General features: G+C 42.9%; 2 protein-coding genes and 1 long non-coding RNA gene across 5 annotated transcripts; 1 reads left to right on the forward strand and 2 right to left on the reverse strand.

The window, feature by feature from the left end:
• Positions 1-35243: 35243 nt before the first annotated feature.
• SIPA1L2 (signal induced proliferation associated 1 like 2) lies at positions 35244-364977 on the reverse strand. Of its 2 annotated transcripts, none has more exons than XM_077486232.1 (21): positions 364725-364977; positions 296990-298572; positions 277042-277175; positions 254982-255170; positions 241714-241888; positions 229068-229171; positions 213118-213275; positions 207979-208555; positions 201900-202174; positions 167018-167275; positions 157285-157437; positions 151472-151566; positions 132865-132959; positions 114102-114475; positions 91175-91378; positions 88849-88990; positions 78394-78613; positions 76530-76586; positions 61184-61307; positions 51724-51799; positions 35244-41676 (listed from the first exon to the last, which is right to left on the reverse strand). In XM_077486232.1, exons 2-21 carry the CDS (start codon positions 298377-298379, stop codon positions 41530-41532), a joined length of 4947 nt encoding a protein of 1648 aa, XP_077342358.1. In that variant the 5' UTR covers positions 298380-298572; positions 364725-364977; the 3' UTR covers positions 35244-41529. The 2 variants fall into 2 exon arrangements, with proteins under 2 accessions (XP_077342358.1, XP_077342357.1); XM_077486231.1 differs by having other exon boundaries at positions 76530-76655.
• Positions 364978-485864: 120887 nt separating this feature from the next.
• On the reverse strand, positions 485865-514033 carry LOC143987490 (uncharacterized). Of its 2 annotated transcripts, none has more exons than XR_013276652.1 (2): positions 513872-514033; positions 485865-486007 (listed from the first exon to the last, which is right to left on the reverse strand). It is a non-coding gene; the product is annotated as an uncharacterized LOC143987490 (long non-coding RNA). The 2 variants fall into 2 exon arrangements; XR_013276651.1 differs by lacking the exon at positions 513872-514033 and adding an exon at positions 491468-492320.
• Positions 492413-536671, forward strand: TSNAX (translin associated factor X). Its single transcript, XM_077486233.1, has 6 exons — positions 492413-492582; positions 496494-496601; positions 506891-507005; positions 512335-512465; positions 516670-516773; positions 534521-536671. Exons 1-6 carry the CDS (start codon positions 492567-492569, stop codon positions 534905-534907), a joined length of 861 nt encoding a protein of 286 aa, XP_077342359.1. The 5' UTR covers positions 492413-492566; the 3' UTR covers positions 534908-536671.
• The last annotated feature ends 11249 nt before the right edge of the window (positions 536672-547920 follow it).

Here is a 547920-nt window from a genome sequence, read left to right on the forward strand (position 1 = left end):
CCAGAGGCCCGACGGAAGGCAATACGTGGGGAGGTTCAAAGGATGCTGGAATTGGGTGTGATAGAGGAGTCCCAGAGTGACTGGTCCAGTCCTATCGTACTAGTGCCCAAACCTGATGGGAGCTGGCGGTTTTGTAACGATTTTAGACAATTAAATAAAGTTACAAAATTTGACACCTACCCCATGCCACGTATAGATGAGTTGGTTGACCGGCTGGGAACAGCCCGATATATAACAACTCTTGATCTCACCAAAGGGTATTGGCAAATTCCCCTGGCTGAGTCGGCCAAGGAGAAAACTGCGTTTGTAACCCCAGATGGGGCATTCCAATATAAGAGAATGCCGTTTGGGTTACAGAATGCACCGGCAACATTCCAGCGGAAAATGGATAAGATTCTGAGGCCCCATCATAAATATGCTGCAGCTTACCTGGATGATGTGATTATCCATAGCACAGACTGGGTCTCACATTTGCCAAAAGTACAAGCAGTCCTAGACTCTATCCGGGAAGCTGGGTTTACGGCCAATCCAAAGAAGTGTACCATTGGACAGGAGGAGGCCAAATATCTTGGGTACACTATTGGGAGGGGGGTGATAAAACCCCAAGTCAATAAAGTCGAGGCCATACAGAGTTGGCCACGTCCCAACAGCAAGAAACAGGTACGAGCCTTTCTGGGAATCGCTGGCTATTATCGACGATTCATTCCCCATTTTGCTTCTCAGGCTGTGCCCCTCACCAACCTGACAAAAGGGAAAGAGTCGGTTATGGTTAAATGGTCCCCAGAGGCTGAGGAAGCATTTCAGTCCTTAAAAACAGCCTTATGTAGCCAGCCAGTGTTGTACTCACCAGACTTCTCTAAGGACTTTGTTGTACAAACTGATGCAACAGACGTTGGGTTAGGAGCAGTGTTATCCCAGGTCTGGAACGGGGAAGAGCACCCAGTCATTTACCTCAGCAGGAAGTTAAAGTCCCATGAGGTAAATTACTCCACGATTGAGAAGGAATGTTTAGCAGTGAAGTGGGCTCTAGATTCCCTTCGGTACTATCTGCTAGGTAGGCACTTTGACCTGGTGACTGATCACGCTCCTTTAAAGTGGATGGCTCAAAACAAGGAGACCAATAGAAGGGTAAATAGGTGGTTCCTGGCCCTACAGGAATTTAACTTTACAGTTAAGCATCGCCCTGGTGTTAAAATGGGGAATGTGGATGCTTTGTCTCGGATACATGCGTGTCTGGCTGCTTGTGTTACAACCCCAAGGTTGAAACAAGAGGGGGGGGTATGTGGCAGCACGCAGGTAAAATCACCTGGTTGTATTCAGGATGGGAAATATGTGTGTCCTAGATTCAGGCTTTATGCAGACTTTTACAATTAGAGGGGAAGAGTTAATGAGCCCAGCTGTAGTAAGTGGGCTCATTAAGACCTCTACAAAAAAACCCCAGCATGCATAGGGAGATGCTCCATCCTGGAACCAGTTTTGTGTGTATAGACTGGGGAGTCTGAGATCTGTTCTGTGCGGTGAGTTAACGCCTGTGTGGCAAACCCCTACAATAGAGACAGGGACTGGGGCAGCACAAGGCTGCACCCAGTTGTTAGACAGGGAGTCTACGTGTGTAGTTAGAGGTCAAGCTGACCAGGATTTATTTTCTTGTTTTATTTTGTTTGGCTGTTATATGTATCACTGCATGTAGCCTAAATAAACCGGATCTTTTGTTTTTTGCACCTACACCGCTGTCTGCTGTGCCTGACTTTGTGTTGTGAACCCATCCAGGGGGTCACACACACCCGCTACCGAGCGAACCCCCTTACAGTACATTTAAACGTAAAGTATGAGAATATCTGTACCGCACTTACCACAAAAAGATGACACGTATGGATGCTGGAGTCAGCGAATAAAACAAGAAATGAATGTTTTAACTATGGGATTTAAGGAGAAATCATTCCAAACAAAGAAACAAAATTAGGATGATCAGGGAGACAAGGAGCAATTGTCAGGACTTGGGCCTTATGCAGTTGCCCAGTCCCTGTCAGCAGGGGTCAAGTCCTGGGAAAAAAAGTGTGGGAACTCACCCAAGATCCTCCCCCCACTTTAAAAATAAAAAAATGTGTGTGTGTGTGTGCGTGTATATATATATATATATATATATATATATATATATATATACTGTATTTTTCGGACCATAAGACACACTTTTTCTACCCAAAAATACAGGGGAAAATGTCTCTGCGTCTTATGGTCCGAATGTACATCAGGCACCGCCCTCCCTTGTCGATGCCGGTACTGCCCCCCCCCGCTGATCCCAGCAACGTCCCCCGCCGCAGCCAACACGTTAGTACCGAAAGAGAGGCAGGAGGATAGACATACCAATCGATCTCCCGGCTTGTCGAGATAGAAGACAGAGCAGCCCGAGCAATGGCAATGGTAAGGCTGTATGTAGTGGAACAGGTCAGGCTGCAATAATAGCACAGATCGGGCTGCAAGAATGGCACAGGTCGGGCTGCAAGAATGGCACAGGTCAGGCTGCAATAATGGCAATGGTCAAGCTGCATTTTATTGCCACTGGTAAGTCTGCATTTCTTTGGCACGGGTCGGGCTGCACTTCATGGGCACTGGTAAATATTTTGGTACGGTTCAGAATATCTTTTTTCTTGTTTTCCTCCTCTAAAACCTAGGTGTGTCTTATGGTCAGGTGCATCTCATGGAGTGACAAATATGATATATATATATATATATATATATATATATATATATATATATATATATATATATATAGGGAGGGGGAGCAGAGTGACAGGGAAGGGAGAGCAGTGTGACAGGGAGGGGGGGACAGTGTGATAGGGTGGGTGGAGCAGTGTGACCAGTGACATATAATACACAGCACACACCATGCACAGCAGCAACCAGCTCCCCCCACATAACACAGACAGCTCACTGTGCACCAGCCTCACTTTGCCCCCAGCAACTCAGCACCTTTCGCCTCCTCATGGCTCAGCCTCCTGTTCTCTGGTCTCATGTGTCCCTCTGGGGCAGCCAGTAGCTTCTTCCCCGCAGCTTCCTGTTCCACCGCCGTATCTAGCCGACCCCAGTTTGAGGAAACCCGGAAGTAGTGGAGAGCTGCACAGTTAAACCAGGCGCTGAGAGAGGAGGAGCCGCCACACACCTCATTCTGCCCACGGCCAGGCTGGACTCTGTGTGCCAGACCAAGGCCCTGCTGCTAACGGAAACGACATTCCTGCTGTGGAAAAAGTGCAGGAATGTCGTTCCCATGCGTTCCCGCAGGACTCGAGCCCTGCTTGTCAGAAAAGTGCTCAGGGGCTGACATGAACTGTCACCTTTCAGTGGCTGACAAAAAGGGAGAGCCACAACACAAGTCTGATACCCCAGTAAAGTGTGAATTACAGGGGGATTGTGAAGTACAGGAAGAGGAAGGCAGAATAGCGGGACATAGAGAGGAAATGGCCATGCTGGCATTAAGGGAGGAAAGTCTCCAGGCAGAAGGGACACTTTCTGTCCCACTGATGGGAAAGGATGTGAAATTAAATTTCACTGGAATAAGCTATAGTAAGCGCACAAGGAAAATGCCGCTAATCTTTTGTGGCCAGGTAATTAGCGAAACAGTATGAACATTTGAAAGTGCAAAACACATCCCTAAAAGAAGTGCTAGAAATAATCAAAGGTAACATGAGTACTTTAGAAGCTTCTATGTCAAATTCTGAGGCTATCCACCAGCAATTAGTACTAGAAACCAAAAGATTACAGGAGGATGTTCATCAGTTGGGAAAAAGACTGAAGGATGCAGAAAGTGTAGTGAAACCATTATCTGTCAGTTGCCATGAGCCGCATGCTCAGTTTTCAGATAGAGAAGATAATAGGGTAACTGATTTGGGTAGGCCTGAATTCAGGGGGGGCATCCTCCACACCTAAGGTATGTGCCAATAAGAATAAATCCATGGAAGGTAAGAGCTCTTTAAAACTTGTCCCTATATTTTGTAAGCCACAGGTAAAAATGACTAATCCAGAAAAAGTCATCCCACATTCTCAGTCTAAAACAAAGCCTGTCATTAAGAGATGTTGTACCACTTTAGATAAGACAAAATGTCACTTATGTGGGGTATTTGGTCACATATCTAAATCCTGTCTATCCAGTCCCATTGAAAATGTTGGAAAACTTAATCTATATAGGACCACAAGACGTGATTTTGAAGTGTACTCTGCATGCTTCGCCACGTGGCTTAGGTGTAAGGCCGCGTACACACGGGCGGATTGTCTGCCCAACTAAGTTCGTCAGACAATCCGACAGACAGTCCGTTCAAAATTTGCATGAACGGACTTGACCACACACGATGAGCAGACAGTCCGCTGAAAGCGTGCGTGATGACGTGTAAATCCTTTTTGAGCATGCGCCATACTTAGTCCGTCCAACTTGCCTACACATGAGCGGACTGTCCGCTGAAACCAAGTTTGGACGGACAAAACCAAGTTTGAACGGACTGTCTTACGGAAATTCCGTAAGACTTTGTTCGTCAGATTGTCCGCTGAAAAAGTCCGCTGAAGCCCACACACGAGCGGATTGTCCGCTGAAACACGGTTCAGCGGACTAAGTTGGACAGACAATCCGCCCGTGTGTACGCAGCCTAAGAAGTATGGAGCACCTAGATCATGGGTCCCATTCTAAAATCCTGAGAATGCGTCCATACAGGCTGAAAAGGGGCTAATGAAATGGGATGAATCTCTGAAAGAATGTCAACCTTACAAAACAGATGTTATCGCTAAAAGGTTTATTACGAGATGCTAATTTTTTTCCTCACCATGGTGAATACATTTTTTTTTTTTTTAGGAAATTAATGGTATACCATAAAACAAAAATCCACATGGTAGTAATTAAAGTGGAGCTCAACAGTGCACTGTTCCAAAACAAATAAGAAAGACTTTCTTTATGGAATGTAATGTATATTTGTGTTTCAAATGCTAATGTCTTGTTAAACGTATATAACCATTGGTTTATTTTGTTTCTAGGCAAAAAATTGAATGTTTATTATAAAATTTTATTGGTGTTTTATCCCTCAAATTCGATAATTGGGTTTCATGGCTTTCAGAACAAAAGGAAATCACAGCCTCCATAGACAACTGTATACAAAATGGTTTGCCTGGTTTCACATGTAAATGTTTTAGGTTTTCATCACCATTATCTAATTGGTGCTTCAATTTGTCAGTCCATTTGGCTATGTTTTGGACTATCTAGTGTGTGTTGTATGTTCTGATCCAACATGTATGACGCTCTGGTGTGAACGAGTTTCTTTGCTCCACTGATTAGCAGAACCAACTAACTGAAGTCTGCATTTCTGGTTCTCACTTAGTTTTTTTTAAATGAAAAGTTGAGTAAGACTGTAGGAGATAATTGTCACTCTAACACATATATTAGGCTAAGAAGTGTTATAAATCTCTGTCAGTGGTACTGCATTTAGTGGTGAGAGTGTTTTGGTATTATCCAGAGCGTGATTTGGATCTGTCATAGATCTGTTACATATCTGTTTTCTATTCCCAAAGATCAGTGGCTATGCTGATACTCGCGGTTCCATGGCTTTAAAGGGTAAAGGTCTCATGTTACTTTTGTGTAGACTTGTGTTTTTAGACTGACTAACCCCCCTGCTGTTATTGTAATTAGTTACACGCCCAGCCATGCCTGGACGTTCAAGCTCCGCTCATTGCCTCAGGCTAAGGTATGTTAAAGTCCCTAGCAGTCTATCTGTGTGTCCCCAAGTGTATTTCAAGCCTGTTTCTTGCCCAGTGTCGTCATGCAACTCTATTTGTTCCTAGAGTTTCCTGTTTATCTGTTTTTTACAGGGCTATTTGTTACCAATTGTCTAATGTGTTTGACGTATCTGTCACTAATATCTGTGTGTGTCAAGGCACACCAGTCGGCTTGAATTGTACCCCCTACTGCTCAGTGATCCTGGTGCCTCAGTGCTGCAAGGGATTTTTCTTTGCTTGCCAGTTGTTCCTTTAGATTTAACTTCAGATGTGCAGTACGAGGGCCTGCCTGATTGCATACAAGTTGAGAGTGTATAGGTCTGGCCTCGTGTTGTATAGTTTTGGGTGAGTCTGGAGAAGAGTTGTGCAGAAAGATTGTATGGGGTGTTACCAGCTCTTAGTTGTTCCAAGGGCCCACATTTTGGTTATACGTGTGGGCATGCTGTATTCTCCTCACTTAATACCCATAGGGGTCCTTGCTGTCCTAGACTCCTTGTGTACCTTAACTAGTTGTTTGTGTCCTGCATGCCAGGAAGACCAGCGCCCCAGTATTGCACTATGCTCCTGTCATTCATTTGAGTCCTGTCTGAAAAGTGTAGACAGTTTATTTTGTATGGGTGAAGGATAACATTGTCTGATTACCGAATTGATAAAGGAGGGAAAAGGTGTGCAGCCTCTATAAAGAATCAAGTGCACCTGTTGACAGGTGCAGTGGCGGAATTACTAGGGTCGCAACAGTTGCACTTGCGACGGGGCCCCGGTATTCCGCCACTGTTGGGGGGACCCAGCGGGGTTGCTATTCACACGTGGCTCTGAGCAGAGACCATGTCTGTCATGGAGCAGTAGCACAACTGGCATTAACGTTCTATTTGCCCATACATCCTCTCTCGCAGCAGGAGATGAGAGAGGACACACAGCTGATCTCACTGCTCCCCCTTATCCCCTCCCCCCTCTCCTGTGTGCTCCGTGGGAAATGTGAGCTTGTTAGCTTCACACTTGACTGCCCGAGGAGCACACAGGAGAGGGGAGGGGGGAGAAGGGGGAACGGTGAGATCAGCTGTGTGTCCTCTCTCATCCCCTGCGAGAGAGGACAGACAGGCAAATAGAACGTTAATGCTGCTCTGTGCTACTGTTCCACGACAGACATGATCTCTGCTCAGAGCCGTGCTGTCCTGAAGAGGCAGATGACACTGATGGACATTAATAGCATTCAGTGATGAGCACTGATAGAAGGCACTGATGGTCTCTGATAGAAGGCAATGATGGTCATTGATAGAAGGCACTGATAGAAGGCACTAATGGGCACTGATAGGAGGCACTGATGGACACTGATAGAAGGTACTGATGGGCACTGATAGAAGGCACTAATGGGCACTGATAGGAGGCACTAATGGGCACTGATAGGAGAAATATATGGGCACTGATTGGAGGCACTGATAGGAGGCACTGATGAGCACTGATAGGCCACATTGATGAGCACTGATAAGCCACATTGATGAGTACTGATAGGCAGCACTGATAGGAGGCACTGATGGGGAATGATAGAAGGCACTGATGGACACTGATAGAAGGCACTGATGGGCACTGATAGAAGGCACTAATGGGCACTGATAGGAGGCACTAATGGTAACTGATAGGCTGCACTGATAGGTGGCATTGATTGGCACTGATAGGTGATACTGATGGACACTGAGGCAGAACTCTGGCAGTATTGATGGGCAGAATTGAAGAGTACTGATAGGTGGCACTGATGGATGCTGTTAGGTGGCATTAATGAGCACTGATAGGTGGTGCTGATAGGCAGAATTCATGGGCACTAATAGGCAGCATTAATGAGCACTGATAGACAGAATTGATGGGCACTAATAGGTGGCATTGATGAGCACTGATAGATGGTACTGATGATTGGGGCACTGGTTATCAGTGTAAACAATTTACTGACATTCTTGACAGTTAACGGCTGTCCTTTCTTAACACAGACACAGCGTGGGAGGAAAGGGCTGCGTATATCCGGCAAGTCTGTTTACATGTGATCAGCTGACCACATGGTAAAGGGCCACTGTGATTGCGCTGGATGTATGTCCCAGGGATAATGCGGGAAGCATGGTTTTGGGAGGATGTCCATGGACACCCTCCCAAAATTGGAAGCTCGGGGCTCGAATGGAAGGGAGGCCCATCATGGTTTCTTGCATCGGGGCCCTGAAGGTTCTAGTTATGCCTCTGGGCAGGTGGTTATACAGTCCGGTTATTCAGACTATTTCCCATACTTAGAATAAAGAGAGGCTTAATGGAGACTGCCTTTGGTGCTGGAGGCAGGTCACCTAGTACCTTAAACCAGGGCTCAAAATTTCAAGTCCTCAGCTACTAGCCAGGCCTCAAGGGTTACTCGCCAGCAGTTGCCCCACTCGACCCCTACCCTGCCTTGCCCCTCGTAAATTATCTTGTGAAATTACACTTTAATGTTTTATGCAATTAAGTTATAAAAATATTAACAACTTTATCCATGCCTATCAATGCAGCTTGCCTGTTCACGCCAATGCAGCCTGTGCCCACCATGCAGCCTGTGTCCAATGCAGCCTGTGCCCACCATGCAGCCTGGGTCCCATGCAGCCTGTGTCCACCGTGCAGCCTGTGCCCACCATGCAGCCTGTGTCCCATGTGCAGCCTGTGTCCCATGTGCAGCCTGTGTCCACCATGTGGAGCCTGTGTCCACCATGTGAGGCCTGTGTCCCATGTGCAGTCTGTGTGCCATGTGCAGCCTATCTGTGGATGGGAAGTGAGGAGAACTGCCACTGGATGATCAGAGCAGAGAATGTCACAGCTTTTGTTTCAATAGCTGTGCGTTTCCCCGCCGCATGCCACCACATAAGCACCTCCCCTTGTCCGGGGAACTTTGATACATGTCATCCGTCCTAGGATTGGATCCTGGAAAAAGAGGAGGGGCTTATGTGAAGGTGAACGGTGGGGGAACACACAGCTATTAAAACTAAAGCTGTGATGTTCCCTGCTCTGATCATCCAGCCGACAGCTCTCCTCTCTTCCCCTCAGTGATCGGCAGTGCTCGCCCCTCCCCGACTCCCAGGCAGCCCTTCTCGCCAGCCCTCAAAATCCACTCACAAAATGCGAGCAGGCGGGTGGAATTTTTGAGGGCTGCTTTAAACACTATGGAGCTGGAGATAATCAGGAACACATTGGGAGGTCATATGCTACGTATCAGGGAGGGGGCTAGGAAATCCAACTTGCTCTGTCCAGCATCGGGGACCCCAGAGAAGTGAGAAGTGACTGACTATTTCCCAGTGCGACATTTTCCACTTTTTAGACAGACAGGTGGGGATAGTATCCGAGTTGACTATGAGTTGTATGGATTGGTGGATGACTCAGTTCCAGGGTTGTCAAAATCTAACTTGTACTATTCTCATTCCTAATGGCAGGGATGGAACATTGTGCATATATCACAGTCAATTTGGATACTGTCCTATCAGACTCTACTGTGTTACACCCTGGAGTCCTTCTTGTTCTGATGGTCTGAGTCTGGACAGCCCCAGGTGACTGGTACGGATGGGTGCTGGAGAAAGGAAGGTGTTGTTCTGCATCAGGGGAAAAGGATAGGATCATGAGACAGCAATGCTGGCACAGGAAGGAGTCATGTCTAATGAATGCTGAGGTAGTGTAGCAACTGGTCCTAAAGAAAGTAAAAAATACTTGAGGCCAGGGTATTGGTGCTGGAATCACATGTCTAATGATGAACTGTTTTCAGCATCAGGTTAAATTGTACTCAGCAGGGTACACTACTTCGGGGAGTCTATTGTACCTATTCTCTTGTCCTTGGCATAGATATAGAAGTAACCCCAGGTTGTACCCCGATAACACCTGAAGAAAGGTTTTATAGCAAACCTGACATCCCTACACCTACTGAAACTTCCGTTGGGATTCAGGCAGGAGTTAAGAATTGGTTAGTTTGGGCAACAGGATTTAGTGCCAACAGTCTGTCCAGGGAGTGAATAGAAGGGCTCTGCTCAAGGGGTTTATGATCTAAGGGGAGGAGGGTGGTACGAAAATAAAAGCTTCTGGGAATTATCTGATATGGAGCCAGCTTTAGGTGGAGGCAGGGTAGGCTTTCCTAAATAAATGAGTTTTCAGGGATCACCTAGTGGTGGACAGGGTAGGAGCCCTCTGGACATATTGGGATGGGGAGTTCCAGAGGTTCTGGAGCGGTCCTGATGTTGAGCATGGGATGAGGTAAAAAGGGAGTTGGAAATCAGGATGTCTTAGGAGGAACGGAGCGGACAATTTGGGTGATATCTCAAGATCGAAAGAGGTTAAAATATCTCAGACTAAGGTTTCTTAATGGGAAAAGTTTATTTGGGTACAGTCTTAGGGCCACAGCTTTAGTAAACTCTACCCTGTTGCTGTCCTGATGTGGGTATCTATTAAGAGACCGATGTAGAGTATTGTGCGCATTTAAAAGACGACCCTAGAACTATATTTTTCATTTTGTTGTTTTGGGAAAAAGCCTCTAAAAAATTTTTAGCAATAAAGTGCAGTCGGTTTTGACTAAATTCGAAGCCCTTGTACACACGGTCGGACATTCCGACGGAAAATGTCTGATCGGACCGTGTTGTCTGATAATCCAACTGTGTGTGGGCTTCATCTGACTTTTTCCGTCGGAATGTCCGACCAACAAAGTTTTAGAGCTGGGCTATAAACTTTTCCGACAACATGATCCGATCGGACTTTGTCCGTTCATTTGTAGAGAATTCCAATCGGACAAAGTGCCGCACATGCTCAGATCAAATTCCTAGACCAAAGCTATTGGCTACTAGCCTGAACATAGTCCCGTCGTAATTAAATAACGTCATCACGTTACGAATGATCGGATTTTCCAACAACTTTGTCCGACCATGTGTATGCAACACCAGTTCCGGACAAAATCTGTTAGACAAAATCCGACGGATTTTGTTGTCGGAATGTCCGACCATGTGTACAAGGGCTAAACGTTTTTGGCAACCATTGTTTTATTCTCTCCTTTTTCATTTGTTTTTTGTACCCGACTTGTAGATTTTTAGTGACAGCGATCCTGTTCACCTGTTGATCCCCAATATGAAAGAGGAGTTATCTATTTTTATTAATTTTTTTGTTCCTCTTTATTATTATTTTTTTGCTAAGTTGCTGCTGCAAAAGCTGCAATGTATTATTTTTCAAGGCACTTTATAATAATTTTTCAGGACAGGTATATATTGTTTGTTTGTTTTTATGAATGCAGATTCAATGTTCTTTGACATGAACTGAAATGTGTGTGATAAACGGTCTGGGTTGAAGCAGCATTAAACCTGTAGGTTTTTTTATTTTTTTGCTTATTTTATTTTTTCTCTTTCTTACTTTCTTTGTTTCATATTCTTATCTTTAATTACTTTAAGTGATGGTACCACCAGTCCATTAGCTGATAATGTTCTTCTATATCTTTAAAAGTAAATGTATTCATCTTCTGGAACTTTTGTTTGAAAATCAGAGATGAACTGTGAATTGTAAGGCTTTACTGTTTCTGCCTGACTCAGTTTTTAAGAGTCCAGTCGGGCCTATAGAATGGTTTCCTGAAACATATAAGTACCATATTTCACAAAGTATCCCTGGACATCCAGGTCTTAAGTCTCATTCTAATTCTACATATCCCAGTCTGTCTACTGCTTTAACCTGAGCTCCGTAAGCAGATGTGGTGTACCAAGGAACCTGGCAATATCATGCAGTGTTGACAAGGACTCTAATGGATACTGCCTGTGGCTTGGACTCCGTACCCTGTGGGGATCCCATTTTACCCATGCACATTACACCCCTTATACAATAAGTATTTAGCCTTAATGGCCACACCCTTGTGCTTGTTTGGCATTCCTCTAATAACTGTACACTGACGTTCTCCTTTTTATTTTTTATATTCATGCACGACTGTCTGGAGGCCCGCCCTACCACCACCTGAAGAAGCAACATAAACCGCCACGCTATAACTTGAGGAAAAGGTGCGACGACTAAAACTCTCCTGAACTTTCCCTCACCATGCTGAAAAGTGCTGTCTCACAATCTGATCCAATCATTGCAATCATTACACCGTAGTCCCAAGTTACAGGACTAGATATGGCAGGATCCCATCATCGATGTTGGAGTTCCGCTCTCCCAAGGCAGAGGAGCGTGGAAACATCGCAGCACAGGCACTCATGATCCATATGTGGAGTCCAATGCCGCGTACACATGATCAGACTATCCGGCAGACAGTCCCACTATCCCCTGGGACTATGACATCATAAGGGATGGAGTCACCATGTGACATCACCCGTTGACCCCGCCCCTTATGCCTATAAAAGTCGCTGCACAATGCATCCCTGTCATTACGGCGGAGAGATCGTCGTGTCAACATCGTAAGGAAGAAGAGAAGAAGAAGAAGAAGGAAGAAGAAGAGAAGAAGAAGGCGGCAGCGACAGCAACAAGACCAGGCCAACGCTAGTAAAAGAGCTGTAGGAAGATAGCGGAGGCTTGACAGAAGAAAGGAAGAGCGGGACAAGACCCCTGAAGTCAGAAGAAGACCTCCGGGTGGCGGCGACGACGAAGGAGAAAGCCAGGCTCATCCACTAGTAAAAGAGCGGTAAAAAAGTGGAAGATAGTGGAGGAGCCCAGCGAGATGACCCCCGAAGACGGAAGAAGACCCCCAGAGCTGTCTAATAAAGTACTTTAAAAACCTGTGTTGTGTTTTTTTATTAACACTTTTTCCCCTCAGGTGAATGGGTAGGGGTACCATGTACCCCATACTCATTCACATAAGGTGGGGGGCTGGGATCTGAGGGCCCCCTTATTAAAGGGGGCTCCCAGATCCCGATAAGCGGCCGGGGTTGTCGGGAAGAGGCCCTTGTCCTCATCAACATGGGGACAAGGTGCTTTGGGGTGGGGGGGCCGCAGGGCGCCCCCTTCCCCAAAGCACCCACCCCCCATGTTGAGGGCACGCGGCCTGGTACGGTTCAGGAGGGGGTCGCTCACTCGTCCCCACCCCCTTTCCAGACCGGCTGGGCTGCATGCTCAGATAAGGGTCTGGTATGGACTGTGGGGGGACCCCTTGCTGTTTTTTCGGCGTAGGGGTTCCCCTTTAAATCCATGCCAGGCGACCAGGCTCACGGGGTGTCAATCTCGCCGATGGAGGCGGCAACATTGACTTCCTTCGCTAGTCCCCTCTACCTGGAGTCACGTTCAAAATGAATGGCCTTTACTCTGTGTGTGGGCAAGTCCATTAATTTAAAAAGTCCGGCCGTGTGTGGACGTGTGTGGGCAAGTCCGCTCGTTTGGAATAGTCTGATCATGTGTACGAGGCATAAAAGGCACCAGGATTTTTGTTGCTGTCTCAAGTCTACCTTGATTGGCTTCGGTGTGTTCAAGAAAGGAAGGGGAGGCCGTTATGGTGGTGGGGAAGGGTCCTTCCCCAAGTGCCTCCTTCTGCTAACGAAGGAAAGGGGGGAGGAGTCCGGTGACGTTGAAGTTCTGATTAAACATAACACGTATGGGGGAGGAGCTATGCATGACGTCCCCCGCTGCTGCCCTTCGAAACTAACATGATTGTCGGCTTTACATGCTGTGTTTTTATCATCTTTATGTGAGTAGTTTGTGTTTGAACACAAAAATTCAATCTTATACTTAAGCGGTGAGCACTTAGATCTTTTCTTTCTACCCATGACCTGGCGTCCTTGCTGAGATCTAAGGAGACGTGGGAGAAGTTTATGGTCCGTGTTAAACCTTTTGATACCCGCTTGCATGACCACCTAGGGGTCTATGCCATAAGGTGAAAGTGATTAGTTAGACCGGAGGTGGAGAGATTGTCACTACTGTGGAAAAAAAAATTACTTACATCAGTGCTACAGTTTGAATTTTTAAACGTATTTGTGTGAACTGTGAAGTTAAGTCATGGATTGTGGAAACTAACTAGTGTCGGGTGATTGTATATAGTGTATACCACATTCACCACTGACTAATGCAGAGTTGCAATGCAAGGAGATCAGCTAAAAGTAGTTGGATTTGTATGTGCATTATAATTAATCGAAATTAGTTAATTAATCGATTTAAAAAAAAACGATTAATTAAACACAAAATTTTTAATCAGCAACAGCCCTATATATATCTATATATATATATATATATATATATATATATATATATATATGTGTGTGTGTTTTTACAGGAAGGTAATGTACATAATATATTTTATGATACTGTAGCACTAACCCCCGAAGGAGCTGCTGGTTATTTTTGGGCTTACCATTACCTTCCGCTTCTCCTTGTTGCACGTCTATGTCCCGTGCTAGATGACCCAGTAACTTGAGACTGACAATAGATCCATTTGAATGGATGTTATTTGCAAACTTCAACCATTAAACAGTCTTTTAACTTGGGATAAGAGGGTTGGAAAGGAATTCAGGTACTCTCAATGTCAAAGTCTATAAACGTTAAGGAACTTGCTTACTTTGACGGCATCCAGAGAATAGCCATTCGCAGCTGGATGAGCACTCTGGTTGGACAGTCCCTCTCTCACAAGGCCTAGCAGCCAACAAGTTGCTTACTCAGGAACAAAGTCTTTGTCACAGACATTGTTGCAGAACACGTAGGAAACTAAGCTGTAGAAAACTTGTAGGATACCTGGATCTTTCAGGCTACTTGGCAATATCCACAAGACTGAATTTTCTCGGTTACTTCAGCCCTTCCAGGCTCTTGTTATGAAAACCCCCGTATGTGGTGTTCTTCTAAAGAGTTCCCCCTCGGAATACTCGAAGTTCAATGAGTCTCTCCCAGACCGGAGACGGCACCCATCCACCTCAGAATCCTCCTCTAGTTTCCATGCCTTGGGCTAGCCAGCCCCGAGGCATCAAAGTCAGGTGGAACCACACCCCAGGCCATAACCTTCCTGGGGGCTGGTCAGGAGGACCAGGACAATGTAATCAGCACTTCATACTGGACCGTAACCCCGAACCACGTGACGTCCGTATCTTAAATACTCTCTCCCAGAGGACACAGCGGGAGGGCCACTCCCACTGTCAGACTGACACAGAAGTCAAATTCAGACAAATAGACCCAAACCAAACTATAGCTTGGTAAAGTTTTAACTGTAAAAAAACACGTGCTCTTCAGGAGCCCAGCGCTACAATACTATGGTGAGATATGGGCCTGGCTCATTTGTTTCAAAGAAAACAATAAGTAATGCAATACACCATGGCCTGTATGCACACTCACTATGCAAGACTCCATTGCTGTAGAAAAAGCATGTTGAAGCTCCAATATTCACTGTTGTAACACTGATCCTCAAAACGACCAATCAGAAGCGGGTGTGAGACCCGTTTTACGATTGGCCAAAAAGAGAACATTCCTGATTGACTGCCGAGGAGGAGGGAGGAAACGGAAGCCGCCACCGCCATCCCCGTGATGACCTATGGAGAGCAGGGGAACGGGAGGTCGCCGAGCAGGGGAAGCCACCAATGATGGGGTAAGTGCCACCAATGCAACGGACCGACCAGGGGGGGTGGCATACCGTTTGCCGCCCCCTCAGATTTCGACTGGCCACCAATGCTTACCAGCAAAGGATTTTGTATGACTGTTTATATGCCATTGTAAGATTACATTTTTATTATAATTTTGTTGTGTAACCATGATAAACACAGGGTAGTTATACCATTAAATTCTAATGTTGTTATTCCATCTGTAAAAATAAAATATTTTGAATCCATATTTGACCATTATTATGCTGTCAAGTTAGACCTACAGTTTGGAACAGTTTTCACTTCATGCTCTAGAATTGCATAAAATGTATCTGATAGCTGAGTTGTGCCACGTACTCACGAGCTGAATGCTTGACAGAAAAAGTTAGATGGAAGATCGTGTGTATGCCTCATCGGACTTATTTTTTTTTAATGAAGATTCTGACAGACCTAGAAATAGAACATGTTTTAAATATTTCCGACGGAACCAATTCATATCGGGAAAACCCCTCATCTGTATGCTGTTCAGACGGACCAAAAACGATGCATGCTCGGAAGCAACGAGATGGAGGCTATTGGCTACTGGCTATTGAAGTTTATTTTTCTGTTGTATGTCACCGCGTTCTTAATGATCAGACTTTGGTGTGATCGTGTGTAAGCAAGACAGTTTCAGTGGAACTCCGTCGGAAAAACCTTGGGAGTTTATTCCGATGGGAAAACCGGTCGTGTGTACGCGGCATACAGTGCCTTGCGAAAGTATTCGGCCCCCTTGAACTTTTCAACCTTTTGCCACATTTCAGGCTTCAAACATAAAGATATAAAAATTTTATTTTTTGTGAAGAATCACCAACAAGTGGGACACAATTGTGAAGTGGAATGAAATCTATTGGATTTTTTAAACTTTTTTAACTAATAAAAAAATGAAAAGTGGGGCGTGCAAAATTATTCGGCCCCCTTGCGTTAATACTTTGTAGAGCCACCTTTTGCTGCGATTACAGCTGCAAGTCGCTTGGGGTATGTCTCTATCAGTTTTGCACATCGAGAGACTGAAATTCTTGCCCATTCTTCCTTGCAAAACAGCTCGAGCTCAATGAGGTTGGATGGAGAGCGTTTGTGAACAGCAGTTTTCAGCTCTTTCCACAGATTCTCGATTGGATTCAGGTCTGGACTTTGACTTGGCCATTCTAACACCTGGATACGTTTATTTGTGAACCATTCCTTTGTAGATTTTGCTGTATGTTTGGGATCATTGTCTTGTTGGAAGATAAATCTCCGCCCCAGTTTCAGGTCTTTTGCAGACTCCAACAGGTTTTCATCCAGAATGGTCCTGTATTTGGCTGCATCCATCTTCCCCTCAATTTTAACCATCTTCCCTGTCCCTGCTGAAGAAAAGCAGGCCCAAACCATGATGCTGCCACCACCATGTTTGACAGTGGGGATGGTGTGTTGAGGGTGATGAGCTGTGTTGCTTTTACGCCAAACATATCGTTTTGCATTGTGGGCAAAAAGTTAGATTTTGGTTTCATCTGACCAGAGCACCTTCTTCCACATGTTTGGTGTGTCTCGCAGGTGGCTTGTGGCAAACTTTAGACAAGACTTTTTATGGATATCTTTGAGAAATGGCTTTCTTCTTGCCACTCTTCCATAAAGGCCAGATTTGTGCAGTGTATGACTGATTGTTGTCTTATGGACAGACTCTCCCACCTCAGCTGTAGTTCTCTGCAGTTCATCCAGAGTGATCATGGGCCTCTTGGCTGCATCTCTGATCAGTCTTCTCCTTGTCTGAGCTGAAAGTTTAGAGGGACAGCCAGGTCTTGGTAGATTTGCAGTGGTCTGATACTCCTTCCATTTCAAAATGATCACTTGCACAGTGCTCCTTGGGATGTTTAAAGCTTGAGAAATCTTTTTGTATCCAAATCCGGCTTTAAACTTCTCCACAACAATATTACGGACCTGCCTGGTGTGTTCCTTGGTCTTCATGATGCTTTCTGCGCTTTCAACAGAACCCTGAGACTATCACAGAGCAGGTGCATTTATACAGAGACTTGATTACACACAGGTGGATTCTATTTATCACCATCAGTCATTAAGGACAACATTGGATCATTCAGAGATCCTCGCTGAACTTCTGGAGTGAGTTTGCTGCACTGAAAGTAAAGGGGCCGAATAATTTTGCACGCACCACTTTTCAGTTTTTTATTTGCTAAAAAAGTTTAAATTATCCAATAGATTTCGTTCCACTTCACTCCACTCCACTTGTTGGTGATTCTTCACAAAAAATTAAAATTTTATATCTTTATGTTTGAAGCCTGAAATGTAGCAAAAGGTCGAAAAGTTCAATTGGGCCGAATACTTTCGCGAGGCACTGTAACACATTATAAAGCTGACAAAGGTTTTTCTATTCACTAAGACAAATTTTTGTTTTTTTACTTTTAGGCCATGTTACTTGTGAACTGACAGCCCATGTCAATCAAGGCATATTGGTGATAGAGGAAGCTTTTGATAACAACCTACTTTGGGGATTTTGGCACTTATCAGCAGTTGAGTGGTCTCCACACATCAAAGCTGCATCTGCTATGATGATAAAACATCTGCACTTTTACTAGAAATTTCTTGTCAAGCAGACGGCGACAAACCTGCGAGGAGAAATATTATTATTATTATGAACCTTGTGTGGGTTCTAAAGCAATGAAGTCACTGTACTGCAGCTGCTGCTTAATCACCAAATATGTAAGCCTCTGGAGTCAGCAAAGCAAAAATATCCAGTAGCTGAGCAGCAGGCACGGGCACTTGAAGCTGGGCAGTGGGCACATCAAGCAGGGTAGCAGGCACGGGCACATCAAGCTGGGCAGGGGCCACATCGAGCTGGGCAGCGGGCATGGGCACATCAGGTTGGGAAGCAGGCACTTCAAGCTGGGCAGCAGGCATGGGCACTTCAAGCTGAGCAGCAGGCACGGGCACTTCAAGCTGGGCAGCAGACACTTCAAGCTGGGCAGTGGGCACATCAAGCTGGGCAGCAGGCACGGGCCCATCAAGCTGGGCAGCAGGCACTTCAAGCTGGGCAGTGGGCCCATCAAGCTGGGCAGCAGGCACGGGCCCATCAAGCTGGGCAGCGGGCACATCAAGCTGGGCAGCCGGCATGGGCACATCAGGTTGGGAAGCAGGCACTTCAAGCTGGGCAGCGAGCACATCAAGCTGGGCAGCGGGAACAGGCACTTCAAGCTGGGAAGCAGGCACGGGCACTTCAAGCTGGGCAGTGGGCACGGGCACATCAGGTTGGGAAGCAGGCACTTCAAGCTGGGTAGCAGACACAGACACATCAGGTTGGAAAGCAGGCACTTCAGGCCGGGAAATGGGCAATGCACATTCAGACCAGGAAACTGGCTCTGGTTCTTTGGGCTGGAATGCTGGCTCTCCAGGCTGGAATGCTGGCTCTGGCTCTCCGGGCTGGAACGCTGGCTCTGGCTCTCCGGGCTGGAACGCTAGCACTCCGGGCTGGAACGCTAGCACTCCGGGCTGGAACTCTGGCACTCTGGGCTGGAACTCTGGCTCTGGCACTCCGGGCTGGAACTCTGGCACTCTGGGCTGGAACTCTGGCACCCCGGGCTGGAACTCTGGCACCCCGGGCTGGAACTCTGGCACCCCGGGCTGGGGAGCAGGCACTTCAAGCTGGGCAGCAGACATGGGCACTTCAAGCTGGGCAGCAGGCACGGGCACTTCAAGCTGGGCAGCAGGCACTTCAAGCTGGGCAGTGGGCACATCAAGCTGGGCAGCAGGCACGGGCACATCAAGCTGGGCAGTGGGCACATCAAGCTGGGCAGCGGGCACAGGCACATCAGGTTGGGAAGCAGGCACTTCAAGCTGGGCAGCGGGCACATCAAGCTGGGCAGCGTGCACATCAAGCTGGGCAGCGGGAACAGGCACATCAGGTTGGGAAGCAGGCACTTCAAGCTCGGCAGCAGGCACGGGCACTTCAAGCTGGGCAGTGGGCACGGGCACATCAGGTTGGGAAGCAGGCACTTCAGGCCGGGAAATGGGCAATGCACCTTCAGACCAGGAAACTGGCTCTGGTTCTTTGGGCTGGAATGCTGGCTCTCCGGGCTGGAATGCTGGCTCTGGCTCTCCAGGCTGGAACGCTGGCTCTGGCTCTCTGGGCTGGAACGCTGGCTCTGGCTCTCTGGTGCTGGAACGCTGGCACTCCGGGCTGGAACTCTGGCACTCTGGGCTGGAACTCTGGCCCTGGCACTCTGGGCTGGAACTCTGGCTCTGGCACTCTGGGCTGGAACTCTGGCACTCTGGGCTGGAACTCTGGCACTCCAGGCTGGAACGCTGGCTCTGGCACTCCGGGCTGGAACTCTGGCACTCCGGGCTGGAACTCTGGCTCTCCGGGCTGGAACTCTGGCTCTCCGGGCTGGAACTCTGGCTCTCTGGGCTGGAACTCTGGCACTCCGGGCTGGAACTCTGGTACTCCGGGCTGGAACTCTGGCTCTCCGGGCTGGAACTCTGGCTCTGGCACTCCAGGCTGGAACTTTGGCACTCTGGGCTGGAACTCTGGCACTCCGGGCTGGAACTCTGGCACTCCGGGCTGGAACTCTTTCACCGGAACTTCAAGCTGGGACAGATTGGTGGGTGTGGAGGCAGGTTGGATTAATGATAGGATCGTTTTGGTTGGAAAAAACTTTCGTTTTTTCTTTGCTTAGCCACTGAAGCCTGTAGGTGACAGCAGGACTGTAGGTAAGGGGGGCAGCAGACTGGAAAGGAGGATTGGGATATGGCAGAGAATTGGTAACAGTAGCTGGGGAAGATCTTGTGGGTTTGTAGGCAGCGGAGAAGAGGCAGGTGGGTGGAATGCAGGATAAGTACACGGAGCAGAGACTGGATATGAGTATATCTGTAGTATACTACAAACTGAAACTACAAACTTGAGTTTGATACTACAAACTCAAACTGTAGTTTTAAGTCTCCCTGTCTAACAAAAGACTGAGCAGACAGAATGCACTCAGCAATCACCTGTGGGGAACAGGCTGAGTAGTGTTCACAAAAATCAGCAGGATCATCTTAAAAAAGCCATACTAAGGATACAACCTGATTCATATTAAAAGGAGGAGTGAAATCATCATGGCCGTTTGGGATACAGGGCAGGGCCAGCTCAGTACAGATCTTGATCAAAGGCTGCACCTCCCCAAACAATATATAACCCTGATCGACCAGGGAGTGAGCCAAACGAATAGCTGCAAACAACTGGTCACTAGACCATCCTTTCAAAGCCTGGTGGCAATAATCACTATTTTCAGATGCCAGCAGAGAAAACTAAATAACCTCATCAGCATTCATGTTTGCAACCAAACTGAAGCAAAATGGTTCCCCTGTGCAGCCACTTCTGGTCAGGAATGGCCTTGGTATTCTATCATAAACTAGAAGTGACCAAACTGTGTGACTGCGACAGAGTGAACCAGACATAAATAGGTGAAGGTAAGTTTATTAAAGTAAATGCATATAAATGTGAACACACCACCAATACAAACTGAGGCCGCGTACACACGAGAGGATTGTCCGTCCAACTTAGTCCGCTGAAACGTGTTTCAGCGGACAATCCGCTCGTGTGTGGGCTTCAGCGGACTTTTTCAGCGGACAGTCTGGCGGACTAAGTCTTTCGGAATTTCCGTAATATTGTCCGTCCAAACTTGGTTTCAGTGGACAATCCGCTTGTGAGTAGGCTAGTTCGACGGACTAAGTATGGCGCATGCTCAGAAAGGATTTACACGGCCGAAGGTTGCATTGCAGTGTATTGGACGTCGAATTTCTAGTCCCGTCGTACGTGCCGTACACGTCATCGTGCAAGCTTTCAGCGGACTGTCTGTTCATCGTGTGTGGTCAAGTCCGTTCATTCAAAAGTTGGACGGACTGTCTGTCGGATTGTCTGACGAACTTAGTTGGGCAGACAATCCGCCCGTGTGTACGCGGCCTGAGTGAACAAACCAAACAACCAAACAGTGATCATAAACAAACAAACCAGCATATGTAGCAAAAGGGAGTACCAGAATTGTAGTCAAGCCAGGCCAGGGTCATAAAATAGGAGGTTAGCAGATGGGGGGACAAGGAGAAAGGGATCAGGTTGCAGGATAAGGTTCCAGGGATGCAGGAATAGATAGGATCACGTACAACAGGTTCACGAGGCAGGATGCAGGAATCAAGGTTCAGGATCAGGTAACAGATAAAGAGGTTGCAGGTCAGGGCACAAGGACAATACCAGGGCAAGGTGTGTGTGCACTTGGCAGGTATTTATACAATGGCTGCTATCAGTCATGTGACGCCTGATTGCAGAAAGTAATACCTGCTCCACACTGCCAGGATCCCTCCGCTGGTGGACGCCAGTACTGCGGCCCAAAGAGGACATAATTCCAGCAGGGAAAAGCTCTCCTGACAGCTCCAAACTACCAGGAGATACCTGCTGGTGGATCTCAGTACTGCACGCCAAATGATCAATATTACCAGCGGAGGGAACCTTTCCTGACACACCCCCTCCATAGCCCGGTGCTCCTACTCGAAGCAGACCAAGAACCGAGCGATCAGCTGTCATATGATCACTCAGTTCTCAGTCTTAGAGTCAGTGTGGGGCCGGGCAGGGCCTTCTTAATAGCATCATGGGCCCCTGGGCAAAGTAATGCACTTGGTCCCTACCAGCATCTCCAAATGTATGCACCTACTCACATAGTTGATAGAGTTAAACATTTATTAGTTTTTTCAATAAAATTGATTTTAAACAATACAAAAAGCATTCCACAAATCAAAGACTAATCAAATCACAAAGGGCACATTACAGGGATGGAGGCAGAAGAGCACAGTACAGGGGGATCAGGAGGGCATAATACTGGGATCAGAAGGGCACAGTACAGGTTCCAGAATACTGCTCAAGACAAGGCCATCCTGGAACAGCTTAGAAGAAAGCGTGACTGGTCTGGTAAATCCTGGGACAGTTGTAAAGTATGATATATTGCAAGACTATCATGGGCCCCCCCTGCACCTGGGGCCCCTGGGCAGTGCCCAGGGCTGTCCATGAATTAAGATAGCCCTGGGTGTGGGACAGCTGCATCTTAACACTGATGCTGCATCATGGAGGTAAGTATGAAAATTTGTGTTTTACTTATCCCATACTTCTTTACAAAGGATATAGATCTTCATACACTGTTAATTCAAAAACAACTCAGTTTTTAGTTTTTTTCATTCTCTGTTATGTTACTCATAAATCACATAGATAGATAAATCTCCCCCCAGCTACCATTTGTGATAGATGAGAGGGGAGGATACATCTAAGGATAAAGGTTGTCAGTTTTGGACAAACCAGTCAAAATTTGCCCAGTGGGAAGCCCTGTAAGCTGCCTCCCACCCAACACTAGATGGAAAATTGACAGCTGAACAGTGCCTGCATTCAGTCAGGCACTGTTTGGGTATTTTGACAACTGACAGGGTCACCTATCAAAATATAATAACCACAGAAGGAGAATCGTCCATTTGCTCTGTGTAGTTCTTTTTTTTTTTTTCAGGCTGCAGACTAACTGTAAAATTGTATGTGAATGGCTTAAAGAACACTACTTCCCCACCTCCTCCTACCTATGCTGTATACTGCTGGTAAAGGTGTGCCCTGGGGCGCTCGACATTGGGGCTGATTGCTGTGATGTCATAGTTACATAGTTAGTCAGTTTAAAAAAAGACACAAGTCCATCCAGTTCAACCAAAAAAAAATAAAGAATACAATCCCATATAAGGAATCCTTCACCCACAGTTAATCCAGACCAGAAGAAGGTGAAAACACCAGCAAAGCATGCTCCAATTTGCTACAGCAGGTTACAAAATTCCTTCCTGATCCCCCGAGAGGCATTCAGATTTTCCCTGGATCAACTTTACCTATAAATGTCAGTATCCGGTTATATTATGTACATTTAGGAAAGAATCCAGACCTTTTTTAAAGCAATCTACTGAGCAAGCCAGAATCACCTCTGGAGGGAGTCTATTCCACAGCTCTTACTGTCAAGAAACCTTTCTGTACTTGGAGATAAAATCTTTTTTCCTCTAGATGTAAAGAGTGCCCCCTTGTCCTCTGTGATGACCTTAAAGTGAATAACTCAACACCAATTCATCGGCTTCCATTACCCACCCAGTGCACCCTTCTCTTTCCACAGCAGTTTCTCCATGGTGCAGGTAAACCAAACCTTCTGCATTACATGAGCACATCAGAGTAGTTTGAAAAAAGGTATTTACACACTTAAAGTGGTTGTAAACCCTTACAAACCACTTTGACCTACAGGTAAGCCTAGATTAAGACTTACCTGTAGGTCCAAGAAATATCTCCCAAACCTATACGGTTTAGGAGATATTTGCCCGAAGACGGGCACCTCTGTCTATGGCGCTTGCGCCGTAGACAGCGGCGCGCAGGCGCACTGAGCGTGGCATCGTCGATGAGGAAGATGCCGCGCAATGCCGTGCGCCTCGGCTCCCGTGCACTTGCGCGGGAGTGGCGGCTTCGCCGAATGACAGCGTCGGAGCTACGAGACCCCACCGAGAAGATGGATGCGCCGGACTACAGGGGACAGCGGTGACTTCGCTGGCTCCTGTGTCAGGTAAGTGACACATAATGGGCTACTATGCGATGCATAGTAGTCCATTATGCTTTGCCTTTGCAGGGAATGAAAGAGGAAGTAAACTCATCAGGGTTTACTTCCTCTTTAAATAGCAGTATACAGAATAGGTAGGATGAGGGGAGAAGAAGGGTTTACTAAATGCCTTACTATGTTTTAGTGAACTTTAAATAGTTAATTTGGACCAAGATGGTCCAAACGAACTGTTTCCATCATTAGCACATTCAACCACTCTCAGCTACATACAGTATACAGTGCTGTGTTCTGATTCTGATCCAACTCCTGGAACCAAACTGAGTTGGGCTGAACACTGCTCAGCCATTTACAAGAAGAAGAACAAGCTTCATCTGATTGACTGAGGCAGAAATCGTGACCTCATCCATTCACCTCCACCTCAGACAAACAGAAAAAGCTTTTTATTCATTCATAGAATGCAAACCTACTTGTGAATGGCTGAACAGTGCTCAGCCCGAATCAGTTTTCTTTCAGGAAAGGGACAGGAAGTGGTGGCTTTATGCAGCTGGGGTTACAAACAGTTCATACAGTGTTGACAGTGTTGAGTTAGTGTGGGAAATCATACGCTTGGACCAGCTTGTTCCAAATTATGTATTTGAAGTTCACTAAAACATTGGGTTAGGCTTCATGCAGACAGAAATGTAGCCTTTACGTCCACTTTTACCTCATTTTGGGATACCGTATGTAGTGCAATGGATGCAGAAAATATGCAGATTAATTGGATACAATATCTTACAGGAGGTGACAACTTGTGGAATTGGGTACCAAAGTTGGAGGGAAATACATACGAGTCCAGTAAATGGTTATATCGTAGAGAGGTAGGTCAATAGTCAACAAACAAATGATAATCTGCCAACACTGCCACTAGTACTATGGCTTAAAGAGGAAGTGAACCCTGATGAGTTTACTTCCTCTTTCATTCCCTGCAAAGGTAAAGCATAATGGACTACTATGCATCGCATAGTAGTCCATTATTTGTCACTTACCTGACACAAGAGCCAGCGAAGTCACCGCTGTCCCCTGTAGTCCAGAGCATTCATCTTCTCGGTGGGTCTCGCTGCTCCGCCTGGGAGCCGCATGGGAGCCGCCACTCGCTGGATATCGCCGATGACAGCGGCGCGCTCAGTGCGCCTGCACGCCGCTGTCTATGGCGCATGCACCGTAGACAGCGGTGCCTGTCTTTCGGCAAATATCTCCAAACCGTGTAGGTTTAGGAGATATTTCTTGGACCTACAAGTAATCCTTAATCTAGGCTTACCTGTAGCTCAAAGTGGTTTGTAAGGGTTTACAACCACTTTAAGAAACTGTGTAAAAAACATTCCCAGATACACTTGTACTCGCAAATTCAGTAACCCTGGTGGTGCAGGCACAAATACAGTAACTTTGGTGGCCCACAGTATTTCTCAGTACTGCATATGTCACACAAGTATGCTCCAGGAGAAATAGCAGAACCTCAGTAGTAAGTCTTCTAGCCAGAGAACAGCGGTGTATACAGTGATGTCCCTAAGCTTTCTCTGCACATGCAGGGACTTTTCCCTGAGGCTAATTCACTGTCCATGACAAACATGGTTTCTAACCCTAACTTTGCCACTTGTAGAATGCACGCCAACCTCAGCAGGGCATTATTATTAGCACTGCCCATACAAAAGATGTCTGCAGAGGTCAATCAGGGCAGTGGTTGACAATCAAACTAAAGCTTCCCTGATGACACCTACATAGTCTACAGAGGAACAATGTTCCTCCAAGCCTCCAATTCTCCCTGCTTAGCTGCACTGCACACAACTACACCTACAACATGGAGAATATACTACACATGCCTACAAACCTACCTAAAAGGTTAAATCAGTTTGTTAGCGATTAGAGATGAGGTTTGTTAGAGAGAGTTTGTGCCTAATAGGATATGAGTATTATAAATGAAAACACTGATGTTAGAAAGCTGCCATCACATGTCATGCTACGTCCATCAAACATGCTACATCCTGGTTGGTTAGGACTTTGTGACCAACCAGCAGATGGATTTGTAGTATTGCATGAATCTCTTGTGGAGTATGGGGTGGAGTGTGGTTAAAGTAAAACATTTAATTTATTTGTAGCACTGACCTCCGAAGGAGCTGTTGGTTTTTGTTGGGCTTACCGTTAACTCACCTGTTCACTGTGTCCGTCTTAGGGTTTCCGTTGTAGAGTGGATTAAAGAATATTAGCTTCGACACTTAGTCCTTTTTCTGGCTGTTTATTTAACAAAAACACACACTTCTACAATAGAGGGGTAGAGGATAAGGGAAATTCAGGTACCTTTGTAGTTTTGCTGGTTAAAGGTATTTCCTTGATCCAGAGGACAAAACGATTTCCACAAGCTGGATCTAGCAATCACCGGATAGGCCTCTCTCACTGACCTAGCAGCCGGTGAGATGCTCATACAAAGTCTCTGCCACAGACTTGATACGTTTAGCGATCTTGTTATGCAATCCTCTGCCACAGGAAGGCACAATAAGCTTCTGGTTACAAAATTAAAGTGTTTCCCCACAGTACCTGATTCTTTCAGCCGACCCGACGACACTGGGTGGTAGGCAACCCAGGATGCATCCTTCAACTGAGTCTCCAGGCTTCTCCATGAGGCACCAGCCTTATTGCTCGGTCCTCCTCAGAAAAGTCCTCCACTGGATCCTCCAGTTGCTTGGCTTCTCCCCACAGGCAAGACAGCACAGGATCATCTCTGGATCTCAGGATCATCTCTGGATCAGTAGGCCCCAGAACCTCTGGGCCTACTCTTCAGTAGCGAAGCCTCAGGCCAGCCCACCCCGAGGCATTGATCAAAGCTGCACACACCCCAGGCCAGGAGGGCCACGAGGTCGGGAAAACTAACCCCAGAAAATGGCGTCGGTACCTTAAGTACACTTAACCAGAATGCACAGCGGGTAGACCACTCCCACCGGGCTGTTTCTGAGTAAAAGGGGTACCCAATGTATTTAGCTTGTTGCATTTCCAACACTTACCGGTAGTGACAGGGACACCCACGGTCAAATGGAAATTAGCAAAACCCAGCCAAACTAATACAGAAGCCAGAACTTTAGCATAATTAGTCTGAGCCAAACTGCAGCTTCAGACAAACTTAAATTTACAAAAATACTAGCATTGGTATTAAAAATACCAGCGCTACATATAGTTTTAAGAAAATAATAATATCGTTATTGCATTGTTACTTGGAAAGGGCCATATATGGCTAGGATCATGCACTTCAAGATAAATAAATGAACATTTAGCATACATCATTTTTACATCATATAACTACTGTATGCTCTATTGATTTGGAGGTTTTCATGATATATTAATCTTCATTATTTGCTTGAAAAGTTAAAAGCGTTATTGTCAGCTATAACGGGTTAAGTATGGGTAATGCCTGCTTCCTGTAAGGTATATAATGGAACAGAACCCAATATATCCAGAAGCTTTCGGAACTTCATGATCCCCTACTACAGAGGATCACAGTGAGCATGTAAATATAAGGTTGTCCCCCACTCCAAAGGAATCCTTTCTGTTCACCAGTGTCCAGGCAGGACGGGTTTGTCCGTGTGCGTCCGGCCAGCGCGACGGATTCAAGGCTTTGAAACTTCAATGATATTGTAAGTGTTATTTTATATTCTTAAAGTTTTTTAATAAAGGTTTTTACACTATTGGAGCCCTTTTTTTTTTCCATGGTGTACGCTTTTGAGCCTTCCAAATTTGTGAGAAGTATCCTATGAAAAACGCATCCAGCCATTCGTATATGGAGGGGATGTAAAGGTGAACAGAAAGGATTCCTTTGGAATGGGGGACAACCTTATATTTACATGCTCACTGTGATCCTCTGTAGTGGGGGATCATGAAGTTCCGGTAAGAAGTGACTTCAGATACATGGTGGTGGATTGAACACTTTTTGTGCATAGAGGACTTTGCTTGTATCTAATCCTTAAGGACTGGACTCTTTTTTTCATTTGTTCAATATTTTGTGTTTATTTGGAGAATTTTTAGTTCACGGGTGTTTTTAGATGTGATCACCTGATATATGATTTATATAATTTTTGCACACTAAATTGTGACCTGCCCACTTAAGGGTGTGGCTGGGAAAAACATCTATATTGCTTATTTCCCCATTGGCTGGAGGTAGAATAACACTGTCTTTATATTGTTTTTATACCGTCACTTTAATCTGTTAGAGTGCACTTAGCGCGGCTCTATATATATATATTTTCTCTATTCTTAAGCAGGATAGGGTACTCGGCCCTGCCCTTTCTGAATATCCTCAATTTGTGTATAAGAAGGCCTCTACCTTAAGAGATAAATTGGCCCCCGGGGTCATTAATCCACCTATCTTATTTGAAAATAGGATATTACATTTTTTTTATGCTTGCGGACAGTGTCCACAATGTAAAAATTTTGGAGGCAATATAAAGAAACGTAAAGCGTTTATGGCTACGAAGAAGGTGTATCAGATCAAAGATCTGATAACCTGTTCTACGTCAGGGGTAGTGTACATGATGGTGTGTCAATGTGGCCTACAATATGTGGGAAGAACATCTCGACCTCTACATCTAAGGATAGGAGAACATTTGAGTAACACTAAAAAAGGCCTTGTTACACACAATGTCTCCAAACATTTTAAGCTGTTTCGTGGTGGTAACCCTGCCAAATTAAAATTTTGGGGAGTCAAGAAAGTTACCCAACATTGGAGGGGGGGTAATTATATTCGACAATTGAGCTGCCGTGAGTCCTTCTGGGTCTATGAGACCCAAGTGGGAGTACCCACGGGGCTCAATGTCGAATTTGACTTAAATTGTTTTATTTCTGACCGATAATATTTTTTTCTTTTCTTTTGGAATTGGAATCTTTTTCCTTCTCTTTTGTATTTTATTCGATTGCTTACAGTGTAAAGCAATATATAAATGGATTTTTTTATATACATTTTTATATCTATATTTTTATGTATACGGTATCAACCTTGGTCATGTGTCTATGTCATGTGACCAGGCATCACGCCGCCGAGGACGTTGTGGTCGCTATGGCAATAGATTAAGCTTAACAGGAAGTGTTTGGGTTGACCTCCAGATGATCTAAGCTGATTGGACGGCGGTCGCTGATGGAGGTCAATCATACATGTGTGATATCCAGGTGGCATATTATATATAGAAAGAGACATAAGGGCCTCTATATTCGCTAAGGAAGTCCTGTTTAGGATGATACGCGTGCGGGAGGACCCTGAAACGTCACTGCAGCCACCTTATTGTGTTTATGTCTGGAAAGACTGTACGCCCTTCACCCCAGCACTAGGGTTATAGTGCTATGTATGTGAGTACCTTTCATTTTAATAAATAAGTGTTTTAGCCATACAGTGTGCACTATATACTTTTTACTGTATTTTATGGCACCATGGTTGGAAAGCGAGATTAACAACGTGAGCGATTTGGCAAGCTGGTGGTGGAATCACTGATTAAGCTTGCACTATAGGAATATCTGTGAGCACTCTTACCACCACAGAGGAGAATGTCACTATCAACTTTTTTCTCTTCCATCCATTTGCTTCTTTTATATTGCAAAGGACTTTAAATACTATATGTTATTAGTAACAGGTTTATTAGCGCTGCACTGTTACATATTTAGTACTGCTTTGAGGTTTTTATTATATTTGCCTTTAGTGTTCAGCTGCTTTGTTTTTTTTAGGGTTGTATTTATTTTGCGCTGACTGAACCCCCATTTTTAAACTGATCTCCTAAACATGCACACGTTTGGGAGATATTTATAGTACCTATAGGTAAGCCTTATTCTAGGCTTACCTATAGGTACAACTTACAAAGGGAGGTTTACAACCTCTTTAATAGGCCCTTAGATGGCTGCATTTGTTTTCTTTTCTTTCAAGTGTTTTCCCCAATATTGTGACCTGGCAATAAACTTTCTGCTCTAGGGTAACAACACTTTCACGGTACGGTATCAGTACAACTTCTAAGAGACATGGAGGAGCTCGGCTATGAGGAAAGATTAGAGGAACTGAATCTATTTTCTCTTGAGAAGAGTAGATTAAGGGGGATATGATCAACATGTACAAATACATAAGGGGTCCATATAGTGTACGTGGTGTTGAGTTATTCACTTTAAGGTCATCACAGAGGACAAGGTGGCACTCTTTATGTCTAGAGGAAAAAAGATTTCAAATCCAAATACGGAAAAAAAAATTCACAATAAGGGCTGTGAAAATGTGGAATAGACTCCCTCAAGAGCTGGTTCTGGCCAGCGCAGTAGATTGCTTTAAAAAGGCCTGAATTCTTTCATAGATGTACATAATATAAATGGACACTAACATTTATAGGTAAAGTTGATCCAGGAAAAATCCAATTGCCTCTTGGGGGATCAAGAAGGAATTGTTTTCCCCTGCTGTAGCAAATTGGATAGTGCTTTGCTGGGGTTTTTCACCTTCCTCTGGATCAAATATGGCTATAGGATTGTGTATATAGGATTGTATTATTTTTTATTTTTCTCTTTTATCGGTTGAACTAGATGGACTTGTGTCTTTTTTCAACCTGACTAACTATGTAACTTAAACAGAGTGGAACTACTAAAAACCCCCCTCTATCCTCTTCTTCATAACACAGTGGGGTGGAGTTGACAAGATTTCTGAAGTCATGGATGGATCAGTTCTTTTTCCACACATCTTTTCTTTAGTTAGACTGATCCAAACCAGATCAGAACACAGCTCTCTGCCATTCAAAAGCATGGGTGCAACTGAAATAAGGGAAAAATCTGTATGCATTTTCTATAAAATGAAAGTGGCTGTCATAAAAAGGCACATCTGTTTTAACAGAATTGCAGAGAGAAATGACCTTTACCAACTCAAAAATATGATGTAGTAAAAGGGACATTTTTTCACTTGACCTTTACACAATTTAGTGCCATGTCATAATATGAAATGAATGTGAGCTGACAGATTTGATGAAATTCTGAGCAGACAGAAAGTTATTGTGTGGAAAGAGATGTGTTAAAATATAAAACAGAAAACTAAACTTGGCAGAGCATTGCCTTTCCTCTGTTATGCAATTGCCTTAACAAGTGTATTCAACCAAACCACAATTATATCTACACTGCCGGAAATCTACTGTGCTCAATGTGTTCACTGTCTCCTTTAAAGTGCTTTCTAGCTTAATGCTCGCTAGTCGCTACTCAGGGATTGTCCCTTCATTTGTAAAGTGATTCTTAAAGCGGAGTTCCAGACGTAAAAAGGTACTGTAGTTGCTGACTTTTAATAAGGACACTTACTTGTCCAGGGGTCCAGGGAGCCCGTCATATCACCCCCCCCCCCATGCTGATTTATCCCCCGGGTCGGGTGCAGGTGCCGCCATTACAACTAAGGGAAACCGGCAGTGGAGCCTTCAGGTTTCCTACTGTGCATGCACGAGTTGTGCGCCACTTTGTGAATGGCCACCTCGTCTTCTGGGACACCCACAGGTCCCAGAAGGCAGCGAGGGAGAAGGAGGAGGGCTCGCTGCATAAGAGGACATGACATACTTTCCCGCGGCTGGGCTAGGACGGATGTACACTTTGTACTTCTAAAAAGGTAGGAAAGAAAAAAAAAAAAAAACGAGGGGTGGTCTTTAGTTTAAGACCACCTTGTAAAAGTGGGTGGAATTCCGCTTTAAAAATACATATAGAGGTTTCTCTGAAAAGAACAGCCAAAGCATTGACAGTAGAGGACAGCAGTTTGTGATTATTGCTGTGCTGGTCGCCAGATCTTAGGTCTCCAGATTAATGGGGAGGGGGGGTTTAACATACTGTTGAGCCACTAATATATTAAATACTAATGCAAATATACAGTATATATTTCTTTTGTATATAATAGTTTGGGCATAGAATAGTTTGGGGGACAAGAGCCCCCCCATATTGTTTAAATCATTGTGTCTTCAGTGCTTACCATGCACTGCTCCTCTTGGCCGCCTTAAGCTCCCCCCCCAATACTGCTCCTCTCACCACCCCCAGTGCCCCCTATACTTCTCTTGTCTGTCTCCAGAGCCCTTCCATGCTGCTTTGCTTCTAATGTCCCCCATACTGCTTATCTCATCCACCTGCTGTGACCACTTGTACTTCTTTTCTCATTCACCTCCAGTGGCGGCCCGTCCATATGGGGTGCAGGGGCACCACCCCCCTAATCCATGCACCCAGCCATTAATCTACATGCAGGGTGCCTGATGCATTGGATTTCAATGTTTTTTTTTTTTTTTAAGCTTACAATGATTAGAGCCTGAGGCTTTAATTGGATTAAAAAAAGGGTGGGCTCGGGGCATAGAGCACTGTGTCCTGAGCCCACCCAGTTGTGTGACAATAGACAATTAATATTCGCTATAGTCTTCCTGATTCTCCTCCTGGCCAATCAGGAAGCAGGTCCCAAGACCCGATTGGCCAGGGAGTCTTAGGACTCTCTGCCAATCGGGTCTCAGGACCCAATTCCTGTTCAGCCGGGAGGAGAAGCAACGGCCCCGGAGTGAGTAGTGAGTGAGTGAGTAGTTGTAGCAAGGAGCAGCAGCCCTACCCCGGATCCTTGTCATCTGCCTCCTAAGGTAAGGAGGCCTCTGAATGCTGCCTTCCCATCCATCTCCTGTGGGGGTGGGGGGGGGGGGGGGTCGCTGCCTTTCTATCTGTCTCCCATGCAGGGGGGGTGGCGTTGGTTTGCTGCACCCCCCCCCAAATTATCGAGCCACTGTTCACCACTCAGATCCCCCTGCACTTTTTCTTTTGTCTGCCTATACTGCTTGTCTCATCTGCTTCCAATATCCTTCTGTGCTGCTCCTCTCATCTGCTTCAAGTGCACCCCTTGTGCTGTTCATTTAATTTCCCTACAGCACTCCTCCCTGTACTGTTCTTCTCATCCACTTCCAGTTAGTGCTTTGAAATTGTCTTCAAGGCCTTCCGGGGTTTTTAGGAATCTAGGGGTTGTAAGCAGTGCTAAGGACAAGGTCACCCAGCGCCCAGGGTGAAGTTGTCAAATTGCGCTCATGCAATGGTTGTGTGCAGGGCACCGCAAGGCAGTAACAAAAAAAATATTTTTAAACATGGCCCTTTACAATAAAAATCCTTAAGTGCACTGTATTTGGGCGCCGAACACAGTGCACTATGGAAAGCGCCACGTCTATGCAATCACGGGATTGCAGACGTGGCACTTCATTGGCGGGGTTTGGAGCTGCTTTGCAGTGCAATCCATTGTGCCGAGCAGCATCCGCCCGGCCAGGTACTTTGTTCTCAGTGTGAGAACAAAGTCCCTTCCGGCGGGCTACAAAAAGATGGTCGCCGTGAAGATTAATATCCTTGTGTTCAGTGGAGAGGGGAGGTTCCTCCCCTCTCGATTGAACACATGTGACAGCCAGGAACTAGCTTGGGAGAGCCTAAAGTACATCAGATTTCCGTCTGCCCCACACCATTTACAATGAAGCGCGCCCCATGTAATTTTATGCTGCAGCTCTGGAACTGGTTAAGAAAAACAATGCAGTACTCCGCTGGGGGCCCTTGATGTAAGGACGGACTCCGCTGGGGCACCTGATGTAAGGACAGACTTCGCTGGGGCACCTGATGTAAGCAGGGACTCCGCTGGAGGCACCTGATGTATGGAGGGACTCCGCTGGGGGCACCTGATGTAAGGAGGGACTCCGCTGGGGCACCTGATGTATGGAGGGACTCCGCTGGGGGCAGCTGATGTAAGGAGGTACTCTGCTGGGGCACCTGATGTAAGGAGGGACTCCACTGGGGGCACCTGATGTAAGGAGGGACTCCGCTGGTGGCACCTGATGCAAGGAGGGACTCTGCTGGGGGCACCTGATGTAAGGAGGGACTTTGTTTGGGGCACCTGATGTAAGGAGGGACTCTGCTGGGGGCACCTGATGTAAGGAGGGACTCAGCTGGGGACCCCTGATGGCACTTGGTGGCAGGCCACGTGGTAGGTGACACGCTCAGGGCTCCCACTGATTCTGCATTATGGTGAGTTGAATGATTTCATTTTATATTACAATGTAATAATATAAATAATGGATGCATTTCAATCATCCTGACACCATAACAACCATGGTGCGGGATGATTGAAGTGCTAACACCAGGTTTTTGGAGTATCTTTATCTGCTGATTGCTAACATTTCTAGAATACACATATTTCTAGTGTTGTGTAGGATCTGGGCCTGCTGTCCCTCCATCCCTCTCTCGCTCTCCCTCCATCCCTCACTCATCTCAGACGCTAACCACATCACCTTAGTGCCACGACAACTATTTTGCTGAAACCATGCCAATTTCCACCAAGTGGGAGGGGTCAGAAAGGAAGGGCAGGGTCTGGCGCCCCTCCCATCCTAAAACTTCACCAGCTGCCACTGGCTCATTCATATGGGCGCTATGGCCTGTACAGTACGAATCAGCGTTTTTGTGTATGTGGCTGTAGCTGTGTGCATGCATCCTATGTTATGCTATGGGGCGACTGTACAACAGGTCCTAATTTGACAGACATGTTGGGCCAGGGTGGGCAGACATTAGCCTAGGGTGGATTTGTGGCTATAGAGGAGGATTGAAAATAAAGTTGAGCTCAAGTCACATTTTGTCTTTTCAAAGATGTTTAATTTGCTCACAGAGAGAGAGGGTCAGGGGTTCAGATACCTCCAGTGGCATGTTTTCCAGCCTCCAACATCACTCCTCCTGTCACAGTGTATTAAGAGAATGTGGGCCACGGTGTACTGCAAAAATAAGGACCATCAGGCTAACACAGGTATTTTTTTAATGTTCCGCAGCCAAGAACTGGGTGCCTCCAAACATCCTCTCCAAGGGAGTACCAGGAACCTCTAAGGGTCAGACTCATTCCGCCTCCAACAGGTCATCTTACCCTGGGTGTCCACCTCGGGTGCTGTATTCTTGTCAGCCAGGCAGGACAGCTTAAGGCTATACGCTAGGCCCAAATAGACATCTGGCCTAGTCAGAACATATTATCTCACGCACCTCCCCAAGAAGGACCCTCACTCCCTTGACTCCAAAGAGACTACCCACACATTGTGTGTAGGAAAAGGACCCCTGTTACATGTAGTTCCTGAGGACGTGCCTACATAAATAGGAATTGAGCTTTCAGCAGCTGCCCCTGCAGGAGTATTACAAGCCTGGTGATGATGTCATAGGGAGTAATAAAATATGTTTCTCACAACAAGAAAATTGGAAAAATATAATGCTGGGGCAAGCTCTAGAGGAGAGAAAAGGTTTGGGGTTAAATTGGGTAAAGCCTGGACACTTTAACATTCACCTACTGCTAATGGGATACAATGGGAAATGAGAAGGAATTTCCAAAAAAGAAAACATTAAACAGCAATAATGAAATCAATGATTTTATTTTAACATACATTAAAATAAACTCTAGTACAACAGTTCCTGTTCTGTAGCATTTTATATATTGAAACTTTTAATTATTGCAAATACTTCATAGACAACAATGTTGATGTCGCAGTTGCTGCATATTATATTGCATTAAAATCAGGTATTTAAAATTAATTTGCATTAAACAAATACTGAAATACACAGTAGAAATTACAAGAGCATTGGCTCAGTAAAGTTTGAGGCCTAAGGCAAATATGGATTGTGCAGCCTTAATCCATATATACTGTATATTAATGATGCCACATTTTATGTTAAAAATTGTCACCTACCATTTTAGTGCTGCTGAAAAGGTCACATTGATACCACCCTTGTGGCCACAGCACATATTATACTGCATTACGTACATCGTACATTATGTATCAGGTTTTCTGGGAGCCTTCTGTAGCCCATTGACTATGTTACCTTATATATAGGATGGCCCTAAGTGGTAAATATCTGGTTATGTATTATTGTAGCTTCCTCTCACACAACTTTTAATGAGAGGGAAAACACATCAATCATAGTTTCATTGATCACTAATCACAGTCACATAATTTTGTGCTCATAGATCATACCTACTTATGACTGCTGCAGTTATGCTGAAGAAGATGAGCTAATAGGACTTCTCTTCCAAAAAAGAGTCTCCAGTACAGAATACTACTGCTAGTTAAAAGTCATTAATGACATCATCATTCCAATAACCAACTGTAGTAATGATGCAGTGGACACATTTTTAAGACTGATGACTGTAAAGTAGTAGAGGAAAACAAGCTCCACAGATGGAAATTATTATTATTATTTATAGTAGCAAAAGTGTACATTGAATGAGGTGAAAGTCCCAGTGGGTAAAAAAACTCTCGCAATTATATTGTCCCATATTACAGTACAGAATATATAAGTATTTTTAGTGGAATGGTGTGGAATATGCAATATACTGCACAGTGTATAGAATGTTATAGTCTGGCGTGTGTGATGAACAACTCATTGTATGGAGTGGGACAGTCTAGGGTGTCATATATAGGACAGTGTACAGTTGGGGCAATCAAGAGTAAGCAAATAGCGTGCGGTGGCCCAGATTATGTTGTGTCAATCATTTTGAAGAGTGTAGCATACAGCTCTGCCATAATTGGTACACATTTGCTAGTATTATAATAATCAGGGAGCTTTCTGTCTCAGGCCCACTTTACATAGCATGATCTGGATTTTGTGGCCAAATTTCAGAAAAAGACTTAAAATGCACTCAATACTGCAGGAGAGTGAAAGAGTAACTGTCAGTTTCGTCAGGTGAACCCCATAGATGGCTACCTGGGACACACATTCACATCCCCTGACACTGGCAATTGTGCATGCCCACTGTCTGCTGCCATTTTTTGTATGATGTAACCTACTGTAACTTGTCAGTAGCAACTGCAATATTCTATTAGATCTATAGCATCAGCATCCACCCTTGCCGATTGCTGTGATGTGCACGTACATTCACTCCTATGTAAAATACCAGCAGACATTGGGCATGTGCAGTTAATATTTTTTCATCTAAGAAAATAGTCTGTCTCCATTTTAATAACAACTAACTACAACAATAGTAGTCTGTATTATCAATTTGCATCATTCACCACAATACATTCAGCACATACACTAATCACAGCTTATTCTCCCCCAATAGCTCCTGTCAGAAGGTCAGTAGGCTCTCATTTGTTAGGCTGAAGGCACATCAGTCCTTTCTTGCCAGGAGTCTTAGGGCGAATCTAAACCCAGAAACAAAAACAAATATTTTATGCTTCCAGGTCAGGCTACAGGAAGTGACTAGAACACTGCAATGATCCAAATATCGGTAGACATTTTTTGTAATTGCTATGAATGTTCTGTAAACCAATGCAGCCTCTCTAAGGTCCGGTAAGTGGCATTATATTAAATTATTGTTCTTGGGTTTAGTTATCCTTTGATTTTTTTTTCTCTTGCCCCTCTCTGACATGAAGCAAATCCCACTTACTGCACATCATTTCTCTGCCCTCCTAACGTGGATCCTGTTCACACTACACTCTGCCATGCAAGATGCAGTGGGTGGCATACCTTTCAATCTCACTTCCTGGATTTCTCCCTTAATATACTACTTGGATTTGTCCCTTAATACATGTATGGAACTAGCTGAACCCCTATTGCTCTTCTGTTCCATGATGGAACTCAAGGACAGATTTCAGGATTTTTGTTTAAGGTAAGATCAATTTTAAGGAAAGACGTAATTATTAACCAATAAAGTATTTTTTTCTGCTAGTGCTAATCACAACAAAAAGTGAAAAATATTTTGAGTAAGCCAAATAAAATTAGTTTATCAAATGGATTCAACATGATCAAATTTTATTTGTGCTTTTATTACATTAGGATTGGTATTGTCTTTTTAGTCTGCTCTTTATTTTTGTGCTACATTTCAAGAATAAATAAAGTGGAATTTATCTTTACAAAATATATTTGCGTTACATGTCTACACGCTGCCATTACCGATGTATACTCCTAGAGGTATAACAAGATAGTAACACAGGAATCATTCTGCCATAAGACGTCTGAACTAATAATCCATAACCCCCTTATTGTCAAGGAAGAACATTGTAAAACCCTACCAGGATACTCATTGACATTGGGTTGGTCAACATTGTGCTTGGTAATATTTTTTTTTTCTGTTGTTGAAATCTCAGTATTTTAATGTTATTGCTCAAAGTAATGAACTTTTGTCAAAAACGTAAATATAAATATGCTAAGCAGCATGCTTTCTTTGTGTGTAGGTGTTGGGATCACTTTATATGCAAGCAGCCTAGCATTAAAAATACTTTGCCTTCCTAAAAGGGCATCTCATAATCTAAAATGCTAATATCTGGTGTATGATTTCTAATTTGAAAACGGGTTTCTAGAGAACTACATTACATCAAACGATACTTTTCTGACGTGTACATCAACAAAGAGGAACATCACATCATTGGGTAACTGACTAGGAGAACACATAGATATTGAACTGAGTGATGCAACAAACAGCAATGTTTTCCTTCCAAATTTTGCTGAAGACGTACACTTTAAGATTAAAGATTTGCTAAAAGAAATGAAATTTAACAATAATATATATATATTTTTTTTTATCTATTGCACTAGTAAAGATTTTTTCTTTTTGCAAACTCAGGGTTAGCAACAACATTAGCTGTGATGTTTCAGATATTGTATTTGCATGAGTTTTATTCATATTCTACTGCTTTATATACAAATATTAAAACCCATCATCTCCTTCATAAAAGTACAGTTATATTTTACACGGCAAACAAGTAAATTATGTGCTTACCTGAAAATGAATCATTCAAAATATAAAAAGAAAGGTACAACTTAACTTTGTACTAGCAGCTTTGTAGCACGGTTTGTTTCTTTAAAGAGAACCAGTCACTAATAAGTATTGCATGAATTGCTTTTAATTAAATTGTGTTGGTAATTTAAATAATGATTATGTTTCTCCCTTCTTAGATAACCCGAAGCTGTCTAGTGAGATTAAATTATATTACCAAGTGTGGGGTGAAGATATGCTTGGTAATGAGAAATACTGACAAAAATCTAGTCATTGCTTTTCTCTTGCAGAAATAACCTTAACAAATAAATGTCAAATAAGATATCTGTGGAGATTTAATAGTCACTGTATTTCTGCTTGGATGCATACACAAAGCACTGTTGTTTCTTTGTGTAAATAGGACAAATAGAACTCAGGATGGCCAAATCATACAGTACCTCACTTGTTACAATCAAAAATAATGTGATAAACTGGCAATTGGCCAACTGTCAACCCTGGAAAAAGTTTCCCTTCCTCCAAAATATGCCAAAATATGGAACATGTATCTAAATGTATGGTTTAAATAATAACTGCTATAACAACCAATATTCAAACATAAGATTCCAGTAGAAAAAAAAACATGAAACTTGGGTGAAAGTTATGTGACTCTTGGTCAAAAACACTGATAAATAGACCTCTAAGAAAAAAAAGTATTTTTGTAGGTCTTGATATGAAATATTTATAAAAGATACATTTGTGGAGCAAGCATACAGTGTGAGGAGTTAAGTGAAGCTGAAAAAGCTGCAAGGCTGTCATTCAAAAGGGTCTACAAACTTTTTGGGGAAAAATCATAAAACAGAAAACTTTTGCGGAATGGTGAGTAAAATTTATATTTGTACCAAACTATGGAATGTAACATGTCATTGGAAGTTCATTTTGCTTGGACTTCACTTTTTCTGTGACATCCTCAGTATAGTCAGTGGTGACCAATGTGAACAACTTGAAGTACCAAGAAAGTGACATTTCAATATGCTGGCTAACTACTGCTGAACCCTTAAGAGTTCATGAGGCCAAATTCAGCACAAAATGAAACACTGCTTCTTTTTAGACAATACTTTTGTGCATTTTATTAACCTCTAAAATATAAGCTATTCTCAAAGTAGAGTTGTGTTTTAAGCCGGCCATAGATGGTTCAAATCTTGGCCGGTTCAGCAGGGACCAGCCGAGATTCGAACCATCTATGGTCAGACTGATTGTACCCAAATCGATCCATCGATCAACTTGGGTACAGCCAGCATGTAGGATTTTTACATGTGATTTTTGCCAGCGACTATAGCTGCTAGAAATAATGACTGTGTTTTCTCGCCAGGGACAGCACCCTGAACCCCCCACCCCATGGGGAGAAGACTATAGATTAGTGGGAGGGATTCTCCAATCAACACAGAATATGTTTATGGGGGAATCAAGCTATTTTCGTTCCTGAAATCTATGGTTGCAGGAAAGAAAATCACATAATCTATAGCCTGCCTTTCTTACAGACCTTGTCTGAAACAGAAGGGTTCACCAGTTTCTGTTTGGCACAATTGTATCTCCACTTGTTATCTGCATACTTTATTTCCTAGTAATCATATTATTTTATGTAAGCAATAAATGACAGGTTCTCTTTAAGCTCTGCTAAAGCAGAAAAACAGTGTCTCAGTCAATTGACATTTAGGTACTGATAAAGCAAACACAAAATAACTTTAACTATACAGAAGTGTTAAAAGTGAAATATGTTCAAAAAGTTGTCAAAAAAGTGTAACCATTCACAAATGTAAAAAAAAAAAAAAAATGCTAAATTGTTTGATTTGCTTATCAGTAGTTACAGAAAGTTTTTTTTTTTTTTTTTCGTCTGGTGTAAACAGCCGTCTAACCAAATAAATACATATATATAAATAAGTAACAAATCAAACACTATTCATGAACAAATAAATAACTTGTGACTCAACCCTTTAAAATAAATGTGAGATGTGCTTATTGCTATATCAATATAACGATGTCGATCCATGTAAATCATTAGAGCACCATGTAAGGGGAGATTGGAAAGTGTAGCTCTGTTATAAAATACATCTAATCCAACCTTTTTAGCATCTTCCACAACAAAACACAATTAGCCTCATGATTAAGAATTGGAAGGGATGAAAAGTGCCTGTATTGCTCATAACAACCTGTCAGATGTCGAATTTCATTTTCTAAACTACACTAGAAAAATAACAGTGTGACTCTAAGAGGTTGCTAGAGCAACGTCTCCATTCACCTTCTCTTTAACGCACGAGGCATATTGAGTTGTAATTCAAGTGCACCTTGAAACAAGAAAGTTCTATTTGAAAATCTCTAGCATAGCAAATTATACATTCAAGTTAGGTGTTCACAACCTCACTGTCCTAACATACAGAGATAATATTTACAAACCTTTTTTTTTCTAACATTTAATAAAGTGTCAGTTACAATTAAAGTAGAACTATAAGCAATTTTTTTTTTCATTTCGGATAGAGCCAAGGGAGGGTTATAAGTGCTGTCGGATTTTTTTTGCTCTCCATCTGTGTCCAATTGCGGAGATTTCCCTTCACTTTCTGTCCCAGAGCCAAACAGGAAATTAGAAGAAATCCCAGCAAATTAAGGGAATTTCTTGGTCACCAGAACTAGTGTCCCCCATCTATTAATTTTCTGGGGACAACTCAAAATGTGGTATTTTCTGTTACTTTCAATGATGATGATAAGCAAGACAAATAGAGAGGGAGAATCTCCCTAACGGGGGCACGGGTAGCAATGACAACTGAAAAGCGTTCTAATCCCTCTGCATTCTATCCATGAGTGCCTTTAGTTATACTTTAGTTTAAAATGTCATATTGCCGCATTGTTACATATTATAGTCCGGACATTGATGGATATATTGAAACAAAAATTAGTTTTTCTTCTCCACTGAGCTGAAAAACCATTCTGTAAATTTTTGTAGCTGGGCTGAAGCGGTCTGGGATTCTTCTTGAAGCCTTATATTATGTTGACGTAAATGATGCACTTCAGCCTGTAACATTGCCTTGTGCTCTTTTTCCTGTGAAAAACCAATGGGAAATATAAGAGGTAAAAACAAATTAGAGTTTCAGCATGACAGCTTCATAGATACCCCAAGTTTCCAGTCTTTATTTTTTTGTTTAAACTATACTCAAAAAGTGTTGTGCATGGTAATATAAAAATATAACCCTCCTATAAATTTGCTGTTCTAAAATATCAATACAGCTATTCAAATCATAACATGCAAAACAGTGTTAAAAAATATATCTACCACCCTATTAAAAAGTGTTTTTATTATTATTATTATACACAATTTATATAGTGCCAACAGTTTATGCAGCGCTTTACAATGTATAGGGGGACAACACAATTACAGTACAGTTCAATACAAAAGGTACAGGAGGGCCCTGCTCGTAGAGCTTACATTCTAAAGGGAGGGGGTGGTATAAAAGGTAATAGCTGTAGAGAATGATTTGATGGGGGTGGCCCGGAGACAGTTAGGTGGGCGTGGGATAGGCTTCCCTGAATAAATGAGTTTTCAGGGATCTCCTAAAGGTGGACAGGGTAGGGGCTCTGGAGAAGTCTTGAAGGTGAGCATGGGAGGAGGTAACAAGGGAGCTAGAGAGCAGGAGGTCCTGGGAGGAGTGGAGGGGACGATTTGGGCGATATCTGCAGATGAGGTTGGTGATGTAGATGGGGGTGATGTTGTGAATGGCCTTGTGTAGTTATGGTTAGCATTTTGAATTTTACAAGGTTGGGTAAGGGGAGCCAGTGAAGGCATTGGCAGAGAAGAGCAGCAGTCACAGATTGGTTAGTGAGGTGTATTAGTAAATAATAATTACCAATCCCTGTATAATTAATAAAACTAATATTACATATAAAGAGCAAAAAAAATAAAAAAATAAAAATAAAAAGTGTTGTTAGTGCAATAAAGTGCATAAAATCTCCAAGAAAAAACAAAAATACATATTTCCTTCTGTGGAGCAATTCATATTACAAATTCATACAATAGTACAAAACATCCATATTAGAAGTGCACAGTTTTACACCTAGGAGTGTGGTGGACTTTATTGGCACATGGTTTTGCTGCACATTTTTAAAGAGAACTTGGACATTTTGCACTTTTGTACTATTGTATGGATATTTAATATGGATTTTTCCACAGAAGGAAATGTGTATACCGTATATACTCGAGTATAAGCCGAGATTTTCAGCCTCTTTTTTGAGGCTGAAAGTGCCCCCCTCGGCTTATACTCGAGTCATCGCTGTCTGCCCGCTCGATCAGCGTGTCGAGCAGACAGACAGCGGCCATTCTATAATTCAAAAGCCGCGCCTCCGGCTCCGCCTTCGCCTGTGATAGGCGGAACACTGAATTTCCCAGCAGCCTGTGTTCCGCCTATCACGGACATCGTCTCATCCTCGTACTACGGACGAGGATGAGACGATGTACGTGATAGGCGGAACACAGGCTGCTGGGAAATTCAGTGTTCCGCCTATCACAGGCGAAGGCGGAGGCGCGGCTTTTGAATTTTACAATGGCCGCCGAGGCGCCGACGAAGAGGGCACGGGACGGAGGCAAGGCACGGCACGGCACGGCACGGGACGGGACGGGACGGGACGGAGGCAAGGCACGACACGGGACGGAGGCAAGGCACGGCACGGGACGGAGGCAAGGAGGCAAGGCACGGGACGGAGGCAAGGAGGCAAGGCACGGGACGGAGGCTCGGGACAAAGGCTCGGGACACAGGTAGGCTGGACACACACACACACACACACACACACACACACACACACACACACACACACACACACGGACACACACACACAGGGATGGATGGATGGATGGAGACACACACACACAGGGATGGATGGATGGAGACACACACACACAGGGATGGATGGATGGATGGAGACACACACACACAGGGATGGATGGATGGATGGAGACACACACACACAGGGATGGATGGATGGATGGACACACACACACACAGGGATGGATGGATGGATGGACACACACACACACAGGGATGGATGGACGGACACACAGGGATGGACGGACACACAGGGATGGACGGACACACAGGGATGGACGGACACACACACAGGGATGGACAGGCATGTCTCACCCTCGGCTTATACACGAGTCAATAAGTTTGCCAGTTTTTTTGGGGGTAAATTGGGGGCCTCGGCTTATATTCGGGTCGGCCTATACTCGAGTATATACGGTATATTGTTTTTTTGATTGCACTTTTTTTTGTGTTTTTGCATATTGTATATAATATTAGTTATATTAATTATACAGGGAAAATTAGTAGTTTTTATTCATTTTTTTGGTTTACTTAACTTACATCATATGTGATGGACATGAGTAGACATGAGTATGAGAGTGGAAAGTATGTGCAGAAGAGAACTTCAGAAGGTATGAGGATCAGCGCTATATAGGATAGGAGTTGGTAGGGCATAATGGGGGGCAGTGTGTGCATAGAGGAATTCAAAGAATATGGAAGTGGATAGTATGTATAGGAGAGGAGTTTCAGAAGTTATGAAGGTGGGTAAAATATGTGTAGTAAAGGAACATAGCCTTTATAAGATCAGGCTGTATGTGTGGGAGAGAAGTGTGGAGGGTATGAGAACGAACAGAAAAGTCTACAATGTATCTAGGCCAGTGATGGCGAACCTTGGCACCCCAGATGTTTTGGAACTACATTTCCCATGATGCTCAACTACACTGCAGAGTGCATGTGCACTATAGGAAATGTAGTTCCAAAACATCTGGGGTGCCAAGGTTCTCTATCACTGATCTAGGCTGTCCTCTGGCTACCTCAGCAGCTACTTTGGTACCTGTTTGATGTCTTAGGATAGCTGGTGCCCCACAGTGTGGAAGCACTCCAGGAAGGAGTGTGGAGGAGGCTCTTACCTTCCCCAGCTCTCCTACAGTAAATGTCCTGCAGCCTTTTTCCCCCCCTCACAGGGTAGATCTCTCAAATCAGTGAAACATGCACAGAGGTGCAAGGAGAGGTTGAGAGAAGACAAGTGTGGCTCAGGGAACCCCAGACCAGTACAACAGAGAAGCCAGGAGTGGCGACATTGGTCTGGAGGGTGGAAGGGGGTTAGGTGACAGTGTGGGGGATTGTGGCTGTGTTTCCTGTTTGAATGGGAATAGATACACCGTGGGGTTGATTTATTAAAACTGGAGAGTGCAAAATCTGGTGCAACTCATAGAAAATCAGCCTCCATTTTTTTTTTTTGTCAAATATTATTTGAACAAGCTGAAGTTAGAAGCTGAAAGGCTACCATGCACACCTGCACCAGATTTTTCACTCTCCAGTTTTAGTAAATCAGCCCCAGTGTTACATGTGATTGTGTGTTGCCTTTTAGATGATTCCCTTTAATAGATAAATATAGGATCAATTTATAAATGCATTAGTCAAAATTTCGACAACTTTCAACCAGATTCGCATATGTTCCCAATTGAATCAAATTCTAAATATGTTTGAGGCTGAAGTTAGAAGCTAATTGGTTACCATGCACACCTGCACCAGATTTTTCACTTTCCAGTTTAATAAATCAGCCCCAGTGTTACATGTGCTTGTGTATGCATTGCCTTTTTCTATAATTAATTGTAAAAGATAAATATAGGGGACAATTTATAAATGCTTAGAAATGCTTTAGTCAAAATCTCTACCACTTTCAACCCAATTCTAAATGTTTACATATATATATATATATATATATATATATACTGTATTTATCGGCGTATAACACACACCTCCATTTTAAGAGGGAAGTTTCAGGAAAAAATATATTTTTTTAATAAACAACTTTGAAGCAAATTAAGGGTCAGTGCCCATGAATGCAACCTGATTAGTGCCCATCTGCAGCCTCCCCATCTCCCATCAATGCAGCCTGATCAATGCCCACCTGCAGCCTGATCAATGCCCATCTTCAGCTTGATCAATGTCTATCTGCAGCCTCAATTCAGCCTGTTTAATGTCCATCTGCAGCCCATCTCCCATCAATGCAGATGGATTAATGCAATTTTTCAGCCTCAATGCCCATCTGTAGCCTCCCCATCTCTCATCAAAGCAGCCTGAACCGTGCAGGAAATCATCAAGCCGTCATCTCCTGTTTACTCAGCTCTCATTTGGCTCTCACTCGGCTCTCACCTCACACTCACAATCCGTTGGCATTGGACCAGCTCCTGTGATAGACAGAACACTGGTCCAATGGCAGTGGCAGAGGTGGCACTGAGTGTGTGTGACGTAAGAGTCAAGGGAGAGAGTAAACAGGAGATGACGGCTCGGAGAATTACGGTGGTGCTCGTCCTCTGCCTTCCCCTCTGTGGTACACTATATATATATATATATATATATATATATATATATATATATATATATATATAAAATGAGCAATAGTGAAGGGTGTGGATACAGTGAATGTGTGCACCCTTCTCTGTCCCATAGTTAATAAGTATAAGACACGGCTATTTCCTAACTACTGTGAAAAAACCCTGATTAACAAAACATTAATTGGCAAGTCACACTGGCAATGAAATTCTACTTTCATGCATATAGACACAATTGCGGTCAGTAAGTACATAATACTTCATTTATGTGAATTTTTAAAAATAAATAGTGAAAATACCATGTACTGTAATTTTCATTTTAAAAGCAGGTCACATTTTTTTGTCTGTCTTTCTACTTATTTCAAAAGATCCAGCTTTGGAGAAGTCTTCAGTTGGTGACATGTGATGCAATCTCATGACTCAAGACAAAGGTTTGATCTGAATGGTACATGACACAGGGATGAGCAATTCTGTCAGTCAACCTGTGTGTTTGAGGGGGAGGGGTGCTTGATATCTCTGGAAGTTCCCTTCTCTATAACACACTGAGAGTGTTACCAGAAGTAGCAGAATCACTGCCATTTATTGCGAGACCACCACTATGACCCAACTGTTACCAAAGATCAAAATCAAGGTTAAATTGGTTCTAAAGGCTCAGGAGTTTTTACCGTCATGTGCAGCAGACCCCCCCCCCCCCCCCAATACTTACCTGAGTCCCATGTCGAGCCTCGGCTCTCCGGGGTCTCTCCCTCCTCATTGGCTGAGACAGTAGTGGAAGGCATTGGCTCTTGCTGCTGTGAATTACAGCCAGTGAGCCATGAGGAGAGAGAGGGGTGGGCCAAGCTCTGTGTGTGAATGGAGCAGGAGTGAGCCTGTTTGGGTGACCCCCTTGCAAGCGTCTTGCTATGGGGCCACTCAGCAGGAGTTAGGGGCCAGGAGCGCCAGAGGGAGACCCGAGAAGAGGAGGATCGAGGCTGCTCTGTGTGCCACCACTGCACGGAGCATGCAAGTATGACATGTTTGTTAATGTTTTTTTTAAAAAATATTGCCTTTAAAGGGTGAGTTCACCTTTACAGAAAAATCTGAATGGTGAACTTACACAGGACACCCCCTCCCCCCTCCCGTCCCGCTGACCTGCAGCAAAGTGATCTCCCATTCTGAGCCCCGGTTTAGCTTTCTCATGACTCCGGGGCTTAGAAATCCCCGAAGCTTAATTTCCTAAATGTACCTGTCAGCAGGGCCGTCTTTAAGGCAGGGCAAAAGGGGAAGCTGCCCTGGGCCCTGTCATTGTTGTGGGGCCCAAAGCAGCTGCCTCATACTTGCCAACTATCCCAGTTTAAATTCCCTTGAATATTTAGTCCTGTGCTGTGTCCCGATATCTCAGTGTGAAGATCTGGTACTAATGCTGCCCAGCTCTGCCCTATTGTTGTGTACAGATGACTCACCTGTAGACCCTGTGTTTACATGGAAATACCCGGAATTCATATGTAAATAGCGGCAGCATTACTAAGTAAATAGCTGCGGCCGGTGGCACTGATATGTAAATAAAGGCAGCATTCATATGTATATCATGCGCCCTTGCACTGAGGAGATGATGTGCTAAAACCTTTCGCTACTAACCAGTGAGCCATAGTGTGTGCTGTAACCTCTAGCAACCAGTCAGTAAGCAGTAATGATATTCTGTAAATGCTGACAACCAATTGCAATTTCTGCCTGATCTGATACAGTAAACTGATTTTAAGTCTAGCTGCTATTTATTTTATGTCTCAGAGCAGGTGGAAAGTGAAATTGCATGGGGGGGGGGGGGGGGGGCAAGAAATTTTTTGTCCAGGGTCCAATCAATATTAAAGACGGCCCTGTCCATCAGGAGGGATGTTTAGGAGCATTCTAAGTGGTCTTCCATGTCATATGGGCGGCGCCGACCAATCAGAACCCACGTAGCCTGTCCTCTCAGTGGGGAAGAAGCGTGAAAGCTGTTGGAATTTCTAAGCATAGACTTGGTCCATCATTCTCATGATTAGCACCAAATGTGGCACTACACGGGTCATGTATTGGGGCCTGGGTGTGTTCTAAAATGCCTATCTGCCACTTTTCAATTGGAAGCTAAAGTGTGTCTAGATCCAAAAACAAACATTTACTATAAATTGCAGCTTACCAGTCCTTAGATGTGGGGGCTGCATTTGTTTTCTTTTTGCAGGCTGAGAACATTTTGTACAAGTGCAAAAAATAAACTGTTAACCCTAATAGAAATTCAGCATCCTTGGAATTTCCTGAGCTCTGAATTGAACTCTCAATGATATTAGCTTTCCAAACTATTTGCTGTAAGCTTCAGAACCCCTCTTCCTTATGCAATGGAGGAGGATGAGGGGGTGTTTGTAATCCAAAGCAGCAGCTGGGAAAGCTTACAACATGGCTCTTCCATACGCACAGTAAGGAAAGTAAGCAATGTCATCCTAAAACAGAGAGCTTATTATTGACAGGATTACGATAAAAGGAAAAAAGTCTTAAAAATGAAAACCAATGCAGCCACCACAGGACCTGTAAGCTGCAGTATATACAATTCTTGATTATTTTTCTTTAGACAGACTCCTATAGTAAACTAAAATAAGTTATAACACTTGAGAGTTTTTGGAAGAATCTGCTTATTGGAGTTTTCACAACATTTACTGTAAACAAATAAGAATTTTCTAGGTAATTTCTACACTGGAAAGCATTTACTCTACTGCAGTCAATGTGGTGGCTCCGTTTGGTAGTCAGACCTTGAGGCTGGTTTCACATGATCTTCGCATGTGGCTTACAGCAGGGGTCCGGTGCGTCCTCAATCAACATTTCAGGTCCGATTTTTTCAACTGAATTCAGACCTGAAATGGACCAAAAGACGCACAGGGCTCCTGTGCAAATTTGCACCGGAGCCACAGCGGATATATGTGAACCGGCTCCATAGAGAGCCGGTCAAAATCTCCTGCTACTGCAAATTGGATGCGGGGAACTCAATAGTGTGAACCCAGCCTAAAGGAAACATATTCGGGGTGTAACATGTAACATGTAATGAAATTGTGTTGTCCCCCCGCACCGCTGCTCCCGCGCTGTGCCAGCTAGCTGGAGATCTCTGCCGCTAGCTGTCAAAATTCAAAAAAAGACACCCACCCACCCGAGTCACTCATTCATATCGCTATGTCAGGGGTGTCCAAACTACGGCCCTCCAGTTGTTAAGGAACTACAATTCCCATCATGCCTAGTCATGTCTTTGAATGTCAGAGTTTTACAATGCCTCATGGGATGTGTAGTTCTGCAACAGCTGGAGGGCCGTAGTTTGGACACCCCTGCGCTATGTGAATGGAAAACTACAAGGTTAGGCAGCCTTTGCGGCTGTCGGCTTGCAGTTTTCAATGAACTACCATGGCGCTGTGAAGGTCATGGTAGTTCATTCATTCTTCCTGTCAGCATGTATTGGCTTCCTCATACGAGGTATGAGCAAACCTATACACTGACAGGTCTGCAGGAGACCTGCATGGCAGCAGTGATCCCACTGGTGCAATGCTTTACAAGCTCCTGCAACAGAAAATAATACATGTAAATTTTTTTACCCGCAAAAAAAATGTGCATTTATTATTTTTTCTGAAAAGTTGAACCTATCCTTTAAATGGAAAATGTTTATTCAGATGACACTTGCTAGAAGGAGAATTACTTCTGCAAAAGACATACATTTACTATATATGGATGAACCTTGAATTAGAGCCCTTGAATTTACTTTGGGTGCAAACGTTGTTTTATGCTGCATCCAATATCACAGTGCAGTAGGGATGCAAGGAAAAGAGGGGAAAACAGTTTTAAGACCCCCTTGCCTCATGGGATTGCAGCAGCAGAGGTTAATAGTCTCCCCTCAGAGCTAAATTGCGGGAAGTGTTCCCATTGGCTCCCTGACCTCTGTAAATAGGTATGGTTGTATCCAGGTAGTGACAGGGTTTCCTAGGCTATTATTGGGTAACCCCCTGGAAAAGTGTGGGAGGCATTCCCAATTGACTTGGCTGCCCAGGCTGGTCAGGTGACCTTTGTATCTGGGCAGCTGAGGAGTTTTTGTTAAGAGTATTATCAAATAAAAGGGGGATTCAGAGCCCTGGAATCGCCTCAGTAGCATCAGCTGTGATGTCCCTCCCCCCCCCCGCCCTCCCTTTGTCGCAGGCTTTCACTTTATTATGTGGCTAGTGTCACCTTTTAAGGGGGACCGTTTTTGCGTATATAAAGTTAAACAAAGTTACCATATTTATTGGCGTATAACACGCACCCCAAGTTTAGGAGGGAATTTCAAGGAAAAAAACTTTTAGGAGGGAAGTTTAAGGAAAAAAACGTACATTTAAATGCCCATCAATGCAGCCTTGTCAGTGTCATTTGCAGCCTTGCATTGCAGCCTTGTCAGTCATTTGCAGCCTTGCATTGCAGCCTTGTCAGTCATTTGCAGCCTTGCATTGCAGCCTTGTCATTCATTTGTAGCCTTGCATTGCAGCCTTGTCATTCATTTGTAGCCTTGCATTGCAGCCTTGTCATTCATTTGTAGCCTTGCATTGCAGCCTTGTCATTCATTTGTAGCCTTGCATTGCAGCCTTGTCATTCATTTATAGCCTTGCATTGCAGCCTTGTCAGTCATTTGCAGCCTTGTCAGTCATTTGCAGCCTTGCATTGCAGCCTTGTCAGTCATTTGCAGCCTTGTAAGTCATCATTTGCAGCCTTGCATTGCAGCCTTGTCAGTCATTTGCAGCCTTGTCAGTGTCGTTGCAGGCTTGCCTTTTAAAAATGGTGCCGCCGAGATACAAAGCGAATGTTCTGTGTATCTCGGCAGTGCTCGGTAGCTCTCGGCCATTCTTGGCGGCCTCCGGCTATTTTCGGCGGCTTTCAGCCGCACTTGGCTGTTCTCAGCGGCTTTCGGCTGCACACGGCCGTTCTCTGCGGCTTTCGGCGGCATTCGGCCACTTTCAGAAAGCCGCCGAGAACGGCCGAAAGTGGACGAAAGCCACCGAGAACAGCCGAAAGCCGCCGAGAAGCTCACAGTCGGCAGGGGATCAGCTTATAACACGCACCCACGATTTTCTCCTGATTTTAAGGGGAACAAAGTGAGTGTTTTATACGCCGATAAATGCAGTATATATGTTTTAAGTGGGGAGATTCCCGTTTATCTTGATTATACAGCTTGAGCTGCAGTGGCTGAGCTGTTTTATGTGTTTATTAAAGTTTAACTTTTTAATATTTTATGTATTTAAAGCTAATAATGAAGGCCGTGGCCAAAATATTTTCTAATTAAAAAATTAAAAAGGTATTTTGTGTTTTTCTATTGATTGTGTTTAAAATCTGCTGACTGCTATCCCATTATGTATGCAGAAAACACAGCAGACTGCTTGCGGACCTTGTTTTATTTGGCAGTTTCGGCATGTAACCTCTCCACCAATGGAATTACTGCCATAACTAACCATGTACAGTAAAATAATGCAATAGCAGCTAAGATGTCGGAGCAAATATATCCAAACTTTTACAGTACAGTTTATGTGATTGTTTTTTGGCATTCCTTTCTAGGCTATGGTTTACATTTGTGGAACATCCTAATGTAAATAAAAGAATTTAGCTAAGTTCAAAATATTAGGAAGCACATAGATTTTGACAGAAGACTACATTTCAGAAAATGTAAACTTGGCAAAATAATTTGACTGAATTACAAAAAACAATGTTTTTATAAATAGAATGGTTACTTACTTTAAGAAGGTCTGTTTGTAACTTTTTCAGAATCACTTCAAGTTGGTTTACTTTTCCAGTAAGTGAGGTGCCCTGCCTGCAACAAAAACATGATGTGAATTCATAAATCAATCACATCAAATACATTCAGTAGGACTGTGCTTTATCATCATCTGAACCATAACAATTCCTAAATTAAATGATACTCTGGGACAATGGTCTCCAAACGGTGGCCCTGGGGCCACATGCGGCCCTTTGCTTGTTTTTATCTGGCCCTTGGGGCATTGTTCCATCCACTGATAACAACAGTGGGGCATAATTCCCTTTACCCACCCCCCTCCATTGACACAAATGAAGGGGCACAATTCCTCCCACTGACCCCAACGATGGGACACTATTCCTCCAATTGACACCCACCATGGGGCACAATTTCTCCTACTGACACCAATGATAGGGCACGATTCCTCCCACTGATACCATCGATGGGGCATGATTCCTCCCACTGACACCATCGATGGGGCATGATTCCTCCCACTGACACCATCGATGGGGCATGATTCCTCCCACTGACTCCATCGATGGGGCATGATTTCTCCCACTGACACCATCGATGGGGCATGATTCCTCCCACTGACACCATCGATGGGGCATGATTCCTCATACTGACACCATCGATGAGGCATGATTCCTCCAACTGACATCATCGATGGGGAATGATTACTCCCACTGACACCATCGATGGGGCATGATTCCTCCCAATGACACCATGGATGGGGCATGATTCCTCCCACTGACACCATCGATGGGGCATGATTCCTCCCACTGACACCATAGATGGGGCATGATTCCTCCCACTGACGCTAACATTGTGGCACAATTCGTCCCACTGACCCCAACAATGGGACACTATTCCTCCAATTGACAACCACGGTGGGGCACAATTTCTCCTACTGCTATTAATGATGGGGCATTGTTTTTTTCCCCACTGACTTCGGGACCTTTTCCACTCCCAATGGCCACAGTACGGCCCCCCTAAATTCTGAAGAACAGTAAACTGGCCCTTTGCTTAAAAAGTTTGGAGACCCCTGCTCTGGGCAAACAAAAATAACACACCATAATCCAAATTTGTACTCAAAAAGCCAGGGCATTTTTTATCTTAAAACAAGATCTCTCTGGGCTTAATTACAAGTATAATCAGAATAATCTTGCAGACCTGCTCTACATAAGGTATGGGACACTATTTGTCAGAGACATGCACACTGGGTGTGCTGGGTGTGCCTAGGTACACCCTAATCTGGGGGATCATTCTCTATTTTTCTCCTTGAGCAACTAAAAGTAGTTTTCTGCTCCTCTTCCTGCAGACATTCAGCTGCCACAGGAAGAAAATGCAGGGGATTGATACCAGTAAATGCTGCCCTTCGCCGCCCCTTCTGTCCCTGTTCCTCTTATTTTTGCTGCCTGGCCCCATGCCTGTGCTCCCCTGGTCCCTCCTCCCCCCACGGTTCTACCGACTTCCCCTCCTCTCACGCTGACTGCTGTGGGGGATTGTTTCAGAGTCGAGAGCAGTGAAGGGGCCAGTAAATGTGTCATTTGCCAGACTCTTCCTTTTCTGAATGAACACAGTGAGTGATCGGTACTGACCACCAACTGTGTTCATTCACAACTGTAGCATAGTAAACTGTGTTGTTGTGTAAATGAACAGAAGGCCGCTCAGCACAAAGCACTACCCATTCATTCACTGTACAATGCTGAGGCTGCAGAGAAAGGGACTGAGAAATCTCTGTCCTCAGTCCCTTTCTGTCTCAAAAGTGGGACATCAGGGGTCTGTTTTTTAGGAGCCCCGACAGGGCTCCTAAAAAACACAACCACTGCTCTATATATACAGTGGTGTGAAAAAGTGTTTGCCCCCTTCCTCATTTCCTGTTCCTTTACATGTTTGTCACACTTAAGTGTTTCGGAACATCAAACCAATTTAAACAATAGTCAAGGACAACACAAGTAAACACAAAATGCAATTTGTAAATGAAGGTGTTTATTATTAAAGGTGAAAAAAAATCCAAACCATCATGGCCCTGTGTGAAAAAGTGATTGCCCCCCTTGTTAAAACATACTATAACTGTGGTTGTCCACACCTGAGTTCAATTTCTCTAGCCACACCCAGGCCTGATTATTGCCACACCTGTTCACAATCAAGGCATCACTTAAATAGGAGCTGCTTGACACAGTAAGGTCCACCAGAAGATCCTTAAAAGCTACACATCATGCCGAGACCCAAAGAAATTCAGGAACAATTGAGAAAGAAAGTAATTGAGATCTATCAGTCTGGAAAGGGTTATAAAGCCATTTCCAAAGCTTTGGGAATCCAGCGAACCACAGTGAGAGCCATTATCCACAAATGGCGAAGACATGGAACAGTGGTGAACCTTCCCAGGAGTGGCCGGCCGCCCAAACTTACCCCAAGAGCGCAGCGACGACTCATCCAAGAGGTCACAAAAGACCCCACAACAACGTCCAAGGAACTGCAGGCCTCACTTGCCTCAGTTAAGGTCAGCGTTCATGCCTCCACCATCAGGAAAAGACTGGGCAAAAATGGCCTGCATGGCAGAGTTCCAAGGAGAAAACCACTGCTGAGCAAAAAGAACATCAAAGCTCGTCTCAATTTCTCCACAACACATCTTGATGATCCCCAAGACTTTTGGGACAACATTCTGTGGACCGATGAGACAAAAGTGGAACTCTTTGGAAGGTGTGTGTCCAAGTATATCTGGCGTAGAAGGAACACTGCATTTCATAAAAAGAACATTATACCAACAGTAAAATATGGTGGTGGTAGTGTGATGGTCTGGGGCTGTTTTGCTGCTTCAGGACCTGGAAGACTTGCTGTGATAAAAGGAACTATGAATTCTGCTGTCTACCAAGAGATCCTGAAGGAGAATGTCCGACCATCTGTTCATGTACTCAAGCTGAAACGAACTTGGGTTCTGCAGCAGGACAATGATCCTAAACACACCAGCAAGTCCACCACCGAATGGCTGAAGAAAAACAAAATGAAGACTTTGGAGTGGCCTAGCCAAAGTCCTGACCTGAATCCTATTGAGATGTTGTGGTATGACCTTAAAAAGGCCATTCATGCTCGAAAACCCTCTAATGTAACTGAATTAGGACAATTCTGCAAAGATGAGTGGGCCAAAATTCCTCCAGGACGCTGTAAAAGCCTCATTGCACGTTATCGCAAACGCTTGGTTGCAGTTGTTGCTGCTAAGGGTGGCCCAACCAGTTATTAGGTTTAGGGGGCAATCACTTTTTCACACAGGGCCATGATGGTTTGGATTTTTTTTCACCTTTAATAATAAACACCTTCATTTACAAATTGCATTTTGTGTTTACTTGTGTTGTCCTTGACTATTGCTTAAATTGGTTTGATGTTCCGAAACACTTAAGTGTGACAAACATGCAAAGGAACAGGAAATGAGGAAGGGGGCAAACACCTTTTCACACCACTGTAGACATGCATGTGTATTTTAGTTTTGGGGTGCACACCCTAATGCAATAGGCTGTGCATGCCTATGCTAAGAGTGAAAGATTACTGCCATACTCTGTCAATAAAGCTGATATTAAGACAGAGGGGAGCCTATGTGGATTTATAATTAGCCACCATACTTACAAGAGCCAGTGTTAAGGGGGTACCTGATATGAGACACGCACTTCCATTCTCCCTTCTTTTTGATGATGCCCCTTCTATTTGAGCCAGCCCCATCCTAATCATATGCTTTGGTATTTTCACAACATGGGCTGTTAATAACCGATCTATACCTGTATTTTTTTCCTCTGCTGTTCCGCTGTTTCCCCATTTCCTTATGAGATAACTGATATTCTCCAAAAAAAGGGGGAGGTTTAAGTGTGTCTCTCACCAGTTGTGTATATAAGAGTATCAGTCCATGGAATGATGGTGGATACATAACCAAACATTTACTAAGAAAAAAGAGGGAGGTGAAAGTGTGTTTCTCACCAGCTGCCTTTAGATGAAGAGTATCAGTCCATGGAGTGGTGGTGGACACATAACCAGACATTTACTAAGAAAAGGGGGAGGTGTAAGTGTGTTTCTCACCAGCTGCCTTTAGATGAAGTGTATCATGAAGTGTATCAGTCAATGGAATAGTGGTGGACACATAACCATACATTTGCTAAGAAGAGGTTGAGGTGTAAGTGTGTTTCTCACTAGCTGCCTTTAGATTAAGATTATCAGTCCATGGAGTGGTGGTGGACTCATAACCAGACATTTGCTAAGAAAAGGGGGAGGTATAAGTGTGTTTCTCACCAGCTGCCTTTAGGTGAAGATTATCAGTCCATGGAGTGGTGGTGGACTCATAACCAGACATTTGCTAAGAAAAGGTTGAGGTGTAAGTGTGTTTCTCACTAGCTGCCTTTAGATGAAGATTATCAGTCCATGGAGTGGTGGTGGACACATAACCAGGCCTTTACTAAGAAAAGGGGGAGGTGTAAGTGTGTTTCTCACCAGCTGCCTTTAGATGAAGAGTATCAGTCAATGAAGTGGTGGTGGACTCATAACCAGACATTTGCTAAGAAAAGGGGGAGGTATAAGTGTGTTTCTCACCAGCTGCCTTTAGATGAAGAGTATCAGTCCATGGAGTGGTGGTGGACTCATAACCAGACATTTGCTAAGAAAAGGGGGAGGTGTAAGTGTGTTTCTCACCAGCTGCCTTTAGATGAAGAGTATCAGTCCATGGAGTGGTGGTGGACTCATAACCAGACATTTGCTAAGAACAGGGGGAGGTGTAAGTGTGTTTCTCACCAGCTGCCTTTAGATGAAGAGTATCAGTCCATGGAGTGGTGGTGGACTCATAACCAGACATTTGCTAAGAAAAGGGGGAGGTGTAAGTGTGTTTCTCACCAGCTGCCTTTAGATGAAGAGTATCAGTCCATGGAGTGGTGGTGGACTCATAACCAGACATTTGCTAAGGACAGGGGGAGGTGTAAGTGTGTTTCTCACCAGCTGCCTTTAGATGAAGATTTTCAGTCCATGGAGTGGTGGTGGACACATAACCAGACATTTGCTAAGAACAATGGAGGTGTAAGTGTGTTTCTCACCAGCTGCCTTTAGATGAAGAGTATCAGTCCATGGAGTGGTGGCGAACACAGAGCTGCATTAAAAAGGCAGGGGAGGTGCCGGTGGTTTCTCACCAGCTACTTCTATGCAAAGCATGTCAGTTTGTAAATATAGTTTCAAAAACACTTTGCAACTACAATGTTGTATATTGATTTAGCTAAAGCTTTCCATAGACTAGATGACAGATGCCCAATTTGTCCATTTTTTTTGTTTCATGTTTCTGGATTTCTTGCAGAAATTCCACAAGTTCAATTTTATGAGAAACAATAAGGTTATGAAATCTTCCATATTCCACCTGCTGCATTCTTTCTCTCTCCTTACCACTGAACTTTAAGGTAGGATTGTTGTGCAGTGCTTTCACCTTTCAGAGCCCTACCCAGAGGTTGTCAAGATTATGCCTGCAGGTCTTCTCAAGCTCAAAAATCTATAGGTAACATAAGCTTGTTACACACAATGGGGATGATTTGCTAAAGACAAATAGACTGCTCCCTTTATAGGGGAAGCATTACTTTGCAAGATCATTTTCCCCAGATGTTAGGGAATGAGATAATGTTCTGCTGACTTCCATCAACCAATCAAGTCAAAACAAAAATGCTGTCTTGTTTTTTATTTCCCTTGCATGTAAAGTGACATTTCACCACGTTTGCTAAGATAATAGAAAATTGGCCCTTGCCTGGTGCAACTTTTCTTGCAAAGTGAGCAACCTATTTTCCTTTAGTAAATCAACCCCAATGTCTCTCAAAAGAGAACACACTCTATTCACCAATAATGACTTTAAATGTACTGAACTGTAAATACTTGTAGCTGCTAACATACACATTTAAACACCTATTATATAGTTGCAGTGCCGAAGCTTGCATCTAATGGGGATCAATACTCCAGCACCAGTGTAGATTAAATACTTGGGTTCCATTTATCAATAAAATGTATGCGGTGCGTCTTCAGTTCAAAACTTTTAATCAAATTCTTTATATCACTTTTTCTACACTCTATTTGAAAAGCCTTGCTCATTCAAGTTAGATTTAATATACACCTGTCAGTTTCTATTATACAAACAGCTGGTGACAAATATATTGTAACAATATCTATGGGAAACACATTCTGGAATATGTCAAAGCCTAATGAACAGTGATGTAGCAAAATCCTGCATCAAAGAACAATTTTGAAGCCTGGGAGGTATTCTTTATTTCAAGTCTTAAAACATTTTTTTGACTACTTACAGCCCAATCACGGTTTACAATGTACTATAGTGATATTCTATGTTGCAACATTTTTGTGTGGGAATAATGAGTTTAGCCTTTTATCCCAACAAGTTATCAAAAATTCAAAGGACCATTTCTCATTTTAGTGGGCCTTGCATAAATACAATCTAAAGCACTGGTGCCCATCCTTAGGCCCTTTGGCATTTACTGCGCAGCCCTTTGGGCCCCTACAGACAGTAATTTTTCTCAAAACTAGATTCATCCCAAAGGTGTTCTATCAGGTTGAAGTCAGGGTTCTGTGCACACCAGTCAATTTCCTTTGCCCCAGACTCATTCACCCATGTCTTTATGGACCTTGCTTTGTGCACTGGTGCAAGTCATGCTGGAACAAGAAGGGGCCATCCCCAAACTGTTCCCATAAAGTTGGGAGCATGAAATTGTCCAAAATGTCTTGGTCTACTGACGCCTTAAGAGTTAATTTCACTGGAACTACCCAACCCCTGAAAAACAACCCCACACCATAATTCCCCCTCCACCAAATTATTTGGACCAGTGCAAAAAGCAAGGTCCATAAAGACATGGATGAGCGAGTTTGGGGAGGAACTTGACTGGCCTGCACAAATTCCTGACCTCAACCCGATAGAACATCTTTAGTATGAGTTAAAGTGGAAATTGCGAGCCAGGCCTTCTCGCCCAACATCAGTGCCTGACCTCACAAATGCACTTCTAGAAGAATGGTCAACACACTTCTAAACCTTGTGGACAGCCTTCCCAGAAGAGTTGAAGCTGTTATAGCTGCAAAGGGTGGGCCAACTCAATATCAAACCCTACGGACGAAGACTGGGATGCCATTAAAGTTAATGTGTATGTAAAGGCAGGTATCCCAATACTTTTGGTAATGTTGTGTATATCACACAGTAGTGCACTGCAGACAAACAAAACATTATTTTCAGCTATGTTTGTTCAGATACTTATATTAATCGCAAAACAATTTAAAATAGAAAATTGCAATCTAGAACAAAAGTAACCACTACACCAATGGACTGTAGAAAACCTCTACAAAAACAGCAAATTCTCCTGCGCTCTGGTTTCTTGGTCTTTAAATGTGATATAAACAGTTTGAAATGGTGTAGTCACTACGTCTTGCAGCCCTCCTTTAGAACATTGGGTGTTCAAATACTAAAAAGAGAGAATACAAAGAAGGGGAAGGCGCACTGACCTAGTGCATTACCATAAAACAGCTTTATTTAAAATTGAATCAAATAGCAAAATGGCTACTCACAAACGAGTATTGATCACAGGCAAAATCAATACAAATAAATCCATCGCACCAAACGTTTGGCGACTCCAGACCAGAAGGGCCCTCTTTGGCTCTGAAGAAAGGGGGTCACTCCCGAAACGCATTAGCCATTTCCGTAGAGGTACTCATCAAATTCCTCGGACATCTGGTCTGGAGTCGCCAAACGTTTGGTGCGATGGATTTATTTGTATTGATTTTGCCTGTGATCAATACTCGTTTGTGAGTAGCCATTTTGCTATTTGATTCAATTTTAAATAAAGCTGTTTTATGGTAATGCACTAGGTCAGTGCGCCTTCCCCTTCTTTGTATTCTCTCTCTGTAGAAAACCTCTTCCATTATTGTAAAGAAACAGGATGCATGCTGTAATGCAATTCATGTTTATTCTCTTTGAAATGAGCATGAATCCTGTTGCCATAGATTACAGCAAGAAGTCCATTGGTAGTCCAGCTCCCAGTGTGGTGTGCTAAACTGTTCTGACTGCTACATGTCAAAAGGGGAGTTTTTATTGCTGGATTGGGGGGGGGGGAGCTGTCTATTAGTGCTGTGGAGGAAAATGAGAGGCTGTCTACTGTTGCTGTACTGGATATGGCGGCTGTCTATTTTTTCTGAATGGGAGGAGTTGTCTACTGTTACTGGAGGAATCAATTTTTGCTGTAGTGGGTCTTTTTTTTGCTTCTACTGCAATAAAAAAAAATTATTGCCCTGTACACGCGGTCTGACTTTCCGACGGAAAATGTGCGATCGGATCTTGTTGTCAGAAAATCCAATCGTGTGTGGGCTCCATCTGACTTTTTCCGTCGGAATTTCCGACACACAAAGTTTGAGAGCTGGATCTAAAATTTTCCGACAACAAAATCCGATCATTTAAATTCCAATCATGTGTAGACAATTCCGACGGACAAAGTGCCACGCATGCTCAGGATAAATTATGAGACAAAAGCTATTGGCTACTGCCCTCTTTATAGTCCCGTCGTACGCATTCTACGTCACCGCGTTCTGAACGATCGGCTTTTCCGTCAACTTTGTGCGACCGTGTGTATACAAGACAAGTTTGGACCAAAATCCGTCTGAAAAAATCTGACGGATTTTGTCGTAGGATTGTCCGACTGTGTGTGCAGGGCATAAGGGCTCATGTACATGGGCTCTTTGAGCTGTACAGTAGGGTGAGCTCATGTGTGTTTGGTTACATGTCCGAACCTACCCAAGCTATCTTGCCAGGAAGCTGTCAAAGCCAACAGCAAATCTTAGGTTGCCGAGGTATTCCCCGCAGCCACATTTTTTACAAGGGGCGTGTATTTGTCTGTGGTTTCAGGACAGGGAATGTATCTGCTCCCTATGATTGGCAGTCTGTAGTGACAACTTCCTAGCAGGATAGCTCAGGTGAATTCAGACTCATACCTGAACATGCATGAGCTCATCCCTACAGTACAGTGTAAAAAATGGGCTTGTTTTGGTCCCTACAAGTCGCAAGTCTTGTGTACAGCTAGCTGGCAGTAGAAATCAATAGCATACACAGTGGCTGTACGTATATATTCATGCATATTGATATGTATATTTACAGGGATGTATGCCCTGAACACAATCTGCATTCAGGGGCCTATACCCAGTCCCTGTATGCAATTGTGCTGGTATGCTTACAAATATGCATACCCCCCCCCCATGATACTTGGTTCCCTGTTCTTTAAAGAGGGTGATACTAAGAGATGTGGTGGAGACAAGGGGTGGTTCTAGGGGCAGTTCTAGGGGGTGGGTAGGGGGTGAAGACAAGCGTGAGCCAGGAGAGTGGGGTACGTTTCTGCACATTTTCTCTGAGAAAAAAATCAGTCTAAAATATTGGTCTTATTTACTTACCCAGTTGCGTCACCATAGTCTTTCTCATTTACAGAGTGGGAGCCAGAAGAATGCTTCTGAGATGTGTTAAAGCTCTGTCCATACTCTATCTCATTTAAAGTGCAAAACGATTCCATGCATTGATCTGCAAAAAAAGAAAAAAAAACATAATGGAGATAGGAGCTTGTTGCCTTCATAATTATCTGCACAGTATATTAAAAAGAAGCAAAACTTATATAGTATATCAGTAAATATGTATTTGTTTGGCCATTCTGGGCTGAGCTCAGGAATTTGATCTTTCAAATAACAATGGCCTTGATCAGGGATGACCCGTTGCAATGCCTCTTTAATGGTACTCAAAGCTCCATTAGGGTATATAAGAAGAGTATAGTTCCACAATTTTTGGATGTAGCTAAAGGGCAAATTCCGGTCTATTGGAAAAAGCCACAAGTACCTACGATAGATCATTGGGTGAAACAGGTCAACAAAATTATGGAAAAATGAGAAATGGGTTTGTATCGATAGTAATAGACTGGTTCCAAGCTAAGTGGGAACCATGGGTTAATATACACAGTTAGCCCTTGTACAAACGGTCGGACATTCCGATGGACAATGTCCGATAGGACCGTGTTGTTGGATAATCCGACAGTGTGTGGGCTCCATCGGACTGTTTCCGTCGGAGTATCCGACGGACCAAGGTTGCCAGCTGGGCTATAAAATTTTCCGACAGCATGATCTGATCGGACTTTGTCCGATCATGTGTAGAGAATTCCGATCGGACAAAGTGCCACGCATGCTCAGATCAAATTCCTAGACCAATGCTATTGGCTACTAGCGTGAACGTAGTCCCGTCCTAACGAAATAACGTCATCACGTTAAGTACGATCGGATTTTCTGACAACTTTGTCCGACTGTGTGTATGCAACAGTTTCGGACAAAATCCGTCGAACAAAATCCGACGGATTTGGTTGTCGGAATGTCCGACCGGGTGTACAAGGGCTAACGCAGTTTCATTCCCTATGAAGAGAAGGATACTAAACCACCCTCCTTCCCCCTTTCTTTCTTTTTTTTTTATATGAATGGGCGACTGTATGGAGGGATGAATATGAGGTAGTTTTTTTTTTTGTTGGTTATATGTTTGTTTATGGACTGCAAAAAGAAATATGATTAAATTAAGATTATAAAAAAAAAATGTATACATTTGACATAAATATTTTGGCATATGTATTATTTATTTTATTTATTTTTAAGATTTGGGAACCCCGGGGGAAGTGATGCAAAAGAATGCAAGGGGAAGGCCACAATACAATAAAATCTTCGTCAACCTACTCGAAACAGAAGAAAAGGTTTGGCTGCAGTTTCGTTTTTGTTTTGTTTATCCTTTTTCAAACAGCGGCATTTATATTTCAGATAAACTGTATGCTAACCAAGCATCTTTGCTACTCAAGGACAGTTCATCCTTGCTAGAAGATACTGCACAGCTCCTGGAAGTAATGAGTTTGAAGCTTAGCTGTACAGTTTAAAGTGTGTGCTAGTGTTCATTATTATAGCCTTGATGTCAGCGAAAAAAATGAAAATTTGATGCCATATTTTGAGATTTCCTACGAGCCGATCTGCTACAGGGTGACAACATTTGTAGAAATGCTGGAAACACTACCCTATTAGCATATATATATTTTTTTTCTTTGGATTTTTCAGTTAAACCTCCTATTTTCTTCTGGGATGGCAAGTTCAGCAGCTGCAAACCGATCGAATACTAATTTGTCTATTATTCAGATTCACAAAGTCTGTACAAAAAGGAAGCACAGTAGGAAAGTGATGCAGTTTTCTGCCTCCACAAAGCTCATTTAGGGACTGACTTGTTTCTTTACCCTTTTATTTCCCTCATAAGGGTTTGCCTCTATGATGAGGAAAACGAAAATTTGTTACTGCATTGCTATAATTAGGAATTCATAATATTCACCATATAAATCTTTATTGAATATTCAATTTTATTTGGGACAAGAAAAAGAGCAGCATTTCTTCCTAGTGCAAAAGCACCTATTGAATGTGATGAAGGATTTAAAGTGGAAGTAAACTCCCCTATCGTTTTCAGCCAAGGAAGCTGCCATCCTGCCTCTCTTTAATCTTCAACTGCTATAGTGCTGCACATGTGATTCATTATGACACCAGCCATTGGATGGTTTGATAGTTTGGATGAGAGCACAGCCAATGTGCAGTTAGCATTCCCAGCATGCCTTTTTTTTTAATTGTTTAAATCGATGGGTTTACTTCCACTTTAAACACACGGACACTTGCCCATTCAGGGCAGGGCAGGGCGCCCCAGCAAGGTACGCTCACTAATCCACCCTTACTCACCATCTACCCACTGCAGTGTTGTTAGAGTTCACCTGGGTGGATAATGTTACTGCTCCCCATCATGATGGTGTACAGGCAGACCCAATCACTTTCAAATAGGGGAAGTCACATGTGCCTCCATAGCGGGAAGCCTCGCTCCCTTGGAGCAACAGAATAATGGGCTCTGATGGACTGGGAAAGGAGGAAGGGGCAAAGAAGGATGAGTTGTTGAGTATACCTTACTGGGTAGGTGGGTGTTAGAGATTTTGATTTTATTATTATTTTAAGTGATAAAAGTTTCTGAAAAATATATGAAACAAATCAATGTTATAATGTAATTGTAGTGATAAATTCTGAAGGTTACTGACAAGAGGACAGAGAAAAGTAATTTTGCTGTGGAGGTACTTCTATTCTGAGTTACTATGCCAGGACAATGGGTGGAGTTATGCAAAGTGCCTATAGACTGAAGCCATATAAGAATATATTCAAGACTGGGTGTTACTCTAGTGAAATGTTGACATAACATTATGAAACAGTATAAGAATCCAAGAGGGTTGAATGGCTATGGTGGAAGAGAGGGAAGGAACCCTACACTACAGAGGAGAATGTAACATCTGATACCTCTTCCTCTGTTTCCTTACCATATGTTAACAGCTGTCATTATATAAGTCTTGTCTTTGCTTATTTTTCTGAAGAATAAACAACTTTTCTTGAAGTATTGTACTAACTAAGGATTCTTCAATTTCTACCATGAAACAAATTCCTAACATTTTGGTGGAGATGCGGGCCTGGATAAAGGGCAAGCAGGAGAAACTGTCACTTTTCCATTAAAGTGACAGTGTCCCTTAAGATTTCAGAAATCCCCTCTTGTTCAGAGTCAAGAAATAATAGGTGATCAAAAAACAAAGCAAAAAAAAATGTTTTTTTTTAAATAAAATGGGGAATGTTTAGTACCTCTTGTACATTTTTAAAGTTAGTTAGGTATATCCTGCAATTCTACTAAGTGATTGTAAACCTCAGTCATGGAATCTGAGCAAAGCACATATATCTGTAGTATTTACATATCTCTCTCCAAAGCTCTAAGTGTAATTTCTCTCTGGTGCTTTGTTCCTCTGTTATCACCATGAGTCACATCCGAGAAGTTTTCCTGACACATGAGATACATTTGTGTTAGGAGGGAGCTCAGCAGACAGCTTGTCTATTCAGAACACAGTTCTGCTGTGTGGAGGGGGGTGTGTGCCTTTCCTCCAATCAGCTCTCACAGAATGCTAATGCAGCCTCTCCACCCCCTCCTGTGTGCTGCTGACAGATGAAGAAAGATTTTAACACGTTTCTGCCCTTTTGAATGGGTATAGGGAAGAGAAGACTGCAGATAAACCAGTAAAATCTATGTTGGAGGATTTGTTTAATCTCTGAGGCTGTTCACTTCACTGGGTATATTGGAGGGTTTACAACCACATTTTTATTTTTATTTTTAATCAGAAGAATGTTTTATTTGAACACAATCAAGCATACATGTTCTAGAAACACTCACAAAAGAATGCAAAGTTGTAATTTCCTACCACTTTAAAGGGTTACTAAAACCCTAGTTTTTTTTTTTTTTTTTAAATAACAAACATCATATTTGCCTCCTCTGTACATTTGGTTTTGCACAGAGTGGTCATGATCCTCCTCTTTTGGTGTCCCTCAGTGACACTCGTGGCTTCTCCTCTTCCCGAGTGCCCCATCGCAAAAGCGCTTTCCTTCAGGACACCCGTGCAGGCACATTCCTGTGTCCTGCTGCAGCGTCTATTGACACAGACAGCAGGACTCGCCCCCACCCCCTGGCACCCACTTCATTGGATTTGATTGACAGCAGCTGGAGCCAATGGCTGCGCTGCTATAAATCTATCCAATCAGGGCATGAGACACCGGCTAGAACTGGTGTGCTCGTCCCCGGGGCGAGAAAGAATGGGTTCAGACAAGTAAAACAGGGGTCTGGGGGGCTGCTGCATGACAGAAGGATGCATTAAGGTGAATAAACACGAAGGTTTACAACCCCTTTAAGATTTAATGTGTCCAGGTCATGATACAGAAAGTACTGTAGTAGCTGGTTAGATTTATCTGGACTTGTTCTTTAATGTTTAAGATGTTTTTCTAGTCACCTGAATGTGAAGTAAGGCATAGGGGGAGATTTACTATCAACTTCTATCTTCAGCTTGTTCAATTAAATTGATTGTAATTTTTTTGATCTTAATGCATTCTATGTGTGCAGCAGCCCCCCTAATGGTTGCCCGAGCCCCATCTCTATCCAGCGATGTCCACGAGTGCTTCGGGCCTTCCGGGACTCTCCCTCCTGATTGGCCGAGACACAGCAGTGGCGCCATTTGCTCCCGCTACTGTCAATCGGAGTCAGTTAGCCGATCGGGGGGGGGGGGGGTGTCTGAGTGGACACAGGGAGCTGCAGCTTGGCTCTGGTGCCTCCAAGCTGCTTGCTGTGGGGGCACTCAACAGAAGGAAGGGGCCAGGAGTGCCGGTGAGGGACCCGAGAAGAGGAGGATCTGAACTGCCCTGCACAAAACCACTGCACAGAGCAGGTAAGTATGATATGTTTATTATTTTAATAGAAAACAAAACGAGACTTTACAATCACTTTAAGTTTTAACAATAAAACCTGGGCACTGATTGGTTTCTATGCAGAGCTGCACCAGATTTTACACTGTCCAATTTTAGTAAATAACGCTTGGGGCTGGATGATACACAGAATTTCCCCTTAATCTGAAGTTATAATGATCCAATTTAACCTCTTCCAGACCGGCTCATGCCAATATACGTCAGCAGTTTGAAGAGGGATATCGTTGTTATGGCAGTAGCTAGCTACCATAACCCCAGTATCCTTTTCTTCAGTGAGCGGTCCGGTTTCAGATAAAAGTGGTCTCTGCAGTGGATTCACCGTGAGATCAGTTTTATCGGCGGTGTGAGAGGGCCCCCCTCCCTCTGCTCTCCTGTGCCCCCTGCTGCTTACTGTAACAGTTGGTAGCAGCGGAAGCGATCGGGTCCTCTTCCTGGCTTGGTATTAAGATGAGTGAGGGGAAGATAGCCCACCCATCTCCATACCATTGTAGGACGGAAGCAACGTCAAAATGTCACTTCTGCCCATAGCTCTTAAAGCAACATTTTTTTTTTAAATGACATTCATTTTTTATTTTTTTATTATTGCATTTTAGTGCATAATTTTCTTATTGCATTTTACGAATAAAAGAAACACATTTTTTTTTAAAAGAACAGTGTAAAAATAAAAAATAAAAGGTAAAATAAATAAGAAAAAAAATATTAAATGTGCCCGCAAAAGCGAACGCATACGTGAGCAGCACCCACATATGAAAACGGGGGTTTAAACCACACATGTGAGGTATCGCCATGATTGGTAGAGTAAGGGCAATAATTCTAGCCATAGACCTCCTCTGTAACTTGAAACATGCAACCCATAAAAAAATGTAAATGTTGCTTATGGAGATTTTTAACCGCGTTCAGCCCGGACCATTTGGTCCTTAAGACCAGACTACTTTTTGCTATATGGCACTGCGACGCTTTAACTGAGAATTGCACGGTTGTGCGACGTGGCTCCCGAAAAAAATTGACATCCTTTTTCTCCCACAAATAGAGCTTCTTTTGGTGGTATTTGATCACCTCTGCGGTTTTTATTTTTTGCACTATAAACAAAAAAAGAGCGACAATTGTGGAAAAAAAGCATTATTTTTTACTTTTTTTGCTATAATGAATATCCCCCAAAAATATATATATAATTATATAATAATATAATAATTTAGGCCGATACATATTCTTCTACATTTGGCAAGAAAAATCGCAATAAGCGATTATTGATTGGTTTGCACAAAATTGATAGCGTTTACAAAATAGGGGATAGTTTTATGGCATTTTTCTTAATAATTTTTTTTTTACTAGTAATGGCGGCGATCAGCGATTTTTATTGTGACTGCGACATTATGGCGGACACATCGGACATTTTTGACACATTTTTGGGACCATTGTCATTTATACAGCAATCAGCGCTATACAAATGCACTGATTCCTGTGTAAATGACACTGACAGTGAAGGGGTTAACCAGGGGGTGGCAGTGTAGGGGTTAAGTGTGTCCTAGGGGAGTGTTACTAACTCTGGGGGGCTGGGCTGTATGTGTTAGTGAACACTGATCTCTGCTCCAATCACATAGAGCAGAGATTAGTGTCACTTGTTGCTAGACAGAACGGGGAGATGCTGTTTACTTCTGCATCTCCCTGTTCAGCTTCCCTGTGAGACGATCCCCACGGTGATCGGGACCCGACCAGCACGCGCGCACACGATGGCAGGGCGGCAATTTCATTTGGACAAACCATCATTTTTCCCGGCCCGTGCCATTCTGTCGACGTACATCGTCGTGCGCTGGTCGGGAAGTGGTTAAGGGCAAAAGTTTGTTGCCATTCCACGAGCGGGCGCAATTTTGAAGCGTGACATGTTGGGTATCAATTTACTCGGCGTAACATTATCTTTCCCAATATAAAACAAAATTGTCTAACTTTACCGTCGTATTATTTTTTTGACTCAAAGAAGTGTATTTTTTTCCAAAACAAGTGCGCATGTAAGACGGTGTGACAGAAAGTATTGCAACGACCGCCATTTTATTCTCTAGGGTGTTAGAAAAAAATATATATAATGTTTAGGGGTTCTAAGTAACTTTCTAGCAAAAAAAAACAGTTTTTAACTTGTAAACACCAAATCTCAGAAAGAGGCTCGGTCCTTAAGTGGTTAAACACTCACTAGACTAGAGTACACAAAAAACACTCACTACAGGACAGGACTTTCCATTAATCTGTACTGTATTTTAGCAACTAGCTCACGGAGCTTGGTTTGATAATTAATTATTTATATTATATTTAAATAATTTTAATTATTTAATTGTTATAAAATTGTGTCCTTTTTCTTTCCTACAAGTGAGCTATGAAAATAAGCCTCTATCAAGCAAAGCATTGGAATGAAGACAAAAGCTGTCATAGCTGTCGAAAAAGCAGTCAGGGCGAAAACAGTGAACTCTTCGGCTAATATAGGAAAATCAAACAAAAACAGACACCTTAATAACAAAAGCAGACAATTCTATCCCAACAAACTCTGTAACACTAACATACTAGAATATCAATCCACAATACAATAATTTAAAGTCTTGCAAATATGTCTCTTGTATGGACACTACAGATGGTAGGTCACGTTGCTTCTATAGACAGCCTATAATGAAACCTTTGAGAATTTGCTCTTGTATGCCGTGCAGACAGTTTAGAGCAAAATGTGTTCAGTCTTACTAACTAAACTAATGGCAAGTACTGTCAGAGAAGAACAATCAGTCAGAGACTTAATGTGGAATTCCTGCCTGACACTAACTATTCTTAAAATGTGCCTTACCTCCCCCAGCTACCTACTCAGTCTACCCTAGCCTGCTCTGTCCTGGTCACATGATCCCACAGCTTCGGCTCCCCTGTGACAAGGAGTGCTTGACAATGATGTCACTCATTGGCTGTGACATAGTTTTTGTTGGGGTTTCCTCCTCTCCCTGTAGCCACTGCTCATTGACACAGGGGAGCTGGTGTTCTGTCGGATAGTACCCGCTATCAAGAAGTGCCCTGAATGTACTGCGCATGCGCCGTATGGAACAGCACTACAGCTGATTTTACCATCAGTGCCTGTGCACAATAGCCGACAGAAATTTTTCTGTCAGATCGTGCCTCTCGCTGCCAAGGCGCGTTCATGTCGGTAAGGGGCATTTTTGTACATGTTGGGGGCGGATTTATAAATGATGGCCAGTGCTGCAAAGATGGGGGTGGAATTTTTAACGATGACCAGTGCTGAAAAAAAATCATTTTGAAACTATGTGCAAATTAGAGGGTCCTGCAATGAAGCTGCAACAAATCGGCACTGATACTGTGGCAAATGGCTTGTGTTAGCTAGCTAAATACGGCCTGCAAACCCGCCCATCAATATAGAAAAACCCGCCCTTCAGTTGACTAAACATGCCCTGCAAGCGTCCAGGAAGAATAGCAAAAAAAGTCTTGCAGCACTGGTCATCTTTAACCACTTAAGCCCCGGACCATTTGGCTGGCCAAAGATCAGAGCACTTTTTGCGATTCGGCACTGTGTTGCTTTAACTGACAACTGCGCGGCCAGGCGACGTGGCTCCCAAACAAAATTTACGTCCTTTTTTTCCCCACAAATAGAACTTTCTTTTCATGATATTTGATCACCTCTTTGATCACCTTTTATTTTTTGCGCTATAAACAAAAAAATAGTGACAATTTTGAAAAACGCATTATTTTTTACTTTTTGATATAATAAATATCTCCAAAAAATATATAAAAACACAATTTTTTTCCTCAGTTTAGGCCGATACATATTCTTCTACATATTTTTGGTAAAAAAAATAAAAAAATCGCAATAAGCAAAAATAGGGGATAGTTTTATGGCATTTTTATTATTAATTTTTTTTTTTTACTAGTAATGGCATCAATCAGCGATTTTTAGCAGGACTGCAACATTATGGCGGACACATCGGACACTTTTGGCGCGATTTTGGGACCATTCACATTTATACAGTGATCAGCGCAATTAAAAATGCATTGATTACTAGACATGTGCATTCGTTTTTGTCCGAATGCATTTTCGTCTGAATTTCGGGTATTTTCTCTATAGTTTTAACAAACGATAACGAACGCTCAGAATCTGAAAACCGAAAGATACGACATAAACAAATGCTTTATTTTCATTTTCCTTGTGACAACAGTTCGATATAGATAGGAGATTCAACATGACACTGACAATAGCAATCTGTGTCCATCGGACCTGTGGTCAAATGTGCCTAACCTTAGCTCTATTAGTCCAGAATTATTCTACACAGAGAGAAAAGATACAACAAAGAGAGAAAACATTCAACATTATAGAGACAATAGCAAAAAAGGTCGAATTTGCCTAACCTGCCTCTATTAGTCCAAGATTATTCGACATAAAGAAAAAAGATTTGACATGAAGATCCGACGAAGCAGTCAATGCGAGTGGACATTTATGGTCAAATGCTCTGCCCATAGGCTATAGAAGAATTCTAATTTTGGTTGACTAGTAATAATAATTAATATATATAATTATTGCTAGTGTCATACAACACTAGAATTCTACTATAGCTTGTAGGTGGAACACTCGACCGGAAATGTACGATTGCGGCATCGTACAGTGTAGCTGCTCCGTCGAATCTTCTTAGAACATTCGACAGACACCATTAGCCTTTAATGACAGATTCAACCTTAATTATTTCGGATTTTCGGAAGAATGCATTTTTTTTTCAATGAAACTAAATAAATAAAAACGAATTTCGGGAGTAACTAAATAAATTAATTTTTCGGACAAAAACGAAATTCCGAAATGAAATATTTCAGTGTGCACATGTCTATTGATTACTGTGTAAATGTGACTGGCAGTGAAGGGGTTAACCACTAGGTGGCGCTGTAGGGGTTAAGTGTGTCCTAGGGAGTGATTCTAACTGTGAGAGGGGGGGCTGTGTGTGACATGACACTGATCACCGCTTCCAATCACAGGGAGCTGTGATCAGTGTCAGTGTCATTAGGCAGAACAGGGAAATGCTTGTTTACATTAGCATTTCCCCGTTCTTCCTCTCCGTGAGACAATCACGGGTATCCCCGCGGGACCCGCGATCACGTTCACGGAGCTCCTGGTAGGCACGCGCCCACAAGCTGCCTCTTAGCCCTTGTACACACGGTCTGAGATTCCGACAACCAAATCCATCGGATTTTGTCCGAAACTGTTGCATACACACGGTCGGACAAAGTTGTCGGAAAATCCGACATGATGACATTATTTCGTTAGGACAGGACTACGTTCACGCTAGTAGCCAATAGCTTTGGTGTAGGAATTTGATCTGAGCATGCGTGGCACTTTGTCCGATCGGAATTCTCTACAAATGATCGGAGTATGTCCGATCGGAGCATTTTGTCGGAAAATTTTACCAACAAGTTGGAAAACTTGGTCCGTCGGAGTATCCAACAGTCCGATGTAGACCACACACAGGCGGAATATCTGACAAATCGGTCCAATCGGACACATTCCGTCGGAATCTCCGACCATGTGTGCAAGGGCTTAAAGGGCAATGTACAGGTACATTAATCTGCCTGTACGTGCCCTTCTGGAGCATTATATCTGCATGAGGCGTCGGGAAGCTGTTAAAAATTCCACCCCCATCTTTGCAGCACTGGCCATCATTTATAAATCCGCCCCAACTTGTACAAATCCACCCCTCGCCGACATAAACCCGCTTTGCCAGCTCAAGGCACAATCTCCCGTATTGAGCGCATGCGCCGTCTCGCCATCACAACAGCTGATCGTAAAATCAGCTGTTGTGTTGTTCTGTACGGCGCATGCACCGTTCGTCCCGGGCACTTCTCGATAGCGGGCACTTCTCGATAGAACACAGGAGCTGTGGGATCATGTGACTGGACCAAAGCGGACAAAAAAAGGTAAGTATTTTTTTTTACACAGGGTAGGTAGCATGAGGGGGGCATTTTTAAGAATATTTAAGCAGGAATTCCATTTCAATCCTTGACAATCTACTAAAGCAGAACTTTAGGCAAGCAGCTAAATACATGAATGAAATGCATGAATGAAAAAGAGCAGTTTATATGGCCTAAAAATTGGTATTTCATCCAGATATTTATGCAGCCTCATCACACTGTACAAACAGATGACATCCCCTTTCTCTGTAAAAGTTATAGACTATAAGGAATCCACAGCCGTATTCATTTGTTTCTTTTACATCTGCCTGATGTTTAGTTTTAACTGTGATTCAGGCTAGCCAAGCACTACTAAGTTTTGATTGTGTTGCAACAAATCTATGCATTTCCGGTAATGTCTGAGTAATGTACGTGTAAATAGAAAAGTGGAAATGTATGTTCCATATCAACATTAATCAGCATGAAGTTAAACTTCCAAATTACGGTATCTTTTTTTTTTTAGGAAAACAGAGCCTGGAATCATTTAAGTGGGGATTAGAACCCATGGATCTGGCATTGTGACAATAACCAGATGATAAATCTATGTATGGCTGGCTTTAGTCATACATACTCCTTGTTACTCATAATTAGAGATAAGTAAGTTAGTCTGCTGGGTTCAATATTCACAGAGGACTGAGTTGATATTTGGCCAGTGGATATCTGTATATAATTCCCAATATGTCAGACATAGCCCACACTTCATCTTTTCAAACTAACTGAAGACCTTCTACACAATTAAACTGATTTTTTTAATGTAAATTCTAAGTGCATGGAGAGAAATGTTGGATCTGGATAAGCAAGATAGTAAAAGAGATTTCTTAATTTTTATATATATTTTGATTCGCTTATCCTTATGTTGATTCTAATCAGCCAACCATCAGTAAAAAGTATAAACCAGTCAAATTACTTATTATGGGTATTGTCAGTGTTTTCATATTGTGTTTATACTGTTTAAATATTGTCTTCCTTTTTATTACGAGTTCTGTCATTTTTCAGGTTGTCAGTAAAAAATGTGCTCCATCTGTAAATTTTCTATGTTATGTCAGTAAAAAATGATGCAGGAGGTTGACAACAATGATTCTAATGCAATTTTTAGGGAGATTATACACATTTACTTTTTATGTGTTCTTTTATCCATAGAAACTTTTAGTCTTATTTGTTGTTTTATGCTTAGGAACTCTAACCATTTTTTAAAATCTATTTTGTCTATGATTTTGTAGCGATGTTCCTTAAACCCTGCCCAGCAGTGCTGAAGATGGATGCAGCAAAAATGTGTATTTTTACAGCACAGAAAGAGAGCAGGACATGGAGGACATTGATAAGCTGCTGTTGCAACCTGGACTGCTGGCCCCAGCTACCCAGGGATGAAAGGAACCTGACTGGCTAGTTGGGCCAAGGAGGAATCTGTTTTGCCAGTAGATTTTTTACCCGGTCCATCGGAAGGTGGGAGGTACAGACAGTTGGCTGGGACCTGTGTGGAGAGAGGGGAGTACCCAGTGAGTGTCTACTGAACCAACACCCTCATCTTTGTGTGGGATGCCTTAGGAAGTGCTGTGTTTGGCTAACTCAGAACTGGATGGAGTGTGCTGCCAGCTGTTATAGCCCTGAAGAAAGGGGCTTAGGGACTGCTGCTGCTGCTGTGCACTGTTCTGCTGGGTTCCTGCTGCAACCTTGACCACCATCGTGCTGGAACTTGCTGCTGCAGAAAGAGACAGAGAGAGGACTTGGGACTTGCAGTTGAGACATAGTTGCTGTGCAACTATAATTATTGCTTTAGGATTCCCAAAGCAATGTGTGCTGTTTTACTAGAGGCTGTATGCTGTATGCATGATGTATTTGTCACTCCTTGGAGAAGCTGGCTGCTACAGAGCCCATGTGCTGTATTGTGTGCTGCTGATACAGGGAGGAAGGCCAGAATGCTCCAGTGTTTCAGAACAACCAGTGTTCCAGCTATATTGTCATCTTATTTTCCAGGTATCAGCACCTGTTAAAGCTGCCAAGATCAGGCTGAGGGGGAGGAGCAGTGGTGGCCAGTCCATAGGGAGCACACGGGCACTGCTCCCCCACCCAGCAGTCACAATTTTTTTTTAAAGTACCTTTAAAAAAAATAGAAAAAAATGATCTTTAAGTGCACTGTGTTCAGGCGTCAGACACAGTGCACTATGGGAAGCACCACGTCAATGCAATCACAAGACTGCAGATGGGGCGCTTCATTTGCAGGCTTTTGGCCTGCTTTGTGGCGCAATCCAAAGCGCCTAGCAGCTTCCGCCCTTAGTATTAGTTGTTCAAGTTAAGAGGTTACTTGTCATCCGCTCAATGGAGCGCACAACCTGAGCGGAGCTGCTTGTAAGGTAAGTAATTGAGGCTCAGGGCTGCATTTGATGGGGCACAGTGAGGCTGCATTAGATGGGGCACAGTGAGGCTGCATTACATGGGGCACAGTGAGGCTGCATTAGATGGGGCACGGTGAGGCTACATTTGATGCTGCACAGTTGCTGCATTTGATGGGGCACAGTGACTGCATAAGATGGGCACAGTGGCTGCATATGATAGGTACAGTAGCTATATTTGATGGGGCACAGTGGTAGCATTTGATGGCACAGTGGGAGCATTTGATATGGCACTGTGGCTGCATTTGATGGGCACAGTCGTGGCAATTGATGGGCACAGTGGCTGCGTTTGATGGCACAGTGGTGGCAATTGATGGGCACAGTGGCTGCATTTGGCACAGTGGGTGTGTTTGATGGTACAGTGGCTGCAATTGATGGGAAGTGACTGTATATGATGGAACAGTGGCTGCATTTAATGAGCACAGTGGCTGCGTTTGATGGCACAGTGAGGCTGCAATTGATTTAGAATTTTTCAGTTTGTTTGTACCCCCCAAAAATTTTGAGCACCAGCTGCCACTGGGGGGGGGGGACCCTTTTGCTAGTCACTGAGGTACTGCTTGGGGAAACAAGTGAAAGACCTTGGGTTGCCATTTTATTCTATCTAATTGGGCATTCCACTGTAAGGGGCCCAATTCTAGCAGGACTAAATTAGTGTAACCCTGAGCAGAGGTTTAAGCAGGGCCTAGTGGGCTTTAATTTCATTAAGAGCAATGGAAAAAGATCAAATCTGAGTCAAAACAGATCTTTTTCTCCACAAATGCTTGCTTGGATATTTGACAACCAAAAATGTTGATGGAGGCAAATTGTTACCATTTCCTTTGATCTTATTGCTCAATGTACTATACTGTTCTTCACTCTCATTTATTTATTCAGGTAAATTTACCTTTCAGCTCTCCTGTACCATACCAACCCCTTGTAAGTAAGTAAAGCAAAGATTGCAGAGGTCAGGAGAGGAGTAAGTATTGCACAGATTGCATTGGTCAGACAATAGGTAGCACACAGTGAGCAGAGATCAGGAGTCAGTAAACACATGGAGAGTAGAGGTTTTGAGCAAATAACACAGTGAGTGCCGAGGTCAGGTCAGGAGTAAGTAATGCACAGATTGCTGGGTGCAAGATAAGTGCAGCTGTATTACTTTAGATTATATTGTACCTTGTCTTTTGGCCCTCTAGTTTCACCCACTGAAAGTTCAGTGTCTGTCCATCACCTTCCCTCTCTATCGTGGACACCCCCAGCATTGTCCACAGGAGCAAGGTAATGTAGCATAAACTTTGCAGCATACAGGCACCAAATCACAGTGGCACTGTATAAGCGTCATTGGAAAGTAGGAGACTGGAGGCGCCTGCACGTACATGGAAATGGTGATTGCCACTTTTCCTCTAGCTTTGCTAATTTCATTTGATGCTTGGGCAGTACCAATGTTGAGTTGGTGCCTGTCCACTGCAAGGTATATGTTATGCCGCCAGGCTCCCAGGGATGACGTCAGTGATGCCTGTTTCCCAGGGACAGACACCTCACAATGAATGAGGCAAAGGGTAACCTTAAGCTGGAAAGCCTAAGATTCCTGATCTGGGTACTATTTAGGTCCAGCTAATAACAGCTCTGCTACACAAATCAGGAGGATCTCAGCTCAAACTAAAAGCTTGTTATGGGAGATATACCTGTAGGTCTATACCCAGGTGGAGGATAACTCCCGGAGGGGTACAAGGTACATCTTGATTCTTAACTGCTTATGCTACAACAGTCACCAGAGAACATTTACTTGAAACATCCATTGATTAGAAGATACAGCAATATGCACATTAACAACAAAATTCTGGTTTCCTCAAACCTAGGAAGACCTAAAAATCATCATGTGAATGATAAAGAAGAACATGGTTTAAAACATCTCTAGTCACTCTCTTTAAAAACAAGTTAACTGGACATTCACAGAGGATTCGGTATGAATCAGTTTTTTTTTTTTTTGTTTTTTTTTAAGCAAGCAACACTGTTCTTTGACCTTACTTATGAAAACAGGCAGTATAGTAGTTGTACAAAAAAAGAAAAAAAAAATTGACTACCTTCAAAGGCTCTGGCAGCATTTACAAGTCGGGGCCAATCCAAACCTGCAGCTGATTCTGAAATTAAATCTGGATCATTAAGTTTTGACTTATCGGACAGTGACCCATCAGAAAACCAACAATCTTCTAGGTGAGAGAAAAAAAACACATAAAACACCGATATTTTAGGGGAAGCATGTCTTTCAAATTAGTAAACGTGTATTTGACAATCTCTACTATCTTTGGGCATTAGAAATTGAAAACAAATAGCATTACAAATCAAAAGAAACACATTTCATTTAAAACCAAACACAATGCCACCTCAAAACTTCATACCAATCAAGATGCTAAGCATTGAAACAGTGATAATTTGAAATTACTTTGCAGCTTCAGGACCTGTAGTCTTGAAGATAATTGTGCCTACAGTGAGTCTCTCATTATACAATTATTAGGAAACAGCAAGGTTATCTGTCAAAAGACCTTCAAAAGAAACCCCATAGAGCAAAAAAATAATGGTTGCCAAAGGCTTGTTTTTGAAAGTGCCTGTTCTAGGGCTGTCACCATTATGCTTCCTTCACTAATTGTTAAGTTACTGGCCTGAAACAAGCATATGCATATTGTTTTTTTGGAGACTTGGTATTGTTGTACATGCTTGGTTACTCATAATGAAGCCACAATGGGTACACACCTTAAACAAATCAGCAATGGAAGCTCCCATGTTTCTAATTCTGACAGCTTCCCATTCAGTTTGGCTTGAATTGGATCATACAATGGGACAATGATCCAAACTAAAATTTTCCAAATGAATGGCTAACATTTATGGTTCAATTGTTTTTATTGGCTTTTGCTTTGTATTTTACAAACAGTATATTATACAGACTGAAAACTATAACTTAAGAAAGACTATGGATACAAATACTCTGAGAATGACATGGAAAGTGCTTGATTCTAACATCAACAATTAGACCCTTTTTGGTCTCCTTTGAAGTGAAAAAGAACTCCTATGCCCATAACAGAAGCCTCCTATTACACACTATATCGGAGGGAGAATGATAAACACCAGACAATTAAGTTTTTACTGCTAAAATAAAACTTTATTGGCTTTGCTGCCAAGTGAGAAAAGGCCGGTTAAGCCTGGTACACACTATGAGGGTTTTTTTCGTTCAATTGTTCGCTCTGGTCGGAGCTGCTGTACTAACTATCTGAAGTTAGCATAGTGATCCCCTTCACTGAGCTATTGTGTTCTGACAGGGGAAAACCCCCCCAGAACAATCTGATCCATGCTCTCCTTGGCAGAGAGTGCTGATCGGGAGTTAGTTGGCTGCTGGTTATCCAGCATGCTCATCTGACAGAAGGCGGCTTCTGTCGGACAGGTGCCATACACACGGGCCAAATTACAATTTTTAACCATCCAATGTCTTGCGAAATTCTGGGTCTTCAGTTTTCTCCCTGAAGACAGTTAGAAAGCTATTTTCTGGACCAGAGTGAATTTCAGAAAGTATGGGGAGTCCTAAGACCCTTATAGGGAATGCACACACAATAACAAAATGGCCCAAATGACTGCAGTTTTGGTCCCTGTAAACATGTTTTTGTAAATGCAATGCTATCAAAAATTATATATTTTATTAGAAAATAATTACTATAACCTATTTGTTTCTAATAAACTATTAGAAAATAAGTAATCTGGGGACCCCAAAAATAATTTTTGGGTCCTATTTGGAGTTCTGATCCAAAGGCTGCAACCTAGGATGACTGCTAATTATAACAATACAAATAAAACAAGAAATATATATAATTTTTCTAAGCACTATACATATACATACTTTGAAACAGGTGAAATAAGCATTAAAAACTATTTTTAATAGCATATTAGAAAAATACATACTTTTTAGATTTGCCAAGCCGGTGTTCAAATCATTCAGAATAGGAGGTGTACTGCTGTATGGGGGTGTCGTGCTGAACAATATATCAGTTGTTGAAATCTGATCAATTATTGAACTATGGGAGCTGGCATAGGCATGCCCCCTACGGTTACTGCACATACTTTCATCTGAAAGTGTCCTGTAAATTGAAGGCCTTGGTGACAAATTTCCATAAGCTGAGTACTAGAACGAAGAGCAAAAACATAATATTCAATGCTTGTTAATTGTTAATTTTATTTACTGTAAATGGTTATGTCATATATTATATATTATACAACAGTTATTTCATTGTTTTGAAAAAAAAACTCTAATTTATAACTTTGTTTTCCAAACTCTGGAAAGGAACATTTTTGGATGTGCACGGAAGAGCGCCTGGTAAGTGTATCAAATTGGTCCAAGTGAAGCTCATGATGTTATCTGCCCACCTCTTCACCTTGTTTAATCAATCAATGACTTGAATCAACTGATAAAAATTCAAAGGTGCACCTGAATGGCTGATTTAACACATGACCAGCTCGATTTCTTTCCAGCCATACAAATGAAGCAAGAAGGAATCAGCCGAAACCCAGCACATTACCGTATGCAGCAGGATAAAAAAATAAAAAGTAACAAAACAGTAATTGTTCAAACCACACTGGCCCAAACTCATTTTTATAGTTAAATCAAACATAGCGTTCTGGTGTAAGATGTATTTAGCTGTTAAGTCATCCACTGAAGTTAAGTAAAACTCTGTTAGTGAAAGAAAGTTCCCTGGAGAATTAAATTGCATTTTTTTTGGTTTATTTAACCTATTTTTAACTATATTCTTTGTATTTTTTGTACCCTATTTTCTCCTTATATGCTAATCAATACTTTCTTTCTGATCACAATAAAATTAGATTGATGATTGCCCTGTTGCATCTTATGCCGCGTACACACAATCAGATTTTTTGACGGGAAATGTTGGACGTAAGCTTGTTGGCGGTAAGTCCTACCGTGTGGAAGTTCAAAGGACATTTGTTGTCGGATTTTCCACCAAAAAATGTTGGCTAGCATGTCTTCAAATTTTCCGCCAACAAATGTGTGTTGTCTAATTTTCTGATCGTGTGTACACATGATTGGAAACATGCATGCTCGGAAGCAGAAGCGATCGGTCTTGTAAACTTGCATTCGTAATGGAGAATTAACATTCGTGACGTGGCAGATTATGAAATCTCCAAATGCAGCGCACAATTCTCTTCTTTTTTAATGGGATAATAATGAAGCTGCTTTGCTGGTGATACTGATGGAGTTATTGCAAACAAATTTTCAAAGGCTTTTTTTTTTCTAGTGATATTAAGAATAGTATTATGTTGTTGTTTTTTTTTTCATTTGTGCAAGTTACCACAACACCATTATCCCCTCATTTATAAGATCAAAGATACAACTATGTTGGTGACCCTTGTCAATTTTACATTGTATTTTTTTAAAATGTAACTGCCTACTCCCAAACTGTCATTTGAAGTAAAATACATAGCCAAGTATTATTCTCCACAATTTTTTAATTGTGCATTAAAAAAAAAAAAGAAATTAGACATGCTATCTGCCAATAGAACTTAACCAAAAGGTGCATTCTATGCATCCAAAAATATAGAAATATAGCAAATTAAATCATTATTCATTCAAAAAGAACTGAAAAGTGCTAAATGAAAAAAACAAAAAGAAAAGCGCGAATCAACACTCACCAAACTTCTACTAACACAAAATTAGCAGAAGGAGCCTAAAGGGTGGCGCTAAAGAGCTGAAAAACCACGTAGTACGTCTACTGTGACCGTGTGTAAGCAAGACAAGTTTGAGCCAACACCCTTCGGACAAAATTTCACAGTTTTGTTGTCAGAAACTCCGATCGTGTGTACGGGGCTTTACTCTTCTGTTTGTTACTAGGATTTGTGGTAACTATGTCATGTTTACAAAATTGTATAATATACATCTTATCTTTCACTGTATGTATTATTTTTTAATCACAAATCAAATTAAACATTCATTGAGCAAAAAAAACAAAACAAAAAACTTTCTCCCCCTGGAAGTCCAGCTCAGTTTTGTTGTCACATGTAAATAAAAAATTATTAGCAGAACACACTGAAAACTGAGACACATACAGTATGTCTTCCCATATCAAAAGAAAGTTATGTACCTGCTGTCTGAATGCATCTTAAGATAATGATAAGCCGCTTCTAGATCTTAGCCTGATTAAAGTAATCAACAATGTCAGCTGGGGCTGGAGTGACAAGATGATCCATGCTGATGGCGGAATTGGCTTATTTCATGTCTATCAAGATACAAGCCTTTTAAAGTCTTTAAAGTGGATCTTCACTACATCTGACCACCACAAACCCAAAACACTATATAATTCATCAAAGTCTCCCATCCATCTATGTCTCTATGCTTTATTTTGTTGAGAAATCACTTTGAAAAACAACCCTCTAGCCATGGGCGTCTGCAGAACTTTTTTCAGTGGGGGCATCATTTTAAGGTTGGAGACTGTGGACATGGTACAAGAGGTGGTTAAAGGCTGCGGACATGATACAGGAGGTGGTTGGAGGCACGGACATGATACAGGAGGTGGTTGGAGGCTGCGGACATGATACAGGAGGTGGTTGGAGGATGAGGACATCACATACTATAGCAGCCATGGATGGATGGATGGTGCAGGGGTATGGTCTCCAGGACTTAGTGTGGCTGTGCACACAGTGGAGTGGTGGGAGTCTCCCTCCAGCAGCCACAGATGGATCCATAGCTCTGGAGATTCTCCCACCACTCCACTGTGAGCACAACCACATTGAGTCCTGGAGACCGGACCCCTGCGCCATCCATCATGGATGGTGCAGGGGTCCGGTCCCTGTGTGGTCATGCTTACAGTGGCGTGGTGATGGTGGGAGTCCCCACAGGCTCCAGCTGGGGTCCGGTCTCTGGGACGAGAGGCATGTCCGCTCTGATATGCTGCTGACTCCCAGGCAGCCGAGTACCAAATGCTGTCCATTAAAAAATGACGCCAGGTGGCACCATTACACCATTAACTCACCGCACATGCGCCCGGTCGGCCGAAAATGGCCAAGCATGTAAGAGCTTGCCCAAGCCCAGGAGGCTTTGGAACTGCGCAAGCACAGTTCCGATGTCGGCCAGCAGACATATTTTTTATGAGAAGCTGCCGTCCGTAACAGGCATTTACAGGCAGCTCAAAAACAGATTGAAATTTACCGGCTGCCCGTAAATTTACGGGCGGTTGGCAACACTGGTGTGTGGACAGCTTGCTCCAGGGGTAGACACTTTCCCCTCCATGCGGATGCCTATTCCTCTAGCATTTCTGTCCGTGGCAATCTTGAGTAAGGGAAAATTATCCATGTTACTTTACTTCCTGGAATCAACCTGCCCTTAGCTCAGGCATGCATGCATGCAGGAGAGTTTTCTTAGCTGAGAAAACCCCTCCTCCTCTCCTGAAGGCTCCTAAGATGTATGACATAATTTACCAAGGCAGGAAACCAGAAAGTAACTGAAGAAATATTAAAAAAAAAATTAAATCAAGTAAATGTGGTATATTTTCTATCTATTTACTAATGCTAGCAGTATGAGGATTAAAAATATTCAATGTTGAGAGTAAAGTTCCACTTTAAAGTGTGGGCACAAAAAAAAAAATCACCACAACGCTGTCTCTTCAAAAACACTACAAGTGCAGAATGTACCTTTTTTTTTATTTTACTATAAACATACTGTAGATACTTCAAAGTCTAAGTGTGCTCAGGCTATGGACACCAAGGTCTTTACATATTCTTTACGAGCAGTAAAGGAAACAAGCCCCCCATCCCCACACACAACTCTCCAGTTGCTGTGAAGTAATACATTCTCAAAGATCACAAGAAAGCAGGAAGTATCAGTTTGTTAAGTTTCGGGTTACTTGTTGTGTGATTAGAGGACTGGCACTCTGCCAAGATTTTGCCCTTCAAAGACAAAAGAGAGTAAAGAACTCAGGTTTCTGTGCTTGTGTTATGAAGATGAATTTCCCCACAATTCTTATGGATACAGAGAAGAATGAGGACTTGATTTTAAGTGCTTGTTACTGCTTGCATGTTCATAATTCATAATACTTTAGTGTGAATAGTCTGGACACAAGTCCACTTTAAATCATGGAGTGCAAGCTATGGATAATATCCTAAGTGAAGGCACGGGAACTTGTTTAATTGCATCCTGAGTGTCAATGTATTCTAATCCTGTGGGAAACTTTAATGCCATAGTGTTCCCTATCATACAATTGCTATGTCAGTCGATCACATGGCTTTGTTTGTAAACAGCTTTCTGTGAGCACTCACAGTATGCATAGAAAGAAATATTTTCTTAAAAAAGACAGTATAGTGTTTGTATTATTATTATTATTATTATTATTATTATTATTATTATTAATAATAATAAAAATAATAATAATAATGATTGTGCAAGTAAAAAAATAAAAAAGACTTTTAATTCACTTGTCCCCGTTTAATATTTAATCTTAACAGGATATTTATTTAAACATTGTGCCCAATATGTTCTTAACATATCAATTGAAAATGATTTAGCCGTCATTCACATTGGAACGACTTGTCATGCGATTTGACAGGTCAAATCGCATGACAAGTCGCATCCTATTGCTGGTAATCGCACTGTTCAAATCGGGGCGATGCCAACTTTGCAGCGGCACATCGATTTGAAAAAGTAGTTCCTGTACTACTTTTGGCAATTTCGGGTGTGACTTGCATAGACATATGTGCATGAAATCGCACAGATGTCTTCCAAGTCCCACCCGAAGGCACACTGACATGCAGCTTTGAAATTGTGTAAATTCAGATAAAGTCGCACGATTTTAAAGCTGCAGTCAATGTAAACAAGGGTTTAGTCAGGCAAAGTAGCGATTAAATATTATTAGGTTAATCAACAAATACTGCTGCTGCGGAATTTGGTCTGGGGATCTACACATCAGGGACTTCTGGTCAGGACAGGGTTATGTAAGTCTAATGCCCCATACACATGGTCGGATTTTCAGACGGAAAAGGTCAGATCAGATTATGTTGTCGGAAAATCCGATCATGTGTGGGCTCTATCAGACTTTTTCCGTCGGAAATTCAGACGGAAAAAATTTGAGAGCAGGCTCTCAAATTTTCCGACAACAAAATCCGATCAGACTTTTCCGATCGTTTGTAGAGAATTTCCAATCAGACAAAGCGCCATGCATGCTCAAATCAAATTATGAGACCCAAGCTATTGGCTACTAGCCTTAAAGTAGTCCCGTCGTAAGGAATGAACGTCATCACGTTCTGAACGATCGGATTTTCCGACAACTTCCGCCTGAAAAAATACGGCGGATTTTGTGGTCGGAACGTCCGACCGTGTGTGCGGGGGCTTATTCTACATGTCGTAGTATGTATTTCAGCCTCATATTATCTGTCCTTTTATTTCCATATTGGGATGTGAAAATGCTCAGCTACTGACCAGCAAATATTATATGGTGTGAAGTGCATCAAGGCATTTTTTAAGTTCTTCTGCTGCTTGTCTGAGCATAGCGACTTTTTTTATTGTGTATTTTATTTTAGGGTTGAAACAAGTGCTCAGTTTCTCCTTGACATCAATGTATGTGTCAGCAGATGCTGTCATTGTTTCAAAGGTATCATAGACTTTTCTACGGCTAAATGAAGCAGCAGAGCTTTCCGCTTGTCAACATTTGTGACACCTAAAGTACTAAAGTCAGGATAAGAGTCAAAGGCAAGAAAAGTGTATTCATATCATTCAGCCATGATGCATGCTTTGCAGTGTTTTCACAGGTATGTAAAATGGAGAAAAGGGTGATGACACTCCATCCTTGTCACCAGCTGTAGTGTTTGTGATTCTCACAAATCTAGCAAGTTTTATATCTGAGCTGAGCTCATTTGCATGCTAGTATCATAAGACGGCTGTCCCCAACAGGGAGGTAATGCTATTGTACCAGCATTGTAATCTGACAGCAGACACTACCACAGAGGATAAGCAGCAACATGGAATAATTAACACTGATAACACTACAATCCCTTCAATAGTTTAATCTCTGGATGCAGATACAATATTGTTCTAATTTTTAGCTGCATAAAGATGGCCATACACTAGTAAAATTTTATTAACATTTTTTTCGTTTTAAAGCAGTAGTAAAGCTTAAAAAGACAAACAAAGAAACCCTGCAAGGTAAAGGTGTAATGTGCTAGTATGCAATGATAAGACTTGAAGCCAATGAAGCCCTCCAGCGGCAAATTGTTACCACTGCATAGGCTTCGATGATGTCACTCCCGTGCATGTGCCAGTGACCTCAGGAGCTGCTGCTCCCTAGATTATCGCCTAAATGGTGCACGTTTAGGAGATATTCATGTAATCTACAGGTAAGCTTTATTATAAGAATACCTGTAGGTTAATTTCAAAATACAGAGTTTACCTCCACTTTGCCTCCCCATGTGAATGAGTATGGGATACATAATACTCCTACACATTCACCAAAAAAGTGCCAAAAAGAAATAAAAATACACACTTTTTTTCACAGTTTTTGACAATTCCTTTATAAAAAAATTTCATGCCAATGTAGATCCATCATCAATTAGGGCGCCACCGCCGGACCCCGAAAAAAAAAAGAAGCTTCGCCAGTGACAAAGGCTAACCGCCATCTTTCTGCTCTGCCATCTGACAGTTCTTAAAGTGGTTGTAAACCCACAAAAAAAACCTAGAAAAAAGGAGCTGCGCCAAATAATAAAAAAACAAATCAATAAACCAAACAATATAAGAAAAAGTCCATGGAAAGTTTATGTTATGCAGGAAAGGAAAGCGATCGCACCACAGTGATTCCACACTTCCTTATCGCTATTGTGCCCAGCCACCGACAAATAAGTGCGCTTACCAGATGGTAAAAGCACAAGGAGCGTTTATAATCCCAAGCCACTGACAGCTCCTCGCCTTCACCAAACACTTTGTCACTCAGGAACGAACAATCCATATATTGAAGAATCACATGCCGCTCCGCATTCTCATCAGTACCCAAATTGCACGTTCGTAATATAAAAAGAAAAGAAGCCTCCCATAGTGTAAAAAACGTCAATGCTCTTTTAATTATAATAGAAATGCACTTACATAAAAACCAAAGATTTTCGCATATAAAAACAAGCCGGCCGGCAAAACGAGAGCCCGTCCTCCTCTCGTAACACGCTGTGACGTCACCACGTGTTACGAGAGGAGGACGGGCTCTCGTTTTGCCCGCCGGCTTGTTTTTATATGCGAAAATCTTTGGTTTTTATGTAAGTGCATTTCTATTATAATTAAAAGAGCATTGAAGTTTTTTACACTATGGGAGGCTTCTTTTCTTTTTATATTATGAACGTGCAATTTGGGTACTGATGAGAATGCGGAGCGGCATGTGATTCTTCAATATATGGATCGTTCGTTCCTGAGTGACAAAGTGTTTGGTGAAGGCGAGGAGCTGTCAGTGGCTTGGGATTATAAACGCTCCTTGTGCTTTTACCGTCTGGTAAGCGCACTTATTTGTCGGTGGCTGGGCACAATAGCGATAAGGAAGTGTGGAATCACTGTGGTGCGATCGCTTTCCTTTCCTGAATAACATAAACTTTCCATGGACTTTTTCTTATAGTGTTTGGTTTATTGATTTGTTTTTTATTATTTGGCGCAGCTCCTTTTTTCTATTTTTTATCTATTTCTATGTGTGTGTATCCCACAGTGGAGCAGCAGCCTTACATTCTTTGAACATTCATTTGAAATTTTTTCTTAATTATTTGTATTTATTTTTAAGATTAATTTCTTGGTCATTCATCTGAAAATATTTTTTCTTGCTTGATAAGTAGGAAAAAAAACCTTTTTTTTGGGGTCTCAGTGCGGTTTTATTTCTTTTGTTACAAAAAAACCTGCAAGACAAAGGCATAATGAGCTAGTATGCATAGCATGCTAGCTCATTATGAATTACTTACCTTAGAGCAAAGCCCCCCGCTCCGACAAGCGACATTGTTCCCGGAGTTTCTTCCGGGTTTCACGGGCTCAGGTACTGTGATTGGCTGGAGCCACGATGACGCCATGCAGATATCTCCTAAACCGTGCAGGCTATTAGATATCCTAGGTAGCTATCCAGGGATATCTCCTAAACCGTGCAGGCTTAGGAGATATACTGGGTAGCTACAGGTAACCCTTATTATAGGCTTACCTGTAGAAAAAAGTGGTTGTAAAGGGTTTACAACCACTTTAAATAGGTAAGGGATAGAGCCACCTAGGACCTTGTCACTTGGCAGCACCGCCCCCTGTGACATTAGCGATCGGTGCATGCTGGGTCAGTGACATCACATGAGGGTGGTGCCACCAGGTGGTGTCACCAGGTCCCCGTTCTTACCTATTTAAGTCATCTGTCAGAGAATGGAGCAGGAAGATCACAGTTAGCATTCATCGTGGATGGAGCCTTCATCACGGTGGCTTTGGCGTCATGATTGACGTTGGATCTACATCGATGGACCTTGTTTTTTTATTTTCAATAATGGAATTGTCAAAAACAGTGTGCATGATTTTATTTCTTTTTGATACTTTTTTTGTTGAATGGATGGGGTACTATGTACCCCATACTCATTCACATGGGGGGGGGGGCAGATCTGGGGGCTCCCTTGTTAAAGGGGGCTTCTAGACTCTGATAAGCCCCCTGCCCAGGAACCCCTCCAACCACAGCCTAGGTTTGTGGGGAAGAGGCCCTTGTCCCCATCAACTTGTTGAGGGCATGTGGCCTGGTATGGTTCAGGAGAGAAGGGAGTGCTTGCTCATCCCCCCCTTTCCTGGCTTTTCGGGATGCATGCTCGGATAAAGGTCTGGTATATATTTTGGTGTGACCCCCTACCCTTTTTTTCTAATTATTCTAGGGCCTGTAATGTTTTGTTTTTTTCATTCAGCTATCATTGGGGAATCCCACTGACAGCTGATGACTAATCTGTTGTTAAGGAAGCAGTGGCTGGATTCGCGGCCCGCTCCTTAACAACCAGATGTTCACTATGCCCTGATTGGGCAAAGCTTTGCCCAATCAGTGTTAGAATGCACTGTGCAGTGCACAGTGCATTGTGGGGCACTCGGCAGGCAAACATCCCGTCGAGCGACCCGCAAAGTTGGACGTATGGCTCAAACTGTTTGCCCCACTCTAATGGCTACCTTCTTAGCATTCAAGCCATCCTCAATCCTCAGAAAACTGTAACAATTATATTTTGAATTTTGATCACTAAAATAGAACAGAAAGTTTTGTTTTAAATTAAGACCAACTCCAGGCAAAAAAGTGACTGCAACACACCTAATTGGCTCTTTGTTTTGCTTCTCCCTTCTCCTTCCATAGCTCTGCTGTACTTTCCAGTTTGCTGTACACCAGAGCTATGGAAGGAGAAGGGAGAGGCTGATACCAAGCCAAATTCATGTATTTAAACTGCTTGTGTTTAGAAAATACATGATGTTTTAGTTCACAAAGCAAAATGCTCCGCTCTAGGCCTCTGCCAATGCATCCAATAGAAGAAATGTTGAGAAGAGGTATACAGTACGTGGCTAAAAGGGATGAAACTTTGGGGAATTTTTTATCTCCCTCTATGTTCAGAACCAAGAAGACAAAAAAAAGTAGTTTCTGAAGTCCCAGGAAGCTCAGGAAAAAGACACTGCGTATTGTATGCAGAAAATACTACTACAGTGGATTGTATCATCCCAGTGGGCATATAGGTATGACATGAGTAGGGTGAGTTTTAATCAAGCTGACCCACAATAAATCTATCATGTGAAAGTATTCCTGGAGTTCTAATTTAAACCTCCCCATCAGTTTCCTCCTTTCTCTTAAGCCCAACGGTAGGAGAAACATGTTAAAGGGAGGTGCTAAGGCAGGAGGCTGTGACTTTTGGGATTAATACTGCTTTGAAGTTTTAACAAACTTATCTGTGTTTCTGGACAGTACTGTCCACTCTTCTTAGAGACAATAAAAAATCTAAAATGGGTAGGGTTAGCAGTACCTACCTATGCAATAGGTATGTACCTATGTATAGTGAAGGAACAGGGCCATCTCCCAAAGTAGGGCCTATGAACAGTGGCATCTCCCAAAGAAGCAGCAATAACATTAGAAAAATTAGAGCCATGACGGTGCTTGCCACTTAAACTTCAAACTGGAGCCAAAATATATACAGGGGCACACAGTATACCGGGTAAAGTTTTCTGCTTCTCATATAGGAGCAGCTGTACTTATGTATAGTACCTGGCTAAGTAGCACATGTGTTAGGGATAGCATGCACCTTAATGCACCATGTTATTACTGCTTCTATGGGAAATGCCCCTGTTTACTTTCAAGTTTGTAAATATCTTCATGCTTTTGCAATATATTTGAACTACACTGTACTGTATATAATGTATACCTTTGTTTTTTCTTCCTCAGCATGTGGACTGTCAGACCATTTCAATTTTAGGAAATCTTCTTTTGGCAAGACACGCTGGTGCTCATTTTCTTCCTCAATGCCTGAATTCTGTAGCAAACTGGATGAAGGCAAGTCCTCTTCACTGGATAAATATACATATTTTATTAATAACGCATTTATTGTATATATAACGTCTAAAATATTTGCATATGTAGTTCTTTAAATCTTTATGTATCTTTAAACCATGCTATATCTTACTAAGAAATTCTCCATGAAGAACCAGAAATGGTTATACAGTATACGGTGTATTACTAAAATATTACTTTAGACAAAACTTTTTTTTCAGATACTGTATGTATATGAACTTAATAAATTGATCTGATGTTCATTTTAAATTGTAGAAATATAATATATAGAGTAGAGATGCCCCATATAGACTGTTTTCCCTGGTTAAAAAAAAAGAACGATGATTGTTTTTCTACTCTTCTCTATCAATGCAAGTAAATGAATGTGTTGGAAAACAATATATTGGGTCCAATTTACTAAAGCAGAGAATTCTTACCTAGAACATTTACTGCTCACTAAGTTAAGTTATGTTTTGCACACTTTATTTTATAAAATTATATGTAAAGGGACATTGGATTTTGACCTCCTACTTCCAACAAACCTTAGTTTTCTTTTTAGCAAGCAATAAGGAGTAAATAATAAGAATTAATAGTGGGGAGGGACCTTTGTCCTGTAATGTATACCAAGAGAGGGATTTTACAGGCAAGACAAATATTCTAAACAATTCTGGACTTGGGATCTTAGCCCTTGTACACACGGTCGGAGATTCCGACGGAATGTGTCCTGTCGGACCGTTTTGTCGGATATTCCGACTGTGTGTGGTCTCCATCGGACTGTTTCTGTCGGAATATCCGACGGACCAACTTTTCCAACTTGCCGGTAAAATTTTCCCACAAAATGCTCCGATCGGACATACTCCGATCATGTGTAGCCTACTCCGACGGACAAAGTGCCCCGCATGCTCAGATCAAATTCCTAGACCAAAGCTATTGTCTACTAGCCTGAACGTAGTCCCGTCGTTACGAAATAACGTCATCACGTTATGTACAATCGGATTTTCCGACAACTTTGTCCGACCGTGTGTATGCAACAGTTTCGAACAAAATCCGTCGGACAAAATCCAACGGATTTGGTTGTCAGAATGTACAAGGGCTTAGATTTAGACCATGGAATGTCTAAAATGCAACTGAGGGACGGGCATCACAGCAAACAAATACTAACAGGCCCACCTAACAAAGGTCAAAACAAAGGCTTAAAAGTCAGACCTGAAGCACCTTACATCCCAAACTGTCATCACATTAGACCTGAATATTCACCTGTTAGAACTTAACAAACATGTGAACAAAAGACCAGGTGCAGCCTTGCAAATCTGGGAAGCAAATACCTGAAGCTGAAAAGCCCATGAAGCACTGACAGATCTGCTAGAGTGCTCCTTAACAGGGATGGAAAGAACCTTACACTTTATTATAGGCTTGAATGATGACTTGTCTAATCCACCTGGCAATAGTGGAACGACAGGCAGGATGCCCCCTACGGGGACCCTTGGGAATAACAAAGAATGAATCTAATTGTTTAAAAGAAACTGCAGCCAAGACATTATACAGCACATATAACATCCAAACAGTGAAGAGAAATTTCCTTGGAATGTTTCAGAGCATGACAAAGACAGGGCACAAGCACAATATCCTGGTTAAGGTGGAAAGAAGGAACCACCTTGGGAAGAAAGGAGGTCTCAATACAAGTGTATACCATATATATTTTAAAAAGACCCAGAGGGCCCAGTATGGACGGGAGGAGGGGCCACAATGGTTTCTTTTTCATAATTTTTAATTGTGTTAAATTCAATAAAAAATTGAATTTAATCATCCGTTGGTAAGGATGAAACGGACGGCTTCCCAGCCCATTTCTTAGCAACAAGGTATTTGTTGAAAAACAGCATGGGGTCGTATGTTTTTTTACTCTCTGGTCCATTTGGACTCAAGAGCTTTTTAAATAAAATTTACTAGCAAACTTTTTTTGTGGTAAATACATCATAATCGTTCGTTTTTTTTTTTTATGAAGTTGGACTTAATTTACTGCATGCAATAATTTATGCAAATAAGTCACATGACTACGTTACATTAGAGAATTGACCCCATAAACATTCAAATAGAACACATATAACATACAGCCTCGCTCTTCTACATGATGAAACTGTTCTATAAAACTATGTAAGAAGTCAATAAAAAACGTAAGTACATATCAAATTAATGTTTCTTACCCCTGACACTCTGTATCACATTCTCCAGGAGGAGAAGTGTCCTCAGACTTTTTCCATCCAATTACGTATTTGCTATGAGACTCCTGCCTTTGGAAAGACTTCTTTTGCATACCACCATGGGGAACAATGTACACTTTTGAAGTATCCAATGTTCCACTGTTTTTAGGACATTGTGATGAAGGGCTTCCTGAATGGCGTGACCCACTGCAATGTCAAGAAAAACAAATAATGTTTTAAAATACTAATTATTGCACAATACTCAAATTGAATAGTAAAATGACTTGCATACAAATGTTTTTTGTCACAGCATAAACTAGAAGAACCTTTTGCATAGCTAATAGTAGGAAGTCACACTCAACTAGACTTAGGGCTGGGCCGATGCAGAGGCAGAAGAGGCTCCTGCCCTAGGCACTAGAATAGGGGCTGGACAGAGTTGCCTGTTCTTGCACTATCCATCCATAAACTTTGCAGTGTTTATACCTGTGTAATCAGTGAAGCTCTATTGTCAGTGTGACAGCTTGCCTTGCTCTGTATTTACAACACTGATAGGGCTTCCAAAATGCAGAGTGCAGTTAATCAGCTATCACAGTTGCAGCAAAGCTCTACTGAAGTAAGTTGCTCTCCCCAGTGTAATCTGCAGGGCTGGGTGCCAGTGTCAATCATGGGAGTTATATAAGCAGGATGTCTTTTATGAGGACCTTCAGACACAACAAAAAGGCACTCAAAGAGGGAATTGAAGAGGTATGGAGTAAAACTGGGCAAAGGGAACTCCATCAAAAAAGGCTATCATTAGGCTCAGACCCTCCTGCAGAAGCAAACTCAGGGGTAGCATTCTGGCCCAAGAGTCTCCATATGTGTGCTTCCTCCTAACTAAATTGCACCCAGGTATGTCAGAGGGTGTGCGGTCTGAAAAAAAAACATACTTTGGAAAGTTGATTATCCAGCTGTTACTTTTAAAAAACTGAATAGTTCTCTGGATGTTGGGAGATAAGGTTGTGGTCAAGAAGTCCTTCAATCAGAGGTCACCCAGGTAACTTGGAACATGAATGCCCTGGGTACTAAGAAGTGTCAGAAGTAGGGTGAGCACTTTCATGCTACAAATTGGAAGTGTTAGTCTCTCCCGACAAAACGCAAATTGTTGATGGGGATGTCTAGATCTCTACTGATGCCAGAATATCCCCTTGTCTGAGAGAAATAATGACAGATCTCATAGATTCCATCCTAAATTTTGGTACATATCTGTTTAGAGATTTGAAGCTCAGTATTGAGTGGATGCCCCCATTTGGGTTTTGGACTGTGAACAGATTTGAATGGGAACTGGTACCGCTGTTTAAGCCTGAATTTGGGGCCCACTAGTGAAATAGCTCATTTTCTTTTAAATTCCTTTTCCATAAGATAGATCTCAGCAAAAAGCTTAAGAGGAGGGATAAACATTCAGGGTGGAGGTGGTCCTAATAAACCACACCAAATTGTGCAGGTATGGGAAAAGTATTTTCTGACTCTTAGCGCTCCCAGGGGCTTGTTTTGGCTGTAGAGAGTCAGGTACTGTTAGGTAAAAGACAATTTGAGAGGTGTTCAGGAATGGGTGAGTGGCCCCAAATGATCACTTTCTGGGTTCGGGGCAATACACCTGCATCCTTCATGTGAAATTAGAATATGCGGCTGTGTTCATTGCCTGTAAACACACTTCAGGAGGTAACAAACCCACAGTGAGCAGAGCTCTCACTCTATAGCCTTTGAATGGAAAGTTAAAAAAGGGCCAATCAACATTTTTAGGGTCACAGGGAATTTTGTAAAGGTTACTCCCTGGGTTTTCATGGTGTAAACACTGTGGCATATATCAATGCATGCAGCAATTTAAGAGAGTGAAGAATACACCAAAAAAAAAAACAACAATCCTTAAAATTTGAATATGGTATTCAGTTACAGCCAAAACAATTTAGAAGTATGGATTAGTGGAGCTTTAGAGATAACCAATGACTGATCTGAAAACTCTTGAAATCAAGGATATTGACGTCAGCTTGAAATAAGATATGACAGTAAAACAAGCCTAGATAATAAATTTAGCAAAGGGTTCAATCTGAGAAAAAAACGATGGAAAACAAGTCACGTAAGAACTCGGTGGTACCAATATGCTTATGAGGTTGTATATGAATACTGATACATGCTTCCAGGACTTACTACATGATGAAAACCTAAGCAAGCAAGACTGCCTGGATCTAAAAAGCCTATAAGGACTTGAGTCGGCGATAGAGCTGCAAAATTAAACATACGAGACTGAGCAAAACTAATGGGAAAAGGGAGCAAATGAGACACATCAGACATTCACAATTTGTGTAGTGGTTTCATACATAATTTATTTCTTTATTATGTGCGGAACTGAAAAAAAAAAAAGGAAACCCCAACCAAAGTCTTGCTTTTTATTATTGTCACACAGTCAGGCTGCATACCATGTAAAGAATATGTCAGTTGTTATTATTATTATTGTTATTATTTTTATTATTGTGTGTTAAGTGCTACACAGCACAATGTTTAGTGGCTTGTACGTAATTCCTTTCTTCAAAGTATGGGGCTTAAAAAAAATATATCCTTCAACTAAATTCATGGTTTTTATTATTGTTATGCAGTCTGGCTACATAACAAGTAAAGAAAATGTTAGTTTTTATTATTATTAATATATAATATTATTGTTATTATAAATATGTGTCAGTGCTTTCAATCTATATAAAGTTGTTTGTACTTGCGGCATGTTGGAAATCATGACTGCTGCTCTCACACATAAGGTAGAGGGATGGTTCTCCAGTAGTCTGACATGTCCCCCTGCACAGTGCCTGAATATACAATGCTGTTCAGGAAGTGTGAATGTTACTAATTAGAAAAATGTGCAGAGGTGTGTCAGATCACTGAAGACCTGGGCTGCTTTGCATTGTGTGAAAGCAGTGGTCAGGATCTCCAGCATGCTGCCAACACAGGGTGGCTTTATATAGTTGTAAAGCACATAACTACATACACTGCCTTGAAAAAGGATTCATATCCCTTGAAGTATTCGACATTTTGTCATGTTACAACTGAAAATGCAAATGTTATTTATTTTGGGATTTTATGTGATAGACCAATACAAAGTAGCACATAATTGTGATGTGGAAGGAAAATGATAAATGTTTTTCCAATTTTTTGACAAATAAATACCGTATTTATTGGCGTATAACACGCACTCCCCCCCCCCCCCCGTTAAAATAGAGGGAAAATCGTGTGCGTGTTATATGCCGATATATGCTGCCACCGAGGGTAGGGAGGGGACGAGCGCTGCCAAAATAGAGCCAGATCTCCTTGTACTCCTATGTACTGGGCTCGGCTTGCAGTCGCACTCAGTCCCACCCCCTGGATGGCTCCTAGCATGGATGTCCCGGCGTTGGACCAGCGTTATGTCCATCATAGGATCCAGGCCAAGGGGCGGGACTGTGCGTGATGCTGAGCCGAGTACACAGGAGATCCGGCTCTATTTCGGCATTGCTCATCCCCACCTATCCCTCAATGGCAGCATATATAACGGCAAGGCTGCAGATGGACACTGAGCAATGCTGCAGGGGGGCACTGATTAGACTGCAGATTGGCACTGATTAGACTGCATATAGCAGCCTTTCTCAACCTTTTGAACACAGAGGAACCCTTGAAATAGTTCTCCGGTCTCAGGGAACCCCTGCTAAAAATTAGAAATCTACAACTCATGATACATTAGTGTGATGGTCAGTGGGAAGAATGGTCCTTACACTTGTGGTCATTGGGTAGAATTACCTTTCTTACAGATAGCTAAAAAGATCAATGTGTTGGTGGGAACTTATCTAAGAGGCAGAAATGGCCCAATGCTGAAGGAACCCCTAGCAACCTCTGGAGGAACCTTAGGGTTCCACCGAACCCTGGTTGAGAATCACTGGCATATAGGCACAGATCGGGCTGCAGATGGGCACAGATCAGGCTGCAGATGGGCACAGATCAGGCTTCACTGAAGCTGCAGATGGGCACTAATCAGGTTGCATTGATGCTCACCAACCTTTATTTTGCTTTAAAGTGGTTTATTTAATAAAAAAAAAAATTCTCCTGAAACTTCCCTCTTAAATTTGGGTGCGTGTTATATGGTATGTGAAAATGTGGCAATCATTTGCATTCAGCCTCCTTTACTCTGTTACCTCTAACTAAAATCTAGTGGAACCAATTGCCTTCAGATGTCACCTAAATAGTAAATAGAATCCACCTGTGTGTAATTTAATTTCAATATAAATACAACTGTTCTGTGAAGCCCTCAGATGTTTGTTAGTGCACCTTAGTGAACAAACAGCATCATGAAGGCCAAGGAATACACCAGACAAGTCAGATTATGTTGTGGAGAAGTTTAAAGCAGGGTTAGGGTATAAAAAAAAATCCCAGGCTTTGAACATCTGACGGAGCACTGTTCAATCCATCATCTGAAAATAGAAAGAGTATGGCACAACTGCAAACCTACCAAGACATGGCCGTCCACCTAAACTGACAGGCCGGGCATTGATAGCATTATTCAGAGAAACAGCCAAGAGGCCCATGGTATCCTGCAGAGATCCACAGCTCAGGTGGGAGACTGTCCACAGAACAACTATTAGCTGTGCACTCCACAAATGGGGCCTTTATGGAAGAGTGGCATGGAAGAAAACCATTATTGAAAGAAAGCCATAAGAAGTCCCGTTTGCAGTCAGATGAGACCAAAACTGGACTTTTTGGCCTAAAAGCAAAACGCTATGTGTGGAAGAAAACTAACACTGCACATCACCCTGAACACACCACCCCCACCGTGGTGGTGGCAGCATTATGTTGTTGGGATGCTTTTCTTCAGCAGGGACAGGGAAGCTGGTTAGAGTTGATGGGAAGATGTATGGAGCCAAATACAAGGCAATCTTAGAAGAAAACTTGTTAGAGTCTGCAAAAGACTTGAGATTGGGGTGGAGGTTCACCATCCAGCAAGACAACAACCCTAAACATGCAGCCAGAGCTACAATTGAATGGTTTAGATCGAAGCATATTCATCTGTTAGAATGGCAAAGTCCAGACCTAAATCCAATTGAGAATCTGAGGCAAGACTTGAAAATTGCTGTTCACAGATGCTCACCATCCAATCTGACAAAGATTGAGCTATTTTGCAGAAGAATGGGCAAAAATGTCAATCTCTAGGTCTGCAAAGCTGGTAGAGACTTACCCAAAAAGACTTGCAGCCGTAATTTCAGCAAAAGGTGGTTCTACAAAGTATTGATTCCTCACACCACACTTTTCACATATTTATTTGTAAAGAATTTTGAAAAAACATTTATCATTTTCCTTCTACTTGATAATTCTGTGCCACTTTGTGTTGGTCTATCAGATAAAATCCCAATAAAATACATTTATGTTTTTTTGTTGTAACGCAACAAAATGTGGACGATTTCAAGGGGTGTGAATACTTTTTCAAGGCACTGTATACTGACAAATTATTTGCTTGGTTTGCAACCTGACTGCACAACAGTAATAAACATCATGACTTAAAAAAATTGTATTTGGGTAAATAATACAAAATAAAATTGCATAATATTTTTTAAGCAACCAAGTGAAATTTTAGGCTCCTTTTCACATTTTACAAGCTGTTATAGAGAAAGTTCATCTAGTTGATGACCAGGTAAAGCTATACTCCTTTGAAATACTAAATCATATGCAAGGGATTTAAGATCAAAACATTTTTCTGTTATTTACAAGATGGGATGATTGAAGAGAACATTTGAGCATTCGTTATACTAAGAGGAGAATTTCTACTAATTTAGTAAATCAGCCCTATGGCCTCATTCACATAATTCTTACAACACAAACATGCAGTGGAGTTCCTTGTTTGGGTGCGTTTAAAAAAAGAGAACATGCCTAATTTATGGTTCCTTAAAAGGAAATGAGGCTTTGTTTAGCCAAATGGGGTGTATATAGATAAAAGAAAGAAGTTCTAGCTACAGCAATATGGCAGGGAGCTCCTATCCTTATCTCATTTTCTTATCTTTCTTATTTTCTATCTTATTACACTCTGGCACTAGGGTTGCCACCTGTCCAGGATTCACCTGGACAGTTTGGGTTTGGAATCATGCATCCGGGTTTCAGACTACCTGAAACCCGGACACATTATTCAGACCAGACTATGGCTTCTCAGCAGGGATCCCAGAGCATCCCTGATGTTAGAGTCTCCAGAGATCTGCTACACATCAGAGTCTGCAGAGTCCCCCCTTACAGTGAAAGGAAAATCTGTGAGTTCAGATGTAAAAGGGGAACTCTGTGGACCCTGATGTAAACTCTTGTGAGTCATTTAGAAAATGTATTTAATTTAAATTTAAAGAAATTAATTTAGAAATGTTATTTAATTGCAAAATATATGTATAGTTTATACTATTAAAAAAAAAATAGCTGTGTATCGCTAAAGTTTTCGGGGTTTGACTTGAAGAAAAGATGGCAACCCTATCTGGCACATGAAAAGTAATTTCTGTGCCATCTGCTCTGATATACTGTACAGCACTGTGAAAACCCTGCTGTGAGTGCAATGGTACTATTAGCCGACCACTTCCAGTCCCTGAATATTGATAGAAGTGAAGTAGTTGGCATGATAGAAGTCTGTGAGACAAATGACTTCAATGCAAATAACATGCAAATGAAAGCTGTATCTCAGAAAGGTGAGCATAAAGGTAGATGTAATTAACACCTTAAGCTTACTTCCTTCAGTTCTTCCTTAATAGAATTACCATGACAAGTGTGATGCCTCTCTACCACTGCTAAGTCCTAAACCTATTTTGATAGCTAAAGTAATACATGACAGCATGAGGCAAAAGTCAAAGGAAGAAGACACAGCAGGGCAAGTTTCATGGGGTTCAGTGGTGGTAGAAATTGTTGGCAAATGCACTGGCATTGAGGTGCCATACACAGCTTTGTACCAAGGACGGGGTGGTGACAGAAGTCCCCCAGTAAAGAGATGAATTGCATGCATGTAGGTTAATTGGGTGACTGTATAGTTCAGTGTTTCTCCAACCTTTTCCAGTGAAGGCACCCTTTAAAATTCTGCACAGTCTCGAGGCACCCCATTCTAAAATGTAAAAAAATGAATCTAATATTTTTACGTATTGCAACAAAATCCAACATTAGAGGTGATTCATTCTTTAGAAGCAAATACACTTTTGCACACTGGTACTGACTAGTATTCCAGCTTTTCCTCCTTATTCCTCATTTTCTCTGCCCCACACAGCTAACATGACCCCAGTGCTGACATAGAGGAGCATGGCGTTGGGTGGGACAAACAAGGAGGGTGTGCTGGTTGCCAATGTACACCTTTTCAACCAATGATGTCAGTACAATGCCCAAGGTTGTAACGCTGCACAATGAAAATCTGTGGCTTTGTGATCACAAATATAAGTAGGCAGTTCTCCACTGACCACCAATGAAAAGGGAAACTTCTCTACTGACAACCATGAAAAATGGCACTACAATTACCACCAAATAAAGGACTATGCTAACCATTAATGCAATGTGTAGAAAGCTGACCACTATGAAAACCAGTGTAAGCAGGCCTTATTCCCACTGATTACCAATGTAAGAAGGCATTACGTTGGCCACCAATGTAAGGAAGCACTATACTGATCACCAATGTAGAGGGGCAGAACTCTGGCCACCAATGCCAAGGGGCAAACCACTGACCGGCAATATAAGAGGGCACTACACTGACCACCAATGTACTTTGGCAAAGGACTGACCACCAATGTAAGGGGGCACAACACTGAGTTTGAATATAAGGGTGGTACTTCTCTACTAATCATCATTGTGAAATTATACTTTTTCCCTGACCACCATTTAAAATATCATTATTATACAGAGGGTGCTAAAAATGATCTGCTCCCTTCTACATGATACAAATTTAACAAACACTAACAGCCTGTTGGAATAGCAGGCTAGCACAAGAAACTATGATTCACACTTAATGAGAACGTATGAGCATTTGTCCCTTTGTATATCTGGTGGTATATCTTCTTACTTCCTGAGCTCAGGTTGAGAATCCTGCAGCATACCTCCTACAGGCAAATTACATCATGCACCCATGATACATGACCTCTCTTACTAGACATCTGATAAACGAAACCAGAGCAAATGTTTAACTGTGTAACTGTTTTGTGGAAACAAAAAGCTTCTTAGCTAATTTGCTGTGGTTCACCAAAATACAAGACAAAAAACAAATGGAAGACATAGAGAAGGAATTTAGCACCACTTGGGCTTTCTGGACACACTTTACCAGTACTCCAGTCTACCAAAAATGTAAATTCAAGTCTACCTGAGTATCATTACAGACTCAATCTCTTGCTACAGTGGTAGCTACTGGTCCTATTCCTAAGTGTGCTCTGTGGTATATCTGGGCTGAACCGAACACGTGATTCCCAGCTTCCTACCACCTTACCTTAAACCCATTCCCATCCACACACTCCCCCCACCTTTCTCCTCTCCGGCCTGAAAACCTCATACCACACCAACACCTCCCATGGATCCTTATACCCATAATTGTATACCTTTGTAATTAATCCACCTTCCTCCTTAACCGCAGCCCATGTTGAGTGAAATTATATGGAGATCCACTCCTATTTGATCTAGTTATCAACACAGTTTGCAGTCTTCTCTGTTTCCAAAGTCCTGTGAGGACAATCTGTTGACCCCCATGGACATAACCGCTTACCATTTCTGATTGTTTGCCCTACAGATGTGGCCAATGGAATTAAAAAAATGTGTCTTTATTGGTTTTTCAGTATATTACCATATTTCTTTTGCTAACATTCATTGTTGGAGTTTTTGCAACGCACAAAAAAACTTTGGAATTAAAAAAAACATCTGTTCTAGGTGCAAAATACACCATGCACCACTTGCTGACCATGTTTGGTAGGATGTTTCTTCAATGCCATATTTCTCCTCTTGAAGACACTATGCCTCAGGAATTAGAAATGTATTTTTCACTTGGCACTAATGCTTTCTGTTGAGTGAGCTGTTTATACTAAACTCCTTTTAACCTCTACTTGGTTTGTATATATCATTCTCTCTCTGCATAGCCTTGCTTCATCTAGCATTGCCTTGTTATTTTGTACACTGGTTTCTCATTTGCATTTAGCTTTGCTGCATGCATATTTATGAGAAAGATAATTTTTCTTTCTGTCTGTATATATTTTATTGAAATAGCCTCATACCTCTTTGTCTCTTGTTTTTCTTTTAGCATAAGCTAACAAATAATCAATATCTATTGGAGATGTGGGATTACTCTTTGCTCCTGCTTATAGTTTATATATTTTAATCATTTTGGAGGACATAAAGCAATGGATTAATATTAAAGGGGAAAAAACAAAACATTTTCTATGTATTTTCCTTCTGTAAGGATTAAGGGGTGTCAAAACAAAATGGTTGACAATATGTCTTACTAAATACTTGTCTTTCTCTATCCTTCTCTGTAAAATAAGGACTCGTCATCTTTAGTCACGTACGCATAAGGAGAGGCCGCATCAGCCCTAAAAAGCAGTCTACGCCCAGAAGATTGTCTTATCAGCTGATAACACCCGGAGAATTGTCTTTCCTTTGCAAAAATGTTGTTTTTTTTACATTTGCTGATGTTTGCCCTTTTCTGTCTATAAAAGAGAAGTACCGTATATACTCGAGTATAAGCCGAGATTTTCAGCCTCTTTTTTGAGGCTGAAAGTGCCCCCCTCGGCTTATACTCGAGTCATCGCTGTCTGCCCGCTCGATCAGCGTGTCGAGCAGACAGACAGCGGCCATTCTATCATTCAAAAGCCGCGCCTCCGGCTCCGCCTTCGCCTGTGATAGGCGGAACACTGAATTTCCCAGCAGCCTGTGTTCCGCCTATCACGGACATCGTATCATCCTCGTACTACGGACGAGGATGATACGATGTCCGTGATAGGCGGAACACAGGCTGCTGGGAAATTCAGTGTTCCGCCTATCACAGGCGAAGGCGGAGGCTTTTGAATTTTACAATGGCCGCCGAGGCGCCGACGAAGAGGGCACGGGACGGAGGCAAGGCAAGGCACGGCACGGGACGGGACGGAGGCAAGGCAAGGCACGACACGGGACGGAGGCAAGGCACGGCGGCACGGCGGCAAGGCACGGCACGGGACGGAGGCAAGGAGGCAAGGCACGGGACGGAGGCTCGGGACAAAGGCTCGGGACACAGGTAGGCTGGACACACACACACACACACACACACACACACACACACACACGGATGGATGGATGGATGGAGACACACACACACAGGGATGGATGGATGGAGACACACACACACAGGGATGGATGGATGGATGGATGGATGGAGACACACACACACAGGGATGGATGGATGGAGACACACACACACAGGGATGGATGGATGGATGGATGGAGACACACACACACAGGGATGGATGGATGGATGGACACACACACACACAGGGATGGATGGACGGACACACAGGGATGGACGGACACACAGGGATGGACGGACACACAGGGATGGACGGACACACACACAGGGATGGACAGGCATGTCTCACCCTCGGCTTATACACGAGTCAATAAGTTTGCCAGTTTTTTTGGGGGTAAATTGGGGGCCTCGGCTTATATTCGGGTCGGCCTATACTCGAGTATATACGGTAATAAAGAGCCCAGAGTCAGTCAGAGAAAGTCAGAGTTACGACGGACTTCTGAGCAGAAATACTGAATACCTCCGTGTCTCTTTGCTTAGATAAGAACTCTAACTAACAATTGGGAAACGGTAACATAACCTGACAAATAGGTGACTTGTTGAGGTCACACCTAACATTTCTGGCGCCGCGAACAAGGGACCTGCAGAAAGAAACTACAAGAGGCGAACGAACATAAGGACGGAACAAAGAGGCTGGGCACATCAAGAACCACAGACAAATCCTGCGCAGGTAAGAAAAGCTTTATTTTCTTATAAACTCTGTGCTTCTTAGATTTGTGCCCACCTGATCTGTCTGAATTGTTCTTCAGGTAAACACCAACCTCTGTAGTAAGCGGGTCTTGAACTTAATATTTTGGCTTATGTTACCGTTGTTTCTTGTCTGTCTACTTGTCATCTGTCTGTTGTGACTGAGATAAGCCCTGTTTGTATGGTGTGAATTGAAACATATATCATCCCAATGGGTAACGGAATGCGCCCTTAACTCGTAAGAGTACTTTGGGGGTCCGACACTTAAGTTTGATATACGCTTTTTGATTCATGAGCCTAAAAACGGGTTGAAAGTATAAGTCCTGACTGCCTCAATAAAGCAGGAATAAGAAACGATTGCTGAGAGATTCCATGGTAATGGGAAGGGAAATAAGGTCTCCACAAAGTCCCGGAGACCTAGTCATATGTGTTTGGCCACCAAAAGGGAATGCTTGTATATGTTGTAGCCGTCAGTCTGGTCATAATATTTGTCAGTTGGCTAGCATATAAAGTAATTCGATCTCATCCAGGAGAGGTTTTTTAGTATTTTGGCACCCTAGGAGGAGAAGGCAACGAGACACTTAGTAAGTGATCCAAACGCCACCTAGGCAGGACTGTCAAAATGGGCCAGACACATGGTATACCCCAGGAGGAATCTCAGAAATGTTATGCTGTTAAAGACATAATTACAATGTTGTATGGGAAGGATAAGGCACAGGGCACAAATAGGATTCTCAAGAAATTGGGGATGGATGGAGAAAATGGATTAAGTGTAGAAGGTTGGGAAGAAATAAAGAAAGACAGACAGGGAGAGATATTGCAGAACAGATGGGTATCACAAATACAATGTTTAATTAAGGTTTCCAACAGGGCTGAAGAGGAGGGATGGGAGTATTGTCAGGAAAAGGGTGGATGGGATATGAAGGTCCGACACAAAAGTCTTCCTTCTGCTCCCGGCGATAGGGTTAATACGGGAGATACTCCACCTCCTTATAACACCACCACACCAGGTAATGAAAGACCAAAACTTTATCCTTCCTTAAGAGGAAGAGGATGGGTATGCCGAGTATGCGGTACCCAGAACCCAGACTGGGCACAGGAATGTGTGCATTGCGGCGCTCAAAGACCAGAGCCCGTAGCTCCAGTCCATAGTCGGACTAGGGTAATACAAGTAAATAATCCAAATGCGGGTCAAGCAGGACAGCCACCTACAGTGACCCGACAAGTCGTTCTGAGGACATGGACACCTTGGTCGGCTGACACTCTTATGGCATTAATACAGAATGCTCCTGATCCCGTAGCAAAACCTGCCGCATTCTGTAGATTCGTGACACAATTACTAGACACACATGAAGCGACTTGGCAAGATGGGGAAGATTTGTGTAGACATAAAATGACACTAACGATGTTTAATCAATTTATGAATGAAATTGCTCCACATAGACCACAAGGGGATCCAGCGGCAGATCCGCCAGGAGTACATCCTCGTCATATAGACTCTAGACCCCTGTTTATTGCTCAGTTACGAGAATTTTGCCAAGGGAAACAGCAGGAAAGGGGTTCGACAGCGCCCATAAAACAGGCCCCAGGTCAGACTGTTACAGAATTTTACCTCAACATGGAAAGCATGATGGCTGACGAAGGTCTAGATTTAGCCTTACCCGTCACCATTAGGGCTTTCAATCGACAGTTTATGGAAGGACTAGTACCCCAAATAGGTGACAAACTGAAGGCATGTACTCCCGAATGGAGAGCCATACGGGACAGAGGAACATTGTTGCAGAAAGCACAAGGCATAGAGGCTGATTTAGCAGAAACTAAACCCAGAAGGACACCGGGAGTTAACACTGTTGCCCGGGTCAATGAAGGAGGGAATTCCTCCCGTAAACCTCTTACCTGTTATTACTGCAACAAGGTGGGACATATAAAAAGAGACTGTAGGAAAAGGATAAAAGACGAACAGGAAGGAAACACGGACAGAGACACGAGGGACTACAGACAGAGGCGTACCAATGATAGGGACGATCCGACCGCATGACTTGCCCCAGTCCTAGCTGAATCAGAGAACAAAATGCTCCACATGTTGATGAAGGTGGAAGGTAAACATATTCCTTGTTTGGTTGACACAGGAGCGTCACGCAGTCTGTTGTCTGATTCAGTAGTCCCTCCACACATGACGTCCCGTGACACCATACCCATAAGTGGTTATGACGGACTCCTGACTGATGCCCCACTGACTAAACCTTAAAAGGTAAAAATAGGGAGAATGGCTACCACCTGACACTTGTGTATTGTTGCAATATGTAGATGACCTATTGTTATGTTGTCCGGATAAAGATACTTGTTTAAAAGCCACTCTATCATTGTTACAATTCCTGGCTGAAAAAGGGTGCAAGGTGAATAGAACTAAGTTACAGGTATGTCAGAAAAAGGTTGTCTTTTTGGGCCACTGTATATCCCAGGGTACTCGACACCTCACTGAAGACCGAGTCCAGGCCATAAGACAAATGAATGTCCCACGCAATTTTAAGCAACTTTGTATGTTTCTGGGAATGGTGTCATATTGTAGACAATGGATACCACATGCCAGTTCTCTGATGCAGCCATTATATGATTGCTTGAAAATAGTACCCTATGTACTCACAGAAGCAGGTCATGAATCTTTTAGCACCTTAAAAAGGTTACTAATTTCGGCACCTGCGATCGGGATCCCTGATTATACCAAAACATTTCATTTGTACATTGCTGAAATCACGGGACACGCAACAGAGGTGTTGACACAACAACACATCAAACAAAGGCCGGTAGCATACTTCTCGGCGGCTCTCGATCCTGTCTCTAGAGGATCACCGTCCTGTGTACGAGCAGTTGCAGCAGTGTCAATTATCATTGACAAATCCTCAGAAATTGTCTTAGACAATCCTGTAGTGGTACATACCACACATGACATACACGCCATCTTGTCACAGGTCCAGCCAAAACACATATCAATGGCAAGGCAGCTGCGTCTACAATGCACCTTGCTCCTACCCCCCAATGTTACCTTTCAGCGATGCACTTCTTTTAACTTAGCACAGCTTTTACCATTACAGACAGATTTGACAGGGGGGAGTAATGATGATAATGGTGTAGACACAGCACAAGATACTCAGGATTCTGACACACTTTCGTTTCAGGACATAACATCTGATGAACACGATTGTTTCCAACTTATGGAACAAGAAACCACGGGGTTCCCACATGTCACAGACATACCCATTACAAATGCAGAACACACACTGTACATAGATGGTAGTAGATTTGCCGATGACAAAGGTAAATATCACACAGGTTATGCTGTGGTAACGGACACACAGGTAATTGAGGCAAAGTCACTACCAGCACACATGTCGGCACAAGAAGCGGAACTAACCGCTCTAGAGAAAGCCCTAGAACACTTAGAGGGACAAGAAGGGAACATTTACACTGATTCCGCATACGCCTACGGTGTGGCACATGATTATGGCCACATATGGAAAGCTAGAGGTTACCTTACAGCAGCAGGCACACCTGTTAAACATGGTGAAGGAATCAAAAGAGTCCTGAACAATCTTCAAAAGGTTATAAGAGTAGCCATCATGAAGATAGCGGCACACACGAGCGCAAAAACAACTGAGGGAAAAGGAAACGCATTTGCAGATTTAACTGCAAAGAAGGCAGCTCTAGGGGAAGTAAGCCCTGAGACCTTAGCCACGGTACAGGTGAGTATGCCCGAAACCACATGGCAGCAGCTAATCGAACTACAGGAACAAGCAGGGGCTATTGAGAAGGACCGTTGGGTTAAGGAGGGAGCTGCACCAGGCCTTGACAATGTATGGAGAGAAGGAGACAAAATATGTCTACCCGCTTCTCTATACCCCGCAATGGCAGCGGCTGTTCACTTACCCACTCATGTCAGCTCCAATTCTATGTATAGGATTGTAAGCCAAGGATGGCTAGCCCCTGGATTCAGTAGTACTGCAAGGAACTACTGTGCTGCATGCCAAATCTGTCTGATTAATAACCCAGGACAGAGAGTGAAAACCCCACGTAAACATCAGGTCCGGGCCCAATATCCCTTTTAGAGACTGCAGATTGACTACATACAAATGCCTAAGAGCGGCCCCTTTGAATTTGTTCTCGTGTGCATCTGCCTATTTTTCAGGCTGGCCGAAAGTTATCTTGTGAAATCAGCTACGGCAAAAGCCACCGCCAAGAAACTGATTACTGAGCTGATACCTAGGTTTGGTCTCCCAGAAACAATAGAATCAGATAGGGGGACACATTTCACGGGAGAAATAATGCAAAATGTGATGGCAATGTTAGGGGTTCAACAAAGTTTTCATACTCCTTACCACCCACAGAGTTCAGGATCAGTAGAAAGAGTAAATGGTACAATCAAGCTGAAAATACAAAAAGCTATGCAGGAGTTGAACAAACCATGGCCTGAGTGCCTACCCTTAGCTTTGTTCTCTATTAGGTACACCCCAACAGGAAAAACAGGGTTATCCCCATATGAAATACTGTTTGGAAGTGCACCTAGATTAGGTTTATATTTTCCTCAAAGTATGCAATTACAATGTGATAGGTTAACTACGTATGTAATACAGTTGCAACAGCGTCTGACTAAAATCCACAAGAGTGTGTATTCTTCTCTTCCAGACCCTAATTCTGTCACAGGTACTCACGATCTACAACCAGGAGACTATGTGTATGTAAAGAAACATACCAGAAAGACACTGGAACCAAGGTTTGAAGGTCCTTTCCAGGTGCTATTGATTACAGCAACCTCAGTGAAATTGGAAGGGAAACCTACCTGGATCCACGCTTCTCATTGTAAAAAGGAGCCAGTTGGCAAATGACAACATGTATCTTTTTATTGTTTCAGTAATCCTGGCTAATAGTTTGGTTACCTCACAGAATAAAATACACAAGGATGAAGGATTTTCTAAAAAAATGTTATTACTGAAGTTTAAATATGCTTATGCCCAGAAGTCAGGATATGAGAAATGTTGGATTTGTAGCAAATTACACCCCAGCACAGCAAGTATACCACTGATGGCAGTTCCTATAAACTATACTGATCTTGCTAACAGTAGCATTAACATAATTAGAACAAATACCAGCGAGACAGTAATGTTTAAGTCAAATGGCCTCGCCTTTTTCCCTGATTGGTGTTTCAGCTTAGGGAACACAACGGGAGGAAATGGAGAATGCCAAGACAGCAAGTTTAATTTGTCCATTGTCGTATTAAATGGAAGCTTCTATCCCAGTAATTCCAGCACACACCAGACATTATCTGACTTCCTCACTAACATTGTGGATAATAATGTTAGGTGGTTAGTATCCAACTTATCCCTCTATGGATACACCTCTCGTTATAGAAATGATATCAGTTCAAGATCAGTAGCACTGGGAAATAATATATACATCTGTTGTGAGGATAAATGTTATACTTGGATACCTAGAAGAGCTCAGGGATGGTGCTACCTCGCAAGTTTAGTACCAGTAATGGGAGTAGTAGGTGATGAACGAGGTGATCACCTATTAGAAGCTAGCATGCACCCTAGATATCCCCTCAGGTATCGTAGTAAAAGAGAAATATTCCTGAAGAAGGACATGGCATGGGCTTGGTTCCCGTCCTGGACAGGATGGGGTATAGACTTAATGAAACGACTAAATAACTATACAGGAATTATTAATGATGTTTTGGAGAAAAACTCTGATGACATTACTAAGTTAAATCTGGAGACCAGAGCCATCAGACAACAATTAGAATTACATGAATTAGCAATTAAAAGTATGAGTGCAGCACTGACAGGACTCTGTGAAACTACTGAGGACTATGAGTGCTGTACTTGGATACATAACACCAGCATTGAGGTACCTGACTATTATGACATCATTGCACAACACCGTACGGAAGTAAAGAATTTACAAGAGAAGGCCCGAAATATTGGTCGCGACTGGGATCCGTTTGGTGGAACTTTTAGTTTCTCAGGGTTATTCTCTTGGGTTAAGAAGGCAGCAATGACGATTATAGTGGTGCTCTTATTCGTATTTTTCTTTTATGCATGCTTTAAACTGCTCATGTGCTTTTGCAAGAAAGCCAAGGTAAATGATGCGGAAAAGATGGAACTTTTGTGAAGATAGGTAGATTTAGATCCTTGACATCACCCATCTGTCAGAAAAGCCACTCTTCCTGAATTTTAGATGTTGGTACTGTCCAGGGGGATGGGTGTATACCCCTCTGACAACTCGCGGTCAGGGAGAGTACTCTGGATATAGGCCGACTAGAACTTGTTCAGGTGGACCCAGGGCAAGAGGGAGGGGTGATGTCAAAGGGGGAAATGTAAGGATTAAGGGGTGTCAAAACAAAATGGTTGACAATATGTCTTACTAAATACTTGTCTTTCTCTATCCTTCTCTGTAAAATAAGGACTCGTCATCTTTAGTCACGTACGCATAAGGAGAGGCCGCATCAGCCCTAAAAAGCAGTCTACGCCCAGAAGATTGTCTTATCAGCTGATAACACCCGGAGAATTGTCTTTTCTTTGCAAAAATGTTGTTTTTTTTACATTTGCTGATGTTTGCCCTTTTCTGTCTATAAAAGAGAAGTAATAAAGAGCCCAGAGTCAGTCAGAGAAAGTCAGAGTTACGACGGACTTCTGAGCAGAAATACTGAATACCTCCGTGTCTCTTTGCTTAGATAAGAACTCTAACTAACAATTGGGAAACGGTAACATAACCTGACAAATAGGTGACTTGTTGAGGTCACACCTAACACTTCTCAGAAGGCCAACCTAAGGGGAAAAAAACAATCTTGCAGTGGAGCCCCTGTGCAGTGCAAGGGTAATTGCTTGTTTACTCTATGGGAGAGATACTTACCTTATTCCTTAGGTTCACCTGTTTTAAAATACAGTGGCAACTTGGAAATTAGCTTATGTGTCATTATTGGGCTACTATTCACAATAGGAAGAAATAGCTGGCAAATGACTATAAAAAAAGAAAAATGTTAGTTTTTTGTGTAGTGCCCTCCTAGGTAGGTGCTAGAGTGAGTGTATTTTGTTTTTGGATTTTCTGCTTGAAAGGGAGACAGCTAGGTAAATGTATATGCTGTCTGCTTAACAGAGAGCTGTGATTGTTTAGCAGAGTCTGCTCAATGTGCTCTGGTGCTGCTCATGCTGTCTTGATGTTTCACACTGGTCTAGTAGCTATGGGAAGTACTGAACAGTGGGAAGAAACCTTGCAAATGAGAGCATGGATGTACAGTCCTGGCCAATTAGAAGGGCATGTGCCTCCAATGCATCTTGGGTGACTGTATTTATATTTGATAAGAACGTGAGTTCTGGGTCTTCATCTACAGCAGCCTTTCTCAACCTTTCCAACACAGAGGAACCCTTGAAATACTAAAAATGAGAAACCTACAATTTATGATACAATAGTTTGATGGTCAGTGGGAAGAATGGTCCTTACACTTGTGGTCATTGGGAAGAATTACCTCCTTACATATAGCTAAAAAGATCAATGGTGTCAGCGGAAACTCATCTGAGAGGCAGAAATTGTCCAATGCTGAAGGAACCCCTAGCAACCTTTGGAGGAACCCTAGTGTTCCACGGAACCCTAGTTGAGAATCACTGATCTACAGAGAGAGGTCCAGTGGGGAGGGGGCTGCTGCCTCTCCCCAGCACAGGCTGCCATGCGGCCCCAGGTGGGCGACCTAAGGGCCTGAAACACTGAAGCTTAAATTCATTGCTCTCTTGCAAGCTGACTAAGAGAGGATGTCCATGGATCCTATCTGGTATCACAGAGGAAGGTGACTTGGGGCCAGGACCTTGTGAGTACAGACCCCCTAAAGGGATCCTAGAGAGTGTTGTTGCTAAAATCCCTCTCTCGGTGCTAAAAGTCAGCATACTGGGTGTAAGCTAAAGGAGACACTGGCTAGTGTCTTGAAGATGCAAAGTCCATTAAATTCCGTCTGCTACAAAGGAACCTGCTCTATTCTGTACAGCCTGCTGCATAGTTCTACTGACAGTCTGATATACAGTTCTATTAAGAAGTTGTCCTTGCTTGTGAATAGTTAATATGGAGTATCTTTCTAAATCCCTTCTCCTATCCAAGTTCTCCAAATAAAACATAAAACACATCCCCTAGACTGGTCATTGGAGATAACGAGCGGAAGAGTGTGTGCACCTGGCTGTGTGAAAATAAAAAAACATTGTAGATGAGTGCTTGTAAATCGCAGTTCAACCAGATGTCTGCAATTGCTCCTATATCTCCATTTGTAATCATCCATAAGCATCAGGATTACAAAAAAAAGAAAAGATAAATGCCATAATCCATGCACATTACCAAACACTTGCATGGTTTCTATTAGAGGAAAAGGAACATGACAAATTCTATCATATATTCAACTATATATAAAGCATTGGTGTTTACATGTACGTTAACTAGCACTGGATTAGGGATTCTGTAAAAGTTCTACCCTAACACATTAGAAAGATGTAAAAATCTTGATCATTACAAGTTTAAAGTATATCTAAATCTAAGAACAAAAAATTAATGTATTTAAAGCCGCGTACACACGTAGCGATATGTCCGACGTACTTAGTCTGGCGGACTTCCCGCCAGACTGTCCGTCGGACTTTCCGAACGGGCTACTTGCCCACACACGGCACTTTTTCAGCGGACTAATACGGCGTACTAAGTCCGCCGTACTATCCGCCCTACTTTTGAAATGAACGGACTCGCCCACACATGCGGAGGAAAGTCCGCTCATTTCGAGCGCGTCTCCAGGTAGGCGGAGCCCGCGAAGGAGACGTCGCTGGCCCCGCCGCCTGGTATGGACTTAAAGGGGAACCCCAACGCCGAAAAAAATTGGCGTGGGGGTCCCCCCAAGTCCACAACAGACCCTTGTCCGAGCACGCTACCCGGCCAGCCAGGAAAGGGGGGCGAGCGAGTGCCCCCCCTCCTGAGCCGTACCAGGCCGTGTGCCCTCAACATGGGGGGTGCCTTGGGGAAGGGGGGGCCGCGCGGCCCCCCCACCCCAAAGCACCTTGTCCCCATGTTGATGAGGACAAGGGCCTCTTCCCGACAACCCTGGCCGTTGGTTGTCGGGGTCTGCGGGCGGGGGGGCTTATCGGAATCCGGGAGCCCCCTTTAATAAGGGGGCTCCCGGATACCGGCCCCCCACCCTATGTGAATGAGTATAGGGTACAATGTACCCCTACCCATTCACCTGTAAAATAAAAGTACAAAAAAAACACAACACACGAGATAAAATACTTTATTGCACAGCTCCGGGGGTCTTCCGTCTTCGGGGGTCTTCTCGCCGGACTCCTCCGCTATCTTCTTGTAGCTCTTTTACTAGCGGAGGAGCCCGGCATTCTTCCTCGCCGCCGGCCTCTTCTTCCGACTTCAGGGGTCTTGTCCCCCTCTTCGGTTCTTCTGCTGGGCCACCGCGCCTTCTTATAGCTCTTTTACAGGCGGTGGCCCGGTCTTCTGCCGCCGCCTTCCGTTCTTCTTCTTCTTCTCCAGGAGATGTTGACTCGACGATCTCTCCGGCCGCAATGCCAGGGACGCGCTGCGCTGCCACTTATATATAAGCCCCCCGCCCGCAGACCCCGACAACCAACGGCCAGGGTTGTCGGGAAGAGGCCCTTGTCCTCATCAACATGGGGACAAGGTGCTTTGGGGTGGGGGGGGCCGCGTGGCCCCCCCTTCCCCAAGGCACCCCCCATGTTGAGGGCACGCGGCCTGGTATGGCTCAGGAGGGGGGGCGCTCGCTCGCCCCCCTTTCCTGGCCGGCCGGGTAGCGTGCTCGGACAAGGGTCTGTTGTGGACTTGGGGGGGACCTCCACGCCGATTTTTTTCCGTGTTGGGGTTCCCCTTTAAGTTCATACCAGGCGGCGGGGCCAGCGATGATTTTCTCCGGGTGGGAAAAGTCTGCTCATTTCATAAGTACGGCAGACTGGCATACACAAGGCCGGATTGTCCGCCGAAATGCGAGTCCGGTGGGAAGATTGGAGTGCAACGCGGCATTCTAAGTCCGCCGTACTTTCGGGTCAAAAAAGTATGCCGGAGGCTACACACGGGGGAAATGTTTGGCGGACTTGAGTTTGCCGGACTTTTCCACCGGATTGTTTGATCGTGTGTACGCGGCATTAGTTTACAAGTCCTCTGATGTAGTGGCTGCATTAGTTTTACTTTTTTCAGACTAAGTACATTTTCCATGAGCATTGAGCTTACCAGAAATCCATTGTTCTTGAAACATCCTGTGCACTGAGGAGAAAGCTAAAACATTGCTATTATCAGCTGAACTACAAAACAACTTTACTCTACCTAATGGGGATAAGTAGAGGGGAAGCCTAGGCTGCTTCTCCAAGGATACTCTCATAGGTGTGCGCAGCCTATTGCATTAAGGTGTGCACCCCAAAGTTCAAACACACATGCACAGTAGAGCAGTGGATGGTGTCGGTTTTTTGTTTTTATTATTTTACTTTGTGAAACATCTTTAAAATTGAAAAAAAAAAATATATATATATATATATATATGTATATATATATATATATATATATATATATATATATATATATTTCAATTTTAAAGATGTTTCACAAAGTAAAATAATTACTCTGCACACCCTAATCACTAGGGTGATTAGGGTGTGCCCAGGCACACCTGGCATACACTGTGCGCACGCCTATGGATACTGTACAGTGTGTCACCATTGGACATGAAGTATGATAGTGACAAAAGCAGCAGGTAAAGATAACTAAGAAAAAGGCCTGGAAAAAAGAACTAATGTAGCCACCATGTTTAAATTCATAATGTTGTTAATCCAGCGACTTTACTGATCCTTTATGAGCAAGCAGGAAGTATGGGACATGATTATAACAAAAAAGACAAGACCTCAGTTACATAAACAACAATAAGAACAACTAGCTTAGTACAGCAGGAAGGGCTCGGAGCATCTGAAAGGTGTTATTGCTGACTTTCTTCCCTGACTCAATGAGGTTTATATACTAAAGGCATATAGAAATTGCCCTTTGCAAGTGCAGTTGCACTCATTTTCCCCTAGACCTTAGTGAATGTGGTGTAGGAACATTTTGTAAAGAATACCCAAGTACAAGGAAGAAAAAACATTTTGACTTGCTTATGAATGGATGGTGGAAATCAGAAGAGATTCACCATGTTCACTGAGCTCTGGGAAAAATTTGTGCAACGTCTATATGCCTTTAGTAAGTCAACCACAATGTCTAGGTGACAGGTGTCAGGCATAAAAACAGATAGTAAAGGGAAATCTATCCAATGTGGATAATCCATGACAGAGGTTCTAGCCCCTCTGCATTGATGGGCACTGGTGAGGCTGTGCTGATGAGCACTGCTGAGGCTGCATTTATGGGCACTGGTGAGGCTGCTTTGATGGGCACTAATGAGGCTGCACTGATGGGCACTGATAAAGTTGTTGTTAATATTTATTTTTGTAACTTTATTCTGTATAAAACATTTAAATGTAACTTCATGAGATAGTTTATGAGGGCGTGTTTAGTGGCAGAATTAGGGGCAGGGCAGGGTAGGGGTTGGGTGGGGCAATTGGTGGCAAGTAACCCTTAAGGCCTGGCTAGTAGTTCAGGACTTGAAATAAATTTTGAGCCCTGAATTAGGCCATAATTGAGAGGAGAGGCAGTGCTAATAAACCCTCGAGGATAGATGGATACAAAACCAAAATATCAAATGGGGGATCACAGAAAAGGTAAACTGCTGGCAGAGTAGAGTTTTGGTTATTTCACACCTCTGGTACAAATACAGTGGGAATAAATCTGAATACAAATTATTTAAAAAATGCTTAAACTATAACAAATTGTATAGTCACAGATCCATTGCAAAGAAAATACAAAAAACAGAATTACCTGGAATGTGAGGACAACTCACTAAAATCTCCAATGCTTCCATCAGCTGTGTGGTAACTGTGGACATAGTAAAGGTTTTCATGGTCATTATCTGGCATTGCATCGTCTGAAGAGTTATTCCATGGAACCATCTGTTCTGCTATATGGTGTGATCTGCTACTTGTATGAAGTACTGAAGCCATAGCTTGTGAGGGCATGCTGCATGGTGCTGTATCAATCCCACTGTCTGTTGAGGCTCCTTTGATATAGGTTAAGCCAAGTAATTCAGGGTCCATGAGGTCTCCAGAACAGTATGACTTCTCATCACTATTGCTAGATGCACTGCTGGAAAGTGTATTACTGCTTGAATGGGTCAAACAACTACGATCTGTAATCTGAAACATTTACATAAAAAAATACAATATATGTAGGTATCAGAAACATATTTACAGTACAGTAAATTACATCTTTACAATTCACGACAAAATACATTTTCTAATTACATTTTGCTTGTAAAACTTAAGATAAATTATTGAAACCCTCTGTTTTCATGCATTGAAGGTTTTCCCAAGAAGGGCCCTTTTTATCAAGTTGGTACAGTATGGTTGATTTTCTAAAACTAGAGATTGCAAAATTTGGTGTAGCTGTGCATGGTAGCCAATCAGCTTCTAATTTCAGCTTATTCAATTAAGCTTTGACAACAAAAAAACTTGAAGCTGATTGGCTTCTATGCACAGCTGCACCACTTTTAGTCAATTAAGCCCAGCGTCTCTCATCGTCATTATTTTATGTAAAGTAAATGTTCTCCAAGTACCCTACTTGCCAGTTTATCCAAAGTATCCATAAAAGTAAGCATGGCTACCACAACAGTGTCAATAGTTAAATCATATATATTTTAGACTGTTTTGTATAACTGTTATCAAAAACGAAATTCTATCGGGACAGCAATAAAGTTGCATACAGAAATGACAAGCAGGTACTTCTGTCAGATCCCCTTCTGCAATGTATGTGAATATAGCCTTAACGTAATTACATTTAAAAAATGTTTTTGTTTTTTGCTGCTACACATTGGGGTAATTTCACTTCACTGCCTATACCATAGGAACAACAGGAAGTGAATGCCTGGATTCTTTGTGAGATTTGAATGTTTGCACTTATTGGGACTACAATATTTATCTTTCAGTGCTTAGTGCACATATGTTTTTCACATAATTTTATTTAAGGAAAACGTGATAATTACTGCGCTAAAATTGCAGTGAAATAATACATACAGCAGCTACATACGAATGTGACAAAAACTCATAAAAACTAAAAACAACAAATATAGCGCTAAATAATCAAACTACATTTAAATAGTGAAAATAGAAGAAAAGTCCACTAAAGTTCATCAGGATGAATAATGGATTCTTGAGACTAGGAGGTCAATCCTATATGTGGAAGATCAGCAGACAGCTGTACTTAGAAGAGTGGTAAGATCCAGATAAACAGGTATGATGAAATACTCTTACCGAAAGGGGTGGACCTGTGTGTCAGCGACACCAGATCATGCGAGCATAAAGCGATAATCACTTGGAGCGGCCGGCTCTATGAGGTCCTTCACCATCCACAAGCATCCAAGGAAATCAGCAGACTGAAGCGTTAACAGCCAGGGCATCCAAAAGCGTGTTTCTCGAATCGATCAGTATACATAAGGAGCGAATATCATGTAAAAACATAAAAGAAAAGAGGCTCCCAATGGTGTAGATCTGAGGATACTGATTGGGAAAAAGTTTCTTTTTTTATTGATGCCCCAGTTGAAGTCCAATTTCGGATGAAACGCGTAGGGATGCTTCTCACGCTTCCCATATTGCTTTTTAACCATGTGATCACATTTTTTATTTTACGTTTTGATATTTACTTTGTATATTTGGCATTTTTTGAAAATAAATTGCCAATCAGTATCCTCAGATCTGCACCATTGGGAGCCTCTTTTCTTTTATGTTTTTACATGATATTCGCTCCTTATGTAATGTATACTGATCGATTTTAGAAACACACTTTTAGATGCCCTGGCTGTTAACGCTTTGGTCTGCTGATTTCCTTGGATGCCTGTGGATGGTGAAGGACCTCATAGAGCCGGCCGCTCCAAGTGATTATTGCTTTATGCTCGCATGATCTGGTGTCGCTGACACACAGGTCCACCCCTTTCGGTAAGAGTATTTCATCATACCTGTTTATCCATATCTTACCACTCTTCTAAGTGCAGCTGTCTGCTGATCTTTCACTTATAGGATTGACCTCCTAGTCTCGAGAATCCATTATTCATCCTGATGAACTTTAGTGGACTTTTCTTCTATTTTCACTATTTAAATTACATAATTTTATTTGTATATATTGTGAGAATATTACAATTTATTTATTTATGTATGTTTATGTTGCAGATTATCATGGAACTTTGCACTGCAAGTGCACTTGAAAGTGCAATGAAAGTGCACTTGGAAGTAAAGTCACTGTAGATCCGAGGGGGACATTCAAGGAAAATAAAAAACAGCATTTTAGCTTGCACATGATTGGATGATAAAATCAGCAGAGTTTCCACTCATTTAAGATCTACTCCTTAGATTTAGAGCGACTGCACTTCCAAGCAAACACATTTTTGAGCCTGAAAATTATATATATATATATATATATATATAGAGCATCTCACAAAAGTGAGTACACCCCTCTCATTTTTTTCAAATATGTTATTATATCTTTTCATGTGACAACACTGAATTAATGACACTTTGCTACAATGTAAAGTAGTGAGTGTACAGCTTGTATAACAGTGTAAATTTGCTGTCCCCTCAATATAAGTCAACACAGCCATTAATGTCTAAACCACTGACAACAATAACACACTCCAAGTGAAAATGTCCACATTGGGCCCAAAGTGTTAATATTTTGTGTGGCCACCATTATTTTCCAGCACTGCCTTAACCCTCTTGGGCATGGAGTTCACCAGAGCTACACAGTTTACCACTGGTTCTCTTCCACTCCTCCATGACAACATCACAGAGCTGGTGGACGTTAGAGACCTTGCGCTCCTCCACCTTCCATTTCAGGATGCCCCACGGATGCTCAATAGGTTTTAGGTCTGGAGACATTCTTGGCCAGTCCATCACCTTTACCCTTAGTTTCTTTAGCAAGGCATTGGTCACCTTGGAGGTGTGTTTAGGGTCGTTATCATGTTGGAATACTGCTCTGCGGCCCAGTCTCCGAAGGGATGGGCTCATGCTCTGCTTCAGTATGTCACAGTACATGTTTGCATTCATGGTTCCCTCAATGAACTCTAGCTCCTGAGTGCTGGCAGCACTCATGCATCCCCAGACCATGCGACTCCCACCACCACGCTTGACTGTAGGCAAGACACACTTGTCATTTTACTCCTCACCTGGTTGCCGCCACACATGCTTGACACCATCTGAATCAAATAAGTTTATCTTGGTCTCATCAAAACACAGGATATGATTCCAGTAATCCATGTCCTTAGTCTGCTTGTCTTCAGCAAACTGTTTTCAGACTTTCTTGTGCATCATCTTTAGAAGAGGCTTCCTTCTGGGATGACAGCCATGCAAACCAATTTTATGCAGTGTGCGGCATATGGTCTAAAAACTGACAGGCTGAACCCCCAGCCCTTCAACCTCTATAGCAATGCTGGCAGCAATCATACATCTATTTCCCAAAGACAACATCTGGATGTGATGCTGAGCATGTGCACTCAACTTCTTTGGTCGACCATGGCGAGGCATGTTCTGAGTGGAACCTGTCCTGGTAAACCGCTGTATGGTCTTGTCCACCATGCTGCAGTCCAGTTTCAGGGTCCTGGCAATCTTCTTATAGCCTAGACCATGTTTATATAGAGCAGCAATTCTTTATTTCAGATCCCCAGTTCTTGAGGTGTCATGAGGTGCCATGTTGAACTTCCAGTGACCAGTATGAGAAAGTGAGAGTGATAACAGCAAATTTAACATACCTGATCCCCATTCACACCTGAGACCTCGTAACACTAACAAGTCACATGACACTGGAATGGGTAACACTAACAAGTCACATGACACCGGGGAGGAAAAATGTCTATTTTGGCCCTATTTGGACATATTATTATTATTATTATACAGGTTTTATATAGCGCCAACAATTTGCTCAGCGCTTTACATATTCCCTTAGGGGTGTACTCACTTTTGTTGCCAGCGGTTTAGACATTAATGGCTGCGTGTTGAGCTTTTGAGGGGACAACAAATTTACACTGTTATACAAGTTGTATACTCACTACTTTACATTGTAGCAAAGTGTAATTTCTTCAGTGTTGTGACATGAAAAGATATAATAAAATATTTACAAAAATGTGAGGGGTGTACTCACTTTTGTGAGATACTGTATATATATATATATATATATATATATATATATATATATATATATATATATATATATATATATATATATATAGCTATAGCTATACATAGATCTAGATCTATATATATAGATATAGATATATATCTATATATATAGATTTTTTTTTGCTTCAACTTTTCATATATTTTCCAAGCTCTTGTTAACTTAAAGGCTAAAGAGGTAACAAAAAGAGCTAAAGTGTCAGAGCAGCAATTCACCTCTCCCTGTTTGTATTTCCATATTTCATTCCAGTTTCATGTCCATGAATTTATGTCTCACTTGAGTCTTTGCCTATTCTAATACAAAACTATGTTGCTAGCTTTTGAAGCTAAAGACTGACATCTGCATCCACCAAAATACTCACACTTACGTTGCAATAAAGACTTACTTTTTCCCTTCTTCTTAAGTGCACCATGCATTGATAAAATCACAGTGGCTACAAGTAAAAACGAAAATGTATTATGGTGGTTTGTAACCCTCTGGAGCCAAGCACTGGGTGGTGCCCAATCACCCACAAGGATCCTTTAATATGAGGCCTTCAGGGTTCCACTCTTGGGATGACCTTCCACCAGTTCGTTCCCCTCTAGAAACCCCCAAAGGTAACCCAGCCTAAAACCCCCCTGTGCTCACAGCTTAGGAACTCACATCCCAAAAGTGTGATGGAATGTTCCAGGGGAGGTTTGCATTGGTCAGGAATAATGCATTGCCCATACTGGTGCATATCTTTACTAGACAGTTCAAAGAAGCAAGATTCTATTGTTCAGCCACTCCCCAGGTGGTGGCACAATAGCTTGGTAATGTAGTACAAAAAGAGTGACAACAAAGCCCTTAAAGAGGGAGTGTCTGCTGAGCTAAACCTGTGCCTTGGCCTACTGGGGTAAAGTCCAGACATCCCCAAACATAGGACAAACGAGGGGAGGCATCTGTGCATCACTGTAGGCTACATCTCTCCTACCTGTAGGCTAGCTCTTCCCATAGACTGAACTGGCCAGGCTCCACCCTCCTAGCCTTTTATATCCCTCCTGCATCATTATTGCCTGGAAGAAAAATGCCCAGCAACCTGAGGGTGGTATAAAGGGATGAATGAATAAAGTGCTGTCCATCAACACTGAAGACAGTGTCATCACATTAGGACCAGTGGAGCTGCATTGACAATACTTCTGCACTTCCCTACAGTATTTTATTTAAATGTGTGTTCTGGAATTAAAATTGCTTTGACATAGCAACCGATCAATATGTGATTTGAGTCCTAAGTTCAGTTTGTCTCTCAGATCAGATACGTTTCTTGTTTGCCCCTGAACAATATGGAAATTGTAATGACTAATAACCAATGACAAAAAAATTAATCATTTGAATATTCTATTTTATTGTCACTGTTCGTAAATTTCCACATTTTAATGAATAAGAGAAAATATTATGCCTATGAAACCCATAGTTGCTGAAGTGTCTAGGTCTTTCAGGTACATCACACAACATTTAGACCTGGGCCTAAAAAATTTTTTAAAAGCACAGCTCTCTACAGAAGAACTAAGGATATCTGTCTTGAATTTACCTAAAGGTTGTTAACCTGCAATGATCTCTATTTTTATCTTTATTAAGACAATGTATATAAAACATGCTCATGTACAAATATACATTAAAGGATTTTTTTTATGAAAGCTGAACAATCATGTGTGTTTGCTTGCACAATATCAATAGTGTTACTATTTATATATCCTAACCTATAAACCTTAGCCTGAATTTCATCAAGAGTACTAAATGGAATATCAAAACTTGCCCTTAGCTATGGGAAATAAGATAAAAGAAGTAGCATAAGCCATTCTAAACAATAAAGGGACTGCATCAATCCACAATATCTTTGCAGTGTTCAGATGTGTTTAGCCCTAGGTAGCCAAAGTGTTTAATGTTTTGTTTTTAATGCAAAAGAGATTTTTTTCCCCCATATATTCAATCTAATCATTATATATATATATATATATATATATATATATGGCTTTTTTTCTCAGAGAATAGGTGCAAGAACTTAACCGTGCCCTGCACACACGACGGACACCTGCATCCCTCTTCTCCCCGTTCTGCACTCAGTGGGAGTCACTCAGGATATCAGATATGAGGGGGCCAAGCTGTCCCTTGTAAACACAGAAGTCCAACTTCTGTATTTACAAGTGACAGCTTGGCTCTCACAGAGCGATAGTGTATATATATATATATATATATATATATATATACATGTGTGTATGTATATATATTTTGTTAATTGAGAAAAACAAACTATTAGCACTTCTATTTCTAAAAGCATTCATAATTTACAGCATTTTTTCACACCTGCCTAAAATGTTTGCACAGTACTAGATAGATAGATAATTAGATAGATAGATAGATAGATTAGATTAGATAGATAGATAGATAGATAGATAGATAGATAGATAGATAGATAGATAGATAGATAGGATAGAATAGAATATACTGTATACACATGTGGTGTGTGTGTGTATTACATGCAAGCTCTTTGTAATGCATTACATGTTTATTTATTTATTTACGAAGCTAAGGGGGTTGGCATCCCCAAAAAGCTATGGACTTAAATATAAAAAGTAGTCTCTCCCTGGAGAGAGCTGTACAATAAGATATGAGCTAGACATGTGCAATTAATTTCGTATGAAACAAAAATTCACACGAATTTCCGGAAATTCGTACATTTGTTCGAATCCGAAATACAAATTTTTATGCTTTCGAATTCCGTACAAAATTTCGTTTAGGAATTTCGGATCCAAATTCATAACAAACATTCATAACTAACGAAAAGTTAAAGAATCTAAAAGTTAAAAATCCAGGAAAATTCGTATTTTGTACGAATCCGAATTGAATTTCGTACACGAATTATGAAATGCGATTTTTTTTCCGTACAGTATGAAACGGAATGAAACTAAATTAATTTTCTGACGGCGCCCACGTCTAATATGAGCCACTCCTTGAAACAATAACAGCTGTACATTTAACTTGAGCTACTGAGCTCTGTAAACAGATTTTTTTAAGCAAACCAGATAAGAAGACAGAGGTTATATAGGTTATATGATGGTTTTATGGAGCCTAAAACTCCACCTATTGACAAAAAGATATTTTCCTATTTATAAATGTAAGAGTCACATGAGCTTCCAGTGGAGACTATAAACAGGCATGTTCCCTGTGCTGTCACTATCAGGAAACCACTTAGGAAATGATATGCATTAGTTGTTGGTGTAATTGCATATAGATAGGAAGAAGCTACAAAGAGGCTAGAGGAGGTCAGTACAACTCAATACAGAATGATGATGAAAAACAGTAAAAACATTTTTTTTTTTAGAAAACTAAATGTCATCCAGTTTAGTTTTACATCTAATTTAAGGACTGCTACATTCCAGGACATATATTGTTTTATTTTAATTACATGGATTTGGAACAATTAAGTGGTAAAGGATATTAAGTATTCTGTGCCCATATGAATAAAATGTGATCATATGTAACAATATTCTAGTAATAATGTATTCAGTAAAAAGATATTCTACTAATAATGGCACATTCAGACAAAAGGCTGCAGCCAATGTTAGTGTCAGGCTAGGTGCAGATAACAAGTAACAGTTCAGGTGTGCTGATTATACAAAGAGTTCAAAGCACATACCATGAGCAGGTCTAAGCAGAGCAGGTCAGCTGGGACTTGTAGTACACCGCTGCAGACGAAGGTAGGTGATTGCTGGACCTTGTAGTTCACTGCTGTAGATGAGGGTAGATGAGTACTGGACCTTGTAGTTCACTGTTGTAGATGAGGATAGATGATTGCTGGACCTTGTGGTTCACTGCTGCAGATGTGGGTACTAGTAGAATCAGGCAAAGCGTAGTCTAGGCAAGCTGGGTCATACACAGGTAGATCAGAATCCAAACGGTACAGAATCAGAAGCAAGCAAGGAAGGTCAAACAAGCCGGGTCAAACAAGAAAGTCACAGAGCAAATATCAGCTGGATCAAACACAAGTGAACTCTAACACGAGCGCTGACTGAATGCTGATACAGGTGATTTAAACGTGAGCTGGCCAATCACTGTTGTTTCCCAGACACAGGCTGTGTCAGGTGAGTTGTGCTGGGTCCTAAAGGGATTCTAGTACTGACAGTACCCCCCCTTTCTCGAGGGGTTGCTCCTGCACCCCCAGGCTTACTTGGATAACGGAGATGGAACTTCTTCTTAAGTCGATCAGCATGAAGATCACGAGCTGGTACCCAAGATCGATCCTCTGGGCCGAACCCTTTCCAATGAACAAGATATTGTAAGGAATTGCGCACTCGTCTGGAATCAAGAATAAATGCCACTTCATATTCTTGACTGTCCAACACATCCACAGGTTCTGGTTCATTTACTAGGAGGCTGGAATGAACAGGTTTCAACAATGAAACATGAAAGACATTTGGAATGCGCATGGATGGGGGCAGTTTTAATCTGTAGGACACAGGATTAACAATCTCCGAGATTTCATAAGGCCCGATGAATTTTGGGCCAAGCTTTTTAGATGGAACATGCAGGGACAGATTCCGAGATGATAACCACACTTTGTCACCAACTTTATATTCTGGTGCCTTTGAGCGCTTCTTGTCAGCAGTTTTCTTAAAAGCCTGCACAGAGCGGGAAATAGCACGATTTACATCGGACCAGATTTTGGAGAAATGTTCAATCGTGGTGTTGGCATCTGGAACATCAGAGGGCGGAAGATCAAAGGAGCACACACGAGGATGCAACCCGTAAACACAAAAGAAAGGAGAGGTCCCTGTAGATGTGCTGGCACAATTATTAAAGGCAAACTCTGCCCATGGAAGGATGTTGACCCACTCCACCTCATCTTTGGCCATCAGACAACGTACCATCTTCTCTAGAGTCTGATTAGTCCTTTCTGTTTGGCCATTAGTCTCAGGATGATATGCTGAAGAATATGATAATTTAATCCCCAGCTGAGAGCAAAGGGCCTTCCAAAACTGAGCTATAAACTGAGAGCCACAGTCAGAGACAATGTTAACTGGTGCCCCATGGAGCCTGAAAATGTGCTTAATGAATAAAGATGCCAGTTCTTTAGCAGATGGAAGCTTCGGAAGCGGAACAAAGTGGGCCATTTTACTGAACCTGTCTACCACCACCCAGATCGTGGAACATCCCTGGGACAGGGGCAAGTCTGTGATAAAGTCCATAGATAAATGGGTCCAGGGACAGGTAGGTATTGGTAGAGGACGAAGGAGACCGGGGGGCTTAGAGGTACTGCTCTTGCTTCTGGCGCAAACTTCACAGGCCTGGACGAAGGCTAACACATCCTGCCTAAGCGATGGCCACCAGAGGTTGCGAGAGACAATCTCAAAAGTTTGTCTAAACCCTGGATGTGCTGCAGGTTTTGATGCATGTACTTGTTGCAATACCTGCAAACGAAGAGCCAGGGGCACAAAGAGCATACCAGGGGGAGTGGAGGGAGGGGCTTCAGCCTGTGCTGGTAACAAGGCCTCAGAGATGTCAGTCTGGGTAAAAGCCAAAATCCTATCCTCAGAGATAATGGGTTGAGGAGGAAGCGGAGGAGGAGACTCTGATAAAAAACTGCGAGACAAGGCATCGGCCTTAATGTTTTTTGGACCTGGTAAATAAGAAATTGTAAAGTCAAATCTGGAGAAGAACAATGACCACCTGGCTTGACGCGAGTTCAGTCTTTTAGCAGAACGGATATATTCAAGGTTTTTGTGGTCAGTCAGAACTATGAATGGATAGCGAGCTCCCTCCAGCCAATGTCTCCATTCCTCTAAAGCTAGCTTTATGGCTAAAAGTTCTCTGTTGCCTATATCGTAATTGCGTTCTGCTGGGGAATATTTACGGGACAAGAAGGCACAAGGGTGGATGGCAGCACTTACAGGATCTTTTTGTGACAAAAGCGCCCCCACTCCTACTTCAGATGCATCTACCTCTACAATAAAAGGTAGCTCAGGAACAGGATGGCGTAGAATTGGTGCAGAGGTAAAGGCTTTCTTTAACTGGGTGAAGGCTGCCTGGGCTTCAGTAGTCCATTTAAATGTACTAGGAGTCTTCCTGGTGAGAGAGGTGATGGGATGTGCAATGGTGGCAAAGTTCTTAATGAATTTTCGATAGAAATTTGCAAAGCCCAGGAAGCGTTGAACTGCCTTCAGGTCTGAAGGTGGTGCCCAGTCTAGAATGGCTTGAACCTTGGCTGGGTCCATGGTGAGGCCTGTGTCAGAAATTAGATAACCCAGGAAAGGTACTTGTTTAACATGGAAAAGACATTTTTCAGGCTTTACAAAAAGGGAGTGAGTCTTTAGTCGGGCTAATACCGAGCAGACATGCTTCTGATGTGTTTCAAGATTGGGAGAGTAAATCAAAATATCGTCTAAATAAACAAGCATGAAGCGACCCATCATGTCACGGAAAATGTCATTCATGAAGTTCTGAAAGACGGCTGGTGCATTCCTGAGGCCGAAAGGCATGACAAGACATTCATAATGACCATCCTTGGTGTTAAAGGCCGTCTTCCATTCATCGCCTGCACGGATTCGCACCAGATTATAGGCTCCCCTTAAATCCAGTTTGGAGAAGATTTTGGCTCCCTGGATTTGAGAGAACAACTCTGTGATGAGAGGGAGAGGATACCGATTGGGAATGGTTATTTTATTTAGGCCTCTGTAATCAACACAAAGTCGCAGTCCTCCATCCTTCTTCGGGACAAAGAAGCATCCTGCTCCTGCGGGAGAAGTGGAGGGACGGATGAAACCCTTAGCTAGGTTTTCCTGGATGTATTCTTGCAAAGCAAGATTCTCTGGTTCAGACAGTGGAAAGACTCTCCCTCGAGGAGGTGTAGTGTCAGGCAAGAGGTCAATGGGACAATCATAACTGCGATGAGGAGGTAAAGTGTCAGCAATTCCTTTAGAAAACACATCCCGAAAGTCCTTATAACAAAGTGGAATCTGTTCTATTCCCACTTGACAGGTATCAAGTCGAACAGGGTGCTGGATGCAGCTCTTTTTACACTGATTGGACCAAGCCAGAATATCTCTTGTTGGCCAGTCAATTACAGGATTGTGCTTCTGAAGCCAAGGAAGGCCTAGGATCAAAGGAGTGGATGGAGAGTCAATGACAAGACAAGAAATCTTCTCCCAATGCAACGCCCCTAATTGTAACTGGAAAGGGTTGGTGGATTGGAGCACTAGGTCTTGTGAGAGAGGCCAATTATCCACAGAGATCAGGCGGACTGGACAATCTAGAGCATGAGTTTCCAGGGACAAAGAGGTGATCAGAGTTTTATCAATAAAATTCTCAGCTGCTCCAGAATCCACCAAGGCCAGCAGTTCATGAGCCCCTGTCCCAAAGTGAATGACAGCGGGTAAAAGTATACGATTGTCCCCCTGGGGAGATGAGAGTAGACCTAAGGTGACCTCCCCGCAATCACCTAGGTCCTGGCGTTTCCCGGACGTGTAGGGCACGAACGGAGCATATGACCCTTGAGGCCACAGTATAAGCAGAGTCCCATATTACGCCTGCGTTGGTGTTCCTTGTTTTAAGTTACGCAGGGTCGATTCTGCAGTAGCAGCACGATCTGGATCATCATATAGCAACCCAAGGGCTTCAAAGAAGGCATCTACTGTTAGTAAGGCTGGATGGTTAGGTTCCAGGTTAAAGGCCCAAGCCTGGGGGTCACCCTGTAGTAGAGAGATAATGATTTGAACCCTCTGAGTTTCAGGGCCAGACGAGGATGGCCTCAACTTGAAATATAATTTGCAGCTGTTTTTAAAGTTGCAAAACGCTTTACGGTCACCAGAAAACCGGTCGGGCAAAGGAATTTTTGGTTCAGATGGAGTTTTAGTAATGGTGGTAGTAGAAGGAGATTGCACCTTGGTGAGCTCTGTGGCCATTTCCTGAACTTGATGCGATAAACGGCAAAGTTCTTGTGTAAACAACTGAGCCTGTTCAGGATTCATGATAGGTTTCCCTTTATGTATTGGCTCGTGTTAATGTCAGGCTAGGTGCAGATAACAAGTAACAGTTCAGGTGTGCTGATTATACAAAGAGTTCAAAGCACATACCATGAGCAGGTCTAAGCAGAGCAGGTCAGCTGGGACTTGTAGTACACCGCTGCAGACGAAGGTAGGTGATTGCTGGACCTTGTAGTTCACTGCTGTAGATGAGGGTAGATGAGTACTGGACCTTGTAGTTCACTGTTGTAGATGAGGATAGATGATTGCTGGACCTTGTGGTTCACTGCTGCAGATGTGGGTACTAGTAGAATCAGGCAAAGCGTAGTCTAGGCAAGCTGGGTCATACACAGGTAGATCAGAATCCAAACGGTACAGAATCAGAAGCAAGCAAGGAAGGTCAAACAAGCCGGGTCAAACAAGAAAGTCACAGAGCAAATATCAGCTGGATCAAACACAAGTGAACTCTAACACGAGCGCTGACTGAATGCTGATACAGGTGATTTAAACGTGAGCTGGCCAATCACTGTTGTTTCCCAGACACAGGCTGTGTCAGGTGAGTTGTGCTGGGTCCTAAAGGGATTCTAGTACTGACAGTTAGCCACTGAAAACTTGCAGTTGCTAGGTAAATAAAATAATTACTAAAATGTAAAAAAAACTAAAATAGCCTTTCTAAAAAAAATAGCTGTAATAGCATGAGTGAAGTAATTAGTCTGAACCTGACTTTGACCTAGAGCTGAACAATTCCATGTATTAAAAAAAGCTGTGCAGATTTGGCAGTTAGCAACATCATTTTAAACCATTTTGCACCATGTGTATAGCAGTCCAGTGCTTGGTGGGCTCATGGATGGTTTCCAAGATTCCTTTGTGCCTGCCCACACTTTGTAACACATCTGCCAATGCTATTAAAATAAGCAGATCTAGTACTAACAACAGCAAGCCATACAGCTTGCTTGGCCCTATAAGTTCCCGGGTCCTGGGTCCTGGCTCATTTACATAAGTTGCATAGTTACATAGTTATTCAGGTTGAAAAAAGACACAAGTCCATCTAGTTCAACCAAAAAAAATACAATCCCATATACACAATCCTTCACCCACAGTTGATCCAGAGGAAGACGAAAACCCCCAGCAAAGCATGCTTCAATTTGCTACAGCAGGAGAAAATATTCCTTCCTGATCCCCCAAGAGGCAATCAGATTTTCCCTCAATCAACTTTACCTATAAATATTAGTACCCAGTTATATTATGTACATTTAGGAAAGAATCCAGGCCTTTTTTTAAAGCAATCTACTGAGCTTGCCAGAGCTACCTCTGGAGGGAGTATATTCCACATTTTTCACAGCTCTTAATATGATGAAACCTTTCCATATTTGAAGATTAAATCTTTTTTCCTCAAGACGTAAAGAGTGCCCCCTTGTCCTCTGTGATGACCTTAAAGCGAATAACTCAACACCAAGTTCACAAATATGGACCACTTATGTATTTTTACATGTTGATCATATCCCCCCTTAATCACCTCTTCTCAAGAGGGAATAGATTCAGTTCCTCTAATCTTTCCTCATAGCTGAGCTCCTCCCTGCCTCTTATCAGTTTGTTTGCCCTTCTCTGCACTTTCTCCAGTTCCCCAATATCCTTTTTGAGAACTGGTGCCCAAAAATTAACTGCATATTGCAGATGCGGTCTTACTAATGATTTGTACAGGGGCAAAATGATCTCTCTCTCTCTCAGAAGTCCAATGCTTAATACAAGTAAGGACTTTGCTTGCTTTGGAAACCGCAGCTTAGCATTGCATTCTATTATGTAGCTTATGCTCTACCAGATTCCCCAGATCCTTCTCCCCTATGGATTCCACCTGTTGTACTCCCCCTCGTATGTATGATACATGCCTAGTCTTAGCCCCCAAGTGCATAACTTTACATTTTTCAATATTAAACCTCATTTGCATCTTAGTTGCCCAATTAGACAGTGCATTGAGGTCTGCTTGTAAATTGGAGACATCCTGTAAGGATGTTATTCCACTGCATAGCTTAGGGTCATCTGCTAAGACAAAAATGTTACTTTTAATCCCATACCCTATATCATTTATAAAAATATTAAAAAGTAAGGGTCCCAGCACTGAACTTTTTGGGGTACACTGCTGATAACCTTAGACCATTCATAGTAAGTATCAGTAACTACTACTCTCTGAACTCTGTCTTTTAGTCAGTTTTCTATCCAGCAAAATACAGGTATACCACGTCCACAGCCACCTCTCTGTCCAAGATTTTACTTACCTCTGTCCAAGAAATCAGATTTGTTTGACAATTTCTGTCTTTCATGAAGCCATAGTGTCTGTTGCTTAAAATATTTTTTTCCAGCAAGAACTCATCTATATGGTCTTCTATTAAACTCTCCAGTATCTTCCCGAGTATAGAAGTTTTAACTAACAGGTCTTTAGGTACTTGGTAAAGACTTTGATCCCTTTTTAAATATGGGCACCACATTGGCCCTGCGCCAATCCAGTGGTACCATTCCAGTCATTAATGAGTTCCTAGATATTAGAAACAATGGCCTTGAAATTACAATTCTTTTAGGATCCATGGGTGGATGCCATCTGGTCCAGGTGCTTTGTCCATCTTTATTCTGTCTAAATATTTCTGGACCATATCACTTTTGAGCCATTGTGGATAATTTAGGGCAGTTTCACTACCTCCCCCATTATAGATATGAGCTCCCCCATGCTCCTTTGTATACACAGAGCTGAAGAAAGTATTTAATAAGTTTGCCTTCTCTTTTTCCCCAGTCAGCCACTCTAGATTATTTTTTAAAGGGCCTACATGCTCAGACCTGACCTTTTTACTATTAATATATTTAAAGATTTTTGTTGGGGTTTGTCCTACTATCTTTTGCAATCTGTCATTCATTTTGAATTTTTGCATCCTTGATTTCCTTTTTACATATGCTGTTATATTCTTTGTAACATTTAAACAATGATAGCGTTTGTTTTTTTCGTTTTTTTTTTTTATATTTATAGCAATTTAAGCTTTGGCCATGAGCCACATAGGTTTTTTTTAGCCTTTGAAGAATTCCCATTTCTGTTCTGTGTCCATTGATTCCAATATTCCCTCCCAGTCTAAGTCCTGGAGAGAAGCCCTCATCCTTGAAAAATGCCTCAGACTCATCACACTCTCCATCAACTAGGTTCTCATTCACATCGCTTTCAGATCAATTCTCACATAGAGACAGACACCACCACCCCTCCGTTTTACCCTGTCTTTCCAAAAGAGAGCATAGCCAAGAATATTAATAGCCCAGTCATGAGAAGAATGAAGCAAGATTCAGCAATACCAATTAAATCATAGTTTTCCTTGTGCACCAGAGCTTCCAACTCATCTATTTTGCTTGGCAGACTTCTGGCATTGGTGAACAAACACGTCAATTCATTGGTACATTTCGCAAACATATGTTGCATATTTTTTATTTTAGTACAAATAGTACCATTTCCATTGGCTGTTTGTAACATAAGAACCTTCAAATCATCTGCCATAGCCCTTCCCCATCTTTCCCCATTCCACCCACCAATTGGGGCTGACCACTGTCTGATCTATTATAATCTAATTCATCCCCCCCCCCCCACAATCCTAGTTTAAATACTCCTCCAACCTTCCCAAAAACCTCTCCCCCAGCACAGTAGACCCCCTTCCATTTAGGTGAAAACCATCTTTAGCATATACATTGTACCCCAATGTAAAGTCAAGCACAGTAAACCCCCTTCCATTTAGGTGAAAACCAACTTTAGCATATACGTTGTACCCCAATGTAAAGTCAGTCCAGTCCTCTAAAAACCCAAATCCCTCCTCTTTACACCAGGTCTTTAGCCATGCATTCAGCTCTTTAATCACCCCCTGCCCTTCTTGTGTTGTGCATGGCACAGGCAATATTTCAGAGAATATCACCTTGGAGGTCCTTCCCTTCAACTTGCAGCCTAGTTCTGTAAATTGGTTTTTAATGAGCCTCCACCTTCCATATGTTCTGTCATTGGTTCCAATGTGGACCAAGACAGCTGGGTCATGCCCAGCCCCTCCCGGTCCACCACATGCCGAACCCTGACACCAGGGAGACAGCAAACCATTTGGTTGTGGCAATCCTGCTGACAAATTATTCTATCAGTCATTCTGATTATAGAATCACCTATTACCACTGACTGTCTAGGCCTACCTGCACTCCCCTAACCACCCCTACTAGATGGGCTGCTCTCCCGGCTGTTATAGGGAGTGGTGACATCTAGGGCTGCCATCTCTGAGCTTGCTTTTTTGTATTTCAAGCTTATTTTCCAAAAAAAGTGTTCAGTGCAAAAGTTTTTAATACTTCACAAATAGACAAAATAGCCAGCCTTGCAATTTGAAATTTCAGCCACCTCTTGCCAATATTAATGAATGATCAGACCTTACACATTTAATCAGCACCTTCACCGCCATCATGAGGGTCTACCAATCAGCCAGCACCACTGTTAAAGACTTCATCCATGCTCTGTTCTCACTGTTCCCCAACTACCACTATGATGTAGCTCAAACCAAAGAAGAAAATAAAAAATTACAGCTTTCTTTAACAGCTTGTTTAGTGCTGCTATAGTAAACAAACTACTGTCAAGTTCAATCTCTTTTAAAGACTGGAAAGTTACTATTGTCATGCTGGAAAGCATGTTTGGTGAATGAACAAAGCCTTTGGATAAATAGTCCCCTGAAATTCACATAAACGCAGAAGAATTTGTAAATCAACCCCTATAGGTCTATATAGTTGTGGTGGTCAAAGTAGATGTTCCAGTTGCAACCTTATGTGAGACAGTAAAGTCATAACAACCGGTCCTAATAAACAATATGATATCAAACAATGTTTGAATTGTAATACAAAATTCATATATGTATGTGTTGATTTGCAAGATTTACAAGGTACAGTATGTGGGTAAAACAAGTAAGACACTCTGTGATAGGATTATGGATCATTTTCATTTAACCAAATCAAATAAAAAAGATCAGTGTAGCCAAGCATTGTAAACAATGGCATGATAGCAAAATTATTATTATTTCATGATATATAGTCATAGAGAGGGTGGAAGGATCAGTGAAAAGAGGTGATAGGTTCATGGTATTGAAATTAAGGAATGTATTCTGGATATTTACTTTGGAAATAAGGATGCCACAAGGATTAAATTATGAATGGCATGTTTCACACTGTTATGAATGAAGTGAGCTTTTTTCCTTCCCTCCTTCCCCTGCCCTTTTTCTTTATATCCCCCTTTACTTCCCTCCCTTGCTCATTCCCATTTTCCCTTTGTATTCAATCCTTTTTTTTATTTTTTCCCTCTCCCCTCCTCTTCTTTCTTTTCTTTTTACTTCCCTTCTCCCCTCATCTTCTTTTCCTTCCTCTCCTCCTTTGTTAGTGAAAGGGTGCTGAGTGGAGAGTCTGTGCTTTTGTTGAACAATACATTTGATTTTGCCCTTTGGAAGGGGTGTGCAGCTCCAGTGAATTGTGTGTGGGAGAAGACCTCCAAGAGATGAGCACCTGCAAGCTGGCATTAAAGATTGCAAAGTTCTTAGGTGGAGCTTCATCTCTTGTGATTAACATCTCTCTATGGATTTCTATAAGCTTAGGATAACACCTCCAACCCACCATTCTGCTACCCAGCCTTTGAAACTATTGTGATGACAGATTACATAGCCATTTTTATCACATGCGTTTCTCTCTTTTATTTAGAATTCTTGCTTTATATTTATCAAACTCGAGAATTTAGGTTTATTTGTTGTTTTTTTTTTTTTTTTTGTAATGTTCAGAGTTCTAGCATAAATCACAACAAATGTGCCTACTGAAACATACACATTACATTTAGCCTATGTATTTAAAAAATGCTTTGCCAGTGTCCTAGCATTGACACAAACATAGTGAGTAGTCCCTGTAATATTTGTAATATATGTGAAATTTAATTTTGTATTTCTTTTCTTTTCTTCTCATCTATTGGCCATAATGTGGTATTTCCCTGATTTCCTGATTGATGTATTTCAGGAAAATACTGCAGTATGGCCACTAGATGGCACTAAAGAAACATTACAGGGATTATAGATGACATTTGTGCAAATATTAAGACATTCAAAGGACAATTTTCTTATAATTAGATCCCTTCAATTTTAAAATTCTTAGCTAGATGAAGCACTTCAGACAGGGTTAGCCAAAACCTTCATAAATGCCACCTATATATGTATCACTGTCTGGTTTGACTGGATGCACATTGAGATAGCCAATCTTCCCCAGTAAATTATTGAACAGCTCACAATGACACTCAACATTCAAATGCTGTTACTGAATACATCATTATGCTTATACAATTAAAATACAAATAATAAAAATGCACTCACATGTAGATGCCTGTTGGGAGATATCTTGCTTTCTTTCTGTACAGTTTTTTCTTGAAAGGAACCAATAAGTTTATCGGGTGACATAAGCCAATGGTCTGGTGGTTGAGAAAAAAATTAAATTTTTAGATGCTTGCAGCAAATTTAAAAGAAATCACTCTAATAAAACAAGGTTGCACTAGAGCATTAACTCAGGGGGCCATCTTTAGGTTTCACACTGCAGTGCCCAGACAGCACTCGGCCGTTAGTGTTAAAGAGCTGCTTGATTTAGCGGTGCTTTTCAGCAGCTAGCGGGGCGCCTTTAACCCCAAAGAAGTGGTTAAAAGCGCTTGTGTTGCAGCGCTTCTGAATTGCTTTTCAGGCGCTTTGAAAGCGCTGCCCATTCATTTCAATGGGCAGGGCATTTGGAGAGTATACAGCACTCCCAAACTGCCTCAAAGATGCTTCTTGCAAGACTTTTCATAACGTTCTGCAAGCGCACTGCCCCAGTGTGAAAAGTCACATTGAAATGTATGGGAGGCGGTTTTCAGGAGTTATTTAGAGGCTATTTCTAGCGCTAAAACACCTGAAAACTGCCTGAAGACTTGTGTAGTAGTATGACCCCATATTTTGGAAATGTGGAAAAACAAGAAAGTAGATCCTAACTGAAAGACGTGCAGTATGCCGAAATACTTTGTATTGAACAGGTGCAAATTTTTATAACAAAATACAATTTTTTGCATCTCAGTGCTGCTGATCTACTGCATGCTCTGTACATATACTCCTTGTCTACATGCAGAGACTCCAGTCATGGTTGCATGCCAATCCTCAAGCAGGGGTTAAGGAACAGATAACTTAACTTAAAAAATATCAAAAGAGGTTTTTATTTTTAAAAAGCAACCTTACTCTGCATTTGGAGTCTCAAATTATTTCTATTTCACATAGTGGATTTTGGCATACATTGATAATTTGAATATCCACATCATCAGAGTTCACTAAAACCTTGCTTTTATTACTTATTAAATACAATTATTTTCCCAATTTTCTCTCTAGTATTGCTGTGTTCCTAGAGCTTCTATAACTTTCTGGGGTTGATTTAATAAAGCCAAATAGACTAGGCACTTTGCAAGTGCAGTTTCACTCATTTTCCCCAGAGCGTATTGATGTGGTGAAGCTTCACTTCAAAAAGAATACCCAATCAGGGGCAAGGAAGTTTTTTTTTAAAACAGCATTTTTGCTCGCACATGGTTAGATGATGGAAATCAGTAGAGCTTTACCACATTCAATACACTCTAGGGAAAATGAGTGCAACTGCACTTGCAAATTGCCTAGTCTATTTGGCTTTATTAAATCAACTCTAGAAAGTTATAGAAGCTCTAGGTATACAGATGAGTATTATGGAGAGATAGTAAAGAAAGAGAGACTGCACTTTGTGGGAAAAGATTAGTATTATGGAGAGACAGTAAAGAAATAGAGACATGAATTTATAGAGGCTCTAGGAAAACAGGAATACCATGATTTCAGTATAGTAGATCCTAGAAAGGAGACAGCTGATAAAAAAAAAAAAAAAAAACGGTAATTGAAATATGGTATCTTATCCTAAACAGGAGGATATTTCATTTTATTTAAAAAAAAAGTGAGGTAACATTGGGAAAATATTGAATTTTGTAAATGTGACAGACTCACCCGCGACAGAGACTTTGGGAGGGAACTGAATGCTGGACAATTATGGGCCCTGGCATTCGGGGGGACGGTGCTCTTTGTGAGTTGTATGGCTGGGGACCCTTGAGGTGGTGTTACTTTAGATTCAGGTCCATGTCCCCAAGACACACAGACCCTGGAAACCCTGTATATGCCATATTAGAAATAGTGACTGATTCATACTGTTGGGACACATACTGTTAGATGCTAATGTCATTAACTCCAGCCACCTGTCTGTTGTAGTCTATAATGTAAATTAGTCTAGTCTGGCTTGCCACAGCTTCTAAGAGTATTTTACCCATTGTTGTTTCTGCTAATTAACCCTGCAATTGTATGAAGGAGTTCTGTGTTGATGTTTATGATAATGTGTATTGTATAGTCAGTGACCTAGAAGACGTGAAGTCTTACCCTAAAAGGCCATATCTCTGGGTCACCTAGTCTGGGTAAATGATTAGATAACTAGCTCATGTTAGTTAGGTTTCTGGTTACAGTTTTATTGCAAGCCTGCTGTATATATTTGTGTGTCATCTCAAATAAAAGAGTCCATGTTCAGCAACTAAACAAGTATTGTCTTGTTTTGTGCTTGTGAGTGGTTGGAATATCTGATATCTATATTCAGACTGGGAGGAAGTGGTATATGACGAAAGCACTCAAGCGGAGTGTGGGACGTTTCGTTACAGTAAATATTAAAAGTTAGGTTTTATTGAATTCTGAAAGGGTGAATGTGCAAATTAAAAATCTATAGCAGGAAAATCCTGAGCAAGCATCAACGTGGTAGGATCAAAGAGTATTATTTTAATAAAATCTGCAGCTGTGAAAATACAGAATATAGCATTTTATTTACAGTTATGTACTGAAAGTTTATATGAAGTTTAAGTGGATGGGCTTTATCTACAGTATATCTTAAAGATGTCCCACCTACTTACAAATAGGGTAGCGAAACTGAATTACTCCCATGTAATACACTGAAACCAGCAAGACAATTAATACAACCTATTTTCTCTTTGCAGATAGATTGACGGTACCTAGCATATACAGTATAGTATTAACCTTCACCTTGATCATGCATTTTATAAATAGGATAGATGATGTAGCAGAATTCAATTCCAACAATCTCATATCAGTGACAGAAATATATATCCCAATGATCACACTCTATAGGTCCCATGGGAAACATTGAGCATTCTATTTTTTGCACTTGACTATTATGAAATGTAATTTGGAGGCAACTCTCTTTTTATTGTCTTATGTTTTGTTATATTTCCTACCATTCCATATTTTTTGCATTAACGAGTATTCATAAATCCGATAAAATATGAGAAACAAAAAAAATGTTATACAGTGGAAAAATGTAGGTCAACAGCACAAAAAACATATTACAATTAAAGAGAGGATTTTTTCAACACTCTTTGTGTGTCTTCACTCAAAACATCCAGTTAGGTTAATGGAAATTTTTTTTCTTAATCCCATCCTAGCCCAGTTAGAATTTTAATAAAATAAGGTTTATTTTCATTTAAAAAAAAACATTTAAATAGTTAAATTATAAAATTAAATAAATTCCCCTTAACATTCTAAAGACCAATTAAACTTTTAAAGCAGCTACCGTATATACTCGAGTATAAGCCGAGATTTTCAGTTTCTTTTTTGAGGCTGAAAGTGCCCCCCTCGGCTTATACTCGAGTCACCGCTGTCTGACTGCCCGAACAGCGTGTCGAGCAGACAGATAGCGGCCATTCTACCTTTCAAAAGCCGCGCCTCCGCCCCCGCCTCCGCCTGTGATAGGCGGAACACTCAATTTCCCAGCAGTCAGTGTTCCGCCTATCACGGACATCGGCTCATCCTCGGATGAGCCGATGTCCGTGATAGGCGGAACACTGACTGCTGGGAAATTGAGTGTTCCGCCTATCACAGGCGGAGGCGCGGCTTTTGAACAGGGGAATGGCCGCCAGGGCGCCGACGAAGAGCGGCGATCCTGGCATGGGACGACACGGAGGCTCGGGACGGGATGACACGGAGGCTCGGGACGGGACGACACGGAGGCTCGGGACGGGACGACACGGAGGCTCGGGACGGGACGACACGGAGGCTCGGGACGGGACCGGACGGAGGCTCAAGAACAGGTAGGCTGGACACACAAGGCTGCACGGACACACACACACACACACACACACACACACACACACACACACACACACACACACACACAGGGATGGATGGATGGATGGACACACACACACACACACACACAGGGATGGATGGATGGATGGACACACACACACACACACAGGGATGGATGGATGGATGGACACACACACACACACACACACACACACACAGGGATGGATGGATGGATGGACGCACACACACACAGGGATGGATGGATGGACACACACACAGGGATGGATGGATGGACACACACACAGGGATGGATGGATGGACACACACACAGGGATGGACGGACACACAGGGATGGACGGACACACAGGGATGGACGGACACAGAGGGATGGACGGACACACACAGGGATGGACAGGCATATCTCACCCTCGGCTTATACACGAGTCAATAGGTTTCCCAGTTTTTTGGGGGTAAATTGGGGGCCTCGGCTTATACTCGGGTCGGCCTATACTCGAGTATATACGGTAAATACAATACAAGTGTATAAAAACAAAACGTGTGCAAAGTCTAACAGTTGTTTCTTTAGAAGCAGCCACCACATGGGTAGAAAAAGCCTGTTCCCTGCCAGCATGATATAGAGAAGGATCCTTGCACTCTGTGTGGAAGCATCAGTCTCTCTACAATCAGCAAAGATTGTGCTTCCTGCTAATTGGAGAATTCCAGCTCTGATTCAGCAGGAAGTATTTTGGATCTTCCACACAGAAAGAAAAGGTCCATCTCATACTTTATCCTGGCAGGGAACAGGCTTTTATCCTCAGGCTATGGCTGCTTTCCAAGAAACTAAAGAAGAGATATTGTCATTGTGTGTGTTAAAAGATTCACTAAACAAACGACTTTCCAAACTACAAATCATTATCACGAATATATATATACATACATAAATATTGAATTTCAACGAATACGAACAAAATTATAGGGCATATAACGAATTAATTCAATATGATTTGAGATTCAGTATAACAAATATCGACACTCTACAGAAATAACAAATTTCCGAAAATGTATTAACGTAACATAACGAATATAACAGAACAAAATGATGTATTTGTCGAATGACAAGAAACCGAAACTAAAACAAAATTTTCCGTTGTGTACAAGACTATTCTCACGTATAAAATTCTATATTAGCAAAAGTTGCTCAACCCTTTCCTTAGAAAATCAGCAATTCCTAACAATCTTGGAAAACCAAAAATGTATTGTGGCAAACATCTCCGCAAGACTGGGGACCTTTATCATCCCATAATAGTATTTTATTTTCTAACCTATACAAGCCCTTGAAATATTTTGGAGTCAACTTTATTAATTTTATATATAGATACATTTCTTTAGATTGTTAGATACCTGATGGGTAGGAGGAGTATACTCTGGGGACATGTATAACTGTATTCACAGAACTTAAGAAATCTCAGAAACATGCACGGGGACAGTCAACACACTAGAGTAGCAAAAGAGCCGAGGGTCATAAATCATAGGCATTACCTCCTGTCATGTTGCAGCAACTTTTTCCTACTAATACTGCTGAGAAATATTTTTCTTGTAGCTTTGCCATCCCTCCTCCACAGTACTTAAAAATGCTGAGGAATAATTTATTTTCTGCTGCTAACACATCTCCCTCACATGTTCAGAACTTTCAGTAAGTTTTTAGCTAACTTTTAGTTAGCATTTAGTGTTTTTTTATTGGAATTTAAATTAAGATTATAGCCAAAAAACAAAAACATTTCCAGTTAAAAGCTTCATTACTACTAATTGATGAGCTTTCTACCTTCACATTAGTAAAAACTCCTTACATCCTTTCTATACATAAAGACCTGGAAAACCTACCAGTCCAAAGGACTTCCTCCTGTAGGGTAACATTAATTTTCCTGCAGTGAATTTGCACTTATCATTATAGATAAACATCCCTCTCTCTTCCAATTAATGCAGGAATGGTATCCAATGGGGTGGCCTGCATTTGGAGGAAGTGACATAGGGCAACCTCTTGGATCTCATCTCTCTACTGCAAAATGAAGACCTCTGCGAATTCATGATATCACATGGTAAAGAAGAGGATTTCTTCATTTATAAGTAAAAAAAAAAAAGAGGCGTGGCAGCATTTACAGAGGAAGAAGGGGTGCATTTGTAAATAAAAAATTTTGAGTGTAGATGGGCTTTAGGTCCTGTTCTGTTGATTGCCTCCACTTGGTCTGTGTAAACCCTCAATGACGGAAGGTAAAACAAATCTTAACGAATGAATTATTTTTGCAACTTTATTGTCACAACTACTTTTTTTATCCAGATTAATTATAACTTTATAACTTTTCCAGGACAAATTGGGCCTTCATTTAGTGGTAGATGGTAATGGATATCTCTTTTTTAGCAAATGAAAACTGACCCAAAATAGAAAAAATTTCATTTTTGGAAATGTAATTTACTGTATATTTCTTGCCATTACCATGACCCACCACCAAAAAACAACCCAAAATAAATCCTCTTATGACTGAAGACTACAGCAATACTACACGTTATTTGTTGTTTGTACCAGTGGTAGGGCCCAGAAACGAGAGTGTACATATTATTACTATTTATCCTACCTAAAACAATGGGGGAGGGGGGTTATTTACTAAAGCTGGAGAGTGCAAAATTAGACTCACTTCTTCATAGAAATCAATCACTTTCCAGGTTTTGCCAAAGCTTAACTGAACAGGCTGGGGTTAGAAGCTGATTGGCTACCATGCTCCGCTGCACCCAATTCTGAGTGTACTAGTTTTAGTAAATCTACCCCACTGACACTAATGCCACGTACACACGACCAGACTTTTTGACGGACTTGGTCCAGCGGACAATCCGACAGACTTTGCAGCTGAGGTCCGCCGGACTTTCAAACTAACGGACTTGGACACCCACGATCACTCCAAAAGTCCAATGGATTCGAACGTGATGATGTAGAATAAGGAAGTTCATAGCCAGGAAGAAAAAGACCGCTGGAGCCCACACATTATCGAATTGTCAAGTCCGTTGAAAAGTCCGGTCGTGTGTACACGGCATTAGGAGGAAAATTACTAAAACTGGTGCGCAAAGAATCTGGTGCACAAACACTCTGTCCAATAAAATACTGTGTGTTGTCAGCCAACAACATTTCTTGCTCAACAGTATGTATTTTTTCTGCACTTGCAGCACCTTTAGGGGATAAAACATATAAAAATGTGCACTGTGGACAGCACAATGGCTAAGTGCTTAGCATCACTAGAACTGGCAGTTCAGATCCCAACCATGACGCTATCTGCCTGGAGTTTGCATGTTCTCACTGTACCTGCATGGGTTTCTTCCAAGTGCTCCGGGTTCCTCCACACTCCAAGGACATGCAGGTAGGTTAATTGGATCCTGTCTAAACTTGCCCTAGTATGTGTATGTAGAAATGTGAGTTAGGGACTAGGGACCTTAGATTGTAAGCTCCTCGAGGACAGGGACTGATGTAAACGTACAATATATTTGTGAAGCACTGCAAAAATGATATAATATTCAATGCGTTATATAGGTACCTGTAGTAATAATAAATCTTTTATCTTTTGTTCGACATATGCTTAATATAGTTTGGGAAAAACCTCTAATGGTTCACCTATCTGAAAACTGTGTTTCTATACAGAAAATTTTCTGTATTTATTTCACAATGACTTTGTAGAATGTGCAGCCGTGTGATGCCACCTGCTACCAGGTCAGCCAGAAAATTATATTATGCTTATTCTTGAGCTGTTGTTTTTGATCAAAATCTTAAGAATAAACTGCTGTTTAGGCAGACAAACTATAATGAAACTTAGCAGGCTAGTACCAGGAGCAAGATAACACTGCAGGTCAGATTTCTGAGAAAACACACTACATTAGAAGGGAATTTTATTACAGTACATGCCAAAGTTATCAGCTTAATATAAATCATCTTATCAGTGTAGATTTATTTTTCAAAAATATTGTTTCTGTGTATAGTTTATAGCTACAGTGCCTTGCAAAATTATTCACCCCCTTGGCATTTTTCGTGTTTTGTTGCCTGGAATTAACATGGATAGTTTGAGGGAGGATTTGCATCATTTAATTTATAGAATATGCCCACAACTTTGAAGATGTTGTTTTTTTTATTGTGAAGCAAGCAACAAATAGGACAAAATAACAGAAAAAGTCAATGTGCATAACCATTCACCCCCCTAAAGTCAATACTTTGTTGAGCCACCTTTTGCGGCTATCACAGCTCCAAGTCGCTTTGGATAAGCCTCTATGAGCTTGCCACATCTTATCAATGGAATTTTTGCCCATTCCTCCTTGCAAAACTGCTCCAACTCCTTCAAGTTGGATGGTTTGCAGTTGTGAACAGCAATCTTTAAGTCTGACCACAGATTTTCTATTGGATTGAGGTCTGGGCTTTGACTAGGCCATTCCAACACTTTTACATGTTTCCCCTTAAACCACTCAAGTGTTGCTTTAGCAGTGTGTTTGGGGTCATTGTCCTGCTGGAAGGTGAACCTCCGTCCTAGCCTCAAATCACACACAGAGTGGTACAGGTTTTGTATTTAGCACCATCCATCTTTCCCTCAACTCTGACCAGTTTCCCAGTCCCAACTGCTGAAAAACATCCTCACAGCATAATGCTGCCACCACCATGTTTCACTGTGGGAATGGTGTTCTTTAGGTGATGTGAAGTGTTGGGTTTTGCGCCAGACATAGCATTTTCTTTGATGGCAAAAAAGTTACATTTTAGTCTCATCAGACCAGAGCACCGTCCTCCCATTTTGGGAGTCTCCCACATGCCTTTTCGCAAACTCAAAACGTGCCATTTTGTTTTTTTCTGAAAGTAATGGCTTTCTTCTGACCACTCTGCCTTAAAGCCCAACTCTATGTACAGATACTCCACTCTCTGCTGTGGAACTCTGCAGCTCCTCCAGGGTTACCTTAGGTCTCTGTGCTGCCTCTCTGATTAATGCCCTCCTTGCCCTGTCCATGAGTTTTGGTGTCTGGCCGTCTCTTGACAGGTTTGCTGTTGTGCCATGTTATTTCCATTTGGTTATGATAGATTTGATGGTGCTCCTAAGGATCATCAAAGATTTGGATTTTTTTTATAACCTAATCCTGACTTGTACTTCTCAAAAACATCGTCCCTTACTTGTTTGGAGAGTTCCTTGGTCATCGTGGCAGTGTTTGGTTAGTGGTGCCTCTTGCTTTGTTGCAGCCTCTGGAGCCTTTCAAAAAGGTGTGTATATGTAATGACAGATCATGTGACACTTAGATTGCACACAGGTGGACATCATTTCACAAATTATGTGGCTTCTGAAGGTAATTGGTTGCACCGGAGCTTTATATGGGCTTCATAACAAAGGGGGTGAATACATAGACACATACCAATTATCAGTTTTTTATTTCTGTAAAATAGTTTTATATATACAGTGGTGTGAAAAAGTGTTTGCCCCCTTCCTCATTTCCTGTTCCTTTGCATGTTTGTCACACTTAAGTGTTTCGGAACATCAAACCAATTTAAACAATAGTCAAGGACAACACAAGTAAACACAAAATGCAATTTGTAAATGAAGGTGTTTATTATTAAAGGTGAAAAAAAATCCAAACCATCATGGCCCTGTGTGAAAAAGTGATTGCCCCCCTTGTTAAAACATACTATAACTGTGGTTGTCCACACCTGAGTTCAATTTCTCTAGCCACACCCAGGCCTGATTATTGCCACACCTGTTCACAATCAAGGCATCACTTAAATAGGAGCTGCTTGACACAGTAAGGTCCACCAGAAGATCCTTAAAAGCTACACATCATGCCGAGACCCAAAGAAATTCAGGAACAATTGAGAAAGAAAGTAATTGAGATCTATCAGTCTGGAAAGGGTTATAAAGCCATTTCCAAAGCTTTGGGAATCCAGCGAACCACAGTGAGAGCCATTATCCACAAATGGCGAAGACATGGAACAGTGGTGAACCTTCCCAGGAGTGGCCGGCCGCCCAAAATTACCCCAAGAGCGCAGCGACGACTCATCCAAGAGGTCACAAAAGACCCCACAACAACGTCCAAGGAACTGCAGGCCTCACTTGCCTCAGTTAAGGTCAGCGTTCATGCCTCCACCATCAGGAAAAGACTGGGCAAAAATGGCCTGCATGGCAGAGTTCCAAGGAGAAAACCACTGCTGAGCAAAAAGAACATCAAAGCTCGTCTCAATTTCTCCACAACACATCTTGATGATCCCCAAGACTTTTGGGACAACATTCTGTGGACCGATGAGACAAAAGTGGAACTCTTTGGAAGGTGTGTGTCCAAGTATATCTGGCGTAGAAGGAACACTGCATTTCATAAAAAGAACATTATACCAACAGTAAAATATGGTGGTGGTAGTGTGATGGTCTGGGGCTGTTTTGCTGCTTCAGGACCTGGAAGACTTGCCGTGATAAAAGGAACTATGAATTCTGCTGTCTACCAAGAGATCCTGAAGGAGAATGTCCGACCATCTGTTCGTGTACTCAAGCTGAAATGAACTTGGGTTCTGCAGCAGGACAATGATCCTAAACACACCAGCAAGTCCACCACCGAATGGCTGAAGAAAAACAAAATGAAGACTTTGGAGTGGCCTAGCCAAAGTCCTGACCTGAATCCTATTGAGATGTTGTGGTATGACCTTAAAAAGGCCGTTCATGCTCGAAAACCCTCTAATGTAACTGAATTAGGACAATTCTGCAAAGATGAGTGGGCCAAAATTCCTCCAGGACGCTGTAAAAGCCGTATTGCACGTTATCGCAAACGCTTGGTTGCAGTTGTTGCTGCTAAGGGTGGCCCAACCAGTTATTAGGTTTAGGGGGAAATCACTTTTTCACACAGGGCCATGATGGTTTGGATTTTTTTTCACCTTTAATAATAAACACCTTCATTTACAAATTGCATTTTGTGTTTACTTGTGTTGTCCTTGACTATTGTTTAAATTAGTTTGATGTTCCGAAACACTTAAGTGTGACAAACATGCAAAGGAACAGGAAATGAGGAAGGGAGCAAACACTTTTTCACACCACTGTATATTTTTCTAATTTTACTTCACCAATTTAGACTATTGTGTCCATCACATATAATTCAGATTAAAAAAACATTGAATTAAAGGCTGTAATGTAACAAAATAGGTAAAACGCCAAGGGGGTGAATACTTTTGCAAGGCACTGTATATACTGTATGTACTATAGAGGTGGCTATATTTGCTCATTACATGTGTAGGCTCTGATTCATGTGTTACATAGTTAGGTACATAGTTAGTCAGGTTGGAAAAAGGACACAAGTCCATCAAATTCAATCAATATAGATGAAAAAGAATAAATAAATGGTAAACTTCTATAAACAGAACCCTATACCTATAGATGGCACCAGGCATGATGGCAAAAAACCTTATAAAGCTCAGTCCAATTTGCTCCAACAGAAGAAACAAATATCCTTTCCTATATCCTAAGACAATTAAATATTCCTGGATCAACAATCTTTGGTATACATTATACACGCAAATATCCAGATACATCCAGTGAATTTAAGAATGCATCCTTTTTTTGAACAATCAATTGAGCTAGCCAGTACTAGTTCTTAAAGTGGTTGTAAACCCTTAAAAACCACTTTGACCTACAGGTAAGCCTAGATTAAGGCTTACCTGTAGGTCCAAGAAATATCTCCTAAACCTATATGGTTTAGAAGATATTTACCTGAAGACAGCCACCGCTGTCTACAGCGCATGCGCCGTAGACAGCAGCGCGCAGGCGCACTGGGTAAGCCGCAGATCGGCTCCCGTGCGCATGCGCGGGAGTGACATCATCGCTGCTCCGGCGAACCACAGCGACGGAGTAGCGAGACCCACCAAAAAGATGGACGCTCGGAACTACAGGGGACAGCAGTGACTTTCGCTGGCTCCTGTGTCAGGTAAGTGACACATAATGGACTACTATGCATAGTAGTCCATTATGCTTTACCTTTGCAGGGAATGAAAGAGGAACTCATCAGGGTTTACTTCCTCTTTAAGAGAGCCTATTCCACATTTTTACGGCTCTTGCTGTGAAGAAGCCTTTATGTTTGCAAAAGTTAACCCTCTTTTTCTCCAGATGCAGGATACTCCCATGTCATTTACAATAACCTTAAAGTGAATAACTGTACACCGAGTTCACTATATGTGCCATTCATGTATTTATACATGGTGATCATATACCCCTTAAACGCCTTGGATTGCACTCATGCTTCTCTGTGAAGTCTACCAGATAGAGGGTTTGTCCAGTTGAAATATCTTCTGTCTATAATGTCATCTAACACAACAATGCTTTTGGTGGCTGGAGGCTATGTACTCCTTGGCCTATGCTTCATGCCACAGAAGTCAGTAATTTCCCAGAAATGGGAAAAATAAATGTAACTACAGGTCCATTTTAAAAAACAGACTCAGCAGGATAAAGTGTTTTCCACTTTTGCAGCTAAAGTACTGCCTACTTTATACTTCTACATATTCCTATTAACATAGCATAACTGTATGGACTTGTCAAATCTTTCATATATAAAAAAAACGGAGAGGGAATTGACAGAATTTCTAGATATAACTGGAACAAAATTTGTGCCCTGCAATGGTATGCTCACCTAACATACTAGCTCAAGAAAACTGTTACAAAGTGCTTTCCCACTGGAACATGACCTTTGACTGCATCACTACATTTGCCCCCAGTGCCTCTTCAGCCTACTTTTAAGCTCATGGGCAGCATGGTACTTTAATACCATAGGGCCTTTTGGCTCTGGTTCTGACGCTCACCACTGAAGCCACAGGACAGGAGCCGTCGAGGTGGTAGGTGGGCGGGAGAGTGTGCATCCAGCGGCAGGAGGGGGGTCGTGCCGCTGGCGTGAATTGGGAGAGAGCGCAGTCAGCTACATGAGCGGGGGGAGGGGGGTGCTGCTGGTGCTGGTATGTTGGAGCTGTGAATATCCACCTACCACACTGGCTGGAGCCTATGCTGCTGTGTCCGGGTTTCAGGAGGAGAGAAAATCGGCCACAGCTGTCAAAATTGTCATACAGGTGGCAACCCTATTCCAAGTATATAATATGAAAAGTTCAATTCTGAATCGAAACTTGGTTTGAAATCCCTGGAAAGCATTGCTACACAGGCCTTCTCTGACCTTCCCAAATGAGAAAGGAACCTAGTGGATTTCATAGTTCTTGCTGCCAGGCAAATGTTGGCTAAAGCTTGGAAGCAACCAACCCTCAATTTTGCAGAGGTGAAACAGAGAGTGATGTGCACTATGGTACACAAGAAACACACTGCATTCCTTAAGGACACCCATTTTAAATTCCTTAAAATATGGTCCCCATGGCTATAATACTACAACCATATGCACCTAGGCCAATCCCTTCATCCTCTCTAAAATCACCTCCTATAAATAACTAGGTGCTCAACCGTACCCCAGGGATCTCCCTGTTCTCTCCCCTTTCCGCCTAACTCCTCAATTTTACACCCTCCCCTCTCAAACCCACCTCCCTTGCTTTTGTTTCCTCCCTCTCCCCCCCCTCTTCTCTTTCTCATCCCTCAGATAAAACCCTCTTGGTCCGTGCTTGTTCCTACCCCCCTTTCATTATCTACTAGCAACAGGGAAAACTACAATTCCACAACATGTAGATTACCTCCAGCTTTAAAACCCCCACTACATGTAACCTTAGCATGCTGTACCATTGTATTCTAAAACACAGCTGCCAGTTGCCCTGCTAATCCGCCAGCCTGTACTAATCTTTGCATACACTAATGTTTCTGTGACATTTGATCCCCCCCACCCCCATTTTGTTCTTTTTTGTACTCATTTTACAGCTTTGTAATACTAACATTCATTTTCTGTACTACTACAATGTTAATCTTTGCACTTTTGTATACCTCCATAAAATTTAAAACCTCATAAAATACTTTCTGAAATATAAATTGCTGCTTGTTACTTGCTTAAAAATCCTACCAAGCTCTTTCTTGTTTGTAATGTTTACGAGGAGGCTGCAGAGTAATGTTTAATATAACTAACTAACCCTGTCTAATGCTGGCAGCTCATCGTAATCAGTTGTAAATAAGATTTGAACTATCCTGAAGGGTTAAAAATGTAAAAAAAAAACACCCTCCTACCCTGTATGTTAATGAGGGCTAGCTCCGAGAGTCAGCAGTCTGTGTGGAACAGAGACACTGTGAGATTGCAAAAACAACTGCAATCTGCCATGAGGGCTTCTCCTCAAAAAAAGATAAGAAATCTTTTTTACAAACGCGTTTTTTTCCAGTTTATTTTTTGTTTTTTTCAACCACTTCAGCCACCGAAAGATTTGTCTCCTTAATGACCAGGTCATTTTTTTGCGATACGGCACTGCGTCGCATTAACTGCTAATTGCACAGTTGTGTAATGTTGTACCTAAACAAAATCAACGTCATTTTTACCCCACAAATAGAGCTTTCTTTTAGTGGTATTTGATCACCTCTCTGGTTTTTATTTTTTGCGCTATAAACAAAAAAAGAGTGTCAAGTTTCTGCAATAATGCAGATCCAAAAAAAAAAAAAAAAATATATATATATATATATATATATATATATATATATATACACACACACTTGCTTACTGGGCACCTAAACCCCCTTCCATCCCAGACCAATTTTCAGCGTTTAGCTCTGTCACTCTTTGAATGACAATTGCGCGGTCATACCACACTGTACCCAAATTACATTTTTACTATTTTTTTCTCACAAATAGAGCTTTCTTTTGGTGGTATTTGATCACCTCTGGGTTTTTTATTTTTTGTTTTTTTAAAAAGCAGAATAAAAAAAAAATATACAAAACAGTTTTATATTTTGTTAATACATTTTGCAAACAGGTAATTTTTCTCCTTCATTGATGTGCGTTGATGAGGCTACATTGATAGGCACTGATAGGATGCACTGATGGGCACCAATAGGCTGCATTGATGGGCACTGATAAGGCGACACTGATGGGCACTGATAAGGCGGCACTGGTGGGCACTGATGAGGTGGCACTGGTGGACAATGATAGGTGGCATTGGTGGGCACTGAGAGGTGGCACTGATGGGTGGCACTGATTAGCGTTACTGAAGGGCACTGATAGGTTGCTCTGAAGGGCACTGATAGGTGCCACTGATAGCTAGCACTGATGGGCACTGATGGGTGGCAGTGATGGGCACTGATCGGCATTGGTAGGTGACACTGATAGGCAGCACTGCTAGGTGGCACTGATGAGGCACTGATTGGCATCACTGGTGGGCCTTGATAGGTGGCACTCGTGGGCATTGATAGGTGGCACTGATTGCTGGCACTTATGTACTGGTGGGCACTGATTTGTGGCACTGGCAGGCAGTATTAGTGGGCACATATGAGGCAGCTTCGCCTCTACCTCTTCGGGACCGTTGTCCCTTCAACAGAAGCTGGTGATCGGCTTTTTTTTCTCCTCACGCTATCAGCGTGAGAAGAAAAAAAAAGATTACCGATCTTTTGTTTGACCAATCACAGCTAATTACAACAAAACAAACTGAATCAATTTCATTCTGTAAAATGCTGGCTTATAGCAATGTAATCACTTCACCAGCATAGAACAATGTTACTATAGTAATAATATATTGCTCTGGTGTGTTAAAAAAAAAAAAAAAAAAATCATAAAAAAAGGAATAAAATTTAATTTTTTTTTTTCATACTGTTACCAGTCAGTGCCCCTGATCATCGCCACACCTATCATATGATGACACTGTATTGCATTGGCGACAGTATGTAATAAAAAAAATTGTGATTCCACCATTCCCTACTAAATACCTTGGACTGTATACTTTCCAAAAAGGGGTCATTTGGGGGATATTTGCACTGCCCTGGAATTTTAGGGCCTCAAGAAATGAGACTTTCAGTACATCAGGACTGATACATTTTTAGATCTATACAATAGTTTACGGACTCTATATACATATATATATATATATATATATATATATATATATATATATATATATATATATATATATATATATATATATATACTCTATAAACTATAAATCTATAGTTTACAGAATAAATAATATTCACTGATTTGGGTTATTTTCACAAAAGAAATGTCGCAGAATACATTCTTGTCTAAATTTATGAAGAACAGAATTGCAAAATTTTATAACAGAAACAAAGCAGAAAATTTTCATCTATTTTTGTTTATTTATCAAAAAAATAAAAAACCCAATGGCGATTAAATACCATGAAAAGAAAACTCTAGTTGTATGAACAAAATTATAACATTTTAGTTTGGGTACAGCGTTGCATGCCGGAGCAACTGTCAAAGTGTGACAGCGTTGAAAGCTGAAAATTGGCCTGGGCAGGCAGGGGGTAAAAGTGCCCGGTATTGAAGCGGTTAAAAAAGCTGGCCAGTTTAAAAATGACAACTTATTTAAACTGCTTTGCAAGCAAGGTTGCACATTTGAATACATGACTTCTAAATAGATAAGCATAAAGATGCCTTGAGGAAAAATGAGCAAAGACAGTCGTTAAGCTGTTATCTTATCCAGTATCATTATAAAAAGACCCCAGAATGGAACAAACTGCATTGAACACAAGGTGGCATCACAGCTGGTATTTGTGATAAATGGAGACTTGTATGGAGAATGGTTTATTTGTAAATGTTTTAGTTCCTGCTAAATGATGAATATACTGTTTGATGCAGCAATTACAACTCCTGTTTTCTGTCTTCAGATGCCATGCACATTACATCAGAAAACTACATGGTGCCAGAACATAGGAATTTCTGCAGCACACTTGAACGGTGAATAAAAGGTCCATTAACTTAACACAAAATAGAGTTTGCTGAACTGCAAATCTTTCAGACAAATGTAAATGGTATAAGCTACATACTCACACAATCGCTGTCATAGCATTCAACTGGGGTTATTAGTGACCAAATGTTGAACTATACAAATGACATGCACACAGTTGTAGCAATACATGGGCAACACAGTGACAATTATGGCACACTGGCAAAAGTGGCTATGTATGAGTAACACAGCAGAGATGTGAATATATATGGATAACAAACGTTGATAGCACACTAGCAATTATGACAGCAGGTGGGCAACAGTCTGGTAATCCCAACAAGGGATAAGAAACAAGCAAGCAATCATTACAATACATGGGCGGCAAACAAGCACTTATCACAAAAGAGTAACCAATACACAATTCATGGAACATAAATGACTAATTGTTATAATAACCAGACAACAAACAGGCTATCATTACAATTACTGCAGGAAATTGAGACAATTACTCTGATCTACTAAAGGCATTTTGCCAAATCACGTGTCGTACACCCGCCTAGGTAGGTGCTAGAGTAGTTAACAGAGGAGCAGCTAGGTACATTTATTTGGGCTGTCTGATTAACAGAAGCCAAGATCGTTTAGTTCTGCTGCCAGTATACTCTAGTGCTGCTTATGCTGTCTGGGTGACCCTGTGTCCAAGCAACTTAGGAATGTTCTGGGCTTTAGGTGGAGACTATGCAGACAGGTAGCATGTATATTCATACAGCCCTGGCCAATTGGAAGGGTAAGTGCCCCTAGGCATGCTGGGTGCTGGTATTTACAGTATATTCTAGGAGCACATGGGTTCTTGGTCTTTCCTAGCAGAGGATTGCACCAGGCTGGGGGAGAAGCGCTGCCTTCCCTGGCATTTGCTGCCATGTGGCATCAGGTGGGCGAACTCAGGGCCTGAACTCTGTATGGCTGATCCTGGTCCTATCATAGCTGACAGAGGGAGAGTCTACAGTGCATCTGGTCTGGTATCACAAGGGAGAAGGCTGCCTGTGGTGATTCAAGAGCCTTGTGAGTACAGACATGTGAAGGATCCTTAGACGGTTAACCCTCTCTTGTGCACTAAGTCAGCTGGGGGTCCACACAAAGAAGAACACTGGCTAGCGTCCTTAGAGCTTTGTCCAGAACTGTCCACTACTTTACTAAGGGACATTGCTCTGTTCTGCAACAGTTTGCTGTTGCTGTTAATACGTCTTATAATATTATAATAGTTGGGCAAAAAGTTAAAAACTGATTCAATACATTGGAAACAGTCAATTGTGACTAAATTGGTAGTAGGCGGGCAAAAATTAGTAGAACAAACAGCCATCTATTATAGTACACAGACACTGAAATAAAAAGTGTGGCAAAATGTGGGCAACAAAATTGCTGTAATTATAATACAAAATAAATCATTGGGCAATAATGACAATACATGACAATACATGGGAAACCAACAAGTAGCCATTACAATATATAAGAAATGAAAGGGCATTTGTCACAATTTGTGGGGAACAAATGGGTAATGGTGCCAATATATGTGTAGGGAATGGATAATTGTTATAATAAGTGGACAACCAACCAAAAATGATGATAATACATGGGCAACAAGTAGGCTATTGGTACAATACATAAGCAGGAAACAAGAGATCAGGACAATATGATTCATTCCCAATGCTCAAGCAATGCAAGCCTTGCTCCCCTGCCACATTGGCCCCCACTCTAGCTGTTGTGTAGCTGATGTAGTTCTGCTATTAAAGCCATTTGCCTAATTGTTTAGAAAAAAAACCTCATTCCCTGTGCAAACATTTAGTATGTCTTATAGTCTACTCCTCCTGTAACAAAAGTGAAATCCTCATAAGGCATAGTGCTGCAGCAGAGTAATATAACTGAAAGCAATGTACACAGTTTAGATGAAACTATTCAATTAACTATGAAAGGTTTTATTACCAGAATGTTTGATGGCATCCAAATTCTCTTCACAATCTCCAATTATTTCTGTGGAAGCAAATTCTTGATTTTCATGTAAAATCGGTGACTGACACCTAAGAGAAAAATATGAATTATTAAATTTTCCTTTAAGAATATTGAAATTATCATGTATAGAGGTTCAAGCAAGAACATGAGCCAATAAAAATAGCTCTTTTCACTGCAATATGTTGTAGGACATCCATGGCTATTTTTAAATTCAATCAGAGCTAATTACTTTTACATAATTAATCCAATTTCAGAATGACTTTACTATATTACAGCATAATTCATATACGTATCTAGCATTATGACCCCTGGGAGACATCTGTCACTAAGATAGGACACATTGAAAACAAAAAAAATATATAGAAAGGCACAAGGGGGTATTGGAGTGTCAGAGAAATTTGGGGTCTGAGGATACTTCTGATTTAATTTATAAATCTTGTTATATAAAAAATACCAATATAGCTTATATATAATTTTTCAAACTTTATAAAATGTGTTTTATTTTTTATAAATATTTTATAATCATTACTCCTAGCAGAAATGTATACTTGTAAGGGGTGTTTACAGTATTTTGGCCCCTTTCCTCCCACCATAGTATGTAATTAAAGCCCTATTATTCCGTGATTGGGGGATATCCTCTTTCAATCTGGAGAATGGTCACTGTTTGCTGGGTGGAGGAGGAATTCTCCAGAGTCATTTGCAGAGAGCCTGTTCTCTGGAGATGTGAGATAACTGGGCCTTGCCATATGCAGTGGCATCTTTATGGGGATGCGCACAGTACCCGCGTGTCAGAGGGGTGACGCCATCAAGTAGGAAGTGATATCTGACCACGATGGTGTCACCCCATCCGTGACAGTGCATCATTTGCGGGGGCCAGTTTGGGGTGCGCACCATGAACGTACGCTGCCGGAGGGGGGTGACACCATGTTTTACCTCACCAAGTGACACCAACCCTAGTGACGCGACTGGCCATATGACCAAAAATTGAGTCCCCCTTCCCTACAATAACATGAGCCAGGGAGGTATCTAAAAGATAGCAGAAGGATAAGGAGATTGGAATAAGAGATTTTCTCTGTGGGAAGACTTGCTCATAGCTAAATTATGACAGAGTGCTACTGCTATGACGTTTTATGCACAACCAAATTGGTGCAATGTGAATGACCGTATTTTTCCATATATAAGACACCCCCATTTATAAGACGACCCCCATTTTACAACTCAAAATTAAAAAATCAATATTTTAACCAGTTCCCAACCAGCTCATGCAGATATACTGCGGCAGAATAGCTCTCCTGGGTGAAATTCCATATGGGTACTTCCTTCCCTTTTTCTGCCACCAGATGGCACGTGCGCCCCGCCGAAGGTGCGCGCAACCGCTGCGTGGACGCAAACATCGCTGGCCACGTGCAATCGCGTGCACAATCACAATCACTGGGATTTGTGTGTGTAAACACACAAATCCCTGTGCTGTCAGAGGAGAGGAGACATGCCGTTTGTTCTTAGTAAGTAGGAACAGCAATATGTCTCCTCTCCTACTCAGTCCTATCCCCATACATTGGGGAAAACACATTTAACCCCTCGATTACCCCCTAGTGTTAACCCCTGACCTGCCAGTGATATTTACACAGTAATTGGTGCATTTTTATAGCACTGATCGCTGTATAAATGTCAATGGTCCCACAAAATGTGTCAAAAGTATCCAATCTGTCCGTCGCAATGTCGCAATACTGCTAAAAATTGCAGATCACCGCCTTTACTAGTAAAAAATAAATAAATAAATAAAATTGCCATAACTCTTTCCCATAGTTTGTAGACGCTATAACGTCTGCGCAAACCAATCAATATTCGCTTATTGCAATTTTCTTGCCTAAAATATGTAGAAGAATATATATCAGCCAAAACTGACGAAGAAATTCGTTTTTTTTTTTAAAAGGAGGATATTTACTATAGCAAAAAGTAAAAAATATTGTTTTTTATTCAAAATGGTGGCTCTTTTTTGTTTATAGCGCAAAAAATACAAACCACAGAAGTGATCAAATACCCCCTAAAGAAAGCTCTATTTGTGGGAAAAAAAAGGACGCAAGTTTTGTTTGAGTACAGCATTGCATGACCGCGCAATTGTCAGTTAAACCGTCGTAGTGCCAAATTATAAAAAGTGCTCTGGTCAAGAAGGGGGTAAAATATTCCGGGGCTGAAGTGGTTAAACATAAAACAGAACACATTTTTATTTAGTAATTACCACACTTTATTCAGCCTCTGTTGCATCACTGCTCTCTTCTTCATCAATATTAGTTCCAGACAGAATTTCTTCAACTTCAATTTCATCACTGCTGTCTTCTGAGTCACTGTCTATATATGTGAGATCATCCTCAGTTCCATCCATGGCATTGCTGATTCCACATTTCTTCACAATCACCTCTTGTTTGACACCATACCATGAGTTTAGGACCCAATTGCAGACTTCAGTAATGTTTTTTTTTTTTTCACTCGTCTTGTTGGTCAAGTTATAAGCTTTTTTGCATCCATCTACTCCATTTTTCTCTCATCAGGGCTTTAAATGGTTTGTTGATTGAAACATCTAGTGGCTGTAGCTGACCTGCAAGTCTACCAGGAATAACGGCTAGGTGTGTTTGCAAATCTGATGCAACCCGTTTTGTCTTTTCTGTTAAATGTGCTTGGAACTGATCAAAGACAAGCAGAGTTGGCTTCTTTAAGAGCCCTCCAGGTCTTCTGGACCAAACTTTTGCAAACCAAATGGCCGTAATGTCTTCATTCATCCATCCCTTCTCTTGAACTTGCACAATAATACCAGGTGGTATGGTCTCTTTAGGATATGTTTTCCTCTTAAAAATAAGCATAGGTGGCAGTTTAGTACCATCTGCACAGCATGAAAGTACAGCAGTATAGTGTGCCTTTTCATGGCCACTTGTTTTGATTGCCACTGTTTTGATTCATTTCACATCAACAGTTCTGTTGGAAGGCACATCAAAATTGAGATGCACATCGTCCATGTTTGCAATCCGATTTGGTTCATATTTTTTTCAAAGCTGTATGACATAGGAGAGAAACTGTTGGATTTTATCGTCATAAACTGGTGGCATTTTCTGAGCTAACTTTGGTCATGCTCTCAAGGCCAACCCTTCTCTCCACATGAAATTGAGCACTATTTTTCCTTTCCTATAAAATCAACAATGTTCTTGCAAACATTCTTGCCTGACATTGAATAAGCTTGGTTTACACACATAAGCCACTCTGATGCTGCTCCATAATCCATGTCTTAAGCCTCTGCTCCAAGTTTGGCCATTTTGCTGGTTTTCCTCTTAAGGCCTTCTTTTTTGGCATCTTAAGGAGTTGTTCTTCCTGTTTTCTCCACTGTCTGATCATATACTCAGTGTGAGGAGGTCCAAACTGTCTCTCTGCAGCTCTATTTCCATGCTCTTATGCATAGCTGATTACATTCAGTTTGAATTCTACAGAGTAAGACAATCCCTTACCGGTATTTTTACTTTATTTTCTGACATTTTTATGGGGTCAGAATGCTCCGGTCCCTGTTGCATCTGCACACTCTCCACCTTCAACGGGATTGCATCTGCGCACTCTCCACCTCCAATTGCCGCATTAGCTCTGACATCAGTAACATAAAGTTTGTGATTGGAGGAAGCCTGTTTGACAAGGTATAGGTAGCTACGCATGCACGCGGCTGTCTTCTAGGCTGACTTCTGTGTATAAGACACCCCTCGATTTTCAGTCTAACGTTTAGATAAAAGTAGCGTCTTAGCCCTTGTACACACGGTCGGATATTCCGATGGACAATGTCCGATAGGACCGTGTTGTCGGATAATCTGACAGTGTGTGGGCTCCATCGGACTGTTTCCGTCGGAGTATCCTGACGGACCAAGTTTTCTAGCTGGGCTATAAAATTATCCGACAACATCATCCGATCTGACTTTGTCCGATAATGTGTAGAGAATTCTGATTGGACAAAGTGCCACTTTGGATCAAATTCCTAGACCAAAGCTATTGGCTACTAGCCTGAACGTAGTCCCGTCCTAACGAAATAACGCCATCACGTTAAGTACGATGGGATTTTCTGACAACTTTGTCCAACTGTGTGTATGCAACAGTTTCGGACAAAATCCGTCAGACAAAATCTGACGGATTTAGTTGTCGGAATGTCCGACCGTGTGTACAAGGGCTTATACACAGAAAAATACGATACTCTATGGTTTTACTTTTACTTGCTTAGGAAAAACTCAATTATTGCAGACTTGCTCATTACTAAGTGAGAATATTATCTAGCATTATTCTCTTACCTCCCAACTTTTTGAGCTAAGAAAGAGGGGCACCTATCAGCAAAAGTAAATAGGCATAGCACACGCCCCATCCACGCCCCCTTAAAGGAACATTATATGAATAAAAAAAATTAGCTAAACCCACAAGTGCTTTTTTTTTACCACTACTATTCCTTTATACTGGCTTTTGAAATTTACATATTGGGTGAAAGGTTTAGCACTGGGAAATACTTTTTGAAAGATAAAAAGTGCATTTTATATAGAACTATGTAAATCAGACAAAAATGAGAGACAAAGGAGAAGGCAAGTGGGGCTTTGTTCCAAATCAGGGACAGTCCCTTAAAATTAGGAAAATTAGGAACAGTTGGGAGCTACGTTATTTTTGAGATGTTGAGGTCAGGACTACTGTATATAAAGCATTCTTAGCCATTATGGTTAACTGGAATATTACTACATACATTTTATGTACTCATAGGATTATTGTTACAATTACATTTTAGCCCAGTCAAATGAATCAGAATTAAACATGATGGGGTTGATTTACTATAGGAGTAGAAAATGTTAGCAAACTGAAGCTATATTCACTGTACATACCAAAATATGTGGAGGGGGAAACTATTCTTCCATGCACATGAATGTAGTGTAGATTTATTTAATTTACTTATCTAAGTGAAATCAATGTCTTTACTTATTACAACACTAAAAGTATTAATGCGCTAATCGTGAACAGATATTTTCTGAAAAGACACTGGTAAGATCTACCACAAAATCTACTGAACAAAAGCAGTTAAGATATGTTTGCTAACAACCTTGTAATGTATATAGGAATGTACTATATCAATATGAAAAGACAGCAGTCACCAGGCAGTGGATGTGTTTGGCTCTCAGCACCTTATTGTGTGATTATGGGTGTTACTGACAGCCTAGTCTTAGCAAACATACAGTTCACATAAATGTGATAACTTCATCACATGCTTCTACAAAGACAAACGTGCAAAAGTAGGTATACATACATCTGCAAGCATGTTCATCTATAATTTAAACTGGTTAAATGTCAACAGCTTAGATCCAAGGACTGGTACGGGAATCCATACTAAATTAGAGCTTAGACCAATGCTGAATGCTAATTAGGCGGTTAAGTCACAACAAAGACATGAAACAACAGTTGCCACTGGGAACAGGAACAGCTGGCTAGTACACGGCACTTTCCGAAAGCAAGCAATATTCTAAAGTCTTTTAATATTCAGGGTTATTCAGAGTTTAGCACTTCTCTTCAAAGCCAAGGCCAGGGATTTGATTAATGCACAGGAATGTTTGAAGCAATGTTTTATGAACATGTACCTCTGTAGTGTAATCATTTATCCATTTATCCATCCATTTATATAACTTTGAATAAAAAATAAAATATAAATACGATTTTAAAAGAGTACATATAGCATATCAGCAAAGGCACAACCCACCCACACACTCACACAACACTGTATTGCATATTACCCATCAAATCCTATATGATGTCTCCACTGAACGCTTGCAACAGGCCCCGGGTCACTGGAGGAAGACTGGTTACTTGGTGAACTTCTGTAAGGCTGGTTTGGATCAATAACAGCTCCCTGGGATATTTGTGGACTTTCAGTATCTTGAATTGGCCTGTATTTAATAAATGAAAATACTGCCTTCTTAGTAAGTTACATTGTAAATAATGAGCAATAAGCCATATGAGCATTTATAGATCCCTGAAAATCCTTCTCTTCAGAGAAGCCTATCCCATTTCCATACCTCCCAACTTTTTAAGATGAGAATGAGGGACACCTATTAGCAAAAGTATGTAGGCTTAGGACACGCCTTGGTATACCCTCGTAAAGGAGAATGATACAAAAAAAAATATTAAAGGTTTAGCACTGGGAAACACTTTTTGAAAGATAAATAGTGCATTTTATAAACAACTATATGCACTATATTACCTAAAAGGTATTCTGTGAGGTTGAGGTCAGGACTCTGTGAAGGCCAGTCAAGTTCCTTTACATCAAACTCACTCATCCATATCTTTATAGACCTTGCTTTGTGCACTGTTCCAAATCATGTGGTGGAGGGGGGATTATTGTGTGGGGTTGTTTTTCAGGGATTGGGCTTGGCCCCTTAGTTTCAGTGAAGAAAACTCCTAAGGCATCAGCTTACCAAGACATTTTGGACAATTTCATGCTCCCTACTTTGTGGGGACAGTTTGGAAATGGTACCTTCCAGTTCCAAAATGACTGAGCACCAGTACACAAAGCAAGATCCATAAAGACATGGATGAGCGAGTCTGGGGGTGGAGGAACTTGACTGGCCTGCAAAGAGTCCTGACCTCAACCCGATAATACACCTTTGGGATGAATTAGAGCTGAGACTGCAAGCCAGGCCTTCTTGTCCACATTAGTGCCTGACCTCACAAATGCACTTCTGGAAGAATGGTCAAACATTGATAGACACACTCCTAAACCTCGTGGACAGCCTTCCCAGAAGAGTTGAAGCTGTTATAGCTGCAAAGAATGTAGATCAGATCAAAATGAGGAGGAATGAAGGACATTGTTCCAAATCAGGGACAGTTGGGAGCTAACTTTTTCCACCTAACAACTGAACTTTCACATCAGTGACGGGACAAGGTCATTTGGTGCCCAGGGTGAAGATGGCAAACTGCGCCCCCCCCCCCCCTCCAATTATTGTCATGGTTCAGAATATCTGTGCCTCTCTGGGGAGTTCCACAGGTATTCTTGCCCAGCTCTCCTTTCTTTACAAATCCCCCCAGATCCCTCTCTGCACACATTTCCTTCAGCTCTCTTCCTTCTGCACAAATTGCCAACTGCTCTTCTCTCAGCACATATCCCCCCACACCTTTACAGTGCACTCCTCTCTGCACAACTTCAGGCTCTGGCAATCCCTCACCTCTTCCGACAGCCACCAGTCTCTATGGTATATGCAGGCTTATTTTTATTATAATTCAGAGTACAGAGAGATATGCCTGCTGTAGCACAGAGCCGAGGAGGAGTTTCAGAGCTCCTCAGCTCCATGCTACAATGTCTCAGTAGCAGCAGCAAGTGGGGACAAGCTGCCTCTGGAGTCACTGCAGCTGTGGCTTACAGCGCTGGTAGCAGAAGCATGCACAAGGGCTCGGTGGCAGCAGCAAGTGCCCAGAGCTAACACAGAAAAGCCAGTAGAGGAAGTGAGCTGTGCATAAAACTTCCTCTACTGGCTATGTGTTACATGACAGGTCGGAGAGGAGAGGGCTGCCAGAGGTTAAGGAACACACACGTTGTTTCTGAATTGCTGGTTCCTCCTCAGTGGCTCCTCCCGCAGCTTCGGCAGCAGCTCTCTACTCTCCTCCTATACCACCTCCAGCCGTGAGTGACGTCAAGCCGACGGGACTACAAAGAGCCTTCATAGGGGGAGTGAAGGGGGAGCTCTGACAGGTATAGCTGGTGCGGACTGTGTAGGCTTGTGTCAGGTGCAGGAGCGCACTTGGCACATTACAGCAGTAAGGTACAGACAACTACAGTACAGCTAGGGGCGCCATCTAGTGTGTACTGTGACGCATACTGCCGGCACTTCACCTGCGCCCCCCTCCCTCCCACAAATTGTACTGCCCAGGGCATCCGCCCCTTCTGCCCCTGCCTTGTACCGGCCCTGTTTCACATTCTCCGTCAGCTTATCCGCCACAGTTATTAACTTTTGTATTCCTTGACCCTCCCTTTTAGTTTTTAGGCTCTAACAAGCAGGGTCCTCTGATTCCACTTGTATTGAATTGCATTCTTACTGTACTGTCTGCCCTCATGTTGTAAAGCGTTGCACAAACTGTTGACGTTATATAAATACTGTATAATAACAATAATAATGTATCAAAAATATTTTAATGTAAAAAAACTGTTTGTCAATGTGAATACCTGGGCAAAAAAACTAGTTTGTCAAAAGGTGTGGATGACATAATGTAGGGAAGCCTGAAAATCTCTCAATAAATGATCAAGCCCCTAGATGCTTTCTACTAAACATACAAATATACACTATTCAGCGCAGGTCTAAAGAAATTCTAATTACCAATTAATGAGCACATATTAACAGAATAATGGAAAAAAATTTAATCCACCTAATTGTTTACCCCTTCAAGTAAGCTTCAACAGAACAGAGAAGGACTGCATGAATGAGGTAGGAAGAATAGGCCTAGAAGGGATTAAGAAAGAAAGGAAGTAAGAGAAATAGAGGGTAGAATGTAACTGATTGACTACGGTTAGTCATACCAAAGGAAAGGCTATAAGAGAAAGATTGTTGGGAAAGAGAAAATAGAGAAGTCAAATAGAAAGGAGAGGTCCTAGGGTTAAGCTGCCACACATGCCCTTAAAGGTTTAAGTAGCTGATGTTATCTTTACTATAGCAGCTTGGCATTTTTGAAGGAGAGCTGATAAAAGATTTAGGTAATTTTTAGGATGTTATGGTGACTGTCCCTTCTGTTGGTCCCATGGAACTATGTAACTTACACCGTGGTGCAGTTAGACCCTTGAGTGGTAAAACTGATGGCCTGGGATCAGAGCAGTCCTAGTAACAACAGTACTATTAAAGACTCACTCACACTGTTTAATGATGCATGGGGTTGTTGATTAGGTTTAATAATTATTTAATAATATAGACTGTCCCTTTTTCATGCATGCTTTCATCATGGGGGAAGGTGTTGAAATGGGCTCATGGGGCAAAAAGTTACTTAATCATATATAGAAGTACTTGAAACCTTTACTCAACTGGAAATACTGAATTACTGTAAAAAAAAATCTGAATACTTTTAATTTGATTAATGCGAGAAAATTATGTTTTTGTTTTTTTGTGAGATAATCTCGGCCTGGCCAATGGAAACCACCAAGGATCCACGCCTGGAAGCTGTTGGGCATCATATCGCTGGAGAGCAAGTGCATATAGTTTCACTTTAATTTCATACCAAGTCAGGACAGGGTCCTGTAGTGCAAAAAACTGGATAAGGCCTGGGTAAGAGCACAGCTATGTGTAGTAGGACAGGAAACAGATTTTGAGGAAGCTAAAATAGATGTCATCTAAAAGTAATTTGTTTGTAAGCTATAGTGGGTATTACAAACAAACGAAACAAAAGCCAAGGAGACTTGATGCCCCGAGACCCAACCAGATGTGAAAAAAAATGTCACTAGTAGAAGTGTGGATGCACCTTCATGCCAAAGGCTTGTCAAAGACAGTAGCAGATCTTCACCTTCTGGATCTATGGCCAGAGAGAGCGTTATCCTCAATGGGTCTGTAAGTATGCACAGCTGAGGCAGATTAGGTAGAAAGATGTGGCTCCTCTGACCCTTCTGCAGATCTTCTGTGCTCTGGTTACATATTGTAGTGGCTAAAGGTGTTGCTAATGACAGTGTCAGAGCCAGACCAAACAGATGTTGTCCCTTGAAAGTAAGCTGTAAGTTGTTTCTTTGGACATCTGATCAGTGTCCCACACATGTAGCCAGAGTGCTCCGTGCATTTGAACAGACGTCAGTCCTATGCTGGACACTAGTTCAGAGGCTTGTACCAAGCTGCCACAGCTTAAGAACAAGGTTCAAGACATCTGCCCCAACTACTCCATAATGCAGGGATCCACCTGAGCAGTGGAAGGATTCTTTCTGTGGAGTTTAATTCACTTTGGTGTGATTTGACAGATCAAAGCTTTTATCAACATAGGAGAGAGGGTCAAACCTCATACTGAGATTTTGGAAGGAATTCAATTTCCTATCAGTGAAGTCCTTAAAGGAATTTATACATTTGACCCTTTTAGTAGTACCTCTGTTAGTGTGGAACACTGGAGCATGCAGAGTGTGCAGGAACCACTTATTAGTAAATCCCTTCTTAATGGGGAAATGCTCTGGCACAGCTTCAGGTGGGCAGGACCCTTCAGGATGTTTCCAGTCTGATTAAAGGAAGTCCTGAAACTGTGGGTACAGTTGAAAGGTCTTTGCAGCTGTCAAAACTCTAAAAGACCCAGCGCCTAAAACAGCAGGCTGATCTTCTAAATGCAGGGTAAAACACACTGTATCAATAAGGTTTGAAACAAGCCCTTGTATATATGAGTCAACTGCAGTTGATTTCTGTGATCAAAAAAAGAAAACTGCCTGTCTCAGATGTTTGGATTCAGAAATGAAAGGTTGCAGACTCGGTTGGACTCATAGTCTCAAGAGGGCTAGGGAGATACTCTTCTGGTGCTGGAGAATGCTTAGAACTTCTATGGGCATAAGAGTCCAGTAGCTGGGTGAAAACAGCTAGAAAGACCCTATCGGATATAAAATGCCTGTGCACAGGAAGCAGGCCTTGTTTCCATTCAGTGAAGCTAAACTCGACTCTTCAGATGTAAACCCTTATAAAAAAAACTATTAGGGGAGTATGAGCAGAGGTCATCTGCAACAGGTATGGTAAGCAACTGGGGCCAATGCGAAAGCCAGGTCTAAGGTAAATAGTTTTCCCTTTTTTTTTATTTATGTTAGGCCCAATGATTAAAGATGGGGGTGGATACAACTTTTCAGGTTATAGTTGCTGCAAATGGCAAGGTCAATTTTAACAAAATAATCAAATCAGTCAACCAAGTGAGTTAAACCCTAATTAATTCCTACAACCTCACTAATCTATTGTTCAAACAAGTAGACTGTTAATAAATCAACATATTCAATTAAAAATATTTTAAGCAAACTCTTTTATTTATGCAATGTGAGGGTAGGTCATAGCTGTGCTTTGCCATGCTGTGAGAATGATACCTCATTTGCAAATATCGCACACAAGTCCACCATTCCAACATTTAGCCGGTAAAATCAGTAAAATAATCATTTTTATGTATCGGCATCATGCTCCCAAATAAAATGTTATATATTTACCTGTGCATTTCATCCATGAGATCTGGAGATTTAACACAAATGTACAATCATACTCCGCAGAGTAGAAGGGAAGCTCATTAAAGTAGACAGCTTTCCCTGCAGATATCTGCACATTTCAAAATGAGTCGGCAATTTAATCCACTTTATGCTCTCTGAGGCTACCATCTCTGATGTAATCTATTTTTGTTCATTTTTTTTTACTGCTTTGTGATAAATACTGCTGTCTAACCAGCACACATGTGGTATATTTAATCACATTTCTTCCTCTAGAAAGCTGGGAAACGCAATGAGAGTCAGGATAACATGACTGGAAAGCCTTTGTGATCTTTGCATATGGCACTACCTGCTCTTCCTTTACACTGAAACATAAACCAGCTGTGTTTTTTGAGATTTTGATTTTAACAACATGTATTAACTTTACATCATGTTATGAAATATAACTAGATAACATATATGCTGTTAAGAGGATCTTTGTGCTGAGGTTGATGCACATGTATGAGTCTCTAATGTGTAGTGCAGTAAATAAGGGGTATTTTTTGGGTACAAGGACAGTGGCATATGTGTGCAATGTTTATAGTGAATAGGCAACAGCTTTATTCAACAATGCCCTTTAAAGGGGTTGTAAAGGTTTGTTTTTTATTTTCTAAATAGGTTCCTTTAAGCTAGTGCATTGTTGGTTAACTTACCGGTACCTTTTCCTTCGATTTCCCTTCTAAATGTTTTTTTTCTTTGTCTGAATTTCTCACTTCCTGTTTCTCCTCAGTAAACTTCACACCATCATCCGAGCGGTGTTTAGTCAGCCAGAACAGCTTACTGAACAGCTTACTGAGGAGGAACAGGAAGTGAGAAATTCAGACAAAGAAAACAAAGAAAAAAAAACATTTAGAAGGGAAATTGAAGGAAAAGGTAAGTGAACCAACAATGCACTAGCTTAAAGGAACCTATTTAGAAAATAAAAAACAAACCTTTACAACCCCTTTAAGCCATGCCCAATATTAATTGTGTAGTGCTGACCCTTGAAGGAGCCGCTGGTAATCGGGTGCCCCAACAACGCACAGCCAGGCAACAAGTATTCTCCCCACTTTCTCCAGACAAAAGGGTCTTTGAGCTTGGTTTATGTTTTATTAAGGGTAATAACTTGGATGGGAAAACGGATTGTGGGATGTCTGACTTGATAGCAACATCAACGTCCTTCCCATGTAGACGCTTCAGAACTGTTTTACTTCCTGAAAACTGACAGTCTCTGACAGACTGACAGAAAAGCAACAGCCCCTTAAGGACTAGAACTTCCCGTTACTTTCGGGAAGTAGCACAAAAGTTGTAGGTTACATACAGAAGTTACTCCAACTCCACTGTATACACTGATCCCAAATCTACTGACCTCAGGAACTAACAGCCCACCTGGCTGCTTCTTCATTAGCTCACCTGGCTGCTACTGAAGATTTCCCAGGCAAAGTAAAGGAAAGATTTAAGCCGTCTTCCAGAAAGGCTTTCTATATGTGACAGTCTTTCCCTTTGCAAGTTCCTGAATGTTCTGTACTCATACTGTCCTCTTTGCTTTCTCTGCATCCTAGGCAAGATCCCTTCTGGACCTCTGGACCATGATGTTGCCAGAATCCTTCCAGGCCAGCCGGAGCCCCAGCCTGAGGCAGAGGCCCCCCCCCCCCCCCCGGGCATGGGTTCTCCTCAAGGGCCATTGATAGCATGACTCATTCATTTTAAGGGTTGCTTAGCCACCATGCCAGGCCCACTGCCTGGGGATTTGCCAAACTCCCCTAAGTTTGCAGATCAACCCTCCTGGTCTCCGCCTTCCTGTTTACAGAACATTCTCCAACTTTTCAGAACCACGGGAGGCACCAGAGACCTGACTGTAGGAGTCATCCAGCCCTGTACTCAAGTAAACTTTTGGCCCAAATTCAAAGACTCATTTTAGCACGAACCAAAAACAACATAGATTTGCCTGCACTGTCATTAATAGCACACTGGAGTGTGCTACAAATGCAAGGAGTCACTCCCACTTTACGTGTTGCGTGTAATTTAGGCCAACTTGTCTCTTTTTTTCAAATTCTAAAGTTGGGAGGTATAAAAAATAGATGATCTGTAAATAGAAGTACAAAACACTTAAGGATTGTATTACTAGGTATATTGGTTCCAAGGTTAATTTGTGCTATTGAAGTTTAATACTATGCTCCTGTCCTGTGGTCTTATAGCATTAAATACATGGATGTGAAAAAAAAAGTGCAACACTACTCCAGTGAAAAATAAATGACCATTTTACCATGTATGTGAAATGAAAATCTTTTACCAACCAACATGTCATTCAACAAAGCAACAATCTAAATATTAAAAAGATTGTGAAGCGCCGCTCTAGTGAAAAATAAATTACTTATACTTATACCTAATAACTTTTGCAAAATGCTAAAATATAGTGCAAATAATTTCAATACAATACATTTGTGTTAACCCGAAGGTCTTTTGTCTCCATACATAACATCCACAATGTTTCTCGTGTTGTGAACTACAAACAACTTTATGTACCACCACATATTCTCTGGGTGTCTAATCCACACTTTTCACTGACAGTGCTTAACAATCAGGATGTGCTCACACCTTAAATTATGGGCCTGTATACTACAGAAGCCATAAAGAGCATTTATCCCTTTCCTGGGGGTCCAGAAATACCAGGTAATCTCCACTTTTCTCCATTGTCACTCAAAGCAAAGCAACACTACTTAGTGCTCACCGTTTTAAAACACATTAACTCCCCTTTCACATGGGGCTGTCCATATTTAGCCATTCGGATGACATGTCCGTCTCTGCACTTTGTCCAGGGATGGACCTGTTAGAGAGTCTGCTCTCCCCTATGGGGGGATCGGATAATTACGGACCGCCTGTCCATTTTCAGCCAATCTGCCAGAAGGATGAAAAATAGAGTTTGCATCCGTCTGGATTTTGCAAAGCGGATTGGATCGGGGCAGATCGTATGTCAGCAGACATGTCGACGCTGACATCCGACGCTCCATAAAGCTGTATGGAGTGACCGTTCAGATCCACTGAAATGCATAGAATGCATTAAGATAAAAAACCTCCAGACTTTACAACCCCTTTAACTACTTCCAGACCACCAACCGCATATATAGTGCAGCAGGGCAGAACAGCTGCGCAAAATCACATACCTGTAAGTGATTTTGTGCACACGGTATGGAAGCCATGTGTGCGCTGCCAGAGCGCCGCCAATCAGCGAGTCCAGTGGCCGCGACAGCCGCCACGACCCTGCAATCATTCAGTGGAGAGATGGAGCAGCAGTGTGCCTATGTAAACAAGGCAAACTGCTGATCTGTCAGGGAGCAAACAAGAGATCTTGTGTTTCAGCTAACCTGAAACACGGATCTCTCTTTTCCTCCAGTGTATCCATCCCTCACACAGTTAGTAAGCACCTCCCAGGGACACACCTTACCCTTTGATCACCCCTGGTGTTAACCCCTTCCCTGCCAGTGTCATTTATACTGTGACAGTGCATTTTTTTTAGCATTGATCACTGGATTGGTGTTACTGGTCCCCAAAAAAGTGTCACTTAGGGTCCAATTTTGTCCACTGCAATGGCGCAGTGCCGCTAAAAAAATTGGCTGATCACCGCCATTACTAGTAAAAACAATACAAAAATAAAAAGCCCCCAAATCTATCCCAAACTTTGCTATAATTTGCTATAATTTTTGTGCCAACCAATCACAATACGCTTATTGGGATTTTTGTTTACCAAACATATGTAGTAGAATATATATTAGCCTAAATTAATGAAGAAATTAGATTTTTTTTTTACATTCTTTAATTGGGAATGTTTTATAGCAGAAAGCAAAAAATATATATTTTTTTATTCAAAATTGTCTGTATTTTTTGTTTATAGCACAAAAAATAAAAACCGCAGGTGATCAAATACCATCAAATGAAAGTTCTATTTGTGGGGAGAAAAAGAGGGCATCAATTTTATTTGGGTACAGCCTCGCACGATCGCACAATTGCCAGTTAAAGCAGTGCTGTATCGCAACAATGGCCTGGTCAGGAAGTGGATAAAACCTTCCGGAGCTGAAATGGTTAAATAGGACATAGCAGTACAGGAGTTTTTGTTTTTTTATTATTATTATTTCATTTTTTGTACAGATGTGGTTCCCTGGCAAAAGGAACATGTGTTGCTTGATACACTTTAAAATGACATAACAATAAAATAATCTGCAAGTCTTTTTTGCATATACTTCATATTGATCATATTCACTGATATAAATGCATTTCTATTAAAAATAATTGGGTAAAAATTCTTTATAAATTCATCACTAAATAAACATTACCTTGTACTATCTGACATCTTTCTGCCAAATGATGTGCTACGAGGAATACCAGGCTGTGATTGTTGAAGAAACTGCTGGCAATGCAGCCTGTCAGTACTTCCTAAAACTGGAGAGGCACAAGAATTAAGCTGTCCGACCGGATTCTGTACACGGTGCCAGGTAGTATTGCGTCTGAAGGGAGTTTTATATTCACATGGCGTGCCTTCATTGTCAACTTTATATTCCACCACTGGCATTCGGCAAAGTTCTGAAAAACCCCTGTGTGATCAGAATGAACAAGATGTTAAGATTTTTAATGCAGCCCTAAAATTCACTATTCTTATAAAATATATAGTTTAATTTCAGTAATTATAATAAAAAAAAAAGAAAAACAAACCTCAATATTTAATACTCATAATGCTGAAAGGTCTAGAATTATCTGGTGAAAGCTGTACTTACTGCACACTACGAAGATCAAGTTGTTTGAATTGTGAAGCTCTTGCAGGTTGAGGAGGTTCCACAGACCTGATTAATGGCTGGCTCACATTGGTGCATTGTCTTAATACATGTGCCTTAAATGTGCATTATCATGTGTTTTACCTATATTGCCTTAAGAAGCCCAATTGTTTCAAATAGGCTGCAGTGCACCCAGAATTATTATTTTTTATGCACAAATTGTTCGAATCTGTGTGCCATGGTGTAGAGCTGCACAATTAATCGTTAAAAAATCATGATCTCAATTTAACCCCCCTGACCATCTCTATTGCAGAGTTTGATGATTCTTTCATATAACAAGTGGAGAGACTTATCTGCTCACTCAGCTGTCAAAATAAAACATCCGGGCAGTCTGCCAAGTTTTCAACATGAAACATTGTAACTAACTCTTCCTTCTTAGAACAAAGGGATAAACTTCTGTGTGAAAAAAAAATCCAGGCCATCTGCCAAGTTTTTAAACAAGTGTAAATGCAGGAAGTTTAACCACTTAAAGTCAAAATCTTTTTCTGACACTTGTTTCTTTGTTGCTGTGCAATTTGTTAGTGTGTTTGGATGCTATTCAACATGAATGGCACCGCAAAGCACTGCAGTACAGGAGTTGCTGTGCATCTGTAGTAAAACTGGTACAGTGTGTTACCCTAACGCACCATTGTGAACCAGACCTTACTAAAGGGGGGTACAGACTAAGAAAACCAGGCGAACGATCATCTGATTTTCCTCTCTTCACAGAAAATTGGAAAGCGACAAATGAAAATTCGTCTGAAAATTCTCATACAACAAAGGTTTTTTTTTTGTTTGTTTATTGTTTCTGTGCATACGCAGTCTTTCTTTTCAGATTTTTCCTGTATGAAAATCATACAAAAACGGTACAAATTAATCAAAAATCATTCGTTCTGTTCCCATACGAGAAAATTTTTGGAGTTTGCCCCTTCAGGAATTTTCGTACAAAAATTTGGAATCGGTTGTCGAAAGTTGTGTACACACTATACGAAAATCGCACGAAACTTCCTCAAATTAAAATGTTCGCCTGATTTTCTTATAGTGTGTACGAGCCTTTAGATTAAAAATCTGATAGCATGTGAATGCGTTGAGTGTACTCATGCAAATTAGAATAGGTAATTGTACCGGATGATAAGAAAAATAATGAAAATAATAGCTAATTTTGCAGATTTACTAGCATAAGGCTTAGGGAAGAAGGGAACATGATATGCTAAAAGGATACATTGAAAGCAACTTTAAAACTTTTTTAGACTAAAGCCTTGTACACACTACAATTTTCGTTCTACCAAGGGTTGAATGAAAGAAAAACTGACAGCTCCGGTTGGAGCCGCGGTGCTAACAATCTGATGTTAGTACAGCGATCTCCCCTGCTGTGCTATTGTGTTCTGACAGAGGTATGGCTCCCTCCACAAGAACACTCCAAGTCAGCGCTCTTAACCATTGACCGAGAGCGCTGATCGGGAACGGGTAAGCAGACCTTTTTCGAGACAAAAAATATAGTAGTAGGCCATTAGCCCTCACATTATAGCAGTTCCACTGCGCGGATCAACCCACAAATTTCTATAGCAGACCTTTTTCGGTCATGCCCCTATGACAGAAGCCACACAAACGGCTGGCTTCTGTTAGACTGGCTGCGATACACATGGGCCGAATGTTGGACGATTTCTATTGAACCAGCCAATGCTGCCCTAAGTTTGGCCCATGTGTACTAGGCTTAAGGGGAAGATTTACTGAAGGAAAAAAAGAACAGGACCTTTATACCAATGATTAGAGATGAAAGGGGTGAGATGGTATTCTCCTCCTTGGATATCGCTAGAAAATTCCACTCTTACTACAGGGCCATCTATAATATAAGGCAGAAAGGATAAGATGGGAAAACAGAAGGAAGTAATAAGGAAGTACCTAGGGGACCTGGACTTACCGAGGGGGGAGAAAGATGAGATGGAAGTATTGGAAGCCCCCATATTGCAGGAGGAAGTAGAGAGGGCAATTAAGAATACTGCCCTAGGAGGGAGCCCGGATCCCGATGGATACTCCATTTTTTATTATAAAAAGTTTTCTAAGTATTTAGCTACCAAATTGTGTGATTATTTTAATGCAGTGGGAGAGGGTGAGAATTTTCACGAGGAGTCACTACTAGCACATATAGCCCTGATTCTAAAAGATGGTAAAGATCCAGCAGCCTTAGAGAGTTATAGTCCAATCTCACTTTTAAACTCGGATATAAAGCTCTTTTCAAAAATCATAGCAGAGAGATTGAAAATATATCTATCGAAATGGATTCCTAATGACCAAGTGTGATTTGTCCAAGGGAGGGGAGAGACAACTCACTAAAATCAATACTCTTGGTGCAGGAAGTTATTAGGAAGGACACCCCCACAGTCCTTATGTCAATCAATGCCGAAAAGGCTTTTGACAGAGTGGATTGGGGGTTTATGTTCGAGACGTTAAGACATCTAGGGCTGGGTGAGAGGATGATGAGATGGATTGAGTCCATTTATTACCACCTGTCTGCTAGAGTTAGCGTAAATGGCACCCTGTCTTGCCCCCTTGAATTATCCAATGGGACAAGACAGGGTTGTCCACTCTCCCCGCTCTTATTTATAATTACACTTGAACCTCTCTTGGCTGTAATACGTAAAAATCAAGACATCCAAGGAATTCGGATGGGAGATAAGGAATACAAAGTAGCCGCATTTGCGGACGACCTGCTCTGTTATGTCTCCAAAGCCCAGAATAACAATCCCAATAGTCTTGAAGGAATTAAAACAGTATGGGAAGGTAACAAATTTTAAAATGAATATGACTAAATCAGAGATTTTAAATCAAACCCTACCAGAAGAAGAACAGAGAATAATCCAAGCCAAACTTTGGCTTACGTGGTGTAGGAAAGAATTAGGGTATTTCGGTATAAAACTGACATCACACTTAGGTGATTTATTTGAAGCTAATTATATTCCCCTACTTAACAAAATTAAAGAGCAACTGAACAGGATGGATCATAAAATGCTTTCATGGACTGGAAAGATAAACGCAATTAAGATGTTTATACTTCCCATACTGACTTAAACTTTTCAGATGCTCCCAATCCCCCTCCCTCAGTCTTTCTTTGGGAAAGTAAAATCTATGGTACTAAAATTTATTTGGGCACGCAAATGCCCTCGCATTGCGTACAACACAATAGTAAGAGAAAAAGATAGAGGGCGCCTAGCAGCACCAGAGTTTAAAAAATATTATGAAGCAATTGTGATCTCTAGAATAGCAGATTGGCTACATAATAAGAGGGAGAAGAGTTGGGCTGATTTAGAAAATACATTAGGTAGAACAGATATAGGGAAAATTATATGGATACCATCACAACAACGAGGCTTTGGATCTAGCACAAATATTTTGACAAAAAACACATTAAAGATTTGGGATAGAGTAGATAGGAGACAACTGAGATCATAATTCACCATTAACCTCCCTGGCGGTACGATTATTTCGGATTTTAGGTGCTGAAAGCGGTACCATTATTTTATATGAAAATTTGGCGTTTTATATTGTAGTCCTGTAATTCTTAGGAATAACTCACTTAAATCTGTCCAAACCAGAGTCTAGTAGACATCCCGGGTATTATAAAGTTGTAAAAATTAAATAATAAATTATAATATAATAAATAACTATAAATAATTATACCAAATAATAATATAATAATAAAAATTATTCAATAATGTAATCAAATCAAAAACACTGAAATTTGCTCAGTTGCAGAATTGTCACTGTCATTACTTTTCAGTATTTGATGATGGATCTCCCCACAAATCGCTATCGCTCAATTCTGCGAGTGATTCTAATTTATTATCGCTGTTTTCTAGCTGGTCTAAATCCATTTTTGATGTAAAGGGACAGTTTTGGTTGCTATGGACAATCTCCAGTTTCCAGGTATAAAGAACAGTTTTTATATTATAAAATTGCATGCAGGACACTGGACAGACCACTAGGTGATGTGAAATAATTATATACAGCAATGTAATCTGTAAGATTACATTATACTGTATGTATACTGTGTGTTTTACTTTTTGAATTTGGCGCAGTTCTCCGTCCCCGTGCGTCGCAACGCTCGCAGGGAACGGAGCTCAGCTCCATGATAGATCGAGCAGAGGACGGCTCACTCGTACAGCATGGGGGACATCGCTGGATCCGGGGGATAAGGTAAGTAAGCTCTTCCTGGATTCAGCGATGCGGTCCCGAGTCTGGCTCAGGGTTACCGCTAATGGTACAAAATTTTCACCCCAAGCCAGACTCGGGAATACCGCCAGGGGGGTTAATGTCCCTTTTAGACAATTATTTTTTTTTTACCTTGGAAGGAGGAACACTTATATTTTACTAGGTGGGCTAAAAATGAGGCGATATTATTGCAGGATGTGATGGAAGGGAATAGTTTACTCACATATGAGGGGGAGATTTACTAAAACTGGTTCACCCAGAATGTCATACAGTTGTGCATGGTAACCAATCAGCTTCTAACTTCAGCTTATTCAAATAAGCTTTGACAATAAGTCTTCATTCACACTTGCATGACACCAAAGTCTTTGGAGCAAAACTTTGATGCAACTTTGGAGCGTAACTTTGATCCGACTTTTATAATCTCTGGAACTAAGTTGCATCAAAAATCGCATCAAAGCAGTGCGGTAACCTTTGCGCAGTCGCATTGATCTGAACGGTTGCCATTGAAAACAATAGGCTGTGACTTGTCATGCAACTATGTGTCCTAAGTGGCATGACAAGTGTGAATGGAGCCCCAAACCTAGAACTTGATTGGTTACGATGCACAGCTGCACAAGTTTCTGTGTGCACCAGCATTAGTAAACCCAAACAAAATGACTTTTTTGATACTATGTAGGTAATAAGGCCACTTTCACACTGACCTAGTTAGTGCATCATCATACAGTAATTAACCCAAAACACCTTAAGTGTGAAGATTCGTGTAAAAAATTATATATAGAAATGAAGTTACAATTCCAAAAAATATAAATAGAAAAAGTCTCTGTGTAAGATGTTGATCCAATCCGAACGTGAAATACGGGTCACCATCCACCTTCTCAAGATGAAGCTAGCATGCAGACACCCTGTGATATTCCCGTCACCTTTAGAAATAAAGGCTTACCAGATAATATGGATCCAAACGAATATATATTCGAAGGATCATGCAAGCTTGTACACTTAGAAGGCGAGATTATAGATGAAAAATGTCCAGGGAAGTAACAAGTCAGACTCCACATAAAGACACTGTTACAGTTACATCTAAAGCTGCGGGGTCCTCTGGCTCTGTAATAGAAAGTTCAACATTTGTGCTGGAGTGTACCGATGAGGATTTAACAACTAGTTGAGGACATCTTTATGTGGAGTCTGACTTGTTACTTCCCTGGACATTTTTCATCTATAATCTCGCCTTCTAAGTGTACAAGCTTGCATGATCCTTCGAATATATATTCGTTTGGATCCATATTATCTGGTAAGCCTTTATTTCTAAAGGTGACGGGAATATCACAGGGTGTCTGCATGCTAGCTTCATCTTGAGAAGGTGGATGGTGACCCGTATTTCACGTTCGGATTGGATCAACATCTTACACAGAGACTTTTTCTATTTATATTTTTTGGAATTGTAACTTCATTTCTATATATAATTTTTTACACGAATCTTCACACTTAAGGTGTTTTGGGTTAATTACTGTATGATGATGCACTAACTAGGTCATTCATAATTTTGTTTAGCGCTACACTACGTTTTGATATTTGTTAATTATTCACTGTTTTATCCTTGTGATTGTGTTAGCAGCTTTTTTCTGTTTTTTGGATAGCGCAGTGTCACAGGGAACACTTTCACACTGAGTCGCTGGTAAAGTGACGGTAAAGTGCCGCTAGTTCTAACGACGCTCTACTGTCATTTTGGCAGTGCTTTTCGCCGGTTTGTGGAGTGCTTTTAACCCCCACTAGCGGTCGAAAAAGGGTTAAAAGCGCCCGCAAAGCGCTCCAAAGATGCTGCTTGCAGGACTTTTTTTCCCTTCCTGCAAGCACACTGCTCCAGTATGAAAGCATTCGGGCTTTCACGCTGGGGCTGCAGAAGAGGCAGTTTACAGACGTTTTTCGGGCGCTATTCTTAGCGCAAAAGCGCCTGTAAAACGCCTCAGTGTGAAAGTGGCCTTAATGTTTCTTTGTTATAATAGATAAGCAATAATTTCAACTGCAAAATGTATATAACAGTGATTTTAGTTTAACATGTTATCAGCTCTTAAAACGTTTAGGGACATTTGCTGTCCACTCTATTGATTTGAGTGGGGCAATTTTTTTTTAATAAGACATGGTTGTGTCAAATGGAGTTTGTACTCACAGGCACCTACCTGCCTTTCCACAGAAATGTACTAAAAAGTGCCTGACAGCAAAGGCTGCATAGCAGAGCCACTTGTGGGACTACACATAGGAATATGGAGCAACTGTTTGACCAAAGCATGTGCTGTAACTTTCAAGCATCATTCTGTGACAGAGGCCTCATGTACACATTTAGATGGCTTTCACACCAAGCCACCCATAGCATCAGCGGTAAAACGCCGCTATTTTTAGTAGCGTTTTACCGTCGGGTTTGCAACGCCTTTCGGATTCTAACGGGGGGTAAAATCGCTTTGCTAGCGCCCGAAATGCGCTGCAAACCCGATGGTAAAACGCCACTAAAAATAGTGGCGTTTTACCGCCGACGCTATGGGCGGCTTGGTGTGAAAGCCGTCTAAATGTGTACATGAGGCCTCTGTCACAGAATGATGCTTTAAAGCAGCCGAGAAATGGTTAAGACCATCCGCAATACGCCGCAATAGCGGCGGTAAAGCGGCGCTGCCCCATTGATTTCAATGGGGAGCAGAGGTGGAGGAGCGGTAAACACACCAAAGAAGCTGCTGGCAGGACTTTTCCTGATGTCCTGATAGCGCACCGCTCCAGTGTGAAAGCCCTCGGGGCTTTCACACTGGAGTGAATGGAGCAGCAGTTTGAGGGTGGATTGCAGACGCTATTTCTAACGCTATAGCGACTGCAAAACGCCCTCGTGTAAAAGGTGTCTTACATGGAGCATCATGAAAATGAACAAATACTATGTTAAATACACATTTTAGGGAAGCTTTTCTCAACCTTTTCAGCATGAAGGAACCCTTGAAATAACTTTGTTTTCTTGGGGAACCCCTGCTAAAACTTACTATAGCTACTACAACTAATGATACATTAGTGTGATGGTCAGTGGGAGGAATGCTCCTTACACTTGTGGGAAGAATTACCCCCTTATACATAGCTAAAAAGATCAATGGCGTCAGTGGAAATTTATCTAGGAGGCAGAAATTGCCCTTTGCTCAACAAACCCCCAGCAACATTTGGAGGAACCCTAGTTGAATAACCATGTTTGGTGGGTTTACAAATACTGTATATTTGCAGGAATGAAAAACACAAAAACACTTTACACACAATCACAGTAATATTAACTGCCTCATCCTGAACACCTAAAGTGTTACTAAACCCACAACAGTAAAATCCGTCTGTATATGCAGTAAAGCATGCTGGTTATACTCACTGTGGAACCAAAGGCGTTAATCCTACACATTGGGGTTGATTTACTAAGGCTGCTTTCACACTGGGGCATTGGCGGCGGCAGTAAAGCGCCACTATTTTTAGCGGCACTTTACCCTCATTTTTGCAGAGGTTCTGGTCGAATAAGGGTTAAAAAAGCCTGTCGGTTGCCGGTGGCTTGGCGGGGATGCTCATTCATTTCAATGGGCAGGAGCGGTTTAGGAGCCCTTCACCTCTCCAAGGTTGCTGCTTGCAGGAGTTTTTTTTTTAACATTAAAGCTAAAGAGTGCAAAATCAGGCTCACTTCTGCATAGAAACCAACCAATCAGCTTCTGACCTCAGCTTGTTCAAATAAGCTTAGGCAATAAAACCTGGAAGCTGATTGGTTTCTTTGCAGAAGTGTGACTGGTTTTGCACTCTTTAGCTTTAGTAAATACTATTGTGTAAAAGGTTGTTTGATCGTGTCTTCTCTGATTCTCCCCTTCTTCCACAGTCCCCAATCCATTTCCTGATAGCACAGAGCCTTGGGGGCACTCTGCATATGCTCATTTTGGTGTTTTAACGCTAGATCGTTTGTTTTTTTCTTGAGAGGGTGCATGCGATTAGCACAGGACCAATAATGAATGCAAACTCTTCCTACAAGCTTTAACCAGGCACTGATAGAAGTCACAAGACTGCTATATACGACTGATTAGAAAAGGTATTTAGCAGTTTATATTTACTGAAATAATTGCATTTCCATGCTCTGTGTACTGTGGGTCGACCAGATATATTGTGAATGTAGGGTCCTGGGTTTAGTAACCCTTTAAGCTGGTTATACATGCCCAGTTCAGCAATTTCCAAAGATATATGCTAAAAAGTGCCCAACAGCAAGTCCAGCAGGACCGTTCTACAAAAACTGGTCATTAGACTGGCTTCTGTGTAACAGAGGAGAAAACAAACAGACCGAAAGATGTCAGTTTCTTGCTAAATCAGACAGATTTCCATACAGTTGTACCCAGCTTGTTATGGAAGGGGCAATGATTGTATGACACCCTGGCAATTCCACCCCACTGAACTTTGTAATCCTCTATAAAGGCTCAAGTCTGTTAAAACATTACATCAGAGAAGCTCAGAACACAATCACACAATGGATTGTCGTCAGTGTACCATACACGTTTTAACTTGGTAAAGGTCTCTTTTTTAAAACGATGCCAATGTTGATGTGTGAGTCATGTTGCTGGCACACACAAAGATGACTAAGAACAAAATGTACAGGAGTTTGGGACCTTACTCTCACACCTTCCCTACGCAACAAACAATTATCTGCAGAAATAATCCGCAAAGCAGAGAAATAACATTTTACAGACTACTCACACACGGCTTCACATGAGTCAATAAACACACCAAAATATTTTAAACATTTTCAAAGATGGTGAAGGTGAAGTTATTAAAGCTGAAATTTGGGCAAACTGCTAAATACACAGATAAAATACATACTGTATACAGTAAGTGTGCTGTTCTACCTACTAAGGGCTTTCAATTTCTTTTCATCCAGTTCTAAGATTTACACAGCTCTGTCCGTCAGGTAGGAGATCTGGATTTTCTCTAATGTAGTTAAAGTGTTACTAAACCCAGGACCCTGCATTCACTATATCTGGTGTCCCACAGTACACAGAACATGGAAATGCAATTATTTTAGTAATTATAAACTGCTAAATACCTTTCTCATCAGCAGTATATAGCACTCCTATGACTTCTATCAGTGTCACCCTATGAGGCTGCAGAACCCCTGACTCTGTCTGGACAGTGCTGATTGGCCCCGTGCCAATCACATGAACCCTCCCAAGAAAAACCTCTCTAACAATACACACAGAACTGAGCATGTGCAGAGTGCCCCCAAGGCTCTGTACTATCAGCAGATGGGTTGGGGACTGAGGAACGGGAAGATCAGAGAAGACAGGATCAAACAGCCTTTTTACACAATGCAGAGGATTAACTCCTTAGGTTCCACAGTGAGTATACCAAGCATGCTTTACTGCATACACAGACTGATTTTATTGTTGAGGGTTTAGTAACTCTAAGTTAAATGCAGCACCCTCTAGTGTACTAAAATAGGTTTTCTGCTAGTGTGGGAACATTTGCTCAGGCCTGGCTGTCAGCCAATCCTGTGTTTTTATCTGGGTCAGGGTGAGTGACTCAGGGAGGACAGGATGAGACCTTGCTGAAAACTTCCAGAAGAATGGGAGATGAGGAGGAGCTGTCTGGAGTATTCTGAGGGCCCTGGCCAATCCCCAACAGGAGGTTTGGCAGGGGGCAGGACCCCTCAAATACCTAGGGTGAGCTCAGCTGGGGCAGTGGAGGTTGGGTGGAAATTGGAGATGATGTGTTAGGCTGCCAGTGGTCCTTGAGGGTAACCCCCTATTCTGGTGGGGGGGGGGTGACCTCAGGCCTTGGCTCGGGTGCAGAAGGGACCCTCTTCACGACACACAGGGGTGTCCTGACCAGAGGCACCACAGCAGGAGAAGGACAGCAGTAGGAGAACACTGCTGGGCAAATCTCCAGGGAAGAAGACAGCCAGGTGGGCTGGTGAGTGATATAGTTGGGGAAGACTGAGAGGCAGCCTGAAAGAACTGGGTGAGAGCAATCTGAGATGGATGCAGATTCAGTCTGGGAGGACTGTGGAAGTTTAGTTAGGAGGGCTGGAAAAAGGGGCAGCTGCAGCAAGGTGGGCTGAGAGTGCCTGAAGAGGTAGTGCTGGGATCAGTAGCCACAGGAGGACAGCTGGGCACTAGGACTTTGCTACACAACCAAGGGGCTCGCGGTCCCTTCCTGTAAAGGGCATATGCTACCTGTCCAACAGTGCCAGCTGGTCCTGGGAGTTGTAGTGCTTCAAGCAAGTGCTGTGATGGAGGAAGCCGGGGAGTGTAAATAGTTGTTCACAAGAGATTTGTCCCTGAAAAGTTCTACTACAGTCAAGTGGGCATCCCACAAATTACCCTTCTCCCTATCCAAGTTAAACCCCCTAATAAAAACACAAAAAAAAAAGAAAGCACTGTACAGTTCCTTGCCTCAAAGTGTATTGTGGAAATGTGGTGTGCCTGGCTGTGCAGAGTGGGGAATCCCTTTCTACTTATGGCTCCTTAAGGGGTGCGCAACATAAACTTACAGGTCTTGCACTACCTCAGTATTGGACAGTGAAAAGAAAAAGCAGTAAACTGATGAACTCGTCTCTTTGCCATTCTTCCTTTCAGCATGTCCCTTGTTAGCGCATGACCAATACAACACAACTGATTGACTGACTGTTTCTCCTCTCATTTTCTGAGCTTGTGCAGTACAGTGGATTGTAAGTGAAAGTTTTGTGGATTCTATTCAGGCTAGGGTTGCCACCTGTTTCATTTTCATCCGGACAGTCTGGCTTTTGAATGATGTGTTCGGGTTTTTATGTGCCTGAAACCCGGACACGTTATTCAGACTAGATTGTACCACGAGTGACAAGTCTGCTCGGCCATCTGATGTGTGTCTCCCATCCTCGCTAGCAGCCTGTCTCTCTCACAGCACCATGGATCAAAGTTGCCTCCTCCTCCTCCACTCTGTTTATACACACACACAGGAGGATGAGGGACACATGCTGATCGATGTCTGTAGAAATGTTTTATTATACTTTGTAGATGGACATTGGAAGAGGAGAGAGTGGCTGCGAAGGAGAACTTAAAAAATAAGTGGATGGGGGTTAAGAGCATATGTGCTGGGGGGTGCTTTGGCAGGGGAGAGGACTTATGCTATAAGTGTAGATTGGATTTGAAATCTGAAAACCCATTCTAGCACAAGACCTCTCCCTTCCCAAAGCACCCCCAGTACATATCAGACCCCCCTCTGCAAGGACAAGTCCTCTCTCTTCCCAAAGCACCCCTCAGCACTAGGGTTGCCACCTGTCCAGGACTCACCTGGACAGTCTGGGTTTCAGGCAGATTGAAATCCATACACATTATCCAGATTGGACTATAGCTCCCCAAGTAACCTAGATACTCACACACAAATCTGTTGCCACCCAGGAGCTGCGGGCAGCTGTCTAGGGGGCAGGTTTGGCAATACTGAGGGGCAGGGCAATTATGTCAGCAAAAGCAATTTGGCCACACCCACTGTGCTGCGGTACTCTATGCATACAGCATTAAAATGCTCTTTGTTCAGGTTTGGCTTGAAGAAAAGGTGGTAACCCTACTCAGCACACATCCAACCCCCCCATGCAAGCACTAGCCCTCTCGCCTCCCAAAGCACCCCCCAAGCACATATCTGATCCCCTCAGCACTAGCCCTCTCTCCTCCCAAAGCATCCCCCAAGCACATATCTGATCCCCTCAGCACTAGCCCTCTCCCCTCCCAAAGCATCCACCCAGCACATATCTAACCCCTGTATTTTGTACATTAAATATTTCTGACCCCTGCATTCCATGCATAATACACACGCACTGCACGCCAAATTACTACTATCCTTGGGGCCACCAAAAGTGTCCCAGGTTATTAACAATCTTATAGTGTATACTCCAAAAAAAAAAAAAAATGGCATGCCCTGCTAAAGTGTTGTGGGTTCGGCTTGAAGAAAAGGTGGCAACCCTAATTCAGACACTTATACTGCTTGCATGTAAAAACAAAAAAACAAAAAAAAAATGATTTAATGATGTACTGATGAATCCAAATCTGCATTCATTTGTTATTTGGAGTTCACCTGTAAAATGCTAGTTCCCATCTGCGTTACTCACTTACATATATATAGTTAAATTCTAAAATTGAAATAGGATTTCCTAGACATATCAAGAGTTTTCAGTCTCAATTGTAGAAAAAGAAAATGGAAGATCAGTAACACAGTCTGACATTGCAATTGCAGAGGAGAAAATTCACACCTCCCTAATGTCACAGTTTTATTTTACCAGCTAATGCTATGATACATCATGGCACTCTATTTCTCAACAAATATTTGAAAAAGTGAGAACAGAGATGTGGCATTTTCAGTGACAGCTATGATAGCGACAGAAATGGAACTTCAGTTTCTACATCATAGAATTCACTTCCGGTGGCCTAACTACATTTTTGTAAAAAATAAACTGCTACACGGTAAAATTTTAAGTATATTGTTTTATGTGATCATATCCATTTAGACTAAATTAAATCCAATTATTGACAAACAGCACATGCTGTCAGTGGGTCCTGCTATCTTGTCACATCCAACCATAATCAATAAGAGGCTGAAAAGTATTAAAGAACCCTTCATAAAACATCGAAGGATTTACGATTCCCTGTTGTTTGTGCTTCTTGTGGTAAGAACCACTACCTTGATGTTGTGGCTAATGATAGATTAATCTGTCAGTGAACCCTTATTAAATATGACAGCTTGTACTTTGTGTTTACAAAAAGCAAGATGTTAAAAAAAAACACCCTTTGGATAGAGAAGGGTAAGAAATACCGTCAGGTTCTAAAAAATATGTAAACCCAACATTTCATATTCCTGATGTACTTGTATGAAAAAAATCTTTTTACTGCTTCTTTTGTGTGAAATCCCTGGTGTCCTTGACAGTCTCTCTGCTTTCCTATTAATAACTGACCACGCTAGGCATGAGAACAGTGGTCAGTTCTCTAGCTGTGCTGGGAACTCAACCTGCTCTCCTCCAATGATCAGACTTCTCCTGACATGCTCCCCCACACCCCCCTCCTGCACAGCCATGCATTGGGAAGACTGGGGTGCTGCTGTTTTTCCTCCCTGAGCTCCTTATGCAGCTGAAAACAGAGATCATGTGGTCACTTATTAAAAAAAAATTAAAAAAGGTATTTATAATGGTTTTATTATCTATAAACAAATGTTTTGGCTATCATTTCTATTTTAAACTGAATGGGTTGTTTTACAAGGTGAGTGTTTACATATAATTTAACTGCTGTCCAGGACTCGCCATTTCGTGACCACATGTTAACATCCCTTTGCTTTATCTTTGGGGATATCAGACTATACCACAGCAGTTATTCAGACTTTTGCAGCGACACTGAGGATTCTTGAAACAATGAAGGATCAGTAGATCCTGTTCGCTTTTCAAAAAAAAGGTTAAGGTCTTTCTGTTTCCAAAGCTGAACCTATTGCAGATGTCTTTCTCCTTTGGCTTGGTGGTTTCTCAAAGAAAGCACCTGAGCCATTACTTGGTCCTTTTTTTCTTTTCTGTGTACATTATACAAAACATGTCCCATGCAGTTTACATTCCATCTCCTTTGCAGAGCTACCTGATAAGGGACAATGTAACTTTTTTTTTTTTTCACAAAAAGAGGGACAATGTAACTCTTATGTGCATGGGCAGGAGTTACATCATTAGTGGCTGAAGAAGCATGGCACCTTGAAAAGGCAACAAAGGAGATGGGTTCAGTGGAGAATGGAGCAATGATTGACAGCATAGATCTGTCAGAGCTTGAGGAGGGCTCATATGTAAGGTAAGAATGCCATAATGTACAAGTATGCATACGGGCAGGGCTTCCTTGCCCTGCACGTAGGGGTACCTCTCTTTTGTGTGCTCATCAATGCCCAGGAACAGGCAGGGCCACGTTCATGTGGAAGTTAACAATATGGTGGTACTCTGTCCTCCTCTGTGAAGCACCATGCCACTATACACCTTTCCCAATGTATGATGCATTTAGGAGGGACACCCTGAGCCCATGCCCTCTCCACCAGTCCAGCATACCTTTGTTTCCTCAGTCCCAGTGACAAAATGGGGTCCTACCGTGCAGACCTTATACGTGCTCACAATTAACTCCTTCTTTCTCCCATACAATGAGGCTAGGTATATGGGCTTTCCATGCCTTGAGTTTGGTCACGGTTACTTTTGTGGGAACCAGTTGTTACGAAGGGAACCAAAATACCAACCCCCTCACTACTGGAGGACCTGTCACCTTCACAAGGTACCACACTTATTGACCGGCTGCTATACATTTCCACCAGTTCTTGCTGTGTCTCCAAAAACACATTTTCTGCTGAGCTAACCCTTTGTAATGGCCTTGCTTCATACCCCATGTGTGCTTTACAGGCCCTGTTCCTTCAATATACCAGGTACCACCATGAACCCCTTTAAAGTAACATCAGAATAGGCTCAAGAACAGTTCAAGAACTTTAACTAAAGCATTTCAAGAGCATTATAGCATTAAAGTGCAACTCAGTCCAATCTCTAGCAAACTACTTTTGACTATCCAGGCTTACCTGAAAAGGTGGGATCCCATAAGGCTAGTATCAATAACTGGTAGAGTCCCTGAGAAGGCAGATGAAGGCTACATTACTCTGGGTGGCACAAACCGCCCAGGTCTCATGCGGTCCCGCTTAAAAAAAAAAGCCCTGTACCCCTGCCTTCCCCATGTATATATATTTACTGGGAAGATAGGCAGGGCCCAAAAAACCTGAGCAGCCTAAAGCTTACTTGCTATCACAGAATATTACACTTGAAGGCACCAGCCTACATGAACATACTTTCAAATTATTAAAAGGTTTACCAACTTTTCTGCCACTTTAAATTAGTCCCATGACCTTTTTGGCTGGGCATATTCATGGCAATTTTTCGCAAACCATTTCAATCAGCGCTTAATCTCAAAAGAGCCTCCGATATAAGGATATATATAAGCTGTTGGGTTTTGGTCGCATTGATCTGTTGGATTTGCGTTGAAAATGAAGGATGGCTGAAAGTGGCTAGAGTTACTAGAGAAATTAAAAAGCGCGCAGCCAGCATATGGGTTAGCTAAAAGCTGCATGTGAAAAGTTTTTTGTTTGGCTTGACATACAGTCTGATGTGTTAATTAATGAGAGTGTCATGGGGGAAATTCTAGCGCTAGAAATTTTGAATACCCATATCTTGATTTGCTTTGAGACATTTTACAACATAAAACATGAAAGTACCGTAATATCTGAAACAGTGAGTCTCAAAGGCCTTACATGCTTGTCCCAGATGAGAAGCGTTACCTTTTTCTATACATCATCAGCAAAAACTAAATGCAATGTGAGAAGTAACTCTTAATGTAACTATTAAACCAATTTTACTTACTGTACAGTATATTTAGCAAAACTTAACACACAAAAAATGGAACGTGTTGGCAAGGAAATCTCTCATTCTTTGTAGGCACTACTTGTAGGTTAAGATTCGCTGATCTACCACATGGTATAAGAAAACAAACTAATTTCTAAGTGACACTGTCATGACTAAATAAGGAGGCTGCCATTGGTGGACTCCTTAAAAAATGCTAGTTGCTTGCCTGTGCGTGACTTTAAGTGAATGTAAACCCTAACAATAAACTTCTCTTAGTTCAGAGAAATTACCGCTCCAGTTGATAGCCCCGTGTTCACACCACCCTTGTGTTTCAGGAGATGAAGGGTGCTGTCTCAGCAAAAATGATAACAAGAAAAATAGAGTAGGACAGCTGCCTTTATTGATAAAACTTAGTCCATATACCAACAGAAGCACAGGTACAGATGATATCTGATGTGTTTTGCACCATTAGTGGCACTTAGTCATATCTGTAGGACCACTGACCCCAATCTATCTTTTATACACATAAATCACTGGTCACCTGACCAATTGTATCTAATCTAGATTGCGGTCAGGTGTGGTCCTCAAGAACTTTCACACACATGAAGAGGAGGAGTGGGCGTGGAGGCGATCTGAGTAGACAATATGTAAGTGGATTAACCCATGTAGGGGAGAAAATGGTAATACATGTAATACAATACATACAATATGTAATACATACACTAACTTGGCTCAGATGAATTTTGTTTGAGCCAAACTAAAAATGCAAAACAAAATACAGAGTAGCAGAAGTGCGGATGCAAACACACACTATGTTTAAAGCAAAGATGATGCTGCTTACTGTATGAAGTCTATCTTACAAAAACAGCCAGGTGCAGTTAGCTTTGTCATCCTCTGTCTCCCTCACTGCTCCCCACTGATAATCCACCCCCTGCAAGGACACCAATCTGTGTAGCTGCCGCCCATATGTGTCACAAATCGAGTTACGGGTATGTGTAGGGCTCCTACTTTCCCCCACTCACTCCCCAGGATCCATGAAAGAGCTAGCTCTGTATAAGTTAATAACTATTTCCCACACACACTTAAAGAGACATGCGTACCATCCACAGAAGAGCCCCACCACAAGCCTGCCAACTCTAACCTTAAGACACCAGGTACACATGACACCACCATCTAGGGGTATCCTACTCAGTAACACTTATGCCCCGTACACACGAGAGGACTTATGTCCGACAGACTTCCAAAGGAGTTCCGCCGGAGTTCCGCCGGAGTTCTGACAGACTTTTCGGCCGAACGGACTTGGCCACACACGATCACACTAAACTCCGACGGATTCGAACGTGATGACGTACGACCTGACTCGAATAAGGAAGTTCATAGCCAGTAGCCAATAGCTGCCCTAGCGTCGGTTTTAGTCCGTCGGAGTAGCATACACACGAGCGGAGTTTTCGAAGGGGACCGGGTCCGGCGGAGTTCCTTCGGGAAAATTTGAAGCATGCTTCATTTCTAAAGTCCGTCAGACTTTGGCGAATCAAAAGTCCGTTGCAGCCCACACACGATCGGATAGTCTGACGGACTCGGTCCTTCGGACTTTGGATGTTGAAAAGTCCGCTCGTGTGTACGGGGCATTACACGTACCTGCACATGGGGTATCATTATAGATAGTGTACTCAAGAACATTATCATTGAGCCTAACTTCACTCACTAATAGATATCTCACTTTAAACTTGATGTAAAACTGTAGCAGTTTAGTTAATGTGTCCAGTTATAAACCAGTGTTTTTTTTACTTGGTTCTGAAACATTAAAGTGTTTTATTGTTTGATGCTAAGTCTGGCACTATTTACCTGCTTTGACATAATACATTTATTTAACCTCAGAACACGCACATAGAAAAAGAAAAAAACTGCGCTCAACACCAATAATTGTGGACAAATTATTATCAACATAAACTAAATGTATCTACAGGCCGCAGCTCATGTGGGATACACACACTAGAAATAGCAAAAAAACTGTTAAAGAGCTGCGCCAACTAAAATAATATATGTAAAAAAATGTATATAACCCTTAAAGCACTCAATATTCATCATTGGATTACTTCCCAAAAGCACAAAGGTTTTTTCTTATCCTTAGACGCGGAGAAGGCATTCGATAGAGTGAACTGGGACTACATGATGGAAACCCTACACATGATTGGACTCCCCCCCCCCGCCAGATGCTTAATTATATCAGTCTATTATATTCAGTTCCAACGGCCAAGGTTCAAGTTAACGGTCACCTATCGAATGCCTTCTCCATCACGAACGGTACACGTCAAGGCTGTCCACTATCCCCTCTGATCTTTGTGCTCACTCTTGAACCTCTTCTACGCAATATTAGAGACAACCCCGACATAAAGGTCATAGAGATCAGAGGATCCACGTTTAAAATGGCAGCATTTGCTGATGACATACTTATGTTTCTATCTGAACCCTTGACGTCTATCCCTAATCTGCTTCAAATTTTAGACCACTTTAAAAAATTATTAAATCTCCAGATAAACTTCTCCAAACTAACGCCCTAAATATCTCTCTACCCGCAGAACTATATAAGCTATGTCAAATTAACTTTGCCTTTAAGTGGACATGTAACAGTCTCACATATCTAGGTATACAATTACCCACATCATTGACAAACTTATACTCAGAGAATTACTTGCCTCTCTTACGTAACATTAAACGTGACCTTGCCAACTGGTCTATCGGAGTCTTTTCCTGGTTTGGCAGAGCTGCTATTATGAAGATGAACATCTTACCTAGAATACTGTACCTTTTTCAAACGCTTCCAATTAAACTACCAAACTCATACTACCTACCTGTCAACTGACCAGAATTATAGATTGGAATTTTCACCCCGCACAAAAAGCATGGGTCAAAGTGGAAGACTCGCTATCCTCAATACCGATAGCCCAAACTCCTTGGTTACACAGGAAACACATCCCTCCAGAATACGAGGGTCATCCAATTATATCCCCGACACTGAACACCTTCCGACAACTCTGCGACAAATTCCACCTCTCCTCTATCATGGAACCCATGACTCCGCTTAGAATGAATCCTGCATTCATACCCGGTATGCAACCCTCTTTTCTACTAGACGTCTGGCCACACGACACGGTCCGGGCTGAACATTTTTTTGACACCAACCGCCCACTTCCTTTGATGCCCTAGTGCTCAAACTAAACGGCACAAATTTTTTACCATGGACATATCAACAAATTAGGATTTCTAAACATAAGCGTCAAAACCTATGATTGGACGAGACCAAAAACCCCCTTTGAGGTAATGTGTCTGAAAAACGAACCACAAAGGCACTTAATCTCTTTCTCATATAATCTTCTATTCCCCAACCAGACCCTTTCTGAGCATTGGGCTACAGATAAATGGTAAAAAGACCTTTCGCTTAAGGCCGCGTACACACGGGCGGACTGTCTGCCCAACTTAGTCCGCTGAACAGTGTTTCAGCGGACAATCCGCTCGTGTGTGGGCTTCAGTGGACTTTTTCAGCGGACAGTCTGACGAACAAAGTCTTACGGAATTTCCGTAAGACAGTCCGTTCAAACTTGGTTTTGTCCGTCCAAACTTGGTTTCAGCGGACAGTCCGCTCGTGTGTAGGCAAGTTGGACGGACTAAGTATGGCGCATGCTCAGAAAGGGTTTACACGGCCGAAGGTTGCATTGCAGTGTATAGGACGTCGTTTTTCTAGTCCCGTCGTACGTGCTGTACACGTCATCACGCACGCTTTCAGCGGACTGTCTGCTCATCGTGTGTGGTCAAGTCCGTTCATGCTAATTTTGAACGGACTGTCTGTCGGATTGTCTGCCGAACTTAGTTGGGCAGACAATCCGCCCGTGTGTACGCGGCCTAAGGTTACGGAGAAAAATTGGACGCATATCTATACAGTGGTGCATGAAGGATCCCTGAATGTTTATGCTCAAGAGAATGCATTCAAACTATTGTCCCGATGGTATAGAACACCATCTAAATTGCATTACATATACCCAACCATTTCCCCACTCTTTTGGTGCTGCAATATGGAGTTTGGATCTCTAATTCACATATGGTGGTCATGTCCCAAAATCCAACCATTTTGGAGGGAAGTACATAACATTACCCAACAAGTGACAGTAAAAATATCCCTGCGCTATCGTAAATATAATCTACCTAAAACCAAATTAGGGTTGCAGCAGAACACCGACAGAGGTATAGACCCTACCACTGAAAAGTATAACGCAAAATCAAATAGATGGTGCTGCGCTCCCTTAAATCAATAAGTTAAATGAATTAATCTATAAAAACGTGAACAAATAAATAAATGTACATAAAGTATCAGTGAATAGACTCTGATTAACGTTAGACATGTGCAGAGTAAAATATTTCGTTTCGGAATTTCGTTTTCGTCTGAAAACTTAATTTATTTAGTTACTCCGGAAATTCGTTTTTATTTATTTCGTTTTTCGTTCAAAAATTGCATTCGTCCGAAAATCCACATGAATCACGGTCGAATCTGTCTTTGAAGGCTTATGGTGTCTGTCGAATGTATAAAGAAGATTCGACGGAGCTAGTATATAGCATACTTTAGAACCCTATTAAAGTCTATGGGACTCCAACGTTCAAAATCTAAAGTGCTCATTTTAAAGGCTAATTTGCAAGTTACTGTCCTAAAAAGTGTTTGGGGACCTGGGTCCTGCCCCAGGGGACATGGATCAATGCAAAAAAAAGTTTTAAAAACGGCCGTTTTTTCGGGAGCAGTGATTTTAATAATGATTAAAGTGAAACAATAAAAGTGTAATATTCCTTTAAATTTCGTAGGGGGGGTTGTCTATAGTATGCCTGTGAAGGGGCGCATGTTTCCCGTGCTTAGAACTGTCCCTGCACAAAGTGTCATTTATGCAGGAAAAAAAGTCCTTTAAAATCACTCGCAGCTATTATGAATTGTCGGCTCCCGTAATACAGAGAACACTCATTGAAAGTCATTGATAAAAAAATAAATAAATAAATTTAAAAAAAAAGCGTGGGGGTCCCCCAAATTCAATTACCAGGCCCTTCAGGTCTGGTATGGATATTAAGGGGAACCCTGCCTCAAATTTAAGAAAACATTTGACGTGGGGTTCCCCCTAAATATCCATAACCAGACCCTTCAGGTCTGGTATGGATATTAAGGGGAACCCCGCGTCAAATTTTAAAAAAAATTGACGTGGGGTTCCCCCTAAAAATCCATACCAGACCCTTTATCCGAGCATGCAACCTGGCAGGCCGCAGGAAAAGAGGGGGGGACGAGAGAGCGGCCCCCCTCCCTCCTGAACCGTACCAGGCCACATGCCGTCAACATTGGGAGGATGCTTTGGGGGTCTGTGACCCCTCAAAGCACCTTGTCCCCATGTTGATGAGGACAAGGGCCTCATCCCCACAACCCTGGCCGGTGGTTGTGGAGGTCTGCGGGCGGGGGGCTTATCAGAATCTGGAAGCCCCCTTTAACAAGGGGACCCCCAGATCCCGGCCCCCCCCCTGTTTGAAATGGTAAGGGGGTACAAAAGTACCCTTACCATTTCACAAAGAAAGTGTAAAAAATGGTTAAATAAAACAAACACACTTTTGAAAAATTCCTTTATTAAAAATAAAAAAATAAAAAAAAGATTCCAGAGGTGGTAATCCACTCTTGCTATCCAGCGACGGACGATCATCTCTCCAGCGATGTCTAATCTCATCCAGCGCAGCGATCCATCCTTCTTCTGTCTCCGTGGAGGAGACACTGCAAGGATTCCGGCGGCTGACGTTTCTTATATACGGAGGGCAGGGCCACCCGTCACCTGACCCCGCCCCCCTCTGACGCAAGGGGAAACCCGGGGTTCCCCGTGACGTATAGGTGACCCCGCCCCCCTCTGATGTAACGGAAACCTGCCTGTGTTACATCAGAGGGGTGCGGGGTCACCCATACGTCACAGGGAACCCCGGGTTTCCCCTTGCGTCAGAGGGGGGCGGGGTCAGGTGACGGGTGGCCCTGCCCTCCGTATATAAGAAACGTCAGCCGCCGGAATGCCTGCAGTGTCTCCTACACGGAGACAGAAGAAGGATGGATTTGCTGCGCTGGATGAGATGAGACATCGCTGGAAGGATGACTGTCCGTCGCTGGATAGCAAGAGTGGATTACCGCCGCTGGAATCTTTTTTTATTTTTTTATTTTTAATAAAGGAATTTTTCAAAAGTGTGTTTGTTTTATTTAACCATTTTTTACACTTTCTTTGTGAAATGGTAGGGGTACTTTTGTACCCCCTTACCATTTCAAACGGGGGGGCGGGATCTGGGGGTCCCCTTGTTAAAGGGGGCTTCCAGATTCTGATAAGCCCCCCGCCCGCAGACCTCCACAACCACCGGCCAGGGTTGTGGGGATGAGGCCATTGTCCTCATCAACATGGGGACAAGGTGCTTTGAGGGGTCACAGACCCCCAAAGCATCCTCCCAATGTTGACGGCATGTGGCCTGGTACGGTTCAGGAGGGAGGGGGGGCCGCTCTCTCGTCCCCCCCTCTTTTCCTGCGGCCTGCCAGGTTGCGTGCTCGGATAAAGGGTCTGGTATGGATTTTTAGGGGGAACCCCACGTCAATTTTTTTTTAAATTTGACGCGGGGTTCCCCTTAATATCCATACCAGACCTGAAGGGTCTGGTTATGGATATTTAGGGGGAACCCCACGTCAAATTTTTTCTTAAATTTGAGGCAGGGTTCCCCTTAATATCCATACCAGACCTGAAGGGCCTGGTAATTGAATTTGGGGGACCCCCATGCTTTTTTTATTTATTTATTTATTTATTTATTTTTTTATCAATGACTTTCAATGAGTGTTCTCTGTATTACGGGAGCCGACAATTCATAATAGCTGCCAGTGATTTTAAAGGACTTTTTTTCCTGCATAAATGACACTTTGTGCAGGGACAATTCTAAGCACGGGAAACATGCGCCCCTTCACAGGCATACTATAGACAACCCCCCCCCCTACGAAATTTAAAGGAATATTACACTTTTATTGTTTCACTTTAATCATTATTAAAATCACTGCTCCCGAAAAAACGGCCGTTTTTAAAACTTTTTTTTGCATTGATCCATGTCCCCTGGGGCAGGACCCGGGTCCCCAAACACTTTTTAGGACAGTATCTTGCAGAATCTTTTCTCTCTGTCAAATCTTTTTTCTCTGTCGAATATTTTCTCTATATAATCTTGGACTAATAGAGGTAAGGTTAGGCACATTCGAACACAGGTTCTATAGACACAGATTGTTGTCAGAGTCATGTCAAATCTCCTATTCTATATCGAACTGTTGTAACAATGAAAATGAAAATAAAGCATTTATTTATGTCGGATCTTTCGTTTTTCGGATTTTGTGCTTTCGTTATCGTTTGTCAAAACGAAAACGAAAATAGCTGAAATTCGGACGAAAATGCATTCGGACGAAAACGAATGCACATGTCTAATTAACGTGACCAATCGTGATCGGTGATTAAAGTGACTAGTGCAAGCAAGAGTTACAATATAAAATAAATATATATATGTGCAAAACCTAAAAATCGCATCAACCAAAACAAGGTTGCATAAAAACACACGGTGATGGCGATGAATACAGATAAGTAAAATATCTCACAGAGTGTATGTACAATATCAAAAAGAAACTCAATAGTAGTGAATCACTCAGTTAGGGTGGCCCCTTACCTTACTGCTGTAAGGTAAACAGCATATGGAGACCAGGGTCTCAGATGGTAAAAGGGCACACCGCTTTTACCATCTGAGACCCTGGTCTATATATGCTGTTTACCTTACAGCAGTAAGGTAAGGGGCCACCCTAACTGTTACGTGCGGGACACTGAAGAGACACTAGAGTGTGCACATTTGGCGTTTTGTTGCACCTGTTACTACGAGAAGCACTTTATGGATCCTATGTCACCTTTAATTTATTTCGCAGTTTAAGAGACTTATTTATTTCGAATTGCACTGAGTGATTCACTACTATTGAGTTTCTTTTTGATATTGTACATACACTCTGTGAGATATTTTACTTATCTGTATTCATCACCATCACCGTGTGTTTTTATGCAACCTTGTTTTGGTTGATGCGATTTTTAGGTTTTGCACATATATATATTTATTTTATATTGTAACTCTTGCTTGCACTAGTCACTTTAATCACCGATCACGATTGGTCACGTTAATCAGAGTCTATTCACTGATACTTTATGTACATTTATTTATTTGTTCACGTTTTTATAGATTAATTCATTTAACTTATTGATTTAAGGGAGCGCAGCACCATCTATTTGATTTTGCGTATTACCCAACAAGTAACCACATCCTCCCTAGAATACTCCCCGGCACAAATGTTATTACACCTCCCCTCTCCCACACGCTCATACCTAAGATCCTTGACCATGCACATGATCATGGCTGCGAACATGTGTATACCCAACAGGTGGAAATCCACTGAACCGCCATCCCTCAAAGAGTGGATCATACGTATAAATAAAACGGCAGTTATGGAGGAACTTATCCACCAGGCGAAAGAAACCCTGCCTAAATTCACGCAAACGTGGACCTGCTGGATACATTTCCGTATGACGGCGGCATATCGTAGGATCCTCACATGACTGCTTAATAGGACATCCTGGTAACTTACAGATGCTTTCTGATTGACCTTTTTTTTTACAAACACACATGCTGATCTCGACCTTCCCTTTCTTTTCCCTCTTATATCTTCCAAACTTAGCTTATCTCCACGTTATATAGAACCCGTATTCTCTCTCAAAACCCCTATAAATAAATATATATTTTCCTCATGGACTCCTTAGAAATATGTTCGAATACTAAGCTGTCTTTATGCCTGGCTTAAACTATGTCCAAACTATTGATCTCTATATCCTTTCAATGTTCTATAATTTGATTACTGATCTAACTCTTTAGATATATGATTTCTGCATCTACAGTGACCTACATCGTATATGATAATAACAAAGCCAGACCTACTGTAATCATTTCAACATTGTATTTTGTTAAGTATATTTCTTGATTGTTCCTTGTAACAAGCGGCTGTGTCTGCAACTGTTGATCTTTTCTCTGTTATGTATTTTAAAACTTCAATAAAAATGTTGTAAAACAAAAAAATGTATATAAATTGTATATCAATTCATTCGATCGTATATATAAGTCCATATCAGTAGAAATCAACCGCTGGTATTGGCTTTTCTATACAGATCATTAATCCCAAAACTGAAAGGGTTAAAAAATGAAAAAACACAGTCCACTCTGGATAATCCTGTTTAAACACCACGGCGACTCCACACAGGTGAATAAGTGAAAAAGAGCCTGACCATGTGTTAGTCTGTGGCCTAATTTATGTGTATTATTATATCATGTTGATCTACTAACACTTAAGTTATCCAGATGTGAGCGGCCCCCTATCTCTAACTGGGTGTGTCAGTGGGGACCAAGCAGTTTTAAGACACTCGTGGCAGAACAGAGGTCCCATCATCGGCAACAGCTCCTGCAGGGGTAGGCGCTACACTGGCCCAAAGTACAGGGCCAGATTAAGAACATCATGGGCCTGGTGCTGAGGATTTTGGTGGGGCCTTTTATAAACAATAACTAAATAAAAATGCTAACTATTTTTTGATGATGAGAGAGAGAGAAAGACAGAGAGAGAGAAAGGGGATGAAAGAGGTGTGAGGGGTAAGGGAGGGAGGATGAGAGAGAAAGGGGGGATGAGAGAAAGAGGGGATGAGAGAAAGAGGATGCACATGAGGATGTGTGGGAGTGACATCAGTGCAGCCTGGCCAAGGCAAGTGACTGAAGGCACAGAACCCAGAAGGAAGACCAGGTGAAGATGGAAGTGCCCGGGCCCCGCTGGAATGATCACAGCACAGCACTGGAGGGCTCAGTCTGACAATTTAAGTGTGCCCTAATGTGCTAATATGCTGGGCATACTCGTACATTATGGCATAACCTACCCCAGGGCCTCTAAAAAGTAGTAATTTTAGAAAAGTTTACTACTGCTTTAATATCACAGGAGCCTCTCATGGGGCCCCTACTTACCCTGTGGCCCTTGGGCAGGGCCTAAGTGCATAGTTGTCAACATTTGAAAAATAATTTCAGGGACACTTTTTTCTACAAGTGCTATATTTAGAGTAGCTGACATCCCCTGTGTTCCTCTATATATTACAATAGTAATTACAAAATTAAATAAGTACTAATAATGGGGCAGAACAAATATGAGGACTGTGAGATTTCCTTTAGTTGAACTGACAAAAGTGTGCCCATTCTAGAGCTGGTAACATTGAGGATATTCAGCATAATTTTAAAGAACAGTTTTTGTGGGTAAGAGGCATAGGGGAGGAGTATGTATGGTGGGAAGTATGTGCAGGTGAGGGAGAGGAATGTGGAGGGTCTAGCAGTGGGCACTATGTACAGGAGAGGAGTGTGAGGGGTATGACAGTGGGCAGTATGCACAGCAGAAGAGTGTAGAGGGTATGACATTGGGCACTAAGTACAGGAGAGGAGTGTGGAGGGTATGCCAGTGAGTAGTATGTACAGGAGAGGAGTGTTGGAGGTATGACAGTGGGCACTATGTATAGGAGAGGAGTTTGGAGGGTATGACAGTGGGCACTATGTATAGGAGAGAAGTGTTGGAGGTATGACAGTAGGCACTATGTACAGGAGAGGAGTGTGGAGGGTATGACAGTGAGTAGTATGTACAGGAGAGGAGTGTGAAGGGTATGACAGTGGGCACTATGTATAGGAGAGAAGTGTTGGAGGTATGACAGTGGGTACTATGTATAGGAGAGGAGTGTGGAGGGTATGACAGTGAGTAGTATGTACAGGAGAGAAGTGTGGAGGGTATGATGGTGGGCACTATGTATAGGAGAGGAGTGTGGAGGGTACAACAGTGGGCACTATGTACAGGAGAGAAGTGTATGACAGTGGGCACTATGTACAGGAGAGGAGTGTGTAGGATATGACAGCGGGCGTTATGTATAGGAGAGAAGTGTTGGAGGTATGACAGTGGGCACTATGTATAGGAGAGGAGTGTGGAGCAGTGGCGGCCCGCCCATAGGGGGCGCCCCGGCGCCGCCCCCCCCCCCTCCAGGCAGTCACAAAAAAATAAAAAATAAAATATATTTTTTTTTAAATGGCCCTTTAAAAAAAAAAAAAATGAAAAAAAGTCCTTAAGTGCACTGTGTACGAGCGCCGGACACAGTGCAGCGCTGGACACAGTGCACTATGTGAAGCGCCACGTCAACGCAATCACAAGATTGCAGACGCGGCGCTTCATTTGCGGGGTTTTAACCCGCCTTGTGGCGCAATTAAAAGTGCCGATCTGCATCCGCCCGGCGCCCATAGGTTTACTATGCTATGGGCTTTGAGTGACAGACTAGTTAGTCTGTCACTTCCGGTCTTCCCCTGTGTCAGACCAGTGCGCCGAGCGGAGGAGCAGAGGAGCAGAGGAGTGAACTCCTGCGCTATGAAACAACAACAAGGTAGATGCTGGAAATCCACAGGAGGGGGGCAGAGCTGAATGATTCCACTGACAGCCAAACGAGGCACAGCAACACCAGTGGAGATATTAGAATCACTGACAATCACACAAGGCCAGTCTCCTTATTTCTACAGGATGGATGGAGGGGGAGGTTTTACACAGGCTGTGTGTTTATCAAGTGCTGATCGTCACAATGCTTCTATTATCTCCACTGGTGTTGCTGTGTCTTGGTTTGGCAGTGTCAGTGGAGGCTCTGGTGAAACACACAGCCCATATAAAGCCTCCCCCCACCCACCCACCCCTCTGTCCCTGATTCATGCCACCCACCATCTCTCTGTCCCTGATCCCTGATCCATCCCACCCACCCACCATCCCTCTGTCCCTGATTCATCCCACCCACCAGCTCTCTGTCCCTGATCCATCCCACCCACCCACCATCCCTCTGTTCCTGATTCATCCCACCCACCAGCTCTCTGTCCCTGATCCATCCCACCCACCCACCATCCTTCTGTCCCTGATCCATCCCACCCACCATCTCTCTGTCCCTGATCCCTGATCCATCCCACCCACCCACCATCCCTCTGTCCCTGATTCATCCCACCCACCAGCTCTCTGTCCCTGATCCATCCCACCCACCCACCATCCCTCTGTCCCTGATTCATCCCACCCACCAGCTCTCTGTCCCTGATCCCTGATCCATCCCACCCACCAACCATCCTTCTGTCCCTGATCCATCCCACCCACCATCTCTCTGTCTCAGATCCATCCCACCCACCCACCATCCTTCTGTCTCAGATCCATCCCACCTACCATCTCTCTGTCCCTGATCCATCCCACCATCCTTCTGTCCCTGATCCATCCCACCTACAATCTCTCTGTCCCTGATCCATCCCACCCACCATTTCTCTGTCCCTGATCCATCCCACCAACCACATCTCTGTCCCTGATCCATCCCACCCACCATCTCAATGTCCCTGATCCATCCCACCGTCCTTCTGTCCCTGATCCATCCCACCTACCATCTCTCTGTCCCTGGTCCATCCCACCCACCATCTCTCTGTCCCTGATCCATCCCACCAACCATATCTCTGTCCCTGATCCATCCCACCCACCATCTCTCTGTCCCTGATCCATCCCACCAACCATACAGTGGTGTGAAAAAGTGTTTGCCCCCTTACTCATTTCCTGTTCCTTTGCATGTTTGTCACACTTAAGTGTTTCAGAACATCAAACCAATTTAAACAATAGTCAAGGACAACACAAGTAAACACAAAATGCAATTTGTAAATGAAGGTGTTTATTATTAAAGGTGAAAAAAAATCCAAACCATCATGGCCCTGTGTGAAAAAGTGATTGCCCCCTAAACCTAATAACTGGTTGGGCCACCCTTAGCAGCAACAACTGCAACCAAGCGTTTGCGATAACGTGCAATGAGGCTTTTACAGCGTCCTGGAGGAATTTTGGCCCACTCATCTTTGCAGAATTGTCCTAATTCAGTTACATTAGAGGGTTTTCGAGCATGAACGGCCTTTTTAAGGTCATACCACAACATCTCAATAGGATTCAGGTCAGGACTTTGGCTAGGCCACTCCAAAGTCTTCATTTTGTTTTTCTTCAGCCATTCGGTGGTGGACTTGCTGGTGTGTTTAGGATCATTGTCCTGCTGCAGAACCCAAGTTCGTTTCAGCTTGAGTACACGAACAGATGGTCGGACATTCTCCTTCAGGATCTCTTGGTAGACAGCAGAATTCATAGTTCCTTTTATCACGGCAAGTCTTCCAGGTCCTGAAGCAGCAAAACAGCCCCAGACCATCACACTACCACCACCATATTTTACTGTTGGTATAATGTTCTTTTTATGAAATGCAGTGTTCCTTCTATGCCAGATATACTTGGACACACACCTTCCAAAGAGTTCCACTTTTGTCTCATCGGTCCACAGAATGTTGTCCCAAAAGTCTTGGGGATCATCAAGATGTGTTGTGGAGAAATTGAGACGAGCTTTGATGTTCTTTTTGCTCAGCAGTGGTTTTCTCCTTGGAACTCTGCCATGCAGGCCATTTTTGCCCAGTCTTTTCCTGATGGTGGAGGCATGAACGCTGACCTTAACTGAGGCAAGTTCCTTGGACGTTGTTGTGGGGTCTTTTGTGACCTCTTGGATGAGTCGTCACTGCGCTCTTGGGGTAATTTTGGGCTGCCGGCCACTCCTGGGAAGGTTCACCACTGTTCCATGTCTTCGCCATTTGTGGATAATGACTCTCACTGTGGTTCGCTGGATTCCCAAAGCTTTGGAAATGGCTTTATAACCCTTTCCAGACTGATAGATCTCAATTACTTTCTTTCTCAATTGTTCCTGAATTTCTTTGGGTCTCGGCATGATGTGTAGCTTTTAGGTCCGGTTCACACAGCTGCGGGTGAGAGATCCGGATGTTATTCGCACCGCACTGCAGTGCAAATCACATCCGATCTCCGTAGAGATGCGAGTTCAGCCATACAGATAGTATGGCTGAATTCGCATCGCTCCCGCCGCAAACTCGCACGGGACCCTTTTTTTGGTCCACAGCAGAATCGGATCGCATGGGTGTTCACACCATGCGATCCGATTCCTGTGCGAGTGTGCAGATCGCACTGCGATATGCGGATGGATCTGGGGGTGTCATTAACATTTCATTGACACTCCCAGCAGTCCGCATAGGGCAGTGTGAACTGCCGGCGGGAGGCATGCGATGCGGGAAAACGCAGCGGATTTGCGGCGTTCCCGCATCGCTATGGTGTAAACCCAGCCTTAAGGATCTTCTGGTGGACCTTACTGTGTCAAGCAGCTCCTATTTAAGTGATGCCTTGATTGTGAACAGGTGTGGCAATAATCAGGCCTGGGTGTGGCTAGAGAAATTGAACTCAGGTGTGGACAACCACAGTTATAGTATGTTTTAACAAGGGGGGCAATCACTTTTTCACACAGGGCCATGATGGTTTGGATTTTTTTTCACCTTTAATAATAAACACCTTCATTTACAAATTGCATTTTGTGTTTACTTGTGTTGTCCTTGACTATGGTTTAAATTTGTTTGATGTTCCGAAACACTTAAAGCGGTAGTAAACCCGCAATTTTTTAATTTATTTTTTTAAACCTGCAAAGCAAAATGCATAATGAGCTAGTATGCACCGTATACTAGCTCATTATGAAATACTTACCTTAGAACGAGGCCCCGACATCTGGCCCGATCCACACCGAGGGAGCCGACATGCTCCCTCGGCGTCTCTTCCGGGTATCGCGGCTCCGGCGCTGTGAGTGGCCGGAGCCGCGATATCGTCACTCCCACGCATGCGCGCGGGAGATTTCAGTCCGGCCGCACGAGCGCTGCCGGATTTTCACGGAGAGAACCCCCTTGTGCGCATGCGCCGCTGCAGTCAGCGGCGCATACCGAGGGGAATATCTCCTAAACCGTACAGGTTTAGGAGATATTTTTTTTACCTACAGGTAAGCCTTATTATAGGCTTTCCTGTAGGTAAAAGTTAAAAAATTGACCATACAACCACTTTAAGTGTGACAAACATGCAAAGGAACAGGAAATGAGGAAGGGGGCAAACACTTTTTCACACCACTGTATCTCTGTCCCTGATCCATCCCACCCACCATCTCTCTGTCCCTGATCCATCCCACCGTCCTTCTGTCCCTGATCCATCCCGCCTAACATCTCTCTGTCCCTGGTCCATCCCACCAACCATATCTCTGTCCCTGATCCATCCCACCCACCATCTCATTGTCCCTGATCCATCCCACCATCCTTCTGTCCCTGATCCATCCCACCTACCATCTCTCTGTCCCTGGTCCATCCCACCCACCATCTCTCTGTCCCTGATCCATCCCACCCACCATCTCTCTGTCCCTGATCCATCCCACCAACCATATCTATGTCCCTGATCCATCCTACCCAACATCTCTATGTCCCTGATCCATCCCACCATCCTTCTGTCCCTGATCCATCCCACCCCTCTGTCCCCGATCCATCCCACCTATCCATCCCTCTGTCCCTGATCCATCCCACCCACCCATCCCTCTGTCCCTGATCCATCCCACCATCCTTCTGTCCCTGATCCATCCACCCATCCCTCTGTCCCTGATCCATCCCACCCACCCATCCCTCTGTCCATGATCCATCCCACCCACCATCCCCCTGTCCCTGATCCATCCCACCACCCCTCTGTCCCTGATCCATCCCTTTGTCTCTGATCCCATCCCACCCACCACTGATCCAACTCCCCACCCCACCTCCATCCCTCTGTCTCTGATCATCACCATCCCTCTGATCACACCACCAAAGGCAAACATGTAAGATATTGCATTATTGAAGTCACTAAATGTGATGACTGTATTTGTTTTATTTTATTAGGCTTTCTTGTACTTCATTGTCTGCGGTGACCTCTGCCTATTGCTGTTTCCCGAGCACCTTTTTTGTGTTTCCTGTTTTTTTCTCTCTGGTGAACGAGGAGTGTGGCTGGGCTGTCAGACATATTGATGTGTCATTAGAACCTGGTGTATAATGTAGAGCTTGGTATATGATGTACAGAGCCCTGTCTATAATGTAGAGCCTGGTATATGAAGTATAGAGCCCTGTGTATAATGTAGAGCCTTGTATATGATGTACTACAGGGGACGGAGTTGGTGGATTCTATAATGGGTGGGGCTTATGAGAAGTGGGATGGGTCAAAAGGGTGGGCGTGGTCTAGCGCCCCCCCATCTTAAAACTTCACCAGCCGCCACTGGTGTGGAGGGTATGACAGTGGGCACTATGTATAGGAGAGAAGTGTGGAGAGTATGACAGTGGGCACTATGTATAGGAGAGGAGGATGAAGTAACCTGGGAAGGAAAATGTAAAGGTCTGTGGAAGGATGTTTAGGGACTGTGTAGTGGTTAAGCGGGCCATACATGGATTGAAATTACACCAATTAAGCAGAGACCAGCCATAGTTGATATATGTATGGGCTAGCTCGTTTTACACAAGTCAACCTATTAACCGACTTGAGTACAACCAGCCTGTCAGATTTTCCCCAAAACAATCAGTGCTGCCAGCTACAGTTAGCAACTCTAATCATTGTATTCACTGGCAGAACACAATAGCACTGCGGGAGTGATTGCCCCAATCATAGGTCAGCAGGTGAGAGGGTGTGTGGGGACAGGCTGGGGAGAGATACTAGTCAGTCCCTGGGTTGGCACTGGTTAGTATCAGAGCCAGATACACACAGGTTACATACGCTATGATCGTTAGAGCGAGAGCAATAATTCTAGCACTAGACCTCCTCTGTAACTCTAAACATGTAAACTGTAAAAAAATGTAAAGCATTGCTTAGAATACAACAAAAAATCGTGCTAACTTTAGTGTTTTTTTTTATGAATGAAACAGTTTCTTTCCAAAAAAAAGTATGAAAAATTGCTGCGCAAATATCGTGTAACATAAAAAGTTGCAAAGACCACCATTTTATTCCATAGGGTGTCTGCTAAAACAATATATAATGCTTGGGGGTTCTAAATAATTTTGTAGCATAAAAAATGATGACTTTTACATGTAGAAGAGAAGTCTCAGAATGGGCCTGGGTGGTAAGGGGTTAATTATCATAAGTAATATACAAATAATTATTATGAGCTCTGCGAGCTCATCCTCTCGGTCTGCTGCAGAATGTTCCAGCTTGTATTTAAACTGGCCGCTCCTTATGTAGCTTCTGACAGGCGGCGCAAGCAGCCCTGTATCTCCGGAACCATAGATGATAGCAGCCCCATATTTTAACCAGTGTTGGAGTGGGTATTTAGCTACCTACCCCCCAAATTTGGGGTCTCTGTGACTCCTGATCGCCGAGCTACAATCCTTGAAGTCGATCTTTTTTTTTTTATTATTTTTTTTTTTTTGGGCAAATGGGCCTATCTTGAGAAAGGGGCCTGGAGCTGCAGCTCCAATAGCCCCTATGTTAATCCGGCCCTGCCAAAGTAAATGTTTAAACTAAGCCAATTTCTGGAGTTCTTCTTTATATAATTTTAAGGTAAAGACCAAGAGCAATCATATTTACAGTAGTATTACCCCTCAGCTATTATTTAATGTTCCCCCTAGATTAATTGTATTAGCTATACTTGCAAAGTTTTTTTTTAAATTTTGCTCCCAAACATCTTTGTTACCTTTTGACCACTGCAGTCATTCTCTGAGATACTTCCTTGAACATCCTGCTTGGGGAGCATACGCAGCGCACATCACACATGTGAGAGCCAATAACGGGAAAAACAGCTGTCAATCAGTGAGATGGTAAGCAGAACAGGGCTGTAGATTAAAGAGGAGGCTTTCTGTGCATGTTGATTCTTCACATGCAACTATGGCACCTACATATGTAACATTGGATATGATGGGATCTTCTAGTTCTATTGAGGGCATTAGGGATAACTTGAAACAGCAATTAAGCAAGCATGTCAGTGTTGCTACTACATTTAAATAAAGTATATGTAAACCCTCACCTTTTAAAAAACCCATTCAATTTAAAATTAAAATTAAAGGAAAACATTTGTGTATACATATAAAAAACGTAGCTGTATAAGGAGCTCAGAGAGCTGGGGGAGGAGAAATAGCGGCACACTTGTCTGTTTGAGTGAATGGTTGTGTCGGTGGTGGGGGCGTGTGTCAGGACAAGTCTGATCATTGGAGGAGAGCAGGCTGAGTTCCCAGCACAGCTAAAAAAAGTGACCATGCTGTGATGTAATGCCTAGTGTGGTCAGTTTTTGATAGGAAAGCAGAGGGACTGGCTGGAACACCAGGTATTTCACACAGAGGAAGTAATGTACATGACACAGCAGGCACATCTCAGAAATATGAAATGCTGGGTTTACATATTCTTTATTTAGTTTACGAGTTTAATAACATTCTAACGCTATGCTTGCTTGCTAAGCTTCAGGATAACAGGCAGGGAACTAATGTTTTCAAAGGACAGTTCAGCGTTGTCATCCTCTATAATTCTTACATGAGTTGCTTTAAAGTTTTACAGAAGAAAGGAAATGTCTAATACTGGAGTGACAATGACTTATCATAAATCAATATATTACTGTCAGACCTGTTCCACCTCTGTTACTACCTGTCTGTAGGTAGCGATGCATTGGCTAGGTTTTCTTTAGGAAAAAGAAAAGAAGTAAACATTATGTAAATAAAAAAAATAAAAAACAATTACTGCAAAAATTATAACCGAACTTAGAAGAATGTAACCATATGGAAACATACCTTCTTGGTGAGCCGTCTTCAAAAGGTTGTATAATCACCACTTTTACTGTCGATGAAGTACGAAGAAAGTCAATCATTTGTTCATGAGTCAGAGTTGCCACTGCCACTTTGCAGATCTCAACCAAACGACTTCCTTGCCGTAAACCAGCTTTCCATGCAAACCCAAAGGGTTCCACATCAGCAACAATTCCTTCGAAATTTACATGAAAGCCCAGCTGACCAAGACTGTTCCTCCTCAGGGTAATTTCTTTGGTTTCACAGCCTCTAGTGACTATCTAGAAATAAGAGAGAATAAAATGAAAGATATATATGCAATTAATTAACAGCAATCTAGACCTAGCATGTTGTATCCTCAATAGTCAGGGTGGTGGCAATTTTTAATAGACAACATAGAATGATTTAGGCTTAATTAAGAACTGACAACATGGTATGTGTGTCCTCCTTTAGCTCGCATTCACATTTATGCATTTCTTAGCTTGTTTCCCTATGCCCGACTATATGTTGCACTGTATCTGCACTATTATACTATGCAAATTTAAAGTCAAGGAATTGCATTGTGCAGATAGCTAATAACTGCATACAGTGCCTTGGAAAAAGTATTCATGCCCCTTGAAATTTTCCACATTTTGTCATGTTACAACCAAAAAGGTAAAAGTATTTTATTGGGATTTTATCTGGTAAACCAACACAAAGTGCCACATAATTTCAAATAAATATCTGAAAAGTGTTTTATGGGCATTTCTATTCAGCCCCCTTTACTCTAATACCCCTAACTAAAATCTAATGGAACCAATTGCCTTCGGAAGTCACCTAAATAGTAAATAGAGTCCACCTGTGTAATTCAACCACTTCAATACAGGGCACTTTTCCCACTTTCTGCCCAGGTCAGTTTTCAGCTTTCTGATGGGCAGTGATTGGCAGATGTGGTGGGCACCTCTGATGGGGCTGAGATGATAATCAATGTGCTGATTATCAGCGCAGACACCCCCCCCCCTTCCAGGAGAGCCACCGATCGTCTCTCCCTGTCAACGCAAACCGAGGGAAGCCATTTACTGGCGCTCCCTTCATACCGCTGGGATTGGTCACAGCTGGTCATGTGGTAAAGAGCCTGCATCATTGGCTCTTTACCACGATTGGAGATGCAGCGTCAGAGAAACACACCGCACCCCGATCGCCGTGCTGCAGGACAACTATTAGTCACGCACTCCACAAATCTAGCTTTATGGAAGAGAGGCAAGAAAATAGCCACTGTTGAAAGAAAGCCATAAGAAGGCCCATTTGCAGTTTGGGAGAATCCATGTGGGGGACACAGCAAACATGTGGAAGAAGGTGCTCTGGTCAGATGAGACCAAAATTTCACTTTTTGGTATAAAGCAAAACGCTATGTGTGGTAGAAAACTAACACTGCACATCACCCTAAACACACCATCCCACCGTGAAACATGGTGGTGGCAGCATCATGTTGTGGGGATGCTTTTCTTCAGCAGGGACAGGGAATCTGGTCAGAGTGGATGGGAAGATGGAGGGAGCCAAATACAGGGCAATCTTAGAAGAAAACCTGTTAGAGTCTGCAAAAGACTTGAGCAGGGCTGGACTGGGACAAAAATTTGGCCCTGGACTTCATCCAAATCGGCCCACTTTAATTTTGAGTTTCCCCATCAGCACCCAACTTACATCAGAGTTGTCCCCAACAGCATCTCCCTTACATCAGAGTGTCCCCATCAGCACCCCCTTACATCAGAGTGGTTCCCATCAGCACCCCCTTCACATCAGAGTGGCCCCATCAGCACCCCTTTACATAAGAGTGGACCCCATCAGCACCACCTTACATCAGAGTGGTCCCCATCAGAACCCCCTTACATCAGGAATCACCCCTCTTCTTCCCATCCCACGTGTACTCACAGCTCTCCAGAATGAAGGCAGCTTCTCTTCCTCTCTCCAGTCATGTGATAAGTGAAAAGTGATAAGGGGAGAGAGGAAGGAAAGCCTTCCAGCTGTCTATCTCCCCAGGTTCAAGGGAGCAGAAAGCCTAATCCTCACTCCAGCAAGTGTCGGCAGCTGCTTCTTGGTGATAGGAATGAAATAGCGATCATTCCTATAAGTGAGGAGCAGCTCCAGGACTGCACCTGACTGGCCCAGTGAGCCATCGGCCCACCGGGAAACTCCCGGTGTTCCCAATGGCCAGTACATGCCTTGACATGAGACTGGGGCGGGGTTCACCTTCCAGCTGGACAATGGTCCTAAACATACAGCCAGAGCTACAATGGGATGGTTTATATCAAAGCATATTCATGTGTAAGAATGGCCCAGTGAAAGTCCAGACCTAAATCCAAATGAGAATCTGTGGCAAGACTTGAAAATTGCTGTTCACAGACGCTCTCCATTCAATCTGACAGAGCTATTTTACAAAGAAGAATGGGAAAAAAATGTCACTCTCTACATGTGCAAAGCTGATAGAGACATACCCAAAAAGACTAGAAGCTGTATTTGCAGCAAAAGGTGATTCTACAAAGTATTGGCTCAGGGGGGCATACCGTATATACTCGAGTATAAGCCGAGATTTTCAGCCCTTTTTTTAGGCTTAAAGTGCCCCCCTCGGCTTATACTCAAGTCACCGCCGTCTGCCTACCTGATCAGCGTGTCATGCAGACAGAAGGCGTCCATTCCACTGTTCAAAAGCTGCGCCTCCCTGTCTGTGATAGGCGGAACACTCAATTTCCCAGCAGTCAGTGTTCCACCTATCACGGACATCCTCTCATCCTCGTCCGTAGTATGAGGATGAGCGGATGTCCGTGATAGGCGGAACACTGACTGCTGGGAAATTGAGTGTTCCGCCTATCACAGACAGGGAGGCGCAGCTTTTGAACAGTGGAATGGCCGCCTTCTGTCACAGACGAGGAGGAGAGGTGTGGCTTTTGAATCCTGGAATGGCCGCCGTATGTTTTTATGACATGCTGATCGGTGCAAAATGGCACACGGAGCTGCAGATGGGCACAGAGCTGCAGAAGGACACAGAGGCTGCAGATTGGCACACGGAGGCATGCACAGGACACAGGTAGGCTGCAATGGACACAGGGAGGTACACAGGGAGGTACACAGGGAGGTACGCAGCTGCAGATGGGCATTGTTGACCCTCTTTTCCACTCTTTTAAGCTGTAACAGTAGCTGCTGCATGTCTCATCTTCGGCTTATACACGAGTCAATACGTTTTCCCAGTTTTTTTGTGGTAATTTAGGGGCCTCGGCTTATATTCGAGTCGACCTATGCCACACTTTTCACATATTTATTTGTAAAAAATGTGGAAAGTCATTTATCATTTTCCTTCCACATCACAATTATGTGCCACTTTGTGTTGGTCTATCACATAAAATCCCAACAAAACTTACATTTTTTGGCTGCAACATGACAAAATGTGGAAAATTTCAAGGGCTATGAATACTTTTTTGAGGCACTGTATATACAAAGTATAACCTCCTCTGTACATTGGACACAAATCCCAGCTTTTAGCACTGTAAAATAATAAAGGAACTAATTATACCAAATTCAAGCTGCTCTGGATAATTAGATACCAAAGCATCATTTCCAGGAAAGTGGAACCCCAAGCAAACAGCTAAATGTACATCTGAAATAATATACTATACATTCACTGTTTTAACTGCCAAATGATTTTTATTTTTGTGCAGCCAGACTTGTCACCTTGAAGCCACATTGAACAGTCCAGAAACATTTTCTATCTCTGCCCTGTTAAGCTTTTCTGCTTCTTCATTCAGCTTTATTTCTTGGGTCAACTCCCTGCTAACTGGGAAAAGGGGATTATACTAATACATTGTGCAATGAATACACTAGAAGTGGAGACGTGAACTAAAAATTAAGTCTGTCACCTGCAGCCTGTCTGTGGAGAGTTTAAATCCCCAAATGTCCAATACAAAAATTTATATAGAGTTAAACTTTACATTTAACTCTTGGAATGTTGCTTAGACTGCACAGCACTTTGTTAAAGTGATATTAAAGGTATTTTTCAGAAAAAAATAAATAAACATGTTATACTTAGGGCCGGTTCACACTGCGGCGCGAGGCGAGGCGACACGGCTCGCCTCGCCTCGCTCCCGCAAGTCGCCCCCATTCTGTACAATGGAACCGTTCTGAGAGGAGCGACTCGAGTCGCTCCGACTCAGAAAAAAGGTTCCTGTACTACTTTGGGGCGACTTCGGGGGCGACTTGCATTGACTTCTATACAGAAGTCCTCTGCAAGTCGCCGCTGAGGTCCGTGCAAGTCGCGGCGAGGCAAGTCGGAGACGCCTCGCCGCGCATCGCTGTGTGCACCGGCCCTTACCTGCTCTGTGCAGTCCTGATACTCCTCTTCTCGGGTCCCCTGCAGGCGCTCCTGACCACTCCTCTTCTCTGAGTGCCCCCATAGCATGCTGCTTGCTATGGGGGCACTCATGCTTGTCTCGCTCCCGAGCCCCACTCTGTGTGTCCACAGACACACAAGACACACAGAATGGGGCTTGGCCCTGCTCTATCCTCACTGGGTGTAAAAAGTGATTGGCAGCAGCAGAAACCAATGGCTCCCACTGTTGTCTCTCAGCCAATCAGGAGCGCAGAGACCTGGGAGAGCACCTACTCTCATGCACAACGCTGGATTGCGATCGGGCTGGGGTAAGTACTGGGAGGACAATGGGGGGCGATGCAAACCTTCACCCTTTACAACCACTTTAAGTGTATTAAAAATCATACAGCTAGATTTATTTTTTTCCTTTACTCCTCTGGAAGGGCTATCATTGCCGTAATAGTAAGCTTGCATTCATACCTCAGCAGAGCATATTCCTAGTGATGTTTAAAGCATTTTTCAGGTGTCTTACAAGCATTTTACAAGTTTGGCAAGTGTTTTTGCATGTATATCAGGAATTTGTTTCCTGGGCTAGACAAGGGGGGCAGAGAAGTTCTTGAGGAGGAGCACCCACTGAACTCAATGGGTACAAAAATGCCTGAATACATAAAAAAAAAGCTAAGGTGACTGAGCATACAAGTGTGAACAAGAACAATTTAGAAAGAATGGGACTCTGCATGTTGAACATAGTCAAGGCGTAGTCAGGCTCTTCATTTACTGTACTTGTTAAAACAGACACTCATATTCAATGCACTCATTGTAGTCACCATTTGCTGTACACTTTGAAAATTAATAAAACTTTTCTGCTGTATATATACAGATAAGTAAGGTGCGTGTTCACATTCTGTTAAAAAAAGTTTTTTTTTTTTTAAAACTATGATGGAGGAGGGGGGTCCTGTCACTCATCAGGTTCTCTTCCACCTACAGATAATTTAGCATTTGAAAAAATGCCAGGAATTCTGTGAGTACATGGGAAGGGGGCATATGAGGTGGGCATAGTTGGAGACTCTGGATGAGACCACATACACACACACACATATACACACATACAGCCAAGCGGTTAATCCATACAACACCAGAAGTTCAGCACTGTAAAGAGGACCGGCATCAGTGAAGGAAGGATTTCTACAGGAACAATAAGCCCCTGTACACACGGTCAGAAATTCCGACGGAAAAGGTCCGATCGGACCATGTTGTCGGATAATCCGTGGGCTACATTGGACTTTTTCCGTCGGAATGTCCGACCAACAAAGTTTGAGAGCATGATCCGATCAGACTTTGTCCGATCGTTTGTAGAGAATTTCCGATCAGACAAAGTGCCACGCATGCTCAGATCAAATTACAAGACCAAAGCTATTGGCTACTAGCTGCAACCTAGTCCCGTCGCAAGGAATGAATGTCATGACATTACGAATGATCGGATTTTCTGACAACTTTGTCGACCGTGTGTATGCAACACTAGTTTCGGATAAAATCCATCGGAAAAAATCCGACGGATTTTGTTGTCGGAATGTCCGACCGTGTGTACAAGGGCTAAGACAGCAGGACATGGAAAATGATTCATTACAGGTACATCATATCCTTGGTGCCTTTTCCCCAAAAATTGCTTTCACTAAACTTTAAACTGAGAATGTAAACGTGAAAGAAACCATTCCTTAATTTTTAGGGTAAAATACGATATATACTCACTTCCAGTCTTTGTACAATCTCAGGGACATTTTCAGCACAATTGTTTGTGGAAGACAGAAGTATGCATTCCCCTCGTTCATAAAACAGTTTGATGGTCATTAATCCAGATGTCCAGCCAATTACATCTCTACAAGAGCAATTAAAAACCACATTTTTGGATTCTTTCTCAGCAAGGACCACAAACTCATTGGATATCCCAAGAAAACATTCAATGTCAGAAGAAAGTCCAAAGTCCCGGACTATAACATTCCAAACAATAGCACCGGTGCTGTATAAATAAGCTTCCCTTTTTGGTTTCACCTTTTCCTTCTTTTTGGCTCCAAGAGAGATGAAACTCAACTTTACCGAGCTATCAACAGTAGCTGTTGAAACAAAGTTTTCTGCCAGATCCTTCAGGTATTCTTGTCGGGTTCTTGTAGCCATTGCTCTAAACTTTTCTGACTTGTGTGCTGCATTCTCAGCATTGATCACTTTGGCAAGAAGGAAATCCCTGAAAACAGCTGACTTAGGAAATGTCACACCCTTGGGTATAGGAGGGCCAAATGGTGGGACATCTTTTGACCTTGAAACAGCAACGCTACAAAGAAACAAAAAGAGACAGAACAATTAAACAACTGCTTAACAAACAACATGCAAGGATATCTAAATTAAAGTATTATTTTATTAATTATAAATAAGCTAAAGCAGCCTACTCAATAAAGGTTCCAGGGTTGCTATGAGTTTCTTGAGCAATAAGCATCGTCTGCCTCTCAGATGAGTAACCACACACAACAATGAACTTTTTATCTATCTGTAAGGGTGATGATTCTTCCCAATGACCACAAATATCAGGAATGTACCATGAGCTGTAGATATAGTAATTATTAGCAAGGGTTTCTTGAGGCCATAAAGATATTTCAAGGGTTATTCTATGTTAAAAAAAAAAGTTGAGCTAAAGTGTAATAGCTGTTTTCCTAATTCACTATTGCATTCATCTTGTTCCCAAAGTCTGTCCAATCACTCACCAGCTTACCAAGTATCTTAATTCTTAAGCTGGGTACACATGTACTGAAAGTTGGCCAGTTCAGTACAGACTGCTATGTCTGTTCTGCCTTTGCATAATGGGGATGAAGAGGGGAAGAGGAAGTACTTCTCGTGGGGAGATCATGCTGCTAACTTTCCAAAAGGATATACTTTTTTTTCCAGAAATAACTGTTCTAAGTGAATGGACTTCAACTTTAAAGCATCCCCTCAGGCAAATATAGACTACACCAATTGTTGCATTTAGGTTAAAAAAAAATCACAATTAAAACAGCTAGTAAAGCATTATGCAAATGAAGAATGGGAGAGCCAGCAACTGTGCTAGTTGCCAATCAGGCTATTATGCAGTGTACAAGGCCGTCAGTCTCTTGAACAATATTATGGGGGAGAGTGCAGAGAGGGATCTTCAGCAATATGGTTGTGTTGTCCGACAGGGTTATCTGAGATCAATATTGGCTGAACAGAATTATCAGTCCTTTGTTAAGTATATATATATATATATGCACACACACACACAGTATCTCACAAAAGTGAGTACACCCCTCACATTTTCATAAATATTTTATATCTTTTCATGTAACAATACTGAAGAAATTACACTTTGCTGCAATGTAAAGTAGCGAGTGTACAGCTTGCATTACAGTGTAAATTTGATGTCTCCTCAAAATAACTCAACACACAGCCCTTAATGTCTAAACTGCTGGCAAAAAAAGTGAGTACACCCCTAAGTGAAAACTTCCACATTGGGCCTAAAGTGTGAAAATATTTTGTGTGGCCACCATTATTTTCCAGCACTGCCTTAACTCTCTTGGGCATGGAGTTCACCAGAGCTTCACAGGTTGCCACTGGAGTCCTCTTCCTCTCCTTCATGACAACATCACAGAGCTGGTGAATGTTAGAGACCTTGGGCTCCTCCACCTTCCATTTGAGGATGCCTCACAGATGCTCAATAGGGTTTAGGTCTGGAGAGATGCTTGGCTAGTCCATCACCTATACCCTCAGCTTATTTAGCAAGGCAGTAGTGATCTTGGAGGTGTGTTTGGGGTCATTATGTTGGAATACTGCCCTTTGGCCCAGTCTCCGAAGGGAGGGGGATCATGCTCTGCTTCAGTATGTCATAGTATATGTTGGCATTCATGGTTCCCTCAATGAACTGTAGCTCCTCAGTTCCGGCAGCACTCATGCAGCCCCTGACCATGACAGCATGCTTGACTATAGGCAAGACACACTTGCCTTTGTACTCCTCACCTGGTTGCCGCCACACACGCTTGACACCATCTGAACCAGATATGTTTATCTTGATCTCACCAGACCACAGGACATGGTTCCAGTAATCCATGTCCTTAGTCTGCTTGTCTTCGGCAAACTGTTTGCAGGCTTTCTTGTGCATCATCTTTAGAATAGACTTCCTTCTGGGACGACAGCCATGCAGACCAATTTGATATAGTGTGCGTATAGTATGGCCTAAGCACTGACAGGCTGAACCCCCACCCTTTCAACCTCTGCAGCAATGCTGGCAGCACTCATACGTCTATTTCCCAATGATAACCTCTGGATATGACACTGAGCAAATGCACTCAACTTCTTTGGTCGACCATGGCGAGACCTTTTCTGAGAGGAACCTGTCCTGTTAAACCGCTGTATGGTCTTGACCAATGTGCTGCAACTCAGTTTTAGGGTCTTGGCAATCTTCTTATAGCCTAGGCCAGTGATGGCGAACCTTGGCACTCCAGATGTTTTGGAACTACATTTCCCATGATGCTCATGCACTCTTCAGTGTAGTTGAGCATCATGGGAAATGTAGTTCCAAAACATCTGGGGTGCCAAGGTTCGCCATCACTGGCCTAGGCCATCTTTATGTAGAGCAACAATTCTTTTTTTCAGATCCTCAGAGAGTTCTTTGCATTGGGGTGCCATGTTGAACCAGGATGACAGCGTGAGAGCGAAAACACCAAATTTAATACACCTGCTCCCCATTCACACCTGAGACCTTGTAACACTAACGAGTCACACCGGGGAGGGAAAATTGCTAATTGAGCCCAATTTGGACATTTTCACTTAGGGGTGTACTCACTTTTGTTGTCAGCAGTTTAGACATTAATGGGTGTGTGTTGAGTTATTTTGAGGTGACAGCAAATTTACACTGTTATACAAGCTGTACACTCACTACTTTACATTACATTACTTCAGTGTTGTCACATGAAAAGATATAATAAAATATTTACAAAACATGTGAGGGGTGGACTCACTTTTGTGAGATACTATGTATATATATATATATATATATATATATATATATATATATATATATATATATATATATATATATATATAAATACTGTATTTATATATAATGGGTGTAATGACAACGCGTAGAGGCAGGAGTACATTATTACAGGGTTACTTGGGGTTGGATGGTTTTTAGAACGAATGCGTGCCAATTATGCCATAAGAAATGTAAGCTGTCACCTACAAACTATCGTAAACACATTAAAAAAAGCCCTGGGTTACTGTGTTGTATTTCATTTCTTCAACCTCAGTGCTCTATAGCAGGGATGTCAAACTGATGTTTCTTTGGGCTGCATACAACCCTTTGCACCTTTCCTGTGGCCTTCTGCCAGTTTAGGCATCTAAATTTTATCAAGCTACAAACTGTTCTGTTGCTCGTTACCTCTATGGCTAAATAAATGATTTCACAGCCGTTCAGAAAATGTTTTTTAGATCTTTTATGTGGCTAACATACAAAATTAACTGCTGTAGATTGCAATATAGTAAAGGAACTGTGCTATTTTTGCCCTAGAAAAAGCTTTGGTATATTGTTAGTGAAAAGGAGAGAAGGACTTGGATATAGAAATATACCAAGGGAGAGTAACTGCAAAGGGAAATACACAGCAGTGTAGTAGTCACAAAAATAATAAATATTTAATAAGATCTCCACAAAAAGGCAACATTCACCACACCACAGTATTAACACTATTGACAACGTTTTCTTTAATGGTTTTTACTGTGGAGTGTGAATGTTGCCTTTTTGTGGAAATTGTATTAATAAATATTTTCTATTTTTGTGACTATTACACTGCTGCAGGGGTGGACTGACAACTTATGGGGCCTCTGGCAATAGAAGATCATGGGGCCCCCTGTGTTCCCACCCACATGCAAGCCACACCTACACAAAGCCCCTCCTACATAAATCATGGGGGCACACAGTAAGGCACACAGCAGGGCACAGGGACATCACAGGACATGGGGCGCACACCAGGGCACATCATGGGCCACAGGGCACATCAAGGAGTACACAGCAGGGAACAACAGATGGCACGGGGCACACAGTAGGGCACATCAAAGGGAACACAGGAAGGCACATCATGGGTCAAAGGGCACATCAGGGGGTACACAGCAAGGCACGGAGAACATTACAGGGCATGGGGCACATCACAGGACACACAGTAGGGCACATCACAGGTCACATCAGGGGGTACACAGCAGGGCATGGGGAACACAGCAGGGCACATCACGGGGCACACAGCACGGTTTATTATTCAGTACACAACAGGCAACATTACTGAACAAAGAATGGTGCATCACAGGAGGCACAAGGAACATCAGGAGGTACACAGCAGGATTTATTATGCTGTACACAGCAGGGCACATTATTGAGCACAGCATGGTGTATCACAGGGGGCACAGGGAACATCAGGGGTACACAAAGCGGTCCGATAGGACACATTCCGTCGGAATCTCCGACCATGTGTACAAGGGCTTAGGACTAAAGAATGCCTTCTTCTCTCCTCAACTTCATAACATATGGGAGGGCTCTGTAGTCCATAGAGGTGAACTGGGCATGGCTGCCAACACCGCTTGAAACCTCAGTGTACCAAGATGTTACAAAGATACCGTATACCTGGAAGGATCAAAAATAGTTTTCCACTTATCGAACAGATAAAAAAAAAACACTTTCAATTGTATATTTAACAGACCAGAAGGAAGCAAATAAGAGAAGTTCATTTTTAGGGCTTACATAAACTTCAAGTTATAAAGGCACATGGCGCACTCGATTATAGCAGAAATGCTATATCAATTTTACAAGAAACAATAATCATTTTTGTGTAGGTTTCTTACCTGTAACACACATTTTGTGTACATGGATTGTGAACTCTTACAATAACAAAAACATGCTGGAAATGGGATCGAATTGTTTTGGGAGTAAATGGCAGGGCTCCTGGCTCTTGGAAGACGACAGTAACAATGTCATTACCAATGTGTCTTTTCCTAAGCAGCTGAGAAAATAAAAAATAAAAAAAGTTAGAATACCTTTCTGATGATGTATGCACCCAACTACAAATATCTCAAACATATATATTTTAACTGTAAGTTTTATACTTTTGTTCACATTGAAGGAAAATGAACTCACAACAATCCCTCTTTTGTACCAGTCCACTAGATTTTTGGCCAAATGTAAGCAGATTAGACAGACAAAATCATCCTCAATGGACAGTTCACACAGGTAACAGCTAATTGATAATCAAATAGATCTGTCATAATGGAAATACAGGGGATGCCATTTAAAAATTTTAGTTGCATGGCTGTTAAGTTTACTCACTGCTTTCCAAATCCAAAATCCACAACAGTGGTCTTCAAACAGTGGCCATGGGGCTGGACGCGGTCCTTTACTTGATTTTATCCATCCCTCAAAGCACTATTTTCATCCACCAAAGACAACAATGGGCATAATCTCCCCCCCCCCCCCCCCCGACACCAGTGAAGGAGCAGAATTCCTCCCAGTGATGCCAAAAATGGGGCCCAATGACACCAACGATGGGGCTCAATTCCTCCCACTGACATTAAAGATGGGGCTTTGTTTATTCCTGCTGACATCAGGATCTTTTCTACTCTTAATGGCTGCAGTCTGGCCCTCGTTAATTCTGAAGGACACTAAATTAGCCTTTTGATTAAAAAGTTTGGAGACCCCTGATCTAGAAGTATACAGATCAGGAAAATGGGAGAAAAGTCAAATAATTGTTCTGGGTCAGTACTAAAGACATGTATAACAATTGACCATCTAGTATTTTTAGGAGAAAAAGTTAGTAATGGCAGTCCCAATGGCGACATGTTTCATCTTTAGCATACTTTATTTTCTTTCTTGGAATGCTATTAACTAAAAAAGAAACGCCATTCTTTTACATATAATGGCTTAAAAAAGGAAAGTGTATGTCTGGGAAAAGTAAAAAAATGAATTTCCTATGATTTATCCCTTATAAATGCTTGTACAGAAAGATAACAACTGATCTGCCCGAAATGCTGTGAGCTCCTAACTTTTTTAAGCTAATAACACGGTGCCTCTGGTACACTGAATTCCCAAGTAGTATTATCACAGCCAAGCTTTCTTCCACTGGACTACAGAACATTAATCTAAAACATAAGGGGATTGTTGTGTAGTCCTACATATGAGAACTGGGAGGGGTTATAAGAACCAGGCATTTCAATACAGCAGGTGCAATGTTGTCAACACACTACTGGAAGTTAGAAGCGCACTGGATTTTTGGTAGGGTCAACAGCCTTTTTCTGTGCTTGCAATGTTTTTAAGAGACAAAATCAGGGCTGGCCCAAGACATTGTGCTGCCTGGGTCCAAGAATAAAATGCTGCCCCCCCCAACAAAAAAACATACCCGCCAAATAATTAAACCCATGATAATTAAAACTAAATGTTAATTTATCAGGAAGTCAGATTTACATGCAACTGCATGTAAAGCAGTCTATATGCAAATCCATATGACATACCAGGGTAGTATAGGGGCAGGCTAGGGTAGTATACTGGCCTGGGTCCTTGGAGAGTGCCCAAATGGTCAGTTGGCCCCTTATCCTGATCCACTGTTCCAACTTGTCTCCAGAATCCAGATATGATGTAAGTGGAAGAAGAGCTTGCTCCAACAAGCTCATTATCATTATGTACACTTAGTATTTCAGAAAATGTTATTAGGAATTTCCTAATAAAATATTCTGAAATAGGAAAAAGCAGAACATTTGTGGCAGCCAATGAAACAGAAGGTTTGGAGTTAAAGGATAAGTTCACCTTATGTAACATGTTACACCCATATTCAGGGTGTAATATGAAACATGTTACAAATTCACCTGCATTACATCCGCGATCTGATTGCAGGGGCAATGCTTTCCAGGCTCCCAATAAAAAAAAAAAAACTAAATGTACATTTTTTACCTGCAAAAAGATGTGCATTTTTTTTAAAAAAAAATTTCAATTGAACTTATCATTTAAACAGAACCCATTTACTGGTGCAATCTTCAAAAGATTTCTTGTCAGACTGTGTACACCCAGCACATGAATGGCTAATGCTGCAGCTGCTGGGTTTCCCAATTTTTCTGCAAACTTTTCCATGGGTGGCCTTGTGGTAAGTTGTGATGGGATGGGCATGGGCCTGTGATCACAAAATGATCATTGATTAATATGATCAGAGGATTTTATATACCCGGCCTCAGAAAATCTTCACCCATCTGGTTTTTACTATCATGGACTCCACAGTACAATGTGAGAACATGATTGGAAGGAAAGGTCAGGTGTTTGCAACGGGTGCTGAGAATCGGCACTCTGTGTGTTGTGTGTAAGATGCTGGTAATGTTACCCTGTGAGGAACTTCCAGTTTTCACAACTCCTGGTGTTTTACCGCTGACAATGGGCATGCAAATTAAAAGACGCAGCAAAGAACTAACAGCTGGCTCCCTATGTGTAGCTTTCCAGTGCTGTACTATTAGACACCGGGGCGGGCTCTCTGTGTCTTCAATCTATGGGGCAGGGTCCATGGGGATCTCTGCAGCTCGTAACTTGGGAGTGCAGCACTGGCTATGCCTGTGTGAAGGTGGCAGGCATCAAAATGTCAACTCCAGCTGAGTGCAGACAGCTCATTTTGGGGGTTCCAAGCACCTCTCATGAGCCTCTCATGATGACCCCTACTGGCCTCGGGCCCTCAAGGAGTGCCCAAATGGTCAGTCTGCCACTGTGCGTGTTGAGGGCAGCAGGGTGGCCTTTTTACAGGGCACTGCTTCTCTCAAAGTTCCGCTTGGGTCCAATGGACCCATGGTAGGGCAGGCGATTGACAAAATTATTGCCCACATTTCCCAGAAATAGAGAACTAAAGGGCCCATTTTTTTCTTGCAGACAAAAAAAAATCTGTTTATCTACAGTTCCAGAAAGACAAAATGGGGTTGCTTTAGTAAAACTGTAGAGTGCAAAATCTGGTGCAGCTCTGCATAGAAACCAATCAACTTCCAGTTTTTTTTGTCAAAGCTTAAAGTGTTACTAAACCCAGGACCCTGTATTCACTATATCTGGTCTTCCACAGTACACAGAACTTGGAAATGCAATTATTTTAATAAATATAAACTGCGAAATACCTAGCTAATATAACTTGTATGAGGAATTTTCATTCTACTTTAACTGTCATATGAAGCTGCAGGAACCCTGACCCTCTGTCTGGACAGTGCTGATTGGCCCTGTGCAGATCACATGCACCCTCCCAAGAAAAAAAACTCTCTAGCAATACACACCAAACTGAGCATGTGCAGAGTGACTCCAAAGGCTCTGTCTTATCAGAGGATGGATTGGGGAGAGCGGAAGAAGGGGAGGATCAGAGAAGACAGGATCAAACATCCTTTTTACACAATGTGGAGGATTAACCCCGTAGGTTCCACAGTGAGTATGACAAGCATGCTTTACTGCATATACAGACTGATTTTACTGTTATGGGTTTAGTAACACTTTAACTAAACGAGTTGACTTTAGAAGCTTATTGGTTAACATGCAGAGCGGCACCAGATTTTGCACTCTCCAGTTTTAGTAAATCAACCCCACTGTGTGATAGAAATAACTATTTGCTGTGTTTAGTTTGAAAAATAGATATAGAGATCTTTCACACCCTGTAGAGCAGGGGTGTCCAAACTACGGCCCTCCAGTTGTTCAGGAACTACAATTCCCATCATGCCTAGTCATGTCTTTGAATGTCAGAGTTTTACAATGCCTCATGGGATGTGTAGTTCTGCAACAGCTGGAGGGCCGTAGTTTGGACACCCCTGCTGTAGAGAATAAAGCTTCCCTTTAAAGAAAAGTTTCTCCAATTTTTGAAGCTAAAGATATCTCATGAAGAAACAAATCAATCTGGTAACCACTTTTACAGTCAAGCTGACAGTCAATGTGCAAACAGTAAAATAAAATGTAATTATATATTTATATTTTGATAATGTCTGGGATTTGCAGAATAGTAAGATATACTCATATGGAAAATCTGTAGAGACTGAAATTTTTTTTTGGGATCTGAGTAACTATATAAGAGAATATTATATCCTGGACTTCTCCTAGGTCAATTGAATGTATCTTACAAAGGTTTGTAGCAAGTTCAAACATGCATGCCATTAACATGCGACAAGACAAAGAATATACTCCTAGGCTGAGAATGGTCTGAAAATTGCCTAAAGCTTTAGGTTCAGAATTGGACTAGCCTATTGGAGGATCTCCCAGTGTGCCCTGATTTTGGAGTGGGCACATTTCCTAAGTATGCAACATCCACCACCATGCAAGCTATCTCAGGCAGAATGATCTTCTGAAGTCATACATCAGGCGATGATGTGGATTAGGTGTAGCCAGGTGCCGATTGACAAACTACAGATTTGTGAATTAGCATTAAGCATTTCTGATTTCCAAGCCCCCTGAAAGCATCACTGCTACATCGTCACAGGAAGCTGCATTAGGTGGACTTCACAGGCAAGGCTCAACAGGTATTTGTGGGACTTTGCTGGGGGACTATAAGTAAACATAATTAAAGAAGATCTTCACTGCATCTGAGCACCAAAAACCAAAAAAATAAAAAAATTTAATATTCAAAGCAAACTTCCCCATCTATCCACATCTCTATTCTTTATTTTGTTGAGAAATCACTTTGAAAATTGCCCCCCTAGCATTGCTGTCTGTGACCATTTTGAGTAAGGACAAATGATACATGTAGCTTTTACTTCCTGGAATTCATCTGCCCTTAGACCCCTTTCACACCAGGGTGTTTTGCAGGCGCTATAGCGTTAGAAATAGCGCCTGCAATCCAAAAAAGCTGCACCATTGTCTGTAGGGTGAAAGCCCTAGGATTTTCACACTACAGCTGTGCGCTGGCAGGACGTCAGGGAAAAGTTCTGCTAGCAGCTTCTTTGGAGCGGTGAAGGAGCGGTGTGTTTACCGCTCCTCCACCGCTGCTCCCCATTGAAATCAATGGGGCAGCGCTGTAATACCACCAGCAAAATCGCTGCTATTGCGGCATATTGCTGGCGGTTTTAACCCTTTCTCGGACACTAGCGGGGGTAAAAGCGCCCCGCTAGTGTCTGAAATTCGCCGCAAATTCAGTGGTAAAACACCGCTAAAAATAGCAGCGTTTTACCACCGACGCTATGGATGGTGTGGTGTGAAAGGGATCTTAGTGCAAGCATGCATGCAGGAGAGTGTGCTTAGCTAAGAAAACCCCTCCTCCTCTCCTCCCGAAGACTCACTGGATGTATGACATCATTTGCCTAGCTAAGACACCAGGAAATAACTGATGAAATGTAAAAAAAAATAAAAAAGTTTCAAACAAGTAAATACTTTCCTATTTATTTACTAATGCTAGCAGCATGAGGTTTAAAAATAATCAATGTTGATTGGGAGAGTGAAGTTCCACTTTAAGTGCTGCAGCACATTTATTTAAAGGGAGTTTTACTGCAAGGTGTTTTGCAGTAAAAGTAGGGTGTATCAGAAGTGAAGGCCATAAAAGTAAAAATAGGTGCTTGGCATAAGCTGTTGGGAAGGAAGTAAATGTAATAGAGACAGGGGTTATTTTTAAAATAGGAGCATGAATGTATTTATACATCATATATTAATTTTAACATGTGAGTGAGATTTTTTCCAAACATTTTCAGCAGTTCGGGTGAACATTAACAGGTAGCATGTTTCTAATGTTGGAAAAGCTTTGTGATGTTGGGAAGAGATTCTGAGAAACAATACAATTCACTCTATTAGTAAACGTGGTAGAGAGAACATTTTGTGGAATTGAAGAAGTGAAAGCAGAGATATGGTGTGTAAAAGGGTAGGATTATAAAAAAAGAGAAGATGTATTTTAAAGGAGAGCACACATTTGACAAAAAAAGATCATGGTGGAGTTAATGGACTGGGAGAGTCCCAAAGAAAATATTAGAGGACGGAATTTAGAAACAGAGGAAGAAAGCAGGCCATCAACAGGAAAGATGAAATCAACAATAATAAGGATAGCTACAGTATATCACAATATATGAAGAGATATAACGACGGTCTAGATGAGATTAGCCAGAATTATAGATTATAGATAGTGTCAACAGTTTACGCAGTGCTTTACAATGTAGAGGGGGGGCAGCACAAGCAGTACAGTTCAATAAAGAAGGGACAAGGGGGGCCCTGCTCGTAGAGCTTACATTCTAAAGAGAGGGGGTGGTGGTACAAAAGGTAATAGATTTGGGGAATGATTTGATGGGGGTGGCTCGGGGACAGTTGTTAGGTGGGTGTGGGATAGGCTTCCCTGAATAAGTGAGTTTTCAAGGCTCTCCTAAAGGTGGACAGGTTAGGGGCTGATCAGACATACCGGGGCAGAGAGTTCCAGAGGATGGGAGAGGCTCTGGAGAAGTCCTGAAGGCGAGCATGGGAGGAGGTAACAAGGGAGCTAGAGAGCAGGATATCCTGGCAGGGAGGGGACGATTTGGGCGATATCTGCAGATGAGGTTGGTGATGTAGCTGGGGGCGATGTTGTGGATGGCCTTGTATGTTGTGGTTAGCATTTTGAATTTTAAAGGGTGGGGTAGGGGAAGCCAGTGAAGGGATTGGCAAAGAGGGGTAGCAGTCATGGATCGGTTAGTGAGGTGTATTAGTCTAGCAACAGAATTCATAATAGACTGAAGGGGGTATAGCCTGCGTAAGGGTAGGCCATTAAGAAGAGAGCTGCAGTAGTTAAGGCTGGAAATAATCAAGGTGTGAAAAAGTTGCTTTGTGGTGTCATTAGTGAGGAAGGGTCAAACTCTGGAAATGTTGCGGAGGTTAAGGCAACAGGATTTAGCCAGTGATTGGATGTGGGGGCTGAAGGAGAGGTCAGAGTCAAGGATTACACCCAGTACCCTGGCATGTGTAGAGGGACCAATGGTTGTGCAGTTGATCTTAATGGTAAAGTCATGGGGGGGGGCTGGGAAGGAGGAAATATAACAAGCTCAGTTTTAGAATTATGCCCCGTACACACGACCAGACTTTTCAACATCAAAAGTCTGACGGAATGATTCCGGCAGACTATTCGAACGTGTGTGGGCTGCAGCGGACTTTTGATTTGCAAAAGTCTGACAGACTTTAGAAATGGAACATGTTTCAAATTTTTCCGACAGAACTCTGCCGGACCCAGAAATCCGCTCGTGTGTGTGCTAGTCTGACGGACTAAAACCGACGCTAGGGCAGCTATTGGCTACTGGCTATGAACTGCCTTATTCTAGTCCAGTCATACGTCATCACGTTCGAATCCGTCGGACTTTGGTGTGATTGTGTGTGGCCAAGTCCGTTCATTCGGAAAGTCCATCAGAACTCTGTCAGAACTCTGTCAGAACTCCGTCAGAACTCCGTCAGAACTCCGTCGAAAGTCTGCCGGACTTAAGTCCTGTCGTGTGTACGCGGCATTATTGAATTTGAGAAAGTGGTGTGACATCTATACCGATATGTCATTCAGTAAGTTTGAGATCTGTGAAGAGATCGAAGGGGTGAGTTAGTGAGGAGTAGAGAGATAGATCTGGGTGTTATCAGCGTAGAGGTGGTATTGGAAGCCATGGGAGGTTATCAACTGGCCCAGGAAAAAGGTATAGAGCAAAAATAGGAGGAGCCCAAGGACAGAGCCTTGGGGTACCCCAACAGAAAGAGGAAGAGGAGCGGAGGAGATGGAGTTGTAAGTGACACTGAAAGTGCGCTGAGATAGGTAGGAGTAGAACCAGGATAAAGCAGAATCACAGAGGCCAAGGAAGTGTAGTTTGCTGAGGAGGAGCAGGTGGTCAACTGTGTTGAAGGCAGCAGAGAAGTCTAAGCCCTTGTACACACGGTCGGAGATTCCAACGGAATGTGTCCTATCGGACCGTTTTGTCGGATATTCTGACTGTATGTGGTCTGCATCGGACTGTTTCCATCGGAATATCCGACGGACCAAGTTTTCCAACTTGCCGGTAAAATTTTCTGACAAAATGCGCCTGTAGGACATACTCCTATTATGTGTAGCCTACTCCGAGGGACAAAGTGCCATGCATGCTCAGATCAAATTCCTAGACCAAAGCTATTGGCTACTAGCCTGAACGTAGTCCCGTCGTAACGAAATAACGTCATCACGTTATGTACAATCGGATTTTCCGACAACTTAGTCCGACCGTGTGTATGCAACATCACTTCCAGACCTCTTCTGGAATAAATCCGTCGGAATTACTCCAACGGATTTGGTCCGACCGTGTGTACAAGGGCTAAGAGTATGAGTATGGAGCAATGGCCATTGGTTTTAGCAGTTAGTAGGTCATTGATGAGTTTTAGTAGGGTAGTTTCAGTGGAATGTTGTAGAGAGAAGCCGGACTATAGGGGGTCGAGAAGGTTGTTGTCAATGAGGTAGCGACCTATTCCGTCATGGACAAGGTGTTTGATGAGCTTGGAGGCAAATGGGAGCAGGGAGATGGGTCTTAAGTTGTTCAAACAGGTGGGGTCTAGTGAGGATTTTTAAACGTATTCTCACCAGAACCTCTTGCGCACCATGGCTCAATTCATTCCTGTGGGGATAACGGTTATGTGCAAGACCCCTGGAGGTTACCATAAGTATAGACCCCACAGAAAGTAATAGGGTTGAGGTCCTTGGGCTTGTGTTAATGGGAAAATGGAGCTTGGCTTTGACATCAGTTTGAAACCTGAGACCAGTCAAAATTCACTGCAGAGGCCATTTATTCTGCAATTGCCCTCTTCCTGAAATAAATATGACCCGTTTTAAGCCACCTTTGAATTTCCATAGCATTGTATTAGGAGAGAAGCAGTTTCTGAAACAAGCAAAAACCTGCTGAACCAAGCCAGTAACATTTAAGCATATTTCCAGCTGTTTTTTTCATTTTGGAAAGACTGATAACTAATAAGGGTTTTTTTTTTTTAAATCTCCGCCTGTAACTATCTTGGGGAGATTTTCCTTCCTTTCCTGTCCTAGCCATAGCCTTACAAGAAAAGGAGGAAAAGTATACAAATGGGAGAGAAGGGCACAAAGATAAAAATATTTTAATACAGCGGGGGCTGGTAAAGTTTTAGGATGGGGGGTCCCAGACTCCACCCTTCCTTTTTGACCCATCCCACTTCTCATAAGCCCCACCTCTTATAGAATCCTCCCACATCGTCCCCTGTATTCCACTTTCTTCCACCCATAGTGTCAGGAGTATACAGCTCAGCATCACAGGACAGAATATACAGCCCCAGAATCAAAGGACAGAGTATACAGCTCAGAATCAAAGGACAGAGTATACAGCTCAGCATCACAGGACAGAGCATATAGCTCAGCCTCACAGGTATATAGCCCAGCATTACAGATAGGGTATATAGCCCAGCATTACAAATAGGGTATATAGCTCAGCATTACAGACAGGGCTCTGTACATCATATACCAGGCTCTATATTATACACAGGACTCTGTACATCATATACCAGGCACTACATTATACACCAGATATACACTGTATATCTGATGTACAGAGTCCAGTGTATAATATAGAAATCACACGTGTGGTTATTGGGTATTCGATTGATTGCTCTCGTTCTGCACCCACTGCTAGATACTGTTTTTAGTATTTAATTTTTTTCATAACCTGGTAAACCCTTTATAAATATAAATAATAAAAGACATTTTTTTTTCTCTTTCTGTAATGTCTGACTGAGATATAGCCCAGCATTACAGATAGGGTATATAGCCCAGCATTACAAATAGGGTATATATCTCAGCATTACAGACAGGGCTCTGTACATCATATACCAGGCTCTATATTATACACAGGACTCTGTACATCATATACCAGGCACTACATTATACACCAGATATACACTGTATATCTGATGTACAGAGTCCAGTGTATAATATAGAAATCACACGTGTGGTTATTGGGTATTCGATTGATTGCTCTCGTTCTGCACCCACTGCTAGATACTGTTTTTAGTATTTAATTTTTTTCATAACCTGGTAAACCCTTTATAAATATAAATAATAAAAGACATTTTTTTTTCTCTTTCTGTAATGTCTGACTGAGACAGAGCCTACAAATTCAGGATTCCTCGGGCTGTGCGTTTCATCTATGGAGCCACGGCGTCACTTCCGGTTTCTCACTGGCACAGAGAAACAGGAAGTGATGCCGCGGCTCCCAGAGAAAGAACTGTCCATGTCCTACTGCTGTGCCAATCAAAAACAAAACAACACAACAACAACAACGACACTAAGATGGGAGTGTTCAGGTGCATTGCATCACAATGCAGGACAAAACCATGCTTCCCATAGTGCACTGCATTTGGCGCCCAAACACAGTGCACTTAAAGGACTTTTTTTTTTTAGAGGGCCTTTTTTGGGGGAGGGGACTAGCTTTGGGGGGACGGCACCCATGTGCCCCCTTTGGACGGACCGCCACCGTTCCTCAGTCCACCAACAATTCTACTTAAATTCCTGTCATTGCCCACCTGTTTCCCTTTTAGAGAGCTTTCTATCACCTGTCCTAGCAGAAGGTAAGTAAAATCCCAAAAGTGCTGCGTGATGCATTACTATCCTGGCACAAATCTTCCCAGCTCTGAAATAAAAGGTTTTAGCTAGAGCTTAACTGTAAGCTAACAAGAATATGTTTAGGTATTACCCAGTTTAAAATCATAGAAGAACAAAAAAGGTACAAATTCTAATGATCAAATCACACCACCTAAAAAGGTAAATAAGGAAAGTAATTGATCATCGAATAGCAAAAAGCAAAAAAGATTGACAGAAGGAAGAGTAGTCATTAACGTGGTACAATGTTCAAAATAAAAAAAAATTATCAGTTGCACTCTGTCAGTAGCAATACCACAGCAGTTTATGTTTTTCTGAGCCCCCTACTCAACCAGTAACTTATTTTTATCACCTGTTGATCCAGCCAATAGATCCATTCATTTCTGCTTTCTGCATTAGGGTGACAACACAGTTTGTTCTGCAGTGAAATCACAGAGTAGTCTTGTCACTGTAGGCATTGCTAGATGGAAATGTTGTTTCAAATGGACTTTATGTTGAAGAAAAACAAATTAAAGCCCAATCCTAGCTAACACATTTCAGTAGTTAAACCATGATTTTTTTCTTTTAGAAGAAAGGTTTATATCCCGAGCCACACTGGTGCGATGTGGGAAACTCTGAGATTCAGTGCTGGTTCCCACATCACACCTGAATCACACACTGGTTCACACTGACATCTACGAACCACTAGGGGTGTCAGTGTAAAGTTAATGACACCTCCAGATCGGTTCGCAAATCGCATTGCTAACTGAGAACACCAATGCAATCCGATTCCAGTGCGGACCAAAAAAAGGGTCCTGCACCATTTTGGTGCAAATGTCATGTGATTTCAGCCATACAGTTTGTATGGCTGAATTCACATCATACAGACATTGAATGTGTACTGCACAGCAATGAGGTGCGAATTACATGCAATGTCTGTGATTGCACGAATGTGAACCCAGCTGAAACCATATGAATAAAAGTTGACCATGGTAGACACCTTTAGAAGTGTTATATGGTTTGTCCCAACTGGCAATTTTGCTGGACAGTTTGGATTTTTACAAAATGTGCAAAATAATGTATCTACTGGCAAGATCAACAGGAATTTCAATTATGCTACAGGGAAGACTCAGAAAAACATACAACTGCTGTGTTAATGCTACAGGTAGACACAGAAATAACTTACAAAAAGCAGTGATTTAAAGCTGTGATATTAAAACAAAAGTAAGACATAGAAAATGTTCCTTGCTTTATTTGATTTAAGTCTTAAATTATTCATAAACTGAGCATGTGTCCTACATGTCTGCATATCAGAGATATGGCCTAGAGATGTAAAATGTGTTACAATATAAATATTTAAACTGATTTCGACAATGCATTTTATAGACAATTATTTTTAAACCAACTCTGTCTCTAAAAATGTAATGTGGATTTAAGATGTCTCTATGAAGAAGGTAATACTTACTTCATCCATTGTCTGCACAGCTGAATGCCACTCTGATAACTACAAACTGGCAACTAAAGACTCCTACAGAAACTAACACTTCTGAGGACATCGATCTCCTTCTCCCCCACTGCATTCAATGGTTCCATCCTCCAACCCCTAAATCACTACTACATCCTGAAGTGATGTAGGGGTCCATGAGAAGAATCACTGAGACCAGTGAGGCATCAGGCGATTGACACTACTAACTCTGCAACCACCATGCCCCCTATCTCAAAACAGAAAGCTTTTATAGACTAACCAATCTATAAAATGCAAAAATAAAACAGTTTTCCAATTTGCTTCAACAGGGGAAAAACGTCTTCCAGACCCCTTATTAGCATTTACTGATATTAAATTTCTCAAATACGTTTGAATGAAATGCAGTAAATCCATTTATAATTTATTTAGAATACGTACTTCTAACTATTGTTAGAAATTGTTAGCTAGATGCAGCTGCTAAGAAAACATTTTACAAATGTTGACAACTCTCCATCTCTACAACTGCTTTAGCTCCACCAACAACTATGTAGTAGTTACTAGTACGCAGCACTAGGGGTGCGCCCAAACCCTTTGATGTAGGCCTACGACGTCCAGCGCTGGGATGGCAAGTCTGGAAGCCCAGATTGCGGGTTCCTGACCCGCCACCCCAGAACATCAGTGTTGAGAATGGAGCCAGCAGTACAGGAAGCATGCAGGTGCAGTAGAGAGCAGATCCAATGCTCCCTGTAAAGCGCAAGCTCCTGTCACAGGTGGGGTGGTACCAAATGCACTCCACCTGGGACAGCAACAGCCAGCAATACCTCCAGGGTGATTCCTGAAGCGAAGATTGTTTTAAAGGTCAGGGTTTTTTTTGTTTATTCAAATTGCATAGCAATGAGCATATCTGTTCTAATTCTGCACTGGTTACTCTGGACTGCTTTCAAACTGATCCGCAGGTGCAGCACAGAACACCTGCGGGTTACCTGCACTGAGCCATAGATTTCTGTTATTACCTGTGGTTTTGTGAGCTTTCTGCAAGTGCAACAAAACTCCTGAATGCAGGAATTTTGGTGCGCTTTTAGAAAGTGTACCATACCTGTAGGATATAAAAGAAGTCTGTGGCAAAGTGCAGCTAACCAGCAGGAAAGCCGCAGGTGCATTGCGCTGCACCCACAGTGCGGGTAAACCACAGCACTTCAGTGTGAAAGCATCTTTAGGCCCCTTTCACATAACCAGTCCGACCGGCTCTGCCATACATATTTATTGGAGATATAAATTATTTGCAAACAGAGAGCACTAGATTTGGTGTATTTATTCCTATGATATACTGGAAATACACGAGGGGAACCTTAAGCCGCGTACACACGGGCGGACTGTATGGCCTACTTAGTCCGTCGAAACACATTTTAGTGGACAGTCCGCTCGTGTGTGGGCTTCAGCGGACTTTTTCAGCGTGCAGTCTGGCGTACTAAGTATTTCGGAATTTCCGAAATACTGTCCGTCATACTTTGGTTTCAGCGGACAATCCGCTCGTCAGTAGGCTAGTTTGACGGACTAAGAATGGCGCATGCTCAGAAAGGATTTACACTGCGAAAGGTTGCATTGCTGTGTATTGGACTTCCTATTTCTAGTCCCGTCGTACGTGCTGTACACGTCATCGTGCAAGCTTTCGACGGACTGTTTGTGCATCCGTGTGTGGTCAAGTCCGTTCATTCGAAAGTATGACGGACTGTCCGTCGGATTGTATGACGGACTAAGTAGGCCATACAATCCGCCCGTGTGTACGCGGCTTTAGACTGGTGAAGCCAGTGAGGAGGAAGAGGGTGACATGTAGGGATTACCCCCATAGGGGATCTACGATATCTGACCTGCTGGTAAAACAAGTGTCAGATCTTATGGTGAGAGGCTAGAGCACAGTGGTGGAGGAGAGTACCAGCACTTTTTGATTCACAGTGCAAAGTTTTGGGTGAAGATTTCACTTTGGAAGAAATTTAATTGTCACTATTTTTAGGATCACAAACCTTGATTTTTTTGATGTTGCACATTATTATTATTGTAGTATTGGTAGCGCAGCACTGTTTTGGAAATTATGTTGGATTAATGTGAGATCCTCATATTACATAGTTTTGTTAAATTTAATATTGTACAGTCAGAATGTGACATGTATGGTGAGTTTTACATTAGTGAACCTCTTTATGTGCAGTCAGAAGGGGCACTTTTTAGGTGACTCACTAGTTAGTGAAGCCAGATGAGACTGAAAGCCCCCGAGCTTGTAACTATAAAACAAATCAGCAATGACAGTTTCCATATACCTGTCTTTTCACACTCACATCAAATGAAACCTGCTTTGGAGCCAGGCTAAGGAAATTCGAGCATTTACATACTCTTAACAAGCAGTAATTAAGTTTCAAAGTGACTTTGTCACTAGATAAAAAAAAAATATTTGCTCTAAAACACATCTGTTTTGCAAAGACATAACAAACAAAATACAAAGAGAAAAAACTCTATAAGGACACCTAAATGTACTTTCTTGCCACACACACCATCAAGCAATCTTGCCTCTTTTCATGGCAAGGTAAAGAATGCTATCTGCAAGCTTTATATAACATAGGTTTGTGTGCTAATGAGGCAAATGAAAATACATGCACAGTCCATGAAACACACAAAATGCAAGTTCACCCAATGTAGAGACACAACTTCAAAGTGTGTACACCTGTTAAGGGTGTCTTTAAATTAATAACCCCAAAAACACACTCTCTGAGCATGCCCAGAAAATTCCAAGTGTTGTTCACACACAAAAATCACCAAAAAAAGCCAAAGTCCCTGAGCATGCCCAGACCAACACAAATGCATTTTACACACCAAAAGTCACAACAAAAAAACAAAGTCACTGAGCATGCCCAGAACAACCCAAATGCAGCTAGCACAAAATAAGTCACCCCCCTGTCCAAAATTAGGCACATCATTCAGCATGATACAAAATTACCAATGGGACAAACACCCCCTGTTCCAAGGGGGCAAACAAAGAACCTAACATGGGAAAAAGTTATACAAGAAATACCATTGTAGTCTATGGGAAGAAGCCGTGCGCCATGTCCATAGTGGCGCACAGATTGCATTCTCCCGTGCGCCTAGATCGCTATAGTAAATGGGGGATTCGTTCTCTCTGTTACTGGCGCACCATTTTGTAAATACTGATGGCGCACGGCTTTTGTAACTCACCCCCAATAGTCACAGTGGGAGATTAGTCCATTAGAGCTGTATAGCTGTTTGAAAGAATGAGTCTATGGCCAGCTTTAGTATGTTGATCAGACTGATGTCTGTGCTGTGTAATTCAGACTACATCACATGTAACAGCATTTGTGAAAGCAATGTGAAAGCCAGAGGCAGTTTTTTATCTTTGTTTTTTTCTTGGTAATAGTGAACTAACCCTTTAAGCATTTGCAACAATTCATGGTACTAGGTTCTGGAACTACTGGACATCACTAAACATATAGTTATATATAAAATATTTTTTTTTTTAACTATAGTCTTCAACATATAATGAACTTGATAAGTCACTATTTGCATTAGCAATTGGTTCTTTTAGTTCCTAAGTGAACACAATTATCTTATAATATATATATATATATATATATATATATATATATATATATATATATATATATATATATATATATATTTTAGTATGTGTACGTGTATTTTTTTTATTAAATTTTTTTGTGAAAGAAGCCACACATTTTAGATTGTTTGAAGGTCACATCAATGAATCATAACAAGAGAAGGTAAAACCATACCTGTTGTCTGTTTTTGGGCATATATGGTAGCATCGTAGAGACATGAAACATGAGTTCATAATCCTTATACGTGGTATAAAGGGAATGTGTTCCTGTAGAGTCAGCTAAAGAAAATAAAATCATTATATCAGAGTTGTCATTTTTATCATAAAAAATCTGCAATACATTTCTGTACTAAAGACCAGATTACTTTTTTCTTCCTTTTCACATTTAAAGTTGAGCTCCAAATAGCTAAATACATGCATGGAATGCATACTGTATAAGGAAGGCATTTTACCTGCTAAAGAAAATGTATTGTTAGCAATCTGGTTCTGAAATTTACACAATTTTGCTACACAGTACACTCTTGTCTCAAAAGGCAGAGGACCTTAGTTGAGGTACATCCAAAGGCTCCTGTGTAGCAATTTAACCACTTGCCTACAGGGCACTTTCACCCCCTTCCTTCCCAGGCCATTCAGCTTTAAGCACTGTCGCACTTTGAATGACAATTGCGCGGTCATGCTACACTGCACTCAGATGAAATTTTTATAATCTTTTTCACACAAATAGAGTTTTCTTTTGGTGGTATTTACTCACTGCTGAGTTTTTTATTTTTTACTAAAGAAAAAAAAATGTACATTTTTTTTACTTAGTTTCTGTCAGTAAATTTTGTAATTGAGTAATTTTTCTCCTTCACTGATGTGCACTGATGAGGAGGCACTGATGGGCACTGATAGGGTGAACTGGTGGTCATTGATGAGGTGGAACTTATGGGCACTGATGAGGTAGCACTTATGGGCACTGATTAGGTGGCACTGATGAGGAGGCACTAATATGCTGCACTTATGGGCACTGATAGGTGGCACTGATATGTGGCACTAATGAGCATTGATAGATGGCATTGATGGGCACTGATGGGTGGCACTTGTGGGCACTGATAGGCAGTACTGGTGGGCACTGATAGGCAGCATGGATAGGCGGTACTGATGGGCACGCATGGGTGGCACTGATGGGCAACACTGATAGGCATTGATGGACAGCAGTGATGGTCATTGATGAGCAGCAATGATAGGCACTACTGATAGCCAGCACGGACTGGCATCACTAATGGGCACTGATCGTGGCACTTATGGGCAGTGGTGGGCACTGATTGCTGGCATTGGTGGGCACTCATCGCTGATTTGTGGCACTAGTGTCGCTATTGTAATCAGGGCACTGGTAATCAGTGCCCTGATTATATGTATAGATGTTTCCTGTGAGGAGATGCTGCTGAACGGCTCTCCTTGCCACACACTCTGTCAGTGTAATGCGAGGAGCACTGATTACTGGCATCTCCATGTCTACATGTGGCCATCTGTGATTGGACACAGCCGATCACATGGTTAAAGAGCTGTGGACGTGGCTCTTTACAGAGATCAGGGTTGCACTGTGTCCTAGCAACATGGCGCGGCCACAATAGCCGTGCTGTGTGCCTGTTCTGGGACACCGTCATATGATGGTTTCCCAAAACGAGAGCCTCACCGCCCCACTGGTGGCAACTAGTTAAAAAAGTCCAAATTCAGTTAATAAGTGATGTGCAAGCCCCATAAAATTAAGTGCTTGTAAAACTCTGAAATCAAAAATTAACAAAGCATATCCATCTATCATGAGTACTTGCCTCCCTCTAAAGTATCAAGTGCAATTTATGTCTGCTGTCTTATTTTTCTGCTATCTGCATAAGTCACTTCTGAAAGTCTATGCTGACACCAGACAATTCTGAGAGATGGCCTCACCCCTCCCCTGAACACAGCAGGTGATTTACAGCCTAAGCTGTGCATGTTTCCCTATGAGGCTGTGTAGAGGGGAGTGTGTCCTTTCCCTCCACTCGGGTTTCAGATTACACTCAACTCCCTGATCTATGCTGTGCACTGTGTGACATCACATCTCTGCCTCCTGCTTTCTGGAGCAAAGAAATACTGTCTAAATTCTGCACTTTGAATGGATGTAGAAGAGAGAGGGTTGTGATATATACAGATGTAGGAGGATTTGTTTAACCTCTGTGTATTACCTGACGCCAGTCTGTGGATCACCTGATTAACTGGGTATATGTAACGTATTGCAGCCACTTTAAGCAAAAAACTTACTTCACCTCCCCTGACTGAGCTAAATCATCCTTCCTGCCTCACATATTCCTCCTTCCAGACACAGGATCTCAAAGTTTCAGCAACAGAGGCATTACTGACAATACAGTAAGCAATAGGCAGAATTAGGTCAGGCTACAGGGACAATGCTGATAGCCATATCCTCCTGCAACATTTCCTCACCCCACTGCAGTGCAAACAGGTACAACCTATATGAAGGTGCAACTCTGCTCTGAATTCCAGGAACAGTGAACCATCATTGTCACAATTTCATTGGCAGGATCCACAGGTATTTGCAGGACTTTGTAGGGGGACTAAGAAAAACTGTGTAAGGGACTAGGAGAAGAAGTGTACATGCACTTACTGTATATCCAACTGCTGCACCACATATTTTTTAATGGGAGGCCACAGTTCTACTTTAAGTGACTGGTCTTATCCATCCCCAAGCCTATAGTAGACAGTGAAAAAAAAAACACTACACTGTTGACCTCAACTTTCCATTCTTCTCTCTCCCCTTTATTTCAGCATGCTCGTGCTTAGCTCATGAGCATTACAGCACTCTTGTATGTCTCCTTATGCTGCTTCCCCCTCTCCCACTCTGAGCTCTACTATGCAATGAATTGCAAGGCTAATACCAGGATAATTTCATGTACCTACATTGCCGGCATTAAATAATATGATTTTTGGTATTTACTGTAAAATCTTTTTCTTGAATTCCATTAAGGAAATTGTATTTCAGGAGGAACACGGGAAGGTAGTAATCCTAAAACAGTTGGGTTAGCGATGCCTAGCGATGCTGGGAGAAAACAAAAAGGTGAAAGAAAATATGGAATATTGCTACAACCAGAAGACACACCGGGGAATAACCCAGTGTTCCAGACCAAGACAAGTGAGCACTGCTAAAGTGAATCTATTACCTGAAAGAATGATGGACCTCAACTAATAATGTGGAGGACAAACGATCATCAACCACAAAGAAAACCATAGGGACAACAAACTGAACAGTGAAAAAAAAGCCAACAGCTAAGCTGGTCAACAAAATAGGATATATAAGGCGTAATCTAGTATTCCTAACCCATGACTGAAGGGAAGGAAGGCCAGAAAGACAAAGTTTGCCCAAATGAACCTACTGGTAAACAGCCACTGGCCTAGATGGAACACTCGTAACCCTTAACTTCAAGGAAAAGGAGGCCGGATTAACAAGGTACTACCTCAATGGATTAACAGTCAGAGGCATAAGAGATAAACCTTTAATCCTTGAGCTCAGGGAGAGGGAGGTCCATAATGTGATGGATGTATCTAAGAAAAAAAGCAGACGTCAACCAAACAGGGAAAAAGGAAAGGAAGTGGATTCCGACAAGATTGTCGGCAGAGGAATCCAGAGAAGACTGTAACCCTTCCCACGGGTGTTTGCTTTGAGTTTAACAGAAAGATTGCACTTCTCATGAGGGGTGGGAAGATTTTTATGCATTATCAGCTCACAGGGATTAGGATGAAGCTAAAAAGGAAACCAATACTTCTCTTTAAAAAAAAGTAACTAACTGAGAGATGCTTGGAACTAAGCAAACTGACTGATTTGATGGGCAAGACTTAAGGCGTAGGGAAAGGATACTACCTTATCCACCTAGAATTAGAGAAATTAAAAGGAATAATTGCCATCTCTACTAGAGTTTGGAAAACAGGTAATGGCATTGCCCAAATTTCAGATTCTACAACTTGGACAAGAATTGAAAAGTACCAAGAGACAACACAGAAATGGGAACTATGTGAAAAGGAATGTTCCCACAATCCCACATATATTTACAGTGGTAAATGGGAAAGGAATTTCTATACTCATTGGGGGTTATTTACAAAAGGCAAATCCACTTTGCACTACAAGTGCACTTGAAAGTGCACTTGGAAGTGCAGTCGCTCTAATGCCGTGTGTCATGGTTATGCAGTGATCTTCCTCTGGTTGCTTACCTCCCCTCATGTGTTCTGACTAAGAGGCCAGCCACTTCCACCTGGTGGTTTAATAACCTCTCCTCTAAGCATGGCCCCCACCCCAGGCCCTATCAGGGAACCCTATATTAACCTGTGCACTTTAAGCCGACAGGGCTGATCAACCATTGTGTATTCATTGTGTGTTTGGCTTCCTGGTTCCTGCTTGCCGTGTGCTCTATGTTTGACTCTGTTACCGACCTTGGTGTGTTCTCAACGATTCCTGTTTGCTTGTGACCTTGACCTTTTGCATGTCCCTGACCATCCCTATCTGCCTGTGACCCTGAACCTTTGGCGTGTACTCTGTTGTTCCTGTCTGCTAGTTGCCCTGACCTCTGGCGTATCCCCTTGCCATCCTTGTCATTCCAGCCTGCTGCTTCCTTCTCCTGTAGTCTACTGTGAGCGTGAGCTGTGAGACCCTAGGGGCTGCGACTTGGAGCCAGACTGCAGCAAAGTCCATCCTCACCACTGGAGGCTCTGGCAAACACCCGCTGGCTCTTAGACTTAGCCCTAGGGAATCTATGCTCCAGCTCCCATTGGAATCTGTGTTAGTGATTCTGTAGACCTGTGTCCTGAATCTCCCTGGGTACAATCCGCAGCAGTCAGACCTAAGGTCCACTACCTAGCGGTGCACTTCCGCCTCCTACGGAGTGCATCTGTCACCTGGTCTCAGGTGACCTGACACCATGTACACATGACCAGACTTTTCGAGGGACTAGGTCTTTCCGACAGACTTTCGGCGGAGTTCCGATGGGCTTCCCGTATGAACGGACTTGGCCACACACAATCACACCAAAGTCCGACGGATTTGAACGTAATGACGTATGACCGCACTAGAATAAGGACGTTCATAGCCAGTAGTCAATAGCTGCCCTAGCGTCCGTTTTTGTCCGTCGGACTAGCATACACACGAACAGATTTCTCGGTCCGGCGGGAAAATGTAAAACATGTTCTATTTCTAAAGTCCACCGGATTTTTGCCAAGCAAAGGTCCGATGGAGCCCACACACGATCGAATTGTCCGGCGGACTTTTGAGTGCAGCTTGTGGAGCTCATGCCACGCATGGATGACAGCACAGGGTAAGGAACCAATTTTCACAAATAGAATCAATGACATCTTGTCCAGCTTTGTCTGGAAATCTTACTTAAAACAGATAACATTAAGATGTATTTAATTCTTCATTTGAAATGTAAACATTTTTGTTTATATGCGCCTGTTTCATTTCTTTTAATTAGATTGTAGCTAAACCATCCATTGATAATACACCTTGGCCCGTACGGATCCCACTATGGATGCATACCGGCTTTGTATTTTCCCTTCTCTTATGTGTTAACGCGTACAAATTGGGTCTACAGATGTGCGTGTTAAGGCGTTACATATTATTAAGAGGTGAGATACGCCCCCTTTGTTTAGTCTCTCTGTTTTAGATAGAATCACGAATTATACAATGGAGGCACATCCATATATATCCCCTTTATGTTTTTTATTCTCTTTAAATCTTCAGATGCACTTTGTGCTATGTGCCTGATCTCCACGTGCTTGAGCTCCCACTAGAGATACTAGATATATTCAACAGAAACGTATGAGAGTGGTGAGTCTGAGGTCTGTTTCTATTTAGTCCATGGACCCCTTCTCCCTTATATATACATTTTTTGGCTTTAAATTATAAAAATTAATTACAAAGGACTATAATTATTTATGTTATACTATAGGTACAACTACTAACACCTGTTGTGATCAATTTGATATCAAGTTATTCCTCCCTACGGGTAACCCAACACAGCTGTGACTAACCACAGAGTGCATAACAGTTTCGTTGGATGACATCTTTGGTTGATTCCTTGCATGTCCTCACTCCTGGACCCATGTTGAGGTATGGAGTGTTGCATTATCTGGGTTCTTTTGACTAATATGCCATTTAAATATTTTTTTTGGGGAGGTGGGGTGTTTTGGGGGTGGGATAGTGCAGGGTTTAGGTAGTCTTCAGTTCACATCCATTGTGGATGTTCCCGATGGGGTTCCATGTTTCCATCTCCGATCGATTTAGTGTTGTCTTTGTTTATATGTTTTTTACTAATTTGCATCTATTTTTTCTTCTATACAATTAAGGTTGAATATATATAAATATCTTTCTTAAAAGTCAATTTTTGGACAACTTTGCCCATTTTTCCTGATGAAGCCGCTTTCGGTTTCGGTTTTCCAAGTTTTTGGACGTAGTATTTCAAGTGTGTGATTACAGTATTAAGGGTGTCGCTAATAAGTTTGTTTTGTATAAACTAAGAGAGTTTTTGTATTTTTATATCAATACATTGTAGTGTATATTTAAGATACGTACCTCTAAAATCCCCTATCCAGCACCCCCCCCCTCCCCCCCAGGTTCGGTTCGCACCAGAACTTACGAACAGGCAAAAAATTTGTGCGAACACCATTAAAGTCTATGGGTTATGAACATGAAAAATTAAAAGTGCTAATTTTAAAGGCTTAAATGCAAGTTATTGTCATAAAAAATGTTTGGGGACCCAGGTCCTGCCCCAGGGGAAAGGTATCAATGCAAAAAAAAGTTTTAAACACTGAAATTTTTTCAGGAGCAGTGATTTTAATAATGCTTAAAGTGAAACAATAAAAATTAAATATTCCTTTAAATATTGTTCCTGGGGGGTCTCCTTAGTATGCCTGTAAAGTAGCGCATCTTTTCTGGGTTTAGTACAGTACCACAGCAAAATTACATTTCTAAAAGAAAAATGTAATTCAAAATTGCTTGCGGCTGTAATGAATTGTCAGACCCTGGCAATATAGATAAAAATCATTGAAAAAACAGGATGGGTCCCCCCCCCCCCCCAATCCATTATCAGGCCCTTTGGGTTTGGTATGGATATTAAGTGGAACCCAGCACCAAAATCTAAGAAAAAATAGTGTGAAGCTCCCCCAAAAATACATACCAGACCCATCAGGCCTGGTATGGATATTAAGGGGAACAGTGCACCAAAATGTAAAAAAAATGGCTTAGGGGTCAGCCTAAAATCCATACCAGGCCCTTCAGATCTGGTATGGATTTTAAGGGGAACCCAGAGCCAAAATTTGAAAAAGAAATGGCGTAGTGGTCCCCCCCAAAATCCATATCAGACCTTTATCCGAGCACACAACCTGGCAGTCCGCAGGAAAAGAGGGGGTGAGAGAGCGCCCCCCTCCTGAACCGTATCAAGCCACATGCCCTCGACTTTGGGAGGGTGCTTTAGGGTCCCCCCAAACCACCTTATTCCCATGTTGATGCGGACAAGGGCCTCATCCCCACAACCCTTGCCCAGTGTTAAAGGGGGCTTCCAGATTCCGATAAGCCCCCTTTAACAAGGGGACCTCCAGATCCCGGCCCCCCCATTTGAATGGGTATCAGGTACATTGTACCCCTACACATTCACCAAAAAAGTGTCAAAATGGTAAAAATGACAGTAGACAAGTCCTTTATTTAAAAATAAAATGTGTCCCGCGATGTCCATTCATCTTCGATCATAGCATCTGACGACTCAAGAAAAAAAACGGAAAAGACTCCGCTTCCATGGGAGGCCCCCTCTCCTGCTGAATGCAGGCGTTCTGCATAGACAACTGTTATATAGCTGAGGGCGGGACCACCTAGTGATGTAAATAGGTGACCTTGCCCCTCCTGACGTCATGTCACGTCACGTAACATCAGAGGGGGACAGGGTCACCCATTTACGTCACTGGGTGACCCCGCCCTCAGCTATATAACAGCTGTCATTGCAAAAAGCCTGCAGTCAGCAGGAGCCTTCCATGGAGGTGTAGTTTTTTTCTGTAATTCTGTAATGTAATTTTGCTGCTCTCCTTCATAAAAACTATGTACGGCTGCCGTGTAACCACCCTTACATAGTGTGGCATTCGGACTCAGCCCCTGAGCCATAATTGGCCAAAGGCACCTTGCCTTTGGCCAATCATAGCTCTCACAGTGCATTGCCTGCACAGTGCATTGACAGTGCATTGACAGTGCCGTTCATTATGGCATGTTCTACGGGCGCTCAAATTTCCCGCGAACACCCCATAATGTTCGGTATTCAGATGAATGAGCGAACATCCAATGTTCGAGCTGAACTTACATTCGACTCACACATCTGGCTCATCCTTATTAAGAACTATGGGCTAGGTAACCCGTTGCAGCCAGACTATCCATTGTGCTTTCTTAAAAAGACATGTTGCACAGCGTAGCAGAAAACAACTAGGCCCAACATGAAGCAAAGCTATGTGTACTCACAAATCCAGGCAGCTGGTGCTGATGAGGGTCTGAGGTGACCAGAGGTGGCAAAGACACTTAAGATGGCCAGTGGATTGGAACCAGAGACCAGATTGTCCTCAAAGCACTTCAAGAGTAGAGGAAACAATATGAAGATGCTTCCTCTAAGTTAAATCACGCGAGAAGTACATGGAGCATGCACTGATAAAATATTGCCTAGAACAGTGATGGTGAACCTTGGCACCCCAAATGTTTAGGAACTACATTTCCCATGATGCTCTTGCACTCTGCAGTGTAGTTGGGCATCATGGGAAATGTAGTTCCAAAACATCTGGGGCGCCAAGGTTCGCCATCACTGGCCTAGAAGATGATGTCAGCCCCCAGCTCTCTCTATTATAACTGTCACCTCTATTATTTGCAGATGTGGCCTCAAAATGCTAATCTAGTTCAGGCATGAAGGCCTTACTCCTTAAGGAGTCTGCAGAGACTGGGTCATGTCTCTGGGTCAGGGGAGCAGTCTGCAGCTAACTGACACAGTATACAAGGGTCTAAAAAGCACCACAACACAGAGCACCATTTAGCAGGATCCAGGCACAACAGTAAAAGCTGTAGCTTACAATACATTAATCCAGATAGCTGCCGTGTACAGACTTGTTCAAGCAGTGTTTCCTAAAGTTTTGCTTGGCAAAGGTAAAGAAAAGGAATCCAGAAAAAGGAATCCAACCTCTTAGGACACTAGCAAAAAACTGAGACATGTCCGTTGGAGGCAAGGTTATACAGGGGTTGACTTTTCTCATGAAAGTGGCTGTATAACTCACCTGTTTAAGAATTACTACTTTCTTGTGTCATTTCAGGTTTAAAGTAAAACTTTAATGGCATTGGTTCCTTTTTAATATTTTGTTAACTTACAGAGTAGGACTTCATATGTTTTTGATAATATTTTATGAAATCTTTATTGTATTACAGAACTGCCTCTATTTCTGCTAGGAGTGAATAGTATGTCCTTCATCTGACTCTTTTAGATGTGCTTATACTGTATATTTTGATCTCCAGCTACTTAATTCCCTTTAGAAAAATTGTTTGTCTCGGGCTTGACAACTAGTTCTGCAAGTTGAAAAATTTATTGTTACCAGACTAAAAATAATGTTTTCTGATATTGGAATGCAATAGATAAAGGAAAGATACTACATTAAATGTTATGCATATCACCCAACAGTCGCAATTCTGGAACAACAGTCCCAAAATTTGTTATTCAGTAGTGTTGGACTTAATGGATTTAGCAACAACATGGCACAATTGTATCCCAATATAGTGGTACCATTTGGAGTGACTGTTTAAATTAAATTAAATTTTAAATATATTTTTATAAATTATTTGATATTGAAATGTTACTCAAGAAAAGAAAAGTCAACTACAATACGTTTGAAGCTAACTAAACAAAATGTATGCTGAACTCTAGGAAAACAGAAAAATACAATGTTCATATACACATATGAGAGCTGTTTTACTTACCCTTGATTTTGTGTCCTGTATATCCAGTACTGAAAATGACAAAATCCTACCAAAAAGCACATCTAATGGGGTTAAGCAATACAGCTAGGTCAACTTCTGGCCCCCAGCTGAGATTAGACAATGATGAAAAAGCAGCAGCAAATGGAAAAACTGAGCCTTGTTTACCCTACTCTCTCCTTTTACCAAGTTCCTTGGCAGCACCAGTGCTTCCAGGAAAACAAACCTGGTTGATGTTGCTAACTGCCCCCCTCCCAATCTACTGGGAGTCTGGATACATGATTACAAGAGGCAGATATTACTGTAAGACAAATTGCATTCAATATTTTTTAAATGAATACACAACTGCAATAACAACTGTTTAGATCAGCCTGGAGCTCAGCTTTAATCAAAACGATAAATAATGGAAACAATTATAATTACAGTTTAAAACTTTAAAATATAGCTGCTTGACACACTTTACTAACAAAATTAGTTCTGTTCAGGAGAGACCATTAATTGCATATCTGTTTAAAAAAAACAATATAAACACATTATGTTGCATAAAATATACAGTATAATAATTTTTTATTATTATTAAAAATGTAATCTAGCTTTGTAGTGGGTTACAACTAAAAACTCGTGGCTGAATACAAATGCACACCACACTTTTCAGATATTCATTTGTAAAAAAATGGAAAAACATTGATCATTTTCCTTTCACTTCACAATTATGTGGCACGTTGTGTTAATAAAGTACATTTACGTTTGGTTGTAACATGAAAAATTTGAAAAATTTCAAGGGGTATGAATATTTTTTCAAGGCACTGTCAATAAAAGGTTGTAGGTGGAGCCATGCAAATTATTGTGTACACTTTAGTGTCTATCTGTGAATTCAGAATTGTTGGACTTTAACCGAGATACTGTACAAATAATATTTAAAAAAAAACATTTTGGAAAAACTCCATATAGCTTGTTCAAAATTTCTTAGCCATCAGTGCAAAATATAAGCTTTATGGCTTCCATAATGTAGGTGTTGGGGAGCAACAATGTTATATTTTGACTGTACTTCTGTTTTACAGTGTCAACCGAGTGAAAACATATGTTTAGCTGTAAAGCTAAACCACCTGAAAAATGTTTTATGTCTTTATTGTGCTCTGCTTGTTTGATCTTTGCAGCTTGCAACAGTATCTGCTTGAGCATGTTAATGTTGAAGGGAACATACATTCAAGACATTTAAGAAGCCATAGTTAGTTTAGCCATATGGCACCATCTATAAGTAAAATATCACTTTTGAGCAATCTGACCCTCCAAGGTATATTAATAACACTTTTTTGTATTTTAAATACCAATCATTCACTTTTCATACACAACATACATATATTTGTAATTTTGTGGTTTTGATTTATATCTATATATATCCAAAATTACTATTATTGAGGAAGTCCATCCTAACACTAAAATCACTACATCTACAGACATCCACGATATAAGGCTAACCTATCTAGCCCTGTAAAGTAGAAATCAGTATTCATAACTTTTTTGAAACTGATCTAATCTGGCCTCCAGTGGCAGAAGCTCTGCAGAGGACACAGCTGACAAGGCTGTGAAATGGATGGGATGTGACATCACCAATAGACTTAGGCCGCGTACACACGGGCAGACTGTCTGGCCAACTAAAGCCTCATACACACGGTCGGACTTGTACAAACTTTTCAGTGGACTTTTGTACAAAGGGCGTGGTCCACAAGTTTGTATTGCATACACACGGTCGGACTTTTTGACAACAAACACGAACGTGGTGACGTCACAACGTACGGACGCCACATCAAAAGAGGACGTTCAATGACTCCAGCGCCACCTTTGGTCAACTTCTGTATTGTAGTCTGATCGTTTGCATAAGTTCTGAGCATGCGTGTTTGTACCTTGTACAAAAGTCCGATGCTTTTGCGTACACACGGTCGGACTTTGCTCCATCGGACTTTTGTTGCCAGAAAGTTTGTCCGTTCGCACAGCCAACAAAAGTCCGATGAAAACAGAAAAAGTTTGTCCGATGGAGCGTACACACAGTCGGATGTTGCTCCAAAACAGCTAATTTGCATGTTTGTTGTCAAAAAGTCCGACCGTGTGTACGGGCCTTAAGTCTGTCAGACAATCCGACAGACAGTCCGTCCTACTTTTGAATGAACGGACTTAACCACACACGATGAACAGACAGTCCGCTGAAAGCTTGCGCGATGACGTGTACAGCACGTACGACGGGACTAGAAATACGACGTCCAATACACTGCAATGCAACCTTCGGCTGTGTAAATCCTTTCTGAGCATGCGCCATACTTAGTCCGTCCAACTTGCCTACTCACGAGCGGACTGTCCGCTGAAACCAAAGTTGGACGGACAATATTACGGAAATTCCGAAAGACTTAGTCCGCCAGACTGTCCGCTGAAAAAGTCCGCTGAAGCCCACACACGAGCGGACTGTCCGCTGAAACACGTTTCAGCGGACCAAGTCCGTCAGACAGTCCGCCCGTGTGTACGCGGCCTTACTATGGGGCTTCCATTGTCGGCTGTGTCCTCTGCACCCACCTCCACAGCGAAGCCGTAGCTGACAGCTCAGCATGGACTCGGGTCGGATCAGCTTCAAAAAAGGTATGTATACTGATGTCTTCTTTACAGGGTTAGATAGGTTAGCATTAGATTGTGGGTGTCTGTAGATGTAGAGATTTTAGTGTTAGGGTGAACTTATCCTTTAAGTGATTTACAGTGGCTTGGGATGATGCGGCTAAGGCAACAGTCCATTAGGTAAAAAAAAAGTGTAGAAATGTTTTACAATACTTACTTTTATTATCTAATTGTGCTCTGTATTTATTAAATCCCTTTAAACGCACGCGTTGTCCCAAAAGATCAAGAAACTCCTCAAAAGCCGGCCCTGCAGTTTCATTATTGTACATCTCCTCTTCTGTACTCTGTCCTGCTTTGCAGTACAGGATACCAACTTTGTGTTGAAAGCTCAGCTAAAAATAAAAGAACGACTGTTCAGGTTCAGGCAAGTATTTTACATTCAAAACAAAATTCTACTAATTAACATTTATAAATAATCCGAAAAAAACTCTGTTCTAAATTATATGTTCTTGCAACAGATCTCATTCACTAAAACGTGTAGAACAGTAAGCTGAAGTGTGGTGCATTATAGAGATCTTTGGCCTGATTCTCTGGGAGCGATTTTAACTCTTGTTAGACATTATAAGAATTTTAGGCTGTATCTGTGGCTGGGCTGTGACTACTCTGGCAGCTGCAAGGATTTATTAATCAAAATAACTTCTGATTTAAGATAGCAATATATATGCAGTAACAGTAATAGAAAGTTGGTCTTCGCCAGCCCATGAAATTCAGATGGTGCGCAAATACTTTTTTTAATCAAAAAGGATTTTATTAAACTTAACACACCCGGTTACAATCCGGTGACAGCAGTTGCTCATATACTTAAATGATCCTAAGGCTTCATTTTTTTAAATGAATGTAACAAACATGTTATAAATACCTACTGTGTGTAATGGTTTTGCACAGTGCAGCCCCAATACTCTTCTTCTCAGATCCCCCGCCGGCGCTCCTAGCTCCACACCCCATCGAGTAAACCCCCAGCAAGCCGCTTTATGGTGGCACTCATACATGCTCATGGGCTGTCCCGAGCCCTGCTCTGTGTGTCCATAAGGAACACAGAACAGGACTTGTCCCCACCCCTCACTCATTACTCACTGGCTCTGATTGAAAGCCAATGGTTTCTGCTGCTGTATCTGAGCCAATGAGGATCCAGATCGGGCTCAGGAATGTAATTAGGGGGCTGTGGGCTGCATATGCAGAAGATTTTTTACCTTACTGCATAAAACCACTTTAAAGTCTAATTCGAAACTCCAGTTTTGCATAATGAATGCAATGGTTAGAATCTCTGTTGGATTTTAACTGCTTTCTGTGCCCTTGCCGGGGAGTCATTTCTTAATAATCATTGTCACCAAGATCATTGTGACTTTGACCAAATGAGGTGAGAAGTCCAAAACTGAATCACTAGAACAGGAGGTAAGAAGAAATCTTCTAGAGAAAACTTAGATGGGACACCCCCTGACTTTGGAGAGACTTTCTCTCGTGTACTGTTTTGTCTGTAGACTAGAAGTGAAAGGAAGTATCCCCCATGGGAAAAATAAAGCAAAAACAAACCATACAGGACATTTAACCCTTCTTCAAAACGATATACAAATTAAAGCCTACGTTTTTAAACAAGTAAATGAATAAAAAATCAGCACAAGATACATAATGTATCCTTTGTGTTGCTGTGTCCTCTTTTCGCTGAAATCTTCCTCCTCCAATACCCCCCCCCCCCCCTCCGCATTCCTCAGGTGCAGCAAGGGTTAATAGAACTCAGAGAGGTGTCACAGGCACTCATCAAGAGTGCCCAACTATGCCTGCCCTTTCTGCCCAGCTGCTCCATTCCTATGTAGCACAGACCCAGGACTGATCTGGCTGCTTGGTCCCAGGTTCCATTCCCTGATAGGCACATACAGTGGTGTGAAAAAGTGTTTGCCCCCTTCCTCATTTCCTGTTCCTTTGCATGTTTGTCACACTTAAGTGTTTCGGAACATCAAACCAATTTAAACAATAGTCAAGGACAACACAAGTAAACACAAAATGCAATTTGTAAATGAAGGTGTTTATTATTAAAGGTGAAAAAAATCCAAACCATCATGGCCCTGTGTGAAAAAGTGATTGCCCCCTAAACCTAATAACTGGTTGGGCCACCCTTAGCAGCAACAACTGCAACCAAGCGTTTGCGATAACGTGCAATGAGGCTTTTACAGCGTCCTGGAGGAATTTTGGCCCACTCATCTTTGCAGAATTGTCCTAATTCAGTTACATTAGAGGGTTTTCGAGCATGAACGGCCACAACATCTCAATAGGATTCAGGTCAGGACTTTGGCTAGGCCACTCCAAAGTCTTCATCTTGTTTTTCTTCAGCCATTCGGTGGTGGACTTGCTGGTGTGTTTAGGATCATTGTCCTGCTGCAGAACCCAAGTTCGTTTCAGCTTGAGTACACGAACAGATAGTCGGACATTCTCCTTCAGGATCTCTTGGTAGACAGCAGAATTCATAGTTCCTTTTATCACGGCAAGTCTTCCAGGTCCTGAAGCAGCAAAACAGCCCCAGACCATCACACTACCACCACCATATTTTACTGTTGGTATAATGTTCTTTTTATGAAATGCAGTGTTCCTTCTACGCCAGATATACTTGGACACACACCTTCCAAAGAGTTCCACTTTTGTCTCATCGGTCCACAGAATGTTGTCCCAAAAGTCTTGGGGATCATCAAGATGTGTTGTGGAGAAATTGAGACGAGCTTTGATGTTCTTTTTGCTCAGCAGTGGTTTTCTCCTTGGAACTCTGCCATGCAGGCCATTTTTGCCCAGTCTTTTCCTGATGGTGGAGGCATGAACGCTGACCTTAACTGAGGCAAGTGAGGCCTGCAGTTCCTTGGACGTTGTTGTGGGGTCTTTTGTGACCTCTTGGATGAGTCGTCGCTGCGCTCTTGGGGTAATTTTGGGTGGCCGGCCACTCCTGGGAAGGTTCACCACTGTTCCATGTCTTCGCCATTTGTGGATAATGGCTCTCACTGTGGTTCGCTGGATTCCCAAAGCTTTGGAAATGGCTTTATAACCCTTTCCAGACTGATAGATCTCAATTACTTTCTTTCTCAATTGTTCCTGAACTTCTTTGAGTCTCGGCATGATGTGTAGCTTTTAAGGATCTTCTGGTGGACCTTACTGTGTCAAGCAGCTCCTATTTAAGTGATGCCTTGATTGTGAACAGGTGTGGCAATAATCAGGCCTGGGTGTGGCTAGAGAAATTGAACTCAGGTGTGGACAACCACAGTTATAGTATGTTTTAACAAGGGGGGCAATCACTTTTTCACACAGGGCCATGATGGTTTGGATTTTTTTTCACCTTTAATAATAAACACCTTCATTTACAAATTGCATTTTGTGTTTACTTGTGTTGTCCTTGACTATTGTTTAAATTGGTTTGATGTTCCGAAACACTTAAGTGTGACAAACATGCAAAGGAACAGGAAATGAGGAAGGGGGCAAACACTTTCACACCACTGTAGCAGCCAGGCACATGGTAACTCTCACAATCACTCAAGTCAGAAAACAACCTGTACGTGTCTTTTTGCAGTTTATTTTTCTAAGAGAACTGGAATAAGGTGAGGGTGAGCCTTGGGAAGCGCCAACACCTTCTAACTAACTGTAATGGAGAAATTTAACTCTGATCTGCTCCTTCAGGGTGCGAACCACCCTCTTCAATGTGAAAGGTAACTAGATTTCAAACAGGAACTCCTCAATAGGAGTATAATTCTGGATGTACTGCTGTAAGCTGTGCCAAATACAGCAAAAACGTGTATAGAATCTACATGGCAGATAATCACGGTGCCTTGTACACTGTGTTACCATCTGCAGTACCAGTCAACTTTTGTACTTGTCTGTGTCCTGGATCCTCAGATGAGCTTTCGGCATGCTTTCAGGAGGCTAGAAGCAGGAGCTGGGACCCCAAAATAATTATTTGACGCTGCAGGTAGTCTCCCAGGGATTCCTCAGCCTCCTGCTGGTCACTCACTCCCCTGAACAGGGATTGGCTAAAAAGGCATGAATGTGCAGGCCAGGGTCAAAGCTCTCTCAACCACTGTATCCCAGAGTTCAGTGGGATGCAGGAAAACTAGCTGAGCCTGCACCAGTAGAACCTAGAACAGACACTAACAAACAATAACTGCTCTCCCTGGCTGCAAGGCAGACAAAAACTAAATGTACCCAATACTAGTGCCTACTGAGTGGAGCTACACTTAAAAGCCATTACTATATCTTCCATGAATGAAACAGGACCTATGAATGGAGAACAGGCAGATGATTGATAGGTCCGCCCCCTCTATTCATAAATCACGTTTCATTCACAGAAGATGTAGTATTGATTAGTTAATTTTCACCTTTCTTTCACCTTTGTTGTATATCAGCACTGCTAATCTCCAGCAGTACTTTGCAGTGATTTTCTGTCAACATGCATACACTCTAGCAATGGTTGAATGACATAAATGTAGGTTGGATTTCTTGATGCTGATTACTTGCAGTCACGGCTAGAAGATTGTGTGACAGGATGATAATGCAGGAGCATAACGGGGAGACAAGAATAGAGAGATCTCGCTCTATAACAGGAGTTTTGAAAACATGGCTATTGGTCATGTGAGACTAAGTAAATAAATCGCTTGTGGGACTTCTCTAAGTAGATGTATATAGCCAAGTATGCTAATATGAATTATACAATAACCAGCGAACACTGCTCTGTAATTGTGTGATTAATACCTCACGCCACAAAATTAAAATTAAAATTATAGCTAATAAATTAGTATGAATACTAAAGTTGCTATTCCCCTACCTAGCTATGGTATAACTAGTGGTATAACTAATGTGGAAATTAATGTGATGGGGAGCACTAAATAACTATCAATGGTTATCAGTGAGTAATCTTAAACTAATAGGCAATAAACAAATAAATCTGTCAATAAAAATATGCGCCTTGATAGCGTTTAAATTTGTGACCGATTAGTGAAAATATCTCTAGTGATGAAACCAGTGATAAACCAATATACTTTATACATGTGGTAAACGTGCGAACCAATAATATATGAATACCAATGATATATAAATAATCCAACAATGTGATCACAACATATGTTGAAAATGTATAATCCAACAGTGAATTCACACCATAGCTGAAAACACAAAATTACAAAAAGAATATCCAATGTAGAAAACTACAAAAAAAATGTCCTTCCACTTTAAAGATGAGTCACCTTCACCGACTAGATTGTCCACCCAAAGTGCTCTGTAAATGCATGTCCGCTTACCAGATATTGTTGACCTTTTTACTTAAAAGAAGTTCAAATATAGCCGTAGCAAGATTTTGCTTGCTGCAATATGGACAAAAACCCGGTGGGATATCTGTACAGGAAAATCATATCTCTCCCCCAGATGGTATGCCAGGAAATATATGAGAGGATACAAAGAACTAAAATAGTGTAATCCTGTTTATTAAAAATTGCATAAAAAAACAAAAGCCAAATGGCTCCTTACATTAAAATGTGCCTAGACCTGGCACTGAGGCTGTATAGCATGTCTGTGGGTGTGTAGGAAGCTCTGTCTCAGCGTTGAGTCTGGCGTGTGTTCCACCACTGGCCACAGACAACCAGAGGGACCGGATGTATAGAGGAAAGGATGGCGTAACCAGGCACGCCTCGACGTATGTTTCGTATCATGTCTTCAGGTTTCATCACTAGAGATATTTTCACTTATCGGTCACAAATTTAGGCGCTATCAAGGCACACATATTTATTGACAGATTTATTAGTTTATTGTCTATAAGTTTAAGGTTACTCACTGATAACCATTGATAGTTATTTAGCATTCCCCATCACATTGATTTCCACACTGCTCTGTAATTGACCCCGCAATCTTAGACATCATAGAAGTTTTATATCTGCAGTTGTGACTTTCTCACTTTTATAAGGTTTGACTGTTATACTCTGAGCACATGATGTTGGACATATTGTATTATGTGCAAGGCTTCATATCATTTGTTTATAAAAATTATAAAAATTAACTAATGCAGATTTGGTACCTTCCTACCAGTGATGTAAGTAACTCAGTTAAAATAAACAGAGTTACTTAACGCAGTTACTTTAGAGGGTAACGAGTAATCTAACTGATTACTATTCCCCTCCTGGTAACTCAGTTACCATTAATTGGGCGGTGTTACCGCAATTACATCTACCGCCCGGGAGGCCCGCCGTGGCCGCGCTGCCTGGCCGTTCGTTCCGCCGCGGGGAGGGGGGCTTTCGCCTGCTGAGCTGAGAAGAGGCTGAGACTCAGAGAGACTGTCAGGACCACCCCATCCCACCCCGCCTATCCAGAGAGAGAGAATGTAGGGAGGCGGGGTGGACACTGAAAAATGAAGTCAGCTGACCTGCTGACACCAATCGAGTGAAGGGGAGGGTCTCTCTCTCTCTCCCCATGAGGAAAGGCATCCCTGGAGGCATTCAAGTAAGTGACTGTCTGACGATTCAAATTGCAGTGCAATCGATCCAAGTCCTCCACCACCTCTGCTTCTTACTGATCCCATCCCTACCCACCCACCATCACTTCTACAACAGAGGGATGAGATAGGGGTGGTGGGGGATGGGATCAGTAAGAGGCAGAGGTGGTGGTGGAAGAGGGTGGCACCACCACCGCTGCCACCCCCCCAAGTACCACCGCTGCCACCCCTCAAGTACCACAGCTGCCACCCCCTCAAGTACCACCGCTGCCACCCCTGTCACAGTTACTTTGCTGAGTAACTAATTACTTTTCCAATGTAGTAACCGAGTTACTAATGCAATTACTTTTTGGGAGAAGTAATTTGTAACTTTTTTAAAGTAAGATCACCAACACTGCTTCCTACTACAGACTACATCAGAATAAGGACTGTGTGAAGAATGTTCAAATGGTTTAGATCTGTACAAGCCTTGGTCTACAAAATAGGATTCGTACTGTTACTTAATGAGCTTTGAGAGCACATGGGTGACAAAAGCTGGCCATAGTCGGATTGAAATTCAACCAGTTCACCTGGTAATTTTGATTGTGGTTGTCTCTGTTTAACAGAAGTCAATCACTGCTGCAAAACTTTTATTTATCGAAGGTTGCAGCCAGTAGCCTGCAGTCACAGATCAGTGTAGGCTGACAGCAGCCAGTCCCACTGTTGGAATACAATGTCCCAGTGGGGGGGACTCCTCCATCCACCTCGCCTATGTTGGATGTGGTGAAACGGATGGGGAAGAGCCTGCTGTGATGTAGTCTGGTTAGCGGAAGTCCACAGGAAGCCATTTTATATATCGACCATAGACTGTTTACAAAGTGCTTTGATACTTTCTAAATTTGAGGTTTTACTGGCATACACTATGTGGAGTTTTCCATTTATATCTTTGCCATGAAAACACATGGATGTATAATTGAGGAATTTATCTGGAGGTAACCTTCATGAGGCGTGGAGTATACCTAACGTTCTAAGGAAGTTTGGGAAGATACCTATGAGTCCTTTGGGGTTGATGAGCAATGTGACATTTCTATGACCAGAAGGTAATGGCTATCTGGTAGGCCTATAGGGTATTACCTGGTGGAGGACCTTTCAACTTACTTTCAGGATACCTTCCTCTCCTAACTGTTTATGTGGGTGGATGTGGTCACTTTCATCACATTTCACGTTTGGACTTTGCACATGATTATGTTTTTTTATTTGTATATTACAATTATTTCTGTGATATATTTGACCTTTGATCAAAATGTATTTGCTCACAGTGTTGGAGATAGTGCAACATGTTCTTTTTATATTTTGTATATATAGTACTGTTCCTGAGCAACCTATACTGAGCTCAAGCTTTGCCACATGAACTATGGGGAGCAGTCCTATGCCTTAATAAATACAGACTGTGAAAATCAGTATCAGCACAAAATCTTTGGACAGTTTGTGTTATGCTCAGTAACATTATAGTCTGCATAGGTTTGCGCAGCCTATTGCATTAGGGTGTGCACTCCGAAGCTCAAACACACATGTGCAGTAAAGCAGTGGGTGATGTCAGTAGTTCTTTGTTTGTTATTATTTAATTATTATTTTTTACAATTTTATTTATCAATTTCTATTTTTTTATAATATTATTTTTTTCACAAATTGTTAGGAGCCTCATTGAGGGGCTTTGGGCAAATCGCACATCTGGCACAACATGTGCGCACGCCTATGATAATCTGTAAGTGTCTGATCTGACACACTACAGCATCCATTCTCAACCATGTTTCCATGGAACCTTAGGGTTCCTCTAGACTTTGCTTGGGGGTTCCTTGAGCTGTGGCTAATTGACCTCCAATTTAATGTTGCCTGTATAGTTCTAAAGTCAATGTTATATGACAGAGCCAGCTGCATGACATCTTTCTAGCTACCTGTATGGGTGGCATTCTGACCACCACTGTAAGGGGAGATTCTTCTTAGTGCCACAAAGGTTAGGGACTATTTTCCCACTGAACTCCAATTAATTGATTTCAGCAAAGGTTTCCCAAGACCTAAAAACTATTTCAAGGGTTCTACTGGGGTAGCAAGGTACAGAAGTGTTGCCCTACAGTGCTTGTTTTCTGTAGGGCAACCGGTTTACTGTAAACATAATGCATTTGCTGAATTTGTGTAAAATACACCCTTTGGAGCCAACACACTTTTAGCACTCTGTCACTTAAATCATTAGGAAATAGGCAGTAATGCTTATATTATTCACAGTTAATGTCTTACAGAAAACTACAGTATGCGAACATAGGGTAATTATGCATTATTATATTCCCACTGACAATGTTTTATCCCTATCTTCCATATATTCTATTATTCAACTTGTGCTGAGCGATATTAGAAACTAATGTAGTGCAGATAACCACTGCTGGTATAATCAAATTGCTGGCCAATTAGGCTGAACTCTGTACTAAATAATCTCTGCCTAGGGCCAGAAATCTAGCAGTTTCACACTAAATAATATATGAAAGAGTGTTTGATGATGTTGTTAAGAAGTTGCAGGAGTAAATGAGAGTTGCCTACGCTTTAATAAGATGAAAGACATACTGTTCAAAATATCTTAGGGATTATTCCTGTTGCATACAGATGTACATTTAACTATATCATAACCAGATTTGACTAGTAGATTATGGATAGAACGCCCTTTTAACCGATATGTTAGAATTATCGTACTTTTTGGTGGAAATCATTTCATACGTAGACCGTGCACATATCATTTAAGGAACACATACTTTGGGATGTCCTGGCTTTTACAAGACAGCATTTACCAGATGCAATGGGGTTGATTTACTAAAGGCAAATATGCTGTTCAACCTGCAAGGCAAGTTGCACAGTGCAAGGGAATTTTCCCCAGAGCTTAGTGCATGTTGGACATACATGCACTAAATTTCACTTTGTAAAGCATACCCAATCACATGCAAAGGAAATAAAAATGGCCTTTTTTTCCTTGCACGTGTTTGGATGATGGGATTCAGCAGAGCTTCACCTTATTCACTAAACTCTGGGAAAAATTCCTTTTCAAAGTGCAATTTCCCCTACAAAGTCTATTTGTCTTCAGTAACTCAACCCCACCAATTCACTTTCTTTCATAAGAGTTGTTTATGATGCAAACAGCGAGATAATAATAAAATTAATAGCTTTTACCAAAAATCAATATACTGCTGCCTAAAAGTATATCAGCATTTATGTGTTACAATATTGATGCTTGGGATAGATAGTGAGCAATGATGAAGGAAAACAATAGGCACTTTATTCTAGAAAACCATTAGACATTATTGATTTTAAAATCTTTTTTGAAGAACAGTGGACAAATACTTCATAACAGGCAATGGGAAACTGATGGCCATTTCATCTTTCCTTGGCAGTTATTGCAGACAACAGAACAATTAGTTCATGAAGTTCATTTAATATAACTGGCAGTGATACAAAGCAAAGCATTTAATCAGATGATTTTGGAAACTGTGAGAAAGCATATATTGCAGTAAATGGTTCCAAGCTTCCACATGTGTATGCAGAGTTTAAAAGCAGTGTGCCAGGGGTTAATAGAAAACATGCAAGCTGAAGTTTAGAGAGTCTTGTATGCTTGTGGCTGCTATGTTTCTTAAAATTTTCATTCCTCTGCCCTCCTGATACCCATGCATCCAGTGGAGGCTCATGGTTTTTTGGGCATCTCAAAGAACCCCACCTCTGCTCGCTGTCTGCCGGTCGGTCCACTTACCCCCCATCTAGGCGGTAGGCATTGGGCAGCGGTGGGGCAGCAGGTAGTGACTCTTGTGTCTTCTCTTCCTCCTTGCTTCTGCCGTGTGTCTCCTTCCCTCCTCCTAGGCATCTAGTAGGATGGCCTGTCCTTTCAGCCAATCGGGTGACGGGTATCAGACTCGCTTGCTGATTGGCCGGAAGGAGGATCAGCGCTGCAACAGTGAATATTAATTCGCTGTTGTAACACCTGGGTGGGCTTATAGCGCAATGCTCTGCGTCACAAGCCCACCCTATTTTCAAGCCAATTAGAGCCTCTGGCTCTAATCAGGTGCTTCAAAACAACAAACCAGCCGCTGTAATTCAGGTGCCCAGCGTCCTGAAAGGGGCCGGATGCATAAATAGGGGGTGGCGGTGGTGATGGATCGCTAGAAGGTGGAGGGGAAGGGCAGGAGGCCACTTACTGGCCTTCTTATATATATATATATATATATATATATATATATATATATATATATATATATATATATATATATCAGGGCCATTTGAAGGAATTTGGGAGCCCTAAGCAAAATGGACATGGAGGCCCCCCGCACGCATGCACGCAAAGCCTACAGGAATCACAGCATAGCGATACAGTTTAAGTTCACCAACACTTTATATAAATAAAAAAGGTTTACAGTGCAAATACTGCTGCTGCATATAATGTGCATAAAATTTGAACATTTGCTACAGTGTACTGTAGAGTCTTTTCTCTGCTTTGTAAATTTTTCCAAAAAGCTTTAATAAATATTACCTGATTAAAAATAGAAGCAATAAGATGGAAATGGGATGGTAAAGAAAGAAAAAGGAAAGAAAGCTATGGTAATTGTTTTTATTATGGTCAGCAACCTAACATATTTTTATTACTGAATGGGTCTTGATGACTGCCTCCCGCCCTTACTACTCCACCCCCGTGTTCTTTTTTACCCCCTCCCTACAGCCTCTACTGCGCAGCAGGAGATTCAGTTTTCTGTTGCCGGCTGGGCTGGACTGAAAGGAAGTGAACACTCAGCTCATGGTTTTTTGGGCATTCCTTAAGAACCCCACCTCCGCTGGCTGTCTGCCGGTCGGTCCACTTACCCCCATCTAGACGGTAGGCATTGGGCAGCTGTGGGGCAGCAGGTAGTGACTCTTGTGTCTTCTCTTCCTCCTTGCTTCTGCCGTGCGTCTCCTTCCCTGCTCCTAGGCATCTAGTAGGATGGCCTGTCCTTTACTTTATTTTTATTAGTAAATGGGTCTTGATGACTGCCTCCCGCCCTTACTACTCCCCCCGTTTTCTTTTTAACCCCCCTCCCTACAGCCTCTACTGCGTGGCAGGAGATTTAGTTTTCTGTTGCCGGCCGGCTGGACTGAAAGAAGGTGAACACTCAGTGTGTGCACTTCCTGTCAGTCCGGGCCGGGAACAGGAAACTGAATCTCCTGTATCATGTGGACTGCAGGAGGAAGGAAGAGGCGCTCGGCCACCACTCTACAGGCTGCAGCTTACAGGAAGTGGCGTGGCGGCCGGAAGTGCAGCTGGGGCCCCTGGCCAGCTCGAGGCCCCAAGCAATTGCTTGTTTTGCCTGTCCTATCACCACGGGCCTGATATATATATATATATATATATTTATATATTTATATATATTTATATATTTATATTTTCCAAAAGATAAGGCAACCCACTATGCATTCTTTTAAAGTTAGAGGAAATTCTGGTTACCAATTAATTGAGTGCGTGTGTGTGGGTTGGGTAATGCACACTGAGGAAGATTTCTGACAATGACAATGGTTACCTCTACCCATATTAAGTCTTTTTCGTGAAATGTAGTGGATTTGAACAGTGGTGGAAATTACTTGTATGGCAAGAAGATCTGAGAGTGTTGGTTGATTTGCTGAAAAACCAAGCAATTCTTCCAACCAATTTAATATGTTTACAGTAGACAAAACATAACAGCAGGGATAGTGGTAGCAAATGTATAATGACTCAATTAAAGCATTAATAAATTTTTTTTAAATCAAAACGACCTGATTCCCCTATACACACACTCGATGTGCTATTTTGTTCTGACAGCTGGGAACCTTCCCTGCATCAGAACACACTGATCAGTGTTGCCGGCTATAGCCAGTAGCACTGATCATTTGGGAAAAACCAGACAGACTTGTAGATAAACTTCTGTACAACCATCCTGCCCATCGACATTTGGCCGGTTCAGTAGGGAATTTTGATCCGTGTATGGCCACCTTAAACTTCAAGCAAGATCACACTAAGAACAGTCAAGTGCCTTTATGCATATTCTGCACTGCAGCTAAGTGCATACAGACATTATCCAAACCATATCTGCCAACAAAACTGACGAAAGCCCATAAGGTCAAGGGGAAGGTTCAGCAGGGAGGTATGCAAAGTAGAATGAGCAGAAGTGCTGCCTTTGAAAATACTGCCTTTACACTGAATCAGGCAGCGCTGAGATAATTACATCAGCACTGCCTGATCTCAAAGTAAAAGGGGGTGTTGAGGAGACCAGTCGGTCCACAGAGACTAGGATGAGCTGCTGGTCTCCTGAACAGGAAGTGCTGGCGTTGAGGCAGCTTTAAAGGAACATTTAAAGGATCATAGCTAAAAAATTAAATATGTATATACTGCATGCACATGGGTAAGCCATTCAATTCATTTCTGTAACATAGAAGTTCTGCCCAAAGATGGTCTTTAAATTAGTTGAACATCTAATGAAAATATTCAAGACTGTATGGAATCATAAGTCACCTAGTATGGATACTGAGACAAAAATTTGTAATTTATGTAATTAGAGGAATTCATCTTGTGACAGCCTGATGGGGAATTGATAAGGCATTGAGTAAAACTACTTATACTTTCTATTTTTTATGTATTCAATAATGCATCTAATAGAAAAAGGTCACACAATACTAAAATCTAGCTGATAATTACACTTTAATATATACAATTGTATCTGGTGTAAAAAAAACAGCTGGATCCAAAATAGTAGTAATGATTAAAGCATTAAAAACACACATAAGAGTCCAAAAAAACAAATTTGTCCATTGTACATCTGTGGTTGTAGGGTGAGTGAATGCACATGTGGATGCGTGTATTACCAGGGGTAGGTGGTGCTGTCCTCAGAGTAGTAACTAGCTCTGTATAAATCACATTTTGACTGTTATACCAAAACAAATAAGTAAATCTAAAAAGGACATACCCCTTGTTCATCTAGTTTGAGCAGCTGCTCTGGGACCTTTGGGGAGTTCAGAGCTTGTCGAAGGCACTGCACATTAAGCTCTGGTATGACATATTCAAGGACTTCTTTGTGAGGAAGGCCACGTGCTGAACCATGCCTCGCTGTTGATGGCACTGCATCTTCTAAAACTGCCCCTCGCAGAGTTGTAAGCTGTGAAGATGATGGGATGTGTAAAGCAGAAATGTTAGTACTGGTACATCACTGAACCTTTTTTTAATGAATATGATAGCTGTTAGATTGTACTGGTTGGAAAGCTTAGCCTAAGCCAGCTGATTAAAAGATGGTAGTTATTCGTTCATGAATATTACAAGGCTCAAGCCAATCCGTGGCACAGTTTAAGAATGTTAGCAATGCATTTAGAGATATACAGCATACAAATGTACCAATTAATAGTCATCATGTAGAGCATATAACACTCCAACCAGCTTGTACTATTGCTCAGTAGCATGAGCCACCCCTAGCTTCATCAAAAGCAACTGTTTAGACACTTCTTGTTTCTCACCACAAGAAAACATTATAAGAACATACAGTGCAGTTATTTAGTTTTTTGTTTTGTTTTTTGTTTTTTTATTATTATTATTTAATCAATTTATACATTTATTCTGTCTGTGTTCCATTGGTGAGACATGTCTTTGCTTCCTGTGTCATAGGCATAGACAGGAAGTTTATGGAAATCTTTTTAAAGAAAGAGAAAATATCCACTCTTCAACATTTTTCACAGGTGTCTTCACAGCCTGATTTCTGTTACCTCCCTCTTGTCAGCTGACATTAAAAAAATTATGCATTTACAATAAATTTTTGCCCCAGTTACAATAATCATCAAAACAATAGTCAACAGGATAAATAGAGAAGGTGAATTGCTGTAGTGGGGGCATAGACAGTAATAAAAACTAACAGAAGTTCAAACACTTCAATGCTCTATTTACAACTAAGAAAAAATTACCTTAGACACACCGCAAACAAACATTTAATAAGCTAAAGCCTCTATCACAATATGAACATATATATATATATATATATATATATATATATATATATGTTCATATAGGTGTATTATCTCTAGTGTACCAAGAAATATACTGTACATATCAAATAAAAAAATAGTTATTAGGAAAAAAATAATAATGAAAAATAAATATATATACTGTGTATGTGTGTGTATATATATATATATATATATATATATATATATATATACTGTATATGCACACATACACAATATATATATTTATTTTTTATTTGATATGTACAGTATATATCTTGGTACACTGGAGATAATACACCTATATGAACATACATTTAGAGACAAGTTGAAAGCAACAAACTCTACAACCTAGAAACCTGGAACCATAATAACCTGACCATATGCGGTCTAACTGTGATCTGCAGGTTAACTCAGGTTAAATCTCAGGTTAATTACTTTTTGTTTCTGGTGGAGATTACTGTATCCAAGTGATCAAGCCTTAACCCACTCCTACTTAGATGGCACAGTTGTCTCTTCTGTGCTCATATATAACCAGTGATGATATGTTTTCATATCATTTGTAAAAAACATATACTTTTAGGAAGATAGGGTAACAGGGTTTGCAGGGCTGTCTTTAAGGCAGGGCAAAAGGGGCAGCTGCCCTGGGCCCTGTTATTGTTGTGGGGCCCAAAGCAGCTGCCTCATTCTTGCCAACTATCCTGGTTTAAATTCCATTGAAGTTTTAGTCCTGTGCTGTGTCCCGATATCCCAGTGTGAAGTGCTGGTAATAATACTGCTCAGCTCTGCCCTATTGTTGTGTACAGTTGAGTCACCTGCAGACCCTGTGTTTACATGTAAATAACCGGCATTCATATATAAATAGTGGCGGCATTCATAAGTAAATAGCTGCGGCCGGTGGTATTGATATGTAAATAAAGGCAGCATTCATATGTAGATCATGCTCCCTGCAGTGAGCAGTATTACTGTACAGTAATCTCTAGCAACCAATTAACAAGCATAAATCATTTGCTGTAACCTCTAGCAACTAATCAGTGAGCCGTAATGTGTGCTGTAACCTCTAGCAACCAGTCAGTAAGCAGTAATGATATGCTGTAACCGCTGGTAACCAATCACAATTGCTGCTTGATCTGATATAGTAAACTGATTTTAAATTTTATTGTATGTCTCAGAGCAAGTGGAGCATAAAATTGCATGGGGGGGGGGGCCAAGAAAATTTTTGCCCAGGGTCCAATCAATATTAAAGACGGCCCTGAGGGTTTGTTTTGGAACAACAGCTTAATGTTATTTTTTGTGTATATTTATGACGTATGTTGATTTTATCTGTTTGTAAGGTCAACTGAATTGTGTATATTCTTATTGCTGATATAAGCCTTCTTTAGAGGCCCAAATTACATTTGTAATTTAAAATACCAACGACAGCTCACCTTCTTGTACAAATGTGGAATGATATACAAATCCACTTTACAAATCGGAAAACAAGAAAAGTAAACAGCAAGTTGAGAATCAATATAGTCAAAAATCTATTAATTTCATTAGGACACTCATACAGGTTCCCAGTTTACATGTTTTGACCCAACAGTCTTAACACCCATTCAGGTCACTATTCACTATTTAAAGTATACCTAAAGGCAAATGTTTTTCGTTTCAGTTTTAGATAAAGTAGAGAAGGATTAGAACACCTGTCAAGTTTTTATTGTTATCTGTGCCCCTGTTAGGGAGATTCAACCTTTCTATTTGTCCTGTTTATCATTTTCATTGCATCACTTTCACTTTCAAGCCTGGGAGCCGGTGTCTTGTCAAATAACGTCCTCCATCGGATAGTGTCCGCTGCGTACTGCACATGCGCAGTACACAGCAACACAGATTCCGAAAATTGCAGAGGATGAACGGCGCCTGCGCCGTGAGTCCAGGTTCTAGCCCCACTATCCAAGTGGACATAGAGTAGGAATAAAAAAGAGCCGAGAGTAGCGAGGCCGAGCCCGAAGCGTGGCGAGCAAAGCTCGCCCGCGAGGGGCCCTCTAAAATTCACAACCCTATGTCCGCTTGGATGGTGCGGCTACCACCTCCACTCACGGCGCAGGCGCCATTCAGCTTCGGAGATTTTCCGAAGGTTCGTCTGCTCCGTACTGCGCATGCGCAGTACGGAGCGGACACTATTTGATGGCCGGACACTATACGGCAGAACACCGGCTAAAGATAACCCACACAAGCTGATGGCTGCTTGTGATTGAAGATTCACTCTTTGGACATACGTAGTACATCCAAAGAGCTGAACTTGTTAAAAATTACAGCATTATGACCCCACAGCAATATATTCAGTATGTGTTCTTGGGTTTATACAGTATATGCTTTAAAGTGGAGTTCCACCCAAAAGTGTAACTTCAGCTTTAAGGCCTCTTTCCTGGCTCCTATTTGTGAAACTTAACTTTTGGGGAGTAGGGGGGAGCAGGCACCCGAATTTGACAGGTACCTGCTCCCACTTCCAATCCGGTCGCCTAGGTGTCGGGAAGGAGAAGCTCTCCCTCCTGAAGTCTTCTGGAACATATGACAGGTCCTAGAAGACTTAAGGGCCTGTAACAGACCGCAGCGCCGCTCGCGCATGCATAGTGGGCACCCGGCTGTGAAGCCGCAAGCTGTCACAGCCGGGTGGCCATAGTAGAGATGCTTGGCACCGCCAAGGGAGGACACGGGGAGAGCATGGCTGCAGGGAGTACACCGCTGGACCGTGGGAGTGGTAAGAGGCTGTTTATTAAGAGTCAACAGCCATACTTAATGTAGCTGCTGACTTTTAATTAACAAACAAATAACTGGAACGCCGCTTTAAGTAAGGCATTCTATGGTCTTCAGTGGATGGGTTATTGGAATAGATATAAAAAGAAACTTAAAGACTGCAGCAAATTATGGTTGGCATTTGTCAATGAATGTCATTGCCACTAAAGCAGTTACAGGGTTATGGTATTTTATATTTACACGGGATAAGCTTGAAGGTACAAGGAACCATATAATTAAAAAACCTTCCACGCTGATTCAATAAGTGTATTTACTGAACATTTCATTACAGTTTGCCAGAGATCAGTCCCACCTTCTAACAATTTATGTGTGGATAATCAGCTTGCTATTTAATTACACATGAGTATAATTTATGAGAAGTGTTGTGAAAGCAAGAGACAAGTTTTGATGAGACTTAGAAGGGTCTTTGTCTTTGATTAAAAAAGCTATACTGTGCTAATTTGCAAGTAATTAAACTGTTTATTTGAAAGAGTGTTACTTTGTTCTCTGTATATAGGTAGATGAAACACAGACAGCCATGTGCTTTGGAGCAGTTATAAGAGGTCCCTCAAGTGAATGAAGGGAATCTCCTTAGCAGGAGCACAGACTACGGTAATAAAATCTGACAGATGTTCTAATACATCTCCCCTCTACCCAAAACTAAAAAAAAAAGTTTTGTCTTTAGTTGTACTTTAAAGTTTGAAGTTTGCAAACTTTGTGGCAAACCTCACTAAAGCCTATGGGGTGGGGGGGGGGGGGGGGGAATCTTGGTATTCAATTTTCACCATTTGTAGGACTAATAAACAAGGAATTCACAAACAAAGGTCACTGGAAGTCAGACATTGCCATGGGGAACCCATGGCAAAAAAAAAAAAATTCCCCTACATAGAATTGCCATCTTACACGAACTGCTCCAATATAAACTGTCATCGTGGATGCTGCGAGCCCACCCTTTTATAGAAAGGGGACCAGGTTGCCCATTCCTTCAAATTCTTGGCTTTTGTGACTCAGTCAAACAAAGCAAAAGGTTATTCGCTGGATTAACATTTGTTCCATAATTCTGGTGATGAACTGAAAAGTGTTTGGCCAAAAGTTCAGGATTCAAGAATTTCATGAATCCCTGGGGCTTGCCATGGTCCAAGGTGGTGGTGAACCAGAATATCTTCTCCTGTATTTAGGATGTTGTTATATGTGTAACACAGACCCCAGACCGGTCCAGCAATTTTGTCCTAGGTTGCATTCCCTGTGAAGCACATAGTAGCCAGGCACACAGCAGCTCACAGTCAACTCAGAAAACAGGAAACACATGTCTGTTTGCAGTTTATTTGCTGATGTATTTTGGGTAGGGTGCAGGTGAGTTTTAGGATACTCCAGAAAAAATGATGAAGGAAACTTCTAACTGTACTGTCACTTCAAGGTTCACCCACCCTCTTGAAGCTAGTGATTAGTGGACTACAGCTCAGGGGACTCCATTGTGAAGGTGAAACCTGAGCCAATGAACTTTAAGCAGATTTCTCAAAAATTAGCAAGGACATTAACTGCTTACCTGCAGTACCAGTGCAGTATGCCTCCAGCTCCAATGCTCTGTAGACTTCCTGCAACTGCTCCCAGGAAACTTTGAACATGGGTCCCTTAGCTCTAACCGGAGGTGGGACCCAAATAGCCTCTTCTAAACTTCAGCTAAGTGACCTAGGGTGCCACAGCCCCCAGGTTGGGTCTCTTCCCACAGGACAAGGGCCCCGTTTTTCTAGGCCCCATTCTATTTATGCACATTTCAGCGCCCTACTGGCCATTCTTCCTGCCAGGGATTGGCTGTGGCTGCATAAATATGCAAGCAAGGGTCTGCCTCTTCCACCCACTACATTCTGGAATCTTACAGAAATGAAGGGAAAGCAGTCAAACCTGCAACTAGCAGAACCCAGAACAGCCAAAAGCAATCAAACAACTCAACAGATGAGTGGAAATTAGAGAATAGAAAGATGACTCACAAGACGAATTCTAGTTTATGGCACGCCCTGAGGTGCATAATATTTCATTTGGTTAAAAGCCAAAAATCCCCCTATTACTTTTGTATCTATTCTCTTGTTTTGTGATATAGTTAATTATTATTTGTTTATTTTTTTCCCATATAACATATTAGAAATATTAATATCAAGTGCATACTTTGTCTTGCATTTTTTATTTTCAATAAATAAATAAATAAGATTGATAAGTTTCAGAATTTGTTTTCTGCACCTTTCACTAATGCCGCGTACACACGTAGCGGACTATCCGGCGGACTTAGTCCGGCGGACTTCCCGCCGGACTGTCCGCTGGAATTTTCGAACGGGCTACTTGCCCACACACGGCACTTTTTCAACGGACTAATACGGTGTACTAAGTCCGTCGGACTATCCGCCGTACTTTTGAAATGAATGGACTTGCCCACACACGCAAAGGAAAGTCCGCTCATTTTGAGAGCGTCTCCAGGTAGGCAGGGCCCACAAAGGGGACGTTGCTGGCCCCGCCACCTGGTATGGACTTAAAGGGGAACCCCAACGCCGAAAAAATCGGCGTGGGGGTCCCCCCCAGGTCCACATCAGACCCTTGTCCGAGCATGCTACCCGGCCGGCCAGGAAAGGGGGGGACGACCGAATGGCCCTCCCTCCTGAGCCGTACCAGGCCGCGTGCCCTCAACATGGGGGGTGCCATGTTTATGAGGACAAGGGCCTCTTCCCGACAACCCTGGCCGTTGGTTGTCGGGGTCTGCGGGCGAGGGGCTTATCGGAATCCGGGAGCCCCCTTTAATAAGGGGGCCCCCGGATACCGGCCCCCCACCCTATGTGAATGAGTATGGGGTACAATGTACCCCTACCCATTCACCTGTAAAAAAAAGTAAAAAAAAAAAACACAACACACAAGGGTTAAAATAGTTTATTGCACAGCTCCGGGGGTCTTCCGTCTTCGGGGGTCTTCTCGCCAGACTCCTCCTATATCTTCTTCTAGCTCTTTTGCTAGCGGAGGAGCCCGGCTTTCTTCCTCGCCGCCGCCCTCTTCTTCCGACTTCGGGGGTCTTGTCCCCCTCTTCGGTTCTTCTTGCCGGGCCACCGCGCCTTCTTCTAGCTCTTTTACAAGCGGTGGCCCGGTCTTCTGTCGCCGCTGCCGCCGCCTTCTGTTCTTCTGTTCTTCTCTTCAGATGTTACCTCATGTTGTTAGTATTGTTTGCTCTGGTCACTCAGTTGGCTTGTATAAATGAAGTAATGTTGTCACTAACTTGTTATCACATACAAATACAGTAGGTACAAAGGAAAGCCAAAGTTGGAGCCTACGAGTCACAGATATGGAGCAAAACTGAAGATTACAGTGAGATTCCATCACTCTGTTGTGTCATATAAGCCTTGTTGCCAACAAAAAGAAATCAGTTTTCCTCCTCAGTTATCCATTTTCCATTCAAAATTTCAAACTATTGTACATCATTGTCATCTTCTGCTGCTGTTGGCCATGATATACTATCATGTTGGCCATGATGTTGAAAGTGAGCAATATGGAGTTACTTCTGGGGCCCTAGCAAAACGTCAAAAATTGGATTGAAATCACTATGTTATCTGTAGTAGGCTTTTGATTCTCAGAGCACAAAATCGAAATAGTGCCTGCTCATCACCAGGGACTGCTTCAAGTCGATGTTGGATGACAGCCCTAGGTCACAGCCCTCAGGTATGTCCAACCTGTTGCAGCTGAAAAAAGACAGGGCACCTAAGTGAATTCCAAAATCGTAAGTAAGGCAGTACTCAGCTGGCTGCCGACCCAGGTTAATTTAGGTGACAAAGTCATAACAGGGGGACAGCTGAGATAGGACACACAAAAAAACAACAGGGACCAAAGAACGGGTTGGGGTGGTTACCATAATATCAAACAAGATATCAGAACACACACAGGTACAGGTACAAGTACTGGGATGGAGACAATCCACACAATGCAACAGAAGTCTAAGTGGCAGACTCTCACTTTCTATGAGCATTAAAAAAAAAAAAAAAAAAACAATAGACTTTGAGGGTCGTAGTTTAGCTACCTGGGGTCACCGAGACCACAAATTTGGGGGGTAGGTAGCCGAAGTTCTACCCCACCACTGGTTTGGGGCTCCTACCCTGTTTCCCCCAAAAATAAGACCTAGCGTGATTGTCGGTGATGGCTGCAATATCAGCCCTACCCCACAAATAAGCCCTAGTTAAAGTCCTTGTAGGTCTTATTTTCAGGGTAAGGCTTATTTTGGGGGAAACAGGGTAGGGCTTATTTGGGCGGTAGGGCTTATATTGCAGCCATCACCAACAATCACGCTAGGTCTTATTTTTGGGGAAACAGGGTATCATCTGTGGTTCCAGAGATACAAGGCTCCTTGCGCAGCCTGTTAGAAGATAAATACAGAGCAGCCAGTTTAAATGCAAGCTGACACACTGTGTTTGCAGCAGACTGAGAGGATGAACTCACAGTGCCTCTCCTCACTTCTTGTCAGAGGCACTAAGCTCAATGGACATCTTGGAGTCTTCGACCAATGGTAAAGTACAATTGGCCCAAACTGTACAATAAAAATGCTGCAGTGGAGTCATGCCTCTCACTGCAGTGTCATAGAAGGGGGCATGTGTCTAAAAGACAAATACTCCCTTCCAGCCCAGCCCTCTTAACTAGAAGCCCTTGTACACACGGTTGGACATTCCGATGGAAAATGTCCGATCGGACCATGTTGTCGGATAATCCAACCATGTGTGGGCTCCATCAGACTGTTTCCGTTGGAATATCCAACCGACAAAGTTTTAGAGCTGGGCTATAAAATTTTCCGACAACATGATCCGATCGGCCAAAGTTTGTAGAGAATTCCGATCGGACAAAGTGTCACGCATGCTCAGATCAAATTCCTAGACCAAAGCTATTGGCTACTAGCCTGAATGTAGTCCCGTCGTAACGAAATAACGTCACCACGTTCTGAACGATCTGATTTTCTGACAACTTTGTCCGACCGTGTGTATGCAACACAAGTTTCGGACAAAATCCGTCGGATTTGGTTGTCAGAATGTCCGACCGTGTGTACAAGGGCGAAGGAAAAAACATGTGTTCATGTGTATAAGATTTACCCATAATGCCATGTTTTTCTCACACAGTTAAGAGGGAGAATGAGAATCTGCTGCTGAAAAGATACAAGCTAAAACATATATTATTATGCTATAGGTTATAAGGTAAAAATTTATTATGTATCTATTTACTGTGAAATTATTGGTTGGAAGTTTTAACTTCAGTAATTTCTCCGTTAAGCCATATGCTTGAGTACAATGTTTGAAAATATAGTAAACTATCTTAAAAATAATATATAATCATTATTTGTATATTACTTACTTATGGGAATTAACCCCTTGCCACCCAGGCCAATTCTGACACTTCTCTCCTACATGTAAAAATGTTAAGTTTTTTTTGCTAGAAAATTACTCAGAACCCCCAAACATTATAGATATTGTTTAAGCAGACACCCTAGGGAATAAAATGGTGGTCATTTCAACTTTTTTATGTTACACAGTATTTGCGCAGCAATTTTTCAAACGCATTTGTTTTGGAAAGAAACTGTTTCATGAATAAAAAATAAATAAATACTAAAGTTAGCCTGATTTTTTTGTATACTATGAAAGATGATGTTACGCAGAGTAAAAGATACCTAACATGTCACGTTTTAAAACTGCACACACTTGTGGAATGGCGCCAAATTTCAGTACTTAAAAATATCCATAGGCGATGTCTTAAATTTTTCTACATGTTTAGAGTTACAGAGGAGGTTTAGTGCTGGAATTATTGTTCTTGCTCTAACGTTCATGGCGTACGTAACCTGTGTGTATCTGGCTCTGATACTAGCCAGTGCCTCTAAGCCACTGACCTCACTGCACTTCCCTGCTTCAGACATTTATTCAAACCTTCGTTCATCTTTTTTAAATGGTGGATTGATGGAACTAGTAGTTCTAAGAACAAATAAAGATAAGGTTCTTTGTCCTTGGGAGAAATCTAAAGTGCTAATTTTAAAGGTTAATATGCAAGTTATTGTCATAAAAAGTGTTTGGGGACCTGGGTCCTGCCCCAGGGGACATGTATCAATGCAAATTTTTTTTTTAAAAATGGCTGTTTTTTCGGGAGCAGTGATTTTAATAATGCTTAAAGTGAAACAATAAAAGTGTAATATTCCTTTCAATTTAGTTCCTGGGGGGTGTCTATAGTATGCCTGTAAAGTAGCGCATGTTTCCCGTGTTTATAACAAAATGACATTTCTAAAGAAAAAAAAGTCATTTATAGTACCGGTGCTGTCATAATAGCCAGCTGATAGTGCTGGCTATTAATGAATTGCTGGTACCGACGAATTCACATAAAAGTCATTGAAAGTCATTGAAAAATAAAAAAAATAAAAATGCTTGGGGATCCACCAAAATTCCATTACCAGGCTCTTCAGGTCTGGTATGAATATTAAGGGGAACTCCACGCCAAAATAAAAAAATGGCGTGGGGTTCACCCAAAAAATCCACACCAGACCCTTATCCGAGCATGCAACCTGGCAGGCCACAGGAAAAGAGGGGGACGAGAGAGTGGACCCCCCGAACCGTACCAGGCCACATGCCCTCAACAAGGGCCTCATCCCCACAACTCTTGCCCGGGGGGATTATCGGAATCTGGAAGCCCCCTTTAACAAGGAGACCCCCAGATCCCGACCCCCCATTTGAAATGGTAACGGGTACATTGTACCCCTACCATTTCACAAAAAGGAAGTGTCAAAATGGTAAAAAAAAACAACACACACTGTGAGAGAAGTCCTTTATTAAAAATAAAAAAAGAGATTCCAGAGATGTAATCCAATAAATCCATGCTCCTTCTTCAGCAATGTAATCCAATTCTCGATCTCCAGCGACTCCATCCAAGAACACACACAGAATCCTGCCTCCACCGAAGGCACCCAGCCAATGATGCCGCACTAGCTTGACACTTCTTAAGTAGCTGAGGACGGGGCCACCCATCACGTGACCCATCCCCCTCTGACAAGGGGAAACGCCGGGGTTTTCCAGTGACGTGTGCGGGTGACCCTGCCCCCCTCTGATGCAACAGGAATTCTGCATTGCATCAGATAGGGCGGGGTCACCTTGATGTAAATATAGAGATTCCAACCAAAAAGATGGCTGTGTTTGTATAGATGCACATAAGAGATCGCTCCCATCTACGAGAAAATGGCCGCCATATATAATACATCGACCTACGGCAAAATGGCCGCAATGTAAACATAACATTACCACAACAAATATGGCCGCATAAACACTTCCAGTTTCAACGATATATAAACCAAGTCTGCACAACAAGTCTGCACAATCCGGTTCCCCAGATGAAGACATGTGACGTGTTGTAGCGCGTAGGGAATGGCCGGAGACAGGCGTACACAAGGAGGAGATGTGAGAGGGCGCTGAGAGGGCCACAAACATATTGATTTTTCCACTTTGCTATTTTTAATCTGTTACAATGTAAGAGTCCACTTGAGGCACTTAATAAATTTATCCAAGCCTTTTTTAACATACTGCACTGGAGGAGGCTTTCTTTCTCCTTTTCTTCCCCTATTAATGCTGTGGCGATACTGGAGTGTTCCAGAATGCATGTGTGGAGGAATTTAAAGGGAGAAATACCATTGGCTTCACTTGCAGTATATATCAGTCCAAACAAGATCCTGTCAGAAGTATCAGCATAACACCAATTATTTGTTGATGCGAGTTATTATATAGCCATAAGGTGAAAGTTCTGTGAGACCATAATCCATGAGAAAAAAAATTGAATTTTATACGAATAACATCACTGAATAGTACCCCCTATTTATAACAGCAACACCCAGTTACATATTTGGACTATTGCTGACACACAGCTTTGTGACTTGGAGGATACGTCCATTTTGCTCTATATAGACCATTGTGTCTAAACACTCGGACTATCCAAACATTTGTTAATATAATAATTTTTTAATCCATTCATTTTTTTATCTGCTGGTTTATATTTGCTGTCATTCATGTGATTAGACCTATTGGCACCTTTATCACTATCTACATATGACACTTTAGTTACCATCCATCATTGTATGATATCTTTAGCACTTTACACTTTGGTCACTTTATATTGGTATTCATTTGCACTTCACTTATTGTTACTCAGTTACAACACTTTATTTAATTGCACTGTGACACTTTACTTATTGAATATTGTTGCTTATTCTTCATGAATAACTTATTATTGCATAATTGTGCAAGTTTTTAGAGAATTTATTTCTCTTATTTAAGTGATTTTTTTTCATATTGCGTGAAATGACTTCACCTGTATTTTTATCCTTGGTTTTGTGTTATTGTGAACACTACTAGATTTTGCTGCAAACTTTTGGATTTATCACTTTATTATTTTGAAGATAGGCATTATCTTACTATATCCTTAGTAGCACGAAGGACTCATATTTATAGAAATGGAAAGAGATCCTGGAGAAAAATAATGCTCACCTGGCTTGATGTGGTCTTAACCTCTTTGCAGATCGCAGGTATTCTAGATTCTTATGATCTGTATAGATCAGGATTGGATGGGCTGCTCCTTCTAACAGGTATTGCCACTCCTCCAGTGTGGACTTTATTGCCAACAGTTCTCGGTCTCCCACGTCATAGTTCCACTCTGCTGCTGATAACTTATGGGAGAAGAAAGAAACTGGGTGTAAAAGGGCTTTGGTCCCCTGTCATTTGGAAAGTACTGCTCCAACAGTGATTTCAGAAGCGTCAGCCTTCAGAACGAATGGCAGGGTAGAGTCAGGATGTTTCAAGACAGAGGCGGAGGTGAAGAGTCTTTTAAGGGATTCAAAGGCAGTTTGAGCCTCTGGAGACCAATGGAAATGGATTCCCTGTTTGGTTAGCTGAGTAATAGGAGCGATGAAGGCTGAGAACCCTTAAATTAATTTTCTGTAAATATTTGCAAATCCTATAAAACGCTGGATACTTTTCTCCTCTGTGGGGACTGGCCAATCTAGATTGCAGCAATTTTTGAGGACCCATCTTGATTCCTTCAGTTGAGATGATTAGTCCCAGAAATTGAATATTTGTTTGCTCAAAGTCACACTTTTCAGGCTTAGCGTACAGGCCAAGCTGCTGGAGCCTAGCTAACACACATCTGATATGCTTGCAGTGAGAGTCTATGGAAGAGGAAAAGATCAGGATATCATCTAGGTATATGATGACAAACAGATCCAAATAATCTCGAAAGATATCGTTGATGAAGTACTGGAATGTAGCAGTTGCATTGCACAACCTGAAGGGCATCACCAGGTATTCAAAGTGCCTGAATCGGGTGCGGAAAGCTGTCTTGCACTCGTCTCCTTGTCTGATGCAGACCAAGTTGTAGGCCCCTCTGAGATGGTAGCGGCTCCCAGTCTCTGAAATAGTTTGGGCACTAAGGGGAGAGGGTAGCTATTCTTAACAATGATTTAGTTAAGCTTGCGATAGTCAATGCAAAGCCGTAGGGTGGGAGCTTTCTTTTCCACCAAAAATATATCTGCTCCTGCCGGAAATGTGGATGGATGGATGAACCATTTTTCTAGATTCTCGTCAATGTACTCCTTTAATATTCCCAGCTCTAACTCAGTTAAAGGGAAGATTCTCCCCAAAGGGACTTCCGCTCCTGGAAGGAGCTCAATGGGACAGTCGTAGGCCCAGTGGGGCAGATGGTTCTCGGCTCCAAGTCATGATAGGCTTCCAGGACAGATTGGCATATCTATGTATCAGTGTCCAGACACAACAGGGTAGGTGGTTCACAGGTATCTTTAGGGATACAGAACTGCTGACAGTAAGGAGAAGGGAATGTGACCTCCCCGTGGCCCAGTTGATATGAGGATTGTGAGCCTGTAACCACGGCATACCAAGGATGACTGGTAACAAGGGTGAGGTGATGATATCCAAGCGTAACAGTTCTTGGTGTAAACTAGCAAAAGTGACAGGTAGTGGAGTGGTCACTTGCGTAACTGGTCCAGACCTAATAGCTGATCCTTCAGCCAGATGAATAGAAAGTCCTTCAGATTTGAACAGTAAAGGAATCCAGTGTTTGACTGTGAAGGATGAGTCCATGAAGCAACTCCAGAATCAATACTGGTGGAAACCTGTAAAGTCCTCCCTGGAAGCTGCAAAAAGATAGAGAGAGCAAGGTGAAAAGATTTCTTGGCCAAAGTGGATGCATGATCAGAGGAAATTGACAGGCACTTACGAAGTTTGGCAGGACAAGTTCTGACATAATGCCCAGGTTCACCACAATACAGGCATAGGTTATTCAACCGGCGACTTTGGCGTTCTTCCACTGTGAGGGAAGAGCGGAATACCCCCAGTTGCATGGGTTCAGATGTATCAGGTGCGGAAGCTGGCTTTGCTGAAGGAGCTCGGGGAGAGTAACTGGGGACTCTTGATAACATCCAGGTAGGACGGGAAGGTCCTGTTGCCCTCTCCGATCTTCGCTTCCTAAGGCACCGGTCAATCTGTATGGATAAATTGACAAATGCATCCAAGATCTGGGGTACCCCAACTCGGGCCAGTTCATCTTTTAAAGGGTCCAACAATCCCATGCTGAACTGGTAATGGGGGGCAGCATCATTCCAGTTAGTGTCCACACTGCAACGTCCGAACTCAGCAACGTACAGTGGTGTGAAAAAGTGTTTGCCCCCTTCCTCATTTCCTATTCCTTTGCATGTTTGTCACACTTAAGTGTTTCGGAACATCAAACCAATTTAAACAATAGTCAAGGACAACACAAGTAAACACAAAATGCAATTTGTAAATGAAGGTGTTTATTATTAAAGGTGAAAAAAAATCCAAACCATCATGGCCCTGTGTGAAAAAGTGATTGCCCCCTAAACCTAATAACTGGTTGGGCCATCCTTAGCAGCAACAACTGCAAGCAAGCGTTTGCGATAACGTGCAATGAGGCTTTTACAGCGTCCTGGAGGAATTTTGGCCCACTCATCTTTGCAGAATTGTCCTAATTCAGTTACATTAGAGGGTTTTCGAGCATGAACGGCCTTTTTAAGGTCATACCACAACATCTCAATAGGATTCAGGTCAGGACTTTGGCTAGGCCACTCCAAAGTCTTCATTTTGTTTTTCTTCAGCCATTCGGTGGTGGACTTGCTGGTGTGTTTAGGATCATTGTCCTGCTGCAGAACCCAAGTTCGTTTCAGCTTGAGTACACGAACAGATGGTCGGACATTCTCCTTCAGGATCTCTTGGTAGACAGCAGAATTCATAGTTCCTTTTATCACGGCAAGTCTTCCAGGTCCTGAAGCAGCAAAACAGCCCCAGACCATCACACTACCACCACCATATTTTACTGTTGGTATAATGTTCTTTTTATGAAATGCAGTGTTCCTTCTACGCCAGATATACTTGGACACACACCTTCCAAAGAGTTCCACTTTTGTCTCATCGGTCCACAGAATGTTGTCCCAAAAGTCTTGGGGATCATCAAGATGTGTTGTGGAGAAATTGAGACGAGCTTTGATGTTCTTTTTGCTCAGCAGTGGTTTTCTCCTTGGAACTCTGCCATGCAGGCCATTTTTGCCCAGTCTTTTCCTGATGGTGGAGGCATGAACGCTGACCTTAACTGAGGCAAGTGAGGCCTGCAGTTCCTTGGACGTTGTTGTGGGGTCTTTTGTGACCTCTTGGATGAGTCGTCGCTGCGCTCTTGGGGTAATTTTGGGCGGCCGGCCACTCCTGGGAAGGTTCACCACTGTTCCATGTCTTCGCCATTTGTGGATAATGGCTCTCACTGTGGTTCGCTGGATTCCCAAAGCTTTGGAAATGGCTTTATAACCCTTTCCAGACTGATAGATCTCAATTACTTTCTTTCTCAATTGTTCCTGAATTTCTTTGGGTCTCGGCATGATGTGTAGCTTTTAAGGATCTTCTGGTGGACCTTACTGTGTCAAGCAGCTCCTATTTAAGTGATGCCTTGATTGTGAACAGGTGTGGCAATAATCAGGCCTGGGTGTGGCTAGAGAAATTGAACTCAGGTGTGGACAACCACAGTTATAGTATGTTTTAACAAGGGGGGCAATCACTTTTTCACACAGAGCCATGATGGTTTGGATTTTTTTTCACCTTTAATAATAAACACCTTCATTTACAAATTGCATTTTGTGTTTACTTGTGTTGTCCTTGACTATTGTTTAAATTGGTTTGATGTTCCGAAACACTTAAGTGTGACAAACATGCAAAGGAACAGGAAATGAGGAAGGGGCAAACACTTTTTCACACCACTGTAGTCTTCCACCACCCTTGCTGAAGGGTAAGCAGTGTGGCTTCTGTGGTTGCAGAGAGCTGAGGGTCCTAGTACAGCTGGGCCATAGCATCAAAAAAGGTGGTCAAGTTAGATAAAGCTTCAGCTTTCTGTTCCAGGAGGTGGTGAGCCCAGGTTTGGGGTTCACCCTGAAGCAGAGAGACTATGAAGTCCCCTTTAGTGGCTTCTATGGAAAAGGTACATGGCTGTAGAATGAAATATAGTTCACATGCGTTGCGGACAGCCCTGAATTTAATACATTCCCCAGAAAACTTTTCAGGCGTGGGACCTCTTGGTTCCAGAGGAAGCATAACTACAGCAGGAGGAGAGGCAGTAACGGCTGAAGAAGCAGAAGTATGAGGTGACGCCTGGGTGCTGGGTGCTGGTTGAAGTTGAAAGTGCTAGGACCCGTTCCTCCAATCAGGTGTAGCCTTCTTGAAGATCTTTAACAGCTTGTGTCAGACCTGCCAGATGTTGACATTGATAATTCTTCCATAGGAGAGGCTCCTCATTTGGGCTCTCTTACTCCTCTGATTCAACGCCCCTGGTAGAGTAAACAGGAGGCACAGGAGTGTAGAGTAGCACCAGTGCCTGGCAGGATCAACGGGTCGGTATCAGGCAGACAGCAGAAGGACCGGAGGAGAAGGCAGGAGCAATGTCAAGACTGGCCGGGGCTTAGATGCAGGCACACGGGTGTAGGATGGATTGCATCCCTGTCTTGCTGACCCTCTGTCTGAAGTGCTCCTCCTCTACCTACCACCACCTGCAAAGCAACACAGGGAAGCAACATGCCAATGTTTGGTGTTCTTTTAATTGCTGTACTTTTAGCCTGGATCTCCTTCCTGCTCTAATGAAAATGTATTTGATTCTTGTAGCTGAGAGTTTGCCTTTGTCTAGATGAAGGAACTGTGGAGAGAACTTGTGCATGTACTACAATTTACTGTTATGTCTTTATATGATGCTCTCTGTCAAATATATGAAACTTGAAAAGTTAGCTGTTTGGAGTGCTGTCTATTATTTATCTAGACCCCCTGCACCCTTGACCTCTGTACTCTGCGCTACAAATTGTTGACCTCTGTGCATTGCCCTACATACTCATGATTCCTGTACTCGGCCCTAGAGACTAATACCCTTTGTAGACTGCCTGACATTCTAATGACCCCTGTACATTACAATGTATCCTACTAACATCTCTACACTGCCCTAATTACTACTGGACACTGTCCTACATGCTACTTACACTGGCCAGAACTCAACTCAGCCAGTTGGGCCAGAACTCAGACTAGACAGCCAGGCCAGAATTGAGGCCAGCTAAACCTGAAACTAATCAAGAAAGTCATCCTGCATTACCAGATGTCCTACCTTCTTGATGGACTCCTGCATCAAACTTGTGGGGTGACCAGTCACTCTGCAGACATGAAAAAAGGGAATGCAAGGTTTCTCACTAAAAGCTGACTTTTAGGGTAGGTCAAGTTTATATTTTTTACAGTGACATTTGTTTTATCATACTTTTCTACGTTTTCCTTATGCCGTTCTTACTTTTTGGGGGGGTCTTGGTCGTTAATTTCTTATTATAAAAAAAAGAAGAGCCCAGAACCCCTGTGGTCTTTGATCTCTTTCGTGTTGTTCAGGTAAATAACCACCAATCAAAGGTTGCCTACTGCTCTAAAGGGTACCAAAGAATCCCTTGGAAATTTGCAGCACACCAACACATACTGCGCTATTTTTGGAGCAGTTTTTGGCACTTATGTGTCTTTTACATTCCACTTTACAAAGAAGGTCTCCTGCATCTGGGGTTGTGCTGGAACAAAGAAGTTATAAGTTTTATTTAATTTCATTCAGTTTCCACTGAAACCAATTTCCACATATTGGAACACAAGCGGAATGAGGGAAATCTAGAAGCTAGCTTAAAAAATTTACCTAAGCCTCACATTTCTAAGGAAAAACATGACATGGGTCTTCAGTTTCAGAATAATATTACGAGTTGAACACATAGACTGAGTACGGTACATCAAATTAAAAGATCATATAAAGAATAAAATAGAATTGCAATTCAAAAAAATGTGACTTCTATAAATACATAAAAAATATGAAGTGGATTTATGTGCACACTTAGAGTAAGTACATTAAGTACCAAAAAGAAGGGAAAGAGGAGAGATCTATAAACTACTGTATAAGAGGACAGAATGAGAAAGAACAGTCAAAGGGAGGAGAATTGAGATGCTACTGATCCTAATGCCCTTTGTGCTGCATAAAGTTCATCTTTCCTTCATAAGGGACCAGGCAGAAACAGACCTGAAAGTCCTGCATTTCACAGATTCCCAGACTGTGACTCAGAGCGTTAAATGCTGCACTCTTTGCCAGTTTTGCCCCCCTTCCTCTCCTTACAGATGCTATTAGCCTAGGTGTTATCTGGTATTGCCGTACATGTGTATGTCAAACACTGACATTATTTCTGAAAGCTGAGGAAGAACACAAATCTCAGTGCTGCTAGATAAGCAAAAATAGAAGAAGACAAGGTAATTTTGTGGATGCTGGAGAGAAGGAGGATAAAGAGATGTTCTCTAAGTGGCCTCTTGGGGATAACACTGAATCCACTCCATATCTGACAATCATACCAGCAGCGACCATGAAGATGTTGAATTGTGATGATGAGAAGGAGAGATCAATCCAACTAAACCTCTAATTTAGGAAGACTTGTCTTTTTATTCTATGTAAAACTAAATAAAAACTTTGATTGGATGCTATTAACAACAACGTTAATTTTCTATTCATTTTCTAATGTCCAATTCAAACAAATCAGCCAACTATCTCTTAGCTCCAATGAGTGCATAGAAGTGTCACATAACAGAACTACAAAGTTGTCTGTACCTCTTAAACTGGAACTGAACTCAGAAATGAAGGTTTACTGTTATAGAAAAGTCACACACTGATGACATCAGATCGTATCCAACTTTTTTAAAACTGGACATACCACACTGCTGCCATGCCTAAAACCACCCCCTACCATTTTACCCAGTATGGCTTGATCACAGAGTAAATTTTGATGATCTCACTACTGTGCTGCTCAATGTTCTCCTTGCTGGAGGCTCTGAAATGAGGAAAAAAAAAGCCCACCCTCTACTAAGATGGCCACCTCCAAAAGGGAGATGGCAGGCAATGCTAGTGACAATTTTTTTTGCAGCTTGCATACTTCGGGCACAGGTTACAGAGTTCAGTTCCTCTTTAAAGTAGTAATAAATCCAAAAACAATAAATTATTACATTGCAGCTTACCAATTGCTAGAGGCACTGGCTGAATACTTTTTCTGTTTTTTAGGCTTTTTTTTGTAAATTATTTTCACTAGTTATCCTGCCAAACTGTTGCTGTATCTGCTTAAAAAGTGTTAGCTGAAGTTTGGCTTTAATTTGCTGGTCAAGGCCTTGTGTTGCAGCATTTAACACTCTTCCCAGACTTACAAGGCAATGGCGCTATCCAAGGTTGTCTTTGTTGCTCATCCATCCAGAGTGGATACATCCTAAGGCCCCTTTCACACATGCAGACTGTATGTCCATATTTCATCCATCCGTTTGCGGATGAAATACGGACATACATGAATCCCTATAGGATAGCGGGTGTCTGCGGATGAACATCCACTGACACCCGATATTGTCCGTCTCTGCTATGGTCCGATTCTGCAGACGGAGGAAAATCCTGTTCATCTGATCCCCCATAGAGGAGAGCAGAGACCTGACAGGGTGGTCCCTGCACAGTGTGCAGGGACCGCCCTGTCATCTGCCGGCTCAGCGGGGATAAACGGAGCGATCCCCGCTGAACAAGCGGATCATCACGTGGTGGATCATTACGGATCCGTCCCATGGGAAAGGGGCCTAAGACATGAAGTATGTTACTAGGTGGTATACCAGATGAAAATAAAGGGAAAAAAGCTTAAAGAAGAAAAGAAATGCATTCACTGTATGAAAGGACTGGTACACTGCAATATATTACATTTTTGTTTTTAGGTTTAGTACCACTTAAAAGAGGAACTAAAATCTGAAAGCTTTAACAACATCGCTCCCTTATCTGACATTGTTATGAATTTTCAGGGGTTGGGAGACCCTCACCCTCAAGCTAACATTTCAGGTTCATACAATGCAATTAAATAAGGTAAACAATGGGGTAAATGTAAATACTCCAAACATAAGTGTAGACATTTATAATAACTTAGGACAAAATACTCATATTCTTGCATAAACCTCATTGTGGTTGATTCCCATTTAAGAAAAAGAAATATGAGTGTCAGCATTACTTTCAAAATAAGCAACTTGCAGTATGGGTTTACAAACATTCAACCACAAATAAAAAGTAATAATTTAGTATGCAGCGCTATAACTAATGAAATTAGTGCATAGAGTGAAATAAAATAATATTATATCAATGCAATCCACATGCATAGATAGAAAACAGTCCCAGTATGTGCATTCACTTAAAGACTACCTCCACTTCGTAAAATGTTTTCTTTTTTTTATAAAACAAAGAGTTTTTATTAAGCACAGAGAGTATATGTACATACATGGTGCAGAGCAAAACAGTTATATGTAAAAACAGCTTATTCCAATATACATAACGACAGCATATTGTAACGATAAGTCTGAATACCCAAGAACTATTCACCCGTTCTCCATTGTAGCCAAATAATTGTTAATTTCTTGTTGTCCCCTCATTTAACTGGAGAGACACAATAACTGGTACTAGAACAGTCAGTCATAAACCAAATCTAGAGGGGCTAGTCCGGGAACATCCAGTCATGGTGCCCATAATTTGTCAAATTTGCCCCATTTGCCTCTGTGCTGGTAGATACGTTTTTCTAATCGAATAGTATCACCCATTTGGGTAATCCACTCCTACAGTGTTGGGGGTTCTGTGGATTTCCAATGTTTTAGGATTAATTTCCGAGCCTGAAAGAGGGCCCTTGCCACCGCCCGTCTGGGCATGTCTTCTAGTGGGAGTACAGCAAGTATTCCCAATATACAGTGTTTTGGGTCAGCAGGGATCTTAGTCTGGAAGACTGTGTTAATAGTGGCCAGGACCTGAGTCTAATATAAGTGGAGTTTTGGGCATCTCCATAGGAGATGTGTCAAATCTCCATGGTCTCTATTATATCTAGTACACTCGACATCCGACCTTGGCCCCATGCGAGCTAATCTAGCTGGTGTATAGTGGACCACTAAGAGGATATATATAACTGTAACACGCACTGAGCTACATTCAGTGAACACTGGGGGACAGCCTCTAGGGCCTCCTCCCACTGCTCCTCCTCAAAAGCCCCAACATCTCTTTCCCACCTCGACACCGCCTTAAGGGGACATCACCGCAGAGAAGGCTGAGGAGCATGGTGTAGCTACAAGATATAAATCTTTTATATGTGACAGCCTCAAACAGGTAATTGAATACAGAGGTGGAGTCCAAGAACCACTGAGCCCCATCACCCTGAGCCCTGATCGCATGTTGGAGCTGCATGTAATAAAAGTGCATTGCATTAGGAAGTCTAAAGGCCTCTCTGAGCTCCGAGAATGATCTCAACTTTCCCTCACGAAAAATATGGGCCAGATGGGAAATGCCAAATTGTAATCACTTTGTGCTGTAGGGTATTTTTGCTAGTTCTGGGAGATATTTGTTGTTCCATATGGGGCAGTATTTAGTGAACCCCTGTACCCCTTGCATTGTCCTAATCTTGTTTCAAATGTTTTTCATGAGCGCATATGTGGGATATAGTCTATTAGATTTACTGAGTTTTAGGGCCTCCAGACCATCCGCCACCCTCGACCCCTTCGTAAAGCTAAGTATTTTGTTACCATTTAAAACTCTTTAATCCAACCATTTATTTACTCAGTTAAAGGTCATACACTGCAAATGACATTTATCTAAGAAGACACAGAAACAAGACCGTAAAGAAAAGATTACCTCGCTGGTTCTGAAAGCAATGCGGTAGCAGAAAGGAGACAGTTCTTTTTCCTTGATACCTTCACCCTTCTCCCTGCGAACACTGACTGCTACGGGTCCTAAATGCTCATCAATTCCAAAGTAATTTTGATGCTCTAGAAATAAATACATAACCTGGTTTTATATGCAATCTGCATGGAAATATAAAGAACCTGAAAGTTTAAGATAAACATTTTAAAATGATGCAACAGCTTTATGGAAAACACACAAAAGTTTTTTTAGGAAAATAAAGTCATTATACTGTGCAAAGAATTGCAAAAATGATATAACACATCTAATTTGCAAACATCCAAAAAGAAATACAAATAATATAATGAACTAATAAGCACAGTAGTTTCCCTTGGAGGCACTTTTGTATAAATCCTACCTACAGACTGAAAATATTTACCACCATTGAAGATCTTGCCTACCAATTTCTGTGAGAGAGATTTATCCTTGTATTTTAAAATAAAAATACTTTATTGCATAGCTATCGAATAAAGCAAAAAAAAAAGAAAAAACATTGGTATCAGAATTCTCCTTGCACTCGTTTAAGCTTTTCTTAGGCTAATGTTTCTTAAACTTTAATTTGTGATTTTATCTTTTGATATTTGATGTTGTTAACAATTGATAGTGAATACGTATACATTCTTCTGCAAATGAAAATATAGTTGAGGTCCAAGTGGAATGATTAGGTTTTTATTTGTAGTTTTCAGTTTTCTTAAAACTATATGTTTTCTCAAGAGTTCTGAGAGCTATTGGATAGGTACTGTAGTATGGCTGAGCTTGCTGAATGATCATGGCTGGGATGAGGGGTGCAAACAACCCCCCCTCCCCTTTATCATTAACCCTTCCACTTTTCCCTTCTCCTGCCTCTTCTCTCCCCCTTATTCAACTTTGCTCCTACTCTTTTCTTCTCCTTTTCCCTTTGCCCTATTTTATTATTTTTCTACTTGTGTCTCAATCTCGTGGTATTGATATACTGAATGTAGCCAGGTGCTGGCTAAAGAAACATGGAGGAGATATTTCCCCCTTTACAATCAGTTTACTTTCTACTGAGCTACTGACATTATGCTTCATCATTCTACTCTGGTCAGGTAGAGCTAAAGCCAAGCCATCTCATAGACTTCTATGCAGAATGCTGAGAATCCTGGGAGTTGCAGTTTGGAGCGGCAGCCATATAATGGGACCAATAGGCTTTTTGGACTACAGATCCCAATGAACACTGTGCAGGAGGAGTGGAGAGAGGATTTTAGTTAACTGTTCTTCCGCTTGGCGCCAAGAGATACAGAGCGCATAGCAAATAGCATGTGAAGAACAAATACAAATGATACAATAGACCCAGGGAGGTATGATAAAACGTGTGTTTTCCAATCAGCCCCGACGCATTTCCACCAGTGTGCTTGGTGATGCAGGAAAACAATAACAGCCCATGTGTCCCAAGCACAAGGGATATCAGCCAAGATGTAAAAACAGTTACCTTCTTGAACAGATGGAGCAGCAACAATGTAGCCACAAAAGAATATTTGAGTTGTAGCACACTGTTAGAGTTTCCAAGGGAGTGAAATGGAGATTTATGAATGAAAATCCATTATCAAATCAAAGGAATCAACATAAAAAAACCTGAACAGGACTACATGTGGTAGCTTCACACCTCCAACCAGCAGATACAGATGCTGGTTAGAGGTGTGGAGCTGCCACGCGTAGTCCTGTTTAGGTTTTTACGTTAATTCCTTTTATTTGATAATGGATCTTCATTCATAAATCTCCATTGCACGCCCTTGGAATCTCCAACGGTGTGCTACAACCAGACTCGTAGTTTTAAGCTTGTGGGCCCCGATGCAAAAGTTGACCTGCCCCCCCCCCCACTACCACCCACCACTTCCACCGTGTGTGCAGATACACCCACCGCACGCCAAGATACTCAAAGTGGCTTAAGAGTTTAGAGTTCCAAGAGTTCCTCATTACATTAGAGCAGGGCTCAAAATTTCAGTTTCTGAGCTACTAGCCAGGCCTCAAGGGTTACTCGTCAACAGTTGCCCCATCCAACCCTGCCCCTAAACATGCCCCGCCCCTAAACACGACCTCACAAATTATCTCATTACATTTTTTATGCAGAATTAAGTTATATAAATAAATATCAACAACAATTTTATCCGTGCCCCCACCAATGCAGCCTGCCTGTGCCCACCAATGCAGTCTGCCTGTGCCCAATGCAAGCTGTCTGTGACCACCAATGCAGTCTGTGCCCACCATCCACCATGCAGCCTGTGCCCACCATGCAGACTGTGTCCACCATGCACCATGCAGCCTGTGTCCACCATGCAGCCTGTGTCTACCATGCACCATCCAGCCTGTGTCTACCATGCACCATGCAGCCTGTGTCCACCACCCTCCATGCAGCCTATGCCCACCATCCACCATGCAGCCTGTGCCCACCATGCAGTCTGTGTCCACCATGCCGCCCTTGCCCACCATCCACCATGCAGCCTGTGCCCACCATGCAGCTTGTGCCCACCATGCAGCCTGTGCCCACCATGCAGTGTGTGCCCTCCATGCAGCCTGTGCCCACCATGCAGCCTGTGCCCTCCATGCAGCCTGTGCCCACCATGCAGCCTGTGCCCTCCATGCAGCCTGTGCCCACCATGCAACTTGTGTCCACCATGCAGCCTGTGCCCACCATGCAGCTTGTGCCCACCATGCAGCTTGTGCCTACCTGTGCAGGAGAGGAGAGGAACAGGAGAGCCACCCCAGATGTTCACAGTTTCCACCGCACAATGTCATATACAGCTCCGCCATTTGGCCAGGGAACTTTGATTGACAGATCACCCCTCACCGGGATTGGACATGTGATCTGCCTATCAAATTCCAGGAGCAGAGGCTATCTATCAGGAGGAGGGGCTGTATCTGACAGCGAGCGGCGGGGAACACGGCAATGTGAAATGAAACCTGATATTGCTGTGTTCCCTGCGCTGCGCTCTGAACATCAGGGCGGCTTTCTCTTTCTCTTCCCCTCCACAATCATGAGAAGGACTCCCATTTCACCAAGGCTGCTGGCAGTGCTTGCCTTCCCCCCCCCCCCCCGATCCAGGCAGCCCTTTCTCGCCAGCCCTCAAAATGCGAGCAGACGAGTGTAATTTTTGAGGGCTGCATTAGAGTACAGGGATCACCCCTGGAGAATCAGAGGAAAAGGACCCCTGGCAGGTCATTTGGCAGAGCTCCTTTCCCAATCCAGCACTATAAACAGCTCCTCCGCCCCACAATACACAGGGCTGAAATCACATTCTTTTGCACACAGTCAATCAGCCACTTCATTCAGGAAATGGTTCACAGTTTCTCCCCAGCCAATGATAACAGAGTGGACTGTGGAGGGCAAAGTGTAAGCCCAGTACTGGAGCATGGCTCTGGGGCCCTAGGGCAGATGGAAGCTGAACTTTGTGGAGGATATGATAATATGACAGGGAGGCTGCAGGGGAGCTAGGGGCAGGGTTGCGCTTGTGACCCCTGCAACCCCTTATGCTACGCCCATGGCTACAGCTATCTTCTTTTGTGGCTACATTGTTGCTGCTCCATCTGTTCAAGAGGGTAACTGTTTTTAACATCTTGGCTGATATCCTTTGTGCTTGAGACACATGGGCTGTTACTGTTTTCCTCTTCCCATCATCCATTTCCCTGCCTCTTCACCATTCTTGTTGACTTCCAGCATAACTAAGCTATTGCATTGAATGTATGCTATGTTCTGATGATCTCTCTGATGTGCTACCCCGAGGGAAAGCCCCTGAGGAAGACCACACTGGTTAAAACGTGTTGGGTTGCTTGGAAAACGCATGTTTCATCATTCCTACTTGGGTCTATTGCATCATTTGTATTTGTTCTTCCCATGCTATTTTCTATGCAATTTTAATGTTGTGTCATCTCCCCCATAATTTTGGAGAGTAGATATTTTAGTTCTTTCATAATAAATATCAGTTTTTATGATATTTTGTGTACTTGATCTATTACTCTTGGGTATCACAAAGCCCCGTTGTTTCTCACCATTTCCCTTGTGGAAAAATGTGCTATATTCCGTACTTCATAGTATTGTTTAATATCTTTACACAAACTATGAGAATAGCTCCTAATTTCTTGATCCTTCTGCTGCCCTGAAGTCCCAAGCAGCGTTATGAGCCCTACCCAGTTCTCCTTTGCTGGGCTTGGTGAATTCACATCCTTACGTTATGCAGATAAGGATAGGAAAAGGTGCTTTTAAGTTCAGCTAAAGAGAACTTTGTGGGACTGACAACATTGCTTAGGAATTTCAGGGCAGCATTAACAGTTATTTTTTTGCACTTCCAGCACTTTTAAGGTAACAAACATAACGTATTACAGAGATAAATTGCCTAGTTTTTTTTAATTTTGCCCAGACATACACCTAAACACCAGTAAACTGAGAATGAAGAAATGAGAAAAAAAATTTAATATAATCTTGGCGAATTCTAAATGTTTCAGTAATATATGCCTGTTTTGGTATGATAAATGTATAATACATGTTATGCTTCATAAATAAATCAGTAATGCAAACAGCACTACTGGATTGTTCTAATTTAACATGCTAGTAAACATCTTTGTGCTACATAACTTCTCCTTCTTTATACAGTAACTGGAATTATAAGGTATCTGCGTCTGCCGTGGTATTTGAATTTTGAAAAACTCTATTGATACCTTATATCAAATTCACCTTAAAGGCTTGTTCGCACCAGCAGCACTGGGCTGTGAAGCCCAATGCAGTTCCAATACAAGGACAAGGCTAATGGTTTTATTTCTTAAGCCGCGTACACACGGGCGGACTGTCTGGCCAACTAAGTCCGTCAGACAATCCGACGGACAGTCCGTCCTACTTTTGAACGAACGGACTTGACCACACACGATGAACAGACAGTCCGTTGAAAGCTTGCGCGATGACGTGTACAGCACGTACGACGGGACTAGAAATAGGACGTCCAATACTCAGCAATGCAACCTTCCGCCGTGTAAATCCTTTCTGAGCATGCGCCATACATAGTCCGTCCAACTAGCCTACTCACGAGCGGACTGTCCGCTGAAACCAAAGTTGGACGGACTGTATTACGGAAATTCCGAAAGACTTAGTCCGCCAGACTGTCCGCTGAAAAAGTCCGCTGAAGCCCACACACGAGCGGACTGTCCGCTGAAATGTGTTTCAGCGGACTAAGTTGGACAGACAGTCCGCCCGTGTGTACGCGGATTTATTGTTTCAGTTCACACAAATACTCTGAGACACATTGTATATTCATGTAACCCTGGCAATATTTAACCACTTCCCGTCCACAGAACATCATGTGGCATCCTGGGCTTTGAGTGGGGATATCTGAATGATACCTGCAGCTGCAGGCATCATTCAGATATCATTATTTTCCACCGGCGATTCCCTGCACTGTAAAAACAACCCCTTCCGCCGCCCTCCAGTGCTTCTACTGAATCGCCCGGTAGAATGTTGGCGAGCTGGAGAAGGAATCGGTCATGTCCACCCCCAACAGTTGTAAACACTGCTGTTTTTTTTTTCTTTCTCATCTCAGTCTTTCCAGGCTCTTTCTGTAAAGAAGACCTGTCATGCCCTATTCCTATTACAGGGGATGTTTACATTCCTTGTAATAGAAATAAAAGTGATCATAAAAAAATGTAAAGGGAAAGTTAAAAAAAAAATGTTTAAAGCGCCCCGTTTCCATACGCAAGTCGCACCCACATATGTAAATAGCATTTAAACCACACATGTGAGGTATTGCCGTGAACACTAGAGCCATAGCACAACAGTTCTATCCCAAGACCTCCTCTCTAACTCTAAACAGGTAACCAGTAAAAAAAAATGAAAGCGTTGCCTATAGAGATTTTTAAGTAACAAAGTTTGGCACCATTGCACGAGTGTGTGCAATTTTAAAGCGTGACATGTTAGCTATCTATTTACTCAGTGTAACCTCATCTTTCACATTAAACAAAAACATTGGGCTTTTTTAATTCAAGAAACATTTTTTTCCCCCAAATAAACGCATTTGAAAAATTGCAGCACAAATACCATGGGACATAAAAAGTTGCAATGACTGCCATTTTATACCCTGGGGTCTCTGCTATAAAAACTTACATGTAGGAGAGTGGTGCCAGAATTTTCCCCCTTTGGAAGTGGTCAAAATAAAAAATAATTTAAAAAACACACTGAAGTATGTGTAAAAATAAATTACAGCGCAATTTTAAAAAGGCATGCCAACACTAACGTGGGCACCATAGGGGAAACAAGACCTTACTTTGTCTGTTAAAATGCATGTGATAGATGATACATTTTATGAAGCCAGGAATTTATTGCCAGTAGTTTGTGGCATGGGTTTCCATTGCAAAGAAGAACTGAATACTCAGACTACCCTAAAGTAAAATTATATACACCCCCTAAAGTTACCCCCAAACCTCCCTCTAACTCTCTAACCTCTTAACCTCAGTCCTCAAGTTCTCCCAACAGGCCATGTTTGTAGGTTTTCCTTCATCTTGCACGGGTGCTTTAAATCAGAGTCCATGGCTTGGTATTTTTAACAGGTATTGTATCTTAGAGAAATTCCCAAAACATGGCCTGTTGGTTGTACTTGAGGACTGAGGTTGAGAACCACTGCTTTAAGGCATGTGCAAGCATTAATTTTTTATTTTCCTTATTTCTATTCTACCATAACTTCAGAGTGACATCTCATCAAGGCAATTGATTTGCTATTGTATGCATGTGGGACAGAGAGGGTAGAGTTCTATAGTCCACCAGGCAGGGCTGACTATGCTGGTTGGGATTTAAATGCAACAAAGGCACAGTGTCTTCCGCCCAAACAAGAAGTTAAAGTGGAGCTAAACTCTCTCAACAAACACTATATGTTTTTAATCTTTATATTATATTTACTTGTTTTATACATGTTTTATATTTCTTTAGTTGCGTCCTTGTTTCTGACCTAGGCCAAAATAATGTCATACATTCCAGAAGTATTACTAGGTATTTTTTTTTCTTTCCTCCAGAATACAGATTTTCTCAGTTAACCTTTTAACACCGATGCCTCCCGACCCGTTGGAGGTTCATGATGCCGGGAGGCAGAACAGGGCTTAAGAGCATGTGACCACTGTGATTGGCTGTCATGGTGTTCACATGATCCCATAATACCTAATCACAAGCAGCGATCTGGAGCTTTTGGTTAGGCACCAGTAACTGTGCCAGGAGTGTGCACCTCGCGTGCTCTCAGAAATGCTGTATGGATAGCAATTCGCACAAATATGCAGCCCTTCTGCATCAAGGACCAGGCACCAAGGGGCCAAATAATTGCGGGTGCGCGGCGCCAAGGGGTTAAAGTGAAGTTCTAGTCTTCCCCCAAAAATTTAAAGTCAGCAGCTACAGTATTTTTTAATTTTTTTTTACCTGCCCCAGGATCCAGCACTGTCCTCATCTGAGCTGATTCTTCATTCAGCTTCATTTACAGGTGCCAGCATCTTAACCAAGGGAAATCTGCAATCCAATTGCAGGTGGGGGGGGGGGGGGGGTACCCGTCAAAATTCCCAAAAAATTGCCAAATGTAGAGGGGGGGGAGCAGAATTTTTCATTGTGGGTGAAGTTCCTCTTTAAGCACATCCTTCTGCCTGCATGCCTGAGCTAAGGACGATTGGATTCCAGGAAGTAAATGCTAGATGAATCACCTGCCCATACTCACGATGGCCACGGCTAGAAATGCTAGGGAGGGTTTTTCTGTGATTTCTCAGTAAAATAAAGCATGAAGACATGGATGGATGGGTGAGTTTTCTTTGACTATTAAAAATGTATTAAATAGCATTTTTGGTTTGTGGTGTTCCCCATTAACAGCAAACTGGATGTCTGACAGATCAAAAGGTATTTTTCTGTATGTGTAGCATTTCTGCATGTGCAGTAAACAAGGGTAACTGTGTATGTACTCTAGAGATGAATGAATATTTTTTTTATTGTGCCCTGAACACCCTACCCTTTACCCTATGTCAGGTGATGTGGCAGAAAGTTGTGTTTGTGTGAATAATTACTTGAATTTTTCCAGATAATTGTGTTCGTTCCCATGTATTTCTATCCTGCAAGGTTCCTCTAAACCTACAAATAAGACAAAAACAAATGTAGGAACAGGATATGCCCACTTAGTATATCTTTAGTTTATTGAGAGCTACAGAAGTTTATAACTTCAGCACGTCCTGTTTCCTGACACATTATGGATTGCCATAGTTCACACAGACTGCAATAGCAATAGATACAATCTTTTAAAATTATAGTAGGTTAAAAATCTTATGTGGATCACCTTCCTCTAAACAAAACATCAAGAAAAAAAAAAATGTAGAGGTAACGAGAAAAACATTCTGCTTGGGTCTGCTAGGTTTCCCTGCATTCAGAGGCTTGTTTTGAGAGATTTCTGTCCAGTAAAAAAGATTGTGTACAGTTAAGGAATTGAGAGGAAACCTCTCTATCAGCAATATACTGTACAGAGGTGTAAATTCTTTTTTTTTTTTACATTAAAGCGGATGTTTTTGACAGGTACCCGTTCCCACTTCCGGGAGACTGTGCCATAGCGACATCCCCCAGACGTTCAGCCCCCTCCTCCTTCTTCCGGCACCGGACCAGTTAAAAAATGCAGCCAAAAGTCTTCACTGCTGGTTTCCCTTACCATGAATGGCGGCCGCAGCACCGAGAGCTGATCTGAAACGTGTCTGGGGTGCCGACATCGTGGGATCCCTGGACAGGTAAGTGTCTCAATATTAAAAGTTAGCAGCTACAGTATATTTTCCCATTCTTTCCAAGACTAAAATTAAAACCTTATGTGGATCACCTTCCTCTAAACAAAACATAAAAAAAAAATGTAGAGGTAACAAGAAATTCTTGCATTCTGCTTGGGTCTGCTAGGTTTCACTGCATTCAGAGGCTCAGTTAGAGAGATTCCTTTCCGGTAAAAAAGGTTGTGTACAGGTAAGGAAGTGAGAGGAAATCTCTCTATCAGCAACATACTGTACAGATGTGTAAATTAGTTTTTTTTACATTAAAGCGGAGGTTTTTGACAGGTACCCATTCCCACTTTCGGGAGACTGAGCCATAGCGTCATTCCCCGGAAGTTCAGCCCCCTCCTCCTTGCTCCAGCACCGGACCAGTTAGAAAACGCAGCCAAAAGACTTCACTGCTGGTTTCCTTTACCACAAAAGGTTTCCGCAGCACCGAGAGCCAATCCGAAAATTGGCTGGGGTGCCGACATCGTGGGATACCTGGACAGGTAAGTGTCCTAATATTAAAAAGTTAGCAGCTACAGTATTTTTTTCCATTCTTTCCAAAACTAAAATTAGGTTAATCCCTCACTGCCCATGCCCTTACAGGGTGTTTCTGCCAATGGGTGGAAAGAATCAGCCAATCACTTGAGCACTGTGGTTGGCTGTCACAGTAAAACTAGAAGCTGATTGGTTAATGTGCACTGCTGCACCAGTATTTGTGTGCACCAGTTTTAGTAAATCTCTCCCACTTTATCAATTTTGGCGAATGGACTAATAAGCTGCCCATTTTATCCATCTATCTATCTATCTATCTATCTATCTATCTATCTATCTATCTATCTATCTATCTATCTATCTATCTATCTATCTATCTATCTATCTATCGATCTATTTGAATATTATTGTTACATATGAAAATTTACTTAAAGCAAATCCATGGTCAAAATGTAAAATCATATATACATATATGTAATTGTACTTCAATTTTTTTCTAGCCTACTATTACTCTGAATGATTTTGAAGTTTGAAAGTTTACTTCCTTGAATCCTGTAACACGTATTCACTATGCTCTGTGAGGCATTGTTGTGTCATACATTTCACAGAGCCTGCCTTCTGAACTACAGAGGCGCTGAGAGGAGGAGTTTCAAGAGGCGGAGTCAGTACAGGAATCATTGTTTGTAGGCAGCAGGGTACCATGGGATATGTAGTCTTTAGAAATCGAACACAAACAGCAGAGAAGAAGCTGCAAAGGAATCCAGGAAGTTATAGAAAGAGATGGCCAAAAGACAGACAGAACTCCCAACATGAAAGGGGATTTTTCAAGTAAGCTTATATTGGATTATCAAATACAACTATCATTTGTATTATTATTACAATGCTGATATTATAAAATTAAACTGTTTGCTGTGAGCATATTTTCTTTAAGGAGATTTGTAGTTTATTTCTAATATTGATTGGTAGTTGATATTAACCACTTGCCGACCGCCGCACGACGATGTACGTCGACAGAATGGCACGGGCAGGCATATGGGCGCACCTGTACGTCCCTGCCTTCCCGCGGGTGGGGGGCCGATCGGGCCCCCCCCGGTGCCTGCGGCGGTCGGTATTTGTTCGGGAGCGATCCAGGATGAGGGGGCGGCCATTCATTCATGGCCACCCCCTCGCAATCGCTCCCGACGAATGGAAATCCTTCGTGACATCACTTCCTCTCCTGTAATGTAAACACAGGAGAGGAAGTGATGTAATCTCTCCTCCTGTCGGTATTTTTCGTTCCGACACCGAGGAGAGAGGATCGGTGAGTTGCACCAACATGACACTTCACAGTAGAACATGCCAGGCACACTCACACCCCCCCTTTACCCCCCGATCACCCCCCCAATTACCCCTGCCCCCCCAGTCACAGTGACACCAATGCATTTTTTTTTTGCATTGGTGTCATTTGTGACTGTAATAACTGTTAGGGCAGTTAGGGTTAGCCCCCTTTAGTTCTAATGTACCCCCCTAACCCCCCCCAATAAAGGTTTAACCCCGTGATCACCCCCCGTCACCAGTGTCACTAAGGCTGGGTTCACATTGCAGCGGTTTATGAGAACGGATGTGATTCGCACCGCACTGCAGTGCAAATCACATCCGATCTCTGCGATTCGAGTTCAGCCATTCGCCGCACCCGCCGCACCCGCCGCAAATTCGCACGGGACCCTTTTTTTGGTCCGCAGCAGAATGGGATCGCATGGGTGTTCACACCATGCGATCCGAGTTTGCAGATCGCACTGCGATATGCGAACTGATCTGGGGGTGTCATTAACATTTCACTGACACTCCCAGCAGTTCGCATAGGGCAGTGTGAACTGCCGCCGGGAGGCATGCGATGCGGGAACCCGCCGCGGATTCGTGGCGTTCCCGCATCGCTCCAGTGTGAACCCAGCCTAATAAGCGATCGTTTTTCTGATCGCTGTATTAGTGTCACAGGTGACGCTAGTTAGGCAGGTAGGTATTTAGGTTCACCGCAGCTTTTTATAGCGCCAGGGACCCCCATATACTACCGCATAAAGCCCCCTGATTGCCCCCTAGTTAACCCTTTCACCAGTGATCACCATATAACTGTTACAGGTGACGCTGGTTGGTTAGTTATTTTTTTATAGTTTCAGGGCACCCGCCATTTATTATCTAATAAAGGTTTAACCCCCTGATCACCCGGCGGGTGTCATTTGTGACTGTAATAACTGTTAGGGCAGTTAGGGTTAGCCCCCTTTAGTTCTAAGGTACCCCCCTAACCCCCCCAATAAAGGTTTAACCCCGTGATCACCCCCCCGTCGCCAGTGTCACTAAGGCTGGGTTCACATTGCAGCGGTTTATGAGAACGGATGTGATTCGCACCGCACTGCAGTGCAAATCACATCCGATCTCTGTGCGATTCGAGTTCAGCCATACAGATAGTATGGCTGAATTCGCGTTGCACCCGCCGCACCCGCCGCAAACTCGCACGGGACCCTTTTTTTGGTCCGCAGCAGAATCGGATCGCATGGGTGTTCACACCATGCGATCCGAGTTTGCAGATCGCACTGCGATATGCGAACTGATCTGGGGGTGTCATTAACATTTCACTGACACTCCCAGCAGTTTGCATAGGGCAGTGTGAACTGCCGCCGGGAGGCATGCGATGCGGGAACCCGCCGCGGATTCGTGGTGTTCCCGCATCGCTCCAGTGTGAACCCAGCCTAATAAGCAATCGTTTTTCTGATCGCTGTATTAGTGTCACAGGTGACGCTAGTTAGGCAGGTAGGTATTTAGGTTCGCCGCAGCTTTTTATAGCGCCAGGGACCCCCATATACTACCACATAAAGCCCCCTGATTGCCCCCTAGTTAACCCTTTCACCAGTGATCACCATATAACTGTTACAGGTGACGCTGGTTGGTTAGTTATTTTTTTATAGTTTCAGGGCACCCGCCATTTATTACCTAGTCTCACTAGTGTACCCCTAAATTTAGGGGTGTCTACTTTCCAAAATGGGGTCATTTGGGGGGTGTTTGTGCCATCTTGGCATTTTACGGCCTTCAAAACTGTAACGCCCTTAGAAAGCCTGAAGGCGGTGCTTGGTTTTCGGGGCCCCGTACGCGGCTAGGCTCCCAAAAAGTCCCACATATGTGGTATCTCCGTACTCAGGAGAAGCAGCAGAATTTATTTTGGGGTGTCATTTCACATATGCCCATGGCATGCGTGAGCAATATATCATTTAGTGGCAACTTTGTGAAAAAAAAAAAAAAAAGTTTGTAATTTTCCCGCAACTTGTGGCAAAATATAAAATATTCCATGGACTCAACATGCCTCTCAGCAAATAGCTTGGGGTGTCTACTTTCTAAAATGGGGTCATTTGTGGGGGTTTGTGCCATCTTGGCATTTTATGGCCTTCAAAACTGTAATAGGTAGTGAGGAGTGAAGTCAAATATTTACGCCCTTAGAAAACCTGAAGGCGGTTCTTGGCTTTCGGGGCCCCGTACGCGGCTAGGCTCCCAAAAAATCCCACACATGTGGTATCCCCGTACTCAGGAGAAGCAGCAGAATTTATTTTGGGGTGTCATTTCACATATGCCCATGGCATGCGTGAGCAATATATCATTTAGTGACAACTTTGTGAAAAAAAAATTAAAAAAAATTAAAGTTTGTAATTTTCCCGCAACTTGTGGCAAAATATAAAATATTCCATGGACTCAACATGCCTCTCAGAAAATAGCTTGGGGTGTCTACTTTCTAAAATGGGGTCATTTGTGGGGGTTTTGTGCCATCTTGGCATTTTATGGCCTTCAAAACTGTAATAGGTAGTGAGGAGTGAAGTCAAAAATTTACGCCCTTAGAAAGCCTGAAGGCGGTGCTTGGTTTTCGGGGCCCCGTACGCGGCTAGGCTCCCAAAAAGTCCCACATATGTGGTATCCCCGTACTCAGGAGAAGCAGCAGAATTTATTTTGGATTGTCATTTCACATATGCCCATAGCATGTGTGAGCAATATATCATTTAGTGACAACTTTGTGTAAAAAAAAAATAATAATTTTTTTTTGTCATTATTCAATCGCTTGAGGCAAAAAAATAAAATATTCAATGGGCTCAACATGCCACTTATCAATTTCCTTAGGGGGTCTACTTTCCAAAATGGGGTCATTTGGGGGGGTTTTGTACTGTCCTGCCATTTTAGCACCTCAAGAAATGAGAAATGAGCAGTCGTAAACTAAAAGCTGCGTAAATTCCAGAAAACGTACCTTAGTTTGTAGATGTGACAACTTTTGCGCAAACCAATAAATATACAGTTATTGACTTTTTTTTACCAAAGACATGTGGCTGAATGCATTTTGGCCTAAATGTATGACTAAAATTGAGTTTATTGGATTTTTCTAATAACAAAAAGTAGAAAATATCATTTTTTTTCAAAATTTGCGGTCTTTTTACGTTTATATCGCAAAAAATAAAAATCGCAGAGTCAGTCAAATACCTTTAAAAGAAAGCTCTATTTGTGGGAAGAAAAGGACGCAAATTTCGTTTGGGTACAACATTGCATGACCGCGCAATTACCAGTTAAAGCAGCGCAGTGCCAAAGTGTAAAAAGACCTCTGGTCATTTACCAGCAAAATGGTCCGGTCTGAAAGTGGTTAAAGTAGAACTATAGGCATTTGCTTTTCCATTTTGGATAGAATTAATTTTTGATAGAATTTTTTTTTTTTGCCATCTGTGCCCCTTTGGAAATTTAAATCCCTGTAAATTAAGGTAATCCCTTGGAGACCCCCAGATCCCCATTGGAGGATTTCCCCTCAATTACTTTTCTGGGGACAACCCAAAATTTGGGATTTTCTTTTATTTTCATGCTTTTAATGCTAACGGTAAACATAATCTCCCTAATTGGGACTCAGACATCAGTAAAAACTGACAGTTGTTCTAATCCCTCTCTACTCTTGGCATGGCTATGCAAACCGCCATAGGTGTACGTCAGCTGCTTTAAGAGCTATAAGGGACGCGCCAGAGCTCATGCGAGTAGCCGGCAGCCGCAATGTCGTCCGCCGGCGACCCGTTCTGTTGGGGAAGTAGAGAGAGTTCTGCTGTTCCTAATGATCAGGAACAGCGATTTCTCTATACCCCCAGTCAGTTAAACCCCCACAGTTAGAAACACCTCCTTAGGGAACACTTAACACCTTGATCGCCCCCTAGTGTTAACCCCTTCCCTGCCAGTGACATTTATACAGTAATCAGTGGCTATTTTTAGCTCCGATCACTGTATAAATGTCAATGGTCCCAAAAAAGTGTCAAAAGTGTCCGATCTGTCTGCCACAATGTCACAGTCCTGCTAAAAATTGCTGATAACCGCCATTACCAATCAACATACGCTTGTTGCGATTTTTTTTACCAAAAATATGTAGAAGAATACTTATTGGCCTACACTGATGAAGAAATTTATTTTATTTTTTGGGGATATTTATTATAGCAAAAAGTAAAACAATATTGTGTTTTTTCAAAATTTTCACTTTTTTTTGTTTATAGCAAAAAAATAAAAACCACAAAGGTGATCAAGTACCACCTAAAGAAAGCTCTATTTGTGGGGAAAAACAGACATAAATATTGCTTGGGTACAACACTGCATGACCGCGCAATTGTCAGTTAAAGCGACACAGTGTGAAAAGGAGGGGATAGGTATGGTGCTGCTCTTATTAAGAGGTGATTTACAACCTCTAAATCAGGGGTCTCAAACTGGTGGCCCTCCAGCTGTTGTGAAACTACAAGTCCCATCATGCCTTTGTCTGTGGGAGTCATGCTTGTAACTGTCAGCCTTGCACTGCCTCATGGGACTTGTAGTTTTGCAACAGCTGGAGGGCCACTAGTTTAAGACCCCTGCTCTAAATACTTGAGGGGTGTGTGTCACAGGTGCATTTAGTGCAAAAAGTGACTAAAAGTGCAAAAAATAAATATTTGTATATTCACAAAAATCCACAAAAAATCCTACTGTGTAAACTTCCCAACCGCTTATATATAATGAATATTGTTATGCTCAAACAAAAATTAAATGAACACAACCCTGTGCAAAACCTGCAATTCAAAGTGACATTTCTGTGCAAAAAAATCCAACATATATGACTGGTGTATATTGTTGCTGTGAAACTAGGTTCAGAAATATGCATATACCGTCCTTAAACCCTGGTGTATAAAAAAAAGTCCAATAAAATGACAATGTGCTCCCTGTGCTTCTTGGAAAACAATGCCCCATAAGAAACACACACACACCGTTATTATTCACCCCACAAGGAGGTATTTCACCTTCACAGTATGAGCCACTGTGCAGCCTGTGGAGTGGGTGGAAATTTCCTGTCCTGTGTTCTCCAAGTGCCTCCTTGTCTGCGATGTAAGTGGTCTCCTCACTGGTAACCTCTTAAATGTTGCCCACATGTAGAGAGGAAAGAGACTCCATAGTGTGATACCGTACAAAAATCCAAAAATGTATTAATAATACTGATGGGTACTCACATTTAATAAAATCATTAAAAGAGAAAACTGTATTTAAAAACAGGAAATTGGAGCGATCTGTGCTCGAAGGCTCAAAACCAGAAGTAATGCAATGATGCTGTACAGTTCCGCACTACGCTTTTTGTCAATGGAACGTCATCTGGATACTGAGTACCCATCAGTATTATTAATACATTTTTGGATATTTGTACGGTATCACACTACGGAGGCTCTTTCCTCTCTACATGTGGGCAACATCTAAGAGGATAACAGTGAGGAGATCACTTACATCACAGACAAGGAGGCACTTGGAGAACACAGGACAGGAAGTTTCCTCCCACTCCACAGGCTGCACAGTGGCTCATACTGTGAAGGTGAAATACCTCCTTGTGGGGTGAATAATAGCAGTGAGTGCCTTTCTTATGAGACATTGTTTTCCAAAAAGCACAGAACAATTTGAAGGAGCACATTGTCACTTTGTTGGACTTTTTTTTATACACCAGGGTTTAAGGACTGTATATGCATATTTCTGAACCTAGTTTCACAGCAACAATATACACCAGTCATATATGTTGGATTTTTTTGCACAGAAATGTCACTTTGAATAGCAGGTTTTGCACAGGATTGTGTTTATTTTATTTTTGTTTGAACATAACCATATGCATTATATATAAGCGCTTAGGAAGTTTACACAGTAGGATTTTTTGTGGATTTTTGTGAATATACAAATATTTATTTTCTGCACTTTTAGTCACTTTTTGCACTAAATGCACCTGTGACACACACCCCTCAAGTATTTAGAGGTTGTAGGTCACCTCTTAATAAGAGCAGCACCATACCTATCCCCTCCTTTTCACATTCCTTCTAGATTTACCTTAGGTTGAATTTATTGATAGAGGCTGCAGCTCCTCATGGAAAAATGGCCTTGTCAGGAAGTGGGTAAATCCTTCCAGGGCTGAAGTGGTTAATGTATTTATTTATATAGGTACATGTTTTATAGATATATCATGGTATAGGTATATCATGTATAGATTGCACTTTCTTTATAATGGTTGTTTGTTTCAGCTCCCTGCACTTTCCAGAGACAAACAATAGGAAAAGGAATGCAGAGAGAAGTGGAGTGCCAGTCTGTCATTTCTGTTGCCATTGGAAAGTGCTCAGAGCAAAGACAAGCAGGGGAGACACTTCTAGCAACATAGGACAAATAATAAATGTATGTTATTCCATGGGGGACAGAATAGTGAAAAAAATGCTGAAAGGGAGAGGAGTAACCTGTCCAAAGTTATAACTACATTTAGGAAGCACCTAGCAACATAGGGAAAAGTACTACTTTGTGCCAATAAGGGACAGAATTAAAAAATGTATTTTAATGATACATCTCTAAAGCAAATCTGCAAAATGTCATCATTTGAGGTGTGGGAATGCTTTACCTATTCTGTACTTTCGCTTGCACAACATAAACAATATATTGACAAAAGATTTAGAACTTAATTTTACAGAGTTATCCTGTCTGAAAGACATTTACCAGACAGACCTAGAAAAATCCTAGACGTGCATGAATGTTACGCTGGTTCTATTTCAAGCTCAAGGAAAGCAATGAAAGCTAATCTGCGTGACTTTACATCAACCCTAATGATCATCTTCAGTAAATTTAGAAAGCAATGTACCATTACGAGACACTCTGGGATGCTCTAATGTGCTGTAATTAGGGATGAGTGAACCAACAAAGTATGGTTCGTAGGATATCAGCGAACCCTGAACATAGCTCCAAACCCTTTTGAAATCTATGAGAATAGATGTTACAAAACAGCACAATGCAGTCCTTTGAACGTGACATTTAAAAAATGGGAGGGCAGCAAGTGTTCACCCCCCACCCCCCCACCTTCCTGAACCATGCCAGGCCACATGCCCTCAAAACAGGTACACTCCTACCCCACTAAATGACAGGTCCTTAGCCAGCTTGGGTTTGTAAACAAATCAGCCGTATCTGGTCAATGACGTCACCCAGCAACCATGGCTGGTTTGTTTATAAACAGCAGCTTGCCAAGGATCTGTCATTTGCGACAGGAGAAGCAGCATGGAAGCATCCTTGTATAGGACGCCATTGTGGGGGTTGGACAACATCATCAGGTAGTGGGTTATTGTGGCGGCAGGTCATCATGATTGACAGGGATTTACATCATTGGAAGATGTGGTAGATGCTGGATTTACATCCCCTACTTTATCCTAAATACATAAAAAAAAAAACATTTTGATTTCAAAGTGTATCTATACCCAACTTTTTCAAAACTTTTGATTAAATGTGAAAAGGTTAGAATCCTTGTCAGGTTTTACTGCTATCCTGGGCTCCATTCTGTTCTGTGGACAATGTTTTACCTGACAGGACTTGATGGAAATTTGCAACAGAGATACAGATGACAATAAAAAGCTAACTTATATTGTAAGATTTCACAATTTTACTTTCTAAAAACGTTTTTACTTCTGTCTGTGTTGCTGTTGAAGGTATTTTTCCTTACTTCCTGTCCTAGGGACAACATTGTTATCAAACTTGTGACAGTGAAGGAATGTCTCGAATGGAGCCCCTTCCCCTAATGCATTGAAACCTAAAAGGAGTTCTAATCCTTCTCCTACTCTATCCAAAACAAAAAAGTTTGGAGTATAGATACATTTTAAAAATACATTAAATATGAAGATAGTTATACTGCCAGTACACTTTTCTGAATGTTTATATATATATATATATATATATATATATATATATATATATATATATATAATAGTGAACAATTTACATACTGAGACTGGTTTACTAAAGAAGTTGAGAATTTTCACACAATAAACTGTGTACATTTTTGCTACAATTATCAATTTGTGTGAAAACTGCAAATTCTTCAATCCTTATTTAATCTGCACATGATTGGATAACTGAATTAAAATTTGCACTTTATTGTGTGAAGATTCTCAACTTTAGTAAGCCAGCCTAAAGTTTTCTAGCAAATGTCTTTTGAGTAAAAAACCTGTTTTCTACTACTACGTTTTAACCAATGCAATCACATAATGAAAAAGAGATTAATATCTACTGCCTTTATCATGATTAAATTTGTTAGAAGGCACCATTAAAGCATTATATTTATCTATTTTCTGAATCTGCAATGACGTTTGATAAGGTCTAAATATGTTTACTGCTTTCAAAGTCAATTATGAACACAGAAAATGTTCACAGACGAATACAGAAAATTTAATGCAGACATTTTGTTATACCTTTCTGGCACAGAGATGTTTAATGTACTTTAAAATTGAATAAAAATATTAAATCTATTTAAAGATAGGTCCAAGTTCCATTCTGATCAACCAAAATTACCCCAACCACCATAATGATTCTTGTTTTTTTTTCTTTCTGTCCTTAATAAACTTTTCTCTTAATAAACTCTTAAGCCAGCTCTAGACGGTTGGAATCAGGATCCGGCCGAGATGTGAACCATGTATGGGCAGGCTGAATGTACCCAAGTTGCTTGATTAATCAACTTGGGTACAACCAGCCTGCCAGATTTTTAATACGATTATTACTAGCGGCTGGTATAGTCACTATAATAATCACTGTCTTCTGCCAGCTGGGATGGCTTCCCCCATTGCCAACTGGGAAAATGGGGGAATGCCATTGCACAATGGCAGGACATACATGGATGAATTAGATCAATTCCCCCATCAACACAGATAGGGTTGACAGGGGACTCAAGCGCATTTCTTTCCTGCAACCACAGGTTTAGCTCCATGTATGGCCTGCCTTACTCCCAAACTAATAGACCTGGGACATTCTTCTTTTGCAGTTTTACAGAAAAAAGGCTCAAATGTGGTTCCTTCATAAACTTATCTAATGTACCTACATCACAAACACTGGTAAATACAAGCTTTGATAGCAACCTTTAAATGGATATTCTTGAGTATAATATAAAACATCCATTTGAACTTTAAACAACTGTTGAACTGCACCAGAAAAACACATTACCTACAATTAAACAAGATTCTTTGATATTCCTATAATAAGCTCCACTTAATAATTTAGATACTCTCCAATTTTATGAAAATATAAAATATTTTTAAAATGTTCTTTAGCATGCCAAGTGTAGATCAAAGACATGAATTGATAGACAAATCTGAAATTATAAACAAACCTTTTCCATAAAAGAACCTTCTATAATAGTAAGCTCCAAGGTCAATGTACTCTATAATGTATCGCTTCACTTTTTCTCTGTGAATAGGTTGGTTCTCCCTTGGCACTTCAAGAACAGAGACACCAGCATTAGTACAGTGAGAACTGAGTGATGATTCAAATGAACACATTTCCCCAGTAGACAAGGCCAGAGAATTTGCCTTTGAAAGGGCAATCTGTCTGTCATTTTCCCCACCAATCTCATTTCTGAAGTATGGACAATTCAATATAATGTCATTGCTTTTTCCGTCACCTTCATCAGTTTCAGTGGTTTTAGGGTCAGTATCCTCCTTGCTGTCTACAGCAGAGTCACAACTCCCAGATTGGCTTCCAACCATTGATGACTGTGATGCTGCTGAAGCTCCAGTGGTTATATTTTTTCTTTTTGCAATGTTAGCCTGAGTTTCCATAGCTTCATTGACGTCAAACAAAATGCTTTGTACATCATAGTGGGCAAAACTTTTTTCACATATCCATGGATGTATACTCTTTTCAAAGCTACCATCGTCAACATCAAAGGAGCACTTTAAAACATCAGGCTCGCTTGTTACACTTCTCTGCTTCTGAAACAGAGCAGGCTCAAAAGACTGTGTTCTTAAATATTTTTTAAATAACCTGTCTCTTTTTTTCCCAGCCAGCAAGGAGCTGTCCAAATAATCCAATTCAGAAATGCTAACAAAGGGACCCCTAGAAAGTTGTCCAGGGGTGCGTATACTTGGAGAAACAGTAGGATCGTAATGGAAAACCTCCGAAAATGTAAATTGCGTCAAATTTGCTTGCTCCATATTTTCCATCCTATAACCTTTAATCATTGCAAACAAGCTGTCTCCATACAAACCCTGCCTGTCTATTGATGATGTACTCCCATATTCTCGATGTAAAGATGCACCAGTGTTTGGATTTACAGCATTTTGGTCAAGAATATCATCTGTGTCTGTATCGCTGATGGTAACATCACTGTTACTTCTCTGCCTTATAGGATGTAGCAGCCCCCTGTGAGGTGAATGACAAAAGAAATCCCCATTTAAATATTTCATTTGCAATAATTCTGGATCAAAGAGTTTCTCATCCATATCAGTCTGGTCATTTTTTCCATCTGAACTTAAAGAAATACTCTCATAACTTAATCGAGTTCGGTGTTTTAAAGACATTTTGTTGCATCTTTCTTCTACGGAATCTTTTTTTGGCAGCCATTCAGAAACTTTTGCTCTTACTCCCATTTTGGGCATTGCTGGTGTTCCATTGTTTGGTCCATTAGTATCAACTTTCCCCAAGGCATTTGCTGTTGAGGAAGGACCCATAGTGCTATTTACAGTCTTAAATGTTCTTGTAAAAAAGTAATCTGACTGCATGATGTTAAAAGAATCCTGTAATCTTCGCTATATTTGCTACTCTTGTCCAACAAGAAATTATTTCTGTTTTATTTACATGGTTATTTCTTTTCTGACACCCATGTTATTTGTAGAATTTTGGCATGTGAGGATTTTCTGAAATATCTTGAGACATTGCAGAGGAAGCTTCTTTTTGTTGGATACAGCATAAAACCTGTTTCAAGAATACAAGAGTAATTAGTTATTTGAAAAGAAAGCATTACACGCTAGTTAAAATATTCATGTCAAAACATTTTTTCAGCTCTGGATTGAGTGGTGAAAGAATAAAACCTAACATCTTTTGTAATACTGTGTGCTCTTAGTGCTCTCCATTTTCTTTCCCAATGGCACCAGTCACCCTCAGGAGAACAAGAGGAATCCTCCCAAAGGGTAAATAAACATAAGTACACCACTACTGTACATCTAAAGCAGCCATTCTCAACCAGGGTTTCTCCAAAGGTTACTAGGGGTTCCTTGAGCTGTGGCTGATTGACCTCCTATCTTAAGGTGCCTGAATAGTTCTGGGGTCAATGCCACATGGTAGAGCCAGTTACATGAAGCCAACAATCTTTTAAGCCATCTGTAGGGATTGCATTTTGACCACCACTGTAAGGGCTGCCTCATTCCACATGACCACAAATTTAAGGAGCATTTTTTTCACTGACCCCCAATGAATTGGTTTTAGTAAGGGTTCCTCGAGACTAGAAAATGATTTCAAGGGTTCCTCTGGGGTAAAAAGGTTGAGAAAGACTGATCTAAATCCTCGTACACACTGTTAGTTTTTTTTGTTAAACCCAGTAGGCTGAACGAAAAAAAAACCTGACAGTTCAGGAGGAGCTTCTATACTAACAATCTGATGTTAGTACAGTGATCTCCCCTGCTATTCTATTGTGTTCTTATGGGGGGGATGACACCCTGCCAAAGCACTGGTCCGGAGACAGTCAGCAGACCTTTTGTGAATACAAAAAGCAATAAAAATCTGGCAGAAGTTCTGACACATCACTGATTTATTCAAAACGTATTGAAAAAAGTTGATTTCCTTGCAGGTTATTAAATAAATATATATTTCAAATAAATCAGTGTAGCACAGCAATTGAGAATATAATTGATAAACATTTCAAAAGTCCCATAAAATGATGTGTTACGATGCACATCCAAAAAATTGTGAATATATTGTGAATATATAAATGATAAAAATGCAAACAAAATCTTCAGTGAATATGTGGATATACTCCTATACTTCGAACAACCCCATGTCTGCTCTTTTCATGCACACTGAAAATCCATCACCAGGTGAAGGGCCTGCTCACCTATATATAAAATTAAACTCGCTCCTCTCTTTACACCCCAGGCAAATTTCTCCACACCTCCTCAGTTAGTAAGAGGCTTATGTCATCGTAGCTCAGAAAAGGCTCACCACTGACTCAGCTCATATATTAAACAAGGCAAAAGGGACAGACATAGTTTACTCTATTTTGACTCTTTATTAAAACTTTGCTTAAAAAAACACACTAACAAGAAGATAAAATACACGCTCTTCTCAAAACAGCATCATCCGCCTAGCGGCGCAACTCCGGCGTGATGTCACAAGCATGACTCCTCCCCTAGACGCGTTGCGCCATGTGATAGGACTCTTCAGTAGTCTAGCTGGTTATTTACCATTCTAAAAGGTCTGATTCCATCTGTTAAAACCCCTGTTCTTGCTAGAAATTCCTGGAATTTCTTCTTTGTAAATTTGTGATTTTAGAAGCAGGGGAGTCTCAAGTTCCTAAATCCAGCCATGTGAAAATATTGGAACAGCATACTGTATATAATAATACATGTTCCAATTTTAATTTCCACATATACTATTATACTAAATCCAGCCATGTGAAAATATTGGAACTGTATATAATAATACATGTTCCCATTTTAATTTTCACATGTACTATGTGTACACCACAAAAAGATGAGACTAGAAAGCCCAGAGTATGTATGAATACCTGGGGAAACTTTCTGCAAAACGCTGAAGATTTTTTTTTTTATAAATGTAAATGGAACCGATATCTTTACTTTAGAATATCTGTAATGTCCTTTAATGTCTAGAATGCAGAAGTTCATTCAGTGGACTCATGTTTCATGTATGTGTCCACTTAAACATCCTTAGTGGGGGAAAACAATACAAATGAACAAAGCTATGATAAAAAAAAAAACACCAGATGCTGCTAGCAGTCTGTGGTGTTAATAACACAATGAGCAGCACAATTTACCATTCAATCCAATTTTTCCATACTGGGAGTAGCAGCAATCACTGTACTTTAAGACTGCATGAAAAGTGCTGTTTTTTTCTGTTTCGCCTTACTAAACAATTTACATATATGCATTTCATAAGCAGGTGCAAAATTATCATAAAAAGTGCCATTTATGATTTTTTTTTTCATTCTTATATAGTCCCAAAATAGTTGAGAACAATGCTGATAAGCAGATGGGGTTTTATCATAAAAAAAAAAAATATATATATATATATATATATATATATATATATATATATATATATATATATATATATATTTATTTATTTATTTATTTTAAATGTGTATTTAAAACTGAAAAAATATCATTTTTAAAGTAATGTTCCTCTGTTTGTGCATGAGACTAATGAAAATTATTTAGAAACCTCACTGCTTAGTCTGCATAGTTCTTGTGAAAACAGCTGGCATCTATGACTGAAGAAATTAAATGAGCCTGTGATATTTAAATTAATAGTACTAAAATTAGCTTAATCATCACTTCCTATGTGCTTGCATGAAGAACAATGGGTGACTCATGGTAAAAACTGTCTTAGGGGAAAAAAGATGCCTCGGTTACAAAAGACAAAAGAAGAGACCTATGTTAGACAATTCAATTTGTTCTCTTTTTAGGATATAGGTACAATGGAATAGGAATCATTTCAAAGCCATTGCATTCCTAACATTGTATGTAGGAGGTGCAAGGCAGTGAAATGTGAGGACCACTATAGCAGAGGGCTGATGGGGGTACTCTGCAGTGACACCCCACACAGAGGCCTCAGAAGTAAGGGTTTTAGCAAAAATAAATATCCAACTTCCTGGGCATCCATGCACTTTTTGAAAGCAGAACATACAGCCAATATACTCCATCTGTAACTAAGATCCACAAAGGGTTAAACATTTTGGTTGCACAAAAAGAAATGTTTTTCCTGATAATTTTTTTTAAGGCAATTTTCCTGATAAATTGAACCATAATTTCTACCTTCCTCTAGATCAGCAGTATTTGAACTGTTTAAAGTGGTTGTAAACCTCTGACATGAAATTATGAACAAAGCATATCCCTCTATAGTGTGTACTTGTACAAGTGTGCCTCAATCCAGAGTACTGAATGTCATTTTGGTCTGCTACTCTATTCCTCTGCTATCTGCATGAGTCACTTCTGACAAGGTTTCCTGACACCAAAAGAAAAAGGGTGATGGGGATGGATCTCTTTTTAGGATATAGGTACAATGGAATAGGTCATCACAGCCAGTGATTGACAGCCTCATCTCTGTGCTGTGTAGAGGGGATGTGCCCCTTCCCTCCAATCAGCTCTCAGAGCTCTCCTCACTGAGCTCTGAAGAATGTAATTTCAGCTCTCCGCCAGTAACTTCACTGCAAGCTTATACAACCACTTTAAGACCCCTTTCACACCACACCGCCCATTGCGTCAGCGGTAAAACGCCGCCATTTTTAGCGGCGTTTTACCGCCGGATTTGCGATGCGTTTTGGCCACTAGCGGGGCGCTTTTACCCCTGCTAGCGGCCACGAAAGGGTTAAAACTGCCGGCAATACGCCGCAATAGCGGCGTTTTGCCGGTGGTATTACAGCGCTGCCCCATTGATTTCAATGGGGATCAGCGATGGAGGAGCAGTAAACACACCTTCATCGCTTCAAAGAAGCTGCTGGCAGGACTTTTTTCGGACGTCCTGCCAGCGCACCGGTGTAGTGTGGAAGCCCTCGGGGCTTCCACTCTACACACAATGGTGCAGCTTCTTTAGGGCGGATTGCAGGCGCTATTTCTAACGCTAGAGCGCCTGCAAAACGCCCTGGTGTGAAAGGGGTGTTAGATTATGACCCCCCCAATGGATTGCTCAACATATACCCATACCCCCTTAACCAGATTATCAAACACATCATCATTATAAGTCCTAACATGATAAAACCAGCATAGTATAGCTTGGTTATATATTATCTATGGGAGCTTGGAAGAGAACTACATGAAATGTTTTATCATATTAATTTATATAAAAATGGCAAACCACAAAAACACTTTGATTTCGGTTTAATAATGTAGAAAATCTTGCTTAAAGTGTGTTATAATTATATAATACTGTCTTTTGGACTTCCATGCCCCCCTTCATTGGTTTCCAATATTCCCAAGGGATATAGATACCCATAGTTAAAAAAACCTGCTTTAGATCAACTAGGGTTTCTGAGTATGTACAGGAAGTGTTTGCATCTTCGAACTACAGCTATGCTGGGGAGAGCCAAAATAATAATCAGTGAATAAAGCAACACCTGATAAATTAATATTTTAATATTACGCAAAGCAGAGTCTACAGTTTTTTAGAAACTGGACATTATTAAATATGTAAGATAAAAAGGATATCAGATATAAAGGACACTTCATAATGTTAGAATATTTTTTTGACAGTAAAACATGATTCTTGGCACAACATGGGTCCTTGTAAAGTGGCTTTTGTTGAGATACTGCTTGGTTATTTTCAGATATCTGGCATCACACAGTCTCTAATTCTTTTATCAAGCCAGGCATACCCCATGTTATCTTGCCCTGTGCCACACAGCTCTAATGTGGGGAGATAATCATCCTATTATCACACTTATGTTAATCCAGTAATCAGCAGAAAGTCCAAAAGAGCACATGGTCAAAAACAAAGGAATATACTTAAACAAGGGTAAGATGGCCACCTGTGTTCCCTGAATCCTTTGCTCATTCGTCAATGTCAAAGAAAAATAGGACATAAAACCACAAGGGTCTAAGAATATACAGTAAAACAAATGCACACAATGGAAAACAGGAAGTTTTACAAGGAATGGTAAAATGATTGTAAAAGGAAAGACATAGAAATAAAAAAATAAAAAAATGTACACAATATTTGTGACAACTTTACTACAGGCTATGGTGCAACTCTGAAATATGTGGAATCTGAGTTACCAGACAAGTGTAAGACAGTTTAGCTAATGTTTAAAGACAATCATTGCTAAACAAGATATACAGGAACAGAGGAAAAGTTAGCACACACAGACAGGGAATATTTCTGATTTTCCATTTCCAAGCAGATCTGTATTTCTAAATCAGCAGTTCTCAATGCCATTGAGATCAGGGCCTAGTAAACTCTTCCAAAGCCTTCAGTAAAATTGTTTATATATATTTTATACTAACATGATAAAAGTATGGAAATACAAAATATGTAATGATATGCTGGAAGACTCTGGAAGGTGCTGAATGTCACTGTGAGGAGATGGGGGTTTTGAAGGGGATTTATAAACTCTGCAGCAGACTTGGTGGCTCAGTAAGGAATTACAGAGAAATCTTGGGGTAACTGTAGCAAATTTGGTCTCAGGGGGGTGACTGAGTCTCTTCAGGAGGCTGGAGGTTTTCTGGGGGCACTGTGGTAGACATGGAGATGGCTGGAGGCTCTGCAAAAAACTAGAGGTCAATGCAAGGGCCTGGGGAACTGTGGAATCTGAGGGCTCTCTGGGGGCCTGGGGCACTGTGGAAGGTTGAGGGGCAAGGTAGACCACTTTGGGAGGTTGGGTTACACTATGAAAGCTGGGAGGCACTATGGGAGGTTAGGGGATTTGCAGATGTCTGGAGTCCTGAGGGGAGGGAGTAAAAGGCTGAGCAGTGGGGCATGATGCTTGAGACAAAAACAGAATGGTGCACTAGAGGGTACCGAAACACACTGATAACACAACTAAAAGACTATAAAGTCCAGGAAGTAAACATATGCAGCATTAGTGGCAGCTCCCTTGAGAGCAAAGCAGTCTCTGGAAGAACAAAGGGGGAAAAACAAGGTGCACCAAAAACTGCATTGTATTAGAAGATGCAACGCATGGTATATTTAATTAAAATCAGCCAAATGGCTATTCACACTAATATAAAGATTAATAGGCATATAACAGTATAATACTGTGGTCACTCAGCAGGTCCTCGGTGGATGGTGGTGCGTAGATGTTAGCACGAGAGGAGAGGAACAACCGGCTGGACATCCGTCTTGTTGACTCGGAACCAGCATGGAACACACTCGGAGTCGCATTGGAAGTGAAGTCAAACGACAAGACGATGTTCCTCTCCTCTTGTGTTAACATCTACACTCCAACATCCACCGGGGACCCGCTAAATGACTGCAGTATTATACTGTTATATGCCTATTGATCTTTATATCAGTGTAAGTAGCTGTAAGTATGGCTGATTTTATTTAAATATACCATGGGTTGCATCTTCTGCTGCACAGTTTTTGGCGCACCTTGTTTTTCTCCCATGATGCTTGAGAACCATTGCTCTAAATATTTCAGGAAACCAGGTAATCACAAATCATGGTGTATATAATTCCCTATACACTGGACAGGTCTACAGGAATATTTTTGATATGTATAATTAATTTGCTCATCCCTGACTAACTCATCACAACATTTCAGAACTCTGCACCTTTTAGAGGACATGAATACTTTGCCTTTGGACAGCTATTTTAGTATTACATTTTTATGTTACTAACATTTTTTTTTTTTTGCAAGCGTAAAATTTTTCTTTGTATCCTAGCTAGGAAAATAGTAAAACTATTCATTATTTCTATGGATTTGTTATCTGGTTCCTCAGTAGCCCATTGCACATATGCTACTAATGGAAACATTCACATCCAAATAAAACTGTACACATCCCATTTCATCAACTATGTTGGTCCCTGCTGTGCACTTTTCTTCTGTGACTTCTTGTTTAAAATGAGTACCAGAGCTGCATTAGTCACTAGACAGAGTGTTACCAGGGTCTGTCTAGGAGGCTGCAGCTGGATTTTTAGACCCACACACACAAACTAGGACCAATTTAGGCAGAAGCCAATTAACCCACCAGCATGTCTTTGGAAATATGGTAGGAAACCAGAGTACCCGGAGGAATGCCACACCAGCACAGAAAGCACATACAAACTGCACGCATCGTCTTTTATATTTTTAAAATAGCTGATCTCTGTCAGTAACCAAGAGGCATAAATAACAATTTTTCTTTCTTGCCATAAAACAGTATCAAGTGCCTAGATGCAGAAGTCAACTTGAACTGTCACTTCTAACATATCATACTATGTTAATGTTCCAGCATTAGCAATGAGTTGCTTTCATTTCTTGAATGTATTATTTCGTTAGGATTCCCACTCAAGGGCAAACATTTTTATTTAAAGGTGAACACGTTTTAATCCCACCTGCAAACAGTAAAGTCATTGCTCTGCTCATAGATTCGTTAAATTCTGGTTTGTAAATGCAATTTTTCCTTCTGCACTAATGCACACAATTATAGCAAGCTCGATACAAAAAAATAAATAATAATAATTACCAGTATAATCACTAATTGTGTTGCCTATTTTAAAAAAAATCTGACATTCCGATTCTGAGTAAGGATCACAGGGCATTGAAAATATACTTTCTACTGGACCGTCATGGACTGGTAAATATAATATCAACTCTGAATCAAGAATTGTGTGCATTCCACTGAGCAATATACCAAATTACAATAACTTAAAAATGATTTTAGGTCATGAAGACTGACTCTATACTATCATTTCATTATCTTTTCCCATTTCCCTCATGGCTAAATCTATTAATTTCTGCTATGTCAGTTTTAATCACTCTCAGTCTCATGTCTGTATTGATTATTATCTCATCCATTTACCTCTGCCACTCGGTTACTCTTTCTCTATGCTGCTTAAAGGGAAACAAGTTTCTCTTTTCTGCTTACAGGAAAACTATAGTGCAATTATTTTCAGCCAGGGTTCCTCCAGAGTAGGGATGAGCCGAACACCCCCCGGTTCAGTTCGCACCAGAACTTTCAAACGGACCCCAAATTCGTACGAACTTTAGAACCCCATTGAAGTCTATGGGACTCGAACGTTCGAAATTAAAAGTGCTAATTTTAACGGCTAATATGCAAGATACTGTCCTGAAAAGGTTTGGTGACCTGGCTCCTGCCCCAGGGGACATGGGTCAATGCCTAAAATGTTTTTAAAAATGGCCGTTTTGGCGGGAGCACTGATTTTAATGACGATTAAAGTGAAAAAAAAAGTGAAATATTCCTTTAAATATGGTGCCTGGGGGGTGTCTGTAGTATGCCTGTGAAGTGCCACGTGTTTCCCGTGTTTAGAACAGTCCCTGCACAAAATGACATTAAACGGAAATAACATCATTGAAAACTGCTTGTGGTTTTAATGTTATATCTGGTGCCTGCAATATGGTTGAAAATCATTGAGAAAAATGGCATGGGTAGCCTTCCCTGCCCATTACCAGCCCCTTTGGGTCTTGTACGCATATTAAGGGGAACCCCGTACCCATATTAAAAATAGGAAATGCGTGTGGCCTCCAGGCCCTATATACTCAGAACAGCAGTATACAGGTGGTGCAAACAAGACAGGGACTGTGTAGGTTTGTTATGTTAAGTTGAATCTGTTTGTAATTTTCAACTGGTACATTTTTAAAGTGTAGCTCCAGTCAAAAAAACTATTTTTAAGCTTTTTGGAAAACATAGGGAAGGGTTATCACCTGGGGCAGGGACATTTGCCTGCTATAATCAGACGTGGGTGTACTGCTAGCAGAGTGCCCGGAAGCACTTGGCTGTGACACACCTAAAGCCCCGTACACACGAGCGGACTTTTCAACATCCAAAGTCCGTCAGACCGAGTCCGTCAGACTATCCGATCGTGTGTGGGCTGCAACGGACTTTAGCTTCGCAAAAGTCTGACGGACTTTAGAAATGAAGCATGCTTCAAATTTTCCCGACGGAACTCCGCCGGACCCGGTCCCCTTCGAAAAATCCGCTCGTGTGTATGCTACTCCGACGGACTAAAACCGACGCTAGGGCAGCTATTGGCTACTGGCTATGAACTTCCTTATTCGAGTCGGGTCGTACGTCATCACGTTCGAATCCGTCGGAGTTTAGTGTGATCGTGTGTGGCCAAGTCCGTTCGGCCGAAAAGTCTGTCAGAACTCCGGCGGAACTCCGGCAGAACTCCGGCGGAACTCCTTTGGAAGTCTGTCGGACATAAGTCCTCTCGTGTGTACGGGGCATAATTCTACACCTTCATTCCTCTCAGAGCAGGTTTCAGAGAGGACTGAAGGTCTAGTGGGGTTGGAGATGCCAGCTGATGAGGAGCAAGGAGAGGTCCGCTTTGTTCTTTGGTGTGGGTCTTTGAGGTACGCTTGCCAACGAGCTGCATGGCAGGTCAACATATGTCTGGTCAAGCATGTGGTGCCCAAGCGGCTGATGTTTTGGCCACGCGAGATACGCTTGAGACATATGTTGCAAATAGCAGCGGTGCGATCTGATGCACTCGTCTCAAAAAAGGCCCACACCAAAGAACTTTTAGAATAACGCGCAGAGGCAGCGCTCTGCACAGGCGGAGCTCTGCGGTGTGATTCAGTCGGTGTGCTGCCCCTAAGCTGGCCCCCGGAGGGCATCCTGCCTCGTTGGACAGGTGCCGCCTCCTCCTCCTCCTCCTCTCTCCTACCAGGCACCCATGTGGAGTCAGTGCCCTCATCATCCCCTCCCTCTTCATCGCTGTAGCAAACCTGGCAGTATGCTGCAGCTTGTGGAACATGACTGCCAGATTGCTGTCCTTCTTGAGCATCCCCTCTCTCTGCGCTCACGCTACTGCCTTCCTCTAGCTGAGTGTCATCATCAGAGCCTACAAAACACTGGGCATCCTCCTGGAGCATGTACCCAACACCGTGCTCAAAGAGTTCAGGAGACTCCTCAGGAGGACGTGGTGGGTCTAGGGAAGGAGTCACTGATGATGACATTGAGAGGAGGGAAGACGATGCGTTGGCAGCTGCTTTGCTAGTACCCTGAGACTGGGTGAGAGAGGATGAGGAGGATGAAGAGGGCTTGGTCATCCACTCTACCAAGTCGTTGGCATGTTGCGGTTCAACATGTCCAGCTGCCGAAAAGAAGGACAAGCGTGTCCCATGGCCACGTGCTGATGACAATGCACCGCGTCCACGACCAGCACTGTTGTCTCTAGACACAGAGCCTGCTTGCCCTCTTTTATCGGCTCGCGCCTGTCGGCCTCTCCTTGCTGGCCTTCCAGACATGGTAATGGCCTGAAGAGAGTTGGGTAAAACAGCAGTTGGGTAGTGTATATTGTGCTGGAGGCACACAACACCCACTAACTCCTGCAGATGCCTTTATTATAGAACACCAGAGATAAAGGGGTATACTGTAATGGAGTCACACAACACCCACTAAGTGGGTAACTAACTCCTGCAGATGCCTTTATTATAGAACACCAGAGATAAAGGGGTATACTGTAAGTGGGTAACTAACTCCTGCAGATGCCTTTATTATAGAACACCAGAGATAAAGGGGTATACTGTAATGGAGTCACACAACACCCACTAAGCCCTGCAGGTGGCTCTATTAGAGAACAGCAATAAAGGATAGATACAGGTGTATATTGTGCTGGAGGCACAAAACACCCACTAACTCCTGCAGATGCCTTTTTTATAGAACACCAGAGATAAAGGGGTATATACAGATGTATACTGTGCTGTGCTGGAGGCACACACAACTTCCAATAACTCCTGCAGATGGCAAGTGGGCTCAAATAGAGAAGAGCTATGTAGGTGGATATAGCGGTGTGTACTGGGTACAGAGCACGCAGACAGCACGCACAAGCTCCTAACACTACTGACTGCAAGCTCTATTATAAAAGATAGATCACTAGCTATATAGGTGAGGTGAATATAGCGGTTTATACTGCGGTCAGGGCAAGCAGACAACAACCACTACAGAAGAGCAAGATCGAAAATCGGCCGATAACGATCGGTGTGTACTGTGTTCAAGGTACACAGAACACCCACTAACTGCTTCAGACGCCAACACACTACACAAGGCCGCCGCGCTGGCGGCCTTATATAGTGTGGGGCGTGTACTACACAGCCTGAGCTATGATTGGCCACAGGCATCCTGCCTGTGGCCAATCATGGCTCTCCTCGCTGCTGGCGATGTGATTGGCCAAGCATGCGGGGTCACAGTGCATGCTTGGCCAATCATGAGCCAGCAATGCACTGCGATGACGCAGTGCATTGTGGGCCATGAGCGCCACACGAATTTGGCGCGAACGGCTCATAATGTTCGGAATTCGCCGAACGGGCGAACAGCCGATGTTCGAGTCGAACGTATGTTCGGCTCGAACACGAAGCTCATCCCTACTCCAGAGGTTGCTAGGGGTTCCTTGAGCAGTGGCTGATTGACCTTCCAACTGATGGTGCCTGCATAGTTCTGGGGTCAATGCCAATCGGCAAAGCAATTGGCATGACACCAATGATCTTTTCAGCTGCCTGTAAGGCTGACAGTTTGGCCACCACTGTAAAATGGTTAATCTTCTCACTGACCATTAATGTAAGGGGCATTTACCCTACTGGCCACCAATGTAAGTGAGCCATTATTCCCACTGACCACCGAGCTAAGGAACTTTCTTCCTCCTGGTCAACATTTGCAAGGGAGGCATTCTTCTTCCAGGCCACCAATGTAAGGGAGGCATTCTTCTTACAGGCCACCAATGTAATGGAGGTATTCTTCCCGGCCACCAATATAATGGAGGCATTCTTCCTCCTGGCCACCAATGTAAGGGAGGCATTCTTCCTCCTGGCCTCCAATGTAAAGGAGGCATTCTTCCTCCTGGCCACCAATGTAAGTCAGCACCTACAAGGATGTGCGTGGTTTGTTACTTGAAGCAAGATGACAGTAGAAAGAAAATCTGAAAGGAAACCAGGTTCCATTGTCCTGATTGTGACATCGGACTTCGTGCAGTCCCATGTTTAAAAATTGAGTCTACTATTACAGTGACTAGTAATATTGCTGAAATTTGGACAAAATTGGACACATTTCAGTGTTTTTTGATTTGATTACATTATTGAATAAAATGTATTATTATTATATTATTATTTTTTATAATTATTTATAGTTATTTATTATATTATAATATATGATTTCTTGTTTAAAACGTTATCATACCCGGGATGTCTACTAGACTCTTGTTTGGACAGATTTAAGTGAGTTGTTCCTAAGAATTACAGGCCTACAATATAAAATAACAAATTTCCATGCAAAACATTCTACCACTTTGACATTCGAAAATCAGATACAATCATACCACCAGGGAGGTTAATATCGCTTTAAGAAAGGCTGCTTTAGTGTACTGTTGGTGATTACAGGTTTTAACATACACTTACACTATAATGGTAATGCTCACTTTAAATCAATTTGAGAGCTAGCATTCCTGTAATTTCTGATTTAATTACCCAAATCATTACCTCCACTCACAGATTATACACAGATTGTCATTGCAACTGTTCATGCAACTGTTCATGTGCTCCTGTCCCTTCTTTCACTGCTAACACATCAACACTATGCTGTTAGCAGCAGAAGCTATACCTGCTTATATTGTGGACTGTACCAGTTCAAATATTGTCTATTTTCAAAGGCCAGGTTTAGTTACCATGATCACCCTGCTGTTGTGATAAAACAATGTGCAATCACTGTTATCAATAATAAGTTGTTAACAGCAAATATGGGTGCTTTATGTACATACAGTATATTTATTAAAACTATACATAGAAACAAGGTTTTTAAGCACTTAAGGACCGAGCGTCTTTCTGAGATTTGTTGTTTATAAGTTAAAAACATTTTTTTTTGCTAGAAAATTACTTTGAACCCCCAAATATTATATATTTTTTTTCTAACACCTTAGAGAGTAAAATGGCGGTCGTTGCAATACTTTCTGTCACACCATATTTGCGCAGCGGTCTTACAAGCAAACTTTTTTTTGGAAAAAATAAAAAATTTTGAATTAAAAAATAAGACAACAGTAAAGTTAGCCCAATTTTTTTTTAATATTGTTAAAGATAATGTTACATCGAGTAAATTGATACCCAACGTGTCACGCTTCAAAATTGCACCTGCTCATGGAATGGCGACAAACTTTTACCCTTAAATATCTCCATAGGCAAAATGTTAAAAAATTCTACAGGTTGCATGTCTTGAGTTACAGGGAAGGTCTATAGCTAGAATTATTGCTCTTGCTCTACCGATCGCGACAATACCTCACATGTGTGGTTTGAGCACCATTTTCATATGCGGCCGCTACTCACGTATGCATTCACTTCTGCACGCGAGCTCGGCGGGACATTTATTTTTTTATTTTTACACTATTCATTTAAAAAAAAAAGTGTCACTTTTATTCCTATTACAAGGAATGTAAACATCCCGTGTAATAGAAAAAAAGCATGACAGGACCTCTTAAATATGAGATGTGGGGTCAAAAAGACCTCATATCTCATATTTACACTAAATTGCAATAAAAAAAAAACAAATGTCATTTGAAAAAAAAAATTGTCCTTTAAGAGCTATGGGCGGAAGTGGCATTTTGATGTTGCTTCCGCCTTGTAATGATATGGAGACAGGTGGGGACTATCTTCCCCTCACTCATCTCCATGCCTAGCAGGAAGAAGAATCCGATTGCCTCCGTCGCTACGGTAAGCGTCGGAAAGCACCGGATGAATGTGATCTTACGACGTATCCACTGCAGAGACCACTTTTATCTGAAAGCGGACTGCCCGCTGAAGAAGAGGATACTGGGGTTATGGCAGCTAGCTGCTGCTATAACAACGATATTCCTCTTCAAAGTAGCGATGTAAACCTGCGGTGGGCAGTCTGTAAGTGGTTAAAACATCAAATGGAGCTTCCCTGCCACATCCTTTTCTTCCCTTATCCCTCTTCTGCATTGCCCTCTTGCAAGGTCCGATATAATGGACCTAGCAGTGACCAGTGGCATATCTGTGCACACACAGAGGGTTGCCTGCGCATGCGCAGATGTCTAGCATACTGCCTCCTGGGATAGCTGTGACATAGCAATCCCAGGAAGCAGTAGGGGACAGCCTAGGTCAAAAACAAAAAAAGCTGAATTTAGGTTCCACTTTAAAAACCATTGTTAAGATTCTTTTTATTATATTTTCTTTCTATCTTAAGCTGATTACAGCTACCAAAATATATAAAACAAAGTTGCCAATATTTTATCATTTATAATAATAAAAGTAATAATTATAGTAAGTTTATAAAGTGTTTCCTTTACCATTGTGACTGACATCCTACCACGCCCCACTCCAGTAATGTGTTGAGATTTCGAATTGTATTCCCCAGTAACTAAATGTCACAAACTAAGTATGGGAGCTGGCATTGCTGGTATAAGGATCTTCTGTATTTGTAAGTGGCTTTGCTTTTTTAATGCCATGGAATTAATTCTGTACATCACTTGCAAGCTGGGTCAGAAACCCCAGATGGAGGACTTTGATAACTTTATAAAGGGGTGTTTACAGGAAGTAGACACAAAAAAGCGCAACATAACCAGGGGCTGTTACTGCTGCTGTACCCAGACCAGAAGCAGAGGCTATTAAACAAGTATTCTTATGTTCAAATAATAGCTTCTTGAGTGTTCACGTAAATCCTTGTGAGGAACAGAGTATCTCTGTTCTATTTTTATTATCTCACATGCACAATACAAGATAGCTAGGCCTGTGCCATAATTTGTGTGTGGTAATCACCTTGCTGTATATTAGTAGGTGAACCTGTTTATATTAATAACATTTATATGCAGCTACTTATATTTTATTTAATCCTGTCTCTTCTGGTCTGGGGTTCTATAGTTAGTTTTAGCTTAGCTCTCAATAACCCGCATAGGCTAGAGCCAGATTAGGCATCCAACGGCTACTTCTGGTAGTTAAGGTCTTGATTGCATGTCCGATTAGAAACTACTTGACTAAAGAGGTAGAGTAGATAGGCTGAGTCTGAGTTCCAGTATCACACCATAGTTTCTGCATGTAAGAACCTGTAGACCAGGTTGCTGAGACAGCAGTTGGAGGATCTACCCATCAGTGCTGATCTTGTCTTCAGGTCACCGATACTAAGACAGACTTCACATTCTGATCATCCTCAGGTGCCCCTGCAATTGAACTTTGCTGCAACATTTATCTGGAGGTATCTCTAATAATAACTATATTTCCCTAGGTATATGAGCACAAGTCCATCAGGACTCACATGGAGCCCTTTGCTGATAATACCGGTTTGTATATTGGATGTATGTACAATAACTTGGTTTAGATTACTGGTTAATTTCGCAGGAAGGGAATCCCCTCTCTTCACAGAGGCCCTTTCTTGGGTGGAGGCACTGACAACTATTTTACCAAACCCACTCTTCTACTTAGTAAAGGTTCTGGTTCACAGTCAATTATTTACCTACAGGTTTAGCACAATATCCTGTTTGGGGAGGGCCATTTCTCATAACCCCCTCCAAAAGAGGGTTACAGTAGCTTTCAGTTGAGAATGCTAGTTGTCTAGCTATGCCTTGCTTCATTACTTTGAATCAATAACCTGGAACATGCATGCTGAAAATGAGTGTCCCAAAGTGTCAAAATTCCTTATGTCAATACTTGTTTCAAGTTAATCTCTCAGAAGGCAATAAAACAAATGCATTAGCATGACAGCCAGACAACTAGCAATTTCAGAATGAGGCCAGAAAAAGCAGCCCCGTTCATTTCTCATGACAGAACCCCCTAACAAATAAATATTTCCGAGCAGTGTAAAGGGCAATCTCATATAATCTTTAACATATTAATATAATTTCATAATTTTTTTTTAATATTTTGAATCTCTACTTTTTTAGTAAAATTATACATGGCAATCCTTTCTTGAATGAGGCCAGAAAAAGCAGCCCCGTTCATTTCTCATGACAGAACCCCCTAACAAATAAATATTTCCGAGCAGTGTAAAGGGCAATCTCATATAATCTTTAACATATTAATATAATTTCATAATTTTTTTTTAATATTTTGAATCTCTACTTTTTTAGTAAAATTATACATGGCAATCCTTTCTTGAAGGTCCTTTTTTAGGTCCTTCATGTAACAGGGTGACAATTATCTGTCCCTATTTCTTGACTCTTCTCTTGAGTTGTCAACCTTTACATGCTCTTCCAATGGAAACTATAACTGGCCATGCCAGCACTCATTAAGCAGGCATGGGAGCCTACCTTCAGCAATGTCATATAGTCATCACTGGAGTGAATATATATAGCCAGGGAGGATTTAAAGGAGGCCAGCAGCACTGAGATGCAACAAATGGTGTAAAAAAGGTGAAAAAACTATCATTCTGTTGGGGTTTATAGGTACTTTAACCAAATTTCCTGATATTGCAGTTATCTGTTTGGGATCCTTGCACCAGCAAGTAGCAAATGACTAAATGTTGTGCTCTACCTAAAGCCTTTACAGATTCTTCCCCAGGTTGGAAGCATAGGATTTATATGAGCATTAGTTTATACATTTTTAAAAAATCTCTAGCACTGGTGCCTAGACATCCGGGCCACTTCATCTGCCTACTTCATTCTATGATGTGTCCTTCTGCTGATTGTTCAAATTTGCCTATTTGGCTATTTTATTTGTCTTCCCAGTCTGGTTTGGGAACCCCTGCTGTCTTCCTGGGCTGGATGATAGACTAGGGATGTACCATATAGACTAGGGATGTACCATGGTCTTCCTGTTTACCTGATGTTATAATCTGACCTGGTTGGTCTGGGAACATATTGTCAAATATATTCTACTGAGGCCCCATCTGGGTTTCCAGATTTATGTAGGGTAGTATACCTCATGTAGTTGGGGCTGCCTGGAAGGAAGGGGGGAGGGGGGAATGTGACCTCACTGTGTTTTATGCCATAGCATTTTGGGAATTTAGGTCTATTGAGGCTACATATGTTTTATTTTGTTTTTGTTTTTTTGTGTTATTGTAAGCGCACTTTGTTTTTTGGTCCTACAAGGCCGTTTTTCGTGTTATACTTTGTATTTGTATATGTTCTATTAGAAGCAATAAAAATAAATTATTTCAAAAATATACATATATCTCTAGCAGAATATGAATGAAGGCCAGAGGAGTAAGGCCATTCATAGCTCTTTGAGGATAGTCAGATTTGCATTTGCAAATGAACTGCCCTCAAGCAATAGGATCAGACAGCAAGTCCATATACAGGAATATTCTACTGTGCCAAACATTTCTATTGTAGTGAATGAAGGGAGGAGAAGACAGAGATTAATGTACCACTAACCTGCTCAATGTTCTCCCAAGCAGAGGCTGATCCGCTTAGGTGGAAACCATCTAAAGACATGGAACTAAGTGGTCTGGCTGCAAAATAACGCTAGATAAGTGCTTCCACACTTGGCCAACACATATCAAGGGAAATTCATCATTGGAAGTGTGGCCAAACATATCAAGGAAGGTTGGTCTTTGCAAGTTTTTGTTTTATCACAATTGCCTCTCCTACGATTAGGCTTACCATGAAGGTCCCTGCCTATGAAGGCAACTGCCTTTAAGACACAAACATGTTTTCTCCGAAGGCCTTAGGGCCGGTTCACACTGCAGGCGCGGCGAGGCGTCTCCGACTTGCCTCGCCGCGACCTGCGGCGACCTCAGCGGCGACTTGCAGATGACTTCTGTATAGAAGTCAATGCAAGTCGCCCCCGAAGTCGCCCAGAAGTAGTACAGGAACCTTTTTTCTGAGTCGGAGCGACTCGAGTCGCTCCTCTCAGAACGGTTCCATTGTACAGAACGGGGGCGACTTGCGGGAGCGAGGCGAGGCGAGTCGTGTCGCCTCGCATCGCCCGCAGTGTGAACCGGCCCTTAGCATGCATGTCACAAATGTTTAAACAAGAAATCTTTGTTTTGACAACCAAATACAACTGTCCTTAAATGTCTATGGCATATCCAGGCCAGTGTTAGTTTACAGTGAGGTTTGAAAAGGTGTTACAGTAATTTTGTGTTATGACTTTTACATTTTTATGTTTGTTCTTGATTTGTCAATTAGCCACTCTCATTGGCGCAGTGCAAGTTTCTTTTTTTACTCATAATGACTGTTGAGATAAGGCATCAGCCACTTAGGGAGTGCATTGTTTTCACTTAAGCCTGGTACACACTAGTAGTTTTATTTTCATTCAACCCAGTGGGCTGGCTGGACTAAAGAGCTCAGGAGGAGCCAGTGTACTAACTATCCGATGTTGGTAGAAAGGATGAACCACCACTCCAAAGTAATTCTCGAGGATTGAAGCTCTTTCTCCTATTGATGAGCCCCAGGTGCTGACCATTACACACATCATGAGCAAACAAGCAGGAGAAAACTCTGGATAGCCGCACACTGGAAAAAGACTTGAAATCCTATCTTTAATTGAAACAACGTGGGTCACATCAAAACAAAATAAAAAAATCCACAGCAAAAGAATAACAGGGTACAGGAAAATATTGACTCGTTTCGCACTGTTATTCTTTTTCTGTGGATTTTTTGATTTTGTCGATGTTGGTACAGTGATCTCCCCTGCTGAGCTATTGTGTCTGATAGGGAGACATCCCCCTGCCAGAACACACCAGTCAGCACTCTCAGCCAGTGGCTGGCCACACCTTTTTCGGTCATGCTCCTTCGACAGAAGCCTTCTGTCAGACCAGCCGCCGTACACACGGGTCAAATGTTTTCCCGGTATTTTGCCTGTGTGTACAGCCCTTAAGTCTGGGTTAGGAGGTATGTATTGGCAAAGCCTCTCCAGATCTCCCTCCTGTTTGGCTTGTTTAGGTCTAGAGAATCGGGAATAGCTGTTTTACTTTCCCAATCCTTCACGTTTACAGCAGCTGTTGCTCCCCTTTCCTCAAGAGGTGGGTTGTACCTCTGTGTCGAGGACTATGGACCCTGCATTGTGCTTGATAATGTCAGAGGGCATCCAATCACTAGAGCATGGGTAGGCAACCTCGGCCCTCCAGCTGTGGTGAAACTACAAGTCCCATGAGACATTGCAAGACCCTGACAATCACAGTCATGACTCCTAGAGAGTCACGATGGGATTTGTAGCTTCAACACGGCTGGAGGGCTGAGCTTGCCTACCATTGCACTAGAGCAGGGATATGCAATTAGTGGACCTCCAGCTGTTGCAGAACTACAAGACCCATGAGGCACAGCAAGACTCTGACAGCCACAAGCATGACACCCAGAGGCAGAGGCATAATGGGACTTGTAGTTTTGCAACAGCTGGAGGTCCGCTAATTCCATAACCCTGCACTAGAGCATAGGAGAGAAGAGGTAAATCCTGCAGGGCAGAGGGAGCCTGTGGAAGTAGATAATTGTTTAAGTAAAAAAGCTTTTCTTGTTCCCTTTGACCGTAAAAAAGCATTTAACCTATACAGTTTAGGGGAAGTCACTGCAAAGGGGAGTTTTTACTTTCCCTGGAGCTCAGGACAAGTGACTTTGTCTATGCACAAAAAGACCCCATCATACAAGTGATCCTGTCACTGGTATGAGTGAGATATATGGCCCTGTCATCAAGGATAGGAAAAGAAAAAATTTACATAGCAATTAATGCAATGTTTAAACAGTATATTTTGCTGAAAGACACGTTTATGGTTATCTGATTTCACAGTAGATTATATTAACTTTGCTTAAAAAAAATCTATATTTTATTTACCCGGTTACCATTATGACATCAAGATAATTATTAGTTATTCCTGCTTTATTTTTATTCTTGTAGTTAATGTATATCTATGCTACAATGAACACACGATTGATGTGTTGCTCTCTTCATTCTGCTGAAATCTGGTGTTAGAAACTATATTTTCATTCAATGTTTTGGCATGACAAAGAGCCATAAGGCATGAAATGCTGCTCAATGTAAACAGTCTGGGAATGCAATATTTGGGTCATGATGATTAATTTCTGTTGATCGGTCTCAGTATGTGCGCTACGATATCTGTTATGATTGATTCTAGAGCAGTGACAGTTCTTGCTTCCTGTTTTTCCTAAACAGTACAATTCAATTTCAACTCAGTTTAAAAAATACAGTCATCTAAAAGCTGAACTCTACGAAAAATTCTAAACTACCATTGCAGAGGGGGAAAGGCATGCTTGATGTTGTCTAGGGTACCTTTAAATGCACTTTTACTTCCTTATTACTTGCTCCCACAGGCTTCTTACTCTGTGTGCGACCAAGCTTCTGAAACTGCTTCTCTTTAGCCCTCCATTTGGCCTTCCAAGTCGCATTCAGATATCATCAGGTACAATGCAGGACCAGCAGTCCTGCATTGTGGAGAAGTTGGTGGTCTGACCACAATCTAAGGCATCAAAGAGAAAAGTAGAGCGCAGGCTGCCCGGTGAGCAGGGGATAAGGTAAGTAAAACTGATTTTTAATGGTACCCTACACAGGGAGCATTTAAAGTCAAGGTTTAGGAAAAAAATGTTTTGAAAGAATAAGCACAAGGGACACTATTGACATTAAATCAAAAGTGGCCTTTGTGCTAGTGGTTATAGTGGAAATCTAAAATCCTATGTTCCACTCCCATACCCCTCAGCTGTAATCTTCAGGTGCTGCGGGAGTTAATACCAGCACTAAACCTGCGACAGGTACTAATAAAAAGTGCCATCTATGCCCACCTGTTCTGCCCCCCCTCCTCCATTCATAGAAAATGTATTCTATCTTCCATCAATGAAAAGCATGCTATGAATGGAGGAGGTGGACCTTTCATTCCAAGCTATAGAACAGTTCCAAAGAATGGTGAAGGTGGGCGGAAAAATTGGGGCCAAGTCAGTACTCTTGTGAGTGCCTGCCATGGGTCTAGCACTAGTATTAACCCCCGCCACACCGGAAGATTGCAGCTGAAAGTTATGGGAGGGATGCAGGAGACTTCCACCATTACCGCCAAAATCCATAACAAGGGACACGTAAGACACATTTCAACTCTCACTCCATGTCATCCTTTTTACACCCTTTATTCTTTGTTAGCATGTACCATTCTAAACATTTACAGGTACCTACCACCAATTCAAACTTGGTGTAGCTGCAGTAGGCTAATGTAGACGTTGTCACAACGGAGGAAAGATGATCAGGTTGAAACATGCCCACTCTTTGCTGCAGCTTCATTCTAGCAGAGCAGATACACCAAGGTTGAAACTTTGGTACAGTATCTGTAAACTGTCAACAGCATGGAACATCATTTTGGCAGTGAAGAAGGGAGCACATAAGTTGAATATAGCAAGGGTTTTTAGTGTAACTGCATCTAAAACTTTTATATGAGAAGGGGATAGAAGCTCTGTGGTGTTTTATTGTTGTCTACAGCTCTCTTGGAGAGTTATCCTTTCATTTTTGTGCAAAACTGTCATCTATGGGTGTGCGTAGGTACCGTTATGTGCCTGCAATGTACTGGTAGCATATTCAGTATCTCTAGAGTTAATTTTATACATTTAAAAAAAAATGCTTTCATATTGATGTGTTAATTTATGGTGAAAAATGCTGTTTTGATAAATCATGTTTAAACTAAATTTGTCTAGGCCCTTGTACACACGGTCGGACATTCTGACAACCAAATCCGTTGGATTTTGTCTGACGGATTTTGTCCGAAACTGTTGCATACACACAGTCGGACAAAGTTGTCAGAAAATCCGATCGTACTTAACGTGATGACGTTATTTTGTTAGGACGGGACTACGTTCAGGCTAGTAGCCAATAGCTTTGGTCTAGGAATTTGATCTGAGCATGCATGGCACTTTGTCCGATCGGAATTCTCTACACATGATCGGACAAAGTCCGATCGGATCATGTTGTCGGAAAATTTTATAGCCCAGCTGGAAAACTTGGTCCGTCGGATACTCTGACGGAAACAGTCCGATGGAGCCCACACACGGTCGGATTATTCGACAACACGGTCCTATCAGACATTGTCCATCAGAATGTCCGACCGTGTGTACAAGGGCTAAGAAAAACTTTTTTGTAAGTATTATACATGCTGCTACTTATTAAATATTAATGTTAAAAATCCTAAAATTTTTATAAATTACAGAATTATATATCTCATGGAGACAAGCAGGGGTTAGTTAGGGAGATAAAAAATAAATAAAATGCAGCCCTTTAGAGCATTGAAGTTTATGTAAATTGTAAACCTATTATTCAGTATGTTCGGCTTTATGCCTCACTTTATATGGTTCTATATCCACTTAGGTCTCTAAGCCTTTTTTCCTTAAAACCTCTTGAGTTCCAGAGCAACTGATGTCATGGTTCTGCACATGACATCTTTTAGACTTTGTAGTCTACCTCAATGTATTATAGATTGTTTTTCAGGACTGATAGGGCTTTAATTTGGTAACAATATTGCTTATAAATATTTTATTTCCTTCATTTTTTAACAAATAAACAGCAATAAATTAGGAAGATAAATCCGCCAATAATTTTTCCCAACACAGTGTTTACATGATTTGCGCGCCTTCATATATTTACCTCAAAATATAATCAACAAAGTCTGCCGAAAATTATATCACATCAGTGCCACTTAAATGTAATGTAGCAGAGCGGTAAAGATCAAAGCAAGCGCATACATTTATCTTAAAGAGAGCTTTATTTCCCTTTTGACATTGCGATGAACATAGGGAAAAAACGGTTTATATGAATTTTTAACATAACATTAAGATAAGATTAAGCTGGGTTGATGAGAGCACAATTTAGACAATCAGTAATTGTTTCAAAGGTCGCAAAAAATTTGAATAAGGCCCCTTTCACATGTGCGGATCTGTAGTCAGCCACCCACTTGCTCAGCAGGGAGCGCTCCGTTGATCCTGCTGAGAAGGCGGATGACAAGTCCAACTCTACGCACTGTGCATGGATGGACCTGTCAGATCTCCACTTTCCTCTATGGGGGGATCGAGTACGGACCGTCTGTCCGTTTTCATCCGATCCGCCAGGCAGATGGAAACTAAGATTTCCACTGCATTCACTTACTTGAGTATTGCACAGTGACTGTAATGTCATCCTGATCAATCAACATTTTTGTTGTGACCTAGGGATTATCTTTATGGTATGCAGTGTGTGTATATATATATATCTGTAGGGAGAGGATGTAAGGAACGGTAACAGTAATGACAGTAAGTGCTATGACACCACAACACTCTCCTCCACTCCAATGTAAACAATTTAAGCATCAAAAGCCCAGGGGGTGATTGTTTCAGCTTCTTGGCTTAGTGCTGGATGCTAGGTGCCAAAGATAACCAGATATTTATTTATTACAGCAAACCTTTACAGCACCTTCAATTTATGAAGTGCTTTGCATATATATTGTACATTCACATCGGTCCCTGCCCTCAATGAGCTTACTATCTAAGGATCTGGACTTGCCTTCATACATACATGTACTAGGGCCAATTTAGACAGCAGCCAATTAACCTACCAGCATGTCTTGGGAGTATGGGAGGAAACTGGAGTACTCAGAGGAAATCGATGCAGCCACAGGGAGAACGTGCAAACGCCAGGCAGATAGTGCCATGGTTGGGGTTCAAACCAATGGCCAGATAGTGCCATGGTTGGAGTTTAAACCAATGACCCTAGTGCTGCTAGATGACCCTGCTAACCACCTAGCCACTGTGCTTACTGGACCTCTGCTGGGACCCACAGGAGTCATTAATTTCTGGTTCCATGTTAAAATGGCTATGTGACAAATAGCCACAGAAATGTTGTGAAACTGTTGCAAATTTATTACTTTAATATTCTGCCAGTAACATCACTTGCTACATCACTTTCTACTGCAGGCTGACAACACCAGTGTCTCCTATGTAGCAGCAGCATTGTCAGCCTGTAATACAAGTTAATAGCAGAATCTTCAGGTAATCGACTTTCAAACAATTTCCTTCAGTTGGCCAACAGGCTGCATAATAGATTTGAAAAGCAGCCCAGTGGCCAACTAAAAATGTACACATGGCAAGCTTGTAGCCACCTCTAGCAGTGATTATGAAGCCACTTCTTATGCTAGGGGACCTGTGGGGGTTTAAAAAGGCCTATTGAGGCAGCATGTCTTTGACTCAGAACTAATTAAAACTGGATCATTCTTCTAGGTCATGGGCCTACATCAGGGGCCAACATGTACTCCCACTCTAGTCTAGAACAGAGTGACATAACAGTCCTTTGATCCCCAGTTGGGTCCCTCTGGGTTCATGCTACACAACCAACCCTAAACACAGGTATCGGGATCATGGTCAGCTGGAGTACTCAGCTAAACTGCCCAGCATGCAGACCCTTCTTCTCGCAACCTCTTGCAGCCTCTCACTGACTGAGCCAAGCCCTTACTCACTCCACAAGGTATTGGTCATTCACCATCCAGTGGTAAAGAAGAGATAAGTTATTTTCTTTTGCTTTACTGGAGCATAAATGATAACACCACATGCTACAAGTCCAATGACAAGGTTTATTACAGAACAAAAATGTTAAATTGTTTCCACTTAATAGGGTATCCCCTGACAAAGTTCTTACTCTCTCTCTAAGTGTAGCTCTCTTAGGGGAATGGGGGGGGGGGGGGGTAGAGTTTCTGCATTATTGCCTTTCAGGGAAAGGTGATGCACAGAGCTGCTACATGGTGGCACAGAAGTTCCCAGACCTTCTCAAATTGGCCCAGAACAGTTAAACTACACTCACTTCTTGTAGTACACCCCTTTCTACTAAAACCCTCTAACCTACAGCCAGCTTTATATATACCCTTCACCAGAAGAATAGAGACTGGAATTCACCCAAAATAATAATGTGAAACTTCAGATTTCCATAGTTGACACCCCTCTACAAGCTGACAATGCTGGTGCTAATTGAAAAGTAGTTGCTTAGGCAGGCTATACATGGGTTAAATTTCTGAATAATTTTATTTCGAAAATCTTATGTATGAATTTTTGTTTGAATTTTGCACCACTAGTGGGATGCAGCAACAGACAATTTTCGCACAGCCATTGAATTAGAGACATTTTTTGAAAAACTAACGATTTTCTAATCAATGATGGGAGAATCGTGCGAGAAATGTAACCAAAAAAGAAACGTGCATGTGCAAGAAATGAAAATTCCTGGAAAGAAAAGAAGATTCCCAGCCACGAAAATTCTTTTCTGTGGAAACAGGAGGTGAAATTGTAGGCTTGGTTGGTCGAATTTCGAAATGAATGGTGGCACCATTGGACCACAAAACGCCCCAAATTTCTGATTTTCAAAAGAACATTCTTTTGAAATTCGGCCATGTATAACCAGCCTTAATGTTGTCATTGTGGTTACTTGCAGGATCTCCAGGTAAGAAACTTTGCAACAGATTCAAAAAACAAATATTTTCTTAACAAATCTGTACAGAGTGAAACATGACCCCAATAATACTGAAAAATAGATTTAACACTTGGCAGTATTTGATTAATACTCACTGGCAGAAAAGCCCTGCCCCTATAATACAATTATTTGGTAAATAGCCAAAGAAAGCCAAGCACAATCTGTGTTGGAGATTTGGGGATTGTAGAAGTGCAAAATACTTTACGCTGCTTTTACTACAACTCGTCCTTGCAAAAAGATGCAGTTTTCTGCATTTCTTGAATGTCAAGGAGACTATTAAAAAATACAATGCATCCAACACATGTTACAGATTGTTTGTTTGTGTCATTTCCTGTTTTCTTCCATGTATAGGAAACCATTGTACAATCCACTTAACTGTACAATCCATTGTATAATATTGCTGCCTACTTTTGCCGCACGGAAATGCTATGGTTAAAACTTTCTTTGAAAGCACATGCAGTATATGATGCTGGGAAAAGGAACAGAGGGAGTAACTACTATAACTACTACAGAAATATGTTAAAACAATATGTTAAAAATAAATCACCATGAAATGACATACAAGAATGCTTACAATGCATAGTACAAAATGAAGGACAATGCAGCACAAAAAAAACACTGCACTGCTAATCAAAACACATCAGCATATCTCAATGCACATGTATTAACACAAGCTCTCATTCTGTGATTCTGAGAAATAGTCTTTAGGCACTTGGGAAGGTACTGCATAAGAAGAGCACAAACACACACACACACACACACACACACACACATACACACACACACACACACACACACACACACATGCACACACACACAGACATACACATTATATTGCCAAAAGTATTGGGACACCTGCCTTTAATGCCATCCCAGTCTTAGCCTGTAGGGTTCAATATTGAGTTGGCCCACCCTTTGCAGCTATAACAGCTTCAACTCTTCTGGGAAGGCTGTCCACAAGGTTTAAGAATGTGTCTATGGGAATGTTTGACCATTCTTTCAGAAGCTTATTTGTGAGCTCAGGTACTGATGATGGACGAGAAGCCCTGGCTCGCAGTCTCCACTCTCATTCATTCCATAGGTGTTCTATTGGGTTGAGGTCAGGCCAGTCAAGTTTCTCCACTGAAAACTTGCTCATCCATGTCTTTATGGACCTTGCTTTGTGCATTGGTGCGCAGTCATGTTGGAACAGGAAGGGGCCATCGTCAAACTGTTCCCACAAAGTTGGGAGCACGAAATTGTCCAAAATGTCTTGGTATGCTGACAGGAACGCTGAAATGCTTTCTGTGTGATCCTTTAATGCATTTTTTTGTATTTTTTTTGTATTTGGCGTTGATTTTCAGTATATAAACAAACATTAACTGACATAGAATAAAAGATATTGGAGGACTTGGGTTTTATTTGCCCAGCTATATGCCAGCTGACTGTGCCACTATAGTAAAAACAGCTTTGTTAACAATCCAGATGATCAAAATTAGTTATTGAAAAACCTTAATTTAACATACTGATTTACCACATGCCAAATCTCCAGATGGAATAGACACAGAAATGCATAATGCATTTTATTTTAATAAAAATGGATCAAGAATGCATGAGCTATAAATTCATCCCCACTAGCAAGACTTTGAAATATTCTACGCACATCACATAAAGATATTTTATTTCCCAAGACAAGTGTAAAGCAACATATGGTAGCATAATCTGCCAAGTTACAACCTAAACTCAGAGGTATATTACATCGCAAATTTTACATATTAATTTCTGCCCCAACCTTGGTATATTCACGATTCTGTTTTCCAATGTGTTGGACCAATTTCCCTGGACACTCACTTTGGCTTGATACATGACTATATTTAATTTTGTTCCTCTGATACAGTATGAGCTGTACTGGTGTTGCCTGCTGTCTTTTTGTTCTGGACCCTATGTTAGCACAATGCCTATCTGGATTGTCCTTGTTCCTGATTTAAGAATGATTGTATTGTTCATATTCAATAATTGAGTGCTTAATAACCTGGTGGGACCCAAGTACAAGGTAAGCATACTAAGCTCCCTTGTCTACTAAGAGTGCAGAGAACTGCCATTGAAGTTAAAGTGGTTGTATACCCACATTTTTAACTTTTACCTACAGGAAAGCCTATAATAAGGCTTACCTGTAGGTAAAAAAAATATCCCCCTGGGTATGCGCCGCTGACTGCAGCGGCGCATGCGCACAAGGGGTCTCTCGCCGTCAAAATCCGGCAGCAGCCGAGCGGCCCGACTGAAATCTCCCGCGCGCATGCGCGGGAGTGACGATATCGCGGCTCCGGCCACTCACAGTGCCGGAGCCGCGATACCCGGAAGAAACGCCGAGGGAGCATGTCAGCTCCCTCGGCGTGGATCGGGCCAGATGTCTACAGCTCCCTTGTCTACTAAGAGTGCAGAGAACTGCCATTGAAGTTAAAGTGGTTGTATACCCACATTTTTAACTTTTACCTACAGGAAAGCCTATAATAAGGCTTACCTGTAGGTAAAAAAAATATCCCCCTGGGTATGCGCCGCTGACTGCAGCGGCGCATGCGCACAAGGGGTCTCTCGCCGTCAAAATCCGGCAGCAGCATGCGCGCATGCGCGGGAGTGACGATATCGCGGCTCCGGCCACTCACAGTGCCGGAGCCGCGATACCCGGAAGAAACGCCGAGGGAGCATGTCAGCTCCCTCGGCGTGGATCGGGCCAGATGTCTACAGCTCCCTTGTCTACTAAGAGTGCAGAGAACTGCCATTGAAGTTAAAGTGGTTGTATACCCACATTTTTAACTTTTACCTACAGGAGCATGAGGGAGCATGTCAGCTCCCTCGGCGTGGATCGGGCCAGATGTCGGGGCCTCGTTCTAAGGTAAGTATTTCATAATGAGCTAGTATGCGGTGCATACTAGCTCATTATGCCTTTTGCTTTGCAGGTTTAAAAAATAAAATAAAAATGTGCGGGTTTACTACCGCTTTAATCTGAACAGTAACTGATCCTTACAGTTAAAAATTCCTATTTTTTTTTTTTTTTTAATAAAACAAAGCATTTCGTACAGCACATCCTAAAAATATATAATATTTTCTAGTAAAAGGAGAGTTTTGTTTAAGTTTCTCAAACTAATGGCACAGCAAGTGCCATTCAGGGTTATTTAACATTGTTAGTTCAGAATAGGACTACATTATAGCAGCACGTTTGACTTTAAAATGAAATTCAAACTGGGGTCACCAAAGACAAATATCATTGAGAGTCCACAGCTGACATTTTAGAATATTTCTGTGCTGGTCTTCTATTTAGCAAAATACTACATTGATAATAATGATGACAATAATAATAATAACAGAAATATTAATCACATTATTTTATACCAACAATCATTTCTTTGCACACCTTACTGAGTCACTGGTGGCAATGGCAAAGATATTCATGCATTATTAAAGAGGATGTAAACCCAATTCATGAAATTTGACCCATACTGGCACATACTGTATATCTGTAGTGTTTACTTATCTCTCTCCAAAGCCTTGAGTCCTATGTCTTTCTGCTGTTTTGTTCCTCTGTTATGAGCATGATAACTTCTGACAATTTCTCCAAGACGGGAGATTAAACCAGCCTGAAATTTGTGTTGGGGGTGGGTGCTATAAATAGTTTAGCAGAGTTCTTGCCTTTTCACAGCACAGCTCTGACTGTATCTTTGTTTCTCTGCCTATGCGGTGTGGGGGTGTGTTCCTTTCCTCCAATCAGCTGTCACACAGTGTATGCCAAGAATCCACTTCTACTGCTGAATGAGGAAGTAAAAATTGTAACACGATTTAAGAATTCTAAAGAATATAGTAGCCTGAAGACATCAGATATACATGTAAAACTTATGTAGGGAGATTTGTTTCATCCCTGTGTATCGTCTGAAGTGGTTCACTTCACTGGGTATAATAGAAGGTTTACATCCACTTTAAGCATTCAGCCGTTTTAATTAAAAGTATTGCAGTTCCCACAAATAATGAGATACTTATAAGTTTAATTAGCTTAACTAAGACTTTTCCTTTAAGATCAACCTTGTGAAATTTTGTTTTCTGCTGTGCCATGGTTGAAGGAGACTATTGTACCATAACTTAAGTTATTAAAAATACAAGCTTTTAATGTGAACATACAAGGATTGTTACATGCATAGTTACATATTAACACAGAGAAGTATACTGTAGGGATTCACATACAGTATAGGAGTGGAAGGAAAAAGAAGATGATATGAGATGACTCACTACTTTTTATATAGATCCAAACCCATTCACTAAAATGTAATGTAAGCCCTGACATGTCATTTCAAAAGGTGCCTTTAGTCATTTTATAGTTCACCTCCAGCCTCACCATAAAAGTCATAGTTAGGTTTGGCATTCATTTACCCATTTTACTATACAGCTTGTCATTTCTCCCTGTTACCTTAGTGTTTTAAAAAGAGGGATTGTACATTTGCATTTCAGCGAATGGTTGCTTAAGAATTTCCAAATTTGTCATGATTGCAGTGGAGTTATGCAACCACACACATCCACCATAAGCTTAGCCCACACAATGTCAAGAAACTCTCAAGAGCCTTCACTTTCTTAGTGTGTGGGCTGACAGTGGGCATGCTGGCAAATTGTTCCATAATGACGTAATGATGCCGCTGCTGTTTTGGTCTAGACAAGTCAACACAGGCTGAAATGAGTTGTGATTAGAATGTTAAGTAGACAGACAAGTGTTTATAGACAATCTTCCAATGCAGAGGTGATATCTCTGAAAAAAAATCAAGGAAATTTGTACAAAATAAATATATTGGTGGAAAGAACAGACTTATCTCAGCTATACTTTTGTAAACCACTGTAAAAGTGAACCACCGCCATGCCAAGTTGTACCTAATGGGCTTGAATTGAAATGCTCGCATTTTACCATAAACAAATCTGTCACCATCTTTCCATTGACTATCCCCAAATGGACAAAGGATTGAACATCATTATTACTTTGCAGTTTGGGAAGTTGATGCATGCTCTCTGCTTTTCTAATATCCTGAATTTGCCATTACAAAAATTCTATAATAATATTATATTTGCAGGAAATTCGATCATGGTCAAGAAAATGTGATCCTGTTTCAGCACAGATCATAGAGACCAAAAAAATTGGCACTGGGGTTTTAAAAACAGTGCAGCTTAGTCTTCCAGGGGCTGATGAATAACCATACCACCCATTGAATGGCACCCTTTCCAAGCTCAACCACCTATATCAGCAGTAAAAAAGTACTTAGTAACTAACTGATATTTCATGACTACATGGAGGGCCAGGTTGTGTAGAGATCCCTTATCTTGGCCAATGGCAACTCATAATATAAGCATGTGGCCTAGAATGGAAAGAAAATTTGTCAGCATGTAAAAGTCCAGAATCAACAAAGTGACTCCCTCCCTTACCCCTATTTTTATGTTACAGGTATTCTCACCAAGAGAAGCAAGGAATAAGAAAAGCATTAAGTTCCTACTCCAATGGACATGTTGATCCTGGGAACCGATATGGATTGGAAGCCACACATTAGGAAGTGAAAAGCGATGACCTTCATTCTCATCTTCATTATATGTGCAAGAAGATGGAGGGCAAGACAAAAACAGTAGTACAAGTAACTTTCTATTATTTAGAGTCACTTTATAATTTACTGGTTGCCACTGCATAAGGCCTGTCATGGCGGCATGCAATTTATTTCACTGGCCACTGAGCGATAGGTAGCCAAACTGTATTTTTTTTCTCTTACATACAGTACAGTTGAAGTGCAATATACCATGCAGCAGCCATATGGCAGCCACTTATTATTCAGTTTACCAGGCCACAGGCATCTAAAAAAAAGTATTTGGATACTGGCAGCATATATTATTTTTATACATACAGGGGCAGTGCATTATGCCCACTATGTGGTACATAAATTAAGGTCTGTTTGGCTGAACCCAGTCTATTTTCCTGGCTACCTTGAAACACAAAACCACCATTAATTTGGGGCAAAGAGTAGCAATTTTCCTTCTCCTTCATTCAATCTCAGGTAATTATACTGGTTAATGAAAGAAGAGTATTGTCAGGAGATACAAACACAGCATTTTAGGGGTCTATTATTTAATTTGATGTTTGTGCCATGCCTGCTAGCTGATGCTGCTGTGGCTAATTAAACAAAATCTCTTTCTATTGCCTCCCTGTGATCCTGCCTGAAAAAAAAAGCAATTATTTCTCAGTCACCTCTTTGCACACCAATGTCACCATTCCAACCTCCCAGATAAATGAAATTAGAAGAGGGTACAACAAAAAGTAATTAGCAATGTCCTATCAGAAAACAACGCTGGCCTCATAGTTTCATCTGAATCTGTTTCTAGAGAGATTTACAGGTTCAAACTTAGTTTCGATTGTAGAAAATGTTGTTGGTAAAATCTATATATCAACTGAACTTTCCCAAATCTGCAGCATAGCAACTGTTTGGTAATTACTACTCCTGAATGTGAGTATGATAATTCAGATTTGAAAATTACAGTTACATAGCTAAAAAAAGAAAAAAGATCCTTATCCTTGAATTTAAGCTTTGAGAAATTATATTTTAAATGTTTTTGTTACAGGATGGTTACTACCTCTAATTATACAGTCAGCTATCAGCAAAGAGTTTACATTAGCCTATTCCAGTCTGTACCTCGGTAAGTGGGAACTTCAGGGATGATTGGGCTACAAGGTTTCTATGCCATGTTCCACCTATATGGAGAATTTGTTTTTTGAGGGTAATTTTTCTGGCCCAGAAATTAGTTAAATTTATGCTATATTTGAAAAATAGTAACCTAAGTTTGAAAAACAACCTAAACTATAATGAGGACAGTCTCTTTTTCTTGCATTTGGAAAATACTGTACATATAAAGGGAGGTTGTCTGATTGCCATACTGTTGTTTTTTAGACAGCTAGAGTTTCTACATACTCAACCCTTTCATTACAGGTCACTGATCATGACTATAGGCCAGGGTGAATTGCAACTAGACAATCCCAATTTTGAGAAAAAAAAGCTAAAAACTATTTGGAGAGAAAAAAAAAGAATTATAGAGAGGGTAAAAACACAGAGATATGAATAAGCCATGTAAAAGAGCTTGTAATGCTGCCCGTGGAGACCAGTTAATTCTTAACAGTAGGAATTAAAGTGATAATAGACATGGATTTGTTTAAGAAATAGCAACAACAACCAACAACATAAGGAGAATAAAAAGATTAATACAGATAACTGGAATATGTTATTAGAGGATCCAGAAACAAAAATGATAATTACAAGTTTGTCAAGTTTGCCAACAGAAATTGTAAATCACCTAAAGATGTCTTGGTACATAATAAGATGAAAATGGAAGGCCCATGTGTGCAGAGTGGTACCTTCATATGTGGGAACAAAAATTAGACACACCATCCAAAGGTATACAAATAAAGAGAAAAAGAAAAAAGGACCCCAAAGGAAGAAAGTGAGTACTCCAAAGTATAAAAATACAAACGTTAATAACAACATAAATTCAGTTAAAATGTACATAAAAATATATCCAATATAATACATTCCCCATATGGGTATAAGCAAATATACTGAAACCTGTTATCACTTAGCCCATTTGTGAGTATATAATATAAGCAAATAGATACAATTTCCAGATATCCCTCCAAGTATTTGGCCAATTACAGGAATAAACAGTAGCTCAGTGGTATTGATCTCTATGCATTTAGCCAGAAACGGCTTCTCCAGGGGATCCTATTTACACTAACAAATTAATTACAGTTATGCAAAAAATATGAAAAAAAAAGGGAAAAAATATATGATCAATATTGGGCACTCACATACATTGAACTAGAGCCAGAACCTTAAAGTGCTTAGTTCCAAAGGGGGAGAGTTCCAGACCAACCCAAAAGTAAGGAAGGGACACATCGGGGGCACTACAGTTGAGAGAGGAGAACCTTCATATGTGATCACTTAGTTATTGCAACCTACAAGTATGTAAAGTTGTTTCCACCAAAAAACCTAAAAGTCGCTACAAAAAAATGCAGTTCTAAAATGTTATGCCACGGGGGGGCGTGGCTAGCCAGGAAGGAAGATGGACGCCTGATTCCTCAGCTCGTCAACCGGGAGCTTTTACCTCACGACTCAGGCCGACATCGACGTACCATCCGCGGGTATTCCGCACAGTAACGACCGGAGAAAACGATGAGCTCATCTCGGAAGAGACTCACCGATCGCAAACCTCAGAAACTCACTGAGTTTGCATACAAACCGGCGGATCGTTCCGCGCCTAGTCAAAATGGCGCCGACCGGACTCCACGAAGCGAGGCATACAATGTTCCGAACGATCCAGCGATGGATATCCTGGACACAGGTACTCCTTCTTCACCCCCTCTTGACCAAACGCTCGATTCTTTACTGGATAGTCCGGCCAAAGCCAAAGTGCGGCTAGACACACCACCACAGCGGCCTTCCCACCCCCAAATTGAGTCCCAGGCTTCAACTCCTCTGTTTTCTGGACAGGCCCTACAATCCTCCATGGCTGCCTTTCCCACAGCAGGTCAGCCAGTGCTAGACACAACTTTAAAGGAGATGCTCCTATCCCTCCAGTCTTCCTTAATGACTGATCTCTCCTCAATGTTCTCCAAAATCACATATGATTTTAACTCTTTATCTGACAGAGTGACTAAAACAGAAACGGCAATGGCTGACTGCTCCACTACAGTCAATGACATAATTGACACCTGTGAAGACCTAAAAGAAGAACAATCCTGGATAAAAGCCAAACTGGCCGACCTCGAGGACAGGTCTCGCAGGAACAACCTTAAGCTGCGGGGGGTCCCCGAAAATGTCCCCCCTACTGATCTACCACGCTACGCCAAAGAGCTCATTCGAGTTCTAATACCAGATATATCCCCACGTGACTTGATCAATGACCGCATTCATAGAATTGCCAAACCGCCCCACTTAGCGGCCTCGGTACCTAGAGATGTGCTCATGCGGATCCATTTCTACCACGTGAAAGAAAGATCTCCTTTACCGTCTCCTTATACAGGAATCCAATTGTTCCCGGATCTCTCCAAATATACCTTACAAATGAGAAGGCATCTTAATCCAATCACCAAGTCGCTGCAAAACCACAAAATCCCCTACAAATGGCGCTATCCAGCCACACTCCTCATTGCCAAAAATGGTCACACACATGTGATTGGTACACTTGACAAGGGCCTTCATCTCCTCCACTCCTGGGGTGTTGTGATCGAACCCCCCATCTCGACCAACCATCAAAGAGCTCAACCTGGGTCCAGTCCAAACCTTGACTTTAACAAATCCTAATGCCGCCTCACCTACTACTACTCGGCCACTTTATGCTGTTCTGGTTCACGGTTTATTAGCTCCCGGGAGCTTTGATTTACCGAAACCCCACCTCTTGTTTCCTGGATATCCGAACTGTTCAACCCCTATTTGGAGGCTTTAATAAGTGCACCCCTCCAACAAGTTTTCTTTGCATATTTTAATTTTCTTTTCTTATTAATACCAACGCAAGTACATACAAAGCTACCAACCCCGAGCAACCTAGAGTTCTGAGGCAGATTTGTTTCACTGGGACACACTAGTACCAACCAATTTCACTTTCTGTCTCTCTCTCTGCTTTATTTTTAATTTAACCAGCACAGTATTGCTCTATCCACAGTTCAGAGACCACTTAAAAATTCCGTCTCCTCTGACAGACACTTTTGTTCCTGGCTACGTACAGTTTTTGCTCAATACTGAGTTCCCCTAATCGTGAGTGATCCCAATACAATACTCCACTGATTGCTCACTTTCTCCACCACAGGATGTCACTCACCATTGTGTCTCTGAATGCCAATGGCCTAAACCATCCGGCCAAACGCCACTCACTGTGGAAAACTGCCTCTGACCTCCATAGTGACATCATCTGCGTTCAAGAGACACACCTACTGTCAGAGGACACCCCGCTCTGCAAACACCATTTGTTTCCTCATGTCTTCCATGCCACTCATACCACCAAATCTAGAGGAGTTATGATCGCTGTCAAACACACTGTTGACTTCCAACTTTTAGATGCCACATCAGACCCAGAGGGTAGATACCTCATCCTCACCTGTAACATTAACCGAACAACCTATATGCTCCTTAATGTTTATGCCCCTAATTCCCTTCAATTGAGCTTCCTCCACAAAGTACTCCGACTCGCAAAACCTGATCAAAAACATCGATTCATAATGTGCGGTGACTTCAACTTGATTCCAGATCCACTGATGGATTCCACATCTACTGCTACAAGACTCGGGTCACCTCTGAGAGACTTAATTTCCAACCATGACCTTTAAGACATCTGGCGTTGTCACCATGGCTCTGAACGAGACTTTACCTTTTTCTCCGCCAGACATCGTTCTTACTCAAGAATAGACCTATTCCTATCTGATAAGTGGACCTTGCAAAAAATTGTAGATTCTGCAATCCACACCACGACTTGGTCAGACCACGCCCCTATTTCTATTGATACTTTCCATCCTCCCCCACTGCTCACCTATGGATAGCTAACAACTACCTCCTCCAAAACGATCAATACACATCAGAAATCTCGACCCATATTACGGATTATTTCCAGCTCAACAAGGGCACTGTGTCTGACCCAGGAGTGGTGTGGAGTGCCCATAAAGCATATGTGAGAGGGGTACTCATAAAATTGGGTTCCCTCCACAAAAAAAAGAGGACGCAACGTTTTGACGAATTAACAGCCCAAATTTCTGCATTAGAACTGAAACATAAATCAGACCCTAGTCACATATTGACAGACAAATTATTGTCCCTCCGTCAAGATCTCAGGACCTTTTTGCTCCACTCTTATGAACATCTCCTGAGGAAAGTGAAAGCAACGACGTACTCAACCTCCAATAAAGCAGGCAAAAAACTAGCGCAACGCATAAAAGGGCGGCGCCTTAAGACCAAAATTACCCATTTGATTCACCCCCATTCCAAAATTAACCTTAGCGACCCCCAAGACATTGCTGACGCCTTTAGCTCCTATTATAGTGACCTGTATAATCTTGCACGAGACCCTACTATTCCACAACCTTCGCAAACTAATATCGACAATTTCCTTCAAAATCTAGACCTCCCCACTTTGACTGCAGACCAATTGACCGAACTCAATGCCCCGTTCTCCGAACAAGAAATTTTGGAAACTATCAAAACACTGCCAAATGGCAAATCTCCAGGCCCAGACGGACTCACTGGAGAATATTTTAAACAATTTGCTCCACTTCTAGTCCCCCATTTGACTGAACTTTTTAACAACGTTGCCTCCTCTTCTAATTTTAATAAAGAATACTTAAAAGCATTTGTGATAACTATACCTAAGCCAGGGAAGGAACCGAATGTCCCCCAAAACTTCCGCCCAATTTTACTATTAAATCAAGATCTGAAAATATACGCCAAAACTATTGCCCGTAGACTAATTAACATCATGCCCCACCTCATTCACCAGGATCAGGCAGGTTTCACCAAAGGGAGGCAAGCCCCTGATGCCACCAGAAGAATGCTCAACTTAATCCACCAAGCACAATCAACAGGAACGCCTTCTCTGCTTCTCTCTTTGGATGCAGAGAAGGCGTTCGATAGAGTTCACTGGCCCTACCTCACCTCAGTCTTGAAAATTTTTGGTTTTACAGGTCTTATATTAAATGCCATCATGGCACTATATACTACTCCGGAAGCACAAGTCTTCACGGAAGGAATGCTATCCCGCCCATTTTCCATCACCAATGGTACCCGCCAGGGTTGCCCCCTATCACCCCTTATTTTCAACTTAGTTATGGAACCCCTGGCTGAACATATAAGGTCTCTCTCTACTATCACTGGTATAACAATTGGCCCTGTTTCCTATAAAATTTGCTTGTTCGCAGATGATGTCATCTTGAGTCTTACTAACCCGACCTCTTCCCTGGCTGAGGTTCATAGACTACTTAAATGGTTCAGTTCGGTCTCACTTTACAAAGTAAATGAGTCCAAATCCCTCATACTTGATATAAATATTGACGCCACCACGAAAAATCTCCTGCAAATACAATATCCATTTCAATGGGCATCTACTCACATACCATATCTTGGCATCCAATTACCAAGATCCCTAAAACATCTTTACTCGGTCAATTTCCCTACACTCTTACACAATATACAACAAACATCACAGAATCTCGCAAAACATGAACTTTCATGGACTGGCAAACTCGCCGCCTTCAAAATGATTTGCCTCCCCCAAATCCTCTATTTCTTCCGCACACTTCCTATCCCTCTCCCTACTACATTCTTCCGTTCATTACAAACAATATACAATAAATATCTTTGGAAGGGGAAGAAACCCCGGTGTGCTCACTCATATCTCATCAAACACAAAACAGTGGGCGGAATAGGCTCCATAGACTTTAAAGACTACCACTCAGCAGCCATATTAGTCCAACTTCCACATTGGCTTTGCCCACAACCACTCACTCCTTGGGCCCAGATGGAACGAGAAACGATCACTAACACAGATTTAAAATACTGGCTGCTCAGTATACCTCTAGGTACTAACATTCCGACCTACTTATCCCCGACTATGAAAGCGTCGGCCCTGGCATGGCGTAGACTTGTCAACGGACTTCCTGAAACTCCTTCCCCCAACTTTAGTATTCCTTTAGAAACACTTACTCATTTAACACCTGACTTACCGACTTCACTCTGGTCCGTCAAAGGTATTCATACCCTCCAACACTTGTACCAAAATCACCGTCTCAAACCCTTCTCCCAACTACAATCTGAATATAATCTCCCCAGCTCAGAATACTTTACTTACATGCGCATCGGGCACTGCTTATCTAATACGCCTTCCCCGCTGTACACAATTCCCCCTAAGACTTGGAAGTTTCTCAATAATACGACTTCAAATATTAAAGGCATAACTCACTTTTACAATCTCCTACAACACAAACACACCTTCCTTAAATTGGCCCCCCATCATAAATGGGAGACAGATTTAACACACTCGTATACGGACGACCAGTGGCAATTGGCAATTAATGTTACCTACAAATATACAAAGTGTGCAGCGTTGTGGGAACTCATGCAAAAAATCTCATTAAGGTATTACCTTACCCCAACTAGATTAGCATCCTTCGATCCCCATTCCACTAATAGCTGTTGGCGGTGCAAATCAGAATCCGGAAACTTAATCCACATCCTATGGGCTTGCCCTCATCTAAAACAATATTGGGAGGATGTTTTCAATCTCATTTCCTCAATTACTAATTGCACTGTGCCCCAGACCCCTGCATTGGCTATACTCAACTTGACCATTGATCAAATTCCTCACAACATGAGATGTGTCGCCACACATATATTACTTGCTGCCAGGCTTAATATCACCAGACACTGGAGATTGGACACCCCTCTCACTTTAGCGCAAGTGTCAGATATAGTGACTCTACATTGCAACTACGAGTCCGGGTTGACAATGGGCAGTGGTCGGTCTTCTAAAACCGCTGCTAATTGGCAACCTTGGATAAAGTGGAACTCTGCTGTGACTAGTACTCCATGATGGTAATTTTTTGACCTAGTCCTGAATTCTTGACCGAGCAATACTAGATACTATCTTTTACTTGTTCCTTGGATTACCCCCCCTTTTTTTTTTTATATATATCTCCAATGAAATGACAATTTAGTCTAATGATCTCTGGGGGGAATCTCCCATTGGTGTGGCACTAATGATCCCCTACGGGGTGCTACACTAGTGGGAATTCTGGTTAAGCTTTCTCGGGTCATACTACTTACCTTGCTTTTCTTTTTCCCTTTATTCCTTTTTATTTCCTTATATGCATTTTTGACTTACATTACCTACTGATGTATATGTATAACAGTGTTAAACAACGAACCCGTTGTATATGTTCTGTATTGACGTCGCTGTTCGACGTACTGTGCTAATTGTACCTGTAACTCTATATTATACTCAATAAAAAACTTAAAGTTTAAAATGTTATGCCACGTACACACAACCAGACTTTCCAGCAGACTAGGTCTGACGGAATCAGTCCGTCAGACAATCCGATCGTGTGTGGGCTAATCTGATCATTTTTCGTTAAAAAAAATCAGCCGGACCTAGAAATAGAACATCTTTCAAATCTGTGCGACAGACTCAATTCCTATCAGAAAAACCGTTCATCTGTATGCTGGTCTGACGGACCAAATATGACACAAGGGAAGCTCTTGGCTACTGGCTATTGAACTTCCTTTTTTAGTCCCGTATTACATCAACGCGTTCAAAACGAACTGACTTTCGAATGGACTTAGTCCGTTCGTGTGGCCAAGTCTGTTCATTCAGAAAGTCCGTCGGATCTCTACTGAAAGTCTGTCGGGAAGACCGACGGACCTAGTCTGCCGGAAAGCCCGGTCGTGTGTATGCGGCATAAGAATCAATAGCTAGGCAAGAACTGTAACAGCTGGGAAAAAGCATGTACAATGTGTTTGGCAATTAGGTGTTAAAGAAAACATGAAGCAAGGGTTAGTTCAGAGCTAAGAAGAAACAGACCAGATAGCAAGTAATGACTCGCACGCACACAGGCTACAGCATGTACAGGCATTACCCACTTTTAAGTACACAATGGGGTTTATTTACTAAAGCTGGAAAGTGCAAAATCAGGCTCACTTCTGCATAGAAACCAATGAGCTTCTAATCCCAGCTTGTTCAATTAAGCTTTGGTAATAAAACCTGGAAGCTCATTGGTTTCTATGCAGAATTGAGCCTGATTTTGCACTTTCCAGCTTTAGTAAATAAACCCCATTGTGTACTTAAAAGTGGGGTATGCCTGTATATGTTAACGCTCTTTGGAATGGCCTATTCATTTTGTAAGGTGCCAATTCAGCAAAAAAGTTACCCAACTTATTTTCACCCAACAAAGCCCACCACAAAGCATGTGTATGCACATTTATTGTATGTGTTGTGATGCATTAAAAGGTCATATGCTTTTTTCATTGTGATGAAATTTATGGGGCCCACTAATATTTAATGGGGTTATCACCATTGGAACAAAATTGCATTATGTGCATACTGATATAAATAAAGGTGACTAAAAAAACAAAAAAACAACATCAAACCTAAAAAAAGCCGTAATGCACACTATGCGGCGAGTGTCACAGTTATATACAGTATGTCTGTTGTGGCAACAGAAAGCATGCCTACATGGTTTCATATGGTGCTATCTCTGAACAGGTTTGGAATTAAAAATACCTGTACATATGCTTGACAGCATGACATATGAGTGTTTATTAATCTGCTGCGTTTCTTGGAACACACACATTTCATTGCGTTAAGAAGGGGTCACATTCTTTTTTAGTCTTAAAATTCACCTTTTAAGGTAAAATGCAAACATATACAAGCCTTGGTGCAGTTTAACAGAGCTGAAGTTACAAACCAGTATTTTGTTCAATATGCATCAAAAACTGGCACTTACTTTGTAATTAACACCTGTTTACTGCTAGGTAGGGTCAGAAACTGCATTCACTTTGCACATGTACATTTGTACACTCTTACAACTCTGCAAAGCAAGCATGCTGTAGAATTTTTTCCCCGCTCTTGTTCATTTTATTTAGAAAATCATCCCATAATATCAATAAAAGTAATCATTATTCCAATGAAAAATCAAATAAGCTTGTCCTATAGTTACTCTCTAATTAAATTATGGGGAATTGTCCATCTTACTCTAGTCCACACCATTTTAAGGGTCCCTTTCTTTGCTGCCAAGTTGCCTCCTGAGATATTTTGACTGCCTGGTAGACCTGTGTATTTGTTAAACTGTATAGTTTTTTTGTTGATATGCACTACAATATGTAGGGAGAATGCTCAAAGGCTCAAAGGCTCTGTTTTGTATTCTACTAAAGATGGGGTCTCCAAACTTTTTAAGACCAGTTTACTGTCCTTCAGACTTTAGGGGGCCAGATGTTGGTGTCAGTGGCAGGAATAGTACCCCATCTTTGGTGTCAGTGGGAGGAATAGTACCCTATCACTGGTGTCAATGGGAGGAATAGTACACAATCATGGGTAGTGGAAGAAATAGTATCCCATCATTGGTGTCAGTGGGAGCCATAGTACACAATCATGGGTAGTGGAAGGAATAGTATCTCATCATTGGTGTCAGTGGGAGGAATAGTACACAATCATGGGTAGTGCAAGGAATAGTGTCCCATCATTGGTGTCAGTGGGAGGAATAGTACACAATCATGGGTAGTGGAAGGAATAGTATCCCATTATTGGTGCCAGTGGGAGGAATAGTACCCTATCATTGGTAGTGGAAGGAATAGTACCCCATCACTAGTGTCAGTAGGAAGAATAGTACCCCATCATAGGTGTCAGTAGGAAGAATGATGCCCCATAGTTGGTGTCAGTGGTAGCAATATTGTCTCATCTCAGTGTGAGGAACAGTGCCCCAAGTGCCAAATAAAGGCAAGAAAAGAGCCACGTCTGGCCCTTGGACCGCAGTTTGGAGACCACTGTACTAAAGCATAACATTTCTAACAAAGAGAAGTTTTTTTTTTAAAAATCGACTAAGCTTCATTTGCTACATTAATACTACCATAATTCTGCTATATGCCACAAGAAAAAAAAATTAAGAACAACATTTTAAACATTATAGCGTCTCACCGTCTGTATTAAATGATTATAAGCAAACACATGTAAGATATGGTCACTGTGAATAAATCACCTAAAACATAATTATTGAGTTTTTGCATTTTTATTATTTCTAAATGATGCAGTATCATGGCAAATATTTCCTTAAAGTAAAAAGCCTCTGTATTTTTAAGCATTTTCAGCAGCTGATTTAAGAATTTACTGAGTATGCATCTTCTTCGTCTTTTAACCCTTTTGATGCCAGAGCCATTTTGCGTTTTTTGCAAACATGTTCAAAAAATCATTTTAGGCCTTAAGATTACACAAAACCCACAAATATCATATGTTTTCTGAAAGCAGACACACTAGAAAATAAAATAGTGGTAGTTCCAATTTTTTTTATGTCACACAATATTACCGTCTACTGAGATATTTTGACTGCCTGGTATTTTTTGTTGAATTGCACTACTATATGTATTGAACAGGGGGAATGCTCAAAGGCTCTGTTTTGTATTCTACTAAAGATGGGGTCTACAAACTTTTTAAGCAAAGGACCAGTTTACTGTTCTTCAGACTGGGCCAGATGTTGGTGTCAGTGGTAGCAATATAGGCGGTAATATTGTGTTCCAATTTTTTATGTCACACAATATTACAGCAAAGATCTAGGAAATGCAAAATGTCAGTAAAACACACACTAACGTGAATTTTAGGGCAAACAAATGCAATAAATTACCCAAATTTTTGGTAAAATATAAAAGATGAGGTTGCATCAAATAAAAAGATACTAAACATCCCAAATCTTAAATTTTTTTGCGCCTGTTGAAAGGAGTCAAACTTAAGTACCCTATATTTTCTATAGGCGATGCTTCAAAGGCCCGCAGTTTAGTGTTACGGAGGAGTATCTTTTGTTAGAATTATTGCTCTCACTCTGGCGTGTGCACAGTGATATGTAACATGTGTATAGCAATCAACGTTTTCACGTGTAGGCACCCGGATGCATGCGTTTACATTTGTGTGCATGTATATGTGGGGGGGGGGGGTAATTTTATGTGCTTGGGGGTTAATTTATTTTTTTGCAAAAAAAAAAGAAAATTTTTGACTTAACTTTTTTTTTCATTACAAAGAGGACATCCCCTATGTGATGTTTTTTAGATGACAGTTACTCTTTATTGAGATATGCAGAGTCTAAAAGATCCACTAAATGTTTTGCAATGTGGATCACATTGCAAAACATGCAGATCGCATTGCAAAACATTATTTCCTGGCTGAGCTACCTGGGGACACCAAGAGCTTGACCCAGAAGTGACGTCGCTTTCCGGCTCACACAAAGAAGAGGAAGAGAGTGGATGTGGGTCCGCTCTTCTCCTTCCCCTCCACTTGTCGGCACCTGCCATAGAGCTCTCTGGCCAACCGATGGGCAAGCGGAGCCCGGTAAGCATGGGGGAGAGCGCCAGTACTGGTGGTGTGTGTGCGAGTGATCGACGGCAGAGTAGCCGCCCAAATGCTCTCACTTGACAGGCAGGAGTCTGTCTGTCAGTTTCACATACAATCCTGGTGGCTGCAGCCACTGGATTGTGTGTAATACCCCCCCCCCCCCCTCTGTGAGGTCCATATGACATACGAACCTGGTGGTGACAGGGTTAATCCTTGCCTATGTTCCAGTTTAACCACTTCAGCCCCGGAAGGATTTATCCACTTCCTGACCAGGTCAAATTTTGCGATACGGCACTGCGTCGCTTTAACTGCCAATTGATGTCCTTTTTTTTCCCACAAATAGAGCTTTCTTTGGTGGTATTTGATCACCTCTGCGTTTTTTATTTTTGAAAAATATTTTTTTTACTTTTTGCTATAATAAATATAAAAAAAATGTAAAAAAACAAATTTCTTCCTCAGTTTAGACCAATATGTATTCTGCTACAAATTTTTGGTAAAAAAATCCCAATTAGCCTATATTGATTGGTTTGCGCAAACATTATTGCATCTACAAAATAGGGGATACATTTATGGTATTTTTATTATTATTATTATTTTTTTTTTACTAGTAATGGCAGTGATCTGTGATTTTTAGCAGGACTGCAACATTGCGGCAGACAGAGCAGACACGTTTGACACTTTTTTGGGACCAGTGATATTTATACAGAGATCAGTGCTATAAAAATGAACTGATTACTGTATAAATGACACTGGCAGGGAAGGGATTAACACTAGTGGCGATCAAGGGGTTAAATGTGTTCCCTGGGAGGTGTTTCTAACTGTATGGGGGGCTGGGCAGACTGGAGGAGGAGAGAGATCGCTGTTCCTAATCACTAGTCTCTAATCTCACTCTACTCCCCTGACAGAACGGGTATCTGTTTGTTTACACTGGCAGATCCCCATTCTGCCTCTCTGTGGAGCGATCGCGGGTGGCCGGTGGATATTGAGTCCGCTGGACCCACTGGTTGGATCCCCGTTAGCGAATGAGCACACCCACAGATCATTGTGTACGTGCCCGATGTACAATGATGGCGATTCGCGCAGCTGAAACAACCTGCCGCAGTAGCAAATGGAGACACCCTTGAATGCAGGGACTAGAGTTGTGTCTCCCTTCACTGCGTGCATAAGTAAAAACACACAGCCCATAGCTTAGAATAGCAAGGCACACTACTCCCCCCACCCCATTCTCCAAGCTAACAGACTGACTCGAGATTGCGTTGAGAGCAGGAACCAGCAACATTAAAAGATGTAAACTGCAAATACTGGGGAAAGTTTATTGGGTATTTTTTAATTTATTGTGCTCAATTTGTTAAGCTAAAAAAAAAAGTTTATGATTATGATATTTTTATCAATAATTTTCACCCAATTCCTGCATCAGATGAAGTAAATTCAAGGAATATATAACAGTTTGTACTGTCCAAATGCAGATAAGCTAAAGATTTTATTTTTTGCTCATACAGCTCCTTCATAATCATCATAATATATCATCAAGATATTCTTTTCAAAGCTGGATAAAGGTTCCATTGAGATTGAAAACTGTAAAAAATGTATTTATAAAGTGAAGTCACTGGCCTTTTTCAAATTATATTGTATATAGTATTGGTAAGCAGGTATGTGGCATAAGGCTGCTGGACGATGACATTATACCCAACCTCATTTATGTGAAAGAGTTTATAGTAGAACTAAAGGTAAAGCTTTCTTTTTTCATTTTACATCTAGTAAGGGAAGGTTATAACCCCATCATTTTGTTTTTTGCCATCTTGTCCCATTAGGGAAATCTCCCTTTACTGCCTGTCCCATAGCCAGAACAAGAAGTGATAGGAAACCCCTCCAAAGAGAGGGAATTTCTTAGACATGCATTGTCTGTTAGTTTGCCTTCAAATAATTTTTCTCCTTCCTCACTTGGTAGCTAAGGGATGCTCTATCTACCTAGTCCCACCCTTCCACTTCATGCATTAGCCTCCATTCATTACATGTACTGTATTTTTCTGGAGCTACACACACCATGGTTGCTTGGCTTATCCAATGTCCATCTGTGATGAACTGCACAAGTTTTTAGATTTAGGCTTTTTACGATCTGCAAGATGGCTTTTGGATTGAGTCACTGTCTGCTAATTCTGCTGAGACTGTAAGTTGCAGCTATCCTGACACAACTGGATCAGTTATAGAAATCACACTTGCAATGCTTCGTTTGGAGAGGCAAAACAGAATCTCTTGTTGTTACCAGGATCATAAAAACTAGTGGGACAACCCAAAAATGTGGGGTTTTATTTCACTTTCGATAATAATGGTAAATATGACATAGAGAGGGTGAATCTCCTTAATGAGGGCACAGACAGCACTAAAAGTCTAACTGGTGTTCCAACTCCTCTCCACTCTTTCCTAAAACTGAAAAAAGGTTTGTCTTTCGTTATACTTTATTACTACAGAGAGACTACTGTGCAAATCTGGGTATGCAATAGTAGAATTTCGAATAAAAATTCACACAAAAAAATTCTTAGGAAAGTTTGTACAAAATTTTCAGAATATTCAAATGTCATTTAAAAATAGTTGAAGATTTTGTTTGCTTTTAACATTTAATTTTGGAATGGATGGACTTTACCAAACAAAAAACACATATACTGATAAAAATTGGTATATTCGAGAATGTACCATCCTGTTTCCTTCCTGCTCCTATGATTTCTCCCATCACTGCGATTGAAAACAAATGTCGATTTAAACTCACTAATGATTATAAAACAACAAAGAATGTCGGAAAAAATTCTGCTGGTGTATATCCAGCTTTACAGAATAGCTGCTCTGTGAAAGACCTCCCCATTAGAGAGTCTGCCTTGATAGGGAGACAGTTGTTCACATTGGGTTACATTATTATTAGATTGTTTTGGCTAAAAAAAAAAAGGCCTGCCTATTAATGCTGCACATGGTATGCATCTCTGGGGCTTGTCCTCAGACTCTGACACCATGGGGTTGATTTACTAAAATTGGAGAGTGAAAAATCTGGTGCAGCTATGCATGGTAGCCAATCAGCTTCTAACTTTAGCTTGTTTAATTAAGCTTTGACAAAACCTGGAGGAAGATTGGTTTCTATGCAGAGCTGCACCAGATTTTGCACTTTCCAGCTTTAGTAAAATCAACCCCACAGGTTGATTTGAATGACCCCAAAGGTCATTCGCTTTGTGCGATGTTACGTTAGAAAGTAAATAATACATTGACAACGACACGCACTTATTACATGGAATTAGCCAGTGTTCATTAGGAAGCAATTCTGGTCAAAGACGTGAGTAGATTTATTAATGAAGTAGAGATATTTCTCTTTACAAAGGGAATGTTCACCTAGCTTGGTGAACAAGGTCAAGCTATTTTAACTACAATCATCCTATCATGTGCAAGCAACTATCCTGTTATTTTTAATTTACTACTGTGCTGCTTCAATAATTCCTCGCTATGTTAAACAAAAGAAAGTTATTGATTACAAGAACCAAAGATGTTGGTTAACAACTTAAATATAAGCTATTGGTTAACTTAGATTTAACTATGACTTACTCATTTTTTATCATTTTTTTGTGGGAAGATAACCAATAGCTATTTCTGGAAGGTGGGGGGACTTTATTCTAAATATTTCAAGATACTTTTGAGCTTCAAGACTGAGCAGTATGCAGGCATGTAAGTTATGCATATGCAGTGAGCATGACTATCCCTAGTACACATATTGTAAACAGTATAAACACTACAGATTATCTTCAGTAAGATACATACATAAAGAAGGAAAAACATTTTTTGCACTGATTGTTTTAAATGAAAAGAAGAACAGATTTCTTAAAAGGAAAAGGAGAACTTTAAGCTTAAAGTTACAGTGCATAACTGTTATTTCCATTGCCTTATTAAGTAAGGCTGATAATATGCTATCATATCTCTTGAACACAACACAATTCGGCTAGTGGTAATGATATTCTGTTGTGTTTCTTGAGTTTAGTTATAATAAATATGCTGGAAGCTAACACATAATTATGTAAACCATAAAACTGTCCTTTAGAGGAAGCATTTTGCTAATGGAAACGGATGTATTTATCACATTTTGAGAAATGAGAAGATCATAGGTCTGTTGTCTTTATTGCAGTTGATAGAAATAATGTGTTATTGTCATTTTAGCACAAGATTTATCAAAGTTTGCTGCATGAACAACCATTATATTTCTAAGGACTAAATGTTTTAAAAGACTTTTATTATGACCCATATTTGCAAGGCTGTAATGGGGCAGAGGGTTATTTTCATCTCCGATATGCTGCTGAGCATATTGCACTTGTGCCCCAACCAAGCTGCATTTATTGGCTCGATCCCAGATGGCCACATTGCTAAAATGTTACACAGAAATCTCTCATATGCAGACATAATTGTACTACATGTAGGAAGACTGAGGCCGCGTACACACGCGCGGACTGTTGGCCCAACTTTGTCCGTCCAACAGTTTGAGCGAACAGTCCGCTCAAACTTAGCATGGACGGACATGGCCACACACGACGGACGAACAGTTTGCTGAAACCGTGCGCGATGACGTGAACGGCACGTACGACGGGACGAAAAATACGACGTCCTATACACTGCAATGCAACCTTCCGACGTGGAAATCCTTTCTGAGCATGCGCGAGACTTAGTTGGCCGAACAAGCCTACACACGAGCGAACAGTCCGCTGAAACAAGGTTTCAGCGGACAGTTTTTCGGAATTTCCGTAAGACCTTGTTCGGCCAACTGTCCGCTGAAACTGTCCGCTGAAGCCCCACACACGAGCGGACTGTCCGCCCAAACACTGTTCAGCGGACAAGGTTGGGCGAACAGTCCGCGCGTGTGTACGCGGCCTGATAGTATTAAATACTTAGCAACCAGCAATTGTTGAGACCATAAATACTTTTTTAGAATTATGTAGCATACAACATGCAGGGATAAGGGGCTAATAAAGTAATGTAGTGTATAGAATACAGGGTAAGGACTATGTAATGTACAAAAAAGAGTACAGTATAAAGTATAGGGGTTAAAACTATGCAATGTACAATATAGTATATAAAGCCCACGTCTCAGGACTATGTAAAATACAAACACAGCACATACAGATTGCAGGGGTCAGTGTATGTAACATACAACATAGTGTAAAGAGTGCAGGAGTCAAAACTATGTAACGTACAACTCAGAATAAGGTACAGGAATCAGAAGTGTGTAATATTCAGCATTTTCATGGTCAGGAGTGTGTAATATAGTTCCCTTCAGTTGTTAAACATCAATAAAAAAATACCCCCCTCCATAAATCGCTGGCAGTTGGAGGCAATATGATCCCCCATACACAAGCATCAGTTTAAGGAAAAATTAAGTGAAAATCAGTGCAGAAAGCTGTATGAGTACAAAAAGCCTCTAGAGCTTTTACAAAGAAAAAGTACTCTTCTTTTTTTATATTATAAAGGAAAGAAGGATTTTACCGTTAATAGATTCAATTTACTAAGCTTGAAACGCATATTACTTTTCAGAGCAATGGCTACTAAAAGCAAATAATATGAATATTTTCTGTAAATAAGTATTGTTATGACACATAATGCATATGTAGTAGCTTTGGTAATTGAAGAAATTCTCTTTGTAAAGTTAGTTGGTTTTTCATTTCCCACTAGTTTTTTTCACTTCCCATTTTTACACTTAGCAATTATGTGTCCATTTGCTGAACACTGTAAAAAGGAAGTGTGGGAAGAACATATAAACCGTATTCACATAATATCTTTCGTAAGACCTTAGAACCTGGAACTGTAAGTTCAGAAATGCATTTAGCAATCAGGCTGACCCGGCCTCAATTTATTTTACCTTCAGTATGGCTTAGCAATTTGAAAGTGCTAACTATATTCGTATAGGGTTCACAGTAAGTTCTGCCTCTTGTTTTAAAATGCATTGAAATTATTAGTTCAATATAGATGGAAGAGACAAGATTCACACCAAGTAGGAAGACATCAGAAGGTGATAACAATCTTAGCGCAAGGAAGTTGTTGCTCCGTTTGCTTTAAAATACTTTATTCAAGGTAAGGATTAGGTCATTAGAATGAACCTCAAGATAAAAATATGTTAAATATGTCTATGTTTTTTTGTATAAAATATAGAGGAATACATAGCCTTTCTGGTCCCAGCATTCTCCATATTAAGATATGTGGACCTGTAGAAGTTATATTCTAGGAAAGTGTTTCCCAATATTTTTTCAGTCAAGGCACCCTTTAAAAATTATACACAATTTCGGGGTACCCTTTAAAATTATGCACGATCTTGAGGTGCTCCATCCTAAAATGTAAGAAAACTAAACTAATTTTACAGAATGCATCAACTTCCACACACGTAGGACACCCAACAATAGAAGTGTTATGCATGTCTTCCTTGTCCTCTTTTTTAGCTAATGATGTCAATGGTTGTTAGGAAGCTGATGGATAGAAGGTTTTAATGGTACACAATGAAAACATGTGGCTTTGTGTAACTAAAAGGCAGGCTTGATCCACCCACTGGCTTGTATAACATTTTTGGGCAATTTTTAGGCATTTTGCCAAGCACCCCTGAAGAAACCTAAAGGCACGCCAGGGCGCCTGGGCACTCTGGTTGAAAAAAGCTGTTCTAGGAGTATGTGTATATAGAAGCTCTAGGTGAGCATGGAAGAGATAGCTGGTTTTGGTCAGAATCAGAAATTAGCGGTAAAATTCCCCTCCAAGTCACTCTATTTCCAAAATCTCAGTTTTATCAAAATTGATTTTGCCTTTGGAAATTTATAAGAAAATATTGGTGGAATGCAGTAGAAACAACTGGAGATGAATTGTACTAAAATTTCACCACTTACCCCTATTTAGGAACCACCTGGCTTCATGACTCCAAAATCCTGAAGTCCTTGAGTTCTGGGTCCCAAGAAGGACAAGTGGCAAGTTTCATGCACTGCTACAAAAATGGGTGTAGCTTATTAAATGTGGGCATGGTTTAACAGACACGAATATGGGAAAATATTTAATTACTGTATCTCCCCTTTGGTTGCTCCCCTTTTCCTCTAAACTCCTTGAACGCCTGGTTTACAACCGGGTGACCGCCTCATTAACCACTTCCATATCGGGCCTATTCTGGCACTCCTCTCCTACATGTAAAAAAAATTTTTTTGCTAAAAAATTACTCATTTGCAGACACCCTATGGAATAAAATGGTGGTCATTGCAACTTTTTATCTCGCAAGGTATTTGCGCAACAATTTTTCAAACGTGTTTTTTTTGGAATAGCGAAACAGTAAAGGTAGCCCAATTTTTTTATATAATGTGAAAGATGATGTTACGTTGAGTAAATAGATACCCAACATGTCACGCTTTAAAATTGCGCACACTCATGGAAACTGCCAAACTTCAGTACTTAAAAATCTCCATAGATGATGTTTTAATTTTTTTTACAGGTTACATGTTTAGAGCTACAGAAGAGGGCTAGTGCTAGAATTGTTTCTCACACTCTAACGCACGCGGCAATACCTCACATGTGTGGTTTGAACGGTGTTTACATATGTGGGCCGGACGAACATATGCGTTCGCTTCTGAGCGCTCTAACAATAAGTTACAAAGCCATCCACAACTCTGCCCCCAGCTACATCACTAGCTTAGTCTCAAAATACCATCCTAATCGCCCTCTTCGTTCCTCCCAAGACCTCCTGCTCTCTAGCTCCCTCATCACCTCCTCCCATATCCGCCTCCAGGACTTCTCCCGAGCCTTACCCATCCTCTGGAATTCGCTACCCCAATCTGTCAGACTGTCTCCACATTTATCCACTTTTAGGCAATCCCTGAAAACCTTCCTCTTCAGAGAAGCCTATCCTGCCTCCATCAAACAACTGCGCTATTTTCTCCATTAGCTCATCCCCCACAGCTATTACTCTTTTGTATAACTTGATCCTCCCTCCTAGATTATAAGCTCTAACGAGCAGGGCTCTCTGATTCCCCCTGTATTGAATTGTATTATAATGGTACTGTCTGGCCTAATGTTGTAAAGCACTGTGTAAACTGTCTCTATAAAAATCCTGTATAATAATAATAGTATATCAAGCCTATTCACAGTGTGACGCGCAACACCAGGCACCATGCATATGCGTGTTTTTAGTTGGTTTTTGAACTTTCATTTCAATGAGCTGCCCTACGCACATCAAACACAGAAAAATAGCCATGCTTAGGTTGCCATTACAACAAATTGTACCGCAAGCATGACAGGCTTTTTTTGCATTTTTCATAAACGCACATATAGTCACTTGATATTTGTTCACATAAAACTATAGTGTGAATGCAGCCTAACTGTTCAAAGAACTCAGTAGCAATTCTTCCCTGCCATTCTCTCTCTGCCACCATAGCAGTGTTCCACTCGTGTTTTTCTAGAGCAAGTCGCTGTACATCTCTTTGGAGTGGTTGGAAATGGGTACTTATGGCATGGCATTATCCTGCTTTGACAGAAAAACCACTAACATTTAAAGAGGGAGACTAGAAGGAGAAAGTCATTGGTCACAGTACAAGTGGTACGGGTGAAAGTCACCATTTGTAAAAGAGAAAAAAAATCTTAAAAGGGACCTTAACTCACATTTAAAATTTCACATCATCCTAATCCTGGCCTCTCTCTTTTTAGAAGGTACTTGTTCATTCTTCCTCTTTTCTCACCTAAGCGAGGATGACGTAGCTTTCAGTCCGCCACCTCCCACTGCCCGCAGCCACCTGGGACACACATCAAAGAGGATTCAGGACTGTCTCCCCCAGTTGGTGGATATCATGCATGTGCAGTGGGGGGGGGGGGGGGGGGGGGGACTGTGATTGATCAGGAAGACACACTCCGGAATCCAAGGTGAGGCATGGGAACAAAAACAGCAGTGGATACTGGGTCCTCATATACTTGGAAGAGAGTGCTGGGCTTCTTGGCCGATAAGTACATGTTTGTAAAACTCAGCAGCTACATTACCTTTAGAATGGCCTTTGTGAAGTTCCTGTTTAAGCACATCATTTTAAATTACTCTTATTTGCTGTACATTGCGGCCTCTTATATCTGCCTAATTTCAGAAGATACCCTCATTATTTAAAGTGATACATATACATGCTACCAAAGAAATGGAAGTTTTTTTTTTTTAATCATCTCTAGAATGAGCTTATTTCAACCAATGACATTTATGCGCAAATCCACACATTCACTACATCACCTAGAAATTGAAATATCGACTTTTTTAAATTACGGGAATAAAAAGTTTGCGCACCAAGAATACTGTTAAGATGCAAGCACACTGGGTAAAATAGCCTTAAGCCTTAAAAAAGGCTCAATCCAGGATTCTTGATGGTTGCTATAGTTGTATGTCCAATATGCACAATGGGATTCTCAGTGTGCCGTAAATGCATCCAATGAAATAATCAGCTTCAAAACCAAGTCCAGCTCAAAAACAAATAAAGCCTCATAGTGTATTTTTGAATAAAAAAAATAAAATTAACTCACAAAGAAGAGCCAGATCAACAGATATATAAAAGTACTGAGCCACCACCTCCCCTCACATTGTAAACCAGCATGTAGTAAAGCTGCACTATTGGGAAGACTACAGAAGCCAGCAGCTCACTTGTACACACACCAGTGTCTAGTCATTCCCGTGCCTTCAGCCTCATATCTTTACTGTAGATCTATAATCATCTATTGTTATCTATCTCTGACTACAAGTGTTACGAAATATGGAGTAATATTTGGTGATATCACTACTGTGTTGCTCACTGTTCTCCTTGCTGGGGAGGAAGCTGTATCAGAGGACCTGTGATGCCAGAATCTCCCTGCTTCTGCTTCATTTATTCGGTGGATCTGTGGTTTCTGAATCTCTCTAGCGGCTTCTTTATCACTACCCCAACAGTCACCAGATTAGCATTAATCGGAGGCAGCTCTGTAATGAAAAACACATCACCACATCTACCAAGATGGCCTCATGCATATTGGGACACAAAGCTAAACAAGAGATTAGTCAATATTGGTGACCAGTTCTGTGTCCTCCACTCTTTTTGAGCATAGCTTCCACAGTTCAGGTCCTTAAAATCTCTTCTGGAAAAAAACAATTATGTCAACTAGCAATTTAAATGTAGAAATCTCTAAATGTTGAGCAAAGTGGGAAGGTAAAACGTTTGAGTGAATGTGGAATGATAGTAAATTCTAAATTCACTGTACATAGGTAGAGATCAATATTGAAGCTCTGGGAGTGCGATGCTGACATTAGACCAAAGGTATTTTCTACATGCTTGGAACATACAATGCCCAAACATAACCAAGCTAGTGCTTGAACATATCTCCTTTAAATACATAAAAAGAGGGCAGACTAAAAATGTACAGGCAGATTACAAATAAAACACTTAATAGCACCATAGCCAACATGGCTATAAAAGAATAAAAACAACAGACAATACGGTATTTGATTACTGGCTTTGCTCTTGTTGCTGAGCCTGTAACATGTCACATCCCCTTCATCCATGCTGACTGAAGTGGATTTAGCAAGTGGAATTAATTGTGGATCATAGTATTGACTTGTATTATCCTAGTCAGTCTGTTTCAAGGAAAGAGCAGACGTCCCTTATGTTTTGTACACGCCGCATAAGTTATTCATCAGCAGCAATTCAGTCCTATAAATAACAGCCTCAAACAGGTTTTTTTTTTTTTTTTTTTTTTTTCATTTCTGTCATGAGGAAACAGCTTTAGACTGCTACATTGTCTTAAAATAAGATCTCATTTTGAAGCTTCATGATAGATGACATTTAAAGATCAATTATGCAGACTGACAACAGACAAAAAGGCATCAGTTATATTTTGGCCGACATGAACGTAAATGACAACAGTTTAGTTATAGTAAAGCTGCAGTATTTAGAGTCATAGATCAAAGTGTTCAACAACTGAGGCCAAAAGCAGGTGATACATTAGCTTTCAGCTCCAAGAACCTGTCCCTGGTAGTGTCCAATGCCTAAAAAAAAAGGCTGAAAAAAAAAACAATTTCTGGCTCCTAACCTTAACTTAACTCTTTTTCTAACTCCAATATGTAACCCTCCCCTCAAGTGAGCTCTCTAACATTAAAATCTCATTTAATCTTTATATAAATAAAATTAGGGATCCTGGCGCTACCTCAAAAAATGTTTTGTAAATAAAGGGTACGCCCTTATTGCATAGGGTGATCTGAGATCTATCAACTATAGTAGTCCTATATCCCGTAAGTGATAGGAGAAAATAGGGATAGGGGAAAATTCCTAATGTAAACAACAACTAGTAAACTCGTTGTTTACATTAGGAATTTTCCCCTATCACTTAGGGGATGTAGGACTACTATAGTTGATAGATCTCAGATCACCCTATGTAATAAGGGCGTACCCTTTATTTACAAAAAATTTTTGAGGTAGAGCCAGGATCCCTAATTTTATTTGTATAACAGTTGTAGTTCATAGCCTCCCAAGAATCAAGGGGACGGCAGCAACCTATTAGATTAATACCACAGCGTGGCTCGTTTTCTTTATATTTTCACTTAATCTTTAACAAGCTTACGTAAATTCAAACTTTTTTTAGTGTGTTTTTAAATCTCCAGCTTTCATTAAAATACTACCTGGTGATCCTTCCATAAATGTCCTTACGTTGACAATGCCTCGGCCCCTACTTCAATTTGGTACAGTACTGTAAATCCAACCCCTACCGTAGAACTATAGAAAATACTTTTTTTGTTAAATTTTGGAAAGAGTAAAGCCCCATACACACTATCGGATTTTCTGCAGATTTTTTCCTTCAGATTTACCAAAATAATATAATATGAGGTCAAACCTTAGGAGTTTCAATTTGTATGCAATCAGGCAGGCCCTTGCACTACATGGTTTTGGTAAATCTGAAGGAAAAAAAATCAGCAGAAAATCTGATAGTGTGTATGGGGTTTAAGGGAAGATTATAACCCCAGTAATTTTTTATCCATATGTGTGCCCTTAGGGAGATTTCCCATCACTTAATTTCTTGTAGCCAAAGCAGGAATTGAGTGGAAATCCTTCCAAAGTGAGGGAATCCCTGATTGTTAACAGGGTCCCCAGAGCTAGTGTCACTATTGGAATATGTCCCCTCTATTTCTGGTGACAACCCAAAATCTAGAAGTTATTATTTTTTACTTTAGGTGGTAATGCTAAACAGAACACATACAGAGGGTGAATCTCCTTAATAGTGGTACAGACAGTAATAAAAAACCTATTCTAATATCTCGCCTTTCTATCCATAAAAAAAGTTTACCCTTTAAGTTTAAACTAAAAATAACCAGTACTAATCTCCTAAATCATAACCCTAACTTTAGACCTAACTCCTAATCCTTAATATTAACTTTAACCTAGCCCCTAACCCACACCTTCAACCCTAAAATGCTGCACTACCAGGCCTAATCCCCTATATGGAGTCCAGCTGCTCAAAGAAACAGTTGCCTTGTAGCTGGTGGCAATGATGGGTTGCACTTGTCAACTCTGTCTAATACTGAAGATTGTGGCAGTGTAGGAAATAAAAACAAGAAAAGAAGGAAAAAATACAAATATATAAGGAAGAAGACCATTATTTTTGGCAACAAGGAAGTTGGTGAACAGTGACTGATTTCTATTCTCTCAAAACGTCCTTAAACTTCTTCCTTTGCTTACTTCCTTTCCAGCAGATGGGGAACAGCATGACTATAGCTAATATCAAAATAGAATAAGCAAGATTATATATATATATTGTGTGTGGACTGTTCTAAAAAAGAAAACCTTGTACTGTGCCAACTCCCCCCCCCCCCATGCTTTCGGAAAAAAAACATTGACCAGTAACAAAAAAAACATTTATTACAGCTATATACTGTATATATTTACTAATCACAATGAACACTGTTGCAATAATCCATTGATAGCTGGTGGGGTGTAATGGTGGCTGCAAAAGTGGATATATTTATAATTGCGACTTCAGTATCATATAATATAGGGGTGACTGGGCTTGATATCTGTTGGATTATACAGAATATATTAAAATTGTCTCAGAGGACTAATAATGGCAGCTAAGGGTTTAAAGAGTGGATGGGGAATTATACAGTATAATGGTGCCTGGTGGATTCTAATGAAGTCTGGTGGATTATATCTCTGAATAGTGTCTAGACGGCTATGTTGAACCAGTGAAAATATATTTCTGTTATTATAATGTTGGCTGTAGGAAAAAAGTGACCAAAGGATTATATATTATATTTGGACTAGATCGTTCTTGGAGAATAATATATAATTGTAGCTATGATGTATACTGTGAAAGGTCTGTCACTATTTAAAGTTAACCTGAACTCAAAAGTTCAGATTTGCTATCTTATAGGACAGTGGTCATCAACCCTGTTCTCAGGGCCCACTAACAGGCCAGGTTTTATGTATTACCTTGGGGAGATGCAAACTAGAATACTGCAATCACTGAGTAGCAAATGATATCACCTGTGTTATATATCAGTTATCTTGCAAACCTGGCCTGTTAGTGGGCCCTGAGGACATGGTTGATGACCAATGTTATAGGAAACATCTAGTACTGAAATTGTAACTAAGAAATACTCATAAAAATCCATCTTTAAACTTGAACTCTTTCTTAAAAAAAACAAAAACAGTGCACTTCCTGTGCCCAATCACTTCTGTTCCTTGAACCTCATAGCTGTATATGATAGGACTGGGATCTGAACCCATAACCTCTGCTGTATCTGGCAATGGCTTTCCTTCCTTAGCCACCTCAGTTGCTGAACAGCTCCCTGTATGATTCTTTGGACTTTCTTGCTATGCCTCTTGTTTCGAGTGAACCTTGAACTCTTTGCTCCTCCCATGAACTTCCTGATTTAAGCCATGTCTCTGCACTTGCTGTTTGCCAGATCAATGTGCTCTCTCAAGCCAATATCTTGCTCCTTTGCATACCTGCAGCTGTCCTTATCTCCACTACCACTCATTAGCCCCTTTGGCTTATTTCTTGACTATGCTTCCATTGATCCCAACCTGCAACCAATTGTTACTGACCCTTGGCGTGTTAACTGACTACGTTTCTGCATGATTCCTACCTGCTATATCTGCTACTGGACCCCAGCTTGCTCACCTCCTGGTGGGGCCACCCTGAGGACTGCAATCTGGTACTAACACACATCAAACCCATCTCCACCATCAGGAGCTCTGGCAAATACCAGTTAGTTCTTAGACCTCACACCTTGGGTGAGGCCGCATTATCTGCCAGGGTGACCTGCTGGTTCACCAATTCTGATGCAGGAGGTGAGGCTTGCTCACCTATTGGTGACGCCATCCTGAGGACCGTGATTTGGAATTAACATCCAACAAAATGCATATCCACCATCAGGAGCTCTGGTGAATAGCAGTAAGTGCTTAGACCTCGCCCCTCAGGTGAGCCGGTGTTATTTACTGGGTTGAGTTGCTTGTTCACTTATCCTGCTGGTCAGTGTGAGCCTCTCTACTGCTATAGATATTGGTCTCCATACCTGCCCCCTGACTGTGGCAGTAGATCTGCAGTGTGAGATCATCTATGGCACTGAAGACTCGCCATTCAAATGTCTCCCTGCTTATGATTTATCCATTCTGTAGATCTGTGCTTTCTCCTCCTCTCCTGTTGCTTAATGATTATTACCCCACCAGTCATCGGAGGAGCAGCACCTCTTTCACATAGGCCTAGTTGCTGACTTGTGATCCACGGTGGATTACATTGCCAACAGCAGCTGGCCTGGTTGGATGCGGCCCCATTAATTTCTGGTTGTGGTGTGGTCCCATCCACCTCTTTGGAGTGTGTTGCCAGGTGGTATCATCTGCAGAGCATAACATGCCCTTTTTTTGGCATGTTGCGAATCACAACTTCTTGGCCATGGCAATGTGTATGGGGCTATCTGGCAGGCATTGCCTGAGTATGACAGGGCACCTCAGTTGCCTGTTTTTGTTCCACTTGAAAGGGGCCTAACATGAGAAAGCAAAGCTTTACCAAAATGAGACAGAGTGTGGAACAAAGCATGGTACACTGGGCAACACAGCAGCTTTTTGGTTTGTTTTTCTCCCTTGCAGCACTGGGGTTTTTGGTCTGAATCCCAACCAGGACATAACCTGCATGAAGTTTGCATGGTCTCGCTGTGCTTGTGTTGGTTTTCTCCCAAACTCCAAAGACATGCTAATAGACCCTATTAAATGTTTGCATGTTAAATGGGGATCTTAGATTGAAAATGAATGAGTAGCATGTAAAGTGCTGTGTAAAATTGTTTGTACTATATAAGAACCTGTAATGAATAAATAGGAAAAGATCAGCTGCAGGAAGACCACCGACAATAAAAGCGATCGGTCCTTTATTTTCTGATTCCCATGTTTGGGCACAGCTTCTATGGTTTAGGCCTTTAGATACAGCAACAAAATACTCATATTTTGACTATGCCCACACTATGCAATGTAAGGTGGAATTTATGACCACTTCTGTCTTTTGTGGCTGGTGTCTTGTGCCAGACAACAGTACATACAGAAAATTGCAGTATACATTGTTTGAGATTACCTGTGACCTCACTGAATTGCCCTAATAAATAGCACAAAAAAAACAGCGAAGGCCTAAAGTAAATGAGGCTTTAACACAACTTCTTCTTCCCATACAACTAATATATCCCTGCAAGTAGATCTGCTGAGTGTTTAATTGGGTGAAAACAACGTATGTGCCTGATAGTCAGTCATTAGCAATGCCTTCAGCATGAAACCACTATGGGCCCAGTACCAGATTTCTCTATCCTCCCCCAATTCCAGAGTGAACCCAGTCAGCTGTTGCAACTGTCTGCATATAAGGAGCATATAAACATTTTATAATGCATCTAATATGTTTGGACAGAATTGTTTACACTGAGCTCTCCAAAGATTATTCTTCATTATCCCTTCTGCACTTAAAACTGAACTTTAGACAGGCAACAAAATGCACAGTTTAAATCCCTGTTTTCCCTGGCAAAGAATGCAAAATTCTGTGCAGCCAGTCTTGTGATTAAAACATACATGCCAAGGGACTTTACTTCACTTTTTATTGAACCTGCCCAAACATAAGATGTTTAGGGAGTGATCTTCCCAATTATCACCAAGCTTACAAACTATCTTATGGCAACTTCACCTTCTTCCTTCTGCATCTGAACAACATGGACCCCAATAAGTCAATCGTTACTCATGCGCCTGATTAATGCTGCTAAAATTACAGTTTCAAAATTCTGGAACCAACCATACAACCATACTATAAAGGACTGAACACAATCTGTGACATGGAGGACTTAACCAAATCTTTCAATGGTCAAGATGAAAATTTCCAATTTGCTTCCTATTCTGAGCAATACAATCATCTTATGACCCAAACATGAACCTAAAAGCAACACCTTTGCCTCGTACACATGATCGGACTTTCCGCCAACAAAACCGTGAAATTTTGTCCGAAGGGTGTTGGCTCAAACTTGTCTTGCATACACACGGTCACACAAATGTTGGCCAACAATTACGAAAGTAGTGACGTACTAGACGTACTACGTGGTTTTTCAGCTCTTTAGCGCCACCCTTTGGGCTCCTTCTGCTAATTTTGTGTTAGTAGAAGTTTGGTGAGTGTTGATTCGTGCTTTTCTTTTCGTGTTTTTCATTTAGCGTTTTTCAGTTCACGCTTTTCAGTTTGTTTCTGAACGGCGTTCATCAACCAGACATGTTGCGGAATCGGAGGAGAGAATGTGTTATTTATTATTGGCCTTAGAGTTATTGCTTTGACATTATTTTTTGGTTGAATAATGATTTGATTTTGTATATTTTCTATATTTTTGGATGCATAGAATGCACTTTTTGGTTAAGTTCTATTGGCAGATAGCATGTCTAATTTTTTTATTTTTCTTATTCTTAATGCACAATAAAAAAAATGTGGAGAATAATACTTGGCTATATGTTTTACTTCAAATGACAGTTTGGGAGTAGGCAGTTACTAAATTATTTAAAATACAATGTAAAATTAACAAGTGACACCAACATAGTTGTATCTTTGATCTTAAAGCGGGATTCCACCCTAAAGTGGAACCTCCGCTGATCGGACCCCTCCCCCCCTCCGGTGTCACAATTGACACCTTTCAGGGGGGAGGGGGGTGGAGATACCTGTCAAAGACAGGTATTTTCACCCACTTCCGGGCATAGACTCCCGTGGGAGTCTACGCCATTTCCTGCCCTGCCGCGCTGTCTGCTGGGACACACACGGGTCCCAGTGACAGCGCGGAGATTTCCTATTGCGTGGCGCGGCTCGCGCATGCGCAGTAGGGAACCGGGAAGTGAAGCCGATTCGCTTCACTTCCTGATTCCCTCACCTAGAATGGTGACTGCAGCAGCCGAGAGCCGAGTGATCGATCGGCCTCGGCTGCTGGCATCGCTGGAACCCGGGACAGGTGAGTGTCCATTTAGTAAAAGTCAGCAGCTGTAGTATTTATAGCTGCTGGCTTTTAATATTTTTTTTTTTTGGTGGAATCCCTCTTTAAAAACTAGGGGATAATGGTGTTGTGTTAACTTGCACAAATAAAAAAAAAACATAATAATATTATTCTTGATATCACTAGAAAAAAAAAGCCTTTGAAAATTTGTTTGCAATAACTCCATCAGTATCACCAGCAATGCAGCTTCATTATTATCCCACTAGAATTGTGCACTGAATTTGGAGATTTCATAATTTGTCACGTCGCAAATGTTAATTCTCCATTACGAACGCTAGTTTACAAGGCCGACCGCTTCTGCTTCCGAGCATGCATGTTTGTACTGTGGACTTTTGTCCAACGGACTTGTGTACACACTCTTGGAAAATCCGACTACACATATTTGTTGGCGTAAAATTTTAAAACATGCTAGCAAACATTTGTTGGCGGAAAGTCTGACAACAATTGTCCGGTGGAGCATACACACTATTGGATTTTCCGACAACAGCCTGACATCCAAAATTTCCCGTCAGAAAGTCCGATCGTGTGTACACGGCTTTAGACTAGGATTAGACTTGTGTCTAAACCACTGCTGCTCTGAAAAGCACTCTGTATTCTATGTGCATTTCAGAGACCTGTGACAGGCCATGAGGAGGTGCCTGTTTAAAACCTGTGATTACCACACCAATGTGCTTCAACTTCATGCATTGCATGCAGTTGCGTGTTTACAGTGCTTCCCCATTCACTTAAATGGGTCACATTCAGTGGACTTGCTGCCCACTTAAGCAACAGGAGTGATACATTTTGCATAGCTGTGTACAGCCACCTATACCCATTCATTTTTAAAGGTGGCTGTACATAGCACCAGGGGATTCAGGACACCAAAGTACGACAGTGTGTTTTTGCTGTAAGCAAGAAGGCACCTATGTGCTTGGGACCTGTTTAAATTACTGTTTTTTTAAACATTGCACAGCATTACTAAACTAGATAAAAGTATTTGTTTTTGTCCTTTGCATGTATACATCACACAGTGCGCAAGCCAGTATTGCAAACCATGCTTCTTAGGCCCCAGTGCATTGCACCCAGTGTTTTAGTGGGCCTGGGAAGGACAGGTCCTCTGCAGGCAGCTTGTCAAATTTTATGGCAGGCTGCAGCTGGACGAGGCTGAACGCTATACCAAGTGGTACTGGCATTTCACGTTCTGTCCATTTAGGGACAAAGATCCAGAGTGCAGGTCTTTAGTGTTCTAGGCTTTTGCCCCTGATTGTACAGAGCCATAAACAACAGTACCACTTGGTATACACTCTGACAGGCAGCCTGCAGGGAGGGGAGGGGGGGGGCTGGATGTGAAGCTTGATGCTGGGATTACTAAAACGCTGGGAGGGATGCACTGCAGCTGGATGTCCTGTGTGTAAGGAGCCTTACACTATTTAGCCACATACAGTTCCCGCCATAGTGCTTGCCACCTTCTTGTCATCATAAACTGCTCTCTCAGGTTGACATCTCAAAAACCTTGGATTGAGAGTAACTTGGTTTGACAGCATTTTGCAAGACAAGCAAAAATTTTTAAATAAATTTTGACTTGATATACAAGCTATACGTTGTTATACAATTAGTGTCACGTCACAACTGAGCATAAAACCAAACCAAACAGAGGCGCCTCTAAGTGTAGCAATATGGTTACATTTAATGAAGGTACAACATTTAGCAAGTCACATGGTTGATGATCAAAACAGGCAAAGCTAAGTATGCAGGCATCCGGGGTAATATAACATAGACAGTCCTCCACACCACCATCAACGTCATCCCTTCCACGCTGCACACATGGCTTTTAAATCGCTCTACTGCAGGGTAGTCTTCCCGGTCATGATTGCAGACTGACAGCGGTGAGAGCCGGCAGTGCGGAGGATGGTCTATGTGGACAGCTTTACCCCATATGCCTGCATTCTTAGATGTGCCTCTTTTAATTATCAATCATGTAGGTTGCTAAATGTTGTACTTTCATTAAATGTAACCATATTGCTACAAATAGAAGTGCCTCTCTTCTCTTTTATACTCTGTAGCTCCTGCTGGATTTTACTTTTAATCCCCTTGTGGAGGGCATTAAAAGCAAAAGGGGATAGGGACTATAAACTGAATGATTTATGAATAAATGGTTCTGGAACAAGTCATCTGAGTTTCCATTTCTTATGGAAAAATTTGCTTTGATATACAAGTGCTTTCATAGTTACATTGATCCAGCTTGGAGCAATGTAACTTTGAATATAGCATACCTGCCCGATGTCCCTGGAAGCTAAAAATCGCTTGTGTAGACATCACTACTCCAGTGGTCTCCACTTGCTTTCGGGGTCCCCTGTTGAGCAGCTGCCCTGCTCCATTCTGACACATGAGGTTGGCCACTCAGAACAGGTGCTATTCAAGGAATGCTTTGCATTTTCTGAATTAATGCAAAGCATTCTCTAACTGGACAAGGTGAAGAGCTTGATGTCAACACCCTGCCTGTCCCCCTGTAATTGTACATTGGGAGATTACGCTGCACAGGGCAAGAACATGCAGTTGAAAACAGATCTGTATACAGACTGTTTGCATCCAGGACTACTCAACTGTCCCTAACCACAGGTATTCACTCCATGAGCAATTACATGCAGGCAGCTGTGGAGAATCTTAGGCCTAATGTACACGGGACGCTCAGGCAACCTCTTCTGAATGTTTTTCTTGACAGCTTGAAACCGACATTGAAAAACGACAGTTTAGCCGCATTTGGGTGCCGCGTTTAGCGGCGTTTTACCACATTCATGTCTAGTAGCGTTTATTTAAGATAACATCATTAGACCCTCAAATAAAATAGGGCACCTTTAAAAACATTTCTAAACTAAAACCGGCGGTACCGGCGTTTAGGCACGTCTGAAACGTCGGAAACATCGGCGTCTGAACCCATTTTTTTGCCTTCAAAGAAAAGCCTCTATAGGTAACTGCCTAAAAATTACATTAAACGAACCTGTGTACATGTACACATAAGATAACATTGGATGAGTTCAGGGGCAGCTGAAAAAAGCAGCCAACTGCCTCTGAACGTCCGTTTACCAGCAGCAGTGTACAGGTATACCCCACTTTTAAGTACACAATGGGGTTTATTTACTAAAGCTGGAAAGTGCAAAATCAGGCTCACTTCTGTATAGAAACCAATGAGCTTCTAACCTCCAGTTTGTTCAATTAAGCTTTGGTAATAAAACCTTGAAACTCATTGGTTTCTATGCAGAAGTGAGCCTGATTTTGCACTTTCCAACTTTAGTAAATAAACCCCATTGTGTACTTAAAAGTGGCGTATGCCTGTACATGAGGCCTAAGCCTATCATTGATTCATACAGTTTGAGTGACAGCAGCTGCATGTAAACAACTGGCCATACTACTCAGCACAGAAATTTGCTATCTAGGTGGGATACTGCCATAAAAGCCGCGCCGCTTCCATTAGAATAATACCGGGGAAATTCTCCCATGAAAGGCCTTGTTCAAGTGCTTACTGATATAGAGCAAAAATGCTTTGTCTCTCACTTTTGCTCATGCATTCTCACCCTGTCACACAGATCTTCAGTGGAAACATACAGCGGCCAATTAAACATACATTACACAGGCATGACCCTCTGTTGTCACTGACCTGAGAAATGCCATGCAGCCATCACATATGTAGACATGAAGTGGTTGCAAAGAGAATGCAGGAGATCAACAGCACTGAGATGCAACAAAGAATGAAAAAATAATATTTTTTTCATTTGAAACAAATGGAAACTGTTTATGATGCACAGTGCTTTAAGCCACCTATGTATACGCCATTCAGTTGGAGCGCTTATTACACCAAAATGTCATATTCCTGATATGTAGCTGCTCTACCATATATTTGTATGAGAAAGTATCCTGTTCTCTTTGTATTGCTTCCTTCATGTGCAATCTCTGCCAGTCTATCTGCTTTCCTATTAAAAACTGGTCACGCTAAGCAGGAGAAGATATTGTGGTTAGTTCTCTAGCTATGTTGGGAACTCATTGTCAATGATCAAACTTGTCCTACATGCCCCTGCTGCACAGCCATTCACTGGGAAGCTCAGTGTGCTTCTGCTTTTCCTCTCCCCTCCCAGCTCCTATGTTGCTAAGAATAGAGGGAATGTGATCACTTATAAAAAATAAAAATAAAATTTTCTTTATATCTATACAAAAATGTTTTGCCTTTTATTTCTATTATAAACTGAATGGGTTGTTTTCAAAGGTGATCGTTTACAATCACTTTAAGGTTTACATGCACTTTAACCCTTTAAAGTCCACATTTTTCAATGAGCTAGCGTGACTCAAACGGTGGAGCAGAACATTAAAGGGTTAAGGGATGGCGTAATTTTTAAGCTTCATAAGCTGGCAAAATGTGCAAGTTAGACCTTGTTATATTTTTATTTATTTACCCCTCATTCAAAAATAAATTATCATTTAAAATCGTAAATTAGCGAAGAGTTTGCCTAGAGCGGCTTCATCCATAGACAGAACTGTCAGAAATTGCAAAAATAAAAATCAATCATGACCTTTCACAATTAGGCCCATCAGTCATAAATAATGCTACAATTCATTTTGAAGAAAAATAAAAAAAAGAACAAAACAAAGGAAGAATAGCAGTCCAAAAATAAACAAGCGGTACTGACTCAAGAGCAAACATAGTTGCCAACACAACCGGTCAAGTGCAAGGCAATAAAAAGCAATTTTCATGATTTATGGTGTGTTCACCAAAATTCCACCAGATTGATTTTCAAAATTAGGTGACCTTTATGATGCAAATCAAAACCTCCCTAATATTTTTCATTAAAACATTTTTTTTTTTTTTGCAGAAGTTATTAAAGCTGGTAATAACAAATTTTATACCATACATACTTATATCGCTTGCAAGTTTCACCACTTAGATGAAAACGTTATCCTAGAAACATTATTTCCCCCGGGAATACTTAATCAGAAATCGCCCCCCCCCCCCCAAAAAAAATAAAACATTAAAAAGAATAATCCACAATTTTTTTAATTCATTTTTCTAGGAGGCAATAGAAAGTGTTAGCTAGTTAATTGTCCTCAAGGAGAAAGCTAAAAACTCCATGTCCTTGTCACGAGACAGATGACAGTGCCCCAGGATGACCCTCTCCTAATATAGTCATGAAAATGTACTATGAATGCCAATCAATGAATGGACTGGGGACACAATGCAAGGAACACAACACAGCTGGACGCAATTCATAGCACATATGATCACAAATTATTTACCTACGCAAGGACGCAGCATCCCAACACTTCGCGGTCCCTCCTTGGATTAAACGGAGATTTTCTTAAAGGGCATGTAAACAGCTTTCTAATTAGGCTTGCAAGTTTGCCATTTCAACTTCAGCAGCCGCCTGGAAAAGGTGCTCTTAATATAAAGAAATTTTCATTGACTACAAGAGGTATTATTGAAAGCCTCTTTTTTCTATTTACAAAATCAGTATCTGCTCGCTTTTGTACTTTTGTCATAAAAAACTGCTAGCTTACTCCCCCTGTCGGCATCATGGTTTGGGAAGAACAAGGCAGCCCCTGCATCCCTGTAGATGTAGGAGCTCCTTGTTTGTCCCAGTTGGCCTCTAGATGTAAACCCTCACACTAACCCTACACAGACTTTTGTTTGAAAACTATTGTATACAAAATGTACGATTTTCTACGGTGACATTATAGCGAGCTGAAAAATTGAAGAAGAAGGATAGAAAATGTTTCTTGTTTCTTATCTGATCAAATTAAATTAAAAATCGAATGCGATCCTCAGTGGCAAAAATTAGAACTCACTTTCCAACCACTGGAAGAAAACAAAAGAAACAACAGCGCAACCCCATAGAGTAGCATTAAAATAAAATAAATGTCAATTTACTGAAAAATAGAAATGCACTCACAAAAGTACGCATGTCTAGGGCATAGCATTGACTTGGGAGCCTGGAAAGTCCAAGGGGCAGCCAGAGAACCACCAGCCTTGGTCAACGGCTGGGGATGAAGCATGCTGAAGATAGAGGAACCCACTGTCACTGCAATTGCAATCGATGTTCAACCCAGGACTGGAATCCCACATGTCACAGCCTCCTGATGAAGCCTCCTGAGGCTGATAAAGAAGCCAACTGGCTTTTAAACGTATCCCATATCTACAACGCATGTGTCTAAAGGGATACCAGTTCTGGGTTGAACATCAAATGCAGTTGCAGTGACAGCGGATTCTCCAGTGGGGGTCACAGCTGGTGGCTCTCTGGATGCCCCTCACACTTTCCTGGCTCCCAAGTAACATTTATGCTATGCTCTACACATGCATACTTTTGTGGGTGCATTTCTATTTTTCAAAAAAAGTTATGTTTATTTTATTTTAATGCTACACTTCAGGGTTTGCGCTGTTGTTTCTTTTGTTTTCTTCCAGTGGTTGTAAAGTGGGTGCCCTCTCTGGTCTTCTAGCTGCAGAGCCTAGTTTTGGCTATGTTTAGTACTCTGGACTATCCTGTGCAAATCTTTAACACTGTTGGTATACATCCTCAGTATTGTCATTTACCAGTCTTTTTCCACAATTATCATCCCCTATTTTTTATTTGGTATTTTTAGTTTTTTACACATTTAGAGCCTAGTTTATCAGATCACTCATGAGTGTTATAGTTTGCCTCGCTTCGCAAGCTCATTCATTCCCATATTCATTCCTTGTGGAAGATTTTTAAGTTACTTGTTCTTTTAAACAAATATGTATGGTATAGGGATGTATGAAAATATAATGCAAAGATTTCTGTAAATTTAGAATATATATATATATATATATATATATATATATATATATATATATTGAATGCTAGTTTTCCAGGATGACCATTCTACAGAAGCAGGTCGTTAGACTGACTACATGAAAAGTTGTCCAGTTCCTGCTTTCAGTCCATGTATACCCTATGAAAGTTTAGGTAAAATTTAAAAAAATTTAGGACAAAGGACAGAACCTACATTTAATGGAAAGTGTCTCTTGTGCTGATGCCAGCTGTCCTTATCCAAAGTCCTCTGTGATGTAATTTTCTGGTGCTGCAGGGGTTCTTATGAGCGCTGGACCTGTCACAGGCACAGACACATTCATGACGCAGCTCAGTGTACAATTTCACCATCTGCCGAGATGAATGAACGTCATTCCAGCACAAGCAATCGAAAAGCAAAGCATCGGAATCCAGAAGAATGGCCAAATATGTTCACAGTTGGGGAGGGTGCCCGTAAACTTGAAGACTAGGGCAATTAGACCCACTTAGCCTCCTCAGGCCCTCATTAGGCTTCATGCACAATGAGGCTTTTGTAAATGCTTTATTTCCTTGCAGGAGAAAAGCAGCTTCAAAAAGAAGCCTAAGCCACATTTTTGCAAACATGTTTAGGCGCATAAAGTGCTTGGACATTTATTTAATTGGCCAAAATGTGAATTTTTTTCTGGCTATTCAAATGAAAAGAGCCAAATGTGCCTAGCGCTTAATCGCGTTTCTTACATAGTTAGTCTGGTTGAAAAAAGACCCAAGTCCATCCAGTTCAACCAATAGAAGTGGGGAAAAAATATACAATCCTATACCCACAGTTGATCCAGAGGAAGGCAAGAACCACAATAACATCATGATATAAACAGTGCAGCACAATATGGTAAAGAGTATATATGAAAACATAAACCTAAAGTCCACAGCCAGAGACAGATTCACAGGTTCAAATCCTGATGACAGGTATCCAAATGTGCAGGAGCAACGATTCAAAATGTGAATGATCCCACCACCAACTTCTTGCTCACCTCAAGAAGTTGACCCCAGTACTACAGAAGGTCAAGTATTGCCTTTTTAACATTAACTGGGGAAACGGGTGTAAGCAGAAAGCAACAGGTCACAGCTGATGTGGGACTCACCGGCATCCAAATACAATATGAAACATAAAAAAATAATCTAAGCGCTTGTGCTTTAATAAGATAAAATTTACAAGATTCTTAAGTATATTTAGGAAAGAATCCAGGCCTTACTTAAAACAATCTACTGAGCTGGCCAGAACCAGCTCTTGAGAAAGCCTATTCCACATTTTCACATCTCTTACTGTGAAGAAGCCTTTCTGTATTTCAAGATAAATTCTCTTGTCCTCCAAATGTAAAGAGTGCCCCCTTGTCATCTGTGATGACCTTAAAGTGAATAATTCAACACCAAGTTCACCATATGGACCACTTATGTATTTTTACATGTTGACCATATTCCCCCATTATCTCCTCCTCTCAAGAGAGAATTAATTCAGTTCCTCTAATCTTTCCTCGTAGCTGAGCTCCTCCTCTTATCAGTTTGGTTGCTCTTCTCTTCACTTTTTTCAGTTCCCCGATATCCTTTTTGAGAACTAGTGCCCAAAACTGAACTGCATATTCCAGATGAGGTCTCACTAATGATTTGTACAGGGGCAAAATTATGTCTCTCTCTCTGGAGTCCATACCTCTCTACAAGAAAGGACTTTGCTCACTTTGGAAACCGCAGCTTGGCATTGTATGCTTTTATTATGTTTATAAACTACCAGAACACCCAGATCCTTCTCCACCATTGTTACCCCCAGTTGTACTCCCCCTAGTATGCATGCATATTCATAGCCTCCACGTGCATAATTTTTCCTTTATCAACATTAAACCTCATTTGCCACTTAGTTACCAATGGAACAGTGCATTGAGGTCCACAAATAGAGCTTTCTTTTGGTGGTATTTGATCACCTCTACAAAAAATATTTTTCTTTTGTGCTACAAACAAAAAAAGACCAACAATTTTGAAAAAAATATATACCGTATATACTCGAGTATAAGCCGAGATTTTCAGCCTCTTTTTTGAGGCTGAAAGTGCCCCCCTCGGCTTATACTCGAGTCATCGCTGTCTGCCCGCTCGATCAGCGTGTCGAGCAGACAGACAGCGGCCATTCTATAATTCAAAAGCCGCGCCTCCGGCTCCGCCTTCGCCTGTGATAGGCGGAACACTGAATTTCCCAGCAGCCTGTGTTCCGCCTATCACGGACATCGTATCATCCTCGTACTACGGACGAGGATGATACGATGTCCGTGATAGGCGGAACACAGGCTGCTGGGAAATTCAGTGTTCCGCCTATCACAGGCGAAGGCGGAGGCGCGGCTTTTGAATTTTACAATGGCCGCCGAGGCGCCGACGAAGAGGGCACGGGACGGAGGCAAGGCAAGGCACGGCACGGGACGGGACGGGACGGAGGCAAGGCAAGGCACGACACGGGACGGAGGCAAGGCACGGCACGGGACGGAGGCAAGGAGGCAAGGCACGGGACGGAGGCTCGGGACAAAGGCTCGGGACACAGGTAGGCTGGACACACACACACACACACACACACACACACACACACACACACACACACAGGATGGATGGAGACACACACACACACGGATGGATGGAGACACACACACACACAGGGATGGATGGATACACACACACACAGGGATGGATGGATGGATGGAGACACACACACACAGGGATGGATGGATGGAGACACACACACACAGGGATGGATGGATGGATGGATGGAGACACACACACACAGGGATGGATGGATGGATGGACACACACACACACAGGGATGGATGGACGGACACACAGGGATGGACGGACACACAGGGATGGACGGACACACAGGGATGGACGGACACACACACAGGGATGGACAGGCATGTCTCACCCTCGGCTTATACACGAGTCAATAAGTTTGCCAGTTTTTTTGGGGGTAAATTGGGGACCTCGGCTTATATTCGGGTCGGCCTATACTCGAGTATATACGGTATATATTACATAGCCCAAAAAGATATAAAAAACAAATGTATTTGTCAGTTTAGGCCAATATGTATCCTGCTACATATTTTTGGTAAAAAAAAACAAAAAAACACAATAAACATACATTGATTAGTTTACGCAAAAATTATAGCGTCTACAAAATAGGGGAAAAATGTATGGACTTTTTTTATCGTTTTTACTAGTAATTGCAGCAATCTGAGATTTTTAACAGGACTGTGACAAATCTGACCCTAAGTGACACTTTTTGGTGACCAGTGTCACCAATACAGTGATCAGTGCTATAAAAATGCACTGATTACTGTATAAATGGCACTAGCAGGGAAGGGGTTAACACTAGAGGTGATCAAAGGGTTAAGTGTTCCCTAGGGAGGTGCTTTCTAACTGTCAGGGGGATATGCTCACCGGGAGTAGAGAAAGATAGCTGTTCCTGATCACTAGCTGATCTCTCTCTCCTCCCCTGCCAGAACGGGGATCCGCCTTGTTTACATAGGCAGATACCCATTCTGTCTCTCTTTCCCACAATCGCAGGTGGCCGGCAGACATCGGCTCTGCCGGACCTGTGGGAGAGCTCTCACCCCGTGGGATTCCGCTGGTGGGAGCGCATGCTCGCAAAAGCCAGTGCATGAACCGACGTACCAGTACAGCGATTCGCACAGCCGACCCACCTTGTTGCCGACAGGTGACAGGCGGCTTGTCGGCAACTGTTTAAACTCTTCGGTATCTTCCCAACTATAGAAGTTAAACTAACAGGTCTGTAGTTACTTGGTGAAGACTTTTTAAATATAGGCACCACATTGGCCCTACGCTAATCCAGTGGTAGTATGTCAGTCATTAAAGAATTTATAAAATTTTGAAATAATGGCTTTGACATGACAGAGCTCAATTCTTTAAGGGTCCGTGGGTGTATGCCATCTGGCCCGGGTGCTTTATTCACCTTTATGCTGTCTAAATATTTCTAGACCATATACATTTTGAGCCATAGTGGTTAATTTGGGGCTGTGTTCCCTTTAGTTCCCCTTTAAAGGATAACTCAACCCATACATTTAACTGTTTCCCAAAACAATTTTGAATTCAAGGTATGCAGCTAATGATAACTGTCACAGTTGCTTGTGTTCTCAACTGAACTGTCAAGCCATCAAAATGGTAGTTGTCATAACTAATCACATGTGCAGCGCCATGTCAACTGCAGATCAGTTTCCAAGGCTGTTAAGGAAAGGAGGGGGTCGCTTTCTCTTTAATATTTTCTACTTTGGGAGATATGCCAAGATATACGATACGATAAAATGCCAGGGCCGGGCCCAGAACATTTCAGGCCTGTTCTTATTATCACAGTGAATCACTGTAAGCTCTTAGCTTCAGCTTCTCAACACTAAAGGAAACAATGTTATCCTGCCACACAAAGGGACTGCTTATTGCATTTTGTAGGAGAGAAACCTCATGCCTTGCAGCTTAATAGCATTTCAAGTTTAAATTTTTCATAGACATGAGTTACTCATCCTAGACTAAACACAGACTGTCTGGCAACATGCAGAGAGAAATCTTGGCGTGCACAGTACCACCTAGTGGCCAGTAGGAGATGTGCAGGGAAAATGCAAATCTAAAGGGATGCTGGGGGTGCCCCTTTCATCCAGCAGCAAGTACTCATTCTTCTCAAAGGCAGGCACCGCCCAACAACAAGCTCCACCAGCACCGCAAGATCCTTCCTTTATGCCTGCCAATTGGATGTGGTGCACAAATAGCCACGCCTGTGTGATTAGTTTTTTTTTACTATTAATATTATCCTTGTTCAGCAAATAGTGCTGGGGATTTAAAGGGTGGGTCGGAGTCCTACACTGGAGATCTACCAAAACATGGCCCCCCAGGCTGACTGGTTCTTGATACGTCATCGTCTGTGACAGCAGCTTTCCTGCCAACCTATTATCCATCCACCGTACAAGTGTTGCGATCTTCAGTGCACTTTAAAACTTGGAATCTTACTTTACGTCTGTGGCTCCATGATTGTAATGTAGCCACTCAACAGAGTGTCATTGGGGTTTACAGTTGGGATTTTTCAACACACACACTCACTAGAGCCAGTAGCTAAATATTCTACCAGGCAGCATGCCATTGGAGAGTGGAAGGAAATTGGATGCCCGCACAAACACAGGGAGAAGGTGCAAACTCCAGATAGTGGCCTGTCCAGAATTTTCACAGAGGACCCCAGTGCTGCGCATAACCACTAAGCCACTGTGCTGCCTCAATCTATTAACCAGGCTCAAAATAAAAAACTGACTGGGAACTATGGTTGCCACCTCATCCCTTTAACGTCCCTGTATTACCGAGTCTGGCTCGGAGTGGATTTTCAGTACCAAAAGTGGTAACCTCGAGCTACATTCGGGATCGCATCGCAGGATACAGGAAGAGGTTACTTACCTTGTCCCCAGGATCCTACGATGTCCTCCCCGCTGTGTGTGTGAGCTGTGTCCTCCGCCGGATCTATTACAGTGCCGAGCCACATTCCCTGCGAGTGTTGCAACGCACGGGGACGGAGAATGGCGCCAAATTCAAAAAGTAAAAAACACATACAGTACACTGTAATCTTACAGATTACATTACTGTATCAATTTATTTCACATGCCTTTTGTCCCCAGTACTTTGTCCAGTGCCCTGCATGCAATTTTATATTATATATACTGTTCTTTCTGCCTGGAAACTGGAGATTGTCCATAGCAACCAAAAAGTGTCCCTTTACATCAAAAGCGGTTTTAGACCAGCTAGAAAACAGCGATAATAAATTAAAATCACTCGCAAAATTGAGCGATAATGATTTGTGGGAAAATTCGTCATCAAACACTGAAAGTAATGACAGCGACAATTCTGCAACTGAGCAGATTTAGGTGTTTTTGATTTGATTTTTGATTACATTATTTAATCATTTTTATTATTATTATTATATTATTATTAATTGTTATAATTATTTATAGTTGTTTATTATATTATAATTTATGATTTTGTTTTTCAAACTTTATCATAACCGGGAGGTCTACTAGACTCTGGTTTGGACAGATTTAAGTGAGTTATTCCTAAGAATTACAGGCCTACAATATAAAATGCCAAATTTCCATGCAAAACAATATCCCGCTTCCAGCATCAAAAATCTGACATAATCATACCGCTAACCCAGACACATATTAATTACACAGGTTCTGTGGCTGATTAAGGTGGTAATTAAACTCACTTGGTGCCTTATCTGCATTTAATTAATCTCAGAACCTGTATAATTCAAAGGTGTTTCGGGTTTAAAGGGATGAGGTGGCAACTCTACTGGGAACACAACATGCTCCCACCCCAGTACTGGCCACAGACCTTAGTTACTGCCAGACTTCAGCCCACTTTCAGCAAATAAAAGTGATGTTACAGTCAAGCCCAAGAACCAGCAAGCAATTTTATTTAAGGCCTCATTCACACAAGCATATTTATGCATACACCCAGGCGAAGGGCCATCTTCGCCCACACTGGATGCACATGTAGCGGATGACATTTGGGATCAAATGTCACACGCATTGTAAATTTCGTTTTTGCCTCAGAACCATACAGTACTGAGGGTTAATTGTGTAGGTATGCCTTAACATGTCTGGCCAGGCCATGTCTGGAGTTCTGCCTGGTCAGGTGAACAGTGAGGTGCACGTGACAGGCTAGAACCAGGCCTGGTTGGATGTTTGAGTATGGCCCTCTCTGAGCCAATCAGCAGGAGTGCCGGGCCCCCTGAGGAGTCTAGGAGAAGGTACCTAAACAGGTGTGGGTCACGTGTTCGGGGTTCCGGAATTGTTCGAGAGACCCGCGTGGTCTGTTCTGGTTCCAAGACCGGGGTAGCACGGGGTATTCGACACATGTTCCTGTCAGTGGCCCCTGATAGACCCGTCTGGTCTGGGGTAGGGATCCGTCTGTTCCCTAGTCTCGGAACTGGCTGGTCCGAGGCGCTGTAACTGAGGGAGGATTCAGAGTGTCTGGGTGTGCTCTCGGCTTGGAGGGGCACCACAGCTCATGCAAGTGACTGGGGGAGGACTCTTCGGAGGAGGGCTAACAAGTGGCATCCTGAGAAGTGCCTGGTTACCGAGTTGGGAAGGACATTGATGAGTCCACACTTTTCCAGTACCTCAAAGGAAGCTGGAAACGTTCCAGGTACAGTTGGAAAAAGGTTCCTGATTGTCTTCAGTTTGATTGTTCAAGTTTGAGTCAACGTGCTGACTGCCATGATCTCTGGCTAGAGATCTGTTCAGCCTTGAAGTACCCAGCTGTGAGTGGCTACTCTCTGGGTGGAAGTAGAGACTTTATTAAACCTGCAGTTCAAGGTACCTCAGTTCTTCACCGGGGCCTTCTGTTCCCAAAGAGACTGTGTGTTGTGAAAGTTCTACTGCAAAATAAAACCTTTTGAACAGACTTTATCTGTGTCAGTGTACAAGTCATTGGTTATCAACCCTGGAAACCCCTAGACGCGGAGGAGCAGGCCAGGAGAAGGTAACTGGTAAGCCCATTCAATCAAGGCCGCCCTGCAACGGGTTATGGCCGCTACACACAGATGTTCCATGCATCCACTTGCAGGTAGTCCCATTCATGTCTGACTGGGATGCAGCAGCTGCACGGACACACTCGCTGGTCCCAATTTGACAGCCGAACAGTGCAGGTGCATGTCCCTAAATGCAGACAGTAAGCATTCAGGGACACACACTCGCATTTGCACTGCTGTCAAATTAAAGGTGTTGTAAAGGTTCATGTTTTTTTACCTTAATGCATGATATGCATTAAGGTGAAAAAACACCTGTCTGTGACTGCCTCCCCAGCCCCCCATTTTACTTAACTGAACCCTCGAACCTGTTCCACAGGGATGCGCTCTCTCTCTGCCAGGGGTTCTTGGCTCTTGATTGGATAGATTGATAGCAGTTCAGCCATTGGCTCCTGCTGCTGTCAATCAAATCCAATGATGCAGGGCCGAGTCCTGCATTCGGCCTCTATGGATGTCGAATGCTGGACTCGGGAGTGCACCCGCAAGGTAACCCCCTGGGAGAGTGCTTCTCCTAGGGGGTTATCTGATGTAGGGAGGAGCCACGAGAGCCACTGAGGGATCCCAAAAGAGCAGGCTCAGGGCCACTCTGTGCAAAACTAGCTGCGCAATGGAGGTAAGTATGACATGTTTGTTATTTTTTTTTTTTATAACCCGAACCTTTAGTGTCACTTTAAGACCAACAGCTTTGGAAGTCGTGGTTGTTGTACATTTCCTTGGGTGTGTTACATCAAAAGCTTGGTTGACCCATCAGGCATATACCTAGCTGGGTTCAACCTGTCTGGTAAGCCTCTTTCCTTATGGACAATCTACAGAAAATCAGTTCACCCAGATTCACAGTCACATTATTCTTTGCCATATTATATGGACTATATGCACTTTATATGCACTAACACTGTTGGTTTGCTTACATTTTTCATTATTGTTGGGCAATCTTAATTTGTTGAGTATTTATCTGCACATTTATATACCGTATCAATTTTTATTGGAAATAATCATGTTTATTTCATCTTTCATCAGTGCTGCACTATATTACTTTATTTGTTCACTTATCTACTGATGTGCTGGCAGCTATCACTATTTGTATAAGACAGTGCGGTTTTTTCCACATATTTTTTATATATGATCATTGTTCATGTGCTATTAATAAGCCTTTCACAGTTTGCACAGATTGTATAAGCATGTGATGATAGTATTCAATATATGAATTATATTTAGTTTTTTTTAATTTCATGTCCCTTTGTATATTTTTTTCCACATTTGTGTTTAGACCATACTGCGTAGCAAAAGTGACAGTGAAAGAGGTTGAGATAAACTATAACACAACCGGGGTGCTTACAAAAATCACCCTTTTCTCATGTTTGTGAAGGTTCTCATTTATCCAGGTCATGGTATAGCCCAGTAATATTTGTCACATTCAATCAGAACCACCAATAGTGGGATATAAGTAGGGATGAGCCCAATGTTCGAGTCGAACTTGGGTGTTTGTAGAACAGCGAACAATATGCGGTGTTCACGGCAAATTCGAAAGCCACGGAACGCCGTTAAAGTCTATGGGACACTAACATGAAAAAGTGCCGCATTTTTCCCATGTTTAGATCAGTACCACAGCAAAATGACATTTCTAAAGGAAAAATTGTCATTTAAAACTACTCGCGGCTGTAATGAATTGTCGGATCCCAGCAATATACAGTATCTCACAAAAGTGAGTACACCCCTCACATTTTTCTAAATATTTTATTATATCTTTTCATGTGACAACACTGGAGAAATTACAATTTGCTACAATGTAAAGTAGTAAGCGTACAGCTTGTATAACAGTGTAAATTTGCTGTCCCCTCAAAATAACTCAACACATAGCCATTATTGTCTAAACCGCTAACAACAAAAGTGAGTACACCCCTAAGTGAAAATGTCCAAATTGGGCCCAAAGTGTCAATATTTTGTGTGGCCACCATTATTTTCCAGCACTGCCTTAACCCTCTTGGGCATGGAGTTCACCAGAGCTTCACAGGTTGCCACTGTAGTCCTCTTCCACTCCCCTCCATGAGGACATCACGGAGCTGGTGGATGTTAGAGACCTTGTGCTCCTCCACCTTCCTTTGAGGATGCCCCACAGATGCTCAATATGGTTTAGGTCTGGAGACATGCTTGGCCAATCCATCACCTTTACCCTCAGCTTCTTTAGCAAGGCAATGGTCATCGTGGAGGTGTGTTTGGGATCGTTATCATGTTGGAATACTGCCCTACGGCCCAGTCTCCAAAGAGAGGGGATCAGGCTCTGCTTCAGTATGTCACAGTAAATGTTGGCATTCATGGTTCCCTCAATGAACTGTAGTTCCCCAGTGCTGGCAGCACTCATGTAGCCCCAGACCATGACACTCCCACCACCATCCAAATTGTCCTGTCACTGTGCTGGAAAACAAATGTCGATTTGATCCCACTAATGATTAGAAAATCAAACAAATGTTCTTAAAACAAAACATTTTAAACAAAATTCTGCTATTATGTAGGCAGCGGCCTATTTTGTGTTTATATACTACCTCACTCATGTGATTGCTATATTATATGTTTCTATGTTATCTTGGTTAATTTGTGTAATATAAATGTCTTTAGCTGGTGCCTTCAGGTTAGGAAAGAATTAACTGTTTTGCCAACTCCCAGGTGTTCATGATACTGCCCCCTGCTGGTGGATTATAGATACAAGGGGACCCAATCCTTAAAGGGTTACTCTGTATCAGGGGTGTATCCAGAGCCTAGTCTTGGGAGGGGCACTGCCAGAAAGTTTTGCGGGCAATTTGTCGGAGCAATGGCTGGTGTTGGCGCTTCAATCATCACGCCGCCATGGTTGGTATGGTGTCAGGATGATTGAAGAGCATTATTTCTATTAATACATTGCAATATAAAATTAAATAATTCAACTCACCATAATCAGTGGGAACCCTGTGCGTGTCACTTACTACCATCACCTGCCACAAGATGCAGCGTGTCACTTGCCATCGTTGGCTGCCACCAAATGCAGATTGTCACTTGCCATGTCACTTGCCACATCCCCTTCCACCAGATGTGGATTGTCACTTGCCAATGTTGCCTGCCACAAGATGCAGATTGTCACAAAGTGATGTTGCATTGCGGCTATCTTGGTACACCCCCACTTGTCTGCAGTAAGCCTAGAGTTAGAAGTCGGCAAGCGGACATCTTTTTTTTTCTTTCAAAAATGTTTTATTTGACAGCATTTTTGGAGATAAACAAAAAAATATAACTCCTCCTCCCTCCTCTGTCAGTAACAACCACATACAAAAAAGTGCTTTTCTATTTTTTCCCCTTCCCCGCCCCCCCGAACTGTAGAAACTCTACCAACTCAACAACCCCCCTCCCTCTCCTCCTCATATGTTGTCTGCTTATCACATCCTGCTTGACAATATACAGGAAGAAATTTAGTCATTACACCTTCCTTCATCCCTGTAGAAACATTAACTTGGCCCACAGGTGCCATCCTACTAATAAACTCGGTCTGCCTCCTCCTCCAACGTATTTTCGGAATCCACCCAGCGAAACCACACCTTCCTAAACTTCTTGGGAGCCCCTCTAGCTTTGTATGTCATTTTATACATCAGCATGTCAGTATTTATTATTTTTATCCACATCCCTAGCGTCAGTAATTCGTCATGTATCCATTGTCTGGCAATGAGTTTTCGCACTCCAAAGAACAGGAGCCTAAGAAAAAGTTTTGTGTATGTATTAGCCTCTTCTTGGTCAAAGACACCAAGAAGACATCATAAGGGTGAACAAATGTTGGGCAAGTTAGACTGGTCTGAAATAAAGGCAGTTACTTGAGACCACACTGGTCTTACTCGCTCGCACTCCCAAACCATATGCATGAAGGTGCCCTCCGCTCCTTTACATTTATGTCAGATTGCCGTCTCCCTCCGCTGCATACGATAGAGTCTAGCCAGTGTGTAGTACATCTGATGTAGATAGCGGAACTGAATCATCTTATCTGTAGGGGAGATAACTGACACCACATATGTGTCCAGTACCTCCTTCCACAAATCCTCTGACAGCTCCGGAATTATCTCTACCCATTCTCACTCCTGGGCCCACTCCCCCGTAGTACCTAGAGATACGTTTAGTTGGGTCTGTGTCAATCAGAACCCTCTCCAACCCCATGTTCTCTACCATAATCGCTTTTTTTTTTTTCAGCATGGCAGAGCTGTGCATAGCGAAAGCCCCAGGTCCTAGGTATTCCAAATTGCTCCCTTAACTGCTCAAAGGTACAGAGACGGCCCTCCTGATAAATCTTATGCAGATACTTTATACCATACTTAGCCCAGGTTTTATGCCCATCTGGTATTTTCTGAAATTCTCCAAGGGTTTTATTAAACCAGAGGGGATTATTTGGAGACAACCGCAGAGGGCTATCCTTCCTCCATTGTGAACAGATATGGAAGACTTTTCCTGGGAGTGCCATTACTGAGCCCACCCTCCTCCCTGGGACCCCTTTTTTGTATAACAAGTTTTGTAGAGTCTCCTGTGAGGTGACAACCGCCGCCTCCAACAGCGTAGTGGCATTGGGAGTTTGTGGAAAAAGTCTCCAATGCAGAAAGGACAATTGTGAAGCCATAAAGTAGGATCGCAGGTCCGGAAGGGCCATGCCTCCCAGTGCAGTCAGCAGTTTTAAAACCGCTAGCTATACCCTGGGTGCCTTGGAGCCCCACAGGAGACACACAATGATGGAATGTATGTGTCTAAAGACGCTCAATGCAACAAAAACTGGAGAATTCGAAAGAATATACAGAAACTTGGGCAGAAAAATCATCTTAAATAAATTTATACAGCCCAGTAGAGTAAGTGGCAAATTTCGCCACTTCTGTACCCTCTCTCGGAACTTTGCCACAATCGGTGTCAAATTCGTCTCCAGAAACCCAGATATGGAAAGTCAAACCTCAATCCCCAGATATCGGAAGGAGTCCAATAGTGGGATGGGGCAGTCTAGGGGGGCCATCACATTCTCATCAATAGGAAAGAGAGAGAACTTTTTCCAGTTGATCCGAAACCCGGAATAGTCACCGAACTCCTGGATCAATCGGAAGGCCTCCGTGAGTGAGGATCCCGGGTCTTGCAAATACAGCAGCATATCATCTGCTTAGAGCAAGACATGATCTTCAAACTCCGCCAACCGAAAACCCGTCAGTCCCGGAGAACCTCAGATCTTAACCGCTAGGGGTTCTATAGCCAGGGCAAACAGGAGGGGCGACAATGGACACCCCTGCCTGGTTCCCCTGAAGACAGGAAAGAAATCCCAAATAATGCCATTGATCCTCACTCTCACTAATGGATCCGTATATAAGAGCCATACCCAGAATATGAAGACAGGGCCAAAACCATATGACTCGAGGAGAAGGAACAAGTATGCCCACTCCACAGAATCAAAGGCCTTCTTTGAATCCAGAGGGGCCACCACTCTAGTCCCAGGATTATCATGAACTGTCTGTAGATTCACAAACAGTCTTCTTATATTCATCTGTGTGCACCTCCCCTGAATAAAACCCGTTTGGTCAGTGTCTACTAGTTTTTGCATTACTGGTTGAAACTTGCCCGCCAATATCTTGGCTAAAACTTTCGGCAAGCAGACATCTTTGCTATTCACAGTTATTTTTAACAGTAAACTCAACTTACTTAGTGAAATATAAGTTGAGTTTACTTTTAAAAATACCTGTGAAAAGCAAGACTCCATGGGTGTATAAAGATGTCCGCTTGCCGATCTATAACACTAGGCTTACTGTACCAAGATGGCAACATCCCTTCATTCACATATTCAGATGGGTAGCGGCTTCCTGACAACACCTGCCTGCTTGCTCAGTCACATGCCAGCCCAACCGCCTGCCGGCATGATTGCCCGTCCGCTCGCTCACCCGCTGGCCTGCTCAGTCACCCGCTCATTATTTTCTTGGGGAGGAGCAATTGCCCCGTTGCCCCCCCCCCCGGATCTGCCCCTACTCTGTGTATGGGAACAAGAGATGGATCACGTTGCCATGTAATTGTCTTTTCTTCCCTTGGTGGAAACTCGGTCGGGGGTTCCCAGGACATGAACTTTATGTGGTGACTTGGCGTAGGTGATGGAGGTCCCTGGTAGCAAAGGAGCCTGTGTGCTTGGGTTCCTTCCCTACCCCAACTTGGATCTGATTGCGGGACAGGGCATCCTAGGGACCTGCCTGGGGTCACTGAACATGGAGTAAGGCCTTGGAGAATCGAAGCACATACATGAAACTGTACAGAGCTTACTGGAGCAATTACAGTATATAGCTAAGTAAACCTCCAGTCCTCAGCCCTCTGCCCCCAAGGTTTTTTTTGTTGTTGCTACCTGTGTCCTACTAAGGATATTTACTGTTGTTTGTCCAGGTAATCATTGTCACCAAGACTGAAAGTAAGAGAAGATACAAAATGTTGAGCTGAATGAAAAATAACGGAGATTTTGCATGTCTTTTGTCCCCAAAAATTCTATCTGCTAGCATTTTCTTATGTAGGGACTTAAGCTCCATTTTAAGGGTAAGGAAACCTTCCAATAAAGTTTCCTTATCCTTTTGCTCCTAGTAAGTAGGGTTAGCCTAACCTCCATCCTCAAATCACAATACGTAAGTAGATCTCACTCCCAATCTGGATTCTTGATATGACATTCGTGCATTTCTTCATGGCTTGACTTCTACCTGTCTCCCAGCCCCATAGAAGCCTATAGGGCCAAACTAGAGCAGATGTTCGGTCAAGGATCCGCCAGAGGGATATAAACCATGCGCCTCAGAGTGAGATGTAAGTCAGTATCGCATTCTACGGGGTAGGGACAAAAGGTTAAGGATGTTTTGTAGGAAGGTTTCCATCCCCTTTAAATGCATTCATGCCAATTAACATTTCAATGTAACACTTACATGTATTTATTTTCTCTAACAGGGATCACAGGTCTCCTCATGACAATGTCATCATCTTCATCTCGCCTACACATAGTCACTAGGCTGAAGTTCAAACCTCAGACACCTTCCTTTTGATGGTTTTAAAAGGTTTACAGGCTTTTGACTTATAGTAGTAACCTAATGTTTGCTTTCTTCCAACAACCCAAAAATATATCTAGTATTCTATCTCTTTCCACTTCAAAAGAGAGCGGTCTGCCTCTAGTCTAGGATGCCCTGTACATTAGGTGTGCACCCAGCATCATTAGAACAAGCTCTCTTTCAAAATCTGTGTATGCACAGTACTTCCCATGTTGCTGAGGAGGAATAGTGCACTGTACTTTTTCAAGTATGATAGACAGAGGGCACTGGTTCCATTAATGCTGGCAGCGTGCCACAGGCAGGGTGGAGTGGATCTCTCCCATTAGTAGTTTTCAGCCAAGACGTGGGTGAGCAGCGATGCTCCTTCAGCTACGGCACTTAAAGTGGTTGTAAACCCATTACAACCACTTTAACCTACAGGTAAGCCTAGATTAAGGCTTACCTGTAGGTGCAAGAAATATCTCCAAAACCTAAAAGGTTTAGGAGATATTTGCAGAAATAGCAGCACCAATGTCTACGCGATCATGCTGTTAGTGGCGGCACCAACACGCATGTGCGGGAGTGACGTCATTGTGGCTCCAGCCAGTCACAGCGCTGGAGCCGCGATACCCGGAAGTCACAAGATGGCAGCGTCGGAGGAGGGCGAACGAGGGCCGATGCAGGGGCCTCCTATACATACGAGTTCATTATGCCTTTGCCTTGAAGTGTGTATTTTTTTTTTCTTTTTAAGAGGCTTTACTTCCTCTTTAAAGTGGAACTAAACCCTCCTACCCTTTACAGCCAAAAAAGTTGCCATCTTAGCTTCTGTTTGACCTGCAGGTGCCAGGAAGCTGCACATGTGATTAGTTATGACGCCAGCCATTTGATGGCATTTGATGGTTTGACAGCTCAGTTGAGAGCACAAGCAACTGTGACAGTTATCTTTTAATGCATGCCTTTAATGTATTTGTTTTGGGAAATTAATTGATGATTTCTGATTTCTGATATCTGATTTGAAACAGAACTAAAGGTACAAATATTCACCTTTGCTCCAATGCTCCCAAAAGTGTTATCACTGTTTATTAAATTATATGTGAACCCTCACTTTCTAAAACAACCAATTCAATTTAAAACAGAATTGAAAGGCAAATCATTTGTGTATATTCCTATATATAAAAAAAAACATTAAAAATACTTGTTTTCCCTTTTTCATAAGGTTCACGTTCCTTCTGCTTTCAGCTGCATAAGGAGCTTAGGGGAGGAGAAACAGCTGTGCACCAGTCTTCCCAGTGAATGGCTGTGTGTGTGTTGGGGGGGGGGGGTGTCAGCAGAAGTGTAATCATTGAAGGAAAGCAGGCTGCTCTCATGCACAGCATCCACACAAAGGATACAAAGAGAACAGGATACTTTTCATACATGTACATGGTACAGCAGGCACATATCGGGAATATAAAATGTTGTTGTTGCAAGGTACACCTAAAACCTCACATAATACAAAATTACAGGGCGGCTCCTTGTGAAAAATCTTTTACAGTCCAAAAAATCCTTTATATTGTGTAGATGCAACAGTAGCTACTCTACTATTGGAATTATTTTATCAATCGATACAGTCATTCAGCTTCAATGAATAATTTTAGTGCACTCACTGCACTACTTCTTTCATTGTATGCTATGCAAAATCAGAGTGTCCTTTAGCCTCAAAACAATGCCTTTGGGAAGACTGTCAATGTCACCTCCAGAATGCGGTCTCTAGCTGATAAAACTCTCTTCTGGGTCAGGTCAGCTTAGATCAATGTTCCTCTTTAAATACATTCCTTCACACACAGGCACCAGGCAACTGAGTCCTGTGCTCACAACTTTAGGCCAATCAATCAGAGCAATGAGAAAAAAGATGAATACTTGCAACAGCAAGCAACAACCTTAGATTTGAAGATGACTGTCTCGGGGCTCCAACATATAGCAAAAGATCCATTCCAAAGAAAGGGTTACCAGTGAAAAAAAATTGGGATGGAACTTTTGCTATTTGCAAGTAGTCAGCCTTTTACATATTAGCCTACTTGTCAGATGGATTAACAAAGTGGTGAGCACAGAAAATTGTCTGCCAAGCAATGTATTGGACACACTGGACATCAATGTACAGGAACACCAATGAATGTAGGGGCACACACTGCCCGCCAATCAGGGCTGTCTTTAAGGCAGGGCAAAAGGGGCAGCTACCCTGGGCCCTGTCATTGTTTTGGGGCCCAAAGCAACTGGCTCATACTTGCCAATTATCCCAATTTAAATTCCCTTGCCCCTTGAAGTTTTAGTCCCTTGCTATGTCCTGATATCTCAGTGTGAAGTGCTGCTACTAATGCTACCCAGCTCTGCCCTATTGTTGTGTACAGAAGACTCACCGGCAGACCCTGTGTTTACATGTAAATACCCAGTATTCATATGTTAATAGCAGTGGGCAGTATTACTGTACAGTAATCTCTAGCAACCAACCAACAAGCAGAAATCATATAGTGTAACATCTAGCAACTAATCAGCGAGCCGTAATGTGTGCTGTAACCTCTAGCAACCAGTCAGTAAGGGGTAATGATACACAATAACCTCTGGCAACCAATTGCAATCACTGCCTGATCAGATACAGTAAACCGATTTTAAGTCTAGCTGCTATTTATTGTATGTCTCAGAGCAGGTGGAGAGCAAAATTGTATTGGGGAGGGGCCCCCAAGAAAATGTTTTCCCAGGGTCCAATCATTATTAAAGACGGCCCTGCCGCCAATGTACAGTATGTGGGCAGATTGACCACCAATGTACAGGAGTACACTGACCAATAATGTATGGGGGCACACAGGTCATCAATATACAGGGGTACACTGATTACCAGCTTACAAGGTAACACTGACCTTCAATGTATAGGAAGGTCCATCTTGGTAATGTATTTTGCCAAATTCTTGAAGCGTTTGCAACACTTTTGGCTCTGACACCAAATTGTTCACCAAATTCAGGTAGTTCTAAAATTCACCCCTTTTACAATGTGGTGCGATGAATGTGCCAAATTCAAAATGAAATACTGACAGTTCCCCGAGGCTAATTAACCACTTAAGCCCCGGACCATTTGGCTAGCCAAAGACCAGAGCATTTTTTGTGATTCAGCACTGTGTCACTTTAACTGACAATTGCGTGGTTGTGTGACATGGCTACAAAACAAAATTGACATCCTTTTTTTCCCACAAATAGAGCTTTCTTTTGGTGGTATTTGATCACCTCTACAGTTTTTATTTTTTGCGCTATAAACAAAAAAAAAACATTATTTTTTACTTTTTGCTATAATAAATATCCCCAAAAAATAAAATAAAATTAAAAAAATGTAAAAATTATTTTTTTTTCTTCAGTTTAGGCCAATACGTATTCTACATATTTTTGGTAAAAAAAAATCGCTATAAGCGTTTATTGAACGGGGAGATGCTTGTTTACATTAGCATCTCCCCATTCTTCCTCACCCTGAGACGATCGTGGGTGTCCCCATGGTCATCGAGTCTGCGGTACCCGTGATCATGGTCGCGGAGCCCCCGATGCGCGCGCACGCAAGCCGCCTCTTAAAGGGCCACGTACAGGTACATTAATCTGCCTGTATGTGCCCTTCTGCCGCAGTATATCTGCGTGAGGTGGTCGGGAAGCGGTTAAGATCAACTCTCTTTTGGTGTACAGAGAAAGAGAAACTGGCGCAGACAGATTTTGTGCAGCATGCACCGAATTTAAGGAAAAGTTCTAGACAAGTACATGAATTTGCTGCATTCTGCACTACTTTTAGAATACATGAAAGAGACTTTCAGAAAATCTGTCTGCATCAGTCTTTATGAATTCTAGGGAGTGACCACCAATGTATGGGGGCAAACTGACAACCAATTAACAAGCGCACACTGACCTTCAATGCATAGGAGTACTCTAACCACCGATAGATGGCAGCTCTTATGCCCCATACACGCGGTGGGATTTTCCACCAGAATATGTGCGATCGGATCATGTTGTCGGAAAATCCGACCGTGTGTATGGGGCATTAGACCACCAATCTTAGCAAAGTCTCCTTTTACCATTGTAGTAACAGTAATATTGAAATCAGCAGAACAGGAAATATTTATCCAAAGCTTAACTCAAGTGCTGGGTGCCCCCCTAACATTACTCCATTATACCTTTGAGAGATATAAATAAGAATTTGATTGGCTTTTATGTATTTATTGGACTTTGAAAAAGAGCAGTCGTTAGAACATGCTAGATTTTTCCATGTGTCCCTTGCATCAGGATATCTTAACTCATTGTTGAGAGATTATATACAGAGATATTTGTATGACAGTTGGTGAGAGATTATATACTGTGTACAGTGATATAGTAATCATCATGGCATTTAGTGATAGATTTTTTTACAGCCTTGTTTGTGTGCTGATCGGATTATGTACATTTGACATTTGTCAGCGTAATAGATAATGACAGAGCTAGTATGACAAATTATAGGTATTTATATTGATATAAATGATTAGATAATTGTATAAAGTATTGTTATTAGGTTACAAATTATATTATATGCAGTCATTTTAGTTTACATAGCAGTTGATGGGAGATTTTATACTTACATTAGCCCATGTTACAGTTGGTGGCTATACAGTGACTATAATGTGGTGTAATCTTTAGGAATAAATCATATACAGTGACATGAGTTGTTATGACATATTGTACATGTTGCGTGAGACAGATTATTCAAAGTGAGATTACTTCCTCTAAGGGATTATGTAATGTATTGGTCAGTGAAAGATTATATACCATGATATATGTCAGTTGCAGATTATATACGGTGGTATTAGGTGGTACAGCAACGGGAGATCTTGCAATGACATTACTTAATGTGACATCACTCAATGTAATACTTAATGACTAAAAATATACATTGATATTAATGTTAAATGAGGTCCACAGAGTTTAAATCTAATACACATTGATAATCTTTCTGAGCATGTCTCTGACTGGCTGAAAAAAAAATGGAAAAACCATTAAATGAACAAAAAACATGCACGTGTCACACACACAAAAAGATACATTTAAGGGTGTGCTTTAGTCCACCCCCCCCCCCCCCAAAGGAGCAGGGCCTCTACCCTGATCCCCTGGGGTGCAAGGCTCCTGACAGGGACAAAGGGTTTCTATGGCCTGCCTAGCCAGAAGGCCAGACAGACCTTGTTCTTCTAGGTCAACCCGAAGCCGACCATAGAATACTTGGTTGAGGAGCTCTCTCGAAGAGACACCACCCCCAGTTGCAGGGGAGGAAGGGTACCTAAGGGCTACACATCCTTAAGCCCAAGGACTCACACCCTTCATCCAGTGAGAAAACACACACAAAAGTGAAAGAAGTGGCAAACAGTGGGAGAAAAATTAAATAAATAAGTGGCTGTGCAATAGTGAACTGGCCAGGCCCTGAGGCCTGGAAGACAAAAACTGCCCTGGACTTAGGCAAAAGGCTTAGCCCTAAAAGGCGCATTGCAGAAAATAAGCTTTGGTGACTGTGACCATGTGCCTGTTCACCAATGCTTTTCTCAAACTGGCCCTGCTTTTCATACTTACAAAGAATAAGTTGCTGCTGTTAAGCCATGTCTCTTTAACCATGCTCATTCATAGTACACCACACCTATTTTTCCATCATGGAGTGTTAGTCATGCTGCATGAAGATAGGCCCTTACTCCCAGGTGGGACCTTGGTACCTCAGTCCTACCATGCTCTTGAGTGCCCCATGACATCCTAGGGATCTGTTCAATGTCTCTCATACTAATAAATCCATTTTGCACTGCATGCTACCAGCAGAAGTATTTGCCTGATACAGGTATCAGTAAAACATTTTATAGATGACCACACTTCTATGTTGATAAACCCTCCAAAAAAATCTCTTACTCAGCACACTGCCCACTAATTGGGAGCAGTCAGAAAAAAGGAGTTTCTAATTCAAGGAGAGTGGTAAGTATTTGGGGGATCAGCTATGTATTTATTACTGAGGGAGAATAGAAACATTGGAATACTAGTCAGTACCAGTGTGCAAAGGTGTTTTTGCTCTGGAAGAATAAATCATGTTGGATGTCCTAGATGTGTGAATGCTGCCGCATTTTGTAAAACTATTACTTTAGTTTTTTACATTTTAGAATGGGGAGCCTCGAGATTGTGCTGAAATTTAAATTTTATTTAAATCTAAATAAATGTCAAATGCATGTGTGTTATTTATACAGCCTTCATGATTATATCCTGACAACATTTAAACTTTTGTTTGGTTTAGATCTAAATAGGGTGGACAAAGATTAGGACCTCTATCAGGATTTTACTGCTGTTTTTTTTGTTAACAATACAAATGCGAAGACAGGCCCTAACAGATCCTGTCTAACAGACCCCTGATGTTTTCCTTTTGTGCTGAAGAACAAAACTTAGGACACAGAGTCCTCAGTCTCCTTCTTCCCCAGCAACCAGCACAACACTAAACTCAAAATGGCTTATGAATGAGCACTTCCAATTCAATTGTCTGGTGCAGGAGATCAGTAAACATTATTTACCGATCCCCCGACTACCCTTCTTGAGGAAAAAAAATAGGATTTTGGACTTAAGATCCTTTTTTTGGACAGGACACGTGATTTTTTAAATCTTGACTACAGGTTTTATGCTGCCATCTTTAGGTGAAGACACTAGCAAAGGAAATGATTAGGACTGCCCATTTAATCCCTCCTCTCTCAGAAGAATCTGTAGCAGAGGTAAGGCATATATCAGTCTGAACTGATCCTATAGGGTCTCCAGTAAACCAACTGCAAAGGCCTTTAGATCTATAATCCTGGTCACAAACCTATCCACCTTGTTGAAGCGGAATGCCAACAGATTTACATAAGGCGTCCATCAGTTATGACAGATGTCTCAAAAACAAAAGGGTGAAGAGACCAAGCCCTATTATCCAGACGCTGACAAAAGGCCACCTGTCAATTGTAGGAATATGGACCACGGACAAGGCTGGAACATTCTTTTTGACCCAAGCTAGAATTAGGTCTGCTTCTCAAAGGACACCACGGCTCTTAGTTCTGCCCTGATGATTGATGTAAGCTACGGTTGTGGCATTGTCTGACTGAATCCTTGTTGGTCGCCTCTGATGCTGGTTGGACCAATGGAGCAGGAATAGGCAGATGGTTCTTAATTTGAGAATGTTGAAGGGAAGTACATACTTCCTCAATAACAATGTTCCCTGGACTTTTTCCATTCCTAGGACACCCCCTACCCTGGCAGGTTGGAATTTGTCATGAGAACCAATCAGGTTACTGGAAGAAAAGATTTCCCAATTCCAGCATAAGGCTGTTCATCCACCAGAGATATCTTGACCTTGGGACATAGATGCAGGGGCCTGTCAAGGGACCAAGGGAGCTTGTCCCATTCAGTCAGCCCATTGAGCTGCAGAGGGCTAGATGTGGAGTAGTGTGAAACTAGGTAAACATCACTGCCTGAAATTAAGCGAACATAAGGCCCAGTACCTTCATGCAAAATCAAGATTTTTGGAATACAGAGTCCGGACATAAGCTTGGAGGGTCACCACTTGATCCCAGGGCATAAACAACAAGACTTGAGCCCTTTAAACATCTAGGTCAGGTACTCCAAGAGGTGGGTTGGATCAATTGCAAACTTATGTAAGCACCTGAAGCTCTGAAGTGTCTGTAACATCCATCACACATCTACACGCAAATGAGTAATTTACACAGAGTAGATGGCCGCCATATTTCTCTACTAGAGAACATATAGGGATATAAGAGATATCAAGAACACACTTTGTGGTAAGAAGTGGATATCTCAATAAGATTACTTAAAAGAGGGTGCCATCATCCTTGATAAGTGCAAGACTTCAAAATGGTGAACAGGGACTTGGGGACTTTAGAGGCACCGATATAGATTTTAGGATACAGTAAACTCTTTTTATATAAATTTATTCACAAAAAATTGAAAATATACAAAAACGAAGATTAAAAACCATAGACAGAGATTATACCCATACACTGGGATCTATATCAGCAATAACATCACAATACAGTATAGTGAAATCCTAGATGTATAATGGCTATATATAAACCAAGTATAGTGAACATTCAAATATATAATCACTGCAGTGATGAGCTGATATGGCATCCCAGAAAATTGTCCCAATTTGGGCAATTTTCTGGGATGCCATATCAGCTCATCACTGCAGTGATTATATATTTGAATGTTCACTATACTTGGTTTATATATAGCCATTATACATCTAGGATTTCACTATACTGTATTGTGATGTTATTGCTGATATAGATCCCAGTGTATGGGTATAATCTCGGTCTATGGTTTTTAATCTTTGTTTTTGTATATTTTCAATTTTTTGTGAATAAATTTATATAAAAAGAGTTTACTGTATCCTAAAATCTATATCGGTGCCTCTAAAGTCCCCAAGTCCTTGTTCACCATTTTGAAGTCTCATATTTCTCTACTAGTCATACTAATAACTTTTTCCCCATGAGACTTTACTGCAGCCAAACCAGGTGGTTAAATAAAATATTCCATATTTTATTGATACAAACAGTAGAAAATACACATCCTAAAAATACATCAGTGCTCCGATACATATGATATATTGTTTTGCCCTTAAACCTTAAATCATGTATTATTCTCATACATAAATTTTTTTGTAAAACTAGATCCTTATCCTCTCAAATCACACGAACTGCTGACTGAAATGATAAATACACGTCCTTAATGTCTATAGATATGAAATATTCTCTTTGTTAGTCAGGGCCAATTTCATCCTGAACTTTTGGACTCACAAAAAGATATTGGGATCCTTCTATTCTAGAATGGGGCTTCAAAACAATAGACAGGTTTGAATAAAAGCCTTGAAATCATACCTCAAAGGGAACTGTCACAATCACTCTCAAAGTGGAGTCTGGAAAGCCTTCAATCTCATCAGAGAGGGGAGAGGGTTGGAGGGCATAAAGTGGAGTGTTGGTAGGGAGCCAAATTTCAGCCTGCACCCCTTGGACACCACATCCTAGACCCATAGATCCAAAATGTCCTGAGTGTAAGCAGCCCCAAAAAAAACAAAAGACGTTTACCTCCATTGTAACAGTGGGGAGGGGCACCCAATTATTGTGAGAAGGATTTGGAGCCACACTTGGCTAGCTTGAACATCCAAGACTTGCAACAAAATAACAGTAAGTAGGACCTGGAACAAGGAAGAGGTAGAGTTTCTTCTTTCAGGGTAAGAGAGTGCTTTTTCCGTCCATGGCTTTTTTTTTTTTCTAAAGTGTCTAGTCACTCACCAAAAAGTCGTTCTCTGTCGAAAAGTATCCTTTTTAACAATGTCCTTCATAGACCAATTCCACGGGCAGAAGACCTCACATCTGTAAGGACATGAGAGCCAAACAAGAACTGTGGCATAGGCATAGAGCATATCTAAAGGCAAAACTTTTTTTTATTGCAGAATACAGTGGAGAGGGATTAACACATGGGTCTGATTTTTATTGCTCTCTGTGCCCCCACTAGGGAGTGTCACCCTCTCTTTGTCCTGTTTACCGTTAACACTGAAAGTGGAAGAGAAAGAAAATCCCAAATTATGGGCTGCCCCCGGAACATAGGAGAAAGTCTTCCAATGGGGGCACTAGTTCTGGTGACACTGGTGAAAACCAGCAGTTCCCTTAGTTTGGATGGATTTCCTCTCACTTCCTGTTATGGCTGTAGTACAAGAAGTAAAGGACAATCTCCCGAATGGAACATCGATGGCAGATAAAACAAAAAGGGTTTGTTACTTCCAGTTGCTTTCTCTAAAATAAAATAAATAAAAAGGTTTTGCTTTTAATTCTGATTTAATGCTTTATAAGTGACAGGAAATAAAGCCGCATTAAACCCAAGAGCAAACGTTTATTCTTTATTCTCTCTTCAGTTATGTATCAGTTATAGAAATGAGACATCCTATGTATCACTGACAGGGGTGCTAACAATGATCAACTTTTATTTATTTAAGCAAAACCTTTATTCCAAAAGGAAAAAATAAATGTGGTAACTGTTTATAACATGGGGTGGAGTTTGGCTTCAATTTGTTAGTGTATTTACATCTGCTAGTACATGTAACACACCACATCCCCCCCCCCCCCCCCCCAGACTGACAATGCTACTGTCCAAATGTGCCTCTTATGCTCCTTCATCCAGAGTGGAGGCACTTCAATACAGGAAGTATGTTACTGACCAGATCATCTGGTGAACAAAGCCTAAAAAAGAAAACAAATGCATCCACCCCATCTAAGGATTGGTGAGCTGAAATATGCTACATCTTTGGTTTTGGGTTTAATACTGCTTTATGTTCTTAAAATGCAAGAAGGAGAAGAATCATTTCGCTCTGGATGTTTTTAAATTAATATAAAAAATTTGAATAACAATCTCTCCATTTTCATGAATTCTATTCATAAAAGCACTAGGATATTAAGCAGTTCATAATAATAATAATAATATTATAATACAAGATATATATAGTGCTACCAGTTTACACAACCCTTTACAACATGAGGGCAGACAGTACAGTTACAATACAATTCAATCCCGGAGGAATCAGAGGGCCCTGCTCGTTGGAGCTTACCATCTAAAAGTGGAAGGGTTTAAAGACATGTGTATTAGAATGCATAATTATTATTATTATTATTCAGGGTTTATATAGCGCCAACAGTTTGCGCAGTGCTTTACAATATGAGGGCAGACAGTACACGTACAATTCAAATCAATACAGGAGGGATCAGAGGTATTTTAAAACATCATAATTTATTCCTACTATTCAGAGAAAATTGAGTACTGTACTAATACAGCTACAATCACATCAAGTACTACTATTCAGAAATTTGTTTTATTACTACAAAATTATTTTACCACAGCTGTCCTCGTTTCGGCAAGACATATTTTAAAATTATTTACAGCATCGTTTCTGTCCTAGGTTGACAACACTTAACCTACTGTATCAGGACAACAGAAAAACAATAGGACTAAGGAATCTGGTTTCGCTGCTACTGTCTATAACATAGAGGGAAATGGCTCTGTAGTCCTCAGAGAACAATGTAACTAATAACAGTTAGCACAGGTAGAGAGCACGGGAAGTTATTCAAAAAGATACGGTATAACAAAATGTTTTCAATTTTATCTTTACCAGATCCAAAGGGACCAAAAAAGAAAAAAAAAAAAAAGATTTTACGTAGACTTTAACTATACAACCATTGTGTTAAGTAGCACTGAAAACAGCTGTCCCAGAATGTCAGCTTCACGCAACTCATTTAATTTGTATTCAAATTAAAGCTCTAGCAGCTACAGAGCTTTTTTTTTTTAAGTGATCATCTCTGCTCTAGCTCCAGGCATTGGTGCCAGCTCCGAAGCTGGAGCCTTGCCAGTCCTACTCTACTCTGAATCCAGCACTGAGTGTGGCAGGACATTGTATAAACAGCTGTACTTATGGCTATGACTATTTTTTTAATCTTTATGTGACTGCTATGAATGTACAATATGTGTGATGCTATCATGTCGATATGGAACAAAACCTCTGAGGAATGTTTTTCCAACACCTTGTTGAATCTATGCTAGGAAGAACTAAAGCAGCTCTCGAGGCAAAACGGGGGTCCAACCCGGTACTAGCAAGGGTTATCTAATAAAGTATCCAGTGAGTGTATATGTAAAGCGCTGTGTAAATTGTTGGCGCTATACAAGTACCTGTAATAAATAAATAATACAAATAATTTTTTGTTTCGTTTCTATTTTTATAGCATTTTTGAACTCTTAGCTACTGTTTGCATGTAAACTGTTTCAATTTGTGTTTGTGTCTGTAGTGTCATACTTTTTGAACCAGAAACATAATTTTAGTGGATTTTTAAAAGGTACAAATTGCAGAGTAATTTATTTTTACTTTTAAAAGCTATAAATGAATATACAGTAATACCCATATGGAAGATTGTTTCGTTAAAAAAAAAAAATATATAAAAAAATATACTGACACCTGGCTATGTTTATTTTTTGAATTTTTTTTTATTTATTTCGGAAAAGAAATAGTGTTACATAACAGAGCCTCTGGGCATTACCCGGCTCGAAAGGTACAAAGCAAAAGGCAAAGCATACAACACCTTAACTACTGGGCTAAACTAACGAAACAACAAAACAATGAAACCCCCGTAGCTTGCTGCTAATGTGTGTCAGGATGAGTGTATTGATCAGCAATTCCACAGAAGTATGTGATCCACAACAGCTACCACTCAGGAAAGTGTCTATAACGAATGAACAGTCATAGGCATGTGGTCAGTCAGATTGCACCCAGGGAGGCAGTCGGAGGAGCCACCATTATTCATGAAAAATCAGTCCAGTAATTCTACAGGGTCCTCTTGTTTTTCTAGATTCTAGACATATGGTCCAGACCCTTTGAAACTTTAGTGGGCATTCTGTACTAAAGCATGTTCCTTTATACATGGGCACTGCAAGATTTACTAATGATTTCCATGCGTTCAGGGTAAGGGCAGACGTGGGAGCTCTCTGCTTGAGTATGACAAGTTTCCTGGCATAGAAGAGAAGCAAACCTAATAGTGTACAAACTGCCCTGGAGGGGGCCAGAGTGTCCACTAAACCAAGCCGGCAGATCTCCAGTTTCTGGGGTATAGGAACTGTGGCCAGATTAGTGATGAAAGTTATAATTAGTGACCAGAAATTTTGTATACTGGGGCAAGACCAGATCATGTGTAGGAAACCCACAGAGTCAGACCGACAGCCCGGGTATATTTTGTGTAGCCTGTAGGAAGTATAGTAATATTTACAGTGCCTCATTTAATTTACAGAATGTGCACACAACTTTGAAGATTTTTTTTTCTATTGTAAAGCAGACAAGAAATAGGACAAAAAAGTAAATGTGCATAACTATTCACCCCCTAAAGTCAATACTTTGTAGAGCCACCGTTTGCGGCTATCACAGCTCCAAGTCGCTTTGGATAAGTCTGTATGAGCTTACCACATCTTACCACTGGGATTTTTGCCCATTCCTCCTTGCAAAACTGCTCCAGCTCCTTCAAGTGGGATGGTTTGCACTTGTGAACAGCAATCTTTAAGTCTGACCACAGATTTTCTATTAAATTGAGGTCTGGGTTTTGACTAGGCCATTCCAACACATTTACATGTTTCCCCTTAAACCACTCAAGCGTTACTTTAGCAGTGGGTTTGGGGTCATTGTCCTGCTGGAAGGTGAACCTCCGTCCTAGCCTCAAATCACACACAGAATGGAACAGGTTTTACTCAAGAATATCCCTGTATTTAGCACCATCCATCTTTCCCTCAACTCTGACCAGTTTTCCAGTCCCGATTGCTGAAAAGATGGTATTCTTTAGGTTCTTTAGGTGATGTAATGTGTTTGCGCTAGACATAGCGTTTTCTTTGATGGCCAAAAAGTTACATTTTAGTCTCATCAGAACAGAGCACCTTCCTCCATACATTTTGGGAGTCTCCCACATCTTTTCGCAAACTCAAAACGTACCATTTTGTTTTTTGCTGAAATGAATGGCTTTCTTCTGGCCACTCTGCCATAAAGCCCAACTCTATGGAGCGTATGGCTTATGGTCGTCCTATGTACAGATACTCCAGTCTCTGCTGTGGAACTCTGCAGCTCCTCCAAGGTTACCTTAGGTCTCTGCACTGCCTCTCTGATTAATGCCCTCCTTCCCCGGTTCTGACTTTTGGTGTGCAGTCGTCTCTTGGCAAGTTTGCTGTTGCGCAATGTTCTTTCCATTTGGTTATTATAGATTTGATGGTTCTCCTAGGGATCATCAAAGGTTTGAATATTTTTTTATAAACTAACCCTGACTTGTACTTCTCAATAACATTGTCCCTTACTTGTTCCTTGGTCTTCATGGCAGTGTTTGGTTAGTAGTGCCTCTTGCTTAGGTGTTGCAGCCTCTGGGGCCTTTCAAAAAGGTGTGTATATGTAATGACAAATCATGTGACACTTTGATTGCACACAGGTGGACATGATTTCACTAATTATGTGACTTCTGAAGGTAATTGGTTGCACCAGAGCTTTTTATGGGCTTCATAACAAGGGGGTAAATACATATGAACATGCCAATTATCATTTTTTTATTTCTGGAAAATAGTTTTATGTTTATAATTTTCTAATGTTACTTCACCAACTTAGAATATTGTGTTCTAATCCATCACATGTAATTCAGATTAAAAAAACATTGAACCCTCATGGGTACAAGGCTGTAATGTAACAAAATAGGTAAAATGCCAAGGGGGTGAATACTTTTGCAAGGCACTGTATGTGTCCAAAGGGAGAGTCCCAGATTCCTCCCGGTCTTCCACATCCAATTCCGGCAGCTCTACCACCCAGAAGTCAAGGAGCCTCTCCAAGCCATGATGTATAGTAGGTAGCAGAGCCTTGTAAATTGTGGCTAATGGTTTAGTCAATGTCTCCTGACGGAGAAGCGACTAAATATTTGATTGGTAGAGGACCAGGGGAGAGCCCCCGAATTATGCTCTGTAGGCGTGACGGAGCTGCAGGAACCCGAAGAAATAAACACTGGGTACGTCAAATCTGGATTTAAGTTGGTCAAATGTCAGTAGTGCACCATTCTCGCAGATGTGATGTAAATATTGGACAACCTGCCCCATCCATATGACCGGATCTGGAATTGAGTAGAATTCAGGTAGAAAAGGATTAATCCACAGTGGAGTATTTGGGGAATGCACCATGCTCAGACCATGCTCTAAGCACAGTTTTCAGCGAGGTAGTGAGGGGATGGGGAGCCATGGTACCCCAAAAGAAAGTATTTTTCAGTGTTTCGAATGATCCCACAATAGCAGCCTCCAAAGCAACTGCCGCGTTGGAGACATCCGATATGAGCCAATTGTGGGCATGGATAAGCATTGCTGCAATAAAGTAAAGAAAAAGATCAGGGCAGGCTAGGCCCCCATGGGTCCAAGGCCTTTGGAGAATAGATAATCTGAATGGGGGGGGGGGGGGGGGCGGGAGCCCTACAGAAAACTATTACCTTAGTTGTCCATATTGGGGAATGGCACACTTCATATAGGAGTGGGAGAAGTAATTTCATTTTTATTAAATTGATCCTTCCAATTAATTTTGTTTGTTTTGAAAAAAATTGTAGGAGAGGGAGAAGGTTAAGCTAGCAGAAGTCCTAAACTCTGGGGGAGATATGAATGCCTAGATATTGAATGCTCGTGGCCCATTGTAGTGGAAATGATAGGTCCGCTAACTGTGCGAAACCCAGATCTAACGGCAGTATCTGGGACTTGTCCCAGTTTACCCTTAGTCCTGACATATCAGCAAAGCTTGAGAGGAGCTCTAACGCTGCCCGGAGGGAGGGTCCCAGATCCCAGAGGAAAAGAATAATATCATCGGCATGAAGTGCTACTTTCTCCTCCAGGTATCTGACCTGCACCCCCCTAACAGCATCCGAGGACTGCAGTGCAACAGCCAGGGGCTCAACCATCAGGGAGAAGAGGGCGGGAGATCCCCTGTCGGCTGCTCAACAGGGAATGAATAGGATAACACCCCGCCAAGTTTAATCTGTGCTGTTGGTTTCTGATATAGGAGCTGAATCCATTTTCTGAAAATGGGGCCAAAGCCATACATTTTAAGTACTTCCTCCATGTAGGGCCAGGAAACAGAGTCGAATGCCTCTTCCAAGTCCAATGCAACTAAGACTCTGGTACTCTGTGTTGTAGGAGGAATCTGTAGATGGGTGGCCTGGCTATGTTTAAACTTGCCAATTAGAATTAAATTACTCTAGTTTAAATGCTTTGTAACATACTCCTTCCTCCCCCAACCTGTTAAGTCATCCATGGACCAAACAGTGGTAACCCTATGGCCAGTGGTCATTTCGGTACGCCTGCACCTCTTCAGTCACTGTAAATGCAGATGTGCAATCTCCAAATGTCTTAGCTCAGTTTAGTGGGTGCCCTTTAAATCTTCTGGTACCCAACTTGAACAAGGCAATCTCAGCAATGCTAGGTAGGAAAGAAGATTGGTAAAAATGTATGCAATTTTTAAAAGGTGGCTAAAAGAAGATAAAACACAATGGAAGGCTTAAAAAGTGCTCTACAACAAGGTGTTATCTAGGAGAAATAAGGAAAACTAGGAGTGAGAAACGCAATTAACAAGGTGATAAAAATCGTTTTTCAATTGAAAGTATAATCTGAAAGCCTGAAGAAGTTTAATTGTATGAGGAGTGTTATTTGTACTCTATTAGTATGTGTTGGTTTTATTGTCACTCTTTGCATAAGAATGAGAAAGATGGTCAAAGTCTTGTAATTGAAAGTAGTGCTAATTGTGTATTCTTAGAATTATTCTTAGATTCATTTGTTTAGAAAGCAGACTGGCAGACCCCCAGATGCATTTTATGGTAGTTGTCAACAAAACAATTTCTTTGTTTTGTCACATATGCACAAACTGTACAGGGACGGCAATAATAGGGCCAATATGCTTTGCAGTGATCAACTTATTATTACAAACAGGAATGTGTTATTGACTACAACATGGTATGTAGGGGACTGGGTCACCAGTGGCAACCCTGCTGCACTAGGCCATGGTTTGTGTTGACTATTTAGAAATCCAATGCTGGCTGAAACGTAATAAAAGTGTTGAGAAAGCATCTACTAGAGGTATACATAAGGAAAAAGTCCCACTTCTTCCTGTTAAGCCTTACTCAACTGCACCACCACTTCACACATGCAGGGAAGGATGTGAACAGTTTACACATGACACTGAAAATGGTTTTAATGTGTGTAAGAAGGTTGAAATATTGGTTAGTTTAACAGCTGCTGCCCCAGCCGGGAGGGAAACAGCCTGCTTCCTGCACTTTTTGTTGAGCTCTGCCTCTCTTTCTGTGCTGATAAAAAAGGGGGGAAGGCTCTGCCCAATCACATAGTCTGCATGTGAAGAAAAGACACACATAAGCCATGGCATGTAATCTCCAGCTGCTTACCGAGAAGGGAGAAGGGGGAGTAGTTCCACCTCAGAGAGCAAGCCTGCCTGCAGTCACATCCACCATGTAGGGGGATTTCTGAGACCTGAAATCCTCCCTGAAGAACACCAGTTCTGGAGATCTGCCTCTGTGGACTCTGTGGCTTTGTATGGACTCTTGCCTGTGCAGGTATGCTGGGGCAGGCACAAGCCTGATTTAAAGATTCATTTAGGGAAAGACTGTTGCCTTTGTCTAACTTTAATGCCAAGTTTCTTTGCCTGGTCTGAAGTTACTCAAGGGGTGTAATGAAAGTAATCGGTACACATAGTCTACAGGTTGGGTCAACTAAGCACACTGAGGTATGAAGACAACAGTGTAAGAGTTAATATAGTGTAAGAGTTAATACCATATGAAGATTCAAGTGGTTACCAAGAGTAACAAAGTTTTCTGTAGCAGTCTGTCACAAGTGTGTACAAGTGCCAGGTGGGATAGCCTCTTGCAGGAGGAGTTGTTATGGGCAATCTCTCTGTAAGCAGGTTTGTCTCTCATAGCAACGGGTGCAGATCAGCACCACAGAGGTCGCCAGCCTGTGCACAGGTACAGAAGAGGAAGAGTGCATGCATGGAGCCCAGTTTATTTATTCAAATGTACACGGTGTTCCGCCATCTTTAAGTTGGAGGTCCGCCTTAAGGTTGAGTTATCCCTGAGAGCAGCTTCCACCTTTTCCCGGGACATGAGGATCAGCATCAGCATCGATCCGATGCTGCATATGTCTCCGGCCACCTCTACACTGAGAAACTGAACAATTAGACACCACTAATCATTCAGTTCTCCCCTCAATTCTGAGCAGAGAATGGTAGCTATCAGTCACCAGCTCTCTACTCTGCCTTTACAGTGCTCACTGGAGCGTTGGGCTGTAGAGCGCGTGGGAGCAGCTGGCTCAGGCTCTCAGCAGCTCGCTGAGAGTCTGAGCCAGCTGCTGGTTCAGGCATGTAGGTGGATCCTGACTGTAAAGTTGGGAAGAATCCAGAACCTGGACAAAGCTCAGCTGACAGTGGACCTTAGCCCACTGTGGTTAACAATGGGCCACAGGAACAGTGGCGTCACTAAGGAGGGCAGAAAGGGCCCTGATCCCCCCAACATTATACTGTGCCCCACCATTAAAATGCATTTTTGTTTATATTTGTAGCAGATGCACCACATCTTTCTTGAGCCGCAGCTGGAGTATGGAGTAACACAGTCTCTTCTGAGAGAGGCAGTGTCCCCAGTCAGCTCCTGCGGGGAATTCCACCCTCCTCCCTCTGCTCGCTGACACTGTGCATAATGCGAGCGGTCTCACAACCACGACCACCCAATCTGCTCCTTCCCCCTGCATCCTCATTGGCAGGGAGAAGAGTGAGTTGCAGGAAGGACTCCACCAGCACTATGGGGGGGGGGGGGGGCTGGGCAATCAAAGCCTACTCCCATTATCTCAGTTACTGAAAAAACTGACTGATTTCTCACATCCTTCGGACAGGAGAACCAGCCTGTAAATTCCGAGACTGGTGACTGCAAGCTGACCCGAGTGTCTCAGAATATCACAAAGTTTTATTTTTTTGCAGCACTGGCCATCTAATTCCACCCCAAAGTGCCCATAAACCTGTCCACATGAAACGTAGAAATGTGCCCATCACAAAGTTTTTTTTTGCAGCACTGGACATGTAATTCCACTCCCAAGTGGCCATAAATCCGCCCATAACATGTAGAAATCCACCCATCTTGGACATGAACTTACCATGGGAGCCCAGGGGAGCGCGGGGTAAATCTGACAGAAGAAAAAATTATGATGGCTATTGTGCGCCCGGGCCGTTTCGACGTCACAACAGCTGATGGTAAAATCAGCTGTTGTGATGTTACTGTTACATACGGCGCATGCGCCCTTCAGCCCGGGCACTATTCGATGGGGGCATGCGGGGGAGAGAAGACAGAGAGAAAAACCTCCCAGCCGCTGCCACCTGCCTAGGATCGGTCCTGCCTGCAAGCTGTTTTTAACCGGTACTTTGAGACCCCTGAACTATTAGGTTGAATGAAAAAAAAAAAGAAATGATCCAATTCCCCCATCTACAAATTCCAGGTGGATGGGGGAATCCTCTCACTGTAGACCATTGGTGGAACTACCATTGTTGCTGTCCTGTCCCGGCTTTTGACAGCGCTGGTCTCTGTCACCATGGCAGCAGCTGCAGCACATTTGAACCCAGCACTGGTTACTTTATGGGGCTGATGTACAGGAGGGCCAGCACAATTTGTTGTTTGAGATGGGCTGGGCGTGTTCAAAATTCCACATGACCGAACCCGCCAGGAAGCCCACAATTCACACCGCTAATCACAGGCAGTGAGACATTTCCCGGTCCTCAGCTACACAGATCAGGAAATGTCTCACTGCCTGTGATAAGCACTGTGGAGTGTCATCTTCCTGGTGGGATCAGGCATGGGGGATTTCAAACACACCTAAGCCCATCTCTAATGGTTGTAGACAGCTGAGCTCCCTGCAGGTTGCTTAGCAGCAGTGGAGCCTTCTCTGACATGCTGATCAGGATGCAATCCATGTGATGCTCCTAGCCAAATCCTAGTGTTAAATATTATAGTGATTTTATTGATCAAAGCCCATACCTTACAGGCATGGAGCCCACATGGCTGCCGAACATACGGTTGATCATAAATATGTGGTTACGGTTGATCATAAATATGTGGTTGTACTCTTGATGCTGATAAATGGATCTGCCCCCCCCCCCCCCCCCCCAAGCATAACCAGCGGAGGAAGGAGGCCTGCAGTGCGCATCGCAACTTCCAAACATGATGAAAGACAGGCGGCCCGGCAAGACCACAGCCCAACCACCAAGACTGATTGATTGGGTAATTAATTGTTGTACCTGATCAAAAAAAATTTGAAAAAAATTACAAATCATTAGAGGTATATATATCATTAATAACCTTATAAAAAGTACACAGGTAAATAGGGAGCACTAACATGGGGCCAGCTGATTGCAGGATTCATTAAATAGAGAAAGTATATCAACTTAGAGCTACTGCGTGTTTCCATCCCTAATTCAAATATTACAAGGGAAAGGGGAAGAGGAATATGGGACTTTAAATGAAGCCGTGGCCTGGTAAGGCCACGTGCTTCCATCCCTGTACCAATCATGTACCAATCGTGTGGCCAATTAAATTTTTATAAAATAATGTCTATTTATATCTACCTTGATTGGAAATAGCAAGGTCATGGGCCATGCAAGCAATACCTTGTAATTATATTTGTATATATTTATCAATTTTGGTGGATTCTGGTGATTTATTATGCTATGCAATTAATATCCATATTATTATCATGATTACTATGTGGGATTAATTTCTCTACTTTCCTATATATATATATTATGTGTGTATATCAGTGTTTTGTACTAATAAATATTTTTCTACATGTACACCTATCTACTCAGTTGCTGCTGCATGTTTCATTTAAAGTCCCACACTTTTTCCTACCTTTTTGTACCATATTGATAGGGATGAAAGCATGCGGCCTTACCAGGCCACAGCTTCATTTAAAGTCCCATATTCCTCTTCCCTTTTCCCTTGTATTTAAATTAATTTCTTACCGTTACAATCGACTTGCACTTTTCCTAATTTCCCAGTGGCCCATAATCAGTTGCTACACTTCATTTCATTCAATATCAGTTATAACTCTGTCTTAAATATCCCAGGTCAGTTGTCAACTCCCAGTTTGCCTCTTATGCCTCTCTTTAGTCCATTTCCTAACGATGTGCAGCCAGTCATCTTTACCTACCACCATTCTTAACTCAGCAGTCAGGCCTGCTTCTGTAGCCATAATCATCTTCATGCCAACTTATAGCTATGTACAACTTCCTATCTGCCTCCTCTATCCTCTCCAAAGTTATCAAGCTATTTTTGTTCTCCGTCTTCTCTTAATGGTGCACAACAAGCTGTCACTGCTCTCTCCCCTCCACCCCGCAGCAACAACCATCTGGCCTACATGACTAAATAATATATATGCAACTAAATATTCCCTGGCATTAGTAAATAGTAGTGGACAATGGACCCTTCATAGGCCCAAAACAAACATTTTAGAACACACGATTCTTGCATAGCTTAGTTATAAAAACAATTCCTGTAAATTTTGCACATCTACTGTAACTGCAAGTCTCAGCATTTAAATTCAATTACATTTTTTAAATTCAAATTTCGTACTGCACTGAAGTCACCTACAAACAATTTTTGATGTACATACACTCTTTAAATTACAGGTTTGGAGCATGCCTTAAAGTTATACATGGTGATACAGAAGCATTGTGGTTTTTGGGGCCAGCATCAGCAACAGTGTTTTTGGCATTGCATATTTGGCTGTGCAATAATTTATTTATCTTGGACAACTATCCTGACATGCAGACAGATGCAACTACTTTTGTTTGAACAATTTCAGTCAAGCAAAATTAGTTTGCATAGTTTTTCTTTCTGTTAGTTTTAACACCGACAAACATGTTTTTATTAAGCAGTTCTAGACCTGCTTTGACCATAATTACCCCTAAAATACTTTTACCTTTTAATTTACTTCTATACAATTTAAAATTAAAATTTGCAGATTTTTTTTTATAATTACAAAAATTCAGTTCAAATTAAATGTGGCACATTCATTCATCATTATTGCATCTTGCTGACTGTACTGCACCCTAAAAAGTAAAATGATTCTGTTTTACCATCTAGTCTATTACAGGCCTGTTCTGTTATAGGTGCAGACTGGCTTAGTGGACAGGCTCATAACCAATAAAACAACCAATGGATGTTACAATTATTATTAAGTGCCAGCAAACCAATGTTAACTTCAACAACCACATGGATAGTGATTCTCTAAAATAATCTGTTCTCACTAAAGATTTACTATTACCATTATGATGTTTTACAAATGTACACTTTAACTAAAAGTCACTTGTGGGTTCATAAAAACTACTACTACTAAAGAACACATTGGTAATGGAGGTATGAGCTACAATTTAGATATAAAGTAGGTACTTGCAACAGCAGTGGAACAAGGCCTTTGAAAAAGTCTATAGGGTTTTTATGCAATTTAAACCAAGAGCAGTTTTTTCTTTTTGAACTCCTGTTATGCATCAGTAAGTGATAATGAGAAAATAAAGTACATAATACATCTACCACATTGATATCATCTTCAGAAAGAACCTAAAATTAACTCCTATGAATTAAAGTTTATGAAATAATGTCCCACGGACTACTTAATGTAGCCATATATTAATTTTTTTATTTTGACATGACAATATATTGATTTGTATGTGACTCTTGTAAGTAAGTGCCCAGTGATTATGCTGACCACTAATGTAATTAAAGGGGCTTTATCAGGGAAACACAAGGGATAATCAATGAAATTACATGTTAACGTAAATTTTCTGCACTCTTGTACTTTGCAGTGCCAAGGGATTTCTAAATAACATCACCGCTTCAAAAACCAAAGTAAAGGAGGGCATAATTAGCCTAAATCTCTGGTCAAAGGCCATGGGGTCACAGGATTTGCAGTTAGGTAACTAATACTAAATATACAGTATGTGGTTTTAGGAGAAAGAGACTTTCCTGTATTTTGCCATGAGTCCTGGATTAATGGCCTTTCTTAACCGATTGCCAACCAGCCGCCGTCATTATACTGCAGCTGGTTGGCATGGCTCTGCGAATCACCATAGGTGTATGACGGACGCTTTAAGGGTGATGGGGGGGCGCTACACTGGAGCCCATGTGTGTGGCTGGCAGTTGTGATGTCCTCCGGCCACCCACGATCACTTCACAGAGAGTCAGAACGGGGATCTGTGTATGTAAACAAACAGATCCCCATTCTGACAGGAAAGTAGAGAGAAAAACGGAGTGGGGGTCCCCCCCCAAGGTCCATATAAGACCCTTATCCAAGCACGCAACCCGGCTAGTCAGGAAAGGGGGTGGGGACGAGTGAACGCCCCGCCTCCTGAGCCGTACCAGGCCACGTGCCCTCAACATTGGGGGGTGCTTTGTCCCCAAAGCACCTTGTCCCCATGTTGATGAGGACAAGGGCCTCTTCCCGACAACCCTGGCCATTGGTTGTCGGGGTCTTCGGGCAGGGGGCTTATCAGAATCTGGATGCCCCCTTTAATAAGGGGGCCCCCAGATACCGGCCCTCCACCCTATGTGAATGAGTATGGGGTACAATGTACCCCTACTCATTCACCTGGTGAAAAAAATGGAAAAAAAAACACCACACAAGGGTTTAAAATAATTTATTGCACAGTTCCGGGGGTCTTCTTCCGTCTTGGGGGGTCTTCTCGCCAGACTCTTCCACTATCTTCTGCTAGCTCTTTTACTAGCGGAGGAGCCAGGCTTTCTATTTCGTCGCCGCCCGGGGGTCTTCGTCCGACTTCGGGGGTCTTGTCCCCCTCTTCGGTTCTTCCTGCCGAGCCTCCGCTTTCTTCTTCCAGCTCTTTTACTAACGGTGGCCCGGTCTTCTGTCGTCGTCGTCACTGGAAGAAGAAAGCGGAGGCCCGGTAAGAAGAACCAAAGAGGGGGACAAGACCCCTGAAGAGGGGGACAAGACCCCCGAAGTTGGAAGAAGACCCCCGGGCAGCGACGAAGAAGAAAGCCAGGCTCCTCCGCTAGTAAAAGAGCTAGCAGAAGATAGCAGAGAAGTCCAACGAGAAGACCCCCCAAAACGGAAGAAGACCCCCAGAGCTGGGCAATAAATTATTTTAAACCCTTGTGTGGTGGTTTTTTTTTACATTTTTTTCACCAGGTGAATGGGTAGGGGTACATTGTACCCCATACTCATTCACATAGGTTGGGGGGCCGGTATCTGGGGGCCCCCTTATTAAAGGGGGCTCCAGGATTCCGATAAGCCCCCCCGCCTTCCGGCCCCCGAAACCAACTGCCAGGGTTGTCGGGAAGAGGCCCTTGTCCTCATCAACATGGGGACAAGGTGCTTTGGGATGGGGGGGCCGCAGGGCTCCCCCCCAAGCACCCCCCCATGTTGAGGGTACGTGGCCTGGTACGGCTCAGGAGGGGGGTGCTCGCTCGTCTCCACCCCCTTTCCTGACCAGCGGGAAACAGCTCTGGATTGTAAGTGAATATAGCAACCATCATTGCTTAAAAAACTTTTTGGGAGGAAACCTAGAAAAAACATTTCAACACTTATTTGCAGAGGTTCCACGGATATGCCATTCACATAACCCCTGACCATCCATGGGGGATCTTACTTCCAGGGACATCTGTCTCCTGAGTGTTTTTCCATCAAATATCCTCGGTTTTCCACCTCAGCCCCCCGGGGCTAGTGAATTGTTCGGCCTGCAGTTCTCATTGCTCTATTTCAGACTCATAGCTATATTGAAATTTTGTTTTTCCTCCCCTCCACTGAGACTGATTATTAATGTTTACAACTTATTAATTATAGATATACGTATATCAAGCAACTGCTCCTGATGAGTGGAGGTCATCCATGAAACGTGTCAAGCTATTGTTGATGCCACTATCATGTTTACAGTCAGGATCATTCCATCAATTTTATTCTGTTTTATTGAAATATGTTGTAACAATCATTTACTTTTATATATGTATTGTGTGATACATGGGTTATGTGTCTGATGTTATTATTTTAGATTATTATGGATTATTATCTTATTATGATGTTTTGGTTGTACACATCATAGATGGATTTTTTTTATTCTATTATGTGCATTGTATTGAAATGTAGTAATTACAGTAATATAACAAACTGGTCAGACACAACTTGCATCATGGTGACCCCCCCCCCAGCTTTATGTTTCATACAAAGTCCCAAACCTCTTTGTCAAACAGGGGTGGAGGCATTGTACCTAAGCGTCCTATGCCTCATATACAGTAAAGTCCCAAATATCCCCTTTCCCCCAAGAAAAAAACATTTTAGCCCTGTGTTAGATGTTAATGAACTGAGTTTGTCAGGTACCCCCCACTGCTATTTTAGGTACATAGAGCCCATGGCTTATTTTCACTCTCAGTTCTTCTTAGCGTCTTCCAGACATTTACATGCTTATGTGACATCTGAACTGTTGCAGATAGTCAAGCTTTGCATATTCATAAGGAAATCTAACAAAGACAAAAATCTGCTTTTTAGCATAGGCATTCATCAAATAATAACAGTAACCTAAATACTGATAGTGCAGTTGAACTCTTCAAGCAGTAGTATTTTGATTAACCACTTGAGACCCGGCTACAGCGGCTACAGCGCAGATCTCCTTTGCCGGGACGACATCTATTGACGTTGTCCCGTGCACGAGCGGCATGCGCGCCCCCTGAGGGGCGTGCGCGGCTCGCTCTGTGATCGGCGAGTCTATGAGACTCGCCTGATCACCGATCCGTGCAAGGGGCCGATCCCGACCCCTTATCACGTGATCAGCTGTCAGCCAATGACAGCTGATCATGTGATACAACGGAGCCGGTAATCGGTTATTAAAAAAAAGAGCCGATCACCGGCGGCCGTGATCGGGACATCAGTCCCGATCATGGCCAGCCCTGCCAGTGCCCACCTGCCCCCTGCCAGTGCCACATGAATAAAAAATGTCCCCCCTGTCAGTGCCACCCAGCAGTGCCCATAGTGCCACCCAGCAGTGCCCACAGTGCCACCCAGCAGTGCCACCCAGCAGTGCCCACAGTGCCACCCAGCAGTGCCCACAATCTGCCTCAACAAAGGTGATGCACCCCAGTGCCACATACCTGTGCCCATCAGTGTCATCTACCAGTGCCCATCAGTGCCCAGCAGTGCCACCCATCAGTGCCCAGCAGTGCCACCTATCAGAGCCACCTATCAGTGCCACCTATCAGTGCCCATCAGTCCTATCTATCGGTGGTACCTATCAGTGCCCCTTAGTGCCACCCATCCGTGCCACCCATCTGTGCCACCCATCCGTGCCATCTTATCTGTACCCATCTTTGCCCATCAGTGCCGCCTTATCTGTGCCCATCGGTGCCGCCTTATCTGTGCCTATCAGTGCCCACCAGTGCAGCCTATCAGTGCCCACCAATGCAGCCTATCAGTGCCCACCAATGCAGCCTATCAGTGCCCACCAGTGCAGCCTACCAGTGCCGCCTCATCAGCGCACTTCAATGAAGGAGGAAAATGACCTGTTTGCAAAATTTTATAACAAACTATTAAACATGATTTTTATTATTTTTTTGCATCTTTTTTTGTTTGTTTAGCAAAAAATAAAACTCCCAGCTGTAATTAAATACCACCAAAAGAAAGCTCTATTTGTGGGAAAAAAATGATAAAAATTTTATTTGGGTACAGTGTTGTATGCCCGCGCAATTGTCATTCAAAGTGCATCAGCGCTGAAAGCTGAAAATTGGTCTGGGCATGAGGGGGGTTTAAGTGCCCAGTAAGCAAGTGGTTAATATATCCTGTACTGTAGTAATGCATAGATCAAAACATATTTAAAATATAACCATATTCAAATTTCTGGAACTATTGCATTAATCTGTAAAAGTCTATAGTTTAACTTACTTTCCTGCAAATATATTCCTGTATCACCTGGCATTTGATGAATAAATAGAACAGGCCAGTCTTGATTTGTGCGTACTAAACAAGAAATTTGGGATTTCTACTGTATTAAAGAAAATATCCTATTTCTTTGTACTGTTATGGTTACACAATGAAGAGTATTTAGGCTTTGCGTGTAACAGGTCCTCCAAATAGGGAGGAAAATATATATTTTATGCAGCTTTTAGCGTTTTGTAACATTATTTTTTTTAGAACAATCATAAATAATACAAAGTTACAGTGAAAGTATGAAGACAGTTTCTATAACAAATAGAAATAGGAAGGAAAAGGTGCTAAGCAACATGACAATTTACAATATAAACATGATGTGACATCTGAACAGTTGCAATGTCGGGCATATTCATTAGACAACCCAACAAAGAAAAAGTATGCTTGTTTAGCATAGTCATTCATCAAATAGCAAGGTTCATCCAAATAGAGCATTTAAATCTTCAAGGCAGTAGTATTCAGATGACAATTTACATGTGCTATGTTATTATATAGATCAAATTATGTTTAATGTATACTGATTCTGAAAGTGTATGTACATCTTAACAATGAACTTTTCTTAATTGGTCCATTTTGGTCTGTTAAAAATACCATTAAGAACTTTGTGTTATATCTTTTTAATAAGTTAAAAAATACCTGTTAATCCTGTCAGAAATCTCCTGTAATTTCCTGTGCTTTCTGCCTGTGCCGACTCTTACCTATTACATTGTTTTTAGCTATTTCCAATAACTACTGAACTATCGACAAGGGATGGATGAACGGTTTGGCCCGAGCATAAGTTCAGGCCGAACTTTCATTGTTCGGTCGTTTGAACAGCCGAACAAACGGGCCATTCCACTGTTTGTTCGGGCCACCGCACCAACCACAATGCATTGCGATGCTTAACAGTGCATTGCAAGCCCTGATTGGCTGAAGCAGTGAAAGCTTCAGCCAATCAGGGCACAGAGCACTGTCAGAGTCAAGATTGGACACTGCCATTATGACTTTATCCAATCATGGCTCATTGCCGCCCCATAGTATAAAAGTATTCTTTCAATGGCAGCCATTTTCAGTGTGATTTTGGTGTGGAGAGGGCTCTGTTCAGTGCTATTAGTTAATGCGCTATACTGTGCTATTTTGCTTCAATTGTCAGTGTAGAATATTAGTTAAGTGTCAGTCTAGTAATAGTATGAGTGAAGTGAGGCGGACCATCATTCAGCTTTGCATAGTGTGCAACTAGAATAGGGACAGCTCAGACAGTTTCACTGTAGTGTAGTGTGACCATATCATTCATACATACATTAGTGTGGAGTAGGGAACGCTCATATAGTTTCAGTGTAGTGTAGTGAGACCATGTCAGTAAGCTTTACATTAGTGTATAGCTAGAGTAGGGACAGTTCAGATAGCCTCAGTGTAGTGGCGGCTGAACACCATCTATTTGATTGCGTTACCACCAGTTTAACGCCATTTACTTCTGTGTGCATTACTGCCAGTTTAACGCCATTTAGTTTTGCGTGTGTTACAGCCAGTTTAACGCCATATAGTTCTTTGTGCATTACTGTCAGTTTAACGGCATATAGTGCTGGGTGCGTTACTGCCAGTTTAAGGCCATATAGTTTTTGTGCGTTACTGGCAATTTAACACCATATGGTTCTGCGTGCGTTAATGCCAGTTTAACGCCATATAGTTCTGTGTGTGTTACTACCAGTTAAACGCCATATAGTTCTGTGTGTCACTGTATGTTTGCCGCATTATATTGCAGTATATTATAGTGTATACGTGGAGTGTATCTGTGCATCAAACACCTCTTTACATTGATTAAAGTGCATCTACGTACAGATTTCTTTACATTTGCTATTAAGCACTGCTCCCTCCCTCCCAATAACGTCTGGGAGGACAACAAGGTGTGGCAGATGTTCCCTTGGCACTGCAAGGGGACCAGCAACAAATGTGTCCACAGGTAAAGGTGGACGTGGTGGTCAGTCCTCAGGCAGGGCATCATTTCCTCTGTTTAGTGAGTTTGCAGTGCTATCCAGCCACAGCATGCAGAGGAGGTGGTGGACTGGCTTACTAAACCTTCCTCATCCTCTGTTACGCAAGCAGAGACAAGTGTGCAATCCCCTGGAGTTTGCAGAGTGGATAAACTTTTCTCCTTGTCCACATCTATTCCTGCCATAGCCTCAACATCAGCCACTGAGGAGTCAGCTGAGTTATTTGATCACAGCGTAAGCCACTTGCTCCTTGATGATGCCCAGCCATTACTGGATTCAGATGTTGGTTCTGAAGTTGAGGATGACAGGAACATGAACCTTGAGAGAGGGAGGAACACTGGTAGACAAAAATAGCATTCATGTTCCCCAAGCCGCAGCGTATTGCCAAGTTGTCTCCAGTGGTAATGATGAAGATAGAGATGATGATGATTTTTATATATTCTTTATTTTAAGTTTGTGTTTCTCATAAAATAGGGGTGTGTATCTATCACAGGGTGGTATCTGTGGATACACTAAAAAGTCAAAAAAACAATTGCCACGTCCTACTCATAACTTCGAAAAAAATTATAGGGGAGAGGGGAAAGGGGAAAAAGGAGAAACCTTCACATAAAAGACCTCAAAGAAAAGTGTTGGTTTTATTGGACTTTTTAGGCAAAAATAGGAAACATTATATTCAAAAATACTATTTATTTTAAAAAGAAAAAACAAAAATTTATAGCAAAGACAAAGAAGAGGGGGGGGGGTTTTTGTAAAAACACATCAAGTCTAACTTAGTATCCTATCAACATTAGTTCAATCTATACATAATTCATATTTATTTCCATATATATCCAAAGATTAATAGCTTGTAAATGAATACAGAAAGTAGATAAGACAGGATATCAGGTATAAAACTAAAACTTAGATATGTTCTGGCGCTCTACATGTTTCGCGTTTTTGAATAACGCTTCCTCAGGAGGGCACGGGAAGGGGGTTCTGGTGCCCCGTATTCTTTAGGATTGTAGTGGTCCAACTATATTGGTCCAACCTCTGCACTATGTTAAACAATATAGGGGTTATAAGGATCCCCTCTCTACCCTGGACCATCCTGGGAGAACTTGTCTTTACTTTACCGCTAGAAGTTACCACTACAATCCTAAAGAATACGGGGCACCAGAACCCCCTTCCCGTGCCCTCTTGGTCACTTCCTACCACACAGCACCTAAAGCCTCTATGCTAAATCACAGGCTCCTATATAGATTGAAGTGGTTCCCTGAAGTGAAAACTGGTTGTTTTATCTACTCGGAAAAACATTTCCTCTATATTTTCCCTCTCCCCCTTGGCATATTTCTCTTGGGGTACACCCATGAAGAAACAAAATTGTTAAAGCTCCTGAGGAAGCGTTATTCAAAAATGCAAAACATGTAGAGCGCCAGAACATATCTAAGTTTTCGTTTTATACCTGATATCCTGTCTTATCTACTTTCTGTATTAATTTACAAGCTATTAATCTTTGGATATATGGAAATGAATATGAATTATGTATAGATTGCACTAATCTTGATAGGATACTAAGTAAGACTTGATGTGTTTTTACAAAAAAAAACCCTCTTCTTTGTCTTTTTAAAATAAATAGTATTTTTGAATATATTGTTTCCTATTTTTGCCTAAAAAGTCCAATAGAACCAACACTTTTCTTTGAGGTCTTTTATGTGAAGGTTTCTCCTTTTTCCCCTTTCCCCTCTCCCCTATAATTTTTTTCGAAGTTTGTGTTTCTGTTATACAAATATATTTCACTTAACCATACATCTTAAACACTCATGTTTACAGTTACATTTGGCACACCTTTTCTTACCCCCTCCCTCCCCCCCCCAAAAAAAGGCAGAAAAAAGCAAAAACGCATTTATATAATATACCCAGCAATCCCCTTATCTCTCTCTCTCTCCTCTCTCTCTGTCGTCTTATTCCTCTAATATTTAAAGGTATCTCTCCGTTTCCCTAAATATCAGCCATTGTTGCCATACCCTTTGATATTTTTCCCCTGTTTCTTCTGTCATGTGTATGTACTCTTCTATAACTTTTGTCCGATCGACCCTCTCAATCCACTCTTTTATTGTCGGAGCCTGTTGGGATTTCCAGAGGCATGGGATCAAGGCTGCCTTAGCTGCATTTAGTAAATATGGAATTAATGTAAATTTATATTATGTCACACCCTTCTCTGAATCGTGGAACAGGCATACCCATGTTTTTTTTCAATCCTATCTCCTGTTATAAAGAATATTGTTTCTATTACTTCATCCCAGTAGGATTGTATTTTGGGACACTCCCACCAAAGATGTATAAAAGTCCCCCGTGCGGTGCAGCCCCTCCAACAAGTTGATGGAGCATCTCCACTTATACTATATATCCTCTGGGGTGTCATGTATCACCTAGCCAGTAGCTTATAAGAAATTTCAGTCGTTTGTGTATCTTTTGCTGTTGAGTGAGTCAGCCTAACTATTTTATTCCTATGCTCATCGTTTCTTAAAGGACCCAGTTCCCCTTCCCATTTTCCTGAATAAGCTGGAAATTCCTGATCCGCCTCTCCCCTTAATATTTTATATATTTTGGATATTCTTCTCTCTAAGCTTTGTGGTGATTTCAACAATTTCTCTAGTGGTCTCAACTGTCTCCTGCTTCGTAGTGGCTGTGGTAAATTTTATGTGAAGTGTTGAATTTGCATGCGTCTCCATCTGTCTAGTGATTTGTGTCCCCATTCCTGTGTAATTTTACTATAAGTGAGAATTCTATTTCCTTTCATCAAGTCCTGTAGTGCTATTTCTTCCCTATTAGCCCACCTACTAAAATATAAACGCTCCTCCTTCCCCGGCCTAAAGTAATTTATGTCGAAAAGTGACATTAGTGGGGAGTTATAGTCCCATTTGTGTCTCTTATTAATTCTATCCCAAATTTTTAAAGTGTTATTTGTTAAGATACTCGTGCTTACTCCTAAATCTTGATACTGAGGTGGTATCCATATAATTTTACCAATATCAGTTCTGCTCAATGTAACTTCTACATCTTATTATGAAGCCAATCTGTTAGTCTAGAGATCACTGTGGCTTTGTAGTTACAGAGTTACATAGTTATTAGGGTGGAATAAAGACACCATCATGAGTGAGTGTCTACAATTGTCCCTATCCCTGTACATTGCATGCTCACATCAGTCCCTACCCCCAGGGAGCCCATGATCCAAGGTCCCCAATCATATACTAGGGTCAGTTTTGGACAGAAGCCAATTAACCTACCTGCATGTCTTCGGAGTGTGGGAGGAAACCAGAGTACCTGAAGGAAACCCACGCAGGCACAGGGAGAACATGCAAACTCCAGGCAGGTGGTGTCGTGATTGGGATTTGAACCAGTGACACTTCTTACTGCTAGGTGAGAGTGATAACCACTACACCACTGTGCCACCCTGTAGTATTTTTTTTAAACTCTGGCAATGCTAGTCCCCCTCTGTCTTTGTCTTTCACCAGTGTGTTATAAGCAATACGGGGGCATTTGTGAGCCCAAATGAACTTCACCACCATAGATTTTAACTTACTAAAATAGGTCTGGGTGAGAGGGACTCGGGCCATTTGAAATGTATAAATTAGCATAGGTAGTATAAACATTTTGACTGCATTTATCTTTCCTGTTCAAGTGAGTACTTTATACTACATTCTAGTCAGTTGATCTTTGATTCTATTGAGAAGGGGTATATAATTGGCTTCGTATAAGGTCTACTATTTGGGCTGTCAATTTTATCCCTAAGTAACTCAGTTCACTTTTGCACCACTTAAACGGGAGATGGGCTGAGATTGCTCTCTGTTCTGTTTCTGGCAGGGTCAAGTTCAAAATCGTGGACTTAGTCATATTTATTTTAAAATTAGAAAGTCTCCCATACTTCTCTAACTCTTTGCAGGATTATCGGGATAATTGTTCTAGGTTTGGATATATATAATAATAAATCGTCAGCGAACGGCGACGCTTTATATTCTCTCCCCCCAACCTGAATTCCTTGAATATCTTGGTTTTCCCGTATTGCCACCAGGAGAGGTTCCAGCATAATTACAAAGAGGAGTGGTGAGAGTGGGATTCCCTGCCTTGTCCCATTGAACAATTCAAGGGGGCAAGACAGGGAGCCATTAACTCTTATTCTAGCCGTCGGGTGAAAATACAGGGACTTAATCCATCTCAACGTCCTCTCAACCAAGCCCAAGTATTTCAATGTCAAACATAAACCCCCAATCAACTCTGTCGAAAGCCTTTTCGGCATCCACTGACATGAGTACTGTGGGGGTACCTCTCCTGGTGGCTTCCTGCATCAGCACTATAGACTTCAATGCATTGTCTCTCCCTTCCCGCTCTTGGACAAACCCTACCTGATCCATATGGATCCATTTCGGAAGATGTGCTTTTAGTCTAACTGCTATTATTTTTGCGAAGATCTTTATGTCTGTATTTAATTATGAAATTGGACGGTAACTCTCGTGAGCTGCTGGATCTTTACCCTCTTTCAGTATTAGGGTGATGTGGGCGAGAAGGGCCTCCTTGCGGAAGTTCTCCCCTGCTCCGACTGCATTAAAGTACTCGCATAGCTTGGGGGCTCAATACTTGTGGAACTTCTTGTAATATAGGATGGAGTATCCATCGGGGCCCGGGCTTCCCCTAAGGACTGTACTTTTTATTGCTTTCTCAACTTCTTCTTTCGATATGAGGGCCATGGAGATGATGATGATGAGGTCACTGATGCAAATTGGGTGCCAGATAGAGCATAGGAGGAAACTGAAGGTGAGGTGGCACAACCCCAAGGAGGCCGACATTAAGAAAGAGTAAAGAGCAGCCACCCTATTCCATCACATTCTGCGGCTGTTATCTCCCAGACCACTCTCCAAATCTCAGCTGTCTGGGCCTTTTTCAGCACACCTGCAGCAGATCGCACTGTTGCTATCGGCAAACTGTGTCTCAGGCACATCAAACATGGCAAAAATACCAACCATTTGGGTACAACGTGCATAGCAAGGCATTTAATGTCCAACAACTCAGCATGAATTCCACCTGCTCGTAAACCGCCTGATTTGTGACATGCCCACTAGGTGGAACTCAACATCGGGAACTCAGCCCTTTGGCAAGAGCACCTAAAAGCCACACAAAAGGGGCACAAATCTGTCCCTCCTCCTCCTCCTCCTTACCCAATTCAGTCTGCCCCTGTGATACCTAGTCATTATCTCAGCAGCCTCCACTGACAGGGATGATGGAATAGCACAGGGTGTCCCAGGTCCTAAAAGCACATCTGCCAGCAGCACACCACCAGCTGTAGACTGTAGCAATTTCTCTGCCTCATCTGCTGCAAAAAAATGCAGTCCCTATCACCCACAAGCCCAGTGTCTGAATGCATGCTTGTAAAATCTGTTGGCTCTCCAACTTCTGCCTTTCAGCCTGGTGGATTCTGCCCCTTCCGTGAATTCCCACAATGTGCTGTACCACAATGGCAGGTTCCCAGTCGCTACTACTTTTCACGTAAGGCCATTCCATCTCTCTAAAATCACGTGTAAGGGAATGTTCTGGCATCGTTGGGCAAAGCAGTCAGCCTTAAAATCCACCTTACTGCTGAAACGTGGTCCAGCAAGCATGGGCAGGGACGAGGTATTTTGTTCACAGCACACTGGGTAATGCTGTTTGCAACTTGAAAGGATGCAGGACAGGTCTCGTGCTGCAGCTTGTTGTTCCCCCATGTCTCCATACAGCTGGTGGTGATGATGCCAGACCTGTGAGCTTCATAGTTTCATAGTTTCATAGTTAGTAAGGTTGAATAAAGACACCAGTCCATCCGGAGTGAGTGTCTACAATTGTCCCTATCCCTGTACATTGCACACTCACATCGGTCCCTACCTTCAAGGAGCCCACAATCCAAGGTCCCCATTCATATACTAGGGCCAATTTTGGGCAGAAGCCAATTAACATACCTGCATGTCTTTGGATTGTGGGAGGGAACCAGAGTACCCGGAGGAAACCCACGCAGGCACAGGGAGAACATGCAAACTCCAGGCAGGTAGTGTCATGGTTGGGATTTGAACCAGTGACCTTTCTTACTGCTAGATGAGAGCGCTAACCACTACACCACTGTGCCGCCAAACTCAACAGTGAGTGAGCTCTACCCACTCCTCCTCCTCCTCCACCTCCATGTCCACCTCTTCAGAATTGTCCTATGAATATCAGATACCCCTCAAGCCTTCCCAGAGTCAGGCTAAAAGGTGCCATGCAGTGCTGCAGCTGGTGTGTTTAGGGAACAGGAATCACACCAGAGCAGAGATTCTTGCAGCTCTGCAGGCACAGGCCCAGAGGCGGTTCACACCATGCCAGCTGGAGCTAGGAATGGTGGTGTCCAATAATGGCTCAAACCTCCTGACTGCCCTTAGACAGGATAAGTTGACATATGTGCCATGCCTGGCACATGTACTCAATTTGGTGGTGCAGCATTTTCTAAGTACCCAGGGTTGCAAGATGTACTAAAGCAGGCCAGAAGAGTCTGTAGCCATTTCAGGCGGTCATACACAGCCAGTGCTTGGTTGGCTGAAATTCCGCCAGAGCTCACGATCGTGACAAGGATCTGCAGAACGGGGAGATGCCTATGTAAACAAGGTAATTCTGCCTAGCAACATGACCTGTCATCGGGAGCAGTGATCTCTGTCATGTTTTAGTGAGCCAACCCCCCCCCCCCCACAGTTAGAATCACTCACTAGGACAGATTTAACCCCTTGATCGCACCCTAGTGTTTAACCCCTTCCCTGCCAATGTAATTTACACAGTAATCAGTGCATTTTTATAGCACTGATCGCTGTATAAATGTCACTGGTCCCAAAATAGTGTCCAAAGTGTCTGAGGTGTCCACCACAATGTCGCAGTCATGATAAAAAAATCGCAGATCTCCCTCATTACTGATACCAAAAATATGTAGAGGAATACATATCAGTCTAAACTGAGAAAGAAATCTTTTTTATATATTTTATTATATTTTTTGGGGATATTTATTATAACAAAAAGTAAAAAATATTGCTTTTTTTTTCGAAATTGTCACTCTTTTTTTGTTTATAGCGCAAAAAACAAAAACCGTAGAGGTTATCAAATCCTACCAAAAGAAAACTCTATTTGATGGAAAAAAAGGGCGTCAATTTTGTTTGGGTCCAACGTCACACGGCCGCGCAAATGTCAGTTAAATTGACGCAGTGCCGTATCGCAAAAAGTACTCTGGTCAGGAAGGAGGTAAATTCTTCCAGGGCAGAAGTGGTTAAGGATGCATGCACTGTATTGTCACCATTTGAGGAGGCCACAAGGATGGTGAGCAGTGACAGTGCATGCATCAGTAACACAATCCCTGTTGTGTTCCTGCTGGAGAGCAAGACATGCGTCAATCTGTAAGTGATGGTTTTCCAACCCCAGGACCCTTGGGAGGAGGAAGTTCCAGATGCTGTCATCCTGAGTGACCCAGAGGAGTCTGCTTCCCAAGCCTTGGCAAATTTGAGGCGCATGGGCAACCTTGTGCTTCAAAGTCTGCGAAAGGATCCAAGAATATGTGGCATAAAGGAGAAGGATGATTACTGGTTGGCAACCCTCCTTGACCACCGTTATAAGGGGAAGGTCTCATAACTCATCCCGTCCCCACAGAAAGTGCAGAAGATAAAATCTCTTAAAGGACATGTTAAAGAGGATTTTAACGTGTCCTCAAGAGTGAGGCATTTCGTATCTTTTTTAGTCCTCACCGCCCAGGGTTGTCAGCTTCCACAGCCCATCAGCAGTGTCTGCATCACATGGTGGATTACTTCGGGGCCAAAACTGAGATGGAGAGCTTTCCAGCTGACAATCCTCTGACTTACTGGGTCATGAAAATAGACCATTGACCAGAACTTGCCTCATTATGCTATTGAGTTGTTGGGCTGCCCTGCATCCAGCGTGCTTTCAGAACAGGCATTCAGTGCTGCAGGAGGTTTCGTTACTGATCATAGAACTCGTCTGTCCACAGACTCCATTTACCGTTTGACTTTTATAAAAATGAACCAGTCCTGGATTATTTACCAACTATGAAGCCCCTGATGTCGATGTTACCGATTAAGCCTTTTTGGGATGTGGAATCTCTGCAGGACTTCGAGGCTGCCTAGCTTTGAGATTGTTCAATCATTTCATCTTGAAGAATATTTTTGGTATAGGTTTCATGGGCACAATTAACACCCAAAGACCATTTTTTCTGCACCTGTTTGACAGGTGCATATCATTGCAATTTTTTACAGCAAGGCCAATTCTTGCTTTCATCTAGAGTACCTCTATAGGGTTATGGTGGGAAGGTGCTACCGACACTCAAAGTCCAATTGTATACAAAAAATCTCCAATCCTGTTCCCAGTGCATAACATTGTGGCCTCAACATACACACTGGCTCCCCAGCTGTTGCTGAGCAAAATAAAGGCAGCTTGCAGGGAAAATGGCACTTTTTTGGCTTTATAAATCCAATTATTGCTGCAGCAGATTCTAGACGTGGTACAGATTTGCCACTTTACAAGTAGGCTAAGGGGACCCCCCAGCCACTATATTGGAAGGATTTTTTCATTTTTTATGCTTTCACTATAAAAATAAAAAAACACTGTTCATTTAAAAATGATGTTTTTCACAAACTTTTTTTTTTTTATTGATACATGTCCCCAGGGCAGGACCCAGAACCCTATAACCATTGTATGCTTAATTACTTGCATATAAGCCTTCAAAATGGGCACTTCAAAATGGGCAGATTTTTGACGTTCGGGATAGATTGACTTTAATGGGGTACATTATTTGGGTCCAAACTTTCACGTTGTTCGAAAGTTCTGGTGCGAACCGAACAGGGGTCTGTTTGGCCCATCCCTATTGGTGACTAGGAGAGGGGTGGGGCTCTGTAGACCTATCTTGTTTATGGTGAATGAGTGAATGTTATCATCCTAAGACCGAAGTGTGTTATTGGCAGTATCACTGGGTGAAAATAAAGTTTAAAAGCTTGAAATAAGAACTCTAATGCAGCCACTACATCTGTGGTCTGATAAGCTGCAATATTTGAAATTTTGGGGATAAGATAAACTTTAGCTACATGGGAGGAGAAAGTATGCCTTGGTTCATCGGTTCAGTTTGCAAACAATTTTGCAGATTTTTATAGAAATTTGCAAACTTGCAGCAAACACCACTGAAGTCTATGGGGTGCACATCTTGATATTGTAGGACTACCGTGTTTCCCCAAAAATAAGACCTATGCTAAGAATAAGGCCTACTGTGATTTTTGGGCAGAGCTGCAATATAAGCCCTACCCCGAAAATAAGTCCTAGTTAAAGTGGTTGTAAAGTGCTAGAATCCTCTCTATTACAGTAGTATATAATGTACAATGTGTGTGATTCTGTAATCGAATTGAGTCAAATACCTTTGGTACAGCGCAGCGCGTCCCTCAGCTGATCTCCCACTGTTCTCTTCTCCCAGCTGTTAGTGGGGGATCTTGGGCACCCCCTTCTGCAGTGCTCAGAGCGGGGAAGAGAGCTTTGGTGGGTCACGCTGGATGCAGGACAGGCCAGTAGCTCAATTGCATATGGAGCAAGTTCTGGCCAGTAGTGATGGACGAACTTCCGACGGGACGTTTCGCGAACGCGAAACGCGAACGGACACAAACGTTCGCGAAAACGACCGTTCGCCGCGGGCTCCATTGACTTCAATGGGAGGCGAATTTCGCAAACCTTTAGGTCGAATTTGCGGCCACGGGGTAATTATTAGGGGGTAGCACGTAGTCCCACCACCTGGACAATAGCATAATACATGTATGAGGTGAATTTGGGATCGATAACTACAAGCATTTTTTTTTTATTTGGGAAATTGTTCTGACAATTCAGGACTATGGAGCTAATGAAGGCAATGGAGGAGAGGGAAGGTCAGGGACCAGGGTAGGCAAACAAGAGGGTGCAGGAGATACAGAGCACTGACAGCAGCACCGTAATACAGAGCACTGACATCAGCACCGTGACATACAGCGCTGACAGCAGCTCCGTGACATACAGCGCTGACAGCAGCTCCGTGACATACAGCGCTGACAGCAGCTCCGTGACATACAGCGCTGACAGCAGCTCCGTGACATACAGCGCTGACAGCAGCTCCGTGACATACAGCGCTGACAGCAGCACCGTGACATACAGCGCTGACAGCAGCTCCGTGACATACAGCGCTGACAGCAGCTCCGTGACATACAGCGCTGACAGCAGCTCCGTGACATACAGCACTGACAGCAGCTCCGTGACATACAGCGCTGACAGCAGCTCCGTGACATACAGCGCTGACAGCAGCACCGTGACATACAGCGCTGACAGCAGCTCCGTGACATACAGCGCTGACAGCAGCTCCGTGACATACAGCGCTGACAGCAGCTCCGTGACATACAGCGCTGACAGCAGCTCCGTGACATACAGCGCTGACAGCAGCTCCGTGACATACAGCGCTGACAGCAGCACCGTGACATACAGCGCTGACAGCAGCTCCGTGACATACAGCGCTGACAGCAGCTCCGTGACATACAGCGCTGACAGCAGCTCCGTGACATACAGCGCTGACAGCAGCTCCGTGACATACAGCGCTGACAGCAGCTCCGTGACATACAGCGCTGACAGCAGCACCGTGACATACAGCGCTGACAGCAGCTCCGTGACATACAGCGCTGACAGCAGCTCCGTGACATACAGCGCTGACAGCAGCTCCGTGACATACAGCGCTGACAGCAGCTCCGTGACATACAGCGCTGACAGCAGCTCCGTGACATACAGCGCTGACAGCAGCTCCGTGACATACAGCGCTGACAGCAGCTCCGTGACATACAGCGCTGACAGCAGCACCGTGACATACAGCGCTGACAGCAGCTCCGTGACATACAGCGCTGACAGCAGCTCCGTGACATACAGCGCTGACAGCAGCTCCGTGACATACAGCGCTGACAGCAGCTCCGTGACATACAGCGCTGACAGCAGCTCCGTGACATACAGCGCTGACAGCAGCTCCGTGACATACAGCGCTGACAGCAGCTCCGTGACATACAGCGCTGACATCAGCACCGTGACATACAGCGCTGACAGCAGCTCCGTGACATACAGCGCTGACAGCAGCTCCGTGACATACAGCGCTGACAGCAGCTCCGTGACATACAGCGCTGACAGCAGCTCCGTGACATACAGCGCTGACAGCAGCTCCGTGACATACAGCGCTGACAGCAGCACCGTGACATACAGCGCTGACAGCAGCTCCGTGACATACAGCGCTGACAGCAGCTCCGTGACATACAGCGCTGACAGCAGCTCCGTGACATACAGCACTGACAGCAGCTCCGTGACATACAGCGCTGACAGCAGCTCCGTGACATACAGCGCTGACAGCAGCACCGTGACATACAGCGCTGACAGCAGCTCCGTGACATACAGCGCTGACAGCAGCTCCGTGACATACAGCGCTGACAGCAGCTCCGTGACATACAGCGCTGACAGCAGCTCCGTGACATACAGCGCTGACAGCAGCTCCGTGACATACAGCGCTGACAGCAGCTCCGTGACATACAGCGCTGACAGCAGCTCCGTGACATACAGCACTGACAGCAGCTCCGTGACATACAGCGCTGACAGCAGCTCCGTGACATACAGCGCTGACAGCAGCACCGTAAGCAGCCCCAGGAGGAAGTCAGCACAGCACAGGGATGGTGTGATCCCCTCATAATAAGAACCCCCAGGAGGAAGTCAGCACAGCACAGGGATGGTGGGAGCCCCTCATAATAAGAACACCCAGGAGGAAGTCAGCACAGCACAGGGATGGTGGGAACCCCTCATAATAAGCAGCCCCAGTAGAAATATGACACCGCTCAACCTCTTCAAAGAGGAGGGTAGGGGCATATAGTACGGTGTGCTTTTTTGGGTCAGGGAAGTGAGCCAAATGAATTAAGAAGGTCTGTGTGCTTGATTCCAAAAATTGTTTATAGACATATACATGGTCTACTGATCACATGTGTTGAATTCCTCCGAGATCCATGCCTCATTCATTTTTAGAAATGTGAGGTAGTTAACACTGTGGTGAGCTAGGCGAGTACGCTTATCGGTCACAATCCCCCCTGCTGCGCTGAACGTCCTTTCGGACAGGACACTGGATGAGGGGCAAGCCAACAGTTCGATTGCAAATTGGGCAAGCTCTGGCCAGAGGTCAAGCCTGCCCACCCAGTAGTCTAGGGGTTCATCACTCCTCAGAGCGTCCACATCGGCCGTTAACCCAATGTAGTCGGACACCTGACGGTCTAGGCGTTCCCTGATGCTGGATCCGGATGACACCTGTCGATGGGTCGGCTGAAAGAATGACCTCATATCCGAAGTCACCAACACATCTTCAAACCGGCCTCTTCTTGCAGGCGCTGTTGGATTGGTACCCGCAAATCCTTCTCTGGGAGTGGGAATTGCTCCTCTGCCAGCGCACGCAAAAGCAGAATGCAGCATTTCTCGAAGCAAGGCCTGGAAGTGCTGCATTCTGACAGCCCTCTGCGACGGCGGTAACATTTCCGCCATTTTGTGTTTGTACCGGGGGTCTAAGTACGTTGCCACCCAGTACTGGTCCTTGACCCTCATGCTTTTTATACGGGGGTCCCTATTAAAACACTGGAGCATGAAGGCCCCCATTTGCACTAAAGTGGAAGCGGTGTGGTGGCCTGGCTCCTGCTCATCATCCAGGATAATGTCGTCCTCTTCATTCTCCTCTCCCCATCCTCGCACAACAGGGATCCCAGAAAGGTTTAAAGCATGCTCTTCTTGCTCCTGCTCATCCGCCCCGGCACCATCCTCCTCTGACTCCTCATCAGACTCCTGTTGTTGACTTGTCTCAGATAGAGTAGCCCCCCCTGGGAATTCATCCAGCATTGCGACTTCCTCATCTTCCCGCTCCTGCTCCTCCACAGCCTGATCAATGACACGACGCAATGCACGCTCCAGAAAGAAGGCATAAGGTACCATGTCACTGATGGCGCCATGGCTGCGACTGACCAGTTTGGTGATCTCCTCAAATGGCCGCAGAAGTCTGCATGTGTCGCGCATGAGCAGCCACTGGCGCGGTGAAAAAAAACCCAGCTCCCCAGAACCGTTTCTTTCGCAGAGTTCATACAGGTAGACGTTAACTGCACGTTTCTGCTGGAGCAGCCTATCAAGCATATAGAAGGTTGAGTTCCATCGCGTCGGGCAATCGCAAATAAGACGTCTGACCGGCAGATGGTGTCGCCGCTGAATGTCAGCAAGGCGAGCCATGGCCGTGTAAGATCTTCTGAAATGGGCCGAGATTTTCCTTGCCTGCCGCAAGATGTCCTGGACCCCAGGGTATTTGACAAGGAATCGCTGCACGACCAAGTTTAAGACGTGTGCCATGCACGGCACGTGCGTGATTTTGCCCTGTTTCAATGCGCTAAGCAGATTGGCACCGTTGTCACACACCACTTTACCAACTGTCAAATTGAGCGGTGTTAGCCACTCATCTGCCTGTGAACGCAAAGCTGAAAGGAGTGCCGGGCCAGTGTGGCTCTTTGCTTCCAGGCACAACAGACGCAGCACGGCATGGCAACGTCTCACCTGGCATGTGGAATAGGTTCTGGGGAGCTTGGGCGGTGCAGTGGAAGAGACGCTAGCAGCGGAAAAGGAGGAGGCAGCTGAGGAGGAGAGGGAGGAGGATGGAGTAGGAGGAGGAGAAGAAGAGTCAGGCCTGCATGCAATCCGTGGCGGTAAAACCAAATCTACACGGGTGCCACGGGTTACATGCTTGACGGCCGTCAGAAGGTTCACCCAGTGGGCAGTAAAACTGATATACCTTCCCTGCCCGTGTTTGCTAGACCACGTGTCTGTGGTCAGATGTATCTTGGCACCGACACTGTGTGCCAGAGATACATTCACTTGCCGCTGAACATGGCCATATAGCTCTGGGATGCCCTTCTCTGAGAAATACTTCCTTCCTGGGACCTTCCATTGTGGTGTTCCAATGGCCACAAATTTGCGAAAGGCCTCCGAGTCCACCAGTTTATATGGCAGTAGTTGGCGGGCTATGAGTTCTGACAAGCCAGCCGCCAACCGTTGGGCAAGAGGGTTATCCGGCGTCATCATTTTTTTACGCTCAAACATTAGGCCCACGGAAGCCTGCCTTTTTGCAGAAAAATGTGAGCTTGGCGTGATGGAAGGTGGAGTGGAGGACAATTGTGAGGAGAGAGGAGAAGGAGAAGTAGAAGACGAGGCTGGACGGTGAGAGCCTGCAGTGTGGCTTTGTGTGTTCCGTTGCTCCCACTGGGCTCGGTGATGGCTGCTCATGTGCCTTCTTAAGGCGGTCGTCCCTAGGTGAGTATTGGGCTTACCGCGACTAACGCGTTGACTGCAAAGATTGCAGATGGCAACGCTATTGTCAGCAGCGGACACGTTAAAAAAAGCCCACACTGCGGAGCCATGTGCCGGTGTCCTGGGAGCGCCAGATGTGACCGTACATGGTCGATGACTCGCTCCTGATACATTTGCAGTCTGCTTTGTCCCTGCTGTGCAATGTAAGTCATTGCTGCTTCTCCTCCCTATCTGCTGGTCCATATCTCCCTCTGAACTCCCCTCCTCTTCCTCTCTTGTGGGCACCCACGTGACATCACTAGACACGTCATCATCAACGTCACCTTCCCCACCGCTATAAGTAGAGTAGGCAGCAACACCGGGGACCAACCTCCTCCTTGGGCTGATCTGGGTACTGGCGTCAGACTGCTGAGTAGCGCTTGTTGCTACCTCCTCTTCCTGATCCAATACCAAGAGTGGCTGCGCATCAGAAATGTCCTCTTGATATGGATCGGAAAATAATTCCAGTGACTCAAGCGGAAGGTATGTGGTGGTGGTGGTGGTGGTCGTGTTGTTGGTGGTAGTGTCTTTGGGGGTGCACATAGCAGAGAGTGAAGAAGAGGGTGCAGATCGAGAGGATGAGGAGGGTGCAGAAGAGTAAGGCTGAGCGAGCCACTCAACCAAGTCTGGTGCATCCTTTAAAGTAATTGAACGCACCTTCTGCAACTTCCCACTTTGGCTCAAGCCTGTTGCTCCTGCCCTACCCCTACCACCCCTGCGGAAGGGCCTGCCTCTTCCTCTGCATGTCATTTTTTAAATGACCCTGTGACAAAACTCTTAGTCCCTATACCGCTGAAGGACTGCTGCAGTATAGGTGAGCGGTCAGCAGTGGTGCACGTCAACCCTATCTATTGTGGACCTATAGCGGTCCTTACAGAACAGCAGACTGTACCGCACTCAAGCCTATGTACCGTAGCACCCTATACCAAGTTACCAGTCCTTATAAGAACTTTTGTGGACCAAGCAGGTTGTGTATTAGTGTTTAGCAGACTGTACGTCAGTCCCTATACCGCTGAAGGACTGCTGCAGTATAGGGCAGCGGTCAGCAGTGGTGCACGTCAACCCTATCTATTGTGGACCGATAGCGGTCCTTACAGAACAGCAGACTGTACCGCACTCAAGCCTATGTACCGTAGCACCCTATACCAAGTTACCAGTCCTTATAAGAACTTTTGTGGACCAAGCAGGTTGTGTATTAGTGTTTAGCAGACTGTACGTCAGTCCCTATACCGCTGAAGGACTGCTGCAGTATAGGGCAGCGGTCAGCAGTGGTGCACGTCAACCCTATCTATTGTGGACCGATAGCGGTCCTTACAGAACAGCAGACTGTACCGCACTCAAGCCTATGTACCGTAGCACCCTATACCAAGTTACCAGTCCTTATAAGAACTTTTGTGGAACAAGCAGGTTGTGTGTTAGTGATTAGCAGACTGTACGTCAGTCCCTATACCAATGAAGGACTGCTGCAGTATAGGGCAGCGGTCAGCAGTAGTGCACGGCAACCCTATGTATTGTGGACCGATAGCGGTCCTTACAGAACAGCAGACTGTACTGCACTCAGGCCTATGTACCGTAGCACCCTATACCAAGTTACCAGTCCTTATAAGAACTTTTGTGGACCAAGCAGGTTGTGTGTTAGTGTTTAGCAGACTGTGCGTCAGTCCCTATACCGCTGAAGGACTGCTGCAGTATAGGGCAGCGGTCAGCAGTAGTGCACGGCAACCCTATGTATTGTGGACCGATAGCGGTCCTTACAGAACAGCAGACTGTAACGCACTCAGGCCTATGTACCGTAGCACCCTATACCAAGTTACCAGTCCTTATAAGAACTTTTGTGGACCAAGCAGGTTGTGTGTTAGTGATTAGCAGACTGTACGTCAGTCCCTATACCAATGAAGGACTGCTGCAGTATAGGGCAGCGGTCAGCAGTGGTGCACGTCAACCCTATGTATTGTGGACCGATAGCGGTCCTTACAGAACAGCAGACTGTAACGCACTCAGGCCTATGTACCGTAGCACCCTATACCAAGTTACCAGTCCTTATAAGAACTTTTGTGGACCAAGCAGGTTGTGTGTTAGTGATTAGCAGACTGTACGTCAGTCCCTATACCAATGAAGGACTGCTGCAGTATAGGGCAGCGGTCAGCAGTAGTGCACGGCAACCCTATGTATTGTGGACCGATAGCGGTCCTTACAGAACAGCAGACTGTACTGCACTCAGGCCTATGTACCGTAGCACCCTATACCAAGTTACCAGTCCTTATAAAAACTTTTGTGGACCAAGCAGGTTGTGTGTTAGTGTTTAGCAGACTGTGCGTCAGTCCCTATACCGCTGAAGGACTGCTGCAGTATAGGGCAGCGGTCAGCAGTAGTGCACGGCAACCCTATGTATTGTGGACCGATAGCGGTCCTTACAGAACAGCAGACTGTAACGCACTCAGGCCTATGTACCGTAGCACCCTATACCAAGTTACCAGTCCTTATAAGAACTTTTGTGGACCAAGCAGGTTGTGTGTTAGTGATTAGCAGACTGTACGTCAGTCCCTATACCAATGAAGGACTGCTGCAGTATAGGGCAGCGGTCAGCAGTAGTGCACGGCAACCCTATGTATTGTGGACCGATAGCGGTCCTTACAGAACAGCAGACTGTACCGCACCCAAGCCTATGTACCGTAGCACCCTAGACAGACCAAGTTACCAGTCCTGATAAAGAGCTTTGTGGAACAAGTGAGTTGTGAATGATTAGCAGACTGCAGCAGAAGGGCAGCAGTCAAGTATAATATTCTTTCTATATTTGGAAGAAAGAATATTATACGTGTACAAGCCTATTACCGTACCACTGATACCAGTCCTGAAAAGAACCTTTGTGGAACTAATAGTAACAGCAAGTCTTTAAAATTATCCTCACTGCCTGACACACTGCTTCCTGCCTGTCCCTATACAAATTGGCAAAAAAGAGTAGGCTGGAACGATTAGCTGGAACAGCTCTTTTGTGGACCTGATAGTAACAGCTAATGATGATGATGATGATGATGATGAAGAAAGACTAATCTGGCTGAGCTGTCCCTAAAATAGCAGCATACAGCGCTCTGTCCCTTTATCTAAACTGACAAAAGAAACTCAGGCTGCTGACCTAACACCTATACCAGTCCTGAAAAGAACTTTTGTGTACCAAATAGCTAGCGTTTTCTCTGTCCCTACTCCACACAGGATCCTTTCCCTACAGTGACAGAAGAAAGAATGTAAAATGGCCACCGGATCGGGTGTATTTATAGGTTAGGGGGAATGTCCAAGTGTCCATGAGCTGTCATGTCTCAATTGGTTGTCCTGTAACACATGATAAACGTGTCACGAAAGGTTAAAGTTCTTGTATACATTAAACACGTAAGTCCGCCGGGGCGAACGACGGAAAAAGGCGTTCGAACCCGCGGACGGCGAAAGTCGGAAATTCGCCGCGAAACGACCGCCGGGCGAACCGTTCGGCCATCACTACTGGCCAGTAACCCAGTGGATGCTCTGTTGAAAAGATCTCCAATTCTGCTCTTACCCCTAGATATTTCTGCACCATATAATGCAGACTCTAGCGATAGTTGCTTGAACCAATCAGAGCTTGGTGCTGAGGACTGAAAATTGTTTAAAGGCATCGGTCAGACATCCACCTTCTCCACCGCTCTTCCGCTGACTGAACGAAGCCTCAGCAACACATTGTCCAGCACCAGGAAATGGTAACCTCCCAGGGTCTGGAAATGCATTGCACAAACCTTTCCTCAAGGCCTCCTGAAGATGTTTCATCCTCTGCTCCCTCTGCGAAGGCAAGATAAGTACTGCAACCTTTGTAACGTGGATCAAGAAGGGTTGTCAGCCAGTAATGATCCCTCTCCTTGATACCAGGAATCCTAGGGTCCTTACACAGGCTTTGTAGAATCAGGGAGGTCATGCAGCTTAAGTTTGCAGGGCAAAAAAAGGGGGGGGGGGTGCAGTTCGGTTAGCACGAGCTGCAGAAAGAGGTTACTTTGTGCACCAAAAAGATTTTTTCAGAGATAATGTTAATTTATACAAAAATGTATAATTTATTTTGAATTTGAAATAACATAATTAACCATAATTTAATCATTAAAAAACCAAGACAATTCATAAAGAATGTCCTTATTCCAAATAGACAGAACATATATCATGTAAGACACACAAAACAAACACAGAAAATGACGCTGGTCCGGACCAGTTGCTGCTGGTTGCCGTTAATAACTATAATGAACCAATTAGATCTGAAAAAATGCTCACAATGTCAATTAGTATATTTATCAGGCAGTCAACAGCAAGTTACGGAAGGAGACTCATTTTAGATTGCAGCTATTACTATCAGCCTGGTTACCAAAAATAATTGCAACAGAGTGTTCATTCAATAATTATGGATATAGATTTCTCCTATGACAGTGCAAGCTATCTCCAAAGACTATCGGCTTGGATCTAGCTAGTCCTCTTTGTGATATAGAAGTTGTTTCCTTCAAAAACAGCTATTAGTTTCCAGAGGCCACAGCAAGCTAATATATAGCAATACATCTAGGTTGTTTCACAACTGGAAGCAGTTCGTTTTCATTAGATCAGTGAGTGCTGCGCAGTCCCAGTAAATCAACAAATGGTTTTGAATGGCCAATAATATGTGTCACATACATTACCATGGCCCTCCTGAGCACAGTTGTTTATTTCTCTGAGGAAATTAATTTATATGATCGTACTGGTTTCACTTCGCGGGCAAATATTTGACTCCACCACGCCGTGCTTCACGACGTCCACAAGATGTGCACTACTCACAGGCCGACCGCATATAGATCGTTGACATTTTCGATGTATGAAGATTTCGGCGGCCCAAGACAAAGGAAATCCTCTGCTGTTGTTGGTTCAGCGCACTTTAACCCGCTCTAGCAGACCAAGGCTTACGGGGACACCGGTCGTCCGTATAGGAGAATAATATTGGATTTCTCTTTCTTTTTCTTTTTTTCTTTTCTCTCTTTTTCTTAAATTAAATTAAGTTTGCAGGGGCATTCAATTTCCAAGTCCCCTGGGTCACTAAGGATCACATGATCCATAACTACCTCCTCCCAGCCACATACAACTCCTTGGGTTTCGGGGGACTGAAAACCATCCAGTGAAGACTGCTGCTAAGTGTTATCCTCTACATCCATGCTGACACAATCCTTCTCCTCCTCCTCTTCCTCCTGTGTGTTTGGCAGGCCCGCAGGAATGCTATCTGGATAAAGGGGGCCTTGAGAAGAGAGGAAGTCCTCCTCTTCCTCCCGCTGTTTTGCCTCAAGTGCCCTGTCCATGATTCCACGAAGCGTGTGCTCCAGCCGGAAGACTGCTCCCGCAGTGTCACTGTTGCATGCATTGTTACTGCTCACCATCCTTGTGACCTCCTCAAATGGTGACAAGACAGTGCATGCATCCTTGATCAGTAGCCACTGGCATGGTGAAAAGAACAAAGCTTCCCTGACCCTGTCCTAGTGCCATACTCGCATGGGTACTCATTGATGGCCCTCTGCTGTGTGTGCAGCCGCTGCAGCATTGCCAACGTTGAGTTCCACCTGGTGGTCATGTCACAAATGAGACGGTTGGTGGGCAGGTTGCATTCCCTTTGAATGTCAGCCAGCTGAGCACTGGCATTATATGACCAGCAGAAATAACCACAGACTTTTCTGGCCTGCCTCAGGAGATCCTGTAAGCCTGGGCACCTGCTCAAGAACCGCTACACCACCAAATTCAAGATGTGTGCCAAACATGGAACATGGGTCAAGTGTCCCTGTCAGAGGGCGAAGAGAAAGTTGGTGCCATTGTCGCATACGAACATTCCTGGCTGAAGCTGGCATGGCGTCAACCACCTCTGAGCCTGCCCCTGCAGAGCCGACAGTAACTCTGCCCCAGTGTGGCTCCTGTCCCCTAGGCAGACCAACTCAAGCACTGCATGGCATCTTTTAGCCTGACTGCTTGCGTGGCCACTTGAACGCCTAGGGAGCACCGCTGGTTCAGAGGACAAATCTGCAGAAGAGGCCATAGAGGAAGAAAAAGAGGAGGGGGTGGAGGAGAGACCTGTGGCAGAATCACCACTAGCATTTTGGAGGCGTGGTGGCGGAACAAGCTCCAACAACACTGAACCCTGTCCTGCACCCCTCCCAGCTGCCAGCAGAGTTACCCAGTGCACATTGAAGGAACAGTAATGTTTTTGCCCATGCTTGCTGGACCATAAGTCAGCAGTAATATGAACCTTACTGCTGACCGCCCTGTCCAACAAGGCCAAAATATTGCCATTCACATGCCGGTAGAGAGCTGAAATGCACTTTGGAACCTGCCACTGAGGTTCAGCACATTTCAAAAATTCACGAAAGGGAACAGAATCTACCAGCTGAAAAAGCAGCAGTTGCAGTACTGGCAATTTGGCCAAGCTAGCATTTAGACGCTGAGCATGTGTTTGGCTGGGACCGAATTTCATTTTATGGTTCAGCAACTGGGGAAGGGAAATTTGCCTGCTAAAATCAATTGGTGGTATACTGCTAGCAGACTGGTTGTAGTATAGAGTGTGTGTATATATATATATATATATATATATATATATATATATATATCTCAAATACACTGCCACTAACTGAATAACCTTAATCTAATGCAAGCTATATCTCTGTCCACGCCAACAACACTACACACGGCCACCCTGTAAGCAGCCTTATATAGTGTGGGGCATGGACTTAGTCCCCCTGAGCCATGATTGGCCAAAGGGCACCTGCCTTTGGCCAATTATGGCTCTCTTAGCAGAGGGCGCTGTGATTAGCCAAAGCATGCAGGTCAGGTGCATACTTTAGGCAATCATCATACAGCAATGTACTGCGATCTCACGGTGCATTATGGGGCGTTCCATGGCGCTCTAATTTCTCGGGAATGCCCCATATGTTTAGTTCGTTTTAGAACAAATGAACACCCGATGTTCGAGACTAACTTACGTTTGACTCAAATTGCTGGCTCATCCCTAGTGTAGATGCTACCGCAGAAAAGAGGAAATCATATTATCTAAAGATTGATAGTAAAGGAGTAATTTTTAAGAGAATTTCCAAATTAGAATGTTTTCTTCAACAATGTGGAGCAAGGGTATAATGTTGAGTTAGAAAAAAGGCAAATTCACAGTATGAATAGCTAAATATTTAAACAAGGTTATGGCCAGATGTGGATTGTTTAGGAACTGGTACAACTACATATAGTTCAATTCCCCAGTTGCTACATAAAAACGAATATGGTCCAGTTGATTACACAATGCCCCTCCCTTCACCAACCAAACTCAATTAAGGACACGGTTGGAAGGAATAATTAATAGTGTACCATGCCATCTGTGTTTACCAGGGACTTTGTGGTAAAATCTAAGACTCAGACACTTAATGGAAGGGTTATCTTGTATTTTGATGCCTTAGCAGTTACAGTGAATAATATAACAAAGGACATTCTTGATGTGTCCCTCGTATAGATTATAAGTGAAGTAGGAATGGATTCTGTTGGAGCTGTATAGAGGAGTTTGAGAGGAGATATAGAGGAGTATAGAGGAGATCTATTTTTAATGTTTAGATAAACACAAATCTATTCAGGTATAATCATACAAATTGCCACTCATTGGAATCAAGTACTGTAGCTGTTTATGTTCTGAACTGTTTGACTGATATAGTGATTTTCAGCTACATTGTAGAGTTTCATAGAGACTATGCTATGCAGTCATATGTTACACTGGATGAGCCAGAGACACGTAAACAGTCCATTTTGGGGATATTTCATATTGTATTATTCTGCAGGGTATACATACATGCTCTTTGCCATCATGACCTTGTTTTGCATTATTGATTCTAACTTTACACTTGTTTATTTTTTATTTTTTCACAATCAAAGGTTTATTAAAGCTTGGTACAATACAATTAATTAAGGCAAGTATAGTTCAGGAACAAACATTGATGTATGAAAGACATCATTTTACAATTGAAATGAGCAAGAATACAAATTCAGGTTGTTGAGAAAGTAACAATTGGGGTCTATGTATGTAAATAATCCATTCTAGAATAGGAGTGGAGGGGGATCAGGGAAGGGTGGGGTGGGAAAGGAGGGAATGGAGGGAAGGGTAGGAAAGGGGGAGGAGCATAGCGGATTAAATCTCAAACAGAATGACAATAGATAACATATTACTGGCTTGATTTATGAGTTACAGAACATGGATTTATGTTAACAATATGCCAAGAAAAGTTGAAGTATTACTAGAGTGTGGACTATCTGCTTTATCAGGTGTTTCCACAAAGCCGCATTCTATAATGTTTGATAATATATTTGTTAAGTAGCTGGTATTCAGGAGAGTATGAAAATAACAGCCAGGGTTGCCAAGTATTGATAAAGTGAGTGCTGTTCTCCTTTTTTCATTGCAGCAATTTCCTCCATTCTGTGAATGTAGTTTACTCTATTCAACCAATCCTTGATGTTGGGTACATGTGTAGTGTTCCAGTGGAGGGAAATAAGTGTTTTGGCTGTCAGTAGTAGGTGTCTGGAAAGGGACTTTTTGTATCTACTTATGGTGAAGTTGTTCACAATAATCAGACAGGTGTCTGTAGTAAGTTCTAGTTTGGTTTCTGTTGTGAATGTAATCTATTTTTTGATGTCAACCCAATATCCTTGGATTAGAGGGCAGTTCCACCAAATGTGGAGAAATGTGCCGGTATCTTCGCCGCAGCGCCAGCACATGTCTGTGTTTGTGAGGGACCACCTCCGGGCTCTGTGAGGTGTAATGTACCATTGGGTAAGTAATTGTATGAGATTTCTTGATATTTAGTGCATAAAGAGCTTTTGTGAGTCATGATACATCCTTTTTCCCATTGTGTATCAGAGATATTGATATTTAAATCTTTTTCCCACTTTTCTTTATGTTTTGCATCATCTTACACTTGTTTATTAACCACTTGACCACTGGGCACTTAAACCCCCTTCTAAACCAGACCAATTTTCAGTTTTTGGTGCTCTCACATTTTGAATGACAATAACTCAGCAATGCAACACTGTACCCATATGAAATGTGTGTCCTTTTTTTCACACAAATAGAGCTTTCTTTTGGTGGTATTTAATCACCGCTGGGTTTTTTATTTTTGCGCTATAAATCAAAAAATACTGAAAATTCTGTAAAAAAAAAAAAAATTATTTTTTTCTGTTAAAATTTTGCAAATTAGTAATTTTTCTTCATACATTTTGACCAAAATGTATACTGCTACATATCTTTGGTAAAAATAATCAAAATTGGTGTATATTATTTGGTTGGTGAGAAAGTTATAGAGTCCACAAGCTATGGTGCCAATCTATGAAAATTTATCACACCTGAAATACTGATGCCTATCTCATTTCTTGAGACCCTAATATGCCAGGAAAGTACAAATACCCCCAAATGACCCCTTTTTGGAAATTAGACATTCCAAGGTATTCAGAAAGAGGCACGGTGAGGTTTTTGAAGTTATTTAATTTTTTATTTTTTTTCACAAAATTTTCATATTATCAGGTTATTTCTCACACACAGCATATGCATACCATAAATTACCCCCCAAAATATATTCTGCTACTCCTGCTGAGTATGGCAATACCACATGTGTGAGACTTTTACACAGCATGGCCACATACAGAGGCTCAACATGCAGGGTGCACCATCAGGCGTGCTAGGGGCATAAATTTGAAGGCTAATTTGAAGGCTAATTACACTTTGAGGCACTGTAGTAGCGAACCAATCTGGCATGGATGAGCCGTGGATGTGGATGGCTGGGTATGGATGGGAGGGCTGAGTATGGCTGGGTGGGTATGGCTGCGTGTGGGTGGGATGGCTTGGTATGGCTGCACATAGCTGGATATGGCTGAGTATAGCTGAGTATGGATAGATGAGTATTGCAGTGTATGGATGGATGGATGAGTATTGCAGAGTATGGATGGATGGATGAGTATTGCAGAGTATGTATGGATGAGTATTGCAGAGTATTACTGAGTATGGCAGAGTATGGCAGAGTATTGGCAGAGTATTGGCAGAGTATGGCAGAGTATTGGCAGAGTATGGCAGAGTATGGGCAGAGTACGGGCAGAGTATTGCCAGAGTATGGGCAGAGTAAGGATGTGGCTGGAATGGACACTGAGCAGCGTTGTGGGCACTACACATCCAGCCCACAGCGCTGCTGCAAACAATCTCACCCCCTCTCCCCTCACACTTTACCGATCAGTACAGAGAAGAGAGAGAGGAACCGGAACTTGATGCCGGTTTGCTGTTGTGATCACTCCGTCATTCTATCAGTGGCCATTTACCATGATCTGTGATGCCCCGGGTCTTCCGGACCCGGCGGTCACAGATATTTCTGGATGCACGGCCCAGGGGGCACGTGGGAGCAAGATTCTGGGAGGACATCCATAGACACTCTCCCAGGATAAGCCGACCATGCTGTAGCTGTCTTTTGGCTATGGCCCAGTCGGCATGTGGTTAAACTGCAAGTTATATGCTGTCAGGGCTGGGCTCAGCCCTTCCTTCTCTGAGCTGGCTGCTCAGCTGTTGGCTAATTTCCAGCTCCTATCTCTCCACATTTACTCAGCTGTTGATGATATCCTGTTCATCAGTCCTACCCACTTAAGCCGTCCAGTCCAGAGGAGCTTTGCCTTCGCCTTGGTCAACATCACAGAAACTGAGAAGCTCTCCTGCGATCCTGTTCAAGACTTGCTTTGTTGACATCCCCTCTGGCTCCAGATCCTGCTTGCTGTCCCACTACATTGATCCCTGGCTTCTGGCTTGGCTGACTATCCTTTCTGGTTACTAAACTTTGGCTATGTTTTGACTACGTTTGTTCATTTTACTTTTATTATTAAACAAGTGTGATTTAACTGTACTACTGTCTCGGCCTGATTTCATGGTTTCTGACACAGGTACATTCTGGTCTGATAATTTGGTTGATTATCCATCCTGTTGTGCATTGATGATGATGAATAATTGATTTTGATGTATTAATTGATTTACTATGGAATCCCATGGAATACCCAGTACCATCAATCTCTCATGTTTGTTACAGCCCCTTTAATTCACTGCAAATAAAGATTTTAGCATACAAGCCTTATCTGTACATTTTGGTATTGCTCTATGCACCAAAGAATAATAAAACTACCATACATTTTAAAGAAGAAATACTGTAAGATTAAATTAGCACAGTATCCAGGAAATTGAATGTACCTGGGTACTTTTTATTATGCCCCCACAATTATTTTTTTATTAAGGTAGTAGTAACCACCAATGTTCATGGATATACAGCATAATGGTCCTAAAAGATTCATTCACACCATTATTAGCATATGTTCTATGTGTATTAGAAGTGTTTTACTTTTTGCTTCTGCAGGTCAATGTCCTAAAAATGCAGCATGCTGGAACTGGTAAATTGATTTTAAAGCAATATATTACAATATATTATTTACACACTGTTTAAGAGCTCCCCGTATAGCATTATTTTATTTTTTTAGGGAGACCTGAGTGGTTTGCTGGCACTTGTAATTTGTAAGGCTTCATTTATAATGTATGATAATATGTGTCACAAACATCTGAAGTCTCATCATGGTGTGTCACGACTTGTTAAAGGTTGTGAATCACCAGTCTGTGAGCTAGGCATTAGGTGTTAGGAGCTAATGGCTATGGAATATGGTCCAAGAGAATATTAAATCTTCTAAATCTGTGCAATGTGTGACTAAGAGTACATTAAAACTGCAAAGTCTGTGCAACGTGTGACTCTGAGACTAACACTGTTTTAGCTGAGAAATTTCAATAGAGCTTTAAAAAAAAAATCATGTGTTTGCAGTGAAACTGGCCTGCCTAGAGTTTAACAGCAACCTAATATTTTGCCTATATGGCATGAATTTATTCAAGCATATACCACATTAAAAGAAGGCATTGAGTTGGCAAACTCAAAAAACCAATGATATTAACACTAATGCCGCGTACACACGACTGGACTTTTCGAGGAACTAGGTCCGATGGTCTTTTCGACGGACTTTCGGCGGAGTTCGGACGGATTTTCCGAATGAACGGACTTGGCCACACACAATCACACCAAAGTCAGACGGATTTGAACGTGATGACGTACAACTGGACTAGAATAAGGAAGTTCATAGCCAGTAGCCAATAGCTGCCCTAGCGTCGTTTTTTGCCCGTCGGACTAGCATACACACGAACGGATTTCTCGGTCCGGCGGATTTCCGGTGGAAACATTTAAAACATGTTCTATTTCTAAAGTCCGATGGATTTTTGGCAAGCAAAGGTCCAATGGAGCCCACACAAGATCGAATTGTCCGATGGACTCTTTCCGTCGGACCTTTGCTGTCAAAAAGTCCGGTCGTGTGTACTCGGCATTACACATATCTGGTAAAAAGTCAAATATATATATATATATATATATATATATATATATATATATATATATATATATGCTGGCAGCACTCATACATCTATTTCCTAAAGACAACCTCTGGATATGACGCTGAGCACATGCACCCAACTTCTTTGGTCGACCATTACGAGGTCTGTTCTAAGTGGAACCACTGCAGCTCGGTTTCAGGGCCTTGGTAATCTTCTTATAGCCTAGGCCATCTTTATGTAGAGCAACAATTATTTTTTTTTAGATCTTCAGAGAGTTCTTTGCCATGAGGTTCCATGTTGAACTTCCAGTGACCAATTTGAGAGAGTGAGAGCAATAACACCAAATTTAACCTCTTCGCGCCCGCCCTATAGCCGAATGACGGCCGTAGAGCAGGCGCTTTTGTCTGGGAGGCCGTCCCTGGACGTCCTAATGTTTACTTCCGCAATGCGCGCCGCCGCAGGCATGCATCGGGGAAGTTCTGTGTTTGCCATGTCCCCCGGAGACAGGCAAACACAGATCGCTGTAAACGGCCAATCACAGTGGCCGTTTACAGCTCAATCGGCGTGTCCAATGGGAGATGATCTCATATGTAAACATATGAGATCATCTCTCAGCGCCGCTCTCCCTCCTCCTACAGAGTGTGAGAGGGGAAGAGATGAACGGCTGCAGCGCCCGTAAGTGTAAAAAAAAAAGTTAAAAAAGTGCCATTCTCCCCCAGTGCCATCCTCCCCCAGTGCCATCCTCCCCAAGTGCTATCCTCCCCCAGTGCCATCCTGCCCCAGTGCCATCCTACCCCAGTGCCATCCACCCCAGTGCCATCCTGCCCCAGTGCCATCCACCCCAGTGCCATCCACCCCAGTGCTACCTGCCCCCAGTGCCACCTGTTAGTGCTATCTGTCCCCAGTGCCACCTGTTGTCAGTGCCATTTGTCCCCAGTGCCATCTGTCATCAGTGCCACATATAAGTGCCATCTGTCATCAGTGCTACGTGTCATCAGTGCCACATAGTGCCATCTGTCATCAGTGCCACATATTAGTGCCATCTGTCATCAGTGCCACGTATCAGTGCCATTTGTCATCAGTGCCACCTGTCAGTGTCACGTGCCATCTGTTGTTAGTGTCACATGTCATCAATGCCACTTATCAGTGCCATCTGTCATCAGTGTCACGCGTCATCGGTGCCACGTATTAGTCCCATCTGTCATCGGTGGCACATATTAGTGCCACGTATTAGTGCCATCTGTCATCAGTGCCACGTATTAGTGCCACGTGTCTTCAGTGCCACGTATTAGTGCCACATATAAGTGCCACGTGTCATCAGTGCCACGTATAAGTGCCATCTGTCATCAGTGCCACGTATAAGTGTCATCATTGCCACGTATCAGTGCCATCTGTCATCAGTGTCACGTGTCATTGTCCTGGTGCTCCAGGGCCTTCAAAAGTGTAATAAGTAGTCAACAAGTTAGATGTGTAATTTATGCTCCTAGAACACGTGATGGCGCTCCCTGCATGTTGGGCCTTTCTATGTGGCCAGGCTGTGAAAAAGTCCCACACATGTGGTATTGTAATACTCAGGAGGAGTAGCAGAATTTTTTTGGGGGTGTCATTTGTGGTATACACATGCCATGTGAGAAAAATAACCTATTACAATGACAATGTTGTGGAAAAAATAAAAAAAATGAAAAATCTTAATTTTGCAAAGAATTGTGGGAAAAAAATTACAACATCAAAAATCTCACCATGCCTCTTACTAAATACCTTGGAATGTCTACTTTCCAAAAAGGGGTCATTTGGGGGGTATTTGTACTTTCCTGACTTGTTCGGGTCACAAGAAGTGAGATAGGCCACCAGTACATCAGATGTGATCAATTTTGTGCGATTCGCACCACAGCTTGTAGACTCTCTAACTTTCACAAAGACCAAATAATATCCACTAATTTGGGTTATTTTTACCAAAGATATGTAGCAGTATAAATTGTGGCCAAAATGTATGAAAAAAAATTAATAATTTGCATAATTCTGTCACAGAAACAAAGAAATATGCGTTTTTTTCAAACTTTTCGGTCTTTTTTCATTAATAGCGCAAAAAATAAAAACCCCAGAGGTGATCAAATACCACCAAAAGAAAGCTCTATTTTTGGGAAAAAAAGGACAAAAAATTCATTTGGGTACAGTGTTGCATGACTGAGCAATTGTCATTCAAACTGTGAGAGCACCGAAAGATGAAAATTGGTCTGGGCAGGAAGGGTGTTTAAGTGCCCAGTAATCAAGTGGTTAACACACCTGCTCCCCATTCACACCTGAGACCTTGTAACAATAACGAGTCACATGACATCGGGGAGGAAAAATGGCTAATTGGACCCAATTTGGACATTTTCACTTAGGGTTGTACTCACTTTTGTTGCCAGTGGTTTAGACATGAATGTGGCTGTATGTTGAGTTATTTTGAAGGGACAGCAAATTGACATTGTTATACAAGCTGTACACTCACAAAGTGTAATTTCTTCAGGGTTGTCACATGAAAAGATATAATAAATTTTTTTTGTATATATATATATATATATATATATATATATATATATATATATATATATAAATAATTAGGGCTGTGGAAATTAAAGATTAATTCCTCCATTAATCGATTCATTTTTATGATCAATTAAAATTCTTTTGAGCGGTACTCACCTCTCCGCCGGCTTCCAGGTCTTCAGGGAGTTCCGTCAGAGATCCAGTGATGTTAAGGACATCGACGTCACTGGACTCCTCCCCCCTTCCCCAAGTGCCTCCATCTGCTAACGAAGGGAAGGGGGAGGAGTCCGGTGACGTTGAAGTTCTGATTGAAAGTAACGCGTATGGGGGAGGAGCTACGCATGACGTCACCCGCTGCGGCCCTATGGAACTAACACGATTGTCGGCTTTAAATGCTGTGTTTTTATCATCTTTAAGTGAGTAGTTTGTGTTTGAACACAAAAATTCAAGTTTATGGTCCGCGTTAACCCTTTTGATAACCGCTTGCATGACCACCTGTTTGCACAGGGGTCCATGCCATAAGGTGAGAGTGATTAGTTAGATTGGAGGTGGAGGGATTGTCACGCTACTGTGGAAAAAAAATTACTTACGTCAGTGCTACAGTTTGAATTTAAAATGTATTTGCGTGAATTGTGAAGTAAAGTCATGGACTGTAGAAACTAGTGTCGGGTGATTGTATATAGTGTATACCACATTTACCACTGACTAATGCAGAGTTGCACTGCAAGGAGATCAGCTAAAAGTAGTTGGATCTGTATGTGCGTTATAATTAATCGAAATTAGTCGATTAATCAATTTTAAAAAAACGGATTAATCGAACACGAAAATTTTAATCAGTAACAACCCTAATATATATATATATATATATATATATATATATATATACTGTATATATAAAATAAATTATTTGGTCTGGTAATTTGGTAATTTGTTTTATTTTTAATCAGGTCAATCTAAAATATTTCATATAAATATTTTATATTCACAAATTGCAAGTGCCATGCTCAAGGCTAATCCTATAATATAATAAACCAATTATTTTTTACAACACAGACAACTGATTGGATCAGTCTGAGGGATATGTTGACATGGGGATAAGGAGCTTTAGGGGGTAGACCTGCTACAAAACACCCAGCCATGTTGAGGACATGTGGCCTGGTATGGTATGCTCGCTCGCCTCAGCCGCTCCCCCCACCTTTCCTGAACTGCCAAGCTGCTTATTTGGATAAGGATCTGGTATGGATTTTGGGGGGGGCCTATGCCGTTTTTTTGTTTATTTCTTTTTAAATAGCCTGGTGCCGGAAATTGCATCCATGAGTCAATTTGAATGGAGTTTGTTGTTCGGAGCAGAACTTTTCCCCTGTTCGGGAGTTCTGTTGCAAAACCGACCGGGGGGGGTGTTCGGCCCATCTCTAGTATTAAAGTTTAATGTAGGCAACCACTTTCGTGCTGCCTATTTTACACTTTCGCTCTACAGATTTCTGTTTAGAGATATACTGTATATAGTGAAAAGACACATTTAAAGCAACAGTTTACTTAACTCAGCTGTAACCTTGAAGCTTGGGCACATCCTGGCCTTCCCAATATCAAGTGAGTGCATCGCTATAGTCTGTTAATGTACTCTTTCAGACAGTGGAGCTGTGAAGGGATACTGGGTATGCCACAGCTCTAAAGTTTGAGTAGACTACCCATGCTCTACACACTCAGACAGAATGCTGGCTCTGTGGCAACCAAGTGGCCGGTGGGACCAGGAGGATACCAGACAATAAGCAAGTGCAATAGAATTCAAAAAACAATAGGCAATAGAATTCAAAAAACAATCAATAAAAGAGTTTGCCCTCTGTTGGCACCACCTCTTGGTCCTTTACCTTGAGGCCCATGTGTAGTTCCATTGTGAATAAGGGTATGGCAACAGTGCCACCTGTCACTAAAGTGACACTAAAGGTTTGTTGTTTGTTTTTTTAAATAATAAACATGTTGTACTTACCTCCACTGTGCAGCTAGTTTTGCACAGAGTGGCCTGAACCTGCTCTCGGGTCCCTTAGTGGCTCTCGTGACTCCTCCCCACATCAGATAACCCCCTGGGAGAAGCACTCTCCTGGGGGGTTACCTGAGCCACTCTGGGGAGATCTCAAATGTGTAGGTCATGCAAGACAGCCCAATAATTTACAGAAACTAGAGGCTTTTTGTCAAGAGGAATGGGCAGCTTTACCATCTGAGAAAATAAAGAGCCTCATCCGCAAATACCACAAAAGACTTCAATCTCTCATTGATGTTAAAGGGGGCAATACACGGTATTAAGAACTGGGGTATGTAAACTCTTGATCAGGGTCATTTGTATAGTTTTTGTTGTCATTATGATTTAAAAAGATTAAACACAGTTGATTGATAATAAATGCCTTCAGACAAACACTAACCATGAGTGAAAGAAAACTTTTTGTTTTATTCATATTGTCTGAAAAATGGCCAAGAAATAATGAATTCTGCCAGGGTATGTGAACTTAAGCCTTGTACACATGATCGGATTTTGCGCAAACAAAACCTCTGACTTTTGTCTGAAGGCATCTGCCTGGATTTTGTCTTGCACACAAACAGCAAGAAATTGTCGGCCAACAAACACGAACATACTATGTCTTTTTTCAGTTCTTTAGTGCCACCTTTTGGGCTCCTTCTGCTAATTTTGTGTTAGTAGTAGTTTGGTGAGTGGTTATTTGCACTTTTCATTTCGCGCTTTTCATGTATTGCTTTTCAGTTCTTTTCTGAATCAACCAGACATGTTTCAGATGAGATAACGTGTTATGTATTATTGGCCCTGGAGTTATTGCTTTGACCCAAGTCCAGTCCAGGAACAGGAGGAGGAGGAGTTCTTGGACCACAAATTGGTTGCTTTATTAATCGTGGCCAATTATGTCATATGCTTTTGCTGTGGGAGCGCCAGAAGAATAATCCAGATGTTTTTCAGAATTATGATGGACAACGGACCCCTGCTTTCAGCAACTCTTTGCATTGTTGCCCCCCTATATTCAGAAGTAGGAGACATGCATGAGGCTCTTATTTTATTTTTGGGTTGAACAATAATGATTTGATTTGTTATATTTTCTATATTTTTGGATGCACAGAAAGCACTTTTTGGTTAAGTTCTATTGGCAGATAGCATGTCTAATTTTATTTGTTTTCTTTTTTTAATGCACAATAAAAAAAATTGTAAAATTAACACCAACATAGTTGTAGCTTTAAAATTAAAAACTGCGGGATAATGGTGTTGTGGTAACTTGCCCAAAAAAAGAAAAAGAAAAAGAAAAAAGCATAATAATATTATTCTTGGTATCACCAGAAAAAAACGCTTTTGAAAATTTGTTTGCAATAATTCCATCAGTATCACCAGCAAAGCAGCTTCATTATTATCCCATTAAAGAAGAACAGAATGTGCGCTGCATTTCGAGATATCATAATTTGCCACATCACAAATGTTAATTCTCCATTACGAGTGCTAGTTTACAAGACTGACCGCCAACCAACCAACATCTTATCTTCATACATTTCCAGTCAGAAAATGCAATCGTGTGTACGAGACTTTATGAGCACAACTGTAGATGAACCCCAGGGGGAAATCTATTAAAATAAAAATAGATTTCTAGAACAAATTCATTTGCCTGTTAATCAGTAAAGGATTCAATTTGTTTGTGTATTTACCACCACTGCTTTTGCAATCCCAGATAACTAATTCAATTCACAAAGCTTTAACCCAGACATAAGGCTCTCTAATTTAGACATGTGACTGTAATTTTTAATTCCTATTGAACTGAAAATACCTCTCATTCATTTTTCGATAAATATACTTGTCTTGATTTCTTAGCTTTTTGAATTGACAGTTAAGCAAACATCTGCATCAGATTTATAACTGTTCATGCAAGGGCTTTATGGCTGTAAATGCACGATTAATTGTGCATAGTTAATAACTGAACATAAAATGTTTAATGTAGTTTAGGATTGAATCTATAAATACCAGAAAGAGAACATGAATCTATGTTGACAGTAAAACATTTTAAGACTACTATAAATTAAGGTTAACATATTGACCCTATTCTCACTATACACCACACTGAATGTGTTAACCATATCTCTGTCTGCGTTGTCTGTGGTTAGAGAGAGGAGTTGAAGAGAGAATAACATATTTGCAGCAAGAGAAAGGTTAACATCTGAACAAAGCTTGGAGGACTGTGACCAAGTGGAGAGTCCATTGGGATTTGGTTGTCAGAATGACTATAAGGCCAGATGGGAATACACAATGTGCTAGATAACTGTGAGAATATCAAATTAGTTAGAAGCAGTTGCTGGGGACAGTCAAGACTCTGAGCACAAACAGATGGAATGAAGTATTGATGTATGATGGGGGACTTACAAATGCCTGTAATCCAACAAAACCAGTACGTGGATATGTGATTAACAATAAAAAGTGCTGCAAAGGATCTTTGATAGAGCAAGAGTCTCTAGCTTGTAAATTTTGAAATATATGTTCTGAACATGATCTTAGAATTTCCATTTTCTCTTAAAACAGTCACATAAATAATCTTTATGCTGAGTATATTTCTAATGAACATTTTTCTAACCTGGGAAAACTAAAAAAATAGTTTTGAGGAAACAACCATGCTTGCAGCACACTAAGTTGGTAGCCTTTATGGATTTTATCAATTTGACAATGAGCGTCTTGGACCCAACTAATTAACATGTGGATGCGATTGTCAGTCAAACATCTGCCGATAAGATTGGAAACAAAACTGTTGTCTTGATCATAAAGCATATGTTCCAGAAGTGCTTCTACAATGTCTCTAAAGAATTAGCACTATGCCACCAGTAACAACAATGGATCATCTGCTCCTCAGTGATACATGCTTCAGTCCATCCCTGGTCTTGAGTGCACCTAATCAAAAGGATCCTATAGGCCAGGGGTCTCCAAACCATGGCCCTTCATTTGTTCAGGAACTACAATTCCCATCATACTTACTCATGTCTGTGAATGTCAGTTTTACAATGCCTCATTGGACATATAGATCTGCAACAACTGGAGGGCCGTAGTTTGGAGATACCGGCTATAGGCAATATTTTGGTTATATTCTGGGAAAGCAGAGATGAGTCTGGCATTAGGAGTCCAAATTAGGATGTACGCAATACAAAACACTTCTGAGCTCACACCAATATCCAGTAGAACAGAGACTTTAAAGCGGAGTTCCACCCAGAAACTGAACTTCCGCTGATAGGATTCCGCCCCCCACCCCCCCTCCGATGCCACATTTGGCACCTTTCAGGGGTGAGCAGATACCAGTCAAATCCAGGTATCTGCTCCCACTTCCAGGCATAGATCGCCACACTTTGTGTGGCGAACTATGCAATGTCCAGCCCCCTCCCCTCGCTGTCTTCTGGCAGACACAAGACACAGAAGACAGTAGGGACCATTCGGATCGCGCAGCATGACTCATGCATGCGCAGTAGGAAACAGGCTGTGAAGCCACAAGGCTTAACTTCCTGTTTCCCTTAGTAAGGATGCCAGCGCCTGCACCCGGAGCCGAGGGATGGGTCAGCTTCAGGTGAGGACATTGCGGGCTCCCTGGACAGGTAAGTGTCCTTATATTAAAAGTCAGCAGCTGCAGTATTTGTAGCTGCTGACTTTTTTTTTCCCCAGGCAGAACTCTGCTTTAAGGATCTGCTTATACCTCTGATGTCTCCTTTTACCGGTATGTGACAGTCTTAGAGTAGTAATGGTGGAGGGGTGGTGCAGTATCAAGTGGCATCTGTTAGAAGCTGAGAAATTCACCCCTGGGAGTGATCTGATGACCTTATAGTAATTTAATACAGGACTATGAGAAACTCTAATGGGATTACTTACATACTGTTGCATGGGTTGGGGGGGGGGGGGTAATCAGCTCTCATTTGACAGCAATAAATTCTATAACAAAAATTTAAATTAATATATATATATATATAAAGTGAAAAAAGGCGATAGAAAGAAAATAATCACACACATTATACATATCCATTGGACAACTTACACGTGCATGCATTTCAAACACACACACTCTAAGTAGAATCCGTGCATATACAAAATCCCCGATAAAATATGATTGTGTTAGATAATCCTGTGCTTGTTGGAGGTTTTAGAATAGATTTAGGTAAATAATATTTATTTCACACTAAATCGTTGGATAACATACAGTATATATTATTGTATTCTATTTATAGCTTTGTATACAACAGTTTTCATTCTATTGCATGTATGCATGTGTTTTACATGTATTTGCTAGTAATTAGTTAATGAAAATATCATTATTTAGATTTAGCAGTAATTTTGTAGATATTATTGTAGTTATTTGCACTAGCAATCGTTATCTTGTGATTGTTATTAAAACAATGTTTGGCAAATGATTGCAGAAATATTGTGCAATGCAGAAAGCATTGTAAAAATCTGAATATGGTCATGACAGTGAAAAAGTTAATATATAACTTTTTTACAGTCATAATGATTTTTATAACCCCAGGTTCGTGAGATTCTGTTTGGGCTTAAAGCACCACTGCAAACTGGGGAGCGTAAAATCTTTTGCAGCTCTGCACAGAAACCAATCAGCTTCCAGGTATTATGGTAAAAGCTTAACCACTTAACCACTTTCAGTCCGGACCATTTTGTTGGTTTAAAGTGGTGTTGCCACCAAAAAAAAAAAAAAAATAATTGGCAAAAAAAAATTTTTTTTACTCACCTCTAAATACCGGTTGCTAGGGGGTCCCTCGTAGTCTGCCTTCTTCATTGCCTGGGCTGGTGACATCACTTCCCCTCGCGCCGCACATTCACCTGGGACCTGTCACGTGTCCCAGGTGACTGTACGGCGTATCACGGCGCCCTGCGCCGCTCGCGCATGCGCAGTGGGTGCCCGGCTGTGAAGCCACAGCCGGGTGCCCACAGTATGCATGACGGCGCCGCGAGCGGAGAGGGGAACGAGGGGTGGGGGGGCTTCGTTCCCCCGCATCGCTGGACCCTGGGGCAGGTAAGTGTCCGATTATTAAAAGCCAGCAGCTGCAGTATTTGTAGCTGCTGACTTTAAATTTTTTTTTTTTAGGGGGTACCCCACTTTAAGACCAGGCCACTTTTTTGCGATTCGGCACTGCGTAGCTCTAACTGACAATTGCACGGTCGTGCGACGTGGCTCTCAATTAAAATTGGCGTCCTTTTTTTCCCACAAATAGAGCTTTCTTTTGGTGGTATTTGATCACCCCTGCAGTTTTTATTTTTTGCGCTATAAACAAAAAAAGAGCGACAATTTTGAAAAAAAAAAAAGCATTCTTTTTTACTTTTTGCTATAATAAATATACCCCAAAAATATATATAAAAAAAAAATTTCCTCAGTTTACGCCGATATGTACTCTTCTACATATTTTTGGTAAAAAAATCGCAATAAGCGATTATTGATTGGTTTGCGCAAAATTTATAGCGTTTACAAAATAGGGGATAGTTTTATGGCATTTTTATTAATAATTTTTTTTTTACTAGTAATGGCGGCGATCTGCGATTTTTATTGTGACTGCGACATTATGGCAGACACATCAGACATTTTTGACACATTTTTGGGACAATTGTCATTTATACAGCAATCAGTGCTATACAAATGCACTGATTCCTGTGTAAATGACACTGGCAGTGATTGGGTTACCCAGGGGGTGGCAGTGTAGGGGTTAAGTGTGTCCTAGGGGCGTGTTACTAAATGGGGGAGGCGTGGCTGTGTGTTAGTGAACACTGATCTCTGCTCCAATCACAGGGAGCAGAGATCAGTGTCACTAGTTGCTAGGCAGAATGGAGAGATGCTGTTTACTTTTTAATTTTAATTTTATTTTTTCTTATTAATTTAACTTTTTATTTTTACACTATTCTTTTAAAAAATAACAATTGTGTCACTTTTATTCCTATTACAAGAAATGTAAACATCCCTTGTAATAGAAAAAAGCATGACAGGACCTCTTAAATATGAGATCTGGGGTCAAAAAGACCTCAGATCTCATATTTACACTAAAATGCAATAAAACACTGTTTTCCTATGCAGGTGCTACTCACGTATGCGTTCACTTCTGTGCGTGAGCTTGACGGGACGGGGCGCTTTAAAATTTTATTCAAGCTGGGTGGGGGCCATCTTCCTCTCACTCAGGTCCATGCCAAGCAGGGGACAGGACCCGATCGCCTCTGCTGCTGCCAGAAGCTCTGGTAAGCGGAGGAGGGCACCATAGAGTGGCGGGAGGGCCATCTCCCGACACCGATAAAAGTGATCTTGTGGTGAATCCGCCACTTAGACCACTTTTATCTTAAAGCGGACCGCCCGCTGTAGAAGTGGATACAGGGGTTATGGCAGCTAGCTGCTGCCATAACAATGGTATTCCACTTCAAAGAGCCGCCATATAATGACGGTGGACGGTCTGTAAGTGGTTAAAGTGGTTTTATCCTCCGCTTTGTGATTTTTACCTACAGGTAAGTCTATAATGAGGCTTACCTGTAGGTAAAATTAATATCTCCTAAACCTGCACGATTTAGGAGATATTTGCCCTGCATTTAGCCATTGAAATCAGCGGTGCATGTGCTCTGAAGGTTTGGCGGATCGTGCTGGAAATTCATACTAACTCATTATGCCTTTGCCCTACAGGTTTTTTTTTGTAAGGGCATACAACTGCTTTAATTGAACAAGCTGCATTTAGAAGCTGATTTGTTACCATACACAGCTGCACCAGATTATTCTGAGTGCTCCAGTTTTAGTAAATCTTTTAATACAAAAATGTCATACTTACCTCCTCTGTGCAGTTGGTTTTGCACCGAGGGGCTCTAATCCTCCTCTTCTGGGGTCCCTCAGTGGCGCTCCCAGCTTCTCCTCTTCTTGAGTGCCCCATTGGAGAAGCGCTCTCAATCGAGACACCCGTGCAGGCGTGCTCCTGTGTCCTGCTGCTGCATCTATTGCCACAGACAACAGGACTCGACCCCGCCCCGGTCCCGCGTCATTGGATTTGTTTGACAGCAGTGGGAGCCAATGGTTGCGCTGCTATCAATCTATTCAATCAGGACCGAGACATCGACTGGAGCTGGCGTGCTTGTCCCCGTCGCTGGAAAGACCGGGTTCAATTACGTAGTACGTGCTCTGGGGGGCTGCTGCATCACAGGAGATTTTTCACCTTAATGCATAGAATACATTAAGGTGAAAAACCCTGAGGCCGCGTACACACGGGCGGACTGTTCGCCCAACCTTGTCCGCTGAACAGTGTTTGGGCGGACAGTCCGCTCGTGTGTGGGCTTTCAGCGGACAGTTTCAGCGGACAGTTGGACGGACAAGGTCTTTCGGAAATTCCGAAAAACTGTCCGCTGAAACTGTGTTTGAGCGAACAGTCCGCCCGTGTGTGGGTCTGTCCGCTGTACTTTCGAAATGAGCGGACTGTTCCCGCTCGGAAAGTCCGCCCATTTCGAGCGCGTGTACAGGTAGGCGGGGCCCGCGAAGGAGACGTCGCGGGCTCCGCCGCCTGGAATGGGCTTAAAGGGGAACCCCAACGCCGAAAAAAATCGGCGTGGGGGTTCCCCCAAGTCCACACCAGACCCTTGTCCGAGCACGCTACCCGGCCGGCCAGGAAAGGGGGGCGAGCGAGCGCGCCCCCCCTCCTTAGCCGTACCAGGCCGCGTGCCCTCAACATGGGGGGTGCCTTGGGGAAGGGGGGCCGCGCGGCCCCCCCACCCCAAAGCACCTTGTCCCCATGTTGATGAGGACAAGGGCCTCTTCCCGACAACCCTGGCCGTTGGTTGTCGGGGTCTGCGGGCGGGGGGCTTATCGGAATCCGGGAGCCCCCTTTAAGAAGGGGGCCCCCGGATACCGGCCCCCCACCCTATGTGAATGAGTATGGGGTACAATGTACCCCTACCCATTCACCTGTGAAATAAAGTACAAATAAAAACACAACACAGGGGAAAAAAATATTTTATTGCACAGCCGGGGGTCTTCCGTCTTCGGGGGTCTTCTCGCCGGACTCCTCCGCTATGTGTGTGTAGCTCTTTTGCCAGCGGAGGAGTCCGGCTTTCTTCCTCCCCGCCGCCGGCCTCTTCTCCCGACTTCGGGGGTCTTGTCCCCCTCTTCGGTTCTTCTGCCGGGCCACCGCGCCTGGTCCGGTGGCCCGGTCTTCTGTCGCCGTCTTCCGTTCTTCTGTCGCCGCCTTCGGTTCTTCTGCCGGGCCACCGCGCCTTCTTGTAGCTCTTTTACAGGCGGTGGCCCGGTCTTCTGTCGCCGCTGTCGCCGCTGTCGCCTTCCGTTCTTCTTCTTGTTCTTCTTGTTCTTCTCCAGGAGATGTTGACACGTCGCTCCCTCCGGCCGGAATGCCAGAGCCGCCCTGCGCTGTGACTTATATAGTGACAATGGGGCGGTGTCACATGGTATATGTCACATGGGTTGGTCACATGGTGACCCCGCCCCCTTACGATGTCATAGTCCCCATGTGACATCAACCCATGTGACCAACCCATGTGACATATACCATGTGACACCGCCCCATTGTCACTATATAAGTCACAGCGCAGGGCGGCTCTGGCATTCCGGCCGGAGGGAGCGACGTGTCAACATCTCCTGGAGAAGAACAAGAAGAACAAGAAGAAGAACGGAAGGCGACAGCGGCGACAGCGGCGACAGAAGACCGGGCCACCGCCTGTAAAAGAGCTACAAGAAGGCGCGGTGGCCCGGCAGAAGAACCGAAGGCGACGACAGAAGAACGGAAGACGGCGACAGAAGACCGGGCCACCGGACCAGGCGCGGTGGCCCGGCAGAAGAACCGAAGAGGGGGACAAGACCCCCGAAGTCGGGAGAAGAGGCCGGCGGCGGGGAGGAAGAAAGCCGGACTCCTCCGCTAGTAAAAGAGCTACACACAGATAGCGGAGGAGTCCGGCGAGAAGACCCCCGAAGACGGAAGACCCCCGGCTGTGCAATAAAATATTTTTTTCCCCTGTGTTGTGTTTTTATTTGTACTTTATTTCACAGGTGAATGGGTAGGGGTACATTGTACCCCATACTCATTCACATAGGGTGGGGGGCCGGTATCCGGGGGCCCCCTTCTTAAAGGGGGCTCCCGGATTCCGATAAGCCCCCCGCCCGCAGACCCCGACAACCAACGGCCAGGGTTGTCGGGAAGAGGCCCTTGTCCTCATCAACATGGGGACAAGGTGCTTTGGGGTGGGGGGGCCGCGCGGCCCCCCCTTCCCCAAGGCACCCCCCATGTTGAGGGCACGCGGCCTGGTACGGCTAAGGAGGGGGGGCGCGCTCGCTCGCCCCCCTTTCCTGGCCGGCCGGGTAGCGTGCTCGGACAAGGGTCTGGTGTGGACTTGGGGGGGAACCCCCACGCCGATTTTTTTCGGCGTTGGGGTTCCCCTTTAAGCCCATTCCAGGCGGCGGAGCCTGCGACGTCTCCCTCGCGGGCCCCGCCTACCTGTACACGCGCTTGAAATGGGCGGATTTGCCTCCTTACGTGGGCGAGTCCGTTCATTTCAAAAGTTGAGCGAACTGTTTGCCCAACCTTGTTCGTCAAACAGTCCGCTCGTGTGTGGGCAAGTCCGCTCATGCAAATTTTGAGCGGACTGTTTGATGAAACTGTTTGCCGAACAAGGTTGGGCGAACAGTCCGCGCGTGTGTACGCGGCCTGAGGGTTTACAACCCCTTTAAAACAAACAGCAATGCCTTGATCACACTTTAACACAGATGGCTCCAAAGCACTATACTGTGGTAATATAGATAAGGATTAGGTGGGGGTGTATTAGGAATCGCCTGCCAAAGTCTGTAGTGAAACTCATACCAAACGAAGTGCATAAATTGCACAATATACCCCTCATGGACTATGAGGCAGACGCATAATAAAGAGTAAAAAAATATATATATACTTTTTTTACATCAATATCCTTAACCACATCAATACTGGCCACTTTCACCCCCTTCCTTCGCCAAACCAATTTTCAGCTTTAGCATTGTCACCCTTTCAAAGACAATTGCGCAGTCATGCTACCCTGTACCCAAATGAATTTTTTATCATTTTGTTTGCACGCATAGAACTTTCTTTTTGGTGGTATTTATTCACGACTCCGTTCTTTATTTTTTGCGATACAAGCGAAATAAGAGCGGACATTTGAAAAATAAAAACTATATTTTCTTATTTCTATTTTAAAAGAAATCTAATAAAATCGAATTTTGGCATAAATTTAAGCCAACGTGTATTCTGCTACATGTCTGGTAAAAAAAAATTCAGTTAAGTGTATAATAATTGGTTTGTGTGATCACAGACATATGTGTGCAGATAATCATTGGGACATCTGATTTTACTGTTAAATCTGTGGGGGAGAGGTGTTTTTACTATGTGGGAACATGTGTGTGGGGACGTGTATTTTGTGTTTTACATTGTGTACATATTTTGCATGTGTGTTTTACATCTGTGTTTTACATTGTGTATATTTGTGTTTTACATTTGTGTTTTACACTGGTGTTCAGGGTGTAAAAATCTGTAAAAAACAGCTCATACACACTGATCACCAGCCAGCTGCAGCAATCCGCTCTCCTCTCCTTACCGACAACTTCTATGTGAGGAGAGGATAGCTGATTGCCTAGCAACCGGCGCTCTGTTTACATCACATGATGGCTGTGATTGGACGCGGCTGTGATGTGATCAGGAGGGCCAATCACAGAGCCCTGCTACCCATCAGAGATGTGCCGTATCCGGGTGACACAAGCGCATCGGGATTGCGCCGCTGCGTGGGCATGCGCATGAGCGATCCGCCTCCTTCTGAGGAACGTTTCTGAACATCCACTCAGAAGGAGAGAGAGCCCACCCAGACGTTTATGTGCAGTGGCTGGGTGGGAAGTGGTTAAAATGGAAAGATAAATGTAAAAAAATAGACATGTACATACAACATAGACCAAAAACATTGGTACACTGCATACTAATACCCTAAACACAAAGTCATGGCATCCAAAGAGCTACCCTTGTCCATTTTCGGGTTAGCTCCCATGAACAGTTGTGGTGAGACCCAACATGTTTCAGACTTTTTAGAGTCGTTCTTCAGGGTTTAAAGTGATTGTAAAGTCTTGTTTAAAAAAAAAAGAACAAACATGTTATACTTAGTGCCCGTTCACACAGGGGCGACGCGACTTGCAGCGCGACTCACAGACGCGACCTGCACACGACTTCAGCGGTGACTTGAAAAATGACTTCTGTATAGAAGTCAATGCAAGTCGCCTCAAAAATAGTACAGGAACCTTTTTCTAAGTCGGAGCGACTTGAGTCGCTCCTATTAGAACGGTTCCATAGTACAGAACGGAGCACGACTTGTCAGGCGGCTAAGTCGCCTGACAAGTCGCGGTAGTGTGAACGGGCACTTAGAATCCATTCACACAGGGGCAACACAACTTCCAGCGAGACTTTGGGAGGCAACTTGGGCACGACTTGAGTATGAATCACAGCGTGACTTGAGGCAACTTACAAGGCAACTTGAAGTTGCCTCCAGGACAGGGGACTTTGCCAGTGGCCAATCACATAATAATCAGCTCTGTGGGAGGGAGGGGTTTGCCTAGAAAACTATTTTTACTTCCTGGAAAGTTGCTTCAGTTAAGACAGGGGATCAGACTTGGAGGCAACTTCCATTGAAATCAATGGGTACAAGTTGCCTAGAAGTCAGATTGAAGTAGTACAGGAACCTTTTCTGAAGTCGGAGCAACTTAAGTAGTGTGCATTAAGATGGCTCTCATTCACTTACATTGATTTTATCATGTTGCGCGACTTGAGGCAACTTGGGACGACTTCAAGTCAGATCCAAAGTTGCCCCTGTTTGAATGGACTCTTACTTTCTCTGTGCAGTGGTTTTGCACAGAGCAGCCTGAATCCTCCTCTTCTCTGGTGCCTCTTTGCTGTTCCTGGCCAGGGCTGTCTTTAATGCAGGGCAAATGGGACAGGTGTCCCGGTCATATGGGAGCCCAAAGCAGCGGCCCCTTTAGCACGCGTTCCATACTTGTCAAGTTGCCAACAGTCACATATACTAGTGAGCCGCCTGTGCCGTGCTCTTGTCTCCGGCTGCATTCCGGAAAGCAGAGCCATGATCGGGACAGCTTACAGCCATTTCACTCGTTGCTATTTATTTTGCTATTGCTGTATTAAGTTTTAAAAAATGAATAAAGCGCTACCATCAACCTTAATATAGCACAGTGATTTAATAAATAATGTGATCAAATAAAATAAAAAAAACTAATCAGATATATGTGTCCAGTAAAGCACACTAGATATAAATTAATTACTGTTCTTCCAAAATGCTTGTAGGTTTCTGGAGATAGGAAAAAAATCAAATACCACTCATTTGTAAGATAAAACACAAAAGGACAACGATACCCAAATGATCAGGTGTGTAGACTCTGAAGATGTTTACATATGGTGGATTGCTTTCAAACCTTCACTGCTTTCAATCCTTCATAGATCGATATTGCTCAAACAAAAGAAAGGACATGCCTCATTGTGCAAATAAAAAAAAAACTAAAAATGACATGTGGGTAATAAAACACAATTGCACTCATACATGCCCCGCAATAAAATCGCATTTAAGAAGGTCAGTTGCATATATTTAGAGACAATCTCCTCACTTGGTTGTCCCTACTCTCACAGCACTGGGAGCCAGTAACCCCAGTGTTGTGTGAGCATGTGTGAGTGTTTTATTACCCACATGTGGTTTTTAGTTTTTTTTATTTGCTCAATTAGAACAGACTGGGCAGTGGTCATAATCACATAATACATAGAAAGCAATGTAAATGCACGCACCACTTTTCAGTTTTTTATTTGCTAAAAAAGTTTAAAATATCCAATAGATTTCGTTCCACTTCACAATTGTGTCCCACTTGTTGGTGATTCTTCACAAAAAATTAAAATTTTATATCTTTATGTTTGAAGCCTGAAATGTGGCAAAAGGTTGAAAAGTTCAAGGGGGCCGAATACTTTCGCAAGGCACTGTAGTTATGGACATTTCCTTCAAATAGCGAAAAAAGGGGTGGTAAGGGGGGAAGGTAGATACCTTGGTTTAAAGCAATTATTACAGTTTCATCTTATGCCTGGGATCATATTTACTTCCGTTCATAAAGGCCCAGAAATATGTATAGTACCGTAAGCAGGGAGATATGGGTAGTGGGCATAAAGGGTTCATTGGTGGCCCACATGGGGGCCAGTAGGTAGTAAATACAGGGGGGGTTTGTTTTGGGGGTCCACTAATCTGAGCAACAGTGGTATCGGGTCACTCGGAACTTTCAATTTGCCAGCTGAGTTTATAACATTAACTACCCCCCTCCAGAAAGTCTGTATGTTCTGGCAGGATCAAACTACATGTAAGAAAAAGCCCTCCTCCTAAGTTCATTTGGAGCAGACCGGGCTGCTATTAGAGTATATTTTAGCTAGGCACTGCGGGGAAAAGTATGCTCTGTGTAGAAATTTTAATTAAATGAATCTGTCTCATCAGAAGGTGGTATTGCTTTATGCCCTTTTCCCAGTCATCATCAGCCAGTGAGGGTATGTCCCTTTGCCAAACTGAAAACAGCTGTTAGACCTTAGAGGTGTTCAGGCCCGGCCAAACCCAGAGGGTTGTACCCGCATCCTCCTCGCTGAACAGCCACTCAACCCCAGTGGTCCCCAACAACGGGGGTACAGGAAACTGAGATTGATAGGCATGATGGAGTCGCAGGTATCTGAAGAACATGAGGTTAGGTAGCCCTCTCTGTTGCTTCAAAGCATCAAATGAGAATAGACCATCGGGAGACACTATGTCCGCCAATGTAGTAATTCCATTGCGGTCCCACAGCAAAGGGTCTGGGATAGTTTGGAAGTGTGGCAATCGTGGGTTCCCCCATAGCGCAGTGCATGGGGACCAGCTGCCGGACTTCAGGGCCTTGTCTCTGACAATTTCCCAAACTTTTAAGATGGTCCTCATGAGGGGGTGTTATTAGGGTTGGACTTAGGTCCACTGTGTATTACGTTTCTCAGTTCCGAGTATGACCCGAGTAGTGCCGCCTCCAATGTCGACGCAGGGTTTGCTGATTCCTCCGACAGCCACAATCACAGCGTGACCAGTACCGCAGCCCAATAATATTTTAGAAAGCAGGGGCAAGAGAGGCAACTGAAGGGTGGATTTAGCTATTCTAGGGACGTTACCATTCCAAATAAATGTGATGATCAAGGTCTAGTTTTTAAAAGAATGCGTTTGGGATATGTACCGGTGTCTGTCTAAAGATATACAGACATTTAGACTGTACAGACATTTTGACTAGGTTAACCCTTCCCACTTGGGCGAGAGGCAGCGTTTTCAAGGCAGCACATCTCATGGTCAGGAGGGACAACACCGGGGTTAGGGTAAGGGGGATAAACTGTGTCAAGTCCCTGTGTATCTCCACTCCCAAATACCTAAATTGCGAGACCTTCTGCAGAGGGGTATCTGCCGGTATCGAGGCCTCCTCTGGGTGTAATGCAAAGATCACAGATTTTCCCCAGTTAATGCGAATGCCAGAGTATCTGCCAACGGTGTTTATGAGTGAAAGGGCAGCCCCCAGAGAATCAGAGGTGTTCCTTAGATACAGCAGGGTATCATCCACGTATAGGGATATTTTTTCTTGGACAGATCCTATCGGGATACCGCTAACTAGAGGGAAGGACCACAGAAGAATCGCATATTGGTTCTATGGCCAGCGCAAAAAGGGCAGGGGACAGCGGGTAGCCCTGTCTTGTGCCCCTATGTAGAAGTAAGGGAGGTGATAGGGTCGATCCTGTACGAACTATAGCCTGTGGTGACCTATAAAGGGCCTGTACCCAGGATATAAATTTGGGACCGAATCCAAATTGGTGCAGGACCTCCCACAGATAATTCCTTTTCACCGAATTGAATGCTTTCTCTGCATCCAGGGAGGCCACTGCATCGAATCTGGTAAGGAAACGTTTGGCACCCATAACTGTATAGAGCAGGGGTGCCCAACCAGTGGCCCGCAGAGCCCTCTGATGTGGCTCGCGACCTCCTTCTGTGGGATGGCAGATTGGCAAACCCAGATCGTGGATTGCAGACCCGCCATCCCAGAGCATATGTGTTTTTAATGAAGCTGGCAAAGCAAGCAACTGTGGAGCAGAGCTGTATAAAGGTCAGTTTATTACTAAAATTGCAGTGTATATATGGGCATCTCTGTGCTGGGCTGCTTTCAAACTGATCCACAGGTGCAGTGCACCTTCAGGTTACCTGCACTGAGGCATAGATTTCTGTTATTACCTGGGGGTTTGGTGAGCGTTCAGAAAGTGCACCACACCTGCAGGCTATAATAGAAGTTTATGGCAAAGTATAGACACAGGTGCACTGCGCTGCATTAGTGTGAAAGGCCCTCCATTCACCTCTATAAAAAAGGGCAGATGTAAACAGATTTGTGTCCTTTTACACCCGCCTACCTACAATCTGATAAAAAAAAAGAAGTGGATTCCTTCCGTCAGGGCGGATCGGATCAACAGACCCATAGAGTATAGTGGGCTGTGTCTGTGTCCGCTCTGTTATGGACACGGACCTGTCATCCGCCTGCTCTGCTCATTGTGGTCCTTGACCGGTTACCAAGTCGCTTAAGTGGCTCTCCCTCTTCAAAAGGTTGGGCACCCCTGGTGTAGAGTCTGCAAAGATTTATATCCGTCCCCTTGCCTGGCATGAATCCTGTTTGGTCTTCCTGGATTAGGGTAAGAATGACCTCATTAAGTCTTTGTCAGGGCTGGTTTAGCCCTTCCTTCTCTGGGATGGCTTCTCAGCTGTCGGCTAATTGGCAGCTCTCATCTCTCTCCACAGTTACCAGCTGTTCCTGATCAAGCTCATCTGACCTGCCTACTTAAAGCTGCCCAGCTCACTTCACCTCTGCCTTCGCCTTGGTCACATCACTAGAAACCATCTCCTGTGGTTCTGTTTAATGACTGGCTTGCTGACATCCCTTCTGGCTCTTTATCCTGCTTGCTGTTGCTCTACTTGGATCCCTGACTTCTGGCCTGGCTGATTACCCGATCTGGTTATTGAACTCTGGTCTGGCTGACTACTCTATCCGTTTACTGGACTCTGGCTATGCTTTGACTACGCTTTTTCTATTTACCTTTTTATTTTTATTTAATAAACAAGTGTGATTTAATTGTACTTCTGTCAAGGTTTCTGACAATCTTCTAGCTAGGACCTTAGTAAGGATCTTGGCATCAGCATTAAGTAGGGAAATGGGGCGGTACAAGGTGCAGAGTTTGGGGTCCTTGCCCGGTTTAGGGATAACAACTATGAATGCTTCCGCCATAGATATCGGGAGAGTGGTTTCTTTCAGGGATCCTACTATCATGCAATTTGGGCGACAATTGCTCCCTGTATTGCCTATAGAACTCGGGGGAAGGCCATCTACACCTGGGGTTTTACCCGCCTGTACCCAGTGCTTGTTGTACCTCTTCCAAAGTGATAGAACTGTCTAGGTGATTTCAGGCCTCCTCGCTAAGAGTAGGGAAGGTGAGCTGTCCAAGGAAGGAGTCTAGTGCTCCCCCGGAGTAGTCTGCCTTAGAGGAGTAAAGGGAACTATAGTATGAGGCGAAGCATGCATTGATGGCCACCAGGTCTATTACCGGTGCCTCATCTGCAGCTCTAATACGGGCAATGGTAGTGATTGGTTGTTGTTCCCTAGCTATCCATGCCAGCAGGTGTCCTGTTTTCTCCAACTGCTCAAAGATGTGCTGCGTCTGTGTCAGTTTTTATTTTTTGGCTCCCACAACCCGTAGGAGCATCACCTCACGATAGGCAGACTGCATGTCCCGATGGGTGATCGGATTTTGGGTCAGGACATACTGTGATTCAAGACCTTGGGTCTTAGCTTCAGCTTCTTCAATAGATATTTTGGCATTGTGCCTAGTATGGGAAATAGAGGATTGGTTGCATCCCCGAATATACGCCTTGAAGGCGTCCCACCGGACATGTAGTGCAGACGAGCCTGCATTTGACACCCAAAAGTCACTGATACATTTAGCAATTTCAGCTTCTATTATTTCTTCAGAGATCCAATAGCGGGATAGTCTCCACAGCCTCTCTGAGGGAGGTGTTTGAGTTTGTAGACAGAGGAGCAAAAGAGCATGATCTGATATGCCCCTAGGAAGCATATTCACCTCTCTTACACGGGGGAGCAATCCCCCATTGGCATACACTAAATCAATTCTGGACATTGTGCGGTAGGAGGCGGATTCACAAATGAAGGCTCTGTCAGTTGGGAACCGCCACCTCCACACATCAGTTAATCCATAGAGAGATGCCCACTTGTTAAGGGGGGAATCAATATGGACATCTGGAGACAGCCTGTCCAGGGATGGGTTTGGGACCATATTAAAATCCCATGCTATAATAAGGTTGTCAGTAGGGTAGTCAGCTAGAACAGGAGTCAAGTATTTCAGGAGGGATATAGTGGCCGGGGGGGTATGTATAAGCCCAGAATCAGTAGCTCAACAGTGTCCACCACAGCATGCAGCACTATTTACCTGCCCTTCGAGTCAGTCCTAACATCGACTAGGGTATAGGACAGGGTCTTATGAACTAACACAATAACCCCACTAGCGTACTCAGTGTACGTGGAATGATAATAATGCCCCAACCACGGTTCTTTGAGGCTAAGAACCTTGCTGCCCACCAGATGGGTCTCCTTAATTATACAAATATGGGGGTGTATTTCTTCAGATTGGTCATTACCAGGGACCTGTTGACTCTGTCATTTATGCATCGTGATGCATAACAGCTTTATTTGCCAATTCACAGTGAGCTTCTCACAATCTTATTCCCTTATATAGCAAAGCCTGTGGTTTTCTGACCAATAGATAAGAAAGTTAAAGCAACATGTCCTTAGACGTCATTTTAGAATTATCAGTCTCCATTTTAGGAAAAATAGTCACACGATAAACATTAAAACTTTTCCAACAATGTGTGCAAAAAAATAAAAAAACACCTAGTACTAGCTAGGTGCATGTACTTAAAATGTCCAACGGTAGATAACATTAGTAATCACAGGAAAAGAAAAACCTTGTAAATGTGCAAACAGGACAAGGATCACTCCATGAACCCCTCCATTTTGCATGGGAGGAGGAGCCGTCCCTAAGCATCAGTGGCAAGAGCCTATGACCAGCCTGGTGATGTCCCTGCTGGGCATAACGGTCAAAATGGCATGTTAACTGGTGCAGGGGTGTTATAGGTGCATAAATGACTGGCTCTTATATACAGTCATAATGTCCTGGAGCCAGGCCGACACTATCTCCCGCCACATAGTTAGTGATCCATCACCACCAATAAATGACAGAGGTGTAATGATCAAACAGCCATGTGGCTGATAGTCTCAGTCACGGATGGCTTGGAATGAAAAAGGGGGAGCAGAGGGGGGCCTTGCTTGGTCTGCAGTATGATAGACAGGGGTTATACATACGGTTATCAGGCCTGGGGAAGGGTGTCCAGACATTGAGAGGCATCCTCTGGTGAAGTGAAGTAGAGGGTGGATTCCCCCAGCCGGGCTGGGAACAGCACGCTATATTTCAAGCCTCTGGTGCGGAGCTGTGCTTTAATATGGTCAAAGGTTTTTAGGAGCCTCTGGGTGTCCACGGCGTAGTCCGGGTGTCAGGGCTGGCTTAGCCCTTCCTTTTCTGGGATGGCTGCTCAGCTGTTGGCTAATTGCCAGCTCTCATCTCTCTCCACAGTTACCCAGCTGTTCCTAATCTTGCTCATCTTACCTGCCTACTTAAAGCTGTCCAGCTCACTTCATCTCTGCCTTCGCCTTGGTCACATCATAAGAAACCATCTCCTGCATAAAGACTGGCTTGCTGGCATCCCTTCTGGCGCCTTATCCAGCTTGCTGTTGCTGATTATTGAACTCTGGACTGGCTGACTACTCGATCTGGTTACTGGACTCTGGCTATGCTTTGACTACTCTTACTCTATTTACCTTTTTATTTTTTATTAATAAACAACTTCTGTCTCGGTCTGATTCATGGCTTCTGACACCGGGAACAGCATAAGTTTTGCATTTTCAAAAGGAAGTTCCTCCACTTTGTGGGCTCCATGGAGTGCCAAGTCCCGGTCCCGGAAGTTCAGCAATCTGAAATGATTTCGGGGTCCCGCCTCCCCCTTCCACTCCTGCATTTTGTCCATATCCCTCCACAGCAGCCCAAAATCCATCTGTAAAATGTCTATTTTTGCCGTCAGGGTCGTTTGACATCCGGAGATCGCCTGCATCAAGTCCTGGAAGCGATCTACCTCCACCATCGCTGGGGCCGTCTAAGTGGTTTGGGACGCCATGTGTGCACAGCCTATGGGAGTCTGCTTATGCAGCTGTGGGGATGCCTTGGGAGTAGATCCACCTTTTCTTCCCGAGCCTGACTTTCCTTCTCTCATGCCCTGTCATCACCGGGTGTCGGTAAAGGTCAATATCAGGGCAGATCCCGTGCTTTCGGATGGTATTAGGCAGGTAGGAGCTCCGTTCAGACACGTCCTCTCAGCTTGACCATGCCCCTATGTAGAACTAATGAAAGTATTATCACTGCCCCCAGGTTTTCACTGCCCCCTGGTGTGTGACCTCCCAATCCCATAGTGTGTGCACTCCGTGCCCCATGTGTGTGCCCTCCAAACCCCATAGAATATGCCCTCCTGACCCCCATACTGTGCCCTCCTGACCTCCTGGTGTGAGCCTTCCCAACCCTATAGTGTGTGCCCTCCTGACCCCCGTATTATGCCTTCCTGACCCCCTGGTGTGGGCCCACCCAACCCTGTAGTGTGTGCCCTCCTGACCCCCGTACTGTTCCCTCCTGACCCCCTGGTATGTGCCCTCCCAATCCCGTAATGTGTGACTCAGAGTAGTCTGCTGGCTTTGTTAGTTGCGGCCTGGCATTGCATGTTGTTGCTAAGTCTGTAATCTATGACATGTTTCTGGTGTGTCAGTATGGTACTGACTCTTTGTCTTGCGGACATGTTCCTGTGTGTGTTAGTACAATATGGTACTGACTCTATAATTTAATTGGTGCTTGTGAGAATATTTATGGTGTGTAAGTTTGGAACCTATTTTGTGTCTGTGGACATGTTTTTGGTGCATAAGTATGCTACTTATTATTTCTCCACAGACATGAATGATGAGCAGTAACCTCTAGAATCCAATCAGTGAGCGATAACAATGTGCATTTAGCTCTAGAAACCAATCAGTGAGTGGCAATGATAAGCAGTAACCTATAGCAACCAATCAGTTAGCAGTAATGATGTGCAATAACCTCTAGCAACCAATTAATGAGCGGTTATGATGTGCAGTAACTTCTAGCAACCAATCAATGAGTGGTAATGATGTGTATTAATCTCTAGCAACCAATCAATGAGCAGTAAGGAAGTGCAGTAACCTCTAGCAAGTAATCAGTGAGTGTGGACCAGTTGTTTACGTTTACACTATTAAAGTCTTTTGAGATGAGTGCGTGTTTATTTGTTTTTTTGGGATGTTGGGGTGGAGAGCCCAAGAAAAAATTTGCCCAGGGTCCAATAAATATTAAAGACAGACCTGCTCCTGTCCCCTCCCTCCTGTTGACAATCAGAAGGAAGAGTCTCAGACAGCCAAGGAACTCGTTGACATTGCTGGACAGAGATGGGGCTCAGGTAATTATTAGGGGGTGCTGGAGAGGCTACTACACACGAAAGGCTTTTTATCTTAATGCATAGAATGCATTAAGATAAAAAAACTTCTGCCCTTACAACTCCTTTAAAGGGGTTGTAAAGCTTTGTTTTTTATTTTCTAAATAGGTTCCTTTAAGCTAGTGCATTGTTGGTTCACTTATCTTTTCCTTTGATTTCCCTTCTAAATGTTTTTTTTCTTTGTCTGAATTTCTCACTTCCTGTTTCTCCTCAGTAAACTTCACACCATCATCCGAGTGGTGTTTAGTCAGCCAGAACAGCTTACTGAACAGCTTACCGAGGAGGAACAGGAAGTGAGAATTTCAGACAAAGAAAACAAAGAAAAAAAACATTCAGAAGGGAAATCGAAGGAAAAGGTAAGTGAACCAACAATGCAATAGCTTAAAGGAACCTATTTAGAAAATAGAAAACAAATCTTTACAACTCCTTTAAGCCTAGGTTTTATTTTTCTAGCATGCATATATATATTATATTAGTAAACATCAGCCAAACATCACCAGTGAGGCTCCATAACCTGTTTAAAAGAGTTAATCCCTTGTGATAGATTGAAAAAAGTTTTCTGATCTTCGCTGGTTAAAGAGGTGTCATATTGACACTGAGCTAAGGTACAGTGGCAAATTGAAAGAGGGGAGTACTCAGATGGCACAAATACCCTGCAATTTGCCGGCACTAGAGGAAGTTTGCATTTGGGAAAGGATATGAATATTGAGCGATCACGTTGCAAAACTTTTTAAGACAATAGGTGTGACTATAGGGCAATCGTTCTTCTCTTCTCTCATTTTTTTGTGGCACAGACATTCCCCAATGACTCTCTTGAGTAAACAATGGAAGATACAGGTATGTTTGGTAAAAAAATATATAAAGGTGATTAGAAAATGTTAGCTAAAAGAAGCAGAGGCATATGTATATTTAAAAGCCTTCCTTCAAGAATTTAGGTCATCTGAGTATCAAAGAGTATGGAGTAGGGAGTCATACCTATAAATCACCAAGTCCTTGTATCAACCGTCAGCATGCTCCATGCAGCATCTAATGGCTGCCTTGAATGCTCATTATTTATCCTATCTGGCAATGTGAGCAATCCAATCATCCTGAAGAGGATGGATTGCAGCTGGCTAATGGAACCAAGATGCCAGCTCCATCCACAGAAGCAGTGGGTGGCGTCCATCTTGGGTCCCCCGATATCATGGTGTGTGGCACGACCCCGCCCCATAAAGTGGAATAACATTATATGGTGCGGCGTCGCCGACACACATACAGCCGAAGATCCGGGCTGGAATGCAGTTCAAAGGAAGGAGGTGGTCATCTCAGATAAAAGAGAGGCGTGACACACATCCCCAGCCCAAACAGTGGTCAACCCCTTTCCTGGTGGGATCGAGGAAGGCCTATGCAACTCGGATAATGCTAATACTGGACACATTGCAGTGAGTTGCCCAGCAACCCAAAAAGGCCCAAAAGACTCCACTAGATCAATAGAAACAATATGTACAAAAGTTTGTTGCAGCAGAATTATGTTTTTTTTTACACATACTGGGCAAAAGAGATCACCAAAACAGAACATATATAAACACAAAAAACGTGGGATATTATACAAACAAAACAACACATTGTGAAAAAGCTTCATCAGAAAAAAAAGGTCATCAGAAAAAAGGATATGCTCCCACTCTCCCAGGTACAACTTAGCATATGAGAGGACGCGACAGGTCCCCATTGCTACCCCCTGTACCTGGAGGTGCATATGCTAACTCGCACCAGGGGGGAGTGGAAGCGTATCCTTTTTCTGGTTATTTGGCGGCATTGTATACGGACCATGCTGTTGCGTGGCACCGCTACATTGACCACATATTGATGCTATGGGATGGCCCCTAGACCCTTCTAAATGACTTTCTTAACTACATCAACAACAATAATACATTCAGTCTCAAATTCACCATTTCTTATAGCCAATCTAACATCACCTTTTTGGATGTCCTTATCCACAAACATCAAACTGGCCAACTGTATATTATGAGTCTGCCTCAGGGTCCATGAGGGGTATATTGTGCAATTTATGCATTTAGATTTGTACTGTGGAAATATATGAGAAAATGTGAGAATACACTGGCAACACATAAGTAACCATGGTTATATGGTTATCACACTGACAACTGAAGTAGCAATAATAGGTTTATTAGAACAAGCACCATTCACATTTATTCGTCAGTGGTAATTGGTACTTATTGCACTGTTTATCCTATTAATAATCTATGTTCTTCTGAAATCCCTGCACATGCATCAGTCTGTAAAAGAGAACCATTGTGTTTTACAGTGAAATTTAAATTACTCTCTTCTGATGGATACCTGGCAGGAGTAAAGAATGCTTAAAACACTTGTCACTTTTTCCAAAGGGAAATTTCCTTCTAGATAGTCATCTCTATCAATAATTTCCCCTCACCTCCTGCTGTGGTAACAATGGAAAAATGCTGTATACATTTACATGAATAAACCACCAGGGTCGAGGGGCGAATGTATGAGGGAGAGAGATCCAGGGTCCGCAGATTTTATCAAACATTTTCATTTTCCTTGTAAGCTCATACATAAAAAAAACATTTTTAAGTACATGCTTTTTTTCTCCTGGTACGTGCTTCCATTTCTACGGCAATGGATCTAAAGTCTTGTTCAGGAAACTGTTGAGCAAGGTACTTTATGTTCATGATATGTAACACACAAAAGTATATGTGTCAAATTCTTTGTACGTTTCTTCTTGAAAACAATAAAAATTATTGGAAAAGAAAAAACAGTACCCCTTAAGCTGGCTTTTTTTTTCCTACTTCACCACAATAACATTTCACTCAGCAAAATATTTGGACCATCTGCATCATATTGGTGAAATTCAGAGCCTAACATGTTCCCTTACCTATGTAGTGCTTACCCCTAGAGGGGCTACAGAGAATTTACCCAGTTCTCCCAATGAAGTATAGAGTACACTAATCACACAGGCTGAGGAAATTTAACAGGAGAGAGGTTCAGGGCCCCGGATACTTTAAAACATTCATAGCAATCAATGGGAGGATATGCTTCCTAGTATAAAATTCTTACAGTTGCAGCACACTACAGTCCCAAATTAGGTATTACTCATAATGTTCCAGGAGCCTGCCACCCAGCATGCATAGGTAGATCCCCTTTGAGGGAGATAAAAGATCATTTCCCAGGCCAGACCCTCAGGACTGCTATCTCCAGCCAAAAGTCCATTAGCAAGCTCCTCCAGGGCCCTCAGCCCAGTTCCTGCTGAGGCCCAGAATTAAATCTTTTGTCTCTGAAACTTTCTTTTAAGGGCAGCAGCCCCAAAAGGATTGAAACACTCCCTGGAGATTATAAAACACTCTGGGAAGGCTTCTCAAAGATTTATCACCTCCCCTGCCACCTTCTGGATGCCTCCTTCAAGGGATTGGCTGGGGCATGATAAATATTCAAACTGGTCATTTGAATCTCCCTGTCCTATACTCTTAAAAAACTCTTTCAGAGGAAAGTGGGAGGAATCAAATCTTCAGCTCAGCAAGCCTTGAAGCAAACAATCAATCACTGCTTCACTCACTACAGTGAATCTAAAAAACAAATTTAACCTAGCAGCATAGTTAGAGGAGGACACTACACCTAAATAAAGACAACATGGTTACATAGTCTGGTTGAAAAAAAGAACCAGTTTGCATCAGCAGGGGGAAAAAATCCTTCCTGATCCCTAGAGAGGCAATCGACTATTCCCTGGATCAACTTTACCTATAAATGTCAATACCCAGTTATATTATGTACAATTAGGAAATAATCCACGCATTTTTAAAGCAATCTGCTGAGCTGGCCATTACCAGCTCTTGAAGAAGTCTATTCCACATGTTTACAACTATTACTGTAAAGAAACCTTTAAGGCTCGGTTCACACAGGGGGCGACACGAGGCGACACGACTTGCCGTGCCGCGACCTGACAAGTCGCCCCCGTTCTGTACTACGGAACCGTTCTAAGAGGAGCGACTCGAGTCGCTCCGACTTAGAAAAAAGGTTCCTGTACTACTTTTGGGCGACCTCGGGGCGACTTGCATTGACTTCTATACAGAAGTCATTTGCAAGTCGCCGCTGAGGTCGCGGCAGGTCGCGGCGAGGCAAGTCGTGTCGCCTCGCATCGCCCCCTGTGTGAACCGAGCCTTAGTATTTAATGATTAAATATCTTTTCCTCCAGATCTAGAGAATGCCCCTTGTCCTCTGTGATGACCTTGAAGTGAATAACTCCACCAAGATCACTATGTGGACCACTTATGTATTTATACATGTTGATCATATCCCCCCTTAAAGGCTAATTTCACATTTGTTCACCTTTTTTATTCTAAATTCCAACTCCCCTATGTACCAATATAACATTAAAGAGGAACTGCAGCCAACGAAAAAAAATGAAAAAAAACCCTGCTCCATTACTTCTGCATTACTTTCTAAACAGACTTTAGGTCATGACACAAGAAGGAGTTGAGCAGCTGGGGGTAGATGATGCAGGGTGTGTGCTAATAAGATCAGCTGGTCAACTCCATACTTACCAACAGTCCCGATTTTCCCTGGCACAATCCTGGAAATTGGACCCTCGTCACGATCTGAGCAAGTCCCGCTCAAAATAGTTTTTTTTTTTTCTTTTGTCCTTGGAATCTGGACTGTTTTTGGCACCTGGCTATGAAAACATAGCCACCGCCACGATATCTCCTTCCGGCTAGCAGGCGTCTTTCCCTGTGTGTTCAGTGGAAAGGGAAGGGGCCTCCAATCTGTGCAGCCAATCGGCTTCTCTCTTCAGTGTTTCAAGTAGACAATTCACTTGTACACTAAAGCCGGTTAGCTGCACGGATCGGGTGCCCCTCCCCTCTCCACTGAACATACGGGGAAAAAGAACTGACAAAGTCGGCCTCCACGATGGAGAGCTGGTCTGGCAGTGGAGATAAAATCATGCAGGAGGGACTCTACTGGGGGCACCTGTGATGTAAGGAGGGACTCTACTGGGGGCACCTGTGATGTAAGGAGGGACTCTACTGGGGACATCTGTGATGTAAGGAGGGACTCTACTGGGGGCACCTGTAATGTAAGGAGGGACTCTACTGAGGGCACCTGTGATGTAAGGAGGGACTTTCCTGGGCTCACCTGTGATGTAAGGAGGGACTCTATTGGGGGCATCTGTGTTGTAAGGAGGGACTCTACTGGAGGCACCTGTGTTGTAAGGAGGGACTCTACTGGGGTCACCTGTGTTGTAAGGAGGGACTCTACTATGGGCACCTGTGATGTAAGGAGGGACTCTGCTGGGGGCACCTGTGGTGTAAGGAGGGACTCAGCTGGGGCACCTGTGATGTAAGGAGGACCTCTGCTGGGGGCACCTGTGATGTAAGAAGGGACCATAGGTGTACGCATGGGGTGTGCCGGGTGTGCCTGGGCACACCCTAATGGCCAAGCACACCCCAGGGCTCTTTTGCTGGCAGGATCTCCATTCTGGCACAGCTGCTGATGGACAATGGGAACGCTGTGACATTGCAAGTGGGACTGTTTTTTATTTGGCTGTATAACTCCTGTGAGTATAGACACTGAACACGGAGTGAGCAGGCAAGTGGCCACATTTTCTGATGCTACTTCTATAGTTCCGAATACTGCATCCCTGACAGCTGAATATCACTCCACTGCCTGCTGTCAGGGATGCTATAGCCACAACTATAGAAGTAGCATCTGGGATGGATTAACCCCACTGTTTTTAAACAAGACCTGCCCACTGCCACCACCGGGCTTTCAGTCCACCACTGCCCTTTGTCCGAGAAAAGTATTTGCCAGGACCGTCCCAGGCAGAGGAGGAGGAAGTGACTTTTTCCTCCCTGCCCTGTCTGAGTGCCCTGCCTCCCAGCTTCCACCCTGCAGTGCCGGCAGTGCAACAACCTGAACTGAGGAGGATAAGCTGGGACACAGGAAATGTCACTGGTAAGGGGGGAGTTGGGGGCACAGACTTTAGCTGTGTGTGTGCGCGGCTCTGCAGTAGGCAGGGAGAGAGGGGGTGTAGTGCTTTTCATCTATCCTCTGAATTCTTTGATTTGTTGTATTGAACAGCTAGTAAGAAGTGTGTATCGCTGTTCACATGTTCAGGGAGGTTCTTCTCATCACATAAATATAAGCCAACATGCTCTTTGGTTCCCAGTCACTATGCAATGTTCTGTACCTGAAGTCCAGGATATGTCATGGGTAACCTACCCATAGTACAGCCATGTTAACTTAAAGAGGAAGTAAACCCCTTCAAACCACTTTGACCTACAGGTAAGCCTAGATTAAGGCTTACCTGTAGGTCCAAGCAATATCTCCTAAACCTATATGGTTTAGGAGATATTTGCCCGAAAATGGGCACCGCTGTCTACGGCGCATGCGCCGTAGACAGCGGCGCGCAGGCGCACTAAATGCGGCAAGTCCAAGAATGGATTTGCCTAATTTGTCGACTCCCGTGCGCATGCGCGGGAGTGACGTCATCGCGGCTTCGCCGAATGGCAGCGGCGGAGCTGCGAGACGCGACTCCCGTGCGCATACGCGGGAGTGACGTCATCGCGGCTTCGCCGCTGTCATTGGTTGGAGCTGCGAGACGCCACCAGCAAGATGGATGCGGCGGACTACAGGGATCAGCGGCGACTTCACTGGCTCCTGTGTCAGGTAAGTGACACATAATGAGCTACTATGCGATGCATAGTAGTCCATTATGCTTTACCTTTGCAGGGAAAAAAAGAGGAAGTAAACCCATCAGGGTTTACTTCCTCTTTAAAGGCAGTGGGGAAGTCTATTACTGCTGGTGGGATCTATTGTTTCTGGGGGGTCAATTGATGGGAGAATACTACTGTTGCGGGAGAGTATATTGATACTGGATGCTGGGAGATCTATTGTTCCTGGGGGGTATTTTCTTGTGGGGTGATCTATTGTTGCTGGGGAGATCTACTGTTAATTAGACATGTGCGATTCGTTCGGTACGAATCTCAAATTCGTACGAATTTCCCTAAATTCATACGTTCAGGAGGATCCGAAATACGAATTGCCATGCGTCCGAATTTTGTACGCAATACGAACTTTTGTTTACGAATTTCGGATCAGTTGTCATCGCATCGACGACTCAGTCATTATGCTTATTATAAGTAACTCCCACCATCCCTGTGCTGTGCTGACTTCCTCCTGGGGCTGTACCTCTGCTGTGCTCATTATGAGGGGTTTCCACCATTCCTGTGCTGACATACTGAGCACAGCAGGGGTACAGCCCCAGGAGGAAGTCAGCACAGCACAGGGATGGTGGGAGCCCCTCATAATGAGCACATGGCTGCCATGCACAGCTGCTCCAGTTTTGATCCCCCGCACTGTACAGGGTCACCGGGGATGTGCGGGGTCACTGGAAATTGTTTGGTGTTACCAAGCATGTGCTCTCCGCACATCCCCAGTGACCCCAAACAGTGTGGGGTGATCTATCGAAACTGGAGCAGATGAAAACTGGACCAGCGATGCATGGCAGACAATCCGCTTCTCTCTTTTATTTTCAAATCTTAACGGAACGAACTGAAGAGAAGCTGATTGGTTGCCATGGGCAACTGCTCCAGATTCTGTTCGCTCCAATTTTGATCAATTTCCCTAAATGTCTTTTTATCTGTTCTAGCAGTCATATGTGTAAATGAGAAGAATGGTGGAGGCACATCAGGGCACATTGGAGCACATCAGGGCATATTGGGGCACATCAGGGCATATTGGAGCACATTGGGGCACATCAGGGCGCATCGGGGCACATCAGGGCATATTGGAGCACATTGGGGCACATCGGAGCACATCAGGGCATATTGGAGCACATTGGGACACATTGGGGAACATCAGGGCACATTGGGGCACATCAGGGCATATTGGAGCACATTGGGGCAACTCAGGGCACATCGGGGCACATCAGGGCATATTGGAGCACATTGGGACACATTTGGGAACATCAGGACACATTGGGGCACATCAGGGCATATTGGAGCACATCGGGCATATCAGGGCATATTGGAGCACATTGGGACACATTGGGGAACATCAGGGCACATTGGGGAACATCAGGGCACAGCGTTTACCAGCCAGCATGCAGAGTAGCGCAGGAAGCGTGTGTAATAAGTTCTCTCTCTGCTCCTCCCTGGTGGCTCCTCCTCTCTTCTCGTCCATCCCAGATGATGTCACAAGCAAAAAGGGGTAGATGAGAAGCGAGGGGAGGGATTGTGTGGAGGGACAGGAACCAACTAATAAGACCAAATGACCATCTCTGCTGCAGACAGTCATTCAAGGAATGTTCAGAGTGAGGGAGGGGTACCCCAGCTTTGGAAAATTGATTTTCAAAAATGCTAACTGCTCCATTAGCTGGGGGGACAACTGGGATCTTTGGGGTGACAGGATGTTTCCCGTCACAGAAAACACCCGCTCACTCTGGACACTTGTCGGAGGGCAGGACAGTAGCTCCTTGGCAATATCTGCGAGGGCAGGCCACTCCTCGCTCTTCCCCTGACAAAAAAACATTGGATCTGTGGTGGGGTGCACTGGTGGGGCTGACAAATAGGACATGACAACCTCCTTTGCTGATATGGGTTCCTTGGGGTTCACTATGCTGGAGGTTCCCATTAGGGTGTCAAGTGCCTCAGCCAAGACAGAAGATGCTCCGCTGGCAGGAGCTCTGCTCACTTCACTAGATGTAGATGATGCATGGGAGAGGGGGTCTTCAATATCTTCCTCCTCTTTCTCTTCTCCCAGACTAACCAACTGTCTTTCCCTCTGACGCACCCTGTCGATTAGTCTGTCCCGCCATGTTATCAGAGCACTACACTGCACAAGCATTTTGCCCTTGATGCGAGGGTCACACATGGCAGCCAGCATCAGTTCTGGGCAAGAGGCGGTCAACTCCTGCGCGCGCCTGCCCAAAATGTGTTTAGCAGAGCCAACACATCAGGTTGAGGGCCACCACCAGGCAAAGGTTCCTCAGCCAACTTGAACAGCTCCAATTTGCTCTGAAGGTGGTTGAAGAGTGGAAGCACATCACCAATGCTGGCATCCTCGCGACTTAGGTGTTTTGTGACAGAGAGGAAAGGTTTGAGGACTGCCACAATCTGCCCAATTATGGCCCAGTCCTCCCTGCCTAAAGGTCTCTCTATGCCAATGTTATGATCACAGGCCATGGCATGGAGAGCCTTCTGCTGCTCAAGGATGCGTTCCAGCATTGCTAGGGTTGAATTCCACCTAGTCCCCTCATCCTGTTTTAGGCAGTGTTCTGGAAGGCCTGCCTTCCTCTGTTCCACCCTGAGGAGGTGGCTGTCCCTCACACTCCGATGGAAGTGGCCAGCCATCTTCCGACAAGAGTCCACCACTTTGGACAGCCTTCCATCCCCGCCAGAAATGGTCTCCACCAACCGAAAACTGTCAGTTACCACCTGGTGGAGAAGGTGGGCTGAGCAGCACACACTCACAAAGCTGCCATCCCTTACAGCCTTGACCATGTTGCTGCCTCCATCAGTGACAACATAGCCAATCCGGAAGTTGCTGTCTGCCTGTCTAAACCAGTGCAACAACATTTTCTGCAGGGCTTGCAGGATGTTTCGCGCTGTGTGCTTTTCATCAAGTACCTCAGCGTGCAGGAGGAAGGAACGGTGCCCATGTTTCTCAACTGCTGACGAGGATCTAGATGTTTGAACTACATCATGGGACACCTTGGGCTGCCACCAATGTGCCGTCAGGGACAGGAAGGCATGCTGGGCACTACACTCACTCCACAGGTAAGTGGTCAGGTGCACTGCCTGTCCACCTGCCCTTCCAATCTCCTCCTTGAGCACCCCGACACAAGACCTGTATAAGGCTGGCACCACAGTTTGGCTGAAGGTCTTACGTGATGGCACACGGTACTGTGGTGCAACAGCCTGCATCAATTGCTTGAAGGGCTCACCATCCACCATGTTGAAAGGTGCTCCTCCAACTGCAATGAGCTGGCCAATCAGGCGTGTTATTTTATGCACCTGTGCCCGAGACATACCCTTACTCTGAAAGCCACCAAAATCTTCCAGGGTGGCCTGGCTGGTATGGATTGGATGCGGGATGGTAACAGCATTCTTTTCTGCCTTATACTGGCTGGTGGTGCTGGCACTCATGGTGGCTGTGGCGGTGCCACTATTGGTTCCCCTTTTGGTGTTTGGAGGAGTGGCCATAATACTTTTCTCCCCTAACAGCACTGCATGGTGGTGCACATGCATGTGCTGGTTCATTCATGCCACTAATACTGAGATGCCCTATGTCTCGGCCCCAGCTGACCTCCCTGCCACAGTGATTGCATTTGGCCTCCGAAAACAATTCTTTTGAAATGCTGCCAAATGCTGGAATGGCAGCCACCACCTCAGACACTGCCTGATGGAATCCCTTCCACTGCAGTGGTCACACTCTCTTTCTGAGGTTCGGCAGGAGCAGGAGGAAGAGACCTGAACATCCCAGGTATTTTGGGTTCTGTGATGGATTGAGGTCTAATGGTTGCATTGGCCCATTCTGATGCTGGAAGCTTAGAAAGCACTTGGGCAGGGGTCTTTTCAGGAGAAAAAAGTAGTGGGGACTGAGGTGAGATACTTTCTGGGCTGTCGGTGGTGCCAACATGGGTAGAGGGCTGGAAATTAAATTTGTCTACAACAATGTCAGGAAAGCCTGCTTCCACCTCTTTCACATTGCCAAGGGAACAGTGATCATTAGAAGTAGTAAACTCTCTCTCCTTGCTGACCACTGCTAAGCTCCCTGTAGTGCTGATGGTGATGGCACTGGCAGCAATGGTGGTAGTGACATCATCATGAGCCTCAACCTCCTGACATGTTTCCTGCTGCATGGCCAGGATCTCCAGCTTTGGCTGCACAAATGTATGTGCACTGGGAACCCCTTTGGCCTGCCCTCTTCCATAAAAGATACCAATGGGCAGCATGTTTCCAGCAGCAGTGGCAAGGTGGTAGCGCCACTTTTGCTATGAATTGTGCTGCTGGTTCTAGGAGGTAAATCCTGGAACAGCTGGCAATATGCAAATGTCTGCTGTTTGCCAGGCTCTTTACCACCAGCATTCTTCACTCCCATTCGCCTCAGCTTTATGGGAGGTGAACTGAGCTCAGAGGGCGCAGAGACAGAACGTCCCACCTGCTGCTCAAGTACACAGCTCATAGCTCTCCCTCTCCCAGCAGCACTCTTACTGCTTTTTTGGCCTTGTTTGCTGCTCATTTTTCCTTTAAAAGTTAGAAAAATGTAGACAAAAAAAAAATATGATTTTGATTGCAGCAAACTAACACCAAAATCACCAAATGTACAAAGAAAATATTATACAAACAGAAAATAACAAAATATTAACTAAATGAAACAAGAAATGAAAAAAAGATGACCTCTCAAAACCAACCAAAAAACGAATAAAACCAGAAACTAAACACTAACAGATGATACACTCGCAAACTACAACAGATATAAACTAAAATGAACAATGAAAAACTAAGGATTGCAAAGATATTCGCTCAGATGCACAGACAAATAATCTTGTGATCTGCTCCACTACACTAACTAACCCACAAAGGGAAGTCACATGATCGGGCCTGCCCTGTAGGCCTCAGCAGCAGAAGAAAACCTCTGATTGGTCAACCAAGTCACATGTTGTTTCCGTAGTAATGAAATTTGGACATATTGTCATATTGAGGTATATATTTTTTCCTTTAAATTAGTTGTAAAGAACGTTCGTACAAGTTAACGAACCTAACGACAATTCGTATTTCGTACAAATTGAAATTTAATTTCGGACACGAAATACGAAGTACGAATTAATTCTAATACGAACCGGAACGGAATGGAACGAAACAAATTTATTGACGGCGCCCATGTCTACTGTTAATGGGAGGGATCTATTGTTAATGGGAGAGATCTATTGTTGGGGGGTGTCTATTGTTGCTGGGAGGGATCTATTGTTGCTGGTGAGTATATAGTTGCCGCGAGGGATCTATTGTTGCTGGGGAGATGTCTTGTTCTTGGGGGATCTATTGTTGCTGAGGGAATCTGTTGTTGCTGGGGGATCTAACAAATGTATTTAATGCAGTAAATACAATTCAGGATATTAAAACATGGCATTTATAAAAATAAATCTTACTTATCGTTAAAATTGCTTATTTGATTCAGAGATTTATTTAAAAGCTTTGTTTATGTTAAAAGATTATTTAATTAATACGTTTAAAAGATGATGTTTGTTTACATTGATAAATGTTTTTTTAATTTAAAATGTTTAAATACATTTTAAAATGTTTGTTAACATTTATCTATACGAGTGTGTGTGTGTGTGTATATATATATATATATATATATATATATATATATATATATACAGACGCATGTGTGTTTGAGCTTCGGTTTGAGGTGCACACCCTAATGCAATAGGCTGCACACACCTATGGGAGGGACTCTGCTGGGGGCACCTGTGATGTAAGGAGGGACTCTGCTGGGGGCACCTGATGTAAGGGGCACTCTGCTCAGGGGCACCTTATGTAAGAGAGACTCTGCTGGGAATGCCTGGTGTAAGGAGGGACTCTGATGGGGACACCTGATGGCATCTGGTGGCAGGCGACGTGGCAAGTGACATGCTCAGGGCTCCCACTGATTCTGCATAATGGTGAGCTGAACTATTTAATTTTATATTACAATGTAATAATAGAAATAATGCTCTTCAATCATCCTGACACCATAACAACCATGGTTAATATGAAAAAAGGAAAAAAACTGATGCGCAAACCTGGACTGGCTCTAATGAATAAAATGAGAAGCTGCTAAGATAGAAAGGTGTTCCCACACAGAATAGCAAATGTATATAAAACTATGTGGCGCTGACTCAAAGAAATAAATAATGATAATGTAAAAAAAATTGATGTGTAAAATAAACACATTAAAAAGCACTCCCAAGACTGTGCTAAAACTGTATGCTGAATAAACGAGTATAAACAATTATCAACATAAGTAATAATAATAATCATTCATAATGCAGAAAAATCGAATAAAGTGCAAACATAGAAATGGCGTGCAAAAAATCCAAAAGTGCAATAAAAGTCCGGTACAAAAAGAGAAAAAACTCCAAGTGACAGTTCATAGAGAAAAAAAAAGTGCATGTGCAAAGCAACCGAACAAAGTCCACTTCATCCAAATAACATCACCATCCGTGGTGCGCCACTCATTTGCCCCAGCCTCTCACCTTAATAGAAAGACCCCTACAGGCCAAATCAAGCCTTGGTATGGATATACACTGGATCCTCAGCAATCGATCGACTCCCACCGATATCCACAGCAGTGCTGGTACCAGTGTGAATTTCAGGCTCATCAGATGCAGTATAGTAATGAAATAAAGAAGGGGGGCTCCATAGTGTAGTATTTCAATCTGATTTATTATAAAAAAAGTAGTAACTTACAAATCAAAATCGTAGGTACAGCTATGTAAGGTACTTCCGGTCTCGGCCGCGACAGGAAGTGACGACACCTGGCTTCTCCCTGATGCGTTGCATCACTGAACACGTGACTTCATCAAAGGGTGATGGAGTCAGGTGTCTATTGTCAGTTTATATAGTGAGTTCCGATGTCATAGCAACAGCGATTGTTAATAGAACTTTTTATTTCACTCCAAATATGACAGCAACATACTAGCAATATTAGGAGTCCTCCTACACATTTCATAAAATGCTTTTAAAAACTAAAATGTAAACATAAATAGTATATGATAAAAAACGATCTAGGAGATACATATAATCCGCCATGGACAGCGTCATCTGGTGGTAGAATCATATAAATTGCCCATACAAATACTGAACTCTCTGATGACATCTAGTGGATAAAAGAAAGAAAACGCAAATATCAAAAATCCCCTAACATGATTCATATAACATTTAAAACCAGAAAAAATTGAAAAAGACAGGCAGGCATAATCCAATGCAGAGCATCGCAATCTAGTGGATAAAATACATATAAAAAAACAAATTTAATGTGGATCTCTAATAACATCTAGGAAATAGGTAAAAACTCCAATAGGTCCAGGACCAATGAACTTAAATCTTATGCCCTGTACACACGGTCGGACTTTCCGACGACAACATCCGTCTGATTTTTATAGGCGGATTTTGGCCCAAACTTGTCTAGCATACACACGGTCGCACAAAGTTGTCGGAAAATCCGAACGTTCTGAACGCGGTGAGGTAAAACACGTACAACGGGAATATAAACAGGCCAGTAGCCAATAGCTTTCGTCTCGGAATTTATTCTGAGCATGCATGGCACTTTGTCCGTCGGAATTGTCTACATACGATCGGAATTTAAACGATCGGATTTTGTTGTTGGAAAATTTTAGATCCAGCTCTCAAACTTTGTGTGTCGGAAATTCCGACCGAAAAAGTCCAGTGGAGCCCACACACAATCGGATTTTTCGTCAACACAATGCGATCACACATTTGCCGTTGGAAAATCCGACCGTGTGTACAGAGCATAAGTCTTCTCTGTATAATAATAAAAAGAATAGCAATAAAATAAAAAATCCAATGCTATTCACTTGAAGTAGAGCAGATATTCAGAGAAATACATAAACTGCTATCTAGTGGCTAATCCCTCTTAAAAAGACCCTCAGATAACATAAGTGTAAGGGGTGGGAAAAATGTAATTTGGATATAAAACAGTTCAAATCAAACTCAACGTTATGTCCCAATGGTGCTAAACTCAATAGCTCATGTATCCTGCGAGATGCTGATTGGATCAATTTAATAATTTTGTTGTCCCCCTCCAGTGGGGTTTATACTTTTCTATCCCACATACCAACAGAGATGAGGAATCCCTATTGTGGTGCTGTTCATAATGTCTCGATAGGCTATGTTTAATGAAACCATTCTTTATATTTTGCATGCGCCCTCTCAATCTTTTCCATAGGTCTCTTTTGGTCCTCCCAATATACTGAATCCGACGGGGACATTCTAAAAGGTAAACAACCCCTTTGGTTCGGCAAGATATAAAATCTTCTATAAAGTATTCCCTTGAAGTCACAGTAGATTTAAATCTAAGTTTCTTTTTCTTACTTTCTTTAGTATGTCTGAATCAGGGCTTGAGTCCTTCGGGAACGCGTGGGAATGGCGTCCCTGCACTTTTTTCACAGCAGGAATGCCATTCCCTTTGCAGGACTATAGCCGCCCAAGCCGATCCTTCACTAAGCAATGATGCCCAGCATTGCCACATAGTGAAGGACAGCGTCTTCCCCTCCCTTGGTCCTCCTCCACCAGCAGCCACGGCTATACTATACAGGACCGCACCTGCCAATCTGCAGCACTAAATCCCTGCTGCAATACTGTCATTGGCTGCTAGAACCACCATTGTCCTAACAACCAATGACATCACCTGTGCTCCCCACTCTCATCAGCAAGTTCCTCTGCCCGGCTTTTGCCCCTCTGCAGCATGCTCCTTCGTCAAGGACTTATCCAGGTACACTTTTTTCTACTTTTTGATGGCTCAGTCACAACTCTGATGGGGAACTCTGGGGACACTCTGATGGGGGGGCTCTCTGATGGGGATACCTGCTCTCTGATGGGGGACACTCTGATGGGAACACCTGCTCTCTGGTGGAAGGAATAGTCCACCATCATTGGTGTCAGTGGGAGGAATCGTGCCCCATATTAATCTCATTGGCCCCCCTGTGCATTTATGGGATCCTTTACCATATGTCACAAAATGGCTGACCACACATTGCAGCGCAGATGATACTAAATCTTGTAAAGTTGATAATCTTGCACGGCAAGGGCAATGTTATTCCAGTTTGTGGGATATTTTCTAATGGGCTGTGTAACATAGAATTTGCATAATCTTTTGGAACAGGGTGTATTTGTGTTAGAAATTCCCTGAGAGGGAAAGATCATCACCCATTGTGGTAATTATTCTGTTAGTTTGACAAGTTAACTTATTTTGTTTTTGTAAACTGGCACTTTACAATAAATGTTGCACTGTATTTTCTGTGAAATATATATGCATATGAGTGTATCATATTTATAAATTTTTTTATGGTGGGGGAGTGGATCTTGGGTGGGAGTTCCCACACTTTTTCCCCAGGACTTGCTATACATACTTGCATGTATAGCAGATTCTATAGGGGTAATACCCTTTCCCCTTGAAGAAAGAAATATTTATTTTAGTAGGGGGGGTCAAGAACATTTTTTGCTATATGATCCCTAAGGGTAGGAGCCCTTTGATACATACATTTTGGATTCTCAGGAAGGATAGTACCTAAATGTTGATCTGCTCTTACAACATTCCAATATCTTTTACATATTCTTTCAATTTGCTTATGTTGGATGTTGAAGTCCATAATAAGTGGTACAATATTTATATTTTCAGTATTTTTTTGTTGAATCCTGGATTCATTTTTCTCTATCCAACAAGGTGACATATTTTATCTTTTCTTCAATAAATTCTGGGAGATACCCTTTTTGTATAAACCTCTCTCCAATCATTTCAGCTTGTTTAAGGAACTCATCTTTCGTGGTGTAATTTAGTCTCAATCTGAAATGTGATGATTGAAGCGCCAACACCAGGTATCTTTATCTGCTGATTGTTAAACTTTATGGAACACACATTTTGCTATTGTGGTGTAGGATCTGGGCCTGCTGGCCCTCCATCCCTCCTTTCTTTCCTTCCTTCTCTCTCCTTCCCTCCCTAATTCTTTCTTGCTCTCTCTCTCTCTCCCTCCACCTTTCTTTCTCCCTCCATTCCTCGTTCATCTCAGACTCAAACTACACCCCCTTTAAGCCACGTCCAATATTTAGTTTATTGGCTGCATATGCTCAGAAATTACGGCTGATGTAATGGAGCAGGGTGTTTAACCAGTTCTCGACCGGCTCACACAGATATTCTGCAGCAGAATGGCTCTCCTGGGCGAAACCTCATACGGGTACGTCCTTCCCCTTCACGATCACATGCCCGAGAGCCAGCACGGGGATTTGTGTGTGTAAACACACAGATCCCTGTGCTGTCAGAAGAGAGGAGACATGTCGTTTGTTCCTAGTAAGTAGGAACAGCGATATGTCTCCTCTCTTACCCATACAGTTATAACACACTGAGGGAACACATATTTTACCCCTTGATCGCCCCCTAGTGTTAACCCCTTCCCTGCCAGTGACATTTACTCAGTAATCAGTGCATTTTTACAGCACTGATCGCTGGATAATTGTCAATGGTCCCAAAAATGGGTCAAAAGTGTCTGATCTGTCCATTGCAATGCCGCTAAAAATCGCAGATCACTGCCATTACTAGTAAAAAAAATAATAATAAAAATGCCATAAAAATACTGTAAATCTTTTCCATGTAGAAGCTATAACTTTTGCGCAAACCTATCAATATACGCTTATTGTGATTTTTTTTCACCAAAAATATGTAGAAGAATACATCTTGGCCTAAGCTGGTGAAGAAATTTGTTTTCTTTTTTTTAAATTGGGGATATTTATTATATCAAAATTGTTGTTTTTGTTTGTTTATAGTGCAAAAAGTAAAAACCACAGAGGTGATCAAATACCACCAAAATAAATCTCTATTTGTGGAAAAAAAAGAACGCAAATTTAGTTTGGGCACAGCATTGCATGACCGCGCAATTGTTAGTTAAAGCAACGCAGTGCCAAACTGTAAAAAGTGCTCTGGTCAGGAAGGGGGTAAAATCTTCTGGGGCTGAAGTGGTTAAACAATCATAAAAACAGTGAGGTAAGCGTGTGTAGAATAAATGGAAAGCTGTTTTCTTTTTGCAAAAGAAGTACATTAATGCTATATTGGTGCATAGGGTAGCTGGAATTTTGAAAAAAAAAAAGGTGAACAAAGGTAAACTTAGCCTTTAATCTCCTCTTTTCAAGGGAGAATAAATTCAGTTCCTCTAATCTTTCCTCATAGCTGAGCTCCCCCCATCCCTCTTATCAGTTTGGTTGCCCTTCTCTGTACTTTCTCCAGTTCGCCGATATCCTTTTTGTGAACTGGTACCCAAAACTGAACTGCATTATTCAGATGTCTTACTAATTATTTGTACAGGGACAAAATGATATCTCTTTCTCTTTCTGGAGTCTATACCTCTCTTAACCACTTGACCACTGGGCACTTAAAACCCCTTCCTAACCAGACCAATTTTCAGCTTTTGGTGCTCTCACACTTTAAATGACAATTACTCAGTCATGCAACACTGTACCCAAATGAAAATTTTGTCCTTTTTTTCACACAAATAGAGCTTTCTTTTGGTGATATTTAATCATTGCTGTTTTTTTTTATGTTTTTGCGCTATTAATCAAAAAAGACTGAAAATTTGTTTAAAAAAAATAAAAATCTTTGTTTCTTTTAAAATTTATTGCAAAGTATTGGCAGAGTATTGGCGAGTATTGGCAGAGTATTGGCGAGTATTGGTGAGTATTGGCAGAGTATTGGTAGAGTATTGGTAGAGTATTGGCAGAGTATTGGTCAGTATTGGCAGATTATTGCACAGTGTTGCAGAGTATTGCACAATGTTGCAGAGTATGGGCAGAGTATTGCACAGTGTTGCAGAGTATGGGCAGAGTACTGCAGGTTATTGTCACTGAGCAGCGCTGTTGGGCACTACATATCTAGCCCACAGCGCTGCTGCCATCTCTCCCCCTCTCCCCTCCCACTATACCGATCGGTACAAAGAGGGGAGGGAGCAACCGACGTCATGATGTGACACCGGTTTGTTTACAAGTGGTCGCTCCATCATTTGACGAAGCGATCACGTGGTAAATAGCCGTTTACAGCAATCCGTGATGTGCCGGGTCCTCTGGACCCGGCTGTCATGGATGCTCTAGGGGGCGCATTGGAAGCAAGATTCTGGGAGGCCGTCCATGGACGCCCTCCCAGAATAAGCCGACCACGCTGTAGCCGTCTTTCGGCTATGGCCCGGTCGGCATGTGGCTAATACAAGAAAATATTTTGCTCTCTTTGGAAACTGCAGCTTGGCATGCTATTATTAAGCTTATGATTTACCAGAACACCCAAATCCTTCTACACCATTGATTCATCTAGTTGTACTCCTCCTAGTATGTATGATACCTACATATTCTTAGCCCCCAAGTGCATAACTTTACATTTATCAACACTAAACCTCATCTGCCCCATATTTGCCCAATTAAACAGTGCATTGAGGTGGACTTGTAAGATGGAGAGTTCCTGTAAGCCCTTGTACACACGGTCAGACATTCCGACGGAAAATGTCCGATCGGACTGTGTTGTCAGATAATCCGACCGTGTGTGGGCTCCATCGGACTGTTTCCGTCGGAATATCCGACCGACAAAGTTTTAGAGCTGGGCTGTAAAATTTTCCCACAACATGATCCGATCGGACTTTGTCCAATCGTTTGTAGAGAATTCCGATCGGACAAAGTGCCACGCATGCTCAGATTAAATTCCTAGACCAAAGCTATTGGCTACTAGCCTGAACGTAGTCCCGTTGTAACGAAATAACGTCATCACGTTCTGAACGATCGGATTTTCCGACAACTTTGTCCGACCGTGTGTATGCAACACCAGTTTCGGACGAAATCCGTCGGACAAAATTCAACGGATTTGGTTGTCGGAATGTCCGACCGTGTGTACAAGGGCGCCCCCTTTTTTACAATAAATTAACTAGCAAGCCCCCAATAAAAAGTAAAGACAGCATTACAAACCTAGAAAAATCGACAAAACGTAATGTCACTGTAAAAATATAAACTTAGCCTACCTTACAGTTAACTTCGGCGAGAAACTCAGCATTCACTTGCATTCACAATTTTTTTCATGTCTGAGGAACAATTGCTTACCCTCACAAGTCTGATGCAAGAGTTCATCATGAAAGCAGAACATCTGGCAGTGCAGGCTGATTTTCTTGACTAATTTCAGGCCTTTCTAACTGTTCTGATTTATGGCCAGTGCAAGTAGTTTGTAGGGCAGTGTACAGGGCTCAGTAGTATGTAGGGCAGTGAACAGAGGCCAGTAGTATGTAGAGAAGTTTACAGGGCTCAGTAGTATGTAGGGCAGTGTACAGAGGTCAGTAGTAGGTAGGGCAGTGTACAGAGCTTAGTAGTAGGCAGGGCAGTGTACAGAGGTCAGTAGTAGGTAGGGCAGTGTACAGGGCTTAGTAGTAGGTAGGGCAGTGTACAGGGCTTAGTAGTAGTTAGGGCAGTGTACAGAGGTCAGTAGTAGGTAGGCCAGTGTACAGGGCTTAGTAGTATATATGGCAGTGTACAGAGGTCAGTAGTGGGTAGGGCAGTGTACAGAGGTCAGTGGTAGGTAGGGCAGTGTACAGGAGTCAGTGGTAGGTAGGGCAGTGTGCAGAGGTCAGTAGTATGTAGGGCAGTGTGCAAAGGTCAGTAGTATGTAGGGCAGTGTGCAGAGGTCAGTAGTAGGTAGGGCAGTGTGAAGAGGTCCGTAGTAGGTAGGGCAGTATACAGAGGTCGGTAGTAGTAGTAGTATTTAGGGCAGTGTAGGGAGGTCAGTAGTATGTAGGGCAGTGTACAGAGGTCAGTAGTATGTAGTGCATGATATGGTAATGGGGGGATTAGGAGGGCTGAGGTGTCAGGGGGATATGCACCTAGTTTTTCTTTTAGTTTGTCCAAGTGTCCATTTTTATCAGGTCTATTCACTAATATGTGAAGAGAGGTGAACTGTCACAAAAAATTGCAAAATCTAAGCCAAAGTGGCGGAAGTAGAAAAAAAAACCTCTCATTTAAATATTTTTAGTTCAGATTTTTTGGCCTATATTTTACCATTTCCCTAAATAATGTACCTCAGTTCACTGAATAGTGCATTGAGACAAAACTGATGCTAATAAAAAAAAAAAAAAAGGTGAACAAAGGTAAACTTAGCCTTTAATCTCCTCTTTTCAAGGGAGAATAAATTCAGTTCCTCTAATCTTTCCTCATAGCTGAGCTCCCCCCATCCCTCTTATCAGTTTGGTTGCCCTTCTCTGTACTTTCTCCAGTTCGCCGATATCCTTTTTGTGAACTGGTACCCAAAACTGAACTGCATTATCCAGATGTCTTACTAATTATTTGTACAGGGACAAAATGATATCTCTTTCTCTTTCTGGAGTCTATACCTCTCTTAACCACTTGACCACTGGGCACTTAAACCCCCTTCCTAACCAGACCAATTTTCAGCTTTTGGTGCTCTCACACTTTAAATGACAATTACTCAGTCATGCAACACTGTACCCAAATGAAAATTGTGTCCTTTTTTTCACACAAATAGAGCTTTCTTTTGGTGATATTTAATCATTGCTGGGTTTTTTTATGTTTTTGCGCTATTCATCAAAAAAGACTGAAAATTTGTTTAAAAAAAATAAAAATCTTTGTTTCTTTTAAAATTTATTGCAAAGTATTGGCAGAGTATTGGCGAGTATTGGCAGAGTATTGGCGAGTATTGGTGAGTATTGGCAGAGTATTGGTAGAGTATTGGTAGAGTATTGGCAGAGTATTGGTCAGTATTGGCAGATTATTGCACAGTGTTGCAGAGTATTGCACAACGTTGCAGAGTATGGGCAGAGTATTGCACAGTGTTGCAGAGTATGGGCAGAGTACTGCAGGTTATTGTCACTGAGCAGCGCTGTTGGGCACTACATATCTAGCCCACAGCGCTGCTGCCATCTCTCCCCCTCTCCCCTCCCACTATACCGATCGGTACAAAGAGGGGAGGGAGCAACCGACGTCATGATGTGACACCGGTTTGTTTACAAGTGGTCGCTCCATCATTTGACGAAGCGATCACGTGGTAAATAGCCGTTTACAGCAATCCGTGATGTGCCGGGTCCTCTGGACCCGGCTGTCATGGATGCTCTAGGGGGCGCATTGGGAGCAAGATTCTGGGAGGCCGTCCATGGACGCCCTCCCAGAATAAGCCGACCACGCTGTAGCCGTCTTTCGGCTATGGCCCGATCGGCATGTGGCTAATACAAGAAAATATTTTGCTCTCTTTGGAAACTGCAGCTTGGCATGCTATTATTAAGCTTATGATCTACCAGAACACCCAAATCCTTCTACACCATTGATTCATCTAGTTGTACTCCTCCTAGTATGTATGATACCTACATATTCTTAGCCCCCAAGTGCATAACTTTACATTTATCAACACTAAACCTCATCTGCCCCATATTTGCCCAATTAAACAGTGCATTGAGGTGGACTTGTAAGATGGAGAGTTCCTGTAAGCCCTTGTACACACGGTCAGACATTCCGACGGAAAATGTCCGATCGGACTGTGTTGTCAGATAATCCGACCGTGTGTGGGCTCCATCGGACTGTTTCCGTCGGAATATCCGACCGACAAAGTTTTAGAGCTGGGCTGTAAAATTTTCCCACAACATGATCCGATCGGACTTTGTCCAATCGTTTGTAGAGAATTCTGATCGGACAAACTGCCACGCATGCTCAGATTAAATTCCTAGACCAAAGCTATTGGCTACTAGCCTGAACGTAGTCCCGTTGTAACGAAATAACGTCATCACGTTCTGAACGATCGGATTTTCCGACAACTTTGTCCGACCGTGTGTATGCAACACCAGTTTCGGACGAAATCCGTCGGACAAAATTCAACGGATTTGGTTGTCGGAATGTCCGACCGTGTGTACAAGGGCACCCCCTTTTTTACAATAAATTAACTAGCAAGCCCCCAATAAAAAGTAAAGACAGCATTACAAACATAGAAAAATCGACAAAACGTAATGTCACTGTAAAAATATAAACTTAGCCTACCTTACAGTTAACTTCGGCGAGAAACTCAGCATTCACTTGCATTCACAATTTTTTTCATGTCTGAGGAACAATTGCTTACCCTCACAAGTCTGATGCAAGAGTTCATCATGAAAGCAGAACATCTGGCAGTGCAGGCTGATTTTCTTGACTAATTTCAGGCCTTTCTAACTGTTCTGATTTATGGCCAGTGCAAGTAGTTTGTAGGGCAGTGTACAGGGCTCAGTAGTATGTAGGGCAGTGAACAGAGGCCAGTAGTATGTAGAGAAGTTTACAGGGCTCAGTAGTATGTAGGGCAGTGTACAGAGGTCAGTAGTAGGTAGGGCAGTGTACAGAGCTTAGTAGTAGGCAGGGCAGTGTACAGAGGTCAGTAGTAGGTAGGGCAGTGTACAGGGCTTAGTAGTAGGTAGGGCAGTGTACAGGGCTTAGTAGTAGTTAGGGCAGTGTACAGAGGTCAGTAGTAGGTAGGCCAGTGTACAGGGCTTAGTAGTATATATGGCAGTGTACAGAGGTCAGTAGTAGGTAGGGCAGTGTACAGAGGTCAGTGGTAGGTAGGGCAGTGTACAGGAGTCAGTGGTAGGTAGGGCAGTGTGCAGAGGTCAGTAGTATGTAGGGCAGTGTGCAAAGGTCCGTAGTATGTAGGGCAGTGTGCAGAGGTCAGTAGTAGGTAGGGCAGTGTGAAGAGGTCCGTAGTAGGTAGGGCAGTATACAGAGGTCGGTAGTAGTAGTAGTATTTAGGGCAGTGTAGGGAGGTCAGTAGTATGTAGGGCAGTGTACAGAGGTCAGTAGTATGTAGTGCATGATATGGTAATGGAGGGATTAGGAGGGCTGAGGTGTCAGGGGGATATGCACCTAGTTTTTCTTTTAGTTTGTCCAAGTGTCCATTTTTATCAGGTCTATTCACTAATATGTGAAGAGAGGTGAACTGTCACAAAAAATTGCAAAATCTAAGCCAAAGTGGCGGAAGTAGAAAAAAAAACCTCTCATTTAAATATTTTTAGTTCAGATTTTTTGGCCTATATTTTACCATTTCCCTAAACAATGTACCTCAGTTCACTGAATAGTGCATTGAGACAAAACTGATGCTAATAAAAACATTTATGACATTTTAAATAAAATAAATATATAATGCGGGATTACATCTTAGTTATTTTTTTTATTAGAATGAACATTTAACAAAACATAAAAAAGAACATTCTCAAAAACAATAAAATGTATACAATAAAAAAAAAACATAACAAGAATTGCAGTAGTATGCGATACTATGTAAAACAGTGTTAAAGTGCACTCATTCAAGAAGCTAAACAGAAAAAATACAAATATGCATAAATGACTATCCCTAATTTAAAAAAAGACAATAATATGTGATAATATGTGATAAACGTGCTAGAATCAAAAGCATTGATTTACATAAAAAACAATAAAATATGTCCCAAATAATAACGTGATGAGATGTGAAGATCACATGCTCAAAAAACAGTTCTTGAAATTTGTGAACACAATTGTTTTGTATACAAATCCTTAATGGCATTTCACATTCCACTCTCTTCTCCTCGCCTGCATCGAAATCCACAGCTAATCCAACAAGGTTTTAATATATGGATCCTTTATGGAAAATCACATTCCACTCCACTCGCCTCTCCTGAAAGCGCCACTAGACCTGTAGTGGTCTTTGATTAAGATGAGCTGCAAGCATATAAACAAGGAAAAATAAAACATTCCAAATTGTGCTCCACCAATAGGATATTAGGGTTATTTCTACTTCTCTAAACTCCAGATCAGATCTCATGAATACCACTCACCTCTCTGCACACCACGCCCCAGTGCCAATTAAAGAAAAATCTTACACACAGCAGGGAGCAATGATGAAAATTCAGCCACATTGGCCCCTGTGTTGAGATAACTATTGTCACAATGTTTATACCGAAATATTTAAACAGTGTTAAATTTATGGAATTGTGCAAAATCTGTGGTTTAAGGAGATTTTCAATTTTTTTCCACAAATACGACCAATTAATACAAGTTTGTTTAGCCGTGCTATTTTGAAGACAAGAGAGTACAACGATGTGCTAAAAATATATATTTATTATCTAAAAATTCAGTGTAAAATAATATCAGACATATTTGGTGATAACACAACAATTATATAACTTCAAATATCAAATATATATTGGAATACAGATGATATTACATTTTTAATACAAGCTCTTATTACAAAATACCATATTTAAATATTTCAATGATGACTTGGTAAATTTAGACTTGGAAACACTTAGTAAATAGCTTTCCATGGCTCTACAGACTTATGTAAACAAGCTAGGTGTTGACTTTAAAAAAGCAGAGTTCCTGGTGAAACATGTTGGATTTGGCATCACGACAGTGAAGCTCTATGTGTTGTGGGTGACATATCTCATCGCGCTTGTGCATGCGCACTTGATCGCTTGAAGCCAGCGGTGACTATCTCGGCTGAGACAAGCAGACAGTGGCCCAGAAGACCTGACACTTACATAGTGCTGACAGCAAACTGCCCACTGGATCCTGCTCAACAAATGGAGCATACAGGACGGCACATACAGCATTGCGCATGTCACTAAGATCAACAGTCTGATCCACAAATATTACCCACTCAAATTAACAATAGCCTTGTTATTGGTGTGTGCATGCATGGTTGAAGTGTGATGCAGCAACAGACAACATTGTCTATTTTTATTATGATCTTGGTGTTGGTAGTGGGTACCTGGTCTTGGCCTTTTTTTGTATTAAATATATTTTTCTAATAAAATGTATCCCTTATTAAGCAGCATGTCTCTTCTCAGTGGGAATCCTTCCCCTGTAAATCTTTTCTCTCTATAGTATTTAGGCACAGAGACCGCACCTATTATTGGTGAGTCTGCAAATTTTGTGACACCACAGGGGTATATTGAACACCCAGTGTTGTGGTAACTAATAGTGAGTATTGATCTTCAACAAATTTTTCTATGTTGACTTTAACACGTGATTCTTCTCAAAAAAATAGACCTCCAAGCTTACACTTTAAAAATGCAGACAAAATGTTATACTGTGCATAGAGCTTGATAATTTAATCAAGACTTACTTACAGAAAAATCAGTTCTCTAATTAATTTTATGTTTAGATATTTACTGTATCATCACAAAACCATTGATAAGACTATTAAAGTCAGTTTTTGTTGAGCTATATAACCGTGTGCATTTCTCTATATTTGAAAAAGAATAATTTTTTACTGCAGTTAGAAACAAAACAATTCCAAATATATTACAAAGTTTAACCACTTAAGGACTGAGCCTCTTTCTGACATTTGGTGTTCACAAGTTAAAAACTGTTTTTTGTTTTTTTTTGCTAGAAAATTACTTAGAACACCCAAACATTACATATTTTTTTCTAACACCCTAGAGCAGTGATGGCGAACCTTGGAACCCCAGATGTTTTGGAACTACATTTCCCATGATGCACAACTATACTGCAGAGTGCATAAGCTTCATGTGAAATGTAGTTCCAAAACATCTGGGGTGCCAAGGTTTGCAATCACTGCCCTAGAGAATAAAATGGCAGCCATTGCAATACTTTATGTCACACTGTATTTGTGACAAGCAAATTTTTTTGGGAAAAAATACACTTTATTTAATTAAAAAAAATAAGATAACAGTAAAGTTAGCCCAATTTTTTTTTTATATTGTGAAAGATAATGTTATGCCGAGTAAATTGACACCCAACATTTCACGCTTCAAAATTGTGCCCGCTCGTGGAATGGCGACAAACTTTTATCCTTAAAAATCTCCATAGGCGATGTTTAAAAAATTCTACAGGTTGCCTGTTTTGAGTTACATAGGAGGTCTAGGGCTAGAATTATTGCTCTCACTCTAATGCCCTGTACACACGGTCGGACATTCCGACAACAAAATCCGTTGGATTTTTTCCAACGGATGTTGGCTCAAACTTGTCTTGCATACACACGGTCGCACAAAGTTGTCGGAAAATCCCATCGTTCAGAAGGCAGTGATGTATAACACGTATGACGGGACTATAAAGAGGGCAGTAGCCAATAGCTTTCATCTCTTAGTCTATTCTGAGCATGCGTGACACTTTGTCCGTTGGAATTGTCTGCAAACGATCGGAATTTAAACGATTGGATTTTGTTGTCGGAAAATTTTAGATCCTGCTCTCAAACTTTGTGCGTCGGAAAATCCGATGGAAAATGTCTGATGGAGCCCACACACGATCGGATTTTCCGACAACATAATCCGATCGCACATTTTCCGTTGGAAAATCCGACCATGTGTATGGGGCATTACGAATGTGGCGATAGCCCTTTTCTTTTTTTTCTTATTTATTTTACTTTTTATTTGATAGTTTCAAAAAAACTATTAGATAAGCACACGAATGACCGCAACATACAGGGATATACAATGTATTACTGACATATAATCACACACATAGGTTGGACTTGATGGACTTGTGTCTTTTTTTTTTTCTTTTGCCTCACCTACTATGTTAGGGACCTTAGATTGTGCGTTGCTTGAGGGTAGGGTGGAAAGCGCTGTGTATATTATGATTGCTTTATAATACCTGCAATAAATAATAATAGCCAGGAAGGTGATTGAGGCAGGGCCGGATTAACATAGGGGCTATTGGAGCTGCAGCTCCAGGCCCCTTTCTCAAGATAGGCCCATTTGCCAAAAAAAAAAAAAAAGACCGACTTCGAGAATTGTAGCTCGGCGATCAGGAGTCACAGAGACCCCACATTTGGGGGATAGGTAGCTAAAGACCCACTCCAGCAATGGTTCAAATATGGGGCTGCTATCATCTATGGTTCCAGAGATACGGGGCTCCTTGCGCAGCCTGTCAGAAGCTACATACAGAGCGACAGTATAAATACAAGCTGGAACACTCGGCAGCAGACGGAGAGGATGACCTCACAGAGCTTATAATAATTATTTGTAGATAACTTATGATAATTAACCCCTCGCCACCCAGGCTCATTCTGAGACTTCTCTCCTACATGTAAAAATCATCATTTTTTTTATGCTAGAAAATTACTCAGAACCCTCAAACATTATATATTGTTTTAGCAGAGACCCTATGGAATAAAATGGTGGTCTTTGCAACTTTTTATGTTATATGATATTTGCGCAGCAATTTTTCAAACTTTTTTTGGGAAAGAAACTGTTTCATTCATTAAAAAAACACTAAAGTTAGCACGATTTTGCTTTACATTTTTTACAGGTTACATGTTTAGAGTTACAGAGGAGGTCTAGTGCTAGAATTATTGCTCTCGCTCTAACGATGGTGGCGTATGTAACCTGTGTGTATCTGGCTCTGATACTAACCAGTGCCTACCCAGGGACTGACTAGTATCTCTCCCCAGCCTGTCCCCACACACCCTCTCACCCGCTGACCTGTGAATGGGGCAATCACTCCCGCAGTGTTATTGTGTTCTGCCAGTCAATACAATGATTAGTGTTGTTAACTATAGCTGGCAGCACTGATTGTTTTGGGGAAAACCTGACAGGCTGGTTGTACTCAAGTCGGTTAATAGGTTGACTTGTGTAAAACCAGCTAGCCCATACATAGATTGACTATGGCTGGTCTCTGCTTAATTGGTGTAATTTCAATCCATCTATGGCCCACTTAACCACTACGCAGTCCCTAAACATCCTTCCACAAACCTTTACATTTTTCCTTCCCAGATTACTTCATCCTCCTCTCCTATACATAGTGCCCACTGTCATATCCTACACACTCCTCTCCTATACATAGTGCCCACTCTCATACTCTCCACAATTCTCTCCTATACATAGTGCCCACTGTCATACTCTCCACACTTCTCTCCTGTAAATACTGCTCACTGTCATATCCTACACACTCCTCTCCTATACATAACGCCCGCTGTCATATCCTACACACTCCTCCTCTCTTGTAAATAATGCCCACTGTCATACACTTCTCTCCTGTACATATTGCCCACTGTCATACCCTCCATACTCCTCTCCTATACATACTACTCACTGTCATACCCTCCATACTCCTCTCCTATACATAGTGCCCACTGTCATACCTCCAACACTTCTCTCCTATGCATAGCACCCACTGTCATACCCTCCACACTCCTCTCCTGTACATACTACCCACTGTCATACCCTCCGCACTCCTCTCCTGTACATACTACTCACTGTCATACCCTCCATACTTCTCTCCTATACATAGTGCCCACTGTCATACCTCCAACACTTCTCTCCTATACATAGCGCCCACTGTCATACTCTCCACACCCCTCTCCTGTACATACTACTCACTGTCATACCCTCCATACTCCTCTCCTATACATAGTGCCCACGTCATACCCTCCTCCACACTCTTCTCCTGTAATTACTGCTTACTGTCCTACTCTCCACACTTCTCTCCTGTACATAGTGCCCACTGTCATGCCCTCCACACTCCTGTACATATTGTTCACTGTCATACCCTCCACACTCTTATCTTATACATAGTGCCCAATGTCATACCCTCTACACTCCTCTGCTGTGCATACTGCCCACTGTCATACCCTTCACACTCCTCTCCTGTACAAAGTGCCTTCTGCCATACCCTCTGCACTCCTCTCATGTACATAGTGCCCACTGTTAGACCCTCCACATTCCTCTCCCTCACCTGCACATACTTGCCACTTTTATACCATCCATACTCCTCCCCTATGCCTCTTACCCACAAAAACTGTTCTTTAAAATTATACTGAATATCCTCAATGTTACCAGCTCTAGAATGGGCACTTTTGTCAGTTCAACTAAAGGAAATCACACAGTCCTCATATTTGTTCTGTCCCATTATTAGTACTTATTTCATTTTGTAATTACTATTGTGATGTATAGAGGAACACAGGGGATGTCAGCTACTCTAAATATAGCACTTGTAAAGAAAAGCGTCCCTGAAAATATTTTTGAAATGTTGACAACTATGCACTTAGGCACTGCCCAAGGGCCACAAGGTCAGTAGGGGGCCCCATGAGAGGCTCCTGTGATATTAAAGCGGTAGTAAACTTTTCTAGCATTACTACTTTTTAGAGGCCCTGGGGTAGGTTATGCCATAATGTACAAGTATGCCCAGCATATTAGCACATTAGGGTACACTTACCTGTCAGACTGAGCCCTCCAGTGCTGTGCTGTGATCAGTCCGGCGGGGCCCGGGCACTTCCATCTTCACCCGGTCTTCCTTCTGGGTTCTGTGCCTTCCGTCACTTGCCTTGGCCAGGCTGCGTTGATGTCATTCCCACACATGCTCATGTGCATCCTCTCTCTCCCATCCCCCCCTTTCTCTCTCATCCTCCCTCCCTTACCCCTCACACCTCTTTCACCCCCTTTCTCTCTCTCTCTCTCTCTCATCCTCCCTCTCTCTCTTTAATTTAATTTGTTATCACAAAAAACAGTTTGCATTTTTATTTATTTATTGTTTATAAAAGGCCCCACCAAAATCCTCAGCACCAGGCCCATGATGTTCTTAATCTGGCCCTGGATTGAGGGCCTGCTTGGGGTTGTAGTTTGTGACTGAGGTATTATTTACAAACTGTCCCCAGATCAGGTAAGGTGCAATGGTGACAAATGGAGCAGCCATGTGCTCCGCCACACTCCAGTAAATGCATATATAGCAATCCTGCAGCCAGCTCCATATCTTTTTGTTTTTCTGTAAGCAAGTACAAAACAGCAACCTCATTGAAGTGTGAACAATTCCCCAACATTACCATCCGTATCACACACTGTATAGGCCAGCTAGGTACTGGAAATCCTATGGAAATCCACTAAGAGTCCGTGCAGTACACAACTGAACCACCGGGGGCGATATATTTGGCTACACTACATGTAATGGACACGAGTTCTTCTATGAGTATGAGTATACATGTTTGTATATATTTGTATGAATATACAAAACGTCCTGTTTCCCTGATTATTACTAAACGTAATTGCTTTGTATTACTAACGTAAGGTATGCTATACACAAATGAGAACGCCGTATTGCAAATGAGACTACAGTTCCCATGATGCACTAAGGGTGTACCCGGATGTAAACTCTGCACGGCATTTGATGACAAGATCGCGATCCGTGATTGGAAGGGCGATCTATACGGAGCGGCGTGTACCCTGTGGGATCTGTACAATCCTATCATCTCCTTCCATCTGCTGCCCCTGACGAGCCGTCTACCCGGGTCCTCCGAGAGAGGCTGGGCGAACCTACCGACATGGGCGACAAGGAAGGTGAGACGACAGGCTGCTGTGCTTCCCTGGGTTCTGCCGCTGTGTCTTCTGCAGTATTCAAGGTTCCGAACTGTCCCCCCCGTGGTTCTGCGTGCTGCCCCCCCCCCGTGGCTCTGCGTGCTGCCCCCCCCCCCCCGTGGCTCTGCGTGCTGCCCCCCCCCCGTGGCTCTGCGTGCTGCCCCCCCCGTGGCTCTGCGTGCTGCCCCCCCGTGGCTCTGCGTGCTGCCCCCCCCGTGGCTCTGCGTGCTGCCCCCCCCCGTGGCTCTGCGTGCTGCCCCCCCCGTGGCTCTGCGTGCTGCCCCCCCGTGGCTCTGCGTGCTGCCCCCCCCGTGGCTCTGCGTGCTGCCCCCCCCGTGGCTCTGCGTGCTGCCCCCCCCGTGGCTCTGCGTGCTGCCCCCCCCGTGGCTCTGCGTGCTGCCCCCCCCGTGGCTCTGCGTGCTGCCCCCCCGTGGCTCTGCGTGCTGCCCCCCCCGTGGCTCTGCGTGCTGCCCCCCCGTGGCTCTGCGTGATGTCCCCCCCCCCCCCGTGGCTCTGCGTGATGTCCCCCCCGTGGCTCTGCGTGACGTCCCCCCCCCGTGGCTCTGCGTGACGTCCCCCCCCCGTGGCTCTGCGTGACGTCCCCCCCCCGTGGCTCTGCGTGATGTCCCCCCCCCGTGGCTCTGCGCGACGTCCCCCCCCCCGTGGCTCTGCGCGACGTCCCCCCCCCCGTGGCTCTGCGCGACGTCCCCCCCCCCGTGCTCTGCGCGACGTCCCCCCCCGTGGCTCTGCGCGACGTCCCCCCCGTGGCTCTGCGCGACGTCCCCCCCCCCCGTGGCTCTGCGCGACGTCCCCCCCCGTGGCTCTGCGCGACGTCCCCCCCCCGTGGCTCTGCGCGACGTCCCCCCCCCCGTGGCTCTGCGCGACGTCCCCCCCCCCCCCGTGGCTCTGCGCGACGTCCCCCCCCCGTGGCTCTGCGCGACGTCCCCCCCCCCCGTGGCTCTGCGCGACGTCCCCCCCCCCCGTGGCTCTGCGCGACGTCCCCCCCCCCGTGGCTCTGCGCGACGTCCCCCCCCCCGTGGCTCTGCGCGACGTCCCCCCCCCCCCCGTGGCTCTGCGCGACGTCCCCCCCCCCCGTGGCTCTGCGCGACGTCCCCCCCCCGTGGCTCTGCGCGACGTCCCCCCCCCCCGTGGCTCTGCGCGACGTCCCCCCCCCCCCCCGTGGCTCTGCGCGACGTCCCCCCCCCCGTGGCTCTGCGCGACGTCCCCCCCCCCGTGGCTCTGCGCGACGTCCCCCCCCCCCCCGTGGCTCTGCGCGACGTCCCCCCCCCCCCCCCCGTGGCTCTGCGCGACGTCCCCCCCCCCCGTGGGCTCTGCGCGACGTCCCCCCCCCCCCGTGGCTCTGCGCGACGCCCCCCCCCCCCCCCCCCCGTGGCTCTGCGCGACGTCCCCCCCCCCCGTGGCTCTGCGCGACGTCCCCCCCCCCGTGGCTCTGCGCGACGTCCCCCCCCCCCCCGTGGCTCTGCGCGACGTCCCCCCCCCCCCCCCCCCCGTGGCTCTGCGCGACGTCCCCCCCCCCCCCCCCGTGGCTCTGCGCGACGTCCCCCCCCCCCCCCGTGGCTCTGCGCGACGTCCCCCCCCCCCCGTGGCTCTGCGCGACGTCCCCCCCCCCGTGGCTCTGCGCGACGTCCCCCCCCCGTGGCTCTGCGCGACGTCCCCCCCCCCCCGTGGCTCTGCGCGACGTCCCCCCCCCCCCCGTGGCTCTGCGCGACGTCCCCCCCCCCCCCCGTGGCTCTGCGCGACGTCCCCCCCCCGTGGCTCTGCGCGACGTCCCCCCCCCCCCGTGGCTCTGCGCGACGTCCCCCCCCCGTGGCTCTGCGCGACGTCCCCCCCCCGTGGCTCTGCGCGACGTCCCCCCCCCCCCCCCCCCCCCCGTGGCTCTGCGCGACGTCCCCCCCCCCCCCCGTGGCTCTGCGCGACGTCCCCCCCCCCCCCCCCGTGGCTCTGCGCGACGTCCCCCCCCCCCCCCGTGGCTCTGCGCGACGTCCCCCCCCGTGGCTCTGCGCGACGTCCCCCCCCGTGGCTCTGCGCGACGTCCCCCCCGTGGCTCTGCGCGACGTCCCCCCCGTGGCTCTGCGCGACGTCCCCCCCCGTGGCTCTGCGCGACGTCCCCCCCCCCCCCCGTGGCTCTGCGCGACGTCCCCCCCCCCCCCCCCCCCCGTGGCCTCTGCGCGACGTCCCCCCCTCCCCGTGGCTCTGCGCGACGTCCCCCCTCCCCGTGGCTCTGCGCGACGTCCCCCCCTCCCCGTGGCTCTGCGCGACGTCCCCCCCCCCCGTGGCTCTGCGCGACGTCCCCCCCCACCCCCCGTGGCTCTGCGCGACGTCCCCCCCCCCCCCCGTGGCTCTGCGCGACGTCCCCCCCCCCCCCGTGGCTCTGCGCGACGTCCCCCCCCCCCCCCCGTGGCTCTGCGCGACGTCCCCCCCCCCGTGGCTCTGCGCGACGTCCCCCCCCCCCCGTGGCTCTGCGCGACGTCCCCCCCCCCCCCCGTGGCTCTGCGCGACGTCCCCCCCCCCCCCCCCCGTGGGCTCTGCGCGACGTCCCCCCCCCGTGGATCTGCGCGACGTCCCCCCCCCCCCCCGTGGCTCTGCGCGACGTCCCCCCCCCCCCCCGTGGCTTCTGCGCGACGCCCCCCCCCCCCCCCCCCGTGGCTCTGCGCGACGTCCCCCCCCCCCCCCCGTGGCTCTGCGCGACGTCCCCACCCCCCCCCGTGGCTCTGCGCGACGTCCCCACCCCCCCCCCCCCGTGGCTCTGCGCGACGTCCCCACCCCCCCCCGTGGCTCTGCGCGACGTCCCCACCTCCCCCGTGGCTCTGCGCGACGTCCCCCCCCCCCCGTGGCTCTGCGCGAAGTCCCCCCCCCGTGGCTCTGCGCGACGTCCCCCCCCCCCCCCGTGGCTTTGCACGACGCCCCCCCCCCCCCGTGGCTCTGCGCGACGTCCCCCCCCCGTGGCTCTGCGCGACGTCCCCCCCCGTGGCTCTGCGCGACGTCCCCCCCCGTGGCTCTGCGCGACGTCCCCCCCCGTGGCTCTGCGCGACGTCCCCCCCCGTGGCTCTGCGCGACGTCCCCCCCCGTGGCTCTGCGCGACGTCCCCCCGTGGCTCTGCGCGACGTCCCCCCCCGTGGCTCTGCGCGACGTCCCCCCCCCCCGTGGCTCTGCGCGACGCCCCCCCCCGTGGCTCTGCGCGACGTCCCCCCCCGTGGCTCTGCGCGACGTCCCCCCCGTGGCTCTGCGCGACGTCCCCCCCCGTGGCTCTGCGCGACGTCCCCCCCCGTGGCTCTGCGCGACGTCCCCCCCCCGTGGCTCTGCGCGACGTCCCCCCCCGTGGCTCTGCGCGACGTCCCCCCCCCGTGGCTCTGCGCGACGTCCCCCCCCCGTGGCTCTGCGCGACGTCCCCCCCCCCGTGGCTCTGCGCGACGTCCCCCCCGCCCCCGTGGCTCTGCGCGACGTCCCCCCCGCCCCCGTGGCTCTGCGCGACGTCCCCCCCGCCCCCGTGGCTCTGCGCGACGTCCCCCCCCGCCCCCGTGGCTCTGCGCGACGTCCCCCCCCGCCCCCGTGGCTCTGCGCGACGTCCCCCCCCCCGGCTCTGCGCGACGTCCCCCCCCGCGGCTCTGCGCGACGTCCCCCCCCGCCCCCGTGGCTCTGCGCGACGTCCCCCCCCGCCCCCGTGGCTCTGCGCGACGTCCCCCCCCGCCCCCGTGGCTCTGCGCGACGTCCCCCGCCCCCGTGGCTCTGCGCGACGTCCCCCGCCCCCGTGGCTCTGCGCGACGTCCCCCCCCCCCCCCGTGGTTCTGCGCGACTAATTATAACTTTTAGAATCATTTTAATCTTAAATTAAAACTTAAACAATGTTGTGTGTGTTTTTTTTTGTAACCTAGGATCCGGAACATTTAAAAGAAGCAAACATGACTTTAAACAGCTCCAGAGGAAAGATGGGAAAGGAAGTACCATTGACTCTTCATCACCAGTGATACTTGCTTTTCAATGTAAATATATTTTTGCCACATTATTTGTCAAGTAGATTTTTACATTTAGCCATCATTATTCGTTCAATGTGTTTTATTGGAAGACCCAATATACAGGTAATTGAACATCCACATTGCTTATTCTACGAGATAGAAAGTTACTGCATAACATTCAGTCTCATTGGGCTGTTCAGTGACCAGCAATACAAGTGAAGCCTGAAAAGCCCAACCTCCTAACTCGACTCTATATAGAGAAACAATCTGAACCCAAGTGGCTCAGGACAGATATTATTGAGTAAGAGACAAGAGAGGGAGCTGAGATGGTGGGAGGGGGAGGGTTCCTCAGAGCCAAGGAGAGTTATTTCAGACCCCATAGGCCAGTAGGGTGCAGATGTAACAGGTACATCATATGACAATAAAATTGTGCAGGAGGTGTGAGCCACACAGATCCCAGGATGCGTTTTTGTTTTTTAATTTTTACACAGTGTCTAATAACATCACTATTGGGGCCCCTTTCACATGACTGGACTGATCAGGTCCATTTTTCAGGTGGACCCATTTTGACCACCCATTGTTTTCTATGGGGAGGCGGGTGTCAGCGTGACATCCGATCCAACAAAATCTGCTGAAAACAGACGGCTGGCAACACGGATTGGATAAAAAAAGACAGGCGGTCCATTTTCTTCCGAACTCTTCATAGAGGAGAGCAGGACTATGACAGGTCCATCTCTGCACAGTGAGCGGAGATGGACCTGTTATCCACCTGTTCAGTGGAGATCAGAAGATCGATCCCCGCTGAGCAAGCAGAGTCCGTCAAAACGTATCCGCTCCATGTGAAAGGGGCCACATTTTGCATTGGAAAATGTTCAATGAAGTCTAGCTTAATGCATACAGATATACAGTATAGGTGCGCTATCCCTTTACACTTTTGAATTAGTATCTCAGTGCAAAACCATTCGTAAATATGAATAGATACCACAATTACTGTGTTAATTTAAGAAATAAAAAAAACAGTACATCAAACAATAAAATAACATCCGTATCATCTGTGCAAATAAATAAGTAAAAAGTGCTATGTACAATAAAGTGACATGCTGTAGAATTCACAGAGTTCATCGAAAATATTTCTGATCAGGGTGTATCTTCTGCAAGCTGTTAGCGGCTACTTTGATGTACCGTCACCCACCACATGAGCATAGATTAGGGTAGCTCTTCAGCAAGGTATTTACAGCTACTTCCATACACTGTCACCCACCATGTGAGCACTCAGCCTGCTTACCAGAGGTTAAAGCCCTGGGTTGCAGGCCAAATATAAAATAATGATATCACATGGGCAATCCACTTACCATCAGAATGGACCCCAGGTGATTAGTTCTTTTCTAGCAGATCCCCTACAGTCACGTGCACAGATCACTGGTACTTCAATTTAAAACAGCCAGACTCTTAATCATATACATAAAAGATACAAAGAGCTCTATAATGCACTATACAACGTATTTATTAAAAGATTATGCACTTACACAACATAATTGTCTATAGATCCAACATAGACCATCACGGCTGTGCATGATGACATCACTGTCAAGGCGCTTGCCCTGACGCATTTCCCTCACTAGTGACCTCAGGGAACAGTGGAAGTCTAGATTTAACATCAGATAGTGAAAGCAAGAGTTAAGCAACCAGGTATCTGCGATGGTTTGTTTAGTTACCGTCAAACATCTTATAATTCCAAATTGATGCCTTGAGAGGACATCCAGTGTGAGGTTAAGTATTTACCCATGTCCATAAGAATCAAACTGTCGAAAGTCGACCATGTATGTAGATAGGATCCTGAGGCTGAGTAGCTGTGGAAGTAGCTCGCTGTGCAACCCGGGGTGAAATAAGAAAGATTGGTAGGGACCAATTACCAGATATAAAACTTTATAGTTTGTTGTCAAGACTAGGACACTGAGAGTGTGACTTGGTGGTGTCCCAAATGTAGATAATTTTCTGATTGTATTTTAATCTCCCACTTTACCACTGTACCACTCGATATAGGTGTGGTGCAGTGTTAAGGAACCAGTGAGATATGAGTTGTACAGCAACATGAGCAAGCCTGGGGAATGTGTGTTGTCTCTGTATTTCTGTTCAAGGAAGTCAGAGACACTTCATTTATAGGGGCTTGGATCATAGAGGTAACAGAGCGCTTTATTTGCAAATACCGGGACAGTTCCGTTTTGGGAAGCTTTATAGGCGGTTTGTAAAACATTAAACAATTTCACACCATCTGTTGTAATTAGGCTGTGAAAACAAGTGAGTTTGGAACCAATCCAATGTCTATACTGCAGGCTCCTCTAAGCCAGGAAGGAGGGGAGGGATTGATGAGAAAAGGCATCGGGGGCAGGTTAGGTGACAGGAGACCTCCCAAGTATTTGGGGATATCCTGCAGTTTCAGATAGTGGACTGTGGTAGGGTTCTCTATAAAAGACCTGTCCTTCAAGAGGAGCCACAGCAAATGGTCTATCCCCAGAAAACAATTGCGTGAAGTGATACCTATATAGGCATTTTAGTAACAGCAAGATATTTGGTTAGATAGGCCCGGGCTTTTTTTCCTCAAACAATAGGTGCTGGAACTCAACCAAGACCCCTCCACCCACACACTCTCCAAATCACATAAAATAGTGGGTGTGGTCAGTCAAATTTCATGAACAGTTGGAGGGTCTTAAAGGGTCATTAAATACCAGGATTTCATTACATACAGAGAGCAGAGTTCAGGGGGATTACAGACAGAGTGCAGAGCTGTCACTTGTAAACACAGAAACCGGACTTTTGTGTTTACAAGTGATTGTGGTGAGCAGGCACCCAAGGGTCTGAGCCAGAGGTGGTGGCACTGAGTTCCACCAAGTTCCCTCTGGGGAAAAAAAGCCCTGGATAGGCCAGTTGGGATGTCTACTTTTGGGGAACTGCTAACCCACCATACGTCGTAGCAGCCGCCTTCATTTAGGGCCAAATGCAGGCAAGAATTAGATCATGCTCCCATATCCAGCTGTGATCCAATGTGTATAGCCATTTTCTTTTCTTAGACAGCTAGCTGCCTTCATCTTTTTTAGGGCCAAATACAGGTCAAACTCTGATTGTGCTACCATATCCAGATGCCCTCTGATTTGTATGGCCATTTCTAAACCCAACAACATACATTAACATCAGGCTTGATCTATTCGTTCAGTACCAGCAGTCTGAATGCCTACCTGACTGCATATAAACTAAATTGTTAAAGGTAGGCCTTTGCACTGCATAGATGTTGAATCTTCAAGTGAACCTGTATGTTTGCCATATTGGAAAAAGTTGCATGATTGCTTTAGAGGAGACCGTGTCACTAACCCTCCACTATCACCCTTGATGTCGTGATCTTTGTCACTACAGCTGGGAGAAATAACTGGTGCTGATGGGCATGGGGTAACATAACATTTTCGTTCTATCAACAGTCAACCAGTCACTAGGCCCGAGAAGAGGGGGCTTATGTAGTATGTGGAAGACTAATCAGGATTGACCTCCTGCACTAGTCCCGGCTACCTGGAGCCACGTTCAAAATTAATGGACTTTTCCCCGTGTGAGCAAGTCCATTCATTTCAAATGTCCGGCGGACTAGCGTACAGACGGCCGAGCCGGCGGACAATTTTGAGTCAAAACTTCTTTCTAAGTCCGGGGTCCAGGGGTAGGGAAAACTGCCCAGTAGCTCATAACACACAAGGGATTGTTATAAAACCCACCACAAAGCCAATATAAATTGTAAAGTTGTTAAAACAGGCTACAAGATCTCCTCAATCCCTGTCAAATGCCCTCTAAAAAGTGATCCTCTGCAGAGTGCTCTTCCGAGGGAAAACCCTGCATAAAATGTGCCACGTGTAGTGGCAATGACTTTATTGGTATGGATAAAAGGGACTCAGGGAAATTGAAATGTAGCAAACCATAAAATAATTGCAGAAATTTAAAAAGTAAAACCTGAAAGACAAAATATAGTCAATTGGGCTACCCGTCTCATTGTTTATATGTGTATACATTGCTACTGATTACTAGCTAGAAGGTGCAGCTTGAAGCAGCCATGGATGATTGCTGTGACACTGTGAAAACAAAAGGGGAAGGACAAGTGCAACCTCCATAGTGTAGTAAACAGGTGAACAGTATTTATTTATTAATAAAATTGCACTCACAAGAGGGGAACTTGTGAAAAGAGGAAAGAGTCAAAGCTGCCGCCTCTTGAACCTGGAGCCGCTGTGAAAGAGCACAGGCAGGAGGAAGCCACTGCTGCAGGGGGCCACCCCGACCAGGTATGGAAGCCAAAGCCTTAATGGAACGAATGCCTGACACCTCTGGGAGTGTGCGCTGGGTGATAGGAACGCGTTTCAATGCATGTTGGTTCTTCCTCAGCCTCTGGGACCATCCGGGCTTTGGCTTCCATCCCTGGTAAATAATCATTAATATTGTTCATCTTGTTTACTACACTATGGAGGCTGCGCTTGTCTTTTTTCCCAAGTTCGTCTTTCAGGACAGCCACCTTAGAGAGACCCTGGCTCCTCCCCTCTAAGGAAACGCCTCCTTCAATTTCAAGATTTAAGCCTCGTCCTCCCTCTGTTCCTCAGTTATGGTGTTTCCTCCGGCGGGGAGACACCGCTAAGGAACCTTAGCTAAATCAGTTGGCGAAACTGAGGCTACGTATCTGAAATGGAGCTCTGACTCTGTTCGGCAGTCCGATCATCTGTCGTACTGACCGTCTTACATGTACTCTAATCTTCGCTTGGTGAAAGCAGGAAGTTTTAGAGGTTCATCCGTTTGTTCGCCCAGGCGGGTGTTACGACAGGTTCGGCAGTCTGGGCGGCCAGAGAGCTGGTTTTTTGACTGACCGTCTTTTACATGTACTCTAATCTTCGCTTGGGGAAAGCAGGAAGTTTTAGAGGTTCTCCTGTTCGTTCACCCAGGAGGGTGCTGCAACAGGGTAGGCAGTCCGGTCGGCTGGGGAGCTGGACCCTCGTACTGACCTTTTTTACACGCACTCTAAACTTCGCTTGGGGAAAGCAGGAAGTTTGGGGCGGTCCATCCCTTCGTTCGCCCAGGGGGGCGCTGCAACGAGACGTCCAAGGTCCCCCTGTGTTAGCAGTCGGCTTGGAGCTGGAGGCCAGACCGGATGACGGGCGACGTCAGTTCCGGTGGGGGCGGACTTTTTCGTTGTATCCGCGTCTTCCGGTTCCGGACGCGGCACGTGAAAGGGGACCAAGCGTTCGGCTGGTGCAGCCTCTCTTTCTAAAGTTGTACAGGCAGCTGTAGGAGGCACGTTCGCACCACTCTTCCTCAACAGGAGAATGTCTGAAGCAGAGGCTCCTGGAGATAACAGCACCAGCCACTCAAAGGTAAGGGGAACCCTGGGGAGGTGTTCCCTTACATTATAACCAGTAGCTCCACTGGTGTTTTTTCCCCCTTGGTGGTCGGGGGGAAGGGCAGTGCGTCTGGGATCCTGGTGGTGGTTGATCCTGGGGGGGGCACTCCCGGTGGTCCTCTATGTAGCGCTGGTGTTTCTTTTTCTTTTTTAATGTTATGCTGCTCTCTCTTTTATTTCTGTCTTTCAGAAAGCCACAAGCAAGTCCCCCCATGGTTCTAGGAAGAAGTGTCCTTCATGTAGAGCCTCTATGGGGGATTCCTGGTCCAAGGCACTTTGCAGAGAGTGTATTGAGGGATTGGTTAGGGAGCAGGCAGCAGAACAGGGGGCAGATCTGGCGGCTTCTGTGAAGGAACTCTCTAATACTTTCCAGTCCTTCAAAACACTTTTTTCTAGTTTACAGTGGCCTCAGCCCCAGAGCACTCCTACACCAGCGCAGCAGAGTGTACCATCTAGCCCTGTGGATGTTCCTCCTGCAGGTGGAGAGAATCCAGGGGGTCCCAGAGAGGAAGCTGAGGAAGAGGTTGACAGTGTCGGCTCAGACTCCCAAGGGGATTCTGACGATGAGGGGTTGGATGGGGAATCCAGTAGAACCTCACGGTATAAGCTTTCCCTGGAGGAAGTGGATGAGCTCTTAGGAGCTATTCATACCACTTTAGGCATACAAGAGGAAAAGAAGGCATTGTCACTCCATGATCAGATGTACAAGGGCATGGGGGAACAGAAAAAGCGGGTGTTCCCGGTGCATGACGTCTTGATCGATGCCATCAAGAAGGAATGGCAGGATCCTGAGAGGAAACCTTTCTTTTCTGGGGCATTAAAACGAAGGTTTCCTTTTTCGGAAGAGGAGGCTCTCATCTGGAATAAATCTCCCAGATTAGATGCTGCTTTTTCCCAGGTGTCCAGACACACTGATCTGGCCTTCGAGGACATGGGGGTACTTTCAAACCCTATGGATCGAAGGATGGATTCACTCCTAAAGAAAGCCTGGGACTCATCACAGGGGAATCTTAAACCGGCCATGGCAGCCACAGTGGTGGCTCGTAATATGGAGTATTGGCTTACCCAAATTAACGCGCACATTGAAGCAGGGACGGCAAAGGAGACCATTCTATCCTCCTTTCCCATGCTGCTTAAGGGGATAGCATACATTGCGGATGCTTCAGCTAAATCCGTGCGAATGTCTGCAAGGTCCTCGGCTCTGACCAACTCAGCTAGGAGGGCTTTATGGCTGAAGACCTGGCAGGGGGACAATGTGTCCAAAGCAAAGCTTTGTGGGATCCCTTTTACAGGAGACTTGCTGTTTGGGCCAGGTCTTGAAGCAGTGCTTGATTGCACGGCGGATAAGAAAAAGGCCTTTCCCGTTAAGAGGAAATTTGGGGAGCAGTCAAAGAAAAAGACTCATCCTCAGAAGAAGTTTGAAGCCCCTAGAACTGATTGGCAGAAGAAAAGTTGGGGGCTCAAGGGCAAAGGGCGCGGGGGAGCAATTTTTCGCCCTCCTGAACAGCCCAAAAAGTCTCAGTGACAGGGTCACAGTGGGAGGAAGGTTGGGGGCCTTCCTCCCACAGTGGGAGATGATCACCTCCAATCAGTTCGTGCTGGGGATCATCAGAAGAGGTTACCGTTTGGAGTTTTCAGAACTCCCCCCTCTGAGACTCCTTGTCACCGAGCTGCCAAAATGTGCAGAAAAATCGTCTGCCCTTCTTTCCTCTCTGCAGGAGTTAGAGGAACAAGAAGTGGTAGTACGGGTCCCAGCAGGAGAGACAGGCAGGGGCTTCCATTCCCACGTGTTTGTGGTTCGCAAGCCTTCGGGAAAGTTCAGGCTTATCCTGAACCTGAAGCCTCTGAATGTCTCAGTCACCTACAAAAGGTTTCGGATGGATTCAGTTTACTCGGTGAAAGCACTTCTTCCACCAAACTGTTTCATGGCATCGATAGATTTAAAAGATGCATACCTGCATATTCCCATCGCAGAGACCCACCAGCGTTTCCTCAGACTGGCAGTAAGAACCTCGGTAGGGGTGTTACACCTACAGTTCAAAGCACTTCCCTTCGGGCTATCCTCTTCCCCCCGGATCTTCACCAAAGTAATGGCAGAAGTTCTGGCTTATCTGCGTCTCAGGGGAATCTCGGTGATCGCGTATCTCGACGATCTTCTCCTGTTTGCCCCTTCTCCGACACAGTTGACTCGAGATTTACAGATAACAAGAGACCTGTTAGTAAACTTGGGTTGGCTTCTGAACCTGGAGAAGTCCAACTTAGATCCTTCCCAGAGGGTCACCTTCCTGGGGTATGTGTTGGACTCAACAGTACAGAAAGTCTTCCTCCCTTCAGAAAAAATTCAAAAGGTAGACAAGGCACTGTTGTTTCTCCAGGGCAGCCACCAGATCTCAGTAAGGAGGGTCATGTCGGCATTGGGTTTGCTGACGTCCACGCTCCCGGCGGTCCAGTGGGCAGGATTACATTACCATCCCCTGCAATTATTTATACTGAAGGTTTGGGATCACAGCCAGGGGACCCTGGATTCTTTGGTGTCTGTTCCGGACCAGGTAAAGAGGTCCCTCTGGTGGTGGAGAAAGGGAGCAAATTTGTCCCAGGGCCTAGAGTGGGTTTTACCAATATCCAGGGTGGTCACAACCGATGCAAGTAGCTCAGGTTGGGGTGCACACCTAGACTCCCGCCTGATACAGGGTACCTGGGAGAGGAGGGAGTCGAAGAGATCCTCGAATTGGAGGGAGCTGAGGGCAGTAGATCTGGCTCTCAGGACCTTTCAGGGAGAACTCCGGGGGCATCATGTAAAAGTCAGGTCGGACAATTCCTCAGTGGTAGCCTACATCAACAGACAGGGGGGCACCAGGAGCGAATCCTTATGGGCCCTAACAAAAGCCATCCTCAGGTGGGCCGAAGCAAATGTCCTGTCCCTGTCAGCAGTCCACTTGAAGGGGGAGCAAAATCAGGTGGCAGATTTCCTCAGCAGGAGAACATTGAGAGAAGGCAACTGGGTTCTCAAACAGGAGGTTTTCGAAATGATCACCCAGAGGTGGGGGATTCCTTCGATAGACCTCTTTGCCTCGAGGGAAAACGTGAAGGTAGCCAGCTTCTTTTCTATAAACAAGGGGGAGGGGGCGTTGGCGGTGGACGCACTAGCACAGAATTGGGGTTTCTCCAGGTGCTATGCTTTCCCCCCTCCCGTGCTGATTTCGGCAGTGTTAAGGAAGTTTCAGGTGGAGAACACTACCCTTATTCTAATCGCACCTCACTGGCCCAGGAGGCCGTGGTTCTCCATTCTGAAGGGCCTGTCTGTAGAACCCCCCTGGATTCTCCCAGTCCAGGAGGATCTCCTTTCTCAGGGTCCAATCTGCTGTCCTCAGGTAGAGCGGTGGAACCTTGCAGCTTGGCTTCTGAGGAAGAATTGTTGAAGGGCAAGGGCTTCTCAGATCGCTTAGTAGCCACTCTCCTAAACTGCAGGAAAAAGGAAACCCGGACCATTTACTTAAAGGTATGGAGGCGGTTCAATAGCTGGTGCTCAGAGAGCTCCTTCAATGTGCACAGCTCTGTAGCCGTTCTAGAGTTCCTACAGGCTGGGGCAGATAAAGGTTTAGCCCTTGGAACTCTGAAGGGTCAGGTATCCGCTTTAAGCGTGTTTCTAGAAAGGCAGCTAGCTTCAGACCCTTGGATAATGAGATTCTTCAAAGCCCTAAGTAGGCAGAGACCTGTTTCAAATTTCCCCTTCCCAGTTTGGGATCTTTCTTTAGTTTTACAATTTCTCACAGGAGAACCTTTTGAGCCATTGGAATGTTGCTCATTAAAACTGATCACTCTCAAAACGGTGTTTTTGGTGGCGATCACTACAGCAAGGAGAGTGAGTGAACTCGAAGCCCTTTCTGTTAGGGCACCTTTTTTTCAGGTTTTTCCGGACCGTTTGGTTTTTAAGACGGATCCGGCCTTTTTGCCTAAGGTAGCCTCTAGTTTTCATAGAGCCCAGGAGATTGTGCTACCTACTTTCTGTTCAAATCCAGTAAGAGAACAGGAACACATCTTTCATAGATTGGATGTTAGATGATGTGTCCTTCATTATTTAGATTGCACAAGTCAGTTCAGGAAGTCTGATTCACTTTTTGTGTTGTTTTCAGGGGCTAGGAAGGGTTCCAGAGCCTCTAGACGTACGATAGCCAGATGGTTAAGGTTAGCCATTGGGCAGGCTTGCGTGGCAGGGGGGTTAGAACCCCCAGTTGGGATTAGAGCACACTCAACCAGGGCAGTGGCAACTTCTCAGGCAGAGTGGGCTGGTGCATCTCCTGAACAGATCTGTAGAGCTGCAACGTGGTCCAGTTTTGCTACGTTCGTGAAACACTATAGACTGGATCTTCTGTCAGCCAAAGACCAGGCCTTTGGTCGTAAAGTGCTGTAAGCAGTGGTCCCACCCTAAGGTAATGTGCTCGCTTATCCTCTCTAAGGTGGCTGTCCTGAAAGACGAACTTGGGAAAAACGGAGTTACGTACCGGTAACATCCTTTTCCGGGAGTCTTTCAGGACAGCCCCGGTTCCCACCCAGGTTTTTGGAGATCGTCGGGAACTCGTCACACGAGACCGTCAGGTAAGATTGAAAGTTTGTTTGTTTGACGTGTTCTTGTGTCTCCCCAGTTGGCCGGAGGTACTCTGGAAGAACTGAGGAACAGAGGGAGGACGAGGCTTAAATCTTGAAATTGAAGGCGGTGTTTCCTGAGAGGGGAGGAGCCAGGGTCTCTCTAAGGTGGCTGTCCTGAAAGACTCCCGGAAAAGGATGTTACCGGTGCGTAACTCCGTTTTTTTCCCATTTTTGTTTTTACAAATCGAATGTTCATGAATTTTAACCTAGATATGTCACAGTTTAATTTACTTTCTTTATATACTTTTTGCAGCTTTTCAGCATGAACTGGATGCAAGGCATGACAAATATGAGCGGCTTGTGAAGTATAGCAGAGACATAACAACTGAAAGCAAGAGAACAATATTCCTGTTACATAGAGTTATCAGGTATTTTTGTATTCAGATTATCAAGTAATTGCTACTTTAGCTGTCTCTTCAGGTATATTTATATTATGTATAAATTTTCCAAGCACAACTTTAAAAAAAAGTTTCTCTTTGGAAACTGCATTAGATGTATAATTTTATATATTTTTTTTACAGTTCTGTCCACTATGGGACAAAGTATATGTAGCTGTTCCAACAACAGCCTTGAGCCTAGGTTCACACATATTCGAACACAGACATTGCATGTGATTTGTACCTGCAATGCTGTGCCGATCACATGCAATGTCTGTGCAATGCAAGTTCAGCCATAGAGTTGTATGGTTAAACTCGCATTGTATTCGCACAAATAAAGGTGCTGGAATCAAATCGATCTGATTCCTGTCCGAATTCCCAGTTTGCGGTGCGAATTGTTAACCGAACTGGGGGTGTCCATTAACTTTGTATTGACACCGCATGGTTCACAGAGGGCAGTGTGAACTGCCTGCGGGGAGAGATGCGATGCAGGAACCGGCAATGGAATCACGCTGGTTCCCGCATCACATATGTATGAACCCAGGCTGAATGAGACTTTCTGATTTGTAAGTGCAGCTTGTCTTGGATATGAACACTTTCCACAGAGGAGCAGCGACAAGAGGAATGCAGAGTCTGACACAGCTATACATGTTGTTTTTTTTTTTTTGTTTTTGTTTTCAAAAAGCTTGCAAATTGGCCTTACAAAATCCTCAAAAAATTAAATTACAAGATTAAGCTCCCATAGACTTAAATTTGCAAACTTTTTGCAAATGTCCAGTGAACCAAAGTTTGTTTGCTTCACTCGTCACTACAAATAAACGTTTAATAAAGGGTAGAAAAAAACATAAGCAGGCGCCTACCCCACCCACTATAGAGTAAATTTGATTCGAAGGCAGCTGCCCCTTTAAATGCCAAAATTACCCTTTTAAAACTTAAGCTGAAATGAAAGGAGGTGCAAAAAGATGGAATCTGTACGCACTTACATCTTGGGCACTAAGGAAACATGTGAGTGCATACGCTTTGGGTAATTAAACGTACTGTATACCTCCTACTTGTTGGGACTTTTTGTTCTGCATATGTGACATATGATCAACATCGGAACCCACCAGGAGAGAAACAGACATATCTGGGTGGGTGGTTGGCTTTAAATCAACATGCCTATAGACTGCTTGTTGACCTAATTGGTTTGGTGAGTGAAATATTTACTAGCACATGGTAGAACACATTTATGGATATGGAAGAAGATCTCAAGCACTATATTGTACATGCTTAGGAACACAGTGATTCACATGCTTATTGGTTATGGACTTACACACATGCACTATTCAGTTTTTTTATTGCGTGTATATTTTTTCATTATGCACATTGTATACATGGTTTATGATCCTAGAAGTGCTTTTTGTCACACACACACTGGGTTAGCACTTCTTTTCATTTTAGCTAAAATTTAATAAAAAGTGCAAACTATCGCTAACAACATTTCCAGAGCATTATGGGCTTTCAAGAGACTTTTGCATAAAGTCTTGGTCAGAGCTCACACATAAGAGAGTTATAAAACCTTCTCAATGCCTGAAAGAAATCTGGGTATTGAACAGGAAGGCACTGAAAAGGTATGTATCAAAAGCATAAGGGGTTGGCTATGAGGTGAACCTGTTACGTTGCCCTGAAGGCGCAAAGTACAGGCTCTCTTTAATTTAATTTTAGTTCTGTTTTCAGTTTTAAAACTGTCAACTAGATGTCGCCTTGTTACATTCGTTTATGAAAGGTGAAAAGAACAATGATCTAATGTAATAAAAAAAGTATTCTTACCTGTTCTGAGTAGTCCCTCACCAATTCTTTTGTGGTCCCTTGCCAGCACGCTCTGCTCCTCTACTTCTGCTAGTGCCCCCATAGCAAGCTATGTGCTATGGGGGAACTCATGCAGGCATGTTCCTGAGTCGGGCCATGTTCATCCATAGACACGTGTGGTGTGGCCACACCCCCTGTTGTCCTCACGGGATTTGACTGACAGCAGCAAGAGCCAATGGCTCCCGCTGCCATCAATGAAGTCTGTAAATCCAGGAAGAGAGGAGAGTGGGACTGCTGGCAAGGGACAATGCTAGATTGCGTGTGGTGTCGGGTAAGTGTTTAGGGGCAGGGTAGAAGGAGAGCTATGGGAACATTCATTACCTTAATGCACGAAATGCATTAAGGTGAAAAAAAGGTTTAGCTTTTATAGCCATTTAATGTGTAGGTCAGGGCAATAAAAAAAAAAAATGCAGTACATCTCTGCAATAAATGCATATTTCCCCATGTTGTATTCCTTTAAAGATGTAGGTAAAGAAAACACCTTTTCATTCTAGGCGAAATACTCTCGGCTTCTATATTCCTGTTGTGGACTGACAACAAAGTGGCTTTTCTGATCCGAAATAAAAAAAAAATGGTGTCAGTCTTGCCCAGTTGCGTATTCCTTAACTACAGAACATTTACTCCTTTTCTCATCTCTGCAAAATGGTGGAAGGTGTTTTTTAGTATGTTGGGAAAAGCCATGAAGACTGCAGAAAACAAGACACAAAACAGTGCTGCATTTTTTGCACTTATCAAACAGATATACCAAAATACTATCAGTGGTATATTTAGCAGATCAAAATGGAGCAAAAAAGGAATGTTTGTTTTTAGGATTTACAAATCCTTTTATGTAGATACATTTTTAAACACCTGCACCTGAGAGATTTGCCTGCAGTGAATGGTAGGTGAATTAAATTCACTGCTTTATAAATATTCCCATTGTTTTTAGGAAGGTTCACCAGCTGCTGTGAAGGGGAAACAGCAGAAGGGCATGCGATTCTCTAACACCTATTTGTTTGAGCTCTGCCATGTTGTGTTTTTTTTTTTTTTGGTTTTGTTTTTTGTTTTTTACACCCCTTAAAGTGAAATTTAAAGGCAATTTACAAAAACAAACATGTTATACTTACCGCTGCACAGAGCAGCCCTGGTCCTCCTCTTCTCAGGGCCCTGCTTGCACTCTTAGCCCCTGACTAGTGCCCCCAGAGCAAACAGCTTGCAGTGGGGGCACCCAAGCAAGCTTGCTCCTGAGCCACTGCTGTGCATGGCCATTCACACACAGAGCTGTGGCTCTGCCCCTCCCTCCCTCATTTGCTCACTGACTGTGATTGACAGCAGTAGGAGCCAGCCAATGGCTCAGCTACTGAAGAGGGAGAGTCAAGGCTCTTGTGCACATTGCTGGATTGCAATGGGGCTCAGGAAAGTATCAGTGGGTGCTGCTGCATGGTGAAGGTGCCCCATCCAAGTTCTGCTCTTTGTTATTCCTTTTCCATTTGACTGACAGTGAAATTTTAGTAAAACAAATTACGCATGGCTGATAAAAGAGCAGCGGACGGGGAGGATTAGGTTGCGGATAGAACTGCATCATTACTCGCCCAGTTGAAAACAATTGCTACAGAGAACTTACCATGAGGGAATAAAAAAAAAAAAAAAAAAAAGTTTGGTATCTATTTACTCGGCGTAACATCCTCTTTCATTATACAAAAGAATTGGGCTAACTTTACTGTTTTTTTTATTTTTAATTCATGAAAGTGTCCCTTTTCCCAAAAAGTTGCATTTAAAACACCGCTGCACAAATACTGTGTGACATAAAATATTGCAACAATCGCCATTTTATTCTCTAGATAGATTCTCTGCAAAAAAAAATATATATATATATATATATATATATGTGTGTGTGTGCGTGTGTGTGCGTGTGTGTGCGTGTGTGTATGTATGTATGTATGTGTGTGTATATATATATATATATATAGTTTGGGGGTTCTAAGTAATTTTCTAGCAAAAAATACGGATTTTAACTTGTAAACACCAAATGTCAAAAATCATGAAAGGGTTAAATGCAGATTGGCAGAAACAGTAAAATGGTAACTCAGACAAGGGAAAAACTGGCAAATTCTCCTGGTGAACAAACCCATTAAACATGCTGGTTTTAAAAGAACTAATAAAAAAAATAAGCCATAAAATAAAATAGTTCACCAAAAAACACTGTGCACTGCCTTTCGACCCATTGTGTGCAAAGAAGTGCATGTATGAGGGAGGTTACAAACAGAATGATGTGCAGTAGACTGTATTTAATGTGACAATCTTGGCCTCTGGATCACCAGCCAGCTGACTTTGTAAAAGCAAAGAGTTTTTTTTATTTTTCCAACGCTGGCAAACAAAAAACTATTTTCTTCAGCATACAAAAAACACAAAAAGTTCACAAACTCCTGAGCAAAATAAAAGTTTGGCTTACTGTTTGTAAAACTTGTCCTGTAACAGGGCTACAAAGTCCCCATCTGCTTTGGGAAGTCTACAGAAAATGTCAGCACAGCCAGCAGCTTCTCAGCAACAAGCAACCTGCACTACTTCCTCACAAGCAGAACCTGCTCCACATCACACCTCATTGACCCCTGTTGGCTGCTTCCTGCCCTTTTCCTTTCTCAGGCGTGCTAACCACTATAGGGCCGAGATACCGTAGTCGGGGGTTGGTGCGCTTTCCCACCCAGAGTCCTGGAACTTCTCGCTGCATAGTTGAGAATCCCTGAGGACTCCAAAAAATATCTATTATCATCCCCCTTAGAGGGACCACAACCCAAACAAAGGGGACACACATCTCCCATCCAGAACCAATCCCTGGCGTCCTGTACAATAATTACATTTTATAGTAATTGATGAAAGGTCTGGACATGTAGGAGTTTTGAATTACCGATTTTCTTTGCAAATCTATTCAGAATTGAACAAATATTCATATTTGGTTCGTATGTCAGTGAAGTCCCGGGGGCATATAACTGTATAGTTCAGGTCACAGTGACTGTACAAGTGGGAGATATGCAGAGTTTGTGTACTGTAAGTCATAATAATGCACTCCTGGACGGGGGGACTTTTAGGGTTTGTTCACACGGGGAGCTTTCCTGGCATGGGAAAACAGATGTTGCGTGCATCCGCCTGCTGGCCTCTCATTCATTTCTAATGGGACACATGGCTGCAAGAACGCAGCCACTGTGTCCTAATTTGGCATGCGAGTGAGTGCAGGTGCGGGTCTTTGAAAGCATACAGGGTGCATTCCGGGACCCTCACTCATGTCCTATTGGGACACAGTGGCTGTGTCTGTGCAGCTGCATGTCCCAATAGAAATGAATAGGACGCCAGCACAGGGATGCATAATTTATTTTAGCCATATAGTGTAGTTTATCCTTTTAAACAGAGCTTCTCTGGGTGTGGTTAAAAATGTGACGACCTTTTATCCAACATTCTTTTATTTTTTTTTTTTTATTTTTTTTTCATTTATTCATAGTGAGCCCAACAAAGATGATGTTCTGGTTGAAGCAAACAGAAAACTAGATGGCGTACGAGAAAAAATGAAACAAGTGGCCCTGGAGCTTGTGGATGAAGATATATATCAGTACTACAGAGCAATTACATGTGGTAACTGTCATTGTATGCAAATATATAGTGTGAAAAACCTACCAAACTAATTCCATCTTCTAATGCCACGTACACACGATCGGAATTTCGGCCAGCAAAAGACCGATGAGAGCTTTTCGTTGGAAAATGCGACTGTATGTATGCTCCATCGGAATTTAGCTGGCCGTATTCCCGCCAGCGAAAATGTGATGGCATGTTCTCAATTTTCCCGATGGCAATTCTGATCGTGTGTATGCAATTCCGACGCGCAAAAACTTGCGCATGCTCAGATTCAACTATTAGATGGAAGCTATCGGCTACTAGGTATTGAACTTCATTTTTCTAGTCCCGTTGTACGTCGCCGCATTCTTGGCAGTTGGAATTTGGTTTGACCGTGTGTAGGCAAGACAGTTTGAGCGCAATTCCGTCTGCAAAACCATCAGAGCTTTTTCTGATGAGAATTCCGATCGCGTGTACACGGTATAACAGATACTTGGACATACCTATTATTGAGAATAAATGACTATCGTGAAACCATGCACTTCCCAAATCCAGCACACACACATATCCTGTTGTTATTTTTAACTCAAAGTTGTTGTAAACCTTACATATGGCCTCAGGTGATACAGAGATGAAGATCCTCCTACGTAAGTTTATACCTGTTTATCTGCTATTTTCTCTTCTCTATAAAGCTGAGTGTCCTGAAAGAAGGGGCGGAGAGCTGAAGTTACTCTCAGTAGAGCTCAGGGAGGAGAGTTCTGAGAACTGATTGGAGGGAAGGGACACACCCCGCTCCACACAGGAATACATATGAGACTGTCACTCTGCTGGAGGTCCTTCCTCTGCCACCTTTTTTCTCTTGGTGTCAGGAAAACTTGTCATAAGTGATTCGTGCTGATAGCAGAAGAACAAAGCAGTAGACAAAATTACACAAATTACACTTCGTGCGCTTAACCACTTGCCGACCAGCTCCTGTACATATACATCGGCACTTTGAAGATGGACATCTCGGTAACGGCAGCAGCTGCTGCCACAACCGAGCTGTCCATCTTTTCAGCAAAAAACTTTTTATAAAAAAAAGTGCGCTTGTAAGACAGCTGCGCAAATACGGTGTGAAAAAAAAGTACCGCAATGACCACCATTTTATTCTCTAGGATGTTAGAACCCCCCAAACATAATATATATATTTTTTCTAAGTAATTTTCTAGCAAAAAAAAACAGTTTTAAACTTGTAAACACCAAAATCTCAAAGTGAGGCTAGTCTTTAAGTGGTTAATTGGCACAAGTATACAAACTAGAAGTATATGCTTTGTTCATATTTCATGTCTGAGGTTTACAACCACTTTAAAGTAGTATTAACCCTCAGCATTTGAGCATAATAGCATAATACATTAAACATTCCCTAGTAAACTATTGAAGATTCTTACCCCAGCACTTGCCGTTTGCAACGTTCAATGCTGCTGGCTCCTGCTGTTCTGAGTCTCTGATCTTTTGGTGTTCGCAAGAAAAGAGTTAACAGACCGTGCAGTCCTTAGCCAGTTTATTAGCAAGGAGGTGGAGAAGGGAGGAGCAGGGGATTGCCTTGCCAACCTAGGTTACAGGGCTGTGTGTTTCTATGTGCTCTCACCTGTTTCTTAAGCTGGCCATCTATGGCCAGCTTAAGAAATAGGTTGCAGTGCTGTATTATTATAATCTATTTTTCAATATGTAGTCATGGCTTTTGAGAGAGAACTGAACAGCAGTACTTGCTGAATACTGATCAAACTGATAACATTCTAAACAATCCATGTCACCAAGTTAAAAATTGCAGGTAAAAGCACAGCAAGATCAAGTATTTTAAATGCTTGGCTACTCCAGGAAAAAAAATCAGTTTCTTAGCATGGCCTCCTCTCCTAGCACATCATGGCATTCTCCTCTTATAGGAGTGTCTAATTACTGTCTGTGCTGGCCCAGTTCCTTCAATCCTCCTCGCCTTGCTTGATAGCCTTTTATGAAACTGCTGGAATAGGAATAAGAGGGAATACTATAGAGTGTCACTTGAGTGACAGCTCTGAGTCCGTAGGTCTTGCTGACATTGCTTCAAAGTATTCAGTATTATTATTATTATTCAGGATTTACATAGCGCCAACAGTTTATTCAGGACCTTTACAATATAAAGGGGGACAGTACAGTTTACAATACTGTTCAATACAGATGGAATAGGAGGGCCCTGCTCTTGGTGCTTACAAAAAAGGGACGGGAAGGTGGTACAAAAGATAATAGCTGCAGGGCATGATCTGATTGTGGTGACTCAAATACCGTTCTAAGGCTGGCCATACACGGTTCGAATTTCGGGCGGTTTAACAGGAACCAGCAGAGATTCGAACCCTTAGTGGGCAGGCTGAATATACCAAGGTGATTGATCAACTTGGGTACAACCAGCCTTCTGGCTTTTCTTGCAATTACTGCTAGCGGCTGCTAGAGCTAGAGATAATCACTGTCTTCTAGCGGGGTCGGCTTCCCCCGCTGGGAGAAGACAATAGCCTGGCAGGAGGGATTCCCGCATCAACACTGTCTGTCAATGGGAGGATTCGAGCAAATTACTTTCCTGCAACCCGTGGTTGCTGGAAAGAAATGTGCTCCATGTATAGCCAGCCTTAGGTAGAGGTGGGGAAGGCTTCCCTGGATAGATGAGTTTTCAAGGATTGCCTAAAGGTGGACATGGTTAGGAGTTGACCGGACATACTGGGGCAGGGAGTTCGAGGATGGGAGAGGCTCTGGAGAAGTCCTGTAGGTAATTGTGGGAGGTGGTTACAAGGGTACTAGATAGTGGGAGGTCTTGAAAGAAGCAGAGAGGACAGTTTGGGCAATGAAATAGAATTGAAATAGTATATCATTATTTATTTGATAGTGGTGCACGTATACACTATATCAGGACTCAAATTTCAAGTCCTGAGCTACAAGCCAGGCCTTAAGAGTTACTCGCCACCAGTTGCCCCACCCAACCCCTACCCTCCCCTGCCTCTAACCCCTAAACACACCCTTGTAAATTATCTCATGAAATGACACAATTACATTGTGCACATCATTACTACCTTGTTAAGTAAATATTTGTAATGCTATTTAACCACCTAAGCCCCAGATGGATTTACTCCCTCCCTGACCAGGACATTTTTTGCGATAAGGTACTGCGTCACTTTAACTGACAGTTGCGCGACGTGGTACCCAAACAAATTTAATGCCTTTTTTTTTTTTCCCCCCTCAAATAGAGCTTTGGTGGTATTTGATCACCTCTGCGGTTTTAATTTTTTGCGCTATAATCAAAAAAAAACAACAATTTTGAAAACCAAAACAATATTTGACTTTTTGCTATAATACAAAATGTAAAAAAAGCCCGGGGGCACCCTGGCTCAATCAGAAACTTTTAAGTGCGTCTGTCGGCTGCTTCTTTTTAACTTTCCCGCCTACATCCCCTCCACAGACAAAGCACGGGGCAGGGAGAGAGGGGCAAAAGAAGGGATGTGTGTGAAGCTCAGGGCAGGCTGCAGGCAAGCTGGAAGTGGAGTGGACAGAGCAGTGTGGGGAATGGATCTCCTCCTTCCAGGACAGCTGCTCCTCCGTAGCTGGCTGTCACCCACACTGTCCGCACACTAAGGCTCCATGCACACTGGAGCTCATAAACTGCAGTTTATTGGAGTTTGGGTGTTTTTTTTTTAAAAGCCCATAAACTCCACTCTATGTTAGCCTGTGTCCATGCACACATGGACGTTTTTCAGCTTTAATGAGCAGTGGAGTTTATGGGCTTTTTTCTGAACGCCAGAAATTTGCGTTCAAAGTGCCTTTTTCACCGCCAAAAAACGGCAAACGCTCATAAACACGCGTTAATTAGTGTTCGGCATTCTATTTTTTCAATGCACTGTGGGATTTTGTGTCCTCTGTGTGTATTTTTATTGAAAACGCCTATAAACGCTAATGCTAATAAACGCTCATAAACGCTAGTACAAAACGCTGTTAAAAGGACGTTTTTCAACCAGCGTTTTCTGCCAGCAATCTGGCGTCCAGAAAAAGCTTTTATGAGCATGGAGCCTTAGAGTGCAGGGTGGGCCGCCCGCCTCCCCTCCGACGTGTCTCCACGCTTGCCCTTTTTCCACTCGCCTAATGCGAGCAGACGAAACTTTGAGGAGTGCACTATATTAATGTTTAATGCTTCCATATAGTTTTAAAGTGCTTAATCTTTCCTATGTAGGTCTTCAGGAATATGTTGAAGCCGTTACCTTTCAACATTTCATTACAAACAGAACACTCTTAAGCCTTGAGGATATTAACAGACAGCTAATATTTGATAATAATGTAAGTATTAATTTTTTTAATTTTTCTTTACCCCTTTTTTATTTTAAGTGTTTTAGCAGTGATCCATATTTTTTGTCTTTTTTTTGATTCAGAGTTCAAAGTTGCATATGGTAGAACTAAAAGCAAAACGTTTTCTTCAGTTTGGATCATGTAGGAGAGGATTGTAACGTCTCTCAATTTTTTTTGCCATGTTTGTTCCATTTAGGAGATTTCCTTTCACTTCCTGTTCCAAAGCCACAACAGGAAGTAAGAAGAAATCCCCCCAAAATGAGAAAAAAAAAACCTTGCTGTCACTAAACCTAGTGTCCAACCATTGGAATATTTCTATTCTATTCCTTTTCTGGTAATAACTGGAAATTTGTAATTTTCTTGTACTTTTTTCTTTCCGTGATAACAGTCACTAAAACACAGAATGGGTAAATATCCCTAATGGGGCACAGGCAGCAATAAAAACCTGACTGGGGAACTAATCCCTCCTTGTTCAAAACTAAAAACTATTTTTCTTTTGATTATATTTTAATATAAATTTCTTCCTGATCAAGCTTAGTTTGCATTGATATGTCTGGCTTTTTGATAAATGCTTTACATACTTAAAGGAGAAGTCCAGCCTGAGCTCTTTTGGCTGAGCTTCTCCTGTGGGTCACAGGAGTGCAATTCGTTTTGCAATCCTGTGACCCGTTTTTGGCAGAGTGGGCTGAAGTCCACTCTCTACTGACGTCACAGGAATCGGTCCAGGCACCGCATCATCATGACAGTCTGGATCCGCCAGTTGCCTGAACTGATGCCCATCTCAGCCTCTCAGCGAGCCGCTCATCCACAGCTCAGCGCACCAGTGAGTGTGGGGGGGGGGGGGCAGACTGGAGAGCTGCTGAGTGACAGCCAGCAGCTCTCTGCTCTGGAAGCTGTGAGAACCAAGCCATCGGCGGTGTTCGATCTCTTGGTTCTCAGTACAGAGGTGGCGGACCTATGTAAGTATGATGGGGGGAACAAAAAACCTATATCTCTTTTAACTCAATGATACAGTTGGTGAAACCTCTTGTCTTCACTTTAATAGTATGATGGGATATATTTCCAGGTAAAAAACTGGAAAAACGGATGCAGGTATTGCCATCAAAATGGGCATTAACTTTAAACTTATTTTAGATTTTCATTATAAGCTTGAGTAAAGAAACAGAAAATAACGTATTTATCAGCGTTTAACACACGCAGCTTAATTTTAATTCAATCTTATTTTATTGAGATAGAAAAATTGTACAGTAAACATATGTCACTCAATATCACATAAACATCCTTGCAACGTTGGTGTCATGCCGTCTCATGGTTTATATCGTTTGTGAGCTTCGATTGATTTAGTGTGGTATATAAGCCTGCATACCTACAGCATCTAAGCTGACTTATTAAAGGTAGGCGAGCACCATTATCTATTCAATGAGTGGTGCCCACTCATTAACCACTTGCTTACTGGGCACTTAAACCCCCCTCCTGCCCAGACCAATTTTGAGCTTTCAGCGCTGATGCACTTTGAATGACAATTGCGCGGCCATACAACACTGTACCCAAATGAAATTTTTATCATTTTTTTCCCACAAAGAATGGCACGGGCAGGCATATTGGCGTACAGGTACGTCCAATATTCAATGCCGCCCTGCCACCGGGAGCGCGCCGGCGGCGGCGCGCTCCCGCGCTGGTCGGGACCCCCGTGAGTCCGGTCGCGGGACCCGCGGACTCGATCGCCGCGGGCATCCCCGCGATCGTCTCACGGAGCGGCCGAACGGAGGAAATGCTGTGTAAACAACATTTCTCCATTCTGCCTAGCAACTAGTGACGCTGATCTCTGCTCCATGTGATTGGAGCAGAGATCAGTGTTCACTAAATGAAAGCCCAACCCCCCCACAGTTAGTAACACACCCCTAGGAACACTTAACCCCTACACTGCCACCCACTGGTTAACCCTTTCACTGCCAGTGTCATTTACACAGGAATCACTGCATTTATATAGCAGTGATTACTGTATAAATGACAATGGTCCCAAAAATGTCCGATGGGTCCCCCACAATGTCGCAGTCACAATAAAAATCGCTGATTGCCGCCATTACTAGTAAAAAAATAAAAATAAAAAATTATTAATAAAAATGCTATAAAACTATCCCTATTTTGTAAATGCTATAACTCTTGCGCAAACCAATCAATCGCTTATTGCGATTTTTTTTTTTACCAAAAATATGTAGAAGAATACGTATCGGCCTAAACTGAGGGAAAAAAAAGTTTTTTTATATATTTTTGGGGGATATTTATTATAACAAAAAGTAAAAAATAATGCGTTTTTTTCAAAATTGTCGCTCTATTTTTGGTTATAGAGCAAAAAATAAAAACCGCAGAGGTGATCAAATACCACCAAAAGAAAGCTCTATTTGTGGGAAAAAAAGGACGTCAATTTTGTTTGGGAGCCACGTCGCACGACCGCGCAATTGTCAGTTAAAGCGACGCAGTCCCGAATCGCAAAAAGTGGTCTGGTCTTTTGTGGGAAAAAAAGGACGTCAATTTTGTTTGGGAGCCACGTCGCACGACCGCGCAATTGTCAGTTAAAGCGACGCAGTGCCGAATCGCAAAAAGTGGTCTGGTCTTTGACCAGCAAAATGGTCCGGTCTGCAAGTGGTTAATAGTTTGTTATAAAATTTTGCAAACAGGTAATTTTTCTCCTTCATTGAAATGTGCTGATGAGGCGGCACTGATGGGCGGCACTGGTGGGCACTGATAGGCGGCACTGATAGGCGGCACTGGTGGGCACTGATAGGCGGCACTGGTGGGCACTGATAGGCGGCACTGGTGGGCACTGATAGGCGGCACTGGTGGGCACTGATAGGCGGCACAGTTAAGGCGCCACTAATAGGCACAGATAAGGTGGCACTGATGGGCACAGATAAGGTGGCACTGATGGGCACAGATAAGGCGGCACTGATGGGCAAAGATGGCACAGATAAGATGGCACTGATGGGTGGCACTAAGGGGCACTGATAGGTACCGCTGATAGATGGGACTGATGGGCACTGATAGGTGGCACTGATGGGCGGCACTAAGGGGCACTGATAGGTACCGCTGATAGATGGGACTGATGGGCACTGATAGGTGGCACTGATGGGCGGCACTGATGGGCACTGGTAGATGACACTGATGGGCACGGATATGTGGCACTGAGGTGCAGCACTGTTGTTGAGGCAGATTGTGCGCACTGATGGGTGGCACTGTGGGCACTGATGGGTGGCACTGTGGGCACTGATGGGTGGCACTTTTATTAATAACTGGCAGGGGGCAGGTGGGCACTGTTAAGTTGGCCGTGATCGGCTTTTTTTTCTCTCCTCGCGCTGTCAGCGCGAGGAGGAAAAATAGCCGATTACCGCCTCTGTTTTGTCACATGATCAGCTGTCATTGGCTGACAGCTGATCACGTGGTAAGGGGTCGGGATCAACCCCTTGCTCGGATCCGTAATCAGGCGAGTCTCATAGACTCGCCGATCACAGAGCGCGCCGCTCGCGCCCGGAACGACGTCAATAGACGTAGTCCCGGCAAAGCAAGTCCACGCTGTGGCCGTCATTCGGCTGTAGCGTGGATCTCTAGTGGTTAAAGGTAGGCTAGGGCTTTTGTTGCTGCGCTGAACGCATTTTCTCTGAGGGAGAAGCTCTGTGTGTGCCACCGTTCCGGTCTGATGAGACTAGAGAGTGTGAATTAGGTGATTGTGTAATACTGCAACATTTGAAGGCAAAGGAGAAAAAATGAGAGAGTGGGGATAGAGGGGTCAAGGCACTAAGGAATGTAGGAATTAAGAGAGACATTCCACTCTGGCTACACAGGTGCGTCAGTGGAGTCCTCTGCGGCCCATAGAAACTCTGAGGAGTATCGAAACGTAGACCACGAGGTCTAGGTCTTGGAGAATTGCTCCTCTACCCGTTTCCTGCGACATTAAAACTATTGATTTGGTCCACTTCAATTGCCCAATCCCCCAGGGAAGACATGCTCATCGACTTCCAATGTCTGGGCAGAACAGTTCTATCAGCCACAGGAAAGTGTCGCAAAACGTCTTTTTTTGACTGATTTAAGCGGTCCAGGGAGCAAAGATAGCAGAACTACCTCAGGAGAGGGTGTGATTGAGGTCGCCATGAGTCTGCAGTACAAGTCAAGAATCTTTTGCCAGAACCTCCTCACAGGGGGAAATTCCCACCAAAAGTGAATTAAGGTTCCCTTGGAAGACAAACAAAGCCAGCAGGTATACGGGAGCGCCGGGTTTATCCAGTGCAAAGTCGAGGGGCATCGGTACCAACGGGTCAACAACTTTAATCCTTTTTCTGGAGCTTTGGAGGCTAAGGATATTTTGTGAGTCAGAATGAAGCAATTTTGCCAGTCTACAGGTGAAATACAGGCATGTGTGTATGGGGGGAGAGCAGGATTATAAGCCATATGTATGAGAGAGTATAGTTGAGAGACAACATGTGTAGGGGGGGGGGGGGCAGTCTGGAGCAGCATGCTCTCTCCAAGTCTGTTAAGCCAGTAAGTGTATCAGGCAGGAATGGGAAGGTGCAAATGAAGGATATCACCTGTTACCTCTGCAGCCAATGTGTCGAGGTATGGGAAGATGGGCCATTGTGAATCAGAGAAGCCATTGTGAATCAGAGAAGAGTCACCTGTGGTCCTCCTTACACTAAGGTCCAAAACTCGCTCTCTGTAGGGCCGGTGGAAAAGCCGGAGTCCCAAACAGTGGAGTCATGGGTCCTTTCAGAGGAATTAATTTGGGTCCAAATTTGCATGGTTTGTCGGGTGAGATCGCTCAGGGGTATCTCTCTCCTTTCAGGAATTTGGTAGGCGTCCATGGTAAAGCGCTGAGATCTATTGAATTGATACGGCTCTCTATTTGTACCCATCATTTTGTGGAGGAATGATGGAACAAGTTAATAAGTATTAAGTCTATAGTATATAGAGGCATCTGGAGCTCCAGCTCCAGCACGATTCTTGGGGAGCAAGAGCGTCTCATGGCGTATCAGAGGATGAGCCTCCCCAGATAAATCAAGAGAATATTTGGCGGAGCTTCTTAAAGAACCAGGAAGATATGAAAATGGGAATTGTCTGGAACAAATAGGGAAACCGAGGGAGGATGTCCATTGTTAGGGCATTCGCCCTGCCTAGCCACGATAGGCGTTTCTTTGTGTAGTTTGAGAGATCCGTCTTGGTTCTAAGCAGAGAGGGAGCATAGTTCAGACAGAATAATTGGGATCCTTCTGTGGTTATTTGGATTCCGAGGTAACAGATGGAAGTGGAGACTTGGCGGAGGACCTCCTGGGACAGTGAGATGTTCAGGATTTCTGACTTGGTATGGTTCACTTTGAAATTGCTCAGCTTCCCAAACCTCGTGAATTCCCGCATTATATGTGGTAAGGATAGATGGGGTTGGGTTACAAACATTAACAGGTCATCCGCAAAGAGAGCCAGTTTAGAACGAATGGGGCCTATCGATACACCTGAGATGTTAGGGTTATTGCGCAAGGCAATTGCCAGGTGTTCCATGACAAGGACATAGAGAAGGGGAGATAGAGGACAGCCTTGTCATGTCCCATTATGGATGGAAAATGTAGGCGACAATGAACCATTCACCCGAATTCTAGCAGAAGGAGAGGCGTAAAGAGACATAATTCGGGATAACATTTTGGGGCCTAGACCTATCTGCTTCAGAGACATCTGGAGGAATTGCCAGTCGACCCGGTCGAATGCTTTTTCCGCATCGACCGTCAAAAGGCATAGAGGGACATCATGGGTGCAGGCATAGTTGGTAAGAAGCAGGGTTTTCAGGCCTCGCGACCACTTAAAAAACCCACCTGGTCCAGGTGTATGAATCTGAGCAGTGGCTGCAATCTAGTGGCTAACATTTTGGCATATATTTTCAAGTCCACTCCAATTAACTATATGGGCCTATAATTAGCGCACAAAGTTGGGTCCTTATCTTGTTTTGGGATAATGGTAATGTGGCCTTAGAGTGTTTGTGGAGGAAACGCCAAGCCTTCCGATTGTTGAACACCTTAGCCAAGAAGGGGGTCAGTAGGGGAGCAAATGTTTTGTAAAATTTAGGGGTGAAACCGTCGGGGTGGCCGCTATGAATCCTACAACCCCATCCGCTGTAATTACCTGTGCCAGCTCTTCTACAGTATTGCTATCTAAAATAAGGAGCTCAGTTTCCTCAATATAAGACTGTCTATCAGGCTCAGGGGTAGGGGTTGAGCTAGAAGAGACACTGGGCAGTAGATTGTATAGTGTTTGGTAGAAATCTCAGAATGTTTGTGATATCTTGGAGGGCTCTCTAAGCATTTCTCCAGAAGGGGCCCGAATATGGGGTATGAATGTGGAAGACGTGTTTGGGTGAAGGGTGCGAGCCAACGGTCTACCGCATTTATCTCGTAATCGGTACTGATGTAAGGCAAGTCTGTCCACATAGGTATGAGCTGAGGCCTCCTATAGGTCCTTGAGTTGGAATCGAGCTGTTGAGACCTCTGTAAGAGTCACCACTGTTGGGACTCATTTATGTTGGGTCTCAAGGTCTCTAAAAGTCTTTTGAATTGCTGAGGTTATTGCAGCTGATCAAGCCTTTTTCAAGCGGGTCCCCATCTGAATAATTATCAAATCATAGTGTAGCGCTTAAAGAAATTCTGAATGACCCAGTTAGTGCATAATCATACACTAATTAACCCAAACCACCTTAGGTGCAAAAATTCATAAGTATATACAAACTTATAATACAAAAAATAAATTGAAAGTCTCTGTGTAAAATGTTGATCCAATCCAGACGTGAAGTAAGGGTCACCATCCACCTTCTTACAATAAGGCTAACATGCAGACACCCTGTGATATTCCCATCACCTTTCAAAATAAAGGCTTACCGGAGAGCATGGATCCAAACGAATATATATTCGAAGGATCATGCAGGCTTGTACACTCAAAAAAGCGAGATTACAGATGTAATTTATCCAGGGAAGTGACGAGTCAAACTCCTCATACAGATGCCCCAACTAGTTGTTATATTCTCATCGATAAACTCCAGCTCAAAATGTTGAACTCATACAAAGAAAAATAAGGGGCCACAATAGTGTAAATCCGTTTAAAAGAAAAATTTAATAAAAAAGTAATGAACTCACATGTATCAAGGAAATCAAGCGCTTATTCCATAAAAACAGTGCTACAGCAGTAGTCCCTTTTTTGTTCTGCAATGTATTGCTGCAAGAACACAAGGTCCCATTGCAGGTGAAGTTCAGATGTCATAATATTTTTAAGTCTCATGAACATCCCCCCCACCTCGGTGTTACTACCAGTCGCCACAAAAACACCATCAGTATTAACTTTGTGCGAAGCACGATATTCAAAAACATCCATATCTACAGTGACGTGTATAAGAAAAGAAGGATTGCTGCAATGTGTATATCCAAACAATATATAAACAAAAAACGTTCCCTATAACACTGCGCTATCCAAAAAAAAAAACAGAAAACAGCTGCTAACACAATCACCAGGATAAAACAGTGAATAATTAACAAATATCAAATCATAGTGTAGCGCTTAAAGAAATTCTGAATGACCCAGTTAGTGCATAATCATACACTAATTAACCCAAACCACCTTAGGTGCAAAAATTCATAAGTATATACAAACTTATAATACAAAAAATAAATTGAAAGTCTCTGTGTAAAATGTTGATCCAATCCAGACGTGAAGTAAGGGTCACCATCCACCTTCTTACAATAAGGCTAACATGCAGACACCCTGTGACATTCCCATCACCTTTCAAAATAAAGGCTTACCGGAGAGCATGGATCCAAACGAATATATATTCGAAGGATCATGCAGGCTTGTACACTCAAAAAAGCGAGATTACAGATGTAATTTATCCAGGGAAGTGACGAGTCAAACTCCTCATACAGATGCCCCAACTAGTTGTTATATTCTCATCGATAAACTCCAGCTCAAAATGTTGAACTCATACAAAGAAAAATAAGGGGCCACAATAGTGTAAATCCGTTTAAAAGAAAAATTTAATAAAAAAGTAATGAACTCACATGTATCAAGGAAATCAAGCGCTTATTCCATAAAAACAGTGCTACAGCAGTAGTCCCTGCTGTAGCACTGTTTTTATGGAATAAGCGCTTGATTTCCTTGATACATGTGAGTTCATTACTTTTTTATTAAATTTTTCTTTTAAACGGATTTACACTATTGTGGCCCCTTATTTTTCTTTGTATGAGTTCAACATTTTGAGCTGGAGTTTATCGATGAGAATATAACAACTAGTTGGGGCATCTGTATGAGGAGTTTGACTCGTCACTTCCCTGGATAAATTACATCTGTAATCTCGCTTTTTTGAGTGTACAAGCCTGCATGATCCTTCGAATATATATTCGTTTGGATCCATGCTCTCCGGTAAGCCTTTATTTTGAAAGGTGATGGGAATGTCACAGGGTGTCTGCATGTTAGCCTTATTGTAAGAAGGTGGATGGTGACCCTTACTTCACGTCTGGATTGGATCAACATTTTACACAGAGACTTTCAATTTATTTTTTGTATTATAAGTTTGTATATACTTATGAATTTTTGCACCTAAGGTGGTTTGGGTTAATTAGTGTATGATTATGCACTAACTGGGTCATTCAGAATTTCTTTAAGCGCTACACTATGATTTGATATTTGTTAATTATTCACTGTTTTATCCTGGTGATTGTGTTAGCAGCTGTTTTCTGTTTTTTTTTTGGATAGCGCAGTGTTATAGGGAACGTTTCCCATCTGAATAATGATTCTTCGCAGGACAGCTTTAAGCGCCTCCTATTGTAAGGGTAGCAAGGTAGTGTCCGAGGCATGATCTATTAAAAAATTTGAAATGGTTTCTGAAACCTTGTGGGAACAGTCAGGGTTCGTGAGAAGGGAATCATTCAGCCTCCGTGTTCTTTTCCTCACTGGCGTGGAAGGGATTGATAGTGTCGACTCAATGGTCTGGTCTGACCACTCACCTATCTCGCATTCAGGTGACCAATCTAAACTGCTATGGTCAAGAAGGAAATAGTCAATACGACTATAAGAGTGATGGATCTGTGAGAAGTGGGTATAGTTGTGATATGTTGGAAACAGAACCCACCAAATGTCGATTAAACTGAGGTCATAAATAGCCCGTTTGAATGCCCTTAGCTTAGTAAACAAGATGGATGAGCAAGAGGTTGAGTGAGTGGATCCAGGGGGGTGTTAAAATCCCCGCCTATGATTAGTTTACCTTCTGCGAGTTCTGACAATGTCCTCATGTACCACAGAGCAGACGATATTTGATTAGTGTTTGGTAGGTAAAGATTCGCAATAGTGAATTTCGTGACCCATAAGGAGAACTTTACAAACACATACCTTCCCTGGGGGTTCGAGAGCTGTTCTATCGGAGCAATCGGAAGCGTTTTGTGGAAGGCAATAGAAACGCCTTCAGTTTTCTCAGAGGAGATTGTACTGTGGAACCATCTCGTGGTTTTGGGGCCGTATCTGCAGCCCATGTACTGATGGGGGTAGATGCTTGTGGTTATCTCCGTCGAGGGCCACAATCTGCCAGGCCAGGATACCCTAGGGGGTGAGTGAGGCTTGGATTAGGCCCAGAGGAGATGGAGCCTGCTGAGGTGTAGCAAGATGGCCGCCACACTAGGTCTCTGGGGCTAGGGGCGTGGCTGCAAATGGAGCCAGATGGGGGTGGATGCTCCTTCAATATCCCCGTCGGGTCTCAGTTGGCCAGGCCAGGGTGGTCCTGAGGGTGGATGGGGTCAAATTGGGCCCAGGAGAGATGGAGAGCCTGCCGGGTGTAGAAATATGGCCGCCGTCGCTTCCCAGGTCCCTCTGGCTGGCGTAATAGGGTGGCACAGGGAGGATGTCCCCAGTGGTCAAGGAAGAGGAGATCCGGTCTCGGGGCAGGTAGATCAGCCGGAGATAGCTCCAGCACTGCCTTCGGGGGGAGCAAGATGGCCGGAGCTCCACAAACGGCGCTCCCGCAATCCCAGGCAGCGCCCTATCGGTCTGGGGGATGCCCAGGGCCTCCGGTGGGGGACAGTGCAGGTCCAATGGATGTGTAAAGCTCCGGGTGTGCTCTGTCTGCAGGAGCTCATCTCAGGCATGTCCACTCAGATCTCCGTTCGGCCACGCACCTTAATTTTAAGAGGGAAGTTTCAGGGAAAAAAAACATTTTAAATAAAGAATTTTGAAGCAAAATAAGGCTGCATTGATGGGCACTGACCCTTATCAGTGCCCATTTGCAGTCTCGCCATTGCCCATCATTCCAGCCTTGCCCATCAATGCAGTCTGATCAGTGCCCATCTGCAGCCTTGCCCATCATTGCAGCATTCAGTGCCCATCTACAGCCTTGCCCATCATTGCAGCATGATCAGTGCCCATCTGCAGCCTTGCCCATGATGCAGCATGATCTGTGCTTATCTGCAGCCTTGCCTATCATTGTAGCCTGATCAATGCCCATATGCAGCCTTGACCATCATTGCTGCATGATCAGTGCCCATCTGCAGTCTTGCCAATCATTGCAGCAGCATGATCAGTGCCCATCTGCAATCTTGCCCCTCTTTGCAGCATGATCAGTGCCCATCTGCAGTCTTGCCCCTCTTTGCAGCATGATTAGTGCACATCTGCAGCCTTGTTATTGCCGAAATAAACAAAGCCGGATCTTCTGTGTACTCAGCTTGCCTCCCGCCCCTTGACCCGGCTCTTATGATGGACATGTCGGTCCCATGGCGGGACGTCAATGCTAGGAGGCGGAACTTGGCTTGACTGTGAGCAGAGCCGAGTACACAGGAGATTTGCCTCTATTTCAGCGGCGCTTGTTCCCTCCTTCCCCTCTGAGGCAGCCAATCGGCGTATAACAGGCACACACGATTTTCCTCTAATTTTAAGGGAGAAAAGATGCGTGTTATATGCTGAAAAATACGGTATATGGATTGTTAAATTGTGTAAATATTAAAGCAGCAGTAAGTTTAGCACTTTTTTTTCCCCCTTTTTTGATTATTAAGATAACTGATCAAATTCATCGGTCTTGCCAACTTTTGGAGAACTAGTATAAACTGCCAGTAACTGACAAGTTGGTTTTGCATTTTTGTTTTTCCTTTTTTTTTGGCATAGGCTGACAGATGGAACTTCTTTTTTTTTTATTTATTTTTATTTTTTTATTTATTATAGACCTTTTACTACCTTTCCCTACAAAACATTTGCTGCAATAGCACATGTGCACAGACCATGGGCAATACACTATTTACATATTTGTAAAGGAGAAGTATGGCCAAATCTCTTTTGGTCCTACTTATCCTAAAGTCCACTGTCGGTTGACTATTCAGCCAAGCCATGCACTGGATCGATCCCAACTTCACAGTCAGAATCCACCCAGATGCCTGGACCAGCAGCTGGCTCAGTCTCTCAGCAAGATGCTGGGAGACTGAGCCAGCTGATACTGTCCCCTCCACAGCACAGTGCTTCAGTGAGCACTAGAGGGGCAGAGCAGAAAGCCGGTGACTGGCAGGCATCGCTCTCTGCTCAAAGTGGAGGGGAGAACGCAAAACAGAACAAACACTGGTGATCGCTCAGCTCTCCTTGCAGAGCATATGTTGCCCCCACCTAGGTGATTATATATATATATATATATATATATATATAATTTTATTATTATTATTAATATTATTATTATTATTATTATTTTATTTTTTTAAGTAAAGATTTGAAACAAGCTGTCAATCCCCTTCCTAGCTGCTTGTACTATGAAGTATTTAATTCTAAAATCACAGCAAATACTTGTGGGTTTGTAAAACTGCAGCACGGTGGCAGGCCAAGATCAGCACTCAGAAATAAGCTGAAATTTCTGTGTCTCTCTTGTGAACTTTGAAAATAATTTCTCCACAATGCCTATAGCTACGGAGGTGTTTTACAGTGCTTTTACTGCTTCAAAATATGCCAATACTTTGAGCTGCATAGGTTTGCTTTCAAGCATAGCTCTAGAAAACATTATTATTATTATTATTTCCCAAGGCGTCTTTCAGGACAGCACCTGAGAGATAGCGACTCCACCCTCCTCGTTAGGAAACACCTTCTTCCTCCAGACTTTAAAGGGAGGCGCCTCCCTACCACACATCAGTTTTTGTGTTTCCTCCGGCCCGGAGGGAACACCTTTTGGGAGGGAGTCTGTTTCTCTTAGGTGTTCCTGAGGGACTAGGCTTCTTTCCCTTTTTTTCCTCCTTTAGAGACCCGCTGTCCTCCCGACCTACCCACGCCTCGTCAGCGGTAGCAAGCGGGCTCCTCTTCCCCTCTTGTGCTCGGAGAGAGCCGAAGACTCGGTGGCCCGCACGTTCGTAGGCGCGGCGGCGCGCGTGTGCCGCCGCCATGTTTGTTTTCGGCGGTCGCGCCGGAAGTGACAGAGCGGGTCATCGGGTCAGCTGAAACGTCGTTTCCGGCATGGACGCAGGGGGGAGGAGGGAGGACAGGTGCTGGTGCCTATTTCCGCTTCCGGTCCGGTGCAGCTGCACGGCGTGACTCCGGAGGCGGCGTTTAGCCACAAGTGGATCTCTGCACAGCTGATTATGGAAGATTCAGCGTCTGCAGCGGTGGGGACAGGCACAGGCACCAGCAAAGCCCAGGTAAGAGGCAGCAGTTAAAGTCTGCCTTTCTTTTTCTATTTCCTGGCGTTTGGTCTCGCTCTCTCCTTTCTTTTTTCCCCCCTGGTGGCAAGGGGCCTGTCTGGGCACTAGAAGCTGACTGGTTTCTTCTCAGTGCACCTGTGTGGTGATCCCTATCAAAGCTGAGACTGGGTCTCACTAAGGGTTCCCTGGTTTTTTTCCCTTTTTTTGTCTTTTTCTTCATAGGCTAAGAGCTCTGACCCAAAGAAAAGATGTCCTTCTTGCAGGGCCAAGCTGGGAGAAAATTGGAAGAAAACCTTATGCAGTCCCTGCATTACTTCTTTAGTTAAAGAGGAATCTGCCTCTGTATGTGAGGATCTGGTGGCCTCTGTAAAGAAGGAGCTGTACGCCACGATCCAGAATTTTCGTGACTCACTAGCAAACCCGGCTGCTAGTCAGCCTTCCACTTCAGAGTCTTCCCAGGGGTCTCTCTCAAACCCGGTGTTAGAATCTCTGCCTGAAGACCCTTCAGATAGGGAAAAGCAGTCCACTGCTCTTTCCGTTAAAGATTCGGAAGAGGAGTTGGAGGATTCTGAGGTAGCCCCCTCTAAATTCAAACTGTCCCTTGAAGAGGTCGATGGGCTCCTTAAAGCCATTCATGCTACGCTTGGTTTAAGTGAGGAGAAAAAGGAATTATCACTCCATGACCGCATGTATGCTGGGTTGGATGAACCTAAGGGCCGAACATTCCCAGTTCATCCGGTCATCTCTGAGGCCATTAGGAAGGAATGGCAGGATCCAGAGAAAAAGCCCTTTTTCTCCAAAGCCCACAAAAGGCGTTTTCCTTTCGAGGAGGACCCTGCAGCAGTATGGAACAAGGTGCCCAGACTGGATGCCGCCTTTTCCCAGGTTTCAAGGTCCACAGACCTGTCCTTTGAGGATATGGGAGTTTTGAAAGATCCGATGGACAAACGCATGGATCTTTTGCTCAGGAGATCATGGCAATCAGTTATGAGCAATTTAAAACCAGCAATGGCCACAACGTGTGTAGCCAGAAATTTAGAATACTGGATTAACCAGTTAAAATCACATATAGCTGCAGATTCCCCTAAACAGGAAATCTTAGATTCTTTTCCTACCCTGATTACGGCAGTGGCCTATGTTGCAGATGCCTCAGCTGAGGCAATTAAGATATCGGCCAGGTCAGCAGCTCTAACTAATGCTGCAAGAAGAGCCTTATGGCTTAAAACCTGGCCGGGTGACTCGGCTTCAAAGAATAAGCTGTGTGGGTTACCCTTTTCAGGAGACTTGCTCTTCGGCTCTGACCTCGATAATATTCTTGACAGGACAGCCGATAAAAAGAGATCCTTTCCGGTCAAAAAGAAAAAGCAGGTACCAAAGCGTCTTTTTCGACCTCAAAAAACTCAGGATCAGGACAGCAAGTTGCAAGGGAGAAGGAAAAGTTGGTCCGCCCCGAAGCCGAAGGGTAGAGGCGGAATTCTCTTCCGTCCTCCTACACAGGCCGAAAAATCGCAATGACTCGTCTCTGCGGGTGGGCGGAAGACTACAAGAATTTCTTCCGCAGTGGTCAGGGATAACTTCAGATCAGTTTATCCTGACCACTCTCGCGCAGGGTTACTCACTCGAGTTTGTCAACGACCCCCCAAAAAGGTTCCTGATTACCAACACCCCGCGGGATCCAGTAAGGGCCCTGGCCATGAAGTCCTCTCTAGAGGAACTGATGCAACAGGGCGTAGTAGTACAGGTACCCCTGCAAGAACAGCAGGAGGGGTTTTATTCCCATGTTTTCCTAGTAAAGAAACCGACAGGGAAGTTTCGGTTGATTCTCAACCTAAAACCTTTAAACGAGTCCATAAGGTACAGGAAGTTCAAAATGGACTCAATTTTTTCGGTCAAAAACCTGTTGACGCCAGGATGTTTTATGGCGTCAGTAGATTTAAAAGACGCATACCTACATGTTCCGATCTCTCCCCAGTCTCAGAAGTTTCTCAGGCTGGCGGTGAGGTTGGGGGGTATGGTTCATCATCTCCAGTTCAGGGCCCTACCCTTCGGCCTGTCATCATCTCCCCGAATTTTTACCAAAATAATGGCAGAAGCTTTAGCGCCACTGCGTCTTCAGGGAATCGCAGTTATTCCTTATTTAGACGATCTGCTGTTTTTCGCCCCATCCAGCGAGGAATTGCAGACCAATCTAGGCAAAGCTCGCAGCCATCTGGAGGCGTTGGGTTGGATTTTGAACCTCCAAAAGTCGTCCCTAAACCCATCTCAGGAGATTCGGTTTTTAGGGTTTCTAATAAATTCGGTGGAGCAAAAAATCTTCCTTCCCTTAGACAAAAAGGACAGGATTTCCGGTGCAGTGTCTTTATTACAGACCAACCAAAATCTGACAGTAAGACAGGTTATGTCAGCTTTGGGAGTTCTGACTTCAGCAATGCCAGCAGTCCAGTGGGCAAGAATGCATTTCAGGTGTCTGCAGGCTTTCCTTCTAAAATCTTGGGATCACACAGTGGCATCCCTAGAGGCAGAGGTGAGAATGTCAACCCAGGTTAAAAGGTCCCTATGGTGGTGGAAAAGACAGGAGGTCTTATCGGAAGGGTTAGTCTGGGCTTTTCCAGTCGGGAAAAGACTAACAACCGACGCCAGTTCCTGGGGGTGGGGAGCCCATCTAGGAACACGTTTCACTCAGGGGTCCTGGGCCAAAGAGGAGACAATAAGGTCCTCAAACTGGAGGGAACTCAGGGCGATTGCCTTAGCTCTGGAGTTGTTTGTTCAGGAACTTCAGTCCCATCACGTCCAGGTCCTAACAGACAATGCCACGGCAGTGGCTTATTTAAACAGACAGGGGGGTACAAGAAGCAGGTCGCTTCAGGTACTGGCCATGGAGATTCTTCGGTGGGCGGAAAAACATTTGTTATCCCTATCAGCAGTCCACCTAAAAGGGGATCTAAACAGGGTAGCGGACTTCCTAAGCAGAAACGCTATTCGGGAAGCAGAATGGTCTCTAAACCCGGAGGTATTCACAATGATTGCCGAAAAATGGGGTTTACCAGAAGTAGACCTGTTCGCCTCAAGGGTGATCGCCCAGGTTCCCCAGTTCTTTTCCCTGGACAGTCGCGATGGCTCGCTGGGCACAGATGCGCTAGCTTATCCATGGGAATTTCGTCTTTGCTATGCTTTCCCCCCATTTCAGTTAATCCCGTTAATTTTAAGAAAAATTCAGAGGGAGAAGGTACCAGTTATTCTAATCACGCCCTTTTGGCCAAAAAGGGGCTTGGTTTTCGACAGTTCTAGGCCTGGCAATCAAGCCTTGTTGGCGTCTGCCCCTCAGACACGATCTGTTGTTGCAGGGCCCAGTGAACCATCCAGGAGTGGCCAGCCTGGCTCTCACGGCCTGGTTTCTGAAAGGCAGCTCCTTAGGAGCAAGGGGTTTTCCAACCGTTTGATCTCGACCCTTTTAGCAAGTAGGAAAAGGGTTACGAGGGCCATTTATTCTAAGGTCTGGAAGCGTTATAAAACTTGGTGTTTGTCAGCCGCCCAGGTGCCAGGGAGCCTTGTCTCCATCTTGGAGTTTTTACAAGATGGTGCAGACAAGGGACTGGCAGTTAGTACCCTGAAGGTGCAGGTAGCAGCCCTGACGGTGTTCTTAGAAAAATCTGTGGCCTCAGATCCGCTGGTGATCAGGTTCTTTAGAGCTCTTAAAAGATCTAGGCCAGCTCCTGTTAAGGTTTTTCCTAGATGGGATTTGTCGGTAGTCCTACAGTCTCTAACAAAAGGGCCTTTTGAGCCTCTTGTGGAGGCTTCCCTTAGGTTTCTCACATTAAAAACCGTGTTTCTGATTGCCATTGTCTCTGCACGCAGGATCAGTGAGCTAAATGCTCTGTCAATTAAAGAACCATATCTTTCCATTTTTCCTGACAGAGTTATTCTTAGAACAGATGCAAAATTCTTACCGAAGGTAGCTTCAGTTCAGAACCGTATACAGGACATAGTACTGCCAACGTTTTGTGTTAACCCCAAAGGAAATAAGGAGACTTCTTTCCATACTTTGGACGTCAGAAGGACTCTGCTGAGTTATTTAGAAAGGACGGAGTCCTTCAGGCGTTCAGATTCACTGTTTGTACTCTTCTCAGGAAGAAAAAAGGGTTTTCAGGCTTCTAAAGTTACTTTAGCTAGATGGCTGAAATTAGCTATCTCAGAGGCATATTCCCAGGCAGGGTTATCTCCTCCAGCAGGAATTTGTGCACACTCAACCAGAGCTCTGGCGTCTACGTGGGCAGAGAGAGCTGGTGCCACCCCTGAGCAGATCTGCAAGGCGGCGACGTGGTCGAGTTTTCACACATTTGTGAAACATTATAGACTGGATCTCACTTCTGCCAGCGATCAGGCGTTTGGCAGAAAGGTCCTGCAAGCTGTTGTCCCGCCCTAAGGGGTAAGTCTCTGTTATCCTCTCAGGTGCTGTCCTGAAAGACGCCTTGGGAAAGACCAAGTTAGACTTACCGGTAACTTGTTTTCCAGAAGTCTTTCAGGACAGCAAGCATCCCGCCCTATGGTATTATATTATGCTACGCTGTGACTAACGTATGTGTTTATGTGTTCCAGCCGGGGCCGGAGGTTCTCTTCTACAACTGATGTGTGGTAGGGAGGCGCCTCCCTTTAAAGTCTGGAGGAAGAAGGTGTTTCCTAACGAGGAGGGTGGAGTCGCTATCTCTCAGGTGCTGTCCTGAAAGACTTCTGGAAAACAAGTTACCGGTAAGTCTAACTTGGTCTTTTTTTTTTTTTTGGTAAAGCAGGGAAACGTTAACGTTTTATGTTCATAACTACTATTGATTCTGTGCTATTGTGCAATTAAGTTATTTTTACAAAATGTTTTTAGAAGTGCTTGTTAGAACTTTTACATTGTTCTATTGCCTTTAAACAGAGACAGAGCTCTTTGTTTACTATATTCCGGTATGGTATTGCTTAGATGTGCATGTAGTGAAAATATTGCTTAGATGTGCATGTAGTGAAAATATGTAAATATTAATGAGCTTTACTAATAAAATAAATATTAACAAATTATTTTGTTGTTTCTAGATTAATATTGCTTCAAACAATGAAGACCAAACCAGTCCGAGCATATTAAGCTTGCAGATAACTCATGTGGATTATTTGCTTGGAGTAGCTGACCTTACTGGAGAGCTGATGCGTTTGTGCATAAGTAGTGTTGGAAACGGTGACATCAATACACCATTTGAACTGACTCAGTTCTTGCGTGAAATTTTTGATGGATTTGCTTACATTGGTAACACTGGTCCATATGAGATTTCAAGAAAGTTGTATACCTTAAAACAGAGCCTGGGAAAAGTAGAAAATGCCTGTTACATGTTAAAAGTGAGAGGCTCAGAAATTCCAAAACACATGCTTGCTGATCTGTTTGTATCCAAATCCGAACTCCTTGAACATGATGATGGCATGTCTTAAAGACCATAACGTTGACCCTTAGTGGGATCAGCTGCAAGTTTACCAGTTCAACAGTTAATTTGAAATTTTTGTTTTCATGTTTAATATTTTACATTTGCATCTGTGCACTCATTTTGAGTATAATTTTAATATGATATTTGTGTATCTGATTATTGTATGTTCCAACACGGACTTATAAAACGGATATGCCTGGACTGGTCTTTGTTTCAAGTGATACAAGGCACCCAGACATACTCGTATGTCTTACCTATGGTTAAAAGTGCCTCTTTTCATTTTATGACCCAATGAAAATGCATGCATTTTTTATGCAAACCTCTGCTCTAAAGCTAAACTGCACTGGTAGAAATATGTACGTTGCTACTACTGATCCCTTTTCCTTAAAATGCTGTTTGCCTGGCCGCCTCTGCTTTTGCTAATTTGTAAAAGATGAAAGCTCCAACCCACTGAGTATGTCCTGTGTATTCCTTGTAATCGACAAAATTGGTGTCATCTTTTACACAATCTGCCTATGAACTATTAGTACACTTGCAGCTCTAGCACTCCTTCTCCCTTTAAAGCTGAACTCCAGGTAGTAGAGTTATCCAGTAGAAAGACCGTATTTAATGAAGCAAAAAAAAAAAAAAAGATTTCTCTTTACTTTGCATTGGTATGGAGAAATTCTAACATATATTCCACAGGGTTTCCATTAGAAATCTCCGTAGCTGGCTAGCTGAAAAAAAAAAAAAAAAAAAAACGATGAATTCATCCACACAAAAGAGGTGGATAAAGGAATCCCCTGTTGGGACATTGTATTATGACAATAGCACCTGCAGCTGTCAGAAAATACTGCTCAGTGGTGGCTGCTGCTGATCATCACAAAATTTTCACGCAGGTTCCTTCCAATGAAGTTGTTTAAATAATTGACTGCTGCCAAGTGGGGGAGGCCCTGAAGCATGCAGCAAGCTGGGTCTGAGTGAAGTCCCATCCCTTGATCTGCATGACGAGCAATCATTCAGCAATTTCAAATGGAGGTCAGAAATGGCAGGCTGCATATTTCTCTTAATTCAGGTTTTCTTTAAACTGAGTTAAGTTTGGCATCTCCCGCCTCTCCCATTGGCCTTCCACAGTACAAAGCAGTGGAGAAACGTTTATTTTTTGTAGTCCTAACGCAGAGGTCTGTCTATCAGGATGCCTTTTAAGAGTGACTTTGGGCAACAAGTAGTTAAGATCCACTAACTTCTAATGCTGTCTGGGAACAATTACAACTAAATCGAAGATTCTTTACCTTAATCTGATTTGCATGTATTTGCATTTCTGCAACTTTTACAGATACTGCTGAAGTTCAGATTCTTGACTCCTGATTCCGTAACGTGCAATTTTTCCTGTTTTGTGTTAGAGACAGGTAAAAGCCTACATAGGGTGCACTTCTGCAATTTTTTCCCCCCAGAATACCACATTACTGGCAGATTCAAAGTATTGCTGCAATGAAGCCTGTTACATATTCAGTAATACATATTAGGCTTCTTTATTTTTTTACCTGCAAAGTTTTTCAGTTTGGATTAAGAGTGTGCTGGCAGCACATAGGAGAGTCGGACTACTGAACTTTTACACAAAGCAGAAGGCTAGCTCTAGTGGTCCAGTAACCCCTCCAAATGCTGCTTGAATCAACAGCATTCCCACTCCCTGAGCAGCACTGTTGATTTGAGCAACACTCGAGAATTGCATATCAGGATACTGATATGAGAGGGGGCCCAACTCTCCTATACCAGCATAGGGTAGTTAACTTTTGCTGCACCACTTGGTAGTAAAAAAATAAAATAAAAAATTACATTAAAATAATACATATGAAGGGTTCAATTGGACTTTAGGTAGTAGGGTCATATGAAACACTACAAATATGTCTGGATACAAAAATATAAACTTTAGGCAGGTAGGCTGTGTATGCTGTATTAATGGACTGTTTATTGTAGTTCAGGCTTGGAGAATATAATTCGGTAACAGAGTACAATAGGGGTATGCTGATAGTCTGGCTCAATGCGTAAACAGATGCAACCTGTTTTGACAAACTCCCCAAAAATGGGGTGATATTTCTACACCAACTACCCTGGGACCAAGTGGAGCTCAGGGTTCCCAAGGTTTTATTTTAATTTTTTTATTTTTAGAATATATTTTTTTTCTTGCATCCAGTGCATCAAAAATGACTACATTTCCCCTTTTACTTTGCATATTCATCATTCCTTTGTGTTTTTTACTTGTAGTTCTGCAATAATAAATAAAATTTAAAGGTTTGTACTGATTTTCTTAAATTAAAGCCAACCACCTTCCAGTTATGGAGCATTGGAGTTTTATTTTTTTTCCCTTGCATGTTTCTGATTATTGATATAATAAACAGTGTTTGTGTCTTTTCTGTGACTTTTGTGAAATCTGCTGTAAAACTTAAGAGATGCATAGCGTTTTGTAAATAATTATTTAATTTTTTGTCACAATTTGAAGGAAAAAAATTCAAAGTCTGAAATATTGCATATTTTACATTATGCAGCATATTCAGAGTGAATGGGAAACTATTGGGAGAAAGACATATACAGTATGGTGCAGTTTATCACTGGTATTAACCCAGCAATGTCTATTGTTTTTTTTGCCCTTGTAACATTTTATTACCTGTTGACCCTACCAGTAGGTCTGTTATTTTTCTAACTCCTTTAACCACATGTCTACCGGGCACTTTCACCCCCTCTCTGCCCAGGACAATTTTCAGATTTTAGTGCTATCACTTTGAATGACAATAGCACAGTCTTGCAGGTGGTATTAAATCACCACTGGGAGGGGAAACCACCCCACGGATCCTAGACCACTCCTGATGTGCCATTCGGCAGAGAGGCCAATGGTGTTTGATCCCTATAATTAAAAATAGAGTCAAGATCTTCCAATACTTGTCTTTCTGTCAAAGTCATGGTGAGACTTTCCATAATCTGAATATCTGTAATTTTGGTACGCCAATGGGCAGCAGCAATAGGACGACAGGTACTCTTCCACAAAGCTGGTATACGGGCTTTCGCTGCAGTAATCTGAGTAGGGAGTTCCTAAATTATTATTTTTTTATTGGAGTCTTAATTGTGGACTTTACATTAGTCCAAAAGTTATTTAATTTTGGGCATATGCAAAAGGATTACAGTTCCCACAGATTCTCCACAGCGCCAACACATTTCTGAAACAGGAGGCTATATCCTATGCAGCTTGGCAGGGGTTCTGTACCACCGGGTGAGGAGTTTGTAACCTCCCTCCTGATATCTGCTTTCTAGGGAAGCGTTTTGTCTTTGAAAGGTAAAAAGGTCAAGTAGGCCATATCCCCTTGGTTTGTCAGCAAAGCATAGAAATGGAAGAGGGAGGGAGTGAGTGAGTTGAGATCCCTCTACGCAGATTTATTTGAGTGGTGTGAGTTGAAGGTTTTGATGGTCCCTGCGTAACGAGAATAGGTAAGTACCCAGTTGAGCCCTATGGAAAAAGTCCAAGTCAGTATAGAAGCAGGCCTCTAGTTCCTGGCTGGACAAAAGTTTATTAGCTACTGAGAAATGAAGACTTTTAAAGATGTTCTGTCGACGCAACACTGCAATTTTCGAGTCTATCAGACCAGGCGAAAATGCATAGGACCCCAACACCGGTGTGAGAGGACTTGGGGAGGGAAATGAGGTAGGCATTGTCTTAATCAGGTGTTTAACTACCCGCAGAGTTATCGTCGCAGGACAAGTTTGCATGGGGGGACCAGGCTAAACCCGCTAACACTCATTCCACCGTTGCGTTTTTGAGGTCAACCCACAATTTAAGTTTGGTTAAGTTTGTAAGGTGAGAGGCCTCATACCATCTTACCATATCTGGAAAACCCATACCCTCCCAAATTTTTGGAAGGGACAGTATTGCTCTACGAAGTCTCAGGTGTTTGCCCACCCACGCAAACCTTGTAATGCTTGTCTGTAACTCTGTCAAAAAGTTCCATGGGAGCCTAATTGGCAGTGTCTGAAAGAGATATATTAGTCTTGGCATTACATTCATTTTCAGAATATTCTAACGCCCAAACCAAGTTAAAGTTTCCTTTTCCCAATGTTGAAAGTCTACTTTAAGCTTACAGAGCAAAGTTAAATGCTTGACTCAGTTGAATGGACTTTCGAACAGACTTAGTCCGGTTGTGTTTGGCCAAGTCCGTTTCGTTCAGAAAGTCTGCCGGAAATCTGTGGGGGAAGACCGTCGGACCTAGTCCGTTGAAAAGTCCGGCCGTGTGTACACGGCATTGGTCTCCAAAGCTCGCCTGACCATTTAGTATGTCACAGCTAGATGAAATATAATCAGCACCCTCTAAGGATCCGGTCCTGGAGTGGTCTACACCGAGGGGGGGGGGAAAAAAGAAAAAAACTGCAAGAAACGCAGAATTATGCCGCGTACACATGACCGGACCTTCCGGCAGACTAGGTCCGACGGTCTTCCCGACAGACTTTCCGCGGAGTTCCGACTAACTTTCCGAACGGACTAAGTCCGTTCGAAAGTCTGTTCCTTTTGAATGTGATGGCGTAAACGGGACTAAACAAGGAAGTTCAGTAGCCAATAGCTTCCCTTGCGTCGTATTTGGTCTGTCGGATAACCCCCAGACGAATGGTTTTCCCGATTTTAGTCTCCGTCAGAATTTAGTCCGTCGGATAGATTTGAAACATCTTCTATTTCTAGGTCCGTCTGATTTTTTTTTTAAAAGATCGGACTAGCCCACACGTGATCGGATTGTCCAACGGACTGATCCCATCGAACCTAGTCTGCTGGAAAGTCCAGCCATGTGTACGCAGCATAAGAGGAAGAACAGAGCAAGAGCTACAACTGTCAAACACTCTGGATGGATCCAGAGAGAGAGAGAGAGAAAGGAAACTGCCGACAAGATGCAACACAGGTATCTCATCAGAGTGAATCAAAAAAATAACACCCTGCTTCTAGCCATCCTCCTTTAGAGAAGCGTGTATGGTGGGGAAGTGGCAACCACGGCAGTGTACTGAGTGTAGATTTTAGAGAAGGATTTTCATCACAAACACATAGTACACCAGATGTAGGCCACTTTGGCCCTCCAACTGTGTTGAAACTACAAGTCCCATGATACATTGCAAGACCCTGACAATCACAGGCATTACTCCTAGAGGCGTGATGGGATTTGTAGTTTCACCACAGCTGGAGTGCCGAGGTTGCCTGCCCCTGTAGTACACTGACTACCCACCACCCTAAAAAGCCTGATCACTCAATGCCCCGAAATACCTTAGAGCATTTGTACCAAATGTAACAGAGCAGAAACATAAACATATCTTGACATAGGACATACTGCCACCCCAGATGGCACCGTACCCAGCCCTATGGCCAGGGTACACCCAGGCGGGTACTGAACCTCTGGGAACCCATCCCTACTAATCTCCAGAACCACCGTGCCACTAGCTATAGAATCTGGAGAGGCAGTAAAGCCACACATTACAAAAAGGAGATCATACCAAAGAAACTCCCATATGTCACATTATCTTGACTGTTGAAGAGTCTCTCACGGGACACCCCAGAAATTATTAAAAACCAATGCAAGAACATAACTTGTAAACGATACCAAGCCCCAAAGAACCCAGTCAGGATAAGTGGTCACCAGGCTGCCAGCCCGAGGCTCCCAGCTCAAGACAGCAAATGCTTGCAATGAAAGCCTCAGCCTGGTGACTCTCCCCCACCCTGCAGACCAGACACCCGCAGGAACATTTGACTACCATCTCACTGTATTAGTGAACGTGATACACTTCTCCCCAACCTTCATTTCAGCACATCCTTCAAATGAGTCCCAGGAGGGGCGCTCCTACTATGTTCATGAGTCTTGGTAATCCTCCAAAACCCAATCAATGTGACCCTTCCCCAGGTTCAGAGAGAGGAGTAAAGCAGCACCATTGGAAAATGTTTAGTCAAAGAGTTCAACCACTAACTCCATCGGCTGAGGAATTCAAGATAAAGAGTTCCCAACCCTGGGGTGTAGCTCATGGCTGAAACCTGGGTAGAGATGGGAAAGGCAAATAACATACGTGACCCAAGGTAGTTCCGGGTGACAGAGTGTAGGGAATCAGCCAGGTTTGGCCTCGGGATCAGCCAGGAGCCTAACCTGGCTGATTACCCTCTATATGAGGTCAACAGGACCTGGATCTGAAGCCTCTTTGCAGAAGTGGCTGTGAAGTGTTGTCCCAGGCTCTCTTAGTCCAAGAAGAGAAAGAGCCGTGGTAGCTGTGTGGGGGTAAACAGGGAGAGAGGATACCTTCACTTCAGGTATAGGTGGCTCTCGAATCACCAATAAGCTCCAGCAGGGGTTTCAGTAAGCCCCGACAGTAAATAGTATGATGGCATAAATCCGGAAAAAGGTGGATCTGAGCTCCATCAAAATCCAGTGGACCCTTCTGCCAGGCTGCCCTCATAATGGCTTCCTTTATTGTGGAAAAAATGGACGCGACAACACATCTCGGGGAGTTGTCTGAGAAGCATTCCTCATTGCTGGAACCCAGTGAACACAATCGATTTCTGTCACATTGGATGGAGAGGGGGGGGGGTCTCCCAGTGGTTGGTTAAAGATTGCTGCCACAGAAGCCTGGAGATCTGCCTCCATTGTAGCTACAGGGATGCCTTTCAGCCTGACATTATTCCTCCTGCTGCGGTTCTTTGCATCCTCCATCTGCATCTGCATAGTGTTCAGACGATGCTAGTAAGAGCCAAGTTGGGACTCCAATGCATCTATGGGAGAGGTTGAGGAGGCATGCTGTTCCTCTAGGGACTGCACCCGCAGCTCAGCAGCTTGTGCATTAGATCTGAGCTCCTCTATGTCCTCACGTCATCCATCCTTTGCCCCAGCATAGTCTGTATATCTTCCTTTGTAGGCAGGGCCTGGATGAGCTGCCGGAGGTCTGCATCCTATGAGCAGACAGAGCGCATTGGGTGATGCGAGTCACGAGAGGGGGGCAGCGGACTCATCGGTGGTATCACTGGTGTAGGAATAGGGGACTGTGGATGGGCTGTAGTGCCTCCGGCCGCCGATAGTGCTGTCCATGTGGAGGAGCCAGGAGTCTGTCCAGGTCCGCCATCGCACTGCCCTGTTCGAGCGTGCGCCATCTTGGATCCAGCCACCAGTGAGGATTCGGCTCTCAACGACAAATAACGGGTGATATGGGTGGCTGGGTGTGCTCTGTGACCTGGATCATCTGCCCTTCTTCGACATGGGATTATCAGGCTTGCGAATGGGGGTGAGATCGGCTGCTATCCTCCATGGCTGCACAGAGCTCAGACAAGTTGCGGCTTTATGCTGCCATGGTCAGGCCACGCCCACATCATTTTTCTTCTTCACTGATGGGTGCTAATGACACTGACGGGCGCTGATGAGGCTGCACTGATATATGCTAATAAGCTGTACTGATCATCATACCTGAACGTTTCTCTGGGGACCGAAGATCGTTCAGGGCTTTTAAAAACGCTTGCCAGTTATACCTAGCCCAGGAACCACAGAATTTTTCTCTTGAAACCGTTAAAGTTGGCTTTATCATTTCTCTGCTCACAGATGAACCACAATCCTGAAACCATCATCTTATGGAGCAAAAGAACCCAGTCCTCAATTCAGTCTTAGCTTTCTTCAAAGCCATGTCACAACTTTATGATGACCCTCAGCCGATGGCTACGGCCGAGGCAGCCCTACACACACTCCAACAGGGGTGCCGGCCTGTAGAGGACTATACAGTTGAATTCCGCAAATGGTCAGCTGACACCGGCTGGAATGAGCCCTCATTAAAGTACCAGTTTCGACTTGGCCTATCTGAAGCACTTAAAGATGAGCTGGCTCAAATCGACGCTCCTGCCACTTTGGAAAACCACATGAAATCCAGTTTGATCGCTGACTGCAGGAGCGACCATCTGAACAAATTCAATCCTTCAGACAATCCACTCTACACCTGTTACCTCTTCTTCTTCAACACCTCTGGAGGGGGAACCAATGCAGATTAGACTGATGCATTCTGCCCTAACTCCAGAAGAAAGGACACACCGTTAGCAGGCTAACCTATGCCTCTACTCTGGAAACAAAAGTGAGTACACCCTTAAGTGAAAATGTCCAAATTGGGCCCAAAGTGTCAATATTTTGTGTAGCCAAGATTATTTTCCAGCACTGCCTTTAAGTGGTTGTAAACCAGAAAAAAAAAACCCCGTAAGACAAAGGCATAATGAGCTAGCATGCATCGCATACTAGCTCATTATGAATTACCTTAGATCTAAGCTTCGGCTATCAAACAATGAGTTCTAGAAAGGGCATTTCTGGTTACAACTCGCCCTGTATTCCACTTTAAAAGAGAAATCTTGGTGTGCCAGGAACCAATGGGTAACCCATGCATTACAGTGCTTAGCTTGAGTCATCCATTTTAAGGGGGCATGGTTTGTTATGAGTCAGAAGTGGCACCCCAGCAAGTAGTACCGTAGAGCCTCTAAGCCCCAATTACTGGCCAAACACTCTCCCTCCACAATACTATAATTTACCTCTGCCGGGGTCAACTTCCGACTCAAATAGACCACCGGGTGTTCTTCTCCGCCTACCACTTGTGACAAGACAGCCCCCAGACCTATACCCAAGGCATCGGTTTGGACCACAAACTCTTTGTCTGGGGCCACCAACACAGGCTTTTTACACAAGACCTCCTTAAGATTTTGAAAAGCTGCTTCCACCTCAGGATTCCACCTAATGGCTACCTAGGAGCTTTTGCTTTTGGTGAGGTCAGTTAAGGGTGCTGCCATTGTGGCAAAGTTTGAGATGAACCTCCAATAATATCCAATCATGCCTAAGAAGGTTCTCACTTGTTTATTGGTGGCTGGAGCCGGAGTCTTTAATGGCTTCTACTTTATGGACCTGGGGTATGATTAGGCCCTGCCCTATGGTGTATCCCAGATACCGGGCCTCTTCTAACCCTATGGCGCACTTCTTTGGGTTTGAGTTCAAGGCGGCGTTTCTGATGGAGTTTATGACAGCCTGGACTCTGGGTAGATGACTTTCCCAATCTGTGTTCCAGATAACCACATCATCTAGATAGGCTGCAGAATAGCATTGATGTGGGAGCTCCATTTAACCCAAAGGGCATCACATACTGCCATAATCCCTCAGGTTTTGCAAACACAGTTTTTTCTTTTGCTTCCTCTGTCAGGGGAACCTGCCGCTAACCTCAAGTAAGATCAAAAGTGGTTATATACCTGGCGGGGCCCAATTTCTCCACTTATTCATCAGTCCGTGGCATGGGATAGCTATCAAACTTTGACACCTCATTCAGCTTCCATAAGTCATTGCAAAACCTTAAGGACCCATCTGGTTTGGGAACCAAGACTATAGGATTACACCACTCACTTTTGGACTTCTCTATCACCCATAGGTCGAACATCCCCTGAACTTCCTTGGTTATTGTCTGTCTGTGGGCCTCTGGAATATGATAAGGCTTAAGACTCACTCAAACTTTGGCGTCAGTGACAATGTCATGTTTAATTACATTTGTGCAGCCAGGCAGGTCTGAGAAGAAGTCTTTATTTCACTGTAGAAACTCCCTCAGCTCCTGCTTTTGGGACACTGACATAGACTCAAGTGGCTGTTCACTCAGGGCTAGGAGAGCTTCCCTGTCTCTCCATGCTTTAATTATATTTACATGATAGATCTGCTCTTTCTTCCGCCTGTTTGGTTGGTGTACCTTATAATTTACCTCCCTGACCTTTTCCAGTATTTAATAGGGCCCTTGCCACTTGGCTAGGAACTTACTTTCCACCGTGGGGACCAAAACAAGTATGCGATCCCCCAGATGAAAAGTCCGAACCTTCATCAACCTATTGTACACTCGACTCTGTGCCTCCTGGACTTGCTGCATGTGCTCTCAAACAACGAACATTATTGAACTAATTCTATCCTGGATGGCTGAGATATGCTCTATGACACTCTAGTAGGGAGTCGTTTCAGGTTCAGTTTCCAAGGTTTCTTTAGCAAGATCCAGCAACCCTCAGGGATGCCTCCCATACAAAAGTTCAGGGTGAAAACCCAGTGGAAAACTGAGGGACCTATCTAATTATAGATTCAAAGGGTGTAGTTATGGCGCTACTCCTCTTAGTGTAAATATATATATTAAGAACCAAGTGATGGTCAAAGCTTAATAAGAGCTTCCACCAATGGCAGAATCAAAGACTGACAATCAATAATTCACATGAAGTAAAAAATAAGTAAATCCAGTTGGGAAAATTGGATGATGTGCGTTACATCCTTTGCTAGTTGCAGAGTCCAAAAAACCAAGGGAGAAAGAATATATATGTGTATTGAAATACCACCCAGTGTTATAATGTGTATTTGTATATAAAGTGAGAAAAAAACGCGCTATCCACAACAAATAAATAATAGCTGCCAGCACCGCAGACTTACTGCAACAAACAAAATGGTGAAATAATAAAAAAAATGCCTGATACCAGATGATGCCTGATACCAGATGATGCCTGTTTAGGAGAAACGCGTTGGGAAGGGCTCGTTGATGCCACTGCGTTGCCAGATTTTAATCCCATGCTTGTATTTGCCTGTAATATGTGAGTACCCATTTATGCTTTCAATGTTAATAAAAGTTTTAAACGGTATTTCACTATGAGGCTGTATTTTCTTTTTGGCCTATAATATACGTGGTAGAATCTCTGTCCTCAGTCACCGCAAAAGGTGGATAGCCATTTCATCTATTTTTGGGTCATCTCTCTGTCTACTCTGGTACCCATGAGAAGTTACAAGTTTGCCAGCTGTTTTTTCGTGTGGATTTACATCAATAAACTTGTGTGACTCACTAGGTATATACCTAACTGGGTCCATAACATCTGGTAAGCCTCCTCTCAAGTGGTGGTGGATTTCTGCAAAGCATTCACTGCAAGTCACTATAACTTCTCAAGATATTGCACTTTGTCACCATATTGTTTCACTTATGGACTCTTAACACATTCACTTTGGTGGATATATGTATATCAAATTTTTTTTTAGTATATTTGGATATAGTGTTGTCTAAAACATAGAATCATTAATAGTGTTAATTTATGTAGAGTTTTTTTTATCACTACTAAAGTTGATTATATTTTTTACACTGGTAAAAGATTATATAGATATTGTCATATATATATAATCTAAGCGCTGCACCTTTTTTTATTATTTCATTATAATGTGTATTTGACCACGTGTTGATCTATTGCAAACAACAGATATGGAAGAGACTTGGCTGGTCAACTGCCATCTTTAGCCACCACCTTCTTTAGCATACTCTTGAGGGTTTTGTTAAACTGTTCTACTAAACCGTTCTACTAAACCATCTGTCTGAGGGTGGTAAACTGAAGTATGCAAATGCTCAATACTGAACAATTTGCACAGTTCTTTCATTACCTTTGACATGAAGGGATTCCCTTGGTCGGTTAGAACCTCCTTTGGGATCCAATTATGGGTAAACATATGGAAAAACTCTTTGGTGGTAGTCTTGGAGGAAGTGTTTCTTAAGGGAACAGCCTCGGGATACCGGGTAGTATAGTCCATGACCACTAGGATGTACTGATAGCCTCTGGCAGACTTAACTACTGGTCCTATCAGATCCATGGCAATTTAGTCAAAGGGAATCTCAATCACAGGCAAAGGCACCAGTAGCCTATGGTAATGGGGCATAGGGGCTGCCTTTTGACACTCAGGACATGACTCATAAACATTTTTCACATCGGCATGTATCTCAGGCCAAAAAAAACATTGTACAACATGTTCTTTGTTTTTTTTTTATAGGCCAGATGACCACCTAGGGGATGTGTATGGGCCAGGTTTAGCACTGTCCTCTTATAGGGGCCAGGCACCACGAGTTGTTCCACAACCTCACTACGAATTTTGTCAATTTGATACAACATGTCATGGTTAACCGCCATATGAGGAAACGCATTCTCCAGCCCCAGGGATACCGGGGTCCCATTGTTTACCTTAACATTTTTTAGGCTTGTATAAGAGTAGGATCTTGTAACTGAGCAGTCCCGAAGTTGTCCTGAGAAATCTCTAGCTTTGGCACACCGGGCAACTCCAGGGTCGCCTCCAGTTCACCCACACAGACTGCTAGGGCAAAAGACACATTTTCATAAGTGGTCACCCCTGCAGCATTTTCATCAACCTTTAGTTCAAAGGGGTTGGGGTTCCCCCTTGCAGTCCCACTAGAAAGTCCAGGGTCAAGACTCTTCTCCTTCCCACTGCAAAGTTCCTGGAAAAGTGGAAAGTCAATCCCCAATATAACACTATGCAACAGGATAGGGGACACAGCCACTTCATGGCAAACGGAACCTGAGCTGGTTTCAAAGGTCACCAGCTCTGTGGTGTATTTCTTACAGTCACCATGCACACATAACACTCCTACCTGATGCCTGGTCAGCTGTTCAGGGACCACCAGCTGGGTATGGACCAGGGTGACCAGGCTTCCAGAGTCCAGGAGGGCACGCACACTTTTCCCTTTTATCTGTACAACAGAGCTTGGCATGTCCGGATCAGTGACCAGGCCCTGGGCGGGCAAACAGGGGCATGCGTCAAACTAGGTCACATTCCATAGGCTCAGAGTTTAAGGGACAGTTAGCAGCGATGTGACCCCACTCACTGCACCGCCAACACTGGGGATGCCCACGGGTTTCTCTGGTGCTTCCCAGACAGGGTCTTTCAACTGAGGGCGATGCTCCGACCATTCTTGCCGGCCTTTCAGGACTTCCTCTTTTCGACTTTACAAACTGTGTTACTGGGACTGACCGCACGGCCACAGGAGGGGGTCTTTTGACCAACTGGGATATTGACCCTGCAGACCCAGCAACCAGGTCCTCTGTGGCAAAGTAGCGTTCCACCAGCTCAACCAGAACATCATTTGAATTTGGATCAGATTGCCTCACCCACCTCTGCAACTCATGCGGTAGAGCTCTCAGGAACCAGTCCATTGCAACCCTTTCCACTATTTGGGGCCCTG

This window comes from Lithobates pipiens, unplaced genomic scaffold (assembly GCF_037356315.1).
Source record: "Lithobates pipiens isolate NorthernLeopardFrog02 unplaced genomic scaffold, aLitPip1_a1.2 Scaffold_18, whole genome shotgun sequence".
Classification (NCBI taxonomy): domain Eukaryota; kingdom Metazoa; phylum Chordata; class Amphibia; order Anura; family Ranidae; genus Lithobates; species Lithobates pipiens.

What these genes read in the sequence shown, in the direction of transcription:
- SIPA1L2 (XM_077486231.1), bottom strand. Translation starts at nt 298,379, where the DNA reads ATGCAGTCAGATTACTTTTTTACAAGAACATTTAAGACTGTAAATAGC. An exon ending in AGCACAATTAGATAATAAAA is followed by an intron (nt 229,172 to 241,713) that starts GTAAGTATTGTA and finishes TATTTTCTTTAG; the next exon opens with CTGACTCTACAGGAACACAT. An exon ending in TGTGATACAGAGTGTCAGGG is followed by an intron (nt 88,991 to 91,174) that starts GTAAGAAACATT and finishes ATATTTATCCAG; the next exon opens with TGAAGAGGACTTGCCTTCAT.
- TSNAX (XM_077486233.1), top strand. An exon ending in CTGTTACATAGAGTTATCAG is followed by an intron (nt 507,006 to 512,334) that starts GTATTTTTGTAT and finishes ATTTATTCATAG; the next exon opens with TGAGCCCAACAAAGATGATG. An exon ending in AGCTAATATTTGATAATAAT is followed by an intron (nt 516,774 to 534,520) that starts GTAAGTATTAAT and finishes TGTTGTTTCTAG; the next exon opens with ATTAATATTGCTTCAAACAA.